Source organism: Mytilus californianus, unplaced genomic scaffold (genome assembly GCF_021869535.1).
Source record: "Mytilus californianus isolate M0D057914Y unplaced genomic scaffold, xbMytCali1.0.p SCAF_1, whole genome shotgun sequence".
In the NCBI taxonomy this organism is placed as follows: Eukaryota; Metazoa; Mollusca; class Bivalvia; order Mytilida; family Mytilidae; genus Mytilus; species Mytilus californianus.
This window is the reverse complement of record NW_026262581.1, coordinates 112,504,221-113,075,686: the sequence shown is the minus strand read 5'-3', so window position 1 is coordinate 113,075,686 and position 571,466 is coordinate 112,504,221. Positions and strand designations below refer to the sequence as shown.

General features: G+C 32.7%; 17 protein-coding genes and 1 long non-coding RNA gene across 34 annotated transcripts; 11 read left to right on the top strand and 7 right to left on the bottom strand.

The window, feature by feature from the left end:
• The first annotated feature begins 10,825 nt into the window (after positions 1-10,825).
• Positions 10,826-12,424, top strand: LOC127730824 (malignant fibrous histiocytoma-amplified sequence 1 homolog). 3 transcript variants are annotated; one of them, XM_052239430.1, is made up of 2 exons: positions 10,826-10,937; positions 11,150-12,424. In XM_052239430.1, the coding sequence occupies exon 2, from the start codon at positions 11,151-11,153 to the stop codon at positions 11,976-11,978; it is 828 nt and encodes a 275-aa protein (XP_052095390.1). In that variant the 5' UTR covers positions 10,826-10,937; position 11,150; the 3' UTR covers positions 11,979-12,424. The 3 variants fall into 3 exon arrangements, with proteins under 3 accessions (XP_052095390.1, XP_052095381.1, XP_052095398.1); XM_052239421.1 differs by having other exon boundaries at positions 10,826-10,946; XM_052239438.1 differs by lacking the exon at positions 10,826-10,937 and adding an exon at positions 10,965-10,994.
• Positions 12,425-34,368: 21,944 nt separating this feature from the next.
• LOC127730798 (excitatory amino acid transporter 1-like) lies at positions 34,369-70,608 on the top strand. Of its 4 annotated transcripts, none has more exons than XM_052239402.1 (9): positions 34,369-34,464; positions 59,978-60,469; positions 61,277-61,319; positions 62,243-62,345; positions 64,860-65,064; positions 65,827-66,060; positions 66,772-66,966; positions 67,464-67,598; positions 68,403-70,608. In XM_052239402.1, the coding sequence occupies exons 2-9, from the start codon at positions 60,012-60,014 to the stop codon at positions 68,605-68,607; spliced, it is 1,578 nt and encodes a 525-aa protein (XP_052095362.1). In that variant the 5' UTR covers positions 34,369-34,464; positions 59,978-60,011; the 3' UTR covers positions 68,608-70,608. The 4 variants fall into 4 exon arrangements, with proteins under 4 accessions (XP_052095362.1, XP_052095347.1, XP_052095371.1 ...); XM_052239387.1 differs by lacking the exon at positions 34,369-34,464 and adding an exon at positions 49,298-49,389; XM_052239411.1 differs by lacking the exon at positions 34,369-34,464 and adding an exon at positions 49,316-49,339.
• Positions 70,609-89,152: 18,544 nt separating this feature from the next.
• On the bottom strand, positions 89,153-155,259 carry LOC127738727 (deleted in malignant brain tumors 1 protein-like). Its single transcript, XM_052250070.1, has 20 exons — positions 155,055-155,259; positions 153,807-154,121; positions 153,162-153,470; positions 141,364-141,678; positions 132,154-132,468; positions 131,509-131,817; positions 124,130-124,345; positions 122,267-122,365; positions 118,010-118,324; positions 117,365-117,673; positions 108,745-109,059; positions 108,100-108,408; positions 105,734-106,048; positions 105,089-105,397; positions 102,722-103,036; positions 102,077-102,385; positions 99,711-100,025; positions 99,066-99,374; positions 97,947-98,261; positions 89,153-89,253 (listed from the first exon to the last, which is right to left on the bottom strand). The coding sequence occupies exons 1-20, from the start codon at positions 155,230-155,232 to the stop codon at positions 89,153-89,155; spliced, it is 5,592 nt and encodes a 1,863-aa protein (XP_052106030.1). The 5' UTR covers positions 155,233-155,259.
• Positions 155,260-185,023: 29,764 nt separating this feature from the next.
• Positions 185,024-216,621, top strand: LOC127711190 (geranylgeranyl transferase type-2 subunit alpha-like). Of its 5 annotated transcripts, none has more exons than XR_007986582.1 (14): positions 185,024-185,193; positions 192,973-193,083; positions 193,844-193,968; positions 195,641-195,828; positions 196,629-196,826; positions 197,396-197,479; positions 198,575-198,657; positions 201,906-202,004; positions 203,954-204,120; positions 206,066-206,154; positions 206,584-206,718; positions 210,072-210,344; positions 211,254-213,926; positions 214,261-216,621. XR_007986582.1 is itself a non-coding variant. In XM_052217161.1 (13 exons), exons 1-13 carry the CDS (start codon positions 185,191-185,193, stop codon positions 211,424-211,426), a joined length of 1,728 nt encoding a protein of 575 aa, XP_052073121.1. In that variant the 5' UTR covers positions 185,024-185,190; the 3' UTR covers positions 211,427-216,621. The 5 variants fall into 5 exon arrangements, 1 of the variants encoding a protein (XP_052073121.1); XR_007986594.1 differs by having other exon boundaries at positions 211,254-214,093; positions 214,566-216,621; XR_007986588.1 differs by having other exon boundaries at positions 211,254-214,260; positions 214,566-216,621.
• On the bottom strand, positions 187,533-190,807 carry LOC127711333 (tubulin beta chain-like). The gene is made up of 2 exons (XM_052217341.1): positions 190,222-190,807; positions 187,533-188,912 (listed from the first exon to the last, which is right to left on the bottom strand). The coding sequence occupies exons 1-2, from the start codon at positions 190,741-190,743 to the stop codon at positions 188,079-188,081; spliced, it is 1,356 nt and encodes a 451-aa protein (XP_052073301.1). The 5' UTR covers positions 190,744-190,807; the 3' UTR covers positions 187,533-188,078.
• An 8,802-nt stretch (positions 216,622-225,423) lies between the features above and the next one.
• Positions 225,424-248,150, bottom strand: LOC127711349 (ethanolaminephosphotransferase 1-like). The gene is made up of 9 exons (XM_052217379.1): positions 248,084-248,150; positions 241,808-241,876; positions 239,014-239,206; positions 235,604-235,866; positions 234,808-234,919; positions 234,351-234,399; positions 233,311-233,491; positions 230,926-231,108; positions 225,424-228,905 (listed from the first exon to the last, which is right to left on the bottom strand). The coding sequence occupies exons 1-9, from the start codon at positions 248,144-248,146 to the stop codon at positions 228,846-228,848; spliced, it is 1,173 nt and encodes a 390-aa protein (XP_052073339.1). The 5' UTR covers positions 248,147-248,150; the 3' UTR covers positions 225,424-228,845.
• Positions 225,424-569,834, bottom strand: LOC127711450 (uncharacterized). Of its 2 annotated transcripts, none has more exons than XR_007986708.1 (3): positions 569,537-569,834; positions 346,438-346,921; positions 225,424-227,224 (listed from the first exon to the last, which is right to left on the bottom strand). It is a non-coding gene; the product is annotated as an uncharacterized LOC127711450 (long non-coding RNA). The 2 variants fall into 2 exon arrangements; XR_007986713.1 differs by lacking the exon at positions 569,537-569,834 and adding an exon at positions 355,343-355,454 and having other exon boundaries at positions 346,438-347,081.
• LOC127711402 (poly(U)-specific endoribonuclease-A-like) lies at positions 248,288-260,921 on the top strand. The gene is made up of 6 exons (XM_052217433.1): positions 248,288-248,405; positions 251,475-251,575; positions 252,962-253,063; positions 256,013-256,247; positions 257,218-257,362; positions 257,981-260,921. Exons 1-6 carry the CDS (start codon positions 248,392-248,394, stop codon positions 258,233-258,235), a joined length of 852 nt encoding a protein of 283 aa, XP_052073393.1. The 5' UTR covers positions 248,288-248,391; the 3' UTR covers positions 258,236-260,921.
• On the bottom strand, positions 263,459-275,517 carry LOC127711427 (PITH domain-containing protein GA19395-like). Its single transcript, XM_052217478.1, has 6 exons — positions 275,285-275,517; positions 272,824-272,867; positions 268,513-268,590; positions 266,446-266,550; positions 264,715-264,823; positions 263,459-263,647 (listed from the first exon to the last, which is right to left on the bottom strand). Exons 1-6 carry the CDS (start codon positions 275,480-275,482, stop codon positions 263,546-263,548), a joined length of 636 nt encoding a protein of 211 aa, XP_052073438.1. The 5' UTR covers positions 275,483-275,517; the 3' UTR covers positions 263,459-263,545.
• Positions 275,609-282,657, top strand: LOC127711357 (programmed cell death protein 2-like). Its single transcript, XM_052217391.1, has 4 exons — positions 275,609-276,166; positions 280,616-280,890; positions 281,620-281,733; positions 282,479-282,657. The coding sequence occupies exons 1-4, from the start codon at positions 275,629-275,631 to the stop codon at positions 282,638-282,640; spliced, it is 1,089 nt and encodes a 362-aa protein (XP_052073351.1). The 5' UTR covers positions 275,609-275,628; the 3' UTR covers positions 282,641-282,657.
• On the top strand, positions 295,212-341,422 carry LOC127711096 (regulator of telomere elongation helicase 1-like). 2 transcript variants are annotated; one of them, XM_052217056.1, is made up of 35 exons: positions 295,212-295,242; positions 301,707-301,842; positions 302,339-302,561; positions 303,946-304,030; positions 306,651-306,732; positions 308,038-308,098; positions 308,652-308,736; positions 311,091-311,175; positions 312,478-312,543; positions 312,944-313,100; positions 314,093-314,131; positions 314,718-314,796; positions 315,366-315,466; positions 316,361-316,419; positions 316,735-316,809; positions 317,276-317,360; positions 317,751-317,883; positions 319,324-319,437; positions 320,609-320,649; positions 321,383-321,468; positions 323,416-323,493; positions 324,260-324,337; positions 324,609-324,749; positions 326,574-326,689; positions 327,445-327,568; positions 328,000-328,150; positions 329,801-329,913; positions 331,646-331,672; positions 332,020-332,091; positions 332,643-332,750; positions 333,801-333,945; positions 335,844-335,975; positions 337,509-337,829; positions 338,590-338,687; positions 341,282-341,422. In XM_052217056.1, the coding sequence occupies exons 2-35, from the start codon at positions 301,741-301,743 to the stop codon at positions 341,366-341,368; spliced, it is 3,549 nt and encodes a 1,182-aa protein (XP_052073016.1). In that variant the 5' UTR covers positions 295,212-295,242; positions 301,707-301,740; the 3' UTR covers positions 341,369-341,422. The 2 variants fall into 2 exon arrangements, with proteins under 2 accessions (XP_052073016.1, XP_052073011.1); XM_052217051.1 differs by having other exon boundaries at positions 301,686-301,842.
• On the bottom strand, positions 347,255-362,668 carry LOC127711127 (ubiquitin carboxyl-terminal hydrolase 48-like). The gene is made up of 2 exons (XM_052217080.1): positions 362,568-362,668; positions 347,255-352,751 (listed from the first exon to the last, which is right to left on the bottom strand). Exon 2 carries the CDS (start codon positions 352,739-352,741, stop codon positions 349,532-349,534), a length of 3,210 nt encoding a protein of 1,069 aa, XP_052073040.1. The 5' UTR covers positions 352,742-352,751; positions 362,568-362,668; the 3' UTR covers positions 347,255-349,531.
• Positions 363,601-381,742, top strand: LOC127711187 (DALR anticodon-binding domain-containing protein 3-like). Its single transcript, XM_052217155.1, has 13 exons — positions 363,601-363,802; positions 370,625-370,923; positions 373,051-373,514; positions 374,104-374,174; positions 375,616-375,726; positions 376,138-376,217; positions 376,562-376,620; positions 377,015-377,097; positions 377,955-378,084; positions 378,797-378,855; positions 379,096-379,209; positions 380,618-380,686; positions 381,516-381,742. The coding sequence occupies exons 1-13, from the start codon at positions 363,626-363,628 to the stop codon at positions 381,633-381,635; spliced, it is 1,836 nt and encodes a 611-aa protein (XP_052073115.1). The 5' UTR covers positions 363,601-363,625; the 3' UTR covers positions 381,636-381,742.
• Positions 383,627-414,825, bottom strand: LOC127711060 (uncharacterized). Its single transcript, XM_052217023.1, has 12 exons — positions 414,682-414,825; positions 413,352-413,486; positions 412,594-412,743; positions 411,683-411,874; positions 409,786-410,242; positions 407,427-408,141; positions 406,913-406,986; positions 406,335-406,733; positions 404,103-405,780; positions 394,234-394,424; positions 391,331-391,512; positions 383,627-383,999 (listed from the first exon to the last, which is right to left on the bottom strand). Exons 1-12 carry the CDS (start codon positions 414,781-414,783, stop codon positions 383,739-383,741), a joined length of 4,536 nt encoding a protein of 1,511 aa, XP_052072983.1. The 5' UTR covers positions 414,784-414,825; the 3' UTR covers positions 383,627-383,738.
• LOC127711376 (cyclin-dependent kinase 20-like) lies at positions 417,258-430,010 on the top strand. 2 transcript variants are annotated; one of them, XM_052217416.1, is made up of 10 exons: positions 417,258-417,304; positions 421,400-421,481; positions 422,426-422,499; positions 423,030-423,069; positions 424,981-425,169; positions 425,845-425,966; positions 427,066-427,128; positions 427,518-427,569; positions 428,175-428,246; positions 429,432-430,010. In XM_052217416.1, the coding sequence occupies exons 2-10, from the start codon at positions 421,407-421,409 to the stop codon at positions 429,774-429,776; spliced, it is 1,032 nt and encodes a 343-aa protein (XP_052073376.1). In that variant the 5' UTR covers positions 417,258-417,304; positions 421,400-421,406; the 3' UTR covers positions 429,777-430,010. The 2 variants fall into 2 exon arrangements, with proteins under 2 accessions (XP_052073376.1, XP_052073368.1); XM_052217408.1 differs by having other exon boundaries at positions 417,258-417,448.
• Positions 447,887-482,449, top strand: LOC127711112 (uncharacterized). Of its 2 annotated transcripts, XR_007986506.1 has the most exons (16): positions 447,887-447,963; positions 453,065-453,142; positions 453,826-453,870; positions 455,695-455,790; positions 456,625-456,687; positions 457,879-457,935; positions 458,948-458,995; positions 459,422-459,469; positions 461,203-461,259; positions 462,214-462,249; positions 464,517-465,095; positions 466,040-466,894; positions 469,843-470,685; positions 471,776-472,306; positions 477,656-481,459; positions 481,497-482,449. XR_007986506.1 is itself a non-coding variant. In XM_052217066.1 (15 exons), exons 2-15 carry the CDS (start codon positions 453,095-453,097, stop codon positions 477,668-477,670), a joined length of 3,321 nt encoding a protein of 1,106 aa, XP_052073026.1. In that variant the 5' UTR covers positions 447,887-447,963; positions 453,065-453,094; the 3' UTR covers positions 477,671-482,449. The 2 variants fall into 2 exon arrangements, 1 of the variants encoding a protein (XP_052073026.1); XM_052217066.1 differs by having other exon boundaries at positions 477,656-482,449.
• LOC127711067 (trichohyalin-like) lies at positions 498,278-520,008 on the top strand. 4 transcript variants are annotated; one of them, XM_052217034.1, is made up of 5 exons: positions 498,279-498,425; positions 505,300-505,690; positions 511,166-514,441; positions 517,861-518,424; positions 519,622-520,008. In XM_052217034.1, exons 2-4 carry the CDS (start codon positions 505,433-505,435, stop codon positions 518,386-518,388), a joined length of 4,062 nt encoding a protein of 1,353 aa, XP_052072994.1. In that variant the 5' UTR covers positions 498,279-498,425; positions 505,300-505,432; the 3' UTR covers positions 518,389-518,424; positions 519,622-520,008. The 4 variants fall into 4 exon arrangements, with proteins under 4 accessions (XP_052073010.1, XP_052072994.1, XP_052072998.1 ...); XM_052217038.1 differs by lacking the exon at positions 498,279-498,425 and adding an exon at positions 502,778-502,838; XM_052217047.1 differs by lacking the exon at positions 498,279-498,425 and adding an exon at positions 502,779-502,810.
• LOC127711147 (uncharacterized) lies at positions 548,443-555,762 on the top strand. Its single transcript, XM_052217101.1, has 2 exons — positions 548,443-548,631; positions 552,824-555,762. Exon 2 carries the CDS (start codon positions 552,863-552,865, stop codon positions 555,494-555,496), a length of 2,634 nt encoding a protein of 877 aa, XP_052073061.1. The 5' UTR covers positions 548,443-548,631; positions 552,824-552,862; the 3' UTR covers positions 555,497-555,762.
• Positions 569,835-571,466: the final 1,632 nt, after the last annotated feature.

Sequence of the window (571,466 nt, the reverse complement as noted above, 5' to 3'; positions counted from 1 at the left end):
TTGTAAGTTTATTTTTGACATTCTTTTTGGATATCTCTTTTGTATCTTTCTACAGTCTTTTTCCTAAATGTTTTGCCTACTTTCTTCTAATATGCCATTGAGTGGAAAATCTCCAAAACCAATTTACGCAGTATTGATAACTTGTGGAATAGAAATACGAATCTGATTTGACAAATCTTTTTCCCGTCTGTCTATTTCAATATAAATGCACACTACTGAAACACCATGATCAGACCATGATCCCTCATTTGTTTCCCTTCTGCAAGTTAAACAAAGTGTATATGTTTTTTAATGTTTGAAAAAAAAAAGATACCAAGGGGACAATCAAAAGCCATAAATACAATAAAAACAGACAAAACATGGTCACAACAAAGACAAAACATAACATAGAAAACTAAAGATTGAGCAACACGAACCCCATAAAAAATACAGAAATAAACTAAGGTGCTTGGGAAGAGTAAGCAGCTCTTGTTCTTGTACAACTTTTAACTATTTGGTCCTTATAACTTGAGAAATGTTTCTGTATTGTTATGAGTTACAATTTATGACTAAAATCAGCAAAGACCCATCGAAACAACATCTGATACATATATTTAAAAACACTTTTAGATATTTGGATGATATATTGGCTCTCAATAATGACGACTTCAGTATGTACACTAAAGAGTTTTATCCTGCTAAACTGACTTTAAATAAAGCTAATACTATCAATGGACACTGCCCTTTTCTGGATCTTGATATTTATATCTTTAACAGGAAGCTTAATACCAAAATTTATGATAAAAGAGATGAATTTTCATTTCCTATTGTTAATTATCCTTTTTTAGATGGTGACGTTCCCTTGTCACCATCTTATGGTGTTTATATATCTCAACTTGCTCGATTCGCTCGTGTGTGTAACAACGTATTTGATTTTAACGAAAGAAATCTCTGTATTACTGAAAAATTATTACACAAGGGTTTTCGATATCACAAACTAGTCAAACCATTTAGTAAATTTTATCATCGGTACAAGGACCTCAATCGTAAATATAAATCAACATGCAGACATCTTATACGTTCAGATATTTCACATCCAATCTTTTATTGTAATATTCTATACAAAGCACAAACATGTCGACATTCATCTCAAAAGCTAACCAAACCTTTAAACAGACTTATTCAGAAGGGATATAGTTACGATACTGTTGTCAGGTCATTAAAGATGGCATATTTTGGTATTAATATTGATTCACTCATAGGGTCTTTGCATCGGAAATAAACACATTTATTCTAAAACCAGTCGTTGGCATGATACGGGTTATGTTCTTCTCATATATTTTATGATGGTATGATACTAAACCCCTAACGGGAGGGATTATGCTTGATTTTCATATGATAAAGACATAATCTTACAATCAGTTTGATTGAGGTCTGGAGCTGGCATGTCAGTAACTGCTAGTAGTCCTTTGTTATTTAGGCCACACCAATTTAATTTCTTGTTCTATGGATTTTCCACTCCAGAAATTGGGGCTAGCGAGCGATTTGAAAATTAAAAAAAAAAAATAATTTGCAAATTTTTTAGGCGAAGCTTGAAAAGTAAAGGCGAGCGATTATATTTTTTTTTGTAAACATAAAATCATAGGTTCTGACAATATTGATCAAAACAAGATGGTATGAAACTTGATTTACCACTTGTACTTTGACATTTCTTTAATTTATCAACTGCTGAAGTGTTTTTTTTTCCTGTTCACCAAGAGATGTAATGCCAACTTTTAATTGCAGCATATTTATGACTTCTTGTATTACTGTTGTTACTTTCTGAGGACATCAAATCTTGAACTGAATAATTGAATAATTATTTCAACTGCTTTAAATGATCGCCATTGAATTGTCATAAATGTCTTTCCTCCTTCACCGGACATGACTTATAACTAGCAATATTGCGGTTGTCTTGCAAGAAGCAGAAACTGCTCATCCGTCCGGATCGCCAAGTTTTTTTGGGGTTCATGTTGTTCGTTGATGTTAATACTTTTTAGTTTTTTTGTGTTATATGTTGGTTGTCTGTGTCTCCGTCGTTTTGGTGTTCTCATTTTTGTTCTTTGTCTTTTTGGCACTTTGTATATAAATAAGATGTGGTATGAGTGCCAATGAGACAACTATCCATCCAAGTCACATTGTATTTAAAGTTAACAACGGTCTAATCTATATACAAAACGAGAAACACTAATGAACCACACCAACACAAGACAGGCTCCTGACTTAGGACAGGTTCATAAGAATGCAGCGGGTATGGATAGTTTTGTTCCGCCGATAAACGATATTGCAGTTGAAGGCAACACTTCTCCCCCTGTGTCGTCGTTTATTAAAACAACGAAACTCGGCATAATTTTGTGAAGAATCGTCCTTGACTTTGATAAGAAATCTGTGTAAATGCTCGAAACAGTTTGAAGGGTCGCGATTTGACGTTGATTAAAACGCACTTGCGATCGCTTTTTATTTTTTTTAAATGTTTACAAAAAAAACCGGTGCGGAAAATAGACACGATTACTTTTCCGGATGTGGGAAGCGGGAATATTTAAAAAATATTTTTTTTCGGTTTTGAAAAAAGTATGTGCGGGCGGGTCCGTCGAACAAGGAATTAAATTGGCGTGGCCTTATGTATCATTGGCTAGAGGTAAAGGGGGAGAGTTGAGATCTCACAAATCATGTTTAACCCCGCCTCATTTTTGCGCCTGTCCAAAGTCAGGAGCCTCTGGTCTTTGTTATTCTTGTATGTTTTTTAGTTTTAGTTCATTTATATGTTTTTGAGTTTAGTGTGTCGTCCATTTTCATTGAACTAGTACACACTTTTGTTTAGGGGCCAGCTGAAGCCCGCCTCCGGGTGCGTGATTTTCTCGCTAGGTTGAAGACCCATTGGTGGCCTTCGGCTGTTTTCTGCTCTTTGACACATTCCCCATTTCCATTCTCAATTTTATTTACTATGTTTTATACTGATTGTAGATTTTGAAAATGAGATCAGCAGTTTATGAAATATAGGTCACATGTATATACTTAAATGTCAAATGACGTGAAAAATTGAAAACAACTAGTTTAATAATTTCATGCGTCTGAAGCGCTTTTCTGGATTAACCTTCATCAGGAACGCTCAAAGCCAAACATTTGAAATCCGAGGGATGCATAAGTACCGAAACAGTTGAAGAGCTATATGACAAAAATACCTAAAACAAATAGCCAAATTCATCTAAGGTCAACTTTGCCTGAGGGAGTTGAAACCTGAGAAATCTGGTATAAACATGAATTCATTATTTCAAAAAAATATATATAATGATTTTCAATCAAAGAAGTAACAGATGCAGTAAGCGAAAATCAGTTTTTCATTGTCTAAAGTTCATGTCAGAACATTCAATAACTTAGTTACAAACATGATTAAATCACTAGAAATATTCATAGATACCGTTTTACCTCCATTTAGTTTTTTATGCTTTGTTATTGGAATGTTTTTCTCAATCACCTCAATTTCATCTTCAGGTTCATGGTTAACGTTTGGAATAACAGTTTCACGTAGTGATATATTGAACAAGTCAAACGATGCAGCACTTAGGGGACTTGCAAATGGAGACTGAGCTAATGGGGTATTCAGAATTTTCATTATTTTTAGTATGTACAACAGATTTAACAAATAATTCGATCTCTACCACTTTCACTGTTTTCAGTTGCAACGTTGATATTAGAATCATCTGCTTTATCTTGTCCAAAATTTTAATCATTGTTACTTTCATCAATTTCATCAGTGGAACGTGCATCAACATTGTTGCTATGAGGCTCATTCCAAACTTTTAAGGACTTCTGGTTACTATATATGGACCCTATTCTTTTCCTGTATCTAAATCAGTAAGCAGATAGTTTCCCTTTACATTACATTTTTTAATCATGTATTACCCTTTGTATCTTTGCTGTTCCACAGTTACCATTCCATGTTTACGCAGAAATTTATCAGAGGTACCTTGTCATTCACCTTGTATAAATTGTTACCTAGATTATGTCGTTTATCATAATTATCTTTTTGTTTTTGTTGAACATTCGCTATGGTTGTGGTTATATCAATTTCTATATGTTTCTTCTCCTGGAAATTTTTTCGACAGTTTCTATTGACAAGTTCTCTTCTGGTGTTGCAGAAACGGGGCCAATCTCAACTTCACTAGGTTAAATTGACTTGCGTATAAACATTGCTTCAAAAGGGGTATATTTAGAGCTTTTGTGTTGAGATGCCCTATATGCGAATCACACTGTTTTCTAACCGCATATCCCAATCTGATCCACTATCAAATACAAATTAATCATAGATTTTAAAGTCTGGTTGAAATTTATCTAGCCCGTTGGTTTGTGGGTGTAGTGATATGTTTTATGCCATAATTCTTCATTAGTTCTACTGTTACTTTCGAATTAAACTCTCCTCTGCAGTCAGAAATTATTAAAACAAGTCCAAGGGGTTCTATAAGTGTCCTTACTTACAAGAATTGATAGCGGACAGACAGACGGACGGACAAAGTGAGTACTATAGGGCAACGGCATCTCAATAATAAAGAATAAGTGCAATAACCAATAAACATACTAACCTATAGCCATTAGTTGATATGGGTTGTCTTTCCTGGTTCAAGTAATCCAACTAAATCAATACCAATTTTCCCTCATATTCTTAATTTTTACATAGTTCAGGAACAATTGTTTTGACTTTCTTATTTTGCTTTTGGAATTCATCACATGTTGCTATGTACTTCCTTACAGTGTCAACAATGTTTGGAAAATAATATTGTGATGCAATTTTGGAAACTGTCTTATTGACACACAGATGACAGCCACTTTCATCATGACACATAAACAATACAGTATCATGCTTACCACAACGAACAACGAGCTTGTCCATACTTTCTTTGGCCTTATTGTCCTTATAAATATAATGTAACTCCACATATTTGATTTTATAATTTGAAATTTACTTCGAAGTGTTCGCCTTACATTTTCATTGATATTTTCTGGGTATTTCTTTGAACTTAGATAGTTGTAATTTTATCGGTATTCACTGTCATCCATTTTTTATGTTAAATTCATCTATTTTTAATACATCTTACTTGATTAATTAAAATTCAAGTATAATAAAACATTTTGATGACCTTTATATTACTTCCAAAGGAGGACATAATTTAGTTACAGCTGCTATGAAATATTGTTCTGTGGAAGGACACTATTTCATAACTGTCTACTTAAGAGACAACATTTCATGGCAATAAACATTATTTAATACTTCAATTCTGTGAAAAACTGTCCAGGAATACAGTTTTTCACCGGACACTTTTATATATCTTACACTTGCTCTAACAGGTCTGTGGTTTTAAACCAATATCAAATAAAATATCAAAAACTATTCAAGACTTCTGTTCTCACTCTCTCATGCAAAGTTGACCTTAGATCTTTTTATGTCACTGTTGACCCCATAGCTCCTAACGTTTCTACGTATTTATACATTCCTGGTTTTCAAATGTTGTGATTTGAGCGTTTCTATTGAGAGTAAATGCTGAAAAGCGCTTCGGAAGCATGAACTTCTTGAAGTGTTATTTTCAAGTAAGAAAGATTGAATTAATTTTTTACAATGATCAATTTACTAAGGATATAAGTATTTCTTTATCAAAATACCATCTTGTGAATGGTATTGCATGGTACAGGAAGGATTTGAAATATATGATCACATCCATAAACTACCGTATATCAATCATTCCTTGCATTTCACTTTTTTTGTAATGATAGGGCAATGTAATCAGCCCAGGTTCGATATATTGTCTATGTACCGTCACTCCTATATTGTGTTTTCCGAGATAAGCCAAACGTTTATTGATGTATTTCTTATACAGATAAATAGATTTAAACGCATTGACCAATAATGAAGCTTAAGCTTGTTACCCCCTTGCCACTTAAAACATTTGAAGTAACACCATCATATAGATCTGTTATACTCCAAACTTGAATGTCCGTCACAACAAAATACATCTTAATCCATGATTATGTCGTGATGACCACATCAAAGACATCCTTGCTATCAAGTGTTGTAATAAATACAGTGGTCTTCCCCGCCATCTGCAAGCAGACCTCTGATAAAATCAACGAAAAATAATGCTGCCCTACTTGTTTTTTGTTTTGCCATGCTTGGTTAGAGCCCTTCAGAAAAAAAAATTTCAAAAAATGCATGCAAGACTGGTTAAACTGATTAATTTCGGCCTTGTCTACAAATATAAATTTCTGCAAATAAAGTAATGGCTCTATGGTTTTCAGTTTTCGTTGAATCTTACCTTTTTTCAGTGTTGTTATGATTCCAGTTATAAACATGCCACTTTTCTTTTTTCAAAATGTATGGTCAAATATGCCAGTAACCCGTGCGAACGCGTATATAAAGGACATTTTAAATTGATATCTATGACTACAAATAGTCATTCTCGATTTTCTCCTCATTTCAGTTCATATGAAAGGATCAGTCTATTAATATATTCATGATTCACACGACCATCGTTTAAGTTTATTAAACGTTAATTATACAGCAACCAAATCACAACAAAAGGTTTTTAGTAAAATTCTCCCTTAAACATGATTTAAATATATCTAAGAGTCCATGCTATTGTCCTGCATGTAACTTATCCCAGATTAATTTGAATGTAGCACAGTTTGTTAACGTTTTGCTTAATGGTGGCGAGTCTCTTGAATACAAGATTTTACTGGCAAATGGATAATACAGACGTTGATTCTATTACATCATTTTTTGTAAATGTTTTCGGTTAAATCATTGTAGACAAATAAGCTTGTTTGCTTTCCATATCTGGGTGAACATACAGATGGTTTCTGCTCATATTTGTTCAAGCTTCAAATCATAGCTATTGCTGTTGCCTTTGAGTAGAACGCCAATTATATCATCGTCACTATTATTTAATGCGTTTCTTCGTATTTATCAATGATAGACTTTAAATATTAATGATACTCAAAGTCTGGGTACACATTCTTTGTTGGTCTATATGCATTGATAAAGGTTTATTTTAGGTTTGATTGCAGTTGATATTTTAATTGCCAGTATTCTATGGTTTTCATCTTCCACTTTAAAAAAATAAAATTTATTCTTTTTACACATTGTGTTTGGAAATTCTCAAAAAAGGAAAGATACCAAAGGGATATGCAAACTCATAAGTCGAAAATGAACTGCCAATTCCACGACAAAAAAACTAAACACGATCAAAAGACAAATAGCCGTATACAAAACACAGCATAAAAAACCAAAGACCAAAAACCGGGGATGATCAAATGTCCATTATAATCAAGACTACTAAAAAAAAAGGAAACGGAGAAACGATCCTTCCTGAAAATTTCTTTTGCTAACAAAGGATTTGATGCAAACAAATCTTGCGAAATGAAAAATCGGTCTGTACCAGTCATCTCGAATACCTATACCACACTTATTATTGCCACCAAAATATTCAACTACAAACATATGTTGCATAATCTCCATATTGACGATTTCAAGTAAAAACCTCCTGAAAGCACCTGTGCAAGTTCCCCATTCATATATAATCCGGGAGACACGTTATAACTGGTGACCTTAACATTGTCAACAACACATTTTTATGAAATGTGTTAGCCAAAGGATATAAATGCCGTAAGCCAAAGTCCATAAACTGGAAACATAACTTTAAAATAATTGAAGAATCAGTCGATGATTATTTCAGATATTGGACAAAACGTGAAATAGAAGGTAACGAGGTCGTTGATACAAATCAAGATTAAAAGACTAAATGAGTCTGTGAACGCATGTGTTGCATCTATCTTCAAAGACCCAATTTTTGCTAAGCTCTTGTTTTACATCCATGACAAATGTAGTATTGTCCCCGCAGTCAAAGTCCCAAACAATATCGTTTTTGTTTGTAAATCACATAATATTTAATGCTTGATAAAGGAATAAAGTGTTGACCAATCACTTGGAAACCCAACATAAACTCTCATATACTTACATAAGAGAAAATCATTAACAATGATAGATCAGTTTTATGTTTCTTGAATTCAACCAAAGACGAATAACTGGATCGTCCTTCACTGTACTGGATACCCAAATTACATAACAACATATTTGTTACATTTTGAGGACATGTTTGTCAACAGAGAATCGGCATTTTTATGGGAACCAGCTGTGCCCGTTTGTTTTCCGACTTGTTCTATTGTTATTATGAGGAAGACTTTATATAGCAGTTTCTCAAGAAAAATGAAAAGAAACTGGTTTATCTTTTAATTTCACTGTCCGCTACATACTAGTAGATGGTGACCTTTCATTGCATAATTCAAAATTTGGTGGCTATGTTGACTGGATATATCCCAGTGAACTTGACATAAAGGATACAGTTAAGTCTGTCTCATATCTTGACTTCCATCTGGAAATTGACAATAAGGGTCGAGTGAGAACTAAAGTTTACAACAAAATAGAGGTTTTTAATTTTCCGATTGTGAACTTTCCTTTACTGTGTAGCAACAAACCAGCAGCTTTCATCTCTATTTAATTTGTAGCATTTTGGGCCATCTTTGAAGCTGTTTTTTTTTCTCTTTTCATTTTTGGCTCAGGTATTGATCCCATAAGTATGCTGCTTTGTAACTTCTTTATCGTTCATGATGTCTAAACGTTCTGTTAGTGGCTAAACTGATTGCCTTTACTATTGCTTTATTGGTGGTTAATATTGGAGGTCGTATTTTCTCTCAACTGTTTTTTGTTCTAATAATTTTTAAAATTTTTAAATTGTTTGTTCAGATAACAATGTAACAATGTCGTCTATTCTTTGTTCTGGAAACCATGATTTCATTTTAAACGTTCTCATTTCGTCACCTTCAGGGTTAACATATTTAGTTTCCATGGCCGATGATTTATGATTTTGTTGAACGAGACCAATCTGCTATTTTATCTTGTCTAATCACGGGATATAACTCATTAAATTATTTTAAATAATTTCATTATGGATACCAGGATTAAAATTTTATACGACAGACGCGCGTTCGTCTACAAAAGTCCATCAATGTCGCTCGAATCAAAAAAGTTAAAAAGGCCAAATAAAGTACGAAATTGAAGAGTATTGAAGACCCAAAATTCTGAAAGGTTTTGCCAAATACTGCTAGGTAATTTATTTCTGGGGTAGAAAATTCTTCGTATTGCGGAAAAATCTAATTTTTATAAACAGTAAATTTGTAATTATGACCATATCAATGATAATTCGTGTCAACACAGAAGTGCTTAACAGGAATACACCGCAGTTATTACATGTAGTGACTGCTGACCCTTGTATGATGCGGGCTGGTGACAGGAAATTTTTTTGTTGCAGTTTTTTTAATCTGTCAAAATGTTAGTTGAAAAACAACGAATACGGCTCCTTATCCCGGCCTCGATAACATACGAAAAAATATATATATATGCAGCTGGGATGTAAAACCTTCTTTGAGAACAAAGGGTAGACAAGATCATTACCTATAATAATTATTCAACAAAACCCCAATTTCCTAGCCATAGTTAAACATTAAACGTGCATTTTACAATACCACGTCTTCCAAAATACTTTTATATAAATGAGATTTGACAAACTTCATTTCGAATATTCAGTTTTAAATATCATCGATTTTAATATTATATTTTTCATTCATATTTACTTAGGAATCAGCAGTAAAGTAATTTGTATAAGTGGATCCAATTTCAAAGTGTTAGCAGCAACCATAGTTATACTATATGTGGAATAAAATTGATTTTCAGGTCACTGATGCTGAAATTGAAACACCACATATGATAAATAATACCAGTCCATGCAGTCTCCATGTACAAGATAATCCTTTTGATGTTTGGAAATTCATTGGTTTATAATGCTGATTTACTGTCGAAACTGCTTTCATTAGGTATTGGAGGCTTTCCAAAATGGGCTTTCAACATTTCTGTTTTTGTAATATGAACAAGATAATCTTAGCATCAGTATGAATGAAAATTACACTACAAATTTCGTCCGTCGAAAGCGCTTTTTTGGGATTTACGTTCATCATGAACTCTCAACCTTTAACATTTGAAAGCCAGGAATGCATAAGTACTTAGAAACGGAGCTATAGGACCAAAAAGGACATACAAAGAATAAACAAATTCATTTAAGGACAACTTTGCTTGAGGGAGTTGCAGCCATAGTTTCCTAGTAATTTCTTAATTCATCAACGGGGAATTTTAGAAACAAAAATGTGTTATAAATCTTGTCAGTACCAAATAACTGCTGATTACTGAACTGATGATACCTACGGGACTAATAGTCCACCATCTCAAAGTCATTGTGAATAACGTAGATATGCGAAACAATTGTCTATGCAAACTTTTTCACTCATAAAAAATCTTTCAGATAGTTTGAAGTTCCACGTATTTATCTAAATTTTTTCAATCCCTTCCTTTGCAAAAGTGATGTTGCAACGCCAAGTGTTTGATTTTACTATATAACATCAATGGTTTTATTTCTCTATATATCGTATTTAGTTTTCGAAATTAATCTGTTTTTCTATAAAATAAAATGAACAACTTTATTTTATAATCAAAGTACATCAGTTTATTATGGTTGTTTTTCATATAGGACTACATGAACCATTACTATTAATCGTTCATCAAACTTATAGCTGCATTAGATCAAAGTAATTTAAATCTCGATTTCTGTTTTTATTATTTCAAACTTCGTCATTTTATTCATTGATTCAAGTCAACATTTTACTATGTATAATGAAGTGTTAATAAAAGTGATAGTTTTTAAAAGTTGATGTTAAAAACGGATTTTAAAGGTAACATGCGTGAAATGACTAAGCTTAGTATAGGTGGGAAACTTGATAGAGGTATAAAAAAAAACAGGTAGGAACAGCTCAAAGTACAACAGGTATACAAGGTATATTATTATATTGATTTTACATGTACAGAATATCTTTGTTCAAATGTAAATATTTCACAATTCATTTTTTTCGATTTAATCAAATCAATTAAAGTAAATTCATGTTTATTGTTTTTTCATCTCACTTTGTTTGTTCAGTGGAATTCGTATTGATTTTATTTGTACATAGAAGATATAATTTTGTCGGTATTTGCTTTCAGAATGGCAGATATTTTTACACCACGTACTCTAAGTGATACCAAATCACTAAGGATGCTTGTACAAACTGAAGATCCAACTTATTATGGATTGAAAAGGTTGAAGATCAAAGGCAAAGATCTGAACGATTTACCTAACTCTGTATTCAATATTTTGGAGCTAGAAGTTTTAGAACTTAGTCCAGAACGCGAAGCATGTCTTGATTATAAACTTCCAGAACTTCCACACGCAATTGGAAAATTGGTCAACTTGAGGGTACTTATTCTGGATACTAATGAATTGGAAACATTGGCACCGGAAGTAACATTATTGGTCAGTTTGGAGAGACTTGTTCTTAGTAATAACCATTTATCTAGCTTACCAACTGGATTTATGAATCTGAAAAATCTTAAAAGTCTCCATCTGTCTAACAATGAACTTAAAGAGTTTCCACTAGAACTTTGTGATCTGGTTAATTTAGAATTTCTGGATATGTGTGACAATGCGCTCGAGGACCTTCCTGTGAAGATTTCAAAAATGAAGAAGCTCCATACGTTACTTCTGTGTTTCAACCAATTGAGAAAAATTCCAAACAGTATTTGTAAAATGACTGAGCTGCGCTGTCTATGGCTAGGAAACAACTTATTGAAGTCTCTCCCAAAAGACTTCGGACAACTGAAGAACATTGATTGGGACTGGCGGTATATTTCGTCGTTACTGGAGGATAATCCGCTTGTTCGTCCTCCGATAGAAGTATGCCGTCTGGGAATGGATGCAATAGAAAACTATCTCAACACCAACAACGGAAAGCGGAAGACTCGAAGTAATGCTTCGTATGGAAACAGACGGTAAATGCAAATACAGACAAAGTGGAAATAATATGGAACCCTGAGTATTTACTTTATCATTATTCATATCTACAAGCACAAATAATTTAACTAAATATTTTGTTATTTTTCATTTTTATAGTTTTATTATTATTCTAACTGTAAAGAGATCAAAGTTTCCTCGGCATCATGAAGAAAAAGTTTTTGTATATTGAATCATAACCCCAATATGATTTATTATATTTGTTTTAACATTATAATGTTTACCGTTTTGCAAATGCATATGAAACATATTTATGAACAGCAGTTTTGTTTTATGACCCAAATTAAATCTCGTAATTGTGCTTTAAACTTAATCTATTTGTGAGACAAGAACATTCCGTGTTTGCACACGAAAACACTCCTAGTAATATCTATTTACAGCATTACCTATGTTAAATCAAAATATATTATTAAAAAAAATATATCGTTTATAGTTATTAATCGTGGATTATGCATTGAAAGCAGAATTTTATGCATTATTATTATCATGATATATAGGAGTTTACAAGAATTTATAATGGTATTAAAACAATTCTACTTGATATATCTTAAAATGAAGGACACAACATATCGCATAAAGAAACATTAACGTATAAAATTATGTAAAAAGTGGTAGCGGATACAAAGAGGTAATAAAACAACAAAAGTCAGACAATACCATGGCCTACAGAAAAATGACGAAAAGAAAAAAATGCCTGAATTACTGCACAGTAAATTAATTAAAGTATAGATTAAGATTGACTAACACGACATAACAAAAACATGATGGTAAACCCACGCTATCCGAAAGGATTGAAAAAAGAGGGACGAAAGATACCAGAGGAACAGTCAAACTCATAGATCGAAAACAAACTGACAACGGCATGGCCAAAAATAAAAAGACAAACAGACAAATAATAGTACAGATGACACAACATAGAAAACTAAAGACTAAGCAACACGAACCCCACCAAAAACTGGGGGTGATCTCAGGTGCTCCGGAAGGGTAAGCAGATCCTGCTCCACATGTGGCACCCGTCGTGTTGCTTATGTTATTACAAATCCGGTAAATAGTCTAATTAGGTAAGTCACATTCGTGAAAAGGGAAGGGTATTGTAGTTACGACATAAGGAACATATCCGATATCATCTGTGAAACGGTTATTCCGTAACGGTCAACCAACTCGTGATGGCGTCCGTAAAATTTACGAAGGGATGACTTCAGCTTCACCATTTGAAACTCTTGGTTTAATAGCTTCCTTGTGAGCAGCAATCCTCTATCAAGGAAATCATGATAGGAAACACAAGCCCGGGAATATCGTATCAATTGGGAGATATATACTCCGTATGCAGGCGCTGCTGGAATGTTGCTACATAGAAATGGAAAGTTCACAATTGGGAAGCTGAAATCATCTCTTTTGTCGTAAAGTTTTGTTTTCAACCGACCCTCATTGTCAATTTCTAGATGTAAGTCAAGATATGAGGCAGACTTAACTGTATCTTTAGTATCCTTTATCTCTAGTTCGATGGGATAGATTCGTTCAACATAGTCACCAAATTTTATATTATTAAGTGAGAGAACATCATCTATATAGCGGAACGTAGAGTTAAAGGATATTGCTAACTTCTTATCTCTCTTCCTAAGAAGCTCCTGTATGAAGTCAGCCTCATAATAATAAAGAAACAAGTCGGCAAGAAGAGGGGCACAATTGGTTCCCATTGGAATTCCGACAGTCTGTTGAAAAACACGTCCTCCAAACGTAACAAATATGTTGTCAATCAAGAAATCAAGCATCTTGATAATGTCAGTTTCAGAGAATTTTTTGTTTGAATCAGAGTAATTCTTTACAAAGTAGGATTTATCCCTCCCCAAGACAAGATACTTGTATCTACGTTCGCCATTCTTTTTAATGAAACAAAGTAATACCAACTCTTTCAATTTGTCTTTTAGTTTGGAATGGGGAATACTTGTGTAAAGTGTAGAAAAGTCAAATGTTTTAATACTATTGCAAGATGAGAGAGTCTTAGATTGTATGTACTCTAAAAGATCTTTGGAATTTTTTAGTATCCACATCTGATTCACGCCACCTCTAGAATAGGCAGTTTCACAATAACTTTGGAGTCCGGCTTTGATTGCTGATAAAATAGATGTTAATAGTTTAGAAAGAGGTTTCGTGGAGCACTTGGAAGACCCAGCAATATACCGTTGTTTGTAAGGACACTTATGTAGTTTAGGTATCCAATACAGTGATGGAAGATCCAGTTCTTCGTCTTTGGTTGAAATTCCAAAGGAACATAGAACAGACCTATGATTATCTAGGACTTCCTCCTTGGTAAGTGTCGTGAGGGTATATGTTGAGTTTCCAAGTGAATTGTCAATACCTAATTCATTTATCAAGCAGTTTATGTAATGATATTTACACACAAAAACGATGTTGTTTGGGGCTTTATCTGCGGGGACAACAACATATTTGTCATGGAGGTAGGACAAGTGTTTCGCAACATTTGGGTCTTTCAAAATTGATGTAGCGTGGGTATTGATATGCCCATTCAGTTTCTTAATTCGGATTTGTATCAACGACCTCACAGCCTTAATCCATTCGGAAAGAGTATCTACGTCTTCTTTCTCGCGTTTAGCCCATTGCCTGGCATAATCCTCGACTGAATCCATCAGTATTTTGAAGTTGTATTTCCAATTGATGGATTTAGGCTCACGATATTTCGGACCTTTGGATAACAAATTTCGCAGGGAAGTGTTATTGACAATGTTGAGGTCTCCGGTAATAACGTGGCCAGCCGGATTATATGTGAATTGGGAACTAGCACAGGTGCAATCAGGAGGTTTAGACTTGAAGTCGTCAACGATTGACAGTTCCTTCTCAAACAGAGGCATCCGTCATGTTTCTTATAGAAACATCTTCGTCATTTGGGCTCTGGTGGATATTTATATCAATGGTAATTATACCACGTCTCATTATTTTATACCAGGGAAAATAAAACTTACAATTAAAAGATGAAAAACCACACCACAAAAAAAAACAAACAATAGTCCAATAAACACCACATCGAAACTTAAGATTGAACAGCACGACCCTTAAAAATTATCAAGGGTTAATTTAAGTGCCCGAAAGGGTCAATAGTTATTGCCCCAAAAGTTACTTTCATCGTGTTCAATCCGGTGACAACTCAAATCGGTACTTGGTTGGTCATGCATACAACATCTCTTGTCTCACTCTAAGTTTAAATTTACATCTAGACCTATTACATGACAAATCGAAATCAGTGTTAAGGACAAAAGATTGACAAGGCATTTTCGATTGAAATAACACGTGCATTGAACAAAAAGTATACAGTACAACGACAGGAAACAAAAACAAACACAAAGGATAAAATCAGGTGCTCCGAAAGGAAAGTCCTTCATATACCACTAGTGAAACCCGTCGTGTTATCTTTACGAACTCTGATGAAGAGCGATAAACGAAGAAAGAGAACATGATAGTGAACAGAAAGAACACGAAGTTTGTAAACATTGTTATCCAGACTTGGACCACTATAAACCAGGTTTAGAAATATAATCATAAAATATTATGTTTCCTTAGATAAGGAATTTATTATATAAGCATATAAATGTATTTGTTCATTTTGTCATACTATTTATCCACATTTATAGTTAAGTTGTGCTTCATTTATTCTAGGTTTTTAATTCTATTGATGCATGATGACAATTTTTATCCTCAATGACTTGTTTATTTCATATTTAATAATGTTTATGTTAATGGAAATATTTTTTTATTGAAATTTAAAAATAAGACTATCAAACACATATATATATATATATTGAAATACTCTTTCGGTTTCACTAAAAACATACAGGCCAAAATAGTCATGCATTCATATCTTTTTATTGGGTTTAAACATTTACATACGCGCATTGAATTGGGATTAATTTTAGTTTTTATTTCATTACATATCAATATGTTGATGTAAAACTTTATGTTATGCTCATTTTTGTGATCTATGTTTTTTTTTCTCAGATTTTAGGAATCCCCGGTCAGTAACCTTTTAATTCGTTGTTGTTTCTTTTAAGCCTCTTTGCATATCATTATGTTAAGGTCTGTTGAAACATTTTTTCATAACTTGGACAGATATTGTGTCGTTTTAAGATGAGTTAAGAGACGTGCAATATTTGATGAATAACACCAATTGATTAAAGAACATTGTGACAATTGTGATAGGTCTTTAAATTTTAACTGATATATTCCTTTCGAAACAAGGAAAATCGATTAGTTTTATTAGTTTTCCTTTGAGTAAGAGGCGATTTTATGAGGACGACCTTAAATGAATTTGGCTATGATTTCAAAACTCTTTTTGATTGTAGAGTACCTCACGTTACCAATGAGTTATACACCCTGGCCTTTCAAATAATCGGATATGAGCGTTCCTGGTAAATGTAAATCCAGACAAGCGTTTCGGACGAACCAAATAAAAAAAAAGGGTAAATTTTACTTTCTAGCACTTGGTCGATAACGCTGCTGATGTTATCATCAGTTCATTAGTCAATGTTTTTGTTATCATACCTGTTAATAAATTCTACGTTGACAAACTTAGAAATTATTAAGTAACTATGGTTCAAGGTTGTCATTTGATGGATTTCGCTATTATTTCATGACCGCTTTTGGTTAAATAACTCCTCACATAATCAATCAGCTATACATTCTTGGTTTTCAAATTGTATGATTTGAGTGTTCCTAAAGATGGTCAACCCAACAATTGTTTGCGGACGCGCAAATTTCTAAAGATTAATTTTCTGTTTTCAAGCACTGGGTCGATAACGCTGCTGTTATATCTCTTGTTCTCGAGGGTATCATCAACTCAGCAGTCGGAAATTTGGTGCTGACATGATCTATGACATATTCTGTCTTACATCATCTGTTCACAAATTTAGAAATAATTACGAGACTATTTAAGTTTAAATCCAGAGTCTAGGTTGTCCTTGAGATTGATTTGGCTTCTAAACCCTTAATTAAATCCATAGTGTAGATTGTCCTTGAGATTGATTTGGCTTCTAAACCCTTAATTAAATCCATAGTCTAGGTTGTCCTTGAGATTGATTTGGCTTCTAAACCCTTAATTAAACCCATAGTCTAGGTTGTCCTTGAGATTGATTTGGCTTCTAAACCCTTAATTAAACCCATAGTCTAGGTTGTCCTTGAGATTGATTTGGCTTCTAAACCCTTAATTAAATCCATAGTCTAGGTTGTCCTTGAGATTGATTTGGCTTCTAAACCCTTAATTAAATCCATAGTCTAGGTTGTCCTTGAGATTGATTTGGCTTCTAAACCCTTAATTAAACCCATAGTCTAGGTTGTCCTTGAGATTGATTTGGCTTCTAAACCCTTAATTTAATCCATACTCTAGGTTGTCCTTGAGATTGATTTGGCTTCTAAACCCTTAATTAAATCCATAGTCTAGGTTGTCCTTGAGATTGATTTGGCTTCTAAACCCTTAATTAAACCCATAGTCTAGGTTGTCCTTGAGATTGATTTGGCTTCTAAACCCTTAATTAAATCCATAGTCTAGGTTGTCCTTGAGATTGATTTGGCTTCTAAACCCTTAATTAAACCCATAGTCTAGGTTGTCCTTGAGATTGATTTGGCTTCTAAACCCTTAATTAAACCCATAGTCTAGGTTGTCCTTGAGATTGATTTGGCTTCTAAACCCTTAATTAAATCCATAGTCTAGGTTGTCCTTGAGATTGATTTGGCTATTAAACTATTGTGTTTGAGCGTTCCTTGTGAATGTAAACCCGGGCAGCGTTTCGGACGCACCAAATTTAATAAGTTTTTTTTTCCTTTAATTCTTTCTCTTTAATATCTTTAATTGACATCATTGAATAAGTAAAAGCATATGTTATCATCTGCATATTCACAAGCTTTTTGTGGATACATATTTTTTTGTGTTTCAAAGACCTTAGGTTATAGGAGAAATTTATGTCAAAAAAAATATCCCTTTTATTTTTTGGATTTTAGCAGAAATTTGGCTTTTTTATATGAATTTTTTTTATTATGAATGCATGCAATTTATTAAAAAATATTACTAAATACGATACCGTGTTGTTGTTCTTTGAATCAAAGTGTTCATAAGATGTAGAAAATAACAAAGAGGGATATTCTTTACAGAAACATTCATGAATAATTTTTCATGAAATATTATGTTTCCATACTAAAAATTTCATAAAATTAATTATACATATTTTTTTGTTGCATTTTGTCATATAATTTGTGCACATGAAAAGATGTTGTGCCTAATTTATTCGCATTTTAAGCCGAACACAAATCTATTCAGTATGAACATAATTCAATGTTCTTTATGACATGAATATATTACATGTACATATTTATAATGTTAGCGTTTATCTACCATGTTTTAATAAAATTTGATAATAATTACTTCAAAGGCACGTATATATATGGAAAGAACCTTCCAGTTTTGCTTACATTCACTTACGAATGAAACAGTGACGCGTCTTTTTTATTGAGTTATTAAAATGTATTTATAAACATTGTATATACAGTTCCAGATGACTATTACTGACAATATTGTAGGTTTTATTCCATAACATATGTGACTATGTTGATCAACATTTTATAATACGACAATTTCTTTCAATATTACCTTTGAATCTAGTACATTTTTTCAAATAAATTTATAATATTAGAATACAGTATATTCTTAGTATTATTACTAAAACGATGCTGTTTTGGATGTTCTTGGAACCAACAATGTTAAAAGAGATAAGAAAATCGTTGGGACGAAATTTCAATGGAAAACCTATCCTGCTTTGCACCCGACTTCCGTCAAATTGCTCAGTTAACAAAGCTGACCGTGAGTTCAATTCGGTAAAATGGTAAATTCGGCGAGTAAATGCGAACCCTTTAGGAAAATATCTCGAATGGATTGTGACACAATCACCTGATAAAACCCAATCAATATATCGTGATGGTGATCGTCAACACTTGTGTGCTCAGGATATTAGTTTAGGCTAATTATACCCCCTAACTTAGGTTTTTAAGGTAATATATTCTGCTTGACTTGACATTGTGTACGTGAGTTCAAACAACATGTAAAATATGCAAAATTCCAGGTTCTAACCACAACTTTGATAGTTAATTGAGATTGAAGATCATATATATATGTGTATACTAAATTAATCCAAGCCGAGTTTTAAATATTTATTAGAATACGACTACGAATGCCTACGAAAGTTATACTTCGATTAGATACATATATCTGTACAAACATAAGCTCTGAATACAGATGTTGTGTTTTGTATACTGTTGTTGTTCTTTTGTTCTTTTTCTTTTTCCTTTTTTTGCCATGGCGTTGTCAGTTTATTTTCGACTTATGGAATTGGATGTCCCTTTGGTATCTTTCGCCTCCCTTCTATAACATATAACATATATATTAACTACTTGAGAAGTTGGTTTATTATTCGACTTTGTATGTCATTCGCTTTCTTGAGCCGGGGAGGGAGTAAATTGGGAAAGCTTATCCGTTAGTCTGTCCGTCCATGCCTTCTTCCGCCCCGCTACTGCTCCTTAATTACTAGAAAAATTTTATAACCTTTCACATAATCTTACTCCCATGATATTCTTTTTCACCTCTGATTCATTTCATCCGAATAATTTTTAGGGTTATCTTTGGCATTACATGGACTTTGTTATATCTATGGCATACTATGCGTTTCAAGTCACATTTTTATCGGCTTGTCCTAAACCTTTTATTAAAATTTATTAAAATGTTCTCATAATCTGAATTATATAATTACATTGTGCACCTCATTTTGTTTAAATCCGAATTATTTTTGAGAGTTCCCTTAGCAAAGTATGGACGTTGTCATTGCTTTATCTAGGAGTACCCTTTTGTATTCGCAACTTCTCCTAAACCTCTGGTAAATTAAGATATGTTTAAATCTTTTCCAGAATCTCAACCATATAATACCATTGTGCATGTACAATTTTGATTTCCTAACTCAATTCTTTATTACTTTCCTTAGCAAATCTTTGATTTTGCCATTGCTTTATCCGGAAGATAAACTGTAAACATCTTATAATAAATGGGATATCACATCCTGAATTTCCAGTGATGTTGTTTATAGAGCTCGTAGGTAAAGATACGATCCATATATCAACGTATTGTTCCTTTGAAAAATAGATATTTCTTAACGTTTATCAATTTAGCATTGCTTGGTTAGATATTTGAATATTTTCTTTATCTGTACTAACATTGCTTTTATTTTTAATAGTTAAATACATACTTAAACATGTATTGTTTCTCATTTTGTAACACTAATGGTTCAACATCCTGTCGATACTCATATATTGGGATTGCACATGGTCATGTTTTTCTCATATTGATTATGAAGCCTTTACATGCTTTATCCGTCGGAGGTGTGCTGATTGAGTTTTTGGTCTTGGGGAACATGGTTTATTTCTTCGTTGAAGGAAGGTTCTGCTAGTACTCTTAGATTGATACTAACATACCAAACTAAGACAAATTGAAAGAAAATAAATCTAAATCTGTCAAAAAATCACTCTGAATCAAAAAACAAAATCTCTGAATTTGACTCGATTTCTTGATTGCCAACATATTTGTTCCTTTTGGAAGATGTGTTTTTCAACAAACAATCGGCATTCCCATTGGAACCAATTGTGCTACTCTTCTCGCCGACTTGTTCCTTTATTCATATGATGATGACTTCATACAGGAGCTTTTGGTGACGATGTTGAACGCATATATCCCAAACAACTTGAAATAGAGGATACGACAGATACAGTTAAGTCTGCGTTCCTATCTTGATTTACATTTAAAAATTGACAATGAGACTCGGTTTAGAACAAAATAAATTAAGAGAAAAGAGATGATTCCAGCTTCTAAATTGTGAACTTTCCATTTCTATTTAGCAACATACCAGCAACGCTTGCATTTGAAGTATATATCTCCCAGTTGATACGGTATTCCAGAGCTTGCATTTCCTATCATAATTTCCTTGCTAGAGGGTTTGTGCTTATATATGCTGTTAAACCAAGAGTTCGAAGTGGTAAAGTTGAAATTATCCATTCGAAAATTATGCGGACGCCATCAGTAGTTGGTTGACCATTATGGAATATCTGTTTCACATATAACGACGGATATGTTACAATGATGAGCGCTTAGAAACATGTTAAACCCGTCACATGTTTGGTGTGCCTTCCAAAATAAGAAACCAGTTATCCAGTGGTTGTCGTTAGTTGTTGTATGTCGTATTTGTTTTTCTTAAATTGCCGTAATATAGATCACGCCGTTTATTTTCACGTTTGAATTATTTTACATGTTGTTATACCGGGGCTGTTACAAATGACTATACTTTTTTAAGACGGTTAGTTGACCTGTAATTTTTTTCACAACTTTTTCCTTTCAAAGAGTGGGGATGTCATTGTGTAGGTTGTGTTTGGAGTACTTCTTGTTGTAAGTAAGCCTAAAAGTTTCTTAACATTTAAAAAATTAGCACACATCGACACAGAACTGGCTGTAAGTTATTCGACATATGAATAAAAAGATGTGTTGTGTATATGTCAATGAGACAGCCATCAAAGTAAAACAGTATATAGAGGCCAACTGTACAATTTATATAAAGCTCAAAGTCCAGAATCTTGAAAAGAAAAAAAATCCATCAATGATCTGCCATCAACACTTAATTTTCCAAAATAACTAAAATGACAACAACAAAGAAGAACACACATATTGTTACATGACAAGAACAACCACTAACAATGCTACTTTCTTGGAAAGGCGTATGGACATGTGGCGGGTTTAAAGTTGTTTTTCTAGCTCCAAACCTCTCAACTTTTGTTTTTGTACTAGATTTACTGTATGAATGACTTTAATTACTTGAATACTATGTGACATTGTACTTCGCTCAAACCTGTGTTCTTTGCTCATTAAGACGTTTACAGGGCTGGTAAAATACAATTATTTTAGTTGTAAAAATTGTTGAGGTGTAATTAAATTTTTTATTATACCTCATGTCAAAATGCCAGATTTTGATTGGTTAATACGAGGGAGACAATTTACTCTATTCTATGGTAAATATTCTATTACCCTTCACGAAGACGCTTGATCAAGTTTGCGCTTTATTAAATACGACTCTATCCTATGGCAAATACTCTATTACCCTTCACGGAGACGCTTGATCAAGTGTGCGCTTAATCAAATACGTGCAAGACGTCATAGTTTATTACTTTGAATTTGAAATTTAATCGACAGTAATAACAGAACATTCAGTATAATAAATTAAATAACACATATCTGAGAGGGTGATAGAGCATATTGTTACCCCTCGAAAAGACATTGTCAACCTTGGCTTCGCCTCAGTTGACAATGTTTTCTCGGGGTAACAATCTGCTCTATCACCCTCTTAGCTATGTGTTATTTATATACTATCGACTTCAGATCTAATGTTCGACTCTTGTCAAAATTTGGGACTTTTTGATAGAACAACCACTAACAATGTTACTTTCTTAGAAAAGCGTATGGACATGCGGCGGGTTTAACGTTGTTTTTCTAGCTCCAAACCTCTCAACATTTGTTTTTGTACTAGGTTTACTGTATGAAAGACTTTAATTACTTGAATGCAATGTGACGTTGTACTTCGCTCAAACCTGTGTTCTTTCGACTTCAGATCTAATGTTCGACTCTCGTCAAAATTTGAGACTTTTTGAAATATTGTTTTTTAATTCTATTTTAGTAAAATAATTAAGTGATTTTTATATTGAACAAGCAAACACAATTTAAAATCGTTTTTGATGCGGGTGAAATATAAGTTTCGCTTAAACTAAATGAATTTAAAAGAAAGATGCTAACTTGCAACTTGTTTATCATCACAGACCTAAACAGATTTGAATGTATACATGAGGCGAAAGCTATTACGGTCTTGAAATTGAACATAAAATTATCGTACACTTTAAATTAGACAGTGAAGAAGGGTAAAAAGGCAGCAATGCGAAAACAAGAAAGAATGGAAATGGCAAAGTATATAAGTATTGATAAAGAAAAAAAGACTTACAAAACATTTACACCAATAAACGTTTGTGATATTTGTAAAAGTATATATATCACTTCATATCATGACATATGGATGACGATTCTTTCACGCAAAAGTAAATGAATAAATAAATGATATCAAATTAAAGATTCCTCCAGAAATTGTATTTTTTTAAATTATTTAAGGAGTTTCCGATCTTCAGCCTATTACGTTTGGTCAATGGGTTGAGTTTATGCTATACTACTTCTGAAAGACCAATATGTTATATGCTGAATTTATTTACTAGTATTTCCTACAGTATGAACCTCCAAATTCAACAACAAAATTTGAATAGGTTACTACATTTCCGACTGACAACAATATTTGACCTACAATCTACTTGCCACCTTACATCATATATTGTGCTACAACCCAAGATGAAACAGATAAGGACAATGTATCACTCAACTTACACTATCTTATATAACAGCTGGACACAGTGAAGTAGGAGTTGACACGATGTCATAGATGTCACTAATCCGGCCGATAGAAAAACAGATATTTTCTTCCGTAAATTATTTGTTAAATCAGTTAAATGCAGTATATTGATTAAGTTTGTATTCCAATTGTTGATCCATATACGTAAATTTATCACTAACTGTTTTTTGTCTTGAACACTGTGTAATGATTCCGTCCGTAGTAACAATAACTTATTAAAATTGCGTATAAAGCTTATCTGGCGAAGATATGAGCTGCCTCGGATAGAAATCGACTTTATGCAAGTGCACGTATACATGTACATATATAAGACTTTGATTGATTTTGGAACATTTAAATACGAAATAAAAGATGAATTTTGATCTGCTTTGTAAGGTTCTTATACCAACTCAATTTTCAAACAGTTAAAGACTTTGCATAGTGATTTTTTCAGCCCGAAATAGGTTAACAGATGTATTGATATTCATTTGCATAAGGTCGATTTCTATCCGACGCAGCTCAAATTATACTTGGAGTTCGGTATTTTTGAAATGCTTTTATACATTTGATTGATCATTTTTCACATAAGAGTTGTCTTCCTTTGACAATAATAATCGACAGACTTATCCCAAGTTCGTAAAACTGCTTTAAAAACATTTGTCAACAGCTTTCAATAGGCATTCTAAACAATGGGCGACAAACTGTCCTAAAAATGAGGAAAAATCTGAACTTAAAAACGAAATGATACCAGGTGTGACGACAGGGTCAGCGTCTCCTACTATGGATACACCAATTTAACCATGCAAATCCAGACCACTTCAGAAATGTCAGAATTTCAAGATGATTAGACTCCACTAGATCAGTCGACTTAAATGTATTCTGGTGTCTCAAGATCAAATCTGACCAAATATTAGACAAGAAGATCATAAGACCGTTGTAATCATTGTAATCATTAAAATTTTTAACCAATTCTAACTTGACTATTCTATCTGTAATGGGTTGGGTTCTTTAATTGACAATAAAATATTTGAATTTGAACTTAGTAAGTAAGATCTTTATATTCTAAGTGATTTTTTTAACGTTTCGTGCATAATTGAGATATCTTCAAATAGATATTTTATCAGAGACCAAATATATTTTCATTACACATGTATATAATAGGTATCTATAAAAATAAATACTTTAATATGTCTTTTACCTTTTACTAGTTAGACAAGTTACATTTTCTGAACGTAAAGTAAACAATAAACTCATCATAGTTACCAGGATTGAAATTTTGTATGCCAGACGCGCGTTTCATCTACAAAGTACTCATCAGTGACGCACAAATCAAAAAGGTTAATAGGCCAAATAAAGTACGAAGTTGAAGAGCATTGAGGACCCAATTGTTTGCCGTGTCATTTTTTTCAATTCATGTCTCACTATTTGCAGAACTGATCAGGTGGCAAAACAATTAATTCGTTATATATGTTAACTTGATCATGGGTTTAATACAGTGCAAGTTAGTTATATATAGAAAAAAACAGTAAGTCAATAATCGGAGTGGAATTTAAAATAGGCGTAAAAATGTAGACGTTGTAGTCTATATTAATTTTGTAAAGAAATGACACAAATAAACCATTCTTTGTTAAATCATCTGATTTAAAAAAAAAAATACATAGATCTGAGTTTGTATTTCATGTTTTCATCTCGATGGTTTGTGGTGCGGTTGTAACTTTATTAAGCATTAAAGATTTTATAGGCCGATACGATGTGTCAGTGTCTCAACGATTGTGTACATTTACATGATGTGACATTTTTTACTAGTCTGACATGACATAGTTGGTGATGCAAACATAAAAGAAGATGCTCAACATGGTCTCCCTCCGAATTGGAGTTCATGTGATTTTCTTTTTTTTTTTCTCCTTGTTGATATTTATCCGAATAGTAACATATTAACTGAGATATATAAACGCCATACGACGGAGCAGAAGGTATTCTACTGCTGAAAAAATGTTGTATTGTGCTTAAACCCGATCATCAATGAAATCATGCTTCAGTACCGATAAACTCGTGCTCTGGAATTGGTATTAAAACTGTAGACAGGGATGATAACTCATCAAAGGTACAAGGCTTGTAATTGGATTCACCAGACGCGTGTTTCTTCTATGATCCTGTTCAAGAAAACAGCACCACTGAATGACAGCTTTGAAATCGTCTTCTAAAAAGGCTCTTGAGACCGGTACAACGCAAGTCAATTTGATAAACTCTTACCAATTAACTACACATTTCCTCATTTGCATCAGAAAAAGCTATTGTTGTTGCAACTCAATTGCGAACACCAATTAAGAAGACGCATCAGGAATTTTTCAAGACTCAGTGAGGAATATATCTGAATATCGTCAGAAATGTACTCAGCTAGAATCTAAATTCATACCGAACGTCACCAGCAGTACGAGATCCCATTGCCAGTGGTGGTTTCAATGGAAAGAAGAGTTAATAGGTACCTTCGAAGACAATAAGATCCGGGAAGCAGGCAACCTTTTTCAACTGATTTGTATAGATTGTTCTTATGTTGTGCTGTTACACCACTGTCCCAGGTTAGGGGGAGGGTTGTGCGCCCCAAAACATGTTAAATCCCGCTACATTCTATATATATATATGTGCCTGTCGCAAGTCAGGAGATTGTAGTTCAGTGGTTGTCGTTTGTTGCTGTTTTCGTTTTTCGTTTTTCGTTTATTATTTTGTACATAAATCAGGCCGTTAGTTTTTTCGTTTGAATTGCTTTAGATTTGTCATTTCGGGGTCTTTTATAGCTTGCAATGCGGTATGTCTTTTTGCTCATTTTTGAGGGCCCTACGGTGACCCATAGTTGATAACTTCGCTGCCATTTGATCTCTGGTGGAGAGTGGTCTCTTTGGAAATCATACCACATCTTATTTTTTGTAAAGTAACGAGAATCGGGCGCAAGTGGTCGGCCAGTATATCAAGAGGACAGAAGCCATGTTAGAAATCAGATACCTCATGGGATAGGACGAACAGATTAAGCAGCACAAGATACAAAAAGGGAGAGAAAGTTATAGGAAAAACAATGCATGACATGTTGCAAGATGAAACTAGAAAAGGAGATGAAAAGGTATACATGCAAGACAGTCGCAGGGGGTAAATGGGGAGGACGGACAAGAGAAACTTACCATATTACAATCTGAAATGAAAACAGACATAAACACCAGACTGCATACGGTAAACGAGGAACAACGGCTCTAAAATGGAATTTCATCAGAAAATATATCGGTAGATACGACTCAAGCCTGTGTAAAATGGCAGTCACACCAGAGCGAGAGAGGAAAAACCAATGAACTTTAGTGAGGAAAACGCCACAGTTCATCCAGTTTACAAACATTGAAGACATGTCTTCTGGTAGGTAGTAGGTATTCCTATGGGTACTAATTGTGCCCCTTTAATAGCAGATTAATGCCTGTATTGCTATGAATCACAGTTTATGGCCAAACTCAGTAAAGGCACGTCATTGTTACATTTGGTCGACACATTCAACAATACCTACCGTTATCTTGATGATATTTTTTCGTTAAATAATCCAGAGTTCTCTTAATATACTACCGAAATTTACCCAAAGGATTTTACTTTAAATACATCCAACATAAACAGCAGTAGTTGCCCTTTTCTAGATTTAGACATTTCAATTTCTAAAGGGAAACTCCATACTAAAATTTACGACAAAAGAGACGATTTTTCATTCCCTATTGTTAATTTGCCTTTTTTAGACGGCGATGTTCCTTTGGCTCCATCATACGATGTTTACATATCCCAACTCGTTCGTTATGCCCGTGTGTGTAGTGATGTCATAGATTTTAACGAACGTAATCAATGCATCACTGGAAAATTATTTATTCAGGGATTTCGTTACCATAAATTACTTAAAACATTTACTAAATTCTTTCATAGATACAAATATTAGTAAAATTTGCTGTACCTGTAGAAAACTTATTAAAACGGTATTTCACATCCTAAATTTTATGGTAATATTGTACTAAAAGCGCGGAAATCACTAAGTGATCTGTGTAAACTCATCGACCCTTTAAACAAACTTATTAATAAAGGTTATCTTATTAATGTTGTAATAAGATATTTGAATATTGTTAACATTGGCACTAACATTGATTTTGTCATCAACAAATTAAAACATAACTACTTTGTAATCTTTTCGAATGTTTTTTGGGATGTATAAATACACATCCACGTTTTTTTTCTATTTAGAGATTGCTTTATATATCTATATATAACATATGCATATTAAGTATAAGTTTATATCCTAACGATCCTACTGCCTGTCGATACTTTTATTTTGGCATTGCACAAGTCATGTCTTCTTTGACTGTTCATGGCGTTAAAATACTAAATCACTGGGATGTGTTTTAATTGATTTTAGTCTCCTGATGCATGATTTTTTTTTATTGTTAATTGTTTTTGGCTTTTAACTAGCTTTCAGTAACTGCGAGTAATCTCAAATCGTACTTTCGTCTTCAGTTGACCTGTTGACACAATTTGTAATGCATTTCTGTAATTCAATGTTTACTTATTTTGTGTTATATCTCGTCTCACTATGTTTAATATGTACCACATTTATTATATTTAAATTTACCTGTGTACGTTGTTTTATTTAACGCCATTTTGTCCCAGGTTAGAGTTGGCTTATTGACACTCTTATTCATCTTTTTTTAATTAATACCTGTAACTTGTATATTATATAGGCACCTACGTTTTAATATTGTATTTATATTGTGTCATAGATCAAACTTATTCGTTTAGTGTATATTTACTTGTTTTTGTTTTAAAGTCTGTTTGATCGAGTTAAGCCATTTCAATTGATAACAAAACAGAACAAAGAATTAGGTCGGTCAAATGCCTGATTAATTATAAGCAGATACCATCATCTGTAGTTAATCACAGTTGTGGTAAAAAATGATGCATTTTTAAAGCATAATTGGAGATTTCCCTTTTTTCAGATATCAAACATTATAATTCTTTAATAGTGTCTTCTCAGGAAACTTCTATACCAAGAGATCACCAACGATACAGCCTTTACAACTACAATTTTATTACAATTGAATTGAAAGAAGTCGCCAGAGCGTCGTGTAAATATTTAAACAAAGAGACTATATACTATATGTTTTATCAGAACCAGTTACAAGTATATCTCAATATCTATCCTGGATGAAATCTCTGTCAATATTTATTATGGATCGACCTAGAGATGTAAGCATTTTATATTCGTGTTGTCAATTTGAAACATTATTTGTTATTCGAATTTGAACTTGAACTTAGGATGTTTGTACTCTATCAGTAGGTCAGGTTGTGGTATTGAATATTCAGATCACTAGATAAGTCCTGTACTATTTTTGAACATGTTTTAAATATCTTAAAGTATATAATCTAGATGTTTTCAATCTTATATCTTCCCAATCTAATTAAAATATTGTTCTCTGATTTCGTTATACTCATATGCCTATATATATATATAAATATATCTCATTTGGTCTTTTGGAAAATGTTGTTTGTGCTGTATTTAGACCCCTGTACCAAGAAATTTGTTTTGCATGCACACGTATAAAAATTGCGGTTTTTATCCAACGCAATCATAGGTTTGAACGTTGTTTTCAATTTAGACTTGTTTATATATTATATATATGTATACATATATATAAGTACGTCTGAATCAGTGACAACTCTACAACAGATTTATCCATCGGATCACCAGCAGTGATGGTGATACATGGCTGTGTACATTCTGTATATACAACTCGTCTAAACATCAGCACAACAGTGTTAGACATGTAAATTTGCTTTCGCAAAGAACAAAAGATTTGCGAAAGCAAATTTACAGATCTAACATTGTTGGGCTGATGTTTAGACGAGTTGTATTATACAATTATAGCCTTTGTATGAGGTCGATACGAGGTTATATCAACCTAAGAGAAGCATATTGACTGAGGACAAAGTCCGAGGTCGATATGCTTCTCTGGGTCGATATAACATCGTATTGACCTCAACCAAAGGCTACAATTGTTATATTATTAATAAACAACTATAGCATGAACAATGTAAAATTGGGGATTTCTGGAATCTATTTTTAGTAACATGCTGTATGCCCTGTGCAATATGCTGTTTTTGACCTACGAAAAGCTAAACACAACAGTATTGGCGTGCAAACTGAGCAAATACAAATGTACATGTGATCAAGTTTTAACGAATCACAAATCCTTAAAAATATTCGATTAATAATATATATATATAAACAAGTCTAAATTGAAAACGACGTTCAAACCTATGATTTCGTTGGATAAAAACTGCAATTTTTATACGTGTGCATGCAAAACAAATTTCTTGGTAGAGGGATCTAAATACAGCACAAACAACATTTTCCAAAAGACCAAAAAAAGTGAAAAAGTATATTTCAACAAAACGCATTTGACTGACAGGTCGAACAACTGATGTTCTTAAACCCTGCTGACTGCCATTGGCCAAATAAACTGATCACAAGATGTAACCAAATGGATCTTTAAAAATTATTAATCCAATACCAAACAGAATATATATATATATATATACGAGCACGCGAGTTAATATGGATCAGAATTTTAATCAGATTGATATCATCCCTAATCTTGCCTTAAACATTTCAGCTTATTTTATACTTTAAATTCTTCTTTTGTATATGTAAATGAACGCTTATAATGAACATCCTAAATTTTACGGTGATGTTGTAAGCTGAGCTCGGAAATTTAGATATGATCCGGGTAGACTTCTTAAATTCTTTTTTTAAACTAACCTTTAAACAAACTTATTAGTATAGGTTATCTTACCAATGTTGTAATTAGATCTTTGAATATAGTTACATTGGCACCAATATCGATTTTGTCATCACCAAATTAAAACATAACTAAATTTGTATTCTTTTCAAACGGGATGTATAAAGACACACCCACGTTCATTTTGATCTATAAAGAGGTTAACTCCTAATTATCCTACTGCCTGTCGATACATTTATTTTTGGCATTGCACAAGTCATGTCTTCTTTGACTGTCCATGACGTTAAAATACTAAATCCCTGGGATATGTTTTAGTTGATTTTAGTCTCTTATGCATGATTTTTTATTATTAATTGTTTTTGGCTTTTAACTAGCTGTCAGTAACTGCGAGTACTCTTAAATCGTACTTTCTTGTTTATATGACCTGTTGGTACTTATTGAAATGCTTTTTGTTATTTAATGTTTACTTATTCAGGGTTATATCTGGTCTATATACCAGCTTTGATAAGTGTTTGGTATTACCATAAATTTTCACTTCTTCGTACTATGAACATCAAAATTATTTATTTTGTAAAAAATATTTCCTTTCTCCATTTGAACTGTACACGTATACCTAACAACAAAATAATTTTCATTTACCTGTGTTTAAAGTAATTGCAAATGGCTGATATTTTTGTTCAAGCATATTGTTTTTCTTAAATTGTTTAACATTTCACAGCGGTATAACATTTTACTTTAATTATTCTTCCCTTAGTTTATTTATTTTGTATTTACATTGTATCATAGATCAAATTTATTTGTTCAGTGTATGTTCTCTGGTGTTAATATGTCTTTTGATTGAGTTAAGCCATTTCAATTGATATTTTATAGTGTGGGTTTCTATGTTGTGATGTTACACTATTGTTTCTGATAAGGGTGAAGGTTTGGTACCATTAAAACGTTTAAACCCGCTGCAATTGTTTGCACCTTCCCTAAGTCAGGAATCTGATATTCAGTAGTTGTCGTTTGTTGATGTGGTTCATAAGTGTTTCTCGTTTCTCGTTTTTTATATAGATTAGACCGTTGGTTTTCTCGTTTGAATGGTTTTACACTAGTAATTTTTTGGGCCCTTTATAGCTTGCTGTTCGATGTGAGCCAAGGCTCCGTGTTGAAAACCGTACTTTGATCTATAGTGGTTTACTTTTATAAATTTTGACTTGGATGGAGAGTTGTCTCATTGGCACTCATACCACATCTTCTTATATCTATTATTCTAAAAGGTTACCTATTCAACACTGTTATCAAATATTTTAATATAGTTTTTATTGGTATAAATATTGATTTTGTTATCAGTAAATTAAAACCATACTAAATATTACACATATGTACTCTCACGATACAATCTGTCGATACCCATAGTTTGGCATTGCACAAGGTTTCTCTGACTTTTATGGCGTCTTTACAATTAAATCCATTTGACGTTGGATGTGTACTGATTACTATTTTAGTCTTAGATACATGATTTTTTTTATTAGTTGTTATTGGCTTTGAACTAGCTGTCAGTAACTGCGAGTATTATCATATCTGTACTTAATGTCTTTTTATTGTGGGGATGTATAAGTCCCCGTCCACGTCCACTCTGTGTTTTTGTTAGATGTATTTCTATTTGTATCCATCTGGTGAGTTAAGCCTTTTTCAACTGATTTTAATAGTTTGTTCTTATGTTGAACTGTTACACCACAGTCCCAGGTTAGGGGAGGCTTGAGCGCAATCATACCACATCTCCTTATTTTTATATGTATTCATTCACAGAAATACAATTTATTTATTTATCTATCTATTATTTTTTTTAATCTGTCTATTTATTTATTTATATTAAGCCTAGCCTAAATAGACTTTGTAAGCATTTGCCATCTTTAGGCCAGTCGTCTGTCATGATGGCCAACTTAAAGATGTTACTTCTCTGAAACTCGAAAAACCGTCTTTAAATGGTCAACTAAAACGTATGTCCGACCATTGACCCCTTTTCAAATAAACATGGACACAATGGTTAGAACATTTGAGGAAATAAAAAAAATCAATCAAAAGATTTGAAAAATCCTGCAATATACCAATTGCTATCAAAATGTGTGGACATCTATTACATTTGTGATCCCCTATATGTATTATGTATGATAACCCCAATTTGACAGCATATTCAATAAATATTGTAAACAATCTTGCAAAGAACATATTGCTACCAAACTATAAGTTATAATACTTGCATGTATACAATTGAGAACCTTTCTAAAAAAAAAAGGAAATACCAAAAAGATACTAGTCAAAGTAAATAGACAATGTCATGGCCAAAAAGAAAAATAAGGAAAATTCAGACAACGATCTACAATAAACTGTTTAAAGGGAACACTCTAGAATGGTTCAAAGTCCAGGTTTAAGTTAAATCAGTCAAATAGGATGTAAAAAAGATACTTCTAGAATATTATGAAACTATTTTCATTGTTCATCATATATAAGATTAGTGATAAAATTATGTGAATTTTGGGAGAAATTCGTTTGCGTTAAAAATATGTCTTTTTGCGCCACTAGTTTTTAAAGTACCTAGTACCATTTGCGCCAAAAGGTATACGATTACGACAATTCATTTTTGATAAAAAAAAAAACACAACAATTGATGACTTCACTTCTCCTTTTAGCTAGATATGCGAGTTTACATTGGTGAAGTTTAGGTCATTGCTTCGGTAGTACTGACATGATTTAATACAAACTTTTCCGTTGATAAACTAATAAACTATTAAAAAATAAGGTTCCATCTCCCTAAAAAAATGTTGACCTTAGATTAGTTTTGCTATTCTTATATCCTTTTTGGTCATATAGCTTTTTATGTGTTTACAAAAGTGCGTGTGTATGTCTTATACATCCTTGGCTTTCAAATAGTCTCATTTATTCCATAAATTATTGGTTTCAGTTACCACAATTTATTAAGGATTACTATGTACGGTTAATTATACATAAATATATGTACAGGTAAATTGGCGCAAATGAATTTCGTAAATTGGCGCAATTCATACATTTGAAAAATGATATTTGGCACAAATGATACCGCGAAATCTCAGTCAAAAAACGAATTTGGCATATATTTGAAAAGTTCGCATCATAATGAACATGTGCTCTACGTTTCAACTTAATATGAAATTAATGTCATGTTAAACTACCTAAAACCAAAACTTCAGGACGCACAGATCGAAAAGAAATAATCCCTCCTACTATTGTGGGAAGAAATAAACGTATCAGACAATCTTCCACGCTGGACAAACAGCCAAATCATATGACAAGCTCGATGTCGCCCAATACACTTACTCGATGTCGCCCAATACACTTATAAAACAACATGTATCGTCAATTTTTCAACTTCATACAGGTTCATAGCTGACTATGCGGGGTGGGTTTTGCTCATTGTTGAAGACCGTACGCTGACCTATAGTTGTTAACTTCTATGTCGTTTGGTCGCTGGTGGGGAGTTGTCTCATTGGCAGTCATACCACATCTTCTTATTTTCATATTTATTGAGATATATTAATTTCAAAGTAAATTCTTTATATTACCAAAGTTATTGCTTTATCGATATATTCGATTGAAATATTTCAATGTATTGATCATTTCATGTTTTATGTAATTGTTTGGCATTCGAAGTACCGATTAGATAACAGAAGTAACTTATGATTGGTAAAACAAGTTTTCCTTATGTTATTAGGCCATTTGAGAAAAGATGCTAGAACAAATCAAAATAGGTACGACTTTCCAAGTACTAAGCTGATATAAAATGTGTAGATTAAAAAACAACTGTGTTGTTTAAATAGTTTCTAATTATTTTCAAACTACATTGTAATAAAATAATTGTGTGTGTTAAATTTCACAAAATCTAACTTCCCCGTAAGGACACAAGAAAGCAAAAGAATAATTATCGAATTTTACCTTCAAAAGACATTTTACTTGTTGGAAATAAAAGTTAATAAACATTTAAATCATGTATATACCATTCAAAATTAGTTGAAAGAGCGTCTATTGAAATTAAAATCAGTGATCTGCAACCAGTTTTTTCATTATTTACCTTCATTACACTAGATAAAACTTTCATACCTGCCTAAGGAAGTCGACTAGTCTATGGTAAGTATTTAAACATATAACACAATAAAAAATATAATATATCTAATAAAGATTGAAAATTTAACATTACTTGGGGATCAAATAAGAAATTGCTTATGACTTAATTTAGAATCAGAAAACTATAAATAATTACTTTAAGTGTAAGCTGAAATAGAGACAAATTGAAATATGATTATAAGCTAGAGTGTGTGGATGCAGTAGAAAATGTCCCCGTGCCCAGGGTAAATTCCTTTATATTTTAGGATTTTGTTTGTTAGAAAGCTATTTACATCTTCTATTATAGAAATTTTCCATTTCAATTTATTTATAATCCTTTTCTATCCATGCCCCCTTCTATGGTTTTACTAAGAACTCTTATATCATTTTGTTTTTGTCATGTGATTGTGATAAGTCTGTTATGTTTTACTAACGTCTTTTTTCGGGCTGTTTATTATCGTTTTTACAAGAATCCTTCAACTACTCTATCTACTGTTTATATATTACGTTATTGTAATCATTATCAAATGTTATGATTTTCGGCCTCATTTAATTTTCACAAAACCCTTTAAATGATCGTGATTTTAAGAAATGGAAAGAAAACAAAATATACCACTACTTCACGGATGTTCACGTGCTAAAAAAACGCATTCCTAACATAATCGCCGTCAATAGAAATCCCCTTTCTACATTCAGCACTTCTCACAATTGTGCCAAAGGTGGCAATGCCGCTGCAGCCAGATTATTAAACAAAAATACATGTGGATATCCACAAATATTCCCGTGCAATGGCAGATAATGACAAACCTGCTGTAGATTATCTTCTTATAATACTGTTGGGTCAGCAGTGAACGGGAGAGCTTTATCGCTCTCCTTTTCATGTTACATTACTTGAAAACTCAAAGCCTCGTTTATCTGGTTACTTGAACCAAACAAAGGCTGGGGCAAACGGGACGGGATTTTTTTTAGAAGAACGAAGGAACATCCATATCGTTTCAGAAAACCTAAAAAATTAAAAAGTATAATTAACCAACATGTAGAAAAACACAATCACAATATTGAATTTATAAAATTCCAACAACTTGAAACGATCCAGAAACAACAAGGACAACCACATAAACAATTTGAAGATTCCCGTAAAATTCTCGAACTGTCTTGGATTAATACTGCATTGGTCTAATAGACAATATAATGGGACAAGGAAACATATTTAAAACTTCCTCTATTGATATAATGAATCTCGTTGATAAAAGACAATCGAAATCAACGAATTAAACATCGTATAAATTATACTCTTGGCGATCTCCTATCTATGTTTAAAACAATGGTATGTAAATTTGATCAAATACTAATTAGTTAATTACATGATATTTTCAATTAGTAAATTACACACATGATATTTTCAGAGTGACACAATATCGTCCGCGTATATTTTACTTAAATTATGATATTGACAAAAAGTTCTGTTCTTGTGATCCGTATGTTCCACTCTTCTTGTTTATCTGTATGTTCCACTCTTCTTGTGATCTGTATGTACCACTCTTCTTGTGATCTAGATATACCACTCTTGTGATCGGTATGTTCCACTCTTCTTGTGATCGGTATGTTCCAATCTTCTTGTTATCTAGATATACCACCTCTTGTTATCTGTATGTTCCACTCTTCTTGTTTATCAGTATGTTTCACTCTTCTTGTGATCGGTATGTTCCAATCTTCTTGTTATCTAGATGTACCACTCTTGTTATCTGTATGTTCCACTCTTCTTGTTTATCTGTATGTTCGACTCTTCTTGTTTATCTGTATGTTCCACTCTTCTTGTTAATCAGTATGTTCCACTCTTCTTGTTTATCTGTATGTTCCACTCTTCTTGTGATCGGTATGTTCCAATCTTCTTGTGATCGGTATGTTCCAATCTTCTTGTTATCTAGATATACCACTCTTGTTATCTATATGTTCCACTCTTCTTGTTTATCTGTATGTTCCACTCTTCTTGTTTATCTGTATGTTCCACTCTTCTTGTGATCGGTATGTTCCAATCTTCTTGTGATCGGTATTTTCCAATCTTCTTGTTATCTAGATATACCACTCTTGTTATCTGTATGTTCCACTCTTCTTGTTTATCTGTATGTTCCACTCTTCTTGTTTATCTGTATGTTCCACTCTTCTTGTTTATCTGTATGTTCCACTCTTCTTGTTTATCTGTATGTTCCACTCTTCTTGTGATCGGTATGTTCCAATCTTCTTGTGATCGGTATGTTCCAATCTTCTTGTTATCTAGATATACCACTCTTGTTATCTGTATGTTCCACTCTTCTTGTTTATCTGTATGTTCCACTCTTCTTGTTAATCAGTATGTTCCACTCTTATTGTTGATGCGCTAGTTGAGTCCCACTACGATAACTTTCATAGACCCCATATTTATATACCCATGCAAATCATTACATACTGCATTTTCCCCGCTGTTGTAAACTTAAATGCTCTCACTCTTTACGCTTTAAAAATTGGACCAGATTTTCAAATTTTCAAATCCTCGATCTTTTCATCATCAATGGACTTTTATAGTAAGGCGTCATGAATATTTGGAGTTGGTCGAAACAACGTGAGGGTACCGAAATTTCACCGATTTTGACATTGTTTCACCTACGTTTATTTTAAGAAAGAGACAAAAAATTATTTTGTAAATGAATCCTTACTAAATATAAAGTTAAAAAAAAGATAATTTTGAATCCATACGGAATCACTGAAAAATGGGTTCGAACCGACCTGTTAACGATTCAAGATTCTGTAATGAGGGGACCTTAATTGCCCACATGCTTAACAACACATCTGTAAAAGTAGAATTGCTGATGTGTTGTTTTATTTATTCCCAATTTTTTAACAATTTGACAATAGTCCATGCTTTTTAAGCATTTTTTACGAAGTGGATATCTGTGACGCGTTTTAATTTTTCATTTTCAAAAGTAGACTTTTTGTTGACGCGATGTTATCGTAAATTTTGCTTTTTTTCACTGGAGACTTTATTTATTAATATAAATGTGAATGTTTTGTGTATATTTAAGCATATTTAGCTATGTTGAAAGACGTGCCTAATAGCAAATTATAAAAATACGAATTGTTTTGTCTCTAAGAAAACCTATAATTTCCCTCAGCTTTTTGCATAACGGGTGCTATTTGGGTACTCGATACAATTTGGGAACTGTGACACTACCGTCATTAAGAAGATTTTTTCGGTCACATTTGAAATGGGGATATTATTTTAGGAACTGGGATGATTTGTAGTATTGTGCTATTGTGATAAGTAAGTCAAATACAACTGGTGGTGAAGACCCTTTTATATAACTTAACTAGGAAGTGACTGATAACATCAAAATCAAGGATTACTGTTTAGTTCAAAGGTAAGACGATTAACATAAATATATACACATATTAATTGGTAAAGTAAAATGTCAATAACACATTTATAATTTTTTTTAAACAAAAAAACATTGATCGTTCTGGTTTATTTACCCATTACTCGTGGACTTCCGAAAGATTTCGTTTGCTGTTTCAAAATTCCTATTTCTCAAAGCCCCCTCCTTTTCCCTGGCGCAATATAAATCTTTGTTCTAACGAACTCGCTATTATACTGATGGTAACATCTGCCTCGATATAATTCGAATCAGCCGTTACTTTAGTGATCTGAAACAAAGTTGTTCAAGCAATCAACTATACTTCTGCTAAAATATTTCTGAGCTGCACTTAAACAGAAAACATCAAGGCTCTAACATTACCACTTAGAGATCAGCAAAACCTAATTTTAATGATATATATCTTCCTCGTCCAAAAACATTGGAAAATATTAAGAATGATCCTTATTTGGGAAAATGTATTTCGCAACCGCCACGTGTCGTCTTGAGAAGAACATAACAAATTCCATACATATACATACTATAGGTTAATATCAGCAATATCTCGGATAAGTTCTATATTGGTGGCCGATTGACTTTTTTTAAAAGGGTTATGCCCCTTGGAAATATTCAAATTAATAGAAAATGGCCTCGTTAGCGCTCTCACGCGAACAATTCTTGCCAGATTTTTCATAAAACTTATACTACATGAGTCGGTTAATATCAGCAATATCTCGGACAAGTTCTATTATGGTGGCCCATCGACCTTCTTTTAAAAGAGTTATGCCCTTGGAAATATTAAATTTATGGAAAATGGCCTCGTTAGCGCTCTCACGGGTACAATTCTTGCCAGATTTTTATAAAACTTATACTATAGGTTAATATCAGCAATATCTCGGACAAGTTCTATTATGGTGGCCGATCGACCTTCTTTTAAAAGAGTTATGCCCCTTGGAAATATTAAATTTATGGAAAATGGCCTCGTTAGCGCTCTCACGGGTACAATTCTTGCCAGATTTTTATAAAACTTATACTGTAGGTTAATATCAGCAATATCTCGGACAAGTTCTATAATGGTGTACGATCGACTTCTTTTAAAAGAGTTGTGCCCCTTGGAAATATTAAATATGTGCAACGCGGGGGACATTGGAACTCTGTTCTTTTATTCAAATGGCGACATACTGTTATTTTATAGTACGTGTTGTACAAACAGTCGACATTACTATCGCCTCATCTAGCTCAGCTGTTCTTTATTCGTATTAGGCTGATTTTATGCTGGTGTTTCTCAAGAAAATGATAATAAGCTAGCTTTCTCTGTACATTTCACGTTCATCTATTTATATGACGTACTCTAATCGAATAATTAAAAAAAAAATTGACAACATTTAATGCATCGACCCTATTGAACTTGAATTACATGATAACACATATCTAACAGTTAAGTCTGCTTCATATCTTAACTTGAATCTAGAAATCTACAACAATTAAGGGTCGATTAAAAGTAAATTTTACGGCAAAAGAGATTTTTCTAATTTTCCAATTGTGAACTTTCCATTTTTATGAAGGATCATCCTAGCAGTGTCTTCATACGGAGTATATACCTCCCAGTGAATACTATTTTCCCTGGCTTGCGTTTCCTATCATGATTTCCTTGAAGATTGGTGCTGATTACAAGAAAGCTTTTGGACCAAGGGTTCTAAATGGTTAAAGTCGTCTCTTCGAAAGACTAACGAACGGCATCATTAATTGGTTAACCGTTATGGAATTACTGTGTCTTAGATAACCACGGATATTTTCCACTTGTCCTAGCAACAACCCCTTCATATTCTCTTCAATTGGTACATCGTCGAATTTGATTTATCAACGGCTTTTTACTTGCCATGAGCAGCACGACAGATGCCAATAGTGGAGCAGATACTGATTATCCTGCCAGAGAACCCCTAGTTTAGTTTTTTGTGTTGTATTTGTGCTATTCTATTTTCAATGTGTTTTTTATCGGTAAAGGTCTTGTCTACCAAAACTAATACTTTAATAGTTGGTCATGTATCAAAAGTTTATAAATCTAGCAAGGTCTTAGCGTTAGACAAGAGACAATTATCAATCCGCCAGTATCTGATTCATTAGCACTGGAAAGATTTCATCTACAGATTTAAACAGGCGAAACCTAACGGTTGTCACTAATGGGACAAGAACTCCAACCCTTTTGTAGTACCCGAGTTCACCACTGGTTTAGTGATGGTGTTCGTGTTGTTCAATCTTTATGATTGTGTTAAGTGTTTTCATTTGTCCATATTGCTGTCTGTTTTTTCTTGGACTTATGGATTATATTCCCCTTGTTATCTTCTTCCCTATTTACAATTGTATTTATGTAATTTTATGATTCTGTGTACATTTCAATAAATTTGTCTGTCATAAAAATAAAACAACCTTCAAAACTTCTTCAGTATTACGGGTAACAAAACATTTGCATGAAAAGGGTGCATCAAACAATGCTGTTTCAAAGAATTCTCACAGTTACCGAAGCAACCTTAAAGTACTATATCTGTTGATATAAAAGCATGTATCATACTCTTATAACAGTTGCTGTTATTCTTAGTCTACATAAATTTCAAACAGCAATGTGGCAAACAGCGTAGAAACAACACAAAATTGCGCAATATAATAAATTTTTGCACAAAACTCTAATAAAGAAAAGGAAAATAACGAAACCATTATCTAGTATTTCAAAGTAAAAATAGCGAAGATCACAAAAAACAAGACTACAAGGCCTTACAAAATTATTTACCTATGACCTATATCTATAATTTCGAAAGAGATATTACCTTGTGTATTCATTACCTTAAAAATTTGTTGTAAATTACCGTTTAATAGAGTTACTGCAAGTGAAAGTAAAATTCATGATTTCATAATTATATTAAGATACAGTTTTGTATAAGTATTGATCGTTCAATTTATATTAAGATACAGTTTTGTAAAAGTATTGATCTTCAATTTATATTAAGATACTGTTTTGTAAAAGTATTGATCGTTCAATTTGTATTTAGATACAGTTTTGTAAAAGTATTGACCTTCAATTTATATTATAAAATCCTTGATCTAAAAGAAAATTGTGATTAAAACTTTTTTACACCTATCTATTTCTGTAATTCTACTGCAAACAGTGGACATCGCCATCTGATAGTGAAAAGATCTCATTACGGTACGAAAAATTAAAAGCTCTCATTACGGTAGGAAATATTGAAAGATATTGCATTACGGTAGGAAACATTGAAAGATTTCATTACGGTAGGAAAAAATCGAGTCGTTTGTCGACAATTTAGGAAATTCAAATATCAAAGTCCAGAAATATTGTAAAGTCGGATTTGTTCATAAATTCATTCGGACATATTTGATCGTATTCAGAATATTTTTATTAACTTTAGAGAATGTGGTGCCGAAATATTTGCAGGTTTGTTTGTGTTTTAAAATTGTTTTGCCGCTTTTTATTTATTAACGTTGCCTTGTCTTTTATTTTGAAAAATACTCTTTGAAATTTTATTTTTATTCTTAAACATCAATACATGATTTTTTATAGTAAAGCTGTAATTTGTTCTTTCCGCTGAATGTGAATTGAAAATAATATTTGCATTTGCCATCTCTATGTTCTCCAAGTTATGACGATAGTTTTTTTAGATCTATATCCTTATTTCTTTACTTGACACAATTTGTTCATTGTCACATTTTGGTCCGTTCTTTTCAAAAGTACTTTCAGAAACATTTCGTTCTTAGGGAGTTGTTTATTTCCCATAAACCATGATTAAAATGCATAATGATTAACTGATGGAACGATATCGATATCATCACTCATTTCTCACCTGACATGCAGTTTAAAATATGATTTTCGGGTCGCCTCGTTTCATATAAAATCCCCAAATCTACCTCTGGCTCTTATAAATAATTTCCGCTGACTGGGGTATTAAGAAATGGTCATCGAGAGTAAAACCCATGCTAAAGACAGTGGCGGATCCAGAAATTTTCATAAGGGGTGGGGCCAAGTGACTGCAATAAGAGGGGGCCCGCTTAGTCATGCTTCAATGATTCCCTAAATAATCAACCAAATTTTTCCCACAGGCCCACTTCCCCCCCCCCCTCCCCCCCACCTAAATCCGCCTCTGAAAGAGGGACGTCTGTTTGACTGTGCGGGATGTATATATACGTAGTAAGGATAGGGGTGTTAAATTGAGCGATGATTCATGTAAAGAGAATAAAATGCTCTCTTCACATATAAGAGCAACTGCAACAATTCATTGAGTCGTACGGAGATGGTCTGTTGCAAGTGAAAATTTCTGTACCTATCCAACATACCCTCATTTACAAATGGCAGTACCGCAGGACGCTTTAAGTAAACAAAAATCAAATATCATCTACACATACAAGAAATATCTCAATTACTATCTATTTTTCTCTTCTTATTTTGAATGTTGATGAAACAATTAATCTATTGGTTTTTATCGGTACTAACATCGATTTCGTTTTTGATGAATTCAAACATAACTGAATATGTATTGTTTTACATTTACGAAAGTTTATGGTCCTATATCCTGTCGATATTACATACTTATATTTTTGCATTGCACAAGGTCATGCTTTTCTCAGACTGTTTATGACGCCGTTACATTAAATTCGTTGGATGTGTCTGTCAGATCATGATTTATTTACCGGTTGTCATTGGCTTTATACTAGTTTTCAGTAACTGTGAGTACTATTAGAACGGTAATTTCTGTCTTTTGTCTATATGTTAGTTGGTTTTGTCTTCGTGTCGATTTGATCAGTCAAGTCATTTCCAACTGATTTTTACATTGTGTTCTTATGTTGTGTTGTTAAACTGTTGTCTCAAGTTATGGGAGAGTTGAGCGCTCACAAACATGTTTAACCCCGCGGTATTCTGTATGTGCCTGTCCCAAGTCAGGAGATATGGAGCTATTAATTCAGTGGTTGTCGTTGGTTGCTGTCTGTTATTTGTTGTTTTGTCATAAATCAGGATGTTGTTTTTTTGTCGGAATTGTTTCACATTTGTCATGTCAGGGCCTTTTACAGCTGACTATACGGTTTTGGCTTTGCTCATTGCCGAAAGTCGTACGGTGACCAGTAATTGCTTAAAACCACATCATTTGGACTCTGTTTGGTAGTTGTTTCATTGGCAATCATACCACAATTCCCTATTTTATATGACGTTAATATTTATTTATCTATTTTACAAAATGTGTATGCTTTAAAAAGTTCATTTGTTCAATTGCCGATTGGCTGCAGTCTACCACAATGCCGCATTTGTCATGATATTTTTAACTATTGGCATCGGGAAAATATCGTTATTATTGGAATACAGTGTTAAATCTTTGAGTGGTTTATCAAAAATTTATTTACCTGGTTGTAACCGCTTTAAACGCACAAATAACTTCATCGGTTCACTTACTCAAGGACAATGATTTTGCAGTTTGCAAAACAAAATTTAAATATTCAATATTAGGTCACTGTCCGAAAATATTAACTTTCTTTGTGAGGTCTAGAATTGGGGAAAGACGAGGTTTACCGATCACCACATCAGTTTCGTGTTGTTTTTTAATGAATGATAATTGTCTGACATTGATATAATATTGTATTTTATTCTGTAAAATATACCTACAAGAATAGTCATTAAATAACCAGCACAAAATAAAATTTATTTTCCATCTCTAAATGGGTCCCTGTGATATGACATGAAATTGACATTTAGGACAAAAGTGTTCCAGTTGCAGTATAAATAACAATATTGTACCTTTATTCTTGACATCATTCATTACGTGTCTTCACTGTCTTGTAATAACAATATATGGAAGACTCTTTATCAAAGGGTACATATTTTTTTCTTCTTCTTTCAGACGAACAACATGTAGGATTTTTTATTTTTGTAGGACTTGCTCTAAATAATAGTAATCTGTAAACTTCACAATATGGCTATGTTTTCCTTATTTTTATCTTATGGAATAGGGTCATGTTATTTCAACTTTTGAATGTATTATTTCGTGGGGGGGGGGGGGGGGGGGGGGGTTAAATGCGATATACTGAATAGTGTCAAAAATACTAAATTATAAGGAAATTTAATGCTTTTTTTTCTCTCAAAGCTCGTGTGAATTTGTTCTAAATAAAAACCAAAATGTCACAAAACACTGCACCCGCTTTTTGAAAAGAAGATAGTTTAACATACATCTTTTAAGTTGGTTCACATGATCTAGCATTGAACTGTTGAGTATGACGATCAAAAATGTTGACAGTTGAATGACATTGACTATTTAGTTAGTGTTATGTACTCTCTGGAACAGTGAGCACCTTGAACATTTTTAAAAATAATATTTGTTTACATATTACCTTCTTTGGTGTACCATTTCAGCTCACCTGGTCCATAGGGGCATTATCCCTGAAACTAGAAACCCAATTTTAACAAAAAATTGCAGTATCTAAATAAGTGGAAACTCAAAATCCAAGATTAAAACATGTCCACCAAAGCCAATCTTTGATTCTGATTAGCACATTTCAAAAATACCTTCTCTCTTAAACTCAAATGGAATGATGTACGAAAGATTTTCTACAAATGATTTTCATCGATTTCGTTCGTAGGACAGATATTGCATTTTTTGGTAGGCCAGTTTTAAAAATCTTTTCTGATTTGCTTTTGCATAAGAGTTCCATTTTGTTTTCATTTCAGTTTGCATCAGTAATTATTGAGCAATACACGAATAGACAAACCAGGTTAGGATTGGGCATATAATCTTGATCACAATATTTTTGATAAAGTTTCAAAGGAAGTGTTCAACATTTTACAGTACTTTTCAGCTGCCAAAGTACCATGTTCGTTTTAGCATCGTATATAGTAACATAAGTATATGCGATGCAGGTTTCTTTGAGCCTCTAAACCTTGTGATGAAGATGAGTTCACTTAATTGTATTTTAATTTTTATCAAACGAGTGATACGAGTCTAAAACTGATACGTTTAATGAACTAATACCTCGCGCCCTATCAGATATTTGCCTGTTCAGCAGCTACCATTAAGATTTTTCTGTTGGTTGGCAAAATACTATCTGAATATTTGATAAGTTTGTGCGCATAATTATTTCTTGGACTGAGGGAATGTTTGAGTATTTCTGAACTTCTAGTTTTCAACGTCATGTTCAACAATAATTGACGGAATCCCGCTTACGAAAACAATGGAAATTTTGACTTTTAGTTTGAATGTGGACAATGCCAATATTCATCGAGAAGAAACAATATCTCTAAATTATATTAAACAAGACATTCAACTTGTTATTAAATTGAGAATGGAAATGGGGAATGTGTGAAAGAGACAACAACCCGACCATAGAGCAGACAACAGCCGAAGTCCACCAATGGGTCTTCAATGCAGCGAGAAACTCCCGCACCCGGAGGCGTCCTTCAGCTGGCCCCTAAACAAATATGTATACTAGTTCAGTGATAATGGACGTCATACTAAACTCCAAATTATACACAAGGAACTAAAATTAAAAATGATACAAGACTAACAAAGGCCAGAGGCCCTGACTTGGGACAGGCGCAAAAATGCGGCGGGGTTAAACATGTTTTTTTAGATCTCAACCCTCCCCTAAACCTCTATCCAATGTAGAAAAAACAAACGCACAACAGTAAGCACAGTAAAACTCAGTTTAAGAGAATTCCGAGTCCAATGTCAGGAAAGGAAACAAAAGAAAATAAACAAAATAACAATAATACATAAATAACAACAGACTACTAGCAGTTACTGACATGCCAGCTCCAGACCTCAATTAAACTGATTGAAAGATTATGTCTTCATCATATGAATATCAGGCACAATCCCTCCTGTTAGGGGTTTAGTATTATACCATCATAAAATATATGAGAAGAACATAACCCGTGTCATGCCAACAACTGGTTTTAGAATAAATATGTTTAATTCCGATGCAAAGACCCTATAAGTGAATCAATATTAAAGCCAAAATATGCAATCTTTAATGACCTGACAACAGTATCGTAACTATATCCCTTCTTAATAAGTCTGTTTAAAGGTTTTGTTAGCTTTTAAGGTGAATACTGACATTTTTGTGCTTTGTAAAGAATATTACCATAAAAGATTGGATGTGAAATACCCGAACGTATAAGATGTCTGCATGTTGAGTTATATTTACGAATGATGTCCTTATACCGATGATAAAATTTAGTAAATGTTTTGAATAGTTTATGATATCGAAAACCCTGGTGTAATAATTTTTCAGTAATACATAAATTTCTCTCGCTAAAATCTAATACGTTGTTACATACACGAGCAAATCGTACAAGTTGAGATATATAAACACCATAAGATGGTGACAAGGGAACGTCACCATCTAAAAATGGATAATTAACGATAGGAAATGAAAAATCATCTCTTTCTTCATAAATTTTTGTATTAAGCTTCCCGTTAATGATATAGATATCAAGATCGAGGAAAGGACAGTGGTCATTGTTAGTATTAGCTTTATTTAAAGTAAGTTCAACTGGATAAATTTCTTTAGTATACATACTGAAGTCGTCATTATTGAGTGGCAATGTATCATCCAAATATCTAAAAGTATTGCTAAATTTTTGTATCAGATGTTGTTTCGATGGGTCTTTGCTGATTTTAGTCATAAATTGTAACTCATAACAATACAAAAACAGGTCCGCAATAAGTGGTGCACAGTTAGTCCCCATTGGAATTCCGATGACTTGACGATATACGGAATCTCCAAAGCGAACAAAAAAGTTATCAAGTAAAAATTCAAGGGCAGATATAGTATCAAAGCATGTCCAATTGACATAGTTTTTTTTTTTTTGTTGATACTGAAAAATGACCTAAAAGAGTTTGAACATATATATTCGCATTCCGACTTTTTAAATGCCCATTTAATTCGGTGTGTGAATTTTTTCTTAATAAGAATATGAGGCAAAGTGGTATATAGGGTAGAAAAATCAAAATTTTGAACAGATTCAAAATCACCAATATATGCATGCAATTTATCAAGTACTTCCAACGAGTTTTTGACACTCCAAAAGTAGTTAATTCCCCTATTGTCAAAGGCCTTATTAGAACAATTTATTATCAGGTTTTTGATTGTTCCAAGTTGAAAGTCTTGTATAGTGACATATAAACGAACAACCATGTCGGTCCCTATAAATACTCTTCAACTTTGTATTTGAAATGGCCTTCAAACTGTTTTGATTAGAACGCCATTGATGAGTCTTATGTAGACGAAACGGCCATCTAGCTTACCCAATAATAAACCTCGTATCTTGGATGAGTTTTTCACCTCACAAATGACTCTCCTGTTCGATTTATTACATTTTGATTGCATGAAGGTCCAAACACATTTAGGATCTAACTTTCATATGTATTTCTTTAACCCGAGAAATCAATGTAGGATAACAAAACTTGCAGCTAGTTTGGCTCCCAGCCCCACCCACTAACTATGTGAATTTAGTTTTTAATCCTACACCGATCTTTTGATGTCGTTCCTTATATACTACAAAATATCGTTCACAAAGGTTATAAAACTATAAATACACAGCCTATCAAATGTTCATTCCTTTAACTCAGTCATGAGAATCAGAATGAATCCATGACAGGTGTTACATTATAATTCAGTGTTTACCATTTAGTTATTAGGTGCATTGATATTCATATTGTTTGATATGCATGATATTTAATAAACTTGATTCATGTATATATCAGGTTTTATTGTTTATCAGACTAGAAAATAATACATTCATTATATACAGGGATAAAATTTTTCCTTTGAATGGTGTGTATTTTGTTTCTACTTTGCCTGGCAAGGCTGTACGGTCCCAGAATAAATATATCAGTGTTCGAAATAAATAAGAAAACAAGTATTAAGACGAGAAATAAATGATACTCTGACAAAAAAAACCCACTACACTAAGTGAACATTTTTCTGTCGTTGGGTTGTTGTCTCATTTACTCTGCATTTTTTTTTAAATAGAAACAGTGCATGGCAACAAAATATTGGATAGTGAAATATGAATTAAATTTTTTTTATTGATAATAATGGCCAAAATTGAACGAAATGAGATAAAAGTCAATAAATAATCAACTGATATATCATGTAAGGAGGGGTATTTGCAAAAAAACGGCGAAGGTCGTTTTAGCGCATTGATAGGACATTTTAGCGAAAAAATGGGTTGTGTTTAGCGCTGAAGAATATAAAAATAAGAAGGTGTGGTATTAGTGCCAATGAGACAACTCTCAATCCAAGTCAAAATTTATAAAAGTAAACCATTATAGGTCAAAGTACGGTCTTCAACGCGGAGCCTTGGATCACACCGCACAGCAAGCTATAAAGGCCCCCAAAAATTACTAGTGTAAAACCATTTAAACGGGAAAACCAACGGTCTAATTTATATAAAAACGAGAAACGAGAAACACTTATGAACCAAATCAACAAACGACAACTACTGAACATCAGATTCCTGACTTAGGACAGGTGCAAACAATTGCAGCGGGTTTAAACGTTTTAATGGTACCAAACATTCACCCTTATCTGAAACAATAGTGTAACATCACAACATAGAAAGACACACTATAAAATATCAATTGAAATGGCTTAACTCAATCAAAAGACATATTAACACAGGTGAACATACACCGAACGAATAAATTTGATCTATGATACAATGTAAATACAAAATCAATAAAATAAGTGATGAATAATTAAAGTAACAGCATTATACCGCTGTGAAATGTTAAACAATTTCAGAAAAGCAACAATAACCTTAAACAAAAATCCGCCATTTACAATAATATTATACACAGGTAAATGAAAATAATTTTGTTGTAAGTTAAACAGTTTAAAAGGGAGAAAGGAAATATTTTTACAAAATAAATAAATTATAACCCATTTTAGCACTTTTGATATACCTCTTGTACAATAATGTTCATATAAATGCGATAAAAAAACTTTTCGTTCTCTTTATCTTGTTTAGGTTGATGTGCAGATTCATCGATACTTCTAATTTTAACACATGTTGTTGTTTGTAATTTGAGGATAGTAGTAAAAAAAAACACCATCACATATTGTACTTTAATTTTTCCGTTTGTTTCAACCACATTTATCTCCATGTTTAACTAAATTGTAAATGCAAACAACTTAAACATTAAACCAGCACGGTTTGAGTATGGTGCGTATTATTCAACTAAATTTTCGCTAAAATGGGCTGTCGAAAATACAGCTGTACGATTATCGGCGCTAAAATGTCGCCTAGCAGTTTTAAATTTTTCGCTACAATGTCCTGCGCCCGCGAAAAATGTCAGTCGAGAGAAGCTAAAAATTTCTCATTTTTGTTATTATTTTTTTTAACTTATTCATGGGAGTAATAAGATATTCTCGAATTCTCAGGTTGGGCTATTGTATTCAATAATATAACATTTTACATGTTTGAATGGATGAAGGAGTACTTAAGTGTTTATATTGTAAGTAAAAATATGAAGAAAGGAGACAGTATTTGTACTTCCCTATACAGGTAACAATTTCTTACCTGATTTAAGAATATAACTTTACGTATTTAACTGTAATACAACTTTGTACATCACTTAGTGGAGAATAAAATCTTTCATATTATTTTGGATTTAAAAAAAAAAAGTTGATGTTCTATCGCTTTATAGGAATACAATATAGTCACAAGAACGCCACTGTATTATTAATAGTGTTCTTGTCTAAAAGAAAATCAGGTGAAAATAAAAGAAATACACGAAAGGTAAGACTATTATGAACATTACACATATGACAAATCGTAATTATATTTACACAAAACAACTATAACTATCAGTATGTTGACAGAAAGTTGAAAGACGGTTAATTTCATCTATGCGTTTGAAGGTTTAGTACCAAATGATCATGTTCGAAAATGCAATGTTTCAAATACTGAAAGGGGCATTAGCTACGAGTTAGACAAAAATGTAAATCACGATCCTTTTTATTTCAAGTACTAATAAAAGCGGAATTTAGAAATAATATTTTGTTAAAAACAGTTAATTTCGCCCAAATTTGTCAAAATAAGCTTAAAACATCGCTGTTGTGTAATTCACTTGCAAGTGAATAATTCGATCTCATGTGAATCCGTATTCATGTGAAATTCAGTATAACCCCTTAGCTGGAGATGAGTTACGCTTGTAAAATGCGTGCTCAGTTATTAAAAGGAAAAAGAATGAAAGTGAAACAAGGATGAACCATTTCATTGACTGATTCGATCCACAAAAAAATCATTCTTATACAGGTAAAAACGTAGATTAACATATTATTTTAACCTATGACATGAAATCAAACAGACCTAGAAAAATCCAATTGCACGTGGTCACTATCTATCTATATTTATATTTACGTTTATATCAGTTTATATCGGCTTATATGACCGTCGACAGTCTTCGGAGGTCATCTCGATGTTTAATTAGACGGTGTCTAGACTAAAATACACACGAAATGTTTGTATATATATTATCGCGTAAATGCATTGTTAATAGTTGATTTCAGACTTTTTGTAATTTGGATGTACGTTTTAGTATGTTATACATCAAATATGAAAATTGAAGTCAAATATATTATCGCGTAAATGCATTGTTAATAGTTTATTTCAGACTTTTTGTAATTTGGATGTACGTTTTAGTATTTTATACATCAAATATGAAAATTGGAGTCAAATCGGTGAACACGAATTTGACTGCTAATGCCCCTTTAAATTGAAAGTAATGGAATCCCGTTTTTTATGTTTATTTTTTTTCTATTCGAGTTGTTATATCAAAGGATTTAAAAGAGGCAATTGACACCCTACTTCTGGCAATCATTACGGCAGATACATATGATCTGTATTCCCGATTGCCGTTCAAAAAAATATTTACAATTGCTTTTGCTATTGTGTACGGCAGTTTGTCGTCCCGATTGCCATTGCAATACGATGACGGATTTTGCGATCATGTTCTGTGTTATCTGTTACATCAACAATACCGATAACCGGTAATTGGATTACAATTTGCTATAATAGAGTATTGTACAAAACCAAACCAGAAATGTTATTATAGTTAAAGTCATGTGATCCTTCAAATTTAACACACAAGATCAGTATGTTTAAAATACTTGAATTGCAAAGTTTTACTATAAAACACGTGTTTTCTTTTAAAATAATCCTGTATTATATCCAAATATACAGAAATGTACTACTATTGCATTATTGTCTTCCCGTAGTTTAAATCGCCGACACCTTTTTCGAACGCAGTGAACTTAACCACGATCTTGTTACAATTTCGACAATCGTACAGCTGAAATGCGAAGGGAAAAACCGTTTAGAAGGAAGACAGTTTTAACTGAGTCTGAAAGAAAAAAAAATCAAAATCATTTAACAATTGTTATAACAAAGTTTAATTACTAAATTTGAACGAAGAAAAAAAAATATGTATTTAAAAAACAAGTAAACATCGCTCTATCATCTTACTTATTATAAACTTGCTCCATGATTCTGTGTTGATTGTTTATCAAGGTCACGATAGGTAAACTTCGGCATGAAAACCCGAAAGTAAATTAGCAGCCAAAGTTTTCGACCAACAATCATCGAATATTTCTTTTTGCCGATACTACGTTATGGACTCATAATAAATGTTTAAACCCGTGCACAGATAACGCTCGACTCCAATCTTAATTGACTAGGATTGTCCATTTTCCTACCTAAGGTCGGTAGTTTTCTTCGGGTACTCCGGCATTCTCTACCAATAAAAACTGACCGCCACGAAATGGCACAATAGTGCTGAAAGTGGCATTAAACACCAACAATCAATCAAATAATTCAAACGGACTAACGATGCTTTCATCGATTTCAGTCTATAGTTAGTACAAAGAATGTCAGGTGAACAATCAACTTTATATAAGTACGTGGAATCCCCTGTGTCCGCGCGGTCGGTGATATCGCGCATTACCTGATTTCATCATATCCACAATGTAACACAAATAGAATCGTTCTAGTAATTGTTTTAGTCTTCCGAAGGGACAGAAATGATTAAAATTGATAAGTTCAAACATAAATTTATAATTGCAATCCCATGATTAGCCATATTTAGCCATTTTCTTTAAAAAAAATACATCTACAGATAAAACTGCTTTCATTTTAAGTCAAATTTTTATCAAAATGAAATAACTTTTGCTCTGCATCCTAGGCAGTCTGTTTGGTTCAGACTGAACTATATTTCATAGTATACAATTGGACACACTTTACATAAAATCTTAAGGGTGAAACCATACATAAAGAATATTTCATGAAATTAAAGTATGTCATGAATTTGTTCACACAATATTATCCGATTATTAGTTTTATGAGATCACCAAAGTGAAGCCAAAAGTCTTAGGCGCGCGGATACACCGGACTGCACTGTAGGTATGTATACCGAAGCATCCTGTTGTTACCTATTCTATGACTTCGATGGCCAAAGAATGATAATATGTGTTCTCTTTCAATAGCAATAATTATTAACAAAGCTGTTAATATGTCTAGTGATTGCAGCAAGTAAAATTCATTGAACTATAGGTAGTAAAAGACTGTTTACAAGTATTACTACATCACTATTTATGATACATAAAATTGTTATGTAATCTATATTTGATTCATTTCAACTGCCTTCCAGTTATTGTACTTTATGTAAATGACTACCTTAAAGTAAGTCGCCACTGCGTCATCATGTCTTTTAATGGCGGAGTGGAATCTGCTAAACTCTAGATATTTTATTTTTTTTCCAGCAATCCTTGACAAAGACCTTTTAAGTCGAAATGTTGAGCCTCGTTTTCTGTCATTTGACTTTTATTGTTTTATGTTTTTACGTTAAGGTGTTTTACCTTTCGTGTTAAGACAGGTTGTACTTCTGATCATTTCCAATTGTTTTTGTAACGTTTAAAGCATGTGTTAGCAATGGATATACAGTATTTCACCCCTGAGGGGTAAAATCTATCGTTGTTGACAGTAATATTGCTCCAGTATCTAAATGGACAGGACACACATTTAAGTAGCATTGTCAAAATGCTTGTGCGGGATTCGTTTATGTTCTATTTGTTTCAGAATACTAAGTAAATAATCATTCCGTTTAAAACTTTTGAAAATAATATATCTCCCGTTCTATATTACTACCTTCAAGTAAAAGCTAGGTAAAAAAAAACGATGTTAAGGTTGGTCATATGACAATACTATGTCCCATATTAACGGTATCAATTTCACTACACCCGATACGCAGCTTGAGACCAAACAAATTGAAAGACCAAATCCTTTAAAAATATTGAGAATCTGATAAAAGCAAAAAGTACCAAAACTAAACCAAAACTCCAACAAGTAATCAGAGCTCTGCATGAGGAAGCCAAACTCAAACATGGATTCAGAGCTCTGCATGAGGAAGCCAAACTCAAACATGGAATCAGAGCTCTGCATGAGGAAGCCAAACTCAAACATGGAATCAGAGCTCTGCATGAGGAAGCCAAACTCAAACATGGAATCAGAGCTCTGCATGAGGAAGCCAAACTCCGACAAGGAATCAGAGCTCTGCATGAGGAAGCCAAACTCAAACATGGAATCAGAGCTCTGCATGAGGAAGCCAAACTCAAACATGGAATCAGAGCTCTGCATGAGGAAGCCAAACTCAAACATTGGATCAGAGCTCTGCACGAGGAAGCCAAACTCAAACAAGGAATCAGAGCTCTGCATGAGGAAGCCAAACTCAAATCAGAGCTCTGCATGAGGAAGCCAAACTCAAACAAGGAACCAGAGCTCTGCATGAGGAAGACAAACTCAAACAAGGAATCAGAGCTCTGCATGAGGAAGCCAAACTCAAACAAGGAATCAGAGCTCTGCATGAGGAAGCCAAACTCAAACATGGAATCAGAGCTCTGCATGAGGAAGCCAAACTCAAACATGGAATCAGAGCTCTGCATGAGGAAGCCAAACTCAAACATGGGATCAGAGCTCTGCACGAGAAAGCCAAACTCAAACAAGGAATCAGAGCTCTGCATGAGGAAGCCAAACTCAAATCAGAGCTCTGCATGAGGAAGCCAAACTCAAACAAGGAACCAGAGCTCTGCATGAGAAAGACAAACTCAAACAAGCAATCAGAGCTCGGCATGAGGAAGCCAAACTCAAACATGGAATCAGAGCTCTGTATGAGGAAGCCAAACTCAAACATGGAATCAGAGCTCTGCATGAGGAAGCCAAACTCAAACGTGGAATCAGAGCTCTGCATGAGGAAGCCAAACTCAAACAAGGAATCAGAGCTCTGCATGAGGAAGCCAAACTCAAACAAGGAATTAGAGCTCTGTATGAGGAAACCAAATTCAAACATGGGATCAGAGCTCTGTATGAGGAAGCCAAACTCAAACATGGGATCAGAGCTCTGCACGAGGAAGCCAAACTCAAACAAGGAACCAGAGCTCTGTATGAGGAAGCCAAACTCAAACATAGGACCAGAGCTCTGTATGAGGAAGCCAAACTCAAACATGGGATCAGAGCTCTGTATGAGGAAGCCAAACTCAAACATGGGATCAGAGCTCTGTATGAGGAAGCCAAACTCAAACATGGGATCAGAGCTCTGCACGAGAAAGCCAAACTCAAACAAGGAAGCAGAGCTCTGCATGAGGAAGCCAAACTCAAACAAGGAATCAGAGCTCTGCATGAGGAAGCCAAACTCAAACATGGAATCAGAGCTCTGCATGAGGAAGCCAAACTCAAACATGGAATCAGAGCTCTGCATGAGGAAGCCAAACTCAAACATGGGATCAGAGCTCTGCACGAGAAAGCCAAACTCAAACAAGGAATCAGAGCTCTGCATGAGGAAGCCAAACTCAAATCAGAGCTCTGCATGAGGAAGCCAAACTCAAACAAGGAACCAGAGCTCTGCATGAGAAAGACAAACTCAAACAAGCAATCAGAGCTCGGCATGAGGAAGCCAAACTCAAACATGGAATCAGAGCTCTGTATGAGGAAGCCAAACTCAAACATGGAATCAGAGCTCTGCATGAGGAAGCCAAACTCAAACGTGGAATCAGAGCTCTGCATGAGGAAGCCAAACTCAAACAAGGAATCAGAGCTCTGCATGAGGAAGCCAAACTCAAACAAGGAATTAGAGCTCTGTATGAGGAAACCAAATTCAAACATGGGATCAGAGCTCTGTATGAGGAAGCCAAACTCAAACATGGGATCAGAGCTCTGCACGAGGAAGCCAAACTCAAACAAGGAACCAGAGCTCTGTATGAGGAAGCCAAACTCAAACATAGGATCAGAGCTCTGTATGAGGAAGCCAAACTCAAACATGGGATCAGAGCTCTGTATGAGGAAGCCAAACTCAAACATGGGATCAGAGCTCTGTATGAGGAAGCCAAACTCAAACATGGGATCAGAGCTCTGCACGAGAAAGCCAAACTCAAACAAGGAAGCAGAGCTCTGCATGAGGAAGCCAAACTCAAACAAGGAATCAGAGCTCTGTATGAGGAAGCCAAACTCAAACAAGGAATCAGAGCTCTGTATGAGGAAGCCAAACTCAAACAAGGAATCAGAGCTCTGTATGAGGAAGCCAAACTCAAACAAGGAACAAGAGCTCTGCATGAGGAAGCCAAACTCAAACAAGGGATCAGAGCTCTGTATGAGGAAGCCAAACTCAAACAAGGAATCAGAGCTCTGCACGAGGAAGCCAAACTCAAACATGGGATCAGAGCTCTGCATGAGGAAGCCAAACTCAAACATGGGATCAGAGCTCTGCATGAGGAAGCCAAACTCAAACATGGGATCAGAGCTCTGCATGAGGAAGCCAAACTCAAACAAGGAATCAGAGCTCTGTATGAGGAAGCCAAACTCAAACATGGGATCAGAGTTCTGTATGAGAAAGACAAACTCAAACATGGGATCAGAGCTCTGCACGAGGAAGCCAAACTCAAACAAGGAACTAGAGCTCTGCATGAGGAAGCCAAACTCAAACATAGGATCAGAGCTCTGCATGAGGAAGCCAAACTCAAACATGGAATCAGAGCTCTGCATGAGGAAGCCAAACTCAAACATGGAATCAGAGTTCTGCATGAGGAAGATAACTTCCTTAATTGAAAATGATTTCCAAACTTTGAAGTCATATACCCGGTAAATAAATTAAGGAGAAAAACAAAGGAAGTATAGAGTAGTCTGAACTTCAAAGAGCCAAAATTTCCTGAATAACAAAAAATTAATAAATATGAATACGAATACGAAAGCTTTATTTAGATTCGGTTTAGTCATAAACTACAAAACATAAGCTCTAGAGAACTTTTAACCGATTACATACAAACATATACAAAAACATAAACAAAATTTAAAAAGTTGTTGAGTATATGTCCTATACATAATTCACGGTGTAGCTTGTTCCACTTGAGTTTGTACATAACTTCAATCATTGAATCCCTATTTCAATACTGTATGCTCATGTTTATTTATTAAGGTGAATCTGACGCGGTTTTAATTCATGGTCATATCTTATGCATTAAAATATGGAGATGATTATACAGTAGAATATTAAATTTAAGATTTGAAAACTAAAAGTTTTTTTCTTTAGTTGCTTAATTCACGCATCATACTATCCATAGATATAGGAAGAATCCATACAATTGTGAAATTGAATGAGCTAAGACTCTAAAAAAATCAGTACTCCTTCAGTGTCTTGTAGATGGAAGTAAATACTTATGTATCTGAATGGTGCCTAAGCATCATCTTCTTTTTTTGTGGTGGGGGGAGGGTATATTTTATTTTGTTAAATTTTATCATTAATTTATTTCAAAAGACCAAAGTTGTTTTAGAAGGGAAATGAAAAAAAAATATAGTTAGTTTTCATTGAAAATCAAGGGGGTAAAGACGACAGTAAGTTTAAAAACAAGTATCTTGTTCCTATATTTTATTGAAAATATTGATAGTTTGTTTTTGAATAAAAAAATGCGTGTCCCGAGAACCCCCAACTAACACCCAAACACAAATAGACGAATAGTCGGTGTCTTAAATCATTAAGATGTCATCAACAGCTACCGCTCAATACATTCTGTACAATGTTTTTGGTGCAGATTTCTTCAACATTCCTTGTAGATTTCATTATGTCTGTTTGTTTTGTTCACACATTGTTGTCAATGTAATTGAATTTTATGCGACTGTCATACAAGTGAGAGGTTTAGCTAGCTATAAAACTAGGTTTAATCCACCATTTTCTACATAAGAAAATGCCTGTATCAAGTCAGAAATATGATAGTTGTTATCCATTCGTTTGATGTGTTTGAGCTTTTCATTTTGCCATTTGATTAGGGACTTTCCATTTTTTGAATTTTCCTCGGAGTTCGGTAGTTGTTATTTTACTTTTTTCAATTTTCGTGTTTATGAGTGTCGATTTCAATTTCGTGTTTATGAGTGTCTATTTCAATTTCGTGATTATGAGTGTCGATTTCAATTTCGTGTTTATGAGTGTCGATTTCAATTTCGTGTTTATGAGTGTCGATTTCAATTTTCGTGTTTATGAGTGTCGATTTCAATTTCGTGTTTATGAGTGTCGATTTCAATTTTCGTGTTTATGAGTGTCGATTTCAATTTTTGTGTTTATGATAGTTTAAATTTCCTAAGCTTCAGTTTATACATATATGTAAAAAAAATAGTTTGTTGTTCACATAAGGCTGATGAATTTGAACATTGAATGTTATTTTGGGGCATATGTAATTCAATCCAATTAAATTAGATATTATATTACCGTCTCATTTCTCACCAATATATAGCACAACGCTACATTAATTACAATATAAACCAGAGAGCCTTTCTGTGTAGAATTGTAAGAAACTATATAACACTATATTATTACAAAGAACTTGTTTACATACTTTATTTACATTATCAAATCATCTACCTCTATTTGAAATAAACGACGATCTAAGACATGGTTAAGTTGTTTAGAAACATAGAATAGACAATGACATGTTTCGTTATATCGAACAAATCTGAAGTCATCAATTTAAAAATTACCTGGGCTTCATCGTCTGTAAATAATTTACTTATTATATCACAAATGTGATCTCGTCAAAGTCAATTTCCAAATATCGCTGTGTGTATTATACCACATCGGAATTTTGACAAAGTGCTTCAATATGTAAATGGCATTCACATTTACAAAACCATTTAGTTTAGAACTTATATCTAAATAAATTGCATTGCAGATTTTTTTTGGATGGTAAGTTAATTTACTACCTATCAATATATTTACTGGACATTCTATATACATACTACTTACAATTAAGGTAACTATAGGTGTAGTACCACCATTGTTTTTCCTTTTAGTCTTTGTTAAATTTGCACTTTTCAAAAAATTCTGCAGAATTTATCTTTGTTTCAAATAAAGAAAATTTCCCGCTGCATTGAAGACCCATTGGTGGCCTTCGGCTGTTGTCTGCTCTTTGGTCGGGTTGTTGTCTCTTTGACATATTCCCCATTTCCATTATCAATTTTATTGGCATGAGAAAAGTTTTATCCTGTCCAGTACTACAGCAAATGTTCACCCCTTTTTTTTCCTGTGTACAAGCTTTAGTAACCATGAAACCTCAAGTTTCCCAAATTTTCTATAGAAACACCAAATAAAAAAAGATTGGTGCTTTGAAACACCCAAGATATATGTTTTTTTTTACTGCAATGTAGATTAATTTCCTACAACTGTCAAGTTCAAGGGAATATTTTTTTCGACCCTTTTTCGTATGCAACCGGACTATGATTTGGTGATATTACACCTAAAGTCAGTACTGTTATACATATTCTATACATTATACTTGAAAGTATTCTCATTACATAGAAGTTCCAAATTTCTACAAACTTGTGGTTTCTGCTCATATCATCTGCTCATTTGAAAATCTTTTAGAACTCCTATTTTTCAAACAGCACAAAAGTATTATAGATATTGTTTACGAAAATAAGAAATGTTCACTAATCATCATTCCATCTTTAATCAATTCATTTGAAACAAGCGGCTGTCAAACTACACCACACCCGGATAAATCGTATAAAATCAGACTTGACCTCGGTAATGAATTTTTATCCAATATTGAAATTTGAAAAGAAATGTTTGAACGGTTCTTAAGTTATTGAAGAAAAGAAGCTGGTACTGACCAATAGCTCGGTTGCCCTTCCGCCTTACTGACCATAACTTATATATAGAAATCAATTGCAACATTAAAATTGTAGTTTCGGATAAGCAGATGTATTATTAAAAGGTGTATGAGTATTTCCACCTAAATTTGTTTCACTCGTTCACAGGATTAAAACCCGAAAACTTTTGAAACCTATTGGAATTTTGCTTTAAGAATACTAGTAGGTTAGCAATTATTTCCCCATATGTTCTTACATGGATGACATTAAAATTCCTTTGATTGTTTAAAACTGCAGTTGAATATAAAATAATGAGATATTTAAATAAAAGATAAAAATTATACATGTTTAAAGTGAAATTTGCTCAGAAGGATTTTTTTCTGTGTAAACGTCCAGTGGCAAATATGTTATGTATATTAAGGACAAACATCAAAGACGTCGTCAATCAAACTTAATTCATAATTCATTTGGCTACTACTGTAAATCCAGCAGTGCTCCCCCATTCAGTCCGTATTTTTCGAGGACTGTTATGCGTAGATCTTCCAGTAAAAAAAATCAAAAATTCTGCACGAACCGCGGAAAATACTTCATGAATATGTATTTGACGCAAAAAAAATTACAGTAACAATATACGCACATACGTGACAATAATTTCGACGCCACTGGATTGTAAATCACTTACAACTCATCAATTCTACAGTCTGAGGGGCAAGGGAGTAAAGTCCCCCTTCCCAAATACTTTTAAACAAAAGAGAACTCTAACTAACTCCTAGCCTTTATAAGAATAAACAATTTTTATTGCTTGCCGCTTTCAAAAGTCCCCCCATTCTTTTCAATCTACTCTTACGCCACTGGTTCTGTAAAATAACGTCTTGGTTATCTCTCTATGAATTTGATAACCGTTGTAACTTAAACCTTTTTATGCATTTAGTAATGGGATTATTTTTGTAGTATGCTATTTTTGTTTTAGAGATCTTACCTTGCATAATCACAGAGAAACAACTATGGAGAAAAAAATGGAAGCCATCAATGAGAAACCTAAAAAATCGAAGATAAAAGAAATTATACTAGAAAACCTATTGATAATATTAATGATTATATCCGTTATAATCGGGGTGTGTCTTGGAGTAGGTCTCAGAGGAATATGGTCACCGGACGAAAAAAGGAAACTTCATTATTTAAGGTTCCCAGGAGATCTTCTGATGAATATGTTGAAAATGATGATAATACCATTGATCGTATCCAGTCTTATATCTTCGCTGGCATTCCTTGACTCCAAGTCATCTGGTAAGATGGGGCTGCGTGCCGTCGTTTATTACCTCACGACGACATTGTGTGCCGTAATAATAGGTATTATTCTGGTAGTAACAATTCGTCCCGGTGAAAGAGGAGGAAAAGACATTGACAAAGGTGGTAGTTCAAAGGACGCTGACGCTTTAGATTCCTTATTTGATCTAATCAGGTGAATACAAACAATTTATTTTCATCTTAATTGTGTTTTCATATCATTGACTCATAATAAACGTGGAAACATTTCAAAACATGTAGAAACTTTTCCTTAGTTTAAACATATTTATTTGAAAAATTTCGCAAAAAGAATTAGATTTAAATTTGTTCAACTTATATCGTCTTTTCCTTAGATACAATATTAATCAATAGAATTTCATTGCATGCAAAGATTCTTTATTCATTACTATTGTCAGACAAAAGACAGTGTGCATCATTCTGTCGCTGGGCAGTGCTTTATAGACGAAGTAATATTAGAATAAAAATGCCGGTTTAATTAATAATTAGAAATAAGCTTTTAAAAATGATTTAATTTGATAAATCTTAAAAGTAGAAGGAAATTTGGAATGATTGTCAATGAGACAACTCTCCGCCATAGAACAAGAGACGATGATGCAAACAATATAGATCATCGTACAACCTTTATTTAGAACCCCCCCTACTTTATGTATGGTAAGCCCTTTTTTAATATTTTACCCTCAATATCAAAAATTGAAACAATTTAAAACAATAACTATCTGCCTGAATAACATTAAACGAAATAAAATTATGAAAGACGGTAATCAACGACAACCAATGGAACAGGCTATAAAGAGAGTTTGTGATCGCCCAAAGTACATAGTGATGTGATCGCCCAACGTACATAGTGATGTGATCGCCCAAAGTACACAGTGATGTGATCGCCCAAAGTACATAGTGATGTGATTTTTAGGAAGTAAGATGCATGTGGATATATTTTATAAAAGGTAATTTTACATTGTAGAAACTGTTTTCCAGACAATCTTATTGAAGCATGCTTTCGAAAGGTAATTATTGTAAATAACAGGAAATACACGTCTTTAAGACAGTAACCAAATAATACGTCATGTTCTGCAAGATGAATTTTTACAAAGCATCTATTCCAAGATTGCTCTGTTGTCCGACGGTCTCTTGAGGGGATTTGTTTGGGACGATATAATGCAGCCAATTCACAATTTAGTCGCCGAAAAGTATGGGAATAAATCTATTGATCATTTGTGCTAAAGGAAGATAGTTGGTGAAAAAAATATTATAAATATTCGTGGAATAAAGAAACGATTGATATATGGTTTATCTGCTTGACAATGGTTTTATTACGATTTCGAGACTTCCAGTATTGCCACAGTTCACAAAAACAGTCGAGTGGATGCCAGAGCAATCGCGGACTTCAAAACACTAACCACATGAATTTAAACAATGGACAAGCATCCACATCATATGACAAACTTCAAAATCGAGTTGAGTCTGAACATGGGTAAATGATTTGTTTGTTTGCTTTTCTTTTCATTCAAAACAAAGTTGTAGTCATATAATCGTGGAATCTATTAGCTGTGTAACATTGCATTGCTTTCAACATTCTGATTTGTTAAACAAAAATAGAATTACTTTTCATCTAAGGAAATAAATCATCTCGTCAATCCAGTAGAAACTTATCAATTTTAAATGGATAACTAAATTTCGAAAGGCTTCTAGTGAACACCGTAGGATTTATAATATCGAAAATTTGATTAAACTCTTGAATTTTTAATTAATTGATATTTTTTTTATTTAATTGATTAAATACCACAAGAGAAAAAGAAAATATTGCAGAAACTTTGTCATATCCAATTTTTTTTTCGAATAGCTTCGTTTTCCTTTCCTTTTTTTTTTTTATCTAAAATAACTTCACATCACTATGAATTTTAAAATATGATTTATTTTAATTTTCTAGCAAACGACCGAAGTATCTGATCATATTATAACCACTGAGCATACTTACATGATGAATGTAACGGGTACTAACTTCACCACAGTGTCACCTAATGATGAAATGGGTAAATATCTTTAAATTTAGAAATTTGACAATCATAAATATATTCTTCTTCATAGACACGGCTGGTAATCTACACACGCAGAACAATCGGTTCTGCAATGAAAACCGTGAGAGGATTTTCCGGTTATGCTTGAGTGGAGTAATTGTCACGGCTTCGAAAGGTATGTACATTTCTAAATCGAAATTTTCTAGTTCAATTGATCATAATATTGAAAATCGGAGAATGCTATGCTGTGGTGAATACTTTAACGAAGAGACATATGTATCATTTACTGTTGTGCATGGAGTAAAACTCCTACAAAATCAGTCGTCCCACGGATAATTGATGAAAAAAGTGACATTTCAATTTTGAGATGGTTCTATTAACAGACCTACAAGTTCAAATTTAGTTTTTAATCTGTTAACAGGATTGAATGTCGTTTTGGGCGGCGTGTACGCTGTCTGAAGTTGATAGACGTCTTAATAAATCTAAAAACTGCCAATTTTCATTATTTCATGCGTGAGGGGATCTGTTCTGATTGAGGACATCGTGAATGCGTGAGGGGAAGTGCAAACATATCTTTATATCGAAAAATGCAACAATCACTACAACGAATCACTACAACGACAAAATTATTTTATATCTCTTACTGTGTGACGTTTACATTCTGACGTCAAACACGCGACTCTACACTAGAGCTGATGTGAACCTTGCCATTCAGTCACAGGCCTTCAAATATTTCAATCCTTTATTGGTTGATTTAAAATACATATATAAGTAAGCAATGAATGTGGTTGTTAAATTTGATAGATACTTTTTTATGCTTCTTTGTTAAATATTTGTTTGTTTTTGTTCTAATTGAGATTGTGACACGGTGATGACTGCTGACCCCTATTTTGACAACTTTACCTATTATGTCTGTTTTGTTCACGCATCGTTGTAAATATAATGGAATTTGATGCGACTGTCATACAAGTGAGAGGTTTAGCGCTATAAAACAAGGTTCAATCCACCATTTTCTACATTTGAAAATATCTGTACCAAGTCAGAAATATGACAGTTGTTGTCCATTCGTTTGATGTGTTTTATCATTTGATTCTGCCATTTGATTAGGGACTTTTTTTAATTTTCCTCGGAGTTCAGTATTTTTGTGATTTTACTTTTTTCAAAGAAAGGCAAGTAACTTGCACAGTTTTATTGAAGTTCATACTAAATATAAATTGACAATGAATATGGAAATGGCTGCAACGTAAATATAAGTGGTTTAGATTTATGATTGACTATAATTGCACTTCCTCTCACGCATTCACGATGTCCTTAATCAGAACCGATCCCCTCACGCATGAAATAATGAAAATTGGCAGTTTCTAGATTAATTACGACGTCTTTCAACTTCAGACAGCGTACACGCCGCCCAAAACGACATTCAATCCCGTTGACAGAAAAAAAACTAAATTTGAACTTGTTGGTCTGTTAATAGAACCATCTCAAAATTGAAATGTCACTTTTTTCATCAATTACTCGTGGGACGATTGATTTTGAAGGAGTTTTACTCCATGCACAACAGTAAATGATACATGTGTCTCTTCGTTAAAGTATTCACCACAGCATAGCATTCTCCGATTTTCAATATTTTGATCAATTGAACTAGAAAATTTCGATTTAGAAATGTACATACCTTTCGAAGCGGTGACAATTACTCCACTCAAGCATAACCGGAAATCCTCTCACGGTTTTCATTGCAGAACCGATTGTTCTGCGTGTGTCGATTACCAGCCGTGATAGAGCTCGATCGTGGCAAGGTGTTGTCAACTTAGATCTTAATTAGGATTGCCAGTTTTCTTGCCGAAGGTCGATGGTTCTTTTCGGATACTCCGGCTTCCTCCACCGATAAAAACTAGCCGCACTCGTGAGTGTTTAAAGTAGCGTTAAACATCATCAATAGAACAATCAATCTTTATTATTCAATAAATTGGTTTATTATTTAATCCGAAATAACGATGACATGTTAACTATGAAGGATCACGTTTAATTGAGAATATAGCACCATACAGTGCATACTACCAACTGGTCCTTATTTTTCTCCGTTTTATTCATTCCTAATTTTCTTACTTTTAGTGGTAAAAATCATAATTATACACTACATTTCTATAAAAGTCATGCCTGGTTTACGCTCGTGTATTTCTTATCATAAAGTATTGATCTTCCAAGTCAAATACTTGTAACCTAAAAGTAGAAATATTGAAATGAAAGTAAATGAGTCTTCTCATATATGGCCTAAACCATGTCGGAAAGAAACAAATATCCTCAAATCAACTAATGTTGTCCAAAACTGATTTACCTTTAGGTACGTACGGACAGTACATGTAATGCAGATTTGAAAATGACATATAATGAACGTTTTTGCAGCAATATTTCATGCGCATATAACATTTGATTCTTAAAGAGTTAAGATATTATAACCAATAAGTCTTTTCTACACGAGTGTATTTTGATTCAAAATATAGTTATTATAGTTATAATGTGTTTTTTCAGTGAAAATGGTCAACTACACTACAACACGAACAGTAGACAAACCCATGGTGAAGAAAGTGGAGGGAATGAACATCCTTGGTCTAGTAGTCTTCTCGATATTTTTTGGCTGTACTTTGTCTAGAATGGGTCCATCAGGAAAACCACTGTCAGATTTCTTCGAATGTATGCACATTGCAACAATGAAGATCGTAACATTAATTATATGGTATGTATTCTTTGATTATGAAGTTTCTTGCAAAACAAACCAAGCATGCATCAATTAAAAATTAACGAACAGTAATACAATAGTATCATTAAAAGCATTTGGTTAAAGATTCAACAACGATTAGTATACGTGTTTTTCATTTACTTACACAGTTCTACTGCATTATTTTTGTATTTAATCTAGCATACTAATTAATGATTAACATAGCAATATATTCGATAATTATCTAGATCTGGTTAGAATAGTTGTTGTTATGAAATGTCATTATTTTTGGTATAATTTTAGTGAGAGGTTTAGCTAGCTATAAAACCAGGTTTAATCTACCGTTTTCTACATAAGGAAACGTCTATACCAAGACAGGAATATGACAGTTGTTTTCCATTCGTTTGATGCGTTTGAGTTTTTGATTTTGCCATTTTTTAAGGGACTTTCCGTTTTGAATTTTCCTTGGAGTTCGGTATTTTTTGTTATTTTACTTTTTAGTAATTCATCCTGTATTTTAAAACCGTGCAGAATTAAAAAAAAAAAGAAAGAAACGCAGTGATATAGTAATACAATCGAAAACCATCCAGTTTTAATTTTTAACAAGACATTTTGAAAATGTAATATTATAGTTCTTTATCTTTAGGCTTATAGCATCATAAACAAGAGTCCCAAATATAACCGACAACACAAAACAGTAATTATTCATTATTAAACATGGCTCATCCGGGTATTGAATTAGAATAATATTTGAATTAAAGACAATTTTAACTATTTCAGGTACTCTCCAGTCGGAATAGTGTTTCTAATCGCTGTCAAATTAATAGAGATGGAGGACATGGGTAAAGTCTTTACGCAGCTTGGCTACTACATGCTAACCGTGTTGTTAGGCCTTGGTATTCATGGTTTTGTTGTTCTTCCTCTCGTATACTTCATAGGCACCAGGAAGAATCCTTTTGTTTTTTGCTACAACATGATCCGGGCGTTGTTAACAGCTTGGGGTACTGCTTCAAGGTAATGACTTATAAATCAATTCATGGTCAACAATTTTAAACTGCAAAAAATCTGGAAGAACTTTTTCAAAGAAAAAAATAACGACTCATTTAACTGACCATTCTCTACAAATGTATAGCTATCTTGAAGATAGAATAAAATTTATAAAAACAATAAAATTTTAGAAAAATGTAAAAAAATACAACAATTTTAAATCATGAGAAAAACATATCGCATTCGAAAGGAGGAGGTATGATAAGAGGCTTTATTTGGCCCTTAAATGAAGGAAAAACATTAAAATCCTCAATTCTGTCAAAATTATGTTCATTCTTTTTATAAATAGGTAATGATAATATAGTCTAGTCACGTATGTGCAAAAATGTAAATGTACGTTGCGGCATTAATATGTCAAAATGGACATGGATGGCAAATAGTCTAATTCACACATAGCTTTTAGGAAGATTTTAGTACAAGCAACAGCTTTATCCCAAAAATGCACTAGCACCAGCATCTTTCTAAAAGCCATTTTATAGCGAAAGAAAATATGTGCAACAAATACGTCTGACAGACTAATGTCTTGTGAAGATCTTAAAGATGTTTTTTTGATGAATTGATATTACTGTTTGATTTTCGAATTCAAGTGGCCAAAAAAAGACTTTGTCATACCTTCTCCATTATCATGTCTATAAATGTCACAAATTTCCACTTGTTCAAAATGTATGTCTTTCAAAGCTCTTCGACTCTTCCTGTTACAATGGAATGCTTGGAAGAAAAGAATAAGATCGATATACGTGTTGCAAAATTTGTTACCCCAATCGGAGCCACCATCAACATGGACGGAACTGCACTCTACGAAGCCGTGGCATCCATTTTTATTGCTCAGTATCTTGGAATTTCATTGAATTTTGGGGAAGTTGTTATCATCAGGTATGTATTTAGACAGGAAGAAGCAAGTAGAAGTAAAATTACAAATGTACTCAGATAGTATTCAAAAAGAAAAAATATTTCAAGCAGCTTTGGTTATTTGCTATCATAACACAAAAGGTGATAATTGCATAATGACTGCAATAAGTCAGCACTTAAATCTTCTAAAACAAACATGGAGTTTTATACAATGGAAAATATAAAATTGTTTTAAAGTGAGAAAAATAAATATTCTATTACGAAATTCTGATTTGTTGTGTAAGACAAACACATTCATCCTTACAAACAATTTTGTAATGGACACCAATGTTATGCCATTGGCGAGGATAAAAAGTCAGTATAGATTTTTCTCTTATGACCAACAGTTAGGTATTTTCTTCTTCATAGTATTCTTATTACTGTTATTATAATTGTATTGTTATACTATTTACTTTGGTGCTTCAGTTTGATTTGTTTCTGTAAATAACATAATATAACCAGCATGTTGTTTTATTCCCAAGTTTGACATCAACAGCTGCTGCAATTGGTGCCGCGGGAATTCCGTCAGCTGGACTTGTCACCATGGCGATTGTTTTGACAGCGGTTGGATTACCAGTGGACGAAGTAACTCTCATAATACCCATAGATTGGTTCTTGTATGTATTTTTTTAAAAACCCTCAGGCATCCACTGTACAACTGACCTTTGTAATTGGAGTCAACACCTGACGGACATGGTCAAATTCTAATGATGTCCAAAACATTAACAAATCAACTGTATACATCTTCAATACATATAAATTTAGCGAAATTACTAATGTGACAATATTGTTTGTTTAAATCACAGAAAAAAAACGAAACGTGACCCTGTCCAAATCCGTCGGGTACTGACTCCAACGATACTGGTCTGTTGTACTTTGTGTACAAATCATACAATAATTTATTATTTGGAAAATGGTTTTGATATCCAAAATTGCAATATATTTTTTTAATTATCAAACTGTGAATCTGTATTTTCATTATGAAACAAAGAGGCGCTGACTGCTCTTTCATTGACGTATACCCCACGTCTCCATTTATTCAGAATTAAGTACTATGAGCTAGCCCTAAATGAGTCCTAGCATTTTGTTTTCAATTGGGCTTTGAACTAGCTTTAAGTAATTTGGATTACTCTAAGATAATTTACTTTTTCTATAAAACTTACTCCGATTTCTTTAATGACACTGAAGAAAGCGAAGGTAATATGAATCAATTTTGTTGCATTCCATATGTATTTCTTGTAAAACAACAGAGAAAAATACACACATTTAAAACTAAAGGAAAAACAAATATAAAAAGTGACACAAAAAAATGTCATGGTATACAATATGACCGATATAAGTTAAAACATTCCTAAGTTAATTGCAAATATTATATCAAGGTGGTAAAAAATTGTTTAATATAATGATTATTTACCTTTAAGGGATAGATTCAGAACAGCCATTAATGTATTGGGTGATGCCTACGGTGCTGGTCTTGTTGCTCACTTATCGCAAGAAGATCTTGCCGAATTAGACAGACAAGCTGCCAAAGGAATAGACATAAATGATGTAGAAATCACAGTAAATGGTGGCAAGTTTCAAGAAAAAAATGGTGGACTTGACAATCCTTCCTTTACGAAAATGTAGTTGAAAAACTCTGTGCCTAAAGCATTCAATGCAAAACTGTTATGCATGTTTACATTTAATTGAGTTCCGAGACAAATTTGAAAAAAAAATGTTAATCGAACCAACTTTCTAAAATACAGTTTGTTCTTTACGCGTTTGTAAACATCTTACGATAAGATATTTTGTAAGATAATAAACGCTTTGGCTATATAATTTCATGGTAACCCGTATTGGACCAAGGAGGGTAACTGTTACTTATATTTTTTACGCATTGTATCTGTATCACAATAAAAATAAAAATAAAGCACAAACTGTGTATAAGGTCTTAAGATTTAGTAAGAAAACATATTTCTTAGAAAAAGCGAAAAGATATCAAAACAAGTTATTATGAAAGTAAAAATATAGAAAGCTAACAGAGTCTTTATGTGAGTGAGTGACTAAGGGAGTCACTATTCGATTCTCTGGGTTGGCAAGGATGTTTTTTTTTTAAGTTTTTGAAAAATAAAAAAAAAATGTGTGTACCAAGAAATAAAAAAAATGTTTTAAATAATGGACGAGAAAAATAAATTGTGAATAGCAAAGAGTGCAAAAATATCATTTTTTTCGGATAAAATCATAAAAAAATACTTTGCGCTTCGCGCGATGATTTTATTACCATTATACTAACACAGGGAAAATCGTATGAATTCTTTAGCACCGTCCCCGGTGTCCCCTGAGCTATAAGCAATCAATCTGACCAAAGTTTTGCCTTCCCTTTGGCCACACTTCCGCACACATTCCTATTGCAGACAACTGATTATTTTAAATTATTTTATATCATTATTTTGATTATATCACTATTATTATACATTGTATTCTTTGTACGTTGATTTAACTGAATAATAATATCTTTGTCATTGCCCCCCTGAGGGACCTTTATTGGAATAAACATATTGTATTGTACTGTAAAGACACTTGCCCTCCATTCCTTTAATCCTGGACCCATCCCTGCAAATTTTAAGAAATTCAAATGCTTCAAAAGTAGATAAGATAACAAACCAAATGTCATAAACAATAAAGTCTCAGTAGTCTTATGGAGCACCATTTGATTATAGTCGGGGCAGGGAATTTCTTCTTTAAAGAAAAAGGTTGCTTTTGAAAAATGAAAAAAAAAGTTTATACCAAGAACTAAAAATAAAAAGAATAATTTTGTTATCGGGTGCAAATCCCTGTCCCCCCTCCCGCGTGGAAGCAAATACTACCTAGTTCATTTCAAATCGTATTTGAGTAAAATATAACAATACAAATTGTCACAAGATGATATTAATTTTTCGAAGTGAAATAATATGTTTAGGATTTAAGAAATAAAAATAAGCTCGTGGATTTGTTTATTTTTTTTAATTATATCAGTGTATTGTATTGTTTTTTATAATCACTTTAGTCACATATATATTAATGTTTAAATAATGTTCCTCACTAAGTAGATCTTAGATGGTTATAACCATTCTTTTTAGACCCGTTTTAGTCACATTGCTCCTTAAGTGTTATTTTTATTTTCTATTTTCAAGTATTTTGTTGCTGTCTGTAAATATTTTTATTGATTTTATCACCATTATACATTTCTTAGACACAGGGACAATCGAATAAATCTTAAGCACCGTCCTCCGGTGTCCCCTGAGCTATAGGAAATCAAACTAACCAAAATTTTGCCTTTCCTTTGGTTGCAATTCCGCACCCAACCCTACTGCAGAGAACTGATTATTTCAAATTATTTTATATTATTATTTTGATGATTACACTATTATTATATATTGTATTCTTTGTACGTTAATGCAACTGAATTATAATAATATCTTTGTTATTGCCCCTCTGAGGGACCTATATAGGAATTAACATATTGTATTGTACTGTAAAGACACATTTCTTGAATTCTGAAACAGGTATGACAATTGTCCTCTTATTTTCAAATTTATAATCGCTTTGTTAAGACTATTTTCGAATTGTTTTTTATTTACCATATACAATAAACAATATACTCTAAAACCCGTTTTACTTATTTTACTACATATAGTGAAATGAAGGATTTTATTTCATGTTTTCTGGACCTGTACTACTTATAAAGGTAACAAGTGTATTGGAAGACAAACGCGTCTAAAAAGATCAAAATGTCCAAAAGAGTATAACAAAAATACCGAACTCCAAGGAAAATTCATAACCGAAAGTCCTTTATCATATGGCAAAATCAAAAGCTCAAACACATCAAACGAATGGAAAACAACTGTCATATTCCTGACTTGGTACAGGCATTTCCTTATGAAGAAAATGATGGATTAAACCTGGTTTAATAGCTAATAGCTAGCTAAACCTCTCACTTGTATGACAGTCGCATAGAATTCCATTATATTGACAACAATGTGTGAGCAAAACAAAAAGACATAATAGGTAAAAATGTCAATACCGAACTCCAATGCAAATTCAAAAAGGGGAAGTCCATAAAAACTGACAAAATCAAACGCTGTCATTCAACGGAACAAGTGAAAATCAACTGCCATATTCCGGACTTTGTACAGGCATTTTCCGAAGAAAATGGTGGATTAAACCTGGTTTTATAGCTGGATAAACTTCCAACTTGTGTGACAGTTGTTTATAGTTCCGTTATATTGACAAAATTGGGTACGCAACTCGATATACTCCACAAATCCAAAATACTAAGATAATAATGATAAGACACCTTTTGCATATCAGTAACATAACATTAGAATTATAAAAAAAAAGATACACATATATGATAAAGAGACAACACAACAAACTTGTGAACTCCTATATTCAATTGATGCTACAGAATGATAAGCATGTTCTAGTAATAAATACATTGACTTGTGCTTATTTTAGCATGAAGTTTGTTGATGCTATTTGTACAAGTTTACATACTGTCATATATGATTTTCGTAGCTGAGTTCCCACCTTTAAACTTAAAAAAAACTGATAAAAATAGATAATATGAAAAAAACTAAGTCAATGTTTAGGACACATAAACACAATGTAATATCTCCCCTATTCCTCAATGTCTATGTTGCACACAGGACATTTCCTGCTGGTATTTGTGTTACAGGGGATGAAGCCAGTCTGTCAACGTTTTCTCTATTGAAATGTCATCTTTGCCAACACTTCCGAGATTTTGCTTCGAAAAACGTTCCCAAAATGCAGAAATTCCCAATCTGATTAAAATTCAGATCCATCGTAACTTGCTTACTCGTCGAAGCTTAGCATACTAGTATTGAAATCAGAGATATATATTTTAATTTATAGATTCAGAAATTCCCTACGGGAAAACACCAAAAAAACCAATCTAGTCAAGAAATAGATTAAAAGTTGCACACGTTATTATGTCAAGGTTAATCACACTGAATGAATAGTAACTGAAATGTTGCTTACCAAACTTCTCCAGATATGATACTTTCAGAGTTCATGCTTCGCAATGAAATACACCAACATTCAATATGATCCAAACATTTAGAAGTGCACAATGTTTGAGTGGTAATTTTGTCGTCTGTTTTTATCAGAATATTGCTTAGTGTAAACTGTAGGACAATTTGTGACCATCAAATCCCTCCATAAAATTGCAAAATTCATGTTTCGCAACGTGAAACACAAGAAATCAATCTCATAATAGAATTAATATGAAGATTTACAACTACATTTTTGTAGTGTGATGTGAAATTTTGGATTTAGTACCAATCCTACGTAAAAGTGTGGAAGATTTGATGTTGACAAACTTTCCATTAAGTAGAAATAGTAGAGTTCAGGCTTAATTTAAAATTAAAAACAAATCAACAAAAAAATCTATCTTATAATAAAAACATATCAGTATAAAACATAGGGAGGTGACATCTGAAGTAAAATCGAATGACTTAAATCATTCTTTAAATAAACTCGATCACGTTGGTCTACAGTAGGTATAGGAATGGCCATTAAGCATACTTTAAAGCGTCATTATGTTCTTCATGTTTGTACATAAGTGACTTTGAAGATGCAATGAAGGTGGAAAAAATATATTTTTACAACTGCATGAAGATATACAAACAGAAATGTAGCAAATTAAATAACAACAAAATTTTGCCTAAACTCAAGTGTTCCTTTTTTAAAATCTAATCGTAATATATTGTCGGCTGATACATCAAGTCTCTTGCTGTACAGGTTTACATGTTGTATTTTGTTCTTGTGCTTGTAATCATGTTTGGTTGTTCCTGTAAAAAATGCACATAGTCAATTATCTCTGATTTTTCTTAAGAAGTTAATCCAATGTGGTAGGTTGGTTTCTGTTTAGATCTAACAAATACTGTTATTTATATCATACAAGTGTTTAGCAATAAATGGTCTTTTATTTCTGCACGAGCTTACCAAAATCGAAAGGGTTGTCATGTTGTATTGGGTTTCCCTTCTTGTTTGCGCATAGCATTCATGTTAAAGAAGGAAGTCGATATTTAATGTACTCAAATCTACGTTTTTCGTGCATTAAATACGTTAATACCTAAATGCGAGCTTTATATATAACTTATGGTCCTACATCCTGTCGATACTTTTATTTTGGCATTGTACAAAGTCATACTTTTCTCATACTATTTATGACATATTAACACTAAATCCGCTAGTGTATATCTATTGATACATTAAAACTGCCTCAACGGTCACTTCGTTTCAGCGGCCACCTGCCTCTAACGGTCACTTTCAGATCCTCCCAAACGTTTTCTCTATTTAATTAAATCGTTTCAGTGGTCACCTGTCTAACGCGGTCAGCGGTCACCTAATTTTCAACTTTTAACAACGGTCATTTTAATGTTTTTAACTACCAAAATTCTTCATGTCGAAAAATATATGTTGTCAATATCGAAGTTAAAATTAAAATCGAAACCCGTTTGCAACCAAGATCGCGCAATGGAAGGTGAATTCGTGAATTCCTCGTGTTCCAACCTTTCAGTTTCCATCGAAAACCGTATCACCGACTTATTTCTCAACGAATATTAACATATAATTCGAATTTGTATTCACATTTTAGCGCCGGAATCCGCCATTTTTTATTTCGCTGCTCGCAAGGACGATAACTCTACCAATTGAAAACACTCAAACAATTTGCCCCGATCCCGGTCAAGGGCAATATCATAATCAGATGTTTTTGGAACCTCGTATTACAGGTCTCCTCTCTTGAGCGGTCACTTTTGAAACTTCCCAAGTGTGATTGCTTAATACAGGTTTGACTGTTTTCTAATTTAGGAAGCAATGGTTTATTCATTTGCTTAAATTTGTTTTGAACTAGCTTACTGTAACTGCGAGTACTCTTAGATATATTGCATTTTGTCTTTTTGTAAGTTATTTTTGTGATTCGTACCAATCTGAGAAGTGAAATCATTTCCAACTGACTTTTACAGTTTGATCTTATGTTGTGCTGTTAATCACACCACTTTCCCATGTAAGAGGGAGGATTGGGCATTGACAAACATGTTTAACTCCACCGCATTCTTTATTTGTCTGTCCCAACTCATGATCTTGTAATTCAGTGTTTTTTCGTTGGTTGCTGTCTCTCATAGTTGTTTTTCGGGATTTAATTTTAACACATATACTGTTTTTTTATATCATACAAGTGATTAGCAATAAATGGTCTTTTATTTCTGCACGGGCTTACCAAAATCGAAAGGGTTGTCATGTTGTATTGGGTTTCCCTTCTTGTTTGCGCATAGCATTCATGTTAAAGAAGGAAGTCGATATTTAATGTACTCAAATCTACGTTTTTCGTGCATTAAATACGTTAATACCTAAATGCGAGCTTTATATATAACTTATGGTCCTACATTCTGTCGATACATTGACAAACATGTTTAACTCCACCGCATTCTTTATTTGTCTGTCCCAACTCATGATCTTGTAATTCAGTGTTTTCGTTGGTTGCTGTCTCTCATAGTTGTTTCTCGTGATTTAATCTTAACACAACTCAGGTAATTGGTTTTCTTTTTTGAATCGTTGGGGCCTTTTATAGCTTACGTCACGGTACGAGTTTTTCTCATTGTTTACAGTAGTACGTTGACCTATATCTGCTTACTTCAATGTCGTTTGGTCTTTGGTGTATATGTATATATATACGCCTAAAAAGTGTAGAAAACAACACAAAAATTAAAAAAAGGAAAAAACCAATAAAAGTATCAATAAATATTTCTGACATCTTTAATCGGTATGATGTATAATGAATCTTTAAAATATATGCTCATTTTCATAAAACAATTTTGAATCATTGAAAATCAGCATAGATTGATTAGATTCATTTTACATAATATTGGTGAAGGATATCTGTTATCTGAAATATTTATTGATTTTTGTTTTTACTTTTCTCTTTTTGAATTTTTATATTTGTCAAAATACTACAGAACTAAAAGGACACTCATAAAGATAAGATTTCTTTTTTGCAAACATTACGTACAAAACTATATCTTAATACTGCTCTTTTTGTGTATTCATTAACCTTCGAATTTTTTTTTATGTTGATCAAATATTGCCATGTATAGGTCAGGAAACTGTGTCAATAGATACATAAGAGTATTATTAATTATGGCAAAAAGTTTGACTAATATTTGTTCAGCTGTGTTTGCAAGAAATGAATTAAAAAATTACAACTCAAATTTCTCTCAAATTAAGTACAAGTAATTAAAAAAAAATCCCTTATACGTGTGAGGAATAACTAATAATATATATGTATAGCTCTTCACGTTTTCAAGTGCTTAAAATCATTGGCTTTCAAATTTTTGGCGTTGAGTGTTCCTGATGAACGCAAATCCAGAAAAAAATAGATTTGGACGCAACTCATTCATTAAGCGTCAAGAAGCGACAAGAAGAAAAAAATTAGCGACAAGAAGACAAATCTAGCGACAAGAAAGTTTTTATACTATTTAAGGTGTATCATCGGTATACATTTCCTCAGATATAATTTTCTGATACTTTGCCAAAATGTAGATTTTATCATGCATTTTTCAAAAATATAATGTAAAGTATTGGTCACCGTGCTATTTTTCAAGTAACAAGTCGTATAAAATTGCCAAAATTTGCATAAATTATTCGTGAAAAAACACTTTTTTGTGAATATAAAGAAATCTATGAGACAGAAATTTGAAATAAAATATGAGAAGATAGGCTTTATAATATGGTTTAAGAAAAATTTAAATAAAAAATGGTGTCACCGAACTTGTTTTCCTGCTACAAGTAAAAAATGAAAATTTCTTTAACATTCCTTTATAAAAGAAAATTCTGTTTGGGTTATATCCCCTTAAATGGCTTAGATGAAAAATTTATTGGAAACAACACAAAAATTTGGTATTTATTTAAACCGTCTAAATAATTCAATAAATCACTCATTTTCCTTTATTTAAATAAACAGTCTTACACATTAATTGTCAATCTGTCTCATAATTTGCAGATTTAAGCAAAGAACTAGACCGATTGTGTACTGCTTTTTTTACAATCTAAGATGGCAGTATACAGTTAATCTACCTTAAACAGTAAATGTATAAAAAATAAGTCAATTAATTGTAGTTTAATATTGTTTTATAAAGTTTCAAATTTTGTTTTATTTAGTAGCTATGCCGTCTTGTAATGATTTTTTTGTAGAAAAAAAAATGTAATACATTATTAAAGTATTTATCAATCTGAATATTGCTACAATCCCAGGATCATAATAGTGTCACAACCGTGAAGTAATTGATAAATAAATTATAAAAATAAAAGCACATGGCAATTACTCTTAATATAAGAGCATATTGGATGAGATAATCCTTCAATCATCAAATATTACTAAGTGTCCATAAAGAATGGCTTGAAAAATTAAAGAATAAAGAAAATTATTGTTTTATAAAGTTTCAAATTTTGTTTTATTTAGTAGCTATGCCGTCTTGTAATGAATTTATTTAGAAAAAAAAATGTAATACATTATTAAAGTATTTATCAATCTGAATATTGCTACAATCCCAGGATCATAATAGTGTCACAACCGTGAAGTAATTGATAAATAAATTATATAAATAAAAGAACATGGCAATTACTCTTAATATAAGAGCATATTGGGTGAGGTAATCCTTCAATCATCAAATATTACTATGTGTCCATAAAGAATGGCTTGAAAAATTAAAGAATAAAGAAATTACCCCCCCCCCCCCCCCCTTTTCATTCATTCATTCATTCATTTATACATTATATATATGCTGTAAACTGTAAATACATTATCTTAACATATCCTTGACAATAAAAAAACTTGAACAAATGTTTATCATAGTCTCTTCTGACAGTATATTAAAATAATTGAAATACACGTATATTAAAAACACACTTTTCTATAATTATTTATTTGAAATAATTAATATGTAGATTTCTTGACGCTAAATTTCTTTTCTTGTGGCTAAATGAGTCTTCTTGTCGCTAAATTATTCTTCTTGTCGCTAAATTATTCTTCTTGTCGCTAAATTATTCTTCTTGTCGCTTCTTGACGCTTCTTGTCGCTAATTAGTGAGACCCTTATTAGCGCCGTTTCCAACCGTAAAAAATTACATTAGACAAGTCTATCTTATTTTTTCAATGATTGTGATTTAATATTAGATAGTTTTTAGATTTTACAACAGTGCATTCCTTGAACAGTTGAGAAACGTTACTAGAAAGGTGTTTTTTTTCTTTTGGGAATGGTTTATTCTGACTAGAAGCATAGACATGTATTTTAAGCATGTTTACACAAAGTAAGTAAAACGTGTGGTCTTATGAAACCACACGTTTCTATTTATCTTGCGTAAACGTGTGTAAACTGGAATTCTTCAATACTATTACGTTGCTATCATTTCTATTCAACCAACTCGAGAGTCTCAAGAAACTCTCGTAAAAAAAGAAACAATTTGCATATCTTCAAACAATATAAGACCATTTGATCGGTTTAAGATTGGTATCTTCTATCTCATAAAACCTTGTTACTAGGCACTATAGTATTTATGGATATTTAGGGTAATTCCGTGTTCAGAACATATGTGGAACATGTTATTGACAACTGGTAAATAACGTTTTACAAACTGTTTGTTTTGTGTATCTTTATACTTATTTCATATATTGTTATTAAAAAATACAAGCACGGAAATCTTCTTTTAAAGATTTTTATTTAAAACATAAATACACTTATGTGCCGCATAAGTGACTTTATGGTACAATGAAATATTGTAAGTTTTATTTGTAAGTCTTTTGATATCATGGTTGTAAATTTTAGAAATATGTAGAAAATAGTTTTGTACATAGGTATATATCTCACATGAAACTTTTGGGAATTTTGTAATTGATATGGGGGCGCTACTTCAACATGTTTTAATATGCAACCTCTTTTTGAAATAGCTGCTGAAGGAAGAACATACAGAAATTTGGTGACACTCAATTTCATAAAATATTTTAATCTAGGCATGCCTTAACACCCACTTATACTAGGTCATTCTATTTGCCATCGGCTTCACAATCACCTGCAATCAGGAAACGACCATAGACACCAATTAGATTTCAATTTGGCAAATACTTCAACTGTGGAGTGGCATGGCATAGGATGACGAACTATTCATAAAATGATAAAGTTCGACATTGGCATAGTTAAACACAAAAAAACCCGAATGTGTCATTCTCCTAGCTGGTGGTAACGATATTGCAGAGGACACGTCTGTTGAGGAAGTGACATATAAATTGATAAGTTTCTGCTCGCTCCTGACAAACACATATGGCGTTCGACGAGTAGTAATATGTGCCCTCATGCCACGCTTCCCACGGGCTAATTTCAGATTTAAGAAATATGGATACAATCGGGACAATATAAGTTTCCGAGATAGGGTATACAAGAATATGTATTACAAAAAGGTACAAGAAATAAATAAATTGATAAAAGACGAGGTTGAAAAATCATCGAAATTTATCTTTTGGGACCATAAAAACAAAAGATTTTCCTTCGACAAAACAAACAAAAACTCATGCAAAGATAAATTAATTCCGATGGAGTACATCTAAATACGAAAGGTCAATACCACTTGTACAAGTCAATACGAGGGGCAGTTACCAATGCCTGCAAAGAGATTAAATTAAAAAACGGAAATTAACACGTATTCGAACCGTACTTGTAAATTTTGTAATCTTTGGAAAACTTCCGGTAGATAATCGCAACATAATGACAATCAAAACTTTGATGCAAATTCGTAATTCAAGAAGTAGTTACGATAAATAAATACTCGTTTACAACAAAAATTACATATTGATTCCCTATGTACAGTCTTTCGATTGCTAAAACGAAATATTTGGCCACCGAAAGGTCAATTATTATGGCGGAACCCTGCAATTTTCAGATGATTTATCAAAAAACGGACACAAACAAACAAATTATATTAATGATTGAGGATCGTCCAGCTTAAATTATTCAAACAAGCAGGTTAACATGAATTAACAAACCTTAAACCCAAAGAAAAATATATAGACAAATTAAATAAAAATAAAAAAAAGCATAAAAAATTATCTTTTTGATATAATGATTGAACTATCAAAAATATTGTATAAACTTTGCGTTAGTATATTTCAGACAATGCCTCCAAAAAGAAAATCATCATATGGAGTGGCAGGCGCCATTAAAAAAATGAAGAATGCCGCCCAGAGGAGGAAAATACACACAGCTAGCCCGAGTAGGCCTTCCATCCCACCAAATACCCAAGCAGTTATGGCTCCAGATGACATGGAGGATCCGACCAACAGAGTCACAAAAAGATGGATGGAAAAGATAATGGAAGAAATATTTAATAAAATGACTTCACAAGGAAATACTGGCAATTCGTGTGTTCAGGAGGCTGAAGTTCAGCATCATGTTGACACCCTAAACAGAAACATTCAAGGTAATGAAGATCAAAATCATGACACTAACAATGAAGTTGTCAGCCCAGAGGTTCTGGCTTTACAACTAACAGTTGAGAAACAAAATTTTGGAGGGCAATCAGCATTTGTCAGTTGCTCTCTCAAAACAGGGGGCAACATCCCTGATAATATAGATAAAACAACAAATATGGGCGGGAAGATACATTGACTTCCATTCCCTCTTCGATAATGACGACTAATATAAATTACAACTCGTTCAAGGGGTGGACAACCCCGAATTGTCAATTACAGAAGAGAGAAACAAGAGAACATTAACCCTTAACCAGTGGCTATCAGCCTGAAATAAATGTACTGCCATAATATGTACAAAAAACCCTGAATTAGGGTCTGTCATTCTCCACCATATAGAAATTATACTGGAAATGTCAAGAGAAGGGGGGAACTGGCGATGTTATGATATTGAATTCAGGAAGTTATTAGAAAGAGTAGAAGCACAATGGGGGTGTACACACTTAGAGTTATATCTCAGAGCAAAATTGCAAGTGAATGTTAAATCTGGGACTGACAACACAAACAAAAGTGGCAATCCTCGCTGGCCAATTGGAGTATGCTTTTCATTTCATAAGAGTTTAGTTTGTAAGTTTGGTGAAAAGTGCAAGTTTCAACACAGATGTTTCAATTGTGGCTTCAACCACCCATTCTCTACATGCATAAAACCAGTTCGTCTCTCATATAAGTACACCCAAAAAAGGATACAAGGTGGGAACAACCAGCCCTTTCGAGTTGAAAACAGAATACATCCCTATCTAGTAACAGAGACGATGCCTCTTCGTGTTGCTTAGTCTTTAGTTTTCTATGTTGTGTCATCTGTACTATTATCTGTCTGTTTGTCTTTTTTTTGGCCATGGCGTTGTCAGTTTGTTTTCGATCTATGAGTTTGACTGTCCCTCTGGTATCTTTCGTCCCTCTCTTTTCCACAAGGACAGACAAATCTGTCCCCACCAGAAAATGAAGTTAACTATAATTCTAATGGCAGTACACCAGTTAAGGTTGACAGGCTTTCATATTGGTTAAAAGGATATAATATTAAAATGTACAAATACTTAGTTAAGGGGTTCAAATATGGGTTTGATATGGGATTCAGAGGTTCTGTTCATCATAATACAGTTGATAACTTGTTTTCAGCAAAGACTAAACCAGATATTGTAAGATGAAAAATTCAAAATGAAATTAGTGCAAATAGATTTGTTGGCCCTTTTGATTCAAAACACAGAAATGCAATTATCCCCTATTGGCCTAGCAGAAAAGAATCTGCCAGGGACATATTGAATGATCCATCACTTATCTTTCCCTGAAGGGTCATCAATCAATGACAGCATACCACAAGACAAATGCAGCGTACAGTATGCTTCCATTCAAGATGCAATAGAACTGATTAAGATCGTAGGAAGAAAAAGTTTTTGTGCAAAAACCGACATGTCCAGTGCATTTAGAATCATAAACATAAAAGAATCGCAATACAACCTGTTTGCTTTCATGTGGGATGGGAAATACTATTACGATAAAAATTTGCAAATGGGTTGTAGTTCCAGTTGTCAAATTTTTGAGAATTTTAGCACAGCACTTGAATGGATTGCCAAAAATAAAATACTGATTTCAAACATTATACATATTTTAGATGACTTCATGATAGTTGTCAAAACTGAAGATGGATGTAAGAAAAAATTAGAACGTTTTCTTGCGATTTGCAATGATATGGGTATACCAATTTCAAAGGAAAAACATTCCAGCCATCGCAGGTCAGGAGTTTTGTTGCTTACGAAATAGACACTAGGTTGATGGAAGTTAAACTTCCTATCGATAAGCTCTCGAAATGTCACGATCTGATAAACGTAGTGTTACAAAAAGAAACAAGAATGTATCCATAGTACACGGATGCCCCACTCGCACTATCATTTTCTATGTTCAGTGGACCGTGAAATTGGGGTCAAAACTCTAATTTGGCATTAAAATTAGAAAGATCATAGGGAACATGTGTACTCAGTTTCAAGTTGATTGGACTTCAACTTCAGCAAAAACTACCTTGACCAAAAACTTTAACCTGACTTGACCAAAAACTTTAACGTGAAGCGGGACAGACGGACGAACCGACGGAGGAACGGACGGACGCACAGACCGAAAAACATAATGCCCCTCTTCTATCGTTGGTGGGGCCTAAAAATTACATTGATCATTGTGCAGTTGTCATACCAGGAAGGGCATTTCTGAGAAGTCTAATAGACTTAACAATTGGAGTCAAAAAATCCTTTCATAGAATACGTATGACAAAATCAGTTAGGCAAGATCTAAATACATGGCAAAATTTTTTGAAGAATTTTAATGGGAAGTAATTGATATTATCAGACCGTTGGTTAACGTCTGATCAGTTACATCTGTTTACAGATTCCTCTGGTACATACGGTTATGGTGCTTTGTTTGGTTCACAGTGGTTCTCAGGCAAATGGGACACAAAATTGAAAAATCAAAATATTGCATTTTTAGAGCTTTATCCCATAGTCTTGGCAGTTGAAATATAGGGCTACCAATTCCAAAACCAGTGCATAAATTTTCATACAGACAATATAGGTTTAGTGTCTATAATTAACAAACAAACATCAAAAGATGCGTTGATTATGTTCCTAATAAGGAGACTAGTTCTACACTGAATGTGAACTTTAAGGCAAAACACATATATGGTTCAAAAAATGTATTGGCAGATGCACTTTCTCGTCAACAGGAACAGAAATTTCATCAGTTAGCACCATGGGCAGACACTGTTCTCAAACCAGTTCCCAATCTACCAGATTTGTTAAGCTGCAGAAACCCTTAAATCAAATTTTTAACAACATCTTATCTGACGCCTGACAAAAAACTTATAAAAGAGCACTTTTCCACTATAAGAGTTTTGCTGAAGAATATGGCATTAGATTTCAGTTACCACTTACTAGTTCAGATCTCATATTATTTATAGCACATTTGAAAAACAAAGATCTTGCACCAAGTTCTATCTCAACATACATATCAGCAATAGGTTTTACACACAAAATTAATAATTGGTCTGACCCAACTGACTCATTTATTATTGATAAGGTACTGAAATCAGTGCATAAGGGAAAAATCAAGATATGAGAATTCCAATCACAAGTACGATTTTGAATCAATTAGTAAATGCATTAAAACATACAATATCTAATAGATATGATCAAATTTTATTCAAAGCAATGTTCACCCTCGCATATCATGCTCTTTTAAGAACTGGGGAGATGACAGTCAACAACAAAAATTATAATCATGTAATTAGTTTAAGTCAAGCTGTCGTGTTACACGAAACATTAGTTATAAATTTTATGGACTTCAAACATTCTAATGGAAAACAATTCCATTTAGAAATAGCTAAGAATAAAAATGACAATAGTTGTGCAGTAATGGCACTTACAAGTTACTTAACTTTGAGAACAAACAAAGGAGGTCCACTATTTCTCAACTCCAGTGGGGAAGCTGTTTGTAGACAATTATTCCAACATGCATTGAATGGTGCTTTGAACTTTTGTGGGCTCAGCAGAACATATTACAAACCTCATAGTTTCAGAATAGGCTTTGCTACCGATGCAAGTACTAAAGGATTGTCAAACGAAACTATAAGAACATTAGGTAGATGCAAATCTGATGCATTCAAATTGTATATTAGATAATCAGATCAAATTTCATAAAGTATATAATAAAATAAGGAATTTTGTATAGCATATGCTTAAAGTCATGGTTTTTTTTATTTGAACGGCTAAGTTTTACTATAAAACACGTGTACATGAACTTTCTTTAAAAGAAATTCCTTTATCATAACAAAATCAGAAATGTACTGCTTTTGATTTATTTTCTTCCGGAACTCACCGATAGCTTTTCCGTATGTAGTAACCTTAACTACTTCGACGCACAGCGCAAGTGCGAGGAAAAATCCGTTTAGAAAGAAAAGGTAAATAAAAACCGAACGATAATAAGCAAGCAAACATTTCACATAATGTAACATTTTTTTGTCCAATATAAGCTTTGGATCCGTAATAAATGTTAAAAATCGTTCATTGAGGACTTAGTTTAATATATATAGATGCATATGTTCAATAATTCAATTAACATCATAATTTCAAGAAACACATTTCATATAACTTTTAAAGAAGCAATCGACATCATATGAATTTTTTAGTACATAGGAATCTTTCCAAAACCCCTATTCTATGTTTAAGTTCAGTTTTGGATTTACAAGTATTTTGTCTAGCAGTTAAATTTATCCCGCTAATTTTATTGAAATGTTTAAGAAAGATGCAGAAGAACAAAGGTCTATTTGGTAAAAAAAAAAACGTTTTAACATGAATAAATAAGAAATCATTTTAAAATTGATAAAGAAATAATTAACAACAATAACAATAAAACCAATACATAAAATGTGCATGTAAATATTTAAAAATGCAATGTATAACATTCTAGAAGTTGGTTTTTAAACGGTATTAAAAATAAAAGTTATAATACAAGAGAAGAAACAACATTTAAATATTTAAAATGATTGCAAAATATTCCATATATATATAAAATCGCTTGTATAAAATATATGAAAAGAAAAAAAAAGAAAAAAATATCTCATTAGAAATCGAAGGCACTAGAAAAGATATATCACAGAAAAGACAATCTGACAAGATTGAAAACTTAACAGTACTTCGATGCAAGGCTAGCTACTAGTAATAGTAGTAGCATAGTAGTAATGCTGTGGAATCTTTTTTGATCGTCACCTGTGAATAAAAATAACAATATTATTTTCTTAATATATACCCATCGTTAAAACAAAGATCCATGCAATTAGTATTGCTCGAACATTAAAATGAACTAGTATCTCAATTGTTTGTAAAACAATTGAAAGGTCTTTCCCTTAAAAGTCTGATATTTGTAATGTACTCTTTACGACCTTTCATTTGATATGCGACAATCGTACCTTCTTAAACTCTTCACTTTTCGCACTCTATGATCCTATCCACCTAAATTTACGAGATCAGAAGTATGAAATTTGTAATGTAGACTTGATGACCTTTAATTTAATATGCGACAACACCATCTTCTAGGAAGTTTTTTTGCACTTAAGATCCCTTTAAAAGTCTGATATTTGAAATGTACACATTACGACCTTTCAATTGATAGGCGACAACCTTACCTTTATAGAAAATTATTTTTTTGCAACCCAACCCACTTTTCGGGAAAAAAATTTGATATTTGAAAAAAGTAAAATCACAAAAATACTGAACTCCGAGGAAAATTCAAAAAGGAAAGTCCCTAATCAAATGGCAAAATCAAAAGCTCAAACACATCAAATGAATGGATAACAACTGTCATATTCCTGACTTGGGACAGGCATTTTCTTATGTAGAAAATGGTGGATTGAACCTGGTTTTATAGCTAGCTAAACCTCTCACTTGTATGACAGTCGCATCAAATTCCATTATATTGACAACGATGCGTGAACAAAACAAACAGACACAATAGGTAAAAATGTCAAAAATAAGGGTACAGCAGTCAACATTGTGTTATCATCTTAATCACTATAAAAACAAACAAATGTAACGAAGAAGAACAAAAAGGCATACATCAAATTTAACATCCTCATTTTGCTTTTTTATTATATGATTTTATTTATCTATGTAAAATCCACCCATAAAGGATGGAATGTATTAAGTACTGGCGTAAAATCGCGCGTTTTAAAATTCGCACAGGTAGACATAAATTAATTTTGTCGTTCAAAGTATGACGGGATACATAAGTACAGAGTCGCGTAAAATGGATATCACAAAAAACAGACTTAACAGTAAAAGTAATATTAATAAATAAAATAATTTTGTGGTTCAAAGTATGACGGGATACATAAGTACAGAGTCACGTCAAATGTGTATCACAAAAAACAGACTTAACAGTAAAAGCAATATTAATAAATAAAATAATTGTGTCGTTCAAAGTATGACGGGAAAAATAAGTACAGAGTCACGTCAAATGGATATTTCAAAAAACAGACTTAACAGTAAAAGTAATATTAATAAAGACAAATTAAAGAATACTATAACACGTTATTAAGATAATAAACAACGTCAGTACGCAGAATCTATACTTCAAGACCATCGTGTATTATTTGTGAAGTTGATACGGAATATTTATCAACAAGGTCTTGGTACCTTCCGATGAACTTTTTTAGAAAAAGGACGAGACGTTCTTTGACATACCCCTGGTTCATCAACTTTCTGCTCAGACACTGGTGACGTTTTACAAAGTCTGAGTAGGAGCTGCAAGCTCTTGAATACCGAATAAGTTGGGAGATGTATATCCCATATGCAGGTGAAGTTGGTATATTGCTAAGGTGGGGGAAATTGATAATTTCAAAATTAAAATCGTCTCGTTTGTCATAGATTCTGGTACTGAGATGACTGTGTATGTTAAATTCGAGGTATAAGTCTAAAAATGAGGCGGAGGAAGCCGTGTCTGTTGTTTCTTTAATTTCTAGTTCTGGTGGATATATTAATGGAACCCAATCAGAAAAGTTCGGATTGTTAATGGAAAGAACATCATCAATATATCTGAAAGTGAAATTAAATAACCTGGCTTCTTTGATATGTACATTTTATGGACTTTCATTTGTTATGCGATAACCGTGCCATCTTAGAAGTTTTAATTTTTGCACTTAATGAGCACACCCTTCTCTTTAGGATGAAAAAGGGGGTTTGACATTTTCATTTTTGAATAGAACTCATTTAGACGTTCAATGTGATATGTCACATGACCCCATTTGGCAAAGTCCAAACAATGATGCAATATCAATTTGATAAATAGAACTTATCAAACTAACAAAGTCAATGTAAAACATGAAAAATTCAAACTGCTAATTTTTACTTTGTTTTTTGTCAAATGTTTTTGTTATTTAGTCAAACATATAACCATGTTAAATAAAGGCAACAGTAGTATACCGCTGTTCAATAGTCATAATAAACTCTTAAATTTCTAAAAAAATTCAGGTGGCTGTTGTTGATTCAGAAATGTTTGCCCCAGTTTCGGGTCTAATGTATAAAATGTAGAGCTCTTCGAGAGGAACATTTATATGCTGTGTATTTGCAGCTATCTCCCATCGTTTTCTTAACATTCAAGTTTGAAATTTAAACTTAAAAACTTTTTACACTCTATGACCTTTGACCTTGGTTGCAAATGAAAGGTCGCATGAACTTAAGATTATTGGCGAAGGTCCCATGTCTCTACGACTTCCGGTTCTCGAAATTTAATTTTTCAAAAATTGTGTATAATATATAAAGAGAAATAACTCTTATAAGGGTTGATAACACACCTATTGTTAATGTTAATCAACATTGCCTTCTGTTCCTGTACATGTTGCCATTTCCAGATCGATTATAGCTGTAACACTTTTAAAGATATATGCAGATAAAAGAAATTGTTTCAAGGGGATATAACTCTAAATGGGGATGATGAAATCCTATGCAGGGTCATCTGTTAATACTTCATGATGAGATCTACCTATTGTCCAAATAAGGTCATGCTATCTTAAAAAACAACGAGGGAGGGGGATTTCGAAAAAATAAAAGTGAGATAACTTCTAAAGGGGATAATGAAATCCTTCACAGGATCATCTGGTAATACTCCATGGTGAGGTGTATCGATGGTCCAAATTTAACTTTAAAAAAAAAAAAAAAACATTAGAAAAACAATAAGGTTTTTTCCAACGTAGGAGACCTTAATTAGAAATATACTAAGGTCTTTACCAACGTTTGGGAAATACGTTAATAAAGGAGATATGGGACATCTTTTATTACTTTAAACTATCCAGTTTTTTGGTGTAGTTCGTGTTACTCAATATTTAATTCTCTATATAGGGTTTTGTTGACTTGTCTGTCTTTTCGTCGTCTTTTGTTTTTTTGGCCACGGCGTTGTCAGTTTCTTTCCGACTTATGAATTTTGAATGTCCCCTTGGTATCTTATCTCTCTTTTTAGAAATCTATGATTTCATAACAGAAAATACATCAAAAAGCCTGAATCTTACTGTATCTTAAATACTGCATGTGACTACTTTTAAAGGGAATTGGGAAACTTTTTTGTCATAAAGTTTTCCATCTCAGCTAAAGATGATTGGTTAATCTTCTTCTAATTGAAATCAAAATAATCATAAACTTCGCAAGTAAATAACGCTTTGGAAAAACTTACAAGTGCATCAATGATATAACTTTTTCAGTGTCAAATGCGTGATCTGTGTATCTGCGTAATGTGAACTGAAAATGCAGTGGTTTAGACACAGAATGTCAGTCTCAGATATATGCACTTTTTTTTTAAGGTGGCAAGAATTGCTAGGTTATGAATTGTTTAGCACAATGTTAAGGAATATACCGACAGTTGGTGCAATAGAATAGAGGAAAGATATAAACAACTAAACAAAAAACATCGTTTTCCGATTTATCTTTAAGGTAATTTGGATATTGAATATATCTACAATATAAAAGACATAATACTTACATCCTGAGTTAAAACAGTTCGAGTTTATATCGCAACCTGATGCACTATTTGCTGAGGCAGCAACAGGGGTCGTGGTATTAGTAATTTTCATGCTGCTAGTACCATCTATGTCCGGTCCCGTATAATCTTTGTTTGTCGTAGAGGATGTTATTTCCATGCCGCTAGTACCCTCTATGTACGACCCCGTATAATCTTTGTTTGTCGCAGAGGTTGTAATTTCCATGCCGCTAGTACCATCTATGTACGGTCCCGTATAATCTTTGTTTGTCGCAGATGTTGTAATTGCCATGCCGCTAGTACCATCTATGAACGGTCCCGTATAATCTTTGTTTGTCGCAGAAGTTGTAATTTCCATGCCGCTAGTACCATCTATGTACGGTCCCGTATAATCTTCTTTTGTCGCAGATGTTGTAATTGCCATGCCGCTAGTACCATCTATGTACGGTCCCGTATAATCTTTGTTTGTCGCAGAAGTTGTAATTTCCATGCCGCTATTACCATCTATGTACGGTCCCGTATAATCTTTGTTTGTCGCAGAGGTTATGTCCATGCTGCTAGTATCATCTATGTACGGTCCCGTATAATCTTTGTTTGTCGCAGATGTTGTAATTTCCATGCCGCTAGTACCATCTATGAACGGTCCTGTATAATCTTTGTTTGTCGCAGAGGTTGTAATTTCCCTGCCGCTAGTACCATCCATGTACGGTCCCGTATAATCTTTGTTTGTCGCAGATGTTGTAATTTCCATGCCGCTAGTACCATCTATGTACGGTCCCGTATAATCTTTGTTTGTCGCAGAGGTTATGTACATGCTGCTAGTATCATCTATGTGGGGTGTCTTATAAGCTTGGTTTGTCGCAGAGGTTGTTATATCCAAATGGTCAGTTAATTTAGTGGTCGAAATATCTAAATCGGTTTTGTTTGGTAATTGTTCTGTGCTTGGTCCCAGATTTCTTGTAAACAAATCATATGTTGTTGAATTTCCGAGGATATCCTTTGAGGTTGAACGGCTGTTATACTCTTCGGTGGTTACAGAAAATGCATCAGCTGAAGGTAGTGTTTCATGTGTCTTTATTACATTTGACACATGGTTTGGACTACTTTGCTACAAACTTGGTTCAGAGGTCGGCTCTAATGCTAATGTGTTTTCAGTTATACTGACATAACCGTTTGAATTTACTTCAGTAGACATAGAAGAGGTAGAATCTGAAACATAAAAAAAAATTTAAAAAATGACAATTATCTATAGTATTTTGCATTTTACTTAAACCAAAATAAATAGTTTATTAAGAGGATAATCAATTCGATCAACTGAATATTATAAAATACGAATAAAGCGAAAAGAATTTATCTGAAGAATAAATACGCCATACCTGTAACAATGTGAGAACAAACACCTCTTTTGTCACCTTTTAGTTTAAAATGCACTCAAAGCAAAACAACTTCTTACTGTCAATTCCACACACAGAATGTATAACTATCTAGTCAGTGGTGATTACCATCTCATAAATTACTTATGAAGTATACTGTTTTGATGAATTTTGAATATGCATTATACGAAATTCCCTTCAACTACGTTTTAGCCCTAAAAGAAACTTCTCTAGTAAAAGATCATACTGCTAAACCCAAAACCAAAAACCTGGTACAGTAATTAAAAAGCAGCTAATCTGTAAGAAAATTAAATTGCTTAAAATGAAACGTAAACTTCTCAGACTTTTTTAAAGTTCTTAATCTAAATCAGTTAGATGTGTACCGATTTATACTTTAGACTGTGAGAACATAATAATTTATTAGTTGTTAATGACTTTAAACCTGCTTTCAGTAACAGCGAGTACTCCTAGATCGGTAATTTGTGGCTTTTGTTTTCATGTTAGTAGTTTTTTTTTGTAGATTTGTTGAGTCAAGCCATTCCAACTTCTTTTTAACTCTTTGTTCTTATGTTATGCTGTTATTCCATGGTCCCGGGTAAGGGGAGGGTTGAGCGCTTACAAACATGTTAAACACCGCCACATTCTGTATGTGAATGCTAAGCCAGACGCCTGTAATTCAGTTGTTGTCGTGTGTTGCTTTCTGTTATATCTGTTTTTAGTTTAGTTTTTTTTTCAAAAATCAGGCCGCTATTTTTCGTGATTCAATCGTTTCACCTTTCGTCAACACGGGGCCTGTTATAGCTGACTATACGGTATGGAGTTTGCTCATGCTTCACTTGAAAAGTCTTAGATATGACCAAATATCAAAGAATCATTTGATTATACAAGTGGTTTATTTGAAATACAAATATTTTCATCTCTTTTTTTTTTCAAAATAGCATCCCTCTGTGAAAACAGATCATACATTTAAAGTTGAATAGTAAGTTACTATCGACTTAATAAAGTGACATAGATTCTAAAAAAAATAACGAGACAGAACAGAGGACAGGATATGTTCCTTACATAGTTGCATGCCTTGGTAATTTCGTTTTGTTGGTATTTTGTCATGAACGAACCAGACATAACAAGGTCACTTTTAGGCCCCTTGAAATCAAATGTCACGAAATATTATAAACACTAAAGAGCTATTCACAAGATATAAGTTTTGTGTGGGAATTCATGGTAACATTGCATTATTTATTAAAAATTAATTGCCGCTTATTAAAGGTCTTTCGCAAGGAGTATTTGTCGGAAACGACATGCTTAGTTGTTTATTCTACGCGGATAACGTCTTTCTCATTTTGGACTCAAGTGAATGCTAACAGTCTCAGCTCAACGTTCTACATGATTGGACAAAGAAAAATCTCCTTAATGTGAACATTGAAAAAAAAAAAACCATGCATGTTCGTAAGGCATCTGCCAGTAGATCAGATGTTGTGTTTAGACTGGGACAAAAGGAACTAGATTACGTTAGAAAGTACCGTTATTTTGGTCTTACACTATCCGAAAACATTGACTTTAAGGTTTCTGTTAATGAGCTGTTAGCGGCATCTAGCAGATCATTGGGTTCGTTTATATCCAAATTCTTGCATATGGGAAATATAGACTTCGATATATACACAAAGATATGTAATCCCAGTTATGGATTATGCGTCTGGAGTATAAGGTAAAAAGCGCTATGACTCACTGGAGAGATTACAATACAGAGCAATAAGGATATTCCTTGGCATTAGCAAATGCGCTTTGTTTCCTGCTGCTTTGGGGGATATAGGAAGGCTTCGAATATATATTCATACACAGTGTTATGCGATACGCCTGTTGTGTCGCCTCATGAAAATGTCAGACTATAGACTTTGCTGAAAGTGTTCCGTTGGGACGTTGAAACCTCTACACGCTACAAGAATACCTGATTTAACAGTATCGAGATAATTTTAAACACTTGTAATCTTACGCATTTGATTAACTACAGTAGCGACAAAATTTCTACAACTACGTGCGTGATAGAAACAGCCAAAAGTAAATGCGTAGATGACTTAAGAGATAGGTGGATAACTGAAGTGCGTACAATGCCAAAACTGAGAACGTATAGATATTTTAAATGTGAATTCTTAACGGAAGCATACGTAAAAAGACATTTATCAAGAGTACAACGTTCAGCAATTGCAAGGATTCGCTCTGGAACCTTTCAATTAGAAGTTGAACTAGGTCTTTACAGAAACATTCCAGTTTATCTACGTTTTTGTAAATTGTGTGGTTTAGGTTCGGCTGAAGACGAAACACATTTCCTCATCTATTGTGACCGTTATATTGATGCAAGAAACAATCTGTTCCACGAGTTACTATCTATTCACACAGTAAACGTTGACGAACTCTCTCCAAACGAAGCCATTACAGTACTCTTTAATGCAAATAGTAAATTTGTAGCAAACTTTATTTTAGAATGCTCCAACATAAGACGGGACTATCTATAACTGATTAATCTGTCTATTGTAAATATCAAAGTAAAGACAATACGCATGTCTACATTCAATTGTTACAATTTTGAACTCATTTTCTTATATCTGTCATATATAAAGTTAAAACATGATAGAGCATCATAAACTTATTTCGCTGGCTGAATCAGTATGCTAATACTCAATGTACATTATATTGTATATATTCAGCTTGCACTCTTAGAGGAACAAGCGATCAGTATGCTGGAGTTTCTTATCGACAACATATTTGTTGAATTTGGAGGTAGACTTTTTCAACATTTCGGCATTCCTATGGGAAGGAACTGTGCGCCTCTCCTTGCCGACCTCTTCTTATTTTCATATGAATCGGAGTTCCTTCAGACACTTGTCAAAAACAAGAATATCAAGGAAGCCAGATTATTTAGTTTCACTTTCAGATATATTGATGATGTTCTTTCCATTAACAATCCGAACTTTTCCGATTGGGTTCCATTAATATATCCCCCAGAACTAGAAATTAAAGAAACAACAGACACGACTTCCTCCGCCTCATTTTTAGACTTATACCTCGAATTTGACATACACAGTCATTTCAGTACCAGAATCTATGACAAACGAGACGATTTTAATTTTGAAATTATCAATTTCCCCCACCTTAGTAGCAATATACCAACTTCACCTGCATATGGGATATACATTTCTCAACTTATTCGATATTCAAGAGCTTGCAGCTCCTACTCAGACTTTGTAAAACGTCACCAGTGTCTGAGCAGAAAGTTGATAAACCAGGGGTATGTCAAAGAACGTCTCGTCCTTCTTCTAAAAAAAGTTCATCGGAAGGTACCAAGACCTTGTTGATAAATATTTCGTATCAAGTTCACAAATAGTACATGATGGTCTTGATGTATAGATTCTGCGTACTGACGTTGCTTATCATCTTAATAACGTGTTATATTGTTCTTTTATTTGTCTTTGTTCTATTATTAATATTACTTTTACTGTTTGGTCTATTTTTTTTGTGATGTTCATTTGACGTGGCTCGGTACTTATACATCCCGTCAATGTGTTTGTGTTGTCCTCCTTTTTTGCTGGTGTGTTTTGTGCGTGTGACTTTATGTGTTTCTTTGGTACATATGACGTGGCTCTGTACTTATTGTTCTGTTATAATACGGTATCGGGTCCGTTCGCCCTAATTACATGTTCGCCCTGGGTCCGTTCGCCCTAATTTTTATAAAAAAAATAATATTAATGGTTTAATTTAAAGTTTTGTAATCTTATTCAGATATGTGAATGGTAAATATTAAAAAAATATATCTCCAAATGCATGAATAAACATTGAAATTAAAAAAAAAAATTTTTGTTTTGGAGCATAAATCAGGCTAATTGGCTTCATTGTTACATTTGTTTTTATTCAGAATTACTTTTAATGACTGTTGATTGAAAATAAACTCATCATTGATACCAAGATTGAAACTTTGTACGCCAGACACACGTTTCGTCTACAAAAGACTCATCAGTGACGCTCGAATCAAAAAAGTTAATAAGCCAAATAAAGTACGAAGTTGAAGAGCATTGAGGACCCAAAGTTCCTAAAAGTTTTGCCAAATACAGCTAAGGTAATATATTTCTGAGGTGGAAAAGCCTTTGTATTCCGGAAATTCAAAGTTTTGTTATTTAGAATGCTGATTAGATATGATTACGATGTCTTTGGTCTCACTGATTGTTGTAGTTATTATTTTTGGTGGATTAATAATGAAATTGGTTTATTCAAATAAAAAAGTCAGCTTGGAATGAGTTAAAACAATGATGTAAGAATTGTAAGACATTAAAGGGAAATTGTTTTCGCCGCTTAATTGGCTTCTTTGATCTCAAGGTGTTGAGTGAGTTGGATCTTGTTATACCTGTTTGGATTGTTTTGAAATTGTTACAAGGTTTCAAAAAAGATAAATTCATACAGATAACTTTTTGGTCTCCAGTTCCTGAACACTTCTTCTTCTTCTTCTTCAAAATACTGTCCACATTCAAGATGATGAATATTCTTGCAAGAATATTCAATGCAAATCAAAAGAAAAATCCTTATCTGGTAGCATCAATACAACATAAATCCTCGTCTCATGGGTTTTCGTGCTATTAAGAATGCATTGTGACGTCACAATTTCCATTGAAAACGCATGCATAGTACGAATTCATAAGACGTACGAAAACGTATGATCTGACCAAATATTTCGGCGGAATTTCTACAAACTTTAGAAAATAGAAATCAGGGCGAACGGATTCAGTGCGAACAGGAATTAGGGCGAACGGACTCAGTGCGAACAGGAATTAGGGCGAACGGACCCAGGGCGAACAGGTATTATGGCGAACAGGTACTAGGGCGAACTCGAATCAGGGCGAACGGACCCGGATTCTTATAATACCATTATGTCATTGTTCTATTATAATTTTGAAAATACTTTGAACGACAAAATTATTTTACTCGCGTAGTGGTATTAACCATATGTGGATTCTTAAAAATTCTAAAGAATTTCTGGATAATTTTAAATCTCGGTCTTTTTCTGAAATTAGTTCTAACAAAAACTTTTGATTTTTCAACCCTGTATACCACCATTCCCCATATGAATTTATAGTTTTTGAAAATACTTTGAACGACAAAATTATTTTATATTTCTTCCTGTGTGACGTTTACATTTTCTGGCGTCAAACGCGCGACTTTACACTAAGAGTAGATGTGAATGCAGTCACAGGACTTTAAATATTTCAATCCTTTATGGGTTGATTAATAATACATATATAAGTAAGCAATGAATGTAGTTGTTAAATTTGATAGATGCTTTTTGTGATTCTTTGTTAAATGTTTGTTTGTTTTGAGATTGTGAGACAGTGATGACTACTGTACCCATATTTTGACAATGTTACCTATTATGTCTGTTTTGTTCACGCATCGTTGTAAATATAATAGAATTTGATGCGACTGTCATACAAGTGAGAGGTTTAGCGCTATAAAACCAGGTTCAATCCACCATTTTCTACATTTGAAAATGCCTGTACCAAGTCAGGAATATGACAGTTGTTGTCCATTCGTTTGATGTGTTTTATCATTTGATTTTGCCATTTGATTAGGGACTTTCCGTTTTGAATTTTCCTCGGAGTTCAGTATTTTTGTGATTTTACTTCTTTCTAATAAACTATTTATTCATTCATTCATTCATATAAATCTGTCAGATCCGAAATATTAAATTTGAATTACTGTCTTATTGTTTGCGTAAATAGAGAAACTGTAAAGATTAACTCATTTTAGATCTTCATAACCATACGAACAGATACCAACCCAGCTTCAAGCTTTAATTTTTTCTACAAAATGTCTCATACAATGATGATTATTTTCTTGAAAGATTTTTTTGTGGTTTTGTTACTAATTATTACATGTATATAAAACCTGTATGTCTAAGATGGTAAGTTGTGGTCGAATATGTCTATTAAAACATGTTAATGACATCACAGTGGCATTAAAAATGATATGGTTGCACTAAAGTTACAAGAGTATATTATCATAATCATTTATCATTTAAGTTAACATATTTTGTATAAGCATTAAAGAGAATGAAACTTTTTGATAATATAAGGGACCAGGATGTCACTGTTAAATAATATAAAAGTAAGTTTCCAATATCCTTAGTCATAAGTAGACCGAGGATGGATTTGGCAATTATATTAGGTTCTTTCATAGTCATAAAGCTCCTCACATTTTCAAGTGTTTATACATCCTTGGCTTGGTTTTTTTTTATTTGAGCGTTTCTGATGAAGGTAAATCATGAAAATCGATAAGGACGCAACATAATAAAGTGTTATTTTCATTAACTCGACACCTCTGCTGGTGGCGCGGAAGTTCCCCATAATATCATAAACTCAGTGAATCTCTGACATGATTAGTTAACATACCCTTTCTTAAATACTCCGTTCCTTGATTTGAAAATTATCAAGAAAATAAAACTTTCAACTCGCTCATGCAATGTTGACTTTAGATGGATTTAGCTATCCTATTTTAAAATTATTTTGGTCGTTTAGTTCCTCACGTTTTAACCTGTTTATACTTCCTTGACTTTCAATGTTTTGGTTTTGCCGATGAAGGTAAATTCAGAAAAGCGCTGTTACAGATTTATTAAATGTTATTTTCAATTATCATTACTTTGTTGTTTGTTCTGTCCTTTTATTAGTATTATTTTTTTGAGACACAATCACATTTTAAAGAAAAGAATTTAAAAACCTGGATTTTGTTTGATTAAGTCTCCTCTTTCACAATCTAGACTTTTCATATCTGCAATCCGACTGCTCTGAGAAAATATACGTATAAACAAAGACAGACAACAACACAGAACCCATAATCCAAATAGCGTGATTTAATACCGGCACAACATGGGGTTGTAATATATCCATTAATATATCCTACCGAACTAAGAATTAAAGAAATCACAGATACAGCTTCTTCCGCCTCATTTCTAGACATTTACCTCCAAATTGACAACAGCTGTCATCTCAGTACAATAATCTATGACAAATGAGACGATTTCAATTTTAAAATTTTAAATTTTCCTCACCTTAGCAGCAATATATCATCTTCAACTGTGTATGGAGTATACATTTCTCAACTAATACGATTTTCAAGAGCTGCTGCTCAAACTTCATCGGTGTCTGAGCAAAACATTAATGAGCCAGGGTTTTGTCAAAGAACGTCTCGCCCTTTTTCTCAAAAATTCATCGGAAAGTACAAAAATCTAATAGACAAATATTCAGTGTCTACTTCACAAATGATACAAGAGGATCTATTGGATTTATCCCTTGGGTCATTCCCGGTGCAGTTGGGTCCTGAGGTACGATTCGGACGCAGAGCTGTAGTCGTCTTGTTTACATTGTATTTATATTTTACTTAATTTGTACTTTATCGAGAAAGTGTATAATATATACGTTATGTACTATCAACTACAAAAACTATTTTATCGGCGTCTTTGTCAGTCTACCATCAACTACAAAACCTTTTTGTTAGCGTCTTTGTTAGATTTATTTATAGGTTTCTTTGAATTTTAAGTCAGTTATGTTGTATGTCTGTGATGTATGTTACACAGTTTTGGCTGGTGGGAGGTTCATATAGCTATAAAACCATTTTTAACCCACCATTTTCTTCGGAAAATGCCTGTACCAAGTCGGGAATATGACAGCTGTTTTTTTACTTGTTCTACTAGAAGCATTTGTAAAGACAAATGCTGATAACGACATCAAAACCTTTTAAAATATTCAAATACCTTTTGTATATGTAACCCTGTAAACTTTATTTTCGTGTTTATGCACTTCAAGCTAAACTTCATTTGAACATGTTCTAGCAAATCTTCCAATATGTGAAATGTACACGCCAAAAGACTGAGCTTAACCATCTGTGCTGACTTTCAGAACAGAGGACCATAGAATTATGAAGTTATCCAATGTATTAAAAAGTAAAATAACAAAAATACCGAACTCCAAGGAAAATTCAAATCGGAAAGTCCCTTATCAAATGGCAAAATCAAAAGCTCAAACACATCAAACGAATAGAAAACAACTGTTAATTTGAAATTTTCGAAGAAATTATAAAGAGAATGTTTTACTCGAGAAGTCTCATCAAAAAGGTCTCTTCAGGGTATTCTAAATTATGAAAAAATGAATCTCACTTCGTATCTCGAAAATTTAAACTGGTATATGAAAATGTCTAAGTTTCGAAACGTGCAATCATACATATCCAAATTTTCGATGTTGGCAGAGGAATTGCAGAAACTGCTACCATTACCGCCTACCTGAAATTAATTGTGCATACTGACCTATATGTATTTTCTTGCTAAATATTATAGATTACATTGCATTGAATTGGCTATTTGTTTAAACAGTGACTCAAACTAATCTGAACAATAGCTTCTCTTATTTTGGTTTTAAATTGAACAACGGAAATTTTTGCAACATCTTCAGTTCTGTATCTTATTTAGATACCACTTTATATATCTCGAAAACATACCTGTATCGATGCAATGAACTCCAGCATCTTGAACATAATCACACATTCCCATACTGTCACTGGTGTCATATGTACACTCTGATAGATCGGTTTCGTTACCTGTGCAGTAAACGTTAAATATACTCCTACTGAAATTGTAATCCCGATCGATATATGTTGCTTTACCAATATCTCCCATTCCAGTTTGCTTGCATACAACTGTAGCATCTTGATCGTTCCAATTGTAGGAACATATTGATGAAGTATTATATGTATCTGCGTTGTACAAAAGTACTCGACCATCAGATCCTACAAACACTGAAATATTACCTGCAACTATAAAGAGAAATCAAATATATCATACCTTCCATTCGATAAACAATAATTAGCTTTGATTAGTGTAAAATCTTCTCTGGCTTTCACCGCACGGTAACTGAAAAGACAAAACGACAATTCATTTTGAGCTGAAAGTTATCGGCATTATTCAAATCATCACTCTTTATTGAATTTAAAGATGTAACTCTAAGAAGACCCTACTACTATTTAAATTTACTGAAAACGGAATGTTTTACCAGCTTCAATAAAGATGTGATTGTACTTGAGCATTACACGTCCTTGTTCTATTAGGTAAAAGGTGGAATACCTACTGATGTATGTCTTTTTCGAGAGAACAACTCTTAATAACTTTGCTAAATGACGTCAATCCTCTTCAACACTACTTAATTTGTCTCCCTCTATGTGCATTTAAGAATCAATCACCGAATATGAAAGAACTTATCTCATACAGTTTTCGATGTACTCTTGATCTTAAATAACGAATTACTGCTGAATGACGTCATCGCAAGTAAACACTACTAAACGTTTAACAAATTTTGTTATCTTTCTTTAGTGTACGATGCAGATGAGTAACATGTAAACTTACAATGTCATAAGAAAATACAAACCCTTGCTTATGCAAATTATGTCTGGAAATGCATGTGCTGGTTTATACGTTAATTCTTCTATTTTTCATTCTCTTATAGTGTATTTTCAATTCTTTACGCTGTTTGTGTTGAATTGTTCAAATGTACCCTAAGTTCTTAATAACATAGTGTATTGTCGGAAGAAAATTCTTCCTTTTAACATTCAAGGATAACATACCCTGGGAAGCACACTCAACACCAGCATCAGACACATGTTCACATGACCCGGAGTAGTCAGTCACCTGGTAGTTACAGTCATACATGTTCTTTTCGCCTCCCATGCATTCTACGCTATACATATTTCTTGTATAGTTGTGATCTCTTGGAAGATAGACTGCTGTACCACTGTCTCCCATCCCCAGTTGTCTACAAACAACGTCAGCACCTTGATCATTCCACATGTACGAACATACTGTTGATATATCTCCTGTCTGAGTGTTATAAAAGAGTATTCGACCATCCGGTCCCAAAACCAATTGGGTCTGATCTACAAGAAACATTATGATCGTGTATTTTCTGATCCTCAGCGACGAAAATTTATGATTGTAACAATAGACTTTACATTGCGGTATTTATCTTTGGTAATTGAAATATGATTACAATTTAATATATCCGTCTTACAAATGTATCCTATACCCGAAAAACTATAGATTTCATTGCATTGGATTTTCTATTTGTGTTAACAAGGACTCAAAATGATCAGTACAATGGCTTTTGTAATGATTCTGTTAATCCGAACAACATATATTTTAGTAACAACTTCAGCTATGTAACTCTTATAAACATCGTTAATATTTAGATACCACTCATCAAGAAAACATACCTGTATCGATGCAATGAACTCCAGCATCTTGCACATTATCACACATTCCCATACTGTCACTGGTGTCATATGTACACTCTGATAGATCGGTTTCATTACCTGTGCAGTAAACGTTAAACATACTCCTACTGAAATTGTAATCCCGATCGATATATGTTGCTTTACCAATATCTCCCATGCCAGTTTGCTTGCATACAACTGTAGCATCTTGATCGTTCCAATTGTAGGAACATATTGATGAAGTATTATAAGTATCTACGTTGTACAAAAGTACTCGACCATCAGATCCTACAAACACTGAAATATTACCTGCAACTATAAAGAGAAATCATATATATCATACCTTCCATTCGATAAACAATAATTAGCTTTATTTAGTGTAAAATCTTTTCTGGCTATCACCGCACAATAACTGAAAAGACAAAATGACAATTCGTTTTGAGCTGAAAAATTATCAGCACTACTCAAATCATCACTCTTTATTGAATTTAAACATGTAAAAGTAAGTATACCCGACTACTAGTTGAATAAACTGAAAACTTAATATTTTACTATCTTCAAATTCCCCCTCGCCCTTCTGTCTGAATTTAAAGTATATCTACTCTTAATTCAATTGGATATAAACAAGACAAACGCAGAAATAGCCTTAGTTTCTCGCAGTAACATATTAATTTTTCTTGCGATATACTTTTTATTTTTAAAATGGTACAGTTTTTTCCCTTTCAAAAACATTATAATTACACGTTATTAACGTAGCAGCAACTGTATATATGATCATGTGATTATCTTCGATTCGACGTAACTGCGAGCACCTTCGATACTAATACATGTAAATGCCAAACTTTATATAGTAGCATAAAAACCTACCCGTAGAAACCGCCCAAAACTTTTCTCGTCCCTTATGCACCTAACATTAAATTTTATAAATCGTAAATACTGTTGCAGAACTAGTTATACTAGATCCCATCTATATATAAGTCCTACAAATAGCAAACGGCAAAACCCCAATTTCAAACGAAATGAAATATATTTAATTATTGTACTTGAGCATTGTATGTGGCTTTTTTTCTTATACACGGAATTAAAAGGTGGTATACTTACTGATAGATGCTTCTTTTTTCCAATATGTTTTTCTTTTTATGGTTTTGAATTGAACAACGGAAATTTTAGCAACAAGTTCGTGCCTGTAAATCTTATAATCATAATGGCATTGGTCATGTTTAGATACCACTTATCACGAAAACATACCTGTATCGATGCAATGAACTCCAGCATCTTGCACATAATCACACATTCCCATACTGTCACTGGTGTCATATGTACACTCTGATAGATCGGTTTCGTTACCTGTGCAGTAAACGTTAAACATACTCCTACTGAAATTGTAATCCCGATCGATATATGTTGCTTTACCAATATCTCCCATGCCAGTTTGCTTGCATACAACTGTAGCATCTTGATCGTTCCAATTATAGGAACATATTGATGAAGTATTATATGTATCTGCGTTGGACAAAAGTACTCGACCATCAGATCCTACAAACACTGAAATATTACCTGCAACTATAAAGAGAAATCAAATATATCATACCTTCCATTCGATAAACAATAATTAGCTTTGATTAGTGTAAAATCTTTTCTGGCTTTCACCGCACGGTAACTGAAAAGACAAAACGACAATTCGTTTTGAGCTGAAAGTTATCGGCATTATTCAAATCATCACTTTTTATTGAATTTAAAGATGTAAGTCTAAGAAGACCCTACTACTATTTAAATTTACTGAAAACGGAATGTTTTACCAGCTTCAATAAAGATGCTATTGTACTTGAGCATTACATATCCTTGTTCTATTAGGTAAAAGGTGGAATACCTACTGATGTATGTCTTTTTCGAGGGAACAACTCTTAATAACTTTGCTAAATGACGTCAATCCTCTTCAACACTACTTAATTTGTCTCCCTCTATGTGCATTTAAGAATCAATCGCCGAATATGAAAGAACTTATCTCATACAGTTTTCGATGTACTCTTGATCTTAATTAACGAATTACTGCTGAATGACGTTATCGCTAGTAAACACTACTAAACGTTTAACAAATTTTGTTATCTTTCTTTAGTGTACGATGCAGATGAGTAACATGTAAACTTATAATGTCATATGAAAATACAAACCCTTGCTTATGCGAATTATGTCTGGAAATGCATGTGCTGGTTTATACGTTAATTCTTTTATTTTTCATTCTCTTATAGTGTATTTTCAATTATTTACGCTGTTTGTGTTGATTGTTCAAATTTACCCTAAGTTCTTAATAACATAGTGTATTGTCGGAAGAAAATTCTTCCTTTTAACATTCAAGGATAACATACCTTGGGAAGCACACTCAACACCAGCATCAGACACATATTCACATGACCCGGAGTAGTCAGTCACCTGGTAGTTACAGTCATACATGTTCTTTTCGCCTCCCATGCATTCTACGCTATACATATTTCTTGTATAGTTGTGATCTCTTGGAAGATAGACTGCTGTACCACTGTCTCCCATCCCCAGTTGTCTACAAACAACGCCAGCACCTTGATCATTCCACATGTACGAACATACTGTTGATATATCTCCTGTCTGAGTGTTATAAAAGAGTATTCGACCATCCGGTCCCAAAACCAATTGGGTCTGATCTACAAGAAACATTATGATCGTGTATTTTCTGATCCTCAGCGACGAAAATTTATGATTGTAACAATAGACTTTACATTGCGGTATTTATCTTTGGTAATTGAAATATGATTACAATTTAATATATCCGTCTTACAAATGTATCCTATACCCGGAAAACTATAGATTTCATTGCATTGGATTTTCTATTTGTGTTAACAAGGACTCAAAATGATCAGTACAATGGCTTTTGTAATGATTCTGTTAATCCGAACAACATATATTTTAGTAACAACTTCAGCTATGTAACTCTTATAAACATCGTTAATATTTAGATACCACTCATCAAGAAAACATACCTGTATCGATGCAATGAACTCCAGCATCTTGCACATAATCACACATTCCCATACTGTCACTGGTGTCATATGTACACTCTGATAGATCGGTTTCGTTACCTGTGCAGTAAACGTTAAACATACTCCTACTGAAATTGTAATCCCGATCGATATATGTTGCTTTACCAATATCTCCCATGCCAGTTTGCTTGCATACAACTGTAGCATCTTGATCGTTCCAATTATAGGAACATATTGATGAAGTATTATAAGTATCTACGTTGTACAAAAGTACTCGACCATCAGATCCTACAAACACTGAAATATTACCTGCAACTATAAAGAGAAATCAAATATATTATACCTTCCATTCGATAAACAATAATTAGCTTTATTTAGTGTAAAATCTTTTCTGGCTATCACCGCACGATAACTGAAAAGACAAAATGACAATTCGTTTTGAGCTGAAAAATTTTCAGCACTACTCAAATCATCACTCTTTATTGAATTTAAACATGTAAAAGTAAGTAAACCCGACTACTAATTGAATAAACTGAAAACTTAATATTTTACTATCTTCAAATTCCTCCTCGCCCTTCTGTCTGAATTTAAAGTATATCTACTCTTAATTCAATTGACTATAAACAAGACAAACGCAGAAATAGCATTAGTTTCTCGCAGTAACATATTATTTTTTCTTGCGATATACTTTTTATTTTTAAAATTGTACAGTTTTTTCCCTTTCAAACACATTATAATTACACGTAATTAACGTAGCAGCAACTGTATATATGATCATGTGACTATCTTCGATTGGACGTAACTGCGAGCACCTTCGATACTAATACATGTAAATGCCAAACTTTATATAGTAGCATAAAAACCTACCCGTAGAAACCGCCCAAAACTTTTCTCGTCCCTTATGCACCTAACATTAAATTTTATAAATCGTAAATACTGTTGCAGAACTAGTTATACTAGATCCCATCTATATATAAGTCCTACAAATAGCAAACGGCAAATCCCCAATTTTAAACGAAATGAAATATATTTAATTATTGTACTTGAGCATTGTATGTGGCTTTTTTTCTTATACACGGAATTAAAAGGTGGTACACCTACTGATAGATGCTTCTTTTTTCCAATATGTTTTTCTTTTTATGGTTTTGAATTGAACAACGGAAATTTTAGAAAAAAGTTCGTGCCTGTAAATCTTATAATCATAATGGCATTGGTCATGTTTAGATACCACTTATCACGAAAACATACCTGTATCGATGCAATGAACTCCAGCATCTTGCACATAATCACACATTCCCATACTGTCACTGGTGTCATATGTACACTCTGATAGATCGGTTTCGTTACCTGTGCAGTAAACGTTAAACATACTCCTACTGAAATTGTAATCCCGATCGATATATGTTGCTTTACCAATATCTCCCATGCCAGTTTGCTTGCATACAACTGTAGCATCTTGATCGTTCCAATTATAGGAACATATTGATGAAGTATTATAAGTATCTACGTTGTACAAAAGTACTCGACCATCAGATCCTACAAACACTGAAATATTACCTGCAACTATAAAGAGAAATCAAATATATCATACCTTCCATTCGATAAACAATAATTAGCTTTGATTAGTGTAAAATCTTTTCTGGCTTTCACCGCACGGTAACTGAAAAGACAAAACGACAATTCGTTTTGAGCTGAAAGTTATCGGCATTATTCAAATCATCACTTTTTATTGAATTTAAAGATGTAAGTCTAAGAAGACCCTACTACTATTTAAATTTACTGAAAACGGAATGTTTTACCAGCTTCAATAAAGATGTTATTGTACTTGAGCATTACATATCCTTGTTCTATTAGGTAAAAGGTGGAATACCTACTGATGTATGTCTTTTTCGAGGGAACAACTCTTAATAACTTTGCTAAATGACGTTAATCCTCTTCAACACTACTTAATTTGTCTCCCTCTATGTGCATTTAAGAATCAATCGCCGAATATGAAAGAACTTATCTCATACAGTTTTCGATGTACTCTTGATCTTAATTAACGAATTACTGCTGAATGACGTTATCGCTAGTAAACACTACTAAACGTTTAACAAATTTTGTTATCTTTCTTTAGTGTACGATGCAGATGAGTAACATGTAAACTTATAATGTCATAAGAAAATACAAACCCTTGCTTATGCGAATTATGTCTGGAAATGGATGTGCTGGTTTATACGTTAATTCTTTTATTTTTCATTCTCTTATAGTGTATTTTCAATTCTTTACGCTGTTTGTGTTGAATTGTTCAAATTTACCCTAAGTTCTTAATAACATAGTGTATTGTCGGAAGAAAATTCTTCCTTTTAACATTCAAGGATAACATACCTTGGGAAGCACACTCAACACCAGCATCAGACACATATTCACATGACCCGGAGTAGTCAGTCACCTGGTAGTTACAGTCATACATGTTCTTTTCGCCTCCCATGCATTCTACGCTATACATATTTCTTGTATAGTTGTGATCTCTTGGAAGATAGACTGCTGTACCACTGTCTCCCATCCCCAGTTGTCTACAAACAACGTCAGCACCTTGATCATTCCACATGTACGAACATACTGTTGATATATCTCCTGTCTGAGTGTTATAAAAGAGTATTCGACCATCCGGTCCCAAAACCAATTGGGTCTGATCTACAAGAAACATTATGATCGTGTATTTTCTGATCCTCAGCGACGAAAATTTATGATTGTAACAATAGACTTTACATTGCGGTATTTATCTTTGGTAATTGAAATATGATTACAATTTAATATATCCGTCTTACAAATGTATCCTATACCCGGAAAACTATAGATTTCATTGCATTGGATTTTCTATTTGTGTTAACAAGGACTCAAAATGATCAGTACAATGGCTTTTGTAATGATTCTGTTAATCCGAACAACATATATTTTAGTAACAACTTCAGCTATGTAACTCTTATAAACATCGTTAATATTTAGATACCACTCATCAAGAAAACATACCTGTATCGATGCAATGAACTCCAGCATCTTGCACATTATCACACATTCCCACACTGTCACTGGTGTCATATGTACACTCTGATAGATCGGTTTCATTACCTGTGCAGTAAACGTTAAACATACTCCTACTGAAATTGTAATCCCGATCGATATATGTTGCTTTACCAATATCTCCCATGCCAGTTTGCTTGCATACAACTGTAGCATCTTGATCGTTCCAATTGTAGGAACATATTGATGAAGTATTATAAGTATCTACGTTGTACAAAAGTACTCGACCATCAGATCCAACAAACACTGAAATATTACCTGCAACTATAAAGAGAAATCAAATATATTATACCTTCCATTCGATAAACAATAATTAGCTTTATTTAGTGTAAAATCTTTTCTGGCTATCACCGCACGATAACTGAAAAGACAAAATGACAATTCGTTTTGAGCTGAAAAATTTTCAGCACTACTCAAATCATCACTCTTTATTGAATTTAAACATGTAAAAGTAAGTAAACCCGACTACTAATTGAATAAACTGAAAACTTAATATTTTACTATCTTCAAATTCCCCCTCGCCCTTCTGTCTGAATTTAAAGTATATCTACTCTTAATTCAATTGGCTATAAACAAGATAAACGCAGAAATAGCATTAGTTTCTCGCAGTAACATATTATTTTTTCTTGCGATATACTTTTTATTTTTAAAATTGTACAGTTTTTCCCTTTCAAACACATTATAATTACACGTAATTAACGTAGCAGCAACTGTATATATGATCATGTGACTATCTTCGATTCGACGTAACTGCGAGCACCTTCGATACTAATACATGTAAATGCCAAACTTTATATAGTAGCATAAAAACCTACCCGTAGAAACCGCCCAAAACTTTTCTCGTCCCTTATGCACCTAACATTAAATTTTATAAATCGTAAATACTGTTGCAGAACTAGTTATACTAGATCCCATCTATATATAAGTCCTACAAATAGCAAACGGCAAAACCCCAATTTCAAACGAAATGAAATATATTTAATTATTGTACTTGAGCATTGTATGTGGCTTTTTTTCTTATACACGGAATTAAAAGGTGGTACACCTACTGATAGATGCTTCTTTTTTCCAATATGTTTTTCTTTCTATGGTTTTGAATTGAACAACGGAAATTTTAGCAACAAGTTCGTGCCTGTAAATCTTATAATCATAATGGCATTGGTCATGTTTAGATACCACTTATCACGAAAACATACCTGTATCGATGCAATGAACTCCAGCATCTTGCACATAATCACACATTCCCATACTGTCACTGGTGTCATATGTACACTCAGATAGATCGGTTTCGTTACCTGTGCAGTAAACGTTAAACATACTCCTACTGAAATTGTAATCCCGATCGATATATGTTGCTTTACCAATAGTTCCCATGCCAGTTTGCTTGCATACAACTGTAGCATCTTGATCGTTCCAATTATAGGAACATATTGATGAAGTATTATATGTATCTGCGTTGTACAAAAGTACTCGACCATCAGATCCTACAAACACTGAAATATTACCTGCAACTATAAAGAGAAATCAAATATATCATACCTTCCATTCGATAAACAATAATTAGCTTTGATTAGTGTAAAATCTTTTCTGGCTTTCACCGCACGGTAACTGAAAAGACAAAACGACAATTCGTTTTGAGCTGAAAGTTATCGGCATTATTCAAATCATCACTTTTTATTGAATTTAAAGATGTAAGTCTAAGAAGACCCTACTACTATTTAAATTTACTGAAAACGGAATGTTTTACCAGCTTCAATAAAGATGTTATTGTACTTGAGCATTACATATCCTTGTTCTATTAGGTAAAAGGTAGAATACCTACTGATGTATGTCTTTTTCGAGGGAACAACTCTTAATAACTTTGCTAAATGACGTCAATCCTCTTCAACACTACTTAATTTGTCTCCCTCTATGTGCATTTAAGAATCAATCGCCGAATATGAAAGAACTTATCTCATACAGTTTTCGATGTACTCTTGATCTTAATTAACGAATTACTGCTGAATGACGTTATCGCTAGTAAACACTACTAAACGTTTAACAAATTTTGTTATCTTTCTTTAGTGTACGATGCAGATGAGTAACATGTAAACTTATAATGTCATAAGAAAATACAAACCCTTGCTTATGCGAATTATGTCTGGAAATGGATGTGCTGGTTTATACGTTAATTCTTTTATTTTTCATTCTCTTATAGTGTATTTTCAATTATTTACGCTGTTTGTGTTGAATTGTTCAAATTTACCCTAAGTTCTTAATAACATAGTGTATTGTCGGAAGAAAATTCTTCCTTTTAACATTCAAGGATAACATACCTTGGGAAGCACACTCAACACCAGCATCAGACACATATTCACATGACCCGGAGTAGTCAGTCACCTGGTAGTTACAGTCATACATGTTCTTTTCGCCTCCCATGCATTCTACGCTATACATATTTCTTGTATAGTTGTGATCTCTTGGAAGATAGACTGCTGTACCACTGTCTCCCATCCCCAGTTGTCTACAAACAACGTCAGCACCTTGATCATTCCACATGTACGAACATACTGTTGATATATCTCCTGTCTGAGTGTTATAAAAGAGTATTCGACCATCCGGTCCCAAAACCAATTGGGTCTGATCTACAAGAAACATTATGATCGTGTATTTTCTGATCCTCAGCGACGAAAATTTATGATTGTAACAATAGACTTTACATTGCGGTATTTATCTTTGGTAATTGAAATATGATTACAATATAATATATCCGTCTTACAAATGTATCCTATACCCGGAAAACTATAGATTTCATTGCATTGGATTTTCTATTTGTGTTAACAAGGACTCAAAATGATCAGTACAATGGCTTTTGTAATGATTCTGTTAATCCGAACAACATATATTTTAGTAACAACTTCAGCTATGTAACTCTTATAAACATCGTTAATATTTAGATACCACTCATCAAGAAAACATACCTGTATCGATGCAATGAACTCCAGCATCTTGCACATTATCACACATTCCCATACTGTCACTGGTGTCATATGTACACTCTGATAGATCGGTTTCATTACCTGTGCAGTAAACGTTAAACATACTCCTACTGAAATTGTAATCCCGATCGATATATGTTGCTTTACCAATATCTCCCATGCCAGTTTGCTTGCATACAACTGTAGCATCTTGATCGTTCCAATTGTAGGAACATATTGATGAAGTATTATAAGTATCTACGTTGTACAAAAGTACTCGACCATCAGATCCAACAAACACTGAAATATTACCTGCAACTATAAAGAGAAATCAAATATATTATACCTTCCATTCGATAAACAATAATTAGCTTTATTTAGTGTAAAATCTTTTCTGGCTATCACCGCACGATAACTGAAAAGACAAAATGACAATTCGTTTTGAGCTGAAAAATTTTCAGCACTACTCAAATCATCACTCTTTATTGAATTTAAACATGTAAAAGTAAGTAAACCCGACTACTAATTGAATAAACTGAAAACTTAATATTTTACTATCTTCAAATTCCTCCTCGCCCTTCTGTCTGAATTTAAAGTATATCTACTCTTAATTCAATTGGCTATAAACAAGACAAACGCAGAAATAGCATTAGTTTCTCGCAGTAACATATTATTTTTTCTTGCGATATACTTTTTATTTTTAAAATTGTACAGTTTTTTCCCTTTCAAACACATTATAATTACACGTAATTAACGTAGCAGCAACTGTATATATGATCATGTGACTATCTTCGATTCGACGTAACTGCGAGCACCTTCGATACTAATACATGTAAATGCCAAACTTTATATAGTAGCATAAAAACCTACCCGTAGAAACCGCCCAAAACTTTTCTCGTGCCTTATGCACCTAACATTAAATTTTATAAATCGTAAATACTGTTGCAGAACTAGTTATACTAGATCCCATCTATATATAAGTCCTACAAATAGCAAACGGCAAAACCCCAATTTCAAACGAAATGAAATATATTTAATTATTGTACTTGAGCATTGTATGTGGCTTTTTTTCTTATACACGGAATTAAAAGGTGGTACACCTACTGATAGATGCTTCTTTTTTCCAATATGTTTTTCTTTTTATGGTTTTGAATTGAACAACGGAAATTTTAGCAACAAGTTCGTGCCTGTAAATCTTATAATCATAATGGCATTGGTCATGTTTAGATACCACTTATCACGAAAACATACCTGTATCGATGCAATGAACTCCAGCATCTTGCACATAATCACACATTCCCATACTGTCACTGGTGTCATATGTACACTCAGATAGATCGGTTTCGTTACCTGTGCAGTAAACGTTAAACATACTCCTACTGAAATTGTAATCCCGATCGATATATGTTGCTTTACCAATAGTTCCCATGCCAGTTTGCTTGCATACAACTGTAGCATCTTGATCGTTCCAATTATAGGAACATATTGATGAAGTATTATATGTATCTGCGTTGTACAAAAGTACTCGACCATCAGATCCTACAAACACTGAAATATTACCTGCAACTATAAAGAGAAATCAAATATATCATACCTTCCATTCGATAAACAATAATTAGCTTTGATTAGTGTAAAATCTTTTCTGGCTTTCACCGCACGGTAACTGAAAAGACAAAACGACAATTCGTTTTGAGCTGAAAGTTATCGGCATTATTCAAATCATCACTTTTTATTGAATTTAAAGATGTAATTCTAAGAAGACCCTACTACTATTTAAATTTACTGAAAACGGAATGTTTTACCAGCTTCAATAAAGATGTTATTGTACTTGAGCATTACATATCCTTGTTCTATTAGAGATTTCCAATAAAATGACATACGTACCTAACTCGACGTACGCACGTAACGGGACCGGTTATTGCTAACCTATTAATTTTGTAAAATACGTCACTCAAGTTTTAACTAAGAATTCCTAAACTATTAAACCCATTCATGATAAATTTTATCAATATCAAGTATTTCTAAGATGATGAAAAACAAAGAAATCATGATTTTTATATATCACGTGATTATTGAGATTCCCGCCAAAACTTCACTGTCATAAGACCATTTATATACACGTATCTTTACCTATCATACGATTGATTTGAGTTGTCTTTCATGGTTTTGACCATGATTTTGTTTTTCGATATACTTTGCAAATGAACCTTTTATTATTTAATATTTGACATGCTTTTATTTGTCGTTATCAGATTGGTGTCCCTTTTTCCTTTCGTCTCTTAATGTTTTATAATATTTGATTTCCGTGGGTATTTATTATTAGACAGAGATATTTCTAGCAAGTTCAGAAATATCGAATTCAAAGTGTTAGTCAGAATTTGTCTCTGTTAAAGTTGATAACTGGGATTGCATCATACTTTATTAAGCATCATTTCAAACGTTCTCTTATTCTGCAGTTAATCTTGTTTATTAACAATCTCCGATTTTTTTCCCAGAGAAAACGTTCGACAAAGGGATGTGTATATTTAAAAAAAAAACAGCTGCGCCATGAACGCATGATACGCCCGTCGTCTTGTGTGTGAATTTTTATGCAATAATCATAAATAGTTTCTGACATACGGCCTGACATGCGAAAATCCCCTTTTTTTTTTTACAAAAAACTCAATATCTCTAAAATAAAATTTTGAATCAAAACCAAAAGGTATACAGATCTTTATAACTAAGAAGTGTGTAAAATTTTAAGCAATAATCATAAATCGTTTTTGAGATTCGGCGCGACATTTGAAAAACCCCTCCCCCTTTTTTTTTACAAAATACTCAATAACTCAAAAATAAAATTTTGAATCATCACCAAAAAGTATACAGATCTTAAGATTAATATAACTAAGAAGTGTGTAAAGTTTTAAGCAATAATCATAAACTGTTTTTGAGATACGACGCGACATGTGAATAACCCCTCCCCCTTTTTTAACAAAATACTCAATATCTCTAAAATAAAATTTTGAATCATCACTTAAAAGTATACAGATCTTAAGATTAATATAACTAAGAAGTGTGTAAAGTTTTAAGCAATAATCATAAATTGTTTTTGAGATACGTCGCGACATGTGAAAAAAAAAACACACACCTGCTTTAGTTATTAAGTCCCGTAACTCAAAAAGTTTTGATCTTATTTTCACCAAAAAGTATACAGATCTTTCGACCATCATAAGAAACAACTATGTGAAGTTTCATGAAATTTGGATAAGTCGTTCTGAAGTTACGGTGCGACATGTTTACGCCGGACAGACGGACAGACGGATAGACGGACAGACGGACAGACGGACAGACGGACAGACGACATTTGTATACCATAATACGTCCCGTCAAAATTTTGACGGGCGTATATAAAATTAATACAGGTCTTGTACTTCTTTAAATTTAATTGTTGACATACACTTTTCTTTCAAATGAAAGTCAACTAACATTAAAAAAAAGAATTTTGTAATTAAAAATGATATATGTAAATAAATGTGTACACCAATTCGTTATATAGATTGTAATTTGGAAGGTGTACTTGATTTGCAATAGATGACTAATCTGCATATAAACATTGACCGCTGTGGATAGTAAACTATCAATTTATAGTACATAGTAATTGGCTAAAAAAAATGTCCTGTCTCCAAGTATCTCTGATTTAAAGTGGACGAGAATGCCAATTTATATACTTGTTACATTTTTAAGACAACTATAATGACACTTCAGTCTTTATAGTAATTTTCTTTTTAAAATGTACTTTTAATTAGTAAGGCTTGATATTGTCATAGTTGTTTTTGGATTAAGACAACTCTGACTAGTCCAATTAGAAGTGGATTCTTAAACTATAACATATTGATTGAGGTAAGCAAAACTTTTTAGTTTCAATTTTTGTCTCGCCTTAGAGATATATATTTATATATAAAGTTAATTTCTACGACATATCCATGCATAGGATCACCAGTGAAGGTGATACACGGCTAAAAACAAATTTTATATTCATAATTACTTTAAATATGTATATATGTGTAAACCAAGCTCTCTGAAGGAAGGTTTTTCCAGGTTGTTCTTATGTCGTGCTGTTGAACCACTGTCCCAGGCTTAGAGGGAGGGGTTGAGCACTCATTCTTTATGTGCCTGTCCCATGTCAGGAGCCTGTGGTTCACTTGTTGTCGTTGGTTCATATCTGTTATATTTGTTTTTCGTAAATTGTTTTGTTTTAAATCAGGCCGGTAGTTTTCTCAATTGAATTGTTTCATATTTTTCAAGTTGGTTCCTTTTATAGTCGACTATACGGTATGGATTTTTCTCATTGATGAAGGCCGTACGGTTGCCTATCATTGCTTACATCCACTTCATTTCTTATTGGCAATCATATCATATCTCCTTATTTTTTTTATTTAACTAAATACGTTTAATATTCTCAGGTAATTTAACATGTAAGAATCAGCTTTCAGTACCTGGGACCCCCAAAGGTGACTGGGGGATAGAAGTATGGTCACCATTGGTCTTCCTCCGACCGGCAGTAAAACCCTTGTCAAAGTGGGGCGTCCGTTTGGCTGTGCGGGATGTACAAATTTGCAGCCACGTCCGGTCAGAATGGAGACGTTAAATCCGATGCCTCGTGTAAAGAGAATGCAACGCTCTTTGCACGTTAAGAACACTTGCAACAAATCTTTGAGGGGTCCGTAGGTGACCTGTTGCAAGGCTAAATTTCTGTCCCTATCCAATATACCCGCACTTCCCGTGGCAGTCTAAATTTCTCCGACCTTAATCCCGGACGCCTCTATTACATAACCTACTTATTGTATTTATTGTTAATTTGTTCTAGTCCTGAATATGCATGAAATATTTGCCACTGGACGTTAAGCAACCAACAATCAATCAGTACCTGGGGGTACTTTAAGATCGGTACTCTGTGTCTTTCATCATAAAAATGTCATTGTTTTGGGCTTAATTCAAGAGCTATTTCCAACTGAATTTTACCGGTTTTATTTCTTATATTGTGCTGTTACACCAGAGTGTTGAACGCTGGTAAACGCGTTTAATCAAGCCAAATTCTATATTGGTTTTCACAAGGCAGGAGCTTTCAATTCAGTTGATGTCGTTTGTTACTTTCTATCATTTTAGGGTTAATTTTACTCTTGTAAAGATGTTTATTTTCGTTTGAACTGTTTACATTTTTCAAAGTCAATGCTTTATATACTATAGTATCTTATAATTATAATACGGTATGAGTTTTTGCTTATTGTTGACGACAGCAGGAGCCACTGTAGTCGTTATTCACGCCATTTGGACTCTGTTTGATAGTTGGACGCTCGACACGGATCCAGATATATACATGTCGGAGTAAAATGGAATAAATCGAAAAAAGAATGCATGCTAAGCATACTAATGCTTTTGAAAAGAAAATTGAAAATATTTGTTGAACGGACAGACTGACGGACGGACAGGCAGGGTGATTGTAATATGAGTGCGGGTACAATATTTTGTCAGTGTATGTATCTTAGATGCTAGTGGTAAGGAAGTCTGGATCAAAACGGGGTAATCTTTACTTGTTAAAAATATTTTATACTATTTAGAATAATAATTGCATGCCTACTGGATATTAATACAATAGCAAGTCACAAGGATAATGGAAGCTGTGAAACACAATTTTACAAAAAACTAAGCTTTTTGATACAAAGAATTAAGGAGAATCAAGGAGAATAATCAAACAAATTATGCAACAAAAAGTGTTATCAAAACAAAACAAGTGTTGCTAGAATAATAATATATGCACATAAAGCATAAAATATATTAACAGTTTTTTTTATTAAATATGGGATTGACTGGTAGCAGGCTAGCCTCAATTACGGGTTCAATTATTTTGTTGGACCCCCAGTGTGTCTTTGTATCGGGTACGTTAATTTGTTACCTAGCATATAAAAATGCGACTCTTAAGTGTTGGTCATGTACAAAAAGGTATATTCATTTATCATTATCATTTCATCATCCTTAATATATATGTAATATTTGTCGCTGGATATAAGACATACATCAGTATCATCATCATCATAAGTATTATAGCCTGAGGCTAAATCTTCGTCGTATTTATTATAGCTTGTAAGTATTACAGCTTGAGGCTAAATCCTTATCTGATATTTTAGCCAATTTATGTCGAGAACTTATTTTACGCATGCATCTTTTTGCTACATAGTTCAAGTTTTATAGATGTCAAAGTTAAAAGCAATAGAGATCATAGAAGTATGTTATCAAATGATCATGTCTACTCACAATTAAAACAGTAAGAAAGGGATTGACTCGTCCGACTAAAACGAAGCACAAAAACAGCAATTACTAGTATTACCAAATAAACTCCATGTACCGATCTTAGAGTATTCACAGCTACTGAACACTATCTTAAAAACAACTACAACTAATAAATACAGAATAATTATCCAGTCTAGAATATTAATCAATTATTTCGTACTGTTACACCACTGTCCCAGGTAAGAGGGCCCGTTAACATGTTTAACCCCGCCACATTATGTATGGATGTGACTGTCCTAAGTAAGGAGCCTGTAATTCAATGGTTATCGTTTGTTGCTGTGCTTTCGTTCATTTTTTTGTACATTAGTTAGGCCGTTAGTTTTATCGTTACAGTTGTTTTACATTCGTCATTTGTGGCCTCTTATAGATGACTATTCGGTATGGGCTTTACTCATTTTTGAAGGTCGTACGGTGGCCTATAGTTGTTAATTGCTGTGTCATTTGGTTTCTTGTGAAGAGTTGTCTCATCGGCAATCATACTACATCTTTTTTGTACATATCACAAATTAAGTAAAAAAATACATAAACACTCTAGAAAAGCAAGACCTTGTGTCATGTCAAAAGCACAGAGTGTCGGTAGGACCATTAGTGTTCATAACTGAAAAGTAGATTATATGTAGTTTCTATAAAATGTAATGATAATTCATCAGTTAAAAGATACATTATTATTTGTTAGTGGAATTATATATAACTTAATAAATGAATATTTATATTAAACGACACATCAGAAACAAGAATATGTGTCCATTAGATTACACGCCAGTATCACATTTCCGTGTTAAGTGAGCTCTAAATCCAGGAAAAAATCCAATTCAGTATGTAGCCTTAAACTTTTAAATCCCGTGCGAGATGTCTAATATTCAAACATTGTTGTTTTTAAAACGTATTTATCAAAGTCAAACGACAATCATTTAATTTTTTTTGGTGCTATACAATTTGTGAGTATGGCCGGATCCAATATATTTGTAAAAAGGGCGTAGTTCCCGATAATTGAATTTATACTGCCGAGCGGAGCAACGCGAAAAAAAAATTTGGACGATTTTATACTAAACATTTGTATAGATAACGTGGAAAACGTGAGATTTTCAAAATTATTTGGCGATCGAAAGGGGGGAGTACGCCCTCTCTCCCTGTATCTGCGAATGGGTTTAGGTATACATGGACAAAAACCTCGTCCCATGCATTATTATAGGTAAAGACTAAAAAGTACTATTTGATAAATGTATCAATGATATGAATTTCTGCTCACGTCAAATTATCTTGAATTAAATTATAGAAAAATAATTTTAAAAAAAAGTTAGTCGCGTACACCTTTTACATTCGGGTGTGTTGGAATCTACTTTTTAAGCGTTAAAACTTAAAAAAAAACAAAAAAAGAGATAACCTTCTCGCTTCGGATTTCATTATTTTAATATTTTTATGCTAAATTTTTACTTGGTAGTTTTAAAAATTCATATTTTGAGAAGAACTGAAATATAGGTCAAGTGAAATGACAAGAAATGATGGGTGTATTTGATTACAAGTTGCTCTCTTGCTTATTCCATTAAAATATTTTTGTCAATAAAATCATTCAAAATTTAATAACAAAATAATTAAAGATTAAAAAAAGTAGTTTGGGTTGATTTTTACATTTAGTCTATATCAGCAAAAAATGCGTGTCGAAAGAGCAAAAAATGCATTTAGTGTATGCTCCCCTCCGTCATGCTTCAACGCAATAGGACGAAATACGTTGAATTAGGTCGGTTATGTCGAGTAAAGTCATTTTATTGGAAATCTCTATTAGGTAAAAGGTGGAATACCTACTGATGTATGTCTTTTTCGAGGGAACAACTCTTAATAACTTTGCTAAATGACGTCAATCCTCTTCAACACTACTTAATTTGTCTCCCTCTATGTGCATTTAAGAATCAATCGCCGAATATGAAAGAACTTATCTCATACAGTTTTCGATGTACTCTTGATCTTAATTAACGAATTACTGCTGAATGACGTTATCGCTAGTAAACACTACTAAACGTTTAACAAATTTTGTTATCTTTCTTTAGTGTACGATGCAGATGAGTAACATGTAAACTTATAATGTCATAAGAAAATACAAACCCTTGCTTATGCGAATTATGTCTGGAAATGCATGTGCTGGTTTATACGTTAATTCTTTTATTTTTCATTCTCTTATAGTGTATTTTCAATTCTTTACGCTGTTTGTGTTGAATTGTTCAAATTTACCCTAAGTTCTTAATAACATAGTGTATTGTCGGAAGAAAATTCTTGCTTTTAACATTCAAGGATAACATACCTTGGGAAGCACACTCAACACCAGCATCAGACACATATTCACATGACCCGGAGTAGTCAGTCACCTGGTAGTTACAGTCATACATGTTCTTTTCGCCTCCCATGCATTCTACGCTATACATATTTCTTGTATAGTTGTGATCTCTTGGAAGATAGACTGCTGTACCACTGTCTCCCATCCCCAGTTGTCTACAAACAACGTCAGCACCTTGATCATTCCACATGTACGAACATACTGTTGATATATCTCCTGTCTGAGTGTTATAAAAGAGTATTCGACCATCCGGTCCCAAAACCAATTGGGTCTGATCTACAAGAAACATTATGATCGTGTATTTTCTGATCCTCAGCGACGAAAATTTATGATTGTAACAATAGACTTTACATTGCGGTATTTATCTTTGGTAATTGAAATATGATTACAATTTAATATATCCGTCTTACAAATGTATCCTATACCCGGAAAACTATAGATTTCATTGCATTGGATTTTCTATTTGTGTTAACAAGGACTCAAAATGATCAGTACAATGGCTTTTGTAATGATTCTGTTAATCCGAACAACATATATTTTAGTAACAACTTCAGCTATGTAACTCTTATAAACATCGTTAATATTTAGATACCACTCATCAAGAAAACATACCTGTATCGATGCAATGAACTCCAGCATCTTGCACATTATCACACATTCCCACACTGTCACTGGTGTCATATGTACACTCTGATAGATCGGTTTCATTACCTGTGCAGTAAACGTTAAACATACTCCTACTGAAATTGTAATCCCGATCGATATATGTTGCTTTACCAATATCTCCCATGCCAGTTTGCTTGCATACAACTGTAGCATCTTGATCGTTCCAATTGTAGGAACATACTGATGAAGTATTATAAGTATCTACGTTGTACAAAAGTACTCGACCATCAGATCCAACAAACACTGAAATATTACCTGCAACTATAAAGAGAAATCAAATATATTATACCTTCCATTCGATAAACAATAATTAGCTTTATTTAGTGTAAAATCTTTTCTGGCTATCACCGCACGATAACTGAAAAGACAAAATGACAATTCGTTTTGAGCTGAAAAATTTTCAGCACTACTCAAATCATCACTCTTTATTGAATTTAAACATGTAAAAGTAAGTAAACCCGACTACTAATTGAATAAACTGAAAACTTAATATTTTACTATCTTCAAATTCCTCCTCGCCCTTCTGTCTGAATTTAAAGTATATCTACTCTTAATTCAATTGGCTATAAACAAGACAAACGCAGAAATAGCATTAGTTTCTCGCAGTAACATATTATTTTTTCTTGCGATATACTTTTTATTTTTTAAAATTGTACAGTTTTTTCCCTTTCAAACACATTATAATTACACGTAATTAACGTAGCAGCAACTGTATATATGATCATGTGACTATCTTCGATTCGACGTAACTGCGAGCACCTTCGATACTAATACATGTAAATGCCAAACTTTATATAGTAGCATAAAAACCTACCCGTAGAAACCGCCCAAAACTTTTCTCGTCCCTTATGCACCTAACATTAAATTTTATAAATCGTAAATACTGTTGCAGAACTAGTTATACTAGATCCCATCTATATATAAGTCCTACAAATAGCAAACGGCAAATCCCCAATTTCAAAAGAAATGAAATATATTTAATTATTGTACTTGAGCATTGTATGTGGCTTTTTTTCTTATACACGGAATTAAAAGGTGGTACACCTACTGATAGATGCTTCTTTTTTCCAATATGTTTTTCTTTTTATGGTTTTGAATTGAACAACGGAAATTTTAGCAACAAGTTCGTGCCTGTAAATCTTATAATCATAATGGCATTGGTCATGTTTAGATACCACTTATCACGAAAACATACCTGTATCGATGCAATGAACTCCAGCATCTTGCACATAATCACACATTCCCATACTGTCACTGGTGTCATATGTACACTCTGATAGATCGGTTTCGTTACCTGTGCAGTAAACGTTAAACATACTCCTACTGAAATTGTAATCCCGATCGATATATGTTGCTTTACCAATATCTCCCATGCCAGTTTGCTTGCATACAACTGTAGCATCTTGATCGTTCCAATTATAGGAACATATTGATGAAGTATTATATGTATCTGCGTTGTACAAAAGTACTCGACCATCAGATCCTACAAACACTGAAATATTACCTGCAACTATAAAGAGAAATCAAATATATCATACCTTCCATTCGATAAACAATAATTAGCTTTGATTAGTGTAAAATCTTTTCTGGCTTTCACCGCACGGTAACTGAAAAGACAAAACGACAATTCGTTTTGAGCTGAAAGTTATCGGCATTATTCAAATCATCACTTTTTATTGAATTTAAAGATGTAACTCTAAGAAGACCCTACTACTATTTAAATTTACTGAAAACGGAATGTTTTACCAGCTTCAATAAAGATGTTATTGTACTTGAGCATTACATATCCTTGTTCTATTAGGTAAAAGGTAGAATACCTACTGATGTATGTCTTTTTCGAGGGAACAACTCTTAATAACTTTGCTAAATGACGTCAATCCTCTTCAACACTACTTAATTTGTCTCCCTCTATGTGCATTTAAGAATCAATCGCCGAATATGAAAGAACTTATCTCATACAGTTTTCGATGTACTCTTGATCTTAATTAACGAATTACTGCTGAATGACTTCATCGCTAGTAAACACTACTAAACGTTTAACAAATTTTGTTATCTTTCTTTAGTGTACGATGCAGATGAGTAACATGTAAACTTATAATGTCATAAGAAAATACAAACCCTTGCTTATGCAAATTATGTCTGGAAATGCATGTGCTGGTTTATACGTTAATTCTTTTATTTTTCATTCTCTTTTAGTGTATTTTCAATTCTTTACGCTGTTTGTGTTGAATTGTTCAACTTTACCCTAAGTTCTTAATAACATAGTGTATTGTCGGAAGAAAATTCTTCCTTTTAACATTCAAGGATAACATACCTTGGGAAGCACACTCAACACCGGCATCAGACACATATTCACATGACCCGGAGTAGTCAGTCACCTGGTAGTTACAGTCATACATGTTCTTTTCGCCTCCCATGCATTCTACGCTATACATATTTCTTGTATAGTTGTGATCTCTTGGAAGATAGACTGCTGTACCACTGTCTCCCATCCCCAGTTGTCTACAAACAACGTCAGCACCTTGATCATTCCACATGTACGAACATACTGTTGATATATCTCCTGTCTGAGTGTTATAAAAGAGTATTCGACCATCCGGTCCCAAAACCAATTGGGTCTGATCTACAAGAAACATTATGATCGTGTATTTTCTGACAGCGACGAAAATTTATGATTGTAACAATAGACTTTACATTGCAGTATTTATCTTTGGTAATTGAAATATGATTACAATTTAATATATCCGTCTTACAAATGTATCCTATACCCGGAAAACTATAGATTTCATTGCATTGGATTTTCTATTTGTGTTAACAAGGACTCAAAATGATCAGTACAATGGCTTTTGTAATGATTCTGTTAATCCGAACAACATATATTTTAGTAACAACTTCAGCTATGTAACTCTTATAAACATCGTTAATATTTAGATACCACTCATCAAGAAAACATACCTGTATCGATGCAATGAACTCCAGCATCTTGCACATTATCACACATTCCCACACTGTCACTGGTGTCATATGTACACTCTGATAGATCGGTTTCATTACCTGTGCAGTAAACGTTAAACATACTCCTACTGAAATTGTAATCCCGATCGATATATGTTGCTTTACCAATATCTCCCATGCCAGTTTGCTTGCATACAACTGTAGCATCTTGATCGTTCCAATTGTAGGAACATATTGATGAAGTATTATAAGTATCTACGTTGTACAAAAGTACTCGACCATCAGATCCAACAAACACTGAAATATTACCTGCAACTATAAAGAGAAATCAAATATATTATACCTTCCATTCGATAAACAATAATTAGCTTTATTTAGTGTAAAATCTTTTCTGGCTATCACCGCACGATAACTGAAAAGACAAAATGACAATTCGTTTTGAGCTGAAAAATTTTCAGCACTACTCAAATCATCACTCTTTATTGAATTTAAACATGTAAAAGTAAGTAAACCCGACTACTAATTGAATAAACTGAAAACTTAATATTTTACTATCTTCAAATTCCCCCTCGCCCTTCTGTCTGAATTTAAAGTATATCTACTCTTAATTCAATTGGCTATAAACAAGACTAACGCAGAAATAGCATTAGTTTCTCGCAGTAACATATTATTTTTTCTTGCGATATACTTTTTATTTTTAAAATTGTACAGTTTTTTCCCTTTCAAACACATTATAATTACACGTAATTAACGTAGCAGCAACTGTATATATGATCATGTGACTATCTTCGATTCGACGTAACTGCGAGCACCTTCGATACTAATACATGTAAATGCCAAACTTTATATAGTAGCATAAAAACCTACCCGTAGAAACCGCCCAAAACTTTTCTCGTGCCTTATGCACCTAACATTAAATTTTATAAATCGTAAATACTGTTGCAGAACTAGTTATACTAGATCCCATCTATATATAAGTCCTACAAATAGCAAACGGCAAAACCCCAATTTCAAACGAAATGAAATATATTTAATTATTGTACTTGAGCATTGTATGTGGCTTTTTTTCTTATACACGGAATTAAAAGGTGGTACACCTACTGATAGATGCTTCTTTTTTCCAATATGTTTTTCTTTTTATGGTTTTGAATTGAACAACGGAAATTTTAGCAACAAGTTCGTGCCTGTAAATCTTATAATCATAATGGCATTGGTCATGTTTAGATACCACTTATCACGAAAACATACCTGTATCGATGCAATGAACTCCAGCATCTTGCACATAATCACACATTCCCATACTGTCACTGGTGTCATATGTACACTCTGATAGATCGGTTTCGTTACCTGTGCAGTAAACGTTAAACATAATCCTACTGAAATTGTAATCCCGATCGATATATGTTGCTTTACCAATATCTCCCATGCCAGTTTGCTTGCATACAACTGCAGCATCTTGATCGTTCCAATTATAGGAACATATTGATGAAGTATTATATGTATCTGCGTTGTACAAAAGTACTCGACCATCAGATCCTACAAACACTGAAATATTACCTGCAACTATAAAGAGAAATCAAATATATCATACCTTCCATTCGATAAACAATAATTAGCTTTGATTAGTGTAAAATCTTTTCTGGCTTTCACCGCACGGTAACTGAAAAGACAAAACGACAATTCGTTTTGAGCTGAAAGTTATCGGCATTATTCAAATCATCACTTTTTATTGAATTTAAAGATGTAACTCTAAGAAGACCCTACTACTATTTAAATTTACTGAAAACGGAATGTTTTACCAGCTTCAATAAAGATGTTATTGTACTTGAGCATTACATATCCTTGTTCTATTAGGTAAAAGGTGGAATACCTACTGATGTATGTCTTTTTCGAGGGAACAACTCTTAATAACTTTGCTAAATGACGTCAATCCTCTTCAACACTACTTAATTTGTCTCCCTCTATGTGCATTTAAGAATCAATCGCCGAATATGAAAGAACTTATCTCATACAGTTTTCGATGTACTCTTGATCTTAATTAACGAATTACTGCTGAATGACGTCATCGCTAGTAAACACTACTAAACGTTTAACAAATTTTGTTATCTTTCTTTAGTGTACGATGCAGATGAGTAACATGTAAACTTATAATGTCATAAGAAAATACAAACCCTTGCTTATGCAAATTATGTCTGGAAATGCATGTGCTGGTTTATACGTTAATTCTTTTATTTTTCATTCTCTTTTAGTGTATTTTCAATTCTTTACGCTGTTTGTGTTGAATTGTTCAAATTTACCCTAAGTTCTTAATAACATAGTGTATTGTCGGAAGAAAATTCTTCCTTTTAACATTCAAGGATAACATACCTTGGGAAGCACACTCAACACCAGCATCAGACACATATTCACATGACCCGGAGTAGTCAGTCACCTGGTAGTTACAGTCATACATGTTCTTTTCGCCTCCCATGCATTCTACGCTATACATATTTCTTGTATAGTTGTGATCTCTTGGAAGATAGACTGCTGTACCACTGTGTCCCATCCCCAGTTGTCTACAAACAACGTCAGCACCTTGATCATTCCACATGTACGAACATACTGTTGATATATCTCCTGTCTGAGTGTTATAAAAGAGTATTCGACCATCCGGTCCCAAAACCAATTGGGTCTGATCTACAAGAAACATTATGATCGTGTATTTTCTGATCCTCAGCGACGAAAATTTATGATTGTAACAATAGACTTTACATTGCAGTATTTATCTTTGGTAATTGAAATATGATTACAATTTAATATATCCGTCTTACAAATGTATCCTATACCCAGAAAACTATAGATTTCATTACATTGGATTTTCTATTTGTGTTAACAAGGACTCAAAATGATCAGTACAATGGCTTTTGTAATGATTCTGTTAATCCGAACAACATATATTTTAGTAACAACTTCAGCTATGTAACTCTTATAAACATCGTTAATATTTAGATACCACTCATCAAGAAAACATACCTGTATCGATGCAATGAACTCCAGCATCTTGCACATTATCACACATTCCCACACTGTCACTGGTGTCATATGTACACCCTGATAGATCGGTTTCATTACCTGTGCAGTAAACGTTAAACATACTCCTACTGAAATTGTAATCCCGATCGATATATGTTGCTTTACCAATATCTCCCATGCCAGTTTGCTTGCATACAACTGTAGCATCTTGATCGTTCCAATTATAGGAACATATTGATGAAGTATTATATGTATCTGCGTTGTACAAAAGTACTCGACCATCAGATCCTACAAACACTGAAATATTACCTGCAACTATAAAGAGAAATCAAATATATCATACCTTCCATCCGATAAACAATAATTAGCTTTGATTAGTGTAAAATCTTTCCTGGCTTTCACCGCACGGTAACTGAAAAGACAAAACGACAATTCGTTTTGAGCTGAAAGTAATCGGCATTATTCAATAAAATTGAGAATGGAAATGGGGAATGTGTCAAAGAGACAACAACCCGACCACAGAACAGACAACAGCAGAAGGCCACCAACAGGTCTTCAATGCAGCGAGAAATTCCCGCACCCGGAGGCGTCCTTCAGCTGGCCCCTAAACAAATATATATACTAGTTCAGTGATAATGAACGCCATACTAAACTCCAAATTGTACACAAGAAACTAAAATTAAAAATAATACAAGACTAACAAAGGCTAGAGGCTCCTGACTTGGGACAGGCGCAAAAATGCGGCGGGGTTAAACATGTTTATGAGATCTCAACCCTCCCCCTATACCTCTAGCCAATGTAGAAAAGTAAACGCATAACAATACGCACATTAAAATTCAGTTCAAGAGAAGTCCGAGTCTGATGTCAGAAGATGTAACCAAAGAAAATAAACAAAATGACAATAATACATAAATAACAACAGACTACTAGCAGTTAACTGACATGCCAGCTCCAGACTTCAATTAAACTGATTGAAAGATTATGTCTTCATCATATGAATATCAGGCACAATCCTTCCCGTTAGGGGTTTAGTATCATACCATCATAACATATATGAGAAGAACATAACCCGTGTCATGCCAACAACTGGTTTTTAAATAAATGTGTTTAGTGCAGATGCAAAGACCCTATAAGTGAATCAATATCAACGCCAAAATATGCAATCTTTAATGACCTGACAACAGTATCGTAACTATATCCCTTCTTAATAAGTCTATTTAAAGGTTTTGTTAGTTTCAGAGGTGAATACTGACATTTTTGTGCTTTATAAAGAATATTTCCATAAAAAATTGGATGTGAAATACCTGAACGTATAAGAAGTCTGCATGTTGAGCTATATGTCCTTATACCGATGATAAAATTTAGTAAATGTTTTGACTAGTTTGTGATATCGAAAACCCTGGTGTAATAATTTTTCAGTAATACATACATTTCTCTCGTTAAAATCTAAAACATTGTTACATACACGAGCGAATCGTACAAGTTGAGATATATAAACACCGTAAGATGGTGACAAGGGAACGTCACCATCTAAAAATGGATAATTAACGATAGGAAATGAAAAATCATCTCTTTTATCATATATTTTAGTATTAAGCTTTCCGTTAATGATATAGATATCAAGATCGAGGAAAGGGCAGTGGTCATTGTTAGTATTAGCTTTATTTAAAGTAAGTTCAACAGGATAAATTTCTTTAGTATACATACTGAAGTCGTCATTATTGAGAGCCAAAATATCATCCAAATATCTAAAAGTATTATTAAATTTGTGTATCAGATGTTGTTTCGATGGGTCTTTACTGATTTTTGTCATAAATTGTAACTCATAGCAATACAAAAAAAGGTCCGCAATAAGTGGTGCACAGTTAGTCCCCATTGGAATTCCGATAACCTGACGATATACGGAATCTCCAAAGCGAACAAAAATGTTATCTAGTAAAAATTCAAGGGCATATATAGTATCAAAGCATGTCCAATTGACATAGTTTTTTTGTTTATTGCTACTAAAAAATGACCTAAAAGAGTTTGAACATATATATTCACATTCTGACTTTTTAAATGCCCATTTAATTAGGTGTGTGAATTTTTTCTTAATGAGAATGTGAGGCAATGTGGTATATAGGGTAGAAAAATCAAAACTTTGAACAGATTCAAAATCACCAATATATGCATGCAATTTATCAAGTACTTCCAACGAGTTCTTGACACTCCAAAAGTAATTAATTCCACTATTTTCGAAGGCCTTATTTGAACAATTTATTATCAGGTTTTTGATTGTACCAAGTGTACTGGTAAGAAGAATAGACAATTTAGTAGTGGAACAATGGCTTGAAGACGAAATGAATCTATATTTGTAAGGTGTTTTGTGTAGCTTCGGAAGCCAATACATAGTTGGGACTTTCATTGTATTTGGTTCTGCTTGTAAAGCGGTAGCTAAAAGTTTATGTTTGTTACAGATGTCGTTTTCTGAAAATGGAGTCAGTTGGAATGTTGGTGAATTGGTGATTTCTTTTTTCAGAACCTCAATGTAAAATTTACGTCAAACAATAATAATATTATTAGCAGCTTTATCGGCCGGGACAAAAACAAATTCCTTGGCTAGTTCTTTTAGTTTATGTTTGATACGAGAAATAGGTTTATTGTGGTTATTGTTAAGAGTAAAATGTTCTTTAAAATGTTGAATACGTATATCAACTATGTTCATTACTGATTTAAAAAAAGAGTCCAAAGATTTTTTGTCAGCTTTTTCCCGTTTTATCCATTTCAAACAGTAAGTATGGAGTGAGTCGTGGATGATATTACGACACTCATTCCAATTAATAATTGACGGGGGACGATATTTAGGTCCTTTACTGAGGAATGATTTTAACTCTCGGTCTTGAACGATGTTAAGATCTCCTGTTATAACATGGGAAATGGGTCCATAAATGTATTCGGAATTACTGCAATTACATGAAGTAGGTGTATTTTCACTGATATTAACATCTTTACACAATTGGCTATAATTAAACACAAATTTCCGGGTAGATTTCTTGTAAATATAACAAATAAGAGGGAGCTCAGTATTATCAAAATATCCCGGAATTTGTTCTTTAACAGAATGGTCGTTAAAAATACCGGCAATATTTACAAAATCAAAACCTTTATTGACATACTTTATTTTAATAAACTGTTTTTTATGATCTTCAGGGCGATCAATTTTGGGAAACAGTTTAGAATAACAATATGCCATTATAATTTGAACGATTTCATACTTAGGACTGCTATATGAAATTGTGTTGCAATCCTCTAAAATTTTATTTAACTTATTAACCGGTAATGAACAGAGCTTTGTTAACAGATAATGTCTGCCGTTGTTTTTTGAAATAGAAATTAGGTCCGAAATATTGGTATGATTGGTCCGAAATTTTCTTTGATTGCGATTTTTTCTACGACCATGAGAACGGTTTTTACGAACAGTTTTAGAAACTATATCCAAAATGTTAACAGAATCGGTTCTTGATATATTACCAATTCCCATGATATTATCATTAAGACCGAGAGGGTAGACAGTCTGTAATTTTTTAATCCAATTTAATTCAATTATTTTCCGCGATCGTACAAACTTTGAATGAGATTCACCAGGCTGCTTATTTACTACTTCTAAAGGTTGAACTGCTAAATATTTAATAGGATGATTGTGCTTCTTAAGGTGTTGATAAATGATACTTTTGAATTTATTGGGTCTTTTAAAACGATACAGATGTTCTTGAGTGCGTTTAGATAAATATCGTCCAGTTTCACCTACGTACTATACAACTATTATTCAAATCATCACTTTTTATTGAATTTAAAGATGTAACTCTAAGAAGACCCTACTACTATTTAAATTTACTGAAAACGGAATGTTTTACCAGCTTCAATAAAGATGTTATTGTACTTGAGCATTACATATCCTTGTTCTATTAGGTAAAAGGTGGAATACCTACTGATGTATGTCTTTTTCGAGGGAACAACTCTTAATAACTTTGCTAAATGACGTCAATCCTCTTCAACACTACTTAATTTGTCTCCCTCTATGTGCATTTAAGAATCAGTCGCCGAATATGAAAGAACTTATCTCATACAGTTTTCGATGTACTCTTGATCTTAATTAACGAATTACTGCTGAATGACGTCATCGCTAGTAAACACTACTAAACGTTTAACAAATTTTGTTATCTTTCTTTAGTGTACGATGCAGATGAGTAACATGTAAACTTATAATGTCATAAGAAAATACAAACCCTTGCTTATGCAAATTATGTCTGGAAATGCATGTGCTGGTTTATACGTTAATTCTTTTATTTTTCATTCTCTTTTAGTGTATTTTCAATTCTTTACGCTGTTTGTGTTGAATTGTTCAAATTTACCCTAAGTTCTTAATAACATAGTGTATTGTCGGAAGAAAATTCTTCCTTTTAACATTCAAGGATAACATACCTTGGGAAGCACACTCAACACCAGCATCAGACACATATTCACATGACCCGGAGTAGTCAGTCACCTGGTAGTTACAGTCATACATGTTCTTTTCGCCTCCCATGCATTCTACGCTATACATATTTCTTGTATAGTTGTGATCTCTTGGAAGATAGACTGCTGTACCACTGTGTCCCATCCCCAGTTGTCTACAAACAACGTCAGCACCTTGATCATTCCACATGTACGAACATACTGTTGATATATCTCCTGTCTGAGTGTTATAAAAGAGTATTCGACCATCCGGTCCCAAAACCAATTGGGTCTGATCTACAAGAAACATTATGATCGTGTATTTTCTGATCCTCAGCGACGAAAATTTATGATTGTAACAATAGACTTTACATTGCGGTATTTATCTTTGGTAATTGAAATATGATTACAATTTAATATATCCGTCTTACAAATGTATCCTATACCCGGAAAACTATAGATTTCATTGCATTGGATTTTCTATTTGTGTTAACAAGGACTCACAATGATCAGTACAATGGCTTTTGTAATGATTCTGTTAATCCGAACAACATATATTTTAGTAACAACTTCAGCTATGTAACTCTTATAAACATCGTTAATATTTAGATACCACTCATCAAGAAAACATACCTGTATCGATGCAATGAACTCCAGCATCTTGCACATTATCACACATTCCCACACTGTCACTGGTGTCATATGTACACTCTGATAGATCGGTTTCATTACCTGTGCAGTAAACGTTAAACATACTCCTACTGAAATTGGAATCCCGATCGATATATGTTGCTTTACCAATATCTCCCATGCCAGTTTGCTTGCATACAACTGTAGCATCTTGATCGTTCCAATTGTAGGAACATATTGATGAAGTATTATAAGTATCTACGTTGTACAAAAGTACTCGACCATCAGATCCAACAAACACTGAAATATTACCTGCAACTATAAAGAGAAATCAAATATATTATACCTTCCATTCGATAAACAATAATTAGATTTATTTAGTGTAAAATCTTTTCTGGCTATCACCGCACGATAACTGAAAAGACAAAATTACAATTCGTTTTGAGCTGAAAAATTTTCAGCACTACTCAAATCATCACTCTTTATTGAATTTAAACATGTAAAAGTAAGTAAACCCGACTACTAATTGAATAAACTGAAAACTTAATATTTTACTATCTTCAAATTCCCCCTCGCCCTTCTGTCTGAATTTAAAGTATATCTACTCTTAATTCAATTGGCTATAAACAAGACAAACGCAGAAATAGCATTAGTTTCTCGCAGTAACATATTATTTTTTCTTGCGATATACTTTTTATTTTTAAAATTGTACAGTTTTTTCCCTTTCAAACACATTATAATTACACGTAATTAACGTAGCAGCAACTGTATATATGATCATGTGACTATCTTCGATTCGACGTAACTGCGAGCACCTTCGATACTAATACATGTAAATGCCAAACTTTATATAGTAGCATAAAAACCTACCCGTAGAAACCGCCCAAAACTTTTCTCGTGCCTTATGCACCTAACATTAAATTTTATAAATCGTAAATACTGTTGCAGAACTAGTTATACTAGATCCCATCTATATATAAGTCCTACAAATAGCAAACGGCAAAACCCCAATTTCAAACGAAATGAAATATATTTAATTATTGTACTTGAGCATTGTATGTGGCTTTTTTTCTTATACACGGAATTAAAAGGTGGTACACCTACTGATAGATGCTTCTTTTTTTCAATATGTTTTTCTTTTTATGGTTTTGAATTGAACAACGGAAATTTTAGCAACAAGTTCGTGCCTGTAAATCTTATAATCATAATGGCATTGGTCATGTTTAGATACCACTTATCACGAAAACATACCTGTATCGATGCAATGAACTCCAGCATCTTGCACATAATCACACATTCCCATACTGTCACTGGTGTCATATGTACAATCTGATAGATCGGTTTCGTTACCTGTGCAGTAAACGTTAAACATACTCCTACTGAAATTGTAATCCCGATCGATATATGTTGCTTTACCAATATCTCCCATGCCAGTTTGCTTGCATACAACTGTAGCATCTTGATCGTTCCAATTATAGGAACATATTGATGAAGTATTATATGTATCTGCGTTGTACAAAAGTACTCGACCATCAGATCCTACAAACACTGAAATATAACCTGCAACTATAAAGAGAAATCAAATATATCATACCTTCCATTCGATAAACAATAATTAGCTTTGATTAGTGTAAAATCTTTTCTGGCTTTCACCGCACGGTAACTGAAAAGACAAAACGACAATTCGTTTTGAGCTGAAAGTTATCGGCATTATTCAAATCATCACTTTTTATTGAATTTAAAGATGTAACTCTAAGAAGACCTTACTACTATTTAAATTTACTGAAAACGGATTGTTTTATCAGGTTCAATAAAGATGTTATTGTATTGTACTTGTGCATTACATATCCTTGTTCTATTAGGTAAAAGGTGGAACACCTACTGACGTATGTCTTTTTCGAGGGAACAACTCTTAATAACTTTGCTAAATGACGTCAATCCTCTTCAACACTACTTAATTTGTCTCCCTCTATGTGCATTTAAGAATCAATCGCCGAATATGAAAGAACTAATCTCATACAGTTTTCGATGTACTCTTGATCTTAATTAACGAATTACTGTTGAATGACGTCATCGCTAGTAAACACTACTAAACGTTTAACAAATTTTGGTATCTTTCTTTAGTGTACGATGCAGATGAGTAACATGTAAACTTATAATGTCATAAGAAAATACAAACCCTTGCTTATGCAAATTATGTCTGGAAATGCATGTGCTGGTTAATACGTTAATTCTTTTATTTTTCATTCTCTTATAGTGTATTTTCAATTCTTTACGCTGTTTGTGTTGAATGGTTCAAATTTACCCTAAGTTCTTAATAACATAGTGTAATGTCGGAAGAAAATTCTTCCTTTTAACATTGAAGGATAACATACCTTGGGAAGCACACTCAACACCAGCATCAGACACATATTCACATGACCCGGAGAAGTCAGTCACCTGGTAGTTACAGTCATACATGTTCTTTTCGCCTCCCATGCATTCTACGCTATACATATTTCTTGTATAGTTGTGATCTCTTGGAAGATAGACTGCTGTACCACTGTCTCCCATCCCCAGTTGTCTACAAACAACGTCAGCACCTTGATCATTCCACATGTACGAACATACTGTTGATATATCTCCTGTCTGAGTGTTATAAAAGAGTATTCGACCATCCGGTCCCAAAACCAATTGGGTCTGATCTACAAGAAACATTATGATCGTGTATTTTCTGATCCTCAGCGACGAAAATTTATGATTGTGACAATAGAATTTACATTGCGGCATTTATCTTTGGTAATTGAAATATGATTACAATTTAATATATCCGTCTTACAAATGTATCCTATACCCGGAAAACTATAGATTTCTTTGCATTGGATTTTCTATTTGTGTTAACAAGGACTCAAAATGATCAGTACAATGGCTTTTGTAATGATTCTGTTAATCCGAACAACATATATTTTAGTAACAACTTCAGCTATGTAACTCTTATAAACATCGTTAATATTTAGATACCACTCATCAAGAAAACATACCTGTATCGATGCAATGAACTCCAGCATCTTGCACATTATCACACATTCCCACACTGTCACTGGTGTCATATGTACACTCTGATAGATCGGTTTCATTACCTGTGCAGTAAACGTTAAACATACTCCTACTGAAATTGTAATCCCGATCGATATATGTTGCTTTACCAATATCTCCCATGCCAGTTTGCTTGCATACAACTGTAGCATCTTGATCGTTCCAATTGTAGGAACATATTGATGAAGTATTATAAGTATCTGCGTTGTACAAAAGTACTCGACCATCAGATCCTACAAACACTGAAATATTACCTGCAACTATAAAGAGAAATCAAATATATTATACCTTCCATTCGATAAACAATAATTAGCTTTATTTAGTGTAAAATCTTTTCTGGCTATCACCGCACGATAACTGAAAAGACAAAATGACAATTCGTTTTGAGCTGAAAAATTTTCAGCACTACTCAAATCATCACTCTTTATTGAATTTAAACATGTAAAAGTAAGTATACCCGACTACTAATTGAATAAACTGAAAACTTAATATTTTACTATCTTCAGATTCCCCCTCGCCCTTCTGTCTGAATTTAAAGTATATCTACTCTTAATTCAATTGGATATAAACAAGACAAACGCAGAAATAGCATTAGTTTCTCGCAGTAACATATTACTTTTTTCTTACGATATACTTTTTATTTTTAAAATTGTACAGTTTTTTCCCTTTCAAACACATTATAATTACACGTAATTAACGTAGCAGCAACTGTATATATGATCATGTGACTATCTTCGATTCGACGTAACTGCGAGCACCTTCGATACTAATACATGTAAATGCCAAACTTTATATAGTAGCATAAAAACCTACCCGTAGAAACCGCCCAAAACTTTTCTCGTGCCTTATGCACCTAACATTAAATTTTATAAATCGTAAATACTGTTGCAGAACTAGTTATACTAGATCCCATCTATATATAAGTTCTACAAATAGCAAACGGCAAAAACCCAATTTCAAACGAAATGAAATATATTTAATTATTGTACTTGAGCATTGTATGTGGCTTTTTTTCTTATACACGGAATTAAAAGGTGGTACACCTACTGATAGATGCTTCTTTTTTCCAATATGTTTTTCTTTTTATGGTTTTGAATTGAACAACGGAAATTTTAGAAACAAGTTCATGCCTGTAAATTTTATAATCATAATGGCATTGGTCATGTTTAGATACCACTTATCACGAAAACATACCTGTATCGATGCAATGAACTCCAGCATCTTGAACATAATCACACATTCCCATACTGTCACTGGTGTCATATGTACACTCTGATAGATCGGTTTCGTTACCTGTGCAGTAAACGTTAAACATACTCCTACTGAAATTGTAATCCCGATCGATATATGTTGCTTTACCAATATCTCCCATGCCAGTTTGCTTGCATACAACTGTAGCATCTTGATCGTTCCAATTATAGGAACATATTGATGAAGTATTATATGTATCTGCGTTGTACAAAAGTAGTCGACCATCAGATCCTACAAACACTGAAATATTACCTGCAACTATAAAGAGAAATCAAATATATCATACCTTCCATTCGATAAACAATAATTAGCTTTGATTGGTGTAAAATCTTTTCTGGCTTTCACCGCACGGTAACTGAAAAGACAAAACGACAATTCGTTTTGAGCTGAAAGTTATCGGCATTATTCAAATCATCACTTTTTGTTGAATTTAAAGATGTAACTCTAAGAAGACCCTACTACTATTTAAATTTACTAAAAACGGAATGTTTTACCAGCTTCAATAAAGATGTTATTGTACTTGAGCATTACATATCCTTGTTCTATTAGGTAAAAGGTGGAATACCTACTGATGTATGTCTTTTTCGAGGGAACAACTCTTAATAACTTTGCTAAATGACGTCAATCCTCTTCAACACTACTTAATTTGTCTCCCTCTATGTGCATTTAAGAATCAATCGCCGAATATGAAAGAACTTATCTCATACAGTTTTCGATGTACTCTTGATCTTAATTAACGAATTACTGTTGAATGACGTCATCGCTAGTAAACACTACTAAACGTTTAACAAATTTTGTTATCTTTCTTTAGTGTACGATGCAGATGAGTAACATGTAAACTTGTAATGTCATAAGAAAATACAAACCCTTGCTTATGCAAATTATGTCTGGAAATGCATGTGCTGGTTTATACGTTAATTCTTTTATTTTTCATTCTCTTATAGTGTATTTTCAATTCTTTACGCTGTTTGTGTTGAATTGTTCAAATTTACCCTAAGTTCTTTTTTTTTTTAATTAATCAATTTTATTGCACCTTTGCTGTTAACAATTTACTCAATCTACAGCTTCAATTAAGTATCCCTTCAAATTAGTTATTGAATATCTAGGGAAAGATATTCAATAAAGTATATCTATAAAGTAAGTTATATTAATACAGATCAATACATTAGAACAATTCTACATAATTTTTGTTTTTTTTACCGGAATACGGTACGTTTCTTAACCTATACTGTATATGATTTTTTTATCAAAGCTTCACTGAACCGCGAAATTAATGATGTATTGATCTTTGATACTGATAGCATGACTCTTCAGTCGACAATAGAATTTTGAACTTAAAACTTTTTGTTTTGTTTACAACACTGAATTATATAAGAAGTCTTGGATGATGAGGTAAAAATGTTTTTTTTTTCACACATTATTTTTTACCAGTAAATGTTGATTTCTATGATAAAGCCGAAGATCGAAAGTTGATCGAAAGTACACGTGGTCTTCAAATTATACATGTATGCAGTAACGTTGCATTGTGTTGTGTATTCTGCTCGCTCTCCTGCTCATTATAATTTTGCATTGTGAACAGGAATAAACATATTTAATAACAATTCGAATTCAGTGTAGCTGTAATAAATTATAAAAGAGTAAAATTGCGAATTTCAGTTAATGCACACAAATTGACTGGACACATTTGCAGTCATGTATTAATGAGGTCACAGCTAAGACTTGTATCTAATAATTGTCATTTTATTTAAAGGAATTCGAAATATTCCCTTGTTTTAAGTATTATTTTCTTGTTTATTTTGCTTCTGATTTTATTTATGTTAATAATGTCCCAGATTTCATTTTTGAAGATTTTGAAGATATCAATGACCTTATCTTTCTTGTCAGACATATAATATGCTTTATAGATGGAAAAGAAAATTATAGTTAATAGATAGTTCATATCAAAATAAGCTTCATCATCAATGTTATAGCCAGTTACTAAACTTTCAAGACTAAGTATATGCTTATCAATTTTTAAAAATGCTAATAGCTGGTCAACTTTATGCCAATAATGAACATTATATGAACAGGAAAAAAAGAAGTGTTTATAATCATCATGTTGCTTACAATAGAAGCACAAACCACTTGGTACTATTTTCCATTTATAAAGTAATTCATTACAGGCTAATATATAATGTATTATTTTCCATTTAAACATTTTTAATTTGTTGTTTTCAAGGTAGTTAAAAATAAAGTTAAATGTGGACTTCAATTTTGTAGTCATTTTTTTATGAAGAATTCTTTCCCACATTAAAACTCCTGTCGGTTTATCATGTGTAAATTGACTTTGCAAGAAAGTATATACTTCTTTGTTACTCATATCTGGTGAAATTTCATGTTTTAGTAGTATATTTAACTTCACTGATGTTTTTATATTGACAACAGTTTTGTAAGAGCTTCCTTGTTTTAAAATATTTTGCCAGTGCTTTGGTATAGCTTTTTTAACTAATGAAAATTCTCTAATCCAATCTTGTTTATTCTTTAAATTTTTGAGTACAGTTTCTGATGAGATGTATCCGTTTTCATCTAATATATTATTGATGTACAAAATATTACTATTAATCCAGTTTTGAAAGAACAAACATTTCCCATTTTCTTTGATAAGATGATTTCCCCATATAAGTTGTTTTCTAACCTGAAGAAAGTTTCTTGGTATGATTGTTTGGCCTCCTTTTATTTCTACCCATGTTTTAATTAATTGTTTATAGAATTCAGGTAAAGATTTAAATCTATTTTATTAAGCAAATTAACATTTGTTAAATTCATTCTGAATAAAAGAAAATCTTTCCCAAATTTATCAAGGTAAAATCTTGGAATAATTTTCCAGTTATCATTTTCCTTTTTGATTAGTTTTAAAACCCATCTGATTTGTAATGATTTAAGATAGCAGTCTAAATCAATCATTTGTAATCCTCCCTCAAGATATGGTTTATATAATATAGTACGTTTAACTTTATCTTTTTTTCCACTCCATATAAAATTATATATTAAATTCTTGAACTTTTGCTTTATTTCCTGTGTTATTATCATACTTGATGCAATGTATGTTAGGTTTGGTAAAATTAAAGACTTAACTACAGTTATCTTTCCTATTAATGTTAAGTTTCGTTTGTTCCATCCTTGAATTAATTTTTCACATTTGTCTATTTGCTTTTCTGTATTTAATTTATGACATTCTTGATAATTGTATCCAAAATATATTCCTAGACTTTTAATGTGGTCTTGTTTCCAGTTTATATTTTCAAATTTATCTTTTGAATGTTTAAGTTTCCCAAGCCACAAACCTTCTGTTTTATTTCTAAATCAATTTAAGTCCAGAAAGGCTTCCAAAAGTTTCAATAATGTTAATGGCTATACTTATTTCTTTGCGTGTTTTTAAAAACAATTGAGTATCGTCTGCCAACTGACATATTTTTAGCGAGCAAGATTTTCCATCTAATTTGATTTCAAATCCTTTTAGTTTGTTATTTTCCCTTAATTTAATTGCCATTATTTCAACAGATAAAACGAAAATTAACGAGGATAACGGACACCCTTGTCTAATCCCACAGAATGTATTAAAGGGGGCAGACACCCATCCATTATTTAAAATACACCCTTTTATATCTGTATACATAGTTTCAACCCATTTAATGAATTCCTTTTTAAAACCAAATTTTTTTAAAGATTCAAACATAAAACACCACTCCAGTGAGTCGAAAGCTTTAGTAAAGTCTAAAAATAAAATTGCACCATCTACTTTAAATTTTTCAGAATAATCAATGATGTCTTGGATTTGTCTAATATTAAATCCTATGTATCTGTTTTTTATGTAACCTTTTTGATCAGAGTGAATTATTTTTGGAAGTACTGATTTTAATCTTTGCGCTAAGGCATAGGCTAATAATTTAACATCATAATTTAATAATGTGATAGGTCTATAGTTATCAAGGGAGAGTGGATCATTTTTTTTATACAAAAGAGATATAGCTCCAATTTTTTGGGAGTTGGTTAATTCACCTTTTTTAAAGCAATAATTGAAAACGGGTACTATCAAATCTTTAATTTGTTCCCAGAATTTTCTATAAAACTCAACATTTAGTCCGTCCAAACCTGGGGCTTTGTTCAGTTTCATTTTAAATATAGCCTCTGTGCATTCACTTATAGTAATTTTTCCTTCACATATATTGCTTTCATTTTCATTAATTTTTTTACATTCTTTAATAGCTTCAAAGTGCTTTCTTACCTCTTCTGTGTCAGGTTTTGTTGAAGTATATAATTTAGTATAATAATTAACTTCTAGATTTATTATTTTGTTTTGGTCATATGTTACCTGTTTATTTTCATCATACAGTTGAGTTATAGTTTTTTTACTTTGCCTTGTTTTTTCTAGGCCAAGAAAAAAGGATGTGTTTTTCTCCCCTTCTTCTAGCCATTTCACACGTGATCTTATTTGATTTCCTTTAATTTTTTTATTATATAAGCTTGCTAATTGTTTTTCTATATTTTCTTTTAGGTTAATTTTCCTCTCATGTTTATTGCTGTCACAATCAATTTCAGCAGATAATGTTTTTAATGTGTTTTATAAAATTTCAATATTATCTTTTTTAATATTTGCTTTTAATTTACAGTATTGAATGGTATAATCCCTTACCTCAACTTTAAAATTATCCCATAAAATATCTAGGTTTAGAGATGTTTCTGCTTTTGTTTTATATGTATTAATCAACTTTGAAATAATTTTTTGATACTGTTTATCATCTAGGATGCTACTGTTTAATTTCCAGTAACCTCGCCCTTTTGAGTTTCTATTTATGTTGATTTTTAATGAAACGGCGTAATGATCAGTGTGTTGAAGTACTATTGGTCTTATATCGCATGAAATGCAATTTTTATTAACTTTATCACTTACTAAAAAATAATCAATTCTTGTAGATTCTGATAAGTTTTTTCTTCTCCAGGTAAATTGGGTTTTATTTATGTTTTTGCCTCTCCAGACATCGGTTAGTTTTAGATTCTTAATCAATGTCTTGAGGTTATGAACTGGTTTATCAAATTTTTTATTTCCTAATTTTTTCTTGGTATCTTTTATAGATAATATGTCATTGAAGTCACCCCCAATTATTAACTGGCCAATACTATGATCTTCAATTAATTGTTTTACTGATTTAAAAAAAGTATTTCTTGTTTTACAATTATTAGGTGCATATAGGTTCACTAAGGTGTATATATTGTCATCTATTTCTATATTAACTAGTATGAATCTACCTTCTGAGTCTTTATATTTGTCAATAAGCTTGTAGTTTAATCTGCTTTTTATCCATATAGCCACCCCTCTTGCATTACTTAATCCATTATTTAAAATTAATTCACCTTTGAATTCTTGTTTTAACTTTGATTCTAAGGTGTAAGTAAAATGAGTTTCTTGTAGGAATACTATATTACATTTTTGTTGATTAGCCCATTCAATAATTCTGTTTCTTTTTTCAGATTTTTGTAACCCGTTGGTATTTACGGTGCGGACATGGATACAGTTTTTTATGTATCATATTGTATTATTATTAAGAAGGTGAGCTAGTATAATTAAGGAGTTTTGTTCAGTTTGAAAGTAAGTTGAACCTGTAAATCCACATGAATTTGAATTTAAGATTTTATCTTTATCCTTGCTTTGTTGGTTTTTTTTTGTATGACATTTTTTATCAGTATTAAATTCTTTATATATGTACATCTATATACAACCATAATTATCATGATTATTAATGTGCAAACATTACACAATATATCAGTTACTGACCTCAATATATAGGTCGTGAATTGGGTCAACAATGTGACTTGAAATTGCATAGTATTGTTGGCTACTTGATAAGTTAAGTGAAATACTAGTATGTTTATGATCAATATTTGTATTGTATGACTTATGAATGTTTTAGTGTCAATTATAATAATCGATCTATGTTTTGATTTTTGTAGGTGTACTTTATCCTTTTGAGGTTTGGTGTATGGATTCACAGATGATAATCCCATATCCGCTTTAACCAAAACTATTGAAGGATTTATTACAATTATATAGGAAAGAGTTAGTTTCCGACAAGCTTTCTGAAAACATATATGTGAAGTGAATGTACATGTGCAGCTTTGCAATAAGTGATAAAAAAAGACACAAAGAATTTTAATAATAAAAAAAAGATCTAAAGATGTTGAGATTGTGCACACGCTGCTTACCACTGGACGTGAGAAATTGTACATAGTTACAAAAGGATTGTAAATTACTAATAAGAGAGGAGATATTTAGTTGTGATTATATAGACTGATAATTGAGTGATATAGAATTAAATGATGACTTATAGTTTTATGGTCTATTAATTTTTTAAATGTGGTTAAATGATACCTGTAATGATAATAAAATATTAATTTAATACATCATTATATTCATATTGTTGTGTTTTTTATTCTCATACAAACACAGGTAAATTAACTACATGTATGTATATAATAAGGTATCAGTTGTTTTGGACCTCTTGGCAGTAGAATCACTCTCTTTGTCGTGAAGCTTCTCAGTTGGTGTTACTGGGGACTTCAGAAATGTAATACTAACAGGTTGTTTTGATGGAGTTTGAGATTTTTTGGTTGATTCTTGTGTGCTCTGATTACCGGACATGAATGAGGTTATTTGAGCTTGACTGGGATCACCCTTTTTATTACTGTTCTTTTTTTTTTATTTTCTTTCGTTTTTGTGGATCAGCTACAGGATTGATAATAGATTGCGACTGTCCATTGTCATCTTCACATCCAGTAGTTGATGCACCTTCACGTTCAGTAGATGATGCGCCTTCATGACCGCTCACTCCGGTAGCTGATGCACTTTCACATGTTACATCATTGTTGGTTTGGACGGATATTTGTGTTGCATCAGTGCCAGTTTCAGATTCAGAAGTTTCATCATCCGCATCACTTGTTTCATTGTTTTCTTTATCTGATTGTTCGGGGACGTCTGAGAAAGTATCCTTGGTACAGGCATTTTGTTTGTGTCCTTCTTGTCCACATGATCTGCATACCCAATCATTGGTACAATCTTTTGTTTGGTGACCTTCTTTCAGACATTTCGAACATTTTTTATTTTGAAAGTTGTTTTTAGGCTGATCACGATAGAGGATGGTGGCTCTATATTTGCCCTAAGTTCTTAATAACATAGTGTATTGTCGGAAGAAAATTCTTCCTTTTAACATTCAAGTATAACATACCTTGGGAAGCACACTCAACACCAGCATCAGACACATATTCACATGACCCGGAGTAGTCAGTCACCTGGTAGTTACAGTCATACATGTTCTTTTCGCCTCCCATGCATTCTACGCTATACATATTTCTTGTATAGTTGTGATCTCTTGGAAGATAGACTGCTGAACCACTGTCTCCCATCCCCAGTTGTCTACAAACAACGTCAGCACCTTGATCATTCCACATGTACGAACATACTGTTGATATATCTCCTGTCTGAGTGTTATAAAAGAGTATTCGACCATCCGGTCCCAAAACCAATTGGGTCTGATCTACAAGAAACATTATGATCGTGTATTTTCTGATCCTCAGCGACGAAAATTTATGATTGTAACAATAGACTTTACATTGCGGTATTTATCTTTGGTAATTGAAATATGCTTACAATTTAATATATCCGTATTACAAATGTATCCTATACCCGGAAAACTATAGATTTCATTGCATTGGATTTTCTATTTGTGTTAACAAGGACTCAAAATGATCAGTACAATGGCTTTTGTAATGATTCTGTTAATCCGAACAACATATATTTTAGTAACAACTTCAGCTATGTAACTCTTATAAACATCGTTAATATTTAGATACCACTCATCAAGAAAACATACCTGTATCGATGCAATGAACTCCAGCATCTTGCACATAATCACACATTCCCACACTGTCACTGGTGTCATATGTACACTCTGATAGATCGGTTTCATTACCTGTGCAGTAAACGTTAAACATACTCCTACTGAAATTGTAATCCCGATCGATATATGTTGCTTTACCAATATCTCCCATGCCAGTTTGCTTGCATACAACTGTAGCATCTTGATCGTTCCAATTGTAGGAACATATTGATGAAGTATTATAAGTATATGCGTTGTACAAAAGTACTCGACCATCAGATCCAACAAACACTGAAATATTACCTGCAACTATAAAGAGAAATCAAATATATTATACCTTCCATTCGATAAACAATAATTAGCTTTATTTAGTGTAAAATCTTTTCTGGCTATCACCGCACGATAACTGAAAAGACAAAATGACAATTCGTTTTGAGCTGAAAAATTTTCAGCACTACTCAAATCATCACTCTTTATTGAATTTAAACATGTAAAAGTAAGTATACCCGACTACTAATTGAATAAACTGAAAACTTAATATTTTACTATCTTCAAATTCCCCCTCGCCCTTCTGTCTGAATTTAAAGTATATCTACTCTTAATTCAATTGGATATAAACAAGACAAACGCAGAAATAGCATTAGTTTCTCGCAGTAACATATTATTTTTTCATACGATATACTTTTTATTTTTAAAATTGTACAGTTTTTTCCCTTTCAAACACATTATAATTACACGTAATTAACGTAGCAGCAACTGTATATATGATCATGTGACTATCTTCGATTCGACGTAACTGCGAGCACCTTCGATACTAATACATGTAAATGCCAAACTTTATATAGTAGCATAAAAACCTACCCGTAGAAACCGCCCAAAACTTTTCTCGTGCCTTATGCACCTAACATTAAATTTTATAAATCGTAAATACTGTTGCAGAACTAGTTATACTAGATCCCATCTATATATAAGTCCTACAAATAGCAAACGGCAAAACCCCAATTTCAAACGAAATGAAATATATTTAATTATTGTACTTGAGCATTGTATGTGGCTTTTTTTCTTATACACGGAATTAAAAGGTGGTACACCTACTGATAGATGCTTCTTTTTTCCAATATGTTTTTCTTTTTATGGTTTTGAATTGAACAACGGAAATTTTAGCAACAAGTTCGTGCCTGTAAATCTTATATTCATAATGGCATTGGTCATGTTTAGATACATGTACCACTTATCACGAAAACATACCTGTATCGATGCAATGAACTCCAGCATCTTGAACATAATCACACATTCCCATACTGTCACTGGTGTCATATGTACACTCTGATAGATCGGTTTCGTTACCTGTGCAGTAAACGTTAAACATACTCCTACTGAAATTGTAATCCCGATCGATATATGTTGCTTTACCAATATCTCCCATGCCAGTTTGCTTGCATACAACTGTAGCATCTTGATCGTTCCAATTATAGGAACATATTGATGAAGTATTATATGTATCTGCGTTGTACAAAAGTACTCGACCATCAGATCCTACAAACACTGAAATATTACCTGCAACTATAAAGAGAAATCAAATATATCATACCTTCCATTCGATAAACAATAATTAGCTTTGATTGGTGTAAAATCTTTTCTGGCTTTCACCGCACGGTAACTGAAAAGACAAAACGACAATTCGTTTTGAGCTGAAAGTTATCGGCATTATTCAAATCATCACTTTTTATTGAATTTAAAGATGTAACTCTTAGAAGACCCTACTACTATTTAAATTTACTGAAAACGGAATGTTTTACCAGGTTCAATAAAGATGTTATTGTACTTGAGCATTACATATCCTTGTTCTATTAGGTAAAAGGTGTAATACCTACTGATGTATGCCTTTTAAAGGGAACAACTCTTAATAACTTTGCTAAATGACGTCAATCCTCTTCAACACTACTTAATTTGTCTCCCTCTATGTGCATTTAAGAATCAATCGCCGAATATGAAAGAACTTATCTCATACAGTTTTCGATGTACTCTTGATCTTAATTAACGAATTACTGTTGAATGACGTCATCGCTAGTAAACACTACTAAACGTTTAACAAATTTTGTTATCTTTCTTTAGTGTACGATGCAGATGAGTAACATGTAAACTTGTAATGTCATAAGAAAATACAAACCCTTGCTTATGCAAATTATGTCTGGAAATGCATGTGCTGGTTTATACGTTAATTCTTTTATTTTTCATTCTCTTATAGTGTATTTTCAATTCTTTACGCTGTTTGTGTTGAATTGTTCAAATTTACCCTAAGTTCTTTTTTTTTTTTTAATTAATCAATTTTATTGCACCTTTGCTGTTAACAATTTACTCAATCTACAGCTTCAATTAAGTATCCCTTCAAATTAGTTATTGAATATCTAGGGAAAGATATTCAATAAAGTATATCTATAAAGTAAGTTATATTAATACAGATCAATACATTAGAACAATTCTACATAATTTTTGTTTTTTTTACCGGAATACGGTACGTTTCTTAACCTATACTGTATATGATTTTTTTATCAAAGCTTCACTGAACCGCGAAATTGATGATGTATTGATCTTTGATACTGATAGCATGACTCTTCAGTCGACAATAGAATTTTGAACTTAAAACTTTTTGTTTTGTTTACAACACTGAATTATATAAGAAGTCTTGGATGATGAGGTAAAAATGTTTTTTTTTTCACACATTATTTTTTACCAGTAAATGTTGATTTCTATGATAAAGCCGAAGATCGAAAGTTGATCGAAAGTACACGTGGTCTTCAAATTATACATGTATGCAGTAACGTTGCATTGTGTTGTGTATTCTGCTCGCTCTCCTGCTCATTATAATTTTGCATTGTGAACAGGAATAAACATATTTAATAACAATTCGAATTCAGTGTAGCTGTAATAAATTATAAAAGAGTAAAATTGCGAATTTCAGTTAATGCACACAAATTGACTGGACACATTTGCAGTCATGTATTAATGAGGTCACAGCTAAGACTTGTATCTAATAATTGTCATTTTATTTAAAGGAATTCGAAATATTCCCTTGTTTTAAGTATTATTTTCTTGTTTTTTTTGCTTCTGATTTTATTTATGTTAATAATGTCCCAGATTTCATTTTTGAAGATTTTGAAGATATCAATGACCTTATCTTTCTTGTCAGACATATAATATGCTTTATAGATGGAAAAGAAAATTATAGTTAATAGATAGTTCATATCAAAATAAGCTTCATCATCAATTTTATAGCCAGTTACTAAACTTTCAAGACTAAGTATATGCTTATCAATTTTTAAAAATGCTAATAGCTGGTCAACTTTATGCCAATAATGAACATTATATGAACAGGAAAAAAAGAAGTGTTTATAATCATCATGTTGCTTACAATAGAAGCACAAACCACTTGGTACTATTTTCCATTTATAAAGTAATTCATTACAGGCTAATATATAATGTATTATTTTCCATTTAAACATTTTTAATTTGTTGTTTTCAAGGTAGTTAAAAATAAAGTTAAATGTGGACTTCAATTTTGTAGTCATTTTTTTATGAAGAATTCTTTCCCACATTAAAACTCCTGTCGGTTTATCATGTGTAAATTGACTTTGCAAGAAAGTATATACTTCTTTGTTACTCATATCTGGTGAAATTTCATGTTTTAGTAGTATATTTAACTTCACTGATGTTTTTATATTGACAACAGTTTTGTAAGAGCTTTCTTGTTTTAAAATATTTTGCCAGTGCTTTGGTATAGCTTTTTTAACTAATGAAAATTCTCTAATCCAATCTTGTTTATTCTTTAAATTTTTGAGTACAGTTTCTGATGAGATGTATCCGTTTTCATCTAATATATTATTGATGTACAAAATATTACTATTAATCCAGTTTTGAAAGAACAAACATTTCCCATTTTCTTTGATAAGATGATTTCCCCATATAAGTTGTTTTCTAACCTGAAGAAAGTTTCTTGGTATGATTGTTTGGCCTCCTTTTATTTCTACCCATGTTTTAATTAATTGTTTATAGAATTCAGGTAAAGATTTATAATCTATTTTATTAAGCAAATTAACATTTGTTAAATTCATTCAGAATAAAAGAAAATCTTTCCCAAATTTATCAAGGTAAAATCTTGGAATAATTTTCCAGTTATCATTTTCCTTTTTGATTAGTTTTAAAACCCATCTGATTTGTAATGATTTAAGATAGCAGTCTAAATCAATCATTTGTAATCCTCCCTCAAGATATGGTTTACATAATATAGTACGTTTAACTTTATCTTTTTTTCCACTCCATATAAAATTATATATTAAATTCTTGAACTTTTGCTTTATTTCCTGTGTTATTATCATACTTGATGCAATGTATGTTAGGTTTGGTAAAATTAAAGACTTAACTACAGTTATCTTTCCTATTAATGTTAAGTTTCGTTTGTTCCATCCTTGAATTAATTTTTCACATTTGTCTATTTGCTTTTCTGTATTTAATTTATGACATTCTTGATAATTGTATCCAAAATATATTCCTAGACTTTTAATGTGGTCTTGTTTCCAGTTTATATTTTCAAATTTATCTTTTGAATGTTTAAGTTTCCCAAGCCACAAACCTTCTGTTTTATTTCTATTCAATTTAAGTCCAGAAAGGCTTCCAAAAGTTTCAATAATGTTAAGGGCTATACTTATTTCTTTGCGTGTTTTTAAAAACAATTGAGTATCGTCTGCCAACTGACATATTTTTAGCGAGCAAGATTTTCCATCTAATTTGATTTCAAATCCTTTTAGTTTGTTATTTTCCCTTAATTTAATTGCCATTATTTCAACAGATAAAACGAAAATTAACGAGGATAACGGACACCCTTGTCTAATCCCACAGAATGTATTAAAGGGGGCAGACACCCATCCATTATTTAAAATACACCCTTTTATATCTGTATACATAGTTTCAACCCATTTAATGAATTCCTTTTTAAAACCAAATTTTTTTAAAGATTCAAACATAAAACACCACTCCAGTGAGTCGAAAGCTTTAGTAAAGTCTAAAAATAAAATTGCACCATCTACTTTAAATTTTTCAGAATAATCAATGATGTCTTGGATTTGTCTAATATTAAATCCTATGTATCTGTTTTTTATGTAACCTTTTTGATCAGAGTGAATTATTTTTGGAAGTACTGATTTTAATCTTTGCGCTAAGGCATAGGCTAATAATTTAACATCATAATTTAATAATGTGATAGGTCTATAGTTATCAAGGGAGAGTGGATCATTTTTTTTATACAAAAGAGATATAGCTCCAATTTTTTGGGAGTTGGTTAATTCACCTTTTTTAAAGCAATAATTGAAAACGGGTACTATCAAATCTTTAATTTGTTCCCAGAATTTTCTATAAAACTCAACATTTAGTCCGTCCAAACCTGGGGCTTTGTTCAGTTTCATTTTAAATATAGCCTCTGTGCATTCACTTATAGTAATTTTTCCTTCACATATATTGCTTTCATTTTCATTAATTTTTTTACATTCTTTAATAGTTTCAAAGTGCTTTCTTACCTCTTCTGTGTCAGGTTTTGTTGAAGTATATAATTTAGTATAATAATTAACTTCTAGATTTATTATTTTGTTTTGGTCATATGTTACCTGTTTATTTTCATCATACAGTTGAGTTATAGTTTTTTTTACTTTGCCTTGTTTTTTCTAGGCCAAGAAAAAAGGATGTGTTTTTCTCCCCTTCTTCTAGCCATTTCACACGTGATCTTATTTGATTTCCTTTAATTTTTTCATTATATAAGCTTGCTAATTGTTTTTCTATTATTTCTTTTAGGTTAATTTTCCTCTCATGTTTATTGCTGTCACAATCAATTTCAGCAGATAATGTTTTTAATGTGTTTTATAAAATTTCAATATTATCTTTTTTAATATTTGCTTTTAATTTACAGTATTGAATGGTATAATCCCTTACCTCAACTTTAAAATTATCCCATAAAATATTTAGGTTTAGAGATGTTTCTGCTTTTGTTTTATATGTATTAATCAACTTTGAAATAATTTTTTGATACTGTTTATCATCTAGGATGCTACTGTTTAATTTCCAGTAACCTCGCCCTTTTGAGTTTCTATTTATGTTGATTTTTAATGAAACGGCGTAATGATCAGTGTGTTGAAGTACTATTGGTCTTATATCGCATGAAATGCAATTTTTATTAACTTCATCACTTACTAAAAAATAATCAATTCTTGTAGATTCTGATAAGTTTTTTCTTCTCCAGGTAAATTGGGTTTTATTTATGTTTTTGCCTCTCCAGACATCGGTTAGTTTTAGATTCTTAATCAATGTCTTGAGGTTATGAACTGGTTTATCAAATTTTTTATTTCCTAATTTTTTCTTGGTATCTTTTATAGATAATATGTCATTGAAGTCACCCCCAATTATTAACTGGCCAATACTATGATCTTCAATTAATTGTTTTACTGATTTAAAAAAAGTATTTCTTGTTTTACAATTATTAGGTGCATATAGGTTCACTAAGGTGTATATATTGTCATCTATTTCTATATTAACTAGTATGAATCTACCTTCTGAGTCTTTATATTTGTCAATAAGCTTGTAGTTTAATCTGCTTTTTATCCATATAGCCACCCCTCTTGCATTACTTAACCCATTATTTAAAATTAATTCACCTTTGAATTCTTGTTTTAACTTTGATTCTAAGGTGTAAGTAAAATGAGTTTCTTGTAGGAATACTATATTACATTTTTGTTGATTAGCCCATTCAATAATTCTGTTTCATTTTTCAGATTTTTGTAACCCGTTGGTATTTACGGTGCAGACATGGATACAGTTTTTATGTATCATATTGTATTATTATTATGAAGGTGAGCTAGTATAATTAAGGAGTTTTGTTCAGTTTGAAAGTAAGTTGAACCTGTAAATCCACATGAATTTGAATTTAAGATTTTATCTTTATCCTTGCTTTGTTGGTTTTTTTTGTATGACATTTTTTATCAGTATTAAATTTTTTATATATGTACATCTATATACAACCATAATTATCATGATTATTAATGTGCAAACATTACACAACATATCAGTTACTGACCTCAATATATAGGTCGTGAATTGGGTCAACAATGTGACTTGAAATACAGACCCCTTTGTGTCCAAAAAAAAATATTTTGGACTCATTAAGTTTGTATACATACATGCAAATACAATCAATAGAAAAATATATACAAAGATGATTAATAGAAAAAACATGACTTTAAACTAAACACTATATAAACAAAATTGTTAAATGTTTTTACATGTACTATAAAAATACATACTGGACTATTATTTACATGGTATTTACAGAGCCAATGTTGCATAGTATTGTTGGCTACTTGATAAGTTAAGTGAAATACTAGTATGTTTATGATCAATATTTGTATTGTATGACTTATGAATGTTTTAGTGTCAATTATAATAATCGATCTATGTTTTGATTTTTGTAGGTGTACTTTATCCTTTTGAGGTTTGGTGTATGGATTCACAGATGATAATCCCATATCCGCTTTAACCAAAACTATTGAAGGATTTATTACAATTATATAGGAAAGAGTTAGTTTCCGACAAGCTTTTTGAAAACATATATGTGAAGTGAATGTACATGTGCAGCTTTGCAATAAGTGATAAAAAAAGACACAAAGAATTTTAATAATAAAAAAAAGATCTAAAGATGTTGAGATTGTGCACACGCTGCTTACCACTGGACGTGAGAAATTGTACATAGTTACAAAAGGATTGTAAATTACTAATAAGAGAGGAGATATTTAGTTGTGATTATATAGACTGATAATTGAGTGATATAGAATTAAATGATGACTTATAGTTTTATGGTCTATTAATTTTTTAAATGTGGTTGAATGATACCTGTAATGATAATAAAATATTAATTTAATACATCATTATATTCATATTGTTGTGTTTTTTATTCTCATACAAACACAGGTAAATTAACTACATGTATGTATATAATTAGGTATCAGTTGTTTTGGACCTCTTGGCAGTAGAATCACTCTCTTTGTCGTGAAGCTTCTCAGTTGGTGTTACTGGGGACTTCAGAAATGTAATACTAACAGGTTGTTTTGATGGAGTTTGAGATTTTTTGGTTGATTCTTGTGTGCTCTAATGACCGGACATGAATGAGGTTATTTGAGCTTGACTGGGATCACCCTTTTTATTACTGTTCTTTTTTTTTTATTTTCTTTCGTTTTTGTGGATCAGCTACAGGATTGATAATAGATTGCGACTGTCCATTGTCATCTTCACATCCAGTAGTTGATGCACCTTCACGTTCAGTAGATGATGCGCCTTCATGACCGCTCACTCCGGTAGCTGATGCACTTTCACATGTTACATCATTGTTGGTTTGGACGGATATTTGTGTTGCATCAGTGCCAGTTTCAGATTCAGAAGTTTCATCATCCGCATCACTTGTTTCATTGTTTTCTTTATCTGATTGTTCGGGGACGTCTGAGAAAGTATCCTTGGTACAGGCATTTTGTTTGTGTCCTTCTTGTCCACATGATCTGCATACCCAATCATTGGTACAATCTTTTGTTTGGTGACCTTCTTTCAGACATTTCGAACATTTTTTATTTTGAAAGTTGTTTTTAGGCTGATCACGATAGAGGATGGTGGCTCTATATTTGCCCTAAGTTCTTAATAACATAGTGTATTGTCGGAAGAAAATTCTTCCTTTTAACATTCAAGTATAACATACCTTGGGAAGCACACTCAACACCAGCATCAGACACATATTCACATGACCCGGAGTAGTCAGTCACCTGGTAGTTACAGTCATACATGTTCTTTTCGCCTCCCATGCATTCTACGCTATACATATTTCTTGTATAGTTGTGATCTCTTGGAAGATAGATTGCTGAACCACTGTCTCCCATCCCCAGTTGTCTACAAACAACGTCAGCACCTTGATCATTCCACATGTACGAACATACTGTTGATATATCTCCTGTCTGAGTGTTATAAAAGAGTATTCGACCATCCGGTCCCAAAACCAATTGGGTCTGATCTACAAGAAACATTATGATCGTGTATTTTCTGATCCTCAGCGAAGAAAATTTATGATTGTAACAATAGACTTTACATTGCGTTATTTATCTTTGGTAATTGAAATATGCTTACAATTTAATTTATCCGTATTACAAATGTATCCTATACCCGGAAAACTATAGATTTCATTGCATTGGATTTTCTATTTGTGTTAACAAGGACTCAAAATGATCAGTACAATGGCTTTTGTAATGATTCTGTTAATCCGAACAACATATATTTTAGTAACAACTTCAGCTATGTAACTCTTATAAACATCGTTAATATTTAGATACCACTCATCAAGAAAACATACCTGTATCGATGCAATGAACTCCAGCATCTTGCACATTATCACACATTCCCACACTGTCACTGGTGTCATATGTACACTCTGATAGATCGGTTTCATTACCTGTGCAGTAAACGTTAAACATACTCCTACTGAAATTGTAATCCCGATCGATATATGTTGCTTTACCAATATCTCCCATGCCAGTTTGCTTGCATACAACCGTAGCATCTTGATCGTTCCAATTGTAGGAACATATTGATGAAGTATTATAAGTATCTGCGTTGTACAAAAGTACTCGACCATCAGATCCAACAAACACTGAAGTATTACCTGCAACTATAAAGAGAAATCAAATATATTATACCTTCCATTCGATAAACAATAATTAGCTTTATTTAGTGTTAAATCTTTTCTGGCTATCACCGCACGATAACTGAAAAGACAAAATGACAATTCGTTTTGAGCTGAAAAAATTTCAGCACTACTCAAATCATCACTCTTTATTGAATTTAAACATGTAAAAGTAAGTATACCCGACTACTAATTGAATAAACTGAAAACTTAATATTTTACTATCTTCAAATTCCCCTCGCCCTTCTGTCTGAATTTAAAGTATATCTACTCTTAATTCAATTGGCTATAAACAAGACAAACGCAGAAATAGCATTAGTTTCTCGCAGTAACATATTATTTTTCTTGCGATATACTTTTTATTTTTAAAATTGTACAGTTTTTTCCCTTTCAAACACATTATAATTACACGTAATTAACGTAGCAGCAACTGTATATATGATCATGTGACTATCTTCGATTCTACGTTACTGCGAGCACCTTCGATACTAATACATGTAAATGCCAAACTTTATATAGTAGCATAAAAACCTACCCGTAGAAACCGCCCAAAACTTTTCTCGTGCCTTATGCACCTAACATTAAATTTTATAAATCGTAAATACTGTTGCAGAACTAGTTATACTAGATCCCATCTATATATAAGTCCTACAAATAGCAAACGGCAAAACCCCAATTTCAAACGAAATGAAATATATTTAATTATTGTACTTGAGCATTGTATGTGGCTTTTTTTCTTATACACGGATTTAAAAGGTGGTACACCTACTGATAGATGCTTCTTTTTTCCAATATGTTTTTCTTTTTATGGTTTTGAATTGAACAACGGAAATTTTAGCAACAAGTTCGTGCCTGTAAATTTTATAATCATAATGGCATTGGTCATGTTTAGATACCACTTATCACGAAAACATACCTGTATCGATGCAATGAACTCCAGCATCTTGAACATAATCACACATTCCCATACTGTCACTGGTGTCATATGTACACTCTGATAGATCGGTTTCGTTACCTGTGCAGTAAACGTTAAACATACTCCTACTGAAATTGTAATCCCGATCGATATATGTTGCTTTACCAATATCTCCCATGCCAGTTTGCTTGCATACAACTGTAGCATCTTGATCGTTCCAATTATAGGAACATATTGATGAAGTATTATATATATCTGCGTTGTACAAAAGTACTCGACCATCAGATCCTACAAACACTGAAATATTACCTGCAACTATAAAGAGAAATCAAATATATCATACCTTCCATTCGATAAACAATAATTAGCTTTGATTGGTGTAAAATCTTTTCTGGCTTTAACCGCACGGTAACTGAAAAGACAAAACGACAATTCGTTTTGAGCTGAAAGTTATCGGCATTATTCAAATCATCACTTTTTATTGAATTTAAAGATGTAACTCTAAGAAGACCCTACTACTATTTAAATTTACTGAAAACGGAATGTTTTACCAGGTTCAATAAAGATGTTATTGTACTTGAGCATTACATATCCTTGTTCTATTAGGTAAAAGGTGGAATACCTACTGATGTATGTCTTTTTCGAGGGAACAACTCTTAATAACTTTGCTAAATGACGTCAATCCTCTTCAACACTACTTAATTTGTCTCCCTCTATGTGCATTTAAGAATCAATCGCCGAATATGAAAGAACTTATCTCATACAGTTTTCGATGTACTCTTGATCTTAATTAACGAATTACTGCTGAATGACGTCATCGCTAGTAAACACTACTAAACGTTTAACAAATTTTGTTATCTTTCTTTAGTGTACGATGCAGATGAGTAACATGTAAACTTATAATGTCACAAGAAAATACAAACCCTTGCTTATGCAAATTATGTCTGGAAATGCATGTGCTGGTTTATACGTTAATCCTTTTATTTTTCATTCTCTTATAGTGTATTTTCAATTCTTTACGCTGTTTGTGTTGAATTGTTCAAATTTACCCTAAGTTCTTAATAACATAGTGTATTGTCGGAAGAAAATTCTTCCTTTTAACATTCAAGTATAACATACCTTGGGAAGCACACTCAACACCAGCATCAGACACATATTCACATGACCCGGAGTAGTCAGTCACCTGGTAGTTACAGTCATACATGTTCTTTTCGCCTCCCATGCATTCTACGCTATACATATTTCTTGTATAGTTGTGATCTCTTGGAAGATAGACTGCTGTACCACTGTCTCCCATCCCCAGTTGTCTACAAACAACGTCAGCACCTTGGTCATTCCACATGTACGAACATACTGTTGATATATCTCCTGTCTGAGTGTTATAAAAGAGTATTCGACCATCCGGTCCCAAAACCAATTGGGTCTGATCTACAAGAAACATAATGATCGTGTATTTTCTGATCCTCAGCGACGAAAATTTATGATTGTAACAATAGACTTTACATTGCGGTATTTATCTTTGGTAATTGAAATATGATTACAATTTAATATATCCGTATTACAAATGTATCCTATACCCGGAAAACTATAGATTTCATTGCATTGGATTTTCTATTTGTGTTAACAAGGACTCAAAATGATCAGTACAATGGCTTTTGTAATGATTCTGTTAATCCGAACAACATATATTTTAGTAACAACTTCAGCTATGTAACTCTTATAAACATCGTTAATATTTAGATACCACTCATCAAGAAAACATACCTGTATCGATGCAATGAACTCCAGCATCTTGCACATTATCACACATTCCCACACTGTCACTGGTGTCATATGTACACTCTGATAGATCGGTTTCATTACCTGTGCAGTAAACGTTAAACATACTCCTACTGAAATTGTAATCCCGATCGATATATGTTGCTTTACCAATATCTCCCATGCCAGTTTGCTTGCATACAACTGTAGCATCTTGATCGTTCCAATTGTAGGAACATATTGATGAAGTATTATAAGTATCTGCGTTGTACAAAAGTACTCGACCATCAGATCCAACAAACACTGAAATATTACCTGCAACTATAAAGAGAAATCAAATATATTATACCTTCCATTCGATAAACAATAATTAGCTTTATTTAGTGTAAAATCTTTTCTGGCTATCACCGCACGATAACTGAAAAGACAAAATGACAATTCGTTTTGAGCTGAAAAATTTTCAGCACTACTCAAATCATCACTCTTTATTGAATTTAAACATGTAAAATTAAGTATACCCGACTACTAATTGAATAAACTGAAAACTTAATATTTTACTATCTTCAAATTCCCCCTCGCCTTTCTGTCTGAATTTAAAGTATATCTACTCTTAATTCAATTGGCTATAAACAAGACAAACGCAGAAATAGCATTAGTTTCTCGCAGTAACATATTATTTTTTCTTGCTATATACTTTTTATTTTTAAAATCGTACAGTTTTTCCCCTTTCAAACACATTATAATTACACGTAATTAACGTAGCAGCAACTGTATATATGATCATGTGACTATCTTCGATTCGACGTAACTGCGAGCACCTTCGATACTAATACATGTAAATACCAAACTTTATATAGTAGCATAAAAACCTACTCGTAGAAACCGCCCAAAACTTTTCTCGTGCCTTATGCACCTAACATTAAATTTTATAAATCGTAAATACTGTTGCAGAACTAGTTATACTAGATCCCATCTATATATAAGTCCTACAAATAGCAAACGGCAAAACCCCAATTTCAAACGAAATGAAATATATTTAATTATTGTACTTGAGCATTGTATGTGGCTTTTTTTCTTATACACGGAATTAAAAGGTGGTACACCTACTGATAGATGCTTCTTTTTTCCAATATGTTTTTCTTTTTATGGTTTTGAATTGAACAACGGAAATTATAGCAACAAGTTCGTGCCTGTAAATTTTATAATCATAATGGCATTGGTCATGTTTAGATACCACTTATCACGAAAACATACCTGTATCGATGCAATGAACTCCAGCATCTTGCACATAATCACACATTCCCATACTGTCACTGGTGTCATATGTACACTCTGATAGATCGGTTTCGTTACCTGTGCAGTAAACGTTAAACATACTCCTACTGAAATTGTAATCCCGATCGATATATGTTGCTTTACCAATATCTCCCATTCCAGTTTGCTTGCATACAACAGTAGCATCTTGATCGTCCCAATTGTAGGAACATATTGATGAAGTATTATCTGTCTCTGCTTTGTACAAAAGTACACGACCATCAGATCCTACTTGCACTGAAGTATTACCTGTAACAATTAAAGACAAGTTATATACCTTTTTGCAGTTCAATAAAAGGGTAATTACCATCTCGAATATATGCTTCTTGATTTAAGTTTAAAATTATATGCTTACATAAAATACCTGTTATGCACTAGAAAGGACCGATGTTACAATGGAAAATGTACAAGGAACAATACACGCGTGACATTTACCGTGTTACTCATGGCAAGTCATTTATAAGAAATTGATGACTTGATTATGGAGACAGCACGTGGAGCATATCCGTAGTAAATTGTGACATATATTCTCAAAAGCAAAAAAAAAAGAAAAGAAAGAAGGCGGCGTCTGTAAAACTGTCTAAGAGATGACATCAACGTTACTTTTCTTCGTTTGATATCAAAATAAGGCATCAAAGGTCCAGCAAGTGTCGAAAAGAATCACAATTATAAATACACTCTATACTGAAATATATGTATCTAATTTTTTAAAGCTATTTCAAAATGTTTTCAACAAAGATGCCTTTCATGTTTGAATATCAAATAACATACCCTGTAATAAGTATTTATAATTGTGATTATACAGAAGTCAGATACGAATTATGAAACCAAGCTACAATCATGTATTCTGTCTCAAGTCTTCGGTCTGTATTTAAATAGAAAAATTTGTCTTCTTGTTTCATTTTTGTTTTTCATTTGCGTTATGGACTAGAGTTACATGTCTCTTTACAGTTAATGTTTGCATTTCAAGGATAATATAGCTTAATCTGATGAATTTGACAGGATTAATGGGTGATGAAATTATAGCAGGATATGATAACCCTGTTGAATCGTCACGGCTCAATTTTTAGAAATTATTCTTATCTTAATCAGATTTTGCTATTTTCGATTTATATTTATATTTTACACGGAAATCAAGAAAAACATTTACACTTAAAGAAACAAAAGTTATTTTTGTTTGTTTCACATGATCCATCAATTAAAGTTGGATTATTTCAAATGCTGCTTCAATTATTTCTTTTAGCAATTTCACTTGTATTTCCAATACAGAATAGAAATAAGTAGCAGTTTGACTGCCAATGAGGCAACTCTCAACTAGAGACCAAATGACGTAGAAGTTTGCACCTATAAGTAACTGTACGGCCTTCATCAAGCAGTAAAATCCATATCGCATATCAAGTCAAGTTATAAATGGCCCTTACATGACAAACGTAAAACAATTCAAACGAAAATACGAACGGCCTGATTTCATCTAATTCATTCACAAAATGTTAATACAATCGATAAACAAATATGTAATACAGCAACAACCAAAAACCACTAAATAAAAGGTTCCTGATTTGGGACTGGCAAATACAGAACGAAGTGGGGTTACACATGATTGAAGGCCCCCAATACTCCCCTAACCTGGAAAAGTGATGTAACAGCACAACATAAGAACAAACTACAAAACTCACTCAGATAATGTTACTTCATCAGATCGATTCAAAGCACACAAAAAAAAACCAAATACAATGAAGACATTAAGTACAAATCTGAGAGTACACACAGTCTACATACCATTACTATAACACTCAACTCCAGCATCCTATGGGGATTCAAACATGCCTATATTATGACTGTTTACTTATAAACATTCTGTAATTTTATTTTCTGTTCCCGCACATTGTATAAAACACTCCTTTCATATGTGTGTTCCCGAGCAGGGTATGTTGCTCTTCCATTGTCTCTCATTCCTGTTTGTTTGTATATAACTGAAGCATCTTGGTCATTCCAGTTATAGGAACAGATTGTTGATGACACACTAGTACTGCTGTTACATATGAAAATTCGACCATTTGTTCCGATATTTATGATAAAGGTACCTACCGTAAAAAAAAAAAAATTTAGCACCAATATCCGGTTTTATCATTGACATTCTCTCATTGTAAATGGCATCTTCGCTAGCCAAGGTTTACGATCTGATCCCCTACCTTTCACGTAAAAGGAGGCAATGTTTGATACAATCTATATGAAAACAATAAATGTCCTCAGATACGAACTTTGTCATTTTAGTCACATCGAAATTTTGAGTTGATGCCATTTTTTTTATATTGGGTTGATGAATTATACGGAAAGGGTGTTTGTCTTCCGGTATATTAACTTTTGATAATCATTTTTTGGTGCTTTCGAGATTTCTTGAAGTTTCTTTTTATTAAAAAAGAAGTGTAATCAAATCATGCTGCAGTCATAGAAGTATATATATGAAATTCAACAAAACCGTTAAAAGATATAAAAGCTTGCTTAATTGTGATCTTAATCCTAATATTATTGTCCTCTTGTATAGGGGTTAAAAGCATAACTTCCATCTACACCGGTATATTTTCTAATACACATGAGTTCATGTTCAGTTTTAGAGGGGTTCATGGTGGATCTTCCTTACAAAATTTGGGATCTAATCACCACAAATTACAATGCATATCATAGCCTGCTCATTCACTCTGCAATTGATTATAACACAATACAAGGATATAACTACTTTATCAATGAACGGTGCTGTTATTTATATTCTTCGTCTTGAAATTTGATGGATTTCGTCTTCCAGGATGAACATTTCATACCATTCACCATGCCAAAAACGGTGTTCTTTCGGGAATTCGTTTTATCATGTTCCATTGCGATAAGGAAATAGTTTCCTCAATGACAGAGAAAAAGAGGAAAATACTTACCATTAGTTTTTTCTAAACATGCTACAAATGTTATGAATATAGTCAGCAGTACTGAGCTGTGTAGCATTTTGATTCCTGTTGCATTTAATTATTCAGTTCGAATGCTGAAAATATATAAGAATTCTTATTGCTGTTACATTGATTTCTGCATGCTTAAACTGTTGATTTTAAATGGTAGAATTTTTTCATTGATTTCATTTATATACTCACAAAATGTCTTTAGGACTTTGTGTGTGGTGTTGTTTTGCTGTCTCATAGAACCATTACCAATAACCTCCCCTTATTCGTATCTACTAAATGTGGGGATGTGCCAGAGTTAGTCCTACAGTGATATATCCATGTTCATTTCTATGTCTTTGTTAAATTGAAATTAATCATTTTACAACTATGAAGCACTAAAAAAATAGAATCTTTGTTGTCTTTTCGAACCTGGACGCTGGAAAGACTTTGTACCAGTATTTGTTCGAAACAATATCCAATCGGCTTGAATTAGACAACAATCTTAATTTAAGGAATACATTTTGAAATTGAAATGTATAAACACCTTTATCATAATATATATCTTAAAGTAAATTAACGATTACAATTTTGTTGTTTTATAATAAAGTGCCAGTCTTTGTAAGAATCAGGCAATTTAGAAGAATTTCAAAACATGACAGGAAAAAAAAAACCTCTGACCTAACCATTCTAATTTGAAGTTACCTTCATCCTGAGTTAGAAATGGTAGGTCTTTCGTTTCTGCGTGTCTGGTATTTCGAGAAATCTCTAGATAACTTTTGTTTAGAATGATAGCAAATGACGGAGTTAGCTCCCCTCAATTGGTAGTTTCCAGTGCATTTCAACCAAACTATCTCTTGAATTACCAAAACAGAAAAAGGAAACAAAGTTATATTCGTGCACAGTTATACATTTTTAACTTAAATTAATGTAAACTTGAGTGGTTTTTATTTGTCATGTTTTCACCACTGCCTGATTCTTAGGCAGATTGGAACTTAATTTCTCGTAACTCATGAATTTTGCAAATCGACAAATACTGTAAGATCTCCACTTTTACCCGAAAATTGAGCAAAGTCTTTACAAAATTAACGAAATTAACGAAATTCACAAATCATAAAAAGTATTCTCAGAAGCATATTATTTTTCTTTCTTCATCTATGCCCTTATATTTTTTTTCTAACTTTTTTAGTGTCTTTCGTAATCGAGTGCTTCATTATTCAATATAAAAATAAGGAGATGTGGAATGATTGCCAATGAGACAACTATCCACCAAGTTCAAATAAAGTGGATGTAAGCAATTATAGGCAACCGTACGGCCGTCTACAATGAGAAGAAATTCATACCGTATAATCGGTTATAAAAAGTCCCGATATGAAAAATATGAAACAATTCAATTGAGAAAACTAACGGCCTAATATATAACAAAACAATTTACAAAAAACAAATATGACAGACATGAACCAACGACAACCACTGAACTACAGCCTCCTGACTTGGGACGGGCACATTAATAATGTGGCGGGGTTAAATAAGTATGTTACCATAAACACTTAAAACGCTGGCTAAATCTTAAAAATCATAAAAATCTTAAAAAACTTTTATTATCTTCTTGCATATTATGATAAGATATAAAATAAATTGTATTTCGATATACAAATGAAACTATACTTAATTTGTCGTTAACGACAAAAACTAAAAACTCTAAAAAATTATTTTGAAATAGATCTTTTTAGTCCAAATTAGACATTACCATATATGTTTCGTATGAAAATAATCTGTTTATATGGCAATAGTCCATATTTAGATATTAATGAACATATTTCAGATTGAGGATATGTTGGCAGATTTTGCCGTTTTCAATGAAATGCATATATAACACAATAAAAATATAAACAATGATATCTCAAAGACTAAAAATGTTTCCTTATCATACCTCCTTCTTTTGGACACCTTGCCGAATAGAGGACAGATTTTAGGGATAGAGGTGGAAATAGTATGAAAGGACGGGAAATCCTATGCATGTTTACATGCAACTGTTCTGTTTCCATGATGTTCTCCCGTATTTTTCAAACCATTTTTACCTCCATTATGAAAATCTTCCCCCTATCCAACATGGCTGCAATAACCGTGAAAGGGCCTATTTGCAATATTAATGATATGTTCAAATTAATGGAAACTATCTCATTGATTTCTATATTTGGTCATTCATAAAATAAAATGTCTGCAATGACACTAAATATGACACAGGAGAAATTATCATGAAAGAATTCAATTTTGGACCAGATGCTAACAAATTTTGTAACAATTTTAAAGATTTTTAGCACATTTTCCCCTTACAGATGTTTCCAGAGTAGGCCTATTAGCGTCACACTAAAATATGATTAAGGAGGGACTGACGCTTGAACATCAACAATATATTAGAATTTTCTTTTGAAAGTATGAGTCTATAAAAAGTGTAAGTACAGAAAATTTAATAAGTTTATAAAACATAAAAAGGAAATCAGTTATAACTAAATACATTTGGCAGTTCAAAATTCCGCACCCCTCAGCAACATCCGACCCCTCCAAAACATGACGTACACACAAAGACAAACAAAAATAGAAACACATGCTACAGATACCCAGACTTCGCACAAACCTCCCCATTACTTTTATTTTTGTAAAATGAATGCATAGCGAAAGAGAGTATATTTAAGAAAAGCAATATATTGGTCGACATCATTTGAACATATCAGCCGAATATCTTTTCAAGCAACTTATTTCAGTGCATGCTTTTATAAGAACGAACTGACTAATTTTAACTGATGTCCATCGTTTAAAAGTATGACTTCAAATGTTTTCTCATTTATTTTTGTTTTTTTGGTTGCTGTTTTACTTTATTTTGTTGTTATTTTTGGTGTGCATTTTTCTGTCCTTATTTTTTATTTTCTTTCTTCTTCTCTTTCGCCACTTACATTTCTGTCCAATTTATGCAAACGTTGAAGTATTATGTAATAAAATTGAGAATGGAAATGGGGAATGTGTCAAAGAGACAACAACCCGACCATAGAGCAGACAACAGTCGAAGGCCACCAATGGGTCTTCAATGCAGAGAGAAACTCCCGCACCCGGAGGCGTCCTTCAGCTGACCCCTAAACAAATATGTATACTAGTTCAGTGATAATGGACGTCATACTAAACTCCAAATTATACACAAGAAACTAAAATTAAAAATGATACAAGACTAACAAAGGCCAGAGGCTCCTGACTTGGGACAGGCGCAAAAATGCGGCGGGGTTAAACATGTTTTTTGAGCTCTCAACCCCCCCCCCCTATACCTCTAGCCAATGTAGAAAAAAACAAACGTACAACAGTACGCACAGTAAAACTCAGTTTAAGAGAAGTCCGAGTCCGATGTCAGAATAGGAAACAAAAGAAAATAAACAAAATGACAATAATACATAAATAACAACAGACTACTAGCAGTTACTGACATGCCAGCTCCAGACCTCAATTAAACTGATTGAAAGATTATGTCTTCATCATATGAATATCAGGCACAGTCCCTCCTGTTAGGGGTTTAGTATTATACCGTCATAAAATATATGAGAAGAACATAACCCGTGTCATGCCAGCAACTGGTTTTAGAATAAATATGTTTAATTCCGATGCAAAGACCCTATAAGTGAATCAATATTAAAGCCAAAATATGCAATCTTTAATTACCTGACAACAGTATCGTAACTATATCCCTTCTTAATAAGTCTGTTTAAAGGTTTTGTTAGCTTTTGAGGTGAATACTGACATTTTTGTGCTTTGTAAAGAATATTACCATAAAAGATTGGATGTGAAATACCCGAACGTATAAGATGTCTGCATGTTGAGTTATATTTACGAATGATGTCCTTATACCGATGATAAAATTTAGTAAATGTTTTGACTAGTTTATGGTATCGAAAACCCTGGTGTAATAATTTTTCAGTAATATATAAATTTCTCTCGCTCAAATCTAATACGTTGTTACATACACGAGCGAATCGTACAAGTTGAGATATATAAACACCATAAGATGGTGACAAGGAAACGTCACCATCTAAAAATGGATAATTAACGATAGGAAATGAAAAATCATCTCTTTTATCATAAATTTTTGTATTAAGCTTCCCGTTAATGATATAGATATCAAGATCGAGGAAAGGACAGTGGTCATTGTTAGTATTAGCTTTATTTAAAGTAAGTTCAACAGGATAAATTTCTTTGGTATACATACTGAAGTTGTCATTATTGAGAGCCAATATATCATCCAAATATCTAAAAGTATTGTTAAATTTTTGTATCAGATGTTGTTGTATGCATGCTCTTACATATTGCATTGTAAATTGGTAAATCAGGTATTTTACATCAAATCTTTTATGGTAATATTCTATACAAAGCACAAAAATGTCGTCATTCACCTCAAGAGCTAACCAAACCTTTAAACAGACTTATTCAGAAGGGATATAGTTACAATACTGTTGTCAGGTCATTAAAGATGGCATATTTTGGAATTAATATTGATTCACTAATAGGGTCTTTGCATAGGAAATAAACACATTTATTCTAAAACCAGTTTTGGCATGATACGGGTTATGTTCTTCTCATATATATTATGATGGTATGATACTAAACCCCTAACTGGAGGGATTGTGCTTGATTTTCATGTGATGAAGACATAATCTTTCAATCAGTTTGATTGCGGTCTGGAGCTGGCACGTCAGTAACTGCTAGTAGTCCTTTTTTTATTTATCTATCATTGTCATTTTTCTTAGTTTCTTCTGTTACCTATTCTGACATCGGACTCGGACTTCTTTTAGACTGAGTTTTACTGTGTGTATTGCTGTGGCTTTGTTTATTCTACATTAGCTAGAGGTATAGGAGGATGGTTGAGATCTCACAAAACATGTTTAATCCCGCCGCATTTTTGACCCTGTCCCAAGTCAAGAGCCTCTGGCCTTTGTGAGACTTGTATGTTGTTTTTTTTAATTTTAGTTCATTTATATGTTTCGGAGTTTAGTGTGACGTCCATTTTCAATGAACTAGTACACATTTTTGTTTAGGGGCAGCTGAAGCCCGCCTCCGTGTGCCAGATTTTCTCGCTGTCTTGAAGACCCATTGGTGGCATTGAACTGTTTTCTGCTCTTTGGTCGGGTTGTTGTCTCTTTGACACATTCCCCGTTTCCATTCTCAATTTCAAATGGAGAAGACTTTATAAGTCTATGTGTCTAATCCAATATGTGTTTATGCAAATAAAATATGTTTAAACTAAAAAAGAATGGAAAGATAGTTTCTGATATGATTTAACGCATGTTTTAAAGTGTGATTTGAATTCGTCTTTTAAACTTTGAAGTTAAAAAAAACTTATAATATTTTTTACTGAAAACTGAATATATATAAGTGCATTTTGCATAACAATCTCTTTTTTTATATGAATTTGTTTATTGGAGGCTTTTTTCAAAATTCAATAAAAACTCAATCGTTTTAGAATTATATTTACCAAAATGCAATATCTCACAAGTATACAGAAAAAATTACCTTAAATCTTAAATCTCAGTCGACAGTGTCCTATTAATTTGTGAAACAAAAATTGTGCAAACTAATTTATGCAAACGTGTTTTCCTATTTAAAAATAACAATTGCGATCCTATAGTCGAATGAAATGCAAGAAATACAACGTGATTTAAATGAACGTTTCGGGTTAGATTTTCCTAACAACAGCCCAAACAATACTGGTACAAAACAGTTCGCACCATTTTTGTGTTATTACATTTTCACCTAAATTATAATTGTCGTTTTAAAATTAACCTACTTCTTTTATACATAAATATAACAAAAGAAAAAATGAGTGTCAACGTCAAACGACAACATGATGACAAAATGGAATAAAAGTTTTATTTAACTTCCAAATTTCATAAAGATATCTAAAGCCAATTGCAAGAAATTCAGCAGTCAAAACATGTTCATAGTTAAGAAGAAATGAGGAAACGACAGTAACATTCATATCCATATATTGGCTATCTCTGTGTTTTTAATTCGTCTTTAGACCAAAAAAAGTAGAAGTTACAAATTTCATGAAAAAGCTAAATTTTTATCTTATTCTTCAACACAAATATGGTATAGTTTTATCTGAAATAATGGGGCTTAACATATAAAAAAAATACAAGGGAAATAAGGAGAGAAATCCGCTTCACCCCAAAATGCGTCCTTTAGTACCACAACTCATTTGCACCAATAGTACGTATGGGCTGCTATTTTTAAAAATATCTAAAAGTATCATTTATCAAAAATAAGTAAACGATTGCTTAGATAAATTTTCATAAAAAGAAAAAGATGCTGTGTTTGAAAAATTATTCGAAATCAAAGAAAGTGTACGAATCACATTTTGGATATCATGTCTGTTACCTTTCGTTTACATGTATGACAATTCAAATAAAAATCAAGACATCTTTAAGCAAGATGGAAAAATGAAAGTATGCCGTAGCCATATTCAAAACATGCGTCAATTTTGCTAAGAAGTCTATGTAATGGTGAATTTGTTTTATTTTCGTATTTTATTTGTGATGCTACGAGAAGCTCTTTCTACAAAATATCTTGAAATTTATTAGTAATCGGACCAGACTACAAAAAATAAAATAAAACAAGTTTTCTGCGATGATAATAGATTAGTGATGTAAACCTTAATGTTAGCGCACGTTATTTACATATCTTTTATTAAGCGACGAACAATGGATATACTGAAGACATTTATGACCTTTCAAAACTATACATTGTTTAATACGCTTATGTTTTATTGCAATTCTTTTGGAATGCCTGATTTAAATGATCCCGATAGGAGGGTATTGGCTAAAAATACTTCTTATTTGAGGGATATTTTTAAATTATACTACCCGGGATATTATAATACGGTCAACTTACATCGATATTCTTGTCACGTGGGTGTTTTTTTTCAGTTTTGGAAAACCTGGGTCAAAGGATTATTAAATAAAACTGGTAACACAATACAAGGTCAACAAAAAATGTACTTAATAAGGTCTTGAAATTGCAAAATTGTTTACGTTAGCGGACCTAAACAAATAAAGCAAGCACTTTTGAATACAGTCATTCAAATCAGTTTTAAAGCCTTGCTTAATGCATATGGCGATAATCCAAAAAAAAAAATGCTTCTGATAAAAATGATAATGATCGATTCGATGTGCATCCTCAGACATGCCACAGGACGGTCATAAGATTATCCTTAATAAGTCTGTCCGTAGATATGTCGTATGGCAGATCAAAGAACAACTTCGGTGACCTGGCTCAAATCAAAGTAATGCTAAAGTATTTAATTAAGTTAGTTAATGGGTCCCCGTCATCTTAGATCGTAAAATAGCAGAAAAAAATAAGTCTAACTCTTTATGAAATAAGCAAATTTTGAGACAGGACTACAATTTATTTGTAAGAATATTCATTTAAGTGAAGAAAATGGTGTGTTTTATCTAATATTATTTAAAAATATTTTGTGTATTATTATTTTTCCAACCTTAACCTTATGAGGGGAGGTAACTCAGATAGTTTGATTGTAAAAAAATATGTATAGTGAATTTTCTTATTTTGTTTTATAACAACAAAAAAGAAATATGGTGATCCCATTTTTTCATTTAATTTTCTTAAAGGGGCACTAGCTGTCAAATTTATGTTCACCGATTTGACTCAAATTCTCATATTTGATTTATAACAATGTAAAACATTTATCCAAACCATTAAAAGTCTAAAATAAACAGTTAACAGGACATGGGCATGATAACACGTAGCTTCGTTTCGTGTGTATTTTAGTCTAGACGCCATCTTATTAACTATCGAGTTGACCTCCAAAGTCATCCGATGACCATATAAGCGATGTAAACATAAATAAAGATATAAATAGATTAAGCGAACTCGTGCTATTGGATTTTTCCAGGTCTGTTTAATTTCATATTATTACTATATATATATAAAAATATTAATTTTCGCGAACCATTTAGGTCACGGAAATTCCATTTTTTGCCATCAGTAAGGAGAGTTGTACAAATAATGTGAATACACAGAACCCCGATCCAATTCATCTTTTGCTAAAAATATTTATCATTTTCTGTTTTATATCTCCTAACATCATTCCATTTTTCTCTAATTTCGATTAAAATATGCCAAAACCTGCAGTAAAAATAGATGTATGCCCCAAATAAACATTCCCCGATTGGTTGAACTACTATGGCGTCGATGTAAAGCAACGAAAGCCTCGATGTAAAGCAACGCAAGCCTCGATGTAAAGCACACGCTTCCCAAGAGTAAGGAGAGTTGTACAAATAATGTGAATACACAGAACCCCGATCCAATTCATCTTTTGCTAAAAGTATTAATCATTTTCTGTTCTGTATCTACCAACAACATTCCATTTTTCTATAATCCCGATTTAAACATGTCGAAACATGCAGTAAAAATAGATGTATGCCCCAAGTAAACATTCCCCGATTGGTTGAAAAGCTGTGGCCTCGATCTAAAGCAACGCAAGTACACGCAAAAAATTCCGTTGATATGTTGAACTTTGATCCCGAGCCGATTCACATAGAGATTTTCTTGCGCTCAAATGTAATTCTAAGTGAAGTATACTGGTAAAATTATGTTCTTTTACAGAAATATTTACACATTTTATTATTAATGTATTGTCATGCTTCTGCATATTTACGCTGAGCTTTAGTTAAATATAATTCTATACAAATTTTGTTACGTCAAGCATTAAGAGTAAGAATATATTTCGCGCCAAAACAAGAAAATAATCTGTGTCACCAAATAAGTTTATCAGCATCTTTCTGAAATTTTCCAACAGAAAATAGCGTTAATTATAGAGAAATTTTGGTGAGTATTACTTATTAATGTTAAGGTTCTCCAGAGGTGGTTCTCTACACCTTCTTGGCGGTCAATTTAATCCCATTTATCAATGGCGATGACACCCAGTCGATTTGTGTCATGAGTGAAAATCTTATCTATTTCAGTATTTGATGAAATAACTTCTTCATTAACTGTACTTGCAATATTTTTGTAGTTTTTGATGACCGTGCACATTCCCATTGCATGTCCGCAAGATAAATGGGTTATGCATTTGTGAATTGTGTAAGTACAGTAATATTGTGTGATAAAAATTTGTGACGGTCATTGCGTGATCACGTGACATTTTTATTTGTAAACAAACGGGCTCCCCATGTAACACGTGTCGGAACTATCCATAGATACAAGGTGCAATCAATCTTTTATTTCACTATTTGATGATATTTCTGTGTCTGTTTGTAGGTTTTGCAGATCAGATCATCGATAGATGTCATAGTGTAGTTTCATAGGTAAAAAAGTACCATGATTGTTCCTGTTCAGTAGTTGTGAATTTTTTTTATAGAATTAGAAGGTAATTCTGCATTAGTCATTATTTGAATTAAGTCTGAAAAAAAATGACTCAACTCTCTGTGTAATTTATCCCCAATTTTTGAAACATGCATAATTTAAAGAGCATTTGCCCTTGAACCCTCCCCCCCTTGCAAATTGCCCAAAACTCATACTCATAGTCCGAGATTACTCTGGTGTCCAACATCTGTTTTTGCGATTCCGGCATTTTAACTCTCTATTTTCAAATTGAACACACTCGGCCATTCAGCTTATTTGCATCATAAATGAACGAGGTGTTAGATTATGTTTTCCTATTGAATAAGGGTCATTTTCATAAATCAGCTCTCATACATGTAATGCATTGTAAAATTACTTTTTCTGTTGGTCATGTCACAATCTTTTAAAGTTAAAGTAAAAATGCCAGTGTTGATGTGTCGATGTGAAAACTGTCCAAATATGAGAAAATAGCGGGTGGCAGGTCGATTTAACTTACTTTAATGAAGAGAAAAATGAACTAATTGAGGCTCGATTTATATAGATTATGTTTTCCTATGGAATATGGGTCATTTGCTTAAATCAGTTCCCATAATGTTGGTCATGTGACATTCTTATAAAGTGAAAGTTAAAATGAGGGTGGTAATTGGGGTACCTTCATGACGAATAACGGTAAAAAATCCTGCCAAATGACGTTAACGGTAATTTTTGGTGCATGACGATAAAATACTTTCTTCAAGACGATAAAAAAATAGATTTTGACGAATCATGTTAATTTTTCCCCAAAAATAACGGTAACGATAATTATTTGAGACCTCTGACGAATCACGATAAGGATATGTTGACGAATCACGGTAAAATGTTAACCAATTTGATGCTAACGGTAACCGAAAATGACTGTTTGACGCCTGACGGTAAAGGGCATTCATACCCTCTAAAATGCCAGTATTGATGGGTCAATGTGAAAACTGTCCAAATATGAGAAGATAACGGGTGGCAGGTTGATCAAACTTACTATTGAAGAGAAAAATGAATAAATTGAGGCTTGATTTATATGAATCCAGTCACTCCACTTCGGACAGGCAAATATCATCTATCTGATATGGGACCAGCTGAAGTCCCACTGCCCTAGCTGGTGTCGCAAAACAGTCGGAGGTTAGAGTAATCTCCGACTTCAAAACTCAATTCCAATGACAAAAATGCCCTAATCTTAAATTGAAAGCATTGGAAAAGTAAACTGTAAACTATAATTTTGACAATGACCACAATTTGTTTTAGTTCAATGTACATGTAATAATATGCGGGATAATACATGAACTTAATACTGCTTCAAGGACTTAGGTTATACAGGTTTGTCAATGTAAAAATAAAATAATTTGTTTGCTAACTTAGGGAGCTACCATTTGATGTAAACAAATCGGGATAAACTAATAGAAAAAAAGGCAGGACAAAAAAGAGTGAAAAATAAAAAGGCAGGACAGATTACATCTCGAACTAAAAAAAAATGCAGGAAAATTTTTTTTCATCCAAGCCCCCCCCCCCTTTTTCCCCCATAAAAATGGAAAGGAAGCTCCCTTATAGTGTTTCCTTCAGAGGGTGTTGGCCTGGAATGGTACCCTGCAGTTTTCATACGCCTGTTCATGAGAAATATGGTATGCCTTTGTCTGTCTGTCTGCCCTGATCTGTCTGTTTCTAGCATGTTGTTCACTAACTCAGTAATATTTTCGCCCCCAAGGGTGACTGGGGAATAGAAGTATGGTCACCATTGGTCTTCCTCCGACCGGCAGTAAAACCCTTGCTAAAGTGGGGCGTCCGTTTGGCTGTGCGGGATGTACAAATTTGCAGCCACGTCCGGTCAGAATGGGGACGTTAAATCCGATGCCTCGTGTAAAGAGAGTGCCACGCTCTTTGCACGTTAAGAACCCTTGCAACAACTCTTTGAGGGGTCCGTAGGTGACCAGTTGCAAGGCTAAATTTCTGTCCCTATCCAATATACCCTCATTTCCCGTGGCAGTCTAAATTTCTCCGACCTTAATCCCGGACGCCCCGTTTAAATAACCTACCTATTGTATTTATTGTTAATTTGTTCTCGTCCTGAATATGCATGAAAAATTTGCCACTGGACGTTAAGCAACCAACAATCAATCAATCAATCAGTAATATTTTCACCAATTTGCATGAAACTCTGGTGAATTGATTATATCTACTGACGTGAGCTCCCTTTTAGATTTTTAGGAATTTTATAATATACATTTTCAAAATGTGAGGTTTTATTCATTAAAAAAGGGGGATTTTCATGAACGCCCATTAACTCTAAAATGCTTTGTTCACCAACTCTTCAACTCTTTCACCAATTTGCATGAAACTGTTGTGAATTGATTATTTTATAAATTTTAGGTTTCCCGTTTCAGAGTTATATGGGATTGTATTTATGTATTGATGTGAGCTCCCTTTAGATTGTTTTGGAATTTTAGAATTTACATTACCCAGTTACAATGTAAGGGGTTTTATTCATTCTAAAAGGGGGATTTCCATGTTTTCGGACATTAACTCGAAAATGCTTTAAGCAGTTGTTATTTGTCATGAAACTTTGGTTAATTGTTTATATATATCTATTGATGCAAGCTCCCTTTCAATTTAATAAATTGTGGGATTTTATTCGTAAAAAAGGATGGCTTTCCCAGTTTGCAGATTAAATTCAAAAGTTTGTACATGCACTTCTCTGGCATGTTTCAGTAAATGTGTAAATTATAACTGACATAACTAATTTTGACAATGACCACATATTTTTAAGTTCAATGTACATGAAATATACAAGGTAATGTATGTAGACTCGATAGTGCTGCAAGGTTATACAGGGTTGTCAATGAAAAAAAAAAAAATTTGTTTGCCAACTTTAGTGTTTCTTTCAGAAGGTTTTGGTGTGGTATGACACCCTGTCATTTTTATACGCCCGTTTACGGGACGTACTATGGTATACCGTTGTCCGTCTGTCTGTCCGTCGTCAACATGTCGGACATTAACTCAAAACCGCTTTAACCAATTTGCATAAAACTTTGGTGAATTGTTTATATCTATTGACATGAGTTCCCTTTCGATTTTTATATATTTTAGATTTTACATTTCTGAGTTGTGGGGTTTTATTCATGAAAAAAGGGGGGATTTTCCAGTTTCGGACAAAAATAAAAAATGCTTTCAGCAGTTCGTATGAAACTTTGGTGAATTGTTTATATCTATATTGATGTAAGCTCTGTTTAAAATTTTATAAATTTTACATTTTACATTTCTGAGTTATGGGGTTTTATTTATTAAAAAAGGGGTGATTTTCCAGTTTTCTGACAATAGCTCAAAAATGCTGTCAGCAATTCTCATGAAACTTAAGTGAATTGTTTATATCTATTGATGCAAGCTACCTTTATAGTTTCATAAATTTCTAATATGACTAGGAATTAATTGAACTTTATTTGTTTATAGTCTGACGACAGATTTACTAAGTATTGCGCAACAGCACAGTGTTTTGCACAACAGCAAGAAATCTTTAATTTCATCACGTTCTAATGAAGTAACAAGCTTATTTTGCCGAAAGTTAGAATGATATGATCTACAATTGAGTAACAAGTACCAGAAGTGATAAAAAAATTGTCTTTATGAAAATAACATGCAACCAACTTTAAAATCAATGCTTTAACCCCCTAAAGAAAATAAATTGTTTACGTCTTTGAATTTCTTTACTTTCAAATGAAAAATTGCTGTTTCATCGACTTGGTAAATGTTGAATATTGCCGATGACGAAAGCGAGTATCGTAAACAACAGGGCGACTAGATTTCGCTTTTGAAGGTCGGTCAAAGCGAAGTGGCGACCGGGAAAGCGACTTTGTCGCCCCAGTAGCATGGTAACGTGAGCCCTGCACAATGCTTATTACTTTAAAACACAGTCCTGTAATATTTTTTATTCTACTTTGAATATTGCCTGCTTATTTCAGCAACTATTCTTACAAAACAATCCTCTATTTATCCTAGGTGTTGCACTCAGTATTGTTGATTATATTTATATGTATATGTAGTAAAGTGAATGCAACCCCCTTTTTGAAGGTAAGTAACAGTTAACAAACTTTATCACTTATCAGTAGTTTAGAATGGTTTAAAAAAAGATCTAATAGATGTTACATGCATTATGCCTTCCTCTCAAAAAGTTTGCATGTGTTTTAAAGTGGTTATTTAGCAATGTAGCTTTTTTCCCTCAGTATTAACATTAATTTGGAAGTAAGTTCAAGGATTTCAGTTAACCAAATAATTTGGAAGTAAGTTAAAGGATTTCAGTTAACCAAAATTATTTCACGCCTAATTTATATAAACAAATCCCACGTCGATATATAACATGTACCACAATCAAACATCAAACATCAACACACGCCAAACTGGATGTAATTAAAAGACATCTAGAGGTCAATATACAGTCTCGAACAAAAGACAAAATGAGGAAAAATATAGCGAATTTTTGAGAATTATTATTGCATGTATATTTGCAATATTTAAAATGCATAGTTTAAAATCTTTTGAGTTTTAGGTACCATTTTAGAAAACTGGGATTTCATTGCAGCTAGTCTATTAGATAACATTTTATAGTTTTGAATGTTTCTTCATCAGTTAACTAAAATTAGGTGGAGGTATGTTCTTATTTCTGACAGAGGGGTACTCAACCTATATCAATTTGTGCATGAAGCGATTGATAGATTCTAGATACTGAATAATTTTATCACAAATTTGTGAAAGTTTTAACCGGTGTATATACTAAAAATATGTAAATAAAGTTCATGTCTTTTTCAGGACTTCTGATCCAACCATGTAGTATGGCATGTTTGTGAGATATGGTTTTGGCCAGTAGGATGTTCATGAAGGACCTGTAGTACAAAGTATATCACTGGATTGAGCTCATTGTCTTAAGTGTATTATTAAATTGCTTTGCTTTGAGCTCAGTTCATTGTTATGCAATTCATTCATTGTGAAATAAAGATTTGACGGACAACTCTCATGTACAAGGAATTGTCAAAGTAGTATCCATTCTATGAACAATGTAAGTAATAGGGAGATAAAAGCATTTTATTTAGATTTGAACCAAACATTTTTTGTCCATTAGCCAAACTAAAAAAAAAGAAGCACAAATTTACCAAACAATGCTACTGGCGCTACTAGCAATGTGATGCTAAGTTCTTTTGTTACACTTTTTTATGCCCCAGCCGTATCGGAGGGGGCATTAAGTTTTACCCTTGTCCGTCTGTACGTACGTACGTCCCAAAATTGGTTTCCGTTCTCTAACTTTAGTTTGCCTCAACCAAATGTTATGAAAATTATACACAATGCTTATTACCACAAAACACAGATCAAGTTTGAATTTTGGTGGCGTCACTTTTACCGTTCTAGAGTTATGCCCCTTTACAAATGGAAAATTGCTGAATTTATCATTTCTGTTCTCTAACTTTAGTTTGCCTCAACCAAATGTTATGAAACTTATACACAATGCGTATTACTACGAAACACAGATCCAGTTTGAATTTTGGTTTTGTAACTTTTACCGTTCTAGAGTTATGCCCCTTTATGAATGGAAAAATTGCTGAATTTTTCGTTTCTGTTCTCTAACTTTAGTTTGCCTCAACCAACTGTTATGAAACTTATACACAATGCTTATTACCACAAAACACAGATCAAGTATGAATTTTGGTGGCGTCACTTTTACCAGTCTAGAGTTATGCCCCTTTACAAATGGAAAAATTGCTGAATTTTTCATTTCCGTTCTCTAATTTTAGTTTGCCTCAACCAAATGTTATGAAACTTATACACAATGCTTATTACCACAAAACACAGATCAAGTTTGAATTTTGGTGGCATCACTTTAACCATTCTAGAGTTATGCCCCTTAAGAAATGCAAAAATTTCGAAATTTTTATTTTCTTCTAAATATCAAGTAATTTTTTTATTGGAGTTATCTTCCTTTGTCCATGATTATAGTTGAATCAGCTACAATCAATGCTTTATACAATGCAATGTTTAATTTTGACTTCCACTGATAAAACACAAATCAAGTTGAATTTGGGTAGTGTCACTTTAATCATTATTGAGTTATGCCCCTTCATAAATTGAAAGATTGCAAAATTTTTAGTTTCCATTCTGTAACTTAAGTTTGCCCCAACCAAACATGAACCTATACACAATATTCATTACCACAAAACTAAGATCAAGTACAAATTTTTTGTTTCCGTTTTCTAACTTTAGTTTGCCTCAACCAAATGTTATGAAACTTATACACAATGCTTATTACTACATAATACAGATTAAGTACGAAATTTGGTGGCAACACTTTTACCATTCTTGAGTTATGTCCCTTTATAAACATAAAAATTGCTGAATTTTTCGTTTCCGTTCTCTAACTTCCAAATGTTATAAAACTTATACACAACCGTTCTAGAGTTATAATTATTTATTGCGTGTTTACAAATAGAAATTGCTGAATTTTTAGTTTCTGTTCTCTACTTAAGTTAGCCTCAACCAAATGTTATGAGACTTGCACACAATGCTTATTACCACAAAACTAGGATCAAGTTCAAATTTGGGTAGCGTCACTTTTACCACTTCAGTTATGTCCCTTTATAACTATATGATATGCAGGTGGGGGCATCATCTGTGTCCACATGTGGACACTATCCACATTTTTTTTTTTTACATCTGTACTGCCTTCTGGTGACTCAGTTCTGAGTGTAAATGGTCATTCAGTATGTTAAGAAAAAGATCAGAATTTATAAGGCCTATCTGGCCTAATTGATTTCTAAAATATATTTCATTGTACATGTTCAACATTTATCATTCATTTGTTTATTTCTTAATTTGTGTGAATTAACAGTAAATGTTAGTTATTACACTTTCATACCATAACAAAACTGCCTTACTGTATTGGTATCACTTATATTTGTATCCATATAACAAAAAAACTGAAAAGAGAATACTTTTGCAATAGCTTTTTCATATTGAATACTAAAACTTTTTAGATATTTAGACATATTAAGTAGATGTTCATAATATCCACTTGACATTTTATCATATGACTTCTGTAGTTAGTTATGAGTCTTTGAAGCATGCTCACAAAGGTTCTTTTGTTGATATCATTTTCATACTGGTCAAAACTTTTTTTTTGCTTTGACCAGCTTTGGAGGAGATATTTTCAAAGAATTAATAAAAAAATAACACAGAAATTCACTTTCTAGCTCATCTAGCCCCAATCATCATGTCAGGCATTGTCATTACTAAAAAACATTAAATGTCTTCTAAACTGAGAAACAATTTCCACATTTAACCGAAATCTTTTACTTATGATACTGACAATCCCCCACAAAGTAATATAAATAGAACCATACAAATAGTAAGCAAATACATGTTCTCAGATACCATCTCCCATATAAAAAAAAATCACATTAAGAAAAAAATGAACCTATTATGTGTTCCTCTCCTAGCTACAAAATGTATCCAAAATCAAAGATGTGGAACATATATATTCTATCATAATCATTTGGTAATTAATGCAATTAGTATCTGTTGAACATAAAAAACTAAATATTACATAAACAACACCCCTAATGCTCATGTTGGTTGTCATTGTGCAACACAGTTAATACATAGAAAACATAAAACATAGAACTCCTTTTGTCATATAAAACACTGTCAAACATCCAATCATACTGTCCACACTGATCTGTGTCCACACTTGTAGATTAAAAATATATGTTTATCATCGTTTTACCGGTATAAGAATGATTTTTTGTGGATCGGATCAGTCAATCAAATAATTTACCTTTGTTTCAATTTCAATTTTGACATTCTTTTCCATTAAATAATTTTACACATACAATTCACGTGTTATCCATCTCTAGCTAAGGGATTAAATTGAAGTTCACATGAATACGGATTCAATGAGGTCGAATTATTCACTTGCAAGTGAATAATTCGTCATCAATGTTTCTTAGCTTATTTTGACAAAATTGAACCATACTGGCGGCTAAAAGCGAATAATTATTTCACTATTTCACTTCCATTAATGATTGAACAAAAAAAATCATATATATGTTTTTTTATATATCTCGTATCTAGTGCCCCTTTAACCGAATGCATATATTTTCTATCGACAATTTCGTGTGTATAAGAGAGGCGGAAGATACCAAATGGATAGCCAAACCGTTATAAGTCGAAAACTAACTGACAATGCCATGGCATCAAACGAAAAAACAGTCTACAAAACAAACCATAGAAAACTAAAGACAGAGCAACAGTAGCCCCACCTACAACTACCCTCTCGCTAACATTATTTTATACAAACCATTGAATACAGTAAAGTTTATAAAGAATTTGAATTTGTATTGAACACACATTCTAGTTTGGCTTTCTTTTCCCTTTAATTTTATTACACAAAGATATTAAACTATCTAATTAAGGAAAGAATTAGTTACGTCTTAAGGCTATCTTTTTCAAATTGTCTGGGTCTGAAACTCTATAATCAATTAAAAAATCTAAAAAAAGAAGTTAATGAACAGTAATTTTATTATGGGATAAAGCCAGCATTGAAATATAAACATGATTCTTCTTTAGAAAATACATTGAGTAATTGATAATGACATGATAAGTGTTACGTTTTCTATTTAACCAACAGTAAGCGTTTAATTCATAAATAAACAGTTAAATGTATGATAAGGCCCATTTTCTACCTTTGAATTATATAAGTACAAAAATATTCTAGGTAAACTATCAAATAACACTCTCTAAATGTTCACATGACATAAATGTGAAAAATTCAAAATTAACATATTTAAAATTTTTACTTGCATATTTGTGTTAAGCCTTCAAACTTCTTGTATTTTAGAAAATATTTAACATACTGCACAGATTGCCTCGTTTTAAGATCCTCTAATTCATATGTAAGTATTAGATATAAACGACAGATTTATCCATTAGATATTTTGCGAAAAGGTATATACAAGTACATTAATGTAACTAAATATTTTTTGGTAGAAGGCTGTTGCGAATATTTAATCTACCTATACTGAATGGCAATTTTGATCAAACATGTCAATTTCTGCATTGCTATGAATTCACAGTAACATAACAAAATGCATTTCTGCATCATAGGTACTTGGGGACAGAAAAAATTGTTTTTTGCCCTCCCCTTTTTCGAAAATCCGTCATATTTTTTTGTTTTCTATTAATTTCAATTCAGTGACCTCTGTGGATAGTGAACTTGGAATTGATAGTAAATAGCAAATACAAGTTATTTCTAGTATATTTATGTTCATATAGTAAAGAAAAGTATATTTTTTTGCGTTTCGTAGTATAGTAGAAAAATAATGTATTGCACGGTTCATCAAGAATATGTGTAGTCACGTGTTTAGAATGACCAATGGTCAAGGTTTTTATGGTTTGGCGCCAAATGTATTGTCTTGTGTTAAGGTCTTCATTCTAGCCGTGGACGTTCGATAGTAAACCACAAATTACAAGTGTATATATTTATATATAAGTATGTTATAAACAGTGGCTGTTTATTTTTGTATTTGGTTTTTTAAGCGCTGGACTTGACGCTTTCTCTGGAAGTGGTGTCGGCATTACCTCGAGTTACAGGTTTCCATGAAATTATTTTTTATGGTTTTTCCTGGGTGACATTTATCACTAATGACGGAGATAAAGATTCAAGGAATAGAATCTTTTATATTGTTTCTAAAATATAGACTAAGATGGACAAATCTGTTAGTCTAATTTATCATTTTCGATTGATGTATTGTATAAATATGTATCGTCACATAATGTCAGATTATATCATATTAAATGCCGGCTAGTTCGTCCGTAAGGCAAATGCTATAGTTCGTCCGCACGGCAAAAGCAAAATATATTAGTTGAGTTATTATTTAGATTTATATAGTTTTGAAGTATAGTCCAATTTGTATTTGGTATACTGGTCAGTCAACATCTTGAGTATGTTTGGTATATCTAGTATGGTATAGTAAATACACGAAAATAATTGAAATTAATAGAAAAAAAAGATAACGAATTTTGGAAAAAAAAGGGGAGGGCATAAAAAGCATGGACTATCGTCAAATTGTTCTTAAAATTTGAAGAAATAAAAAAAAAGACATCAGTTATTCGATTTTTACGGATGAGAATTTAATACAGAATGAAAACGTTTGTGTGGATCATAAATAAACGTAGGTGAAAAACTGTCAAAATATGTGCAATTTGGGTACCCTCGCGTTAGAGAGTATATTTTTAAGCTGGTCGCGTGATACATTGTTAAGAAAATGACTTGCATGTTTTGCTTTTTAAAAAATCGCTTTTTGCTTTCTTTAATTTGGAATACCACTGAGTCATAGATTTCGTCAATATAAAATGCAAAGTTGGTATGCTTACTTATGTTTACAAAATTAATTCATCGATTTGTCTATTGCTATCTGACATATTAAAAATATTAATATTTTACAACACACGCAAAAGGAAGTTATAACAGACTTGTCATTTCAAAGATTTAGGGTTTCTCCAGCATCCAGGGTTTGGATTAAACTATCCGGTTGATGGTACTTCAGAAGCGTAAAGAAACGGCAGATGAAATCTACATACAAAAAGACTTGCGATTCAGTTTGAAATATATTCCTGAATAAATAAAAACCTTAATCTTTTTAAGCATGGTCGTAAATCAGACATAGATATAAAGAAGGCAGCTATTCAGGCGGGGATCTGTGGCCACATATGCAATATCCTTGATTTTTGAGAAAATCGTAAGGCTTACTCTGATTTCCACTGCACTAGAGATCAAGAATAAAAAAGAAAGATAAAAAAATAGAATAAAAATCCCCCCCCCCCCCCCCAAAAAAAAAAAATCAATATGAAACTAGTCATTTCTTGAAGATGATATGTATTATACAAAAACGACCCAGCACGGCTAATGAACAGTCAGGCCTATTCCAAGTGTAACATTGTCATAAGAAAGAGCGATATTGCGGTACTCAGATGCGTTCCATCTTTTCAGAACTGAAATGCTGTCCTTTTCACTGGTTGACGAGCTGTACGGTGGCTTTAGGAGCTCCAAAGTGCTCCTCTGTCAACAACTAGTCTAGAGAAAAACATTTTTTTCAAATTTATGATTATAGAATAAGGATATGTGGTATGATTGCCAAACAGACAACTATCTACAGACCAAAGGATGTGAAAAAGATTATCCCTCTACAATGAGCAAAACCCATATCGTAATGTAAGCCATAAAAGGGACCGGTATGACATAATGTGAAACAATACAAAAGAGAAAACAAAAATGTTTGGCAAAAATAGCAACTTAATTCGACAGATGATTTTTTTTTTTTATTTCTTTTCAAAAAGATTATTGGTATAAGAACCTTTCCATCAGTATTGCTTTTGTCAAAATTGCCAATAGTTTAGCTCAACAAAAACAAGAAGCCGTGTGAATTGTTTTGTTCAAGGCAGAGAGCAAATAAAGAAGGTTGATGAGGACAACGACTCGAGGATTAGTTTCCTCAAACTAGGGTTTTTTTCTTCTAAATTTTTATATAGAATGTTAATTGCATACAGATAACATATTATATAATGTTTTGAATTGGAAATAAATATTGGTATTTTGTAGTTTCGTATTTGACAACAAAAAGAAAAAATTACCTTGTAGTTCGGTGCGTATAATGATGGTCTTTCAGAAATGTCACAAGATGCTTTTTGAACTCCGATTCTTAATTGCTGATGTTCTGTTTTCTACAAGTCTACACCTTTACTCTTAATGATGTCAAATCTTAACATTGCTCTTCTTCGTCGTCCCCGTACGAACATATTCTGCTGGCGATATTACCCGGGACCTTGACATCGTAAAAAATGAACGGCTTAGAGATGTGTTAGCCAAGGCCCGAATTACCGTATTCACCGGTTTATTCCCGATTGTCCCACTTTTTAAAATTTTAGAGTTCTGATTGTCCCACATGAAAAGTTCTGATTGTCCCACATTATTTTATGAATAAAATGTTCTTAGATAAACAAGGTAACTGTTGTTTGTTTTGCTAAAAAAACAAGAAATAATTATTGCACATTTAATATTAATTTTATAAAAGTATTAAAAAAAATGTTTTTTAAATAATTAGATTAATGCACTTTTGATTAAACAAATATAATATTTCTGATTTATGAAATATATCTACAATGTTACGTTATTCATAAAACAAATGTCAATACCGTAATTTTAATTCCTTTTTCTCTGTAAAGTTTTTGAATAAATTTAGAAATAATGCATGCAATTTCAAAAAAAAGGTATAAACTCATTTACATTCTACACTCTACATGAACTTGTTTACTAGGGAAGTCGGAGGACATTAATACAACATTCTCTGCACTATTGAAGACTGCTTACAGCCAACGTCAGATTCACCTGAACCCAACAACTGTCTTTATTGTTACGAAGCTGATGTCTATAATTTTGCCAGATCAGCCTTTCCAAGAATCACTATTAAAGGTTGTTTTTCCAATATTCCCATTGCTTTTGCAGTCAACAGGACTCTTCACCAACTATAAAGTAGAAACAGACTTCCATAAAAAATGAGAAGATGTGGTATGATTGCCAATGAGACAACTCTCCCAAAGAGACCAAATGACACAGAAATTAACAACTATAGGTCACCATACGGCCTTCAACAATTAGCAAAGCTCATACCGCATAGCTATAAAAGACCCCAAAATGGCAAATGTAAAACAATTCAAACGAGAAAACTAATGGCATAATTTATGTACAAAATAATGAACGAAAAATAAATATGTTACACAGCAACAAACGGCAACCACTGAATACCAGGCTCCTGACTTGGGACAGGCACATACAGAATTTTGTGGGGTTAAACTTATTTGAAGGCGCCAACCCTCCCAATAACCTGGAACAGTGTTGAAACAGAACAACATAAGAATAAACTATAAAAATCAGTTGAAAAAGGCTTTTCTCATCAGATGGGTACAAACAGAAATACATCTAACAAAAACACAGAGTGAACGTGGACGGCTACTTATGCATCACCACAACAAAAACACTGAGTACTGTAACAGGTCTGAGAGTATTCGCAGTTACTGACAGCTAGTTCAAAGCCAATAAAAACTAATTAAAAAAAATATGCATCTAAGACTAAAATTTTATGACTTCATATTATATTCCGTGTTTGATGATACTATAATTGTACCTACTATGTGCATAATGAAATATGTAAATATTATTATTTGTTCATGTTTTTTTCATATTTTATAAGTTACATTGTTTAGTGACCTTTAATTAACTGCAACACACTATAAAAACAAATTAATCACTATCAAAACAATTCCCAATTGTCCCACATTTAAACTTCCCAATTGTCCCACAAACATATTCCCGATTGTCCCACAAAATTTCATTACTTTTTTACCTGTAATTTCAAAAAGTGGGACAATCGGGAAGACACCTATTCACCAGCCTATCAACTTAAAAAATCCAGGTAACTGATGGATGCAGATGAGGACTATGCAAGAAAATAGAGGAAGCGCTTGTCAAATCAACCTGAACAGCACAGTTTTTACCATGATGAAAGCTGTTTGGTCATGCATTTAGAGGCGCATTCAAAAACTGCCGTGTTTAATGAGCATACGGGATTCTAACTCTCTGAAGAAGCCTGAGGTGTGGATGAAATATCATCTCTATATATAAGACAAATATGTTGTTCCAGCAGACAAAGCCTTGAACAAAATTGATTTTATATGAAAACAAAATTTATTTGGATTGACTAACATAAGAGCTGGAAATTCACAGTAATTCTGAGAATCCAAATAATGTACCTACAGTGTTAACAAAATAGGAGATTTTAGAAAATCATTCTCTCCTTTGGTATTAAAATAAAAAGGACAATGGAAATATTCCTTCTTTATATCGGATGCCTAATCTTTACAAAAATCCTTATAAAGCACGATACATATTGCATCCTCATCTACATGTCCAACTAATCATTTTTCTAAATTAAATTCTTACTGACATTCTGTTAACGGTCTTCAAAAATGGCCTTCAAAAATATTGTGATGAGGTATAGTAAACCAGTGGTTTCAAGCTGATATGAAGTAAAAAATTCTAAAGATTTAATCAAAAATCTTCAATCACAATCATTGCAATTTTTCAGCAATATAAAAGCTTTTTAAATTTCAACGCTTAACACTGTTATTCTCCATGCTTAAGTGAAATATCGATTAAAACTTCTCAATATTAAATTGCCTTTTCTGCAAAAATAGGAATCACAGATATAAATTAATTTCGTTTCAAGTCAGTCAGTAACATACCCTCTGTCCCGTCGTTTGCCGTTTACAAATCTCATTTGATTTGCTATGCGCGTGCAAGTTGACATTTTACAAACTTCGTTAACAAATGTGTGCTACAAACTTCGTTAACAAATGTATGCTCCTGACACAAAATCTGCTCCAGCTGGGTTAAGATGACGAAAGAATGCAATCAACACTACATAAGATTTATTGTCACTATCAAGAATCAGTTTACCAATATTATATGTCAGGGTCTCAATTCTCAATCGTGTTTCACAGTCTTTGATGTTTAGATACCAGAAAAATCGTCTGATTTGTACATTTAATGATTGTTTCATATTCTGTGTCTAATTGTTTTTGGTCTTAATTTGTACATTAAAAATGAATTTATAAGAATTTTGAACTTTAGTATATAACTGTTACTTTCATTCAGCGTGGACCTTCTCACTAATCATGGTGCATCAACTGACAAAAAACCATTCAACTATCATTTGTAGTTTCTGAGAATTGGATCTTAAAGCAAAAATAAATCAAAGCCATCGTGCATAAAACGAAGGGTCACGTTCATCTTATTTCAGTGTGGACTTTCTTCACGAGACATAATGCTTCAACTAACAAAATTTCGTTCCTAAGTGATTTGTAGCTTTACAGCGAAACTTGATTAACTCGAACAATAAGAACAATGTCGATTTTGGTATTTAAAACCGTAAATAAGGAAAATTCAGTAGGAATTCTTTCAGATATCAAAATTTAGCTGAAATTCTTTCGGTTCGAACAACAAAGTATGGCTTGAAATCCTTCAAATATTCTGTGCCCAATATGGAAGGATTTACCAAACCATTTTAAAAATTTTAAATCTTAGTCTGAATAGATTCATGGAATTGCAACTCATGTACATCTATCGTAAAACTAACGCTTTTTAGTAGTGCTGCGTCACTTATAAACTTTTAATTTAACTCTTTATTAATCCATGCATAATAATGTGCATTCTTGTGCTTATAAAAGAGACAGAAGGTACCACGGGTACCTTCAGAACTCATAAGACGAGAGAAACTGACAAGAAACGAAAGACGACGAAATGACAAACAAGCTCACAAAACATTACATAGAAAAACCAAAGACTGAGCAACACGAACTGCACTAAAAACTAAGGGTGATCATAAAGGCTTCGGACGGGTTAGCAGGTCCTGTCATGTTACTCATGGTAAGTACAAAAGTCGTCAATGAGTCTCATTCTGTGTTCTCACAATCAAGGGAAAGAGGACGGGATTTGTGGTTACTACAATCTGAATATATCTGTGGTCGTCTGTGACGCAGATTTTCTAGAGCGGTCAACAAACTCGATATGACTTCCGTAAAACTTCCATTTTTTTCATTTTTATCACTTGGAATCCTTTGTTAAATAGCTTCCATGTAAGCAGTAGTCCTCTATCAAAGAACTAGTAATAACAAACGTAATTAAGATCTGTAATAGCGTATCAACTGGTAGATATATATATATACCCCATAGGCAGGCACTGCTGGAATGTTGCTTCATAAAAATTGAAAGTTCATAATTGGAAAACTGAAAGCCATCTTTTTGTCGTTAAGATTTGTTCTCACCCTACCCTCATTGTCTATTTCTAAGTTTAAGTCAATTAATTTTTTTAACAAATTTCAAACTTTGTTTTTCTTGTGTATGAAATGTAAGTTTTATACTTTTAGGTTCTAGATTCTAAGAGAACGACCTTTTGTTAAAAAAAATCTTGCCTATTAAAGACAGAATGAAAATGAATATTTTGCCTCACAAAATGAAGCGCTATACCCTCTCCCCAACTTTGTTCTACAGAGAGCATGCAGATGAGATACATGTATATAAGCAGCATCAGAAGTGCATTACTAGTAAATAATAATAATAATATTTATTCAAGATAAAAGGCATGAAATTGACAGACACAATAAAGCATAATGACATACAAATATAGCACTAGACATGAATATGATATTACAGTTACAGACACTAAAATGATTGACAATTATGAGCACTACAAATTATAATTTAAAAGATAAAATTATCACGAGAAATTATCATTAATGTAATATTTGACTAGACTGTAATATTGTTAAATGGAAAAGATTTTCACTGTATCCTAATACCTAAGAATGACCCACAAAACTTAATGAAACTTATTTCCAGTGGGGTCGTTTTAAGAAGAGACTACCAGTTCACACCAAGCTTGACACATATAAATAACAAAAATCATTTAAAATTATCACAGATAAAGGCTCAAAGCCTCATAAAAATAATAAAAAACAAATTCACTATTAGAGATGGATTCAAATTTATCCATCAAAATTTTGTTACTTGTACTTTAAAATTATATTTCTTTGAGCAACTTTTAACTACTGGTATTTCTGGTAGCGAGTTCCAATCTTAAATTCCATTATAGAAAAAAGTGGTAGATTCACACCCTTTAATTCCAGGTACTACAAATGAAAATTCATGTTACTAGATCTTGTTTTAAAAGATGTTTCATTTCTAACAAAATTAGTACGCAAATAATTTGGGCATATATTGTTAATATAAATATTGAAGACATGATTGAGTCTCAGTTGTTTGACTCTATTACTAGTAATATTTAAAAAACCTAATTTTTCAAGTTCAATATATGTCACACTTTTTCTATGATGTAATTGTAGAATAAATCTCACAATCTAAATTTGTGCCACTTGAAGTTTATTCTTCATTTGTTTTGATATGCCTTCATACCAGCATGCACATGCACATGCATAACTTCAAAATGACATCAAGTTGAATCAGAGAAGAGCACAATTGACTCTGATTTTGCTCAAGTTATATATCCTATCTGCAAATGATGCTCTTTGTTTTATGTTATGTATATATTATAATTATTCGGTAAACATTTCTGAAGAGCTTATGTTTGTACTGTTATATGTGAACCGAATCAAAATAAAACTGTCCGGTATTCGTATTCTCTACAAATAAAACTAGGACCGTAGTAATTTTAAAACAGATACCAGAAACTGGTTGTAAACTATAACTTTTTATTTAATTAATCTATACATTTGTTATATTATTTAGCAAACGTTAAACATGTTTATCCTTTGTGTAAAAGCTTTCCGCATGAAACTTAACTGTAAGTCTAGGACCATTTTAAATCTGATCTTGTTCCGGATTTTTCTGATAATACCGATTTAGGTTTAACTTTAGAATGTAGGAAATTCTTTTACGTGGAGATATGAAAAGCCTATACTTCCGGAAAGAAAAATTCCTGATCATTTTCTTATTTTTATGAATAACATGCTAAATTTACCGATTACATTTGGCTGATACTACCTTCTCCATACTGAGCGTATTTTAAAGTATTTCTACTGGCTGGAAGATAACCTGTTAAGTGTTCACTCGTACAAAAATGGTAAGTAAATGTAAAGAAAAAGATACCATTGGGATTATTGTAAAATACTGCAGCAGATGCAGAACCTTTGCTAAAAGAATCAGTAATAAATTAAAGTTTGGTTAGTGAAAATAATTATGATGTCTTGAAAGGCTATTTTAATTTTTTTCTGTGACGCCTTCCTACAACGTCATAACGCTGGAGCCATTTTTTTGTCTGCACTTTGAGAGAGAATTTTGGGCAGATTTTTGAGACCCAATATTGTTATGAAATCATCATTGACGGCTAGACATTTTTGCATATATATAAAACCTTACCTTTGTGTGCTTGTTGGTGCAAAACATTTCCGTAAATATATATATATATATATACATGCATGTTCTAACACCCTGCATAATATAAAATTTCTAGCTTGAAAACTGAAGGAGAATGGTCTATACCAAACATTCAAATATATAAGCTGTTCCTTTGCTCTTTGTGTGTTTTTTGCTCTGCATGTACTGATTTTGTGTCATGTATGGATACTCATATCTGTTATTTTTCTATGTATATGGCAATATTAAATGGGAAAAAAACTTTTACAACTCCTTAAAAGAAGGTGCATAATCTCAATAGGTTTGCAAACTTTCTGTGAAGATATAAAGATCTGGGATAACATAGAAATTGGTGCCATTTTTGAAAATTTTGCTGAACATGCTGAAAAAAGTTCACAGGTCTGGAAAAAATGTGAAAAAAATCCTCCAACAAATTGAACAATTCCATGATATCATGTGCACAACTTTAAGATGTGTGTAATCTATCTGTGAAGTTTCAATGATCTGGGTTGAAAATTGTAGGAGGAATTGATTTCACAATTTAGGTACCCTCCCCCTCTTTCCAATAATTTAAGGAGAAATATCCAAGTGTCCTGGTGTGAACGGAAATCTAGCTCAGTCTGCGTATAAATGATCAATTGGGATAAAAATAAAAACTAGAGGTCTTTTGCATTCATGCATTTACCCATACATTTCTGATGTCACAATGCTCATGTTATTATGTAGCAGTAAAAGTCGATTGTTCAATGACGTCATTTATACCGATTGACCTCGGAACAACCCACCTAACTCATTCAAAAAAAAGGACTCTTAATTGGTCTATTATCCTATTTTTCTCCCTTTGAAAATTTTAAATGATATTTCAGTTTAAAGTTAGTTTCTAACTTTAATATTATTTGGAAGTGCAATCTAAAAGTTTGCAGAAGTAAATAAGAAGTACTGCTACTTATACAGGGTTCTCACTAAGGATTTTAGAAGGCAAGTGCAGGGACTCATCATTTTTTGAGATGTCGAGTCAAGCAGTGAGAAGATGAAATTTTATAGCTATATCATTTATTAACACATGATATAGGCAAAAACTCTTTATTCTTACTGTTCTTTAACCTGGATAATGAACTTCCTCAGATATACATGTACTGCACATACAGTCTGCAGAGTTCAAGTGTACTCTAATCTTTAGGGGTGGATCAGGATTTTCCAAAGGCAGGAATTGGATAATAAGTGGTATTTTGCATCCAGCTTTTTAGGGTAACACAATGTGTTGTTTATAAAGCTAACAAATTAAGTAATTGTAAATTTGTCTCCTCAAATAGACTTATTAAAATAGGGTTATGATTATATAGTTGTTGTTCAATCATTGCATTTCATATGTTTTTGGATAAATATCAATTGAATTCCCTATTTTATTGTCGAAATGTTTGTTTGTTTTTCTGTTAGTTTGTTTTGGGCATTTTACACGTCTTGATTTCTTTGTTATTCCAATGCGGAAGGGGTGCACATACAATGCATATATTGTGCAAACAAAAATAGTCTAACCCCACCTGTTTTTAATGTGGCTTACTGTCCCAAGTTAGGAACCTGATCAGTGATAGTTATTAATCTTAGAGTTTTGTCTGTTCAGGAATTATTACTGATTTCAACTTTATGGTAAGGGGGTTAAGAGTTTGACATATTATGGTATGTACACTTGCCTATCATTGAAGACCATGTGTTAACCTGTCTTTTTTTTTATTGTATTGTGTTGTTGGATTGGTTACAAATTACATACACCCCATACCTTTTATACACACTTTAAAATGAATATGATATTCAAACCAAGAACTTGTTTATCTTTATATATGCTGTTGTCTACAAAATGTCCAACTATATGGTCAGATCATATGTTTTCGTACGTCATATGAATTCGTACTATGCATGTTTTTTTCAATGGAAATTATGACGTCACAATACATTCTATATAGCACGAAAACCCATGAGACAAGGATAAGTATATTGTCTATATAAAGTTTGTGTGCAATCGTTCCTTATTTTTGTAGATGCACGCAGTAGAGTAAATAAGACTTTATTTCAGTCATATTCTTAAGTTGTAATATACAATGTAATTTGAAGGTTACATATTACTGTTGATTCATTTATTATCGTGGATTTTGAATTGTACTCCAGTGATCATGAGTTCATTATTATCATGGGATACCAATTTTCATGACTTTCTTGTTAAAAGGTGAAACACGAATTTTCAACAAAGTACAAATTTTTTTGTGGGCTTGTATGCACACATTTGCAAAGCCAAGAAAATCAAGTATCTTCAAAAATACAATTTTTTGTCAGTCCACAAAAATTAGTACCCAAGAATATAAATTAATTCACATGTACAGTACATGTAATTACTTGATAAGAATAGCAGTATTTATTCATTGAATAATATTAAAAAATTAGCTTTCTTGTACATTAAAACCTTACTAAACTGTCTTAATCTTCATGAATGAAGGGGCACATAGCCCTATCTGATCAAATGAACATGTTTCAGTAAAAATTGAGAATTGACACATTATTGATAGATAAAACAAAGTTCTTTGGTTTGAATACAAATGTCTATTGATTTCCCTCAGCCTCTGGTTCCTCCTCCTCCTCATACTCCTCATCACCAAGATTATCGTCTACAGTAGCATCCTGGTACTGCTGATACTCTGAAATTAAGTCATTCATGTTGGACTCTGCTTCAGTAAATTCAAGTTCATCCATGCCTTCTCCAGTATACCAAAACAGGAAAGCTTTCCTACGGAACATTACTGTGAATTGGTCAGAGACTCTCTTAAACAACTCCTGAATAGCTGTGCTGTTTCCTATGAATGTAGCAGACATTTTCATATCTGTTGGAGGGATGTCACACACGGCTGTTTTCACATTGCAAGGAATCCATTCAACAAAATATTGACTATTCTTATTTTGTATGTTTAACATTTGTTCTTCAACATCTTTCATGGATAAACTGCCTCTGAATATGGTTGCAACTGTCAGATATCGACCATGTCTGGGATCACAAGCTGCCATCATGTTTTTCGCATCAAAAACTTGTTGTGTAAGTTCTGCAACTGATAAGGCACGATATGACTGAGATCCACGAGCAGTTAATGGTGCAAAACCTGGCATGAAAAAATGTAATCTAGGGAATGGCACCATGTTAACAGCTAATTTTCTGAGGTCTGCATTGAGCTGCCCTGGAAATCTTAAGCAAGTTGTAACACCAGACATAGTATAAGATACAAGATGATTAAGATCGCTGTATGATGGAGTTTTCAATTTGAGTGTTCTGAGACAAATGTCATACAAAGCTTCATTGTCAATACAAAAGGTTTCATCTGTATTTTCAACTAATTGATGAACAGACAGTGTGGCATTATAAGGTTCGAGAACAACTTCTGATACCTGTAAAAAGAGGTTAAAATAATGCTTTGAATATATCTTGGTTATATTTTATTATCAAATTCAATCATATTTTGTCATTATTCATATTTTTAGTTTTGTCTCAATTTTCAGTCATATTTTTATAGACTGGTATAGAAAAGAGCTCATGGCTTTCATATATGTGTATCTGAACTTGGCTTTCATATATGTGTATCTGAACTGTTGAAAGTCCAAACTGTTAAATTATATGAATTATTAATTTTTGTCTTGCCTTGACAGAACAAGACTTAGGTATTGTGTTTCAGGCAGCGGCAGCATCAACAATTTGTGTTTATGATTAGGTCCGTGTCTGATTACTGTCAGTTTAAGGGAAACCATGACTGAAGGTGCAGGGCCAAACAATTTCCTTTGAAATAAGATTTTTCAATACTAATACAACTACATACCAAATATCATTGATTTATCATAAGTGGTTCCCCTTAAACTGGCGGTTTAACTTATTTGCATATGTTACATGTTAAAATATTGCTCTTTAAATTTCAACAATTTGCATTTTACTGTCAAAACTACATACAGGTGAGATATATCTCTGTGTCAACAGTTTATGTAACATTTATATAAAAAATTGTTCCATGAAAGCACCAAATTGGTAATTTTTACCCGTACTGATAATTGCACCCCTGTTTCCTGAACATTGGATTCAACTCTGAGTTGACTTGATTATAAACTAACCTGAGCTACATGTAAACCTTACCCTTTTTGGCAATTTTTAAGTGGCTCTGATAAAATTAAAATTTACCACTTGAAAAAAAGTTGCTAAACATTTACATGGTCTTCATTGTAATTTCAGAATTCCTCACTTTGTTCTTTTTGTTTTCAGTACTAACTGGCCTACCTGTACTTATGCACTCCCTTCTCAAGTTAAAAGTACACACTAAAAAGAGCAAAATTTGAAGTTTCATCAATTCATAAAGGGTGATTAACAAATAAGGAAAATTAAATTTGGGGTTTAATTCAGTGAGGCAGTAACCCAATAAAAAAAAAACATTTAAAAGACATCCAGACGGCAACATACAGGCTTCAACAACTGACATGTGTCCATACATTATGTCAAGCTCAAAACTGCCCAGAGTCTATTAAAGTTTTGAATGAACAGAAACAATCAAAGATCTTCCATTAACACACAATTCTAAAATAACTAAAACATTTAGATATTACATAGAACAAGTTTTGAACTGGTTCATAACATGGAACATTTACATGAAAATTGGGCTGGGTGAAACTACTGTTTTCTATAACTGATGACATCTGCTAGACTGAAATTATTTACCTTTGGTGAAGGAACAACTGTGTATGTTTTCATTATTCTGTCAGGGTATTCCTCTCTGATCTTTCCTACAATTAATGTCCCCATACCAGATCCTGTCCCACCACCAATTGAATGTGTTAATTGGAATCCTTGAAGACAATCACAGCTTTCAGACTCCTTCCTGACAACATCGATTACAGATTCCACCAACTCTGCTCCCTCTGTATAATGTCCTTTAGCCCAATTGTTTCCTGCACCACTCTGACCAAACACAAAGTTATCTGGACGGAAAACTTGTCCAAAGGGACCACTTCTGACAGCATCCATAGTTCCTGGCTCCAGGTCCACCATACAGGCTCTTGGTACATACTTGCCACCCATGGCTTCATTGTAGTACACCTCTATTCTTTCTAACTGGTTAGGATTGTCTCCATGATAGGATCCAGTTGGGTCAATTCCATGCTCACCAGAAATGACCTCCCAAAATTTGGCACCAATTTGGTTTCCACATTGGCCTGCTTGTAAGTGTACTATCTCCCGCATGATCTGTATTTTGTAATTAAGGTTATGCTTTGTAAGACAAGTAAGAAAGAATGAAGTTAGTCTAGATAGATAGTTTATATTTAGGGCTGTATTCAGGTTATCAGTGACTCATGTATCTATACATGTACATGATGTAGTTGTTAGATAATTATCTAACATAGGTGGACATACAGATAGATGATAGATTTATCTGGTTTTGTTCCAGAAAATGACCTTTAATTTGTATCAAACTTACCTGCATCAACCTGAGTCTGATAAACATGTGACAAATAATGATAAAAACAAAGTGATATCTTGTTTGTTAGCTAGAATGCAAATGTTTCTTGGAACTTAATAGTAATTTTAGATTTAAAAAAAGTTAGAATTCAAAAACACTAACCTTGGCAAAAAATCACAAGTTAAAAGTTACTAAATGCATGAAGATTTACAAGAATGTTCAGGGTACACAATATAGGTAGTATAAAAAGACATCTAAATTAGGATAAAGTTATGTTAGTATTGTGCAGTAAAAAATCCCTTTTCATGTTTTTACTTCAACAACACAAAATGTAAATGATTATTAGAAGTTTATTTTTTGGATTATTTTGTGCTTTTGGGATGCTTTCTCAGTAAAACGAATCTCATATCTCTTTTATTCATGTTCTTAACTTGAACATATCTTCAGATAATAAAAGAGAAATTTATAACAAAGCAAATTTCAGAATCATAAACTAAAACATACATATCCTAAGTCAGGAACCTGTTGTTCAGTGGTTGTTGTTTGTTGATGTGGTTCTCATTTCTCGTTTTTTATATCGATTAGATCGTTGGTTTTCCTGTTTGAATTGTTTTACACTAGTCATTTTGGGGCCCTTTTTAGCTTGCTGTTTGGTGTGAGCCAAGGCTCCGTGTTGAAGGCCATACTTAGACCTATAATGGTTTACTTTTACAAATTGTGACTTGGATGGAGATTTGTCTCATTGGCACCCATACCACATCTTCTTATATCTAGTTACATATCACAGAAAAGTATAGATGAAATAAGAAGTTAAGTTATAGTGATATATCTAGATGGTAACAATTTTAACTTGCATTCTATACAAATAGCATTGTATTTTATGAAATTTCCCATATTGATTTATCTTAAAATGTATAAAAGTTAAATACCTATTTTTTACATTTTATTTTGTTTTTATTCTAAAGATTGCCAGGATCTATCTCCTTGTAAGAATGGGTGACATCATCTAAGTTATGATAACACATTAATTAAATGTTGTTTGGCTGCCCTCTCATTGACATACACCCATCATCTTCTTTTATTTATATGATATGAGAACATTGACAACTGATTCACAATTATCAGTTATCATAGTGCATGTATTAAGTAAACATATCAAAGGTAACCTAGAATCTAACACCTGACAAAATGAATCATTATGATTGGTCATAAACAAAGATACAATTTATAATCATTATATAATTCTGGTCAGATTTATTTACAGAAGTTACATACCTTATTGAAGATTAGTAACTTCTATTTATAAACTTGAGCTGAACAATGATCCATATATAATTTTTTGTCCTATCAATTATTTGGGGTTCTTAATTAATTGAAACAATGTTCGGCTAATTAATGTTCGAATACATTTCTTTGGAATTCAGTATGGTATTTTTTGTTTAATTTCTACAATAACACAATTTTTTATGAAACTTGTTTTTATGAGAAAAAACCAATTTATTTCAGCTGATACTTGATTAGTGTATTTTTTGTTTGTTAGATATGCAGGATCTCTATAGAAATTCTTTGAAATAGTGGGGGGAAAGGTTCAATGACTTCTTACTTAAATTTCTGAAAAGTTTTATGAATTTAAAAGTGGTTTTATAAAAAGATTGATAGTTTAAGCTATATTTTTCATGCCCCTTTGATTTTGTTTCTCCCAATGCAATATTACTAAATATGTTGAAAAGTGTACATGATTGTCTGACTTTATCCTCATGTTTTTTTTTTTTAGTAAATCAAATTTTCTTAATTTGTTTCCTTTTCTCACTTTATCATGCCATTAGGTCATTAATAAGTAGTCTCAAGTTTCATTAAAAATTATGTACATGCTAATTAGACAGGGGTTACAATATGATCTCTTTTTTTCAATCATTGAACATGCATGAAATATTTACCACTGGATGTTAAGCAACCAACAATCAATCATTGAGTGTACGTTATTTAGAATAATTATGTTTTAATGTTTTTAGCATGGAAGAATAAAGGTCAAAACTACAGCAGAACAGCAGGAAGCAAAGAGAAAAGAAAGAGAGAAAAAGTTGAAACTTTACAATGCTGGCACTAAAGCTGCATTTAAAAAGGTTAGAAATACATGTAAAGAAGACTGCAAGTTATTAGGACAGTTTCATTATGTTTATACAATTTGAGATTAAGAGATTTGGTACAATTACTTATGAGAAAAGTATCAACCAAAAACCATTATACAATATCTACTGGTCATCCAATGTTAAATCTTCAACAACAGACATTGAATCACACTGTAAGGTAATTTAAACTTAAAAAGACTCCACTAAAACAGAAGTAAAAAAGATAAAGTTTTGTTAGATTTTTTTAATTTATTGGATGCAGTTGTAATAGTTGAATGTTGTATTAAGTTGTATTGTGTAATTTTCACAAGCCACTTACATAATGGAAACCTTGTGATGTTCCAACACTGTTTTAACTTATTCATCTCTAATTTTTTCAGCTTGAATTTTGACTTCTAATCTTGAAAATCAGTAGGGGCCATTCTTTATGGTGATTACTGTAAATTCAGAAATTATTGCGTGCATTTATTATTGTGAATTTTCAAGGATGGACAAAAATGTGAGATTTATTATTGCGATATCAGGAAAATCTGCATACAGGTATTATTACAATAGTCACTCAGTCGCATTATTTGCATTAATGAAAACCTCACAATAATTTCTGAATTTACAGTATATATGCCAAACATACTAGTTTTCTTTCCTTTAATTTTGATAACTGATTTGTAACTTATTTATGCTTCAACAAAATGTGTATGTATAATCTAAGCCTGAAAAAAAAAGTATATTTAAAGAATTGATTATATAATTACAGAGAGGAAATGGAGAATATGATGAAGAGGGCTTGAAGATAACAGGAGAAATTCTTGCTGTTAACCCTGACTTCTATACACTATGGAACTTTAGAAAAGAAATATTTGTTCATTTTCTTCAAACTAGGTATATTAAGCATAATCCCATGGAAATCATTTATAGTTTTGCTATTTTAATGATTAAATTTCCTGAAATGAATGATAGTTTTCCTAAATTCACAATACATTGTACATACAATATTACAGTCTTGGTCTATGAACATTATATTAGAATCTTTTCCATTTATAATTTCATGATAACCTTAAACAAAGTCATCCTATTTTCTCTCTCTCAGAGTAACTTGTACGCCCCCATTTTAGTAAATATAATCACTTGACACATTTAACATTTAACATTTAACAGTAAACTCTCTCTTTTCCTTGATTGCATCACTTTTTGCCGTTTTTATACGACCGCAAAAAAATTTATGTGGTCGTATATTGGTATGATGTTGGCATCGTCGTCGTCGTCGTCGTCGTCCGAAGACACATTAGTTTTCGCACTCTAACTTTAGTTTAAGTAAATGGATCTCAATGAAATTTTACCATAAGGTTCAATACCACAAAAGGAAGGTGGGGATTGATTTTGGGGGTTATGGTACCCACAGTTAAGGAAAAAGGGGCCAAAAATAAGCATTTTTGTAACTTCCAGACATAACTTGTGTGTAAGTGTATGGATCTCTCTGACATTGTACCACAAGGTTGCACATCACAAAGGGAATGCTGGGATTGATTTTGGGGGTAATTGCCTCCAAATTTTAGGAATTAGGGGCCAAAAAGGGGCAAAAAATAAGCATTTTTCTAGTTTCATGACAATAACTTGTGTGTAAGTGTATGGATCTCTCTGACATTGTACTACAAGGTTCAATATCACAAAGGGAAAGCTGGAATTGAGTTTGGGGGTAATTGCCCAAAATGTTTAGGAATAAGGGGCCAAAAATAAGCATTTTTCTAGTTTCAGGACAATAACTTGTGTGTAAGTGTATGGATCTTTATGAAATTGTACTGCAAGGTTCCATATCACAAAGGGAAAGCTGGGTTTGAGTTTGGGGGTAATTGCCCTAAACGTTTAGGAATTTGGGGCCAAAAAGGGGCCAAAAAACAAGCATTTTTCTAGTTTCCAGATAATAACTTGTGTTCAAGTGTATGGATCTCTCTGAAATTGTACTGCAAGGTACCATACCACAAAGGGAAAGCTGGGATTGAGTTTGGGGGTGATAAATCATAAGGGGGTTCAAAAAATTGGGGGGGGATTTTTTTTTCCTTTTTTTCTTTAAAATTTTCCATTTTAAATTGGTTATTTCTGATTTATATATAAAAGCAAATAATAATGATATGGTTTGAATAGGTAAATTAAAAATTTTTAAGTTCTTAGACCACTTTCATTTTGTGTGAGAAACCTATGCTGTGTCAAATATTTAATTACAATCCAAATTCAGTGCTGTATCAAGCTTGAATGTTGTGTCCATACTTGCCCCAACTGTTCAGGGTTCGACCTCTGCGGTCGTATCAAGCTGGGCCCCAGCGGAGCATTTTATTTTGTAATTTTATTAACAGATGGAGAGCGCTAGGGTCATTTATTGATATGCTTGCAAGAGACATTTGTTAATTATACCACATATTGAACAGATCAATTTGATATATAAAACATAGGTATTTATTAAACAGACGAGTTCTTCTCTAATTCACATACAATTCCTTCAAAAGTGGATCTCTGTTTTGTATAAGTAATTTTACTATATTTACAAATGTTCCTACAGAGAAACAGATGAGGTTCAGAAGATAATGGATAGTGAATTATATTTTCTGGAGAGTTGTTTAAAGGTAAATCCTAAATCCTATGGTACCTGGCACCACAGAACTTTTATTATGGAGAACATGCCTAAACCAGACTGGGATAGAGAATTACAACTGTGCAATACTTTCTTAGATTATGATGAAAGAAACTGTAAGTAAATATATAACTTATATTTTATTTCATATTAGTGCTATAAGAAACATAGGTAAATTGCATATATAGATAAGGAGAATATAAATAATAAGCCATTGAGACAATTATTTACCAAAGACCAAATGATGAGTGTGTAAACAACTATAGGGCACTGTACAGCCTTCAACAATGAGCAAAACTCATATCATATAGTGACCTATAAAAGGCATGACAAATTGGGAAACAATTAAAAAGAGAAAACTAATAACCTGCTGATTTATGCTGAAAATGCTAAAGGAAAAATAAATATGGCAGACAGCAACCAACGAAATACCACTGAATTACAAGCTCCTGACTTCAAACCAGCACATACAGAATACGACAAGATCAAACATATTTGTGAGCATTAAACATTTCCATAACCTGGGATAGTGATGTAACAGCGCAACATAAGAATGAACTATGAAAATCATTTGAAAAGGGCTTTTCTTATTAAATCAGCACATGATTGCCAATGAGACAACTATCCACCAAAATTCAAATGAAGAGGATGAGTTAATTTCAATTATACATCACTGTGTTCAACCATAATTGGTCTGAAAATTATCTTCACATGTGCACATCTCAATATAAAAACAATCATTATTTATCTGAAACTTATTTCCACATGAGCAAACCTTACTGTACTAAACAAACAGGCTATACTTAGTAAGTTCATTGGACAAATTAAAACATCAGTGACATGGTGGCTTTGATAATTTTGAAAACAGTTCACTGATCATGCATATAACATGAGACATTATTATATTCTTTTCCAGTCCATTGTTGGGATTACAGACGTTTCGTTGTAATGATGGCAGAAGTTAGCCTGGATGATGAATTAGGTTTTACTACACAAAAGATAACCACAAATTTCTCTAACTATTCATCCTGGCATTACAGAAGTAAACTTTTACCCATGTTACATCCTGATCCTACACAACCAGCATGGGTACAAGAAGATGTCATTTTAAAAGGTATTTTATGAAAATGAGGTCATTGATAAAAGTTATTTTAAAAAGATATAAAAAGTGATAAACAGGTAATTATTATGAATTAAAGGATGTGTTAGGTAGATATACATATACTCTTCGATTGTAAATGATTATACATACCTTATGCCAAGATATATATTATCCAGTTATGAATAATTTCAACAACTGTCCTTTTTTGACAGTTGTTGTGCTGCTCTCTCAACAGAAACAAAGGTCTGCCATCATTGAAAAACAAAAAAAATCCCGACTTTGAGGTAACATTGGGTTCATTACAAAAATAATGTGAGATATTGGTAAGTCAATTTAGTATTTTATATGATATGTCTTGCTATTTTATAACAGACACAAAAAATATTTCCTTTCTGAGATAGGTGATGGCATGCATAGGCTTAAGGCCACAATGTAAAAGTATATGATTTAGATACCATGAAGAAAGATACATGCCACCTTTTTGTTAATTACTCTGTAAAAAAAAGACAGGAAGTAGATTGGTATAAACACATTTTTGTGTGAAAAAACATATTTGAATATTTATTTCTATTTAATTTTAGAATTTGAAATAGTTCAAAATGCAGTATTCACAGATCCTGATGACCAAAGTGCTTGGTTTTATCACAGATGGCTTTTAGGCAGAGGTGTGTTATGCCAAATATATAGTTTTATGGAAGAAGCAGTTAGCTTTGATATGTGCACTGCAAAATGCAACAAAATACACACATTATTCTGGTAATAGTACATTCAAAATTTATATCTTGAACACCATTTAATTGAGTGTCATTGCTTGAACAATCAGATTTAATTTCCCATCTGTGTTATATGATTTTCTCATGTGGTCTAGGTTACAATATAGAAATGAAGAGATGTGGTATCAGTGCCAATGGGACATACAGCCTTCAATAATGAGCAATACCCTTACTGTAGAGTAAGCTAGATTATTTGGGCCTGCCTTTTTTCAACTTATTGGTTTTAAACTATAATAGTGCATCATTGAAAATTCTGGTAAGCAGTATTTTGGAATAAGCATAAATTGAAACAATATGTTTTGATTAATTAAATTGAATTAATAGCACTCTCATTTGGCTTCACAGAATGTAGTATAAACAAAGCATAGTGATTTTTTTGAAATCTATTGTATTAATATAAAAATAAGGAGATGTGGTATGATTGCCAATAAGACAACTATCCATCCAAGTTCAAATGACGTGGATGTAATTATAGGCAACCATACGGCCTTCAACAATGAGAAAAACCCATACTGTATAGTCGGCTATAAAAGGCCCTGACATGAAAAATATGAAACAATTCAATTGAGAAAACTAACAGCCTAATTTATAACAAAACAATTTACGAAAAGCAAATATGACGGACATGAACCAACGACAACCACTGAACTACAGGCTCCTGACTTGGGTCAGGCACATAAAGAATGTGGCGGGGTTAAACATGTTTGTGAGCACTCAACCCTCCCCCTAACCTGGGACAGTGGTATTAAAGCACAACATAAGAAGGAACTATAAAAATCAGTTGAAAATGGATTAAGTTCACCTTACTTTAATCCCTTTGAAGAAGACATTAGTAGTTGCATCAGACTTTGACAATTTCTCAAATTCAGCATAGCTCTAGCCCAATACATTGAATGAGACATGAACTTTAAATAAAAAGTGACTCTTTTATATGTACTTTGAATACCAATTGGATCTTGAATGATATCTTTTTATTATTATTTACAGGCAAGAAAAAGCAGCAGATAAGTTGTATTCATGCTTCCAGAAAGACAAAACAAATAACTGTGTTATTAACAAGACCAATTATGGTAAGTCCGTGTGTCATGCAAACAGTAATATGTCAAGTACAACATCATTAGTACAGTAGTGTCCAGTAATTCCACCCGTCCAGTAAACCCACCCACTCCCATTTACTTCAGTAATTGTCACTTCCGTGAATATTTGGTCCTCTATTTTACTCATAGGAACTGAACTTATCATCACTGCATGTCCAATCTTAAAGAAAAATCCTTTATTACCAAAATATCTAGTGATATATATAAAACAGTTCCTGAAGCTAACGATAATCATATTATTGCTTTCAAAACTTATTTCTGACTTGAAATTTCTTTATTTTTCAATTGTCTGAAATCCTTTTATAAGTGGTCTATTAATAGATCACCTTATCCTTTCATAAATATGTGATCAACTGGCCCTTCATACATATTTACTGCACATGGGTGGATTTACCGGACAAACACATTTCCGATAAAAACACAAATGACCCACTTTGTTGATTTTAAAATTTATTTCAGATATTTTTTGGGAAATTAGATAAACTACTCGAAATTGATTTGTCAGTGAATTAATTTATGTTAAATTTGATACAATTTGTATATAATTAAGCAGAAATACATATGGTTAAAGCCTTATGTGGGCGGATTTACCGGACTGCATCATATATGGACATGAAGGTCGTACCTTGACCTATAATGGTTTACTTTTATATATTGTAACTTGGATGGAGAGTTGTCTCATTGGCACTCATACCAATCTTCCTATATCTTTGATATAGTAAATTATTAACTACTTGACACAATGTGTTTTTCTGCCTTGTTTGATACAATAGATCACAAAAATGCCTTTCATTCATTATGTCCATCTGATGTATAATGTGTTATAAATATGGAATAAAGGAGTGTGACCAGGATGGCCTACATCTAGTGCTTATTGAATTTAACTATGTCATATATCATCTAAAAACCAATACCAGTACTTACATTCTTGAATATGTAATTTTCTTTTTTTTTTTTTACCCTTCTACTTGGTATTAAGAATCTATCTGATTTGTCAGGATTTGACTATATCACTGTTATTTATAAGAAGGTAGGGACTATTTGCCTGGTGATGCGTATTATTTTAGAGCTGTTTGATTTTGTTTTTCGGTATATTAAATCTTCACATAGGTTTTCTAGATGGTTCAATTACTTCTTAATTATTATTTTTATACGGCCTCAAAAAAATTTTGCGGTCGTATATTGGTATGACGGTGGTGTGGCCGTCATTGTCGTCGTCCGAAGACACATTGGTTTTCGCACTCTAACTTTAGTTTAAGTGAATGGATCTCTATGAAATTTTACCATAAGGTTCAATACCACAAAAGGAAGGTTGGGGGTTATTGTTACAAACAGTTAAGGAATTAGGGGCCAAAAGTAAGCATTTTTGTCGAGCCTTCGACTTTAGTCGAAAAAGCGAGACATAGCGTTCCTACATTCCGTCGGCGTCGTCGTCGTTGTCGGCGGCGTCCACAAATATTCACTCTGTGGTTAAAGTTTTTGAAATTTTAATAACTTTCTTAAACTATCCTGGATTTCTACCAAACTTGGACAGAAGCTTGTTTATGATCATAAGATAGTATCCAGAAGTAAATTTTGTAAAAATAAAATTCCATATTTTCCGTATTTTACTTATAAATGGACTTAGTTTTTCTGCCGGGAAATATTACATTCACTCTGTGGTTAAAGTTTTTAGAATTTAAATAACTTTCTTAAACTATACTGGGTTTGTACCAAACTTGGACAGAAGCTTGTTTATGATCATAAGATAGTATCCAGAAGTAAATTTTTTAAAAAAATAAATCCATTTTTTCCTCATTTTACTTTTACAAAATTTTAGGAATTAGGGGCCAAAAAAGGGGCAAAAACAAGCATTTTTCTAGTTTCATGACAATAACTTGTGTGTAAGTGTATGGATATTTCTGAATTTGTACTACAAGGTTCCATATCACAAAGGGAAAGCTGGAATTGAGTTTGGGGGTAATTGCCCTAAACGTTTAGGAATTTGGGGACTAAAAAGGGGCCTTAAAACAAGCATTTTTCTAGTTTCAAGACAATAACTTGTGTTCAAGTGTATGGATCTCTCTGAAATTGTACTGCAAGGTACCGTACCACAAAGGGAAGGCTGGGATTGAGTTTGGGGTGATGAATCATAAGGGGGTTCAAAAAATTTTGGGGAGGGATTTTTTTTTCTTTAAAATTTTCCATTTTAAATTGGTTATTTCTGATTTATATATAGAAGCAAATAATAATGATATGGTTTGAATAGGTAAATTAAATTTTTTTTAAGTTCTTAGACCACATTCATTCTGTGTCAGAAACCTATGCTGTGTCAAATATCTAATCACAATCCAAATTCAGTGCTGTATCAAGCTTGAATGTTGTGTCCATACTTGCCCCAACTGTTCAGGGTTCGACCTCTGCGGTCGTATCAAGCTGCGCCCAGCGGAGCATTTTATTGTACTTGTTCCTAAACTTTTCATCATCATGAATTTCATGTATTTAACACATGCATGTTTGTAAACAACTTTGTTAAATTGTGAATCTGTATATTTATATTGAGGAGACCCATACATAACCACTGCTGCTGGCAATCCTCTTAATATAAATAAAGAATTAAATTAAATTCATCACCCTTATGATGACACAGTCAGACTGCATAAGCAAGGCTAAGGTATTATTATCATTTTCTGAAATTCTTTCTTCTGAAGTAAATGTATGATTAGTAATGGTATTATACAATTCTTTATTTTTGTGATTAGTGATTTCAAAGCTGAACAAGACCCAAGATTTACTCTATCTTTTCATGGAATTTATAGGGCCTTTTTTTGCAGTTGTTCATGATTTAAATATGGAGTATCATTTAAAAAATGAAAATATGTGTGATTTATTTAATAATAGTAATTTTAAGTGGTAATTAGTTTTAGTTTTTTTAGTATGGGTTTATTTAATCTGTCTATGGTTGCTATAGTGTGACTAAAACCCCCAGAAGAAGAATTACACAGCTGATACACAAAGAATATTTTAATGTTTTTAGGATGACCATTCAGTATCAATGTATTCTTGTAGCTGATAAACTCATTATTGATTGTTTTAGGATTTAAGCTGTTAACATTCACATGAGGAATTTCGTTTTTCAGATTCTTTAGTTTGATATGTAGCTCTCAAAAAATTTGATAAATATGATCAAATGCAAAAATAGATATGGTATCATTTAACATATTGAACTATCTTTTGAATAGGTTGGAAGAGGGAACAGTTTAATACTAAGTATACATGGAAAATCTGTAGCCGGACAATGGAAAACCCCAACAGGAAGTTCTTCATTTAGTGTACTATGGGTAATTAGGTTTTTGGTTTATCATTTTCTCACTAACTGAGGTATATGACCTACGCATATAAATAGGAAGATGTGGTAAAAGTGCCAATGAGACAACTATCCATCCAAGTAACATTGTGTAAAATGTAAACAATTATAGGTCAAAGTACGGCCTTCAACATGGAGCCTTGGCTCACACCGAACAGCAAGCTATAAAGGGCCCCAAAAAGACTAGTGTAAAACAATTCAAACAGGAAAACCAACGGTCTAATCTATATAAAAAACAAGAAACAAGAAATACTTATGAACCACACCAACAAACGACAACCACTGAACAACAGGCTCCTGACTTAGGACAGGTGCATAAAAATGCAGCGGGTTTAAATGTTTTAACAGGCGCCAACCTTCACCCTAACCTGAAACAGTGGTATAACATTACAACATAAAAAGACAAAAAATGAGTACAGAAACATTTTTTACAAAATAAATGTGTTATTCATAGCTACCTATATAGTATGAGTACAGAAGTGAAAATGTTTTCGTCATACTAAATACTTATCAAAGGTGGTACATATTAAAAATAGTAAGATGAGATATAACACAATCATGTCCATGTTTATACCTCCAACTATACATGCAAACAGTCTGTTGCAATCAAATCAATTTGTGTCAGATAAAAAGACAATCAACAGAAGAACTTAATGAAATTTGAACAGAGTTCTGATGAGCCCTGAGTCTTACCTGTGCTTGCTGCTGTCAGTGTTAAAGTATAATGCTGACTGCTGAAAAGTCCATTTATCAGTAATATATGAAGCAATTCAAAATTATTTGAATTTTTTCTTCAGATACCATATTTAAAATTTTTTAATAAGCTTCTGTCTAAGTTTCATAACATTCCATAAAGGTTTGACAAAAGGAATGACATAAAAAAAATTTAATCCTAGAATGTTTACTGCAAAATAAAAAATAGTGAATTTATTGTGAAAACAGAAAAAGGAAAAAAAGATATTTTGAAAATTTTGCTTCAGACATTATCTCTTAATCCTATAAATTTCAAAAAACTCTTTTAAGGTTTGACAAAGTAATTGTATCTAAAAAAAACATTAACCCTAGACTGTATCTAAATGTTAGCTGCTAAATCTACAGGAGCTTTTAATTGAGTGGTTGACGTTTTTTGCTGTTTCTCATATTTGTTTTTCGTTTATTGTTTTGCATAGTTTGTTCTTATATTGTGCCGCTTCACCACTGTCCCAGTTTGAGGGGTTGGTTGATGCCTTCAAACATGTTTAACCCCACCACATTCTTTATGTGCCATCCCAAGTCAGTAGCCTGTAGTTCAGTGGTTATCATTGGTTCATGTCTGGCATATTTTTTTGGTAAATTGTTTTGTTATAAATTAGGGTTTTAGTTTTCCCTATTGAATTGTTTCATATTTTTCATGTCAAAGCCTTTTATAGGCGACTATACGGTATGGGTTTTTCTAAATATTGAAGGCTGTATGGTTGCCTATAATTGGTTATTTCCACATCATTTGGACTTTTGGTGGATAGTTGTCTCATTGGCAATCTTACCACATCTCCTTATTTTTATATTAGTTCATTTATCAGTAAAATACCAAAAAATGAATAATATATTTTCAGAATTTTGCTCTTGATATTGTCTTTTTATCATGAAGAAATTTCGTAAAATTCCATGAAAGATTTACAATTTTATTGTTGTCTGAATATTAAACTTTAACTGTAGAAATGTACCATCACAGCTTAGTTTATTATAGATGTTTGTTCAGTGCATAGTTACTGATTTCACATTCAAACATGATTTATTTAGTTATTAAGAAAAAATTGTGTAATTCTTAATGAAGAAGTCATTTTGGCATATTTTTTTTTTAAACATTTTATTAGTTATTTTATTCTTTAATGATATGATTTTAAGAGGGAATATCCCTTTGAATTATTTTTATATGTTTTATAGATAAAAGATTTAACAGAAAGTATACCAGAAGAGAAAGAGGTTTCTGTATCAGTAACACTAATACCTGATATAGATAAAGATACCCAGTTTTCTCAAGGACTACAGATAGATGCAGACCAAGAAGAGGCTTGGGTAATGGCAGACTTTAAATCAGGATCACGCTTTAGGTATATCCAATTATTTTTTTCATATTGTTTGAAAAATATTTAACTTTAGTCTATACATTTTTTATACACTAGGACTATTTTTTTGTCAAAATTTGATATTCCAGCATTAACATGTGAGCTGCGTTGGATAGAAACCGACCTTTTACAAGTACATGTACAGGTATAAGACTTTGATTGATTTTGGAACATACAGATATGAAATAAAAGCTGAATTTTGATCTGTTTTGTAAGGTTCTTATAACAACTCAATTTTCAGACAGTTACAGACTTTGCATGGCTCTATTTTGCCTAAAATTAAAGTATTACAACTTTATGCTATTTTTTGTTAAAAATAATTGCTACCTATGTGCTAAGTTAAAACAGTAAGGTCTTTGAAACGTAATCATCCAACACCAAGATTCAACAGTTGAAACAAAACAGAAATACAAAAAAATTACAAAAATGCAAAATTTTGACTTGTATTTGTGAGTGTGCAATATAGATCATGTGCAGGTACTTGCAGAGTTGAAACAAAATAGAAGTACAAAAAATTACAAAAATGCTAAATTTTAACTTATATTTATGAGTGTGTAATATAGATCATGTGCAGATACCTACTATTAAAATGTTGACATGAAAGGTGATGTTCATACAAACAAACAGCATGGTAAATTATCAAGTTGGTGCTGCCATGCACTTTATATTTGTGTTTCCCAAAATCATTTGAATAATGACCAAAATATATGTATTTTACATCAAAAGGTGTAGCAATCTGCTTGAAATACAAATCACATGTCAATGCTTTGGTTGCAAGGATGTGTCAATGTTACTTTCTACTTTTTGTTTTGATAATAATTATGTCAACTAAACAATTTTTAAAGGTGTGTATCATTACGACAAAATCTGAGGATTCTGAAAAAGCTTTCACGATAGTAATTAAACAGATCCTTGTAAGTGAAGCCTATACATTGGATTCCTTTTAAATCAAATTGAGCATGTAGAAATAGCTTTATATGATATCAAACCTGTATTTTTTGTGACATGACAGATCCTTTACTTCTTAATTTCATTTTTGCATTTCCACAACTTTTAAATACTCTTAAATGTTAATCTTGAATTAAGTTCAAATTTCAGTGAAAAATTAGGCCAAATAAGACACCATGGCCTTTTATGTAAGTTATTATGTAAAGTAGTCAGAGTGCATATTTTTGTCTTTTACAATAATCTGAAGCGGTTATATATTACAGTGCATTCACAATACACATCAGCTACGACTATAATTTATCAAAGTCTGTCACATCAGAAACAAAAATACCACCACTAACAAGGTGCCTGCTAAGAAACTGAAAAGAACATGAAAACCCTGATAACTCATAAATTCAGTTATTATTCAAGAAATTTATATTTGAGAAGACTCATCCTTTTCAGATAATAAATTACATAGTGTTAGATAGTTGTATTGTCTGCCTCTGGCCTCTGAGACAAATGACCCTGGAATGTACATGTATAAGACTTTGATTAATTTTGGAACATTCAAATGTGAAATAAAAGATGATTTGGTTGTAAAATCTATTGAAAAAAATCATCTTTTGTGAGTTTGAGAGGTTTAAAAAGAGCCTTTTAATATGACATTCTTCTTTTGCATTGTAAACAAATCTATGTTCTTATTCCAAAAGAACATGGTGTGCACATGATTGATGTTACAAATAAAATTGCAATGTCAGTTATAGGTCAGCTTAGAAGTACAGTACAAAAGATCCTATTGAAATCAAAATAATTCTATGATGCTATGCTATATGGTCATTTTAACACGGATAGGCATTATATTTGTCAAAATTTTACACCTCACTTACGCTCTTCATAAAGATATTGACAAATATAATGCATTCCCATGTTAAAATGAGCAAAGAGTATGGCATAAAACAATTATTTCTTAAACAAAATTTAAAACATAATTTTTTTACAGTAATGAATTGAGTGCTGCTACAAGTTCAACGTTAGAAACTGAATTAGAATCCATTAAAGAATTACACGGTGTAGAACCAGATAATAAATGTAGGTATAAGTTTTCTGCTTTTGTTTAGTCAAATTTACAACAAAAACCATTCAAGAGTTTACCACTTTTAACTGGATTAGCAAGTGGTCAATTATGTTTAGACTGTTACATGTGCTTTAAAACAAAATATTGAAGCTTTTGGAAAATCTTCTGTAATGATTTAAATGAAATTGATTCTTTTCAAGAAATCATTTGTGTCAAAAACTTAGATTAGTAAGTGGTTTGAAGTGGTTTATGTTATTTTTATCTATTATTATGCTTGTTGGTGGAAGAGGAGACTTTAACATTATTTTTCAGGATTTTTTATCAGTTTATGAATTAAGCCAATCCTTTTTCAAAATTCTGTTTATTAGTTAATTTGCCCATTTTACACATTCAATTTGATGAATTCTAAAAACGCCAATTTAATCCTTTAATAAATTTTACAGGGGTACTTCTTACAATGTTTTCACTGATGATGGCTATAGATAGAACACATTCCATGTACAAGTTAGAAATAAGAGAATGCATAGACCAATTGATACAAGTTGATCTCAAGAGAGAGGCTTATTACAGAGATACAAGTAAGATGTTCACAGACTGTTTTTGTCTCGCCTGCGACTTTGTCGCAGTATGCAAGACATAGGTATTACTAAACTATTTGTATAAAGCTTTATATTTCAGAAGGTAGAAGACCTGGATGCTTCATACCTTGTATACACATACCTTATGTTATGAAGTTTCCGTCTGTCATATGCCCATTGTCCTTGACCTCATTTTCATGGTTTAGTGACTGCTTGAAAAAAAATTACAGTTTTTTGGTCATGTGAATTTCTCACTTGTTACGAGTAATAGGATGACTATATTTGTTATATGGGTTCCTTGCAACGTCTACATGTCTGTCAGACAGGGTTAACCTGACCTCGACCTCAATTCATGGATCAGTGATCAAGGTTAAAGTTACGTGATTAGGTTCGTTTCTCAGATACTACAAGCAGCAGGTCAACTATATGTGGTGTATGGAACGATTGTAAGGGGTACATGTCAGACTGGCAGGTTTCATCTGACCTTGACCTCATTTTCATGGTTCATTTGTCATTGTTAATTTTTTGTGTTTTAGTCTGTTTTTCAAGTACTGTAAGCAGTAGGTCAACTATAGTTGGTGTATGGAATGATTGTAAGGTATATATGTCTGTCTAGCTGGTGTCATCTAACCTTGACCTCATTTTAATGGTTCATTGGTCAATGTTAAGTTTTTGTGTTTTGGTCTGTTTTTCTAGTACTATAAGCAATATGTCAACTATATTTTGTTTATGGAATGATTGTTAGGTGTACATGTCTGTCTAGCCGGCGTCATCTGACCTTAACCTCATTTTCATGGTTCATTGGTCATTGTTATTTTTTTGTGTTTTGGTCTGCATTTCAAGTACTGTAAGCAATAGGTCAACTATATTTGGTGTATGGAATGATTGTGAGGTGTACATGTCTTTCTGGCTGGTGTCATCTGACCTTGACCTCATTTTCATGGTTCATTGGTCAATGTTAAGTTTTGAGTTTTTGGTCTGTTTTTTCAAATACTAAAAGCAATAGGTCAACTATAATTGGTGTATGGAATGAATGTTAGGTGTACATGTCTGTCTAGCAATGTCATCTGACCTTGACCTCATTTTCATGGTTCATTGGTTAACATTAAGTTTTTTGTGTTTTGGTCTGTTTTTCGATTACCCTAAGCAATGGGGCAACTATATTTGGTGTATGGAATAATTGTAAGGTGTACATGTCTGTGTGATAGTTTTTATCTGACCTTGACCTCATTGTCATGGATCTTTAAGAAGTTTATGTGATACTTTTAGTAAAACCTTTATCGTTAAGACTTTCAACATAAAATCAATGGTCAGTAAAACAGGCTATACATTTCAGCGTGTGCACTCTTGTTTAACCATTTTTTTCTCGCCTTGATGGAGTCAAAAAGCGAGACAAGGTATGCTGTTTTTCGGCGTCGGTGATGGCGGCGGTGCCGTCGTCAACAATGTATAAGTTTGTGATTAGGTCTAGTTCATGGTGAACCACTAGTGGTAGGTCAATGATATTTGGTATGCAGTTGTCTAAGTATTGGCACATCTCATTTCCATGGAGATTATTTGGCTCTGCCCCCTTAGTCATGGTCTATAGACTTTGAAAATTTTGCTAAGTTAACATGTATAAGTTTGTGATTAGGTCAGTTCAAGGAGAACCATTAGTGGTAGGCCAATGTTAATTGGTGTTCAGTTGTATAAGCATTAGCACAAATCATTTCCATGGAGAATATTTGGCCCCGCCCCCTCAGTCATGGTCTATTGACTTTGAAACTTTTGCTAAGTTTACATGTATTAGTTTGTGATTACCGTAGATCAGTTTAAGATGAACTGCTAATGTTAAGTCAATGATATTTGGTATGCAAATGTATTGGCATTTGCAAGTATCGTTTCCATGGAGATTATATAGCCCCACCCCTGATCATGGTTCATTGACTTTGAAAATTTTACATAGTTTACAAGTTAATGTTTGTGTTTAGGTTTGTATAAGGGAAAGACTTATAATAAGTCAATGGTATTTGGTATGCAGTTGTATTAGCATTGGCACATCTCATTCCATTGAGACTGTTTAGCCATGTACCTTCAGTCATGGTTCATCGACTTTGAATATTTGCATAACTTACATGTTAAAGTATTGCTATTTTAATTTCAACATTTGCATTATCAAAATTACAAAAAGGTGAGACATATCTCTGTGATAACAGTTTATATTACATTTTCAATATACATGTACCTCTATAGACTGAATAACTCATTCTAGTACTTAGAAGTATAAGTATAGTTTTTTACTGGCATTTAGCCACCATTCCAAATTCATCACCTTGTTGTTGCTTTTATGACACTTCTCTCTATCTATCCTTATATGATAATAGTTTTAAAATGTATAATGAGTCATTGTTGGCAATAATTGCTGTTTTAATATGGTTCTTAATTTGTGATTTTTTATAATACAAAATGATAGCCAGTATGACCAAATAAGATTTATAAAATGTAAAAGTTCATTTTAGAATGCCTGTTATAGTAACTGTGATTTGATTAAAATATGAATAAAATGAGGTGCAAGATACACACCTTAGACCTATATTAATTATAAGGTAACTCTGTCAAAGGTCAAGGTCATAGCTGCAATTTTATTTAACTGATATTGGGGCAAAATTTTATTTTTGTATGCCCCCGCCGTAGCAGAGGGGGCATTAAGTTTTACCCTTGTCTGTCTGTACATCTGTCCGTCTGTCCGTACCTACGTCCCGAAATTGATTTACGTTCTTTAACTTTAGTTTGCCTCAACCAAATGTTATGCAACTTATACACAGATCAAGATTGAATTTTGGTGGCGTCACTTTTATGCCCCTTTACAAATGGAAATATTTCTGAATGTTTCGTTTCTGTTCTCTACCTTAAGTTTGTCTCAACCAAATGTTATAAAACTTATTCACAATGCTTTTTACCACAAAACTCAGATCAAGTAGGAATTTGGGTAGCATTACTTTTACCGTTCTTGAGTTATATCCCTTTATGATGGTATATGCAAGCAGGGGCATCATTTGTGTCCCATGGACACATTCCCAATTTATTTTAATATCTTTTTAACCACATGTCTGACATTCACATTAGCTTGAGAATACCCCTTGGAAAGAACATGACCCTGTTGATTTTTTTTGGTCAAAGGTCAAGGTCACGATATCTGTTTTCCATTGAACATAAATGGTCAGCAAACATTATTGTCTTTATCACCAAAATCAGAAACTGCTAATGGAATTTTATTTAGTTGAAACATCAAAGTATCCAATTCTTTCAACAAACTTTACTGGTATCAAAATGTGATGTCACTATAACATATGTAATAAACAACTTTTTTTCAGAAAGCAAATTCATCCTGCAGAGTATACTAGAAACTCAGGACAAAAATGTCAGAGAAATGTCCCTGAAAGATGAAGGACTTACTGCACTTTATCACACTGAATGGATGTTGCTGTTAACCTCAATTGATCTTTCCAATAATGCTTTGTCCACAGTCAGGTTACTTTCAAATCTTAGGTGCCTTAAGAGTTTATGTCTAGATAACAACCATTTAAAAGATTTGGATGGATTACAACACTGTCACCAGTTATGTGAATTATCAGTTAAAATAAATGGTAAGAAAATACGTTAAGATGGGTTATTTTAACATTTGAGTTGATGGTTGCTGTCTCATTGACGTACACCTTACATCTGCTTGTATTCATATCAAACAATTAAGTTTAGAGGGGTCTCATCCCGAATTCCCGAGAAAAAAAAGTGCCAAATCTAGAATTCCAGGAAAAATAATGAGTCTGTTCCTGCATCATGTTACAACTAAATCCTGACGATTTAACTGGTCATTCCTATTCCATGGAATTAAATGACTCATTCCATAATTCTCAAGAAAGGGTCTCCCGCCTCTCAGTATAACAAAAGTTCAATAATAGTTATGTATGTTGAAAAATGTTTACCAATTAGCATTATTTTTGGTCTCGTGCATGAAAGGTCAAGTAAAATAATGTTAACCAAATCAATTGACTGCTGGGAAGTATCAATAGACAATAAAATAATTATGCATCTCTGTCATTGAATTTCCAACCATTTATAAGAGAAGTTTTATAAAGGAGAAATTTTGAACTTGTCATCGTAGATTCTTTAACATTTGTGTTGTTTTGAAAAGATGGGTAATTGTCATGGCTTTTGACTTGAAACATGGCACCCTGATTAAGAATTATGACAACTTTTTTTCACATTTCACATTTTAGATTTTATGAATTATTGTTCACAGACTTTTCCAATTTAGATTTTACTGTATACTGTAGGGCCATAGTCAGGAGAAGTTTAGGTGTGATTACACAAAATGCTAAACCCTCAGAGCTTAGCTTAGAGCTCTCCTGCAAGACTGTTCACTGGACATATGCCAGTCCCAATTCACCAATTCTAGCTATTTCCCTTTTACAGCTTAAGAAAACTGAGCATTCTGTTATCCTTGTTGATATTTATATAAACATTGCAAATAGATTTCTACATGTTATACTTTTCAGAATTGAATAGTGCAGAAGATTTATATATTCTAGAGAACAACAAATGTTTAGTGAAGATTAATGTCTATGGAAATCCTTTGTGTCGTTACAAAGACCACACTACAAAGATCAAAAGAAAAATTCCTTCCCTGCTTTCTATAGATGATAATAAATGTACATCAGCACCATCATAGTATAAAGTATTCTATACATAAGTAAATAATTCATGAAAGAAATATTCTGTAACTTGCAAGGGTTTATTTAGGACTATTCAAGGAAAAATGTATGGGAGGGTTGGAGACCACATAATATTTTTTTCGGGATAATAAGGGTTGAAGCAAATACAATTCGGTTTACAAATGAAAATAAAAATTATGGGTGGTTGGGTATAAAAAGAGTTTTTTTCTTTCCCCTCCTACATTTTTTCCTGGAATAGCCCTCTACCAGAATTAAGTCATTCACACATTATGTTCTGTTTTTCGAACTATTTTATTTTGAAACTGATTTATGTTAGGTATTGTTATTTAATTTTTTTTTATTTATTTATACATTTATAGTATTATTACTGTTTTCAATGTAGTTAAACAATGCAAGATCCAATAAAATTTAAGAAATAAACATAATTTATGCTATTTGTGTGTGTCTAAAATATTGGCTATACACAAACAGATAGTACATGTATCATCTATTTCTGGCTAAAATTTACACATGTCAAATTTACACATGTGATGTTATTGCTAGATTTAAGCACCATCCATGGAAAATAAGTAAAAAAAAAAACACTGTATGAAATGTATGAAAGTGTATGTTAAGACCCTTTTTGAGAGATGTAGACTTGATATGGAAAACAGAACATTACTTTGAATGGCCTTTGCAATATTGATTTTACCATATATTACCACAAAAATTGTTCAGAGAAATTAATTGGACTTAAGTTTATAACCTTCCATAGTTTATTTCCATGAATTGCACAGTTGATTATTATTAATTCCTGTATAAGTATTGATTATTATTAATTCCTGTATAAGTATTGATTATTATTAATTCCTGTATAAGTATTTAATGTATTGTTGGCTATTATATTAACAAAAGAATTAAGGTTGTTTTTACTTAGTCGATCGTTAAGTAAGTGTTATATCATCTATGCATCCAGTCAATGTTATGAATAATAAGCATTCATTGAGTAAATTTGATTTTCATTGGCAAGAGTCCTTATCTATATAAATAAAGATGGTCTACTATACAGCAGTTCAGCTCAATCATTAATTATTATCTTATTCCATCTTGCATGAAAACAGGATCTGATAAAATGATTTTTGTTTTTTTGTGCAGAACAAAGTTGTAATAATGTTGCAGCTTTTAATGTAGCTTCTTTATGATCATCTACAAATCCAAAGTAATGCTTTTATTTTCACTCAGGAGCAATACAGTTTTCAAATTATGTATCAGTTTTCCTATGTCTTTCAACTTATAAAAAACTCAGACCCAAATAGCTCACATATTTAGAATAATACATAATCAAGGAAAGTGTTTCAGTTGATATTATGCGGATACATCTTACAGAACTGAATATGCATGACATTTTTGCCACTGGATATTAAAACTATGACCAGGACCTTTCTCATCTCTCTCACTGAACTTAGTTTGAAAGACGGAGTTTTTCGTTCTTTCTTGTAGAATTATTGTCACAATCTATATTTTCTGTTTTAAAACAAGAAAAGAATTTAAATCCTTGTTGTTAGCTTTTACATCTAAGCTTTATCGATAGAGAAGTTTCTGTCATCCATATATGTAGTCTTAACAAGCTGCAGATTTTTGGACACAATGGCAATGTAATAACTTATTTATCACATATAATAGTTTATTTAGATTTGAATTGTGTACCAATTTTATGTTTTTTCAATATCAATATTTTAAATTAGTCAGTATATTTATCATGTGCAGAATATATATAGCTATGGCCTTAAATAGATAAGAAAAGTGAGTGCTTAAGCTGACCTGAAGGAAAGCTTCTGTTATTTACATTAGGACTATGAATAACAAGCAACCAAGCTTTTTATTCTGTGTATATATATGCGATCATTCGTCAGAACCATAATTCTCCTATAGTTGAAATAAACGTAGATTAGTTTTATTTATTTGACATTGTGAAAAATCAATGAAAAAAACTTAAGAAGCTAAAAACAGCACAAGTCAATAACATTACAAATCATTCATTCAATATTAATACATATTAATTGTATGTACATTTTCTGATTTGGAATGGAAATAATTCATGCAAATTGATCACATGATACATGTACCATAGTTAGTTTTGAAAGTTACCATGAGAGTGCCTTTTTGCAGAAATTAAAACCCTTGTCATGCTCTTGATAAAAGTTAAATATAAAGATAAGACCTATTCACGGTAATCTCTCAAACAAATCATGTATGAGTTATTGAATTATTTTATTCATGTAAATATGTCAACTCATTGAATATGACTTCAGAAAGTTGGTTTTGAAGGATTTTGTATGAAATTTATTATATTTAACAAGAACATCAGAATCAATGAGTACAATATAGTTCAAATATGATATTTTACCAGAATGAGTATTTTTGTCTCGCCTTGATGGAGTAAAAAAAAAGGTGAAACATAGGTATGCTGTTTCCAGCGTTGGTGTCGTCGTCATCAATGTATTGGTTTGCAATTAGGTCAGTTTATTGGGAACCACTAGTGGTAGGTCCATGATATTTAGTATGCAGTTGAATTAGCACTTGCACATCTCATTTCCATGGAGATTATTTGACCCTGCCCCCTCAGTCATAGTCTATTGATTTTGAAACTTTTGCTTAGTTTACATGTATTAGTTTGTGATTAGGTCAGTTTATGGGGAACCACTAGTGGTAGGTCAATGATATTTAGTATGCAGTTGAATTAGCACTTGCACATCTCATTTCCATGGAGATTATTTGACCCTGCCCCCTCAGTCATAGTCTATTGATTTTGAAACTTTTGCTTAGTTTACATGTATTAGTTTGTGATTAGGTCAGTTTATGGGGAACCACTAGTGGTAGGTCCATGATATTTAGTATGCAGTTGAATTAGCACTTGCACATCTCATTTCCATGGAGATTATTTGACCCTGCCCCCTCAGTCATAGTCTATTGATTTTGAAACTTTTGCTTAGTTTACATGTATTAGTTTGTGATTAGGTCAGTTTATGGGGAACCACTAGTGGTAGGTCAATGATATTTAACATGCAGTTGTATTAGCACTGGCACATCTCATTTCCATGGAGATTATTTGACTTTGAAACTTTTGTTTAGTTTACATGTATTAGTTTGTGTTAGGTCAGTTCATGGGGAACCACTAGTGGTAGGTCAATGATATTTGGTATGCATATGTATTAGCATTAGCATATCTCATTTCCATGGAGATTGTTTGGCCCTGTACCTTCAGTCATGGTTCATTGACTTTGAATATTTTGCATAACTTACATGTTAAAGTATTGCTATTTTAATTTCAACATATGCATTTTACTCTCAAAATAACAAAAAGGCGAGACACATCTCTGTGTTAACATTTAATTATAGGTAACACAGCTGGTGTTAATTAAATGATTTCTGGCTACTCTAATATTTTCTTTTATGCAGGTGTGTTCCTGAAAATGTTTTTTTTTGTCACTGTTGATAGAAAATGACCTTAGACTTAGTCTTGGAAGTAATTTTTCACTCAATTATGTAATAAATAAATGAAAGTTATTGTATGTAATGGTTGGATATATTTTATTTTGATTTCATTTTGAAACTTAAGGAGGTTCACTACTCAGTTTCAAAATAACAAGCTTTTCATAACACTAGTATATATTGATAGGGCATTAATAAAGGAACCAAAAAAGCAAAAAATATATATAGGTCAATTTGCTTGTTTTCGAGATATTAGCCATTGAAATTTTGGTGGGAAAATGTTCTCTCTTGATGTTTCATAGCTTTATCATTGACAAGTTTAAGTTCTCAAAAACTATTTAAAAATAACAAAGATTTTATGAGACTTTTACAGATGGCTTATAATTATACATGTAAAGATTTATAAAAAGAAAAATGGGGGTCAATGGGCAAAAATGTGTAAGGCATTCAAATGGATAAAACCAGGGGATTCTGAAAATCTGGGCGCTGACTGACCTAAGGGGGGCTCCAGTCATGCTTCAGTGATTCCCTATATAATCAACCAAATTTTTCCCACAAAAGGGGGGGGGGGGTGCAGGGCCCCCCCGCTGGATCCTCCTATGCATCCTTAAGTTAAAGGGGTTTATTTGCAGCCCTTACTACACATATTCCTTTGCTTTACATTCATTTTTTTTAATCATGACAATTTTTTTTATCCATTATTGTTTATACAACCAAATACTCAAAACATTAAAGATGTTTTATAGTGAAGACAATGTTCTTATAGAAATTGAACTCTGAATTTCTGCGTCGGTACTTAACTATCAGTTTATACAACCACAAAAAAAGGTGGACTTATTTCACTGAAAATCTTAAAAGGCCTACAATGCTAATAACTTTCATCCCTGGTTTCTATATAAAACGTTTTTTTTTTTATTTTCATATGTATTGTTTGGAATAACTTAATTTTCCTCTCTTACTAACTATTTTTATTCTCTTACTAACTATTTTTAAATTATGACCTGTGCACCTTATTTTTACCTATTGCCAGAGGTTTTTTTTTCCAAAATGAAGTGCAAACAAAACCTTTGTCAGCTCATTTTTTCACATTACGTGATAAATGTTAGTGGTGAAAGAGTACAATGATTGAATAATTGATATTTTACGCTTCTACATTTAATGGATTGTACAAGTCAGTTTAAAGAATATATCAATTATAAAAAATGGTTTTATATAGAAACCAGGCTTTTGTAACTATTTAAGATTAAGGGGAAAATAGATATTGAATCACTTGGATGCTTGCTGTACTTTGTTCCTGCTAGTCAGTTTGATTTTGATACAAAAATATAAAATATTGTATGTTGCATTGAAATTTATCATCATGTTTGATGTGAATTTAGTATTTTCGAGGTACTGGTATATTAATTTAGTATTTTTGAGGTACTGGTATATTAATTTGGTATTTTCAAGGTACTGGTATATTAATTTAGTATTTTCAAGGTACTGGTATATTAGTTTCACTTGAAGTGAGGTTAAGGGGGAAAGATTTTTGAAAGAAGATTGGCCTTGATGTGTTTTCAAAACCAATCAACTTTTGTGTCAAAGTTGAATGTACAAGTGCAATGATTTTGAATGTTGGTGCAAATTTTTTTATGTGTATTTGGTATAAAATCTACTGTAGTGCTATCACTGTTGTGTTGGCTTTATACAATTACTAGTAAATAAACATATTTATCTTCAGTTTCACTGTTCTGTTTCACTGTGATTGGAAGACAGAGTCTACTGAAAGCTACTGTGGATTCATTATTATACCCCCGCTTTAAAAAAGTGGGGGTATACTGTTTTACTTCTGTCTGTCCTTCCGTCAGTCCATCCGTCAGTCTGTCCGTCCCATGAATATTTTTGTCGCATTTTTCGCAGGAACTACTTGACAAGGATTTCTGAAATTTGGTTTCAGGGTTTATATAAGTAAGTTACACCGGGTGATGCGTTTTCAGATTCATCACTCAACAACTACCTGTTTACTGAACACTTGTATTATTTTACACATGATAGCCAAGTTGAAAATTTTCGTCACATTTTTCTCAGGAACTACTTGACAAGGATTTCTGAAATTTGGTTTCAGGGTTTATATAAGTAAGTTTCACAGTGTGATGCGTTTTCAGATTCATCACTCAACATCTTCCTGTTTACCGAAATATTTCCGCGGGGGTATCATTAGTGAGCAATAGCTCACAGTTTTACTTGTTATTCACAGAATGCCATTTTTGTGGATTTCAAGGGTAAATGTGAACGAATAACTAATTTAAATGTTCAATGAAGAATAAATGTTTTATAGGCTTGTATGCAGACAATTATTCATGAAAATAAATGAATCCACCGTATGATATAGTCATCATGTATATGCTTATTTAGTAGATAATGTAATCTACCTGGTAAATACAGTATATCATGATATGTAAGAGCGAAAACTTGTGTTTAGAAATATATTCGCTCATAACTGTTTTTGTGTCTTTTGTGTGCTGTCATTTGTCTTCAGGCTTTTTCCTTTTTATACGACCGCAAACAAATTTTTGTGGTCGTATATTGGTATGACGTTGGCGTCGTCGTCGTCGTCTTCGTCGTCCGGCGTCGTCATCCGAAGACACATTAGTTTTCGCACTCTAACTTTAGTTTAAGTTAATGGATCTCAATGAAATTTAACCATAAGGTTCAATACCACAAAAGGAAGGTGGGGATTGATTTTGGGGGTTATGGTACCAACAGTTAAGGAATTAGGGGCCAAAAATAAGCATTTTTGTAACTTCCAGACATAACTTGTGTGTAAGTGTATGGATCTTTCTGACATTGTACCACAAGGTTCCATATCACAAAGGGAATGCTGGGATTGATTTTGGGGGTAATTGCCTCCAAATTTTAGGAATTAGGGGCAAAAAAGGGGCAAAAAACAAGCATTTTTCTAGTTTCATGACAATAACTTGTGTGTAAGTCTATGGATCTCTCTGACATTGTATCACAAGGTTCCATATCACAAAGGGAATGCTGGGATTGATTTTGGGGGTAATTGCCTCCAAATTTTAGGAATGAGGGGCCAAAAAGGGGCAAAAAACAAGCATTTTTCTAGTTTCATGACAATAACTTGTGTGTAAGTGTATGGATCTTTATGAAATTGTACTACAAGGTTCCATATCTCAAAGGGAAAGCTGGAATTGAGTTTGGGGGTAATTGCCCAAAAATTTTAGGAAAAAGGGGCCAAAAATAAGCATTTTTCTAGTTTCCAGACAATAACTTGTGTTCAAGTGTATGGATCTCTCTGAAATTGTACTGCAAGGTACCATACCACAAAGGGAAGGCTGGGATTGATTTTGGGGGTAATTCCCTTAAAATTTTAGTATTTAGGGGCCATAAAAGGGCAAAAAAACAAGCATTTTTCTAGTTTCAGGACAATAACTTGTGTGTAAGTGTATGGATCTTTATGAAATTGTACTGCAAGGTTCCATATCACAAAGGGAAAGCTGGGTTTGAGTTTGGGGGTAATTGCCTCCAAATTTTAGGAATTAGGGGCCAAAAAGGGGCAAAAAACAAGCAATTTTCTAGTTTCATGACAATAACTTGTGTGTAAGTCTATGGATCTCTCTGACATTGTATCACAAGGTTCCATATCACAAAGGGAATGCTGGGATTGATTTTGGGGGTAATTGCCTCCAAATTTTAGGAATTAGGGGCCAAAAAGGGGCAAAAAACAAGCATTTTTCTAGTTTCATGACAATAACTTGTGTGTAAGTGTATGGATCTTTATGAAATTGTACTACAAGGTTCCATATCACAAAGGGAAAGCTGGAATTGAGTTTGGGGGTAATTGCCCAAAAATTTTAGGAAAAAGGGGCCAAAAATAAGCATTTTTCTAGTTTCCAGACAATAACTTGTGTTCAAGTGTATGGATCTCTCTGAAATTGTACTGCAAGGTACCATACCACAAAGGGAAGGCTGGGATTGATTTTGGGGGTAATTGCCTTAAAATTTTAGTATTTAGGGGCCATAAAAGGGCAAAAAAACAAGCATTTTTCTAGTTTCAGGACAATAACTTGTGTGTAAGTGTATGGATCTTTATGACATTGTACTGCAAGGTTCCATATAACAAAGGGAAAGCTGGGTTTGAGTTTTGGGGTAATTGCCCTAAACGTTTAGGAATTTGGGGCCAAAAAGGGGCCAAAAAATAAGCATTTTTCTAGTTTCCAGACAATAACTTGTGTTCAAGTGTATGGATCTCTCTGAAATTGTACTGCAAGGTACCATACCACAAAGGGAAGCCTGGGATTGAGTTTGGGGGTGATGAATCATAAGGGGTTCAAAAAATTGGGGGGGGGGGGATTTTTTTTTCCTTTTTTTTCTTTAAAATTTTCCATTTTAAATTGGTTATTTCTGATTTATATATAAAAGCAAATAAAAATGATATGGTTTGAATAGGTAAATTAAAAATTTTTAAGTTCTTAGACCACTTTCATTCTGTGTCAGAAACCTATGCTGTGTCAAATATTTAATCACAATCCAAATTCAGTGCTGTATCAAGCTTGAATGTTGTGTCCATACTTGCCCCAACTGTTCAGGGTTCGACCTCTGCGGTCATATCAAGCTGCGCCCCAGCGGAGCATTTTATTTGTGATGGCATTGTAAGTTTGTTTTCCACTTGTGTGTTTTGTGTGCTGTCATTTGTCTTTTGGTTTTTTTCTTTTTTACGATGGCATTGTCAGTTTGTTTTCCACTTTAGTGTTTTGTGTGCCGTCATTTGTCTTTTGGTTTTTGTCGAGCCTGCGACTTTTGTCGCAGAAAGCTCGACATAGGGATAGTGATCCGGCGGCGGCGGCGGCGGCGGCGGCGGCTACGGCGGCGGCGGCGTTAGCTAACTTCTTAAAAGCTTTATATTTTAGAAGGTGGAAGGTCTGGATGCTTCATACTTTGTATATGGATGCCTCATGTTACGAAGTTTCTGTCAGTCACATGTCCAATGTCCTTGACCTCATTTTCATGGTTCAGTGACTACTTGAAAAAAAAGTTAAGATTTTTTGTAATGTTAGATTCTCTCTTATTATAAGTAATAGGATAACTATATTTGGTATGTGCGTACCTTGCAAGGTCCTCATGCCCGTCAGACAGTTTTCACTTGACCTCGACCTCATTTCATGGATCAGTGAACAAGGTTAAGTTTTGGTGGTCAAGTCCATATCTCAGATACTATAAGCAATAGGTCTAGTATATTCCGTGTATGGAAGGACTGTAAGGTGTACATGTCCAACTGGCAGGTGTCATCCGACCTTGACCTCATTTTCATGGTTCAGTGGTTATAGTTAAGTTTTTGTGTTTTGGTCTGTTTTTCTTATACTGTATGCCATAGGTCTACTATATTTGGTGTATGGAATGATTGTAAGGTGTACATGTCTAGCGGGCAGGTGTCATTTGACCTTGACCTCATTTTCATGGTTCAGTGGTCAAAGTTAAGTTTTTGAGTTTTGGTCTTTTTTTCTAGTACTATATGCAATAGTTCAACTATATTTGGTATGTGCGTACCTTGCAAGGTCCTCATGCCCGTCAGACAGTTTTCACTTGACCTCGACCTCATTTCATGGATCAGTGAACAAGGTTAAGTTTTGGTGGTCAAGTCCATATCTCAGATACTATAAGCAATAGGTCTAGTATATTCGGTGTATGGAAGGACTGTAAGGTGTACATGTCCAACTGGCAGGTGTCATCCGACCTTGACCTCATTTTCATGGTTCAGTGGTTATAGTTAAGTTTTTGTGTTTTGGTCTGTTTTTCTTATACTGTATGCCATAGGTCTACTATATTTGGTGTATGGAATGATTGTAAGGTGTACATGTCTAGCGGGCAGGTGTCATCTGACCTTGACCTCATTTTCATGGTTCAGTGGTCAAAGTTAAGTTTTTTGAGTTTTGGTCCTTTTTTCTAATACTATATGTAATAGTTCAACTATATTTGGTGTATGGAAATATTTTATGATCTATTTGGCAGTCACACAGGTTTTATTTGACCTTGACCTCATTTTCAAGGTTCATTGCTCAGTGTTAAGTTTTTGTGTTTTGGTCTGTTTTTCTTAAACTATAAGCAATAGGTCAATTATATTTGTTGTATGGAAGAATTGGTAGCTGTACATGCCTGCCTAGCATGGTTCATCTGACCTTGACCTCATTTTCATGGTTCATTGGTCAATGTTTAGTTTACTTGGTTAATGTTAAGTTTATGTGACAGTTGTAATAAAGCTTTATATTTAGGACTATCAACATAATATCAATGATTAGTAAAGAAGGCGAGACATTTCAGCGTGTGCACTCTTGTTTCCTTTTTTACGATGGCATTTTCAGTTTGTTTTACACTTGTGTTTTGTGTGCTGTCATTTGTCTTTTGGTTTTTTACTTTTTTGCGATGGCATTGTCTGTTTTTTTTCCACTTGTGTGTTTTGTGTGATGTCATTTGTCTTTTGGTTTTTTCCTTTTTTACGATGGCATTGTCAGTTTGTTTTCCACTTGTGTGTTTTGTGTGCCGTCATTTGTCTTTTGGTTTTTTCCTTTTTTAAGATGGCATTGTCAGTTTGTTTTACACTTGTGTGTTTTGTGTGCTGTCATTTGTCTTTTGGTTTTTTCCTTTTTTGCGATGGCATTGTCTGTTTTTTTTGCACTTGTGTGTTTTGTGTGCTGTCATTTGTCTTTTGGTTTTTTACTTTTTTGCGATGGCATTGTCAGTTTGTTTTCCACTTGTGTGTTTTGCTTGCTGTCATTTGTCTTTTGGTTTTTTACTGTTTTGCGATGGCATTGTCAGTTTGTTTTCCACTTGTGTGTTTTGTGTGCTGTCATTTGTCTTTTTCGTTTTTTACTTTTTTGCGATGGCATTGTCAGTTTGTTTTCCACTTGTGAGTTTGGGTGTTCCTTTGGTATCTTTCGCCTCTCTTTTGGTAGTGGTGTAAACTTTATCTACATAAAGTGGAGTTTTTTAAATCATGTTTGAACAATCCTATACTCATTACAAATAATAGTTCACGTACCAAATTATGTGCTCTTGAAATACATAGCTATACAAAAACAGATCTTATTTGCAACTCCTTAACCTGACCAGCAGATCATATAAAGTGAGGTTTAGGCCATATACTATATTCTCTTCACACTCAAATATTAAATATAAATAAATGGAGAATGTGCCCATGGGACACAGATCTTGCCCCTGCTTGCATATATATCATATAAAGTTATAAAGGGACATAACTAAAGAACTGTAAAAGTGATGCTACCCAAATTCATACTTGATCTGAGTGTTGTGGTAATAAGTATTGTGTATAAGTTTCATAACATTTGGCGTAACTCTAGAACAGTTAAAGTGACACCACCAAAATTCAAACTTGATCTGTATTTTGTTGTAATAAGCATTGTGTATAAGTTTCATAACATTTGGTTGAGGCAAACTAAAGTTAGAGAACGGAAACGAAAAATTCAGCAATTTTTTCATTTGTAAAGGGGCATAACTCTAGAACGGTTAAAGTGACGCCACCAAAATTCAAACTTGATCTGTATTTTGTGGTAATAAGCATTGTGTATAAGTTTCATAACATTTGGTTTAGGCAAACTTAAGTTAGAGAACGGAAACGTAAAATTTGTAAAGGGGCATAACTCTAGAACAGTTAAAGTGACGCCACCAACATTCAAACTTGATCTGTGTTTTGTGATAATAAGCATTTTGAATAAGTTTCATAACATTTGGTTGAGGCAAACTAAAGTTAGAGAACGGAAACCAACTTTGGAACGTACATACGGACGGACAAGGGTAAAACTTAATGCCCCCTCCGCTACGGCGGGGGCATAAAAACCCGACGTGTATTAGAAACACCCCAAAAAACTCAACCTAGCATTGAACCATTTGAACATCACATATTTTCCTTTCTAAGAATGAAGTATCAAATATTATTGACCAGTTACATAAAGTTACTGAAAAACATACCTCATGCAAAAATCTAAGTTACTAGAGCATGAAAATAAGGTCAAAAAATCTGGTTGACCTTGGTGAGTTAAAAAGGTATATATTTTTGTCAGTGCTACAACATATCTGATCCTCTCCTATCTGGATATGCTATAAAACTAACCATAAAATTGAAAAGTGATAAGCAGAGTTTGAAATAAACAAGCTGTAGTTTTACAAATGGATTGATACTCCTGCTATCATTTTCCATTGTTAAAAATAGCATACTTTATGTTTATGCTGGTAATAGATAAATCCCAACAACTTCATCTCTCATCTCCACATGAATATCAGGAAATGCTGAAAAAAAACCCACAAAAATTTCAAAAGTTCACAGGAAACTATCAAAACAAACATTGACTTCTATATTTCTGTAAACCACTGAATATACACTTCAAGGCTTGTGATATAATAGAAATTAATTATCCTCTTGAATCCCATAACTTAACTGCTTCCTACATTTAAATGGATGTAACTCATGCTTGAATGAACAACATTGTGATGTTATATTTTACTATAAAATAGATCATGGGCTGATGTTGAAACAATTAAATGGATGCCAGAAATTATTAATTTGACAAAAGGTCATATAACAAGGAATTATTTGGTATAATTTTGAAATCTGGAAAATTGATAGGTAATCTATGATGAATAAACTGCTTTGCTGAGCACAGCTAGATACGCTCACAGAGGTCCAACCCTGAACAGTTGGGGCAAAAATTGACACAATATTCAAGCTTGATACAGGTCTGAATTTGGATTGTAATTAAATACAAATGTATTTGACATATTATAGGTTTCTAAATAAATGTAGTCAAAGAACTTGAAATTTGTTATATGAATTGAATTTATATTCAATTAAAGATTTCTTGCTGTTGTGTAATACACTGTGCTGTTGCGCAATACTTAGTAAATCTGTTGTCAAGACTATAAACAAATAAAGTTCAATTTCTTCTCAATGTCATATTTGAAATTTATGAAAATCAATAGGGAGATTACATCAATAGCTATCAATAATTCACCAAAGTTTCATGAGAACTGCTGAAAGCAATTTTGAGAGATTGTCCAAAAACTGGAAAATCCCCCCTTTTTTAATGAATAAAACCCCATAACTCGGAAATGTAAATCTAAAATTTATAAAATTCTAAAGGGAGCTTACATTAACAGATATAAACAATTCATCAAAGTTTCATGAGAACTGCTGAAAGCATTTTTTAGTTATTGTCCGAAAACTGGAAAATCCCCCTTTTTTTATGAATAAAACCCTGTAACTCGGAAACGTTAAATCTAAAATTTATAAAAATCCAAAAGGGAGCTCATGTCAATAGATATAAACAATTCACCAAAATTTCTTGCAAGTTGGTGAAAGCATTCTTGGAGTTATTGTCGGAAAACTGGAAAATCCCCCCTTTTTTAATGAATAAAACCCCAAAACTCGGAAACGGTATATCTGAAATTTATAAAAAACAAAAGGGAGCTCAGGTCAATAGATATAAACAATTCACCAAAGTTTCATGCATATTGGTTAAAGCATTTTTTAGTTAATGTCCGACATGTTGACAATACATTTTTTTCAGTTTTCAGAATTCAAAATTATTCCAGATATATATAGTGATGACACATTGACAATTTTCAGAGGACATAAAATAACAAGACTAAAGCCATAGCATATCTATTTAAATATGTATGAACATTTGTTAAGGAGTAATTTTATACCCAGAACAAACAAACTTTTGGTGAGTCAAAAAGAATCGCTGTCCCTCCACCTGTTTGAAATAAGTTTCAAGTCCTTTGTCTAATTTCAACAAATTTTTGTGCAATTACAGATTATGACATGTTAACTTCACTATACAATGATTTTTCCGTTGAGTATTTCCAGAATTATGCCCCTTTAACTTAGAAAAATTTGAAAACATTCCATATGCATTTTGTAAACATAATCTCTACAAACTTCATCTGAGGTTCTTGAAACTTTGTAAACTGTCCAAATGAGTAGGGCATCCTGGTTCATTGACAAATCCAAGCATTGCCCCTTTGAACTTTGTAATAGTTCATACTATTCAGTATGCACTTTGTGGACGCAACTCCTTTTACATTACCTAGAGTTATGCAACTTTTAATTTAGAAAGTTTGAAATTGTACTCAAATAGAAATTTAAATATCTTATTATTGTAATATTTTCTATAAAAGTAGAATATAGGATAAAAAAGAGGAGTTCAACATGTTTCTGTTAGATGAATAGATTAGATGTGAAATCTATTTACTGTCAAAATATCTTCAATAAAATACATATAAATGGCTATCAAAAAGTGAAAGCTGGATGTATTAGTTCTGCTTTGTTCTAGTTTATTTTGTAGTGATCAATCATTCAAGCCAACATAAATTTCTAATTCCTTTGTTTATGTACCAGTATTTATGTAGTACTAATGGACATTAGTCTGACAATAACAACAGGTACATTTTACTGCATACATTTTTTTTTTGTAATTTAGAACCATCGTTTTATCAATCAAAGTCAAAGAAACTTGTTATAATCCTTTTATTTTCACATCACAGTTGTTGAACATGCTGTAAATTTAGGACAATCATAGCATCACTTAAAACAAGACACATAAAATTGTACAATTTATATCTTTGCCACAAATGTCTCTATTCATACTTTGTTCTCTTTGACCCTTACATAAGTAAATAATTCCCTTATGTCATGAGTATTAAAATAATATTATATACATGAAAATATTATGAGCAACAATTAATAGTATTCTTTGCAAGATAACTGTTAATTCAGAAATTATTGTATGCATTTATTATTGCGATTTTTGAAGTATGAACAAAAATTCGAGATTAATTATTGTGATTTCAGAAAGGTCGGTATACAAATATATGTATTCTTATCCAGTCCAATTACTCGATTAATAAAAACCTTGCAATAATTTCTGAATATACAGTATATGGTCTGATTTGTTTGCAAATCACTTACAGATGTATAATTTGAATCTACTTTTATCACTTTTCTGGTAAACCTGGTAAAGTCAATAAAATCTTTATATTTTGGTGAAATTTTATAAAAAATGAAAAACTGATATTTATAAATTTGTTTTGTGGTACAAAGAGTCATATTGCACCTCATCCTCCATTACTCAAAAAAAAACAAAAAAACTATTAAGACAATCTTCAATATACATAGAGAGCTTTCATACTTTAATGGAATTGTAAAAACTATTTAAATTCCCCCAAAACAATTACTCATACAGTTGCCTAAATTGTATTAGTTTTCTTCATCAATCTTTACAATGTGTTAAAATTTTACTCAATTTGACTTCAGATAAAATGCTCCGCTGGGCGCTGCTTGATACGACCGCAGAGGTCGAACCCTGAACAGTTGGGGCAAGTATGGACACAACATTTAAGCTTGATACACACTGAATTTGGATTGTGATTAAATATTTGACACAATATAGGTTTCTGACACAGAATGAATGTGGTCTAAGAAATTATAAATTTTCAATTTACCTATTCAAACCATATCATTATTATTAGCTTTAATATATAAATCAGAAATAACCAATTTAAAATTGAAAATTAAAAAAAAAAAAAATCCCTCCCCCCAAATTTTTTGAACCCCCTTATGATTCATCACCCCCAAACTCAATCCCAGCCTTCCCTTTGTGGTATGGTACCTTGCAGTACAATTTCAGAGAGATCCATACACTTGAACACAAGTTATTGTCTGGAAACTAGAAAATGCTTGTTTTTTGGCCCCTTTTTGGCCCCAAATTCCTAAACGTTTTAGGCAATTACCCCCAAACTTAAACCCAGCTTTCCCTTTGTGATATTGAACCTTGTAGTACAATTTCAGAAAGATCCATACACTTACACACAAGTTATTGTCCTGAAACTAGAAAAATGCTTGTTTTTTGCCCCTCTTTGGCCCCTAATTCCTAAAATTTTGAGGCAATTACCCCCAAAATCAATCCCAGCCTTCCCTTTGTGGTATGGTACCTTGCAGTACAATTTCAGAGAGATCCATCCACTTGAACGCAAGTTATTGTCTGGAAACTAGAAAAATGCTTATTTTTTGCCCCTTTTCTGCCCCTTATTCCTAAACGTTTTGGGCAATTACCCCCAAACTCAATTCCAGCTTTCCCTTTTTGATATGGAACCTTGTAGTACAATTTCAGAAAGATCCATACACTTACACACAAGTTATTGTCATGAAACTAGAAAAATGCTTGTTTTTTGCCCCTTTTTTGGCCCCTAATTCCTAAAATTTTGAGGCAATTACCCCCAAAATCAATCCCAGCCTTCCCTTTGTGATATGGAACCTTGTGGTACAATGTCAGAGAGATCCATACACTTGAACACAAGTTGTGTCTGGAAGTTACAAAAATGCTTATTTTTGGCCCCTAATTCCTTAACTGTTGGTACCATAACCCCCAAAATCAATCCCAACCTTCCTTTTGTGGTATTGAACCTTATGGTAAAATTTCATAGAGATCCTTTTACTTAAACTAAAGTTAGAGTGCGAAAACCAATGTGTCTTCGGACGACGACGACGCCAACGTCATACCAATATACGACCACAAAATTTGTTTGCGGTCGTATAAAAATTTGATTACTGTGTAAAGTGTGAATTGCAGGCATATAACATGACATCAGATGATAGAATAAAGAAAATCATAAAACTCATGATTAATATTTACTGCCTTTGAAATTTAAGTGGTTTTCCTCAAAAACAGTAATCATTTTTCAAGCATATTAGTGAATATTGTCAATTGGAGAACATAACTATCAAATGGACTCTCAATAGGACTCAATATTAAGTATTCATTATGTTTTACCAGAAGTAATCACATTTTCATTGATGTACAACATAACCTAGCAATAAACTGACAAAATTAATGGAGTTCTATTTTTAACCAATACATTTTATAAATGATACCTTATTGGAGCCTGGTTTTCTTGATGGGAACCAACTCAAATAAATATAGATCTTTGTACACATGCATTAACCTTATCTTAATTATGTATATACTTTTGTCACTAAGACTAATACAGTGACTAGATTTTCGATGATAACATAGCAAATTTGTTACAAATAACGTAAAACAATAAACACTAAAAAAAATAATTGGATGGACAATAAAATATATATTCAAAAATTTATTCTTTGGATTGATAGATAAAAAATAAAAGAATACATATTTACATAATTTACATCACTTATAATGGTGAGGCCCTGAATTAAAACATAAATATCCAATAAAACATTAATACATGGCTATACAGTTTACATCTGTCTAATTGTACTTGTCAACCAAAGACTGAAGAAATATATCTGTCTTATTGTTTCTTTGAAATACAGAACATGAAATTCATAAATTACAACAATCAATAATTGGCACATTGACAAAATTATCCATTTTTGCTAAAATACTAAACAAACATTTCATACATTTATAACGATACATATTTTATGCAAAATGAATTATCATTATCATCATCACCTTTTTTACGAACAAAATAAATTATTGACTACACTGACTGATAAAATAACATCAAAAGCTTTGCTATGAGTTAATTTTGAAATGTGAAACTTTTCCATCTCTCGTTTATTTTTGTTTTTTGTCTGTATGTCGAGAAGAACTGTTATTGCATAAGAACAGATGACAATATATATACAAAAAGTGAACTGCTAATGAAGGAATTGAAGAAAAAAATCTTTATTCAAACTGTGAAAAGGATTTAACAAACTTCTTTTTAAAAGAAATCTATGGAATGTTAAAAAAAACACTGATACTAACTTCTCGCTTAAGTATATAATTAATGCTTGGAGGAATTCCTACCCAATAAGTTCATGTTACAATACTGAGGCAATGTTTACAAGAGATCACAACACTGTATTACAACAATAGGATTTCAGACGTCTGCTGATTCAGCCTCTAGTCAATCAGCATGCTTGATAGTTAAAGCATTTATCTTGAAGTGTTCACACATTTCTCTCACCTTCAACAAAAAAACAATCATTGGGTAAAAGTTAAGTTAAAATTATGCATTAGACAGATTATGGATGTATTTATTTTTATTGTAGATTTTTTCAAAGAATTTTTATATATTTTTTTATGTCAAATATATTTGTTAGGTCTGTTCTAGAATATATGGTTACCATAATTGATGTGGCATGTTTGCCAATGAAACAACTATCCACCAGAGTCTAAATTATATGAATAAAAGAAATTATAGGTCACTGTAAAGCCTTCAACATAGAGCAAACATCCATAGCTTATAGTCAGCTATTTAATGGATTGTATATTCCCATTTAACGAAGAAAGCCACTTAAATTAATATACAATATACTTTTTGTTAAGGTTTGCTATAAAAAAAAATGTGGATAGTGTCCACATGTGGACACAGATGATGCCCACGCTTGCATATCATATAGTTATAAAAGGACATAACTGTAGAACGGTAAAAGTGACGCTACCCAAATTTGAACTTGATCTGAGTTTTGTGGTAATAAGCATTGTATGCAAGTCTCATAACATTTGGTTGAGGCTAACTAAAGTAGAGAACAGAAACTAAAAATTCAGCAATTTTTCTATTTGTAAACATGCATAACTCTAGAACGGTTGTGTATAAGTTTTATAACATTTGGTTGAGACAAACTAAAGTTAGAGAATGGAACATAAAATTCAGCAATTTTTATGTTTATAAAGGGATATAACTCAAGAATGGTAAAAGTGTTGCCATCAAATTTCGTACTTAATCTGTATTATGTAGTAATAAGCATTGTGTATAAGTTTCATAACATTTGGTTGAGGCAAACTAAAGTTAGAAAACGGAAACAAAAAATTTGTACTTGATCTTAGTTTTGTGGTAATGAATATTGTGTATAGGTTTCATAATGTTTGGTTGGGGCAAACTTAAGTTACAGAATGGAAACTAAAAATTTTGCAATCTTTCGTTTTATAAAGGGGCATAACTCAATAATGATTAAAGTGACACTACCCAAATTCAACTTGATCTGTGTTTTATCAGTGGAAGTCAAAATTAAGCATTGCATTGTATAAAGCATTGATTGTAGTTGATTCAACTATAATCATGGACAAAGGAAGATAACTCCAATTTTAATAAAATTACTTGATATTTAGAAGAAAATAAAAATTTTGCAATTTTTCCATATCTAAAGGGGCATAACTCTAGAACGGTAAAAGTGACGCCACCAAAATTAAAACTTGATCTGTGTTTTGTGGTAATAAGCATTGTGTATAAGTTTCATAACATTTGGTTGAGGCAAACTAAAGTTAGAGAACAGAAACGATAAATTCAGCAATTTTCCATTTGTAAAGGGGCTTAACTCTAGAACAGTAAAAGTGACGCCACCAAAATTCAAACCTGATCTGTGTTTTGTGGTAATAAGCATTGTGTATAAGTTTCATAACATTTGGTTGAGGCAAACTAAAGTTAAGAGAACAGAAACCAATTTTTGGACATACGTACGTACGTACAGACGGACAAGGGTAAAACTTAATGCCCCCTCCGCTACGGCGGGGGCATAAAAAACAGTTAATTTAATATACATTTAAAGTATATTTTCAAATAGATAGATCAGTGTTCTCATTATCAGGAGCACCTGAGATCACCCCAAGTTTATATTAGTGGGTTCATGTTGCTGTCTTTAGTTTCTATATGGTGTTTTGAGGACTTGTTTTTCTTTGCCATGGCATTGTAAGTTTATCTTGACTAATGAGTTTTGTATGTCCCCTTGGTATTATCCATTTTTTTCTCCTCTGAATTTCATTATTTAGATTATATAGGTGGAAATTTTTTTTTTTAAACTGACCGAATGAATATATTTTTGTCAATTATGTCTTGTGGATATGTACTAAATGGTAAAAATGTGCACAGAGGGCTTAGCTTAGAGTATATGCATGTATTGGTTCAAAAATTTCTTGAACTTTATAATCACTATGACATGTTTCATATGATTTTTAAAAATTTACAAATTCAGAATAAAAATACTTACAACACCACATCCAAAATGGACATGTGCACTAATGACTATTAAAGCATAACACCATAAGATGTATATTTCTAGATTTCCAGGAGCCATCAATATAACTACTGCCACTATGCAACATAAAGGTATTAACATCCAGTGGAATACTTCACAACGGGTATTACTCATCTGAGCAATAATTAAACGACACTATAAATAGAAAAATACAATTTTCTTAAAAACTGACAGTTTACAACATGCAGTATTTTAAAATTCAGTTGTTAGAAATATTTAGGTTAACATAAGGTGGGCTGACAGGTAAGTCATGTTACAAATGACTTCCTTCACTAATTCTGCAGTACATTGCTGTTTATGTTCTATACATGTACCTTATATCAATTACTGATAGTTTGATGATCATGAACAAACATATCTATTACAGAATTGTTCATACTTTGCCAAAATGTGATTTTTATCATTAAAAAGTGTTGTTTTTTATCTTGCTACTAGATTTTTTGCTTATTCTTTTGTTATCTTATGAAGATTTCAGGAAAACACATAATTATGTGAACAGACAGTAAAACAGCAGATTGAAAATTGATATGAAATTTATTGATTGCTTTTATTAAATGCTTTGTGAAACTAAGCTGAAAAGGCATAGTAAGGGGTTTTTGTATCTTTTTGTTTCTTGCTTAACATGAAAATGGGTAAATCCAGTCAAATATTACTTATGAAGTTTAATATCAAAAGAAGTTACTTCCCGTTAAATCAGAATTCATTTAAATTCTAATAAATCAAATCTAGCAAAAGGCACAATAAAATAGTTTTCTTTGTGAAAAATAAATTGCTTCGCCGAGCGCAGCTGGATACAACCGCAGAGGTCCAACCCTGATCAGTTGGGGCAAAAATGCACACAATATTCGCGCTTGATACAGGTCTGAATTTGGATTGTAATCCAATATTTGACACATAATAGGTTTCTGACACAGAATAACTGTAGTCAAAGAACTTAGAATTGGTTATATGATTTGAATTTATATTCAATTTTTTGCTTTTTGTGCAATACATTATGCTGTTGCAAATTGACCTCCCCCCCCCCCCCTTTTTAAAAAAAAAAAAGAAAATTTGAAGGATTTTCTTTTTGATTTCTGAAATCTGGAGGAGAAATTGTCCCCCCACCAACAATTTTTTTTAACCCCCCCCCCCTTTTTCCAAAAAAAAATTTCTTTCCCTCAGTCATGGTCATATTTCAATTCAAATTTCCAATGGAGTTTGCAACCATAATAACCCATTTAAATACATCATAAAAGTCTTAGAATAGAAAATGACATACATAATCATAGCTTAAATTAATTTACCTTAATCAGCATTTTTAAAATTATTAAAATAGTAACTTCTAAAAATGAATTGACAGCTAATCACCTCAAGACAATACAAAAATTCTTTATACATAATTCAAAAGCAGTGTAAGGGAGGTAATTCAAAGTTGTATTTGAATATCCTCCCTTACACTGTAATTTGTACTTAAGTAATTGTCCATAAACCAGGACACCCTTGTTTTTTCTCACTTTTTTGCCCCTAATTCCTATACGGTTTGAGCCATAACCCCCCAAAGCCAATACTAACCATCCCTTTGTGGTATGGAAACTTGTGGTATAATTTCAGAGAGATCCATACACTGTTCCACAAGTTATTGTCATGAAATAGAAAAATGCTTATTTGGGCTCCTAATTCCTAAACTGTTGGGACCATGACCCTTAAAATCCCAACCTTCCTTTTGTGGTTATAAACCTTATGTTTAAATTTCATAGATTCTATTTACTAATACTAAAGTTATTGTCCGGAAACCAAATGTCTTCGGATGACGACGACGTGATACCAATATACGACCGCAAAATTTTTTGCGGACGTATAAAAATCAAAACAATAAATGTATTTTTCATAAATACTATCATATTGAGTTAAAATATGATTTCAAGCATTTTCATAAAAAATTTCAAGCAATTTTCATAAAAAATGCACTATTTCTATGTATAAAATTTGCATATAACAAAGTTGATCTATAAGCTTATAAACTTATTATAACAGTTTTTTCATTAAACAAAAAAGTTTATGAAATGTTTTTACAGGAGCATATTTAACACTGCAGTGGTACCACTGTGCTAAATTTTTCTCAAAATTCATCAAGATTTAAAACTTTCTCAGGTTTTAAATGCATTTTTTTTCAATTTTCATAACAATCAAGATATAATTCTAAAATGACTTATCATTCATAAGACAAACGTATAATGGTACAGATTAAGTCAAAAATTTAGAAGATTTGAAATGTCTTATTTTTGACAACACTGCTATTGTAAATTTGTGGAGAGAACACAAAGCACAATATCGCTCCTTTATAAAAATAAAACTTACTGTAATATTTGAAAATACTGTCCCTGTTGTTAGGTAGAACAGTCTAGGATATAATTCTATAATATCACAACTGGAATACTTGGCCCAGATTATCATCAAGGAAAACAAACTAATAGTTGCTATTACAGGTCTCATGGCTTCCCACAAACTTAGCATTTTTCCAGTTTTATTTTTATATGACCTTAAAGATAAAAAGTCACAAATATCATAATCCACCAATTCTATCAGGTTGTCCAAATACAAAATAATATAATAACACAACATTTATGGACTGATATGGTGTGTACAGGAAAAAAGGTGCAAACTTCTGAGGGAGCTGGTACAATTTAGGACCAAACAGAATAAAAAAATATATTATATGCTAAATTAATGTTAAATGAATGCACTTTTAATAAAACATGGCTAATTGTGTTTAAAACCTTTTATTTTATATTGCAGTTATAGCACTGAGAAATGAGTAAATCATGCATTCTTTATTTGTCTGTTAATTAAGTACTGTAAAAGTATCAACTGTTGTAGTATACTAATTTCTGTGACATGAATTACAATAAAATGCTCCGCTGGTCGCAGCTTGATACGACCGCAGAGGTCGAACCCTGAACAGTTGGGGCAAGTATGGACACAACATTCAAGCTTGATACAGCAGTGAATTTGGATTGTGATTAAATATTTGACACAGCATAGGTTTCTGACACAGAATGAAGTTATGAGTGCGAAAAACCAATGTGTCTTCGGACGATGACGAAGCCAATGTCATACCAATATACGACCACAAAATTTGTTTGCGGTCGTATAAAAATGTTAGTATTATATTATTACAACCGAAAACATGTTATTATATCATAAAAAGTCTAAATTTACTAACATACATTATTTTATAAAGGAATTCTCAACAATAAAGTGCTTAGAAATTATTTTTAAGTAATGGAAATACTTTTGATAAGAAATATTTGATTTTCTTTTTGTAAAATACAGTAATGCACTGTATTTTTTTTTAACAGTAAATTTTTCTTTACATACTTATATATAATGGCACTTACTCATAAATATTCCACAGAGTAAATGGCATGGTTAATCCAAAAAATCCAACTGAAATAAACAATATAACAAATTAAACAACATTTTCTAATTTATTGTGTTGTTGGGTTGCTGTCTTATTGAAATAATCACAAAATTTAAATAAGGTTAAAAATTAGTATTCAGAATTTCTATCTCAAAGCTTGTGTTTTCTAACAGAAGTTTTCAAAATTAAAATCAACAAAAATGAAGTGACTTTCACTCTGCGAAAAAAAGTTTAAACAAAACAACAAAGTAAAATTACAATTCCCGTTTTTGCGTAAGAAATAATTCTAAATATTCTAAAATATATTTATATCCTTAAAAAACTAAATTAAAATTACTTGACTACATGATCACTAGACTATATTATATTCCCAAATTCCTACCTGTTATGACTTGTTATATAACTACATAAATTATGAACCAATCAGTACATACCATAACATATAATTTCAAATACTTCTGACATAAACATATCAACTATAGGTACTTTAAATTTCCACATATCATGTCCACCCATGGAAGTTAACAGATATATGAATGTCAAACCCTGAAAAAAAACATCAATAATTCTATTATCAATAATATATTAAGATTAAGAAACTGAAACCACTTCTAAATATCAATTGTCAATTAAAAAAACAGCATAATGGAATGCAACATAAACTGATACCTTAGCATATCAAGTATACCTTTAAATAGAATAAAAACCTATAATTATATAAAGACATGAATGTCATTCAGAAATACATACAAAAATCATAAACATTTATCCTATTACAATTATTCACCAAAATTTCTTTACCAGTTTAATTATAAATACTTTTCCCCCATTTTTTAAAAGTTATTCTTGCTCAAACATGAATACATGCCTTGTTCTGCTAAGCACACCAATATTATAAAATTCATAGTATTGGCGAACAGGAAGAAGGTAGCTGGCAGATCCAATAACTACTCCCATTTTACAATTCATCACTGTCAAGCTGCTTACCAAATATGAAGTCATTCTGTTCAGTAGTTTCTCAGAAAAATGTGACCAAAATATTCATTGGACGAACGGACCTACAAGGTGATTGCAATAAAGCCCCCAACTTCAACAGTTAGGAAGGGGTACAAAAACACATGGGCTTCCAATTCACCTTATCCTTCTTAAACTGGCTAATGGTTACATAATTTTATCAACCTAATCAAAATTCTTTAAACAATACAGAACTTTACTTAGGTATATACTCACAAGCTGACTTAAATCGTAACCCCAAGGCAGGAACAAAACATTTGTAATGTATTTCTCCCAATGTGATAGCATGAAACAAAACTGTACTCCAACAGTTATTAAGAACACTCTGAATACATTGACACCACTCTCTCCACGACCATACACAGAGTACATCGCCACTGGCATAAATAATGTTACCCAGCTATCTAAACCATGGTCAAAAAGTTCACCCAATGGGCTACTTGTTTTGGTTCTTCTGGCTTGCTTTCCATCTGTCCCATCTGTAAAAAAATATATATTTTTTTCTATACTATAATTTATAATCTTTTTTTGGAGAAAGAAAAATACTTCATAGCACTTTTGTTGTCTTAACACTATGTGCAACCTGGCCAAATGCGGCAATCTTAGTTCAACATGTCAGATTTTGTTTCTGTCATTCAGTGACTTTTCAGGGAGGAGACATTAACATATAATTACAAGAAGAAATACTGTAATGCTTTCTACAGATACAGATGTCAACAACTTATACAATTTCATGTACAAATAAATTGCTTCGCCCAAGCGCAGCCTGATAGGGCCGCAGAGGTTGAACCCTGAGCAGTTGGGGCAAGTTTGGACACAATATTCAAGCTTGATACTGTCTGAATTTGGATTGTGATCAAATTTTTGACATAATTAAGGTTTCTGACACAAAGATCTTAAAAATTTGAAATGGGACATTTAATTTACCTAGTATGGTCTGATATCCAAAATCTAACAACATGGTTAGATTCAGCATATAAAAAAACATCAAAAATTTAATTTTAGTTGGAATCAAACAAAGTTTAATTTTGGACCCTTCAAACCTTAATACGGACTAATTTGAAAACAGGGCTCAAAATAAAAAATCTAAATGTTCAGCATATCATAGAGCCGCAATAACTCAGTTTTTGATGAAATCAAACAAAGTTTAATTTTGAACCCTTTGGACCTCAATGTAGACCAATTTAAAAATGGGGCCCAATATATATTCAAAATAGTAATACAAGGTTAGAACCCCCAAAATTAAAGACTTTATTTAATCCCATTGAAGTTGGTTAAAAGATTTGTATTTATTTTCAATTGAAGATTTCTTGCTATTGCGCAATACTGTCCTGTTGCACAGTACTTAGTTAATCTGTTATATATACAGTCTGCCAAAAGTTAAGCACCACCTAAATATAACTGTCAATATTTTTTTAACTATTGCGAAAAAAATATTTATGTTTGGTGTTATGAATTGCCTATAGCATTCACTAAGAAAATTCATTACGACCAAAAAAATTAAACTCCGATATACCCGCCAAGCAACCTTTTATTAAAGGTCATCTGCACTTTTACAAATACACTGTTTTGATGCCTTTAAATCATCTTCCTTCTGTCCCGCGTACAGGTTAAATTTGACTTTCACCAAGTCACTGTGAAATATGGCAAGCGGTAAGTTATCTGTGACTGGACGTTGACAAGCAATTGACATGTCAAATGCCGGTAGGAGCACTAGGAGCATTGGTAACCATTTCAATGTTAATCGCACCGTCATTGTCAGATTTTTACAACGTCATATTGACACAGGAACTGTAAATGATAGACCAAGGTCCGGAAGACCCTGTTTAACTACCTATTGTGATGACAGACTACTTATTGGTCGTGCTAAAGCCAACCCATTTACTCCTGCCCCATAGCTTAGACACCACTGACCTCCAGGTGGTCGTGTTAGTGTTTGAACATTGGTCCGTCGACTTCATAGAGGCTACATAAGAGCACGTCGTGTTGTCAAAAGACTTGCCCTAAAAGACAGGCACCGTATATTCAGGTTTCAAAGTGCAAATGACCATCGACGATGGAACATGAGAACCTGGCAAAATATTCATTGGTCAGATGAGAGTTGGTTTCTGGTGCGACCAATAGACGGCAAAATAGGAGTTTGGCGGGGAAATAAAACTGCCTATCACCAAAACAACAATTGCCCAACGACAGCAATCGTTGGTGGTGGTGTTACAGTATGGGGTTTCTTTTCATACTGTTGTAAGCTGGGTATGCATATTTTGCAGGGTAACATGAACAGACAGACATACAGGGATTTGGTGCTTAGAAACATTGTAGTCCCTCATTTTGAGAATCCCCAACTTGCGTCAAGATTCTCGTACATGGACGACAACGCTAGATCACACAAGGCAAGGATTGTAACCGATTACAAAGATCAAGAAGCCATTGACACTATCTTTTGGCCTTCCATGTCTCCAGACCTGAACCATATCGAACATGTCTGGGATGCCATTGGCAGAAATCTCAATTGCAGAGATCCACCTTTGCAAAATCTTGGCGATTTAAGAGGGACAATTGTTGATGAAAGGAATAAATTTGCTCAACTGAAGTTCAGCAGGCTTGTACAGAGTATGAGACGCCGTGTTATGGAACTGTACCGGAAGAGAGGTGGTTACACATCCTATTGACTTAAATATTGAAATTAAATTTGCCGAACATACCAAAGATTATTTGTAGAGACTTTTAATGAATTTGGGTGATTAATTGTTGTAAAAAAATAAAATCAAAGTAAAACTTAAATTCTGTTTCTGGTTTGTGTAATTTTCACTATTTCTATGAACGCAAAATTCAAATGCATAAAATCTGTATCAGTGACCAAACTTAAGTTGATGGTATGTTTATGGCATATGTTAGCAAAATTGCTACATGAATATTTTCTCTTTTTCGAGGGTTAACTGGTTTTTTTTAAATGAAAAAAATTTCGATGCAACAAAGATAGGTGGTGCTTAACTTTTGGCGGACTGTATATAATAGTTTTCACACCCTGTTTGGTGTGTATCTCCTGCCATATCAGTATTTGTTGCTTTTATATATAAATCAGAAATAATCAATGTAAAAAAAAAACCAAAAAATTATGAAAAAAAAAATCCCCCCCCCCCCCCAAAATATCCCCCCACTAAAAATGGAAAAAAATTTGAAATTTCAAAATTTTTCAAGAAAAACATATGAAGCCCCAAAAAATATTTGAAAAAAAAATCCCCCCCCCCCCCCCCCCCAATTTTTTGAAATTTTGAAGATTATTTTCTTTTCAGGAAAAATGTACAATTTCAGAGAGTTCCATAAAATTTAACACCAGTTATTGTCTGGAAACTAGAAAAATGCTTGTTTTTGGCCCCTTTTTTGCCCCTAATTCCTGAATGTTTGGGGCAATTACCCCCAAACTCAATCCTAGCCTTCTCTTTGTGATATTGAACCTTCTGGTAAAATTTCATAGAGATCCATTCACTTAAACTAAAGTCATTGTTCGGAAACCAAATGTGCCTTCGCAGCCGACATGATAGCATTATACGAACACAAATTTTTTGCGGTGTATAAAAATAGATTATATGAACAAAACAATATTTTCCTTAAGTATAAAGTATTACCTAATGTATGTGAAATAAACATATTCAATCCACACACTAACCACACCCAGTTTGGAACAGGAGGACTCTCAGGATGGTCTTTACTAGCAGCATAAAAACTGCAGTCATAATATGTTAATAAGAAAAAGTTAGCCACAAGTTGTAGGAAACCTGTCAGTGTCAGCAGATTTGGTGCTATCCATCTTGGATAAAACTGAAAGAAAACATTAATAATTTAAATATTTTTGGTTGTTTGTGAAACTAATTTGATTTAAAATCTTGTTTACCTGTAAACATATATACTAGTAACAAATGCATACCTGTTCTTTGCAGTCTTGCTTCAGTGATGCTCCAACATTCAAGGTGAGTGCTATAATGACAACTACATGTATCTCAATCTGCAATCATCATTTTACTCGCCCTGAACCAAATGTAAACTAGACCTGAAATCATCATTGTACTTGAGTCGACCTGAACCAAATGCAAACTAGATCTGCAGTCATCATTGTACTCGACCTGAACGAGATGCAAACTAGATCTGCCAATCATCATTGTACTCGACCTGAACCAAATGCAAACTAGATCTGCCAGTCATCATTGTACTCGACCTGAACCAAATGCAAACTAGATCTGCAGTCATCATTGTACTCAACCTGAACCAAATGTAAACTAGATCTGTATTTATCATATACACTTATGTAAACAAGAGTGCACACGCTGAAATGTCTCGCCTTCTTTACTAACCATTGATTTTATGTTGATAGTCCTAAATACAAAGCTTTACTACAAGTAACACATAAACTTAACATGATCCAAGAAAATGAGGTCAAGGTCAGATAAACCAAACGAGAAATACATGTACACCTTACAATCATTCAATAAACCAAACATAGTTGAACTATGGCTTATTGTTTCTAAGAAACAGTCTTAAACAAGAAAACTAACATTGACCAATGAACCATGAAAATGAGGTCAAGGTCAGATGAACCATGCCAGACAAACATGTACACCTTACAATCAATTTAGGCATTAAATATAGTTGACCTATTGCTTATAGTATCTAAGAAACAAACTTAACCATGAAAACTTAACATTGACCAATGAACCATGAAAATGAGTTCAAGGTCAGATGATACCTGCCAGACAGACATATACACCTTAAAATCCTTCCATACATCAAATATAGTTGATCTATTGCTTATAGTTGAAGAAAAACAGACCAAAACACAAAAACTTAACACTGAGAAATGAACCGTGAAAATGAGATCAAGGTCAAATAAAACCTGTGAGACTGACATGTACATCATAAAATATTTTCATACAGCATTTATAGTTGACCTATTGCATATAGTATTAGAAAAAAAGACAAAAACTCAAAAACTTAACTTTGACCACTGAACCATGAAAATGAGGTCAAGGTCAGATGACACCTACCAGTTGGACATGTACACCTTACAATCATTCCATATACCAAATATAGTAGACCTACTGCTTATAGTATCTGATATATGGACTTGACCACGAAAACTTAACCTTGTTCACTGATCCATGAAATGAGGTCGAGGTCAAATGAAAATTGTCTGACGGGCATGAGGACCTTGCAAGGTACGCACATACTAAATATAGTTATCCTATTACTCATAATAAGAAAGAAATATTACAAAAAATGTTGACTTTTTTTTCAAGTAGTCACTGAACCATGAAAATGAGGTCAAGGACAATGGACATATAACAGACGGAAACTTCGTAACATAAGGCATCTATATACAAAGTATGAAGCATCCAGGTCTTCTAGCTTCTAAAATATAAAGCTTTTAAGAAGTTAGCTAACGCCGCCGCCGCCGGATCACTATCCCTATGTCGAGCTTTCTGCGACAAAAGTCGCAGGCTCGACAAAAATGAGATCAAGATCTACAGGCATTATAAAATAAAATGTTCAGACAAGTACAGTTTTCATGAAATTTTCTAAGTTGAAGGGCCATAATTCTGTCAAAAGTAGACAAAACCTGAACAAAAAACATACTTGACATGCAAGTCATTATTATACACTAAAGAACCAAACTCAGATCTGCAGGAAGTAAAAAAGTCTGGACAACAGATCGACAGAACGATGAAAGGACATGGATTACACTTTATACCCTGCCAGCTTATATATACTTAGTGGCATTGGGATTATGTAAAACATCTGTGTATATCTCAGCTTTTCTTCAGTCAGGCTTGACACATGTATTGTACCTGCAAGCAGCATGTTGAAGCTACTGTGCCAGGAGTCAAACCTTCTCTGGCATGACTTTTGCACAATTAGACTATGTTGCAATACATTTTGTGATTACATTGTCAATATGATGATGCAATAAAATACTCATTATTATTTTTAAATTTAGTCCTATTTGGATTTCAGTTTTCTAGTCTTTTCTTTTGCTGCATAAAAATCTTACATTTAACCAAATCCTCATACAAATCTGTTTAGCCGTGATTTTACAAAAGAAAAAAAAACAGAAAATTTGTGTGTATGGAGCCTTTAATTGCAAAACTTCCCATATTGCACAGTACAGCTTATTTGATGTGACCCAAAAAGTCACCCAGCAGTATTTTCTCAATTTTCAATGTGTCTTTTTTTTTGTAAACTTTTATTTTCATGTATTTTGAAGAATTTTGAAGAATTTCATAATCATCTTCTAACTCTGAACTTTATCCAAGTAATTCCAGTTAAGCTACCTATAGCTACAATAATCAATGAATTTGGGTATATTTACCAAAACTGGCATTTAAGCTTTCCTGATCAAAGGATATAAAAAATATAAACTTTACTTACCTCAACTACCCAGTTCCAGAAAGGATGTGTAACATATTTACTGATGGGACTAGTATCAACTGAACTGTACTAAAATAAAAAAGAAACATTACAAGGAAGTGTTATATTTTGACTTGTTAATAAATATTTGTTACAACAATTAACAATCATGACAATGATTAATGCCCAAACTAATTTGGTTTTAAGGCCATTGTCACTATCAAAGTTTTCTTGTACAAGTTTTCTTGGTCAAAATATTTGATGGATTTTTTTATAGTGATAATATGCCACAATGTCAAAAAAGAAACTTGATCAAACACTTGGATGGAATAGAATCTCATCCTATTTTTCTTGAAATTTGGATGGACTTGGACTGGATTTATCCATTCACAATGCAGTTTTTTGTTTGACCAAGTTTTTGATGAAAAACTTATTTTGTGACAATTGACATCATGATGACTTGGACCAAGTTTACCTGGTCAAATTTTTCTTTGACCAATTTAACTTTGATAGTGACAACTGGGCTTTAGACCAAAAAAAAAGTTATAAGGAAACATTTCAGACAGTCAAAACCAGTAAGAGGCTTTTAATTTCTTACCAGTAAAGTTAAGATATATTTACTAGACTTAATGTATAATAAAAAAATGTGGATAGTGTCCACATGTGGATAGTGTCCACATGTGGACACAGATAATGCCCGCTTGCATATCATATACTGTAAACCAACTAATTTTCGCGAGCGATTTATTTTTGCGTGTAGAATTTAAATCGTCGCGAAAATTTAAAACTGGGACCTTTCATTGTATAACTACATCAAGTGAATTTGAAAATTGCGAAATTAAATCGCCGGGAATAGGGATAGAATGGGCTAAATACGAAATAAAGTAACCGCGAAAATAAGTTGATTTACAGTAGTTATAAAGGGACATAACTAAAGAACGGTAAAAGTGACGCTACCCAAATTTGAACTTGATCTGAGTTTTGTGGTAATAAGCATTGCGTGTAAGTCTCATAACATTTGGTTGAGGCTAACTTAAGTAGAGAACAGAAACTAATAAAATACTCCGCTGGGCGCAGCTTGATACGACCGCAGAGGTCGAACCCTGTACAGTTGGGGCAAGTATGGACACAACATTCAAGCTTGATACAGCACTGAATTTGGATTGTGATTAAATATTTGACACAGCATAGGTTTCTGACACAGAATGAATGTGGTCTAAGAACTTAAAAAAAATTTTAATTTACCTATTCAAACCATATCTTTATCATGTTTATTATTTATATATAAATCAGAAATAATTAATTCAAAATGAAAAATTTTAAAGAAAAAAAAATGATTCATCACCCCCAAACTCAATCCCAGCCTTCCCTTTGTGGTATGGTACCTTGCAGTACAATTTCAGAGAGATCCATACACTTGAACACAAGTTCTTGTCTGGAAACTAGAAAAATGTTTTCAGCATTCCTCATTATGTGTCAAATATTTCAAACATTAAATTTATATCTTTGCAATTAAAATAATTAATGCAAGACCTTTTTAGAACACTTCAATGTGACATGTGTGATTGTGTTTTTATTTTTACTTTCATTTTCATGTTGTTTAAAGAATTTTAAAAAAAATGCTTTCAGAATGTTATTTATGATGGAAGGTGCAGGAATTCTCTTTTTAAAACTTGTCATGGTCAATGAAGATGTTAGCATGCCCATAGGTGACATTATAATGACATATTACTGATAAAATAACAGTCATATTTGTCACTGGAAGTGCTCTATTTTTAACTTCTCATGGGATTTTGATGTCTGAATTATATGTATATGATTATGTCACTAAAGCACTCCATTAAAAGGAATCAATATTTGATGTAGCCAAATTTAAAGAACACAAGTTATACAACACCACAAAGACAGATAATTGTTTGGTTATATCTGCAGTGTCCAGTGGATAAGTCTGTGCAACACTCAACAATGTACCTCAGATCTCTCTGAACATCAAGATGCTTCTTTTCATTTGTTAGTGGCAGAGGGAAAAGGTGTCTCTTATAAACAAAATGATAAATGCAAAAATATTTTCTTATAAATGCAAAAATATTTTCCCAATCATTTAGAGTTTTAAACCTTATTCCAAAAAAAACCAATTTGGATGCATACAAATTTGGAGTTTGCTCAAGAATCATGCAAGAAATATGATTTGCAGAGTTGAGTATCACAGGATGATATATCATCCAAAGCATTGTTTAAACGAGACTGTTACACATTATAACTTAATGATTATGTTTTTCAAATTTTAGACACTTTTTTTAGAATGCATGAACTTTCTTTTTAAACTTCTAACTATAGTATGTATATATGTTAATGCATGATACATTGTATATATATATATATACAAGAAAATCTATGATCAACCTCATTTTAGCATTTCAGGACCACTGTCCCAGATTTGCAAATTATCTTGTTTTTCTTTAAGTTGTAGCCATACATGTATCAATGAATGAAAATTGGCCTGCTTATGGATTAATAAAATAAATTTACTACACCCATATGTATACAGTAATAAAGATATTGATATGATATAAAATCTAGAAATGAATACAACTGGATAATTCATATGTAGTTTATGTTTCTTATAAAAATGAAAAGGGTACTTTTTCTTCATAAACAAATCTTTTATATATAGATATACAAAGTGAATTAGGCTATCTATTTTTTTTAATCTTATGAAAAGGCTTCATATTTCAGCTGAAACTGATATATTTTAATACATTTCAATATATTTTACTTTCTCTTAAAAATTATATACTTTAATAAAATGCTCCGCTGGGCGCAGCTTGATACGACCGCAGAGGTCGAACCCTGAACAGTTGGGGCAAGTATGGACACAACATTCAAGCTTGATACAGCACTGAATTTGGATTGTGATTAAATATTTGACACAACATATGTTTCTGACACAGAATGAATGTGGTCTAAGAACTTAAAAAATTTTAATTTACCTATTCAAACCATATCATTATTATTAGCTTTTATATATAAATCAGAAATAACCAATTTAAAATGGAAAATTTTAAAGAAAAAAAAATCCCCCCCCCCCAAATTTTTTGAACCCCCTTATTATTCATCACCCCCAAACTCAATCCCAGCCTTCCCTTTGTGGTATGGTACCTGCAGTACAATTTCAGAGAGATCCATACACTTGAACAAAAGTTATTGTCTGGAAACTAGAAAAATGCTTGTTTTTTGGCCCCAAATTCCTAAACGTTTAGGGCAATTACCCCCAAACTCAAACCCAGCTTTCCCTTTGTGATATGGAACCTTGTAGTACAATTTCATAAAGATCCATACACTTACACACAAGTTATTGTCCTGAAACTAGAAAAATGCTTGTTTTTTGCCCCTTTTTTTGCCCCCTGATTCCTAAAATTTTGAAGCAATTACCCCCAAAATCAATCCCAGCCTTCCTTTTGTGGTATGATACCTTACAGTACAATTTCAGAGAGATCCATACACTTGAACACAAGTTATTGTCTGGAAACCAGAAAAATGCTTATTTTTGGCCACTAATTCCTTTTAACTGTTGGTACAAACAATGTACCATAACCCCCAAAATCAATCCCAACCTTCCTTTTGTGGTATTGAACCTTATGGTAAAATTTCATAGAGATCCATTCACTTAAACTAAAGTTAGAGTGCGAAAACCTATGTGTCTTCGGACGACGACGCCAACGTCGTACCAATATACATGATATACGACCGCAAATTTTTTTGCGGTCATATAAAAATAGCTTAATACATGTATATATTTTGATATACTGTCGATTGGCTCCTAAAGGTTCAGGCTTTGTTAAGCAATATTTGCAAAATATTCTTTATCTCAAGTACCAGTGCAGAGCTCCAGATAAGCTGCGTATTTGCGTGATCACGCAATAAAAATAATTAAAAACCCAATGCAATTGCCCATTGCAGGGTTCAATAACCCAATTAATTCAAAGGAAAACCCAATTATATGCCAAAAACATGGGTTCTTAACGCTTTTATTCGCTATCGTTTGCGTTATTTACCCTTACTTGATTACAGTCGTCGCGTAAATCTATTTTTATAATATTTATAATTGGAAATGTCCTTTCGTTCTAAAAATAGAGCCCTGCATCAAGTAGCTGTAATGGGTCCCTGTTGGAATTTTCCGTTGCTCAAAAGGTACATATGTTTATGAAAACATTTTGATCTTCTCTGCGTTTATCCAATTAGCGTGTGACATGCTGTCATATTTTTTCAGATTGCTCGGGATTTATCATAACATACAATGAATTTTAAAAAACAAAAGTAAATGTCCGGTAAAAATATTGAACAGAAGCATGTTTTCGGCTTCTTTTTGATAGCTGAGGGAAAGTTATGATGATAACAAGACTCAGCTAGTGATTTTAGGAAGGGGCCATTGAACGCACGGGCGTGTTTGCGTACCATAACGAGAACATTGCTAGAGCGATAAACACGGGGTTCCGTCAAAAACGAAATCACTTGGAAAAAGTGAAAGGCCAAATCAATTATGACATGATATGTAGTTTGAAAGCATCGGAAACCAAAAGTTCTGATAAGGGACAACTTAACCCAGATTTATGTAAATTGAATTAAACGAAAACAGTTTATATATTATTTTTTTCATTTTAGTTGATGAGTGAATACACATATCTGTTTTTTACGTCAATGCAGCTTGACACTTTCTTTGTTTTGGTCTAATTATTCTAGATGCTTAAGATAGTTGTCTTATTGGCAAGTGCAGTATAACATTGTCATTTATTTACTTGATGTTGCAGAATTATTTGTAAATTTAAGTTGAATGTGGTCTCCGTCATTATAAACCACCCTATAAACCTCAAGGTTTTGGGGTATATCTTAAATTTGGAAACTACTTTTTATTTTTATTAAAAAGTAGATCTGGCAAATAGGTGAAAGGACTGGCAAAAACTTTCTTACAGCACCTAAATTTCACATATATTACACAAAAATCTAAACACTTAGCCACACCTACCCCAACTATAATTAAACTGTAGGGTGATCATATGGGATCTAGAAAGGCAATTAGTTCCTGTCCAACTAGTGACACCAGCTGCAGTTTACATAAGTTTTGAGAAAATACAAAACTGACAGAACGTTTAAAACGGGACACAAATTAAATGTACAATTGCTCAGTATATAAACCAAATAAAACAGCTAGCACATATTAAGAAAGAAACACATTTAAGATGGAAACACATCTGGGGTTGATATAATGTGATTATAACATGCCTAAATATTCAATATTGTGTTGATGAAAAAACCCAATACATTAAGGAGCTTGGTGGTGAAAAACCCAATTTGATATTTGCTTGAGGGGTGAATTGGAATTGATAACGCAATTAAAAAACTTTATCACCCAATTACATGTGTACATAAAAAAATGGTGGGTAAAAACCCCAATTTGTATAACTTATTACTGTCGATTAAATTTCAAATTCAAAGTAATAAACTATGACGTCTTGTACATAAGAACCATCCGTATTTAATAAAGCAAACACTTGATCAAGTGTCTCCGTGAAGGGTAATAGAGTATTTGCCATAGGATAGAGTCATATTTAATAAAGTGCACACTTGATCAAGCGTCTCCGTGAAGGGTAATAGAGTATTTGCCATAGGATAGAGTTGTATTTAATAAAGCGCACACTTGATCAAGCGTCTCCATGAAGGGTAATAGAGTAAATTAACACCCTGGTATTAGCCAATCAAAATATGGCATTTTAACGTGAAGTATAATAATAGTTTGTATCTTTGCTCCACAATTTTTCAAACATCCAACATCCTCTTGAGTCTATATTTAACATCCATTTATGACATTATGTTTTGTTGCGTTTTACCGTTATCTTTTGCATTTTTGATAAAAAAAATCCAAAAACTTTATAAACCTGAGACTATTTTAACAATATGTTATAGTAATCTTAGTATAAACCAATAAAAATTATCAAACAAAAATGTGCATCTTCAAATGACACATTTTACTAAAATAAGAGACGTCAAGCAAACTTAAGAAAGAACACATGTTGTGTGCAGTGAGATTGGTTTCATATGTATATACTAATAGTTTGTATCTTTGCTCCACAATTTTTCAAACATCCAACATCCTCTTGAGTCTATATTTAACATCCATTAATGGCATTATGTTTTGTTGCGTTTTACCGTTATCTTTTGCGTTTATGATCCAAAAATGCAAACACAGTTTTCTAACATTTTGTTTAATCATGAGAAAATGTAAAATGTCTTGATGATTACCTTATAATTATCAAAGCCTTTTAAAACTTCCTCTGACAAATAAGTAAACTTTGCCATACCCATGGTGTTCTAGGATGAATGCATTTTTATTCATAAAATTAACTTTAATTGGTCGCTCTAAATATCTTATCCAATCAAAACTTGTGTTTCATCGGCAATTTTTCGTCTGCATTTCACGATTCGGAATACCTTTTGACTATTCATTGTCGCCTAAGGGCTAAATAAACCTGTCAAGTGCTGTCAAAGTTGAATAAGCTGTTGACGTGGAAAAAATACACTATTATATATTATAAAAAAACTGTTTAATTATGGCAAATAGAGGGTAAGTAAACATATTTTATTTTTCTATGCACCCTTGAAAACAATTTTAATTGGCAAAATGACTATCATTGTATCAAACTGCAAATAAATTGACAATTGCTTGGTTGGGTGTGTCTGAATACAACATTCCTGTGTGGGTGCTTTAAAGTTATTCTTTGAATCACTGTTAAAAACAAACTGTTAAGACCATGGCAAAATATGTGATATGAATAACGGATGCTTAAGAAATGTAGCACCAAAAATATGTTTATATTATCATGGCTAATGAATGGGTTGTGATCTAGAAGTTCTAAAATGCCTATGTAATTTAATAATCAGTCTCTGGACTGAAAGGGATATTATGTTAAAAAAGTAAACGATGCCAGTTTACTGAACCAGTGAATCATTCATAGGCCAAATTTTGGAATAAATTTATGGCACTATATCCATAGACAGTTGAATATATGCCTCAACATTTCTATATGTTATATATATATACATATCTAGAGTTTTGCTTTTTCTTTTGTGTTTATTTTTTTTTCTATTCTATATTTTGTCATTATATATCATTAAGAATTAATAATAATCATTGTAATAAATTGTTTGTAATTATACTGCCCTCTTCGGGCGTCCTTGATTGACAATGAAAATTTTGTATTGTATTGTATTGTATTTCCTAAAAATGAGATATTTGTTGAAAAATTTAAACTGAACTGTTAATGACTTACAATTAACTTTACAATCTATATATAGGATACAGAGTCTGATCTATAAAATTGCGTTTGTCTTCTAAATCTATTGTAAATTTAAACACATGTTAAATAAAAACTTAGACAATGCTATTAAATGGTATAAAGAAAATGATATGATGGATAATAACAAGAAGACAAAATGTATGCTTGAGCCTTGTAACGGATCAGAAAGAAAACTGGAAAACTGCAATGAAAGTTTATATGTTTTATCACAAGATACTACATTTGTACTTCTTTAGATAATCTCATGGAAGATTTACATGTTATAATTGTTGAATGATTTACCTTTGTTCAATAACATTATTATTATGATCATTATGATTTTATTTTATATACTCTGTCACATCTGTTTTGATTAAGATGTTAAATCCAAGACACTTGTTGGGAAAATGCCACACACTTTGCATGTTGTAGAGTACTAGAACCTGACAACAACCTGTGCTAAAAGATCTTTTAGACCTTATACACTGTGGGAGATTAATTTATTTCAGTCTGTTACTATATTTTATTTATTCAGGGAATGTAACAAAGGCACTATGGTCTCCATTGATGACAACATGTACTCTTTTTTTTTTGAAAAATCATATACCTTGTAAAAAAATGTGATAATATGAGATGACCCTTAATCCATATAACTTCATTAAGCAAGGGGTAAAGCAATTGTATTTACCATGGTTTGCAAGGCTTCATTACAAAATTGAGAATGGAAACAGGGAATGCGTCAAATAGACAACAACCCGACCAAAGAACAGAAAACAGCCCAAGGCCACCAATGGGTCTTCAACACATTGAGAAAATCCCGCACTCGGAGGCGGGCTTCAGCTGGCTTCTAAACAATTATGTATACTAGTGCAGCGAAAATGGATGTCACACTAAACTCCGAAACTAATAAATGAACAAAAATTAAAAAAACATACAAGACTTAACAAAGGCCAGAGGTTCCTGACTTGGGACAGGCGCAAAAATGCATGTGGGGCTAAACATGTTTTGTGATATCTCAACCCTCCCCCTATACCTCTAGCCAATGTGGAATAAACAAACACACAGCAATACGCACAGTAAAATTCTGTTCAAAAGAAGTCAGAGTCCGATGTTAGAATAGGTAACAGAAGAAACTAAGCAAAATGACAATAATCAACATAAATTAACAAAGGTCTACTAGCAGTTACTGACATGCCTGCTCCAGACCTCAATTCATTATGTATACATCGGATGAGTGTCTGCTTTTGCAACACTTGGTGTTTAGCCAATAAGCCATTAAAACAATCATTCAATAAGTCTGAAAGCCGAAGGTTTACATTGATTAAATATTGAATCAGCTCTGACCTAGGAATTTGAACCAATATACAGTTTGTGTTTGATTTTGAAAAAAATCATACCCATATTGAAGTTAAGTGTTGACTTGTGATAGATTCCATCTTAGATAAAAGTAACTTTTTTTGCAAATTGATTATACAAAGTTATCAGCATCAAGCACAAATGTCCTGTCTTGATTTTCAAGATCAAGGTTGATAAATCAGGATTATAATAATTAATAAGGGATAAAAGGGGCACTAGCTGTCAAATTCATGTTCACCAATTTGACTCAAATTCTCATATTTTATTTATAACAATGTAAAACATTTATCCATATTATAAAAAGTCTAAAATAAACAATTTACAGGGCATGGGCTCGAGAATATGTAACTTTGTTTCGTGTGTATTTAAGTCTAGACGCCATCTAATTAACTATCGCGTTGACCTCCGGAAACCTCCGACGGTCATATAAGCGATATAAACATAAATATAGATATAAATAGAAACGAACTTGTGCATTTGGATTTTTCTAGGTCTGTTTAATTTCATATTATAGATTAAAAATATATGTTAATCATCTTTTTTACCTGTATAAGAATGATATTTTGTGGATCAAATCAGTCAATCAAATGATTTACCTTTGTTTCACTTTCAATGTTGACATTTTTTTCCTTTAAATAACTCAACACGCATAAATCATGTGTAATCCATCTCTAGCTAAGGGGTTAAATTGAAGTTCACATGAAAAGGATTCAATGAGGTTGAATTATTCACTTGCAAGTGAATAATTCATCATCAATGTTTCTTAGCTTATTTTGACAAAATTAAACCATACTGGTAGTTAAAAGCGAGTTATTATTTCACTATTTCACTTTCATAAATGATTGAACCAAAAAAATCCTAATTTTAATTTTTTATGTATCTCGTAGCTAGTGCCCCTTTAAACTATCTGTAAGTGGGTTTGTGAGAAGACACATTGTTATTCTGTGCAGTGTTCTGAATTTATATCTTTTACTACAGTGTTGTTGTATGTCATATTGCAGGTTTGATCCAGATCCAGAATTATCTGAGATTTTAACCAAATTATGGGAACTAGATACAAATAAATGTTACCCTGGAGATGATTTTCAAGTTGATTTGCAGGGTATGTATGAATACCAGGGGATGTAGGTAAAATTTCAAACTCATCATTACAGCACAAACATTTAGGATTTACTGTATGTGTAAATAAATATAGTATCTACAGACAGTGCTTCTTAGTAGATTTAAAATTTAATGACTGTTTGTGCATTTGTTTTTTAATGTAATTTGCTTACCTTTTGTTACACTATGAAAAATATATGACAATATTTGATGGTGTAACACAAAAAAAAACATTTTTGGCAGATCACAATAAAATATTGTCAGAGTTGCTTTGCTTACATATTGTAAAAAAAATCCAACCTTTGCATCTTGTACAAATGCAACAATACTGGTCCAGTACCAGTTACTGTCAGAAATTCACAGTTTTCTTAAATAATTGTCAACAAGAAGTCTGTAGGGAAATATTCTTTGAACAAAAAAGGGTTACCAAAAGTTAGGTTGAGCCCCATAGACTTAGACTTTAATTTCTCTTTTTAACAACGAAAAAAAACACATTACTGGTATACTAATTTTAGCGGAAAATTTTAAAAGTACTTAATGACCAGTTACTATCACTTTTGAACTTGTCATTAAATGATTGAATTTACATTTAATGAAGAACTTTTGTTAATTGGACCATTAATTTTGAAGGTCTCCTTTCTGCCCTTAATGTGAACTTTATATATGTCACTTGATATCAACTACTTACTTGTATTGAAGTGACTATAGACTTTAATTTAAAATTATAAATATAAAGCAACGACGTCATGTCCCCACACATGTATCTTCATGCGACCCGTTTTATTTATAGAAAATTCAACATTTCCCTATCTTAATTGGATCAAACAAAACAGAGTTTTTACAAACGAAGTAAAATTATTTGTCTGAAGATATCAGCAGTCTATTGTTTTATGGAACATTTCCATTATTAAATAAAATATCAGGTGATGGTAAATGGTAACTGGTCCTTGACCAGTATGATGTTTCTTCAAACTCAATTGTTATATTTCAAATATTTCATATGCCTATCAAGCAATTACTAAATGTAAATATAATTGCAGATAAACTTGTCCAAACATTGTTCTCAGATTAGTAATATAATGCCTTAGATAAAATATCCCATTGATGATAAATTAACTCAAGTTTACTTTTGACTGCAAGTAACAGAAATTAGTATCAACTTCATAAATGGACAGAAGACAAAAAGCAACAATGATGACAACTGTCAAGGTTCATGATTTTGAAGGCACATAAACATCTGGTAGTCGAAAGTTTATTGTTGCTTCACTGTAAACAGTTTTCAGTAGTAGTAATGGCACTGGATCATAATTACTAGTATCTAATATTACATTTATAATAAGTTGAACACAATTTAACCTACCATATACATGTACTGCTTTTTTTGTAGGGTATGTCAAGAGTGGTAGGCATTTAGAGAGAGACAGGGCACGCTACAACTTGTTTGAATGGGTGAATGATGAAAAGGTTTTTGGAAGGAAAACATATAAAAGTAAGTAAATTTAAAATAAGGTTATGTTAAAGAATACAGAAATAATATAACACTCACTCACTCACTCAATCCGGGAATCATCAAAAATATTGAACAGTTCAATAAAACACACCAACACCGACTAATCCAAAGAAATGCACTTTGCATATATCTTAGACCATATGTCGTACAAGTAAAAAACACAATATAAAATCTGACCAGTTCAGATGAATATTATCATTTTAAAACCCATAACACTAACAAACAGAAAAACAAGTAGGTTGATAATACATTGTATATACTGTTAACCCTTTAATATGTCCAGTGGCAAATGTTTCACACATATTCAGAACAAGAACAAATTAAACGCTAAATTCAGTTAGACAGGTTGGACATGTTCTAACTGTTTGCTAATAATTTTTCAGATTGTGATAAGACAAGTTTTCCACCAATCATATTTCATATTCACAAATATGCATTTTAACAAAAAAGGTAATAAAAAGTTTTATATTTCTTATAGAACTAAACTATTTGATCGTTTTTTATTCTTTAAACAACAGTTATATGTAAACAAAACTCATATTGTATATACACTTAACATATTACTTAAACAGTCCTTAATAAAGTTATATCCAGTTACCTTGAAATGCAACCAAAATTACCACCATTTCTAAATCAAAATGCCATGTAAAGACTTTAATTTTATTATGGACATACTATCAAACATGGATGGTTTTAAACTTTAAAGGTAATTCTTTTATGACATAAAGATGGTAAAATTTCTAAGAATGAACAATCATATAGAATCCATGAAAATTTCAAATACTTAAAAAAATGGATAAGTTTCATTCAAAGGAAGAGGTATGATAAGACCCTTTATCTGGCAACAGAAATTCTACATATATTGTATATTTGACCTTTACACATAGATTTTGGCAATATAAGAGATGAGCCAAGGCTTTACCCAAAAAGATATTTAAGGTTTATATAAAAATAATGAGATGTGGTATGATTGCCAATGAGACAACTATCCACCCAAGTTCAAATGAAGTGGATGTAAGCAATATAGGCAACAGTACAGCCTTCAACAATGATATGACCCCTTCTGTAGGTCAAAACAGTAAAACTTCAGAAAAAAGTCACATACCATTTTGTACATATACCAAAGGGAAACGTTGTTCAAAGCAATACTGTTAAATATTGCATTGCATTTAGTATAAAATGGGGATTTGGTGGCAAATAAAGCCAAGATTTTTGCAAAAAACCCACAGACTTTATTACAGAGATTTTTGTTTTAAAATTGTAAACATAGATAAATCACTTGTTTTTCCATGATGTGCTTGCGTTTAATGTCTAAAAAAGTCCTAAACAACCGTTACAGTCCAAAAAAACCTCATGTTGAGCCACTAAAGTCGAGGGAGTCCTAGAAGTTGTATGGGAATAAGTCCCTTTTTAGACTTGTTTTAACCAATGTCTTTATTTATATACTTGTTTGAGGGATATCATTGCTAGCACTGCATGTAATAATCCTTTATCTATAAAGCACTGAATTGTCAAATAAAGGAGTACCATTGGAAAGGCTGTGGATTTTTTATGCCCCACCTACGATAGGAAGGGGCATTATGTTTTTCGGTATTATGTTTTTCGGTCTGTGCGGTCGTTCGTTCGTCCGTCCGTTCGTCTGTCTTAGTACACATGTTCCCTATGATATGATCTTTCTAATTTTAATGCCAAATTAGAGTTTTGACCACAATTTCACGGTCCACTGAACATAGAAAATGATAGTGCGAGTGGGGCATCCGTGTACTATGGACACATTCTTGTTTATAAAATTTCCATATGTTAAGCATTGAAACAACAAAAGGGTACATTATCCTTAACCCACATTAAAGAATTCATATTATACATCTTGTACCAATAGTTATTTTTGGGGCAAGAGTACTATAGGACCTTGGCTCATATTTTGAAATTTGAATATAAATGACAAGATCTTGATGAGCTGTGCTTTTCTTGCAGTTTCTGAAGATGGTCCTCACAATTTTCCAACAATATATGTATATTGTTTATATATGCATGTGATCACAGATTTGCTAAATGTGTTCAGCTTTGCTGCGGTTATTAGTCCCCTACCGACTTCATCGAAGGGGACTTTAGGCTTGCACTCTGTCTGTCTGTCTGTCAAATCAGTTTTCCACACTTTTTTCTTCGTGCTTGAAGATATTGATTTGATATTTGGTGTATTGCTTTATCATGACAAGTTACCAATCAAGTTTGAATTTTGTTCCGGAATGATGATTTTGTGCAGAATTATGGTCCTTGGACATAGAAAATTCACTCAAATAATCGTTTTTCCACACTTTTTTCCATCATGCTTGAAGATATTGATTTGATAATTGGTATATAGTTTTATTATGACAAATTACAGATCAAGTTCAAATTTTGTTATGGCCTGATGATTTTGTGTAGAGTTATGGTCCTTGGACTTAGAAGATTCACTTAAATAATCATTTTTAAACCCTTTTTAGTCATGCTTGAAGATATTGACTTGATATTTGTTATATTGTTTACACCATGACAACTTATAGATCAAGTTAGCATTTTGTTTTAATACAAAGAATTTTAAACTGGTAGGGGACTATGTAGTATGTATTGTCATACAATACTCTCAGAATGCTTGTTATTCTTCTTATGTAATTGCAGGGGGAAAAGGCAGTATACATAAATGGTTAAAGAACCATCAAAATAAGTCAGGGTTATTCCATTATTCATACATGTAATTTATACCATAGGCAGGCAAACAATTTTTTTTTAAACCATCAATAGATAACTTGTTGTAGACTTATCTTAAGTTATAAATAAAGGCAAGACACATAGAGATGATGTCAGATTGCCTTATGGTGTGCTTTATAGAAGTGGAATAGCCCTATGTAACATGAGATATGACATAATGAATTATACCTTGTTTCACAGCATTTAAAGATTTACTGGATAACTATGAACTTGAGTGTGGTGAAGCAGAGGTTGTCACTCCAGAAGAAAAGAAGGAAAATGTTGCTTTTGTGGATGCCATAATGGAAACTGATGTGATGCAAGAGGCACATAAATACCTTGTATCTAAAGGAAAATCACCAGAACATGTTGGCCAGTTTAAATGGCAACTTTATAAAATTTGGTTCAGTTTAGTACGAAGAACAAGGGGAGACAGGTAAAATTGATATTCTATGTGATTGAATTAATTACAATATGTATTATTTTTTTACTTGTACTAAACCTGTTATAGTGCATAGATACTTGAAATAATAACTTTAATGGTATCAATTTTACTGCACCAGATGCACATTTTGACATTTTCATCAACTCAAAATACAAATAGATATTGAAGAGCTGATAAATCTAAAAAGGACCAAAGTAGCCAACCAGGAAACACCTTCTGGGCTATGCATGAGGGAGATGCATTCTTAATTTAGTATTTAAATGATTTTCAAATTTTTTAACAGCAAATTTCAATAAAACAATATCCGTATTTCATGCCATTACCAAAATACTGGCTACTCGGCTTGTTAATACCCTCAGGGACTAACAGTCCAACAGCAGAGGTATCAAACCAGTGACAGTACATACTGGTTGTAATGAAATTAAGAGGTCCAATTTGACTGCACCAGATAGTCATTTTAACAATTTATGACTCTTCCGTGATGCTCCCAGCCAAAATATATGTAATCCATAAATTGAAAAATCCAAAACCTTATTCCAATACGTTGAAGTTGTGCACCTACTATTTTAATTTTTGATCTGAATGAATTTTGGGTTTCCAATACTGTTGATTCATTTACTTTCGTGGGTATCAATTTTCTTGGACAGAGGAAAAATTGAATTTTTGTGGTCATTTGACTTCTGCAATACAAGCCTATAGAATATTTGTACCTCATTGAACATTTAAAATTGTGGTTAACCTTTACCCATGAAATCCAAGACAATTTGTATCCAATGATTAATAATGAATATATAGTAACAAAACACACAATATTTGTTTATATTATTTGGAGATGGCAGTCAAAACACACATTTTCTTAGGGAAGACTCATACATTATATTTAGAAGATAAAGGCAGATTTTTAAACCAGTGACTAAAAACTTGATCACATTATTTATATAACTAATAATTTATTTAACAGAGACCAAGATTCAAGCAGTTTTGAACATGTGTTTGTTGGAGAAGGTAGAGATGATCAATTTATCGGACTTCATAATTGGATTCAGTTTTACCTCCAAGAGAAAGCTGGAAATATTGACTATCATGGTTACTTCAGACATTCAACTGTAAGCTATGATATAAATGTTTGATGTAAACCCTTTGGAAGTCCAGTTTCAAATGCAACAGTTGACTGCAATATTTAGTTATTCAGCAACATCTACCCTTCACACAAAGTTTTTCTTAAAATTTATTGTTTTTTATAATGTCACTCTGTGTGTTTTATAACAGATCATGAAACACTTTATAGATTACTTGTTTTTATTATATAGGAAACACACACTTTCTTTTACCATAACTGACTTTCTTCAGTCTACTTTATTTACAGACAGCAAGGGTTGACTAAACTAAAGAAGTGTGGCCATCCCAGGATTTCTCCAATCTGGCAGTAAAACCCATGCTTAAAGAGGGGTGTCCATTTTGTCTGCATTGGGGCTTTAAATCCAATGCCTTGTGTAGGACGAGTGCCATGATTTTTCCACATTGAAGAACCCTTAAAACAATTCTTTTTGAAATCCATATTTAACCTGTTGCAAGGTAAAATTGATGTATCTTGTGCTCTTAATTCAGCTGTTCGTTTGGCCTGCTTTCTCATTGATGTATAATCTGCAATGCCTTTATTCAAAGTTATCATCATTAGAACCATGACACTACAACAATTATATGTTATTATGTTATTTATTTAGGTACAAGATGATGAACACTTCAGACTGATTGCTCTACAGTTCGACTGGAGGGAAGAAAAAGGAAAACCTATTAGTAGCTGTTTTCTGGGAACCAGTCCTGAATTTGAAATAGCAGCCTACACCATTTGTTTCTTACTTGGAAGACTGTGTAAAACCGATGTTCAGTTAGGGGAATATGAAGTAGAGATAGATGTCAAACCTTTTGCTAAGAACTATATAGGCACAGCATATATTGCTGCAGCAAGAATGTACTAGTACTGTTTTAATTAGATATTAAATATTAGAAGCATCTATTTTATAGCAATAGTAAGATCTTTAAAACTTCATTTATAATTATATTTCCGTCCAAATATAATTTGAAATTGACTGTTGTGGATGTCAGTTCAACAATTTTTTTTTTCACACAGTGCACATAATTCTTCTGATGAATGATTTATTTTTTTAGAACAGTAATACTTCTTGCCTTGAAATCATATAGCTTGCCTTTCACAGTTAACTTTATTTTTTAGCTTAGCTGGCATGAACAGCCAGTGTTAGCTATTGACATCACTTAGCATCTGTCATTTGTTTATTTACAATGTGAAATGCAATTGTAATGAATACTGGTTGTACCAGTAGCATGCAGATCAAACAATACATACGATTTTGTTAGGATGTGATAATGAACATCAATACATCATCTTTAATAACCATACATTCGTAATCAAGAACTGCATACATAGTCTTTGAACGAGTTAGAATGTCAACTTTCATTATGGTTAACCGATTAATCAGTTAAAACATTATCTGAGTAACCGGTTAGTGAAAACTGTTCAATTTGACAACACTATATGATATGATTGTCCCCTTTGGAATGGTATTGGATGCCCCCTGCCAGATATTGAAATTCATTGTCAGTATTATGCATGGAAGACAGGTGAGCGAAACAGGGTCCCCAGGGCTTCTTGTTATTATTTGAGATTATTTAAGTATACCACAATTGTTAATTTATGAAGTGTTCATATGTTTTGTAGTATTTTTTTTCTTTACTGTACTTATCCAAGAAGGTTGGCCTGATCCTCTTGGTTAGGAAATTAAAATTATCTGATATCATTGTCTTTTCTATTTTAAGTAATATTTTAAGTTTTCCTATGTTAAAGTGCTTAATTCAATGATTTACCAATTATACTGATCATCCTACGCAACTTCCATGACATTTTCAATAATGGGTGTTAACTTAATTTAACCTAACAATAATTGCATAATATGCAGAATATTTCTGCTATATTTGATTATTTATAGATTTTAACAGCTTTATCTTTTTCTTTTCCTGAATGCTGATTAAAGCAGAAATTTTGGATTTTACTTTGATATTTTTCTTTTGAACTTTATTTTTGTCAGATACAATGCTGCAATTCTGACAACAATGGTCAGTTTCATGACTGCACAACAATACCAAAAAACAACCAACCTCCAATTTCTTGACTTTTCTTGCAATAGGATAAGTATGTGAAATTATCTAATAGCAGTAATAGGTCAAAGTTTTCCCTAGAAGATTTCAAAATAGACTTGGACTTTAATGAAATGTTCATTTAATATATACAAAGTCACAATGTGATAATAATAATAAAATTGTTGTTCAAGTTCACCTGTTTTGTACCTTTTTACGTTGTAATTTCAAACAAATTTTACATTTTTTTTTCTAATAAAAGTTAATATATTCTTCATATGTATGAATTTTTTGTACTTTATATACATTGTTACATAGTTCAACTAAATGAATGTTGTTATCACTTTCTGCTGGTTTGAGGTTTTTTAATTGTGCCTTTAAATGAAATATTTCAGTCTCAATGTCGAACAAATGTATTTAACTTCTTTTATGAAGAATATTTTTTACAGTATCTGTATAAACTGATGAATTTTTATTAAGAAAATGACTATCCTTGAAGATATAGAAGGCTGATATGATCATCTAATTCATTTTCAGTTTCTTATCTTGATAAAGAAAAGATTTTGATTTTTGGTAATCCGGTTTAGGGTTTTAGAGTTATTGCCCTTGACAAGGTTACATTGGTTAAACTAGTTTCATGGAAGTTATTCAGTGAATGTCTCAGTCAACATATACATATACACATTCATGCAACTACAGTGAGGTTATTAGATAAATATGTCAAAAAATATTTTAGGACTTCGAAGTTATTCATAAGAAAAGATTATTGAATTATATACACGTAATATGTATTGTTTAAGGAGAAATAAAGCATTGTGCAACACAAATAATGTTGTAGAAAACTACCTCAAACAAAGTGTTCATGTACATCACTACTTTTTTGTACTTCCAAAGTTTTTAAATGAAACGATAATTGTATTTACTACAATTCACATACACATTTACTCCAAACATTATTGTTAATGTAAGCTGTATTTGAATTTTACTTTGAAGAATAAAAAAAACAATTTTTGTTCATTTTTTTAATGATGGAAACAACTATTTTTAAATATAAAATTTGATTAAAATTGATATATTCAGAAATAAAAATCTTTAGATAAAATATTTAAGAAAATTATTTGAAACTCATATGTCAGTCTTTCTGGGGAGAAGTTACTAAACCACTTGCTCAATTTGGATAAAAAAAAACATGTTGGTGACATAAATGGCAAAGTTTGTAACTTCTAATTGCTGTGTAATAAAGATACATTTTTTTTTTATTATTTTTTATAAGTTGTCTCCAATTAAACCAGGTATTTTATTTTAACGTGTGTTAAGTAAATACTGCCATTATATTTTACCAGTTTATGCATTATTTTTTTATATATAGAAGAAAACTTTATATTCAAATATTTCATATTAACCTTTTTCTTTATATTAATATGTATAAGTTAGTCTTGTTTACCTAATGCAATATGTTTAAAAGGACATTAATTTACAACTTAGTTTTCAGAATAAATTTAGATCTTCCAAGATGTTGTCTCGTTTATACACAAAATACTCTTAAGGTTATTTAACTGCTCTTTAAAGATCTTCCTAGATTTGGTCTATTTTGATGATGATGGATGGCTTTTAAACATCCAGTAGCAAATTAAATAGATATTCAGAACGAGAACATGTTAATGTGATAGGAAAATGAACCCTGGTTTGTACTAGAATTCAGAAAGGCTGAGCTGGATTTTTCACATGCTAGTTTACAATGAAACAGTCTGCAATAAAGACATGTAACCCTACACAGACACATTCTTTTAACTCTCTAGGCTGACCAGTCTTTGCTCTTACTCCTAAATGCTGCATGCCTAGCAGAGAAGTAGAAAATATTAATTTTCATGTCGTTGGGTTGAACCGTCGGGGGAAGTGAAACCCAGGTTCTCCTGCACTTGAGGCAAGCACACTTCTTAGAGACCAACAAGTCAGTCTGATTAGATGAAATTCTCCAATGCTATACCACTACTCTTTGAGGTCTTGAGAGATTTTTATGTCAAAGATAAAATGCTATGCATCCATGTTCTACCAAATACAGAGTAACTATTACAAATAGCAAACACAATCATAGAGGTAACATTATGGCTCTTATACAATTTCTCAGTATTCAAACTAACTCAAGAAATAGTATCTGATGAAAAAACTGCAGTATAAAGTATATACATGTATATGAACAGAATGTATCATTTTAGTCCTATTCAAGTTTGGAATTAAGGTACCTATATTCCAGAAATGTATTTATATATTACCCTCGGTTGACACAGATGTAAATTGTTGCTTATGGTTATCATAATAATACTATAGTAATGTACTTTGACTCATATTTGATATTTTGAAAGAAATATTTAATTTGGAACTTTGATTAAAATTTCTACAGTATTTCTATTGATTTTTTCTGTATTTTTTTGGGGGATTAGAATCCTGTAATCTAGGTATTCGCATTTATCTTTGGGTTGATGTCAAAATATCAAATATGAAGAAAGGGAAAATTTGGAGTATATATCAATATGACAACAACCCAACAAAATTACTTTACAGATGGCAAAATAAAGCCTTTAACAACAGGCAAGCACTGTTATCTGAAAGCCTTTTTAGGACTTATTTTGGGCTAGGGCAAATCAAACTATCAAATATATGGTAAGTTCTTAATTGCCCTAAGTTTAGATAGATACTTTATTCTCTAAAAACTATATACAAGTTTACAGAGAAAGTACAATATAAATACAAATACAATAATTTAGGGTAAACAGATGCAGTACGATAATGTAAAATGAAGTACAACTTTATGACATGTATAATAAACGTTTCAACTAAATATGACAGTCTGGTGTTATACATTTACATGGAGGGACTAACCTTTTTATTAATACACTTAATAAATGAACATAGTTTTCTTAAAACTGATTGTTATTTAGTATTAAACAGTAAGAATATTGACATTATATTTGGACTATGTGAAAATTTACTTTTTCTATAGGTAATGCATGGTTACCTGCCCTAAATTTATATAAAATAAAAATATTTTTGTCATCTAGAATGTTTAGATAACTCTCAAAGTCTTACATATTCTTGAACAGTCTATAGTTTATCCATTTTGGAGAATTTTGTATCGATGAGTACCACTTGTTTGTATTAGTCAATAAGCCTCATCTTGATGCTCTTAATTAGCCATTTTGAGAAATGACCATTTTGTAGTTGAAAAATATTTGAAAATCCACACGTTTAAAATATCTTGAACATATTGATATAAGATAGAATGTGAAAGAAACAGGGTTGACATTAGCAACTTTATACAAAGGAACCATGTCTAATGAGATTCAGGATTTTGATAATGCAATTAAATATGACAAGATTAAATCATCTTTTGTAGCCTTTATTTCATTTCTTTTACCTTATTTGTTCCGTAAGTTTCAATGACTATATGAGATTTATAAAGAAAATTCTGGAATGGAGGCAAATTTGGTATTTTTAGATTACCTTTATTATAACATCATGCCTCCTATGTAGAAGTTCCATAGCTGTAAATTAATTGTTAACACATACAGAAGTTATCTTACTGCAAGTCTGGATTGTTATGGGATATCTCAGACCTGTGTCATAAGTGCCAGCAGGAAAAATCCAGCAAATCCCTCTTAAAATGACATTGTTCTTTTTGAACTGCTGATTAAATCTGCAGAGCAGGACAAGTTGATGGAGGTGGGGATTGGAACATAAATCTGGTTAAATAACTGCTGGGGGTTATTAAATGTACCAATTTAAAGGAACACTAACTTTCTGTTTGGTCTCTATGATGTCGACAGGGGGATGTTTACCCATAGAAAATATATAGATGATTGCATTGTTACAATCCCCCCATCATTAATACATGTAAATGATAAAAATCAATATCTTCCTTCATTTTGAACATTCAGGTCAACTGATAAGGTGAAATAGTACACAAATATAATAACTTATCTTCTTATCGATGATTTCTCTCATTTGTTTCAAAATTGTTTTCCATACACAGTTTTTGAGATAGTATAAAATAAATGTCAAAAGAATATTTATTCAAAATACATATTGCAGCAATAATTATTTATAAAATAATAATAAAAATAAGTCTCCATAGTTTGTTATGAGATTTGATGATTAACACCATCAAATGCATTAGCCTTGTGGTCCTGTGGCATTGCTCTGGCTTCATATGTACAAATTGTCACTTCATGTCTGTGTGCCTTAAATAAATAAATAACATGTGTTACTTCACTTGACATAAAGGTTGATCAGTTCATTTCTTTGTGATAGGGTCTTTTTGAACGACATATAAATATTCATCAAACTGATTATCTGAAAAGTTAAGACGTAATAACATAAATTGAATGTTCGATTCCAGATCTTAATAAAATATGTACAGTATGGTTAAACAGTATAAATAATTTGATTAGCATAACTGTCACTTACATATTTTTATAAACTTTTTTACTAAAACCTTATCTTAATCTTTGAATAGTGTTATTTTGGTCTGAAATACCAAAAACAGACCAATATTTTACACAATTACACATTTTTCTCCTAATACACTTCAAATATTCTATTTATGTTCTTACTTTTTCAGCAATTGCATAGAAAATGAAAGGATATGGAGTAAATGTACATGGGACAAAATCGCACACAATACATAGAATAGAAAATTATCAATAAACCGGGCTTTTATTCTTGACAGTTGATGTAGGGTCTTCAACAATGAACGAATGTCTATAAAGAATTCAGCTAAACGCCAATGTATATTTCGGCATCTTTTATTCTGAAGCTTGAGGGTACATTACCAAAATCATTTTAACTTTTGTCTGTATTTTGTATAAATTAGCACCAACTGCTAGTATCCAATTATTCAATTACTGGTATTAGTCAAAGGAGAAATGAAAATATGCACAGTTATTTGAATTTTAGAACCAAGTTCTCTAATAACAGGAGACAGACCTCAATCAATCATTTTGTCATAAATAAGACTGTATCCATGTTTCAACAATCAGATGAAGTGTACCTTAAGGAAATTATGTACTAGCAGATGTTACCATGATGATAGAATTTTATAAAATATATGATTTTAAAAATTTGAGGTTGTAAAAAAACTATTTATCATTTTCACTTCAAAATTTCAACAAGTAATAACTCTGTTAAATCTCATTCAATGTTTTGGTATAAAAAGTATCAATAAGAAATGTGTTGGTTAATATTCCTTTTAATTAACTGGTATAAAAGTTTTGATCATTTTTAATTGTTAATATCAAAGAAGAAATACCTCTGTAAAATCTCCTTTCAAACCTATATAGTATACTTTTGTATTATCTGCACCAAAGTTGCTTGGAAAATGTATTGTCAGATGATGGACAGAACTGAATCTAACGACCCTAAAACATCAAAAGAATATATATATATACAATATTGTTTAACATTTCACAGTGGTATCATACTTTAACTTTGTTTAAACCTGTTTATTTACTTTTGACCTTAATTGTTTATCCCTTATAATTTTTATTAACTATGTATTTGCATTCAGGTATCACAGATCAAATTTATTCGTTCATTGTGTGTTAATTTACGTTTTTTGATTGAGTTAAGCCTTCCAATTGATATTTTATAGTGTGTCTTTCTATGTTGTGATGTTATACTATTGTTTTAGAAAAGGGAGAAGGTTTGGTACCATTAAAACGTTTAATCCCGCTGCAAATGCTTGCACCTGTCCTAAGTCAGGAATCTGATGTGCAGTAGTTGTCGTCTGTTTATGTAGTTCATACGTGTTTCTCGTTTCTTGTTTTTATATAGTTTAGACCGTTGGTTTTTCCGTTTGAATGGTTTTACACTAGTAATTTTTGGGGCCCTTTATAGCTTGCTGTTCGGTGTGAGCCAATGCTCCGTGTTGAAGGCCGTACCTTGACCTATAATGGTTTACTTTTATAAATTGTTACTTGGATGGAGAGTTGTCTCATTGGCACTCATACCACATCTTCCTATATTATCCATCACAGATACATATATTATAATTTTACAGTTGTTATTTTTTTTTCACATTCTGTTAAAGATATCAAATATAGATGTATATCCATATAAAATAGTATGTTATCTTACATTTTGCTTTGTCTAAATTTTTTCTATCTTATGTATAGTCCTTGATATTTTCATATTAAAATATCATAAATGTATTAAAAATCCACACAGATAGAATTTCCCTTCTAAGACTATATGTGAGTAAAAAATATGACAGATAAAGATCCAAAATCTTTTTGTCCATAAAGAAAATTGTTGTAGATAGATCTGTGTTGGATCATCATGGACTTTGTGGAATTCTTTCACAATCTCTTGATTTTGTGGTCAATAAGGATCATAACATAAGGTATGAACACCTGTGTATCATTGAAGACCTTACCATCTTTTTGGTTTAAATATGTTGATGTGTTGCTGTGTCTATGACTTTAACCCCATCTCTCCATTAATTCATATACTGTAAACTTATTTTCACAGATACTGTATTTTTCCTATTCAGCCCTCTTTTATTTATGGTTTTTTTTCAGTTTTAAACATTGTTTTTTATTCATATAAGAAAGTTAACATCTTCATGAAGATTCATTTTCACAATATTTTAACTCACAAAAGTTGCACAATAAAATCTCTCCCATAATTAGTTGGTTTACAGTAAATATACATTCATATTCACTGCCAGTTTTAACAATAGTTTAGTTAAGATAAATGAGTTAACCTTATAAAACCAATAAAACGATGTAAATAACTCTTTACCGCCTGAACACCAAAATAATTCAGCCTTTTTCATTGCTAAAGTACTTCAATCTGTTGAGAGTAATTTCTTAGAAGAAATTTTGGAAAAGATTTTAATTTATGATAATGTATGTTGAGAATTACAACAGATGCCAATTGAAGTCAATGGGAGTTCTTTGTCCCAGATTTGCTAAAAATTAATTAAAGAGTTAAAGGAAAATCTTTCTTCTTTAATAACTCAAGAACTTATTGTACATACTTAGGATTATATTCCACAACTCCTTGTGTATCTGGATGAACTTCAAATTCCTGGTCTGCATCAACACTAACATCATCAAATGTCATATTAGCACGATTTTTAAATCTAAAATATAAATACAGTAAACCTTTATGAAATATCATCAGGTAACATTATTATTTTAAGTTCAAAACCAATGAAGAGGAAACATATGCATGGGAATGTGTAATAATAGTTTAGCTATTATACTTGTCATGTGACAAATTGATTATTTGTTCAGTCTATGATCTAAGCAAAGGGGGGGGGGGGGGATGGGTTAATCTACAGTCTTATTTAACCCTGCTTCATCATGTTTACATGTTAATAAATCTGTCAAAGGTTGTTGTATTAATGATATGTACCATATTATTAAGGAATTACTGTGACTTGACTGTTAGTGTTGCTCTCCACATATTGCAGTTCATTCAACAATAGTATGAAAGCTTAAATTTGTCAAAAAGATCTCAATTCAAAAATGACTACCCTTCTTTTTGTCATGCTCATATGTTTTTACTTTTACAATTGATAATGTAAGGTATTAATTTGTACTGTGATAGTTAAGATGTAGTGGAAATCAAATCTAATAGGATTGTATGTAGTCTATTTTCTTGGACTAGCACTGCTAAATTTGATGACAATAGACTTTGGCTATCCTTGAGCAGTTTGTAAAATTGTTTGTACAGTTTGATTTTATCAAACCAATTGCGATTGTGTCAGAATTTTAAAGAATTCCAATAGGGGGAGTGAAACATGAAAAGTGAGTGCTACAAAAAATTTCAGGAAGCATAAACATGTAGCTGAAGTTTTGAATGTCTCTCTGTCCTCTCAAAACACATAAACGGAAAAATAAAAGGCTTAGCAACATTACTTCCCACAAAGAAATACAAATGAAGCTTGTTTTTCAGGGTATAATGTTTTCAAATGAAGATTCATGACATATGAAATGTGCAATCTTATAAAATTTTTAAAAAAATTTACATTTCCCTTTATAAAACTTTCACAGCCAGCTTATACAACAGGTACTGTACAAGTAATCTTATTCTTGTCCCTCCACCCATACCTTTTTTGCACTACAATGCAGGTTTTAATTATTATTGCTTCTTTCTTAGTGACATATACAACCCTTCATGTTCAAAATTTACATGAGAAAAATATTGTGAAAAAGATGCAAAAAAATTAAGAAGTACCAAGGAGGCATTACAAATCGTGTCATAGAAGGACATAAAACACTATTGGCCAAACAAAAGTAAACAAAACAGACAAACAATAATCCACAAAAAATTGCAGAGAAAACTAAAGATTGGGCAACACAAACCTCACAATAAACTAGTAAACAAAGGTGCTCCAGAAAGGTATACAGTTCTGCTTCAACTTAATTGAACTGATGGCACATGTTGAGTTCTGCACAACAAGTAAAAAATCAGGTGAAAAGTCCTGATTTAGAAAATGAGGTACAAATTATGGCTATGATAAATGGAATATCAATGAACATCTGTAACAAAGATATTAAGCAATAGTCTCACAGAAGATTTTGGAAGAGATGTCCTTTAGCAATCAATATGCTGATGTCATTTTAAATATAGTCACTTTACTCGGCTCAAGACAATTTATAACTTGACACTTGTCTATTGTTAAAGATTGTAGTTGACCTACAGATGTTAATTTTTTTGTGTGTATCCTTGGGTTGCTGTCTCATTAACATATGTACCCTACATCCAGAGTTCTCGAAATCTTTTTTATCGTGGTGGTCCTTAAAGAAAATCTGCTGGTCCTCACTATTATTTCTATTGCAAAATACCAAAATTGTGTCGGTCCTATGCCAAATTTTGGTGTTCAAAACATTCGGACCACCACTTTCGAGAACTCTGTATATCTCCTTGTATTCTGATAAAAAAAAACAAAACATCATACTTATGATATCTAAAAAAAGAATATCAAACACTGTTCTTAATAAGCAAAAGATACGATATCTAAGCTTATTTGACAAATACATCATACAAAGAGTTATTATCAAGTCATTAAACATACACATCAGCATTATCAACTCACAGTCTCATTTTGTTAGGGTGTGTGTCATCTTCTCCTCCAATCAAAATTATTCCCTTTAATTTCACATTGCCTGTAAATCTAAAAGCAAATATTAAATCTTCTAATCAAATCAAATTTGAAACAATTTATGAAATTATAACTAGAGGCTCTAAAGAGCCTGTGTCGCTCACCTTGGTCTATGTGCATATTAAACAAAGGACACAGATGGATTCATGACAAAATTGTGTTTTGGTGATGGTGATGTGTTTGTAGATCTTACTTTACTGAACATTCTTGCTCCTTACTATTATCTCTATCTATAATGAACTTGGCCCGGTAGTTACAGTGGAAAATACTTTGTAAAAATTTACAAAAATTTACAAAATTTATGAAAATTGTAAAAAATTAACTATAAAGGGCAATAACTCCTTAAGGGGTCAATTGACAATTTTGGTCATGTTGCCTTATTTGTAGATCTAACTTTGCTGTACATTATTGCTGTTTACAGTTTATCTGTATCTATAATAATATTCAAGATAATAACCAAAAACGGCAAAATTTCCTTAAAATTACCAATTCAGGGGCAGCAACCCAACAACGGGTTGCCTGATTGGTCTGAAATTTCAGGGCAGATAGATCTTGACCTAATGAACAATTTTATACTCATCAGATTTGCTCTAAATGCTTTGGTTTCAGAGATATGAGCCAAAAACTGCATTTTACCCTATGTACTATTTTTTAGCCATGTTGGCCATCTTGGTTGGCGGGCGGGGTCATCGGACACATTTTTTAAACTAGATACCCTAATGATGATTGTGGACAAGTTTGGTTAAATTTGTCTCAGTAGTTTCAGAGAAGAAGATTTTTGTAAAAGATTACAAAAATTTACGAAAAATGGTTAAAAATTGACTATAAAGGGCAATAACTCCTTAAGGGGTCAACTGACCATTTTGGTCAAGTTGACTTATTTGTAGATCTTACTTTGCTGAACATTATTGCTGTTTACAGTTTATCTCTATCTATAATAATATTCAGGATAATAACCAATAAAATGCTTCGCTGGGCGCAGCTTGATACGACCGCAGAGGTCAAACCCTGAACAGTTGGGGCAAGTATGGACACAACATTCAAGCTTGATACAGCTCTGAATTTGGATTGTGATTAAATATTTGACACAGCATAGGTTTCTGACACAGAAAGAATGTGGTCTAAGAAGTTTAATTTTGGACCCCAACTTGGACAAACTTGAAAACTGGGCCCATAATCAAAAATCTAAACACATGTTTAGATTCAGCATATCAAAGAATCCCAAGAATTCAATTTTTGTTAAAATCAAACTAAGTTTAATTTTGGACCCTTTTGACCTCAATATGAACCAATTTGATAGCGGGGCCCACAAATAAAAAATCTAAATACATGGTTAGATTCAGCATATCAAAGCACCCCATATATTCAATTTTTGTTGAAATCAAAAAAAGTTTAATTTTGGACCCCAACTTGGACCAACTTGAAAACTGGGCCCATAATCAAAAATCTAAACACATGTTTAGATTCAGCATATCAAAGAACCCCAAGAATTCAATTTTTGTTAAAATCAAACTAAGTTAATTTTGGACCCTTTGGACCTTAATGTAGACCAATTTAAAAAAACGGGACCCAAAATTAAAAATCTAAAAACACGGTTAGATTTGGCATATCAAAGAACCACAATCATTCAATTTTTGATGAAATCAAACAAAGTTTAATTTTGGACCCTTTTGACCTCAATATGAACCAATTTGATAGCGGGGCCCACAAATAAAAAATCTAAATACATGGTTAGATTCAGCATATCAAAGAACCCCATATATTCAATTTTTGTTGAAATCAAACAAAGTTTAATTTTGGACCCCAATTTGGACCAACTTGAAAACTGGGCCAAAAATCAAAAATCTAAATGCATGTTTAGATTCAGCATATCAAAGAACCCCATATATTCAATTTTTGTTAAAATCAAACAAAGTTTAATTTTGGACCCTTTGGACCTTAATGTAGACCAATTTGAAACCTGGACCCAAAATTAAAAATCTAAATACACGGTTAGATTCGGCATAACAAATAAATAAATGTGGTCAAAGATTTTACAAATCTAATGCGCCATACTGTGCATCAAGATATGGTCATAATCTCAATTCAAATTTCCAATGGAGTTTGCAACCATAATTACCCATTTAAATTTACCATAGTGCTAACTTAATCTATTTTATAATAGAATTTAAAATATAGTGTCAAATCTTTCATATGGAATTTTTTGCAGATATTTTTACTGGTCTTCCTTTATAAATATACATTTCTTTAAACATAATTTAAAAGCAGTGTAAGGGAAGTAACCAAAACATTGTATTTGGATTACCTCCCTTACACTGTTTTAAATTATCTTAATTGTTCATTAATCATTACTTTATACATAATTTAAAAGCAGTGTAAGGGAGATAATTTCAATGATGTATTTGATTTATCTTCCTTACACTGCTTTAAATTATGTTTTGTACTAAAGTATTTGTCCATTAACCAGGACAACCTTGTTTTTCCCCCTTTTTTGCCCCTAATTCCTAAACGGTTTGAGCCATAACCCCCCCAAAGCAAATCCTAACCATCCCTTTGTGGTATGGAAACTTGTAGTATAATTTCAGAGAGATCCATACACCGTTCCACAGTTATTGTCTGGAAACTAGAAAATGCTTATTTTTAGCCCCTTTTTGGCCCCTAATTCCTTAACTGTTGGTACCATAACCCCCAAAATCAATCCCCACCTTCCTTTTGTGGTATTGAACCTTATGGTAAAATTTCAAAGAGATCCATTCACTTAAACTAAAGTTAGAGTGCGAAAACCAATGTGTCTTCGGACGACAACGCCGGAGACGATGACAACGTCGATGACGCCAACGTCATACCAATATACAACCGCAAAATTTTTTTGCGGTCGTATAAAAACGGAAAAATTGCCTTAAAATTACCAATTCAGGGGCAGCAATCCAACAACGGGTTGTCTGATTCATCTGAAAATTTCAGGGCATATAGATCTTGACCTGATGAACATTTTACCCCCCATGTCAGATTTGCTCTAAATGCTTTGGTTTCAGAGATATAAGCCAAAAACTGCATTTTACCCCTATGTTCTATTTTTAGCCATGTCGGCCATGTTGGTTGGCAGGCGGGGTCATCAGACACATTTTTTAAACTAGATACCCTAATGATGATTGTGGCCAAGTTTGGTTAAATTTGGCCTAGTAGTTTCAGAGGAGACGATTTTTGTAAAAGTTAACGGAAGACGACGACGGACGCCAAGTGATGAGAAAAGCTCACTTGGCCCTTTGGGCCAGGTGAGCTTAAAAGATATAAATTTGCAAATGATATGATAAATAAATGTTTTTCCCAGAGGATAGTAAATATTTAGCAGTAGTTCTGTTTTCTCACCCATACAATGTATATAAATTATCAAAAACAAATTAACCACATTATATTAATTGTTGATCATGTTGATTTATCAAATTTCATTCACTCACTTCTGTACCGGTAATAGTTTCCACTGACATTATTTGAGTTGGAGTCATTTCCCTTTTCCACCCTGTTGGAGGTCAAACTGATTTATTTTCTTATTTGACTAAGCCAAATTTAAACATGGGGTACAAGCAAGTCTGATTCTTGATGAAAAATAAAACAAACAAAGGAAAAATGTTCTTAAAGTTTTATCTAAAGTCTAGTGATTAGTAGAACTACCAATAGTTAAATTTGGTTGATTTCTGAAGGAATTTGTGATAGAAGCATACACTAAACTGAGATTTGGCAATTTCAAATAGGTGACTAGAAAAAAATTCCATAAAATATTTGAACTTCAAAGTCATTTTTCAAATGTTTTTAGGAGGAAAAAAATGCATGGGACATCAGTTTTCACAAATTTGGCAACATTTTTTGTTTTGGGATGAAAACTTTACATTGTGGTTTTTTGAGAAGTCAAAAACCAGATTTCGGAATTGTCTCAAAATTTTGTCTTATTTCAAAACTTTTTTAAAAGGCTATAAGCAATAGGAATTGTTATTCCAAAGAAATCAATGGAGGTGGTGCATTTTTTTTGTTAATGAGTATAGATTACACTTCCAATTTATTTTCCCGTTGTTTTTTTTTTTACATGTTTAAGTTACCTGTAACTACTCCACATAATAAAACATCAGAAATGTTTAATTCAGCTTACATTGGTAGAAAATCCAATATTCATTTTTACTCTCTCAGCTAAATAAACATATACCTGTTGCTTCTCTGGCAAGAGGAAATAAGTACATTCATAATACTTACGGAATATTAAACAGCAGTTCTTCATCAGCATCACTCTCAACAAACTAAAATAAACAAAAGATATAAGTTTAATTTTTCATATATCAAAATGAAACTATTAAAGTCTTTAGGAGTAATTGAAGCTGTTGTTAAACCTATTTACAAATGTAACAGTGTACTATATGTAATAACATGTAAAAGTTCTGCCTTTCTACAATGTTGTCTACTTTAAGCTTTGTTTTTTTTTTCATGCTGATTTTATCAAAATTTCTATGATCCAAGTTAATTTAGATAGAAATAGGATTTTAAAATTCCAATTAATTGTAAGATATACACATTATTTATTCCAAATTTGAACCACACTTTTGGCAAGGTGCATTGGACTCTTAATTGACAAGGATTACAAGTTTTCCTTGCAAAGGTCTGTAGTTCTCTCTAGGTACTCCAGCTTCCTTCACCAAAAAAAAAACTTGAAGCCATGATATAGCCAAGAGAGCTGAAAGTGGCATTTACAGTTTTACACCAACAATCGATCAATCATATGGATTATCATGTTATTATCATACTTTTCCAATGTCAGATATAAAACCCTATCAGGTATTTCGTTTCTTCCCCTAAATCATTAAAAAGGAGCAAATTTGTTTATCTGAGTACTGAAAAGTACTCCTAGTGCGATGTTGATGCCACTTATTAAATAAGGGACAAGATGAAGTTGCAATGTAAGATATTTTTTTTGCAACAGATGTGCAGTTTTTACTTTGTGTTCCATGCTATACGCCAGATTAACATTGCCACATGACTGTGAGAAGTCGAAATAATATAGGGATTACCTACTTGGAAGGACTGCTACGAATGATTCCGATAACAAAAAAGGCATGTTATGCATGTTATACACCTTTTTGTAGATAATTCAATGAAGATTTATGACATCAAAATTTCAGTGGGATAGAACAACCGCAGAATGGAATTATAACGGGAGTTCGAGACCGGGTGTTATTTCTCATAAATGCGAGTTAGGTACCTTGTGTTGTCATGAAATAGAAGTTCCTTCGTAATATAAGTTCCATGTGGAAAAAAATATTCTGTAATATTATTTCCACTGGAACAACTATTACAGTATTTGTTCCTTAAGGTTATAGAATATTTGTGCCAACAGGAGCAGATATTATGGCAAAATTTATAACAAATTTTCCAGTGGAACTTCTGTTAGGCTGAACAAATATACATTGCCACTTATCAGTCAGAGCTCAGACATAAACAAGTCGTTTTTTGTTTTTGACTTACAGAAGTCAAAAAATGTATTTATTATAAAAATGTGTTTTCATTTTCAGACTTATTTAAGTCAGAAAATAACAGACTTGTTTAGGTCTATTTATGTTTATGAAAAGACTTGATTTTAATTAGTAGCCAAAGTGCACCACCTATGACATCATAAACCTGTCTGAGAGTTCACAAGGACCTGAGCTATCTATATTTAATTATCTAATTGAACATTTTTACTTAACATAAGATTATTTTCCTCATTTTGTGTGGTTATAGATGGTTGCATTGTAAAGTAAATAAACATTATCTCCGTTTTTTTAGGCCCTCATGCATATTTTTCTTTAGAAGACAAAGCATTGTCTTTCAATGTTGTCATAATTTCATCCATGTAGATGCTTGACCTTTTTATAAATATGCTTGGGTCTTGAAGTTGACCAATTTTGGTAACTTATCGACTTATAGGGGTCAATACTTGCAACTTTTTAATTCAGGTCAAATATTTCTTGCTTAACACCAATTGACTTATTGAAGTCATAGTTTGTCTTAAATTAAAGGGAGACAAATCTTGAAACCTACAAATTTAGACTTCTACGAGTCAAACACAGATTTAGACTTATATATGTCTGAGCTCTGACATGCTTATATTAAGGTATATAGGAACATTTTTTTCAGAGACAAGTGCCTGTGTAACAATACACCAGTTCCGGGATACGGTAGTTAGTTCAATCTGTCATGTGACTTCCATCACCACTTGACCATAATATAGCATCATCACTTCCAACACCTGTTGAGCGAACGGGTGAAAAAGTTCGATGCTAAACTGCACAAAATATTCGAGAAATTAAGATCTATTTGGTTTGTCACCCTCCCTTCCGTTGTACGGGAATTGAGGTTACGTACTTACGGAACATAAATTATTTCTAGACTACCCTGCAGAACGACGATCCTGAAAATGCTTGAAACTTTAATAGTGCAGGGATACAGGCGTGCCTTCTACCTGGTAAATGACGTCATAAAGGAGTGGGTAATTGACGATCTTTTCCGGTGAAAGACATGATTTGAGAAATAGCCTAAGTCCTGTAAATTTGGATACTTGACTAGCGATAACAGTATGATGATGTTTGATGAAAACAAAAATGCACCAATTATCTTTCGGGAGCTGATCAAGCAGCACCTGCCTCATATCAAATTAATTATTTTTTAAATCTTGCATGTGTACCTTTTCTTTATCCATCCTTTTGTCCCATGGTTTAAATACATGCTTTCCAGAATCTTCGGTTGATTCATTTAAACATGTAACTCTTTCTGTATCTATCTTTAAGTAAAGGCTGTATGATGAAGCCAGATCTGATTCAGGGGCATGGTCATGATCATGTTCACAGCCCCCTTCACCATGACTGTGTCCGTGGCCTGGCATCTTTTTATTTCTTTTTGGTATTTAGATATTTCAAATATGGAATTAGTGTCGAGTACTTTAAATCACCGTCGTTACTGTATTTGAAACCTGTGTGAAATTATACCTTTAATAAACGTCGAAAAGACATAGAGTGAAACGGAAGCAATATGGTGGACAGCAACAACGTGGAATTGGGTTTTGTAGAAAGAACAGACTCTCATTTGCTATGTAGCTTTCATTTCCCAAGTAAAGTTGGAGGAAAACCAGCTTGGCTATCTCTTTCACCGATACCTTCAAACAAAGATCTTGAATGTTCAAAATGTGGAAAGATACTATCATTTTTGATGCAAGTGTACTGTCCGTTTGAAGAGAGTCCGAAAGCTTTTCACAGAGCGTTGTTTGTTTTTGTTTGTAGAAATGTCGTATGCTGTAGTAAGAATAACAATGAAAACTTTTGTGCATTAAGATCCCAATTGCCTCGCAACAATGACTTTTACAGTCCAGAGCCACCAAAGAAAGAGACCGATGGACCCTCTGCAAAATTTTATCAGGATTTGTGTGTAGTGTGCGGACTTAGAGGGTCGAAAAGATGTGCAAGATGCCAGAGTGCAACATACTGTAGTAAAGAACATCAAGAAGCAGACTGGAAAACAGGACATAAGGCAGTGTGCAAAAGTAATGTACCAACACCTGCCTCAGCCTCAGGTATGTCTACAGTAATTCTAATCCCTTTTTGGATTTTGTGTCCTGAGCGATTTTATGATTTGGTCTTCGTAAGAATAATGATTTGACAAAATAATTAAGATACCTCAAAAATCATTCGTTGAACTAATTACTACCAAATTTGGAAATAATGATTTATTTTTGTAATATCTTTTCAAAAATTATGTTTGAAATACTAACATGATGCATCTATTTTGACAGTTTTTTTCGCCTTGATTTATTGAAGAAACAGACAAAAATTTCCATTGTGTGTTTATTTTATAGATACATTGTACAATCTTATTTACTATTTACATCCGCAAATTAATTTTTGAAAGCATGTTGAATTGAAAATGTAGCTGAGGAACCTTACATGTAGCTCATAAGTCCTTATGATATTTTTTGACAATTTGCAGACCATAGACTAACTACACATCTGTCAGTCAGGGATAACATTTTTATACAAGTCATTTTTATTTAAGATGTGAGTAATATTTACTTGTATAAGCAAGTTTGCACGATTTTTATTTTATTTTCATGGTTAGAATTATCTTCCCTTAAATTAATTATCCAAAAATTAACTTATACATGTAATTTTTTTTACAACCCCAAAAAAATTCTCAAGTTTTGGGAGGTCAAAACATTCCTAAACAGAATTTTTCTGGTTTGCTAATTATTTTTTATATGCCCGTTTACGGGACGTATAAGGTATACCATTGTCCATCTGTCTGTCCGTTACAACATGTCTGTCCGTCCATCCGTCGTCAACATGTCGGACATTAACTCAAAAACGCTTTAACCAATTTGAATGAAACTTTGGTGAATTGTTTATATCTATTGACATGAGCTCCCTTTTGTTTATTATAAATTTTAGATTTTACATTTCCGAGTTTTGGGGTTTTATTCATTACAAAAAGGGGGATTTTCAGGTTTTTGGACAAAAACTCAAAAATACTTTCACCAATTTGCAAGATACTTTGGTGAATTGTATATATATATTGACATGAGCTCCCTTTCGATTTTTATAAATTTTAGATTTTATGTTTTCGAGTTATGGGGTTTTATTCATTACAAAAAGGGGGATTTTCCAGTTTTTGGACAATAACTCAAAAATGCTTTGAGGAGTTTTCCTGAAATTTTGGTGAATTGTTTATATCTATTGACGTAAGCTCCTTTTCAATTTTTATAAATTTCAGATTTTAAGTTTACTAGTAATGGGGTTTAATTAAAAAAAAAGGAAAAGGCACTGTTAAAGATAAAAATATCAAGATCCAGGAAAAGGCACTGTTCATTTTTAGTATTAGCGTTATTTAAAGTCAGTTCAGAAGGATAAATCTCTTTAGTGTACACACTGAAGTCGTCATTATTGAGAGCCAATATATCATCCAAATATCTAAAAGTGTTATGAAATTTTTGTATCAGATGTTGTTTGATGGGTCTTTACTGATTTTAGTCATTAATTGTAACTCATAACAACACAGAAACAGGTCCACAATAAGTGGTGCACAGTAAGTCCCCATTGGAATTCCGATAACTTGAAGATATACGGAATCTCCATAGCAAACAAAAATGTTATCTAGTAAAAATTCAAGTGCAGTTATCGTATCAAAGCAGGTCCAATTGATATAGTTCCTGCATTTGTTGTTATATAAAGTTGCATTACTATCAGTACATATCAGTTTGACATCTATTTCGAGGCCTTCCCCCCTTGGTCAAGGTCCAGTGACTTTCTATTAATAAGCAATTTTCAATATTAAGTTTTCTGCTTACATGTAAGTTAGTTTGATAGGAACTACTTGTGATAGATCAATGATGTTTTCTATTAAGTTGCATTACTATCATTACACATCAGTTTGAAGACTATTTCGAGACCCTGCCTCCTAGGTTAAGGTCCAGCGACTTTCAATTAATAAGCAATTTTCAATGTTAAGTTTTCTGCTTACATGTAAGTTAGTTTGATAGGAACTACTTGTGATAGATCAATGATTTTTTCTATTAGGTTGCATTACTACCAGTACATATCAGTTTGATAGCTCTTTTCAAGGCCCTGCCTCCTAGGTCAAGGTCCAGAGACTTTCAATTAATAAGCAATTTTCAATGTTAAGTTTTCTGCTTAAGTTAGTTTGATAGGAACTACTTGTGACAGATCAATGATATTTTGTATAAAGTTGCATTACTATCAGTACAAATCAGTTTGACATCTATTTCGAGGCCTTCCCCCCTCGGTCAAGGTCCAGTGACTTTTTATTAATAAGCAATTTTCAATGTTAAGTTTTCTGCTTACATGTAAGTTAGTTTGATAGGAACTACTTGTGATAGATCAATGATGTTTTCTATTAAGTTGCATTACTATCAGTACACATAGTTTGAAGGCTATTTCGAGGCCCTGCCCCCTAGGTTAAGGTCCAGCGACTTTCAATTAATAAGCAATTTTCAATGTTAAGTTTTCTGCTTACATGTAAGTTAGTTTGATAGGAACTACTTGTGATAGATCAATGATGTTTTCTATTAAGTTGCATTACTATCAGTACACATCAGTTTGAAGGCTATTTCGAGGCCATGCCCCCTAGGTTAAGGTCCAGCGACTTTCAATTATTAAGCAGTTTTCAATGTTAAGTTTTCTGCTTACATGTAAGTTAGTTTGATAGGAACTACTTGTGATAGATCAATGATGTTTTCTATTAAGTTGCATTACCGGGTACTACCAGCACACATCAGTTTGATAGCTATTTTCGAGGCCCTGCCCCCTAGGTCAAGGTCCAGAGACTTTCAATTAATAAGCAATTTTCAATGTTAAGTTTTCTGCTTAAGTTAGTTTGATAGGAACTACTTGTGACAGATCAATGATATTTTGTATAAAGTTGCATTACTATCAGTACAAATCAGTTTGATTACTATATCAAGGCCCTGCCCCCTAGTTCATGGTCCAGAAACTTTGAATTTTTGCGATGTTGCTGTCCATCAGATTTGCAGACATGTGAGACATATTTCTGTGACAACAGTTTATTAAAAGTAGACTTTTGTAGACTTTGCATGCAACGTTTCCTTAAATTTTACTTTTTAAACTGAAGACTTCATCTGTGGATATATGATGTGACTGGATATTTAGCTATGTTGAAGCACGTACATCATCATGTAAATGATAAATGATAAAAAAACGAATTGTTTAGTCACTAAGAAAACATATAAGATATCCGTCACTTTTTATGTAAAATGGGTGCAAATTGGGTACTCTGTGCAATTTGAGTACTCGGTGCAATTTGAGTACTCGGTGCAATTTGGGTACTGTTACAAAATGTTCATTATATTTAACTTGATGCAAGGCCTTTCAGCCATTTATTGAACTAATTAAGTTTAACTGCCAGTTCGGTCACAGTCGACTCAGCCATACTGCCAGTTCCTGTTTGGCCATGGTTTTTCAGCCGTTTGGTAACTTCGGTATAAAGGGAGGGAAAATTAATTGTTCTTTTCCTACAAACAGGAACCAATAATTATTAAATCATATATTAGTCCCAGCTACAAACAGACCAGAGGCGGATTTAGGGGAGCACAGGGTGCCCAGGCCCCCCCCCCCTTTTGTGGGAAAAATTTGGTTGATTATTTAGGGAATCACTGAAGCATGACTGGAGGGGGCCCCCTCTATGGCAGTCAGTGGGCCCCCTTATGAAAATATCTGGATCCGCCACTGCGGACGTTTACAAAAAATGGAAAATATATTTTAATCATAAAATTATATTCATTGTAAAGAATTTGTAAAAATTTATGTACTTTATAAGAATATTCATAAACAATGATAAAAGGGTGATTATATATATTAGTCATACTGTGTCTGTAGAAGTCTGTAAGTGTATGGTAGAGTCTGGTAGTCTAAAACTGGTTTATTTGTGTTAATAAAAATAACATATTGTTTTTGATGTGTTATTTTATCAATATGAATCTTTTTTTAATCAATTGTTAAAGGTAAAAGTGGTTTTATAATACATGTAACCATCGAACATCAGAGTTCCCGATCTATGGTAATAGTGACTTTACAGTTTGGTACAGTTTTGTTGCTTAAAACAAGTAATTCGTGTATAAATGTATATACAATTGCATATTTTTCATTCAATCAACATTATTGCCATGTCAAAACCACATTGAGTGACAGTGTAAAAATGCTTATTTTAGATTATGTTTTGTACAATGTATTTGTATATTCTTTTATTTATATTTGTATTTGATTTTTTGACTACATGTACATCTTGAACAGCCTTATATCTTATCATGTTAGTAATATTACATTGAACTAATTGACTGTAAATTAACTATGTGTAAATATCTGTTTTTTTATTGTATTGTAATTTGTATGTGAGGGCCTCAGGGAAGATTAGTTTATTGTAACTAACTGAGTTTACCCTCTTTAAATAAAGAATTTATTATTATTATTATTATTATTATTTATATTGTTTATAGCAAAAACAGTGAGTAGAATTAAAGTTTATCCTGACTGCAATTTTCCTGAATATGAACTTATAACTGAACCTGAGATATTACCTAATGAAACTGAAAAGGAGAAAAGTGAAGAAGAAAAGCTAAAGGAATATGAAGAATTTATGAAGTCAAAGGCAGCTGAATCAGTTTTACCTGATAGTGCAGCAAAAGATTTAGAAAAGATGGCAGTATCTGACAACAGTCAAGATCAAGTTTTCATGAAATTTAAAGAAAGGATACAAGATGAACAAGAGCAAGTGAGTATTTTCCATGAAAGCAAAATGGTTTATGTAGTCTTATATTAGACATTATGAATAAATTAACAGTAAGAAATCAGCATACATACATATACAAATGTAAATAGCTGTTAGAGCTATCAATTGCAAATCATTCCAAATGTACACATAAATTGTAAGTTACAAATTTATCTCCTATCATAGCATTTAAAAACAATCAGTCGTACTGTAAACCAATTTATTTTCATGGATCCTTATTTTTGTGTTATCCTTTTCCAGCTACTTCACAAAGATTTTTTTAATGATTTTTAAGTTTGTTGATGTATTCATAAGATCATAATTTTGACATATTCACAACCATTTATATTTGTTTTATTTTTATACTTGCAAAGTCACAAAAAATAGTTGCTTTGCAGTACATTTTTTTGTACTAGTTTTCATACAATTGCATGTTCAATTAAAAGCAGATTATTTACCAAGGAAAAAAACAAAAAGTTCTATCTACTTTTATTTTTGATATGTAACTTCTAGGTATCATTCTCATAAAAAAATTAAATTATTATGACACTTAATCCCCTTTTTAGGTCACATAAGCTGTTGCCATTAATTAGTGTCTGTCATTCCCTAAATTCTGTCCATGTGGATGTAATAAATTGGTCAAACTTTTGAAAAGTCTTTTTTATTTTGCTGCCAAAATAAGATGTTTTTTTCTGTTTAAAAATGTTTAATATATAAATCATTGTTCTTCAGGTCTTGAGATACCAGAGAAATGGAAAGCCCTTGTGGGTTTCTGAATGCCATATGCCAAAAGATGGTGATATCCCTAATTGCTCATGTGGTTTACCAAGAACATTTGAGTTTCAGGTGAATTTGCAGATATCAAAAACTTTACTTTCTTAACTTGCATATATAACCTACATAACATTGAAGACAGTTTTGAAAACAGGCAATCCAAAACACAGAAAAAAAATATATACAACTTTACAACATATTCTGTACTAAGTTCTAACTTCAAATAGTTTTATTTGATGCATATATAAAAGTGAACTTGTAAGGTTGCTTGTGTAATTAAGGAGGTAATACATAGTGGGAACCTTGTTGTATTCATAAGCAACTGTTAGGTACTGGGGATTCATTTATTAACGTTGGTACCAAGTTTTGTGGATTGAGGAAAAATTGTAGATCATGGATATTTGATTCCGTGTTTTAACCAAAGGTGTTAAACTCAAAATCCATTAAAATTGGTATCCCACGAATAATAATGAATCCACAGTAAGTCATTTTTGAAACATATACATCCTAAATCTTTTCTTCGGAAGTTAAGTACATTTTTGTAGTTGGTATGAAAGCACTAAAATTATAATCTCTGGATAGCTAATATTATAAAAACTCTTGAAACTTTTATTCTATTTTATTGTACAATTCAGGTTCCTTGGAGCCTCTAGTTAAGATCACAGCATAGTATATTATTGAATACAGACATTGCATTTTTTTTGCCTTTGTATTACATGTTATGACACTTGTTTTGCTTTTGTTTTACATGTTATGACACATTTGTTTAATTGATGTAGATGGTTTGGAATTAATGGTATATTGTGTTTATTTACAGATTATGCCACAGTTGCTGACCTATTTAGAAGTAGACAGTTTAGGAGATAGTATAGACTGGGGAACTCTATGTGTTTATACCTGTTCTGGATCTTGTGAGATTGGAAATAATTATCATAAGGAGTTTTTATGGAAGCAAGATTTTTCAGATTCTAATATTTGATTAAAAATATCTGAGTAGCAGTTTTCTTGTTATTTTGATGCCTATGATGAATGTTACAAAGGTGATACAAATGTCTTTAATCAGCTGAAAATTACATTAAATGGTAATTAATGTATAAAACTTTGTATGATGATTGTATTTCAGAAGGATAACAATGCTTTGTTCATATGTTCCTTATGTTGTGAAGTTTTTGTCTTGCAGGTCACTCAGGCTCAGGCGTCATTGACTTCAAATTTCAATGACAAGACAATTTGCATGACAATTGTATTACTCAACTGGGTATAACAAAACAGCATACCTAAATCCAACAGTCTATATATACTATTAAAGGTACACATGATTGATAAATGTTACATTACCACACGTTCATTTTGTTTGTGGACTGAAAAATATTTGCATCCAGTTATGATGATTATGTCATTATAGTTGTGATTAATAGGTTATATATAGATTTATATATAATATATATATATGTGGTGGTTGTAAGTAGTGCTTGCCAGTTCAACATGAGAAAGCTACTCTTGGCTTCATTTTTATTGTCTAAATGTTTCACATCAAAATGCTTGTTAGGTCGGTCAGTTTTCCAGTAAATGTGAATAACCAAATGGCTTTTTATAAGTTAATGCTGATGATGATGGATGGATGGCTGCTTAATGTCCAGCAACAAATTAATATGCATATAAAAGGACGAGAACATGTAAATGTAATATGAATACCAAATGACTTTTTTTTAGATTCAAGGCACTAGTCTGTATATGTCACCTAATCTAAAACTTATTTCCATCAATAAGTGAGTTATAGTTTGATACTTAGGTCAGTTTAGAAGGAATAACTTTATTTAGGGCATCATTATACATTACAGCAAGCCAACAAGAGCCTCTGAACTTATCAATCCCATTGTCAATGTCATGGTTATAATTGCTTTTACATATGAATTCAAATTGAAAAATCTAATTCAAATGAAGAAAAAAAAACAGTAACAGTATAGGATTTGATGATTTCAAGAAATATGAATACTAGCACTGCAATTCTTCATTTTATTTTCATACATAGTTGAGAAACCTTAAGATCTTTACAAAATGTGTTTCCATTTTTTTGAAATTTCTTAATAATCCAAGGAAATTTGATATGAACTTTTAAAACATAATTCATGCATAAGTACAATTTTGGCAGATTCATTTCTTAAGTGTTACTAAATAAATGAATGATCGATCTTCACTTTCAGATTCTCTGAACAAAGTGAAACTTTAAGGCAGTAAGGCTCCTTTTGAAATGATTTAAAAATAGAGATTTGATGATTTGAAGACAAATTTCAGAATGTTTTTCGCTGATTTTATGTGCTTTCTATACAATGTTCACCTATTTTGAGAGAATTCGATCAGTGATACTTCAGATAATAAAAGAGAGAAATTCATTATTTTTTTGATTGATAGTTATAGTTCAACGAGTCAAAGTTGTATGCAAAATTTTACTAAAATCTGTGACATAGTCCATTTACTGTTACTTGACTTCAAGGTGGTTTACTATGAGGTTGTGGTCACATTAAATTGAAATAAAGGCAGCATAAACTATTTGTATAAAGCTTTATAACTTAGTTCTTGTATCCAGATGTCTTATGTGCTGAAGTCCTTACCTGGCATATATGTCAATTGTCCTTGACCTCATTGTCTTATTGAAGAAAACTTAAGCTCGATCTTTCAATTGGTAAAATATTCATGTCTGTCAGAATTGTTTCACCTTAACTAGACCTAATTTCATGGTAGAGTAGTAATATTAAGTGCTTGTGATAAGATCTGTTCTGATTCTGTAGGTCAATGTCTTTTGTCTATGTAACAATTGTAAAGTGTACATGTTCATCTGTCACAGTTCATTTAACCTTGACCTCATTTTTATAGGACCGCAACAAAATTTGCGGTCGTATATTGGTATCACGTCGTCGTCGTTAGCGTTGTCCCAAGACATTTAAATAAGCATTTTTCTAGTTTCCAGACAATAATTTGTGGAAAGGTGTATGGATCTCTTTGAAATTATATCACAAGTTTCCATACCACAAAGGGATGGCAAGGATTGGCTTTGGGGGGTTATGGCTCAAACCATTTAGGAAAAAGGGGGAAAAACAAGGGTTTCCTGGTTAATGGACAATTACTTAAAAGTACAATGTTATGTTTGGATTACCTCCCTTACACTGCTTTTAAATTATGTCTAAAGAAATGTTGTATTGTCTTTAGCAAATTTAGGTGATTAGCTGTCAATTTTAAGTTTAGAATAAAATTGAGAATGGAAATAGGGGATTTTGTCAAAGAGACAACAAGTTACTATTAAAAATGCTGATTAAGGAATATTAATTTTAGCCATGATTATGTATGTCATTTTCTATTTTAAGACTTTTATGATGCATTTAAAAGTGTAATTATGGTTGCAAACTCCATTGGAAATTTGAATTGAGATTATGACCATATCCTGAGGGAAAGAATGTTTTTTTTGGAAAAAAGGGGGGGAGGTGAAAAAAAAATTGGGGGGATCAATTCGCAACAGCATAGTGTATTGCACAAAAGCAAAAAAAAAAGGGGAGGTAATTTTTTTTTTTGGGGGGGGGGGGATCAATTCGCAACATCATAGTGTAATACACAAAAGCAAAAAATTAAATATAAATTCCAATCATATAACCAATTCTAAGTTCTTTGACTACAGTTATTCTGTGTCAGAAACCTATTATGTGTCAAATATTTAATTACATTCCAAATTCAGACCTGTATCAAGCGCGAATATTGTGTCCATTTTTGCCCCAACTGTTCAGGGTTGGACCTTTGCGGTCGTATCCAGCTGCGCTCGGCGAAGCAATTTATTATTATGGTTTAGCTGTCAATGTTACGTTTTTGTGAATGTGTCATTCTCTCAATTATTGTAATTCCACTAGCGGATTTAGGGGGGTTCGGGAACATCCCCCCCCGCTTGAAAATCTTGAAATATTTTTTGTGAGCAAAAAGCATACAATCACTTAACCATTTCTTTTTTTTTTTATGTTATCTTTATTAAAAATTGAATATTCAGTGAGCACTTAATTGGGTGACACGTTGTCGCTACACTCCGTTAAATACACACATGTCATAATTACATTGGCCTGGGAATAATTAGAGGATCAAAGGATTTAATTTAGACCATCCAAGGCTGCTATCCTATATTTTATTACTTTGTTGGTTTAATAATTAAAACAACGTTTTTTGGTTTTCTGATAGCTTGATTTGAAGAAAAATACTTTCTCACTCTATAATATCCACAAGATTTTTTTTATTATTTTTTTTTAAATTCTGATACTGCTGCGACACCTGCTGAATCTAATTATATTGCAAACTTTATTTCCACATCTGTACCTAGTGTTGATATGTATAGCAACCATGACAAGCGAGAGACTCAATGGCCTTGCTTTAATGCATATTCATATCAGCACGGAAATTGTCAAAAGTGCAGTGATCGATCAGTATGCTATAACATCAGGATGAAATTATCAACAATAGCCTTTTTAGGATAACTTTGTACATTCAATGTTTGCCAATTTTCATTTATTGAAGTATTTTTATCTGGAATTGAATCATTAAACTAATCTAAAAATTCAATTTTCGGTAACCATGCATATGACGGATGAACAAAAAGTGTGCCAACTATTGAAAACATAAGGTTTGGTTAACAATTAATAAAACAGAGAGAACAAAATGTGCTTCTCAACTCTTTTATTTGAATAATATTTGAAATTTACGTTGTCTAAAGAATATTCATAAAGATGCACATGTCTGCTTGGCAGTGTTTGTGTGACCTTGACCTCGTTTTCATAGTTTCATGATGAAAGCTGGGCTTTCCGGAAAAAGGTATTATTTTTTTGCAAGTAATATTAGTACTAGGTCGGCTTAGTTTAATCTATAAGGTCCTTATAAGCTCAGTTTCACAAGTACCGTAAAGACGTAGATCAACTATAAAAAAAAAAGAGGCGAAAAATACCAAAGGGATATTCAAACTCAATCTAAAGAATTATTGTAAGGTGTGCAGGTCCATATATACCAAGGTTTGAAAGAAGGTCAGGTTCTTCTTCTTTGGTTGAAATTTCAATGGAACATTAGTTATATGATTGTCCGAAAACTTACTTTGTATCATTGATGTATGCTTGTTGATCGGTTTTCCACGTTCTCTATGCCCAACTCCTTTATACTGGGGTAGTTTTCAGAGTACAATGTTTACACAAGTGCTATTATTTTGAATCTTGTCAGTATATTTACATGTGTGTGGGAACATTTAGGTCTGAAAAAAGATGTTCACGGACCGTTTACGTTTTTAATTCTACATGTAGTTGGTAGTGGTAATTACAACATATAGAATGTAAACCAGTAATTTACATTTTAAACCAATACACTGTGAAAAAAGTGATGCTAATAGCATAATTTTAGAAAAGGTACAAACTTGAAAACTTTTTTTAAATGCTTGAGAGCTGATGATGCATTTGAATAGCGACCCCTCTTTGTCAACAAAATTTTTAAGTCATAGCGTTCAAATCTTTACAAAAATTACAGTGAAACAATAAAAAATGTGTATACTTTACGGTTGTAACAACATTATGTCGTATTTCTGAACATATCAAATTATAAATGCTTAAAAGTTGCCCATTAAAATTGCAATTTTGACAAATTATGAGTATTTTTTATTCAAAATGATTAAGCAGGACATTTTTAACCAAAACAACATACTGTCGGAAGTAAATTTAATAATGTAATATAAATTGCATTTTTCTTTTGATGTTTTAATGAAATAATTTGCTTAAAAAGAGTGTTGATGGAAAACCATGGTCTATTATCTTCAATTTGATGTTGTACCATACTTTGATAACTAAACACGAACCCAACTAGAATCTTAAAGGAAAGTAGGCGGAGCTTAGCTATGGTACAACATGTTTATTTTGATGTTATTCTATGGCTGAAGCTCCACCTCATTTTCTGAAATATATCCGCCTTTCAACTATTTAGGAAACTAAACAAAGAAACTTAAGTGTTTGGTAGTAATCAGTATTATCGTTTCTCAAGAATCTTTATAAATATAATTTCAATGAGAACCATTAACAAATCCTAAAAATAAGGGAAAAACATCGATTAATGTTTTTATTCTTCATAATACATAAACATAGTTGTAATGTTCATGTTTTTTTTTTATTTTATGCTCACTAAAGGCCTGCTAAATAACGAAGTAGTTTGTACAAAAAGCTAAAAGGTAAAATGAAATGAACAACCTGTAAAATAAAAAATATTTGTACAATATCTTGAAAATTATCAATATAACAAAATTTACCGTCATTAAAATAAGATTTAATATCCTTGTCAGATGCGGATTTAGAGAGGGGAAGGGGCCCTAGCCCCCCCCCCTTTATGGAAATACATATATGGTTAATGCAAGACTTTTTACATGTTCCACTCCTAATGTTGCCTTATTCCCCCCTTTTTTTGCTCACCTGACCCAAAAGGGTCAAGTGAGCTTTTATCATCATCACTTGGCATACGTCGTCCGTTAACTTTTACAAAAATCTTCTCCTCTGAACTACTGGGCTAAATAAAACTAAACTTGGCCTAAATCATCCTTAGGGTATCTAGTTTAAAAATGTATCAAATGACCCCGCCAATCAACCAACATGGCCTCCATGGCTAAAAATGGAACATGGGGGTAAAATGCAGTTTTTGGCTTATATCTCTGAAACTAAAGCATTTAGAGCAAATCTGACAGGGGTAAAAATGTATATCAGGTCAAGAACTGTCTGCCCTGGAATTTTTAGACGACCCGTTGTTGGGTTGCTGGCCCTGAATTGGTAATTTTAAGGAAATTTTTCAGTTTTTGGTTTATATCTTGAATATTAAAATAGATAGAGATAAACTGTTAACAGCAAAAATGTTCAGCAAAGTAAGATCTACAAATAGGTCAACATAACCAAAACTGTCAATTTTTCACAATTTTTTGTAAATTTTTGTAATCTTTTACAAAAATCTTCTCTGAAATTACTGGACCAAGTTAAACCATACTTGGCTTAAATCATTATAAGGGTATCTAGTTTAAAAAATGTATCCGATGGCCGCTATGGCTAAAAATTGAACATAGAGGTAAAATGCAGTTTTTGGCTTATATCTCTAAAACTAAAGCATTTGATTTACTTTTACAAATTGTGACTTGGATGGAGATTTGTCTCATTGGCACTCATGCCACAACTTCTTATATTCATTTACAGCAAATCTAACGGGGTTAAAATGTTCATCAGGTCAACATGACCAATATTGTCAATTGACCCCTTAAGCAGTTATTGCCCTTTAAAGTCAATTTTTCACTATTTATCGTAATTTTTTTGAATCTTTTACAAAAATCTTCTCATCTTAATCTACTTGACCAAATGGAATTAAACTTAGCCACAATAATTATTAGAGTATCTTGATTGAAAAATGTACCCGATGACCCTGCCCTACAACCAACATGACCCCATTGGTAAAAATAGAACATAGGGGTTTACTATAGAAGTCTATGGGAAAAATGTAAAAAACAATTTCAAATGGTCACAACTTGAAAACTAATTTAAATAATGATAAGGGGTCTTCAGTAACTATTGTAAGACTACAATGGGATGACTTGATTTTATTTCCAGTGGTTCCAATTTTTTCGGGGGGGGGGGGGGTTCTAATAATTTCTCCTTGATATGTTCCATTTTCAGAATTATTCAGTGTTACTTTTTCTTTAAACCATTATTCTTTTTTTTCTTTCAGCATACTTATATTGGGTTAATACCAACCCCCCCCCCCCCCCCCCAGACCTGCCCAAATTTTTTTGAAGGGTGTTCCATAAAAACATTTTAATAAAGGCATTTTCAGCATTATACAGGCCCTGGGTGAAATAAATTTTGGAGCGGAGGAAAGGAAATTTTTTATTTTTTGTTAATTATCTTGAATATCGTTATAGATTGAGATATATACTGTAAACAGCAAAAATATCAAGCAAAGAAAGATCTACAAATTAGTTAACATGACCAATTGGAAATTGACATCTTCTTGGAGTTATTGTCCTTTAAAGTTATTTTCTGCGATTTATTGGTAATTTTTGTAAATATTTTCAAAAATCTTCTGCTTTTAATTTAACTACTGGGCCAAATTAAACCAAACTTGGCCTCTATCATTATTAGGGTATCTATATGATTTTAACCGTATTTTACATGATTTCCAAAACCACAGTAGATACAGGTGAGCGACACAGGCTCTTGAGAGCTTCTAGTTTTCAAAATCTTGGATCCGCGTCTGCTTGTTACAAATCTGCATGTGTGTCAAACCACCATTGTAACATGTGTAAGTCCAATGCAATACTGCATTCCGCGAGCAACCATCTCATTGGGTAAATCGGTAACGTGATCAGTGTCTTGTATTAGTTCAAGCTGACAATCATCATATGTCTTACTCATTAACATATTTAAAAAAACTCATCCTTCGGATTCGTTTGTTTAAATATGTTAACTCGTAAGAACCATGGTATATATGTTAGACTCAGATCGACGTCCGGTCTCTAATCTACGTCCGTTCCTCAAATCGACTTCCAAATCTGACGTCACGTTCTCAAATCAGTGTCCAATATTTTAACGTCCAAATCTGACGGCACGTTCTCAAATTAGTGTCCAATATTTTAACGTCCAAATCTGACGTCACGTTCTCAAATCAGTGTTAACCCTGTAATTGACGTCCAATGTGACGTAATAAATCACAAAAACTAAGTCCGATCGATGAGGAGACTCTCATAACGATGTCGAATTTCATTGAATCATTTATTTTTAAATTGATCTTAGTTTGTTTATATTATCTGTATCGTTTTGTCTTTTTGTGAAATAGCTTACAGAAACTATAACTGTTTTCTTGTATTGTTATCAAAATATAACTTGAAGGACAAACATCAGAAAATGACAATAAGACAATCACCAACATCCTATTACTATTACTATTACTATTACTATTACTATTACTATTACTATTACTATTACTATTACATGTTCATGCATATTAATATTTTGTAGAAAGACTTTCATATTCTAGACCTACGTTGTCGCTTTCCTTTCTTTTTCATATAAATAAATGACATGTGGGTATACATTGTACGACAATGAGACAACAACCCAAAAACAAAGATAATCAAAAGGCATCTAGAGGGCAGTACACAGACTCAAACAATAGAAAGAATAATAACATTCGGACAATTTTTGAAAAGTATTATGTTTGGACTCATATTTTTCAACAACTTTTTAAGTTTTAGGTTCAACCCACCCTTTAATAAAGTTGTGATTTCACTGCGATAAGTCCACAAAACGGACGTCGATTAGAGAAGCCAAAAATTGGACGTCGATTTGAGAACAACAAAAAAGACGTCGATTAGAGGGGCATAAAATTGACTATTATTGTGACGTCAGATTTGGACGTCGTTTTGAGGAACGGACGTCGATTAGAGACCGGACGTCGATTTGAGTCTTACATATATAGTACTTATCTTTTCGGAAATAAAGAGGAAGGACCAATTTCCACTTTGTTTCACTCGCAGGATCAAAATCTAAAAGTTGTCAAATCTTACTGGAATTTGAAAATAATAGAGCCTATATATATCACATCAGAGAAATATATACATATGTCTCTGATCACATACATTAAATATTTGTTAACAATTTTACATATTTCCATAAATTCGAAATGCTATTCAGCACTGCATGTTACATGACGTTGCTGTTGAAGTATTTTAGTACAAACTATGCAATTTTTACATGTTTTTCACGGTCACATTTTGCATCGAAAGACGTCGCTTACTATAATTACACAGGCACTTGTCTCTGAAAAAAATTCCTATATGTTTTATATTAAGACATATTGGACATTTTTTTTTAGAGACAAGTGCCTGTGCATAATTAACTAATTTTTATCCGAAAGACAACACATAGCTTTACTTTTAACGGAATTTTGGTTTTGTGCCTGTTTACGACGATCTTTTCTACATTTTTGGGGATAGATATTGAAAACTTGCCAAAATATCGGTTTTGGACAATCTTTATGCATTCATAATTTAATGATCTGTTTATAAATAATTCATTTATTACTTTTCATAACATAACTGCCAAGTTAATGAATTTCATATAATTTTACAGGAAATTTGTGAATTTAAACCAATTAATAAATAATTTTGGTTATACCATGCTATTGAGCATATTTGGATAGCAAAATATGTTTCTAATTATCAATTTGATCATAATGCAAGTTATCTTATAGGATTGATTGTCGTGATAAGTTTATTATTATTATGATCGTGAGTAATCATGGTAATTTTAAACATAGTTAAATCCTGATTGAAAAATTCTAAATTCTTACTTTTTTGAGAACTTGGGTTATTTCTTAGCTCAATATTCAAATGTTACAATATAACAATTGCAATATAATTTGTGACGGCGTCGAATTGAAGCCAATATCATTAACAAATTAAGGTATAAACACATCAAAGGGTGTGAAAATGAAGCCATGTGCTTACAGGTAGCTAAGTATTATAATAGGGATTTTTTTTACAAAGATAAAAAATTACCCAAACATTCCTGAGGATTGAAATAAGAAAGAACAAAAGCATATCTTAAATATTTTTCAACATAATCAAAGGTAAAATAATTCTTCTTTGATGATTCTTATCAAAATTGACTATAAAACACAATGTTTCTCTGTGACAATTTCATTCTATAATTTTATGTCTTAAGCGACATAGTAGAAGACTGTAACCATGACCATGGAAGCTACTGCTGTTAAAGAACTCCTTATAGTGACCGAGCGCCACTTTCGCAGAGCCTGTCAGCAAATTGTTCATCTTAACCATCGACTTTCCAACCTTGATCAGAGATACACAAAAGCAAAACAAGAAGGAAACCGTTCATTCCGATACACGCTAAGACTTCGGATTGCTGTCGCTGATGGTCTCCGTGAAGTTTATTACGAATTTGCCCTGAGAAAGGCAAAAGAAACAGAAGAATTGAAAAATCGCATTTATCAGCATACATGTTGATGAGTGCACACTTATTGTCCCATGCAGTGATAATTAAAAAGGCTCTTTTTAGAGCCACACACAAATTTCAGAAAGAGTCTAAATATTGTTGAACATCGATTGGACTGGACTATTCTTAACTTAACTCCATAAACTGCATATGTCTGCAAGACCTAGTTTATCCTAATACAAAACGCGGATAGAAGGTATCTTAGCAATATAATGTTAGGAAGATAAAAATAATATGAGCGTTTAATTCATAAGGCAGGTAGTATTAACACCAATTATAGATTTGTTTATACTTTTCGAAAATTTGCAGTTATATCGTATTTTACGAAATATGATAAAAACTATAGGTCACGCAACTTTTTATCAAGCTACTGCTTCGGGTACGGATGAGGATTTTGAAGGAAAAAATATAAATCCGCCCCTGAGATTATGCAAAATTCACATGTTTTGTAAAGATTTTACATCACAAAAGCACTATAATAGTAAGAATTCTACTGATGACTAGAAAGAGAGCTAAATTAGAGAATTTCGAAATAAAATGTGAGGACAAGTTCTTATGAAAATGCCATTCCCTTGCATCTATGTGCATCTACTCATGACAACGACAACTTTCCCACACAGTAAACTAGACTATAATCCAGCACTACTTGAAAAAGGTAAAAATCATCATTCAAGGCCATTTAAATCTTATATGAAATTTAATGACAATTTCTTCTTTGTTGACTAATTTGAAAACTGATTAAAATTTAGATATACATGTATAGCAACTCGTCGATATGAGCATAACCACACCGGGTATCCCGATCCGAAATCCGCAAAGGGATCCGAATCCCAGGGAGCAATTAATGAAAATTGTAACGGTGGGTAGGTAAAATCTGGAGCTGATTCCCACGGAGCACAATTCCTCCATGGGAATCGGATCCAGATTTTACTTACATAGCAACTCGTCGATATGAGCATAACCACACCGGGTATCCCGATCCGAAATCCGCAAAGGGATCCGAATCCCAGGGAGCAATTAATGAAAATTGTAACGGTGGGTAGGTAAAATCTGGAGCTGATTCCCACGGAGCACAATTCCTCCATGGGAATCGGATCCAGATTTTACTTACATAGCGTTACAAACTTTTCATTAATTGCTCCTCGTGATTTGGATTCCTCCGCCGTTTCGGATTGGGATACCCGATGTATAACGAAATCGGAGATCTATATTTTAATTAAATTGACCAATTTGTAGATCTTGTCTTGCAAATCTTTTTTGCTGTTTACAGTTTCTCTGTATCTTCTATACATAGTTTTTGCCCAAGACAAAAAGGGTAAAACATCTCCATGTAAGGGCAATAACTCCTATAGGGAGTCGACGGACAATTTCGGCAGTGTTTAACTATTTGTAGATTTTGTGTAGCTGAACAAATTTGCGTTTAAAGTTTGTCCCTATCTATACTAGGCTTATAGATAATAGGCAAAACAAAAACAAAATTTGTAAAAATCAGCATTTAACGGAAATAAATACTCCTATAAGGATTTTAAATTTGAACATGTTAAAGTTTCGTAAATATTGTGGTGAGAGCCTTTTGCTTTCAAACTTTTTTTTTCTGAAACTACTATAGTAGTCTCAGCCGGTTTATTTTATAAGTGGACTTAAATATCAAATAACTCAACCGTGCACAATCTAAGGATACTGTAGCATTGTATAGAAATCAAACCGATGATTAAACCAACACAAAAAGGGAATACCACGTTGAGGCCACGTAACGGCGAACACAGCAAGAGATTAGCAGCTATATATACTGGAATAGTCACCGATGTATTTTTTTTTGTAGACGGAAATATAAAGCTAGTTTGGTGATATTTAAATCATCATTAAGTAATTAGCTTCAAAGGGTCGAAAAAGAAAGATGATTGATGTCAGTATCTTGTCCGGGAGGAATATTTAGTGGAATTGTTCCCAATTTAAAGATTTCCCCTTTCCTGTAAAGAAAGCGTGAAACAAAAGATTTGCATAGTTGTTCGTCAACAACCAGATCTACAACATTTGATATAAATATGCCATCTATCTTCTTTTTATTCATGGATCCGGATTGAACATGATCCATCACATGAAAAAAATATTAAAAGGAAATAGAAGTTATGTGACTTACATATCCAATGAAAAATTATTAACAAAAACACAATTGTCGGATTCCCATTCTTAATCTCTGAGTCAAAGTATGCAAAGTATTTAATGTCATTGACTTGATTGATGATAAATTTTTACACACACTGGGTGACTGAGAAGAAAAACATATTAACAGCTTAATGGGCTAAGTGTTGATCAGATTATTTAATCAGTGAGCTTATGACATTTGATTCTTGGTAGACAAATTACTTAATATCCCAGATAAAGTAACCAAATAGATAATGTCACCAACCTAATTCTTGCACTTTAAACAAATATATTTCAGAAAAGTAAGTGGCGAAATGTTGGTACGAAATGAGCCGAGAGTAAACCGGAAATTTGGGAAGGGAGGTAATGAAAGAACGCGCCAAATCTGATGGTAGATTGTCATTTTAAAATTATATTAATTTTAAACACACTTTATAATAACTTATAAATTATACCGGCTAGTTTTATGAGCATCAATACATTGAATGGAAGTATGTTTTTGATTAATAATATGAGGCAGATGTAACTACTGTGCCTCGCGAAAGAATTCTCTCCAAACTAAATTATGGTATTGAAATCCTTCAAATAAATAGAAGATTGCCTCACATGTATCACACGTACTATTAAAAAGTCATTATGATTATTGATGCCTGATTCCCAGTGATGGTGTACAATCAGACAAAATTAATGTGACATCTGGAAATCTGGTGTTCCTCAAGGAATAGTTTTGGTCCTATCGTGTTAGCACCAAATTGGGAGAAGGACTGGCTCATGTTGCACACAGACAAGAGCTCAGTCCTTCTAGATCACTAAGAAAAACCCAATAAACTTTGACCAGACTCTTCCCCAACACAAGTCCAACATGTACTGCTAAAAGAAACATCCACAAAACATCTTGGCATATCAATACAAACCAACTTAAATGGAACAAACATGCCAATAATATTACAGCTTCAGCCACACAAAAGCTAAACTTCATTAAGGTTTATGTACCCTTTTGCTGTGTCAATGCTAATCATATGGAAATTTTATAAATATCCACAGCCTTTCCCCGTGTACTCTTATACATGTATTTGAGATCATTTGACAATTATTTACTAATACAAAGGGAATTACTGTATGCATTGCTAGCAATGCTTTCCCTAAAACAAAATTTTAAAACAAAGATATTAGTTAAAACAAGTACAAATATTGACAATTGAAGTACACCTTCAAGGATGCACTCGACTTAAATAATTCAGCACAAGGTTTTATGTATTGTAAAGGTTGTTCTTCTTCTTTCGGTTTTCAGTAGTCCTTCATTATCTGAAGATTATATACTGTTTTGCGCTGCATGGCCTATATATATATTTACAAAAACACAAAAATAATTGAAAATGAATTTGAAGTGCATCGTAAGAATTTTAGATTGTGATTAAAACTATGTACATAGGCTAATAATGAGTTAAATGAATTTGTGGAGAACAGTTGGTGTAAGCTGTTCTCTGAAAGTGTCGACTGAGGTTACAGCGACTGTGTGGACTGGTAGTAAATTCCACTGAGTAATGGTGTACGGAAAAAATGAAAATTTATATGTATCTCTTTTGGTAGAAATGTGTCTGAAAGTGAAACTATGATTTTTGCGGGTTCTACTGTCTGATGGTATGAGAATAGCAGATGGGATTGCTACGATTTGATGTACTATTTTGTAGAACATTATCAATTTTGTGCGTAGTCTTCTTTCTTGTAGCATGGGCCAGTTTAGTGAGTTTATCATGTCTGTAGGACTACTGATGTTATGGTACCTGTTACAGACATATCTGGCAGCTCGTCTTTGGACCATCTCAATTTTAGAGGTTTGTTCTGCTGTGTGAGGGTCCCATACTGAACATGAATATTCAAGCTTAGGACTAACTAGTGCCAGATATGCCTGGGTTTTGATGTTCTGACATGATGTTTTTAAATTTCTTTTTAAGAAGCCCAAAGATTTGTTTCCATTAGCTATGATGTTGTCTGTATGTTTTGACCATATTAAGTTTGCTTGTAGTGTAATGCCCAGATATTTAACTGAAGAGACTAGTTCTAGTTTGTGATTGTGAAGGATATAGTCATGTTTAAACTGTTTTTTCTTTTGTGATACTGTAAGGACTGTGCATTTGTCTGGATGGAAAGCCATCAACCAGTCTTGTTCCCACCTAGCAGCTGCATCTAAATCTAACTGGAGTTCATCACTGTTACTTTGAGATTTGATGGTTTTGTAGATGATACTGTCATCGGCAAACAGTCTGAGCTTACTGGATTGTAAGTATTCTGGTAGGTCGTTGATGTATACCAAGAATAATACTGGGCCCAGAACTGTGCCTTGAGGGACACCTGAGGTGACTGGAGCCAGGTCAGATGACTCTCCATCCAGGACAACTGTTTGTGTTCTTTCATTTAAGAAGGCAGAGACCCAGTTTAGTGTTTCATTTTGAATACCATAATAGTTCAGTTTATAGAGAAGTCTTTTATGAGGGACTTTGTCAAATGCTTTGGCAAAGTCCATTATAATTAAGTCTGTTTGTGTGTTGTTTTTGTTATTTGCTGCAAGCTCTTGGAATGAAATGAGTTGGGTTTCACATGATCGTGACTGACGGAAGCCATGCTGGAGGTCATACAGTATATTGTTCTTTTCAAGGTGGTTGATGATGTGTTTGGTGATGATATGCTCCATAAGTTTACAGGAAATACATGTCAATGATATTGGGCAGTAATTTACTGGCTTGTATTTTTCCCCTTTTTTAAATACTGGTGCCACGTTGGCATGTTTCCAGTCTGTTGGTGTTATGCCAGTTTCAAGTGATGTTTTGAAGATTAGTGTAAGAATTGGAGCTGTTTGATCATTGAGTTCTTTTAATATTCTGCCACTGATGTTATCTGGGCCAGTTGCCTTATGTGGGTTTATGTTGAGTAGAAGTTTCTTGACACCTGGTAGTGATATTTCTAGTGGTGTTATTGTGGGGTGTGAGCTTGGACCTTTGTCTGGAATGCTGTTATTTGATTCGGTTGTAAACACTGATTGGAACTGTGTGTTGAGGATGTCTGCCTTTTGCTTTGTGTCTGCTATTAACTGTCCTTCTTTTTTCAGAGGAGCTACACCGGTGTTATCTGTGCGCAGTGATTTTATAAAGGAAAACAGTTTTTTATGTTTTGACTGATTGTTACATGGTTGGTCCGGTTCATTTATGGGTAGATCCAATATAATTTTTTCAATATAACCCCAATATGCTTCCCTCTGTTCTTTTTGTACTTGGTTTTTTCAGATGTTTGTACTTGTCTGCATACTTGATGTTTTGTTTCATTTTATAATATAATTTATTTTTTCTATTTATCATTTTCCTGAGGTTGTTATGAATCCAAGGTAGTCTGTTTTTGTATGTTAAGAACTTGTGTGGGATGTTGTTTTCCAATGATTGTGTAAGATTTGTTTTAAATGTGTTCCACAAATCATTTACATTTGTTTTGTCCTCTAGGTTTTGTAGATCATTGTATGTTTTTTCTAGATCTGACTTGATTTTACTCCAGTTGGCTTTGTTATATTTTAATATTTTTTTAGGCTTTTCTCTCACCCTGCATAACCAGATGTCAGATTCTACATAGACAATGTCGTGGTCACTAAGGCCTATTGGTGGTAGTGTACTGACCTTGTTAATGTTAGATGGATTATTGAACAGTACTAAGTCTTAAGATTCTTTCTTTTCTTGTTGGTATATTAACTATTTGGTGTAAATTATGATCATATAGTACATTGTAGTTCTAAAAGTGAATTGTGCTGTTCTTGATCTGGTTTCCCTGGTATTACTTAGGGACAGACCAGTCAATGTGGCCTAGATTGAAATCGCCACCTACTAATATGTTACTGTTTGAAGTTTGATTTATTCTACTTAATGATAAGTCTAATTGTTTTATGGAGTTCCCATCATCTGAAGGTGGTCTATAATAACTTCCAACCAGAAGGTTTTTTGCACCCGGTATGTTTATTTGTGCCCAAATGATTTCACAGTCAGTTTTTAGTTCTTGGATTTCTGTGCTGATAAATTCTTTGGTGACTGCAAGTAATACCCCTCCATAGCTTTGGTTGTTTTTACTTGGTGGTCTATCAGTTCTATAGATGTTATAAAGATCTGTTGGGAAGTATTTGAACGAGGATGAGTTTTTGTCAAGCCAAGTTTCAGTACCAAGGATGATATCTGGTTTTGCAGAGTCTATCAATTGTAGAAGTTCTGGTTTTTTATTTCGAATGGACTGGAAATTAATGTTAAGAACTCTAATAGATTTTCTGTTTTTATTTGTAGTACGCTGTTTCTTTTTATTTTTACAATTGTTAAGGTATCGGTGAGGATGTGGCTTTTGGAGCACCTGGGCTCCCCAATACTGAGTTATCATTCAATGTGTCATATAGATTTGATGTTTTAATGGTCGAGTGGTTAAACAGACTAGTTGAGAAGTTGGCATACCACATTGTATGCATTCCCAGCTGATGTTACTAGCATTCATACAGCCATAGTGTTGAGGTGACATTCCTTGACAATCAATGTGATACCAAACATCACAACTGTCACAACAAAGTGCTTTATGTTTCCATGTAACAGCCTTTTGACATGTTCCACATAGCCACCTAGGACCAGGGTTTGTTTCTGTGTCAAAGGCATTTGCAATTAGCAGGATGAATAAGTATGACTGCACTTGTTGCGGAGCCTTTGATTTCAATGCTTTCAATATCTGGACTGAATTTGGCCTGCCCCAACTACTTTTCTGGAGTGCAAATACACTTATGATGGGATAATGATTAGATGGAATTTGTAATAATATGTTATAAGCAAGTGGTCTTGTATGTGGTGTTATGTTACATATTGTCTTAGCACCAAGAATATTAATTAGTGAGAATAAGACAGGTAGTACAATAATACAGTATTTTAGTACCATGGTTGATTGTGTATGGCACACCGTGTTTTCCTATAATTAATGCTTTACTATGATTAAATACCTGTGCTTGAGATCAGAAGTGTGGAAAGAGGGTACATCAGTTGTTAGTAGAGTGTACACGTGTTAATCTTCGCCTCCTGGGCAACTCAGGAGTACAGGTTATATGAAATGCCTGATTAATAAGCAGCAAAGTAAAGTTTCTGAATGAGATGTTTGTTTACTTCCGGTTTACAATTTGGTCACATGATATTTGGCGGTATCTGTCAAAATATATTTCAAAAAGTGAAATCTGCTTTTAATGGTGTATTTTAGTTATGTATTGATTATACCTATATACATTGAGTAAATATATAATAATATTCAAGATTTAGGGTGGTAACGATGTTTGTAAATACCAATTTTCACAAATTTTTAAGAGCCTAAAGAAGATAGTCTATTCAGGTCCATGCATGCGCAGTTGTTAGGACTTTTTGTAAACAATAAATGCTAGCACACCATGGATAAACTAGTGAGTAATCTAGGTTTCAAATGGTAAAAATGAAAGTCCCTGTAATAAAGTCATTGGATTTTCTGTAAAAATTTTGGCTTGAGTCAACATTAGATCCACATTTTCAACTAAATGTAATTAGACAATAAATATAATTTCTGTAAATGACACTTCTCTTTGTTATATGTATAAAATGGCATGTCTGTTTCATGCAGTATTTCTACTGTTTTGACATTATTACACTTTGAAAATTTCATAATACACAGTACTACAGAAAGGGGGTCATAAACCGTAAGAGAAACCTAAAGGTCAATTCAAAAATAGTTTAAAGCAAAAGTTTATACTTCACTTGTTAAGACCAAAAGCTAGAACGCAGCAGCTGCATCTAGGATTCACATAAATCACAAACACACCAGCCTGAGATGGTCCAGGGCAGAGCAGCATGGGTACACATTGAAACAGATACCATAACACTTGTTACATCAGTGTCCAGCAGGTTATCATGAGTATGTTGATGGATTGTTGAAATATTAAGAAGAAGAAATATGACAAAGTCTGTAAGCCTGTTAGCTTTCCATGTAAAACAGTCTTACTATATTTTTTCAAGATTAGATTAATAAAATAATTTGATTCTAATGACTAAAATAATCAGGCATAGAAACTTGTATATATCTTATCATGTTGGTAAAAAAATCTACATGTTCTATGTCAGTGTGGCCATTTGGTGATAGGTAAATTGTCAGATGTACATCGTTTTGCAGGGAACCTAGAAATGCTGGGCATCTAATTTTCTAAATTTTTATAAAACTTGAATCAGAGGTTTATATCAACACTTGTCTTGGACAAGTTTGAAAATCAGTGCCGATCAACTATTTTTAAAAAAGTAATGCCCTTGGAAATATTAATCATATGGTAAATTGCATTGTATGTGCTCTCACATGTAGATTTTTATTTATCTTGCATCAGATGTTTATATCAGCAATGTCTTGGGACAAATTAAAAAATCAGTGCTGATCAACTATTTTTTTTCAGAGTTATGCCCTTAGAATTAATATTTCTATGAAAAATTGCATAGTAAGCACTCTTATATAATTAACTTGTACAATTTTTACCAGATTTTATCAAACTTTAATATATCAAAGGATTATATCAGCATTATTTTGTACAAGTTAGAAAATCTATGCCAATCAACTAGTTTTGAAAGAGTTGTGCCCCTCAAACATTTTTTTTTAGCTATTGCCCTAGGATAGATAAAATATGTGTAGTGTAGGTTATCCTGGAACTCCTATTAAAAGGAGATAGAGAGTAAAGATCAATGAGACAGTGACTCAAATGTGCAGTGAAACAAGAAAAATCATATTGCTCTTGGCAATAAATACATATTGTTGTTGAATGTTTTTCAGGTTCTCTAAAAGTTATTTCAGCATGTTAATGTAGTTGTACAAAGTAAGCAGAACTATGCCATTGTTAAATATAAGTGGGGTACAGGTCAGCTTTCCATTTGAACCTTACCCTTGCCAAGTTACCTATATGGAAAAAGTAATGGAATCCTTGCAAAAGGTATATATTAAATATAAACTATTTTTATATATATTTCTCAAAGATTGCCCTGATTTAAACCTTCCTGATCAATAGTTTATTTTGTGATTGTTCTTAGTCTAAATGTCAATACAAGGGTTCAATCCCTATTATTATAAACAGTTCCTGATGATTTGTAAATCAGCTATTCAAAACCTTTTTGTAATGCACATTACATTTCAAATTTTACAATAATTAAAGATGCATCACTTTTGTGAAAATGAATTATCTGCAATTAAAAAAGTAACAAGAAGGTTAAAAATGTGATAGAATTACAAAAAGAATGTACTACTAAGAGCAAATGGAATTTAGGCAGTGAAATTTAAATGTGATAGAATTACAAAAAGAATGCACTACTAAGAGCAAATGGAATTGAGGCAGTGAAAGTTAAAAAGATGTGGAAAAAAACTATTTGAATCTACATTATCATGATTGTTATGTAAAATAAATGGATTGCTATGTATGTAATTATTTGCAGAATGTTAATGGTATCCTGGAAAGTCCAACAGGAACTGGGAAAACATTGTGTTTACTTTGTTCTACACTTGCATGGCTGGAGTCCAGAAAGGCCCAGACAGAGCTGAATCGACAGGTCTCTATTGCTTCTATTATGGGAGAACAGAATATACAACAAGATGTAGAAAAACTTAGTAAAAGTTTACAATCTTCAACAGGATTGACATGGGGAGGAAGTGAATTTGGTAATTAATAATTTTGACTGGTTACAATTTTTATGATAGAAAGGTCAAATTTAAGACAGAATTTTGGAGACACTGATTTTCATGACACAAGATAAAGTTCAAATAACCAATATTCACCTGCTTTAACTCAAATCTGGCTTTATATCAATAGCAGCCTACTAGTACATAGAACTTCATCTAACTATGGACGCATCAAGGGTAGTATTATATAGCCTTCAACTAAAAGTTGCTGACCTATATGTATATTACACACAGTTAAGATACTTACAAACAATAATACTACTTTTCTGAAGATGTATCTAGAGTTGTATAAAGGTCTCCAACCAAAAATGTGTGGTTTAAACTCATATTTATGCTTCATTGAATAAGTTGAAGTTTAACATTTTAAATAATTTCTAAGATACACCTCTTCAGTAATTTAATTTTGTATAAGATGCATCTACCGGTAAATGGGGTATTATTTCCACCCTCCATACAGGGGGTCAGTATTTTGTTAATACTAAGAGAGTTACAGTATTAAAACATGTGTAAGGATAGATCTTCATAAAGCATTGTCAATGGTATAACATCCTCCTATGATGCCGACTACTACATACTTTTCATGTTTCAATGACTGTGAAATCATCATTTGAGATAAGTTCTCAAATATTGCTATCCTCCCCAAAGTGTTACTATGTCTTTTGTATTGTCATATTGTCCTTTGTTCATTCTGAGATTCAACAGTTGTCTTGATTTTTTTTGTGTTGCCTATAGATATTGATCATGAGTTTGTTTTTTTTTAAATGTATATATAATGGTAACAAAATCTTACTCACGTGATGTAATCTTTCATCTCATATTTCATTCTTTCATTTAAATGATTTATGAGGTTTACCTTGGCATGACACATTGACTTTGTCATATCTTCACACTTCAGTCCACATTTTATCCACTTCTTTTCAAATACCCCTTATTCAAATTTATTGAAACTTTCTCTCAGAATTTTAAACATATATAATGCCATTGTGCATCACCAATTTTGTTCTTTTATTCCAATTATTTTTTACTAAGCAAATCATAGACCTTGTCATTGCTTTATGTGGTGGCTGGGGAGGGTGTCATTTTGCTCACAGTAACTTTAATTGTGATCTTCAATTTAGCCCTTTCACATTGAGATTAATCAAGGCCACCTTTGTAATCAATGATTGTCTATGTTTTTAGATTTTTTTCATCAACAACAACACAATTATGTAGCTGTATGAAATTACAAATACATTTGAGTATTCAAAAAGATCCAAAACAAGAATTTCATACAACATTTGTTATGTAATGAATGGAAAGATATTTGTACAATTTCCCTAACAGAATAAATTATTATAAAATTGTAACCATTCTTTCCTTTTAGCTGTGCCAAAAATAATATATGCATCCAGAACTCATTCACAGCTGAATCAAGCTGTACAAGAGTTAAAAAGAACAGCATACAACAGGTTTGTAGGAATAAAGCAAAGTTAAATCTACTACATATATGGTTTTAAGAAAGAAAGGAACACATTTTTACTAAGGCATCACATAATAAACTAAGATGCAGCTATGTTCACCACTAAACTTACATACCAGTTACCTCCCATGTCTATGTAAATATTCACAAATGAACTGAAACATTTGGGTTATATCCTTAGAGCTGTTTATATTCAAGTATGTGTGTCATAAATTTTGTCAATTTGCTTGCTAGTTTGGTCATTGTTATATGTATCAATTAAATGTATGGATAAATTACAATAAAGATTGACATACTATGTGGTCGGACAGGAAGTCATGAATGCAATAATGTTCTAGGCTTTGTCAATGTTCTTGTCCTTCAATATATTGCAGCCGTTTTCATTTTCATGTTCCTACGATGAAGGTAACTCATGCTTTATTACCACAATTAGTAAAGGTATTAACCTTCTTTGACTAGTTTGAAAGCAGTAAAATTTTATCAATACAGATTTTATTTATTTTGGTTTGGCAATGAATGCAAGCCAGCGGCTTGTTTTTGGCTGACATGGTGGTGTCTGAGAAATAGAAAATTTATTTTACATGGCATTGTTGAACGAACTACCATACTTCTGACATAATTGTCTAACATCTCTGATCTAGCTTCAGTAAATTTATAATGCAATTACTCATTGTCTATATCAATTAACAGATAATATATATATATATATATATATATAAATAAACAAGTCTAAATTGAAAACAACGTTCAAACCTATGATTGCGTTGGATAAAAACCGCAATTTTATACCTGTGCATGCAAAACAAATTTCTTGGTAGAAGGGTCTAAATACAGCACAAACAACATTTTCAAAAAGACCAAAAAAGTGAAAAAGTATATTTTAACAAAACGCATTTGACTAGCAGGTCAAACAACGGATGTTCTTAAACCCTGCTGACTGCCATTGGCGATTGCCAAATAAAGGGATCACCAGATGTAACAAAATGAACCTTAACTATTAATTTAATACCAAACAGAAAACAATAAACTTGCGGAAAAGATGGTATACTGCAAACAAAAGGTGCAAAAATTAGTACACCATATCTGGATTTCGACAATTAATGTCTCTTCATTGATGTTAGGAATCGAAACGGTATTTGGAAGGCCATATAATTTACCTCAATTTAGGATAGACTTGAATTTTGAAGAGTGGAAATAGGATGAACGGATCATATAAACCCGAAGGCAAATATAATACAAGCCCAAACGAAAAAATATAAACAAGTCTAAATTGAAAACAACGTTCAAACCTATGATTGCGTTGGATAAAAACCGCAATTTTTATACGTGTGCATGCAAAACAAATTTCTTGGTAGAAAAGTCTGTATGTTTGTTCATGGTCTATTGACTTTAACTTAGGTAACATGAATTAGAAACTTTTGCTTAGTTTACATGTATTAGTTTGTGATTAGATCAGTTTAAGATGAACTGCTAATGTTAAGTCAACGATATTTGGTATGCAAATTTATTGGCATTTGCAAGTATCGTTTCCATGGAGATTATATAGCCCCACCCCCTCTTCATGGTTCATTGAATTTGAAACTTTTACATAGTTTACAAGTAAGTGTTTGTGTTTAGGTTTGTTTAAAGGAAACGACTTATAATAAGTCAATGGTATTTGGTATGCAGTTGTATTAGCTTTGGCACATCTCATTTACATGGAGATTGTTTAGCCATGTACCTCAGTCATGGTTCATTGACTTTGAATATTTGCATAACTTATGAAACATGTTAAAGTATTGCTATTTAAATTTCAACATTTGCATAATCAAAATTACAAAAGGGCCAGACATATCTCTGTGATAACAGTTTATTATTATATAAATATATATATATATGCGTGTTCTCTGTTTATATAACCCTGCATCTTGACCTTACTTATCATTTACATGTAAAAAACACTTATTACACAACCTAGTACACAACTCTTGACCTCAATAGTATGTTAGATGTTTAATATGGTCATGAAAGGTTTCAATACATTTAAATGGAAATTATAGAAGTATAAAACAATGATTCAATGCAGAAAAAGAGTTAAAATGTGAATCTCTTTCAAATATTAAAGTAATAAATGCAATTTTATGTCCTGCCTAAGATAGAATGGGCATTATGTTTAATGGTCTGTTTGTCCATCCATCTCTTATCATGTTATACTTTTTGTTTAAGGTAGGTTACTATGAAGTTGTGTTCACACATGAACTTGAAACACAGTACACATGTTATTTATGGTGTAAACTTTTGAAAATATCTGCAAAATACATGTAAATGGATTGGCCCACATTACTCAACATGGAAATGTGATAGTGCGAGTTAGGTACATGTATGTTCTATGGACACATGTTTTTGTTATATTAATGCAATGGTGATCATTTTCAGGAGAATTCATGTTTTATGATAATTTTATTTCAGAGTAAAAAGTTAATGGGGTTACCCTGGGTGGGTCATGAAAAGTGTGGTTAAACCCCTTACCTTGTTCATTTTTCTTTGAATATATTTTATAATTTTTAGTATGATGTTGAAACAATGAAAATTCAGGTATTAAATTACATGTGAGACCTGTTATATTTTAGTGTTAAAGTGAGTGTAATAGGATCTAGAGAGCAGCTTTGTATCCAGGAGCAAGTTAGAAAGGAACCTAATAATTCCAATAAAGTAGGTCAAAAAGTTCATTAAAATAACTTAAGGCTGTTCTATTTAAACATACATGGTACACAGGGGAGATACTTTCAAAATGGGGAAACCTATTAAGGCAAATATAGAATTTCAATTATATTTACACTGTACTTGACACCAATCTATAGTGGAGGTTTCAAAGTGCCTTCTGTGGGTCCCATATTTGTTTTGATGGAGCAACCCTTAGACAAGTTTTACAAATTGAGCGTTACCAACTACCATTACATACTGATAAATATGTAGAGAATGGTGCAATAGCTTATTGGTATTATCTGGAAAAACATTTTAATTGTACACTTCAAATATTCTTTTGAATAAAAGCCACATGGAAAATCTACAACTCTTTTTTCATATCTCATATTTCTTAGATTTTTAAAAATTGATCTTAGCCCAAAGATAAGTGGCCATATATACAGTAGTCATCAGTCTGAATCAGTTGCCAGTCTATCAATCTTAAAACTTTTTACATTTGTTTTTTCTTATTTGACTGAAGCTACTTTGCAAATTTACAAATGCCTTCAGATTATGAAGTAACAGTTCTTTTTTTTTGAGTGATAAAAGAGGCATATTTTGATTCCCTAAGAACCTTATTATGTTTGAATAAAAGGAGATGTTGGTAAAGGAATAGAAATTCTTTATTACCAATCATTGACCCATGCCAATCAATGGTTATGATGGCAATAAAATGATAGATAGAATCAGTGTTATAGAATAATGAACAGTCAATGCATGTACATGAGAGAGAAAATATTAATAGGGAAGAAAATCATTTATCAATGAGACAGCAAACCAACAACAACCAAAAAGACATCTAGAATTTGTATATCAATGAGGATTTGTTGTCCTTCTTTATGCAGAACCAAAAGATAATGGGGGCAATGGTAGTTCATGAAAAAAATAATATTTGAATTAAAATTGGCATGTAGGATGTCTTTCTGTGGACTGTTAGTCATAACAAAGCAGTGTTCATATTCATATCTCATTAACATTCTCATTCTGAATATTCACTTTATTTGCCACTGGACATTAAATAGCCATCCATCCATCCATCTAGCTATTAAGGGGAGACATAAGTTTTAGTCCACCAAAACAGTTCTACTTAGTTGCACTTGAATAACTTATTATCCTCAAATTTTCATAAGAGATAGATTAATCATGTTCAATAAATGCTGGTTTTATGATAACTTCAAAATGGTTTTATGTTATGTAATACTCAATGGCTGATACACATGTACAAGAAAGCACATATTTGTGAATTATTGTTACTGATGTTATTGCTTCCAGGTTCACATGTGTAGAGCAAAAGTCAGTGCTAGGACATGTCACATGTATAACAGATTGGAAGGTATGTTTGTGATTTGATCAAATGTTCAGTGATGTGTTTTTTTCGAAGTACACAATGTTTGCTGCTGAATTGACAGCCTTATTTTCAGTCCTGTTTATTTAGACTTTTCAAGTTATAGCTTTAACCATGGAATGGCAACTTTCATAAAACTTTGATTATGGGACACTCAAACATAGTTCATTACTTATATAATTAAATATACCAGATGAAGAGCAGAAATACAATCCAGTCTTCAAATTTGTTAATTTCACGACCCAACATGATCTTTCTCTCACTAAAAAGTACAGTTTACCAAAAAAATATTATTAAAGAACACCATGCTTGATGAACAGTGGTTTTATATTACATTTCTAAACTTAAGTAAAAATCTTAAAAACATGACATTTATTTATTTCCAGCATCAAGTGAAATTTTTAAGTTTGAGTTAGATTATACAGAGATTTCAAACATTGAGGAATATTTAAGCTTTTAATAATGATCTTCATATTCATCTCTATACATATCTTCAAAGGGTTTGAAATGCACTAATTTATCTTTTGAAATATTTTTCCAGATATAAAGAAAAACAGTGATGCACGTTCATTGATAGGAAACGTTATTGACATAGAGGATATGGTTACTTATGGTGAAAAACAGAGGTGAGAATTCCATTTATTTTGTTAATAATGATATATATATGTATATTTATTTTTTTTACCCTAATATATACATCCTTGATGATACACTAGAATTAAAAGTGTAACAGTTATGACTACTTGATTTCTAGGGACATTATGGTCTTAAAAGGGAGTCTTGTATGTATTTGCTGTCTTGATTTGTAGGATAAATTCATCTTCTGTATGAAGAATGCGTGTTTCATAGTATTTCAAGATCCCTATTTTCAGCTTTTGTTCATAGTAAGTCATAACTTCTGTTATTATATCCATACACAATTAATTTTCTTTTATTCAGAATAAAAGATTTGATCTGGTAAAGGCATGTTCTCTTTTTTCATACAAAATTTCAAATATTAGTACTAAATGATTACATTTTCTCTTTCAAGTAAACGAGCAGCAATGGTATAATCAACAGTTTAACAAATCATGTTTGGTTAAGGTAGAATTTTGTTTTTGTTGATGTTCTGTCATATCTTTTAATTACCGTTCCTACTCGCTTATTAGTCGGAAAATTGGGAGTAAAATTCATAATCCAGAGAGGGGGGCCGACTAATAGACGAGATCTAGCGACCAGAGGAAAAATCCAAGCTTGAGAAAAGTGGTCAGGAGTGAATTTCCTGGTCAAAACTACGTTTTTGATTGCCAAACCTACATAAATCAATAAATAAAAAGTTTTTGTTGAAAATAAATGACTTCAATACTGTCTTTGTGTTTTATTTGTTCTTTGGTAAACATTTTCTGCAAATTCGTGTTGAAATTCTACTGTTTCTGGTTTGTGTATTGATTTTCATGGTCACATGGTTTTCCTATAAACCCAAAAGAAGAGCCAAGAACCAAAAATGAAAAGGAGATAACAATGTACCAAATATGTGAAAGGATGTTTTCAGCGGAGTTATTGTGTCATTATTGTGATATCATGATATCAATTCAATGCTTATAAATCATATAATAATCAAAAAATAATTTTAAGATTCATTCCCAAAATCAAAATATTATTCATTATAGTGTCTCAGGTAAACAAAAATTACAAAATTGATTGACAAGCCAATATAATCCATTGATAACCCCATTAAGAGACAAAGAGTTGTATTCACTAAAGGTGTGAAAACTATCAGTGATAGGTAAACAGATGACACTAATGAGTTGGAGTTAGTTATTTTAATATATTGATTAGCTTCACTTAATTTTTTTAATCCTTTAATCATCACAATATAATAAGAATTATGAAGTGTTCATGCTCATTTAACACCGAGTTATGTATGCTGTGAAAAATATTTTCATCAAGTGTTGATTGACTTTAAATTTTTCAGGTTCATATTGGTTTATATTCGCTTTTCTCAAACAATAGGTTGTTAGTCATACCCTACAAAATCATTGATGCATTACGTAAACAACACATGGCTAATCTGACATTTGAACAGCGAACAAAACAAGAGAAATGAATACATCTTTATTATTAACAGCAATATAAATTATCATGATGAGCATCAACTAAATTCAAACCAAACAAACATTAATGCAGAAATGAATATTATTCCTGGATTTGCATTGGTTTTACCGGCGTTCAGTTACTGTCAGCTGAAAAAAAAAAATGCCCAAATTTTGTCCGACTTATACGAGGGTCAAGACTAAATCCTTAGAATTTGGAGCTGAAAAGGGACCCTGACTTATAGTAGGATCGACTATTAGGCGAGTATCTACGGTAATTAAATTGTCACTTAGTGCAGGAACATATATATTGACGGGACTTGACACTACCTGATTGTAGTCGATTTTATCGTCGTGCCATAGTTAATAAAGATACGATACAGAAACGGACATGTGTTAAAAACGGACTCGCTATTATCCTAATAATTTCTGATATTATCAATAAAATGTCATTCAAACTAGTTTTATAGTGATGCTAGTGTATCAAACTTGTATTCTGTCACTTCAAATTTGTTAAAATCGCAAGCATTTCATCACAGAATTGTGCAGAATGCAAACCAGGTAATAAAAAAATGGCGGCCATTGTCGCGATGATTTACAAATTCCCAAACTATTATAAAACACTTCACATCAAATAAATCAAACTTATTTTGGTAATTTTATATGACAAAATATATCTACCAAATGATAAAACTTGTATTTATTTACAATTAGAGTTATGTGGTTTATTTGTTGAGCAGTTCTGATAGTTTTTCAGTCAGACGCTACCAAAATCCGTAAATCTTGGGAAGTCTCGGGGAGTCCGAGATTTTATCAATTTTATACTGAAAAGCGTATCAGATTCATTTCCCGTTAGATATACTGTTCCCAGCTTAGTGTAAACCACCTTTTATACATTCTACTTGTAGAGTATGTCCATACTACTTGGCTAGAGAGTTAAAGAATGATGCAGATATTATATTTATGCCATACAATTATTTACTGGATCCAAAAGTAAGTTCTGTGTTCATGTGAAAATATTTAAAGAATCATGCAATAATGTAGTTGGTGTTTTATGTATGTTGGTCTTTCACCAACGTGAATGGTAAAATAGCAGAAAACAAATCTGCCTTAATTTTTGTCTCGCCTTGACAGAGTCAAAACGAGACATAGGTATGCTGTTTCCGGCGTCAGCGGCGGCGGCATCGTCAACAATGTTTTAGTTTGTAATTAGGTCTAGTTTATGGTGAACCACTAGTGGTAGGTTAATGATATTTGGTATGCAGTTGAATTAGCATTGGCACATATCATTACCATGGAGATTATTTGGCCCCACCCCCTCAGTCATGGTTTATTGACTTTGAAACTTTGCTTAGTTTTCATGTATTAGTTTGTGATGAGGTCAGTTTATGGGGAACCACTAGTGGTAGGTCAATGATATTTGGTATGCAGTTGTATAAGCATTGGCATATCTCATTTCCATGAAGATTACTTGGCCCCGCCCCTTCAGTCATGGTCTATTGACTTTGAAACTTTTGCTTAGTTTACAAGTTAATGTTTGTGTTTAGGTTTCTGTAAAGGGTACGACTTATGAAAAGTCAATGGTATTTGGTATGCAGTTGTATTAGCATTGGCACATCTCATTTCCATGGAGATTGTTTAGCCCTGTACCTTTAGTCATGGTTCATTGACTTTGAATATTTGCATAACTTACATGTTAAAGTATTGTTATTTTAATTTCAACATTTGCATTATCAAAATAACAAATAGGCGAGCAAAACTCAGTGTTAACAGTTTATTATTGAAATAGGCAAATTTTGAAGCAGGAATACAATTCATTTGTAAGACTATTTTATGTAAATGAAGAAAGTTATGTGATTTAATATTTTTATTACTACTGTTTTTACAAATACAGAATATTATTTGATTGATTGATTAAAAAAAAGAAAAACAAGTTTTGCTTTATAAGGGGAGATAACTCAGATAATTTTACTTTAAAAAGGAATTTATAGTAAATTTTTCTATTTTGTATTATAGCTTAAAATTGTACAGTGACTCCATTTATTGTTTTATTTTATAAGAGCTATCTTCTCATATTTCTTTCAAAATTCTGTCATTCAGTTTTCTCTCTATTCACATGATAATTACTTTTCCCTGTATAATGTTTTCAAAACATGTATATAACTATCATATTAATTTATGAAACAGGGTTTAATGAACAGACATTATTTAGCATAATATGCCTATGTGTACCAGTACTCTTTGATGAGAGAAATTCTGCTCAAGAATTTTTAGCTGTTATACTCACTTTTTCAGTCAAGGAAAGCTCACGGTGTTGAACTTCAAGGCAATATTGTCATCTTTGATGAAGCTCATAATTTGGTAAGGTGAAAATATATCTGTTTAATTGGACTATGTCAGATCTTAAAAAATGATTATAAAGTTATAAGAGGGTTTGGTTTGTGATTAACACTTTTTGGAGAAATTGTCTTTATTCAGATTGGTGGATTCTGTACATTATATCTCTAGATAACGCTTAGTATTTTAACAAAAATTTGGAACAGATGTCACACAATTTTGCATGACTTATATTAATATCCAGTATATATATAAATAAAGCAGTAATATCAAGTGATTTTGATTTTTATTCAAAACGTTTATTTGAAATGAATTAATTAATTTAAACAAATAAGTGTCAAAATATTTTTTACCATTTCATATGGCAGTTCACACTGTAATATTTTAACACAGAAATTGATAAGAACTACAAATTCCCTTTCAGGAAAAGATTTGTGAGGATAGTTCTTCCTTTGATTTAACCTCCACTGATTTAGCAACAGCCATTGAAGAACTTGCAAAGCTCTCAGAAAAAATATATGAATTGACAAAACATGAAGATCAAAGTTTGGTAGAAATGACAGATTCCTCAACTATGCCTGGTAAGGGATTTTCTTTTAAAACTTGTAAAGTGCTTATGGGGAAAAAACCAATTTAATATAATGCTATATCTTCTGAACTTCTCTCTTACTGAAAATACTTCAAAAACCTTAATAAACTTCTATGACTGGTTGTTGAAAGATATAATGCATGGCTTTTCTAACCTAGGTCAGAAATTTATCATGATATATTTTTGTATTTGGGAATAAAAAGCATACATTAAAAATATAAACCAGATAAATTATTCATTTAGGGAGTGAAATGAATGTCAAATGCTGTGTAACCAACATGGTTACTGAATATTTTCTTTTATTACATTGGTTGTAGTGATAGATAATGTGATTTCCCAGTGAAATACAAATTGTAATTATATTAATCTGATAATTTCATTTCTCTGTCACCATACATCAATTTGTGTTTACAAGATGCTGCCAATAATGTAGAAATTGAGAATTGAGAGTGTGTAGTAAAATTAAATTCCTTTCATTTTCTACTTTATTTCCGTTTAAAATTCAAAGTAATCCAAGAAATCAAATATCAAAAAATATTCCAGCTTGTGACTGAACAACAATCCTTAGTGGTAGGAATGAGCAACTGAGACATTCAGTTCCCCAGCCTTTTCATATATTTTGAATACTTAAAAATACATACCTTATCATATATTGTTTACCAAAATAGACCTACATTACACTTTTCCTTGGGTTAAAAATAGATTTGAGACAAATATCTGAAGCATTCTCGACTGTTTTTTTTTTTAAATCACATCTTTATTAAGTACTAACATCTGATTCAGTAGTTAAAGATACTTATGATTCAATTAGCAACCTATCATATATGTAATATAAATCTCTGGACCTTATCATATATTATGAAGCTTAAAATAGTGACCTATTCAGGAGACTCATCCCTACCTCTTTGTACACAGTAAAGTGGTCTTCTGAGGTTAAATTGTCAATTTAACATGTTATTTCATACTTTTTGTCATTTATTGCAGAACCAGAATTTACTCTAGAAGATCTTCTGCGGTTAAAAGGTAGTTAAAACATTTTAAATCATAAAAAAACACATTGTTAATGAATTAAAGAAATTGACATGGCAGTCATGATAGAATTAGTTAGAAATACAAATAGATGACTGAGATTTAGTAGCAAATATGCAAATATATTTTTTTATATTATTAAAAGGAATAGTTATATGAAAGGATATGAAGCTCACATTTCTTCTAAAGCAATATGTGAAATGGATAATACATTGACATGTATAAACACTGACCAGACACAAATGATCATTCACTACACAAATTTATGAGTTACAACCAAAATCATACAATGTTTAATCAATATTCTTGCAACTTTACAGTTTAAATCAAACTACAACAGATCTGTAATTTTACCAGACTGATTTAGGAGAGCCACAGTCAAATCATCAATGTTAGTAGTACATGAGTAAAAGGAAGGCATACTTAAATCCTATTAGATTTGACTTCACTTCAATTTGGTATAATTTCTGACAAATTGCAATTTTGTCAAATTTTTTAAAGATGTACTATAGGTCGAGGGAAAGTAGGGATTTTTTGTAAAGTATAAAATAGTATATTCAGTTTGTTTGTTTTATTTTAGCCACATTGAAAGATTTAGAAAATAAAATAGATGAAATTCCAGTTCCCAGTAATGGTAAAGGAGTCACGAAACCTGGCATGTGAGTTCTCTTCATTTTGTCTTTCTAAATGGTGAACTATTGTTATATGTGACTTTTCTATCCATAAACATGGAACAAGTTAATTCTGTAGTTATGACTAAAACTGTAAAACACAAAATGAAAACTATCCTTTAACGATTATATTATCATTGAATGTAAAACTTCAAGATAGTTTGATGTGAAGTAAAAGTGATACTAATGTGAAAGTCTATCAAAGAATGTACGAAGTTAACAACAATATCAAATTAATGTCAAACAAATGAACTTTTTTGAATTGATGGTGCTGTAAATGTAATTGAAGAAACAGAGAGATTTATTTATGATGGTATAACTAGCCTTTTATAATATGTTATTTTGCAGGGCATAACACCTATTATACACAAATATTCTTGTTGATAATGATTCGGTTTCAGTGAAATCTTATATGTGATAAATTGTCATTTTATTTTGCTTGCGATTGCTCAGCCTACAGTTTACAGTTATTGCAAGAAATAACGACGAGGAACTGAACCTTGTGCCTTTGATGTCCAGATTCAGTATCTTTACATGTTGTTGGTTTTTTTTCACAGGTTTATTTTTGAACTTTTGAGAAGTGTGTCTATTGGCTTTGATACTAAGAACTTTTTAATTGAATTGCTGGACAAGATAATAAATTATGTTTCTCAAGATGGTATGTATAAGGAAAATTATTTATTAAGATGATAATTAAGTTGACCATAGTGTTAAATTGTGTTGATTATGATTTTGAAATAGATATAATGTAAATGAACTGCAAATGAACAAAATGTCCGAAATGTTATTTCAAAACATGATTCGGAGGGTATTTTGTCAATTAATAAAGAGATTGTAAGCTCTGAATTCAATTTTGTATTTTGTTACAAGTTGTATCAATTGTCATATTTTCTACTTATGATGTCTAAAAATAAAATAAATTTTACCATGTCACTTATAACGTGGAGAGATAGACTTAAACTTGATGATACTTGACAAAAATACATGGATTTTATTTTTTAGTTCACAGAATTCACATCCATGGTATGAAGTAATCATTTTCTTGTTTTTTTATTGTCTGAATATCCTTGATTCACCAATGATTACATTGATTGCCTTCAGTTACAAAGTCTTAAAGAAATAATAAACGGAATTAAAAAAATGTCCAGCTGGCTTAAATTTTGTTTTTTGGAAGCCCTAGTGTAGACACAATATGGACAGGGGTAAGGGAACATGGGAATGAGAGACAGAGAAGCAGAAGTCAGGGGGAAGGGAAGTGGTAATCAGGGGGTCGAGAACGAGTAAAAATAATGAATATTGTTGGAAAATATTTTTGAACAATTTTCGTTTGATAGTAATGGGGATGGGAGTGGGAGTTCAGGGGTTGGGAAGTGGGAATCAGGGGCCCCCTGTTCATCCCCTCATATTTAATAACAGCTGTTTTTGTTTTTGTTTTTGTTTTTATCTTGTGTTTGTTTGACATTGAAAAGATAGTGCACTGGTGAATTGTATTTCTTTTTTATTTCAAACATCCTTTTATACCATTTAAGGCAATTTTTTTTTTCATTTTAAGCACTGACTGGATTCAGTACAAAGGGAGCTGGTCTTACAAAAGTCTGTGATATACTCAAGGTAAGTCTATAATTATACCTTTGTCTTTACTCAACAGTAATTATACAGATGATTTACAAGATTTCTTTTGGTGGACAATATGTCTATCAAAACATTTTTTATTCAAATTGGCCACATTCAAAATAACAACCAGAATTTGCCAAAAAATATTTAGAAGAAAGAATTGCTGACATGAAAGTTCTTTTTGCTGTTATCATGCTGCCGTATCTGTTTACGCCAATAGAAACAGAGAATACAAACATATTTGGTCTTTATTTTAATGCATATTTATAATGAACATTATGATTGTACTATGTATGTTTGATTTTATTTCAGATAATATTTTGTCGAGATTTATCAGATGGAGGGAGCATGCAGTTACATATGGCTGAATTAGCTAAATCATATAAGGTATTCTATAACAATATTATTGAGAGTTTGACCATGTGCCATAGGAAGAAGATTGTATGATCTATATTTCATAGTTCACGTGTTTTATCATAACATCCTTCCATTAGAAAGTCACTCTCATTTATTTACGTTATGTTGTAGATACACAATAAGAGACATATCTGACATTTTACGTATAGATTATGGTTTTTGAAAGAGCAAGATTATTTAACTGCTATGTTATCTAATCTTGTCATATCAAGTAGTATTTTCATTGATAATCTACAAGTATTTTAGGGCACTTTTTGTATTGCTGTATGATTTATGAACAAATGAAAGTTTAATGCATAGAAAAGTAATAAGGCTAAAACATCAGGGAAAAGCATAAATTAGTTCAATATTATTGAATGCATAGTTTGTCTAAGAACGCTAGAATTTTCTAAAATTTATTTCAGTAATTATATAAATATTTTTGCTTTATCAATAGGTCCACATTCAGAAGACTGAGCCTAATAAAAAATTTGGAAAGATAACAAGTTGGGCTAGTAATAGCAGTACATCTGATAAAACAGGTAAAGACCTTAATTTTTATGGTAAAGTCTTGGATTTCTCAAACCAAATCATGTCACATCTTTAATAAATTGCAAATTTAAATATGATTGATAGTTTTAATTCAATGTTCTTTTACCAGTTATTTTTGCAACACTAACCTTTACTCCAATTTTTGTTTCTTGAAACAGAATGATAAAGTCTATAGTTTAGAATTTTTTTGAATTTGATTGTCGTCACCTAGCAAAAGATTTAAATTGCTTTCAGCTCTAGTTATATGAAACTTCAAAGATTATAATATGATCAGTTTTCATTTTCATGAGTGGAAAAAGGCAAGGAAAGTTTTGGATTTATCAAATTTACTTACCTACTTGCATTTTTCTGTTTAATATTTTGCATACTTTTATATACAGGGAAAACTTTAAGCTATTGGTGTTTTAGTCCTGGACACAGCATGGTAGACTTGATGGCGCATGGCATTAAATGTATTATATTAACCAGTGGAACTTTGTCTCCACTGTCATCTTTTACTCTTGAGATGCAAATGTAAGAATTGTTTTTATAAATAGTTCACCTAAATCAATCTGACTTTATAAATATATATATGATTTTAAAAATAGCAGGGGTTGCAAGTGTTCGAAGAATTAAAACAGATCACATAATTTTTCAATATCCAATTTTATTAAGCAGAGTATTGAAAAAGGTAATAACTTCATGATATGTGATGTTTATTTCATGCCATGTAGGAAAAAAAGATGCCTCCTTGTCTCATCAAAAAATTTCTAAAATTGGTCTGAGAAGCTTATTACTTTTAGCCTAGTTGAAATCAAATCAAAATCAGCTTATACTAGGATGAATTGCATCCAGCTGTCCTAGCAGATGGACAAAATATTTTGAGCCAAAAAAATATATTAACCAAACCTGGTTTGAAATTATCATGGTGTGAGGAAGACCTCAATTGCTTTAGTTTTCAACAGGTCAAATGTCAAGGTCACAGTAGCTATATATAAACAGAAATTTTCGACAAAATTTTTATATCTGATTATTCTCTTTTGTACCATGTATCAAACTTTTACCAGACTTGTTTGATAATGTCCCATGAGATGAAAAAGATCCTTTTCGATGTTAGGGTCAATAGGTCAAAGGTCAGTGTCGGCACTATTGATAGACTATAATTAGGGCAAAATTTGGTTACAGAGATTATCTTTATAACCATATTTCCAACCATTACCAAAATTTGATAATACCTCATGGGATGTAAAATGGCCCTATTGATTTTGAGATTCTAAGGTCAAAGTTCACACGAGCAATTGATAGACTGAAATTGGGGCAACAATTTTTGTTTCTAGATATCTTTTGAATTATATGTCCAACCTTCATCAAATTTATCTGTAGATGCCCCTTTGATAAAACCTTATTGCTTTTTGGAAATCTGCGCCGCTTGACCTGAGAATCTGCACTGCTTGAACTATTGACGTCATACAATAATCTCTTTTTCATTGTGGCGTCAGATATTTTCTATTATGAAGTCAAAATTTTATGGAAACTTTTCTGATGATCAGTAATGGCGGACAAATAGCGATAAGGTGTATTGAAAAAGACTACTATTGATTTTTTGGTCAATGAGTCAAAGTTAAGGATCACAATTCATATAATTAGACTGAAATTTAGGGAAAATAATTGTTTTGTTACAATATCTTTTTAGCCATAAATCATATCTTCACATATCTCTGGTGAATAATGTGCCCTTAGGTGTTAAAGACACCTATTGATTTTAAGGTTACTTTTTCAGATGTCAAGGTTACATCAGTAAGTAATAGACTGACATTCAGACAGATTTTTTTCAATCATTTCATAAATTTACAGGATACTGTACAGTGTACAAACTTTTTTCTCTACTACAAATCCAAAAAGATCACAACTAAGCTTATACACCCATGATGCTTCTGTAAAATATTTTAGTATTAATATATCCTTTCATTTTAGACCATTTCCAGTGACATTAGAAAACCCACATGTGATAGAAAAACACCAGGTTTGGATAGGAACTGTGAATAAAGGACCAGATGGTGTAACTCTTAATTCCAACTTTGAAACAAGGTGGGTGGAATAATATATGTCCAAAATTAGAGTATGTTTATTTTGTACAACACCCAGTTGTTTTTATTTAATAGATCTATTTAAAATTATTTCTATGTTGCTGTCAAACAAAAGATAATCTCATATCTAGTTTGACTGTGCTTATCAAACCAATTTTCCAGAGAACTCATTTATTCATGTGTTGCTCTGTGTTTGTTATTCTGGTTTTATTCTGTTTAACCTACCTTTGATGGAATTTCAGTCCATGAAAATTTATTTTATATTACAATGTACTTTTTTTTATGGATGAATACATCATAAATATTTGTGTTCTCAATTTCTAGACAGCCACAGACAATATGTTTAATCACGGTTTGATTTGATGATAAGCAATCTTTTGATTTTTCAGGTTTAATTAATATATTGCTTACTGAGATGTTCTGTATAATTTCTTTTAATTATACCCCACGCAACGAGTTGCAGAGGGTATAATGTTTTTGACCCGTCAGTCCTATTTCTTGTCATCGCAACTTTTCTCAAACCACACAACAGAATTTCACGAAACCTTTTTAGATAATAAGGACATACTATGTAGTTGTGCATATCGACAGGAAATTAAGATTCAATTCTTTTTCTAGGAGTTACGCCCCTTTGAACTTATTTACTTTAATGTACTACTGCAACCTTTTGTCATCGCAACTCCTCTCAAACCACACAACAGAATTTCATGAAACCTTTTCAGATAATAAGGACATACTACGTAGATGTGCATATTGACAGGAAATTACGATTCAATTTTTCCAGGAGTTATGCCCCTTTGAACTTATTTGCCCAATATACTACTGCAACTTTTTGTATTGCAACTCCTCTCAAACCACACAACAGAATTTCATGAAACTGTGTAGATAATAAGGACATACTATGTAGATGTGCATATTGACAGGAAATTATGATTCAATTTTTTTTTTCTGATACAATTTTTTTTTCTTACACTTATTTTATTTCTCCAATGACAATGTGGGGACGTGGGGTATGTGAGTGCGCTCACTAAGGTTCTTTAATGTTTTGCATGCTAAATGTATTCTGCAACCTTTTTCCTTTATACACACTATTTCAAACACCCTTTAGTCTGTCCCCTTTCCAAAAGAGTTTGTTCTATTTGATAGTTTCTGCTTTTCCTTTCATTATTTAGGTACACACCAAGTTACCAATCATCATTGGGAAATTCAATAGGTAAGTTACATTTTAAAAGGTTGATTTGTTAAGTTGGTTTTGAAAACAAGATTCTATTGGTTATTTAGATCATATACACCTGAATTTCATACTGTATCAGACAAAGTCTTTGATTGTCTTCTGATGCAGTGTCATTGTGTCATAAAAACAAATATTATGACTGAATAATTTTGTACTGAGTATGAATTGTTTTTATCATTAAATATACCACAATGTAAGAACTAACCAACAAAAACACCAATGTTTTCTATTTTTCGTACTTGTCAGCTATTTTTTGCAGGTTACACTAAAGAATATGTCCTCTCAAATGTTTTTTTTTTCAATCATCTGCTGGGTCATAAAAGACCCCAGAATTTTATTAAATGACTAATTCGATGGATTGCATAAGGCTACCTTGCTTTAAACAGAAAACATTTTTTACTTAACATTTTCAAGCAGAATTCCCGATTCTGCTGAAAATCCTTAGTCTAAACTGATATCTTTAGAAAGACTTTGATTACTCAATTTTACAAGTAAAGATTTTGGGCTATTTATTCTTCAGGATTTTTGCACATATTGCTTTGATTTTTATTATTCATAAGGTGTTAGGCCACATTATAACGATAAGGAGATGTGGTATGATTGCCAATGAGACAACTATCTACCAGACTAACATGTTTCCTGTTGTACTTTTTAATTGAATTAGATATGTTATGTTTGCTTTCTATAACACAAGATTTCTAATCTTTTTTAGTGAATTTTGCTAGAATAGTTCCAAATGGATTACTTATATTTTTTCCTTCTTACCCAGTAATGGATAAATGTATAGAATATTGGAAGGTATGTTAGTTATGCATTTTCTTGTCAATTGTTAATATGTTCAGAAATATTATGTAAAAGTGTCCCATATGATAGTATTTGTATATCTATGTACATGTAATTATTTAATCAACAATAGAAACCCCACATTGATTGTCATCCCCAAAAGTATATATGTGACATATTTTTCATGCTAGGATGTCAGATATGATATCCTTGTTGAATTTTTTTTATTTGAAGGGATATGCATATACAATTACATGTTCAAATTTTTGTGAATTCAGTATATTTTATTTTTTTTGTATGAATTTTTTTTTCTTTCTGACATACTTGTTTCATGTTTGAAAAATGTAACTTTTATCAAAGAAATCCAAAATCATGCCAGATGTTTTGTTAAATATATTCCTACTTTATCTTCTTATTTCCAATGCAACCCCTTTCCACCCATAAGATCACACACAAAAATTAGCAGAAAGTTCTTCAAAAGGGTGAAAATTGATGATTTGATTAATCATTATTAGCTCACCGGGGCCCTTCGGGCCCCATGTGAGCTTATGCCATCACTTGGCGTCCATCGTCGTCTGTCGTCGTAAACTTTTTAAAAAATCTTCTCCTCTGAAACTACTGGGCCAAATACCTTCAAACTTTAACTTAATGTTCCTTAGGGTATCTAGTTTATAAATTGTATCCGAAGTTTTGATCCTACGACAAACATGGCCGCCATGGCTAAAAATAGAACATAAGGGTCAAATGCAGTTTTTGGCTTATATCTCAAAAACTAAATCTTTTAGAGCAAATGTGACATGGGGTAAAATTGTTTAATTGGTCAAGATCTATCGGCCCTGAAATTTTCAGATGAATCAAACAACCCATTGTTGGGTTGCTGCCACCGAATTGGTAGTTTTAACAAAATTTTGCAGTTTTTTGTTATTATTTTGAATATTATTATAGATATATATATAAACTGTAAGCAGCAATAATGGTCAGCAAAGTAAGATCTACAAAAAAGTTAATATGACAAAAATTGTCAATTGACCCCTTAAGGAGTTATTGCCCTTTAAAGACAATTTTACACAATTTGTTCAAGTTTGCTAACATTTTAAAATCTTCTCCTCTGAAATACAGGTGAGCGATTCAGGCTCTTGAGAGCCTCTTGTTACTACATACTATTTATATGCAGATGATACTACTGTTGACCTCTATTGCCCTTTGATTTGAACTGGATGATATTGTCATTATCATTAGACTGGTCATGATATGAAAATTATTGAATAAGTTGACTATCTTGCATATGAGAGTGCATCACACATGGATTTACTTTTCATTTCATTTACAAAAATTGCACATGCTTTAATTCTGCAATAATGCACAAGTGATTTTCTCCATGAAATATTTGTCATTGTTTAAATAAAATTTCTGTACCTTTAACTGGAACTATCCCAGGCTGATTTTCATTTAAAAGCTGAAAAAGAACTTTGATGACCTGACTGTGGTTCTTCTTCAGCAGTTAGTTAAAATTTCTGTTGAACAGATTGATTTGATAAAACAAAATGCAATTTGGTCAGAATTTTCAATGAACTGCAATGGATGGACAGCAACACTTAAAATCAAATCACTGTAAATAAAGGACTTTATGCTTTTGATACTAACTTTATCATGGTGAAGTATCAGGCTTATCCTTCAGATTCTCGTGGTATTCACTGTGATAAAGTAAACATTAAAAACTAAATATCCTTTATTCTATATTTATTACTCTTCTTTATCAGTAAGGGATATTAACTCCATTTTAAAAAAGGCATAACAAATATTAGAGAATGATGTAAAGATAACAAATGGTAATTAATACTTAATCAAAGTCTATGTTCGTTGGAACAAATCGTAAGATACAAATGATAAAATCTATGACATGGCCCATTTAATGTTGCTTTTCTTAAGTTCTTGCAATAAAAGTTTATTTTTTTATTTTAGGAGAACAACATATACAACAGAATAGCTCAATATAAGCCTATATTTGTAGAACCTAGAGGGAAAATGGACTTCCAAGATGTAAGTTTTAATAAGATGTGAAGAAATATGATTTTACAGTAAGAACTGTATGTAACCTCCATTTATATTTACATTTTATCAGGCACCAGAAAAGTTTCATACACAATATAATCAGTATCATTCTTTTTCATCATCTAAACTCTCCAACTGATAATCAACTCCAAAGTTAACATCAAAGATGGTTTTTCTTTGACTACTGGACTTTGGCTCCATTCCCTTAAAAGGTTGTCAGATCCATACAGCAGATTTAAACCCCCAACTAACAAAAATCCATAAAGACCTATGAATTATCATAAAGGTAAGGTTGAAGGAGAAGGAGAGATTTATTTATTAACTAACTATTTATCATAGATAGCACTATATCAGATTTTCTATATTCATGTACTTTCATTATCTTGCAAAAAATAACTCTTGTTTTTATGCCCCACCTAGGGGCATTATGTTTTTCGGTCTGTGCATCCATTTGTTCGTTCGTTCGTCAGTTTGTCAGTCCGTCTGTCCTGCTTCAGGTTAAAGTATTTGGTCAAGAAAGTTTTTGATGAAATTGAGGTCCAATCAACTTTAGACTTTGTACACATGTTCCCTATGATATGATCTTTCTAATTTTAATGCCAAATTAGAGTTTTGACCCCAATTTCACGGTCCACTGAACATAGAAAATGATAGTGCGAATGGGGCATCCATGTACTATGGACACATTCTTGTTACTTTTATTACAGCATGGCATTAACTAAAATTATAACATTGGTTGTCATTTCTGTTGTAGGCTATGTTTGAATTTTATGATAAAATAAATGACCCATCATTAAATGGAGCCATATTTGTTGCAGTATGCAGAGGAAAGGTAAGATGTCATAATAAAGTTACATGCTATGAATAAGATTTTCAAATATTCACACAATTCAAGTTTGAAGTTACTAAACAAATGTTCTTGTTATTTGACCTTTCAATCAGTTAAAAATTTAAAAATTTAACAAACTGTTATAGGATTTTGAATCAAGAAAATGTTACAAAATGTATTATTCTATGAACATTTTCAGTTTTGCTCAGAAGAGGATTTAGTTATTTATGACTTGATTGAGAAAATTTCTACCAGGTTAATTTTTACTTATAAGGTTAGTGAAGGATTAGACTTTGCTGATGAAAATGGTAGAGCTGTTGTGATAACTGGTCTCCCATATCCACCATATATGGATCCAAGAGTAGTTCTTAAAATGCAGTATTTAGATGAAGTTAAAAGAAGACCTAATATAAAGGTATCAAAATATTTTCCTTAAGGTCTTTTTTTTTATTTATGCCCCTTTGAAAAAATATTAATGATATGGATAATTAACATTATAAGTTCTCTAGTACCTACATTTTTCATTGAAGTTTCATGAAATCATTAGCAATATTGCAGACTAATTTGAAAATCAGCATAGATTGATTATTTTTGCAGCAATTAAGCCCCATAGATCTATAAGTTATATTGGAAATTCTCATAAATCATCAGGGATAAAGGACTGTATACAGTTGAAAAAGATATGTAACAATCAGAAACGTGTCTATTCCCCCAGACGTGTCCATATGACCTCACTGAACTGTAAAACATGTCTAGTTGCTAAAAAGCGTCATTGTGTGTCCTTTTTATGAACGCCCAATCATGTCCACTTTTAAAAAAAAATACGCCCAAACATATCCAATCCCCCAAACATGTCCATATCATGAGGCCAAAACGTCTCCCTCTTATGAACACACAATTGTGTCCATGATTTAAAAACACCCAAACTTGTCCACTGTTATTAAAGGTTGCATTTGTGTCAATTTTCACCTTTTAAAAAAAAACACTCAAATTCAGAGTTTAATGTTTTCATTTTCGTTTATTGATGACTGCAATTTATGATGAATATTTTATATTTTGCAAAACTATGTTTAATACATCTTTTTAAAATAGATTTATTATCTATACTATTTACCTGCATGATTAGTGCAAAGAAATGTGTTATTTTGGCGCAAATGAAATGTATTATTTTGGCGAAAATGAAATATAGTTTGTGGTGTAAATAAAAGATTTTTTGGGTGCAAATGAAATGCCAATTGGCGCAGAAGCAAAGCACTGCTTATTGTAATCACATATGTTGTTTAAATACAAATCCAATCAATATAATTACAGGAACATTAGTTTTGTTTTGTTTTTTTTTTGTAAAATTGTGACAGTAACTCTTTAAAAACCCAGACACCACTTTTGTAGAGAGCAGGCTATGTGATGCCCTCATATATTATTTAGATAGTTAGGCATTACTGAAGTAAATTAGTACAAAAGAATTCACTTAGTAAAGGACAAATTTAACTGTTCAAAACTAATTAATTGCAATTTTTATGTTTGTTCGAGATATGCATGACATTTGCTACTGGACATTAAGCAATCAACAGTCAAGAGTTTATTTATGTGTTGCAAATAAACTTGCAATCATGCTAAATATTAACAACTGGCGTTGAACAAACTTATTCTTATGAATTACCATTTAATCAATAGTTGAAGCACTGGGAAAATATTTTTGATTTCTTAAGTGTGATGTACCTCCATTTTAGATTTAAAACAATATTAATCATATTGATAAAAAATAAATAAAATCACTGCAAGTAAAAAATAAATATTTATTGTGCCATTCTTTTTCTTATCTGGTGTCTGTTGAATGCAGAAGTCAGGGATTTCATCTTACACGGTAGATAGTGTACCATGTCTTGGCCATTTGAGACGTTCTGGCGTTTTTAAAGTGGACAATATTAGAACTGTTTGGGGGTTGTGAAATCAGACATGTTTGGGTGATTTGAGATTTTAAGGACATGTTTGGGAGAAATAGACACGTTTTGGAGTGTTACAGATATTTTAGTCTCTTTCATAAATTTGTTAATGAAGGAAAGATTGGTTCCTCCTTATCAGTTCATTTGAAAAATCAAAAATATTCTTATTATAAGTTAAATTTTGGCATTGAGTTTCATTTGAGCAAGCTATACTGTTTGATGTCAATTTTCTGTTAACCAAATACTTATGGTAAAGCAATAGCTGACAGTACATCTTGATTAGTATCAAATTACAGCATTTAACAGGTAAAGAATGGTACAGACAGCAAGCCTCAAGAGCAGTAAATCAGGCTATTGGAAGAGTTATCCGACACAGACAAGATTTTGGTGCCATTTTACTCTGTGATACAAGGTATATTGTAAAAATGCTACATCTACATTCAAAATTATATTCTTTTAAAAATGACATGTTCAGATTTACAAACAACATTATGTTTTACAGCATAATAGCAAATAAATCATAAACTAAGGGAATACTGTTTACTATTTAATGAGGAGTGTATGTATGTATTAATGGATGTTTAAACCTTTACTTTGATTAGGCTTAAGAACAAGAATACAACCTTCCACAATCAAAGTAATCACACAACCATGAAGCCACTGAGATTTTAGTTGTACTAACAAACAGTGGATGGTTGTACTAACAATCAAACAGTGGATGGTTGTACCAACAATCAAGCAATGGTTGAATCTTCAAAAAAGGAAAAACATTTATCTAACAAAATGGAGTTCACAAGGAAACTGCAGGAAGACATGCCTTACCTAGAAACATCATTCTCACTCCTTTGCATCCTATTTTTGGTCTTTTCCCTAAATGCTGCATGCTAAGTGAAGAAGTACCAAATACCTATTTTCAAGTCTTTGGTTTGACCATGCCAAAATTTCCCCTATTATACAGATCTATATAAAATACCATTTGTTCTTTAAAAAACCACATCAAAACTACATTGTTAATTTTGTGGGGTTTTATAATACATGAGTTATTTTTTTAGAAGATTGCACACTAAAAATAGTGTAGTTGTGACTATTTTAAGATTGAAAAATACTAGGGACAACTTTTTAAAATGGTTTGTACAGTTCAAATAAGTATCTTAGTTTTTATTTTAGGTTTTCATCACCTGATTCAATAAGTCAGTTGCCAATCTGGGTGAGGCCAAATGTTCAAAAGTGTCAAAACTTTGGACAAGCACTAAAGGAAATAACAGTGTTCTTTAAAACTGCTGAACAGAAGGTAATTATTTTTTTTATAGAATAAAAATTTACTCATAAAATTTGATACTTGTTATATTATTAATGTCCAATATAATCTAAAATTGATCATAAAATAGTTGATGCAACTACTTGACAAACTTTACCTTATACTTATTTTTGTGAAATGCTAAGAGTGATGATCCAATAGACATATTTATACTTGTATGCAAATTTGTCTGCCATTACTTTAAATCATGTAAGTTCCAGTGAAATATTGCATCACAATTTTAAAAAATTGACATCATTATTAAAAAGTAATGGTTGCTTGACCTCAGAATGTTATTCCTAGACAGATCTGGAGTCATTCCAACACAATATTCAGCTAAATGCCAAAAGTGTAAATACATCTGTACATACCAAGCATGACTAGTAGAACTTCTAAGCATAAAATGTAATTTCTGTTAATTACAGATGCCTGCATCAAAGCCTAAGAAAAAGATTGGTATAAAAAATTCACCTGGAGCATATTTCCTTCCAACTATGTCAAGATCAGCTGGTCCTACAAATCTTGTCAAAGCTGGAAAAGTATCTGACCATGTTGCAAGTCTGAAACAATCCAAAGGTTAGGCCAATGTAATATTAGTTTAAAACATTCCAAAGGTAACCAATGTAACATAAGTCTGACACATTCCAAAGGTTGTTCTTATGTTATACAAGTCTGAAATATTCCAAAGGTTAGGCCAATGTAATATTAGTCTAAAACTTTCCAAAGGTAACCAATGTAACATAAGTCTGACACATTCCAAAGTTTAGGCCAATGTTATACAAGTCTGAAATATTCAAAAGGTTAGGCCAATGTTATATAAGTCTGAAACATTCCAAATGTTATGTCAATGTTACGTAAGTCTGAATTATTCCAAATGTTACGTCAATGCTACAAAAGTCTGAAATATTACTAAGGTTATGTCAATGCTACATAAGTCTGAAATATTCCAAAGGTTATGTCAATGTTACATAAGTCTGAAACATTCCAAAGGTTAGGTCAGCATAACATAAGTCTGAAACATTCCAAATGTAAGGCCAATGTTACTGAAGTAGTCATTCCAAAGGTTAAGTCAATGTAACAAAAGTATGAAACTTTCCAAAGGTTAGGTTAATGTTACATAGAAACTAGTAATAGGTCAACTATATTGGGTAATCAAGTCCACCTAACATTCAGACTTCACGAAAACTTTTTTCTCAGGTGGTCCTTGAAGAAAATCTGCTGGTCCTCAATATTACTTCTATCGCAAAATACCAAAATTGTGTCGGTCCTTTGCAAAATTTTGGTGGTCAAATCCGTTGGACCACTATGTGAACTCTATAACATGGTTTATCTGACATTCACCTCATTTTTAAGTATCATTATAATTACCATGATAATGTTAAGTTTATGTTATTAGTAAGACGTTAGTTAATCTTAAGGATTTTCAGCATGAAATTCAATCATAATCAGTAAAGTAGAAAAGACATTTCAACATGTGTACACTTGTTCTTCTTACATTCAGACTTCACGAAAACTTTTTTTACTCATCTGCTGGTCCTCAATATTATTTCTATTGCAAAATACCAAAATTGTGTCGATCCTTTGCAAAATTTTGGTGGTCAAATCCAAAACAACAGTGTGAGTAACTGTTAACAATTGATTTATAAATTTTATTTACTAAACTGTCAGGATTTAATTAACTACATGATTTAAAAAAAACCAACACAAAGTTTAATAGTGATACATTATATATGTGTGAAACAAGTTTGCTGTGTCAGTTGTTTTCTTTTCAGTTGTTATTTCACTCTGAAATATGAATGAATGAATGAATTTTATTTCTCATTAACTACAAATTACATAGTTACAGAGAATATATATATAAACAATTACATTAAATACTAAAGCACATGTGAACAATACAGACATAAAGTATTGAATTACAAACTAACCAGGAGGAGTGACCCTCACATTTATATTTTTTTATACATCTACATAGTTTTTCAAGAACAGTATAGGTTTTCGGGCTCATTAGTTGTTGAAATTTATATATATTTGGACAAAAAGTACAATAGCATGGTAACAACCTCTTTCTATCTTGATATAGTACATTACATGACATGATGACATGACATAATGGTATTAATCACCGATGTCTCTTGAAAAGGCAAGATGGCACAACCTATCATTATGGATATTAAGTACATTCTAACAAGGATTGTTAATTTTGAAAATGTATTATTTTGGTAGATAGCAGTAATAACTATGCTAAGTTAAGTATTCAGTATGAAGGAGGTAGCAAAACTTCATCTTCAACTCAGGAAATTAAAAGAGGATTACTTGGAGCATTAACAGACAGTGAGGTATGTTCAGGAGTTTCAGTGTTTGAACTTATAATTATTAATTTTTTGTCATTCCTGTTTTTGTTTCGCCTTGAAGGAGTCAAAATGCGAGACATAGGTATGCTGTTTTCAGCGGCAGCTTCAACAATGTATTAGTTTGTATTTAGGTCAGTTTATGGTGAACCACTAGTCGTATGGTCAATGATATTTGGTATGCAGTTGTATTAGCACTGACACATCTCATTTCCATGGAGATTATTTGGCCCCACCCACTCAGCCATGGTCTATTGAATTTGAAACTTTTGCTTAGATTACATGTATTATTTTGTGAAGGTCAGTTTAAGAGGAATCATTAGTGATAGGTCAATGATTATTGGTATACAGTTGTATAAACATTAGCACATCTCATTTCCATAGAGAATATTTGCTCCTTAACCCTCAGTCATGGTCTATTGACTTTGAACTTTTGCTTAGTTTACATGTATTAGTTTGTGATTAGGTCAGATTAAGGGGAACCATTAGTAGTAGATCAATGATATTTTGTATACAGATGTATTAGCATTTGCACATTTCATTTCCATGGAGATTATTTGGCCCAGCCCCTTCAGTCGTGGTCTATTGACTGAATAATTGCATAGTTTACATATTAAAATTTGTGATTAAATCAGTTTAAGATGAACCACTAAAGTTAAGTCAATGAAAGTCTCATTTCCATGGAGATTATATGGCCCCACCCCCTCAGCATGGTTCATTGACTTTGAAACTTTTTCATATAGTTTACAAGTTAATGCATGTATTGTAATTTTAATTTCAACATTTGCATTATTAAAATAACAAAAAGGCAAGACATATCTCTGTGTTAACAGTTTATTGGAAGCAAAGTCTGTGCCCTTTTCCAGCCTTAGTTCATTCTTTTCTTAAAGGAAACAACTATAGTAATATCTTAATTATCATACCAATAAAACCTTTTATTCAACAGTAATTGTACAGATTTTTTAGGATGCAAGACTTATCATTGATTAAGACCAAACTATATTGGAGGTTTCATATAAAGCCTGCTCTCCTCAAGTGCAGGAGGTCATGGGTTCAATCTCTGTTCCTGGTCAAACCAAAAACTTTAGAATTGATATTTGCTACTTCTCCTCTAAGCATGTGGGATTAAGAGCAATGTCTGGACGGCTTGGAGGTGAAAAAAATTGTGTAGTAGGATAAAATTGAGAATGGAAATGGGGAATGTGTCAAAGAGACAACAACCTGACCAATGAACAGAAAACAGCTGAAGGCCACCAATGGGTCTTCAACACAGCAAGAAAATCCCACACCTGGAGGATTTTTAACATTCTAGTTCACAAGGTAACAGTCATCAGGAAAACATGTTACCTTGTGAACTAGAATGTTAAAAATGTGACTCAGCATGTTGGACTAGCAGGAAGATTCTCTTATCCTATTAACCTGTTCACATCTGGAATATGCTTTTAATAAGTTTTATTGTTAATTTGCTATGGAGTTGTTTTAAACTTTAAACTCATCAAAATGTCTAATGTTCAAATATTTTAGGCATTTTATAAAATTTCAGAATAAAGTGCTAGAATTTGTTCTTAAAAAAATAGAATTTTAAAGAATTTTCAGCAGAGAATGTTGAATGAATATTAAGATATTGATTGCTTGTTTACTTAGATATACCCGGTATATGGAAAAGTATGATTTATATTTTTTTTAATTTGCAGTTGAAATTACACATATTTATTTTCAGTGTAAATCACCAGATAATGATAGTCAGGTAATATTTTTATTATTAGTAGTAGAAGTATGCTTTCACAAATGTCATAGAATATTGTAAAAGATCCTATTAGTTATCATTTAATTATTGAAATATATGGTCATTGAGATTTGTTTGTTAGAGGAGTAATGCCTACAACAATGGTTCTATTACCTTTTCTTTCAGATTCTATTAGTCACTGACTCTCCAATCTTTTGAAGTAACTACATGTTAATCCTTATATGAAATTAACAATTAATGCTGTAAGAATAAGAAAAAAACAGAGACAAATACAAAGTCCATGTTTTGATGTACCGGTAGGCAGTTGTACAGACTGAAATTATGATAATGTCAGGTTAATATTTCAGGGTTCACCATTTAGACTTCCACCAGATAAAATGGTCTACAAAAAGCAGGCTAGGAAGAAGATTACAATTAAGGTAATAACTAATTGCAGTTTAAGATATTTGAGAAGTGACATGATAAAAAGTTTGATACCTACAGACAATCTAAACATTTGTAATTTCTGCACACAAACAGAACAAATTCAGATCTTCGGACACCAACTTCCTGTTTTCCTATGCTTTGAATTATCAGTGGGTGTATGTTTAGCACAGCAACGTGTGCATACTTGTTGATAAAACTATACACAGTTGTAGAACATTACCTCAGAAATTGAATAACGGAATATAGTACTGGTCCTGCAATTTAAAAGGGAGATAATCAAAATTATTTACTTCAATATTTACAATATGTGGTAATAGTCTCATGCAAGTAGGGTAGGCTATCCTTTTGTGAGTTCACTCACAGTTCTAGTTTATACCTGGTTTATGTCATTTAAAGCTCTATTTCGTCCATGGTCTTATCAGTCTTTCATTTTCTAATTAGGTACCCCTTAAAAACTAATAACTGAATTTGGTAAAAATATTGCTCTTTTTTATCACAAATGTGGAGTTTGAATTTACAGTGAAATTTGATCTTTTAATTTCAGAAAAGAGGGGAAACAGATAGTAAGAGTTCTGCTGCTGACATTCTAGATGACATACCATCAACAGTAAAATCTAATCATTTACAAACAGCTGAGTCTTATATAGCTGAGGTTTGTGTATGGTCACACCACAATAGTCCATAAACTTACAAATCTCTCATTTGAAAGTTGGAGCCAAAAAAAAGAATTGACAAATCTGAATTATTTTTACAAGATTTATGGCATTGAGATTAATGGGACATCAATAAAATGTACCAAATGATAGTACTAAATCAATGTGAAGGAAAAAGGATAGAAGGACTTTTATGTTCTAAGTCATTAGCATTTCCAAATTGCCAAAAAATACATTACCACAGTAACATTTGATAAATTTTAAAGTTATAATTGTAACTTTTAAGAAAATATTTTTCCTGGTGTATTGTGATGAGATGATGTTGTACTTTTAATGCCAACATTGAAACTAACCATTGTATGAACAAAATGTCCCATGATGCCATAACTTTTTGTATGCATGAAGGAGATGTGGGGTTTACGTCAATGAGACAGTAACCAAATGACATGAATAACCAAAAAAACATCTAAAGGTCACTATACAGTCTTCAACAATAGACAGGTGTCTTCAAATTATCAAGCTCTTTTAGTCCATTCTAAAAACAAGTTCTGAATAAATCTGCAAACAAAAAATTCTCCAAATAACAAAAGCAATAAGATAAATCTGCAAACAAAAAATTCTCCAAATAACAATAGCAATAAGATATGACAACTACTAAAGAGGTTTGTTACTTTGGACAAGAACTTGAATATTGTTTTATCTTGTTTCATGAAGCAATTTTATATTTTACAAGCCATTATTGAAATTAGTTCATTTCTGTATAAACTTGTAATTACTAAGAGGCTTAAAAGGCTTTCTTGCATTTAACATTAGGAATTGATGCAAGACAAGCAATTCAGTCTCCTGGGAGCCTCTAGTCCCTTTTTTGCAGCTTTAGTAATGAAGTTAAGTGGGGAATGTTTCCTGCTTTTACTTAACATTTTTGTCCTTCTAGTAATTGTATTGAAATGAATAATTTATTCATATATTCTCCTTATTTTTTTATATTTAATTGAGTTACAGAAACATTTTTTTATTATGTGGCAAATTGGACTTAACTTTGTTTTCAGGTAAAAAGAGTGTTATATGGTGAAAGATACAAGATGTTTTCAAAGGCATTAGTAGATTATAAGAAGATTGGAGATTTTCAACAGTTGACTCCAGTTTTAGTTGGGGTTTTTACAGAAGACAGTCAGCTTTATCCTTTCTTTAGAGGTTTGTTAAAATATAACATTCAGCATTGAGTTCCTATGGATTCATTGGTCTCTAAAAGTGTGCTAACCTCAAGTGAGTAAGGTTGTGGATTCAATCCTATACTGGGCCAAACCAAAGACTTGAAAAAATGGTATATTCTGCTTCTCCACAAAGCATGCAGCATTTAGGAGAAAGAGAAGACTGGTTGGCTTGGTTTCTGGTTAATATGTCTGAGTAGGATGCTATTTCTGACTTTTGCATGTAAACTAGCATGTTATAAATCTGGCTCAGTATGTTGGTCTAGTACAAAGTAGGGTTCATATCCATTTCACATTAACATTAAATGTTTTCATCATGATATGCATGTAATATTTGCCTCTGAATGTTAAACATCAATCTATTTATACATTCCTTTACCTACCCAGTACATAAGACAATGATTTGGAATATATGAGGCTCTATGTGGTTACCAACCATTAGCAATATATTGACTTAAACTAGAGTATTTTGATAACATATTTAATCATCAAAATATTTATAATTTTGATACTGTTAACAAATTTGTCATAGGATATCATACACTATATATTGCTCTTTTTAACTCTTGTTTATTTATACACATACACCAAATCTCTTTCCAGACTTCAGAGAATGAACATACATGTACATTTTAATTTCGGCACCTTCATTAGACAAAAAAATGTGTACAATTGACAGACCAACCCTATTTTAATGTGCCAACCCTATGTCATTTTATCCGTTAATGAAATCAAAAGGAAAACACCCATATGCAATTTTATACAGATATAAGTATGCCCATGTTCACCAGAACACTTTACATGTAGGATCTCTGATGTTTGATGATAAGACAATTTGTACATGTGCAATGTTCTGCAAATAAACACATGTATTCTATATATATAATGCTAGACTATAAATTGAATATTTATTTTCATATTTAATTTTTAAAAGAAGTAATCTGACAAACACTTTCATGATTGTATGTTCCAATGTGTATTTACTTTGTTTTCAAATTCCTCTATTTGTTGTTGATAATTACAGGAAAACCCCTATTACCAATAATATTGTATCTGGTTGGTTAAAGCTTAGAAAAGAATTCCACCCTGACAAACGCCTGAGATAGGAGTGTCATTAAAATGTACATTTAAAGAATGAGTATAAAATTTAATATAAAATATGATCTGGGAAAGAGTGTGAAACTACATTTTATTAAAGATTATTTATATAGTAACTTTACATCCACATTGGAGGAGGTCTTGGTATTACTTTTATTTTCTTATTTATGACAAATTGTAGCAAATAACCAGACTTTTGTTTATTTAGCTTTGATATGAAAGCAAAATCCAATGCATTATTTTTTATACGCCCGTCAATTTTTGACGGGACATATTATGGTATACAAATGTCCAGTGTCCGTCCGTCTGTCTGTCCGGTGTAAACATGTCGCACCGTAACTTGAGAATGACTTATCCAAATTTCATGAAACTTCACATAGTTGTTTCTTATGATGGTCAAACAATCTGTATACTTTTTGGTGAAAATAACATTAAAACTTTTTGAGTTACGGGACTTAGTAACTAAAACAGGTGTGTGTTTTTTTTTCACATGTCGCGCCGTATCTCAAAAATGATTTATGATTATTGCTTAAAATTTTACACACTTCTTAGTTATATTAATCTAAAGATCTGTATACATTTTGGTTTTGATTCAAAATTTATTTTAGAGATATTGAGTTTTTTGTAAAAAAAAAAGGGGGTTTTCGCATGTCACGCCGTATGTCAGAAACTATTTATGCTTATTGCATAAAAATTCACACACAAGACGATGGGCGTATCATGCGCTCATGGCGCAGCTGTTTATTAATTCCTGTATTCATATTGACTTTATACTTTTTCCAGAATTTTATCGTTTTGTGAGACCTAAAGATAAATGTGAATATGACAAGCTGTGTAAAAGTATAACAGGAACTGGGTGTGGTTACCGACCAGAAGATTCCATTCTCAGAAAGAGGCTACATACAGATAACTCATGTGAGCAATATTTTAGGAATATCAAATTCTTGGTACAATATCTTAATGTGTGTTTTTTTTTACTGATAAACAACAAAGAAACAATAACAAAATTTTAAATAGGAAACACAACAGCAAAATAAAACTTGGGGAAGACACTTTGCATTCGGAATTTACTGTACCAGTTAATTAAATATTGAATTTTGAATATTCATGTATGAAGAAAAAAGAAAAAAAAAACAAATGCAAAATTAGAAAAAACAAAAACAAATGCAAAATTAGAAAAAAATAATTGATATAGAAAAAGCAACAGCAAAATAAAACTTTGGAAAATTTTTTAGCATTTTCAAAGTTTACGTATCATGTACAATAAGGTTTAGGTTGATTTAATATTCATTGAATGCACATTTAAGAAAGTTGGTCAGTATCTTAGCAAATAAAGGATATCTTTTTCATGCTTTACGGACTTCAGTAAAAAATTACATCAAAGTTCATATCTTGTGTACACTGAGATGTTCAGAACTAGTTGACAGTTACATATTAGTAAGAAGATCAGTTTCCAAAAAAATAATAAGTCCATGATATTTTGCATGCAGTTGTATTACTATTGGCACATTTCATTTCCATGGAGATTATTGGCTCACCTCTCTAGTCATGACATTTCATTTCCATGGAGATTATTGGCTCACCTCTCTAGTCATGACATTTCATTTCCATGGAGGTTATTGGCTCACCTCTCTAGTCATGACATTTCATTTCCATGGAGATTATTGGCTCACCTCTCTAGTCATGACATTTCATTTCCATGGAGATTATTGGCTCACCTCTCTAGTCATGACATTTCATTTCCATGGAGATTATTGGCTCACCTCTCTAGTCATGACATTTCATTTCCATGGAGGTTATTGGCTCACCTCTCTAGTCATGACATTTCATTTCCATGGAGGTTATTGGCTCACCTCTCTAGTCATGACATTTCATTTCCATGGAGGTTATTGGCTCACCTCTCTAGTCATGACATTTCATTTCCATGGAGATTATTGGCTCACCTCTCTAGTCATGACATTTCATTTCCATGGAGATTATTGGCTCACCTCTCTAGTCATGACATTTCATTTCCAAGGAGATTATTGGCTCACCTCTCTAGTCATGACATTTCATTTCCATGGAGATTATTGGCTCACCTCTCTAGTCATGATCCATTGACTGAAACTTTTGTATAGATGACATGCTACACAGATGAGACATACCTCTTTTTTTAACAGTTTATTCCAACTCTTTCTTGAAAAGTAAAAGATTAATATTAGGTCTAGTGGAAGTTATTTAATGCCAATTGTTATTTTTACTTCTGTATGTGATAATGTTTATGGCAATATCATAAGAAACTCATGAACATATAACTTCAATGAAAATCTATTGAAAATCTATTTGTCACAAAAAACATGCATTTTTAACTCTGCTGAGTGAAACTCCATGGATTCAAAATCTTGCTTTACTTGAATATATTGTATGATATTATTTATGGTCTTGACTGAATTTAAATATCTTATCTAGGTAATGCAGATAAACGACAGAAAACTATCCATACAAATTTAAGCAGTTTACCTGAAGCTTCTAATACAGCAAAACAAATAGCAGTAAACTTACCTAAGGAAGTTAATGTATCAAATAACACTATTCAAAGTGAGAACTGTCCTTTGACTAAAAACAATGTAGAAAATGTGCCATCCTCATCAGTAAAACAATCAGACTATCTAAATCAAAGTTCAGAGGATTTATTTGAAGAAACAGAACCATGTTCACCATCTCGGAAGCATGATAGCAATGTTATTGTAAAGGCTGATGACATAACTTGTCCAAGTAAATATCCATCAGGTAAATATACACTTGTAGACTTGTGTTACTATATAAACGTTTATGGATTTCAGATATTGTTATTGTATGCTATTAAACAATCACCAAACTAGCGACAATGTTCTTATAATGAAAGAAAAAAACTAAAATAAGTATAAACTTATTCTATACCAAGGTCATTCTCTGTTGTATCTTTGTTGGTTTAAGATTAACTGACATTTACATAATATAGCAGTTTAAATCTGTCCATCATGGAAGGTTTATTTACTACACACTTGTACAATAGCTCAAGATTCCGTGGTTTTATTTCCTTAAAACCTTTAACACATCTTAAAACTTGCCATTTTTTGTGTACATGTAGAATGTATGGGACAATACACTAAAAGGTAATATTTAACAACAGACATACAGGGATTAATGTGCACAGATTATTATTGTTAATCTGTAACAACAAAAGGAAAAAAATCATTTGATTGCATGTAGAATTGTGATAATAAAAATATTATTGAAAATTGAAATAAGTTTTATTATTTATACAGTTCGTGTTATAATGAAAATGAAAAGATTTGGGGTAGATTTAAAGAAGAAAATATCCCAAATGTATAGAATAAAAACTAGCAACTGACTCACCACATGGACACCATAGATAAGTATAAACTTCCAGCATATGACAAGCTTATGAAGGCCTCATATGTAAAGTGTTGCATTACCTGCATTACAAAAAAAATACTATCATAAAACCTTAACAATGATACAGAGAACAAATGTTTTATACTTATAGGATATAATTGTGAATGCTGCCAAAAAAATGCAGAAAGACCATTTGAAGCAGGATGTGGACATATCTGTTGTTTTCCTTGTTGGAGAACAGCTTTTGATGTAAGTTTTAGCAAGTGGTAAAAAAACCCAAATCATATAAAGTTTGAGTGATGTATGAAAATTGCTATTTTGCAGCCTACGATATGCTTATTTTTTCCTGTTAACATTTTTTTCTTTCACTTTACATTTTTAGTAAGACTATGATAGATGATTTTAATACAATGAAATGTTTATTGCTATATAAAAAAACATATGTTAATTACTAGTAAATCAATACCATTTTATGTAAAAATCACTAGAAAAGTTTAATTTTCATGTCTTATCTACCATAAATCTGATTATAAGATTTACAGTTATCAAGTTATTGGTGATTAATTGACAATATTGACACATATTTTGCCTATTTTTATTTGCATTTCTAGAGGTTATTAGATCAGATCTATTATTGATCCACTCCATCCAAAACACACAGAGGATACCTAGTTTGTACCATGTGTATCTCTAATAGTATTCCTTCAGTGTCATTCAAACTTTGCACATTGATTGCACACATTTAAAATGTGCACCTCTTATTTGTTACCAATTATGATCATTTTTTTTTCTGGTTTCCCATGTTTAGAACATTTTTGTCATTGAATGTACAAAAGGTACTTAGTTTCATACATAATTATCTTAGACCACCAGGGCCGTAACTACATTGAGGCAAATGCCTCATGTTGAAAATTTCGAAAAAAAAATGATAAGTTGAAACAAAAGCTTGTCTTCATATCAAATTTTTTTCACGGCGAGTGTCTTGCAAGATGCAAGTTCTGTTCTGTTTTTCGGGATCCACGTTCCTCATTTATTTTTAGTTTTCAGTGTTGATGGTCTATTATTTGTCGTTATGTGTCTTATCTGTTACCGGGTTTGTCTTTTGTTCGTTTATTGCCCTTCTTTATGACTATTGTCTTAGTGTTGAATTTCCTTTGTAAATTCAATTTATTAATTTTGTTTTAAACTTGAGTTTTATTATATTTAAGGACCTTTTGTCTAATTTTAAAAAACTACTTTTAATTGTAAAAATATTTGAAATTAGCTCTCGCTTTTTTTGTTCTGCGGCGGCGTTAAGCGAACACCAATCAATCAATCAATCTTTATGACTAACACTTCAGTTGTCCAATACTAAGCTGTTTTTGATTCTTCTCGTAGCATCTGTATGTTGTAAACGTTCATTCTCTGCTTTGAGTAGACTTAAGACTTGGGAAAGATCAACAATAACGGGTGAAAGGTTGTGTGGTTTGGCAATGTTGCATGTCCAGCAATGTCCAGATATTGTTCGAAAAATTGGTTTTGAGAATATTCGATGCTACCGGACATAGAAAAATTGGTCGTTTTTTTTCATGGAAAATTAAACTTTATATTAAAGAATACAAGACTGGCTCTCTTTTCTGTAAATAAAACTAAAAAGCTAACATGGGTTAAATTAAAGTGAGGCAACCAATCTCCCGGAATCAAATCATTTAAAAAGAAAAATCATGTATTGCCATACGACCTTTTACATTGAAGGGCTAAACTTGCATTAAGCCGTGTTCAGGTCCTTAAATAGAAAATAAAGGGATATGGAGTAAATGTGCATGGGACAAAATCGCACACACAACATAGAAAAAGTACAAATTATCAGTGAACAGGGTTTTTATTCCTGTTCTTCATCTTGACAGTCGCTTGAGGGTCTTCAACAATGGAAGAATCATTCATACCCTACAACAAGTCCAAGACAGCCCCTAGCCTCGACTTAAGCGGTACTTAAAGTATTGTACTGTGAATAAATTTCAAAGTCACAAAAAAATACACCAAAGTATAAACACAATACAAGACCAGAACAGACAGATCCGACATTAATTAGCCGGTATAAAATGTAGCAATGAGGTCTAAGAACAGTTTTCCTGAGTCTACCCTGAGTGTACCCTTTTATCCCAGTTAGGAACTACATCAAGTTGTAATTGAAATGCGTTATAAAATCTGAATTCACATAGTTAAATAAATGATAATCAGTGCCCTCTTAACTTGATTTGAAAAAAAAAATAATTGACAGGTATAATACGTTTTCTGCAAGCCGAAACTCAATTAAAAAAACAAAAAAACAGCAGCCACACACTTAATTATGTGAAATACGATTTTTGCTTTATCCTACTTATCGGACTTTTGATGTTGTCCCTAAACACTTAGTCTTACAATGAATCTATATATTTTGCTTCGAGACCAGAATATTGTCGAAAACATAATTAAAACAAAACTTGCGTTTCAGATTAAGAACGGGTCCGAGAAACGCTCAGAATGCACAATTTTGCGTCATTTTTTCCAGAGCTTCTAGGGGCCATGACCCCTCACCGAAATTTTTTTCACCTCGCTTCGCTCGGCTAATATATTTGGCCTCACTTTTAAAAGAGGCTAGTTACGGCCCTGACCACATTCAAATCAAGAGGTAAGCTCTGTCCATCACATGAATATGTTTTAACAATAGACCATGGTCCTATCCAGAATTAGATATTGTACCATTATACATTCAAACAATTGATGTACTGCATGTGAATGACTATAAGCTTCACAGATTACTGGGTTATTGCCTTGAGTATCTTTCCACCAAATGACACTGACCATGAAGTTTATATTTTCAGACTAGCAAAGTTTGTCCAGTTTGCAAACAGCCAGTTAGAAGAAGACACCTCACTGCAAAATATTTTGCTGGACCTGAACTAGAATGATTGACTATTGGTGCATGAATTATTTACCTCATAATTAAAATATACAAAAAATTATAACACTTTTAACTCTTTTACTTGGTTATTCAGTCACTGACTTGAGTTAATTTAGGCTAGCATCAATTCATTGTATTATATACATGTATCTTAGGCAGGGAGTTATAAAAGACACCTCAGCACCTAATGAAAGTTAAGTCACAAATTTTGGCCCTGCAATCTGCAACATTTATGATATCTGGCCAACCCTGAAAAAAACCTTTTCTAATGAGTCTTTATCAGTTGTTTAATTAGCTCAACTGGCCCTATGAGCTATTGGCATCACTTGGCTTATGTCACTATCGTTGTTGTTAACTTTTAAAAAAAAATCTTCTCTGAAACCACTAGACAAATTTAGTCTGAAGGTATCTAGTCTAAAAGTTTTTGATTTTTGTTCCTGCCACCTACATGGCTAAAAGTAGAACATAGAGGTAAAATGCATTAATTGTCTCATATCTTGAAAACCACAATAGACAAGAGAAAATTCAACAGTACAAAAAGGCTACGAATGGCAAGATCTACCTATCTTCATATCTGCACCAAAATTATCAGATAACTCCTTTTAAGTAACTGAATTTGGCTGTGTATTGTCCACCGTCTCCACACTCCAAAAATTAAAATTGCAGGGCAGGGTTGTAAATTATGGAGTACTTAAAGCAAGAAATAGGAAAATTTCAATGTTTTACTCTGCCATGTTTGTTATTGAAATTGTACAGGCAAAACTCTAAATCCAATTTTCCTATTAGTCTAAATAACAGAATATAATCTTATGATAAAAAAAGTAAATGATGAAGTTTATGCTGTCACAAAACCATGAAATAAGGTCAAATGCCAGACTATTAGGCATCTGATATATAAAGTTTAATAAAAAGTTTACAGTCACTGTTGGACTAGAATCCCTTTATCTTGGATTTTTTTTAGAATTTTTGCAGGTGAGAAAAAAACAATGGTGCTCACTCGAAGAAGTCTCGCCTGCTTTTCTAATCATCATTGAATTTGATGTTGAAAATCTTTAAGATCAAGGTCATACAGATCCTGCAAGATGAACGCTTTTCCCTACTAAAAAATTGTTTACCTCTTGCTTGTTGAGAAAAGGGTGCAACCAAAAATTCATGTTGACCAATAAACAATGAAAATAAGGTCAACTTAAGATGAATGGACAAAAGTGTACAACTTACAATCATTCCATTAGTCAAATTAAGTTGACTTACAACTTTTAGTATCTAAGAAATGGAACTAATCACAATAAACTTAACATTGACCAATGATCAAAGATGAGAGTGCACACACTGAAATGTCTCGCCTGTTTTACTTATCATTGAATTTATGTTGAAAGTCTGTAACATGAAGGTTTTACTACAAGTATCACATAAACTTAACATTATCAATGTTCTAAAATAATGAGGTCATGGTCAGATGTTCCAGGGCAGACAGACATATACATCTTGCAATCATTCCATACACCAAATATAGTTGACCTGTTGCTTATAGTATCTGATAAACTTACAAAAGTATGAAAACTTGTTGACCAATGAACCAAAAAAATTAGGTCAAGGTCGTATAACACCTGCCAGACAGACATGAACACCTTAAAATTGTTCCAAACATAGCTGACCTATTGCTATTAGTATTTGAAAATCAATTAAAACACAAAAACTTAAAATTGATCAATGAACCATGAAAATAAGGTCAAGGTCAGATGATACTGGCTAGACCAAACGTTTACACCTTACATTCAATCTATACATTAAACATAGTTGACATATTGATTATAGGACTTAAAAAACAAACCAAAACACAAAAACTTAACATTTACCAATGAACCATGAAAATGAGGTCAAGGTCAGATGAAACCTGTCTGACCTATATGTACCCTTTATAATCATTCCATACACCACATATAGTTGAAATACTGCTTACAGTATTTGAGAAACCGACCTTATCACGTAACTTTGATCACTGATCCATGAAATGAGGTCGAGGTCAGGTGAACACTTTCTAAAGGACATGTAGGCATTGCAAAGAACCCATATACCAAATATAGTTATCCTTATATTCATAATAAGTGAGAAATTCACATGACAAAAAACCAATTTTTTTCACGGTCACTAAAGTTGACTAAACCATGAAAATGAGGTCAAGGACAATGGACAAATCTACCTTCTGAAATATAAAGCTTTATTCAAATAATTTACATCGTCGCAGGATAGCAATACCCATGTCTTGCATACTGTGACGAAAAAAAGACATAAATTAGGTCAAGTTAAGAAGAACCCATTCATACAGACATTTATTACACCTCACTATCATTCCATACATGAAATATAGTTGACCTAAAGATTATAGTATCTGAGAACGAGACCTAATCAGGAAAACTTAACATTGACTAATAACCCATGAAAATGAGGTCAGGGTTAAGTCAACCCTGCCAGAGAGATGTGTATACTTTACAGTCCTATCATACATCAAATAAAGTTGACCCCTAGCTATAGCCTAATATCATTTAAACTGATGAAACCACAAACTTAACATTGACCAATAAACCTTGAAAATGAGGTCAAGGTCAGATGAAATGTGCAAGATTGACATGTACACCTTACAATCATTCCATACAAGGAGTAGACCACGAAATCTAAACCAAATATAGTTATCCTATTACTCATCATAGGCGAGTATTTCACATGACAAACTATATTTTTTTTAATTAGTTGCTTAACCATGAAAATGCAGTCAAGGACAATGGAGATATCACCATAAGGCATCTTGTCATTGTCATTTTAAAATTGAGAATGGAAACAGGGAATGCATCAGAGACAACAACCAACCAGAGCAGAAAATAGCCCAAGGCCAACAATGGGTCTTCCAACACAGTGAGGAAATTCCGCACCCAGAGGCGGGCTTCAGCTGGCCACTAAAAAGAATGTATACTTAGTTTCTTCTGTTACCTATTCTAACATTGGACTCAGACTTCTTTTAAACTGAGTTTTACTGTGCGTATTGCTGTGTGTTTGTTTTTTCTACATTGACTAGAGGTATACTAGGGGAGGGTTGAGATCTCATAAAACATGTTTAACCCCACATTTTTGCGCCTGTCCCTAGTCAGGAACTTCTGGCCTTTGTTTGTCGTGTATGTTATTTTTAATTTTGATTCATTTAATTTTTCAGAGTTTAGTGTGATGTCCATTTTCGCTGAACTAGTAAACCTTTTTGTTTAGGGGCCAGTTGAAGCCTGCCTCCGGGTGCAGGATTTTCTCGCTGTGAAGACCCATTGGTGGTCTTGGGCTGTTTTCTGCTCTTTGGTCAGGTTGTTGTTGTCTCTTTGACACATTCCCTGTTTCCAGTTCAATTTTATCTGCATACAAGATATGCAGCATCCAGGTCTTCTAAACTTTATTTCAGCCTTTTTAAACATTTTTGTTTGTGTGATTTTCCATTCATCAATGAAGACCATTATTAAATGTAGCCTAAATCTGTATATTTTGGAGATGGTCCTGTACATTTACCAATTGGTGAAAATTCACATTAATGTTTTTTCCAAATTATTACATCTGGCTATTGTCACCTCCATATTTCAATATTGAATAACAGTTGTTATTTCCAATACAAGTCTTTGTGCTTGCTTGTTCTACTTGCAATGTGATAAAAAAATAATGGAAATGTAGGAATTGTAAAAATAAAATAAAATATTGATTCCCTATTAACTCCCTGAGTGGATAGAAAGTTTATTGTAAATTCTTACCCTTGAACAAACCAACTACAAATGGCTGAAGAATGAAAGCTGTATACTTGACAACATTTAATGAAGGCCTGATGTTACAAATTAAGACATGTAAATGTATTCCATCTATTTCACAACCACATAATGCATTCTTTGCATTCAAGTTACAAACATACAGTTAAATATAGTCTACAGATGTCTTCATGAACATAAAAAGGCAAATGATTTTTTTTCCAATGAATGAGTCTCTCTAAGATGCTCAGAGGTTATCCAATAAATATAAAGTTCATATGTGACATGACAAACAATAATATTCAATCAAGGTATGAAAGTCTACATATTTGAAAGAATTCCTATATTACAGACAATAAACTGGTAATACAAAACTTACTGGGAAAAGGAAAATAGTGACAGTGACACATAACAAAATACTTTCATAAAAACAATACAATCTATTCCAGTAGTTTACTATTTAATAGCCTTATAAGATATTGGAATAGGTAAATGGATAAATTAACAAAGATAAAATATTTATGTATTTATAGCCCGTCACTTCATAAACGAATGAATAATAATTGAAAAAGCATGGACTCTGTGAGCAAATAAGTGCAACTCAAATACATTGTACTACTACTTTCAGAATAAGTTATGATTGTTAAACTGGAGCATCCCCTGGGACTGAATAATCTTAATTTGGATTCATATTAATTGGAAGGTATTACAGTGAAACAAGAATTTTAATTACCACATGGATGGGAACAACTAAAATGGCTTGTAAAGCATGGTAAACAATAAATAAAATGCTCTGCTGGGCGCAGCTTGATACGACCGCAGAGGTCAAACCTGAACAGTTGGGGCAAGTATGGACACAACATTCAAGCTTGATACAGCACTGAATTTGGATTGTGATTAAATATTTGACACAGCATAGGTTTCTGACACAGAATGAATGTGGTCTAAGAACTTAAAATTTTTTAATTTACCTATTCAAACCATATCATTATTATTTGCTTTTATATATAAATCAGAAATAACCAATTTAAAATGGAAAATTTTAAAGAAAAAAAAGGAAAAAAAGGCAAAAAAAATCCCTCTCCCAAATTTTTTGAACCCCTTATGATTCATCACCCCCAAACTCAATCCCAGCCTTCCCTTTGTGGTATGGTACCTTGCAGTACAATTTCATAGAGATCCATACACTTGAACAAAAGTTATTGTCTGGAAACTAGAAAAATGCTTGTTTTTAGGCCCCAAATTCCTAAACGTTTAGGGCAATTACCCCGAACTCAAACCCAGCTTTCCCTATGTGATATGGAACCTTGTAGTACAATTTCATAAAGATCCATACACTTACACACAAGTTATTGTCATGAAACTAGAAAAATGCTTGTTTTTTCCCCCCTTTTGGCCCCTAATTCCTTAAATTTTGAGGCAATTACCCTAAAAATCAATCCCAGCCTTCCCTTTGTGGTGTGGTACCTTGCAGTACAATTTCAGAGAGATCCATACACTTGAACACAAGTTATTGTCTGGAAAAGAGAAAAATGCTTATTTTTTGCCCCTTTTTGGCCCCTTATTCCTAAACGTTTTGGGCAATTACCCCAAAACTCAATTCGAGCTTTCCCTTTGTGATATGGAACCTTGTAGTACAATTTCAGAAAGATCCACACACTTACACACAAGTTATTATCATGAAACTAGAAAAATGCATGTTTTTTGCCCCTTTTTTGGCACCCAATTCCTAAAATTTTGAGGCAATTACCCCCAAAATCAATCCCAGCATTCCTTTAGTGATATGGAACCTTGTGGTACAATGTCAGAGAGATCCATACACTAACACACAAGTTATGTCTGGAAGTTACAAAAATGCTTATTTTTGGCCCCTTTTTGGCCCCTAATTCCTTTACTGTTATTACCATAACCCCCAAAATCAATCCCAACCTTCCTTTTGTGGTATTGAACCTTGTGGTAAAATTTCATAAGGATCCATTCACTTAAACTAAAGTTAGAGTGCGAAAACCAATGTGTCTTCGGACGACGCCGGACGACGACGCCGACGCCGGACGACGACGACGACGACGCCAACGTCATACCAATATACGACCACAAAAATTTTTTTGCGGTCGTATAAAAAGTATTTAGTTAGAAGTATATCAGTGTGCATTCTTCTTAAAAAAATATTGCAAGTAAGCATCATTTATATATAAAAGTTCATACTTCAAACGCATAGGAAATACACTTACATCAGTTGAAATAAAGGAAAAAATGTACCTTTACAATTAACATTTTACTACAACAAATTATACACTTAACAATCATTATAATACAATTCAAACACATAAATTAACAGCATGAACAATAAAATTAAGCACTGATTTGCTGCATGAATAGCTGTTTCTAGTAATAAGTTACAACCTCAATCCTGAATTGATTTAAAATTGCAAACAAATGCAAAAGCCGCCTTAAAAAGCCCAGTATGCATGGTACTACTACTACACAAATGTACTAGCTTTAGTCAATATGACTGATGTTTAATTTTTTAACAAACATTTTCTTTTTGGACAGTTCTTGGGTAAACAAGAGATGATAGTATGTAATATATCAAGGAAATCAATAATTTATATTATATACCTCTCACCATAGGGTTGCTTTGAAGCAACTCAAACAAGCCATTTGAAAGGGGAGTAACTCTAACAAAATAAAATACAAAAGTCAAATTCACCATTTATGAATGAAAATGTATGCTGGAATACAGGTGGATACTTCTTTTATACTTAAAACTGTTACATTTGCTTGCAACAAAGATCAATGGCTACTAATGGAAGAGCAGACCAAATATTAACAGACCCATGATCTATCTCCAGAATTTTAATACATTTTAAAACAAATACAAATTTCAAAATCATTAAAACATAAACAGGGTTAGGATCTTTTATTGATCTTGAAACTACTGGTAAAAATGCAAATGTCTATGAAACACACAAACAGTACTCAGGGTAAACAGCCTATCATACATGTATATAAGTATTTTAATATGTGTAAATTGACCTTACAAGAATATTTGAATAGATTACTATGCCATTTCACAAAAATCTGACCTTTTACTGACCATTATTATATAATGAGAAGATATGCCTCATGGTTGCAAAGTAGAAAACTGTTGTGTTTTGAAGCTATCCCCTAGTGTAAAACTTGTTGGGAAACTTCTGGAACCAATTCATGAAACCTTAGTTTCAACAAATAATTATGTCTACCCGGTATTGAAATGTCAAGTTTCTTATGAATAAAAAGAGATGTGGGGAACACATCTATGAGACAGCAACCCTAAACACAATAAAAAACAAAGATATGCCTTTCCTGCTTTTAAGTAAAATAAAAAAAACTGATATTTCAGAACTGCTACTAACTACTTGTAAATGAGAGTGGATGTCTCTTTTCAAATGCTTCTAAAGCTAACCTGATCAAAAATATGTATACATTAAATTCAGTATAGAGCATGAAATAAAAATTTATATAGTTCACAAAATCTGATATATTCAGATATAGACCTGATCAGAAAACTTTACATTGAAGTGTTGAGGCCAACAGAAGAGATTTGTTTACCTTTGTCTCAGATGAGACAATTAAACAAGAAAAGATAGAATAAATTGAAGAACATTGGCGTATACATCAATGAGAAAAGTGTCTATAATACAATATGTAGTAACACATACACTTGCATTATATGAAAGATTTGGGTCAAGTGATACACAAAGTTCAATTCAAAGTGAAAGTTCCAATTTAATATCAGTAGACCAGATGAGACAACAATACAAAGTAATTTTTATAAAAATACCCAAAACATACAATTAAAATTTTCAGAAATTTCACTATAAAAAGTCTTTTGAACACAAAATTTAGTCTTGAAATCTTGGCTTATAGAAAACCAATGAATTTCAAAATGGGAGAGTGCTTCCAAGATTTCTCTTTAAATTTACCATTGATTTGTATGTAAAACTATGCTTTGATTTTACAAATGCAATATCAATTACATTCAAATGAAGAAAAGTTTTGCCAAAATGAATTTCGAAAAAGCTTTCAAAATTTTTCCCATCTGAATAAATTAAAAAAAAAAAAGAGTTCCAGCTGTTTGACACCATGTTTGACACATAAGTTGGTCAATTCTGACAAATATATCACTTGTTTTAAATACCCTACAACTATGACAGAAAATCCTTCCATTTATAATTTAATTAGGTTCATTATGTTCATTCTTAACTAAGTTATCGAAACTTAAGTTATAACAATCTATTACCAATGTAATAGCCATACATGTTTGTTGCAATTTTTTGACAGATTACATGGAATATTTCAAACATGGACATGATGGATGCATAAATTTAAAAATTTTAGAACTCTGTATAAAATCCTAATTATGATATTCTTTCTGAATTTCCCAAAAGTCCAGTTCCTTTAAAGCCTGATTCAGGCCCAGAAGAGACTTGGATCATATCTTGTAAAACTAAAAGGTCTTCAGCAGGTTCGTCTGCTTGTAACATGATAATGGATCCTGGTGCAATACGTAGGCTACCTAATGTTGCAGTGTCATCACACAAACTGTGTCCATTCATCAGTAAAGTTTGATCAAAAGGTGGCACAGAAAACAATTTCATTAACTGTAGCTTAAAATCTTTCAAAGTTTGTGAAGATTTTACTTTCACTTCTTTTTCACCTCTCACTTTTCTATGACGTTGACTTTTCCTTGTTCCATTTTCATTTTTGGACAATTTTTCCGGAGGTTCCTCTAAAGGATCACTTGTGCTGCCTCTTTTCTTTGAACCATGCTGATTGAAGTCTGGATCATAATCCTTAGAATTCTCTGACTCGTTAGGATTGAGAGAACTGGATCCTGCTGACTTCTGCAATTGCTTGGGAATTTTGCGTACAAATATAACTGCTTCATCATAATCAAACCTTGCATTTTCTTCTTGATTTAGACGACTAACAACACATTCGTCACATACTTGTGGAAGTGTTACAATTCCTAGGTTTTTGTCATCATCTTCATAGCTGATAATGCTTATTTCATAATCCACATTGAACATTTGACTGATCTTGTCCCACTCTGAACTCCATGTGTAAACAAAGTTATCGTTTACATATAATTCTAACTGTCCTTGAGACTGAGGATACAGGTAACCCTCATGTTCACATATTAGAATGGAATTTCCTATGTTCTGAATTGGGGGGTATTTTAGTGGTTCTTTAATAAATCTCCTCAATTCTTCTAAAAATGCTTTATTTAAAATAAATACTTCTATTGGTTTTTTCAGAGTAATTGGTCTTTTTCTGTCATTTAGAAGATCATTAAGAGCTGTTTTTTGTTCTTGAGCCAATTTTCTCAAATATTCTTTTGTTTGTTGTTCATTTCGCATTTGGTCATTGCATTGTCCACAAACAGGATCATCTTTAGCAAACTCTGGACAATTGGCAAAATATTCCTTGAGCCTACGCCAAACTTCTACTGGGACTAACTTTCTACATGTCATATCTGGGTCAAGTCTATCATGAGCTTCACAGAGAATATCTTCATTAAATTTAAAGCTTTCTTCTTCTTTAGACAGAGTTTCATCTATTGTTATTGAATTATCTTTCTCTTTTTGCCCTTCTTCTTTTGTACCAGAACTTTCTTTTTCTTTCAAACCATTTTCTACAGAAGGTTCAATGTCAGTTGAATCTCTCTTATCATCATCATTTTCTCCAAGTTGCTCTAATACCATTTTCTTCCATGACCTAAATGAAGCTTTACCTACCCAGTAACTAGGACCAGAAATGACATTGGGTTTGGTCATGCTGCCGAAAAGTTTGTCATCTTCCATCATTTTAATTTTTGTCCTAATCACATGGCACTGTTGTTGGACACAAAGCAAACATAAGCTATCTCCTCCAATAAGCCTTTGTCCTCCTTCATATCTATTACATAAACTTTCACTACCATTTAAGTTTACAAATTTTAGTTTCATGGCTGCTGCTGGGGACAGTTTGTCATGTTTGCATAATGAAGGTTTATTGTCTATTGGTTCTGCTTTAGCTGGATCAGTTAGCCATGAATTCAGCCATTTTTGGCTAATCCATTCTCCTTCATTGACTTCCAGTTTATCAAAGGCTAGTTTCTGATACGTTTCTTTTATTTCTTCTTGTTTTTCCTTTCCACTTTCTATATTCTGATCTCTAATTAACATTAATTCAGACACCCAATTTTCAAATGTTTCATTGTCTTTAATGACATAATCTAACACATGAGCTGGTAGAAGTTGTTGAGCTTCTGCCTTACTATCAGTACTACAGGGAGCTTCTTCATTTAGTGTATATACCAACATGTATGCATTACGTGATGAATGATATCCTTTTGGACATCTGCCTTTCTGTTTAGCACCCGTCTCCTCTGGGTCATCCTCTGTACCCAACTGAAGTTTACTTCCCTTCATTTTCTCTATCTCTTCATCATTAAACTTATACCAGTTTTTACTGTTTATATCTCTGATATGTGCAATATAATGTCCACTGTAAGCAGTGGGTCCACGATGTATTAATACAGCTGTAAGGTTGTATGTAACAGAATTCCCTTCCACACCTTCAGGCATGGCTGGATCTCCAGCACAATTATTCACAGTCAAATATTTTGTCATATCAATTTGTTCTGGAAATTGAATAAAGCTGTTCAGTTTCTTTTTCATTCCTGTTTTCTTGTCGAAAACAAATCTTAAAAGTTGTAAATTGAGGACAGGCGGAAGGTATTTTAAATGTATTTTCCGTGTAGCATTTTGTTTACTATTGCACGAAGAACACATGTACTGGTTATCTCCCTCTAATTTCTCTTCCTGTAAAAAATCTTTTAAAGATTCATCTAAAGTTTTATGTCCTTTTATACTTAAATCTAGTTCATAGAATGTTGATGGTCTTTCAGATTTTGTCCCACATCTATTACAAGTAGTGACATACGCATACTCTCCACGGAACTGATTTTGAATAACATTTCGCACACATGCATCCCTTTGTCTTGATAAGGCATCTTCTAATAATGTTAAGAATAGATTAGAAAATTCCTGAGCATCTTGCTGCTGACCAGCATCTAAACCTAAATGTGTTATGAAATCTTTAGGATCTAAATATCTTCTCTCAGATAATGAAAGTAAGGCAAATAATGCTTGAAGATGACCACCAATGGAAGAAGGTGACCACTCTGCTGTTACATCTCTGGTAACATGTTCATCTGGTTCTCGGAATTTGTAAAGTGCATTTCGGATAACAGGATTATGAAACCACAACTGAAGAAATGTGTTTACATAACAGGTGGCTCCAAGATTTTTCAGTCCAACAAACATATCATCATCACGCCTCTCATAATTTGGATCTTCAATTTGATGCCAATCATCATCATCAATTTTCCCAAACCACACTCGTTCTCCAATTGCATTGAGACAAAGGGGGTTTCCTTTACAGTTGCGTTTACAAGATCCTAATGGACATGGTTTTAAGTTCAATCTGTATGCTGTCCGAACATGGTCAAATGTGACATTGTCAGGATCAGTTGTTTCTGCCCATTGCCAAGCTGCTTTATCAAGCTGAAACTTCGAAGGCATCTTCAAAAACCTGAAATATATAGCATTAAGTCTATTAGTCTATAAGTTTTAAAACCAGTAGGCATCCCAGCATCCTACATAAATTTTTCATATTTAAAACTTTCAAAGTCAGAATCAGGATAAGCAAGTTCTTCAGTAACTTTGTGGTTGGTGAAATAGGGCAAAACAGTACCTTATTAGAAGAATTTCATAGCAAATTGTAGATTTGATAATGATGATGATGATGATGGATGGCTGCTTAATGTCCAGTGGCAAATTAATATGCATATTCAGGACGTGAACTTGTTAATGTATATGAATATTAACCCTGCATTGTACTAGACCTACACACAGCCAGATTTTTAACGTGCTAGTTCACAAGGTAACAGTCCACAGGAAGACATTTCACCTTACTGGGACACATCATTCTGACTTCGTGCTGACCAGTCTTTGCTCTTACTCCTTAATACTGCGTGCTTAGCGGGGAAGCAGCAAATAAACATTTTTAAATCTTTTGTTTGACCCAGCCGGAGTTTGAACCCATGACCTCCCGCACATGAGTCGAACATGCTACCATGAGACCAGAGGCAGTTTGTAGATTTGAGGGTTGCTAATGAAGTTATTATAGTACACTTAGTCTTTTTGACATGTTTTCCTTATTTCAATTCATACTCAGTTTCAATGCAAGGACAATGCTATCAAATTCTTTAATCAACTATAAACTTACAGTTATTCCAAGCATTTTGTGATAATGATTGGTAATTTATTTTCTAGATTTAACACCTAAAACCAATTTTTTTGTATCTGAAAATCATAGAAACTTTGCCAAAACTGAAGTAGATTACTGAATGTATGGTGTTATGAATGTGATGCTATCATTTCTAGAAACGAAATGGTATTAAAAATTTCCCTTTTACCAGGACACTATACATGCTATATGAAAAAATAAAATAACAAAATTACCAAACTCCAAGGAAATTTCAAAACGGAAAGTCCCTAATCAAATGGCAAAATCAAAAGCTCAAACACTAAACACATCAAACGAATGGAAAACAACTGTCATATTCCTGACTTGGTACAGGCATTTCCTATTGTAGAAAATGGTGGATTAAACATGGTTTTTATAGCTAGCTAATTAGCTAAATCTCTCACTTGTATGACAGTCGCATAAAATTCCATTATATTGACAATAATGTGTGAACAAAACAAACAGACATTATAGGGGTACAGCAGTCAACATTGTGTTATAATCTTTATCACTATAAAAACCAACAAATATGTCAACAAAGAAAAACAATATGAGATATAGACAAAGCACGTAAGCAAAAATGAAAGACAAGAATGTAAAAATTGACCATAGCACAATAACACAATGAGGGAATGTAATTTACCAAAAAAATTTTGGGGAGAACACTGATTATATTTCATTTCTTTCCCCTCTTTTTAATTGGCCTTTAAACTATAATAAAATGCTCCGCTAGGCACAGCTTGATACGACCGCAGAGGTCGAACCCTGAACAGTTGGGGCAAGTATGGACACAACATTCAAGCTTGATACAGCTCTGAATTTGGATTGTGATTAAATATTTGACACAGCATAGGTTTCTGACACAGAATGAATGTGGTCTAAGAACTTAAAAAATTTTAATTTACCTATTCAAACCATATCATTATTATTTGCTTTTATATATAAATCAGAAAGAATCAATTTAAAATGGAAAATTTTAAAGAAAAAAAAAGAAAAAAGGGAAAAAAAATCCCCCCCAAATTTTTTGAACCCCCTTATGATTCATCACCCCCAAAATCAATCCCAGCCTTCCCTTTGTGGTATGGTACCTTGCAGTACAATTTCAGAGAGTTCCATACACTTGAACACAAGTTATTGTCTGGAAACTAGAAAAATGCTTGTTTTTTGGCCCCTTTTTGGCCCCAAATTCCTAAATGTTTAAGGCAATTACCCCAAACTCAAACCCAGCTTTCCCTTTGTGATAAGGAACCTTGTAGTACAATTTCATAAAGATCCATACACTTACACACAAGTTATTGTCCTGAAACTAGAAAAATGCTTATTTTTTGCCCCTTTTTGGCCCCTTATTCCTAAAATTTTGAGGCAATTACCCCCAAAATCAATCCCAGCCTTCCCTTTGTGGTATGGTACCTTGCAGTACAATTTCAGAGAGATCCATACACTTGAAGTTGAAGTTGAACACAAGTTATTGTCTGGAAACTAGAAAAATGCTTATTTTTGGCCCCTTATTCCTAAACGTTTTGGGCAATTACCCCCAAACTCAATTCCAGCTTTCCCTTTGTGATATGGAACCTTGTAGTACAATTTCAGAAAGATCCATACACTTACACACAAGTTATTGTCATGAAACTAGAAAAATGCTTGTTTTTTGCCCCCTAATTCCTAAAATTTTGAGACAATTACCCCCAAAATCAATCCCAGCATTCCCTTTGTGATATGGAACTTTGTGGTACAATGTCAGAGAGATCCATACACTAACACACAAGTTATGTCTGGAAGTTATACAAAAATGCTTATTTTTGGCCCCTAATTCCTTAACTGTTGGTACCATAACCCCCATAATCAATCCCAAACTTCCTTTTGTGGTATTGAACCTTATGGTAAAATTTCATAGAGATCCATTCACTTAAACTAAAGTTAGAGTGCGAAAACCAATGTGTCTTCGGACGACGACGACGACGCCATACCAATAAACGACTGCAAAATTTTTTTGCGGTCGTATAAAAATGATTTTTCCAATCAACAAGTATAACATGTATAATATTCTACATAGTTTGGTTATTGAACCTTTCATATCTGCAGAATTCAGGATAAGTTCATGATGAAATTTTGATACACAGAACCCAAAGGACCATAATATATCTTAACATGTGATTTTTGGGATAAACTGTGACAGATTGATTGATTGGTGTTTAAGGCCACTTTCAGCACTATCGTGCTATTTTGTGGTGATCAGTTCTTATTGGTGGAGGAAGCCGGATTTCCCAGGGAAAACCACGGACCTTCAGTAGGACAACAGACAATCCTAGTCAATTAAGATTGGAGTCTAGTGTACCTGTCACGTGGGATTGGAACTAACAACCTCAGTGTTGACAGGCTAGTGATACAGTAGTTTGACTACCTGTACTAAGACCACTCAGCCACCGATGCCCCCATAATGTGTTAGAAATCACATCCATATAACATGTGATTGAGTGAATCAATCGTTCTTTCCAGAAGTGCATTTATGCTATTTTCAAAAGTTCTGTTTTTTTTAAAGTTTGATGATTGATGTTTTAGTTTATAACTTATTGTTTTTATTTGATATATTTGCTGTTTGTCTTAAGAATTGTGAAAAGAACATCGTTTACTTGTACAGCCTACAGGTGATTTTTTTTATTTTTTAGTGTATTGATAAAATCTGGGGAACAAAACATGTTATCTTCAGGTGTTACACCACTTATTTGGGCCAAGTCTGAAAGAACATACCAGAAAGTAGTACATACATTTAAAACAAAATAGTTCCTATGCATGGTAGTAACTTTCAAAATATGTAGAATATTTTGGTAATTTTGGTATCATGAAAGCTGAATGACTGGTGATCCTTGTTTGACTTATAATTTTGAACAATAAACAAGATGCACATGCTGAAATGTCTCGACTGTTTTACCTATGATTGAATTCATGTTGACAGTCTGTAAAATGAAGGTCTTATTACAAGTATCACATAAACTTAACACAATCAATGATCCATGAAAATAAAGTCAGTCAGATAAACCATGACTGATAGACATGAACACATAACAATCATTCCATACACCAAATATAAAGGTCCTTTTGCTTATAGTACCTGAGAAATAGATCAAACCACAAAATCTTAACATTGACCAATGAAACATGAAAATGAGGTCAAGGTGATATGAACCCTGCCAGACAGACAATCATGCAATACACCAAATATTGTTGACCTATTGTTTATAGTAACTGATAAACTGATATAAACATAAAAACCTATCATTGCCCAATGAACCATGAAAATGAGGTCAAGGTCATCTGAAACCTGCCAGGCAGACATGTACACCTTACAACTATTCCATACACCAAATATAGTGGACATATTGCTTATAGTATCTGAGAAATAGACCAAACCACAAAAACTGAACATTGACCAATGAACCATGAAAATGAGGTTAAGGTCAGATGTAACCTGCCAGTCGGTAATTTGCCCATGCAGGATGGCACATTTGTAATTTCTGTTGTTGTGACAGCTTTTCAACTCAATTATGGTCAATCTTATAACAAATTTGACTGAATAATCTAGCAGACATAGGATTCCTATTCTACTCAAATGACACAAAACACAGATTTGTATCCTAGTCAAATGACATAAAACACAGATTTGTATCCTTCTCAAATGACACAAAACACAGATTTGTATCCTACTCAAATGACACAAAACACAGATTTGTATCCTAGTCAAATGACATACATGTAAAACACTATTTTTAAATATTTTTTGGAAAAGCAATTAAATCTTTTTGGGACGGTTAGAAGGCAGGAAAGAGACTATCTTTTTTTTTGCCTGATCACAAATATCACTCATTTATGTTTTTAAATTATCAGAAAGAGAGACAACTCCTACATATACATGTACATTACTTGTAACAATTTTTATTGATTCCAATTATTTAAAATTCCTTGTTTTAGTAATCTTCTGACTGTAAGGCCAACTAAAATTAATTAGATTTTTATCCAGATTTTTTTTAAAAGTAGGGCAGGTGGGAGGATTTAATTTTTATATGCTCGTCAAAATTTTGACGGGACGTATTATGGTATACAAATGTCGTCTGTCCGTCCGGCGTAAACATGTCGCACCGTAACTTGAGAACGACTTATCCAAATTTCATGAAACTTAACATAGTTGTTTCTTATGATGGTCAAACCATCTGTATACTTTTTGGTGAAAATAAGATTAAAACTTTTTGAGTTACGGGACTTAGTAACTAAAACAGGTGTGTGTTTTTTTTCACATGTCGCACTGTATCTCAAAAACAATTTATGATTATTGCTTAAAACTTTACACACTTCTTAGTTATATTAATCTTAAGATCTGTATACTTTTTGGTGATGATTCAAAATTTTATTTTAGAGATATTGAGTATTTTGTTAAAAAAGGGGGAGGGGTTTTTCACATGTCGTCCTGTATCTCGAAAACAGTTTATGATTATTGCTTAAAATTTTACACACTTCTTAGTTATATTAATCTAAAGATCTGTATACATTTTGGTTTTGATTCAAAATTTTATTTTTGAGATATTGGTTTTTTTTTTTAAAAAGGGGGGTTTTCACATGTCGCGCCGTATCTCAAAAACGATTTATGATTATTGCTTAAAATTTTACACACTTCTTAGTTATATTAATCTAAGGATCTGTATACTTTTTGGTTTTGATTCAAAATTTTATTTTAGAGAATGTCAGAAACTATTTATGATTATTGCATAAAAAGTCACACACAAGGGTAATAACAAGCTTATATCATGTATATATAAGGAATTCTACATTATTTTTCAAATTCTTAATCTAATATTTCTGATTGGCAAACACTGCTCTACATGTAATTGCCGCTTTAGAAACCTATTTTTAGTAAATAGCAAAATCGTGGAGAAATGTTCTCTTTTACACTTACCTAGATCAAATTTATTTTGCTCTCTAAGTTATGATTTGTAGTGCCCATAAAAGGAAGCATATGCATTGGTATGCAACACAAATATTATGAGTACAGAGTGAAATGAAAACTCAAACTGTGTTGAAAATACTAGGGTTCATGCTTTTAAGATTCTTACATGTGTATGCAAGGTGCAAATATAATTACAATGTAAAACATGAACTGAACCAAAAGGAAGAAGTTGTTTAATGACTCTATTGAGGGGCTGGGGACAAAGGGTGTTTGCTGTTTGTCAACAAAAACAACAGCCTTCACTGGGGTAAATCTAAGGGCTTGCTATAATACATTTTGTACGTTGGCCGACTCTTTGTACTCAATAAACGCCCATAAATCGCACAAATTCGTGCTTGTGTCAATTACTTTATTCCAGGTATGTTTTTGTACCAATGTGTTCTGTGATTTTCACGCTTTGGTTATCATTCACAGTCCAAATTTCCTAACATAAAGTCATTGTATAAATATTCCAAAAAATCCACGGTTTTTCATTCACTGAAATTTGTGACATACCACGATTAGCTTTCTTGGACATTGCCTATTATTCGTAACCCGAATATTCCATGCCCTTCTAGTAATCAATCTATATTCTCAGAAGATAATGTTATCATCTGACATCATTGAGCAGAAGAATATGTCGACTTATATTACTCGAAGAAATACAAAAACCGAAATTTGAAACAGGAAGTTTTGAATGAAACGAAATTATCGGCGGTTACCAGTAACGGAAATGAACAAAATCCAGAAATTGTAAATTTTTAAAAATAAAAAAAATTGGGGCGGAACAATTTCAGAGGGGCGGGCGGGGATGAAAATCTATCAATTAATTTTAATTGGCCTAATTATGATCTTAATTATTTATGAAAAAGAAATTATTTTTTTTTAAATCTTGAACATATTTAATTCAGGGTGATGTGACTTTTTTTTAGTGGGTGAATGGACCTGAAGGGAACATCCTTGAACCTCCACAACTTAGGGGGGAAATAATGATTCCTCCATCTCTTCAGCCCTTTCTTTAAATTCCCATCTTTACCAGCTTTTAACAAGACAAAAAGGGTTAATCAAAATGTGTTTATCTTAAGTTTGAGTTAATATAGCTTGATCTGGCTATGCAAAATTATTTCCCTTGGCAATTTTTCAATGAAATTCCTGTTTCTTGCTTTGCATTTGGGAGTGCATTTTGAAGCTTTACAAACACAATAAGGAAGTACTGTTGAATGAAATTTTCCAATTAAATCTTCCTATAATTCCCTAAAAGTTCCAAAAATTTTGTACACAGAAACAATCTTGACTATGTTTTTTTTAAGCATGTGGAGTTTTAGACTGCACATCCAAAAATTTAAGCAGAAACTTAAATTTTCTTCGAGGTGGGTGGGGGGATTTCATATCTCAATCAAGTTAAAATAGCCCAAAGTGAATCTGGGTTGTTTTGCCCCTATTCCCATTTGCAACCAGTCATTCTGCCCTGATTTCATAAATAAATATCGTTGAGCAAGAATATGTATTGTTTTAATTTGTTTAGCCTTTTACGTGTTTTATGGGTATTTAGACAGGAAATGTTACATCTTGAGTGTCATTTTGATGACCATCTGGTAAGTGTGTTTTTTGTGACTTGCTCTATGTGTTAAAAATAACTCAAACAAACTTGAGAAATGTATGAACAAAACATTCTTCAACACAGGCTGATATCCAGTTGAAATTAAACAAAAGAAATTGAACTCTTTATTAGAGAAGGTAAAAATGGCCAAGTTGGTATATTTCAATTGTTTAATTCTGTTTCTCTGGGCTTTGAAAGTTTAATGTAGGTGCATAAGTTAGGATTTTATGCATCTTATATACACGGTTTTTACTTAAATTATAGTATGGATCTTCAAGATATTTGTAAACTTTTAAATTCCACAGAAAGTTAAAAGATTGATCTTTATAAAGCATTAACTTGCATCTCTGCCCCCGGAGACATTTTTTTTGGAAAAAATCCTAGAAATTGGCAATTACACAACTGTATTTCATCGAAAAGAGAAAGGCAAGTATACCTTTGTATGTACACATGTGTATGAGACGACAATTTTGCCTTGAAAACATATAAATAAAAAATATTTGATACATCATCTTGCTTCAGATTCTATTATTTTCACATATATAAGCTACTGTACAGGTTGATATAATAACATTGAAAACTCACAGTACTAAAAATTGAAATATATGGATTAAGTGAAATACCTTTCTAACGAGTCATAACAACAAAGTAGGTGTGTTTGAATAATTTTTTTTTACTGAAAACCGTAGACGACAGACTTTACAAGTGGATCTTAAAAATTCAAAACTTCAGAAAACATCCATTTTTTGTGCGTATTATCTAGGGTAATTCCTCTTCAACCTCTGAAAACTTTTAGTGTGCCCTTCCACGAAATATATTAGATTTTTTTTTTTTAACTTTTGAAAATTCCCGCTGACAATCAAAAAGACAATATTAATTAAATGACTAAATGCCTAAAAGTACATTAAACGATGCTTAATCATGTTAATAGCTAGTACAAATGTAAGATACATTTGTCTTTTAAAATACAACTGGAATATAAGGGTCGTAATGATGCTATGTGGATAAGTATATCGGTTTTCAAGTGCTAAATCGGCCGTCCATCATCCCTACAATGGCCTTCCTTTTTACGATTGAAAAAATTAGGTGGCGTAATGGGGAGTTAATTGGAAGCAAGTTAACTCGTACCATTGTAAACTCGTACCACGTAAACTCGTACCAAAAAAGTTAACTCGTACGAACGTAAACTCGTACCACTGGAAAGTCGTACCAATCAGAATTTTATACTAGATTTTAATGAAAACTTAGACAAAAATACGAATGTTTAATGATTTTTTTTTTGGTAAACTTAATAAAAAAAAGTTGAATTACTTGAATTTTATACTAGATTTTAATGAAAACTTAGACAAAAATACGAATGTTTTTTGATTTTTTTTTGGTAAACTTAATAAAAAAAAGTTGAATTACTTGAATTTTTTTACTAGATTTTAATGAAAACTTAGACAAAAATACGAATGTTTTATGATTTTTTTTTTGGTAAACTTAATAAAAAAAAGTTGAATTACTTGAATTTTTTTACTAGATTTTAATGAAAACTTAGACAAAAATACGAATGTTTTATGATTATTTTTTTTAAGATTCATACAAAAAATTGAAATATCTTGGAATTTTATACCAGATTTTAATGAAAACTTAGACAAATATACGAATGTAATTTCTTAATCACCATGCTAATTAATATATTAAATTCCTTTGATTGTGTGATAATTGGTTGATTATAAACTAATCAACTTGTTTAATCATATTATTAAAATTTGATTGTTGTTATATAATTTAACAGCTTGGAATTAAATGTATAATGTTTATTATTAAATGAAATTCCTGATTATCAAAACAAATTGGTCATTGTAATTTCTAATTATATACATTTTACAGATTTAAGAGGTATTGAGTGAAATTAAAGTATATATTCATCATTAAACACCATTTGAATGCGTTTAAATAAGTTGGTACGAGTTTACAATGGTATGAATTTACCATGGTACGAGTTAGCAGTGGTACGAGTTTGCATTGGTACGAGTTTTTTCTTAGTGGTACGAGTTGACATTGGTACGAGTTTACAGTGGTACGAGATAACTATAATTCGAGTTAATTTAGACGAACAATTCATATTATGGAATAAATGGGATTTATTTTTTTAACATTATCAATATACAATTATTTCAGTACAGGGCAAACTGAACCAGACCTAATGCGAACAGGAACCAGGGCAAAATAACCCACTATCCAGTTGCTCAATAAAGCTATATTTGTAGATTTCCTGAACCCTGTTCATTTTTCTAGGCAGTAGTGTTTAGATTGTACTGAGTATACATGTACCCTTGGTTTTATCAGTTCTTGGGAAAACCAAATATTCTGAACGAAATCAGTACATAAGCAAACTTGGTACCTTGTTACATGGATGTGTAATACTACTTTCACAACGACACAACTTGAAGAGGTTGTTTTTCGGATCAGAAAAAAACTGTTTTCATTCGTGTAAACAAAAGCCTAAATTTTCATATATTAAGGAAAGAATATTTACTATTTTTCTGAACATGTAAGGGGATACAATGTCATTTCAAACTACGAATATATTTCTTTTTTCTCATTCCCGCCTCCGATTCAAGAGTGATGAGTTATGTCCCTTTCTAATTTTTTCAGGCTGATCGAGGTCAGATAAATGCTTCATAAAGATTGAGCTTGACTAATCTTACATGGATTCTGGTCGGGGACAAATTTTAACCGGCCGCTTATAGAAACACTCCTTAGGTGCTTGATTGAATGTTGTTTGGTTGAAAATGGAATGGAATATGGAACGAAAAATGGAATGGAATAGAATTCAATGAAATTCAATGCAATAGAAAGGGATGTGGATTGTAGAATTGAATGCAATGGAATATGGAATGGAGAATGGATTATGGAATGAAGAATGGAATATGGAATGAAGAATGGAATATGGAATGAAGAATGGAATATGGAATGAAGAATGGGAATGGATATGGGATTAGGAATTGAAATGGGAATGGAATGTTATAGAATGGAATGTAGAATGAAGGATTGAATGAAATGGAATATGGAATGGAGAATGGAATATAAAATGGAATAAGGAATGGAATGGCAATGGGATGGAAATGGGAATGGAATGGAATGGGAAATAGAATTGAATGGAATTGGAATGGAATGGAATGGAATGGGAAATGGAATGGAATGGAATGGAATGGAATGGAATGGAATGGAATGGAATGGAATGGGAATGGGAAATGTAATTTAGGGATCTCTATTGACTGTTGCCATAAACTTGATTTATAACATACTGTTACAGTACAGGAACAAGTCTGATAGTAAAGGGGGGGCAATTGGTGCCCATAGGAATACCTACAACTTGTTGATAAAATTGAGAATGGAAATGGGGAATATGTAAAAGAGATAAACTATTTCTTCTAAATCATCTGATGTCAAAAACAACTATCCCAACAACAATCAACCGCTCGGTAAATGTAACGTTTGTACATAGTGTGATTGGATTACCCGCGGTAGACAAATCTAGTACGGCCTAAATATTCAAAACGCACGAATGATACTGACTCGATGTAAACAAACATGGATTGTTTCACGTGGACTCAACAAAGTATCAAAACTATTGAAAAATTAGTTGAATCATGTATGAAAAGACATAATATGTGTGTACAACGGCTTGTACTTTGTAAAAGAAACAGGGATCTGAGAGATGGTGACATTTCCATGCCAATAGGTCTTGTAAAAGCTGTTTCAGTAGAGGTACGGTTCTGGAAAATAGACAACTCTTCTTCTGGTAACTCGACCGAAGACAACCCGTAAAATAACTAGGACTGTCTATGAATACAACTCGGACCGTCTTTAAACATAACTCTAAATGTCCTACAGACCGTGGCTGGTTTACTTCTTAATTTGTTCGGTTTTGAAGAAAACAATCTGTACAAACCAACACTGATTTTTGTCTTCCTGCAATGAAAATAATGCGAGATATAGGAAATATATAAATTTCCGGTGGCAACAATGCCGTATTTTGTATTTTTATAAAGCTTGATATTTTAGTGGGTAAAAGATCTGAATGCTTCAAACCTTGTACGCAGATACCTTATGTTACAAAGTTTCAATCTGTAATACATTGTGTTTAATTGTCCTTGACCTCATTTTCATAGTTCAGCGACTGTTGGGCACAAACTTTGGTCATGAATTTCTCACTAAGTATCTTGGATACTATAAGCAATAATGTAGGTCAACTATTATATTCGGTGTATGAATGATTGTAAGGCAAATTAAACATGTTGGACTCACAGGTTTCATATGACCTTGACCTCTTTTTCATTTTTCATTGGACAAGTTTAGTTTAGTATTTGTTGTTAAGATTTATTTCTCAGATACTATAAGCAATAGGGCCATTTTATTCGGTCTATTGAATGAATGTAAGGTGTACATGTCTGTCATGCAGGTTGCATATATGGCCTTGACCTCATTTTCATGGTTCATTGGTCAATATTAAGTTTTTGAGGTTTTGTCAGTTTATCTGATATTACAAATGTAATTATGAGCAATAGGTCATCTATATTTAGTGTATGGAATGATTGCATTTTTGAAAGTATATATCTGTCTCACAGGGCTCAAATGACGTTGACCTCATTTTCATGGTTCATTGGTCAATTTCAAGTATTTGTGTTTTTTTCAGTTTATCAGATACAATGAGCAGTAGATCTATATTTGGTGAATGGAATGATTGTAAGGTGTACACTTCTGTCTGGCAGGGTTCCTATGACCCTAAACTAATTGTCATGGTAAGGCCAATTAAAATTAATTGATACATTTCCATCCCTGCCCCTTTAAAATGGTCCTGCCTTGATTTTTAGGCAGTTAAGCTGTCATATGCTACCACCCTAGATTTGTGTTCTTCCCACTGAATGGTGTAAAAAGTGCTATTGTTATTATCTAGCTGGCTAATATGTTATTAATAACTAATTGGGCACTTTTTTCATACTTTCAATTCTGGAATACAAAAAATATGACCAGTAAAACCTTATATGATCGTTGAACCACCCAAAATTTTTGAAGTTGCACATAGGAAGTAGTGCTTAATAGAAATCCGTACGTAGTTTATTATCCCATGTGCTTTTGGCTAAGATGTCAAAGAACAATTGTATGAAATATTTCATCGCCATCATTTCTAATTACAAGTCGTTTACATTTCCCAAATGGCAAACAGCACAGGAATATTGTTCATGTACACCAAATCTCTATGATAAAGGACATAAAGTTATACATAGTATAAGTTGGCTGTAATTTTAACTAATAACTTACACGAAACGTAAGCTAGTAAGTATTCTGATGTTATAAAGTAAGTTTTGTTTATCATGATCTTCTTTTCGTTTAAGAAGATCTTTTCGTTTAAGAAGATTGTGATTAATCAATTAATTTCAATTAAATGTATGCACATTTAAATTCCTTTCTTTTATTAAATTATTCCATTCATCACTGAACTTGCCAAATTAAGTTGTTGTTGTTTTATGAATGACAAAGATGGGATGTTTTAAGAAATGTGGACAACTCGTCCCCGAGACAAGTCGGACCGAGTCCACTTGGACTATCTAAGAAGACAACTCGGACCGCTTGTCAGATTTACTTAGGGTTTCATTAAATGTTAGACTAACATGTCTAGCGGAGCCATCAATCTTTGGTTTTTGTGCCTTGGGGGTCTACTTAGGGGTATTCTGAGGGTCCTAAAGAAGGGAGGGGTTTACTATAGAACCCTATGGGATTTTTTTTTTTTTTCAATTTTCAAATGACTATTACTTGAAAACAGTAAGTGATCGACACACACGGTGTTCAGTAATAATAACAGGACAATAGAACAAATCAAATAAAATATAGGGTGAGTCCCTGGGGGGTCATCCCACCCCTTGAATTTGAAAATGTGCTTTTATCTTGTAAACGGTCGCGATCCCCACCCCTAAACCATATACATACTTGTATGGGACAATAAAACAAATCAAATGAAAATTTGGGGGAATCCCCAGCGTCACCCCATCCCCTTCTGTTTGTGAAACTTGTAAACGGTCAAAATCCCCACCCCTACTGCATATATATTCTTGTATGGAACAGTAAAACAAATCAAATGAAAGATAGGGGAGTCCACAGGGGTCACCCCCACCCCCTTCTTTTTGAAAACTTGTAAACGGTCGAAATCCCTATCCCCCTTATTTTTGAAAACTTGTAAACGGTCGAGATCCCCACCCGTAAATCATATATATTCATATATGGGACAATAAAACAAATCAAATGAAATATAGGGGGAGTCCACGGGGGTCACCCCCACCCCCCTTATTTTTGAAAACTTGTAAACGGTTGAGATCCCCACCCCGAAACCATATATATTCTTGTTTGGGACAAGATAACAAATCAAATGAAATATAGGGGAGTCCCTGGGGTCACCCCCATCCCCCTTATTTTTGAAAACTTGTAAACGGTTGAGATCCCCACCCCTAAACCATATATATTCATTTATGGGACAATAAAACAAATCAAATGAAATATAGGGGGAGTCCACGGGGGTCACCCCCACCCCCCTTATTTTTTAAAACTTATAAACGGTTGAGATCCCAACCCCGAAACCATATGTATTCTTGTACGGGACAATAAACTAAATCAAATGAAATAAAGGGTAAGTGCCCTGGGGATCACTCCCCCCCCCCCTTTTTGAGAACTTGTAAACATTGAGATACCCAACCCTAAACCATATTTATTCCTGTTTGTCATTTCAAGAAGATTTGAATGACATGCAGGGTCAATCCCCTAGGGATCACATATGCACATCACTTTACTAGACCTAACCAATTTGTACTGGACTTTGCCCAATGTCAGGCGACCATGGGAATGACGAATTATGGGAGCTCTGTTTGGAAGACTTCGTAACAGCATCCTGTTACAATTATTTCTTGTTTATTATAAAATTTAATTGATGCCAAAATAAGTCTAGGTTAATTGAATTTTACTTTACTTATTTTTTGAATTATTTCTGGGCCTATGGATGGATGGAAAGTTGTCTCATTGGCACTCATACCACATCTTCCTATATCTATAAAAATTTTCATTTATGGCTCATTTTAAAGAAAACATATAAAACTTACAAAGCAGTGTAAAGCCCAAGAATGTTTGACCAACTGTTTTATAATCACCTGTCATTTTACTCCAAACTTGGGATGGAGTGACATCATGGACTTGGTGAAGGTAAGGATCATTTACATTTACTATGGACAGGTCAATCAGACCTCACCTTTGATCCCTTTAGTAGTAAACCCTTGGCTGATTTGTGTCTCATAACTTTTGTACTGTAGAACCCAAACGCCAGGGAAGCAAGTCCATTCATACTATTACAAACTCGTACTACATCACCTTGTACCACTAAAAGTCAACTGGTACCAACGTTAACTACCAACTAGAACAACTGCAATCATTGCGAACTTGTACCACTGCAAACTCATCATTAAAAATATACATTGATATATGCATTGCTTTTGAAAACCTTGATAAAATATTAATTAATTTGCCTTAATAATCAGTTCATTAAATAAACATACATGTACAATATACGAATGTTTAATGTTTGTTCTTTAAAATCTTTTTAAAAAAATGAAGCAACACTGCCAGTTTTCATAATTACGTTTGCCTTGGTTTTTGGTTAACTGCCTATAGCGCTTACAGAGCTTTGATTAAACGTTTATGATTTTATATATGATTTTGTTCATTTCCGTTACTGGAAACATGCTAATAATTTAGTTTCATTCAAATCTGCCCGTTGCAAATTTCAGTTTTCACATTCTCAAGTAATTTAACCAAAATACCACAAGTCGATATTCTGTTGCTTTATCATGTCTATTAAGACAGCACTATCTTCCAAGAAAAGAGATTGATTACTGGAAGGGCATAATATATTTGGGTTACGAGTAATAGGCGGTGTCAAGGTATGTCACAAATGTTAATTATAAGAAAACCGTGTAATTTGGTTTTGACTTTTAAAGAAAAAGTTTTTGTGCATTAGCTTGGGGATCAGCTTGTATTTATTAACCAATTGTTATTACACCAGTTGAAAAGATTATTCAAATCAAAGTCATAAGAAAAATTGCAGATTAATGTCGACTAATGATTGCACTTACTTCTGTAATATATGTTTTTATGCCCCCACTGTAGCAGAGGGGGCACTAAGTTTTACCCGAAATTGGTTTCCATTCTCTAACTTTAGTTTGCCTCAACCAAATATTTTGAAAGTTATACACAATGCTTATTACCACAAATCACAGATCAAGTTTGAATTTGGGTGGCTTCACTTTCACCTTTCTAGAGTTATACCCCTTTACAAATGGAAAAATTGCTGAATTTTTTGTTTCCGTTCTCTTACTTAAGTTTGCCTCAAACAAATGTTATGAATATTATACACAATGCTTATTACCACAAAACACAGATCAAGTTTGAATTTGGGTGGCGTCACTTTTACTGTTCTAGAGTTATGCCCCTTTACAAATGGAAAAATTGTTGAATTTTTTCATTTCCGTTATCTTACTTAAGTTTGCCTCAACCAAATGTTATGAAACTTATACAAAATGCTTATTACCACAAAACTCAGATCAAGTATGAATTTTGGTATTGTCACTTTTCCCATTCTTGAGTTATGTCCCTTTATAACATATGCAAGCGGGGGCATCATATGTGTCCCATGGACACATTCCCCAATTATTTCATCATAATTTTACATACCCAATATTTGTTATTGTTCATACAATTCATTAATATTTATGAACTACATGTTAGAAATATATCATTTTTATTCTTTGTTAAATATTTTTTAAATTGGGGCCAGATCGTCTTTAAATGCGGGCCAAATCTTCTTGGGCAGGATCGACTTGGGGGCTGGATCGACATGAAAGCCTTAGATTTACCCCAAGGCTGTCTTTTTTTGTTGACATATAGCAAACACCATCTGTCCTCAGCCACTCAATAGAGTCATTAAACAACTTATTTTTTTTAGTTAAGTTCATGTTTTACATTGTAATTATATTTGCACCTTGCATAAGAATCTTTAAAGCATCAATCCTAGTATTTTCAACACAGATTGAGTTTTCATTTCACTCTGTACTCATAATATTTGTGTTGCATACCAATGCATATGCTTCATTTTATGGGCACTATAAATCATAGCTTAGAAAGCAAAATAAATTTGATGTAGGTAGTCTAAAAGAGAGCAATTCTCCATGTTTTTTCTATTTACTGAAAATAGGTTTCATGTAGAACAGTGGTTGCAAATCAGAATGTCTATTTAAGAATTTGAAAAATTATGTAGAATTCCTTATACATTTGTATATACATGATATATGCTATTATTACCCTTGCATATGAAGAACACACTACAAAAGGATTTCTGAGGAAATTAAAAATAAAATCCTCCAACCCGCCCTTAATTTTTCAACAATCTGGATGAAAATCTACCTATTAGTTCTGGATGGCATTAACTTGTAAATTTTATTAATTTTTGTGGTTTCACAGATATTAAACATGTAAATAATAGGGCCATTAAATTTGGTGTATGGATTGATTATAAGGTGTACATGTATGTCTTGCATGGTTCATCTGACCTTGAACTCATGTTTATGCATTATTGATATAATGTTAAGTGTACAAAAAAAAATGTATATGATACTTGTATATAGACCTACAATTGCTTCAGTTCTTAAACATCCATGGCTTTCAAATATTCGGCATTCAGCGTTCCTGTTAGAAGAAGGTAAATCCAGAAAAGCACTTCGGACGCATGAAAGTGTTGTTTTCATTTTTTGTAGTAAAACCTTCATATATAGGAGACTGTCAACATAACTTCAATCATGATAAGTAAAGCAGGTGAGACATTTCAGCGTGTGCACTCTTGTTTATTCATTCAGAGGCGGATTTTGTGGGAAAAATTATTTGTGGGTTGATAATTTAGGGAATCACTGAACCACTGTCATTAATACAGAGATAACGTACATTTCTGTTCTTAATGGACTAGTAGGTGAGCTTTAAAAACTCTCAGGCAATTTTTTAGGTTTATTTGATAATGCAAAATTTCATAAACCCAAAAACATGAAAAATAACTGTTGTTGATTCAAGGGTTCTTTTTGCACAAATATAACATGTAATATTTCTTCTACTAAAAATATACTGCAAAAAAGGGCAAAGTATGGATTCATTTATTTTTTAATGGATACCAATATTAATTTTTGTGGAATAAAGAAAAGTTGTAGTTTCATAGATATTTGATTTTGTGGTTTTGGCAAAATCAGCATACAAACCTATAGTAAATTTGTACTTCGTTGAACATTTAATTGTGGTTTACCATTATCCACGAAATCCACATAAATTGGTATCCAACGAATACATAATGAATCCACAGTAATTGTAGGTTAATAACCATGTGCTTCTCATCTGATAGCTAAATCAGCTATTTGATATATGAATGAATTTTATGTGTATTTGAATAGACTTTTTTGTGGAATGCCCTTTACCTTTGTATTGATGCCATAATTTTCATTATTTTTTCAGGAAAAACAGGCAATAAAAGATGAACTTCTTCAGATACTATCTGAACAAAAATGGAAGGTATCGAAAGTGACCTCCCCTACCTATTGCTTTCTGGCATTCCATTATCACCGAGAGACACTGTACAGAAATGTTTTATCAGCAGTATTGAATAGTGATTTCTTGTCAAGAAGATCTGAAAGTGATGATAAAAGACAAGTTTTATTAAATGTTGGGTTACAAGTTAATGAAAAACAGACAATAGATGATTTAAGATGTGCAATACTGTTACAACATGTTAGTCACTTACTGTTTTGCAGTGGGTAAGATGTTTATTATTAATAGAGTGAACATATTAATTGACTTGTAATTTTTATCCTGGTGTTTTTTCTAATCACATAATGATATTTTAAAGTGTTGTTTTCTTCACACATAACTTCACATTTCACAACCATTCTTTGTTAACATCTTTGAAGTTAACTCTTCTTTGGGACACATATATATTTTAAGTTTGATCTATAATTTACCATATTTTATAATTTGTTGTCAGTAGGCAAATATCAGCAATATTAGTTATAAATAACAAGGAATACTTCAGATGTCAAATGATGTCAATATTTTACAAAACTTTTATTCATTTATAACCCAGGTATGGAGCAAAACCAAATAATATTAAATATCACAGGTTATTACAGGAGTTGTGAAATTAATATAAAAGACTTTCCTGGCAAATGAGTTTTTACTATCAATTTTAAACAATTGCATTTTCAGTTTAAGCAAAGAGATGAAGTCCAAACAAGTAGAGTACATGTAGCATTTATAAATTAAAAATTTGGTGTTATAAAGTGATTTACTTACCATACATGTAGGAAAACGACTTTTGCTGATTTAGAATAGATTTTAATGGTTACATACATGTATGATGCTTGAACTTATTGATTAGTATTCAAGTTGAAATAGTTTTAATAATTTGACAGATTTTCTGATACAGAAATTATTTTCAATTGACCAAAACCACCTAAAAAGACTATTTTACCCATGTTTTGCATTTTTGACTATTATCTTGAAAATCTATAAAAGAAATACAGATATTTTATACAAGATAGATTACAAAAATGCCAATTTCACTCAAACCACCTATTAACTCTCTATAGGAGTTGTTACCTTTAACTGATGAACTTTTACCCAAATTTAAATGTATAATAGATAAACAGACACTTAAATAACAATAAAGATCTGCAATATCCGTGTTCAATAAACATAAAATGAAAAATGACTAGAACCGTCAAATGACAACTTACAGGAGTTATTGCCCTTGAATTATTGATATGTAACTTATGCTACAACAATGCTGAAATGGTTACACCCATAAGCACTACTAATAGGACAAGAGTTAAAATTTTAGGTTTTTATCTTGAAAACAATCAAAGATAGACAAATATATATGTTTACTGTAAATGCATGGAGGAAGAATGATCAGCAATAGTGAAAACAAGATCCACAAAAAACATTATGACTGAAATCATCAATTGAATCCTTATAGGAATTATTGACTTTATTGTGCAATTGTGTTGTTTTTTTCTTAAATTGTACTGGTTTTGATATTATCTTGAGAACAATAATGGATAGAAAGATACTGTATACAGAAAAAATGATAAACAAATCAAAAACCTGTAGTTCAGTGGTTGTTATTGATTCATGTCTGTCATATTTGTTTTTCGTGAATTGTTTTGTTATAAATTAGGCCGTTAGTTTTCTCAATTGAATTGTGTCATATTTTTCATGTCGGGCGTTATATAGCCGACTGTACGGTATGGGTTGTTCTCATTGTTGAAGGCCGTACGGTTGTCTATAATTGCAAGCTTGCATCCACTTTATTTGAACTTTGGTGGATAGTTGTCTCATTGGCAATCATACCTCATCTCCTTATATTTTTTTTTAAATAATATTTTCAAATCATTTCTTCGCTTGTAATTATTGTGTTGGCAGCCTAGAGGAGTGCTTTTTTATTTTGGGGAAGTGGGGGTTTGGATGATTTTGTAAATAAATTTTTTACATTCAGATTTCTAGGTAAATCCGTAATGTGATTTTGACACTGTAGAAAAACTAACTGGTACATCTATTTATTTGCCTTGATTTCAATTGAATGCACTCAGATGAGCTATTCAGGCTCCTAGGAACCTTGGGCTTTTATTTATCTGTTAATTAACATTGTAACTGTTAATCTTTTGAACCATACTGGTAATCAACATTGTAACTGTTAATCTTTTGAACCATACTGGTAATTAACATTGTAACTGTTAATCTTTTGAACCATACTGGTTTGATTTATACTTTTTGACCTTTGAAAACAAAAGTTGTACATGTATGCACTCATTTCTTATCTTATAGTTATCAAATTGATTTGGTCATTGATTAATATTTAGTTTTTAATTACTTTTATTTTTCAGATATCAAGTATCATTCATACCTCAGTTAGTGTCTGGAGACAGAAAAATGATATTTGAGAATGTTGGACTAGAAACAGAAAAAGTGTTTACAGACAAACCATCTACAGAAAGAAGATTTTCAGATGTCTTAAAAAAATACCATTTTCAAAATAATCGTTATCTGATACATAAAGAAATAGTTAAAAACAGTAAATCACCAGAAACCAAAAGTGAAAGTAAGTCTCTGACTGGTCAAATTGATAGTGAAATTGTGCCATGTGACTCATTGTCTGATCAAAGTGAAACAAGATCCAGTTATACTTCCATTTGTAGATGCTTAGGATGGAATGAAGAAAAGAGAGTTTTATCTGATGGTCCAGAGAATGATGACATTTCTGTTGATTTTGATTTATGTATAAAGGAGTTAAACCTAGGAATAGGGAAAGGAAGATATGAGAAAAGTTTAAAGGTTATGACTCCGTCAGGTATAATTTTAGATTTAATATCGGAATATAATAAAGATATTTTTTCCATCTTTGAGTTTAGTTAATGTTTAATCTTTTGTAAATACACTTTTAATTTAGATGTGAACAATGAAATACCAGGATTTTTCTCATATTGTGTGTATTAGAAATAACAGAAATTTAATGAAATTGGGTCCAAGCAGATATGGTACTGACAAAATCCAGCAAAGACAAACAGAGAAAATTTTAAGCTTCAAGTGAATCTACAAGTAGTAAAAGTTAATTGATCATCTGAATAAAAGTAGATTTGAGGTATACCATATATGTCAATGGGACAGCAACACAACAACACTAAAAAAAACAACAATAATCATAAGAACTGAGGCATAAAAATCTTGGATTGTTTGCAGATAGTTATATTATATGTAATCATCTATTGTGTACCTTGTATCAACCTTTGTCCCAGGAGGAGCAGGTATCGATGTCTGCTTAGGGTTGGCAAGGAAGTCTAAGGCTTATATATAGATAAATGCCATATAATAATCTATAACAAATGTAACCTGTGACTGATATGCTGTTAGATTTATTCATCTGTCATTATTTATTTCAGTTTCTGGTAAAGATGACACTTGTACAGATATAATGAGTGAAGTTATTCATCTTCAGGAAAATACAACACAGGTATAATGCTGCACAACATAAATTATCAATTTATCAAGATTTCTTTTACACCAATTACCAAAGCTATACCCAGCTGTTGAGACAAGGGTACATTGATTTACCTCTGCAACTGTATATCTTAATTTAGTGCTATTTTAGATCAAGACTGATCTATCAAGTGAGCTATCATGTGTGATTTATTATCATACATGTATATGCATGCCACTTTAGTTTTAGTTTGATTTTGATGAGAAGTTTTTATATTCATATAACATCCATGTCTGCATTTTTAAATTCAATTTGTGGCTGCCCCTGTGATTTGTAGTAAGTGGCAAAATGGGTGGATATATATTTTACATGGCACATAGTAGTTGTGCTATCTGTTTAAATTCCATGTATTTGCTTATATGATTTTAAGTGTTTAGTGTTTAGTAAAAGCATTTACGGGTTAGTAGATAATTCAATGTGTCTGAAAATGCCAAACCCTCCCCTAACCTAGGACAGTGGTGTAAAAGTACAACATAAGAACAAGCTATAAAAATCAGTTGAAAAAGGCTTAACTCATCAGATTGATTCAAAGCAGAAAACATACATGTATAACAAAAACACAGACCAGATGTGGCAGGGTAGTTATACATTCCCACAACAAAAAAGACACTTAGCGTACTCACAGTTGCTGACAGCTAGTTCGAAGAAAATAACAGCTAATAAAAAAAACATGTAGTACTTCTCAATTATATAAATGTTGGTACTATACATAAAAAACATGATTTGTTACTATTCTTAAAATAATGTCTCAAGCAAGCTGTGTTGTCATGGTTATGGATCAGCCAGTCAATTAAACTTTTTAAAAATCAGTTTGAATTAATAAAGACTCAATCATCTGAAGTGTCGATCAAATAGTTTTATCCTAGACTTGGGAACATGCAATATGTGTCATTTGCTTCGTTGGTTATCTTACAAATTACTTGCACAGAAAGCAAAACTCTTGTACAGAATTCTTCTTTCCATTTAAAGGTCACTTTTCAAATTTTATAGCCAGCCCATTCTTACGGCCGCAATTTTAACAGAAATGTCAGTACTACAAGATTGTGATCTTCTTTATTAATGAGTACTACAATTATAACTGGATGAAATGGGAGATAAAGGGAAAAAGACACATGAAAAAGTTAATGTAATTTGTTTTTATAAAATTTAAACTCCTATTTATAAGTTTTTTTTAATTTCCAAACTATTGTAGGTTCATCATTTTTGGTTGGATACTAATTTTAGTGGATTTCAAGGGTACAGGTGAATCACGTATTTAAAGGTTCAACGAATTACAAATTTCCCATAAGATTGTATGCAAACTTTGACAAAACCATTAAATTAAATATCCACGAAAATACAAGTTTTCATCAACCCACGAAAATAAATGAATCCACAGTATATTGCAATATTGTTAATGCATTTTATTTTATAGACCAATGGTAGTGTTATTGTAGTGCATTTAAATTCAGAGAGAAGATTTTACCACCAGCAGAAAGTTGATCTGTTATGGAGAGCATTATTTGGAGAACAAAATATTAGCCAGGTATTAAGATTGTGAGAGAGAATTTTCTTGCATTATTCATTATGTTATTTTACCCTCGCATTAGGATCATCCCATGAGGGCTATATTTTACACTTTATGAATTATTGTATATCAATGCTTTTGCATTTGATGAATATGCTATGTATTTGTTAGAATTAAAAATTTCTGTTTATTGTATTAATCTTCAGGACCAGCACAAGAGTTTCATTGATAGACAAGTTTGCAGTTAGTTCATCCCATATGTCAATCTCAAAACTGCCCCAAGTCCAGAGAGGTCATGAATGATTTTAGTAATGCCCATCATAGATTAATTGTCACCACCAAATTCATAAATGAGAAAAAAAAAAATTTTTTAAACAAAAAGCTTTTTGTATATACTAGTAACCAACAGTGATATATTGTTACTTACAGATTCATATTAACTATGGTTTAGTTTCCAGTAGGCAAGGGAGCAGTCATTATAAAGCTTTGACAGCAGAAGAATTTATACAGTGAGTTTTACATCCCTTGTTGTATATTTGATAGTTTTATTTATTTCCAGCAGTTACAAAAGAAATCATACACATGTTTACCAATACTTTCAAGTGGAAAATTCAAATTTGATTAATTAAATGGAGAAATTATTTTGTGTAAATGTACTAGATAGCCAGCTGGGAAAAGTCAATACTTTTGAACTCTGGATTGTAATGTATTCATGGTATCCTGTTTACAAAACCATTTTAGTGAAAATACACAGTTAAAGAAAATATGTTACAATAACTTTAAAACTTAATAAGAAAGGATACAACCAAACTTATTACAGAATTATATTGCATGATTTCAATATACGTTTTAGAACAAGATTTGAACAGATGAAAGATGCTTCTGTTATGAAGTACGGAGACAAAGTCAAAGGTATGTTTTAAAAACATGTATTACCAAAGTGAGTTATGGCATCAATAAAATCACCTGACATTTTACTGCTGCACATGGTTCAATTTTTTTGGAGATTGATATTTCACAGTTTTATTCTAATATGATCGGTAACCTTTTTCTTTTGAAATACTGTACATGAAGTTGGTTTATCGTATTATCATAGGGAGATCCTGATTTATGACTACATCCTGATATCTTATAAACTGAAGGGGTAAAGAATACATTTGTTAGGCTTTGTAATTTGTTTAAAAAAGAATTGATCAATCTCAAGGTATGACTAGTAAAATAACACTATTTTATTGCAATTGTGTATTACATATAAATTTTTTACTTATGATGCTAAATTTGGTTTATAATGTTTTTTATTTTATAGGACCTAAATGGGAAAATACTATTTTCAGATTGACAATGGCCAGTTTAAAATTTGAATTTCTTATGTCTAGTCACAAAAATGTGGTATGTATGTATATTCAAATAAGCATAGCTGTGTTACATGATTTCACTGTTACTAAAATTAGTTAAATGTTTCTTTTATTTACAAACATTTTAAGCTTTATGATTGAGTTTAATGACGTTTGTTGAATTGCAAAAAAACATTAATTATTTTCATATTTATATAAACCAAAGATTATCTTTAAACCAATATGGTTTGTAAACCCCTAATCATTGACTCCTCATTGAGCTTCATTGTTTCGAAGCAGTTCTACTTCCCGACAATGGAAATAACCTGATTCAAATTATAAGTTTAGAGTAAAATTAATTCTTCAGGAAATGAATTTCTGGAATTTCTGGTGAGGTCTATATGCAAATTTGTCATTTTGATTGTTAAAAATTTGACTACCTTAAAATTGAGGTTTATTTGATTACTTTTAGCTACAATTTTTATTAGTTGCCAAAAGTTTTATACTTTCACAAGATTTTACATTGAAATTGTATATTGGATATTTGACAACTCTTAAACAAATAGTACATGTAGTATGTAAATCAAGTCAGTGATCAGTTTTTAATAAAATTGTGATGAGGTTATCCTTCCATAATTTCGTTTCATGATTGTGTGTTTTGTTTATTGATGCAACATTGTGTCATTGGTAAATAAAGGTAATGATAAGGAAAATTTTATCTTTCCAAGACATGTATAGCCAGGATTATTCTTTTGCAATACCAGTAGATCTCCTTGAGACCTCTTGATTTTCAATCTGGTTCACAAAACTGATTACAGAATTATGAGAATATTATAACTTGATAATTTAAGCAGAATTATGAACCAATGCTTTAATCTGAGTCTAGTTTCACATGTATTAAATATTCCACAGTTGAAGTTAGATTTATCACAAGGCCAAGAATTTGGAGGAGGCATAGATAACAGATCAGGGGCATTTGTTATGTACAACTGTGCTAGATTGGCTACATTATTTAAACATTTTGAAGAAAATGTTTCAAAAGGTATGTTCATCTTTTTTTATATTCATCAAACCTTCCTCAACTGTTTTTTCCATACATAATATAATCATGTTAATTGTTCTGTTGGTGGGGATTTAGTATCTAAACATTAATAAAAAAAGTGCACAAATGTTGAAATACGACTAGCCTAAGTGAAAATTTTTATCATGCCCAACCCTTTGGACGTGCAGGGCATGCATCCACCTTGTAAGTACGTTCATCTGTACAGTTCCCGATGGATTTTAATTGAAATATTGAAAGTGTTTTATATCAACAATACTTTGTTTCAGTTCAAAAACCAGTTTTGGTCAATTTTGTCTTCTGAGAGTTATGCCCTTGGAAATACAAAATGTATAAAAAAATAGCCTTGTAAAAGCTCACACTTAAGTAAAGATTTACAACTTTTGTGGACTTGGTATGAGATTGATAACAATATTTGGGCCTAGTTCAAAAACCAGTACTGATTGATAATTTAAATAGAGTTATCCCCTTGCTGATATAAATTATATTAAAAGTTGCCTTTTAAGCATATCACACTCACAGTTCTCTATAGATTTCATGAAAATGTATATATATGTTGCTAATAATGTTCATCATCTTGAAAATTGTTTTATCCATGGCTCTATAGGAAATACAAGCACATAAAATCATTAATAGACTACAGCTGTTTAATGTATCCATCAGTATTTGATTATTTTGTTTTGTAATGTTCCAGGTATATATCCACCACTACCAGAGATTAATAGTCTAGACTTTTCAACACTTAGAGAGGAGGTTTGTATTAAAATAACTATTAGTTTATGTTATGTTGAATACAATGTTTCCCTTATTACTTTGAAGAATTTTTAGTTTTGAGCTGCTTAACCAACCCTGTAAATGATCAAGATAATGTTGGTGAGATAACTCCTACCCCTGACTATGCTGGAATTTAAGAGTCATTTTCATGTTGTTGTTTTTTTGTGGGGGGGTTCAGTTTTGAAGTTTGTCAACTTATCAAATGGTTATGTATTTTAGGATGAATGGGAATTACTTTACAATTACATCTTTATTTATGGAGAGCTGATAGCAGAAACAACAGAGCAGTTCATACCTGAAGACAGTATAATTTCTAAAATTCACTGTCATAAGGTAATGATAGGCATTTAATCTTTTTATGGTTCGTGGCAAAAAAAAATGAAAACAAAAAGTTTTTGATTTTTCTTTCCATCTGGTTATATGTTCAATCTAAATAGATGTATTTTAGATGATAATTAAAGTTTGCTTTGACCAATTACCCTTCTACTTTTGTTACAATACTTAAAGCCTTAAAAAACTTGTAGTTTAAGAGTTACCTCATGAAATATTGAAAGTTAGTAAAATTGAAAGTGCCCCCAGTGATTGAGACAAGATAATACAAAATTTAAAGTAAATAAATAAACTTTGGTTCATAAAGTTAGCTTCTATATTACACAATTACACTTAACGTATATGGATTTTAAATTTCTAACTTCTTTTGGAGACCAAACAGCTTGTTCAGTAACAACAAGGATGGAACAGGCCCATCTGTCTCTTGTTGATAAAGACTTATTACTGCATTATCTTGACTTTCCTTGTAAAAAGAATTTTAAGGCAGTCTTATTGTTGATTATACTCTATTCAATTGACAAAGCTCCAGTTTAAATCTGTAACTCCATGCTGTGCTTGTTTCATTGTTTCATAATTAGGATACTTTAAAAGATCTGAATTATAGTGCATGTTTGTCAATAATTAATAAACAAAATTTTTTCTCTCATTTGAAAACAACTCTTACTCATACGTAAAAGAGGTATTGTGTCAATTGGAAAAAATACCTTATCTCTTACAGACAACCTGGTTCAGCAAGTTGAGTATTTTCTGTCAATTTTTCAAGTAACTGCTTCTTTTTTTCTGATGTAACTCTTTCAGGTGGCACGGTAGTATTTCCTGGCCCATAGAGATAATGATGGCCTTTTTAGAATTTTCACCACTTTCGAACACTGCCCAAAATTCTACATACACAGTTTACTGAAGTACTTTCATTATAATATTCAGAAATTAATTTGAATATGTATGATGACCAATTACTTTTTTTGCTATCTTTATAAACCTAAGGCCACTAGTGCTTTTCGGTCTTTTATACAGTGAATACAAAATTAAAAAAAATTCTTAAAAATTCATTTTCACCTGTAGGTAAAATTATTTCATATTTTTCTACACCTGATTCATCCCTGAGTTTGGGAAAGTATGTTCAGTAGATACTGTATTTTTCGTCCAATCACACTGTTCAGATACATTGACTTAAGTAGGGTACACAAAAGAGCAACCTAAATTCCGGAATGTAAATACTACCTGGCCAACTTCATCTTATATCCTTTTTAAATTCACTTGTAGAAATATACCACAAAGAACTTTGTATGTCAACAATGATAGTGAGTGTGAGAAGATGTTGTTTTAAGGAGCTCAAAAACAATCACTATTTATAAAATGGAGATAACTACATTTAAAAAAAAATTCTTTTAAATTTACTTATTCTTCGTAGGTGTGTAATTTTCTGGTCAGTTTAAGCAGGCATCTCAGTTCATACTACAGCAGAACACATGTTCTAGGGGTAAGTCACTAGAGTAAAAAGGTATGAATGTTAGTCAAGAAATAAAGACATGCACAAAGATGACTTGTTTAATAACTTGAAAAAAGAAGGGAGATTTTAATTTTTAAAAACTCATTGTAGAACACAAACACAATAGATTAATGTAATATAGATAAGACAAAATCAGTATGAAATTAAGAGAAATTTAATCATAGGCTAATCTCCTGATGCATCAATTTTTAGATAAGTACAAACACTGAATGGTCCCTGACAGATATTAACTGTATCATAATGTCTTGCATGTCTGTGATTTATAAAGTTTACAATATGAAGGAGATGTGGGATTTGGATCATTGAGACAACAACACAATGACACTAAAAAACTGAATTTGTTATTTGATTTATTTTGTCCCCAAGTCTTCTATAAAAATAAGGAGATGTGGTATGATTGCCAATGAGACAACTATCCACCAAAGTTAAAATGAAGTAGATTGCATGTTAAAAGTACACTGCCAATAACCAATCTGTACTCAAGACACTGTAACAAAAATACAGCCATTAGAGAGTTGTACTAAAATTTGATCATAGTTATATATTTTAACATTATCTGATAATAACCCTGAAAATCTGTTAACATTAAAGAAATGATTGATATGATATTATCAAAATCATGAAGAATATGCTTGGTATTTATGAAAAATTAGTGTTTATTGTCTCAATTGTTCCTTTGTTGGGTACACATAGTTAGTGACTGTCTCATCCACCATATCATCAGTGAAACAAATTCTAAGTCATCAGAGATGTAACTGTTGCTGACACATATTAAAAAAATCTTATCTTTTTATTTCAGGAAAACAGAGAACACCTGTTGCCTACAATGTATGCAAGACTGTATCTGTTGAAGGTCACTCATCAAATTATGTGTCATGCACTCAGCTTGTTAGGAATCACCCCACTTAATCAGTTGTGATTGTATATGCTTGGTGTAATTATACACACTATAGAGTAGTTTTCAGCCATTCTTCGTGAAATTGTGATGATGAATTCTATTTAGTTATATAAAGAGTAATTATGCTACAGGTTTTTTTGAATTCTTGACCATTGAATTTGACAATGTAAAAAAACAAACATAAACTGTTCTACTCTCTGCCTTACCAGTAGATGAGATGTTGTAGGTGCTTTTTGTAAGAAATGTGACAAATGTTGCTATAGGCAAGATATTAGTATGCTAATTTGGCAGTGAGGTAACAGTGTTAGTTTATTTGATAAAGCTTAATATTTCAGAGGCTAGAAGAGCTAGACTATTCACATATTGTATAAAAGATCTGAAATTTCCATTTTGGCATATGTCAATTTGTCTTGTGCTCATTTTCAAGGACCTATGGATGATAATGGTAGTTTCTTAATTTCTGCAGTAACCTCAACTTGCTAAGTTATTGGACTATTTTGATACTTGCAGAAGATTTCAACTTTTTTTGTAAAACTAAATCTCTAAATTATATAAATCAAAACTGCAAATCTTTTAAACTAAAAAATCTGAAAAATGCTAAAACATACTATCTTGGAAAAATGCAATGGAACACAAGAGGTATTGTGTACTTTTGTCTCGCCTTGACAGAGTCAAAAAGCGAGACATAGGTATGCTGTTTCCAGTGTCGGTGGTGGCGGCATCAACAATGTATTAGTTTGTGATTAGGTCTAGTTTATGGTGAACCACAAGTGGTAGGTCAATGATATTTGGTATACAGTTGTATAAGCATTGGCACATATCATTTCCATGGAGATTATTTGGCCCTGCCCCCTCAGTCATGGTCTATTGACCTTGAAACATTTGCTTAGTTTACATGTGTTAGTTTGTGATTAGATCAGTTTAAGATGAACTGATAATGTGAAGTCAATATTTGGTATGCAAATTTATTGGCATTTGCAAGTATCGTTTCCATGGAGATAATATAGCCCCACCCCCTCATAATGGTTCATTGACTTTGAAACTTTTACAAAGTTTACAAGTTAATGTTTGTGTTTAGGTTTGTTTAAATGGAACGACTTATAATAAGTCAATGGTATTTGGTATAAGGACATTATAACTCCTACATCTAACTGACAAAACCTGAAGCAAAGGTGCAGTGCTTTTATTTTTGTTTTTCATCTCAGTCATAATGAAGTTTTAAACACGGAGCAAATTCATTCTAAGGTGTCTATGTTGATCTGAAAGAGTTAATCTGACCTTGACTTAAATTTGGGTATTTATATTGAATAGTTTTGAAAATCCTAAAAAATGATGATTTTTATAATCCAGATTGTGAAAACTTAAAGATACCAGGCTCATCAGTGATGCTCAAATCAAAACAGTTAGAAGGGCAAATCAAAAACAAACTTGGAAGAGCATTTACTACCAAACAATTCCAAAAAGTTGTGCTACGGCAATCTATACCTTGTGTTGGATAAACCTTAGTATTTTGAATAATTGAACAATTTAAAAACAATAAATTTACATCAAATTAATATATCAACGATACTTCATGTCAACACAAACGTGCTGACTACTCAATGATATTTCATGTCAACACAAAAGTGCACCAGTAGTGGCATTAACCCAGTGATTTAACTCATAACAGATACCAGGCTTATAATTTGGTATGCCAGACATATTTTTTGTCATCATTGGACTTATCATACCAATCAAATCAAAACAGTTGAAATTTTTTTATGCAGATAGAGAATGATTAAAGACATTTAATTGTGTTGCTGTACTATGTTGGCAGCACACAACACATTTGGAAGATTCATGCTAAAAAAATCCATGTTTAAACAAATTGTGTTTTTGACTCAATTCTAAATTTACACTATGTAAAAGAGAGGCAACAGGATCAGGATGGTAGTTATGACAATTGGAACATATCTATTGTCATCCGTGAAACGGATATTCCATAAAAGCAAAATGATATGAAAAATATAAAATTAGTATGGAATGGTTTTAATATTAGAATAATGTTTTAATGGTATAAACATCATTTTCAAATAAATAATTTTCAAATGTTGTCTCCATTTTTTGTTGTTGAAATATCCATTGTTAACGAGACTTGATAGCAGTATATGCTCTTCTTTGTAGTTGTTTATTCTTTTCCCTATATTCATCTGGTAGGTCAAATACTGAGAATGTGAAAGCTCTTGAAAAAGACAAATTAGATAAACTTCTTTCATAAGATTGAGGTTGGCTAGGTTCAGCATGTAGAATTTGGTTGGGTACAGATTTGGTTTGTTCTCCCAAACATTTCAGACTGGCTTCTTCTTGCTCTGAATCTGTGTAGGATTTAACTATCATATTCAGTTTCTGAAGAAGAAAATAAACCTGTTACACTTGACTGAATATAAGTTCATGGTATTGTCAAAGTCAGATTCGCTTTCATTTCTGTATAGGAACTTGGGTAGTAGCAGAACTTTAACAGATTACCAGTTTTGAACACTTGAGATTTATTTATTGTAGCATGACAATACATCAGGAATTCTCTTTTCAGAGTCATAAAACTCTGTCTAATGCAGGTAATTTTGTCTGAGGTCACCTTAGCTTTTTATCTTATATATGTAATTCTATCAAAGGTCACCTTTGAACTAATTGATACTATAAGGTCAACTAGTTTCACAATTAATTTCAGCTATTTCTTTCTGAAGTCGCCTGTAGTTTTACATTTAATACAGGTAATTTTGACTTAGGTCATATTAGCTTTATATCTAATACAGGTTATTCTATCTAAGTTCACCTGTAGCTTTTCTTCTAATACATGTTATTCTGTCTAAGGTCACATGTAGCTTAACATCTAATTCAGGCAGCTCTGTCTAAGGACACATGTAGCTTTATATCTGATGCAGGCAAGTAGCTTAACATCCAATACAGGTAATTCTGTCTAAGGTCACCTGTAGTTTTACATCTAATACAGGTAATTAAGTCTCCCAAACAAAGCTTTTTCAAATTTGAACTTGCCCACAGCAGTTTTCCAAAACCACTTGTCAGATTTACTGAGGGTTCCACATTATGTTAGACATATATGTCTAGTGGGTCCATCAGGGTTTTGTTTGTGCATTGGGGTCTATAAAGGGGTACTTTGAGGGGCCAAAAGAAGGGAGGGGTTTACTATAGTATCCTATGGGATTTTTATATTTTTTATTTTCAAATGATTATAACTTGAAACCACATGGATAGCCACATGGGGTCTGCAGTAATGACAAAGGGAACATGTGGCCTACATTAGGTCAAAAGGTCAATGGTCACATAACTTTGACCTTGATAATTTTTTTTTTCCATTTACACAAAACATTTTTAAAAAATCGGAGAAATGAATGAATAACAGGGGAGTCCTTAAGGGTTTATACTTATGGGGACTTTTTTTGGGAGACTTAGTAACAGCATCCTGATACAATCGTTTCTTGTTCTGTCTAAGTTCACACATAGCTTTACACCTATTACAGGTAATGCTATCTAAAGTCGCTGTAGCTTTTACATCTAAAACAGGTATTTCTAAAGCCATCTGTAGCTTTACATTTAATACAGGTACTTCTGTCCAAGTTTGCCTAAACCTCCAAACTTAAAATGGGTTATTCTATACATGGTCACCTGTAGCTTTACATGTTATTATATTTCTACTCCCCTAGGAGTGAAGGTTGTATTGTATTGTGCATTCTTCCGTTTGTCCTTTCATTCAAAATATATTTCTGTCACACTTTTATTAGGTACTACTGAACAGAATTAATTTATATTTAGTCAACAGCTTGACAGCCAGTTGTAAAGTGTGAGTAGTTTTCAGATCTCTCATTTACCAACTTCCAGTTCTCTGTTACTTCGAATGTTAAGTAATAGTTATACACCGAGGGATAGGTGTATAACTAACTTACACCTGATGCTAAACCCTATATTTGTTTACATTGATTATTAAATGAAAAAGAACGGACAGCATATTTATTGACAATATCAAACCATGATTTAGAAGATTTTTTTTTAGATGAAACCCTCTAGTAACCTTACTTTGACTATCTTCGTTTAAACTTTGACAAGTGAGTAGATTTCACAAATGTCAAAATTGCTGCTTTGCATATTCCTGTTAAATCAATGTGCTAATATGAATCAGCAAGGCAAGGTTGACCGTTTCGTGTATTCTTATTACACAAAAAATCAAAACATCATGCTCCTTGTATGCAGTTGTCAATATGGATGGGTATAAGGCGGACGACATTTTGGGTCAAGCGTTGTATTTGGTAGAAGAGACTAAAGATAAAGGCAATATTATAATTCAAAGTACTTACTTGTATCAGATTAATGAAGGTAATCATGAATATATTTCATGTGTTACGGTTTTATAAAAAAAAAAGCCCCCCCCCCCCCCCCCCACTTCTTCAAGAATAAACAATCATTCATATTCAGGACATACTGATGGATAGGTGTGTCTGGATTAGAAACCCGACGACCGGACACGCTCAACATACAAAAATACAGATTGAATATTTAGGGGGGGTCCGGGAGTAATAATCGTTTTTTATACGACCGCAAAAAAATTTGGTGGTCGTATATTGGTATGACGTTGGCGTCGTCGTCGTCCGGCGTCGTCGTCCGAAGACACATTGGTTTTTGCACTCTAACTTTAGTTTAAGTGAATGGATCTTTTTGAAATTTGACCATAAGGTTAAATACCACAACAGGAAGGTTGGGATTGATTTTGGGGGTTATGGTACCAACAGTTAAGGAATTAGGGGCCAAAAATAAGCATTTTCTAGTTTCCAGACAATAACTGTGGAACGGTGTATGGATCTCTCTGAAATTATACTACAAGTTTCCATACCACAAAGGGATGGTTAGGATTTGCTTTGGGGGGTTATGGCTCAAACCGTTTAGGAATTAGGGGCAAAAAAGGGGGGAAAACAAGGTTGTCCTGGTTAATGGACAAATACTTTAGTACAAAACATAATTTAAAGCAGTGTAAGGGAGATAAATCAAATACATCATTGAAATTATCTCCCTTACACTGCTTTTAAATTATGTATAAAGTAATGGTTAATGAACAATAAAGATAATTTAAAACAGTGTAAGGGAGGTAATCCAAATACAACGTTTTGGTTACTTCCCTTACACTGCTTTTAAATTATGTTTAAAGAAATACATATTTATAAAGGAAGACCAGTAAAAATATCTGCAAATGTTGCATCTTTTTTTTTTACAAAAAAATCCATATGAAAGATTTGACACTATATTTTTAATTCTATTATAAAATAGATTAAGTTAGCACTATGGTAAATTTAAATGGGTAATTATGGTTGCCAACTCCATTGGAAATTTGAATTGAGATTATGACCATATCTTGAGGGAAAGAATTTTTTTGGGGAAAAAAGGGGGGGGGATAAAAAGAAATTGTGGGGGGTCAATTTTTTCTCATTTCAGATTTCAGAAATTAAAAAGAATTATTCTTCAAATATTATTTTTTTTTCAAATTTCAAATATTGAAAAATATCAAGAAGTAATCTTTAATTGCACAGTATGGCGCATTAGATTTGTAAAATCTTTGATCACATTTATTTATTTGTTATGCCGAATCTAACAGTGTATTTAGATTTTTAATTTTGGGTCCAGTTTTCAAATTGGTCTACGTTAAGGTCCAAAGGGTCCAAAATTAAACTTTGTTTGATTTTAACAAAAATTGAATTCTTGGGGTTCTTTGATATGCTGAATCTAAACATGTGTTTAGATTTTTGATTATGGGCCCAGTTTTCAAGTTGGTCCAAGATAGGGTCCAGTTTTTAAACTTTGTTTGATTTCAACAAAAATTGAATATATGGGGTTCTTTGATATGCTGAATCTAAACATGTATTTAGATTTTTGATTATGGGCCCAGTTTTCAAGTTGGTCCAAATTGGGGTCCAAAATTAAACTTTGTTTGATTTCAACAAAAATTGAATATATGAGGTTCTTTGATATGCTGAATCTAACCATGTATTTAGATTTTTTATTTGTGGGCCCTGCTATCAAATTGGTTCATATTGAGGTCAAAAGGGTCTAAAATTAAACTTTGTTTGATTTCATCAAAAATTGAATTATTGGGGTTCTTTGATATGCCAAATCTAACCGTGTTTTTAGATTTTTAATTTGGGTCCCATTTTTTAAAATTGGTCTTCATTGAAGTCCAAAGGGTCCAAAATTAAACTTAGTTTGATTTTAACAAAAATTGATTTCTTGGGGTTCTTTGATATGCTAAATCTAAACATGTGTTTAGATTTTTGATTATGGGCCCAGTTTTCAAGTTGGTCCAAGATAGGGTCCAGTATTTAAACTTTGTTTGATTTCAACAAAACTGAATATATGGGGTTCTTTGATATGCTGAATCTAAACATGTATTTAGATTTTTGATTATGGGCCCAGTTTTCAAGTTGGTCCAAATTGGGGTCCAAAATTAAACTTTGTTTGATTTCAACAAAAATTGAATATATGAGGTTCTTTGATATGCTGAATCTAACCATGTATTTAGATTTTTTATTTGTGGGCCCCGCTATCAAATTGGTTCATATTGAGGTCAAAAGGGTCTAAAATTAAACTTTGTTTGATTTCATCAAAAATTGAATTATTGGGGTTCTTTGATATGCCAAATCTAACCGTGTTTTTAGATTTTTAATTTGGGTCCCATTTTTTAAAATTGGTCTTCATTGAGGTCCAAAGGGTCCAAAATTAAACTTAGTTTGATTTTAACAAAAATTGAATTCTTGGGGTTCTTTGATATGCTAAATCTAAACATGTGTTTAGATTTTTGATTATGGGCCCAGTTTTTAAGTTGGTCCAAGATAGGGTCCAATATATAAACTTTGTTTGATTTCAACAAAAATTGAATATATGGGGTTCTTTGATATGCTGAATCTAAACATGTATTTAGATTTTTGATTATGGGCCCAGTTTTCAAGTTGGTCCAAATTGGGGTCCAAAATTAAACTTTGTTTGATTTCAACAAAAATTGAATATATGAGGTTCTTTGATATGCTGAATCTAACCATGTATTTAGATTTTTTATTTGTGGGCCCCGCTATCAAATTGGTTCATATTGAGGTCAAAAGGGTCTAAAATTAAACTTTGTTTGATTTCATCAAAAATTGAATTATTGGGGTTCTTTGATATGCCAAATCTAACCGTGTTTTTAGATTTATAATTTGGGTCCCATTTTTTAAAATTGGTCTTCATTGAGGTCCAAAGGGTCCAAAATTAAACTTAGTTTGATTTTAACAAAAATTGAATTCTTAGGGTTCTTTGATATGCTAAATCTAAACATGTGTTTAGATTTTTGATTATGGGCCCAGTTTTCAAGTTGGTCCAAGTTGGGGTCCAAAATTAAACTTTTTTTGATTTCAACAAAAATTGAATATATGGGGTTCTTTGATATGCTGAATCTAACCATGAATTTAGATTTTTTATTTGTGGGCCCCGCTATAAAATTGGTTCATATTGAGGTCAAAAGGGTCCAAAATTAAACTTTGTTTGATTTCATTAAAAATTTAATTATTGGGGTTCTTTGATATTCCAAATCTAACCGTGTATTTAGATTTTTAATTTTAAGTCCCGTTTTTTAAATTGGTCTACATTAAGGTCCAAAGGGTCCAAAATTAAACTTAGTTTGATTTTAGCAAAAATTGAATTATTGGGGTTCTTTGATATGCTGAATCTAAACATGTGTTTAGATTTTTGATTATGGGCCCAGTTTTCAAGTTTGTCCAAGTTGGGGTCCAAAATTAAACTTTGTTTGATTTCAACAAAAATTGAAAATATGGGGTTCTTTGATATGCTGAATCTAACCATGTATTTTGATTTTGGACATTGGACCATAATAGGTAAATTAAAAAAATTCAAGTTCTTAGACCACATTCTTTCTGTGTCAGAAACCTATGCTGTGTCAAATATTTAATAACAATCCAAATTCAGAGCTGTATCAATCTTGAATGTTGTGTCCATACTTGCCCCAACTGTTCAAGGTTCGACCTCTGCGGTTGTATCAAGCTGCGCCCCAGCAAAGCAATTTATTTTAAAGGGGTTCCCAACCAAGAATAAAGGGGGGTTCCAAATATATGTCCCCATTCAAATGCATTGATCGTCCAAAAAAGGGGGGTTCTAAACCACTGAACCCCCCCCTCCTTTTTGGATCCGCCGCTGTATGACTGGGATCAAAAAATTTAGCTTCAAGCAAAGGAGTATTTGAAGGGTTTTTTTTTTTGTTATTCAAAACAGATGATCAATATTTTTTTCGCAATTAGAATTTCCTAAAATATGTTTTTTTTTTTAATTTCTTGAAACAACTTGTAGTGAACACTTTTAGTAATTTCTTATGTTCATGCTATTTAAGAATAATCAATTTCTATTGTTATGAATAACAATGGAATGTGTTTTCGGGATGTAGAAGCAGGGGTTTCCAGAAACCCCGCTCGTTACACCCTGTGGTCAAGATCCATTGTTAATCGTAACAATAGAGCTATTCAATTTACACTTGTTTCAGAAATAGAAACTATGAAGTATAACAATAGAACTGGGGTGTAAATGTACTGAAAATTTGCATTACATATTTCTCGAGTATTACTGAGCAAATTGACTCATATTTTGTCAGGCAGCTTTACGGTGATGAGTAATAACGTGTTGACACTTTACAATCCTAAAGACACCTACTTTTTGTTAACTGGTACTACTTTGAATTACGAGTGGGAAAAACTACATACTTTCTTGTTCTGTCTAAATTCACCTGTAGCTTTACATATAAGTTAATAGTACTTTCTAAGGTCACCTGTAGCTTCATCTAATACAGGACATTCCGTCTAATATAAAACTAAAAAGGATGTCGTTTGATTGCAAATGAGACAACTCTCCACAAAAGACAAAATGACTGAGAAGTTAACAATTATAGGTCACCGTACGGCCCTCAACGATCAGCAAAATCCATATCCCATATCAAGCGATAAATGGCCCCGAAATGACAATATAATACAATTCAAACGCGAAAACTAATTGACTGATTTCTGTACAAAATAATAAAGGAAAAAAAATGATATATAACAACAAACACTGAATTACCGACTCCTGATTATAGTAGCTTTACATCTAATAAAAGTAACCGTCTAATGCTAACCTTTTTACATCTAATACAGGTGAGTGTGTCTAATGTTACCTGTAGCTTTACATCTTATGTAATAATGCTCCCTAAGGTCAACTATAGATTTATATCTAACACAATAATGCTTTCCAAGGTCAATTGTAGCTTTACATATTATACAGGTAATTATGGTTGGTTCTGTCCAAGGTCATCCGTATTTTTACACCTGCAATAGGTTATTCTGTCTTATATCTCATGTAGCTCTACCTCAAAAACCGGTAAGGTTGTCAATTGTCACCTGAAAGCAGGTCATTCGGTCCAAGGTCACCTGAGGCTTTATATCTAAAACTGGCAAATCTGTCTTAAGATCACATGTTGCCTTACATGTTATACAATAATTCTTTGAAACTTCACCTGTAGCTTTATAACTGCTATGGACAATTCAGCCTACGGTTCAAAATCGCCCAAATTCACCCATATGACATCCAATTTAAATCTAATTACGTCTGTCAAAGATCACCTGTAACTTTAAATCTAATACATTTTATTTGAACGCTTTGCATACCTTCACGTCTAATGCAGGTAATTCTTTTCCTAGATCTTGATCCGATTGATTACAAGTTATTTTCTTCGTCACTTTTTGGATGAAATTTTTCATTTTGTTTCCAGGCATTGTTTGCAAAAGTTCATTTAGTGTCAACATTGATAGATCTGTTTCAGCAGGTTTGCTTTCTTGTATAGATTTTTCTAAAAGGATAACATGTAACGTAATAAAACAAGGATGAGCGCAATTGAAGTATCATATATCGTACTGTTTGTCCTGCTAGATCGTTTGTTATCAAATAAAGAAAAATTACATTTAAGGTCCTTTTAAGGGGTTAATAGTTTAAATTTTTGGCGATGGGATTTCCAGATGAAACCAATTTAAAACGCAGCAAATTGACACGTTTTACTTCGATTTACTGCTACGTGTTCGTGAAGCAAATACATACTCATTATTTGGCAAACATGTTCTCAGTTTATGAACCAATGGAACTAATTTTTCGAGACTTGCTATCGCTGGCTGCCTCTTTAAAAATGTCATTTAATTTTAGCATTGATATGGAACACAAGATAGTTATATAGCTATGTAGAATAGAACGTAGGTACATATATCCTTCTTTGAAATCAATGGAGAAGTTTCACTACAATAGAATAATGAATCACAAAACTATAAATGAAGTCAGAGATGTGCATGATTGATCTATATATTTTAAGTCATATTATTTTAAAAATTTAGCAAAAGCAAATTTCAAACAAACAATATCCGTAATTTCATGCCAGTCAAAATACTGACTAAAGAGGTTTTCAGAAATGTTACGAGAAACTAAACATTTCTTTTTAACTATATTTGTATTTGAAGTGAGTGTTCCATTGAATTCTTAACAAAAAGTAGGCGGTGGTCAATTTTAAGATAGGTAAAAAATATAACAATAATACCGAACTCCAAGGCAAATTCAAAAAGGGGAAGTTTATAAACTGACGAAATCAAACGCTATCAATCAACTTTTTAATATCACACTATATTTTCACCATTTAATATTTCTTATAAAAATTCTATGCTTCATTGATCATGGTTAAAATTTCATTTGCCAAGTTATAGAAGATTTGCGTACAACTGACGTGATATAAAAATTTAACTTCTCGGCGGAATACATTAAGATATTATCCAAATGTCCAGAGGATAGTTTCATTTGAATGCCATGGTTAAATTTCAGGTCAATGTTTTTAATGTTAAGGTTATGTAATACTAGTATTACAATGTCACTTTATATAAACATGTTAATTTTTAGATATCAACTACTAGTATCCAAAGAATAACTCAAGGTGATAACGTAACCTCGATATCATGTCCAGTGACCGCCTCGGTGGTCTCGTGGTAGCGTGTTCGCCTCGAGTGCGGAGGTCGTAGGTTCGAACCCCGGCCGCGTCAAACAAAAGACTTTAAAAAGGGTATTTGCTGCTTCTCTGCTAAGCACGTGGCATTACGGAGTAAGAGCAAAGACTGGTCGTCTCGGAGTCAGAATAATGTGTCCGGGAAAGGTGACATGTCTTCCTGCGGACTGTTACCTCGTGAACTATAGTACGTTAAAATCTGCGTGTCGGTCTAGTACAAAGTAAGGTAAATACTCATATTACATTAACATGTTCTCGTCCTGAATTATGCATATTAATTTGCCGCTGGACGTTAAGCAGCCATCCATCATCATCCTCATCATCATGTCCAGTGATCTGCATGGTAATTACTTCTTTGAGTTTCATTAAGGAAGTTTTGCGTTAAGTCTGATTTTATTGGTGAGTGCATTGGCAATTTAACAGTTTATCAATCTTATAACCCCCAGATATTTCACTATGCTTCGTTAGATTTGTATCGTCGCAAAGTTTAGTATTAAAAAGAATTGATATTTAGACATTATATCATTATATCATTCGACTTTATTCTTTAGTGGTCTTTTTTTTTAGGGTTTAACTTAATACCTTGCTTGATAATTGACATAAAGTATTGTGGTTACTACTAAACACTAGCTATAAAAATGAAAATAAAATTTTACAAATTACATGCGTTTGAAGCGTTTTCTTTTTGCATATACCTTCATCGGAAACGCCCAAAGCAATAATTGTTCAGTTTTCAGTCAATGTTCAGACTTATCCGCTGCGGTAAATTAAATACTGCTCAGATAATACGCTTGCAGTCAATTCAGAACTGTTCAGTGACTTTTAGACAATTCAGTATGATGTTGATGTGCACAGGTAGATAACAACTACTGAACAGCATGATCATAGACAGAACATATCTTAGTTGCAAGCGAATTGTCTGAACAGTACGGAATTTACCGCAACGGATAAGTTTGAAAATAGACTGAAAGACAGATAATGACTTAATAGTTTATTGTTTAGTCATTTAAGAACGTTCAGATCAAAATTACTGTTTTTGATCAAAACTGGTTTACTGGTGGATGTCTGAACAGGATACATTACTTATACTGAAGTACTGGACTTAATCAGGTACATAGTTGTTTGAGTTCAGATTTTCTATCTGGTATACGGAAGAGCCATTTTCCATTGCTGATTGTAAATGCATTAACTAGCGACATGTTTTCGTGGTGTTAGATTTTTAGATACCAGTATAAAAGTCTGAACTGTAATTTTACCATTTGTTTCCGATTGTGACATTTGTACCTAGTGTGAACTCGTATGGCGGATTTTGTATGCATATCGGGAGACACTTACTCTGTCGACGCACCCGGTCTCGCTCCTTTGGAACATAATGCGATTCCCTCCGTTTATGTTTGTTACCTTGATTTGTCTCTTCCTTATCGATTTACGAGATTTGAACATCGATAAACTACTGTCGCCTTAATTTAGTTATCTGCTTTTGTATCTTTTACGTTTTTATTGTATGTGAAAAGTACCAATTTCTCAAGTTACCTTGTGAATTATTCAGCTTCTTTGAAATGGGTCGACTTTGTGAACGTTTTTCCATTTTCATTTTATCATTCTTTAAAACAGAATTCTCCTTCCTCTGTCGATGGATCGTTGTAACCAGGACTGCATTGTTATCCTTATGGTAAGGACTATTGCTTCCCTCAACGTTCTGGACGTTCAAAGGATTTACAAACCTAAAATTGAATCATTTTTTTGTACACTTACAACGCTTAAACCCAAACAATTGAGAGTCGAGGAGTTATATATGACATAAGGGACATGAAAAGGAGTTATACAAATCCACCTACAGTAAACTTTACCTGTGGTAGTTGGAACATTAGTTACTTAAGGTTCATCATAACCTTTTAGCAAATAAGGCCGTACACCACAAATTTCACTCTGAGTACAGACAAACCTGTGCACCTGGAAAAGTTTCGGAGCATGGCAGGACTTATATATATGAAATTTAAATGCATTTTAAGTTTCAGAATATTAAAAACTTAACTGGATTTTGCTATTCATTTTTGTTCGTTCCTGCAGAAGATGCCAAATAAACTAAGTTGGAAAAGAGGTTTGAGAAGTTCACAATATATGGACAATAGACATCTGGATTTTAAGAAAGTTGTTATAAATCATGTCGGTACCGCAGCATTTGTACATAGCTGATCATATCCTCGGGGACTATCAGTTCAACAGCAGACATTTTGTAAAGAGTTTCCTGTGTGAAACTGAAATATCCAAATCAAGAAAAAGGACAATTATTGTATTTCATATCCGTTAACTTTGTACATTTTCGCAGTATAACTAGAGAACACTTGATAATCTAAAGTAAAAATTTCAAATTAACAATGTTATTAAATTTTTATTACATTAAATACCTAACCTTCATAAATTTAGATATCAGTTCACTCGCTGCATTTTTCAGCCGGAAACCAGCCAGAAAAAAAGAACCATACCCCTGTGACAACCTCTCCCACCTAACGCATGCGCGCCATAAACCTTTTATCATTTTGTCCGGTTCCATGGTGTATGCTGCACGCTTTGTCTGAGAAGGAATAAAGTTTTTTTTCAAAACCATGTTTTTCTTGATAGAAAATTATAGCTTTTAATTATTTTGTAATATTAATTTGTATTATTATTGGTATTATTCAGGTTATATATTTTAATTTAATTTATCTGAATATAAATGGTTGATAAAACACCAATATAGTCAACGCAAGAGGTAAGTGAAACACACACACAAGTGGTTTGTTGTCCTCTTGGCGTTCGGTCACTCATTCGGATAAGTTTTGGGATAGAGGTATGGGATCTCAGTTTATCCCTGGTGTTTCTAGTGTGAGTCTGGAACAGGACCCAGGCCCTGTTAGAACTTTGCCCTTCACTTCTGGTGCTAGTCAGTTGAGGTTATCTAGGCCTAGTAGGGTATCTCATAACGTAACCAGGCCTAAAGAGATACCAATGTTTCCTGTTTCTTGCACAAGTATGCAGGAGACGCTTCCAGTTGGTATCAGGAGTGACCCCTTTTCCAGGACTAGGTGGCCTATAAATTTTGCCTACCCTCCCATGGCTATGGGTATGCCCACCTTGCCTCCTTATCCTCAGCCCTTCGATCCGTATTCGGCTCAGTCAGTCTGGTCTGGTCAGGGATCCCGTGGAAAGCAGTCCAGAATCATCATCTTTTAAGTATGAGATAAAGACTCTAACCACTTCTATCCATAACATGCAAGCATCTGTTAATGCAAAATTCATTGAGTTTGGTAACAGGCTTGCCCTTATGGAGTTTAAGGGTCTGTCTCAGGATCCTCCATAGGATCCTCCCACACTTTCTAGACATCTGGTGGAAGATGATTCTGTTTCCTCAGCTCCAAGAAGACAAGAACTTAACTTTCTTGAAGACCAATGTGCTTCATCTGATAATGACAGTGTTGGGAGCACAGAGAAAGATGCTATGGATACTAAGGAGCCTTCTTCAGGCAACTCCTCAGAATGTCTTAGGAGTCTAATTTGTTCCATTCGTAGGGATTTGTCGGATATGCCCATGTATACTCCACCAAGGGTTTCTAATGTCCATTCAGGTTTTTTGGCTTGCTCTTGTTTAGTCAAGCCAGATTTAAAGGGTATCATTCTTTTCCAGAGTCGGGTCATTTCACAACAGCTTTGGCTTTTGTTAACTCGTCTTTGGCTGAGAACCATGCTAACACCTGGTGATAGTAAGTTCTCTGGTTTCGGACCTGCCTATTATTCAGGGAAAACCAGATCCAAGATTCATGGATTTTTCTTGGGTATGTCTGCTCCAATTTTTGAAAAGGTTTTTTTTCTAGATTACTGGGTTCGAAACCTGTGAACGGCCTCAGACTTTCTCAGTATTCATATGTAAAATCAGAGAATAATCTGAGGTTTCTAACTTATGTTCTTGAGACAGCTGAACACTATTTGGCGGCAGCTTGGTCTCTTTTAAAGGACACAGGGGTGGAATTTTCAGACTTGAAGTCTTTGCTTCTACAGGTAGACAAGAGTCTTGGAATTTCTCAATTCCTTATTCTTGACACCTTGGCCAATTTTATTCTTGCTAAGAGACAGGAGATTCTTGCTACATCGACTGTCTCTGAAGCTTTCCAGGAGAGTCTTCTAAGGTCTTCTCTGTCTTAGGACAAGTTGTTCTCTGTTTCCTTTGATCAGCTACAGGAGGAGGTGAATAAGGCTCCTCCTGTTGTCAAGGTGGATGTTAAGGTCACGGATGGAAAATGAATTGTCAAGACAACTAAGATTAACAAACCTTCTTCCTCTCATCAGCCCAAGCCTTCTTCCTCTCATCAGCCCAGGGCTTCTTCTTCCTCTTCTTCTTCACAGTCTATGAAGAGATCGGCTGTCTCTTGTCCTAACCTTTCAGGTGGCAAGAAAGCCAAAGTTGTAAAGGGTAAGAAGCAGGGTAAGTGATGTGTTGTCCCCGCCGTTAAATCCATCCCCACTGGAAGAGGAACATTATACAACTCCTCTTTCTCATCTTCCAGTTGGAAGCAGGCTTTCCCACTTTCTATATCATTGGTCTCTGATAACTTCAGACAAGTGGTGCTTTCGATTTTACGGGGGGATTGGAGCTTCCGTTTTTGGAACAGTCTCATATTTCAATCAATCTGTCAGTGACAAAGGATTCTCAAAAGAATCAGTTGTTGCAAAAAGTTAAATCACAAAAATACTGAACTCCGAGGAAAATTCAAAACGGAAAGTCCCTAATTAAATGGCAAAATCAAAAGCACAAACACATCAAACGAATGGACAACAACTGTCATATTCCGGACTTGGTACAGGAAGATGAAGTGAACATTCTAGTTCAGAAGGGTGTGTTGGAGGAGGTAAATCCTCCTTTTCATCTAGGGTTTTATTATCCAAGAAGAACGGGAAAATGAGACCGGTTCTAGACCTTTCTGTTCTGAATCAGTATCTGGTGGTCCTACATTTCAAAATGGAAACCAACAGATCAATCAAGTCGACACTTCATTAAGGAATTTGGACGACCTCTCTAGATTTGATGGATGCTTATTTTCACATCCCGATTTCTCCCAAGTTTCGTCATTTCCTGAGACTGGTTTGGGCAGACAAATTGTACAATTTCAAGGCTATGCTTTTTGGTAGCAATACACAGTTAGGAAAAAATCTTAAAATTGACACTCATAATTTTTAACCACCCTCTTTTCCTTCCTATCTAATAAATAAGGCTTACTATTTGTGTTATGTATGTGTATATTTCTGGAAAGAGCATCTTCCATAGATTTTATTTTCATTAGTTAAAAAGGTGAAATATAATCTCTTTTTGGTGTAACCATGGCAACAATCTGCATTTATTTGATACAAAATATTGCAAAAAGGGGGGTGAAAATGTCACAAAAGTCTCCAAAACTTGATCCAAAGTAAAATTTCTATCAATTAGAGTGATACCTTTCCTGAAACCATAGACATTTATCTATCAAGAGGTCCAAAAATATTCATATGCCTTTCTGCTCGTTTTTCCATAAAATTGAATTGAAAAGATCGAGCGTAAAATCTTTGTTGATAAACACTACAATAATTTCTGGACCTATGGGCGGTACGGATAGGAAAATACGGATTGTCAAACAGAAAAATGGCCTATAAAACATGCTAAAACAATCTAAATGTTCATATAAACCCACTTCGAAGGCTATATTATTCTTCAACTATCTAAAAATTAATTTTATTGTACAAAAACTTTCATATTTAAAAAATTCACCATGGCCATAATGCGAAACTAAACTTCTTACTGTGTATTGCTACCTTTGGCCTTTCTACTGCTCCCCTAGTTTTTACCAGGATTTTTCAGACTGTGGTGTCTTATCTTCAATCCAGGCGGTACTCATTCACTCCTACCTAGACGATTCTCTTCTGGAGGAACACAGCAATTTGGCTATCCAATTACTCCTGAAACTGGGTTTTTTATTTCATGGGGAAAATCAGATATAATTCCCAGTCAGAATTTTATTTTCCTGGGAGAACATTTTCAGACGGATATGGGTCTAGTTCTTCCTCCAGAAGAGAAGATAATAATAATCTTTATTGCAAAATTACACCCATAAGGGTCAAGCAATACAAACAATTATACATTTAAAATACAATGCAATACAATGTAATACAATACAATACAAGAGTGCACACGCTGAAATGTCTCGCCTTCTTTACTAATCATTGATATTATGTTGATAGTCCTAAATATAAAGCTTTATTACAACTGTCACATAAACTTAACATTAACCAAGTAACCTTAACATTGACCAATGAACCATGAAAATGAGGTCAAGGTCAGGTGAACCATGCTAGGCAGGCATGTACAGCTAACAATTCTTCCATACAACAAATATAGTTGACCTATTGCTTATAGTTTAAGAAAAACAGACCAAAACACAAAAACTTAACACTGAGCAATGAACCTTGAAAATGAGGTCAAGGTCAAATAAAACCTGCGTGACTGCCAAATAGATCATAAAATATTTCCATACACCAAATATAGTTGAACTATTGCATATAGTATTAGAAAAAAAGACCAAAACTCAAAAAACTTAACTTTGACCACTGAACCATGAAAATGAGGTCAAGGTCAGATGACACCTGTCCGCTAGACATGTACACCTTACAATCATTCCATACACCAAATATAGTAGACCTATGGCATACAGTATAAGAAAAACAGACCAAAACACAAAAACTTAACTATAACCACTGAACCATGAAAATGAGGTCAAGGTCAGATGACACCTGCCAGTTGGACATGTACACCTTACAGTCCTTCCATACACCAAATATACTAGACCTATTGCTTATAGTATATGAGATATGGACTTGACCACCAAAACTTAACCTTGTTCACTGATCCATGAAATGAGGTCAAGGTAAAGTGAAAACTGTCTGACGGGCATGAGGACCTTGCAAGGTACGCACATACCAAATATAGTTGAACTATTGCATATAGTATTAGAATAAAAGACCAAAACTCAAAAACTTAACTTTGACCACTGAACCTTGAAACTGAGGTCAAGGTCAGATGACACCTGCCCGCTAGACATGTACACCTTACAATCATTCCATACACCAAATATAGTAGACCTATGGCATACAGTATAAGAAAAACAGACCAAAACACAAAAACTTAACTATAACCACTGAACCATGAAAATGAGGTCAAGGTCAGATGACACCTGCCAGTTGGACATGTACACCTTACTGTCCTTCCACACACCGAATATACTAGACCTATTGCTTATAGTATCTGAGATATGGACTTGACCACCAAAACTTAACCTTGTTCACTGATCCATGAAATGAGGTCGAGGTCAAGTGAAAACTGTCTGACGGGCATGAGGACCTTGCAAGGTACGCACATACCAAATATAGTTATCCTATTACTTATAATAAGAGAGAATCTAACATTACAAAAAATCTTAACTTTTTTTTCAAGTAGTCACTGAACCATGAAAATGAGGTCAAGGACATTGGACATGTGACTGACGGAAACTTCGTAACATGAGGCATCCATATACAAAGTATGAAGCATCCAGACCTTCCACCTTCTAAAATATAAAGCTTTTAAGAAGTTAGCTAACGCCGCCGCCGCCGTAGCCGCCGCCGCCGGATCACTATCCCTATGTCGAGCTTTCTGCGACAAAAGTCGCAGGCTCGACAATAATAGAACATATTTTAAGACTTCAATTTTAAATTTATGTAAAAAACACAATCATAAGCTTGTCTGACATGGGTCTGACCCCCTCAGTTCTAAAGACTGCTTAATAAAGACTCCAATATGACAAATAAGTTCAGGGATGGGGTTTAGAATGTGTTTTAGTTTATTAAATGCATCAAGATGTTGAAATAATGGTACATAGTCTTTTAGATAAGCAACAAAATTGGAACGCAATGATATGTTAATGTTACAATACAAAAAGAAATGAAATTCGTCATCTAGGACTCCACATTTTTTACATAATCTTTGTGCTCTTGGAATGTTTCTGTACCTTCCCAATTCAATGCCTAGGGAATGATCACTGAGTCTAAATTTTGAGAGAAACTGCCTATGTATAAAATTATTGCAATTTAAATATTCCTCAGACTGACAATTAGTTTTTAATTTCCCATAGAGACAAAGTTTGGATGAGGTATCCAATTTTGAAAGTTTATTTAAAGTAGTTTTTTCATATTCCTCTGAAACACACTTTTTAATATTACATTTTAACACGTTTTTTTATTGTTTAAAAGGTACATTAATATTAGATTAATTTTCTGGGTTTATTTTCATATCTTTAAAAATTGTATCTGCAAATGAGTACCAAGAATAAATTCCTGCGGAATGTAAATTTATGTTTGTTTGTAGAGATTCTTTAACCAGGGGATTAATATAATTACAGTTTATTCTATAAAAATACATGAGTGTTTGAGTTTTTATATAAGAGTCCAAAGAAAATCTACCTAATTCTGATCTAGCACCTATGTTAGTGGCTGTCTTTTTCAGTCCTAATACTGCTTTACAAAATTTAGAATGAACCTTCTCTAAAGGATATTTTTCTGCTAATGCAAGAGTATCACAAAAAGTATTATTTACAGCAGCTCTATTAGATGCCCTAAAAGCTGACTGAAAATTATCCATAAACCAAATTTCAGAGTTGTAATCGTTAATCAAGGTATATAAGTTAGTCAGTGCTTTAATGCAGTTTTCAACTGTCCCAGCTTGTCAATTTCTTCAGCTGGTGAGTTTCTTGATTTCAATCAAAGGCGTCATTCCACTAGGACGTCTACACATTCGTCCAATCCAGTGGTATCTGACGGAGTTTTGGCACCCAATTTCTCATCTGTGGGAGGCACTTGTTCTAATTCTTCCTCGAATGTTACCATATCTTCAGTGGTGGCTTCAGGAGAAACACCTTCTGAAGGGAGTTTTGTTGTATCCTCAAGACCCCATTCTATCTTTGTTCACAGATTCGAGCTTGATGGGTTAGGGAGCTTATCTAGAGAGCAAAATAGCTTCAGGTCTTTGGTCAGGTGCTCAGTTTGAAGAACACATCAATCTTCTAGAGATGAGAGCTGTGTCACTTTCTCTCCTTCATTTTCAGGCTGGGATTCAGGGTCAGTCACTTCTGGTTGCCACGGACAACTCCACAGCAGTGGCTTCAGAATCAAGGGGGACTCATTCCTTTTCTCTGTATCTTCTGTGGAAGGAAATTCTTCTTCTGTGTGACAGTCTCGATATAATCTTGTCAGTGAGACATGTTCCAGGCAGTCAAAATCTTCTGTCTGATGCTCTTCCTCGTTCACGTGTTCCAGTGAACACCGAATTTGGAACTTCATCAATCAGTGTTTCAGGAGATCACTCTTCGTTGGGATCGTTCTCATATACTAGTAGATCTTTTTGCCACCAGTCTGAATTGCAACTTGGAGATTGACGTTTCCCCCATTCCATACGAATGTCCTATGAGAACTTTGCTTTTGTACCTAGCCTCGTCAGCACAATTAAGACCTGTTGGTTCTTCTAGGTTGTTCATTCCTATTAAAAAAGGAATTTCTGACATTTCTGCTAAAACCATTTCTACCTGGATTTGCAATACTGTCATGTTGGCCTATAAGTCTGCTTGTCTGAAGTTTTAGCTAAACATCAAGTTAAGAGCCTTAGTCTCTCTTTGGAATATATTTAATTCCTCCTCTATATCGAAAATCATGTCAGATGGTTTTTGGAGGTCAGATAGTGCCTTTTATAACCAGTATTTACGCTCTATGCCTCATCATTGTGACAACCTCTATTCTTTATGACCCTTAGTTGCTGCTCAACAGGTTGTTTTTCCTCCTCCTAGTGAGGGGGGTTCAGCGCTTCGTTAAATTCTGTTTATCTAAATTTATGAAGGTGAGGTATTTGATGTAGTTTTGTAAATTAAATACTCACCTTCATAAATCAGAGGTCCCGACCCCCCCCTAAACCCCCCGTCCCCATCCCCCTTAGTGTCTGTCAGTTCAAGAAACAAATGATGAAGGTTTATGACGCGTATGCGTCAGGTGGGAGTGGTCACAGTGGTATGGTTCTTTTTTCTGGCTGGTTTCCGGTTGAATAATGCAGCGAGTGGACTGATATCTAAATTTATGAAGGTGAGTATTTAATTTACAAAACTAAATTTTAATTCTTAAAATTAGATTTTTCTATTACATGGAATTTAAGCGGATCTTTACTGAGTTTAGCAATAAACTGTGATTAATATCAGTTCTATAAAGAGAGGCGAAGGATACCAAAGTGGTTCTCTTCACAAACAAAAGCTGGCCGACATGATTGAACCAATGTAACATAAACGTTAAGGTAGCACTCCACAGTTAGAAAAAAACATTAAAATTGAACCACAAAATGTTTTATCATCTTCTATTCCTGGCTTTCTAATACATTAACCTAACTGTTTGTGTTATACATGTGCATATGTATGTAATCAGTATCTTCCATAGATTTGGTTTTTAAAAGTTAAAATGGTGAAATATAATTCCTTTTTTGTGTATCCATGGCAACATTCTGCATTTATTTACCATAAAATATTACAAAAAGGGGGGTAAAAAAGTCACATATTCCCCCACGATTTGGTTCAAACTAGAATTTCAATGCCTTTCAGTGATACCTTTTCAGAAACTGTTGATATTAATCTACCAAATGATCAAATAAAAAATGGGTGTCTTTCGCCTCATTTTTTCGTAAAATTTAATTGCAAAGTTCGTGCGACATAAAGTTGGAAAAAAACATTACAATAATTGCCGAACCAATATTTGGTATGGATATGAAAATACGGACTGTCATACAGAAAACAGCCCATATTAAATACATTACATAATCTTGATGTTCCTATAAACCCACTATGAAGGCTATTTTAATCTTCAGCTATCCAAAAATGAAATTTTATTCTACACTAGCTATCATATTTGAAAAATCCACAGGGTCCAAAATGCGAAACTACACACCTAACTGTGGCGTGCTACCTAAGTGGTATTAAACACCAACAAACAAACGTAAATATATGTAGGAACCTTCAGATACATAATGGAGGCCTCAAACTGAAAACTGAATTATTTTCTACTATTTGACTTTCCCTGGAGCACACGACCTTGAATGTACAAGAATTATAGTTTCATGTTTAAGAACTCCCGTGCTGTATTTACGTCATACCACTACCACATTTGTGTATTCCTTTGTCGGCCAGTACGAACACACAATGCATTCCGAGGACTTGAAATTTATTTCTTAACCTAGAAATACTCATTTATCTTTTTCGAAATATCAACCTACAAAGATGAAAATAGAAATCTCAAAATAGAATATTATTATATTACAATTCTAAACGTCCACTCACCTATCCAAGATATTTCTATGATTCTTTGACTGTTTTCCTTTACCTGTACTTCGAGTTGATACCTTGCCATCGTGAATGTTAGGAAGTTTAGGTTTAAGCTGACCTTCAGAATACTTCTTGTTGGACAAAGACTGATTTTTCTGATGGTGCTGTTTGGCCAACTTTAAAACAGATCGTTCTAAATTTAAAATTGAGTTAAATTCGCTTTTCCTGTCTTTACTGTATAAGCGTTGACAAGGTGGTTGCTTGTAGGTATCTGCGATGTTTTCGCTACTACCTTTTGTTAGTGTTTTATTGCTAAGATTTCCATACTGTTGACTCTTCCGCAGTACAGTTTCTACTCGTATAAATGGGTCTGAATCGCACTCACTTGTAGAATTCATTGACGAATAAAGTTCATTTTGCAGACTTGGTTCGGAATAGTCATTTATTACATTATTTTGTTGATAACCTCTTGCATCTAACACTTGGTCAGAAGCTGAATAATTTTGTAGACAACCACTTGCATCCAACACTTGACCGGCAGTAGAGGCATTTTGTCGATAAACACTTGCATCCAACATTTGATCGGTAGCTGATGAATTTTGTCGACAAGCGCTTGTATCCAACACTTGATCGGCAGTTGAGGAATGTTGTCGATAACCACTTGCATCCAACACTTGATCGGCAGCTGATGAATTTTGTCGATAATCACTTGCATCCATCACTTGATCGGCAGCTGATGCATTTCGTCGATAACTACTTGTACTAAACACTTGATCGGCAGCTGGGGAATTTTGTCGATTATCACTTGCATCCAACACTTGACCGGCAGTTGGGGAATTTTGACGATTATCACTTGCATCCAACAATTGATCGGCAGCTGATGAATTTTGGCGATGATCAATAGCATCCAACACTTGATCGGAAGTTGAAGAATTTTTTCGATACTCAATTGCATCAAAAACTTGATCGACAGCTGAGGAATTTTGTCGATAACCACTTGCATCCAACACTTGGTCGATAGCTGATGAATTTCGTCGATAACTACTTGCACCAAACACTTGATCGGCAGTTGAGGAATTTTGTCGATAACCACTTGCATCTAACACTTGGTCGGGTGCTGATAAATTCTGTCGACATCCACTTGCATCCAACACTTGACCGGCAGCTGAGGAATTTTGTCGATAACTACTTGCACCTAACACTTGATCAGGAGCTGATAAGTATCCATTTTTAATCAAGTAATCTTGAGATATGATAAGGTGATTTTCCGGAGATTCCAACTCTGAGATTATGTTATGTTTCATCTCACCATTTACACATGAAATGATTTCTTTCCGATCAAAACTCGGTTCTTCTCTATGAATTATTTCAACATTTAATCCCTCAACATTTCTATTTTGAGGTAATTCTGAAATTGTTCCATCACTCACTTTATTCTGATGTCTGTCTAAAAACTTGCTTTCTATTTTATTGTGTGTTTGCCTATCCAGTATTTTAAAGCGGCTGTTTACTCTCGTGATAATATCGTTAGCATTCCCTTCGATACCTTCTGTTAGTGGCATACCATCTTCTGGAACGTTTAAAGTCTTTGTTGACACCTCTGATTTTTCTATGTAAGCACCCAGTTGTTGAAGAAAGGTTGAACTTGTATATTTCTTTTGTTGCATGTAGTGTGACGAAAGATGCATTCCATCTGAATTAACAAGAGTGTGTGTGTAATATATTTCATTATGTATTCTTATGACAAATTATTTTAAACATTTTGCCATCTTTTATTTATGCAAAAAAAACTGTAGTGAGGCAGGGTTTGAAATAACTTTTAAACTGATATTCGGCTTTGAGCGTTCCTAATGAAGGTAAATCCAGAAATGCCCTTAATTCGGACGCATGAAATTTATAACGTGTTGTTTTCATTTTTTTTTCATAGGGATAAATATCAATCAAACAATATCTCCAAACTGCATGGAATAATACAAGCCACATTTTCAAAATTCAAATAGATTATGCATGTATCAGTCGATTATTTTATCAAATGTTTGAATTAGAATATCACTTTTAGAACAAATATGTAACTTGTTAATAAATAAGTTCTTCTTTCTACTGATCTTAAATCATTCGGTATCACAGTGATATATTATAGAACAAATTTATGCTATTCGATTTCAGAAAATGATCGGTTTCTGGTGATTATGAGAAACCTTATATAAACACTACAAGTATAAACCCAGTTATCAAATAGATATCTACCGTTATTTTCATCCTTAAACGCCTCTAAACCCTCGTCAGATATTGAGGCACGATCGCCATTACGAAGGTAATTCTCCACTGACAGGTAATTATCTCTGTCTGAAGATGTTTGATCCGAACTAGCATCATAGCATAACATTGCTTGTTCGCTACCAAAAAGCTGTTTTAAGGTTTCTCGGCGTCGACGGCGAAACTTGATTTGTGAATCAGGTCTTTCCGGAGGGATGGAGTCTTCCTCATTATTGGCTCCTTCTTCTGCAGAGCTGTCATCAGGTGATATCAACTCTTGCTGCTTTCCATCTCGAACCTGTTTTCTCTTCTTCCTTCGTCTTCTTTTCCATCTGTTGTACCGTTTGTCGGTATTTGGTTCAAAATAAAAGTCATTTCTTTCAGAAATGTCTGAAAACAAAGCACGACACTATTTGAAAATTTAATTCCAGCTACCAAACAACCTAACGTTTTCACAAAAAGATATATGGAATATCTGCTTTTATGTATTAAATGCTATATAAGTTGAGAGTCTTTTAACATTTTTTTTTCTGATTTATAATTTTTTTGCGTATGATTGATATCCTTACCTGGTAAAAATCCTCTGTGAGAGATCTCTTTTAATCCTTGAGCACACTCGCGAATGATGTCTTGTAACATCTCTCTGGAAAATAGATAAATCACTAGTATCACAACATTTCCATTCAACAATACCTATGACATTGGCACAGGAAACAAAAACATATCAGACGACGTAATTTCTAATATCATCGAACAACTGGATAAAAATGAGAGACAAAAGAAAAAAACAGTCATGAGTAGACCTTAGATAGAATAAACGTCGTTCCAAGATAGGTTCAGAGTGCTGTGCTAAATAAAGTGATAAAGAAGCTAAATATTGACACACAAAAAAACTAAGGAATTTAAATTTCTTAGTTAAGTGCTATAGAGGATATTAGTTTTATAGAATGAAATAGAACATGAATTTAATTTGGTTTAGTGTTGATGCACCAAAACAGTATCAAACATATAGGACTAAAATATTAGTGCAAAAGTCCTAATTTAAACATACGTTCGGAAAAAAAGTAAAGTAAAAACGCTAACCTTGATTCCATGCCCTTAACTCTTCCTAGGAACTCTTCTTTTGAATATACTGGTTTGGGTGATGTTTGATTGACAGCTTCTGTTTTGAAATTTTCGGCCTCTATTCTAATGTCATTATTCTTTGATGAAGAAATACTTGGAAGATTGTGTATGCTAACAGAAATACTAGGATTTACTGAATGTATTCCAATCAGTAGATCCGTATTCGAATTATATGGAGTACCTAAATCTGAAGGTGATGGTGTTTCTACTACTCCACTTTGTACTAAATCAGCTAGTGGTGGTGTTTCAGCTACTTCACGTTGTACTAAATTAGTAAGTGGTGGTGTTTCTGCTACTTCACGTTGTACTAAATCAGCAAGTAGTGGAGTTTCTACTACTTCACGTTGTACTAAATCAGCAAGTGGTGGTGTTTTTGCTACCTTACTTTGTATCAGATCACTGTTTGACATCGATGTTGCTTTCTCCAGCAAAGGGACGGGTGAATGTGAGTACTTTTCACATGGTTGGTAATTTGGCCGCTCCCGCAAAGGGACATGTAAATATGCGTAGTTTTCACATGGTTGGTGATTTGACCAAAATATGTTAATAACCTCATCAACACCACGTTTCTCTGAATCTTTTTGTTGACTTTTTCTGTAGGGTTGGTGGATTTCATTATTTTCGTTGCTAGGAACTCTAATTTGTTGGCTCGTTGTTTCTCCATTAAATATTTCTAAGAACCACAAGTAATATTTATATTTCTTTACAAGAAAATCTCTACATGTTTTACAAATAACAGATTTGTTTACAAAGTTCAAAAAGATCTATTGGCAACAACATGATGTTAAGTTGTTTATACATTGAATAAGCAATCATATCATTATTCAACTTTTACCAAATTCTTTAATTATTATTTAATGTATAAGTCCTTTTGAGTTCTATGAATCTTCAAAATTAAATCATTAAAATTTATATCTTGAAGGGCCGGCTGTTGCCAACATTTTCCGTGCAATAACTTAGGAACCGTTCAACCAATGTTTTTTTTCTAATTTTAATTTGTTGTTAGTGATGACAAAATGGAAGTCAAATTTGATATTGACGATTTTCACTTTAACCGTTCATGAGTTATGTTCCTTGGTAGATTGGAAAATGGTTCTTTGTGTAATACCGTGCAATAACTTATGAACCATTCAACTGATGCATTTCAAATCTTTGATATGTTTTACTGATGACAAAACTGAGATCATGTTCGATATTGAGGATTTTCACTTTTACTGTTTAGGAGTTACTAGTCTGGTCCATGTTAATTTGGAAAATGGCACTTTATGTCGTTTCCGTGCAATTACTTATGAACCGTTCAACCAATGCGTTTTTATATTTTTGATGTAAGTTTTTTTCTGATGGCAAATTGGAGGTCAATTTTTAATGATGATTTTCACCTTTGTTGTTCAGAGTTATGGTCCTTCATAGATTGGAAAATATGCACAGAACGTGGCAGGTGACACAAACATGGAAGCGTCGTTAAATTAAAATACGGAAAATCCAGTTTTCTGTCAATTTTACAGCTTATTTTGCGGTGTATCTTTATCCATAAAGCACACAAACTATGACAATCAATTTCAAAATTTGTGCTCAAGTAATTAAAAAAAAATCCCTAATAGGTCCAATAGCGAAAAAATATTTACAATAAATAACGGGTATAAATGGAGTGAATGAACAGATAATGACATGAACTGGTCAAGTGTTCTGTTCAAATTCTTTAAATTTTAAGATAAATATCAAAGGAGTTCATCATTATCAATTGCATTACAATGAATGGTTCTGGTAATAATTAAATGTCAATTGTAATCATAAAAATACCTCCCTCTGTATAGAGTGGATTGGGAAATAAACATATCATCTACTATAGAGACCTAACTGGCAATTTTTTAAAATAATTGATCGAAAATTCGATCAAAAATTGTAAGAGATATAAATCTAATATAAAAAAAATGGGATATGAAATCACTCTTTTCTGATAAACTATTTTTGAAGATTTATAGAATTCAAACGTACTAATAATGAAATGTTGCTGTTTGGGTAAAAATGTTGAATTTGAACGGTTTAACCTTATCAACTGTTGGGTGGTTTTACAAGGTTTCTGTTTCAACCATGTATTATATTTTGCGAGCTACGTTCCATTTTTTAGAAAAAGCATCATAACATCTTCGTTATATATATTAAGCTATAGTTTGTAAAACATTCAATCCGAAAAAGCATAAAAATTACTATACGAAAACAGATTTTCACAATGTTTCGTCAGATATATATTTCATGGTTTAATTCTTAGGGGTTTGTATTTTAGTTTGAACATCTACCTAAAAATGTAAAAAGATACCTGTTTTGTGAGAACTGTGAAATTTCTGTTTAGATGCAATGGAAGTTGAATTTAACAGTTCTTCATTTTCATCGGACTTCTTTCTATTATGATTATAATGAAGATATCTCGGGAAGAGCCTTGGTTTTTGAACGCTCTTGGAACGTTCAAAGACAGCTCCAGACTTTTCTTTTTCAATGGCAATAGCGTGTGGTAATTCTGGTAAAGTTAACATATCGTCTTTTAGAGGCTGGTCAATAATCAGTTCTTCACGAGTTTCCAAGCTCCTGTCTGAATGTAGTGGTGGTATGTTGTTATATGACTGGGTTTCTGCATAAGTTGAACTACACTGGCGGAAATAAGACGGGAATGGGCTGCCCGATTCTAACATCAGCGAGTCGTGGCTTATCATTCTACCCTCACACTTGGCACAGCAATACGACTTTTTCTTTAAAAGTCCGGGTTTGAAATCTTTCAACTACAAAGTCGAACAACACATTCATTTTGTGGTGATGCTACATCATGGACACCTACGAAGCTATCTTAATATGAAGGAAGACATTTGTTATATAATAACGCGTAAAGAGGCCATCTGTACTTTGCCATAGAAAGAAATATTTGATGAATAATTTTCAATGTCATCTGAGACCCTTGTCATAAATTCCAAGCTGAACATCTAACTTCTAGGAACGATGCGGTGTTTTGCTATCATAGGTTTGATACTAGAATTAAATGCATGACGTAAGCATTAGTTTGTACTTATTCATTTTGATAAGAAACGAAACTTTTATAAACTGAAGTTTCATAGTTTAATGCTAGCTTATCACATGGAGCGGTTTATTAAGAACAATATTTAAACTTCACATTCTACCTGTATCCACACTTTACTACAAACTACATGTACTTATAATGAATAATTGTAAGGGAGCTAACATTGATTTTTATTGGGGGCTAGGATGAAATTTGAAGAAAAGCAGGACAGGAGTTTTGAGTAAAAAAAAGGCAGAATGAACAACTTGTCAAAAAAAAAGGCAGGATGACAATTTATGTAAAAAAAGTCCGGATAAACTAATAAACAAAGGCAGGACCAAATAGAGTGAACATTAAAAAGGCAGGACAGAGATTACAACTAAAAAAAATGCAGGACACAGTTTTAGATCCTAGCCCCGCCCCCCATAAAAATCAAATGGTAGCTCCCTAAAGGCGATCAAGTGTACTTTTATATCGTTATTTCAACTGCCTATTTTTTAGATTTTTTGTAAAAGATAGAATATAATAAACCTAGTGTGGAAAAAGTGGTAATACACATTTGAAATCAAGGGGACGATACGTGAATAAGACAAATTATTAAAGGTGAACGGTAAGGCGTCTAAAAGGTTAAACAATACAAATTGCTTACAAAATATACCAGCTATAATCGCTCCAGAAGATTTATAAAGAAGTTTTGTTTTGGCTAATATTTGTAAGATAGTCATTATTTGTCGATATTTTTGTATATAATTGGAAACTTCGTTTTTAAAATGGGCCTCGGTAGTCGTGTGGTCTAAGCAATTCATCTACTGTATCGCTTGCCTGTCAACATTAAGGTTGTGATTTCGATCCCCGCACGTAGCAGGTGCGGTGCGTTCGACCTCAACCTTTATTGGCTTTCCTGTCGAAGGTCGGTGGTTCTCTCCGGCTACTCTGGCTTCTTCCACCAATAAAAACTAACCGCGACGTTTAGACAATAGTGCTGAAAGTGACTTTAAACACCAACAAGCAATATTACTCTACATGAATCTTTATATTTCTAATGAAAGTCAAGCATATATGATAATCTCGTTATGTGATATAGTCAAACTTTTCAAATTCTCTGTGATGTTTCTCGTATAAAATTTTGTGTGTGTGTGGTGTTTTTTTTAACATTAAAATAATTTACCTCAGATTTAGATCTAAAATCAGGACATGACATTTTTTTACCATCCAGCTTTAAATCAGACGCTTCTTGAATAGGAGATGACGGTGGGTTATCGGGAGATGATCTTCCGCAGCATTGGCTGCATTCACTACAATTGCTACTGTTAGATGATTCACTGATATAATACTGTCGTCTGTGTAGTGGTGTACTTGGCTACAATGCAGACCGACATATAGTGTAGGAAAATTTTAAAGTATCGGAAAACAGGGAGAAGGCATCGGACAGATCCAAAAAGTGCTTACACTGTGACTTTTCATTTGGTCACTGCCAAGCTGCTGACCAAATATGAAGTCTATACATTTAGCAGTATATGTGAAAAGTTTGACGAACGAACAGACAAGAGGATTGTTATATTTCCCCCATTCATAGATTGGGGGTATAATTAACAACAAGCCAAGTTGTCTTATAGTTTCATGAGTAATTGTGAGATTGTGCATATAAAAAACGGAGTTAAACTAAATTTGCGTGAACTTGGAGATTTTTTAATTGTACAAACATGGTTCGATTTTTAATTTGTATTACGTTCAAGTTTGTTTTGGGAAAATTAGAATAAATTGATAAGATTCAATTCACGTCATACTGATGAAGGATATATCTGTTATCCGAAATATTTGTTGATACTTATATTTACTGTTTCCTTTTTTTAATTTTTTGTGTTGTTTTGTACACTTTCGAGGTGTATATATAATTTAAAGTCAAAGTCAAAGATTTTATTGATATACAATCCAAAATCTATAATTTATTATTGTGTACAGTACTAACGACCCAACGCCCTCGTAAGAAAGATCGTTAACTTACATCTAGACGTGTTATATATATATATATATATTTTTTTGACCATTTGTTATTTGATTGCATTTTTTAAAAATTACCAGACAAAACTGCAGGTTGGATATAGCGTCCAATCTTTCTCCAGTGACACTCAGTGGTCCTGTCTGTACATCATAATCGACGCATTCAGAATCATAAAACGTGTGTTGATAATATTGTGTAGTTGAAGGTCTTTGGGTTAAAAGATCAATCTAAACATACAAAAATCTTTAATGTATTTTCTTTTTCCATTCCTATGGGGAAAAAATAAATGAATCACCCACCCAGTGCCAGCATTTCTCTACTGGCACAGTGTATACCTAATATTTATGTTAATTAATTAAGGAATAGATATATAAAAATATACGTGGTATCAAAAATCATATAAGTAAGAGGTATTTCTGAATTTCTTTCACTCACAGAGTTAAAATTAGAAAATGGTTAAATTCTACTGGAATGTGTATATTGCAAAGTCTCAACGTTACAAATTAAAGATTTGACTATCAATATACAAATAATCATTAAAATTAAAATGAAAATGTTCTTCATAGCTTTACATTGTTATTAATTGAAGACATATTTGATACAATATCGGAAAATACCTTGCCAAACATAAACCAGGTGCTGATTTTCTTGGAAGCTATATTTGCTTGTTTATCTAACTGTTTATTTTTCTTCAAAATATTTCATTTCAAAATTTTGATTTCAACCGTATCTGATGGAAACACATTACGTAATGGAGTCAATATGTCCACATCATTCGAATGTTGTGAAATGCGTGTATTTATAATACATTCGTCTCTTTAGATAATGCACGTACCTCTCTTGGTTTTCTCGGTTTTCCTGTTCGATTTTCAAGCTTGTGTGTCTCTGTATTTAAAAGTGATAGTCCTTTTATTTCCTTGACAATACAGCTACCTTCCATGCTTCTGTTGCCCGCTGTCAAACTTCCTATCTAAAAAGGGAAGTAAAAACAAATAAATGACAGGATCTACAGGAAAATTCATCTGGTACGTCGACAATGGAGTTTTATAATAAAAAAAAGATGTGCATGTCTTATTCTTATTATTTACTTATATATTTGTGAATTCGTTTGTTTATTGTTGTTTGTGTTATAACTTACGATTAGTCATTGGTGGATAGCAGGTTTACGCTGCGTCAGTAACCACGGACAATGATGCGGCGAGAACAAATTGTGTCAAAATAGCAAGATTAAAATTCAAGCAAAAATTGAGCGAAATTTTTTTTTAGGTAAAATTATCGAAATATTCTTTATTAAGCTGAGGACAACCCATGCTATGCAAATTTTAGGGGAAGCACGCCCACCACGCCCCCGCATGAATCCGCCCCTGTAATTCCATGTAAAAAATGCAAAAGAGGGGCGAAAGATACCAAAGGGACATTCAAACTCATAAGTCGAAAATAAACTGACAACGCCATGGCTAAAAAAGAAAAAGACCAACAGACAAACAATAGTACACAAAACACAACATAGAAAACTAAAGACTGAGCAACACGAACCCTACCAAAAACTTGGGATGATCTCAGGTGCTCAGGAAGGGTCTGCAGATCCTGCTCCACATGAGGCACCCGTCGTGTTGTCGTGTTAGTACAAACCCGGTTACCGTAATAAGTCTAATTCGGTAGGTCACATTCATGAAAAGGGGACGGGATTGTAGTTACGACATCAGGGTCTGTGAAACGGATATTCCGTAACGGTCAACCAACTCGTGATGGCGTCCGTAAAATTTACGAAGGGATGTTTTAATATCTTCCTTGTGAACAACAATGCTCTATCAAGGAAATCATGATAGGAAATACAAGCCCTGGAATATCGTATCAACTGGGAGATATATACTCCGCAATTGTTTTAAAATCTATATTACTATTTACATATTAAAGAAAACAATAATGTCAAACATTGAACTATTTCTTTTATATGCTAAATATAAAAATAAGGAGAAGTGGTATGATTGCAAAATAAAACCCAGTTTATAACATGTGGTGAATTACCACTACCTTGAATTCTCTGATAATTTGAATCATCTTTGAAGATCATTTTTATAATCTAATCCTAATCGATGTGATTTTACTCCGTAAATATCTTTCTAGATATTCAAAATATATTTGAAGAAATCATTCATATCTACCTTAGCAACTTTTGTTTTGTCTAAACCTTTAGATGTAGAAGTTGATGAATGGCGGGATCGATCTTTGTCTGACCTGCATTCTATTAATGATATGGTTGTCATTATAACAGGGGAAAGCTCTTTCTCAATCCATTTTCAAGAGACGCCGATATCGAATGGTAACGTAACGTCATAATAGCTTACGTACCTTAGTTGGATGTTGGTAGATGCAATACTGCGGATCCACAGCTGATGTTATAAAAATCAGATTCTTTAATGGGAAAGACATTTGTTTAAATGGTTATCCATTTGTTTTACTTACCGTGAAACGAATTGTGTTATTTATCTGTATTTTCTGAATAAAATATTGTTTGCCCTTGATTCACCGTAATAATTAATTGCACCAACCCTAAATGATTCCGCTGACTACGATAACTTCAAATCAAATGTTGGCCTCATCTAGCGGTGAATATATTTTCCAACTCGTTCTCTATGCCCGTGTCTGTAGAAACGTTTTAGAATTCAATATGTTTTAATGATAAATTATTAAGTCAGGGATTTCGTTACCATAAATTACTTTTAAAAAATGTTTACCATATTATTTCATAGATAGTCATACAAAGATTTTGTTTGAAAGTTTGGCTCTACCTGTAGAATTATTATTACAAACAGGATAGTTTGTCCTAATTTTTACGGTATTGTTGTTTATAAAGCCCATAAATATAGAAACGATCCATGTAAACTCATCACAGAGTCTTTGAATAAACCCATTTTTAAAGGATACAAATTTAACACCGCAGTTAGTTAGATCTTTGAATATTGTTTTTATCGGTATACTAACATTCATTTGATATAGCTTTTTATACATTAAAACATAACTAAATGTGCACCTTTTACATTTATATACATGTATATAAGCATAAGAACTTGTGGTACTACATCCTGGCGATATTATGTACGTATATATTTGGTGCAAAAGTCATACCTTACCCAGACTGTTAATGACGGTCTTTACAATAAATCCGTCGTGTATTGATTAATACTTTAGTCTAAGAAACATGATTTATTTAGTAGTAAGCTTGTTATTAGCTTCTAACTAGCTTTCAACAACTGTGGGTACTCTTAGATAGGAAGTGTGTGTCTTTTGTCTTTTGTCTTTATGTTAGTTGTCATTTGTGCTCTGTACCAATCTGATGAGTTATCGTCTATTTTCAACTGATTTAACAGTATGTTCTTAACCACTGTCCAAGGTTAGGGGAGGATTGGGTGCTCTCAATTATGTAAACTCCGCCACGTGCTATATGTGCCTTTTCCAAGCCATTAAGTGGTTGGCGTTGGTTTTGTCTATCCGGTATTCGTTTTTCGTTTATTGTTTTGTCATAAATCAGGTCGTAACTTTTTTTCCAGCCCAGTAAGGTGTAAAAGGAAAAGCATGGAGAATCGGTGCCTACCCATAGACGAGAGGACTATCGTCCAGATACAAACCTTATGAACGGAATACCAGTGCAAGAGATAATTTTTTGTCGTATTGCCAGTTGTAAATTTTATAAAGCAATTCTGTAATTAAGCAATTAATGGTGATAAGTTGTGATTGATGTTCTAAACCTTGTCTTATCCCTGTTTTAGAAAATATCCGGTATTACAGATTCACAATTCTCTAATTTTTTTCTGTTACTCTGTACAACAATGAGTATATAGAGTATATATATATATATATATATATATATATCCTTAATCTGTACAAGTAGGTCTGTAGGATCATGTAGTATAAATCTCAATGTATCCAGCAACACCAAGTGCCCACCAACTTCGTATAGAAACTGGGCGATACGAAAAAAAGAAAATAAATGAACAATCAGTGCCGCTAAAAAGGGGAGATAGATTATGCACTCATTGTACATTATCGGAAGTTGAGAATGAACAACATGTTATGCTCGAATGTCCACTCTATGATGCCAATGAACGTCAACAAATGACAAATAAAATTGTTCAATTATGTCATACTATTTATTGTTAAACAATTGGCAAACATTTTATTAGCTTTTAAATAATGAAGACAAAACCATTTTATGTATACTTGCAAATTTCTGCAAACTAATTATGAAATAAGAAACAAGGACATTCTTTAAATATATGTTTACATATTATTTCTGTAAACATTTTGTATTATAACATCATACAAAAGATTTAAACTGTCCTATCTTTTAATATAACTACTAAAATAGCATATGTCAGAAAATAGTTTATATTATTGCTATCTCTATTTGGATCATTCTATTCTCATAACATGTATCTATCTGTATGCCCCACAAGGGCTCCGATTTCGGGAAATAAAATATGTTTAATGTTTCACTAATAGTTTATTGTTTAATGTTTATCCACTTAATCGTTCCTATCTAGTTTGTTTATCATCTTGAAAATTTTCCTTTCAATGTCATAATTTTGTTTTCTAATATGATATAGGTTTATTGACCACAAGAAGATTTTTTTTCTTATTGTTTGTTTAATAATATCGAAGGTGCGAAATGGTCTGGGACGAACGAACACTAAACAATAATATACCTTGTTAGTTATGTCCCTTTGTCTCCGTTCTTCTCGAAAGAAAACATATTTAGACCAAAAATGCTTTCCTGACAACAACAAAGTATTTTTTATAAATTATTCGACCTAAAAGGCATGCCATAAAGCAGGAGTGTACCTAAAATTTCCTGAAAGATTGAATCTTATTGTTGTTAAACATTTTAGCAGCATTTTCATACCACTGCCACAGTCAAGGGGTCATATACTGGTAGATTCTATTTACATATTTCCTCACAGTCACATACATATTAGGTTCATCATAACCTTTTGGCTAAGAGAACGATCATTTAACTTCAAGGGGTTGGGGGGGGGGGGGGGGAGGGTTGTGGTTTTTTCCTAAAATAAATATTCTGATCCCCAATTTGACGAAAAAAAATATTGTGATCAAGCAGATGACAAACAAAAATATTCTGAATCCAGATCACAACCTTGGGGCAAATATTATCCACTTTGGTTTAATTATTCTTTACTTATTTGCAAACAGTCTGATACATTTAATTGATGGATAGTTTCAGAAACATGGTCAATCTGTCTATGTTTCGTATTGTGGCCCGATTCCATAAAATAAGTAGACATGCTTGTAAGTTCGTGTCCATTGTCTGGGACGGTGGCTTTTGCGCATGTGCAACAATATATAGGTTAGGCCTATTGTATTATATTTTTGAACATTACAGAATAAATTTGAGATCAAATAACAAATGAATATCTCGAGAGAAAAAAAGAGAAATTGGGACATACTTTTTATTCTCCCTACAAAAATTATTCAAATTTTTACATGCGACTTTCAATGGTCAATTGGAAAGTCCAGATTTAAACACTTTAAACATGTTTAAGATAACTATAACGATGTCACAATGTCATTAATGCATCAAAGTATTTTTGCATTCAATTTGTATTCATTGGCATAGGATTAAATTACTTTTACGAGCCAATATTCGGCAGGTTTTATTTTATAAAAATATATCAAATCATTTTCTGATCTTAAAAAATCCGCTCACATACGGACTTTAAAAAATAATACTCTTGGCCTTGAAAAAAAGGAAAAAGAGGCCACATAACCTAAAAATAGATGATGACTCACTGTTGCGATGTCAATAACATTGCTGAAAGGATTTCCCAAGAATTCAATGAAATTCTAGGTGGAATAGAACAGTAGTAGTGGAAATAGACGTTTAAACAAATAATATGCTAGAATATACACAACTTCTCTTTTTCTAGCCGATATTAGTGAAAATGCAATGAAAAATATTCGGTTAAGTTTTTTTAAAGTAGCACATTGCCGATGATAAATACTTTTGCATGACGTCATGAATAAAGTGGAAATCCCCAAATGTCTTGAACTTGCAAGCATAACAAACTTGCAATCATCGATGATATAGTATTAAATTTTGAAAAAGTAATTTGATTGATAGCATCAAAAAACAAAACAAAATGTTCGCGCTTTGCACGAAAACAATTTTCTGACTCAGACAAAAAACCATAACCCTCCCCCCTCCTTGAGGTTAAATAGTTGCTCCCTAATATGGCTGTATTTACACCACAATTTTTTCTCTGAGTACAGACAAACCTGTGCACCTGGAAAAGTTTAAGGCATGGCAGCAATTAGATAATTAAATTTCAAATGCATTTAATGTTTCAGAAAATTATAAACTTTTCTGGATTTTGCTATTCATTTTTTTTCATTCCTGCAGAAGGTATCAATATAAACTAAGTTGGGAAAGAGGTTTGAGAAGCTCCCCTCATAAAATAAATGTTGTGAGTAGTATTGATTTAAATGGACAATAGACATCTGCAAACAATAGGTGGTTTCAACTCTGTAACTGAGTGAATCGTATCAAATGACAAAAAATCATGTGTTTTTAGCTCACCTGGCCCGAAGGGCCAAGTGAGCTTTTCTCATCACTTGGCGTCCGTCGTCCGGCGTCGTCCGTCGTCGGCGTTAACTTTTTACATTTTGAACTTCTTCTAGAGAACCACTGAATGGAATGAAACCAAACATGGCATGAATGTTCCTTATGAGGTGCTGACCAAGTGTTGTTACTTTGTAGCCGATCCATCATCCAAGATGGCCGCCAGCGAGGGACTTAGTTTAACATAGGACCCTATGGGAAATGCATACAAATGACTTCTTTTAGAGAACCACTGAATGGAATAAAACCAAACATGGCATGAATGTTCCTTATGAGGTGCTCACCAAGTGTTGTTACTTTGTAGCCGATCCATCATCCAAGATGGCCGCCAGCGTGGGACTTAGTTTAACATAGGACCCTATGGGAAATGCATACAAATGACTTCTTTTAGAGAACCACTGAATGGAATAAAACCAAACATGGCATGAATGTTCCTTATGAGGTGTTGACCAAGTGTTGTTACTTTGTAGCCGATCCATCATCCAAGATGGCCGCCAGCGTGGGACTTAGTTTAACATAGGACCCTATGGGAAATGCATACAAATGTCTTCTTTTAGAGAACCACTGAATGGAATGAAACCAAACATGGCATGAATGTTCCTTATGAGGTGCTGACCAAGTGTTGTTACTTTGTAGCCGATCCATCATCCAAGATGGCCGCCAGCGGGGGGCTTAGTTTAACATAGGACCCTATGGGAAATACATAAAAATGTCTTCTTTTAGAGAACCACTGAATGGAATAAAACCAAACATGGCATGAATGTTCCTTATGAGGTGTTGACCATGTGTTGTTACTTTGCAGTCGGTCCATCATCCAAGATGGCCGCCAGCGGGGGACTTAGTTTAACATAGGACCCCATGGGAAATACATACAAATGTCTTCTTTTAGAGAACCACTGAATGGAATGAAACCAAACATGGCATGAATGTTCCTTATGAGGTTCTGACCAAGTGTTGTTACTTTGTAGCCGATCCATCATCCAAGATGGCCGCCAGCGGGGGACTTAGTTGAACATAGGACCCTATGGAAAATACATACAAATGTCTTCTTTTAGAGAACCAATAAATGGAATGGAACCAAACATGGCATGAATGTTCCTTATGAGATGTTGACCAAGTGTTGTTACTTTGCAGCCGATCCATCATCCAAGATGGCCGACAGCGGGGGACTTAGTTTAACATAGGACCCTATGGGAAATACATACAATTGTCTTCTTTTAGAGAACCACTGAATGGAATTGAACCAAACATGGCATGAATGTTCCTTATGAGTTGCTGACCAAGTGTTGTTACTTTGCAGTCGATCCATCATCCAAGATGGCCGCTAGGGGGGGGGGGGGGCTTAGTTTAACATAGGACCCTATGGGAAATACATACAAATGTCTTCTTTTAGAGTACCACTGAATGGAATGAATCCAAACATGGCATGAATGTTCCTTATGAAGTGCTGACCAAGTGTTGCTACTTTGTTGCCGATTTACTGTTCAAGATGGCCACCAGGATATTTTATTAAATAACGGGACCAATATTAATCAAAATTTGGCCTCAATCATTATTTGGGTATCTGTTATGATTTTTATCTATCTTTACATGATTTCTAAAACCAAAGTAGAGTCAGGTGAGCGACACAGGCTCTTGAGAGCCTCTAGTTTTATTTTGCTATCTTCTGCAGACTGGAAAAAATTCACATCTAAATCCAGGTAAGTTTTAATTTTCTGAAACATAGACTACATATAACTTTTATATATCTAGGTCCTGCCATGCCTTAAAACTTTCCTAGATGCATCAGTTTGTCTGTACTCATACATGTAGTAGATTTTGTGGCGTAAACACGGCCATATTTTTCAATTCCTTTTGTTGAACAATAATACTTATAACACAGTCAGCTCTGTAATTCATGTTCAAGATTCAGTATCCATAATTGGTAATGCAGTTATTTGTACTTGGCTCAAATAGGATAGAGCATTAATGGCAATTCTCTTTAAACCATCAACTAAGTCATGACATGCATAATCTGTTTAACATGAGATTTGTTTGTTGATAGCTATTGAGAAACATATCAGAAATATGTTGACATTAAATATATTGAAATTTGTAAAAGAAATGCCCATAATGTATATTTAAATGGCATATTACAGATTTTTCTTGAGGGGGGGGGGGGGGGGGGGGGGAGGCTCAGCCATGTAAGCATAATCAAATTATTAGACCATGTTAAATTTAACATTCTGTACATAAAATTATCTTCGTAGATTGATAATGGAACAGTACACAATATTAGGAAGGATAGGTGAAGGTGCTCATGGCATTGTCCTTAAAGCCAAACACATAGAGGTTTGTTTATGGTATTGTGTTACATGTACATACATAATTGATTCTTCCAGGGGGAATCAAACTCTACTCCTTAAAATAATGTTAATTGATAAGAATATAAATTAAAAAGAAAATTAAATGTAAAGTTATATACATGTAAGAATGTTCTTTAAATGATTTTTAACTTTCTTATGACAAACCAAAAAATATACATATTGAAAATTCTTTTAAACATCTACACTTCTTAAAATGCTTGAATTTTAATTTATAATATGCTTATATCCACTGTCAGAATTAAGCGCAGAACCAACTCAGTTATGCTTAATATAAACTTTCTGGACTGTAATTGCTTAACTTAGCACTCCAAGGAAAGTTAATATTAATCTGGTATACACTAGTTGCAGTTTTTACAACCAAATGAATTTCACTTAATAAATGGACAAGATAGTGAATACTAACCAGTGCACATGTCAATTAAACTTTTTAAAACTTATCATTTATCATAAACAGATGTTTGAAAACTTGTTTTTGTCTTCCATTTTCTTTTCAAGTCCAAATGAGTTCAAAGCTATGCAATCATGATTTTTAATATGACAAATGCAACAGTTCTACATTTATCTTTTTGATGGGAAATATTTAGTTTTTATACAATCAAAATGAACACAGAAAAACATTGACAAAATGTTGATTGAAAATCTCCAGTTATGATGCCAAAACTCCAGCTGAAAATTTTTAAATAACCAGATGTGACCTAAGACAATTCTGTCCCATGTCTGATGTTATATTGACAGGTCATACACTGATTGACAAAAATATAAAACTAAAATGATAAGCATTCAAAACATTGTTACATTTTTACATTATGATTGTGTATTCATTTCATTCATTGAACTTTTAAAATTTTAGTAATAATTAATTGAATTTGGGTGATATTGTTATATGTGGTGTACATGTACATTTTACAGAGTGGTGAAGTTGTTGCCTTGAAGAAAGTTCCGCTCAGAAAACTTGAGGATGGTATTCCAAATACAGCACTTAGGTACTTATGTGTTATGTATTACATTTTAGAATAGAATATATTAATGTTTTGTTTTTATAAGCTTATGAAAATATTGAGAGAAATGCAGTATACCATATTTTGATGTCTTGATTTTTTCGTATATGATATGATTGATAACAATTATATTAAAATTATTTAAATGTTTTCATACCATCTTTGTATTGAGAATCTTTTAGCAGTAAATTCAACAGAAATTCAATATGCATTTCTAATAACAAAACTATGAAGGCTTTAGTTGTTCAGGATTTATGAGCTTTATATGTTGGTAGCGAGAATACTGTTGCTGACATAAACACCTCAACTCTTTTCAACTTCTAACCCTCAATATATTTTGATTTCCCCCTAAGTGTTTGACCCCTTAAAGTATTTCAGTATTGTATTTGTTATGAGAACTTTGAATTTCAGTATTTAAAAAAAAAATCATTCAACATAAGGGTTTTTCCAATAGCTTTGTATTTGATCATTTCTCTTTTTCTGACTCATTGACCAAATATGTTTAAATCTTTTAGGGAGATTAAAGCTTTACAAGAAATAGAGGATAATCCATATGTAAGTAAGATCTTTTAGAAAATTTCAAACAAACCTTTGGAGTTTGATAACTTGTAAGATATTCGTTAATTTCGTTTTCCTATATATTTTTTATTATCGCTATTTTACGAATTTTTCCTTTGATCTTGCTGACTGATAATTTCCGTTCTCAGCGGAGTCGAGTGATATGAAAATTATTGCTAGAAACTAAGGGAACATGTGCCGTTGTCAAGGAAATTAACAACGTCTTCATAGGTAAAATAGCGATAAACAGATTATCATTGGTCATCTCAACTCGATTGCTTTTCTCGCTTTCGCCGTACCGGCTCAAGCGATAAAATCAATCTCGTTGTGATAACCAATGATAATCTATAATTATTAGCTCACTTGAACCAGTGCAGGTCCATGTGAGCTATTGCTATCACTTGGAGTCTGTGATCATCTTCGTAAATATTCTTCAAATAATAATCTAAACTGAGACCACCAGTCTAATATAAACTAAACTTGGCCACAGGCATCCTTTGGGTGAAAACCCCAAAACTTGAAGCCACAGATGTATAAGACCTGAAAGCATTGGGAGCTATATGATCAAAAGGAAAATAAAAACAATAGCAAAAATTCATCTAAGGTTGCTTTGCCTCTTAGTTTACAATTTCATTAAGAGAGAATTTAAGAAAAAATTGTACCGGTTATTATTATATATGATGATCATGTCAGTACCGAAGCACTAAATTATCTATTGATTTTCATTGTCAAATACCATAACTACCATAAAGGATCCAGGGGGAAGTACATTTGTGAAAATTTAACCAAGAGTACTTTAAATCCATAAACTTTATGCATAAAACATAAAAATACTACTAGGGGGTGTTTAACGACCTTGACTACCCATGAGGGTGTCGCACAGTCGGTACATAGCAATTGTGTAACTTATGTTAAAGAGAAAAGGTTTATTTTCAAATTCAACATATTTTGAGATTCCATGCCATTACATTATACTGAGACAGACAGTCTGACATGTTGGTGAAAACATTTAATCTTGCCTTTACTTGTTTTGGTCATTTTGAAGTCTGACCTGTGGCTAAAATATTATTATGTCCTCATATTTCAGCTAGGCAGACCTGACATGACAACTTTTAATTCTGATTCTGATTTTGCTTTTGCTAAAAACAAATTGGTTTGTGTCGCAAGTTTTGTTTTACATAATTTATTATGTCATTGGCCCAACATTGATCAGGTATCATTAACAAACAAGCAAAATGCATTAATGGATGCAGAATGAATAAGATGCTCCGATGGGTATCAATTTTGATGTTAACTGCATATGCTCTTCATGAATTATCATTGCACTTGTTCAACCAAGTATTGTAAGCTTAAAATTCCATTAAATGTCATTATTATGCTTTAAAAAGCAGACATTTGTTTCAGGTTTAAATCCATTCAGGAAAACCTGCTCAGGTGTCTATATACCACAGGTATATTTTACTACTCTTGAAAAAAATAAGGAAATTTTGGTCTATGAAAAAGAAAACATTCTTGTATTTAGAATGGTTCTTCATTATTAGCAAATGATCATATATTTCCCCCTAGAAAGATGTACCACATTAGACATCTAACCCATCCTCCTGAGGGATCTGGTTGGAAATTTCAACAATAAATATATAACATTAAAATCTAAAGTTGTGTCCATAAATGAAAAGTACACAATACATTTGTACTAGTACTAATATGAGAAAACAGAAATATGACAAAGGGAGATAATTCTGTGGGTAGCTCTAATCATTACCCTCTTTATGAAGGGCTTTGCAGTTAAGAAAGTAAGCTTGTCAAGCTTGTTTGAAGGATCCTACATATATCCGAAATTGAGTTATATTTCTGCTTACAAAATGTTTGAAATATAATTTCTTGAATAACACCAACATTATTTTGCAGGTGGTAAAGTTACGTGAAGTTTTCCCTCATGGCAGTAGTCTGGTTTTAGTCTTTGAATATATGCTGTCAGATTTATCTGAAGTTGTACGGAACTCAGAAAAACCTATAACAGAGGCACAGGTCAAATCATACATGCTGATGCTTTTAAAAGGAGTCGCTTTCTGCCATGAAAACAATATAATGCACAGAGTAAGTTCTTCATTTTAATTTGAATAAAATGGAATATATAAATGCAAAGTCTAGTTAGGTTCTTCCTATCATCACATTGTTTCCAATTGATTAAAGTAACATTTAAGAAAAATGTTGTTGTCTTAAGACTAAAAGAATCTTATTAATCTTATCAAAACTCTTACAAAAATAAAGTTTGGATCTTTGAAAAATACTGATTTTGCTTTCAAGTACTCTGTAATACTTAATTTAAAGTTGTTTCATTGGATGGTGTTGATTGCATTACAGATAAGTTAATTAAAGATAAAAATTTATATGAAAATGCCTTGATTAACATCTTCATTGTCAGTTACATCATTAGCCATCAAAATGGCAGGTAAACTAAGCTGGTCAGATTCATATTACTAGCAGTTTTAACATTTTTCCATAATAAAATTTTACCACAATGAGCCCTGTCTTTTATTAATTAATCATCCTTAATAGGAATCTACATTTATATCTGTTTAGTAATGTGAATTTATTTATAAGTCAGTGCATGTCCCATTTACCTGTATACATTTTAAGATTTCTCAGGTACAAATCATAAAAGGTAGAGATTAATTGAGCAATAGACTGAATATGAATATATCACCAGTAGCAACCACTGTAAAATGATATTCCAATAATATATGTAAATCTCATTAATCTAAATTTCAGGACTTAAAACCAGCTAATCTGTTGATTAGTTCAACAGGTCATCTAAAGATTGCAGACTTTGGTCTTGCCAGGGTGTTTCAGAATGAAGGGAATAGACAGTATAGCCACCAAGTAGCTACAAGGTTAACATTAGAAACATGTAGCCTAGAGATTTTCTCTATAGATTTCTTTAAAGACTGTTATTTGAAGAGTCAAATAATGACCCCATTTAGTTAATGAACAATTATTTTACTGTAAATGCAAAAAAATAATAAATCAACCTTCAAATATCCCCCGGCCCTGCACATGTTTATCTATCTAAGGGCAATAACTCAACTTTTTAAACTTTTTCATTAATATCCTACAAGAAATGTAGACATGAGAGCACTTACAATACAGTTTACGATAGAAATCTATTTTGCAAGGGCCATAACTCCTGTAAAAATATTTGATCAGCACTAATTATCAAATCTTTCAAGACTTTTTTTATTTAAACCTTTGATAAAAATGTCATATAAATCTGACAAGAAATGTAAGAGTGAGAGTGCTTACAATTCAATTTTCCATATAATTTACATTTAAAAATAACACAACTCCTGTAAAAATTGTTGATAAGCATTGATTTTTAACACTTCCAAGACATTCCTGATATAAACCCTTTGATATAAATTTCATAAAAAAGTTTAACAAGAAATGAAGTTGATTAGCACTGATATTTTAACATTTCTGGTCATTCTACTTCTCCCCTCTATTTTGTGACATGGACAAAATATGAAAAGTACCTAAACAAGAAATTCCTACCAAATTTCCTTAATTTACATTGATGCTTGGCTTGGAGAGAAACATTAACATACAAAATATAGTTACACCAAACCAAACATCTTAAAGTATAAATTATTGATGTCATCAAAAAAGAAAACAGAGCTTATTAAACTTTTGAAATTTATCAAAATCATAAATAAATCTGTGTGTACTCCAGGCTTAATCTAAATGTGAAGACACCCCTATTATTGTTGATAAAATGTCTTGTGCTAATTGTATTTTATTAGATATTGTACATATATATTTCTCTATACCTTGTCAAAATGATGGTTAATTGAGAATAAAGATATATATATAGCTAATCAAAGGCTTAATTTGACACATTATCACTCATATGTTCATTGGTTGGGTAACTTCACTTATTTGTGTATCAGAATTAAGATTCTAAGACATGAGTTAAACATCAAACCTTCTTTGTAGATGGTACAGAGCCCCAGAATTGCTATATGGAGCTAGAAAATATGATGAAGGAGTAGATTTGTGGTTAGTTATAAAGTCAATTATATTTTATTTTGTTCACGAAAATTAATTTTTTGGATAAATTTATATACACATACTTTTAATGAATTTAAACAGATTTCATCTTTAACATAAAATTACTAAAAGAAGCAAAGTTTACAACTTATTTGCTAATGCTAAAATTTTGATTTTGAATGCATAACTACATACTGTTACTTCAGAAATTTTTTGCAATGTTTTTATTATTGAAAAAAATTGCAAATTACTTATTGCTATCAATGTTTCTAAATATGTATCATCCAATCAATGAGTTTCCCAATACAACTAAATTTTGTATACAACATTAAGAGAAAATGAATAAATTTTAAATAAGTATGTTTATCAAGTTAATAAGACAATTTGTGCATTTTTAGGGCAGTTGGTTGTATATTTGGTGAGCTACTAAACAACTCTCCATTGTTTCCTGTAAGTATACTACTGTTTAGAAGGTACTCTGATTTTTGTTTTACTTGTAATATAGTCATCAAACATCAGAAAAAAGGTTTTATTTTTGGTGCCATATCATTTTACCTGCCAAGACTGATATGATTCATACATGGAAGTCAGCTGTATTTGGTAGGTGCCTCCCTTGTGTGTTGCTCATGTCAGTCTTATATATGTCACATTTTTTTATAACATGATTAATGTATTTGTCATTTTTGCAATTATGCAAATTTTTTGTTGACTAATTTTATATGAAACATCAGCTTTGTTTCTGTCAGAATGTTGTATGTATCTGTGTCAGTAATCAGACATTATCATTATAAAAAAAATCTCCTGTTTCTTCATATTTATTCATGACTAAGTGTTTGTATTTTTTTTTTTATTTATTAAAAAATAGCTGTATAATAAAAAATCCATATTTACAGTGTCAGTAAAAACTGAATATAACTATTCATCTTTTGTAAGGTAAAGTATTGCATAGGCCATTTAAGTTGCTGTGATCTTTGGCATGTGAATCAATATTTATTTCAAGCATAATGTCTTCAAATGAAATTTCAATTTCTCTCAATAACATTAATATATTTCAGGGAGAAAATGACATTGAACAGTTATGTTGTGTTTTAAGAGTGCTAGGAACACCCAATGAAAAGATATGGCCTGTAGGTGGTATTATTTTCCCATGTTTATTGTTTGTTACTGTTAAATATGTGATTAAGGGTATTTGGGTTGATATTAATGAGACAACCAACTCATATACTTGAAATAACCCCAAAAAATCATTTGGGTTAATATACAAAAAATCTCATCAAAGATACCAGACTTATAAATTTGAACACCAGAGGTGCGTTTTGTCTACGAAAGACTCATCTGTGAGGCTATAATGTATAAATATAATTATTATTGCGATTGTTAGACTATCTACATACATACAAGTTTAATTATTGTGATTTAAATGTGACAACAAACTCATGAGATATTTGAAATAACTTAAGAAATTCATGTCTCAGACACTCAGTAGATCCTCTTTAGTTCAGAAGATTTAATTAAAAAAATAAATTTTCTCTTTGTTTTAAGAGAAAATTCTGTGAAAAGTTGTTCTTGCCCTGTGGCATTTAAACAGTTGGTGTCATAGGTCTGCTTCTGGCGTCGGAACATTTATATCAGACTTTTAAAGCTTTTTGTATGCAACAGAATGGAATCAAATTTAACCAAAGCTATTTAAGGTAAAAAATGTGAGTGTTTTGTGTATCATTGAAAAAATCACATATATCCGTTGCCACAGAGAAAAAAAAACAGACCTTTGAAAGCCATCATTGACATGAGCAATAGCAAATGTAAATGTCGCAATTTCGTATCGCATTGCAGGATAGGCCAACCAAATTAATACATTTTTCACCTATTCATTTACGCTCTGTTCAGTGTGATGCAAGAAATATTTCTTCATGTGGGAAATAGATAACAGGCAACAGCCATAAGAGAATAGGATATATCTTATGCTTTTGAAAATGTGAAAATATTACATTAAGTTGCCTCAAAAGTCATATATTATCATATTGAACTAGCGTATCAATGTATATAAACATTACAAAAAAGATTATTTAGTGTAAAGATGCAGTTTATGATTAACATCATACTATGCTGAGCAATATTTAAGACTAACAACAGACAATACTAAGTGTTATTTATAGACCCATTTTTTGTTCCGATTGCATGCTTCTTGTGTCCATATAATTGAAGTGAAGTAGAAAAAGAGCATGGCAAAGATTCTTTTTTATGTACAAAGAATGAATAAAACTTTGAAAAGGAACATCTTTTATGTTACACATTGATTTTGCTAATTTCAGGGAATCTCTGAATTGCCAGATTACAACAAAATAACCTTCCCAGAAAACAAACCCATACCATTTGAAGAAATAGTACCTGATGCTTCACCTGAGGCGTTAGATCTGCTGAAAAAAGTCTTAGTGTATCCATCCAAACAACGCATATCTGCAAAAGACGCTTTATTACATCCCTATTTTTTCACCGAACCTCTCCCAGCTCACCATTCAGAATTACCAATACCTCAAAGGAGTAAACGTGGATTGCCACGTCGCCAACAGACTCATGAATATAACTTTGAAACTCCTTTAGAAAAATCATTAATAGACCCTGAAATGTTAGCACCACATGTAGTTAAGATGAAATAGATAAATGTATTGACATATTTCATATTTTATATATTACAACAATGCCAATAATAGCATCAACAATATTTGTAACAATTTCTAAAAAGAGGATAATTCTGAAAAAGGTACTTTTGATAGGCCATTATAATTAAGTGTGATGTAACATTGGCATTCATGCATTTCTTAAATGGATCTTTGTGAAAACTATTGAATTGTGTATATGGTATGAGTAATACATTATAAGCAGAGTTGCAACATAGTTTAATTTGATGAATGATGTCCACATACTGTATGTAAACAATTTAGTTTCCAGACAAATACTTTCAAACCATAAATTGTTGAATGCTGTCCAGCTGTTGGTATATAAACAATTCAGTTTCTGGACAAAAAAATTTGAGCCAATAACAATATACTTACCAAACTTTGTTTAATATGCCATATGGGGTCAAGAATATCCCTTTTTTTATTTAATTGAAGATCATAGGCCATAGGGCAAATCCACAGAAGCAATTAATAAGGCTGATTTCGAGGCCAGGTTATAGTTTTCAGATGATCTCTTTTGTCCAACTTTCCCAAAAAACAAGTTGAAAAATTTTCTTTAGAAAGAACTAGATCCCTATTGATTATTGGGTCAGAATTTCAAAGGTTGAGGTCAAGGTTCTGGATGATATCTTTAGAGCCATGAATCAGATCTTCACCAGTCTTAAGAGGATAATGTATCTTTTGAGTGAAATAGACCTGTGTTGATTTCAAGGTCATTGGGTCAAAGGTCAAGGCCACAGCGACGATTAAAAGACTGATAAAAGGAGAAAATTTTAGTTTTCAAATAATATTTTTTAAAGCGTACATAAAATCATTACAAAACTTTGTTTGATAATTTCAATTGGAAAGACCCTTATTGATTTTTGAAATTACTAGGACAGAGTTAAAAGTCACAACAGCTATCTGATGGACTAAATTAGGGACAACATTTTGGTTTCTGGATACCTTTTAAACTGTATTTAAGCTTTTACCAAACTTAGCTTGAAAAGTCACTTTGAAAAGACCCCTCTATATGAATAATATATATAGATGATTTACCTCATTGTATGGTTCAGTTGTCAATGTTAAGTTTTCATGATTAGGTAAATTGCTCTACTACTATAAGTAGTTTTCCAGCTCTGCTACCTTCTGAAATATATGAAGCTTTATACAAATGGTTTGTGCATTTGTCACCTATATTCAGTGTATAGAATGATTGTAATGGTAACATATCCGTCTGTCACCTGACCTTGACTCCTTATGATTCGGTATACACCCAAATTATATCATTTGTTTTTTATTTCAACTGGTTCATTACCACTGCTTGTGCACTTTCAGTCCCAGAGGATACACTTTTCCCAGTTGCTATTGCTTCCTTCTAGCATTTAATTTATTTAATTGATGCATTTTCATGTTGTCTCATTAACATTATTGTTATAATAAATAAGTTAGTTTCTAAACTACTGTAATTGATAACCGGTCATCAGCTGCATTTTGGTGCCCAAAAATCTCTTTAATATAAATGTATGATGCTGCCTCAGTAGTGCTAACGACATGTGTTGTTGGAATAACCATAATCAAGAATACTTGTGACCAAAGTTTGGATGGCAAAATGTATAAAACATCTATAGAAAAAAATTGTCTTAATAGGGTAGATCGATTTATCTAATGTCAGCTTTACCTGAGGCAGTCACAACCTTATTAAGTTTTTTTGTCTAATTGCATGATTTATAAATGGAAATTCACTAACATCTTATTTAGGAAAGGGCCTGGCTGTATTTTGGATGGTACCTTCAGGGGTTGGCAGTCACCAGGACTAGATCTAAGCCCATTCCATTTAAAGCCCGTCTTTTAACAGGATCAGTGCAATTTTCAGAACCATCCAGATTGTACCCCTATGCAAAGAAGTTGCAAAGGGCATAATGTTTTTGTTCTTATCATCAATATCTTTGTCTATCCCCCGTCACTGTGTTGTCACATTCTAGATCATTCTAAGGCTTTAATTTTTTGTCAGTTCAAATTTTCAGACTCCTTTGATGGTGTGGTATTAGCGTGCCTAGCTTGAGTGCAGTATATCATGGTTTGTTCATCATCTGGGGTGAACCAGAAACTTCAAAACTTGGCTTGTATTCTCTTCTTCTTCTTCTTCCAAGTAAGGAACCGAATTCATTTTGAATGTGTATGGTCCCGCGAAAACTTAGCGCAGTGCCGGGCAAGGCAACAAGTCTTCTCAAGGTTATTTACATTTAAAACGTTCGCCAATTTACAATTAAAATTATGTACACGCTATGCTGTTTACTTCCTTCCAGATCCTGCTTTCAGAGCAGCTCTGAATCCCTCTATCGAGTCAGTCGATGTTGTTTTAGCTGGAAGTTGATTCCAATCCCTGATGGTCTTTGGGAAGAATGACTGTCCATAGGTGTCGGTTTTTGTTCTCTCTTGGTAGAAGCGGCCTATACCTCTGGTCCGACTGTCGTTGGGTATTAGATATTGTTGTCTATCTATATCGATTAGCCCGTGCTGGATTTTAAATAGCATACATAGTCTGTTGGTTTTCCTACGTTCTTCCAGGCTTTCCCACTGTAATTGTTTAACCATGTGTGTTACACAGCCAGGTGTTCGGTCTGAGTAGTTATTATGAACAAATCTTGCTGCTCTTTTTTGAACTTGTTCTAATGATTTGATCTTTTTTTGGCTCGATGGATCCCAAACTGTGCAGGCATATTCCACTGAAGGTCTTACCATGGCTGTATATGCTGCTGCTTTTACTGGTTTTGTGCAGTCTTTCAGATTTCTTCGGATAAATCCCAATGTTTTATTTCCTTTGCCTACAATATTATCAATGTGTCTATCCCAGGATAGGTTGTTGCTGATAGTTACGCCTAAGTATTTGCTTGCATCAACATTGTCTAGTGTGTGTCCGTGGAGTTTATATGATGTATCTCTCACTTCTTTGTTCTTCTGCGTTATTCTGATAACTATGCATTTTTTGGCGTTAAAACTCATTTGCCATTTATTCTCCCATTCTTCCAATGATGTTAAGTCTTTTTGCAAAAGGTCGCTGTCTGCCTGGTTGTTTATTGTTCTAAAAAGTAGGCTATCGTCTGCAAAAAGTTTTGTTTCAGATGACGTTGATGTTTCTGGCATGTCATTTATGTAGGTTAGAAACAATAGAGGTCCAAGAACTGTGCCTTGGGGGACGCCTGATAGTACCGGGACTTGATTCTTTGCTCCTCCGCCAAGGATCAGACCTTTTAGAGTCTTTTAAAGATTGCTCGGACCTTTATCAAAATAATGTGTCCGAGTAGGATGAAATGTCATCCTGCAAACTGACAGAATAAATTACATTTTGCATGAGCCTAATATTATCCCTGATGCTTTCACATTAACATGAGGATTCAACTAAACTCTACTTATCTAATTATATTATGGCCTATAGAAACGTTTCAAGATATGCATTTCTGTCTGAATTAGTATAATAGACCCAGCCTGACATGACCATGCTATTATTATTTAATAGTTAACGTTAAGTTTTCCTGCTAAGGTCAGTTTCTCCGTCACTTAAAGAGAAGTTCAGCACTCTTTGTTTCATAGAATCACTGTACGGTATACATGTCTGTCTGACTGAAGTCACCTGACTTTTAAACCCTTTTCATGGTTCATTGGTCATGCAATTGAGCGTGTCCACTCCTGTTCATTCCTCCGTGGGTATGACCTATTATTTATACTCCCATAGATGTACCCATACACAAAGTTTTATCATTCTTAACCTTAAAGTTTCTTGAAACAAAATTTTAATATTAAACGTTGAAAAGAGACTTGAAAATTATATGAGGTATATGATCTTTTTCTGATAGCACATGGTAAACTTCTAAAGATACACTGCACACCAAAACCGTAATTGTGGACGTAAACACGGACATCCATCATGCTCCACATGTGACATTCGTCATTTTACACATGGAAAGTAAAAAATCAGTGAAATTCAATGTCAATTTTTAGATTAAAGTCAAAGTATGAGGCAGACTTAACTATCTTTGGTATCCCTTTTTCAAGTTCGATGGAACAGATGCGTTCAACATAGTCACCAATCTTCGAATTATTTAGTGACAGGACAACATCTATATGTTAATGCGACAATCGTTTACCGATGTTCAAATCTCGTAACTCGATTTAGAAGAGACAAATCAAGGCAAGAAACAAAAACTGAGGGAATCACAAGAACTTCAAAATGAGCGAGACGGGTGCGTCGACAGAATAAGCGTCTTCCGCTTTGTATGCACCACCCGTCATGCAAATCCACACTTAGTCAAAATTTGACAATCGGTATAACGGAACCGAAAGTTATAATGCTAGCTTTATTTCATTTTTGTCGAGCCTACGACTTTTGTCGCAGAAAGCTCGACATAGGGATAGTGATCCGGCGGCGGCGTTAACTTACTACTTAAAAACTTTACATTTCCAAAGTTGAAGGTGGAAGACCTAGATGCTCCATGCTTTGTATTTAATATAGATGCCTTATGTTATGAAGCTTCCGTCTGTCATATGTCCATTGTCCTTGTCCTCATTTTCATGGTTCAGTGACTATATAACCCCGTGAATTTCGGCACGGGTTACATTAAAGTCTGTTGGTCTATAATCGACACTGTGGCTGCTTTAAACGCAAGACCGTATACAATATATACAAATTTATTCACAAGTGTATAGCTTGGGAGCTAGGGGAAGACTGCTCAAGCAACAGTTTACAAAACATAAATTAATTCCAAGATAAGGGTATTAAAACATTATAAAAGGTTCTCATAAAGGTGTCTTCCTCCTATCGGCCCACTTTTTAAAAATACTATTCCTTCTATTCCCACATGCAAATGACAATAGATGTTTTGATAAATAATTTGTTTTTATAACAATCAAGGTTAATGAGAATGTCACCTAAGATTTACCTGTTTTTTAAAACATAACATATTTGGTACACTGTTTATGTATAATACCTTGTTTATTTCTTTTTTCGTCGAAGAAATATTTAAAAATAAAGAATAATTATGATAAATAGATTGGAGTAAGATTTATTTTTAAATTTTTGAATTTGTAACCTTAAAGAATTGTCTGCTTTACAAATAAATCATGATATAAATAATATTATAACCAAATATAATCTTCAGATGTGGAATAAAAGTATACTCTTAAAATATAATTACTTGGACCAATAATCAAAGATGTAAAATATTGGGTGAAAACTGTTAACTTTACTTCAAAGCATGAGCAGTCAGATTTGAATAATTTTAATAGACTGAGTTAGAGTTTGGTGATGCAGCCTCCCACCTTCTTCACGTGGAATAGATTGTCTAATGTATGTGCTACAATGTGTGATTTGATTTAGTGCTGTTGTATAATTTGTGTTATATTATGCTTGCTTGAATCTACAGTTGAATTTGTGTTATTAAAGAAATAAAATAATTTACTTATATTTGTTTTAATTTCTTTCATATTTATTTTGTTTACAAAAAACCAGAATTCATACAGATGCAAAAATAACTTATTATCTGTCCTAATAAAGAAACAACACTGGTCAATTAACAATTGATTAAAAAATGTTTGTACAATATAATCCTTTGTTTGCACAATTTTTCCCCCTATTCCCACATGAAATATTAACTTTTCTTACCAGATTTATAAAAAGTGGGAATAGAGGGAATGAACCCTCATAAAATATATATTATTGTCCAATCTTATGTAATAATAATCGGACTATTGTCCTCCGGCTAAACTTGGTAAAATAGCGGTAATTGCTTCTTTTGTAGTTCGAGTGTAAGATACATGTATAATCTTTCGCACTTTTAACTGCCATCGGTGAAGTTGTAAAATAGTAAATCTATAATCTCTTTGAGTATTTGAAATAAAGAAACATTATATTTAAGAATAAAGAAACATTTAAAACAAGAAATATTCAACTTAAAACTAAAATGAGAAATATTCAATTTAAAACGAGAGTTCATATATATATATATATTCAATTTACTGAAACGAGAGTTCATATAAATATTCAATTCAAAACGAGAGTTCATATAAAGCACTTTGCAAATTAAAGTAAAAGTTCCTAACGTCACTTTTCTTCTGGTTATATTTACTTGAAAAAAAAAATCAGATTTTTTGTGATGTTAATTTCTCTCTTATTATGAATAATATGATAACTATATTTAGTATGTGCGTACCTTGCAGGTCCTCATGCCTGTCAGACAGTTTTCATCTGACCTCACCCTCATTTCATGGATCAGTTAACAAGGTTAAGTTTTCGTGGTCAAGTCCATATATTAGATACTATAAGCATTAGGTCTACTATATTTGGTGTATGGAATGATTGTAAGATGTACATGTCCAACTGGCAGGGTCATCTGACCTTGACCTCATTTTCATGGTTAGTGTAAACAATATTTTATTATGAAATAAACGAATTACAAAATATATTCACATTCACATATAGGATTCAGAAACTAACAACAAGTGCTTTTTTTTTCATGGTTCAGTGGTTTTGTTAATTTTTTGTGTTTTGGTCTTTTTATTTCTAAAACTATATGCAATAGGTTAACTATATTTGGTGTATGGAAATATTTTACGATGTACATGTCAGTTTTGCAGATTTTATTTGACCTTGACCTCATTTTCATGGTTCATTGCTCAGTGTTAAGTTTTTGTGTTTTGGTCTGTTTTTCTTAAACTATAAGCAATAGGACAACTATATTTGGTGTATGGATTGATCGTAAGGTGTATAGATATAAGAAGATGTGGTATGAGTGCCAATGAGACAAATCTCCATCCAAGTCAAAATTTATAAAAGTAAACAATTATAGGTCACAGTACGGTCTTCAAAACGGAGCCTTGGCTCACACCGAACAATAAGCTATAAAGGGCCCCAAAAATTACTAGTGTAAAACCATTCAAACGGGAAAACCAACGGTCTAATCTATATAAAAAACGAGAAACGAGAAACACTTATGAACCACATCAACAAACGACAACTACTGAACATCAAATTCCTGACTTAGGACAGGTGCAAACAAATGCAGCGGGTTTAAACGTTTTAATGGTACCAAACCTTTCATCCTTTTTCTGAAACAATAGTGTAACATCACAACATAGAAAGACACACTATAAAATATCAACTGAAATAGCTTAACTCAATCAAAGGACATATTAACACCATTGAACATATATTGAACATATACATTTGACCTATGATACAATGTAAATACAAAATAAATAAACTAAGGGAAGAATAATTAAAGTAACATGTTTTTCGGTATGAAATGTTAAACAATTAAAGAAAAACAATATGCTCGAACAAAACAATCAGCCATTTGCAATAACTTTAAACACAGGTAAATGAAAATAATTTTGTTGTTAGGTATACGTGTACAGTACCAATAGAGAAAGGAAATATTTTTACAAAATAAATAATTTTGATGTTCATAGTACGAAGTGAAATACCAAACACTTATCAAAGCTGGTATATAGACCAGATATAACCCTGAATAACATTAAATAACAAAAAAGCAATACAATTAGTATCAACAGGTCAAATAAACAAGAAAGTACGATTTGAGAGTACTCGCAGTTACTGACAGCTAGTTAAAAGCCAAAACAATTAATAATAAAAAATCATGCATCAGAGACTAAAATCAACTAAAACACATCCCAGGGATTTAGTAGTTTAACGTCATGGACAGTCAAAGAAGACATGATTAGTGCAATGCCAAAAATAAATGTATCGACAGACAGTAGGATAGTTAGGAGTTTAACCTCTTTATAGATCAAAACGATCGTGGGTGTGTCTTTATACATCCCGTTTGAAAAGAATACAAATTTCGTTATGTTTTAATTTGCTGATGACAAAATCGATATTAGTGCCAATGTAAACTATATTCAAAGATCTAATTACCACATTGGTAAGATAACCTTTACTAATAAGTTTGTTTAAAGGTTCGATGAGTTTACACGGATCACATAGTGATTTCCGGGTCTGTCTGGTAGGTATCATATGACCTTGACCTCATATTCATGGTTCATTGGTCAATGTTAAGTTTTCATGGTTAAGTTTGTTTCTTATATACTATAAGCAATTGGTCAACTGTATTTAATGCATAGATTGATTGTAAGGTGTACATGTCTGTCTGGCATGGTTCATCTGACCTTGATCTCATTTTCATGGTTCATTGGTCAATGTTAAGTTTTCCGTGTTAAGTTCGATTCTTCGAAACTATAATCAATAGGTCAACTGTATTTGGTGTATGCAATGATTGTAAGGTGTACATGTATTTCCTATTTGGTTTATCAGACCTTGATCTCATTTTCTTGGATCATTTTAAGTTTATGTGATACTTGTAGTAAAGCTTTATATTTAAGATTATCAACCTAAAATCAATTGTCAGTAAAGCAGACGAAACATTTCAGCATGTGCACTCTTGTTCATGAGAAGCTCCTGTCTGAACTGTCTAAAGTCTACCTCATATGATAAAGGAAGAAGAGGAGCACAGTTAGTTTATCACGAGCTGCTTTATTGCAAACGAATGTCTCATTAGGAATAGCAGGTTCCGTTCGAAATAGAAATGAACAAACATCGTTTATCCATCGACTCGTCAAAGATGTATTTTGAGATAATTCTATTATAATATAGAACAGACATTCAGCGATAACATTCATGCACAACGGTGAATAGTGTTAAACTGAAAATGAAAGTAGCTTTGAATTCAGAAAACTTAAATAAGTCCTGTTTTTGACATACGGATGTTATTGATTTTTTGTTGGTAAAAACAAAATGTTAAAAATGAACTTGCGACCGTCTGAAATTTACTTTACACAGTCTTCGATAAGTAGCATATTCGGGAGGCGTACCATTCATAGAAGTAAAACTATTGGAGACACTCTTGATGATTTAGCCGAGGGAAGAATTAGCATTGAAAGCATTCCAAAAATAAGTGTTATGAAGGAGAATGGAAAATGGTGGACAGCAGATAATAGAAGATTGTGGATATTCAAACACCTTGAAAAATTACAAAAATGTACAGAAATTCCAGTTTATATCATACACAGCATAGATTCTAGGAAACGCTCTTCAACAAACGGAGGTACCGACGTGAGTATCTGTAGAGGTAGAAATCCTGGAGGTGTTTGGCACAGCAAGGTTGACAGCATTAAAATCCCAGAGAAACAAAGCAATAAGGATATATTTACTGGGCCAGTTGTTAAACACCATGCAAATAATCAAATTGGAGGCATAACAGATGGCACATTCAGAGACAAAAAAATATTAGAGTGTAATGATCAACCTATAAAACCGGTCGACACTAACAAAGGGAGTCCATATGGCATGATCCAGCCTGATAGGATTTCTAGGGCATTCAATCATTGTATGGGGTTTCTAGATTTAGATGACATGGGAAAGAAAATGAATGATACTCCGCTAAAAAAATCACCCTTTTCACATGTCTGCAGAAACAATCCATCTATTAACGAGTTTGTAGTACTGAGCTCTGTTAGTTCCCATAATACATTAGACGTTCTACCCAAGAGGTTGTCACTGCATCAGAGTTCCAGATACACACCTTATAAAAGTATTAGCAAGTTTTCAAGACTTGGAAATTTGAATCAGACTTTGGCATGCAAGACAACATCAATAAAAAATACAGAAAACATGTGCATTGATTCTAATCGTTCTAATTTCAGTAAGAAAGTTCGACTTGCTAAAACCGATGATCCTTTCGTGACTTCTAGTATTTACCAACAATACGAGAAGTATTATTCTTTTCATCCGAAGAAAAATGTTCATTCCTATCCTAAATTAAACAACTACAATTATCATGACACTGGTTCCGATTTTGAAGATGAATATGAATATTGTTATGAATACGAATCCGACATCTCGGATGATAGTCAGAGTCCTGATAACATTAAAATGAACTCGTTTGATGAAAGTTCCGACAGCTCGGACGAAGAAAGTTCCGACGAATCAAATGATGATGATTCCTATGAACCAGACGACGAAAATTCAGACCTTTCAGACAATGATCGCTTCAATTATTCACCAAAGAAAATCTCAAGCACTGCAGCCCTGAGAGAGGCCTGTCTTTCAACGGGAGATTTTCAGCATTCAAGCAGAGAAAGCTATGATATTGCATACGACTCTTCTGACAATTCTGTTGATGATTTCAGATGTTATGATCTAACATACCAGAAAGAAGGACATTTGTATAATGGCTGTGATGAGGAAAATTCTTGTGATTTTTATGACGAAGAAAATAATCCTTTTAAATATTGGAACATGGAAGACTCCACCATTTCAAATCTTGGCAGTTCTGATGACCATTATACTGCTGTGTTAGACAGAGCATACCTCGCGGGATGTTATAATAGTGATGTGGATAATATGATATACGACTACATTGATTGATTGAAATTTGAAATGCACATTCTAGACTTTATATCTTTAATGAGTACTAACAGAATTTATATTTGTTTAAACAATCAGTTTTCAAATAAAAAGAAATAAGGCTGGTCATGTTATTAATTGTGACCTGAACATTTTCAACAACACTTCACTGCGAAATGTGCTTACCAAAGGCCTACATATACCGTTAGCCTAAATCAATTAACTGGAAACATCACTTTAGATACTAAATGATTCAGTCGAATCTTATACCAAGCAATGGACTTAACGTGAAAAAGAAGAAATAGATACACTTTGTAAATAGGTTAAGGCTGTGTTGATAAAAATTAGAACTAAAAAACTGAAAGGGTATACGAAAACTCTTACTACATCTATCTTCAAGGACATAAATGTTGCTTAACACCTGTCCGTCCTCCGTGACAATTATGGTGTTTCCACAACCGTCAAACCATCAAACAACATCGTTTTCTTTGTAAATAGTGCTTGATAAAGCAATTAGGTTTTGGCGAATCATTTGGAAAGTCAACATATACTTCCAAGACACTTATCAAATAGGAAATCCTGAACAATCATAGGTCTGTTCTATGATCCTGTGGATTTCAACCAAAGATGAAGAACTGGATCTGCCTTCACTGTAGTGGATACCCAAAATTACATAAGTATCCTTACAAATAATTTAAATTTATGGGTCTGCTAAATGCTCTACGAAACATCTTTCAAAATTATTAACTTCTAGTTTATCAGCAATCAAATCAGAGGCAACCACAGTATACCGATGTTCAAATCTCATACATCCATGAAGAAGATACAAACCAAGGTAAAAACAATACCCGAGGGAATCGCATAAACTCCATAAGAAGCTAGAACGCACGGATGCAGGTTGAGCATCTGCTGCCATGCACGCACTACCCGCCTGCGAATCCACACTCAGTCAATATGTCATAAACGGAAATTGGACACAATCAGTAAAAGTGGAGGTACGCATAAAGCCCTTCGACTAACAAAAAGATAAGCGTTTCAACTAGGTGATATTGGATTGAGAAAATCGTAAAGTATGAGCAAAGTTTAAACTGTAATATCTTTGAAATATTATGAATATTTACGGAGATATGCCAATTTTTCTTCAATAAAATTACAATTGCTTTTTTTTGCGGTTCCAAAACCTCTGCAAGATGACCAAACACTATTTTTCAAGATGCATGTAGAATGTATCTTTTTCGTGACATCACCGCTGGTTTATTTTTTTTTTGTGACGCCATGTGTAAAACAAATGCTCGTTTATAATTTTGCATTATCTTATCTTTAAAACTGATATAAATTGAAATCTTAAATCAAAAGTTAAAATTTCAGTGTTTTAGTTTCGGTTGTGTCCTTATCTCAAGTCCACTGGGATATATGATATACAAGCACTCACTGAAATGCAGGTTATTAAGCGAAAAGACATCAATATATCTGAAAGTGAAACCAAAGAACTTTGAAAGAGGCTTTTTATGTTGTCCTTAAGAATATTTTGTATATGAATTCTGCTTCATATGAGTACAAAAATAAGTCTACCAAAAAGGGTCCTCAATAAGTACCCAAGTACAGAATAACTATGAAACTACTTACTCTAGGAGCAGTGTAAATAAGATGTGGATACTAAAAAATGCTAAAGATCTGTTAAGAGTACATACAATCTTAGCCTCTGTCCTCTTGCAATAGAATAAACAACTTACTTTTCTACACTCAATACTAGTATACTCCTCATTCTTAACTTAGACGATTGAGCTTTGTTTCATAAAAAAGGAATGGCCGACGAAGATACAAATAAATCATACTCTGTAACAAAAAATACACAAACTGATTCAAATAGTAGATGAAGCGCACATAAGCGCACATTTCACCAAAAAGCTTTTTTTTTTTTGACAGCATATTTGTTCCGTTAGGACGACGATTTTTCAACAGGCAATCGTCATGCCTATGGGACCCAAATGTGCTCTTCTTCGAAGGGTCTCGCCTCGGTGACCGAATGGTGGAAGAAGTTCATATACAATTAAGGTTGTGGATTAGAATATTTCTTGGTGCAGGTGTGCTGGACTCCGATCTCAATTGACTAGGACTGCCATTTTTCTTGGTGCAGGTCGGTGGTTCTCTCGGGACACCCCGGCTCCTGCTACAATAAAAACTGGGCACCACCATATATCCAAGTACACGGAAAGTGGGGTTAAACACCAACAAACAATCAATCAGTCAAACAATAAATCTTCTTACCCGCTGGATCCAAACTATACATATGGTGTAGCTTTCATGCAGTAACATTTAACTTTACTTTCCGCTATATAGATGATGTCCTCTACTAAATAATTCAAATTTTGGTGACTATCGTGAAGGCATCTATCCCGTCGAACTTGAAATAAAGGATATCATAGGATATATAATTCTGCATCATACCTAGACTCTAGACTCATACCTAGAAATTGACAACGAGGGTCGCTTGAGAACAAAACTTTACGTCAATGGAAATGACTTTAGCTTTTCAATTGTTAAATTTCCATTTATATATACTCGTACGTGTAGCAACACTCCATCAGCACCTGCATATTGAGTGCATCTCCCAGTTAATATATTATGCCAGAGCTTTCGTTTTATATCCGGATTTTCTTGATAGAGGGTTTCTGCTTATAAATGAAGCTTTTGAACCAAGAGTTCCTAGTGGAAGAGGTGAAGTCACCTCCTCGAAAGTTTTACGGATGCCATCATGATTTTGTTGACCGTTGTGGAATATATGTGTGATATGTTCCAGTTGTCGTAGCCACAGTTTTGTCCATTCTTCTAATCTTGAATTACGGTTTGTTTACAGTATTAAGTATATTTTATAGTTTTATCTGAAAAATAGGTATGAAAAAAAAATCTAAATTTGCTAATAAACCATGGAAATGAGGTCAAGGTCATGTGAACTCTGTCTGGTGGACATGTTTATCTTACATTATTAATCATCAGATACGACTCATCGGCGTGCTTTAATAGGAATACCAGGAGATTTGTGTCACTATAGTGAACGAGAACTGCTGATCCGATCCGGAGCATATGAGTTCATACTCCCATCCGGATGTTGAAGGGATCTTTGTTGCTTTTTCTTTGCGTATGTTGTAATGTTGTTTGTTTGTTTTTTATTTGTAACCGTGTTTATCTTTTTTGATATTTTATAATGACTATTCATGAAGAAGAATGATTCAGGTAGATCATTTATTTCAACAATGCTGTTTCTCCAGTCTATACAATAACCGGTTCTTTTTCTAGATTCAACGATTCTTAGATCGGCCGGTGAAATAGAGTTGCCTAATTATATTCAATTAATCTCTTTCTTCGAATTGGTTTACTTCAATTAATTTTAAACTGTCTGAACAGTTATTTGATTTCTGTTCTCTAATGGAAATAGTTTAAAGACTTGATTTAAAGAACTTTCGGGCGTTGGTTCATTTTAAGGGGTCATGGTATCTTTTTAACGAAACAACGCTTATCTATTGTACCTTCGTCGCCTCTCTGATCACTTTTTAGCTCACCTGGTCCAAAGTGAGCTTTTCTCGTCACTTGGCGTCCGTCGTCGTCCATCGTCGTTTGTCGTAGTCCCTCTTCCATCGTCGTCTGTCGTAGTCTGTCGTCGTTTTAAACTTTTACAAAAATCTTCTCCTCTGAAACTACTAGCCCAAATTTAACCAAACTTGGCCACAATCATTTTTTGGGTATCTAGTTTAAAAAATGTGTTCGATGATCCCGCCCGCTAACCAAGATGGCCGACATGGCTAAAAATAGAGCATAGGGGTAAAATGCAAGCTTTGTCTATTATTTTGAAAACTGTTATAAATAGAGAAATTCTGACAGGGCAAAAATGTCAAGAATGCTGAGCTCTACCAATTATTTATTGACGTCAAAACTGTCAGGCGACTTCTTATAGGAGTTACTGCCCTTAAATGACAAATTTTACCATTTCTTTTAATTTTTGCCTTTTATCTTGAAAACTTTAATAGATGGAGAGAAACGTTAAGATGCAAAAATGATCAGCAAGACAAGATCTACGAATAAGTATGCCTGTAGAAATCGTCAGTCGACTCGTAATTAGAGTTTTTGCCCTTTTGATGACAATTTTTTGCGTTTTTGCCTTACATCTTAAAAATTATAATAGATATATAGAAACATAAATAATCAAAAATGATCAGCAAGACAAGATCTACATTTAATACCACATTGAGGAAATTTTCCGACGACTCCTTATTGGAGTTAGTGCCCTTAAATGACGATTTTTACAATTGTTTTGCATTTTTGCCTTGTATGTTCCTAATGTCGTAACTACAATCCTGTTCCTTTTCCCGAATGTGACCTACCGAATTAGACTTATTACCGGGTTTGTACTAACATGAGCAACACGACGGGTGCCACATGTGGAGCAGGATCTGCTTACCCTTCAGGAGCACCCGAGATCAATCTCAGTTTTTGGCGGGGTTCGTGTTGCTGATCGTTGCTCAGTCTTTAGTTTTCTATGTTGTGTTTTGTGTACTATTGTTTGTCTGTTGGTCTTTTTTCTTTTTTAGCCATGGTGTTGTCAGTTTATTTTCGGCTTATGAGTTTGAATGTCCCTTTGGTATCTTTCGCCCCTCTCTTATAAAATTATAATAGATAAATAGAAAATTTGAATAACAAAAATTATCAGCAAGGTAAGATCCACAAACAATTCAAATGTTGCCGATATCATTAGTAGACTGTCACTCTTCACAGGAGTGATTCTCCTCTAGTTTTATTTATTGGCATATTTGGTGACAAATCGCCCATTAACGTTTTTCGCCGATCTTGTATGCCTACTATACAAATGTTCACCTGTTTTGAAAGAATTCAATAAGTAATATTTCAGAAAATAAAAGAGACAAAGGCATTATTTTTTTCGATTTTCAGATATAATTCAACGAGCCAAAGTTGTAAGCAAAATTTTACCAAAATCTTGTGACATAACGGCAGCCCCTTTTCTGGCCTTCTTTTACTTTAGGGGTCCCGACATTTTTGGATTTTACTTTAGGGGTCCCGACATTTTTGGATTTTACTTTAGGGGTCCCGACATTTTTGGATTTTTCTTTTGGGTTCCCGGTCCATAAAATGAGAAGTAATGGGTTTCTGGAGCACTTACATATAGTAAAATAAGTTAACTATATAGTAAAATGAGTTAACTGCACTTTTCTACATTATTTGTGATGATAAAGTTGGGACCCCTAAAGTAAAAGAGTGCTATAATGCCTTCTTTTACTTTAGGGGTCCCACAACCTATATATAGATAATTTTAATGGGACCCCTAAAGTGAAAGATTGCTATAATGCCTTATTTTACTTTAGGGGTCCCACAACCTACATACAAGCCAATACTATATAAACAATCAATACAACAGTATAAATTTTAAATACACTATATATTGTGGGACCCTCCCATTTTTAATTATACTGAATAATGTTGGGACCCCTTGAAACAAATAATTTATTATCTTCAAATCAAGGTGGTTTTAGAAAAAATTACAGAACTATAGACCTTGTCTTTATTTTAAAAACAATAATAAACAAATATTTGTTTAAATGCAAAAAGAAACTATATGTGTGTTTTGTGGATTTTAAAAAGGCTTTTGACAGTGTCTGGAGATCAGCTCTATTCTTAAAATTACAAAATAAAGGAATACAAGGCAAATTTTATAATATACTGCATGACATGTACTCTAATACCTTATATTCATGTAAATATCAAAATATGTTTACTAAGCCTTTTCTTGCTAACCAGGGAGTCAAACAAGGAGACAGTTTAAGTCCAACTTTATTTAATATATTTGTTGATGACATAGGAAAATACTTAGATACAAACTCAACTAGTGCAGTGGATTTACATGATCAAAAAGTGAACCATTCATTGTATGCTGATGATTTATTATTGATATCTGAATCTGCAGCTGGTCTCCAGAACTCTCTTGATTCTTTGCAAAAATATAGTGCTGAATGGAAACTGGATGTGAACTTTAAGAAAACAAAAATTATAATTTTCTCTAAAAATAAAGTAAATAAAGAAAACTTGTACTTTTATTACAGATCTAATGCAATTGAAATCGTTGATTGTTATAAATACTTAGGAGTTGATTTTCATAGCTTTGGAAAATTTATACAGGCAGTGTCAAGCCTCTCAGATAAAGCTAAAAAAAGCATATTTTGCATTAAAGTATAAACTCCCATATAGTGAAAACTTGTCTGTTAAAACTTGGCTTCAGCTTTTTAATTCAATGATAATTCCTATTTTAACTTATGGATCAGAAGTATGGATATCAGAATTCAAACCAAATTTTGAAGCATTAGACAAAAGTAAATTAGAAAAAACACAACACTCCATATTTAAAAACATACTTGGGGTTCGTGGAAAGTCTTCCAATCTAGCAGTGCGGTGCGAATTGGGCACATTACCTATTAGCATTAAATGTTATCAACTTATGTATAAATACTATGTGCGTCTCAGTGATATTGGTGAACGGTCTGGTGGTCCACATGAAATTCTCAAGGCTGCTTTTGAAGTGGACAAAACTCTCACAAATAGAGAAAATTCATGGTCTAATAAATTATGTGAATTATTAAAATATTGGAATACCCTTAAACAAGCATTGTAATAGTAATTTCAAACAGAAACTAGAAGATTTCTACAAAAATAAAATTATATTCGAACTATCTAAGATAAAAGATGGAAACTAACTTTTATTTTTTAGTAAAATTTATACTAAATTTAAACAACAAGAATATTTGAACTTTAATGTTCCTAAATATCTTAGAAAAAACTCACTAAATAAGAATAAGTGCACACTCATTAGCAATAGAAACTGGTAGGTATGCAAAACCAATAATACCCTCTAATGAGAGATTTTGTACATTTTGCACACTCCGGGAAAAATTGAAAATGAGATACATTTCTTGATTGAATGTCCTCAATATAACAAAATTAGATCTAAATATAAAATCAATGATATTAACACAAATAATTTGGCTGAAAATTTTATCAAAATGTTAAATCCTATGTCTGAAAAAGAACTAAAATCTAGTTGTATGTCAGTATTGAAGAAGCTCTTGATTTGAGAGACCACCATACTGTTTCATCAGATAATAATCCTTTATAGTAGTTTGTGCATATACACATATATCTTATATAGGTGATTGTGTTTTTAAGTAGGGTTATGAAAATTGAGAATAATCGTGATGTATATGTTTAATGGTATTAATATGAGTTTAGAATGTAATGGTATTCATCATAGAATATACTTAGAATGTTATGGTATCTATAGAATTTACTTATGACTTGCTGTTACATGCATCTATATTTCATATTATTATTGTCTGTATTTGGATCACGCCTCTATTGTGCTCTTTCCAATAAATATTGAATTGAATTGTAAAGCAAAAGAAGGCCCATTTTGAAATTTCTGTTCCTTGACCTTAAAGATGGATTAACAAATCATGATTTTTTAATACATTTAAGCGAACATTTCTCATGTTATTGTTATGAGACATGCTTAATTCAAACTAAACTGATTTGATCGGTAAACACGTTTTCACCACAATCATCAATTCATATTTGCCGCCAAAGAAATTTACTCTGACGGAAGTTTACTTCGTACGCCACCTGTTGGAAAGTTTCGCTGATATTCCTGCATCACAACAAACAGTCTTGTGGTTTTGTAGACAGATTTCTCGTTAATTTTCTTGCATGGTAATGCTTAAATATTCATTGCGTGCATGAAACTTAATCTGACAAAAATGTATTTCGAAATTACACTCTATGCGTAAGAACAAGCTGTATATAAACATGCAGACACCTCCCCCTTTTTGCAGCCTCCAGAAAAGAGACTTTCTTCTGGTATCAATCGATGAATGACCCGTCATGTTTTGTATTTTTTCGTCCAAACGACATTATTGGCAGTATTTCTTCAAGCTATGAAATATATGATATATAAATTTCAATTGGCATTTTTAATCCCCGATTCCTCTAGGTCATTAATAAGACCAATTTCAAGTTCCTTTTTATGATTTACCCAAAATGGAGTAATTAATTGTCATTGAACAATCAACTCTTACTGTGACGTTATGACATAAATATTGTGACATTTGAAATGTACTGTAAAATGTGCCAATGCATATCTGCCAACCTCTGAAACCTTCAATGATGGAGATCTCCCCCCTCCCTCAGCTATGACAGTCCATTGACATTGTTCATGTTGTTATAATCTAAAACCCAATCGATTTTGTATTTTTTAGTCTCCACTGCCTTATTGTGAGTTTCACATATACATGTAGCACGTCTTTTAACATCATAAAGACCACCAGAATCAATCAAAAGTTGACTGAACATAAACTATGTGCTAAAGGAATATTCATTGTTCCAGTCTTTCCTAAGGCACCGGCCTCCCAAACAGAAAGTAGCACAGGTTAGCTACTAAATCTACAAAATGTATACACACTTAAAATATATTTCCCTATATTTCTCATATCTGTCTGTGTACATATGCATATATGTACTGTGAATAATTAGGGTTATATCTTTGTAGCAGTTCATTCAAGTATGTTTATCTTTTAAGTTTTGTCAATTTGCAGGCTATTTTTGTCATTTTAATATGAGGTAAGAGTAATGAAACATATACAGTACCAGTTTGATAGACAACTGCCTGATCATCAAACAATCAGAAACAAGGTGGGGCCTAATTACAATGTCCAACCTCCTTAAATGTCAATCATATTAACCAATTTACTAATCAACCTCAGTCTTACATAATTAATCAGACCCTTCATTATACATCTCAATACACAAATACTTGACCTCAATATTGAATACTGAAATTATATATTAGATGTTTGATATATAGAAATGATAGATTTTTTCATTGCCTATTACTTTTGATCTACACTACATACGGTTATTCTATAAATTATGTCTGAAAGATAAATGATTAATAACTAACCAGATCTTTTTTTTTCAAAAGAAAAGACAAAATATGAAATATGCATATATAAAAAGGTATTCAAGTATTGAATACAGGAAGTGTACTTTTGCAATTAAGAATGAATCCCCATTTCAATAAAATAAGTTTTTAAATTTGTTATGTTCAAAAAGTATATTTTCAATGCCCTTTATCGGAAAATATTAAATTAAAAATTTAATAGACCAGTTTCACATAAGCGACTTATCAACGCTGATCTCGGAATCTTGTACGCGTTTGAGTTTAAATCCCACGATAATTAAAGATATCATACGTGGCAGGGGGCTACATCAAATTGACTCTGATATTTAGCAACACAATAATAAATCAACCGATAATACACATCACTCTCTCTCGTGGTGTATGCTGGAGATTATTCAATTTTACGATATATATTAATAATCGTTTATCTTATATATTCCGAATAAATAGTTTGACCGTTTATACAGAGAATAACATAAATTTAAAATAAAAAGATGTGGTGTGATTGCAAATGAGACTACTATTCACCAGAGCCAAATGACAGATGAAAGCAACCATATGTCACCATACAGCCCTCGACAATGAGAAAATCTATACCGAATAGTAAGCTCTAAAAGGTCACGACACAAAACAATTCAAACGAGAAAATAAGTCATCCTGTTGCTGTAAAGAGTTCATAACAGTTGTGTTTATGAGTTTAAAAAGTATTAATCTTGTAATTGCACTATGTACATTGCTGTATGTCAGTTTGATTTTTCGTGAAAATAGAAAAATATTTTGATAAAAAGAAAACAATCTAAACATAAGAAATACATTTAATTTCAGTTCTGTTCCAGTATCAATTCCCAGTTTTTCTTAAATATTTTTTTACATAGGCTTTAAGGTATCATTATATGAATATTTGAAGGTAAAATGAATGATAGAATTTCAAAATAAAATGTGAGAAGATAGCTCTTATCAGAATACCAGCAGAAAAAATTGAGTCACCATGCGTTTTATCCTGTTTAGCATACATGGCATATAACATAAAATAGAACACTTTCCTGTTAATTGTAATAGACATATAGTAGACAGGGCCCTGGCTCCGTGTTGAAGACCGTACTTTGACCAATAATTGTTAACTTTTTATACATTGTGACTTGGATTGAGAGTTGTCTCATTGGCACTCATACCACATATTCTTATTTGTATGTACATTTGTTTCAAATATTTCTGCATCAGTGATGTTTAAAACTGTCATGATAATGAAGTGAGATATAAGGCAGTTTTAAAATACGTATCAGAAATACAGGTTTTATTTATCTTCAATTTTCAAACATTACACTATAATACAATGCATTCAATACCATTTTAATTTCTAAGCTATGTTCATGATCGACCTCGTCTAAGCAGATGTTCAGTGCCAGCGGCCAGAGTAATGTTCTACATATTTCAACTTTATCAGTTTTCATGTCATTAAAAGTAATTGAATATCCTGTATCTACCACGCTTTACCATAAAATAATATCAAACTGTTGAATGACCCTCCTCCTAAATTATTAAAATATTCCCAGTGGCATTAACCGTACTGGCCATGATATCTCAGTGTAAATTAGGTACCAGGGTAAACATTTTAAACATCTGTATTAGGGGATGACCATTTGATTTTCAGGGAGAGGGGGTTAGAAAATTGATATTCTAGTAGGAGTTAAAAATAAATAATTATGACCAAGGCAGGATGGAAAAGAATAATCTGCAACACAAAATGCAGGAAACAATTGTGTACAAAAGTTGAATAAACTAATCAAATGGTCGCCCTTTTTCAGTAACTGTGTAGAAAAGGGTACGTTTTTATCAATTGTCACCTGGTGAGATTGTACAAGGTAAAAAGAGGATTCCACATGGCTAAGGTGTTAATTGACTTCTTAATTTATGACCTAATACTATGTATATGAAGTAAGCCCCGCTTATCTAATCTATTCTTCCCGTTAAGTGAACGACCTCAGCGTGAATTCGTGACAATTAAAGGTACAATTAAAGCCAGGCGGCATATCAGATCATATATTACTGCAACCAACAACACAGCAGTAGTCCGTTTTAAAATCTTTTAATGTGTCATTGTTAATAAAGTTGTCTCGTCAATATAATTTTTTATATTTTGATTCAAATGATGCTCATGTTGCTTGGACATGTAAACGCAAACAATCAGATGATTGTTTTTTCCAAGTCTGCATGATCACTGCTTATCAACCGTTAGCCCCCAGTTGATGAACTCTCGGTAATTATCGCAAGATTTCATAGTTTGGCTTATAAGATTAGACATGCGCAGTTAAATGTGAAACTGGTGTATTGAAATACACTTTACAACTTTTGATCTACAGTGTCATATAATCATGATAATTGTTTTCAAAATCAATAAGCAATTTAATTTATAGAGGAGAAAAATAGTAAACCTATGTTTCAACTTACAAAATGCCCCCAAAACAACATTTATAAATTATTTTTGGAGACAATAAACATGATAAAGATCTTAGTTTCAAGTCTATCTTTTGCATCCATGTTCTACAAGGATAATTGATAAATTTATTAGAAGAATATTTTATTTATAAATTTCTCTTCTTTATCTAAAGATAAAATGTAAAAGGTGAAACATGTAATAGGGAACATTATTTGGTTAAGATATGAAATTGCAATTTAAATAAAATTGTTGTGCCATTTAAGGGATCTGCTATCTGACATTGATTCCCATTTAAAATTTATAGCATATTTTATCTACTGAAAAAGTGCTTATCCTTCAAAAGTACTGCAGTTAATGCAATAGTCAGCAATAGTGCTATATTACTGGTAATGTTCCTTTTTGTCCACATACATCATACCTAAATATAATTTGAAATTATTCAAACTACTCTTCCAATCTTTCCATGAGTATTCTAGATCTCCATCACTTTGATTTACACTGCCACTTGTTCATGACAAATATCTCTTTCTTGTTGTCATGACAGAAATGATTTTTGATCACAGATAAATCGAACATAAAAACTTATCACGAATGTTTTCAAATGATTGCCCATTGTTTGTTTATTTCTGTTATTAGTAAAGAAAAAGAGAAATACGAACGTGAGTCATTCTGGGTTAAAATATCTGAATGCGGGAGATTCTATACTCCCGTGTGGTAGCATACTAGCAAGTGGGTGATTTCCGGAATTTCTTCGTTTGTGCGGGAGGGTTGGCAGGTATGGCCAGTGTGAAAGTTGTCTACTAACCTTATCACTTTTGAAATCTTCCACACTTGAAATATTGATGTCATACAACAATAACTTATATTTTTGTGGTGTAAAACATTTTTCTCTTTTGAAGTCAAAATTTTAATGTCCAGTAATGTCAGACATAATATAGTGATGAGGTCTATGATTAAAGCTAAGTAATATGGATTTATGTTGTTCTTTCCAAATGTCTTGCCATTGCTGGTTGTACAGACCCCAGCAGATCTGTCTCCATGATGACATGTTTCCATTGTTTATATCAATTATATCAAACAAAACTTATGACAATATAATTAAATAAGTGTTTATCATTTATGAAATATAAACTTTTGGAACTAGGTCATCCAAAATGAGGTTTATACTTTATAGAGTGCTTTTATATAATTTATCCCCTTTATGTTTGAAATTGTAAAAGCAATAAACAAGATTTGTTATCTACATGTACAGCAAATACATACATATACATTTGTACACTGCCGTAACACCAATGATAACCATAAAAAGTTTGTTATTAGCCATTTTCAATGATACAGGAACTTTACAAGAAATCCTACACCAAGTTGGAAAATATGATAGGTGTTTCTCTAATGTTGGCTTGCTTATTTGATTGTAGATAGTTTAATTACCTAGCCTAGGTCTTAAAATGGATGTTACAAACTGTCAGGATGAAATTGAAGACTTAGACAATGATGTAAGTTTCTTGTTTATGCAAAACAATGTTTTCTCTATTCAGTAATTTGCTTCTTTAACTTTAAGCAAACAACAATCAATCAATCAAACCAATTTTCAATAGATGATAATTGTGCTTCATAATCAGTGATAAGGTCAAGGTGAAGTAAGGGAATATGTCATACAAAAAATATTGTTTATTAAAGGATTTAAACTGAATTATGACTTTGAAGGTGTAGATAATTTGAATTAATGTTTACCTTAGAATATTTGCCTTATAGTTAAACAGAAAACTGAAATATTTAAAAGTTTCTGAATTCTTATTAAATATAGATATTTAAGGATACCTGTGAATAGATTTTTAAAGTAGATCTGTTGCTTTTATATATAAATGATGATCTGGCTGAAAAAAAGAAATTTGTCATTTACCTCATTTTTCTCATCAAAAATCTTACAAAGAGCCCTACCTATGCTTCAATGGAAATAATTGGTGCGATAGATGTATAATATTTAATGATTTTGAAATTCTGTGTTTTCCTTCAAGGGTGTCTTTCTCGTGTTTTAATTTTTTACTTGTTCAATGTGTAGTTTTTGTCTGATTATGGGGAAAATATTTGCCAACTATTTATTTTCATCTGATAATGAAATGATGTAAATTGATTCATGGATTGACATACATGATGAACTAAATTTATTTCTATTTAGACAAATCTCATCTCAGAACCAGAACCAGTGATTGGTATTGAAGAGGTAGGTTGATTGGACAATGGATTTAAGACAACTTATACTTTGAGTTAATGAAGAAAACTGTCTAAATATTTAAGAATTTATTGTGAATGATTCATAGAATCAGAATTGCTCACACACTAGCTAATGATTTATTTTACAGCCAACAAATCAAAATTTTTGGGGTTATATTTCGCTATTTTTGAGAGTTGTGCATATGCAAAGTATTGCATATATTCATGCAGCCAAGTCCATGCAGTTATTTCCTTTACATAGCAGAGTATAAAAATAATTCAGAAGAAATGCTTTGGAGAAAATTGTGACATTTAGCCAATACATTGTTTGATGTTCAAAGTTCAAAGTAAATAATGTCTACAGAAATTGACTGATGATTCACAAGCAGATTTCATATTTAGTTTAAAGCTAAGACATGGACATTTTTCTGTAAAACACTTCATTTGTTAGTTAATTGATGCATTTGTCAGTAAACCAGTACATTTGTTAGTTAATTGATGCATTTGTCAGTAAACCAGTACATTTGATCAATGCACAGACACAGCCTGGATGGTATAGTGGTAGTATGTTGCCTTAAGTCCAAGGTTTGATCTATTTCTGGGTCAAACCAAAGATTTTAAAACTAGTATTTGCTGCTGTTCCTCCATGCATACAGCATTAAAGAGTAAGCCCAAAGACTGGTTGACTCGAAGTCAGAATAATGTGTTTGGGAAGGGGGGCATGTCTTCCTGTTGACTGTTACCTTGTGAGCAAGCAAATAAGTTAAAAAGCCGGTCTAGTACAAAGCAGGGTTCATATTGATATCGCATTACAAGTATTATCATCATCAATGCATATATATCTGGACTTTTTTTTGCACCAGATGGCACTAAAGCATTATAAGATTAGTTGATTTCTTGGAATTGCATACAATGTACAAACTATTAGTCCTATTCAGAAATCAACACTAAGGAGTGATACTTCAATGTGAAAGTCATATGATACCTCTAATTTAACAAAAATATGAATATGTTTTAATGAACTAAATGGCTTTTTTTTTTTTTTTTATAAAACACATGTCCATATACATTGTACTACTTTCAACTAAAAATCCTTTATTTTTGTCCAAATCTTCAGGAAATGTTCTGCTATTGAATTCATATTTTTTCGTACAATTCACTATCAGCTTTTCAGTGTTAGAAATTAAGCAAGTGTAAAGGGGAAAACTGTGATGGAAGAAAAGGTAAACAAACGTTGAAAGAAGTAGTATTAACCAGTTTGAAAGAAAAGTTATATTACACCAAATCATTTAACAACTGTTATGATAAAAGTTAATTATCAAATGGGAATGCATGTCAAAATATTTAAATATAAAACAAATAAACCAAGCTCTATTATCTCCCTTATTAAAATATGCTCATCGTACTCAATATCCTTGCTTCTGTGTTGATTGTTTATCAAGGTCACAATCTGTAACCTTTGGCAACAAAACCTGAAAGTTAATAATAGCCAAAGTTTTCATTTGTTGATTGTACTTTATGGATTCATATAAATGTAAAAGATGTGCACAAAGGACCTAGTTCAGTATTTGCATTTGTTCAATAATTTCCTAACATTATAATTACCAGAAAGTCTTTTCAAATGACTTTAAAATGAAAAATGAAACAGTTCTGATCAGAATTATAAAAGAATAGATAAATTTGATAGATAGTGTAAATAGGAAAGAGGGTAATACCAGATTTGAAACTTAAAATAAATATAACATTGTTAGCAATACTAAACATAATATACTGGTACTCATTATTTACATTCCTTGCATGTTGTACGTGATCCATATATTTTCAATCCACTTAGTTACCAGATGATGATGATGATATTTCTGTTACTGAAACCCCAAAACTAATCCTGGAGGAGTCAACCTCAACCGATTCAGAGCTTCCCGATCCACAGGTATGTCCTATTTAAGTATAGACAAAGTGTGAACCTTGAAATAGGTTGTACTAACAGAACCGTTATGCAATGATTTTATTTCTACTTATAAAATTCAGTTTAAAAAAACAGTCATGGATTATGTAAGAAGGTAGCCAGAAAATTGTTTTCTTTTTTTCACCTGTGTGTTTACAAATGGATTAAAGCTTTTAATGATTAAGAAATAATTCATGTAAGCCATAGCTTTGTTGGAACTTTCTCATAGCCAGTGGGCTGTTATATTCAAATTTTATCCAGAGTATTAGCATAAAATACCTGTACCTTCATATAGATATATCTATCATTTAAACATGCTATTGATTATAAAGCGAAAGCAGCACTTCATATTAGAATTTGGAATATATGCTGTTACACAAATTTATTATTCCAATGTTAAATTTCAGTTGCATGGATGCTAAACTTTCCTATTTAGTTATCAATATCAATTATCTCCAATCTTACACATTCAGTTGATTGATTGCCTTGATAAACATTTCTATAAATAATTATTTCATGGTGGAGATGTTATCAACAGTTGTTTTTCCCAACTTTTTGTTGCATGAGCGAAAAATAGGGCTAATGAAAATAAAAATTGTGGCAAATTCATTTGGTTTCAACAATTGTTTATATTTAATCTTACTAGAAATCATACATGAAACCGAATTTGAATATATAAAATAAGAATAACTCTTATAACAGAACAAAAATAATTCATTTTCATGAAAAAAATTGTAAGGTTACTGAAAAACATATATCTTAAATTTTAACCAATTTAATTCTATTGGTATACATTGGTTTTTTATGTTATATTTACAGTTACAAGAACCTACCAGCACTGGACGTGGAAGACCAAGGAAATCAGATACTCCTAAAAAACTTGTTAGTACACATTTAATTGGTGTTTAAGGATAGTCAATATAGTTTTAAGGGGATAAAACACGAAGATAAACATTCAGTGTTCTGTTGTTGTCGGTTTTGTTTATGATGAAGTCTAAACAACTGAATACTATCATGTATATAGTTCCTTATTAACATTAAGTCAAAAGCAGGAGTGATAATTGGTGCAGATTTAAGGGGTCCACTTCCTTAAGGGGCAAAAGTTTGTTCTTAAGTTTCTCCTTTTTTTTTTACAGAACAAACATTCCTGAACTCTTCATGGTTCTCCCTCCCACTTTTTGAAAACATTGATCTGCCACTGACAAGTTTATAAGCACTCATAAGATATGACTTAAGACAATCACTGATGAGGTTCCTGATTATTTGTTTTGATTTTGTTGCCTGGAGCCATTGATATCATGCCACTGCTGTTTAATTATGTTTTATTGTATGGTTCGATTGATAAAAGCTGGAACTATTACTTATCAATCATGATACTGCTATGTAAATAAGAATGATCTTTTTTCATATTTTATTTAGGAAAATATATGCCTGTCTGATTTCAGAATATACCATGTCACCAAAAATAGTTGACCACATTTTATGGTAGAAAAAGATATTGACTTGATATGAATAGACAAATATAATTCTGGTGTACAAATGTGGCTACATTTGTTTGATATTATTCACTTCAATCTTTTGTGATAGTTTCAGGAGCTTGTAATCCAGTGGTTATCATTTGCTGCTGTCTGCTATAAATGTTTTTTGTTTATTGTTAAGATAAATGAGGCCTTTGGTTTTCTCTTTGTCTTCCCACAAACTGTTTCCTTGTGAACTAGGGTGTTAATAGTCAGACTCAGCATGTTGGTCTATTACAAAGCAGTGTAAATACAACCACATATTTTACCAATATGTTATAGTCCTGAACATGCATGTAAATATTGTACTTTACAAAATCACCCATTAATCAATCTTAAAAAAAATTTTGTCACGTAAGCTGACATTTGGAAATTACCTGTACATTCATGTTAAAGTTTTCTCACATGTTCATAATTATCCGAAGTTATAACATTGATTACAATTTTTTTTGACTGTCAATCAATTTCAGAAAGCATCAAATGTTTTAATGCTACAATGTCCTGTTGCATACACTATAATAAATATTGATTGATATTGTAACTTGTTTATTTTCAGGATGATGTACAACAATCAGACAGTGAAAGGAAAACAGATTTTATGTTAGTTACCCCAGTATGTGTAATACCAAAAATATATCATATAACATTATTATATTTCATGTCAAAATGCCAGATTTTGATTGGTTAATATGAGGTAGACAATTTACTCTATCCTATGGTAAATACTCTATTACCCTTCACGGAGACACTTGATCAAGTGTGCGCTTTATTAAATACGGATGATTATGTACAAGACGTCATAGTTTATTACTTTGAGTTTGAAATTTAATAGACAGTAATAACAGAACATTCAGTATAATAAATTAAATAACACATATCTGAGAGGATGATAGAGCAGATTGTTACCCCTCGAAAAGACATTGTCAACCTTGGCTTCGCCTCAGTTGACAATGTTTTCTCGGGGTACCAATCTACTCTATCACCCTCTCAGCTATGTGTTATTTATATACTGTTTATCTTCAAACAAATATTACGTCCAATTTGCATAAAAATTGTGCTCCGGTTATTCATTTTATTTGTTGTCATTTTCATGAGCATTGAAACCTCAGCTAAGAGATTTGACTCCTTTTTATCATTTAACTCAGAATTTGGGTGTGAAGCTGTCAACTTTTGACTTTATATTTGTAGTTATTTGTCTGCTATAACAGGACATATTATAATTTATTAGATTTATTGATAGTATTAGCTTCAATGTTTTGTGATAATTTCAGGAGCTTCTAATCCTGTGGTTGTCATTGATTGCTTTCTGCCATGAATGTTTGAAATTTGTTAAATTAAAATGTTCTGTTCATGTTTGACTTTTAAGAGACAAGGAATATTAAAGGCCTTTAACAAAATATTGGCTACATTTAAAAGAAACATGGAAATTTAGACAAGATATTTCGGTTCCATTGAAGCAATCAGTTTATTTCTCTTGATATTTTTTTCGGAGGGGGGTTTGTGCTTCAAGTGTATTAGAACGTTACAGCATATGAATAAGATTTAAATAAAGATTCCAGTAATATTTAACTTAATTTTTGATTTAACACCAAGATACAAGGTTATATACCTATGTATTTTTTCAGTCATTAAAAAGAGGAAGAGGAAGACCTCCAAATCCATTCAAACTACCTGTAAGTAACAATCTTGGAGAAAATTTTATAATATGCATACTAAAATATGTCATGTAATTAATTAATTGCTGATTACCATATACACATAGCTAATACGTGTATTGATATTTAATTTCACTGTTAAACATGCCACAAGCTTCTACCTTGGGTTTAAGCAATGGTGATTTAATATGGCTGAAATGGTCATCCTATGTGAAATTTAGATTGAAAATTCTTGTTCCAGTCTGATGGAAGAAAAGATTTACAACATAGCAGCCTTTAGTTCCGAAGTTGAACACTATTTATTCTACTAGAAAGTAAACCAAACCAAACTATTCCAAATAATTTTGCTTTGATATAGCTTGCATAGATTTAACTCAGGTTTGTTAATTATTGATAATTTATAGAAGTTTTTCATAAGATTGGTCATATTTTTGTAATTTGTAGAAATCAGATGGTCCAAAAAAAGTAGGACGGCCAAGAATTCATCCACCGGTAATATACCATATATTTAAGTATTTAGTAACTTATTGAAAATGCCTCCATTTATCTTATAGATATTTTGCGTGGCTCTTAAAATTATAGCTAAAAAAGTACATATTGTTTTTGTCTTGGCTATCACTGAATGTGAGACAAAGGAATTCTTACCTGGTGGCAGTACATGTATGATGTAGTCCCATGTATTCATGTTTGACTGACTTCAGCTGACCTTTACTTCATTTTCATGACTCATTGATCAACTTAAAAATTTCATGATTACATCACATTTTAAGTTACTTTTAGTTGATGGTCAGCTATATAACATTAGTTGTAAGGTGTACATATATGTCTGGCAGGGTTCATCTGACCTTTACATCATTTTAATTGATCAGTGATAAAGATTAGTTATAGCTGTGGGAAGTATTTGTTGCTATTATCAGTTATTGAAGTGTAATTGTAGTCGGAGATCAAATGTGAGTTTTGATCTAGTTGGCCTACTTTTAACCTTATCATGCCCTTTAACTTACAAATCTTATTAAAATAATAGTTTTTCTCTCTGTTTATAGCCTTTGATGCAAAAATTGAGCTGATATTTGGTACCCAAATGGGATAAAATTACTGATCAAATACACATACAAGTTTTGTACTATCAATTGTTCTCCTATACGCCAATCTCGAGTTTGTTTTTTATGAATGAGTTACACCGGTTGACCCAAGGTCAATCGGCGTAAACAACATCATTGAACAATCAGTTCTTAGGCCACACCAATTTAATTTCTTTTTCTATGGATTTTTCCACTCCAGAAATTGGGGCGAGCAAGCGATTTGTAAATTTTAATAAAAAAAAATTTAATTTGCAAATTTTTAAGGTGAAGCTTGAAAAGTAAAGGCGAGCGATTATATTTTTTTGTTCTGACAATATTGATCATAACAAGATGGTATGAAACTTGATTTTCCACTTGTACTTTGACATTTCTTTAATTTATCAACTGCTGAAGTTTTAGTGTTTTTTTTGCTGCTCACCAAGACATGTAATGCCCACTTTTAATTGCAGCATATTTATGACTTTTTGTATTACTGTTACTTTCTGAGGACATCAGATCTTGAACTGAATAATTGAATAATTATTTCCACTGCCTTAAATGATCTCCATTGAATTGTCATAGATGTCTTTCCTACTTCACCGGACATGACTTATAACTAGCAACACAGCTGGTGTCTTGCAAGAAGCAGGAACTGCTCATCCTTCCAGGACACCTGAGTTCACCCCCAGTTTTTAGGGGTTCGTGCTGTTCGTTGATGTATGTACTTTTTAGTTTTTTGTGTTATGTGTTGGTTATCTGTGTCTCCGTCGTTTTGGTGTTCTCATTTTTGTTCTTTGTCTTTTTGGCACTTTGTATATAGATAAGATGTGGTATGAGTGCCAATGAGACAAATCTCCATCCAAGTCACAATTTATTTAAAGTTACCATTATAGGTCAAAGGATTGTCAGTTTTCCTATCGAAGGTCGTTAGTTTTCTCCGGGCACCCCGGCTTCCTCCACCAATAAAAACTGGCCGCCACGAAATAGCCCAAAAGCGGTGTTTAAAAGTGGCGTTAAAACACCAAAAATCAAATCAAATCAAAGTCAAACACGTTGCAGTCATATAATCCTGGGCTAAGCTTTGTCTTATATATTTATTTAAAAAAGTAAGATATTATTCTAAGTTTATTATATAATGGGATTCCTAATTTGTATATGTTGCAGAAAATACCCAGTGGTAGAGGTCGGGGAAGACCAAGAATACACCCTCCTCATCCTCAGGTATATATAACTATTTTGTAATCTATATAAAATTGAGAACGGAAATGGGGAATGTGTCAAAGAGACAACAACCTTACCAAAGAGCAGAAAACAGCTGAAGGCCACCAATGGGTCTTCAACAAAGAGAGAAAATCCCGCATCCCGTGGCGGGCTTCAGCTGGCCCCTAAACAAAAATGTGTACTAGTTCAGTGAAAATGGACGTCATACTAAACTCCAAAACATATAAATGAACTAAAATGTATCTTTTTAGAACAAGGTATTTATGAAATCTCAAAAGGTTTAAACATTAGCTTTATAATCAAGCTACATTTATCTGAAGTTAAGATGTGTCTACTTTGTAAGTTTAATAAAATGACTGGATGGGATTTGGAAGTTCAATCAGATTCCAGGTGTTTATAGAGTGACGGGACATGCAGTATGTTAAAGTACCCTTTCTATAATTCTTATAAAGCACTCTGTTGATGACAATATTTCAATATGATGTTGATAGTAATTTTGTTGAATATTTTCGATACATATAAATAATTTCAAGCACAAGTATACTACATCACCAAAATATTGCATTGGTTTTCTGGAATGGATTAAAAGGAATGTTTTGTTTAAAATATGATGATTGTTCACTGTGCAAAGTTTATCCTAAAACTTACCTTCCTTTATTTTTTTGACAAAATGTGACAGATTTTAATGAGAATAGTAGAAGAAATTTCTGGATGCTTCCAAATAAATAAGCACTCTATACATTAGGAATATCTTACAATGACGTTTAAAATCATAAAAGGACTGTAAAATTGATCCATGTCCATTTTTTCCTAGTCCTAACTCAGGATTTTTTTTTACTTTAGATTCACATGTGTGAAAAACAGCTCTCTTTAAAATTTAAGGAACAAAAGGTTTATACTTATCTGATATAGGTTGTAGAGAATTTTCTAATTGGTTCCATAAATTTTTTTTAGTCAGAGGGTAGAAGATTTGCAAGACCATTTAATATGGTAAGGATTATACTATCTATAGCTAAAATTTTGAAATTTGATTTTTTTTTCTTGCTTTTTTCATGTCATATGTTCAAATTCTAAAAGAAACAATCACATAGTCATACAGAAGAAGAATTTACAAAAGATGTGGTACACAAAAACATCAAATTTGAGAAAGGCATTTATCGTAAAATAACTTAAGATAAAAAATAAAAATGATAAAAGGGAAATATAAATGTTACATGTAGCAGACGTGATAACTGTATATTATTAAAAAAAAAGTAGAAAAATATCAAGATGCAATAAAAAATCTAAGGAAAATACATGTAACACCATGACCTAAAGAACAGAACAGAAAAACAATTCTACAAAATGCTTCACAAAACTAAAGATCAGTCTATTCAAATATTCAAACATGAATTTAGGTGCTCGAAGGATAAACAGTTCAATTAAGGACTATTTTATTATCTATTAGGCTGTAATACAATGTAGGTATGATCTTCTTGCAGTTAGGATTATTGTTTAAAGAAACCACCTTTAACAAGCAACAGAAAAGCACCGACAGTTTACAAAAAACTCATTGTCTTTGTCACATAAACATAGAATTGATTGCATGGAGCCTATTTTGTCCAAAAAATAAAACAATTGGTAAATGCTTGTATGATGTTATACAAGGGTATTGCAGAAAATATATTGGAACACCTTAAGAAAAAGATAGATTCCTTGCATCCTCTATAAGTATGAAGACTTATGAATGAATTAAACTTGAAGAGAACTTGGGATCATAGATAGACTCACAAATTAATTCCTTTCGGGAACAGCATCGACAAATTTCAAAGCATATTAGCTTAATAACTCCTGATAATCAAGGATCAGTTAAAATGTATCATCTGCCCATACTAAACTCATGTTACTATATGATGGAATGATCGTAAGGTGTACATGTCCAGGTGGCAGGTGTCATCTGAGCTTGACCTCATTTTCATGGTTCAGTGGTTAAAGTAAAGTTTTTGTGTTTTGGTCTATTTTTCTAATACTGTAGGTTGCACTTTGTAAATACAGCTGTTTCTCAAACCACGTCTCTTTTGGGGAGATTTAGAATATTCATAGAAAATTAATTTTGTTTACATACTGGTTCCCAGTTATGCTCTCTGTGTTCCATCTCATAGAGACATAACTTGGGAATGTTACCAGTAAATATACATGTGCATATTGTTTACATTGAAATCTGTGGTAACCCTTCATTCGAGGTAGGGGTAGTTAAGAAAATTAGTGTTAGTTTAAACTCTGAAAAGTTCAGGGCATATAAACGTTGAAAATATGCCGCACAGCCCTATATTTTGACCTTTGAAAAAAATTGTAGTGCATATGAACTTTCAATTCTAGGATAAGATTTTGTTCAAAACTTCATAGTAAAAGTGGTACAGTTTTAGCCGTAAAAGGAGTTCCTATGGGAAATTGCATTGTCAATATTTACAGAAATGCAACCTGTATGCAATAGGTCAGCTATATTTGGTGTATGGAAATATTTTATTATGTACATGTCAGTATGGCAGGTTTTATTTGACCTTGACCTCATTTTCATGGTTCATTGCTCAATGTTAAGTTTTTGTGTTTTGGTCTGTTTTTCTTAAACTATAAGCAATAGGTAAACTATGGTTGGTGTATGGAATGAGTGTAATGTTTATATGTCTGTCTGGCAGGTATCATCTGACCTTGACCTCATTTTCATGGTTCATTGGTCCATGATAAGTTTTCATGGTTAAATTTGTTTCTTAGATACTATATTTTATATGTCAACTAAAATGGATCTTTGGAATGATTGTAAAGTGTACATGTCTGTTTGGCAGGGTTCATCTGACTTTGACCTCATATTCATGGTTCATTGGTCAATATAAAGTTTTCATGGTTTGGTCTGTTTCTTTTATACTATATTCAATAGGTCTACTATATTCAATGTATGGAATGATTGTAAGGTGTACATGTATTACTGGCTTGGTTTATCTGACCTTGACCTCATTTTCTTGGATCTTGATAAGTTAATGTGATACTTGTAAAACTTTATATTTAGGGCTATCAACATAAAATCAATGGTAGTAAAGCAGGCGAGACATTTCAGCGTGCACACTCTTGTTTGACTAGGATCCAGTATTTTATTAAACCTATATAATAAATACTTTTTACTAAAAGACTGCAAATATTTTACCATCAATATTTATATCTATGGATTTATTATTTTAACGGTATGAGCAAAATTTTAATGCATTTACTTTCCTTTTCTTAAGACTAAATCACTAGAAGTAAGATTAGTGAAGTGTACAGTAAGAGAAAGTAAGAAGAAAGGTAGACCTCCAGGTTCAAAAAATAAGAAGAAAGTTAAATCCATGAAGAATGTCATCAAAAGACCAAGGGGCAGACCTCCAAAATCTGAGAGCAGTATTAAAGTCACTTCAAAAGAATCAAACAGTCAATTTATTTCAAAAGAATCGAACAGTAAATTCACATCAAAAGAATCTATGAGTTATCAAGATTTTGTAAAACAAGTAAATGAAGAGTTGTCTGCTATCAATGGTACAAGTATGGAAGATGATATCGCTGAAAACGATGATACAACAACAGAAATGGAATACTCTGATGATGAAAGGGAAGATGAATACTTTGATGATGAATGGGAAGATAGTATTATATTTCATGAACGGCAGCAAGACGAGTCACCATCACCAAAACGTCGTGCTGGCAGGCCCCCAGGAACTAAGAATAAACCTAAAGATGAAAAGCTTTTATCCCTAAAGAAAAAGAACCTAGGATGTGGAAGTCCAAAGAAAGAAAAAAGAGGTAGAGGAAGACCCCCTAAATCTTTACAGGTAGTGTATTCAGTTTATTGTCCCCCGCCCGATGCATTGTGGGGGACATAGAAATACAGGGTGTCCATCCGTTCGTGTGTCTTTCTGTCCGGTCTTGTTAGCTCTTTTACTTGTACAAAACTTGCCAGATTTTCATAAAAATTTATATCAGCAATGTCTTGGACAAGTTTGGAAATCAATGATGATCAACTATTTTTAAAAGAGTTATGCTCCTTGGAAATATTAATTATATGGAAAATTACATTGTTAGGGCTCTCGTACTATTCTTGCTAGAATTTTATTAAACTTTATATTTAAAGTTTTAAAGAAGAAAAAAAAGATTTTTTTTTTAGTTATTGCCCTTGGACAGATAAAATATGTGCAATGCAGGGGACATTGGAACTCGGTTCTTTCATTTATATATAAGTAATCAAGCTTAAACACCAAAGTTTATGGAAATTTTGGGCCTTCTTTAGTTTGGCATATTTTTCATAGAAACCTCTTATGAGACGATTATGAAGTTTTGTATTCTTTTGGATCAGCATCAATAGATCTAATTCCCATGGAGATTATTTTACCTCATCTCTCCATGATAAAACACTGACCTTTAAATTTTAAATGGCTTACATGATGGAAGTGTGCAAAAAGTACAAAATTATAGAAAATGAGAGAAAACTAGTACACCAAAGTAAACATGTACAATGGTCAGTTTTACAGGAAGAACTTGTTATAAGTTCAGGGTAATTTTGTATACAGTATTATTTTTATTTCCATGGAGACTATTTATATTCCCCCCTCAGATATCCTTCACTGATTTTAAATTACTCATATAGTTGACATGTTACAATTTGTGACCTATTCAATTAACTTATCACACATGATGAACACTAAACCCTTAAATGTTGCCTTTACATTTTATGTCCACAATTTATAAATTGATTAACATATAAATATCTCTATTACAGATACCAATAGAGGAATCACCCACTGTTAAAAAGCCTGGTAGACCTACAGGTTTTGGGAAGAATGATGAGAATAAAACACGTCTATGCAAGGGAGATGTTAGTTACACAGAAGCTGTGGAAGATATTATAGAAGAAATATCAGACAGTGAATATGAATATATGTCAGAGGAGGAAGAAGAACAACCAGTAAAAAGAGGCCGTGGGAGACCCCCAAAGCAAGATTTTAGTTACACAGAGGATGTTGAAGATATGGAAGAACAATCTGACAGTGAAATTGAATATATTTGGGAGGAGGAAGAAGAAAAACCAGTTAAAAAAGGCCGTGGGAGACCCAAAAAAAATAAAGATGAGGTGGAAGATGTTCAGTCAATAAAGAGAACCCCTGGGAGACCTCTGAAATCTGCTTATGAGAAGGAAGCAGTACATTTAGTTAAGAAAGGTCCTGGGAGACCTCCGAAAAATGCTAATGAGGAATATCAGGTACATGCTGCGAAAAGAGGTCGTGGGAGACCTCCTAAAAGTCCATATGCCAAGCAAGATGTTAATTACACAGAGGATGTTGAAGATATTATACAAGAACAATCTGACAGTGAAAATGAATATATTTCAGAGGAGGAAAAAGAACAGCCAGTAAAAAAAGGCCGTGGGAGACCTAAAAAAATAAGTAATGTGAATCAAGATTTACAGCCATTGAAAAGAGGTCCTGGGAGACCTCCAAAAAATTATCATGATGACCATTATGTACAGCCATTGAAGAGAAGTCCTGGGAGACCTCCAAAAAGTGCTAATTCGCCTGGGAAGAGAAAAAGAGGTCGTCCATCTGCATCTGAAAGTAAAAAATTAAGATTGAGCATTGTAAGTTTTGTTATCTGAGTTGCACTACTGGATGAAGTTGCCAGTGTTATACAAAATATTACTTACTGAATGAACACCTCAAACCAGAATGTCGAAAAACTTTTAATTTATAAAAATTTGACCTAGAGTATATGCAACTGAGGTTATTATTTACCACACATGATTAGTTATCTGATATTGAATGATTGGGTTATCAAATTCTGACATGAGGTGAATACCTTGGAACTTGGCAACAAAAAATATATTAAATATTTCTTACTGTGAAAGTACTTTTATTTGTGGGGTAACAATTTTCACCGTATTCGTGGAAGCCTTTATCCACGAATTTAACTGTCAACAAAATTTTATTACTGTTGTCCAAAAAAAACACATGGAAAGATCCCCTGTAGGTTTGATTACATAGTAATCTAGAGAAAACATTGAATATCAGCAAATGCATTATGAACTATATGCAGTGTAGTAGCACCAGTGTAGTATGTACAACTTCAGTTGGATTTTAATCTTTAATTAACATAAGTTGTACGACTTTTAACCTTTTTATTCTCATGAAAAAATTAGTTTCGGAAGATGAAAGTCATACTTCCAGTGAAGATATATGATGGTGAAGTGTTCATTTTATCTCCTCACATTTCTCACTAAAAAAATATTAATTTCATATAGGGCTTTCTTTTCCATTTCAAAAGTATTAATTCAAAGTACATTTGTAGCATTTCTTATGCAACCTTTTTCTTTAAATGACATGTTTATGGACCAATTAACATCATTGATGATCGTTAATCTGTTGATTGTTCGATCTTGGGTTAATTAGTGTCACCACTTCTGATTACATGTGTGCAACAATTAAAATGTTTACTTCAATGAGACAATTTGTATTCAGAGATGAATAATCAGCTTATTTCGGAAATTATTTTATTAAAAATCTAATGAATGTTATCAGAAAAGAAAGACGAACATGTAAGTGAAAATGAACAGCATATGATTATTTTAAAGAATCTTGTTTCAGATGAGATCCTTACCTAAATTTTATTTTCAGAGATCGAAAATCCACAAATTTAAGAACCGACGAACATGTAACTTTGCTCATTCCACGAAAATTGATACCAATGAATAAAAGTACTTTCACAGTATGTAAAAGCTCAGGAAATCCTTCTTTCGATTCATAGTAAATTAAAATGCAGCATATGTTATCTCAATTTTGATCTTCTCGGATCACTCGGGAGTCCATCATAAACTTTTTCAAAGATTTTCCTGTCTACAACAATCTCCATCTTGATATGAATGATCTTTAGATTATCTCTGTTAAAAGTAACACCAGAAAATTTCACCTATCAGCCAACTTGTCAATTGTTACATATACTTTACATAAAACATTAGGTATTTAAGCCTTAAAGATGAATTTTATAGAGGTTTATTTAAAGATATAGCAGTAGGCAGTTTGTTTTCTGGTCTTTGTGTCAATCTATTAATCTGTCTGTCTGTTCCTCCGTCCATTCATCTGTCCCATATTGGGTTAAAGTTTTGGTTTGAGGTAGTTTACTAGTTAACCATGAAGTTGTAGTCACATCATCTTAAAAATCAGTACACATGCATGTTCATTATATGATTGTGAACTTTTTGAAATATATGCCAAATCAGGGTTTCGCTTAGTATATAATTTTGTAATGTGAGTGCTTTTTTAAGGTGACTCATAAAAATGTAATATCGTACACCCATATTGCTGGTACACTTTGAAAATTATTATTATTACAATTTATTTAAACTGCATGATATCAAGTAATTCATATTATGTTTACCTTTAAGTTTTTCACAACTTAATTCTGTTTATACAGAATATAATAAGAAGAATAAGAATATTTATTGAATCCAATTAAAGGGCCCGTTTCCGAGCATATACATATATATATAGTATTAATTATACAGTAATTTTTAAGATATATTACCTTAAAAATAAATGATTAAATAACTATACTCCATACCAGATGATGTTTGAAAATAAATAAAATAGAATATTAACCCTCTCTAATACATAAAAATAAATAAACTACTGTAAGTTCACAATATATGCATAACTTCTATCTCTTATCTAAAAGTATCTTTTGGTATAATGTCATATCCAAATTTGGCAGATTTCCTTTGCCATAACTTGGATAAAAATTCTGAGAAATTATTTTGCAGACAGTTTTTTCCGAAAGGATTATCTTTTCTTGTTGTTAGGTAGTTATACATGCCTTTTTGTAATTTTTACATCTATTCTATCTTGCTGTTCTGTTTTGCTCTCATGTTATGGTTTATGATTAATAACTATGTAAAAATATTTTAGTCTGATACAAAAAATTGTGCCTGATGATACTATATGATTGAAGTTTTCATACGTTAAACATTTAATTTTTGAAATTGTTGAAAAATGCATTTACAATGTACTAGCAGCCCACATGTATCCTTAAAAAAATATATGTTCAAACCCATTCATGATCGGTTACTTCTCCAATATTTTATTTTACATTTGACCTATGCCCTGCCATATGACATAGATAATTCATTTCCAACTGTACTTGTAAATATTGTACTGAAATTATACTTCTACTCAACAACTTGCCTTGCTTCTGTTCATCCATCCATAACTTTTGTTAAATATCACTCAGCTTATGTTTAAGGAAGGATTTGATATTTGGTTTTGGAATTTTTAATGTTCAGTTGTACCGTGGAAGTAATTTTTAGATTTGCAAGATATTCACTTCCTGTTTGACCATACTTTGAATTATTATTTTACCCACTGAGTATCGAAGTTTTTGTAAATGTTTAATAATGAGATGGGGAATACTTTACACAACATGGCATTCAACTTTTTGTTTTTCCGTCATCTGCTATTTATTGTTACAATTGGCTGATCAAATTATAGTTATATGTTTTGTTACTCATCTAACATTAACAAGTGAATTTTTATTTAGCCGGGAGTAACAATCCCAAGGAAAAAAGAAAATAAGAAGAAAAATGAAGATCTAGTGATAGGCAGGAGGTTCAAAACACATATAAACTATGCTGCATTGGCAGAGGGATTGGACATTGAGGACAAAGAAGATTCAATAAGTTCTGAAGCTGACACAGACAATGTTAATATGATCGACGAGTCTCATTCTGAATACGAGACAGGTAATGGTGATATGTCTAATACACATTCTGAAGACAGTCATTTAAATTTAAGTTCGTCAGGTAATGAGGAGGAATTCCCCAAAATAATTAATGAAAAAAGAAGCCCTGGCAGACCTAAAAAAACTGACATTATATGTACTGAAAATACATTAAATAGTGATATCATGAACTTTTCCGAAAAAAGGGGAAGAGGAAGACCTAAAAATTCTGAGAGGAAGCGTCCTGGCAGACCAAAGAAAATAGCCAATTTTACAAGTGATGATTCACAAGAGGAAAGTTCTGTGACAGAAGAAGTTTCAAAACGTGGTCGAGGGAGACCTAAAAAAGTAACTAATAGTGTAGATCTGACTAGTGGTGATGGCTTTGAACAAAGCAAACAATCTCCCAGTAAATCAAACATAATTCAACATGGAGTAATCAAAAGAGGTCCTGGTCGACCTAAAAAGGTGGCACCAACATTGGATATGACGTGTGATGAGGAGGACGGAACAGGTATCAGTGGTATTACCATGGAAGGTTGGGAAGGATTTACTGGTGGTATTGATCAATCCAAGGAATGTCCAATAGATATATTGTGTAATGGTTCATTAGCCAGAGAAGAAGAGGATGTTATAGCAAAAAATGCTCCAGATTTAATAGAGGTACTGTAAATTGAGAAATTATTGCGCGCATTTATTATTGCGATTTTTGAAAAGTGTACAGAAATGCAAGATCAATTATTGCGATTTCAGGAAAATCTCCGTACAGATATCAGGATGCGAGTTCTTATTATTAGGATACTCAGCCAATCGCATTATTCGCATTAATCAAAACCTCGCAATAATTTCTGAATGTACAGTAGTAAGTTGTATAAAAATAAGAAGTTGTGGTATGCTTGCCAATGAGACAACTTTCCACCAGAGACTAAGTTTTGAAGACATATATAAGTCTTAAGATATACATTTGTAACTAAAAGTTAAAACATGATTTTTTTCCTCAAAGTACAGATAAAATTTAATTGAAAAAAAAATTTCTTTTTGTTTTACTTGCATAACCACCAGTGTCAAGGGATTCATAACTAGCACATTAAATTTGAAATGTCTTTCCAGCAATGCACCTTCATCTGTACATGTATGTTTAAAAGGCACCTGCCATTTATAGCAATGTTAAGCAGTTGTAAGCAAAGCAATAAATAAAACCATTATTTGCCCAGATTCCTCAATAAAAATCCTAATCACTAATTTTATGCATGTTTTAAAATGGAGGGAATTGATTCCAGTATTTAAGGAGTCTGGGATATTTCAATATAAAAAAAGCAGATGTGTATTGATTTCCAATGAGACAACTATACACCAAAGCATGACTAGACCATATAGACCTATCTGTTGCAAATATGCATATTTTTCCTAAAGGCTCAAACTGTGCAGGAATGCAGGCTAGCATTTCTGAACCGTAAATGACTTCACAAAGGCACCAGTGATTGATTTTTTTTCTACATTATGACTTTGCTTCTTTTACTGTACTTTACTAGGGTTCCAAATAGGGTTATAGTAAATTTTGTTATCTTAACCTTTTTTTTAAAAAACAAAGTAGTGATCAAAAACTTGTTGTCTCTTAATATCAGTGAATAATCTTTATTAAGCAACAATATTGAAACAAATTACCTTTACCAGTAGAAGCAGAAGACATGTATTTCATGCCCATCTTGCACAAATGATTATTATTAATTGTATATTTTAATATTTATTTTAGTCAAATATAGATTCAACTGATGTTAGTGAAACAAATACAAACAGACAACCAGTGAGTTATATAGACGATGTTACCATTATTGATTCAGACAACCTACAGCTAGAACCATCACCCAAACCTGAGAATAACTTAATACAGAATAAGTTAGAGAACATTGCAAAACAGATCAATTCTAATACAATAGAATGTACAAAATTATCATCAAATACAGACAGCTTAACACAAGATATGATTATACAACCACTAACAATAAACTCTACATCACAACTGATAGCAATTACTGATTCACAGCCAGTTTTTAATAACAACTCTGCACCACAAGTAGTGATGATAAACTCAACACCACACCTACTTGTAAATTCAACAATACAGATACCCACATCAAGTTCTGTACCACATATTGGAATACAAGAATCTAATTCATCTTCCAGTTCAGTGGTAACAGGAGCTGTTGTGCCACAGGATAAAGTGATTTCAGAAACAATAGCACAGAGTTCAGAGCTTGGTCAGGTATCATCCTTATATCTAGATGTAAGTTTTTATATGAACGCAAAAAATTTGCGTTCCTATATTGCTATCATGTCGTCGTCCATAGACATTTAGATTCCGGACAAAAACTTTAGTATAATTGCATGGATCTCTATGAAATTTAACCACAAGGTTCAATAGCACAAAAGGAAGGTTGGGATTGACTTTGGGGGTTATGGCCCAAACCGTTCAGGAATTAGGGGCAAAAAAAGGGGGGCAAAAACAAGGTTTTTCTGGTTAATGGACAATTACTTAAGTATTAGTCAATGGATCTCTATGAAATTCCATACCACACACAGAAGGTTGGGGTCGATTTTGTGGGTTGTGGCTTTAATTGTTAAGAAACTAGAGGCCAAATAGGGGCCAAAAAACAAGACTTTTCTAATACTGGCTAAGCTGGTTCTAACATAAATTATTTCTGATCTATGTTAAGAAACAACAAATACTGATATGGCAGGAGGTACACACCAAAAAGGGTGTGTAAATTATTATATTTAGTTTGTAAACAGATTTACTAAGTATTGTGCAACAGCAAAGTATTGCACAACAGCAAGAAATCTTCAATTGAAAATAAACACAAATCTTTTAACCAATTTCAATGAGGATTAATTTAAAGTCTTGAATTATTTGAGATTTTTACCATGTATTACTATATTGGATATTTGGACATTTTTAAATAGGTCTACATTGAGGTCCAAAGGGTTGAAAATTAGACTTTGTTTGATTTCATCTAAAACTGAATTCTTGTGGTTCTATATTATGCTGATTCTAACTGTGCATTCGGATTTTTAATTTAGGGCCCTGTTTTCAAATTAGTCCATATTAAGGTCCAAAGGTCCAAAATTAAACTTTGTTTAAATTCCTGTTTTTTTATGCCCCCGCCGTAGCGTCCCAAATTTGGTTTCCGTTCTCTAACTTTAGATTGCCTCTACCAAATGTTATGAAACTTATTCACAATGCTTATTACCACAAAACACAGATCAGGGTTGAATTTTGGTGGTGTCACTTTTACTGTTCTAGAGTTATGCCCCTTTACAAATGGAAAAATTGCTGAATTTTTCGTTTCCGTTCTCTAACTAAAGTTTGCCTCAACCAAATGTTATGAAACTTATACACAATTCTTATTATCACAAAACTCAGATCAAGTACAAATTTGGGTAGTGTCACTTTTACTGTTCTTCAGTTATGTCCCTTTATAACTTTATATGATATGCAAGGGGGGGCATCATCTGTGTCCCATGGACACATTTTCATTTTTTTTTTTATATGTTGAATCTAACTATGGAATTAGATTTTGGATATTGGACCATTAAGTAGATTAAAAGTCCCATTTCAAATTTTTAAGTTATCTGACGACATTTATTCTGTGTCAGAAATCTATAATGTGTCAAATATTTATTCATTATCCAAATTCAGAGCTGTATCAAGCTTGAATATTGTATATAGATCTAAGAAGATGTGGTATGAGTGCCAATGAGACAACTCTCCATCCAAGTCACAATTTGTAAAAGTAAACCATCATAGGTCAAAGTACGGCCTTCAACACGGAGCCTTGGCTGACACTGAACAGCAAGCTATAAAGGGCCCCAAAAATGACTAGTGTAAAACCATTCAAACAGGAAAACCAACGGTCTAATCTTAATAAAAAAAAAAAACGAGAAACACTTATGAACCACATTAACAAGTGACAACCACTGAACATCAGGTTCCTGACTTAGGCCAGGTGCAAACAAATGCAGCGGGTTTTAACGTTTTAATAGGCGCCAACCTTCACCCTACGTGAAACAATAGTGTAACATCACAACATAGAAAGACACCCTATAAAATATCAATTGAAATGGCTTAATTCATTTAAAAGACATATTAACAAAAACAAGTGAACATACACTGAATGAATAAATTTGATCTATGATACAATGTAAATACAAAATTAATAAAACAAGGGGGTTAGATATAAAACAATATAGGAAAGACAACCATAACCTTTGACAAAATGCCACCAAATAAAATAACGTACACAGGTAAATAAAAATAATTTTGTTGTAAGGTATACATGGAGTACGGAAATAATTTTGTTGTTCCTAGTACAAGAACAAAAGTGAAAATTTATCGTCATACTAAACACTTATCAAAGATGGTAAATATGTGTCCATACTTGCCCCAACTGTTCAGAGTTCATCCTCTGCGGTCGTATCCAGCTGCTCAAGGTGGAGCGCATTTTTTGCATCAATATTAAAAAGAATATAGTTTTTCCAGGCAACTTTTATATTTCATGTGTAGCATATGATGGCATATCATTACTGTGGATTCATTTATTTTCATGGGTACCAATTTGCGTGGATTGAGGAAAAATCATATTTTCGTAGATATTTAATTTCTTGGTTTCGCCAAAATCTGCATACAAACATACAGAAAACATCTACTTCGTTCAACATTTAAATTTGTGGTTCATCTATAACATAGAAATCCACGAAAATTGGTATCCCATGAATAATAATGAACCCACAGTATATAGAGTTGAGTACCTTATTTAATAAATTGTTGACACAGAGATATGTCTCGCCTATGGGCATAAAATTTAGAAAAAGATGATCTAGTGGGCAGGGTCTGAAAATGGTTGATGAACTGAGATGTACAGACAGTAATGTAACTTTATAGAAAATATCGTTGTTTATTGTAAATAGTTCCTATCAATATAACTTAAGCCAAAGCCATCGCTGTCACCAGAAAAGCAATCCCTTTGTCTCGCTTTCGTCGCAGGCGAGACAAAAACTACATTCTTGTTCAATTTACATTTTCTTAAGCTTAATAAAAAACTACAATTATTTATTTTTAGCTCATCTTGCTCTAGGGGTTGGCTGAGCTATAGCCCAAGAAAACATAGTGACTCATTTACACCAATTTTGGTCAGAATTTGCCATAATGTATTGACTGTTTATAGGAGTTGTTGCTCTTCAATGGAAAGTACTGAAACACTTCAATAAGGTGGTGTTGGGTACATGTCAGCGACGGCATCAACAATGTATTAGTTTGTGATTAGGTCAGTTTTGTGGGGAACCACTAGTGGTAGGTCAATGATATTTTGTATACAGTTGTATTAGCATTGGCACATCTCATTTCCATGGAAATTATATGTCCCCGCTTCCTCAGTCATGGTCTATTGACTTTGAAACTTTTGTTTAGTTTACATGTATTAGCTTGTGATGAGGTCAGATTTTGGGGAACCGCTAGTAGTAGGTCAATGATATTTGGTATGCAGTTATATTAGCATTGGCACATCTCATTTCCATGGTAATTGTTTGGCCTTGCACCTTCAGTCATGGTCTATTGACTTTGAAACTTTTGCTTAATTTACATGTATTAGATTGTGATTAGGTCAGTTTATAGGGAACAACTAGTGGTAGGTCATTGATATTTGGTATTCAGTTGTATTAGCTTTGGCACATCTCATTTCCATGGAGATTGTTTGGCCACACCTTCTCAGTCATGGTCTATTGACTGAAACTTTTCTTAGTTTACATGTATTAGTTTGTGATGAGGTCAGTTTTTGGGGAACCGCTAGTAGTAGGTCAATGATATTTGGTATGCAGTTATATAAGCATTTTCACATCTCATTTCCATGGTAATTATTTGGCCCTGCACCTTCAGTCATGGTCTATTGACTTTGAAACTTTTGCTTAATTTACATGTATTAGATTATGATTAGGTCAGTTTATAGGGAACAACTAGTGGTAGGTGACTGGTCAATGATATTTGGTATTCAGTTGTATTAGCTTTGGCACATCTAATTTCCATGGAGATTGTTTGGCCACACCTTCTCAGTCATGGTCTATTGACTGAAACTTTGCTTAGTTTACATGTATTAGTTTGTGATGAGGTCAGTTTTTGGGGAACTGCTAGTAGTAGGTCAATGATATTTGGTATGCAGTTATATAAGCATTGGCACGTCTCATTTCCATGGTAATTATTTGGCCCTGCGCCTTCAGTCATGGTCTATTGACTTTGAAACTTTTGCTTAATTTACATGTATTAGATTGTGATTAGGTCAGTTTATAGGGAACAACTAGTGGTAGGTCAATGATATTTGGTATTCAGTTGTATTAGCTTTGGCACATCTCATTTCCATGGAGATTGTTTGGCCACACCTTCTCAGTCATGGTCTATTGACTGAAACTTTTCTTAGTTTACATGTATTAGTTTGTGATGAGGTCAGTTTTTGGGGAACCGCTAGTAGTAGGTCAATGATATTTGGTATGCAGTTATATAAGCATTTGCACATCTCATTTCCATGGTAATTATTTGGCCCTGCACCTTCAGTCATGGTCTATTGACTTTGAAACTTTTGCTTAATTTACATGTATTAGATTGTGATTAGGTCAGTTTATAGGGAACAACTAGTGGTAGGTGACTGGTCAATGATATTTGGTATTCAGTTGTTTTAGCTTTGGCACATCTAATTTCCATGGAGATTGTTTGGCCACACCTTCTCAGTCATGGTCTATTGACTGAAACTTTGCTTAGTTTACATGTATTAGTTTGTGATGAGGTCAGTTTTTGGGGAACCGCTAGTAGTAGGTCAATGATATTTGGTTACAGTTATATAAGCATTGGCACATCTCATTGCCATGGTAATTATTTGGCCCTGCACCTTCAGTCATGGTCTATTGACTTTGAAACTTTTGCTTAATTTACATTTATTAGATTGTGATTAGGTCAGTTTATAGGGAACAACTAGTGGTAGGTCAATGATATTTGGTATTCAGTTGTATTAGCTTTGGCACATCTCATTTCCATGGAGATTGATTGGCCACACCTTCTCGGTCATGGTCTATTGACTGAAACTTTGCTTAGTTTACATGTATTAGTTTGTGATTAGGTCTCAGTTAATGGGTAACCACTAGTGGTAGGTCAATGATATTTGGTATGCAGTTATATAAGCATTGGCACACCTCATTTCCATAGATTTGTTTCACCCTGTACCTTTAGTCATAGTTCATTGACTTTAAATATTTTGGATAACTTACATGGTAAATGTATTGCTATTTCAATTTCAACATTGCATTTTACTAACAAAATAACAAAAAGGCGAGACATATCTCTGTGTTAACAGTTTATTCTTTGATTGATTATTGTTTGCTTAACATACAGTGGCAAGTATTTCTTGCATATATTCAGGTTGAGATATAATTACATTTCTACATGGGAAGAGAAATTAGTTTGTTATTCTCATTTCATCTTAGTGTCACTGGAAACAAAGTCTTCTACTGTGGGCAATTAAAACAATTGCACCATACAAGAAGCTCTAGACTTAGAATTCATTAAATGTGCAAGTAAATTATTTCTGTTTTTCAGGTGTCCATTTCCTAGGCCATCCAGTGGGACAAAATAAGGCAGGGCAGCTGAAAGGTGGAATAGAACTATTAGTATTCTGAGCAATGTTTGCATTTAATTATATATTAATAAGTTTTTGTCTGTTCAATAATTCTAAGTCATGCTTAACGGTGTCAGCCTTTGAAATTTTTAAAATCAAACTTTTCCAAATTCATTTGTCATTAGATTATATAAAATACGTTTAAAAATATAGAAAATGAATGTATATTTGTGTGCTTGCTGTTTGAGATATGAACATTTGAAGAAATTTAATTTTTGACAAGAAAATAATTTCTCCAGAATTTGTAACATGTAGGAAATGTATTCACAAAATTGAATATTAAATTTAGTAGAAAAATCTGGAAGGAATAACAAGAATTGCTATTTTTTGTTTGTTTTGTAAAATGTGTATTTAAGTTTTATCACTAAAGAAATAAAACAAAATACAATATATTGAAACCTTTTTAAACCAAAACCTACATAAAGCATAAAAGCAAATTTAAATTAAACTCATCTTTTGAAATTTAATCTGTGTCTTCTATTTAGACATGAACAGATTTCATTAAATACTAGTTACTTAGCATAATTTTTCAAAAGTTTGCTTTAATAGGAAAGGACCTGTGGAGTTAAATATTTTTATGAAAAATAAAGATTCCATAGCGGAGGGGGCATTAAGTTTTACCCTTGTCCATCCATCTGTCCGTCCTGAAATTGGTTTCAGTTCTTTGAATTTGGGTGGTGTCACTTTTACCTTTATAGAGTAACGCCCCTTTACAAATGGAAAAATTGTTGCTGAATTTTTCGTTTCTGTTCTCTAACTTAAGTTTGCCTTAACCAAATGTTATGAATCTTTTACACAATGGTTATTACCACAAAACACAAATTAAGGTTGAATTTTGGTGGCGTCACTTTTACCATTCTAGAGTTACGCCCCTTTACAAATGGAAAATTGCTGAATTTTTCGTTTCTGTTCTCTAACTTAAGTTTGCCTCAACCAAATGTTATGAAACTTATACACAATACTTATTACCACAAAACTCAGATCAAGTACGAATTTGGATATGGTCACTTTTATCGTTCTCGAGTTATGTCCCTTTGTAACGTTATATGCAAGGGGCATGATCTGTGTCCCATGGACACATTCCCCATTTATGTTTTTGTATATTATATATATTGTTAAATGAATACAAGCAATAGTAAATTGAAACATTGTATATATGCTTACGACTGTTACCAGTATTTTGATTCATAAGCCTGTTGAGATAGTTTTGTTGCTGTATAATTTTTAGGCAGTTAATTTGTATCAAAAGCATATGAATAAAGAATGCTGTTTCTTATGTTCACACAATTATTTGTTAGACTTTATCTTCGTAAGGGAGATTGTTAGAAGTTACAATGTACAGAGGCTTATATGAACAATTGTTTCTTGTTACACAAAAAGGATTGTTAATTATGAAATTGATTTTTAACATCAAGTTACATTGAAAATAGTTTTTAAGATGATATATACTGTTAAAATTTTATACTTTTGCTTAATGTTCTATGTGTATAGGACAGTAATCATTATCAGACATCATAAATGTACTTTATTGCCACTAAAGGTTCTGTTATTTGAGCAATCATATAAACATGAATGATTTTACATCTTTATTCAAGAAGATTTTTTTTTAAATGTATAGTATTAGAATATAGTTATGTTACTATATAAGAAAAAGAGTGGGCACATTGTTATGAAGTACATTTGCAATTTTATATGTTAAAAAAATGATTGCTGTATAGTCATCACAAGGTATCACTTGTGTTGTTGTTTTTCTCTTTACTTGAACCACTCAATAAAAACCAACTAAACTTCATATGATCTCTTGTTGCATTATTGTTATAAATAGTACGAGAAACGGATAGCTTTAAATGTAGACATTTTAGCAAGTAGCATATTGTCCTTGTAACTTTTTAGGTCCCTTTTAGTCATACACCTACTGACATTTGTGGTATTAATAAATTCATGGCTTTCTTTTTAGGTAGATCCACAAAAAGTGTTTTGGACACACAAAATATTTCAAGTTTTAATTTCATTAGAAGACCGCTCCTTTTTTTCTGCACATGATCAAATCAGCATTCATCAGAAACTCATTCATATTAACAAATCTGGAACTAACAAATTATTTTTGTTATTACTTTTATTATTTGACATGAATAATCAGCCTGACTGAATGAGGGTTTATGAACATTACTTTTAATAGTAACTGATTATCTGCTTATTTTGTATGACAGGGAAAACTACCTACAGTTGATTTAGCCTCTGAAATTGGTAAATTGATTGCAGATCTTTAATATGTTATGAAATGTGATTTTTAGGACAAGGCTTTGATAAGAAATGTCCTCTAGAACTGTTTTCAAAATGTCTTTCATGACTTGCTCTCCAGAATTCTCATTTTAAATAACATGCTGAATATCATTGTAACTATTTAAGAATTATGTTTTCTTTGTATACCTACATTAGCTAGCTATATAATTACAGTCAACTACACCAGCTTCACTGCTTGTTTATATTTTATGCCCTGTCTACAATAGTAAGGGGCATTTTGTTTTCCTGTTTGTTTGTCTTTGCATCCGTCCATCTGTTTGTTCATTGTCCAGTATCTGGATTAAGCTTTGGTATAAGGCAGGGGTTATAAATGTTTTGGTTTAAAGTAGTTTATCAGGAAGTTGGGCTAAAATCAATTTGAAAAACATGATGTGAACTTTTAAATGTATGCCAAAGTAGGGTTTTCACTCAGATTTCATGGTTTGATGAACATGTGTAACAATTTTGTGGATTAAGTCTATAAAGAAATTTAATAACATTTGGAAATAAATGCAAATTTATAACAATAAGTAAATTGACTCAGAACGAATATTGCAATGATTAAAGCTCTTGCTTAACTTTGGTAGTTATATTTTACTACAACCTGTACAAAAATCACATTAACCTTGTATAATTTGCCTTTTCCAAAATTTCACAAATGTACACCTTAAATAATAGATACTGTCCATTTCAGCCAAATATCAGATACCTGTAGACAAAAAAAAATTATGTAGGTCTTGTTTGGAAAATACAAGTGATTTGTGTGCCATGATATTTTTAGTTATCTAGGCAGTGCCAGTCAACAAAGTCTGATATGTTTGGGGATATAACTGTTATCATTATCTTGAACCATTTTGATTCTAATTATGTACCCAGTATAGCTAGTAAAGGATATTTTCCATATTTTTCATTCTTGTGCTTCAGTTATATGTAATCTAAAAATCATTTTACTTTACACTGCTTTTGAAGTTTGCTTAATAGAATGTAAATAACTGAAGCCAGGGTGTGATAGAGGATATTTCATTTCTAATTTTTTTTTACTAATACATGTAGTGATTCATTGATAATTAATTAGTTAGTATATCTGTTATTATTCTATTCACATGTGAAAATGATTTTTGATTATTTGTCTTCTTTTAGTCAATCTTTTTGAAACATAATATTCTTGAATGACAACGAAAATAATTTCCCAAAAAGTTTTCCTTGTACTTTAAATCAAAGAAGTTAACAAGATAATTACGTAGTCATATTTATATACTAACAGCATTTATATAAAAACTGTGTTCATCTTAGTTGTAAACTATATATTTGTGCAATATTTTAAAGAAAGGTGCATTTTTACTGTATACAAATTATCTTTTATTTTGATTGTTTAAATGAATCTGTTTAAGATACTTTTGGGTTGTAAGTTGTATCTCTGGTAAATGTAACATTTACTGCAGGTTATTGTATCTTTGGTAAATGTAACATTTACTGCAGGTTATTATTGTATCTCTGGTAAATGTAACATTTATTGCAGGTTATTATTGAGAATATTTAGTTTTTAGGTAGGAAAGCTTATAAGATGAAAGTGGGGAAGAAGACATTTATTATTTTCATTTATTTCATCAGACTAATTCATTATCCATTGCATGATAAGTTTTTTCTACCATAAATTCAGAAATGGTGTTGCATTTAACAGAATATCATTGCTTTGGAAAGATTAATGTAGATGTCAAGTACAGCGACATAGAGAATGAATTGTAATTTACTTGTATGGAAGTATTAATTCTGAAATGGTCAATTGAAGTTTTATTATGTCTCATGTAAAATAACAAACAGTGCACTAGTTATATTTATTTGACGATACAATTTCCATCCATATTCAACCTGGGAAACACCTGAATAACCATGTATTTCAAAGTGGAATTCTAGGAATATATACATTTCTGATAAATTTAATAATAATAAAAAACATTAAATTCAAATCAGCTTGATCTGAAGTGTCTGTGTAAGAAAAACATTTTATTCATTGTTAAATCATTGTCTTGTTCTTTTAGCCATATTACTCAACCAAATATTTCTGTTAAGTTTCCTAAAGTATTCTCATTTGAAATTAAATTCCTATTCTTTGGAAATGATCATGCAATTGAAATTCTACAAATCCACAGTTTATTTCTAGTGCAAATGGTTTAATTATTAATTAAATTGTAAAAGAACTACTCTAAATTTGTTCAGGTTCTGATTAATGAGATGTCAACCAAATTGTGTATAAATGAATGTTGGTGGAATAACTTGCTTTAGAGATAACTCTTGTTTTTTTATTATTAATTTTAGAAGCCAAAATTTGTTAGTTATATAGTTTTCATGTTTTCATGATTGTTGTTTCACAGATGTAATCTTATCAAAATATATATCTGTTGTGTTGCTGTCAATAAATGGTTGTCCTCAAAGCAATTTATTTTTATTATACTGCCCATCAAAGATTTATTATAGTATACCAATGTTGTCCTTCCTTCAACACTTCGTACAATAACTAAAAATTGCTTTAACTAATTATCATGTCACTCTAACACCACATAAGGAAGAAAGCTCACTTTGATTTTGAAAATTGTTGCCTTTGTTGTTCCAGAGGTACAGGACTCTTTTAAACCGTTTGAATTAAGGCAATTTTTCACATAACTCCAGTATACCTTGATTGATTTCCCCCAAACTTTACCTTACTTTTAGGATTAATAAAGGAAGCTGTAAAACGTACCAAAATTGAGTTTGCTTGAATTAAGGTAATGGAAACTTAAAATACTTGTTGGAATTAGTGAAAGTAGCACACCATTTGATTTAATTTTTTTTTATATGTCATTCAAGAGTTATGAGACTTTGACAATCGAATGATCTCACAATAGACCACTTTCAGTTATGTCCTTCACTGGAAAAGTTTGCCAATTTTGCTCACCTTTATGATCTACTTTTACCAGATAGAGGGGATCGCCTGTATTCCTGCACTATTAAAGTTCATCAAGTGTCTTTGTGATCGTCATTATGCAGAACAAACTAGAAATAATGTTTGTTCCATAGGTACTTAATCACAATTCCCTAATGATATCAGTGCTGATTATCAATTATAAGAATTTAATTTGCCGAATAATTCGTGCAATATAGCATCAATTTTTTTTACCTTACTTTTAGTATTAATAAAGGAAGCTGTAAAACGTACCAAAATTGAGTTTGCTTGAATTAAGGTAATGGAAACTTAAAATACTTGTTGGAATTAGTGAAAGTAGCACACCATTTGATTTAATTTTTTTTTATATGTCATTCAAGAGTTATGAGACTTTGACAATCGAATGATCTCACAATAGACCACTTTCAGTTATTTCCTTCACTGGAAAAGTTTGCCAATTTTGCTCACCTTTATGATCTACTTTTACCAGATAGAGGGGATCGCCTGTATTCCTGCACTATTAAAGTTCATCAAGTGTCTTTGTGATCGTCATTATGCAGAACAAACTAGAAATAATGTTTGTTCCATAGGTACTTAATCACAATTCCCTAATGATATCAGTGCTGATTATCAATTATAAGAATTTAATTTGCTGAATAATTCGTGCAATATAGCATCAAATTTTTTTAACCACTCACTCAACATGGGAAGGAAGTGACCATGCTCCTAAACGCATGAATGATGTTCACTAAAACCAAAATTTTTGATGGAAATGCAACAAACTCATTTACATGAAAACAAAATCTTTTCAAATTTAGATATGTTGTTTCCTGTGACTAAATGAAGGTCAAGTTCAATTTTCAAGTTTTTAGCTGTTCTCGTTGTTGGGTTGTAGACCCTTTCAGTAGCAAAAGTGCTTAATATTTAAGTCTCCCAAACGAAGTTTGGGAAGACTTATTGTTTTTGCTCAGTTATTATTATTATTATTCTTCTTCCTCTTCCTCTTCCTCTTCCGCCGCTTTTAAATTTGAACTTGTCCGCACCCGTTCTCCAAAACCGCTTGTCAGATTAACTTAGGGTTTCACAATATGTTAGACTAACATGTCTAGTGGTGCAATCAGGGTTTTGTTTGTGCAATGGGGTTTATAAAGGGGTACTTTGAGGGGAAAAAAGAAAAGAGGGTTTTACTATAGAACCCTATGGGATTTTATTTTTTTTAATTTTCAAATGATTATAAATTGAAAACCGTTTGTGATACACACAATCTTTTTAATTGAAAATGTTCTAAATGATAAAACCCATTAAATGAAATACAGGGTTAGTCCCCAGGGGTCATCCCCACCCCCTGCCATTTAAGAAAGTTCTAATACCTTGTAAGTGGTCAAGATCCCCACCCCTAAACCATATATATTCTGGTTTGTCATGCTAAGATGGTTTGAATGATATACAGGGTTAGTCCCCAGGGGTCATCCCGACCCCCTGCCATTTGAGAAAGTTCTAATATCTTGAAATGGTCGATATCCCCACCCCTAAACCATATATATTCTGGTTTGTCATGCTAAGATGGTTTGAATGATATACAGGGTTAGTCCCCAGGGGTCATCCCGACCCCCTGCCATTTGAGAAAGTTCTAATATCTTGTAAATGGTCGAGATCCCCACCCCTAAACCATATATATTCTGGTTTGTCATGATAAAGCACATGAAATGAAATACAGGGTTAGTCCCCAGGGGTCACCCCCACCCCATGCCATTTAAGAAAGTTCTAATATCTTGTAAGTGGTCAAGATCCCCACCCCTAAACCATATATATTCTGGTTTGTCATGCTAAGATGGTTTGAATGATATACAGGGTTAGTCCCCAGGGGTCACCCCCACCCCATGCCATTTAAGAAAGTTCTAATATCTTGTAAGTGGTCAAGATCCCCACCCCTAAACCATATATATTCTGGTTTGTCATGCTAAGATGGTTTGAATGATATACAGGGTTAGTCCCCAGGGGTCATCCCGACCCCCTGCCATTTGAGAAAGTTCTAATATCTTGTAAATGGTCGAGATCCCCACCCCTAAACCATATATATTCTGGTTTGTCATGCTAAGATGGTTTGAATGATATACAGGGTTAGTCCCCAGGGGTCATCCCGACCCCCTGCCATTTGAGAAAGTTCTAATATCTTGTAAATGGTCGAGATCCCCACCCCTAAACCATATATATTCTGGTTTGTCATGCTAAGTTGGTTTGAATGATATACAGGGTTAGTCCCCAGGGGTCATCCCCACCCCCTGCCATTTGAGAAAGTTCTAATATCTTGAAAATGGTCGATATCCCCACCCCTAAACCATATATATTCTGGTTTGTCATGCTAAGATGGTTTGAATGATATACAGGGTTAGTCCCCAGGGGTCATCCCGACCCCCTGCCATTTGAGAAAGTTCTAATATCTTGTAAATGGTCGAGATCCCCACCCCTAAACCATATATATTCTGGTTTGTCATGATAAAGCACATCAAATGAAATACAGGGTTAGTCCCCAGGGGTCACCCCCACCCCCTGCCATTTAAGAAAGTTCTAATATCTTGTAAGTGGTCAAGATCCCCACCCCTAAACCATATATATTCTGGTTTGTCATGCGAAGATGGTTTGAATGATATAATGGGTTAGTCCCCAGGGGTCACCCCCAGCCCCTTCTATTTAAGAAAGTTCTAATATCTTGTAAGTGGTCAAGATCCCCACCCCTAAACCATATATATTCTGGTTTGTCATACCAAGATGGTTTGAATGATATACAGGGTTAGTCCCCAGGGGTCACCCCCACCCCCTGCTATTTAAGAAAGTTCTAATATCTTGTAAGTGGTCAAGATCCCCACCCCTAAACCATATATATTCTGGTTTGTCATACCAAGATAGTTTGAATGATATACAGGGTTAGTCCCCAGGGGTCATCCCGACCTCCTGCCATTTGAGAAAGTTCTAATATCTTGTAAATGGTCGAGATACCCACCCCTAAACCATATATATTCCTGTTCATCATGTCTCGAACATTTGAATGACGTATACGGTCAGTCCCCATTGGGTTCCCCCCACCCCCAATGTTCTAATATCTTGTAAACGGTCGAGATCCCCACCCCTCGACCATATATATTCCTGTTCGTCGTTTCTCGAACATTTGAATGATGTATAGGGTCAGTCCCCAGGGGTTCCCCCCACCCCCAATGTTCTAGTATCTTGTAAATGGTCGAGATCCCCACCCCTAAACCATATATATTCTGGTTTGTCATGCCAAGATGATTTGAATGATATACAGGGTTAGTCCCCAGGCATCACTAATGCATTAACTTTACTGGACCAAACCAATTTTCACTGGACTTTGTCCAATGTCAGGCGACACTGGGAATTACGAATTATGGGAGCTTCGTTTGGGAGACTTCGTAACAGCATCCTGTTACAATCATTTCTTGTAATTATATGATTTATTGTTTGAGTTATTTCTCTTTGAACAGAAATGGTATAATTAACAAGTATATGGATAAAATTAAACTGTGTTTCATTTCAACATAAATTGAATATATATAGGGTTCTTTCAAATGCTGAATCTAAACCTGTATTTAAATATTGGATTTTTGGGCACAGTTTTCAAGTTGGTCCAAATCAGGGTCCAAAATTAAACTTTGTTTGATTTCAACAAAAATTTAATTTATGGGGTTCTTTGAAATGCTGAATCTAACCATGTATTTAGAGATTTTGGATTTTGGGCTCGTTTATCAAATTGGTCCACATTGAGGTCCGAAGGGTCCTAAATTTAAACTTTTGTTTGATTTCATAAAAAAATTTAATACTCCTGGTTCTTTGATATGCTGATTCTAACAATGTACTTAGATTTTGAATATTGTTATTATATGAATTGAGTTATTTCCCTTTGAACAGAAATGGAGTAATTAAAAAGTATTTCATCAAAAATTGAATTCTTGGGGTTCTTTGATATACTAATTCTAACAATGTACTTAGATTTTGGATATTGGACCATAATAAGTAAATGTCCAATTTCAAAATTTTCAGTTATTTGACCACATTCATTTTGTGTCACAAACCTATGCTGTGTCAAATATTCAATCACAATCCAAATTCAGAGCTGTTTTAAGCTTAAATGTTGTGTCCATACTTGCTCAACTGTTCAGGGTTCGACCTCTGCAGGAAAATCCGGTTTGCTGTCACTCTGACAGCCTCTTGTTTGTAAAATACAGTCGTAAATATGATAAAACACATAATTTTCTATATCAACATGAAAAGTCTTGCACATGATTTACAAACTACACTCGAAATTTGCACATTTCATTAAAGATCTAGACCAGTTGTTATTTGCTATTTCAAAATCCAAATGAAGGAAGACACCCCAGCTACCTTAATATAAAATCTCTATTTTTACTGATGATACAGTTAATCAGGAACATATATATTGACATACTGTTCCCAGAGCTAATGCAGACCATATATTTTCATATTCAATCATTTTTATATTACCGCAAAAAATTTGCATTCGCATATTGCTATCATGTCATCATTGTCCGAAGACATTTGGTTTCCAAACAATAACTTAAGAATAAGTAAATGGATCTCTATGAAATTTAATCACAAGGTTCAATAGCACAAAAGGAAGGTTGGGATTGATTTTTGGGGTTATGGTCCGAACTGTTTAGAAATTAGGGGTCAAAAAGGGGCCAAAAAGGAATTTTTCTAGTTTCCAGACAATAACTTGTGTATAAATGTATGGATCTCTATGAAATTGTACCACTAGGTTCCATACCACAAAGGGAAGGTTGGGATTGACTTTGGGGGTTATGGCCCAAACCGTTCAGGAATTAGGGGTAAAAAAGGGGGGGGAAACAAGGTTTTCTGGTTAATGGACAACTTCTTCAGTATTAGTCTATGGATTTCTATGAAATTGGAACACAAGGTTCCATACCACAAAGGGAAGGTTGGGTTTGACTCTGGGGGTTATGGCTCAAACCGTTCAGGAATGAGGGGCAAAAAGGGGGGGGGGAGAGGAACAAGGTTTTTCTGGTTTCCAGACAAATACTTAAGTATTAGTCAATGGATCTCTATGAAATTGTACCACAAGGTTCCATACCACACACAGAAGGTTGGGGTCGATTTTGTGGGTTGTGGCTTTAATTGTTAAGAAACTAGAGGCCAAATAGGGGCCAAAAACAAGACTTTTCTAATACTGCCCTAGCTATTATGGGTCCAAAATTAAACTTTGTTTGAATTCATGGTTTTTGCTTTTATATGTTGAATCTAACCATGGAATTAGATTTTGGATATTGGACCATTAAGTAGATTAAATGTCCCATTTCAAATTTTTAAGTTGTCTGACCACAATTATTCTGTGTCAGAAATCTATAATGTGTCAAATATTTAATCACTATCCAAATTCAGAGCTGTATCAAGCTTGAATATTGTGTACATACTTGCCCCAACTGTTCAGAGGTCGACCTCTGAGGTCGTATCCAGTGGTAAATAGAGATGATGGGGTATATCACGTGTTTGTCGGTCCTTGTGTCCTATGCATCCCATTCTGTAGTTGTATAAAGGTTGAAATACTCCAGACTTTTGACTGGTCCTTAACTTCAAGGGGGGGGGGGGGTTATGGTTTTTTGTCTGAGTCAGAATTTTTTTTTAGTTTTTCAATGCTATCAATCAAATTATTTTTTTCAATATTTTTTAACACTACAAGGTATGGGGAAAATCTGGATTTAGAATTTTTTTTTTGTCATCTGCTTGACCAGAATCTTTTTTTCATCAAATTGGGGATCAGAATATTTTTTTTAGAAAAAACCAGAACCATCACTAGGTTAAATGCGAGAAGTAATCTATTGCAATAGATTTTCATTATACATGTATTTTATATTTACATAATTGTTTGTATTTTACTACCACGTTTATCCATTCGGTCATTACCATTTATTGTAAATGCGTTTGTGCCAATAAAATATTGTTACTATATGTCTACTATACTAGTATATAAAAATATTAATTTTCGCGAACCATTTAGGTCACGGAAATTCCATATTTTACCATCAGTAAGGAGAGTTCTACAAATAATGTGAATAGACAGAACCCCGATCCAATTTATCTTTTGCTAAAAGTGTTCATCATTTTCTGTTTTGTATCTCCTAACAACATTCCATTTTTCTCTAATTTCGATTAAAATATGCCAAAACCTGCAGTAAAAATAGATGTATGCCCCAAATAAACATTCCCCGATTGGTTGAACTACTGTGGCGTCGATGTAAAGCACACGCTTCCCAAGAGTAAGGAGAGTTGTAAAAATAATGTGAATACACAGACCCCCGAGTCCAATTTATCTTTTGCTAAAAGCGTTCATCATTTTCTGTTTTGTATCTACTAACAACATTCCATTTTTTCTATAATTCCGATTTAAATATGCCAAAACCTGCAGTAAAAATAGATGTATGCCCCAACTAAACATTCCCCGATTGGTTGAAAAGCTGTGGCCTCGATGTAAAGCAACGCAAGTGTAATAAAAAATTTGTTCCGGCGTGACATTTGTTCCGCCGGAACTTATTTCATAGAAAATATGTTCCACCAGAACTTATATCACAGAAAATAAGTTCCAGCCCTGTAAAATTTGTTCCGGAACTAATTTTTAAACCAAATGTGAAATAAGTTCCGGAACAAATATCACAGCTCCATGAATTTCGTTCCGATATAAATTGTTTAAAAAAAAGTCAGATAAATTCCCGTTATAAGAGTTAAAAAATTTTGAAATATCAAATTAAGTCAGCATATCTGTTGTAAGTAGATAATATGATTAAAAAACAAATGCACAATTTAGATTAAAATTAAGATTAACAACGGTGATAAAAAATTTAAACACCGTGACTATTTAATTTTTGCAGTTTTAGCCTCCTTGTTTTGTTTTTGGCAATTTTCACTTTGTTGAACATATTGCTTTGTATCACTCACAATACCTTTCCAGTAATATCTTTCTGTTATCTTATAGACAGTTTTATAAAGACCTTGGTGCCCACTATGGTCATGGCACAAGTTTAAAATACTTTGGACTTTGTCTTTTGTAACGACAAGTCTTTTGTTTAACTGACCAGTAGTTTTGTCCTTCTCAATATAATACAAATGTTCATCTTCAACTATGAAATTTTTCTGTGTGATTTTTCGAATTCTTCTTTTTTCTGCATCATTTGTTTCATTTGGATATTTTTTTTCAAGAATGTAATTAAATATTTTCCTATACTCCAAAGGATCCATATTGGATGTTTACACTTTTTATTATTATATATTATCAATGTAGTGCTTTTTTTATAATGTACTTGAATGATAACTTTAAACTCACTAATCACGGCTGGTAATCTACACACGCAGAACAATCGGTTCTGCAATGAAAACCGTGAGAGCATTTTCCGGTTATGCTTGAGTGGAGTAATTGTCACCGCCTCGAAAGGTATGTACATTTCTAAATCGAAATTTTCAAATTCAACTGATCAAAATATTGAAAATCGGAGAATGCTATGCTGTGGTGAATACTTTAACGAAGAGACACATGTATCATTTACTGTTGTGCATGGAGTAAAACTCCTACAAAATCAATCGTCCCACGAGTAATTGCCGAAAAAAGTGACATTTCAATTTTGAGATGGTTCTATTAACAGACCTACAAGTTCAATTTTTTTTGTCTTTCTGTCAACGGGATTGAATGTTGTTTTGGGCAGCGTGAACGCTGTCCGAAGTTGATAGACGTCTTAATAAATCTAAAAACTGCCAATTTTCATTATTTCATGCGTGAGGGGATCGGTTCTGATTGAGGACATCGTGAATGCGTGAGGGGAATGCAATCATATCTTTATATCGAAAAATGCAACAATGACTTCAAAGAAAGGCAAGTATCTTGCATAGTTTATTGACTCGAGTTTATACTAAATATAAATTGACAATGGAAATGGCTACAACGTAAATATAAGTGGTTTAGATTTATGATTGACTATGTTTTTTTCTCGTGTGCATGTATTAAGACTTTAATCTATGTTTTATATGGATAGAACACGCCAACATTGCCTGCAGTGTGATAAGTCATATACTCAAGTCCAAAGTTGAACTTCCATGTAAATCTGGTACATGACATCATACCCGACACAAAGTGCAGCTACTGTGACAAGACATTGTCATCTAAAGATAGTAAAAGAAGGCATGAATCTGTGGTCCACATGGGAGCCAAGCCTACTCAATGCTTATGTCTTATATGCGCCCAGAGACGGTACAAAGTCGAAAACTCTCCTGACAATCATTTGTATTACACTGTAAAGGATTGGCTTCCATGTAAACCACAGATTCATGCCTTCTTTTATTATCTTTAGATGAAAATGTCTTGTCACAGTAGCTGCACTTTGTGTCTAGTGTGTTTTCATGTACCAGCTTTACATGGAAGTTCAGCTTTTGACGTTGAGTATATGACTTATCACACTGCAGGCATTGGTGGCGTGTTATATCCATCTAAAACATAGATTTAAGTCTTAATACATGCACGCGTACAAAAGACATAGTCAATCATAAATCTAAACCACTTATATTTATGTTGTAGCCATTTCCATTTCCATTGTCAATTTATATTTAGTATGAACTTCAATAAAACTATGCAAGTCACTTGATTTTCTTTTAAGTGATTGTTGCATTTTTCGATATAAAGATAATTATGATTGCACTTCCCCTCACGCATTCACGATGTCCTCAATCAGAACCGATCCCCTCACGCATGAAATAATGAAAATTGGCAGTTTTTAAATTTATTAAGACGTCTACCAACTTCGGATAGCATGCACGCCGCTAAAAACGACATTCAATCCCGTTGACAGATAAAAAACTAAATTTGAACTTGTAGGTCTGTTAATAGAACCATCTCAAAAGTTAAATGTCACTTTTTTCTGTAATTACTCGTGGGACGATTGATTTTGTAGGAGTTTTACTCCATGCACAACAGTAAATGATACATGAGTCTCTTCGTTATAGTATTCACCACAGCATAGCATTCTCCGATTTTCAATATTTTGACCAGTTGAATTAGAAAATTGCGATTTAGAAATGTACATACCTTTCGAAGCGGTGACAATTACTCCACTCAAGCAAAACCGGAAAATCCTCTCACGGTTTTCATTGCAGAACCGATTGTTCTGCGTGTGTAGATTACCAGCCGTGCTAATGCCAATGCTCATTATTAAAGATAAGTTGTATAACCAGTGGAACATATTTCACAGATTAGGAACTTATTTCACCAGGTAAGGAACAAATTTCATTGAATAGGAACTTATTTCACAATGTAAGGAACAAATTTCATAAACCCAGAACTTATTTCACCAGGTAAAGTGTGGAACTTATTTTATAGAGATGGAACAAATTAAATAGAAATTGTCTGTGAAAAAAGTTCTCCCGGAATATATTTCATGTGATATTTGTTCCACTGGAACTTTTATCACAGGAACAAATTTTGGCTCACACAAGCACTCACGCAAAATTTTCCGTTAATATGTTGAACTTCGACCCTGGGATTCAACCGATTCACAAACAGAGATTTTCTTGCGCTCAAATGTAATTCTAAGTGAAGTATACTGATATTGTATCATGGTAAAATATTGTGATTTTGTACAGATTTCAGATTCTTTATTAAATTAACTTATAGTACATAAGTGTTCTCCATTACAAATCATATGATAATATACAAAACAACATTTCAAAGTTTTACATGTAGTGTATATATATATATATATATAGGGTTTGGTTTAAATAATCAAATTTTAAAGTAAATTTGGATTTTATTAGATAAATACTTACCATCATAAATTCTGAGTGTACCCCAACTGTGTCATTAGGTCAGATGGAATGTCCCCGACTAAAAATAAACGTACTATCACTGGTCCGGACATATACCCCTGTGTACCCATATTCTCCCATTCAATTTCCTCAAAACAGAAACGTAAGGAAAGGGGATGAAGGGGAGGCGGGTGGGACCTATAATTTATGATGGTAAGTATTTATCTAATTAAATCCAAATTTACTTTAAAGTTTGATTATTTTATAGCTATAAATACGTTACCATCATAAATTCTGAGTAACAGAATCTAACGTAAAGCTGAATCCCCATGTAACAGAAGAAACAGGAGGAAAGTTCAATCTTTGTGCTGAAACTATAGGTCCAAGAGAGTATAAACTCTTGGCAAAAGTAGCCATAGATTGGAGGTAATGAGAGATAAAAGAGTTCTCATTTCTCCAGAAACCTGCAGACAGTACCTCTTCTAAAGATGCACAGTTAAACAGAGCCCAGGATGTAGAGATACCTCTAACATCATGAGCTTAAACATTAAAACTATCCAAAAGTTCTGCCTTAGAAGAACCATAAGCTAAAGATATGCATTTGCATATCCAAGTATAGAAATAGTTTTAACAGACAGATCTGAGATTCCTTTTTTAATAGGAATAAAGAGTCTTGAGTTAGAAACAGAACGTTCTATCCAGATAAATAGAAAGGATTCTTACTGGACATAAAAGCACAGAAATAGAATCGCTAGGGAGTGCAGGAATCACGACTGGTACTGCATTCTTATATGGAATCTAATTCTTTGCCAAAAAAGCAGGATCAGTTAAAAGAGAAACAGAAGATTTATCCCTGTTAAATCGAAGCAAGCATCAGAAAGAGAGAAGGCATGGATTTCACTCCTTCTCCGTCCAAAAGCCAAAGCTAAAAGAAAACAGCATTTATAGGAAAGAAACCTTAAATCTATTTTTTCTGCTGGTTCAAAAGGAGAAAGTTTAAAAAAAGATAAAACTAGTCCAAGGTCCCACTTAGGAACTAAAGTTTTTTGTCTTGGTCTTTCAAGACTAAAACTACGAACCAAAAGAGAAATATGCTCATTGTTTCCAAAATCTGGACCACCAGAAATATGAATAGTTCTTGAAATAGCTGATCTATATCCCTTAATAGTAGAGGGACATAATCCTTTGGATTCAAAAAGAAAAACTAGAAAGTCTGCTAATTGTTGTACAGTGACTTGGAAAGGATCGTTTACCCGCTCACTACACCAATCTGAGAAGATTGACCATTTTGCATCATAGACAAGGCTCGTGGAGTCTCTGACAGACTTTGTGAGATGCTTGGTTGCTCCTTCAGAAAAACTTCTCTTTCTGAGGCTAACCCTGAGAGAAGCCAGGCGTGTAGATGAAGTTTTTCTGGGTTTTGATAAAGAACCTTGCCCTTCATTTGAGACAGGTCTGGTCTCAGAGGAAGAACTAGAGGACAAGCACATGATAAGCGCAGAAGGTCTGGAAACCATGACTGTTTGGGCCATGCTGGAGCAATAACTATGATCTTGCAATTCTCCCCTGCTATTTTCTGAAGTACTGAGGAGAGAAACCTGAAAGGAGGGAAGGCGTACCCGAACATTCCTTTCCAAGATAGGCTCATTGCGTCTACCGCAAAAGATTTCGGATCTGGAACCGGAGACACAAATGTGGGAAGTTTGTGATTGAGAGTCAGACTGGTCGCAAACAGATCTATCTGAGGTGACCCCCAATGAAGAGTCACAGCTTTGAAAACTACTTGAAGTAGTTCCCACTCCGTGTTTACTGGAGCAAGGGATCTGGATAGAGTGTCGGCTAGAATATTGAGGTGCGCCGCAATATGTCTCACCACTAGATGAACCTGGAGTTGAAAACACAGAAGGAGAATGTCTCTGGCTATCTGATAAACAGAAGGCGAGTGAGTTCCTCCCTGATTCTTGAGATAAGCTACAACTGTTGTGTTGTCCGTGGCCAGAATGACAGACTGATTCTTTAGAGACAGTTGGAAATGATTCAGTGCAAACAGAACTCCTTTCATTTCCAATACATTGATATGCTCTTCCAAAAGATCTGGGTTCCAGACTCCCGCGATTGTAAGTGTAAAGCAAAATTATATCTTGATGAAATATCATCTGGGGGAAAAAATGTTATAGAAGTTGTTATTTTTTTTTCCGGAGGAAAATATTTCACTGTGATATACTATCCATTGCCGTGAAATTCTATCTGGGAAGTTAAAATATTGAATAATTAATAAAAAAAACTTAATCTTTGCAAATACTATGTACTAATAATAGTGTATTTGAATATAAGCTAAATTAGTAAATAAAAAACCAAATAAATGTATTATAATGGGAAATAATTTCACAGATTATAATTGAAAATAATATCCTGAAATATTAAAGTAAATATCATTCTTTTAAAAGACAAATATCATGAAACATATGAAACAAAACCAGAAGTAATTTCACAGATCTTAATTGTGAAATAATATCATGATCAATTTAATATATAAAATAAGGTAAGTGTAATACAGGTAAAAGTGAGTTTTTTTCAGATCTCACATGTGTCTCAGTACAAATAAAAAAGTAATTAGAAATATAATTTTTTTTAAATCATGTTTTAAGTCATCTTACCATGTCTGGAAAAAAAATTCTGTGACAAATTATCCCTAGGATAAAATATCACAGAGGAAGAAATAAACCGTTACATAAGCCCCTCCAGATATGCTCCCCAACCGAGGGTGGAGGCATCTGTGAATAAAGTTAGACTAAGAACTTGAGGGGCCCCTCATTACATTTTCCCGTACTAACCACCATAATGGAAGATGTGAAAATAGAGGCTGAGTGATTGGAATCAATGCTTCCCATTCTTGTGAAGCTGGAATCCAAAACTTGTGCAGATAAAACTGAAGCGGACGAATGTGAAGGCGTCCCAATGGAATTACATCTGCCAGAGAATTCAATAGACCCAGAAGTTGCAAGAATTGACGTGCTGTGACTGATTGAACAGTCAGGAATAAATGTATTTTCTGACATAGTTTTGTAATTTTTTCCTCTGGGGGGGGGGGGGGGGGGGGGGGGGGGGGGGAGAACTACGCCTAGATTGGTTAGGAAATGTTCTCCCAGGAAAACAAAGTCTTGAGAAGGAACTATCTCTGACTTTTTCAAGGAAATTAGGAAGCCTAGGGACAGAAAGCAATTGATGACCAAATCTGTCTGAACCTTCAATTTGATTGGGCAAAATTCCTTGAGAAGGGAATCGTCCAGGTAGGAATGAATCTGAAGACAGGGAATGTAGGTGAGCTATAGCTGCCTGCATGATTTTGGTAAAAGCCAAAGGGGTTGTAGATAGGCCAAAAGGGAGAGCCTTGAACTGGAAAACTTTGTTGTTCCAAACGAAGCGAAGGTATTTCCTGTAAGTATGGGAAATGTGAATGTGGAAGTAATCACCTGAAAGATCCAGAGAGGTAGTCCACATTCCTGGAAGGATTAAAGCCCTGATTGATCTGTTGGTTTCCATTTTGGAATGGGGAACAATATGAAAGTTGTTCAGAATAGATAGGTCTATGACCGGCCTCATTCCTCCCGTCTTCTTTGGAACCAGAAAAAGACGGGAATAAAATCCCGGAGACAGAGTTAAGAGCGACACCTCCTCTATTGCAGATTTCTGTAACATAGTTTCTACTTCTACTGATAGAAGTTGATACTTGACTGGGTCTTGAGTATGAGACAAACTTATCGGAACTGCAGACAGAGGAGGTGGGTTCTTGAACTGAAGTGTTAATCCCCCTCGAAATATTGACAGCACATAACAGTCTGAGATAATTTTCTTCCACTGATTTAGGAAAAAAATTAACCTCCCTCCTACTGGTATTGATTTTTGAGAAACTTGTAAATTTTCCACTGGGGAAGCTGTCAATAACGTACGAGGGGGCAAGTACCTAGGTACTAGACCTAGATTTCTTGGGGCCCTTAAAACCACCAGAAGTCTTACCTGAGCTTTTACCGGAGTTATGGGATTTGTTCTGAGGTTTGCCGTAGTTATTCTTCCTTTTCTTAGCAGAAGAAGGAGGACCACCAGAAACAGAAGTACTAGTAGAACTAGATGTAGCATTAACCGACCTCTTGCCATTGTTAACTTGTACATTGACTTTGACAGGAGGAGGATTTTTCCTGAGTTCCTCTTGAACCTGCTGTAAGGGTAAACCAAACATCTTGTCAGAAAGTGGAGATTTCAGTAAAAAATCTTTCAAAGACTCAGCAACAGAAGTTTTTTCAAGAAACTCTACTCTTTTAGATAGGGTGCAATTAGCAATAGAACCCATTAAAGCAACTGAGATGAACCTAGAGCTTTATCCAGTTGAAGTAAAAAAGATCGTACTTCTGCTGGAACAACCGAATCTTCGCTGTTAAACAAATGTCCGGTTGCAGCTAGAAAATGTTCGGCTGTGCCAAGAACTGGAGAAGCACTACAAAGGAGATTCTCAGTCTTTGCCCAAACAGTTTGAGTGAGACGAAGACCATCTACTGGCTTTGTTCCCAATAAAGATGAAAAAGATTTGTCACAAATGGGAACAAGTCTACCCAGCGAAGAATCAAAGATATCAAAATCTTTGTACTTGAAGTGATCAGAAAAGGAAGACATACCAAAACCAGAGATATTGTTATTAGCAACCTTAAATTTTCACTAGCCGAATTAGCAATACCTTCATTGATAATTTGTAAGGCAAATGCCATATGGCCAGATTCAGGAAAAGAATTGTGAGAAGTCACAGTATCCTGAGAAATACCACAGGAAGCTTCAAAAGTTGAAGAAGGTCTCTTCGGCTTGGAAGGAGGGGCAAAAGGGAAATATTCTTCATCCCTCATCAGGGTATACACCTTATCCCTAAGATCCTTCAAGGATGAAGTCGGATCCTCAGTCTCCTTGGTGGAAGGTTGGTGAGCTGACTTAGAAGTAGGCTCAGGGGCCGTCTGCGATAGCTTGTGAGAAGAAGAACTACTAGTATCAACATCCTCACCAGTGAGGAAAGCCCTTTCTGGACTCCTAGGGAAACAGAAAGCTCGTCAACCTCCCTCTCATCATATTCTACAGACTTAGCTGGAGAAGATTGATGAGAAGAAACTCTATTCTCCAGTAGAGACATATACGATTGGATAGAGTACTAAACTCAGCCTTGAAAGACTCAACAAAGTCCAAAAGTAACTTCTGAAAACCATCTAAGGATGGTGCAGACTCAGAACCCTGATTACCATGAGAAGAGCTAGAAGACTGAGCTCGAGAGTCAGGTACAGGGTTAGAAGGAGCTACTGCAGGAGTCAAAGATGGAAATTGAATGGGAGAATATGGGTACACAGGGGTATATGTTCGGACCAGTGATAGTACGTTTATTTTTAGTCGGGGATATTCCATCTGACCTAATGACGCAGTTGGGGTACACTCAGAATTTATTTTAAATAAGTCTTGATATGTGATATTGGTGAAGGAATATATTGACATTCTTATTGTGTACAGACTGTATTATAATTCTATTGGTGATTGGATTTATATTGGATTTATTACTTCGTACTGAAGGTGTGCCTATATTGGCAGAATATATGAAGATACAGATACAGATACAGATACAGATGGTAACGTATTTATAGCTATAAAATGAGGATTTCCTCGATCTCCTATATTGGAGGTGAAGATTTATTACAGATGCAGATACAGCTTCCAGTTGAACGGCAAACGCTTTAATGGCGTCTAAGTTCAAGACATTGGTCACGTGATAAAAGGTCAGAGTTTACCGTTTTCTTGTGAACGTGTACACCTCTTGGTTTTTTACCTCGTATCGTCTAATTGTAACTCGTACATAAATAAAACTTGTAGGGTCCAAATCTTGAGTGAATAAGTTTCATTATTATGTATACTTATTTATGAAAGGTGTTATAAAGTATTCTAAAACAACGATGGAAGTTGAAATTTTTTTTGGAAAATTTGCGTAGGTCTACGGAAAATCCCAAATCATTTCTTAAATGGGTTTGGTAACGTATGGAGGGGTATAAAATATGAAGTAAAACCATTTTCTGCATCTTATATTTTAATTATAGATCATAAATTCCCCGGATACGCAATTGTGTCAGCTTATTCGTGGCGAAGCGGAGATCAACGGGAGATAACTCCGTACACGCGTCGTAGGAAACTGCAAGTTCACAACAGTAAATTCGAGTAAAATTAATGATTGTAGTTATATTTCGACACTTTCTTGAATAACCATTCAATATTTTATGTTCCTCTACTCTTGTAACATTAAAATAGTCATGTAATGTTTGAATATGGCATTTTTTCAAGTACCCTAAAACAGGTTTTTGAAAACTTCCAAAGAAGAAAATTATAGATAACTGACTTTTCTCTGAAACTTGGACTTATTTGTATATTCTCAAACACCCTTTTGGTAGATGGAATGATACAAGTCTTTGTTTTACTTTCTTTGTATCAATATTCTTAGAAAGGATATGAAAATAAACTCAGCGTTTGTACATGTTGGTTGTTTAGAACAGTTTGTTTAAATATATTAAAATTTCACTCTAAAATTAGACTTGAATTTTTATATTTAAATAAGTATCTAACATAGAAAGTTGTTAATCTGGTGCACTGAAAATGTTCCATCAGAAATGAGATTTAACAAAGTTATTTAGACTGAAGAACTTGTCACTTTTTATGCTGATCATATGGAGAAAAAAGAGTGATATTATAAATTCTAACACAGCATCAATTGTGAAACAATAGTTCTTTCCTACAGACATTTTATTTTTCAAGATGTGAGGCTTGCCGATCAATTTACATATTTAAGATTTCACTGTTAAGAGTGGAAAAATAACTTATTGACAGAGATTCTGTATGGGAATGTTTCTCTTGATATTTTTAAATACATTTATGTTACCAACTACATTGTATCTTTGTTTTTCTACTATGATCTGCAAAGAGATGTGTTCTTTATGTGTGACCTCAATGATTGTCAAGCATGATTATTGGTAGCCTTTATTCCTGATGTAACAATGGAAAATTCTGAGAAAAGCAAGAACTTTTAAGCAGATCCAGGTCTTTTATAAAGAGAGGGTGGATTATTCCTAAATTCCATATACAGAAAAAAACATATTTCATTTCATGCCAAATAATTACATACAAGAGGGGTTTATCAGCCATTTGTCAGCAGAACTTGTGTTACAATAGAATTTAACTTTGCATTAATATTACATTAAAATACAATATGGAAAAAAAGAAAATGTAGACAATACATGCCCCCTCCTCTTTGAAAATTTGCTTGATCCACCCCCGAGATAAGAAACTATATAAGATGTACAAGTTCCGTTGCTCGCTCTTAATCAAGAGAAAAAATCTGAACATCCAAAAAGCCGGAAAGGGATTTAAAACATTATAATCAACACAAAGAAAACTGAACAAAAAGCTGTATTGCAATCTGATATCATGCAGTTCTCATAATTCCTATTGCATGTATTACTTCAAGTTTTGATTTTTTCCCCTTATATTTGAATTCATAAGTCCTACAAACAACTGTTGAGTCTTTTAATTAAATTATTGATTGAATAATGAATGATTAGCTAAGCTGGTCTGTAAATAAAGTCTGAAAATGCTTCGTTTAAATAAAAGAGTGTTATTATGTCATAAAATATACTGAATCAACTTCAAATTTAATCCAAATTCATATTTAACTGCTCTAAAATGCATAGTCAATTGAACTACAAAACAAAAACCTGAGACTACTATAACAATTAACATAGAGATTGGTCACTTCCCATGTTATAGTAGTCTCAGACAAAAACAAAGCTGACTTAAATACATGTACAGTATGTTCAGAAATTTTTTGAAGAATGGACAACAATGAGATATTTATTTTTCTGATATCAGAAAAAATCTCATAGTATCAAATCAGAATGAGAGTTCTTTTTATTGAGATAATCAATTTAATCGCATTATTTACTTTAATAAAAACCTCATGATAATATCTGAATTTACAGTCATGACTTGTCAACCTCTACACTTAAAAATTTAAGGTTCTTAGGCCTAAATGTGGTTGAAATACAGACAATTTTTGTAACTTTTACAAAAAATCTCTTTTTTATGACATACCTTACAATTTCAGAATAAGCTGCATTAAGTTATATATGTATCACATATAAGAATGCTAGTTTGTATTTTAATATCATGATCATCATGAGTATTGCAATAAGTTGTTATTATTCAATTAATTAAAAAAAACATCAATTATTTTTGAATTGATAGATGTGGAACTAGTACATACATTTGTTTTTTTAAACATCTATATACTATTCATTAGGGAACTTATTCAAATATATTTTGTACAAGACAGTCATGGCAGTTCACAATTACAGTGGTCATTATAAACATAATGACACAATTTACACAACCAAATCTTATTGTTGATATATGTAAACTGAAATCATTGCAGAATTTTTCTTTCAAATGATTTAATGTTTGTTAGTCACTTACTTTGAATACTTAACCTGTACTAAAATAAAGAGATGTGGTATGATTGCCAATGAGATAACAGTATAGAAACTATCCACCAGAGTCCAAATGTCTGTTAGCAGTTAAATTATAAGTCACTTTACAGACATCAACAATGAATACATTTCATTGTTATCAGGCAGATGAGGAAAAAGAGTAATGATAGCTTTTTAGCTTACTACATGTACAAGAGAATATAAGAAATATAATAATATAAATAAGGAAATAATAGAGACAAAAAAGACAGGACTTAGCCACTGGACTATATGTAAAGTGTTCCCTTACTAATCCTTAAAGGAGCTGCTGTATACTTAGAAAAAAGGTTGTTGAGGACTTGGCCACATCAATCAGCATTTTTAGACACTACATTATGATCGATTGCAATCTGCCCTATTTGCTCCAACCTCTAATGAGTATTAAAATTAATACCTAGGGTGGGAATTAAACCCATGTATGTTCATTTACTCTATTGTTCTCTATGTACATACATGTACATGTATATGAAATATATCAAATGCAAAAAAATGCTGGAATGTAAATATGGTAATTTACATCATGTACATTATTACAGCCTCTTTTTTTAAGGACCTAGTAAAGGAGGTCCATGGACCTAGCTAGACCTATTTCTTAGGCAAGGTGTATTATATAACTCTTGAAAGTAGTTAAATGCAATTGTAAAATTAATTTTATCTGCTGTTAAACAATAATAACACGATAACAGCGTGCAATTTAGGTAAACAAACATCAATAATCTACCACGTGTTTGTCTGCTGTGCTTGAATATTCAAAACGACCCATCGGGTTTATTTACACGAATGTTTGCTAAAGCAGACAGTTAAACATGTCTGTTTACCTAGTAAGTTCTATAAAAAATGCATTTGCTGTTATGACTTGTGTATGCATGGAAATATAATGAACATAACATTGATTATTTACCGTAAATATTGAATACACATCATTCCTGAGCTATACACACAAAACACATGGCACTGTTGTAACGATGGCTGGTAACGTATAGCCACTTTATAACAGTAAATCCCATTGGATAAGCTACCCTACACAGTACATAATATGCAAATTAATGATTGGATACGAATTTGTGTCAGCTCTCAAATCGATGGAAAAATGTAAACATTGGAATCCGCCATTTTGACATAGGAAACAAACTAATTTTGAATCTTGGATTAAAGGACATTGCGCACATTGCCAGCGTATCATGCATAACCAGTCATGTGCAAATATATCTTTTAATTAGTTTTATACACTTACTTTTCTATGTTTTAGTTAATTTAATGTTTTAATTTACTACAGAACGGAACATCGTTCTCAAAGACGCCGTAGAAAAAATATAGGTGGCGCTGTTTGTGGGCGTAAACATTTTACATACGGGTACTTTTTTTGTCGACAAATTGACCTCTATCTGTCAGATTCAGGCGTTTGCCGTTCAACTGTTCCCCAGACATGCGAGTCGAACATTGAGGGGGTAAATTAATTAGAAATCTCCCATTTAGGTAATGACTTCAATGCAAATCCATTTCTTCATTAGATTTATACCAATTTACCTTTAGAAATTAGAAGCTTTTATATATATTTTTCCTTAAAGTAGACCAATCGTTTGCTATCATCAATGCATTTTTGGGCCGTCCACGTGACATGGCTTTGTTTACAAACACTATAATTTAGCGCGCTAAACTTTTACGATTACCCATCACTTTTCAATCCTGTAATTAATTTTTTAAATGCATTGTCTTCTTGTATATATAAACTCTCTGTTTTACTTGTTATTCCTGATTTAGTATACACATTTATGATGTAAATGGTTTACGGCTTTTAGAAAAGTATTTCTTGACGATCCCTGCCAAGTATTTGAATTTTATTTGAAAAATACAGAGCACGCAAAATAAGCATTTGAAAATCACGATGCACGTAAAATTAAATAAACAGAACACGTTGAACGAGGCACCTGTCTTGCACGACTGAACGTTAAATAAAAAAGTAAAAACACGTTGAACGTGAAATAAAGAACAGCGATCACGTTGCACGAAAATAACCCTTTACCACCCTCTTCTTCTAATATATATATTATGATGGTATGATACTAAACCCTTAACGGGAGCAATTGTGCTTCATTTTCATATGATGAAGACATAATCTTTAATCAGTTAAATTGAGGTCTGGAGCTGGCATGTCAGTAACTGTTAGTAGTCCTTTGTTAATTTATGTATCATTTTGCTTTTGAGTTTCTTTTGTTACCTATTTAGACATAGGACTTGGACTTCTTTTAAACTGAGTTTTACTGTGCATATTGCTGTGTGTTTATATTTATTCTACATTGGTTAGAGGTATAGGGGGAGGGTTTGGATCTCACAAAACATGTTTAACCTCGCTGCACTTTTGCACCTGTCCCAAGTCAGGAGCCTCTGGCCATTGTTAGTCTTGTATGTTTTTTAATTTTAGTTCATTTATACATGTATGTTTTGGAGTTTCGTGTGAAGTCCATTTTTACTGAAGTAGTGCACATTTTGTTTAGGGGTCAGCTTCAGCTGCTTCCAGGTGCGGGATTTTCTCACTGTGTTGAAGACCCATTGGTGGCCTTCGGCCCTTTGGTCCGGTTGTTGTCTTTTTGACACATTCTCAATTTTATAACACAGATCTATATACGTTGCATGTGCGCCAGGTTAAAAATAAACAAGGACTATCTTGTTTTTACATATAGTTTTGATCCATCTAAACACAAAACATTTATTGAAAACTTCATCTAACAATCTGTGGAGCACTGGTCTTCAATGTTATACTGAAGAAAGCTCCCAATCCCACCCCATAAAGGGTGGTCCTTTATAACATTTATTTACTGAATTTACCCCTATAAGGTCGCTTCTGTAAATATTGTATTTATACTGGTAAAATTCCCAAGTTGTCTCTCTATGAGATGAAACATGGAAATCATTTCTGGGAACCAGTAGGTAAGTAAAACAAAATATATATGAATACTAATTCTAATATGAAGTGCTTCTTTCGCTTTGTAAACAACACCGTGATAAAATTCTCGATATATCTATACTTAGCGCAAACTCAGATATATACTTACAAATGGATGTTACAATTTACCTCCCACGTAAATCCACATGTTTCGTAACCTATTTGCAATCGCAATGCCGATTTTATTGTTTTAAAAATTGCAATTGAAAAAAGACTACAGAACTTTTATTCTTACTCTGATGCATAACAAAAAGAATTAATGCACCAGAGCTCGGAGAAATGTACAAAATCAAAATAAAATAAAAATCCGCGAAAGTCCATTAATTCTTATGACGCATTTAAGTATTTTCAAAACATAACGTCATACAAATGAAAACGCTAAAGCTGAAGGCTTTTTCCATTACGTAAACCATCGAAATTCGAATAATATTTCATTAAATTTGATTTTTGAGGTAGGTGTTGTTTTATTTTCTATTCTATTGCATTATTCGCATATTTACTGATTTCAGCAAGTCAACATGGCAGCTCCTTAGTTACGAAATGTTAATTGTGGATTTGACGGTAGCTTACGAGAAAAAAATGTAAATTAAAAATGGCAAACGTTGGGTTTGAGAATTAAAAGAATTAAGCACATTTTTTCTAGTGGTTATTTACGAAATAATTCATGCAAGCTACAGATTCATTAGAATGTTTTAGCTTTATCTAACCGGGAGTGAAATAGAACAGCCACACACACGGAAACCCACCCTCGCTCCAGTTTTTTAATAACTGTATTTGTCCTATTAGAATCGAAATAATTCATGGAAGCCATAGATTTATTGTAAATTTTGCACATGGCCCAGGCCATGTGTAAATTTCCAACAAATCTATGGCTTCCATGAATTATTTCTTGAGCATGGAGGCATGGTTTGTGAATCAGCTGTATTTACAAAGTGCAACCTTAAACATACTATGATATTTCAAAAGATTCAAACAGTAACTTTATTTTAACAGAACAAAACAGTAAATTCACGTCTTACAACAGAGTCAAACTGTAAATTCACGTCTTACAACAGAGTCAAACAGTAAATTCACGTCTGAGGATCTAGGAGTTTTTGTTTGAAGTATTGGAAATTGTCTGCTATCAATGAATATGGAAGAAGATATCTTGAAAACCAATGATACAGCAACAGAAATGGAATACTCTGATGTTGATGGAAGTGAATATAATGTTATATTCAATAATGACAATGAGGGTCTATCGTCAAAATGTCCTGGCAGGCCTCCAGGAGCTAAACATAAACTCAAAGATGAACAGCTGTTATCCCTTAAGAAAAGGTACTTAGGACCTGGAAGCCCAAAGAAAGAAAAAAAAGGAAGAGGAAGACCCCTCAAATCTTTAAAGGTATTCAGTCTTATTAGCTGTTAGCTACTATAAACACAATAACATACTTGCGTGCACACACCTAAGGCTAAAATATGATTAACAGAAAGGAAGAAAGATGAAGGGACGAAAGAGAGAGATTGGTTAGAATGGTTACCCCAATGAGTATATCACTCTGTGCAAGAACCTAATATCTCATATCTCACTTAGATATTTGGTAAATGATGTTGAACAGTTGATATGCTTTTAAAAATGACACTGCTTAACCAAACACTTTTCCATGTAAGAGTTATCTCCCAGAACACTGTTTTTCTTGTGCGCACTACTCTTTTGCAACGTAAAAGGTTTCGACAAAATTGATAGAGACCAAGGGTCTTTTGATTTGAGTGCTTTGTTTACCAAAAAGAAAATGATGTGAAGGTCATTGTCGTGAATATGAGCCAAGAGACTTTAGAATTTAATGTTATGTAACTATTTCCCAGACTTTCTCACACACACTATTGTAATGTAACATAATGCTATTGTTACATATCTACAAATCATAGAATCATAAAGCATCTCAACTAGCAAGATGTTATTTTCTTTTCACAAGTCTAACAAGTTAATAACCCTCAAGATAGTCATGTTCTAAATTTTGATTTTTGCTAATAATACCTTTTCTTCAGAAACCGTATAAGGTATCAACAAAATGTTTTATTAAATTGTTAGTTGCCACATGTCTTAAACACTGAATTTGGTTGACAGGGTATGTTGACATTTATTAGAGTTTTTATGCCCCCGCCGTAGTGGTGGGGGCATTAAGTTTTACCCTTGTCTGTCTGTACGTATGTCCGTCCGTCTGTACGTCCCAAAATTGGTTTCCGTTCTCTAACTTGAGTTTGCCTCAACCAAATGTTATGAAACTTATACACAATGCCTATTACCACAAAACATAGATTAAATTTGAATTTTGGTGGCGTCACTTTAACCGATCTAGAGTTATGCTCCTTTATAAATGGAAAAATTGCAAAATTTTTAGTTTCCGTTCTTTAACTTAAGTTTGCCTCAACCAAATGATATGAATCTTATACACAATGCTTATTACCACAAAACACAGATCAAGTTTGAATTTTGGTCGTGTCACTTTAACTGTTCTAGAGTTATGCCCCTTTATAAATGGAAAAATTGCAAAATTTTTAGTTTCCGTTCTCTAACTTAAGTTTGCCTCAACCAAATGTTATGAAACTTTTACACAATGCTTATTACCACAAAACACAGATCAAGTTTGAATTTTGGTGGCGTCACTTTAACCGTTCTAGAGTTAGGCCCCTTTATAAATGGAAAAATTGCAAAATTTTTATTTTCTTCTAAATATCAAGTAATTTTTAAAATTGGAGTTATCTTCCTTTGTCAATGATTATAATTGAACCAACTACAATCAATGCTTTATACAATGCAATGTTAAATTTTGACTTCCACTGATAAAACACAGATCAAGTTGAATTGGGTAGTGTCACTTTAACCATTATTGAGTTATGCCCCTTTATATATTGAAAGATTGCAAAATTTTTAGTTACCATTCTGTAACTTAAGTTTGCCCCAACCAAACATTATGAAACCTATACACAATATTCATTACCACAAAACTAAGATCAAGTTCAAATTTGGGTAGCGTCACTTTTACCGTTCTTCAGTTATGTCCCTTTATAACTATATGATATGCAAGCGGGGGCATCATCTGTGTCCACATGTGGACACTATCCACATTTATTTCCTCTGTTGTATTTCAGATAATCTCTATGGTAATATTTACCATATATAGTAGGGACCTAGTGTCTTTTGATTTGAGGTCCTAGCTGGATGACCATGAAATTGAGGTCAAGGTCAAAGATGAATTTGAAGTTCTAGATTTTGACCTTTGCTGTAACTGCTTATTGGTACATGATACAGTCCAAGGGTCTTTTTCTTATGAAACCGGAAGCAAAAATTTGGAAACCTGAAGTACCTACTTATCTGCCTTATTTTAGAAACATAGAAACTGCATATTTTTGAAACAACATAAAGTATGCTATGCCTATGGCATATTTTTAGAATCAGTGTCTTAAAGGGAAGTAGAAAATTACCTCCCTTATTTCAGGCAAAGGTATATCGAAACCTTGTATTTTTGAAATCAGTGTAAAGTGAGCTATCTAATGACTCTTGTAGGGACTTTCTGTAAGCCAAAAGTGGCAGATAATCTCCCTTTTGTCCTATGTTCTGACATGATGAAAGGGGAATTGATTTTAAAAATAAATAGATGTGGTAGGATTATTTCCAATGAGATAACTTTCCACCGAGACCAAATGACGTAAAAGTTGTCAACTATAGGTAACCATACTGCTCTCAACAATGAGCAAAACCCATACTGCATAGAAAGCTATAAAAGGCACAGAAGATGACAAATCTAAAGCAATTCAATCGAGAAAACTAACAGCCTGATTTATGTACAAAACAATAAACGAAAAACAAATATGAGAAAGCAACAAAAGACAACCACTGAATTACAGGCTCCTGACTGAAGACAGACATAAACAAATTGTGGAGGAGTTAAACATGTTAATGGGCGCCCAACCCTCCCATAACTTTGGACATTGGTGTTACAGCACAACATAAGAAACTATAAAAATCAGTTGATAAGACTTGACTCATCAGATTGGTGCAAGTTAAAGCAAACAAAAAACAACTAACAAAATGACTTAAGACACAAAGTTTTGTACTAATCTGAAAGTACTCTCAGTTACTGAAAGCTAGTTCAAAGCTGTTAACAACTAACAAAAAGAAAAACATGCATCCAAGACTGAAATATCAATCTGAACATGAACACATTCAATGGAATTGGTAAAGACGTCATAAACAGATCTTGTTGCTTTCAGTTGTCAATTGTGACATCAGCAATTGTTGTAGTTTTTGACTAGGTTACAGGGATGGGGTAATTGTAATCTGTAATCGTAATCGATTGTTATTGATTACATTTTTTCAAGCAATCGACAGTAATCTGTAATCAACAACATTTTCGATTACATGTAATTGTAATTTAATCGATTGATTACTTTTCGATTACATTTCGATTACTTTAGTTAAATAGTTTGATGAAATAAAACCTAGTTTAAATGAAACTAGACAAATGCATGTATTCATCAATTTATAGTACTGATAAAATAGAATGTATTAATATTACTTGAGAGTTTATCAAATACCTTATTTAGATCTGTTGTCTCAAGCTGCATTATGATTAACCAGATCTAACAAATTTTACTATATTTCCAGCTTTTGAAATAAATGACTTTCAATGCTTGTCAATAATTTAAGACCTTTTATGTTAAACACAAAAATGTTGAAAATAAGAAAATTGATTCAAAATAGGAAAATACATGTTGTCCTAAGTTAAGTTCTGTACTACATTGAAGTTGTAAGCTTATTTGTAATAAAATTCCTTAAAGCTTAATTTTCAATTACAGTTAGAATTTTTAGCTTAGAATAGATAAACTATTGATTCGTCATAATGGTATATAGCATCAAAATTAGGAAAGAATACAAAATCGTTTTGACAATGAACCAATGCATTGAAATTTTTGCTCGGTAAATAGATACAATTATCCCATTTTGACACTAAAATGTATATTGTTTATGATTTTGAATAGAGAACAAAGAATTCTCAACAACCTTCTTGTTTTTACTAATCAGATGATCAAAGACTTCTAATCAATGAGACTCAGACTTTGATTTGATTTCAATTATGTCTAATTAAGTGAGATATTTAATTCATTATATTGCCATAAGTTATGAATTGTTCTCCATTGGCAGTTTTATAACCTGTAATTAGGGGGATTATCCAAACAAAAGGATTACTTCATTCATGTAATTATAAATTATAAATTTCCATCTTTTAAAATTAGCTGAACTCGATTCTTCTTCTTTTTTATGTAATTTTTTTCAGAGGAAACCTCTCACATTGTAATGAATAATATTCAAATATACCTGTTGATAACGAGTAAATATCAAACTTAAGTCAGTATGACAGCAAAAATTTGCAAACTATAGGAAAATAACCTACAATATAAAGAAGCGATTGATGCAATGGTAGAAGTCATTTCAAGAATGTTCTCATGTTTTAATATCATCACTCACTCAAGAATTTCTAAATAGTTTAGTTCCTCTGTTTTTGTAAAGTTCCACTCTAAATATCCACTCTAAATAAGTTGAGCAACATAATTGTGTTTAAACTTACTTCATTACTTTATAGCATGTAATCGACAGTAATCGGAAAGCAATGTAATTTCTTTTGATAAAGTAATCGATTGCAATGGATTACAATTACAAAAATCAGAGTAATCGATTGCACAAAAATCCTTCGTGTAATCGATTATTAATCGATTACATTTGTCAGTAATCGTGCCCATCCCTGCTAGGTTATTTTCATAGAAACCTCTTTTGATATGATTGAAATATTTAGTAAGCTATAGCTACCAGCATTAACACATATCATTTCCATGGAGATTATTTTACCTCATGGCTCCATGATAAAACACTGACTTTTAAATTTTTGCATGGCTTACATGATGAAAGTTTGCAAAAAGTACAAAATTGTAGAAAATGACACAAAAAAATACACCAAAAGTAAACATGCACAATGATCATTTTTTGCACAACTTTTTTGAACTTTTGGTCCTCAATGCTCTTCAACTTTGTACTTGTTTTGGCTTTCGAACATTCTGATCTGAGCGTCACTGGTTAGTCTTGTGTGGACGAAACGCGCGTCTTGCGTATTAAATTTTAAACCTGGTACCTTTTGTTAGCTATTATTCGTATGTTTCTCTGTCCTATGTGTTCTATTTATTTGTATTGTAGTCCTGTCATGTAATGTTGTCATTTTAATGTTATATTTGATATTGCCATAAAAGCGGGAGGTTTGGCTAGCCACAAAATCAGGTTCAACCCACCATTTTTTTCTTAAAATGTCCTGTACCAAGTCAGGAAAATGGCCATTGTTATATTATAGTTCGTTTCTGTATGTGTTACATTTTAATGTTGTGTTTCTGTTGTGTCGTAGTTCTCCTCTAATATTTGATGTGTTTCCCTCAGTTTTAGTTTGTAACCCGGATTTGTTTTTTTCTCAGTCGATTTATGAATTTCGAACAGCAATATACTACTGTTGCCTTTATTTACAAGAATCAATAATGATAAGGTGAGGATAATTTTGTATACAGATACATTAGAATTTGCTTATCTTATTACCATTTATTGATACCCCCTTGTCATTCACTTTAAATTTCTATTATGTATACACAGTGCACATGTTAAAATTTGTTTCCTGGCATATTCAGTTAAATGATTGCACAATTTGAACACACAGTCCTTGAATGTTTCCATAAAAATTTCAGCGTTTTATTGTCTGTAACAGATGCTGGAGAGGCATATTTTGTGACCTCATTTGAATTGAGTTGATAATTGACTAAAATATAAAAATCTCTATTACAGTTGCAAAAAAAGGAATCACCTACTGCTACGAAACCAGGTGGTAGACCTAAAGGTTCTGGGAAGAAGTATGATGGGAATAAAACAAGTCTTGGCAAGGGAGATGTTAGTTACACAGAAACTGTGGAAAATATTGTAGAAGAACAATCTGACAGTGAAATTGAATATATGTTGGATGAAGAAGAATTGCCAGTTAAAAAAGGCAGAGGGAGACCTAAAAAAAATAGTTATGAGGAGGATGAATTACAGTTATTAAAGAGAAGCCCTGGGAGACCTCTGAAATCTACTTATGGGGAGGAAGAAGTACATTCAGTTAGGAAAGGTCCTGGGAGACCTCCGAAAAATGCTAATGAGGAATATCAGGTACATGCGGTCAAAAGAAGTCCTGGAAGACCTCGGAAAAATCCATATAAGAAGAAAAATGTTAGTTACAGAGAGGATGTTGATTTTAGTATAGAAGAACAATCTAACAGTGAAAATGAATATATGTTGGAGGAGGAAAAATTGCAGTCTGTAAGGAAAAGTCCTGGGAGATCTCCTAAGCAAGCTTTTAATAACATAGAGGAAGTTGAAGATATTCATGAAGTAGAACAATCTGACAGTGAAAATGAATTTATGTTGGAGGAGGAAGAAGAACAGCCAGTAAAAAAAGGCAGAGGTAGACCTAGAAAAATAAGGGATGAGGAGGGTGAAGTACAGTTATTAAAGAGAAGCCCTGGGAGACCTCTGATATTTACTTATGGGGAGGAAAAAGTACATTCAGTTAGAAAAGGTCCTGGGAGACCACTGAAAAATGCTATTGAGGAATATCAGGTACATGTGGTGAAAAGAGGTTGTGGGAGACCTCCGAAAAGTCCATATGAAAAACAAGATGTTAGTTACACAGAGGATGTTGATTTTAGTATAGAAGAACAATCTGACAGTGAAAATGAATATATGTCAGAGGAGGAAGAAGAACAGCCAATAAGAAAAAGCAGAGGGAGACCTAAAAAAATAAGGGAGAAGAAGGATAAAGTTCAGCCAAAGAGAAGCCATGGAAGTCCTCTGAAATTTAATTATGGAAAAGACAAAGCTCAGTCAGCACGGAAAAGTCCTAGGAGATCTTCAAAGCAAGTTGTTAATTACACAGAGTATTTTGATGTTAGTATAGAAGACCAATCTGACAGTGAAAATGAATATATGTTGGATGAGGAAAAAGAACAATCTGATAGTGAAAATGAATATATGTTGGAAGAGGAAAAAGAACAGCCAGTAAAAAAAGGCAGAGGGAGACCTAAAAAAATAAGGTATGAGGAGGATGAAGAACATCCAATAAGGAGAAGCCAAGGGAGACTGTCAAAGTCTTCTTATCATGAGGAGAAAGTACAGTCAGCAAGGAGAAGTCCTTGGAGATCTTCAAAGCAAGATGTTAATTACATAGAGGATATTGAAAATATAGATGAACAATCTGACAGCGAAAGTGAATATTTGTTGGAGGAGGAAGAAGAACAGCCAATAAAGAGAAGCCAAGGGAGACCGCCAAAATCTTCTTATCGGGAGGACAATATACAGTCAGCAAGGAGAAGAATTGGGAGATCTCAAAAGCATGCTATTAATTACACAGAGAATATTAATGCTAGTATAGAAGAACAATCTGACAGTGAATATGAATACATGTTGGAAGAGGAAGAAGATCAGCCACTAAAAAAAGGTAGAGGGCCTAAAAAAATAAGGGATGAGGAAGAGGAAGTACAGCCAGTTAAAAAAGGCAGAGGGAGACCTAAAAAAATAAGGGATGAGGAGGAGGAAGAACAACCAGTTAAAAAAGGTAGAGGGAGACCTAAAAAAATTAGTTATGAGGAGGATGAAGTACAGTTATTAAAGAGAAGCCCTGGGAGACCTCTGAAATCTACTTATGGGGAGGAAGAAGTACATTCAGTTAGGAAAGGTCCTGGGAGACCTCCAAAAATTACTTATGAGGAATATCAGGTACATGCGATGAAAAGAAGTCCTGGAAGACCTCGGAAAAATCCATATGAGAAACAAGATGTTAGTTACACAGAGTATTTTGATTTTAGTATAGAAGAACAATCTGACAGTGAAAATGAATATATGTCAGAGGAGGAAAAATTGCAGTCAGTAAGGAAAAGTCCTGGGAGATCTCCTAAGCAAGCTGTTAATAACAAAGAGGAAGTTGAAGATATTCATGTAGTAGAACAATCTGACAGTGAAAATGAGTTTATGTTGGAGGAGGCAAAACTGCCAGTAAAAAAAGGCAGAAGGAGACCTAAAAAAATAAGAGATGAGGAGGAGGAAGTACAGCCAATAAAAAGAAGCCGCGGGAGACCTCTGAAATCTACTTACTGTGAGCCAAAAGTGCAGTCAGTAAGGAGAAGTCTTGGCAGATCTCAAAAGCAAGCAGTTGATTACACAGAGGATATTGAAGATATAAAAGAACAATCTGACAGTGAAAATGAATTTATGTTGGAGGAGGAAGAAGAACAGCCAGTAAAAAAAGGCAGAGGGAGACCTAAAAAAAATAGTTATGAGGAGGATGAAGTACAGTTATTAAAGAGAAGCCCTGGGAGACCTCTGAAATCTACTGACGGGGAGAAAAGGGTACAGTCAGCAAGGAGAAGTCTTGGGAGATCTCCAAAGCAAGCTGTTAATTACACAGAGGATGCCGAAGATATAGATGAACAATCTGACAGTGAAAATGAATATATGTCAGAAGAGAAAGAACAGCCAGTAAGAGAAGGCTGTGAGAGACCTAAGAAAATAAGGAGTGAGGAGGAGGAAGTGCAGCCAATAAAGAGAAGCTGTAGGAGTCCTCTGAAATGGACTTATGGAGATGACAAAGCACAGTTAGTAAGGAAAAGTCTTGGGAGATCTCCAAAGCAAGCGGTTGATTACACAGAGTATTTTGATGTTAGTATAGAAGAACAATCTGACAGTGAAAATGAATATATGTTGAAGGAAGAAGTAGGGCTAGTAAAAAAAAGCAGAGGGAGACCTAAAAATATAAGTGATGAGGAGGATGACTCAATTATCATTGATGAGGAGGATGAAGTACAGCCAGTTAAAAAAGGCAAAGGAAGACCTAAAAAAAAATATGATGAGGAAGATGTTCATCCAATAAAGAGAAGCTGTGGGCGACCTCCAAAATCTACTGATGGGGTGGAAGAAGTACATTCAGTATGGAAAGGTCCTGGGAGACCTCCAAACAGTACTAATTCCTCTGTGATGAGAAAGAGAGGTCAACCATCTGCATCTGAAAGTATGAAATTTAGATTGAGTATTGTAAGTTTGTTTTGATATAAAAAAAATTTTAACCATCCAAATTTACAAATGAAACTTTATATATTTCTTTGTACACACAAAAACCCTGAGATTTAGATTCATAATAAATTATAGTGGAGCATATATTAATTTAATTTTAATCTTCTTTGATCATAAAAAGTCCATCTTTAATTTTTTCTAAGATTTATCCTGTTTGAATTGGTTTTTACCTTATTGTTTTCTATAGTCCATCATCTGTTATTCTGTTTTGGGTTAGAATTTTAGTATAAGGGACTTTCTCATTAAGTTTCCATGAAGTTCAAGTCAAATCCACTTGAAACTTAGTGTACACATGTTCATAATGATCATAACTTTTTGAAATATATTCCAAATTAGGGTTGTGCTTGGTAGATAATTTTGTAATGATTAGTTACCCTTCCAATGGTATATAAAATCTTGACCTGTTTCATGATGCTTACTCAATAATTTATATTGTATTACAAAAAAGTCAATCATACATCGGCTGTTGTCTGCTCTATGGTCAGGTTGTTGTCTCTTTGACACATTCCCCATTTCCATTCTCAATTTTATTAGAAATTTGGTTACATATAATGAAAGAAAGATCTCTAAATTGTGAAATGTGCATATGAAGCAGTTGAGATCTAGGGGTGTGTGCTATACCAACAGTTTGTTAAAGTTTGTGATTAAGTTGGATTAATGTTAAATCAATGATAATTGGTATGCAGTTGTGTAAGCATTGGCACATCTCATTTTCATGAAGATAATTTGGCCCTTCCCTCACAGTCATGGATATTTGTCTATTAAATGAAAAACAATTAAATAGTTTAAATGTTAAAGTTTGTGATTTGGTCAATTTAAGGGGAACCACTTATGATAAGCCAATGATATTTGGTATTCTGTTGTTTTTTCATTCAGTCATGGTTCATTGACTTTAATAATTTTGCATATTTTACATTTCAAAGTATTGCTATTTTAATTTCAACATTTGCATTTTACTATCAAAATGACATGTAAAATTGAGAATGGAAATGGGGAATGTGTCAAAGAGACAACAACCCAACCAAAGTGCAAAAAACATCTGAAGGCCACCAATTATTACCAGGGTCTTCAACACAGCGAGAAAATCCCTCACCCGGAGGCAGGCTTCTGCTGGCCCCTAAACAAAAATGTGTACTAGTTCAGTGAAAATGGACGTCATACTAAACTCCAAAACATATAAATGAACTAAAATTAAAAAACATACAAGACTAACAAAGGCCAGAGGCTCCTGACTTGGAACAGGTGCAAAAATGCGGCTGTGTTAAACATGTTTTGTGAGATCTCAACCCTCCCCCTATACCTCTAGCCAATGTAGATAAAACAAACACACAGCAATACGCACAGTAAAACTCAGTTTAAAAGTCCTAAATAGCAAACTGGCAATGTTTTCACCAGGTGAGCGATACAGACACAGGTGTGCCTCTTTTTTGTTTTAACATTGTTAGCTATATTTTGTTATTATTGGTTGATCAAACTTCATAAATGATTTTTGTTCAGCGACTGCTTAAAAAAAGTTTAAATTTTTTGTTATGAAAATTTCTCACTTATTATGGATAACTATAACTGCTTGAAAAAAAGTTTATGTGAATTTCTCACTTTTGTAGACAGGATTCACCTGACCTTGACCTCATTTCATGGATTAGTGATCAAGGTTAAAGTTACATGATTAGGTCTGTTTCTCAGATACTATACGCAGTAAGTCAACAGTATTTGGTGTATGGAATGATTGTAAGGTGCACATGTCAGTTTGGCAGGTTTCATCTTACCTTGATCTCATTTTCACAGTTAATTGGTCAATGTTAAGCTTTTGTGTTTTGGTCTGTTTTTCTTGTACTATAAGCAATCGCTATAGGTAAACTATATTTGGTGTATGGGATGATTGTAAGGTGTACCTGACTGTCTTGGAGGTATCATCTGTTGTTGACCTAATTTTCATGGTTCATTGGTCAATGTTGAGTTTTAGAAGTGAGGTCTTTTTCTAAGATACTATAAGCAATAGGTCAACAATATGTTATGTATGAAATCATTGTAAGGTGTACATGACTGCCTGGAATGGTTCATCTGACCTTGACCTCATTTTTTTTTACCTCATTTTCATGGTTCATTGGTCAATATTAAGTTTTCTTGGTTAAGTCTATTTCTCATATACTTTAAGCAATAAGATCAACTATATTTGATGTATGGAATGATTGTAAGGTGTACATGTCTGTCTGGCAGGGTTCGTCTAACTTTGACCTCAATTTCATAATTCATTGGTCAATATTAAGTTTTCATGGTTTGGTCTGTTTCTTGTATACTATAAGCAATAGGTCAACTATATTTGGTGTATGGAATGATTGTAAGGTGTACATGTCTGTTTGACTTGGTTGAACTGACCTTGGCCTCATTTTGTCTCGCCTTGACGGAGTCAAAAAGCAAGACATAGGTATGCTGTTTCCGGCAGCGGCGTCAACAATGTATTACTTTGTGATTAGGTCTAGTTCATGGTGAACCACTAGTGGTAGGTCAATGATATTTGGCATGCAGTTGTATTAGCACTGGCACATCTCATTACCATGGAGATTATTTGGCCCCGCCCCCTCAGTCAAGGTCTATTGACTTTGAAACTTTGCTTAGTTTACATGTATTAGTTTGTGATTAGGTCAGTTTATGGGGAACCACTAGTGATAGGTCAATGAAATTTGGTATGCAGTTGTATAAGCATTGGCATATTTCATTTCCATGGTAATTATTTGGCCCCGCCCCCTCATTCATGGTCTATTGACTTTGAAACTTTTGCTTAGTTTTCATGTATAAGTTTGTGATTAGGTCAGTTTATGATGAACCACTAATGTAAAGTCAATGATATTTGGTATGCAAATGTATTGGCATTTGCAAGTTTCATTTCCATTGAGATTATATAACCCCACCCCCTAATTATGGTTCATTGACTTTGAAACTTTTATATGGTTTACAAGTTAATGTTTGTGTTTAGGTTTGTTTAAAGGGAACAACTTACGAAAAGACAATGGTATTTGGTTTGCAGTTGTATTAACATTGGCACATCTCATTTCCATGGAGATTGTTTAGCCCTGTACCTTCAGTCATGGTTCATTGACTTTGAATATTTGCATAACTTACATGTTAAAGTATTGCTATTTTAATTTCAACATTTGCATTATCAAAGTAACAAATAGGCGAGACATATCTCTGTGTTAACAGTTTATCATGGATCATTGATAATGTTGATATGATGAGGTACTTGTTTTAAAACTTATCTTTGGACTATTAACATAAAATAAATCATGAATAGTAAAGCAGGTGAGGCATTTTAGAGTGAGCATTCTTTTTGTAAAAAAATTGTGAATGTAACTGTACTTAACAAAGGCACTTTTATTTAGTCAGGAGAAAGAATTCCACGGAATAATGAAAATGAGAAGAGTGAAGATCATGAAAAGAGAAGCCCTAGCAGACCAAAAAAAACTGATGTATTATGTGCTAAAAAAGCATTAGATAAAAATGATTTATACCATTCAGAAAAAAGGGTTAGAGGAAGACCTAAAAAATCTGAGAGGAAGCATACTGGCAGACCAAAGAAAATTACCAGTTTTATAAGTAACTTTCCTCAAGATGACAGTTCTGCATCTGAAGAAGTTTTAAAACGTGGTCGAGGGAGACCTATAAAAGTAACTAATAGTAAAGATCTGACTAGTGAGGTTGACTTTGAACAAAGCAAACACTCTCCCAGTAAATCAAACATAATTCAACATGGAGTAATCAAAAGAGGTCCTGGTCGACCTAAAAAGGTGACCCCAACCTTGGATATGACATGTGAGAAGGAGGATGGAACAGGTATTGATGGTTTTGATCAATCGAGGGAATATTCAATAGATGTGTTGTGTAATGGTTCATTAGTCACAGAAGATTAGGATGTAACAGCAACACATGCTCCAGATTTAACAGAGGTAATAAGTTATGTCCCCTTATTAATGACTAGGTCATAACTTTTCTGTACATTGGTACAAACTTCATTCAAAAATAGGTACAGTTATCTCAAGGATTTGTATAGTATTACTATACAAATCCTTGGTTATCTTAAGTAAATAATATATAGGTATCAATGATTTTTGTCTCGTGACATAGACATTACTATCCTTAAATAATTTTTTGATTTGGTCTATTTGTCAGATTCTATAAGCAAAAAATAATAATAGCAGTTATAGTTGAAATTGGCTTGTTTTATGTTAGTTAGTTCTGTCATTTCTAGGTTTTATTCTGTTATGTACCCTATAATGGGTCTCTGGGCTGACTCCATTTGTTTATGGGTAAAATCTGATTTTCAAAGTGTTTGTTAGGCTTTTGCAACTTTCCAAAATGAATTTGATTTTATTGGAGCCTTAAAACTCGTCTACAAGTAACACTATTTCTATATATAAATTTTTTGTCAACAGTTTATTGTTAGTTGCCTTAATTTGGTTCTTCCTAATAGATTTACAAGATTATAATATTCAGGTTAACTACTGTTGCCTTATCTTATACATGTTTTATAAATTAGAAAACTGATCAAGCTGATAACAGTATTTGTTTGGTCTAGAATAAATAATAATAATAGTAAATAATAAGGAGTTGTGGTATAATTGCCAATAAGACAACTATCCATTAAAGACCATATATATACTTGTCTGTTGCCAAAATGCATATCTTTCTCCCCAAATGTGCAGGTAAGGCAGGAATACCGGCTAGCATTTCTGACAGTTTATAATGATGTTAAGGGTTTAATAAAATTGAGAATGGAAATGAGGAATGTGTCAAAGAGACAACAACCCGACCAAAGAGCAGAAAACAGCCCAAGGTCACCAATGGGTCTTCAAGACAGCGAGAAAATCCCACACCTGGAGGAGGGCTTTAGCTGGCCCCTCAACAAAAATGTGTACTAGTTCAGCGAAAATGGGCGCCACACTAAACTCCGAAACATATAAATTAACCAAAATTAAGAAAACATTCAAGACTAACAAAAACCAGAGGCTATTACTATTTTATTAATTCTCAAAGTGTCAATACACCATCATATTTATGAAATTTCAAGTTTTATAATGGTATGGCTTGAATTAGATATATTGAAATATGTAGCTTACAGTAAGTAAATTATTTCTGTTTTGTAGGTGTCCATTTCCTAGGCCATGCATTTGGACAAAACAGGCAAGGCAGCTAAAGGTGGAATAGAACTCCTTGTGTACTCAGCAATGTAATATTTTTTGTGTTTGTTGAGATTGTTATAGTATTTTAATACATGTATACACATATGTTATGTGATAAATCAGTAATGCTGCTCTATTTTGAAATGCCATTGGGCAACATTTTGGGTAAGACCCCATGCCACTACCCATAATTTTATTTTTATTTGTAACAGAATTATATTGGCCTCCACCCTTAATTACAATATTGTTTTTTAACATCAAGTTACATTTGGGATAATTGAAAATAAGACATTATAAATTTTGTGGATTATAAGATGACATGAACTATTAAAATCTATTTATATTTTTGTATTTTATGTGTATAGGACAGTTATTATTGTCATACATGAACTTTTTTGCCATGGATCATGAATAACGTATAATAATTAGTATTTTTTTTAAATGGATGGGCACATTAATGTTCCACCTCAATGAAGCAGGAGTTTTTGTCGAGCCTTCGACTTTAGTCGAAAAAGCCAGACATAGCGATCCTACATTCCGTCGGCGGCGGCGGTGTCCACAAATATTCACTCTGTGGTTAAAGTTTTTGAAATTTTAATAACTTTCTCAAACTATCCTGGATTTCTACCAAACTTGGACAGAAGCTTGTTTATGATCACAAGATAGTATCCAGAAGTAAATTTTGTAAAAATAAAATTCCATTTTTCCGTATTTTACTTATAAATGGACTTAGTTTTTCTGCCGGGAAATATTACATTCACTCTGTGGTTAAAGTTTTTAAAATTTTAATAACTTTTTTATACTATTTTGGATTTGTACCAAACTTGGACAGAAGCTTGTTTATGATCAAATGCTAGTATCTAGAAGGAAATTTTGTTTTCTTCCAGTTAACATTACATTAATTTTTAAACATTTATTAGATTCATAAACTATCCTTGATTTTTACCAAACTTGGACAGAAGCTTCTTACAATCAAAAGATAGTATCAAGTGGAATATTTTTATTGATTTACTTCCTCATTTTTGTAGAGCCTGCAATTAACAGAAAAAGTAGGCGAGACACTGGGTTTCGCGGAACCCTTACAAATTTTTGTTTAGGGACATTGTTAAAAACTTAATTTAAGTTTGTGATTAGGTCATTTTAAAAAGAACCATTTAACCAACTTAGTCAGATTGAGGATGGTAAGGGAAAACATGAGGTCAAAAAGATCATCTCCATCCCAAATGTTTTTAACCCGGATTTCAAAAGAAAAATCTGTTATTGATTTTGGGATGTATGGCGGGCGGCTGCCAAACAGTGTCCGTACAGTTACTCATGAACCTTTCAACCAAAGCCTTCCAAATTTAAATATGTTGTTACTGATGACAAAATGGAGGTCAAGTTCTATATTGACGATTTTCACTTTCACTGTTCAGGAGTTATGGTTCTTGAAAGATTGAACAATGGTGTTTCCAGTCGTGTCCCTGCTTTAGCTCATGAACCGTTTAACCAAAGCTCTTCAAATTTTAATATGTTGTTACTGATGACAAAATGGAGGTCAAGATTAATATTGATGATAGTCACTTTTACCATTCAGGAGTTATGGTCCTTGTGATATTGAAAAATGCCAGGACACAAATAAATGTTAAAAAATCTGGTTTACTGTCATTCTGACAGCTCTTGTTGTTTTATAGTTTGTGAAAGAGGCTAATCTTAATATGGTGTTCTTTTCAGTCGATCATCAGACTGAAGTAAAAACGTATTTTGTTGCACTTGTCTGGAAAATGAAATGGTTTTGGAACCATGTTGCTTCTAATGAGTACAGCTGATCTATGATATTGACATAATTTCCAAAATCAAATTTATGTAATCAGCTTACTTAATATTGTTTTTGAAATTTGCTTGAGTTGTTTTAATACATATCCTTTCTCAGTATTATGTAGAAGTATGATAGTTTGATTCTGTATACATTAAGTGAAGAAGGTTAATTCATTTTTGGAAAGATTGGAACTTGTTTCAATTCTTTTCTAAGGCACTGGCCTCCAAACAGAAAGTGGACAGATTAGCTACTAAATCTATACACATTGACATATAGTTCCCAATTGTTCTCATGTCTATGTACATATGCACAAGAGAACTGGAAAGAAATTTGGCTACATCTTAATTTAGAGTATATTTTCAAAAATAATAGTCATTACTTTTTTCAATCACTGGCTTTAAGTTTTGCCTTTTTACTTAAGTGAATTGATATATTAACAGTATGGTTGACAACTTTTATGATCAAGTTACAATTAAACAAAAAGGGTGGAACAATAATTGGAATTTTATATAGACGCCTCCTCCTTAATGCCAATCATAATTGACCAAATAACATAACTTGAGTATATACATAACATGGCAGACCACTCAATACACAAACTTTGACCTCATCATTATCTGATATAATTCCATCTATATAGGTCAGTCTCTGTCTTCATTTTTAATTGAAACTAACAAATACTAAATGGGGATTTCTTTAATAAAATTATATACAGATGATAGATTTTTTCCTTTACCTATATATATATCCTTTTGATTTACACTGCATTAAACAAATGATCTGTAAATCTTGTTTGAAAGATGATTAAGTAAGGATTAATACATAATGTATTTTTTGAGAAAAGACCAAAATGAAAATCTGTATGAGTAAAGAATCCAAGTGGTGTCTGTTTTTCTTGCAAAATCTGTGCAACAATTATCTGTAATTAATCCATAATTTTAATAGGTTACATTTATCAGAGAAGGTATTAGTATATTTGAATACTGTGAGGTAATATATTTATTCAATGAAATAAATAAGAATTTGCCTCAAAAATTAAAAGTCTCCATCTTTGGACAGTAGAATAAAAACATCATATTAAATTTATTGATGTGAAAAATACCCTTTCGTCAACCATGCATCTTCCGTATCATATGTTATTGTTTTAATCAAAATCAATAAGCTATACTTAGCAATGTTTGAACACAGAGTAACAGACATGCCCACAAAACAACCATTCACAGGTTTATTTTGGGAGATGAAAAAAGGACTTTAAGTTTCAAGTCTCTTTAACCATTGATCCCAGGTTTATTGAGAAACTACATTGATAATTTTTTTTTATTAGGGAATTTTTTCTGTTTCAAAAAAATATAAACATTAAGTTGCAATCAAAAAGAAGTTATTATGCAAATTTAGTGACCCACTGACATAACTCTATTAAGCTACTTTATTCACTGAAAAGTTGCTCATCATTCTAAAAATCTGCAGTAATATAACTAACAAATATGCAATAGTGCTATAGCAAGTTTTTTTTGTCCACCACCACTGCTATGGAAGTGTAAAATATGATTGAAATTATACACACAATTCTTCCAATCTTTCCATTAGTGATTTTAGATCACTTTGATTAATTGTTGTACTTCTGAAAGTGATTCGCTGATTACTAATTAGTAAGTATTTGTTTTTATACGACTGCAAAAAATTTGCATTCGTATATTGCTATCACGTCGTCGTCCAAAGACATTTGGTTTCCGGACAATAACTTTAGTATAAGAGAATAGAATTCAAACAAGGTTTAATACCACAAAAGGAAGTTTGGGATTGATTTTGGGGGTTATGGTCCAACTGTTTAGGAATTGGGGGCCAAATAAAGGCAACAGTAGAATACCGCTGTTCAAAAGTCATAAATCGATTTAGAGAATACAAATCCAGGTTACAAACTAAAACCGAGGGAAACACATCAACTATAAGAGGAAAACAAAGGAACAACTGGGATACTGAAGTGCAACAAAAACAAATGCCGACATACATAGAAACGAATTATTTGATAACAACTGCCATATGCCTGACTTGGTACAGGACATTTTAAGAAAAAAAATGGTGGTTTGAACCTGGTTTTATGGCTAGCCAAACCTCCCGCTTATATTGCAATGTTAAAAAATACATTAAAATGACAACACTACATGATAGAAATACAGCACAGAACACTCATCACAGAGAAACGCACAAACAAATAAAATAATATTCAACACAACATGCAAACCGCAGAACAACAACAGTTTTTATAAAATTTTTGGAAAAGTATTCATGAGTTAATGATAAAATCAAATTTAAATTTTAGAGTATCCTTAAAGCAATTAGTCTACGGATATAAATTTTTTGACAAAAATTATTTTGGTCTGAATTATTTCCTAACAATTTTAGGTTTTTCTTTATACAAATCATATTATGTATCTAATCAGAAATTGACAAATGTAAATGTATATCAAATTTTTGTTCAAGAATACATAAAAAGATGTAACAAAAACAGAACAATAACATTTAATCCATTACTGAAGTCACTAAAAAGAAGTATAGACGATTGAATAGATTAAAAACATAATGCATAAAAATGTTGTACATACATATATACCAGCAGCTGATTACTAACCTGGGTAATCAGTGGAATATTACAGGATACATCAAGAAAAGGTTGGTTTCTTGAAGTAACAATTTAACAAGCATATTTGGTGAATAAATATATAAAAAAAAAATGATTGTAAGGTGTACATGTCCAACTGGCAGGTGTCATCTGACCTTGACCTCATTTTCATGGTTCAGTGGTTAGTGGTTCTTAGAAACTATAAGCAATAGATCAACTATATTTGGTGTATTGAATGATTGTAAGGTATACATGTATTTCCCATTTGGTTTATCTGACCTTGACCTCATTTTCTTGGATCATGTTAAGTTTGTGTGATACTTGTGGTAAAGCTTTATATTTAGGACTATCAACCTAAAATCAATGGTCAGAAAAGAAGTTGAGACATTTCAGTGTGTGCAATCTTGTTAAATAGGTCTACATTGAGGTCCAAAGGGTCCAAAATTAAACTTTGTTTGATTTCATCAAAAACTGAATTCATAGGTTTTTTTTATATGCTGAATCTAACCATGGAATTACATTTTAGATATTGGACCATTAAGCATTATATAGGGGATAACATTCGATTGACTTATGATATTTTAAAGTATACAAAAGAGAACAATATTCCTGGATTATTGCTCTTAATTGATTTTAAGAGAGCTTTGATTCTTTATGTTGGGACTTTTTGCTATTAGTATTACAATTTTTCATATGCTGAATCTAACTGTGTATTTGGATGTTGAGCCCATTTTTAAATTGGTCCAAATTGAGGTCCTAAGGCTATAAAATATGTTTTGTTTGATTAAATAAACATTAAATTTAAAAGATAATAATTACAATATTATATTTGAATTACCTCCCTTTCATTGCTTTTAAATTATGTAAAGTTGTCTGCTAGTTCTAATATGAATTATTTTTTAGCTACTTATAGAAACATCAAATACTGATATGGAAGTATATATAATATAATAATATTGTATATCAGAGGGCTCAGTGGTAATAGATTTTTATCTGCTGTGTCAAATATTTAATCACAATCCAAATTCATAGCGGTTTTATGCTTCAATGTTGTGTCCACACTTGCCCCATCTGTTCAGGGTTCGACCTCTGCTTCTGACAGTGACTTTTTATTATTTGTCTATTTTTGCTTGTTAAGTAAAAGTTGTTAAGATTATTGTGTAATCTTTTTCTTGGTGCATTTTAACTGTAAACAAATTATTTTTTATTATGCCCCACCTAGGGGAATAATGGTTTTTGGTCTGTGCGTCCGTTCCTTGGTCCGTTCGTCCGTCTGTCCCGCTTCAGGTTAAAGTTTTTGGTCAAGGTAGTTTTTGATGAAGTTGAAGTCCAATCAACTTGAAACTTAGTTCACATGTTTCCAATGATATGATCTTTCTTATTTTAATGCCAAATTAGAGTTTTCACCCCAATTTCACGGTCCACTGAACATAGAAAATGATAGTGCAAGTGGGGCATTCGTGTACAATGGACACATTCTGGTTTATTTTTAACTTAAAAGCCAAAATATGTTAGTAACCCAGTGTTTGTTTTCATCATTGTAGATGTAATTTCACAGACACAATCTTTTCAAAATATATCTGTTGTGTTGTTGTAAATGAATAGATTCCCTTACAGCACTTACATTTTTGTATTGTCATTAAAGTGAATTTTGGTCAAGAGGATTTACAAGAGACAGATACTCATTCCATCCTCCATATTCAAGATTTATAATTCAAACTGTTCACATCTCAATATGACTTATTAAATTCTAAGAAACACTACTGATTTTTATACGACCGCAAACATTTTTTGCGGTCGTATATTGGTATGACGTTGGCGTCGTCATCGTCCGAAGACACATTAATTTTCCTACAATAACTTTAGTTTAAGTGAATGGATCTCTATGAAATTTTACCATAAGGTTCAATACCACAAAAGGAAGGTTGGGATTGATTTTGGGGGTTATGGTACCAACAGTTAAGGAATTAGGGGCCAAAAATAAGCAATCTTCTAGTTTCCAGACAATAACTTGTGGAACGGTGTATGGATCTCTCTGATATTATACCACAAGTTTCCATACCACAAAGGGATGGTTAGGATTTGATTTGGGAGGTTATGGCTCAAACTGTTTAGGAATTAGGGGCAAAAAAGGGGGAAAACAAGGGTGTCCTGGTTAATGGACAAATACTTTAGTACAAAACATAATTTAAAGCAGTGTAAGGGAGGTAATTCAAATACATCATTTTAATAATCTCCCTTACACTGCTTTTAAATTATGTATAAAGTAATGGTTAATGAACAATTAAGACAATTAAAAGCAGTGTAAGGGAGGTAATCGTTGATGAAATACAACGTTTTTATTACCTCCCTTACACTGCTTTTAAATTATGTTTAAAGAAATGCATATTTATAAAGGAAGACCAGTAAAAATATCTGCAAATGTTGCATCTTTTTTTTTTTTACAAAAAAATCATTATGAAAGATTTGACACCATATTTTAAAATCTATTATGAAATAGATTAAGTTAGCACTATGGTAAATTTAAATGGGTAATTATGGTTACAAACTCCATTGGAAATTTGAATTTAATTCAGATTATGACCATATCTTGAGAGAAAGATTTTTTTGGGGGGAAAAGGGGGGGGGGGGGGGGGGGGAAGAAATTGTGGGGGGTAAATTTTTTTTCTCATTTCAGATTTCAGAAATTAAAAAGAAAAATTCTTCAAATATTATTTTTTTGGCAAAAAAAAAAATGTGTGTGTGTGGGGGGGGGAGTAATACGCAACAGCATAGTGTATTGCACAAGAGCAAAGTGTATTGCACAAAAGCAAGAAATTTAATATGAATTCAAATCTTATTACCAATTCTGAGTTCTTTGACTACAGTTATTCTGTGTCAGAAACCTTTTATGTGTCAAATATTTAATTACAATCCAAATTCAGACCTGTATCAAGCGCGAATATTGCGTCCATTTTTGCCCCAACTGTTCATGGTTGGACCTCTGCGGTCGTATCCAGCTTAAATGATCTGTCTATTCAAATATTTTACAAAATACATTTCAGGTAATATGGAGGAAAAAACAAACAATAAAAGACTTTTTATCACACCTGGCCCTATTGGTGATATGAGCTGTTGCCATAACTTGGCATCCTAAATCATTGAAATCATTTTTCAAAAGTTTTCTCCTCTGAAACCACTTGACTAATTTCAACCAAACTTGAAATAAATGATCCTTAGGTTATCTAGTATGATATTTGAGTTTTAGTGCTTGCCAATCAACAAACATGACTATAATGACTAAAAATTATATAGTCTGTCATTCATTAGTAATATGTCATGTATCATTCAGAGCGGATCAATACAGATACTTGGACAAAGTCTGTCATTCATCAACGATAGTGGATCAATACATATACTAAGACATATAGTCTGTCATTCATCCATGAGAGCGGATCAATACAGATACTTGGACATATACAGTATGTCATTCATCAATGAGAGTGGATCAGTACAGATACCCGGACATATAGTCTGTCATTCATTAATGAGAGTGGACCAGTACAGATACTCGGACATATAGTCTGTCATTCATCAATGAGAGTGGATCAATACAGATACTCGGACAAAGTCTGTTCATCAATGAGAGCGGATCAATTCAGATACTTGGACAAATTATAGTCTGTCATTCATCAATGAGAGCGGATCAGAACAGATACTCAGACATATAGTATGTCATACATCAATGAGAGTGGATCAATACAGATACTTGGACATATAGTATGTCAATACAGATACTCAGACAAAGTCTGTTATTCATCAATTGGGATGATCAGTACAGATACTCAAACATATAGATATTTATTCATCAATGAGAGCGGATCAATACAGATGGGGAGACATATAGTCATTCTTTAATCGATGAGAGCGGATTAATACAGATAGTGAGACATATAGTCATTTTTTAATCAATGAGAGCGGGTCAGAACAGATACTCGGACATATAGACATTCATTCATCAATGGGAGTGGATCAGACCATATACTTAGACATATAGGCTGTCATTCATAAGTGAGAGCGGATCAATATAGGTACCAAACATATAGTAAGTCATTCATCATTGAGCAAATCAGTACAGATACTCGGACATATATTCTGTGGTCCATCATTGAGATACCAGGACATTTAGTCTGTGAATCATCACTGAGAGTTGATCAATACAGGTACTTGGCCATATTGTCTGGCATTCATCAATGAGAGTGGATCAGCAAAGATACTTGGCCATAAAACCTGTCATGTACTATCAATGAGAGTGGATCAATACATATACTCGGATATATAGTCTGTCATTCATAAGTCAGGAAGACCAATACAAAAACATGTAGTATGTCATTCATCAATGACTGAATCACTAATAGAATTGAAACACATATACTGAATCCATCAGCGAAAAGGCCAATAAATAAACTCCAACAAAAAGACTGCCATCCATTAGTGAGAAAGGACAAATACAGACACTTAAGAAAAATAGGCTACCATCCATTAGGGAGAAAGGACAAATACAGACACTAAGAAAAATAGGCTACCATCCATTAGGGAGAAAGGACAAATACAGACACTAAGAAAAATAGGCTACCATCCATTAGGGAGAAAGGACAAATACAGACATTAAGAAAAATATACTACCATCCATTAGGGAGAAAGGACAAATACAGACACTAAGAAAAATAGACTGCCATCCATTAGGGAGAAAGGACTAATACAGACACTAAGAAAAATATACTACCATCCATTAGTGAGAAAGGACTAATACAGACACTAAGAATAATAGACTACCATCCATTAGGGAGAAAGGACTAATACAGACATTAAGAAAAATATACTACCATCCATTAGTGAGAAAGGACCAATACAGAAAAATGACTACCATCCATTAGGGAGAAAGGACAAATACAGACACTAAGAAAAATATACTACCATCCATTAGGGAGAAAGGACCAATACAGAAACTAAGAAAAATGACTACCATCCATTAGTGAGAAAGGACCAATACAGACACTAAGAAAAATATACTACCATCCATTAGGGAGAAAGGACAAATACAGACATTAAGAAAAATATACTACCATCCATTAGTGAGAAAGGACTAATACAGGCACTAAGAAAAATATACTACCATCCATTAGTGAGAAAGGACTAATACAGGCACTAAGAAAAATATACTACCATCCATTAGTGAGAAAGGACTAATACAGGCACTAAGAAAAATATACTACCATCCATTAGTGAGAAAGGACTAATACAGACACTAAGAAAAAAGTCTACCATCCTTTAGTGAGAAAGGAAAAGATTGAAAACTACTAAATGAAAATTACACGCCGAGATTAAATATGAAAAACACTCCTATAGACAATGAGAGTAAAGAATTACACACTGATGAAAAACACACAGAGAATTAAAAATTGCATGTTTTGATGTATGCGCAAATACATAATTAGCATACTATTGGGGTGCTTTTGGATTTGATCTGAGGTTGAATGTTGTTATCCCACGATATTTTGGTGTAATTATGAGAGATAAATGACCATAAGGGACCACTTGTACCCAGAGTTCACACAGACCTTCTACCTATTTTTTGTCAAATGATAATCAAACTAACTCATACTTAGGTTAGTTATTGTTGACATTCAAACTCAAGTCGAAAATAAACTGTAAACACTGGCCAAAAAAACACCAGACAAACAACAGTACACAAAACACGACATAGAAAACTAAAGACTGAGCAAGTACCCCATCAAAAACTAAGGGTGATCTCAGGTGCTCCGGAAGGGTGAGCAGATCCTGCTCCACACGTCGTACCCGTCGTGTTGCTCATGTTAGTACAAACCCGGTAATAAGTGTAATTCGGTAGGTCACATTCGGGGAAATAGGGGATGGGATTGTAGTTACGACATTTGGAACATATCCGCTATCATCTGTTAAACAAGATATTCCATACCAGCCAACCAACTCGTGATGGCGTCTGTAAAATTTACGAAGGGATGATTTCAACTTCACCACTTGGAACTCTTGGTTTAATAGCTTTCTTGTGAGCAGCAACTCTCTTTCAAGGAAATCATGATAGTTAATACTAGCCCTGGAATATCGTATCAACTGGGAGATATATACTCCGTATGCAGGTGCTACTGGAATGTTGCTCCATATAAATGAAAAGTTCACAACTGGGGAAACTGAAATCTCTTTTGTCGTAAAGTTTTGTTTTCAACCGACCCTCATCGTCAATTTCTAGATGTAAGTCAAGATATGAGGCAGACTTAACTGTATCTGTTGTATCCTATATCTCTAGTTCGATGGGATAGATGCGTTCAACATAGTCACCAAATTTTGAATTATTTAGTGAAAGAATCATCTATATAGCGTTATATATATATAGATTCTACCACTGCATCGAGTGTGATACGATATTTATCCACTCGAGACAGTTAAATTTTCAAATTTAAAACGCGAGGCTCGCCGAGCGTTTTAAATATTTAAAATTTAACTGTCGAGAGTGGATAAATATCGTATTACACGAGATTTGGTGGTGGAATCTGTTTCTCTAATGATTTTCAAACAATATGCAGGCAAACTTATTCCGTCTTTTCGAATGATCTGCAAAAAGATGTGTTCTTTCTATGTGACGTCATCAGGCATGGTCGCCTTTTTTCATGCCGTCACAATAGGAAATTCAGAGGAAAGCAAGTAAATTCGACGTCATAATCGGATTTTAACCAATGAAGAACTGAGATCAAACGAACCACACGTTGATTAAATTTTTTTAATACAATGGGTGCAGAAAGGGATCAATTGACGAAGAATTAGAGAAAAAGTAATATATATGCTTGTAGTTTTTACTAACAGTGTGTTTTTACCTCACAAGACCCAACGGGTCACGTGAGCTATTGCCAATAATTGGCATCTGTCCGTCCGTCGTAAATTGTAAAAAAAATCATCTGTGCCAAATAAGACTTACTTGTACCCCAAAGTTCCTCAGGGAATCTAATTAAAGATTGTATTCGGGAGATTAATCAACAAACATAGACACTATTGCTGAAAATAGAAATATTGATAAATGTGCAGTCTTTGGCTTACATTTCAAAAACGAAAGCAGTTATAGCAAAACTAAAATATGATCAGCAGGTCAAGGTCAAACTACTATGATATTTTTAGAAACATTCATCATTGGACAAACAATTTTTGAGTAATTGCCCCTGAAATTTCCATTTTTAAAGAATTTGCAGTTTGTGGTAACAAATATTTCATCTTGAAAACTATTATAGATTAGGAGAAACGTAAAAATGTAAAGTTTACCAGAACAATAAGACCTACAAATACGTCAACATTGCTATAATCGTCTCTTATATGAGTTGTTGCCCTTGGAAGATGATTTTAAATATTATTTTTTTTACATTTGTTAAGAAACTTTAGCAGATATAGAAAGAATATTTATACAGGAAAACAAGATTTAAAATAAGCCAAATTCTGTTCGTGATTGTCCCAAGTCTGGGGCCGGTAATTCAGTGGTTATCGTTTGTTGCTGTATATCATATTTGTGTTTTCGTTTATTGTTCTGTACATTTATCAGGCCATTAGTTCTCTCGTTTGAATTGTTTTACATTTATCATGTCTGTACCTTTTAAAGCTTGCTATGCGGTATGGGGTTTGCTTATTGTTGAAGGCCGTACGGTGACCTATAGTTGCTAACTTTTACGTCATTTGGTCTCTAGTGGAGAGTTTTCTGATTGGCAATCATACCACATCTTCTTTTTATATATCTTAGGCCGAAATCATCCATCGTCCCCTTACAGGATCTATTGATCTTGAAAGACGATTTTTATCCATTTTTGTGTTTCTTGCAGAAACTATTACTGTATATAAATAAGATCTACAATTAATAGAATCCTTATAAGAATTAATTGCCCTTGAAAGGCAATTTTTAAAATTATCTTGGAGAGGGTGATTGATATTTGTCCTCTCCTGTGGTCTACACGAGGAGTCCGTTTCTGGTCATTCATCATTATGGTACACTGCTTCCCCGTTTATACTCGTTCTGTGCCGCTCGAATTTGAATTCCTTCAAAGTGGTCAGTGTTGTTTTTTTTAAAGGGATCCTATGCAGTTGTAGAATATTATAGTCGATATCTTACTAGAGTGATATAGACAGTGAATTTGAGGAATAGTGTTCAGAGTAGACTTTGCTTTGTAGCATATTTTGTTTTATGCAGTCCAGTTCAGCTTGCACTGATGAGTACTATCAGGTATAGATTATTAAAAATCGATTTGTTCCAGAATATGTTGAACAAGGTTGTAAAACTGTGTATATGGATCCTTACTTCTGTGTATATCATCATTTTGTACCATGTTGTGCTATTTGTGCGCAATCCCGTGTCTTAGCTCATTGCTCTAAGGATTACACATCCTTTGGAATTGCAGTAGGTCGTCTAATAATTCGATGGTTTTAAAAGGATCAAGACAAAAGCTAAAAAAATAGACAAAATTCAAAAGTAAATTAACATCATGCTAAATATTACACATATGTACTTTCACATTACTACAATCTGTCGATACCTATATTTTGGCATTGCACAAGGTCATGTTTTTCTTTGACTGTTAATGACGTCTTTACACTAAATCCATTAGATGTTGAATGTGTACTTATTGATATTTTAGTCTTGGATACATGATTTGTTTTATTAGTTGTTTTTGGCTTTGAACTAGCTGTCAGTAACTGCGATTACTCTCAGATATGTACTTGGTGTCCTTTTTGTTCTTAGGGATGAGGGATGGATATATAACCTACCACGTCCTGTCTGTGTTATTGTTTGATGTTTTTCTTTGTATCGATCTGACGAGTTAAAGACTTTTTCAACTGATTTGTATAGTTTGTTTTTATGTTGTGCTGTTACACCACAGTCCCAGGTTTAGGGGGGGGGGGGGGGGGGGGTTGAACGCTCACAAAAATGTTCAACATCGCCACATTCTTTATGTGCCACAAATTGAATACTTACATAATTTAGGATATCTAGATTTTGGAGGCTGTAGTTCAATGGTTGTCGTTGGTTCATGTCTTTCATATTTGTTTTTCGTAAATTGTTTTGTTATAAATTAGGCCGTTATTTTTCTCAATTGAATTGTTTCATATTTTTCATGTCGGGGGGCTTTTATAGCCGACTATACGGTATGGTTTTTTTTCTCATTGTTGAAGGCCGTTCTGTTGCCTATAATTTCGTACATCCACTTCATTTAAACTTTGTTGGTCATACCACATCTTCTTACTTTTATAAAAACAAATATTGGAACAAAAAGTGTTATCCTCAACAGTGTTATTTGTATTGCTGTCTCGTTTTTACCCAGTTTACACTTATACAATTTCTATACGTGGTCATATTCTGTTTTCCCCAACTGCAATGTTTTAGATACTTCAAAATGATTGTCTCCCTTTATCCATGCACAAATATTCGTATGTAAAGTTTTGGTAAGAATGAAATATTTGCTTTGCTTTTCTTCGTTGTGAAGATCTTCTTTTCTTCCCACTTTCTATCTAAGCTTTATGCACTGTTTTGTGATTTTTATCATATGTCTATCATTAAAACATAACACCACTGTGTAATAGTAGTTTCCAGTAGAAAACGAGAATACGTCTGTCTTTTTAGGACACCAATTTCAGACTAAATTATATAAATTTTTTTAAATATTTTGCCTTGAGATCATTCTTGAATGCCAAACCAATTTGTTAACAAAATAATAAATCTGATTGTAACTGAATAAAAAGACAAACCCAAGGCCACCTGAACAACATCAGAGTCTGATGAGTCCGACACAAACTAGTTTAGTTTAGACCATAAAATTAATTTAGATAACAATGTTAATTTCTGCCATTATCGTCGTGTCAAAATACTAACAAACATAACTTTTGCTTTAGGTGTCCTTAAATTTAATTTATGGTTGTAATGAGCTTGTTGAGAATTGTAATGTCAACAAATGTGACATGCATTTAAATGTGTAAATTATATATTGACCACACTTCACTTTTGGGTCATATTTAATTTGAACTTTTTTCAAACATTTTAGTTTTTATCCTACATGGACAGTGCACGAATATGGATAATTTGTTACTAAAGCTAAGATGTGAAATGGTAAGTTTTAACAAAAGAAATTATTGTTTAAAGGTGAATACAAAATCATCTGAATGCATCTTATAACATATATTTCAAGCTCCCGCTTTCAAAAACACATATCAATTATTCTGCCCAGTGATGGGATTTTAGGAATAAAAAGGAAACAGACAAAAATTAAACTGAAGATGATATATATAACATATGTTAATGGCAGAGACAAAATACGGTTGAATATTTGTCTTGTTTATTTCTTTTATATATAGTGCTTAGTCAAAAATATTACTGTGTCTTATATATATAAGAATTGAAACGACTGAGAGTAAAATTTATAAGTATAATATCGATTGGAATTATTATTTTAGTGAGTTAAATTCAAGTGTCAAAGTGTCCTACATTATAGATTTCAAACGGGCAGTTATCATGCATCTTTCATATAAAGTCAGAGTACCGGTAGTGCAACTATTTTATTAAAGTAAAATTGTACGTGTAAATATGAACAAGACACGGAATCATACAAATGCCGAGCTACAAACTCTTGAATGAAATGGAAAAGTGTAATCGAAGGACTATTCTAAGACCACCATAAATTGGTGTCGTAAACTTAGGACAAATTCTGAGACTTGTCCTTAGTTGAGAAATGTTTGATAACCCAACTTATGACTTAAATATATCCTAAAATGGTCTTAAGAAACGTTCTATAGTCCTAAGACACCTTCGATAAACAGGTCCTTGTATTGCATGCAGGTCTTTTATCAACACAATATTGATGTTACACTAGAAAAACATGTTATACCCTGTACTAATGAAATTATTGTGGAAAAACCATTTATATATATATTTCTTTTTTGCATTACATGCTGTATTGATTCCTAGCATTAATCCAGACCGCCTCGGTGGTCCTGTGTTAGCTTGCTCGCCTCCAGTGCGCAAGTTCGTGGGTTTGATCCCTTGTCCCCTTATAATCTACATTAAACGCAATAAGTATATTAGAATATAACGTATACGTAAGGGAATGAAAGTAGTCTCTCTTCCTTAAGGAAATCGGCGATTAGACTTTTAATTTAAACATTAACTATGTCAAATATCAATTAAGAATTCACTTTATGTACACATTTCTCTGTGTATAAGCTTAGTGCTTTGCTAAGATTCCTTAGTATTGGTCCCGTGTTTCCTTTATTGTGTTATATATGTTTTTACCAACTCGAACTATAAGAATTTTAGAATAAGAATTTTTCTGTTAGAATAAGAATTTTATTCTATATACTATATTCTATATAAACTATATGTTTTTACATATACATACTTACCCTACTGACCCTCATATATTTATCGTTGAAGAGCAAGAAGTTTGCTTTTTTCTGGTGTGTGTATGCACCCCCTTGAACTGTTCAGTGTGGTAATTTATCAGTGTTTACCATAACTATACACATTGCGTGAGATATAGTATTAAATAAATAGGAGATTTATAATTGTCAAGATCCCTATCTTATATATACTATGTGTAACAAAGGGTAGATATAGTATATACTGTATAGGTATTAATTGAAGGACATTTGTTGTGAAGTTTGCTATGATTCATTCATATTTTTGTATTATATTTATGATCATAAAAAGCAATAAATTTACAACTTCGTTTATGTTTATATATAGTGCAAATATCTAGTATAGCTTTAGCAGGAAATTATTGAAAATATTTATACCAACAAAACAGTCGCAAATGTACGAACACAAGGTTGCTGTCTCCTTTTACTTTAACCCTCTTAAATTGTTATCAGTTAGGGTCTCTGATTTTCATTGCATATGGTGTACTGTGCATGTGGGACCAAACAAAATCTGCCCTTCTCAACAATGACCATGGGTTCTGTTTTCCTTGGGGATACATAAACGTTGATACCTGATTGAGTGGGTTTTTGGTATATAAGAGTTTATTTTGAAGATAACAATGTAGTTACTTCTATATACGGTCCTTTTATGACTTATTTCTCCTGACCAGTGCATTACAGGATAAAGTTCGTGATCTTAAGTCAAAGTTTAAGTCGGGTCGGTCAGTGTACCTTTGTAACCAGTGTTATGTCTAGAAAGCGTGTATCTTCCATGGGAAAATATTATATTCATACAAATACCATGATAGATATACAGGTTTTACTTTTCCGTTTTCAATTAAAATTCACTGGTCACCTTAGTTTCGCCACGACATACCGTATGGATTACGGAATATTTGGTATGCATATCTATTAAATTTTGAAGAATCTAATACACCAATAATTCAAAATCAATTTATTATCTCGATTTGACAAGTGGACAATAATAAATAACAGTAAAGTCCTTCTGATTTTATTTGAGATTTAAGATATGGTGTTTATTGCAAGTTTTGTATTTGTGTTGACAATCGTTATTAAACATCAAAAGTGAGAATATTTGATAGAAAACGATAGCATGGAAAGTTTAAAATCACTTAAAAGCAGATAAGTATCAACTGGTTGTCACTCAGGTGAAGGCTCAGGTAGATAGTCCGCCTAGGTTAATTAGGTACGGGTACTAAAGTTACTTTTCTTGTACTATGTGTTGACTTCAAATATTTGTTGATGGGGGTTGATATTTTAACAAGAACAGTCAATATTAAACACAAAACGATCGTCTTTGTGTGGGGACTTTAAATGATTTTACAAGTTTACAAACATTAATTCAATTTATAACTTTGTACTGTTACAATGAACACATTAAAGTTTAAAATTATACAGCCCAACTTGCATGTAAAATAGCAACGTATAGAGACAATCGAAATTTTCACTTCATTTTTGATGAAAAATGTGCAGTCTTTCAACGCTGCGTACTTCAAATTTTACTAGTTTCAGTATTTCTTTTGGCATTTAACCTTTTGTCCTTTGTCTTCCAAATGTCAGTAGCATATGCATTTTACATTGCACATGCACCGTTAGAAATACCATTAAATCTTTTGTTCTATGAAAGCAAAATGTTTTATGTAGGTACGGAAAATTTGAACTCTTGTTTTTGATCCACTCCGCCTGTAGAGTATTTGCAAAATAGACTGAAACACGAAAATTAAAGAGTCTACACAATACACAGAAAGTATTTACATTTCCTCCAAGTATTTGAAGTCTCTTCTGTTCGTGCAGATTAGTATCAAAAATCACCGACTGGAAAATCGTCACTGTAAAAGAATCTCGCCCCTCTTTCTAACAATGACAAACAAGAAAAAAAAAGGAAGCTGGATAAAACTTAATTATTGTGTACCTATAAATATTGTATCCAATACACATACAAATTATGCTTTCTCACTGTAATTAAGTCATGCTAATTACAAGGTTGTGATTGACATGTTTTTTCTGTTGGTCATCTGATTTGACACAGTTCCAAAGGTTGTGGTCAGACACCTGTAAAAAAGAGATGTTTATCTGTAATATCCACTATCACCCACCTCGCGTGATGTCGTCTTTAACAAGGTATCTCACAGGATTGGGTTACAATAATTTCTCTTCGTAATTCGCAACTTAATGTAGTTTGGCTCATAAATTATTTCACCTGAGCTTGGTAAATATTGTGATAAATGGCACAGTATTGTTCTGGGTTATATTCCCAGAACCATTTGTAATACACACTGGTATAAGGGGGTATTTGCCAATATTATTTATCGGACGAAATTTTAAATTATAAAATGTGCAAAATTTCATGTAATGTAATACGGGATATTTTTTAATAAGGACCTTTTGAGGATCTTAAATTGCTTATTATTTTTTTAACTCATACGACACCTTCGTTTCCTCGTTGGCAAAACCGGTCAAGCCAGATTTCGCATCATGTACTAATTTAAAAACATGGTTATAATACCATATTAACAATATAAAGAAGAGACACAGTTCCAAAGCTTGTGGTCAGACACCTGTAAAAAAAAGAACAAGGGATTAGTTAATTATTGATGTAAAATCCAAACAGCCAGGCATGTGGCTGATAAAGCATCAAATTTTTTATATTGTTCAGTAAAAACTCTAAGTTAAAACAATCATAAAGGATTAGCTGTTATTACCTTGGTTTCTTTCAGACATCTTTAAATTATGATGGGATAAACAGTTATGACAGGAAATCCTCTCGCATTCCTTTGCAGTTCCTATTTATTTATATTAAAATCACACTACAAGATCGGTAATATTTATTTTTTATCATTCTAAAATTGCGTATGTTCAGTATATGAATGAGCAGTCGTGGTATGAATGCCAATGAGACCACTATCTACGAAAGGCAGAAGGAATTATGTATGATCATGGAAGTAGTATATTGATACTTCCATGGTATGATGTAAACACATATACAGGTCACCGTAGAACATTTCAACAATGAGAAAACCCGTGCACTAAATTGAGCTACACTAAGTACCCAGGATAATAAAATGTGAAACAATTTAAAAGAGAAAACTACCGGCCTGATTTAAGATAATATATAAACACCAAATGCAAAGCAGTTATAGCAGAAAGCATTCAACGAAAACTTGTTACATATTTGTGAGCGCTCAACTGCCCCCCCCCCCCCCCAAGTGCATTTTCAAGATCCGAAATCATCAAACTGTCGTTAAGGGTGTCTGGCAGAACTTTACTGGGGGGTTAACTCTCCCAAAGGTACATCTAAAACATAGCCCAGAGAAAATCTAAAATTAAGTCGATATAATACTAGAGATAGCTGATGTTGTATGTTGTATGTTTACATCCTGTTCCAACCTGCACGTTGTCTGAGAAACTTCAATCTTGTAGTACTTGATTGCATCATATCATTTGAACACTCGACGCCCAGTTTGATCTTTTGATGTAAATATTTGATGTCTGTCAAATAGTTAAACCTAAAATTAAACATGAGGCACATTCTGTATATTAGCTCACGATTGCTGTACTAGACTACCGTGACATGCACACGATACAGTATGCAGAAAAATAAATATTGGGCAACACGAATCTCCGCCTTAACTTTCGGGTGGAATCTGGTCACCATTCCAAGAAGGTTGCCAGTCCCTGAGCAATTAGGGACACCAGTTGCGTTACTCATATAGTGGTTTGGTAGACATCCCATGTCATCTGGCGTGTCTAGACTTCGACTTTCCTATGAATTAAGTCCCATTTACTGCTGTAAGACAATGCAGGTTCTCTGTTTTTTCTTCAACCAACGAATAGACTGTGTAATTAATCATGCAACGTATAACAATTACAGTTGTTTTAGGTATAAAATTAAGATATCGGATTCATCGTACAATTCGATAAACAATTAAGACTATACTTGGAATACATGATAGCTGCAAGAGTAACAATTAATGAGGATTAGTATTAAATTTCCAAATTCCAAGATCGAATATTTAAGCACTTTAAAACGTAGAACGGCGTCGTTAAGGTCACTTTTAATCTATTATCTAATGGAAATCAATAATATCCTTTTTCTAAATAACATTTAGTCATGAAAAGGAATTCCCTGAAAAATGCTATAATGGAAAATATGTTGTCAGCAATCAACAAAAATGATTTATGGACTTTATCGAACAGAACCGAAGATATCAAATGGTTTAAGGGGGATATATATATGTATATACAGCAAGCTCTCGCTAATACAGAGTTTGTAATACCAAACACTCAAGGCAATATGACGAACACCTTTTTCAAAAATCATTGATAACTTTTTCATCATTTTTTTACATTAACGAACATAAAATTGACAGTTTTATGCCTCAGTAATTGAGTCAGTGTGTGTCATTTGGTAATAATATGTCACCATTACATATGTAAAAATCATTATCGGACTCTTAAGTGGACATGTATATTTCCAATAATAAAAGCATTGTTTTCTTTGTGGACACGCACATCTTTACGTCATTAATCATCGTCTATAGCTTCACCACCCTAACATTTGGTGCTTGATTACAATTAATCATCGTCTATAGCTTCACCACCCTAACATTTGGTGCTTGCTTACAATTCAATACTTCAATTGGTTTCAATTTTCATAATATTTGCAAATATTTTCCCGATGAAAGAATATTTTGAGTGCATTGCGTGGTTTGTGTGTATACATTTTTGTCTATCTGTCGACATTTGATATTTTTGCTTTATGTATATAAGGGTCAGGATGGCGACTTAACGACTTTGGGTTTGATATTAAATTCAACAAAAAGAAACACAAATTTAAAGGTTTTTTTATGATAATATTATGCATCGCATGCATTTATGAATTAAAGATACTTCAGGTACATTGTTTAAGCATGCTTTCGAACAATCTCTGGTATCAATGTAATGGATTGCAAACCAAATTTAAAAACTCTTTGCGATCTTAAAAGTTGAAAGTATTCATACAATATGCAATAACAGTGACGCAACAATGTAAACAATATTTCCTTTAAAAGTAGATATAGACATAAAGAAAGTGAATGGATCCATGAAGTGGTTGAGCGCTTGTGCGATGGACTTTGGTTCCTCTCCTTTTGTATCTTTTACATATAAGTTCTTAAATATGCTCATACGCTAAATATGTGTTACAGTAGTCTAATAATTAATGGGTTTTCCTGAAAAGGTGATAATATTAGTGGAAAAGAAGTGATTAACGCATATGTTCTGGAAATTCCAATGAACCGTTTCTATCATATATCAAACCTGAACAATAATGAAACCGTCGCACTTGGAAAACCAGAGGAATCATATAAGTGTCATATAACTACTGTGAATCAACTCTCGATATTTCTTCGCTTCTTGAATGAAACAGCATCATTTCTTTCAATATAAAAATAAGAAGATGTGGTATGATTGCCATTGAAACAACGCCCCACCAGAGACCAAATGACGTAGAAGTTAACAACTATATGGCCTTTAACAAACAGCAAAAGCCATACCGCAAGCAGACTATAAAAGGCCCGAAATGACAAACGTAAAACAATTCAAACGAGGAAACTAACGATTCGTGTACAAAACAATAAACGAAACACAAATATGATATCCAGCAACAAACGTCCGTCTGGATAAGTTCGAACATCACTTGGAAACGTTTATTTTGCCATGTTTTTAATAGCATTTATCTCCGGTTTATTAAATGATCTCTTAAATATGCAGAACTGAACATATCTTTGTTTAGTACATGATAAACTTTTTACTAAATGTAATTTTATACATGGTCTTTTTCACATCGACCCTGTTATCATCCCGTTATTCCCATTTATCGGCAATTTGTACATTTCCCTTTGATCTTACTGCCTAATATTTGGAAGATCATGGACTGGACTTGATACTCGAAAATATTAGGCAATGACGTCATGTATCAGTGCAGCAACGTCACGTGTTCATGTCCGTCCGTTTCAATTTATCAATGAAATGCACGCGACTTCATTCATACAACCGAACATCTATCCCAACGTTTTGTACGCGTAAAAGTAGTTTTACTTATTATTTCGTTTTACTTCATATTCTGAACAAAAAAAATACAGTTAAGACAAATTGCCGATAAAAAGAATAATGGCATTTTATTTTTTGATACTGACTTCATCGGCTCGAATGTCAGCTCGCCCTTGCGGGCTCGCTTGATATTCTTGCTGATAAAGTCAGTATCAAAAACAAAAATGCCATTATTCTATATATATCGGTTGTCCCACTGACTATATCACTCTGCTCAGCTCTTAATAAAATTGCATATCACGGCTTTGTGACGTCAAATACGTTGACCCGGCCTTAATCACTTTGACCCGGGCATATCACCGACGTCATAATATATGAACCGACGTTAATTTGGACCCGAACTTATCACATATTCCGGTTTGCTGGTGAACAAATGAAACACTTGTTTCTATCATGCAAAATACGCAAATACAACCCGATAAATCGATTATCTGGATGTCTGCATATTGATATTGTAAAATATCAGCTGCTCGACACAATATGAAGCCTTTTTGATCTCGTTCGCTGCGCTCACTCGACAAAAAGCTTCATATTGTGACTCGCAGCTGATAATTTACGATATCAATATGCAGACAACCTGATAATCGGTACATATCAGCCCTAAACGGTAGTAATGAACTGATATGGATTAAGGGATGATAACCGGGTCGCAGTGGAAAAGGCCGTGTATTATTCATCTTTCTTTCTTTTCTTTTTTTGGTGGAAGATGATTTTCAATCTTCTGAAATCCAATACTGCTAGATGGTCAAGTCTTAACATATAACGTTTCCAGGAGTGTTTCCGTATCCCTTTCTGTGCTTTACAATTTTATAACTTTCATGCCTCATCTCGACACCGATCTGTAGACATGATCGGTAACAAGTTTGTAAAATAGCATCTGCATCATTTTATGAAACAAAGACATTTTTCAAAACTAATGATTTACCTAATCCATATGCAATTTTAATTCAAAATCCAATATTAACTGATAAATGATATCAAAATTAACCTATACTGGGAACCGTTTGTATTTAACGGAATGAAAAAGTGTATAAGTCAACCGGGAATTAAACTGGAATCCGCTTGTATTACGCTACACTCTAGGCTCAGTCCCTGAAATAAATCCCCTCTTAAAATAATCAGTTCCAGTGTCTGTCTTTTTGGCTCTCGCGATACAGTACGACCTGGGACATACTCAGTCCAGATCATTAGACGATAAAAAAATTGAAATGTCTGATATATGTTGTTACAATGTCAGTCCAATTGTTTGACACAAGGAAATGAACTTTTTAATAGAATTATTACAGGACAAGCAAATACAGAAAATGACTGGGTTTTAAATGTTAAGTGCTCAAAACCCAATCCATAACCAGGAACAATTGTGAAACCGCACAACATAAAAAAATCAGTTAAGATATGATTTTGAACCACTTTCAAATATGATTACAACAGTTCATGATTGATTGTTGAGATAGTGTTGCTCAAATGTAAGTTTCCGAGGGAACTTAATTGTTAAAACCTGCCAACTTTCAAAATCTACATTGGATATATTTAGCACTTTTCAAAAAATGTTTATAATGAAACAAAAAACAATTAACTGTGAACAACTATACCAATTCATGATTGATTGATTGGTGTTGGTGTCAAACTCCACTTACAGCACACTTTACTAAATCAGTGGCCATTTTTTATTGACCAAGGAAGCTGGAATACCTAAAGTAAATAACCACCTTCGACAGAAAAACTTTCAAGTGAATCGTAATCATTTCCTGGTATATTTGCTTCCCTCAAGTTGAACATGCTGAGATGCAATGTATGGAATTGTAGAAAGATTATTTGAACCACCCTCTCAGTCATGGTCTATGGACTATGCAAATTTTGCTTAGTTTGCATATAAAAATAAAAATATGTGGTATGATTGCCAATGAGACAACTCTCCACAAGAGACCAAATGACACAGAAATTAACAACTATAGGTCACTGTACGGCCTTCAATAATGAGTAAAACCCATACCGCATAGTCAGCTATAAAAGGCCCCGAAATGACAAATTTAAAATAAACGAGAAAATTAACGGTCTGGTTTATGCACAAAATAATGAACGAAAAACAAAATATGATATACAGCAAAATGACAACCACTGAAATACAGGCTCCTGACTTCGGACAGGCACATACAGAATGTGGCGGGGTTCATCTAGTTTGAAAGCGCGCCAAACCTCCCCTAACCTGGGACAGTGGTGTAACAGTACAACATAAGAACAAACTATAAAAGTCAGTTGAAAAGGTTTAACGTATCAGATCGATACAAAGCAGAAACACATCTAACAAAAACACAGTGGACGTGGCAGGGTACATGTATATATTAGTTTGTGATTATGTCAGTTTATGGGGAACCACTGCACGGTGGTATATATGTCAATGGTCTTTGGTCTGCAGTTGTAGTAGCATTGGAACATCTCATTTCCATGGAGATTATTTGGCCCTGCACCTCCAGTCATGGTTGCCATATTGCCATTTTGATTTCAACATTTGCATTTTACTATCAAAATTACCAAAAACGAGACATATCTCTGTGTGAACAGTTTATTACATATTCAGAACTGGACCTTTCTTTGGTTAGAATATGACATAAAGATTGTTAACCTAAGAATATTACATTTACCAAAAAATATGTAAGCACCTCAATTTCCAAAGCAGATATGTTAGAAGCAATAGGGGTTAAAACAAGCACGAATCCTTATACTCTGTAAAAAAAAAACACGAAGGTAAGGTGTGCATGTATTTCAGACCATTGGTCCATCATAAAACAAAGGAATAATGATTCGTCGGTCGTTTCTTTAAACTGTATTAAAAAAAATGCATATATTGTTACTACAGTTACATTGAACATATTACATTATAATAAATAATTAATTAGATAATTATGGTTATTCTGGGGGATGACATTTTAATGTCTTTTGTGGAATACATTATATTTTCTTGTCAACTAATTAATTTAATACTGAAACAGGTGTTGGTTTTCTGAAGAATTCATGAGATCCAAAACACCTTTAGTAATTATTCATTACCGCATAAAAATGTTTGTGTAAATGTTGTACATGGAAGCCGACTTATACAAAACTATATATAATAAATCATTTTAACAAAACCGTAGTGTGCATAACTTCTAAAACAGGCAGATAAAAGCAAGATTTGCTTAGTGTATAGAATATGAACACATACGCAAGAAGTGGTCAAATAATTCAAAGCAATTGCAAATTATATTTGCACTATACTAGTGCAATTATCAATAGTAAAAAGAAGGTTGAGATCTTCAATAAAAAACTCGTCCTAAACATGCATGAAATATTTGCCACTGGAAGTTAAGCAACCAACAATCAATCTTAAGAAAAAACAATATTTAACTCCGCCACATTTTCATTCGCCCAAGTAAGGAACCTTGTAAGCGGCTGTCGTTTATCGTATCTAAATATTTTGGCTTCTTTTATTGTCATTTGAAGAATTTGTTGTCACAGTAATGACGATGCTAATCAGTCTCTGATAAGACGAATACGAGTTTGACGTATTGTTATAGACCTGTTTATTGTTGAACAACGTATATTGAAATGTATATTTTGTGTTTCGTAGTGTTTTATTCTCATTGATGTATACCCAACATCCCTTATTATTCTTATTATAAACTTGGCCCGATCTTTCCACTTACTACTAGTGTTAGTGAATACATCATTTTATAGCGTGACAACTATGATCACGGTCACTGCTCTCGAATAACGTATCATTGTGACTTTCTTTATTGCTTTGCATCTTATTAATGATTCGTAACAATACTTCGACAAAAAAAGCAGAATCCATTGAACCTTTGGTCATCGTCTTTTGGTTGGGAATACATGAAGGAAAATTATACTTTTCAAGCCGTTAATTTTAGTTTTTAATACCCTTTATGTTCCCAATATCAATCTCAGTTCCACTTCGATATTTCAGACACTTCGTTTGTTCCGCTTGTCAACTCCCTTTTAAGAGAAAGCAATCATAAACAATTAATATTAAAAACAAGATTAAATCGGATCAATTGTTGCCATTTTAAGGACAGTATAAATATTATGCAATATTTATCATTCATAATTGGTCTACTTTCATGTATAAAATTTCTTTATTTCTATCCGTCTATCAATTTAATCTAATATAAATTCAATACACTCTTCTGGTTTTTAATTAAAATAAAGTACCTGATATTTTTGCATTAAAGACTTAGTTTGAATAATCAAAATAGCCGTCGATTTCAAACAATTCGGTCTGATTAAAACTCATCAAAATACAAATCTCATATGACAGGTCAAGAATGAATATTTGCAGTCCGAAGTACTATATTGATGTTCACATTTAGCTTCAAACGTTGTCGAAACACACACAAGTATGCTATCCAGTCCGTACTTTTAGTTTTTAATCTAACCATTATTGGTCCTTTAAAAACAGTTCTTTAGATGGAATGTCGGTTCTGCATTTATATACTACATTGATAATTGCTAGAACTATATTTTTTTAATAACGGGCTTTCTGAATATATATAGTCAAATGCGTTTTGTTTAAATCAAGGATTTCTATACAAATCCTTGTTTAAATATACTTTTTCACTTTTTTGGTCTTTTGGAAAATGTTGTTTGTTCTGTATTTAGACCCCTCTACCAAGAAATTTGTTTTGTATGCACACGTATAAAAATTGCGGTTTTTATCCAACGCAATCATAGGTTTGAACATTGTTTCAATTTAGACTTATATATATTCTATATGTATATATATGTTTCGACATTTGATAACTGTTTTCATATACATATATATATATATATACATTTAATGTTTTTTTGAGGTCACAAATCTACCTGAATTTAAAATCATATTTAAAAATGATATCTACTATTTGTTGTTTTTTTGTAATTTAAATATATACATGGAGAGTTGTCTCATTGGAAATCATACCACATCTTCTTATTTTTTATATATTAACATAGAAATAAAGGTTAAATTTATATTTTCCCATAGGGTCTTGATTCATTTTGGGAAAACCAAACATGACCACGATTTACATGTTCACATCACTGTTACAATTTATTGTTACTATATGTTGCCGAGATATATAAATATTATATTTGTAGCAAAACTTGGGTGTGGTAGAAAGTTTAAAAAAAAAAAGGAAAAACAATATATACAGAAATACATGCACTCAACTGCAGGACTACTTAGTTTCAGAAGTATTATAATTCATACTTTTCAAACAAAAATGAATATACATGTACTTTAAACTGCAATTGGTTTAAGAAAAGCAATATATGCAAAATACACGCTCTCACACGTACTTGGTTTCAAAATTATTATACTTTGGTATATTCATTTTAAACAAAAAAGATTATGCGTGAACTTTTAACGTCACTTGAAGCAACTTGCTGCAAACTAGAGTGTGTATAGTTGCAGGCAACATGTAGCTTTACCTTTCTATTTTGAAAATATCTGTCTTTATTTGTATGGATTTGATTGAAATCAATCAAAAACCGTGATATGTGACATCCTAATATATCTATGTCACATGTAACGTTACATAGTTTCTATCTAGCCTGCATTGACAGGTGACGTACTAATATTTGTACAGCTTAGAAAACAAAATAAGGATAAAAAAGTTTAAATCCCCGTAAAATCCTCCCACTAACCTATCTTTACCATAATCTGAATTCGTTCGTATCTGGGATTGGGGCTTTATCCGTGTCATATTGATAACATCTACAATTCAAAGAAAGTTCCACAAAGAAAGGATGTCAAGTAGGTAACTAACCATTGTTCATTTCACTTACGTATATATCTAATCCTAGAGTAGAAAAGCAGTGGCGGTTCAGAGATTTTCGACAAGGGGTATGGCAGGTGTGGGTTGGAGATTCAATTTCCTACCGGAATCAGAATTTTTTTTACTAAAAACGGAATGATTTTGGTCTTGATTTGGACCTGGAAAGTTGCTGTGTGGATTTTCCAAAAGTTAAAGGATTTGGAGCCAACTTGTTTCCCGTTTAATACTTATCTGAGAACAATAAATCTAAATGAATCTAGCATTTCCGACAATTAGGTGATTCAATTATAAGTTTTGGAAAATTAGATTAGCTTATAGATATTAATTTATTTATTAGTGATATCAATTAATCTGTTCGTTAATTTTGTAAGCCCGGTAATCTTATTATGAAAGAAAACCAATGCGACTTTTAATTAATGTTGTTTTAACAATTTCCCCCAGGACATATCAATTAATTCACCCCAAAACGAGTGTGCTAATTGATTTAATTTATAATACATATACAGTGAGAAATGGCAGAAAAACTAGTTCTTAAGTTTGTTTGATCTTGGTATAGAACCTGATCAAAATCAACACTCGGATCTGTTCATTTCGATTTGGTAAAATAAATATTGAAAGAAATTATAATATTTAGAGTAAACAGCCCAAGGAAACAACAATGAAATAGGTATAGATTTACTTAACCTGTACAGAACAGGTGAACTGGAATAAAACACGTCTTTAGTTAAAAAATTACCCAAAATTGTCAATCATTGTATATATAATTAGAATGAAACGTTTTTGTTGTTAAGTCGATGATATTGTTCCGTGAGAAATAGACTTCGTATTCATTTTAATTGTTATTGATGCACATTTGAGGTTTATCATTGTGATCTGAGTCTTTTTCGAGGTTTTGTGCTGATGTTTTGGTTCGACGCCACCGATTGTGATTAGATTTGGCTATATCACCTTAAGTAGTCCAATGAAATCATCCGTTACAACATTAGCCAGGTAAATCTCAGGTGTATAGTAGTTTGAAGATATGCACTGACTATAACGCAGGAAACAATTTATCTCTGGAATACTATAAATTTATTATTTACAATATATATTTGAAACATCCCTGGAATATTTCATATAACTAGTTTTGATTGTTTATTCTTATTGGATATGGCTTGGATTTACAAACCATAGGAAAAGTAAGTTTTTTGTTGATTTTAAATATTAATTCAATTTCTGCAGTTGATGTTGAGAAGTTATGGAACTTTAAAAGCCTGGTATATTTGATGTGTTTTCACTCTTATGATAACAATACAATACTTTTTTACGTGTATTCATTTTACTATTTTAATTTTTAATTGCAAGTTTAATAACCAAATCAGAATGGTAAAATCGTCTTTAGTCATTTTTTTTTCTCACGGAAAAGTATGATGATAAAATGGTAAAGGTAGGATTCTTGCAAGTAAAATATAGATACGAACATTAATATTCAATGTCTTATGGACTTTTTGTTACGCGCGGAATTAATTTTTACAACTTTCATATAAATAAATCATTATACTGAATCTCAATTTAATTAAATTTCTTTAGCTGTATACCCTGTTTTCCAGATTCGCTAATATGAATGGTCTATCACGGAAATGCTATAGTATAGTCTTAATGGGTATCTAATTTGAAATTAACACTTAGAAGGCCACTGACCACTTTATTAAAAACATAAATCAATTTCCTCGGTCATCTAATTCTTACAGATAACATCGGGTAGATAGGAACTTAGTCTAGCAATTTCAGTCCTTTTAAATTTGTGATCAAGTGAAGATCATTTATTAACGAACTTGTAAAACTGTTGATAAATGAGATGAACTGAAATTTTGAATACACATATAAAACTCAGTTGTAGGCGGACGGATCAGTAAGATTGACTGTAACTAATAATCCTTACGTAATTTATCAGATGCAAAACTGTCAAAAGACAAATGCCACAAATGCATGTGTATCTAATACAATATGAATAGGTAAGACAATTTTCCCCTTAATTTATTTCACTCGCAGGATCAAAATCTAAAACATGTAAAATCTTATGGAATTTGAATACTAAAGAATCTATATCGTGTACTCAAAACTAAACATTATTCAAAAACTTTATTCATGTTTTGAATATTGCATCGAAGGGCGTCTCTAACCAAAATGAATGGATTTTTATCTGAAAAACAATATAATACACATGTAGCTTTATTTCTAAAACAATGTTGGTTTTGGTTCATATTATTCTTTTTTATTTATACGTTTTTTTTTTATATAATTACTCAAAATGTAACATAATATGTCAATAATGCGATTTTGTTCTTCAGACATTCATAACATAGTCATTTGTTTAGAATGGAGCTATATGAAACGGTGGGGCTGCATAATTTTATAACTCGCTTTTCTTAATATTGAAGGAGTATATCTATTCTAGGACTATACTAGTATTATAGTCCCAGATATCTATAAGATTCTCCAATGAACAAACACTTCTTAACTTTAAGACCATAAGACCACAAAGAGCTTACGACTATTTTTTAGTCTTTAAATATGTGGTTTTTGTCTAAATTATTGAAATTTACTCCAGGGTTTATTGCTATTGGTTTTGTGATAGTAATTAGTTTTGAAAACAGTTAAAGCACGTTTCCTTTGTTACTTTCCTAGCATTGTATAGGCTAGTTGTGTCGCGTACAAATGTAAATCCAAAATATACCCCCAGTTCCTCCAATCTATATACAATATGATATACCACAATCAGTATACAACTTATATTTAGTATCCGTGGAGACTGCTATTCTATTGACATTACGTTTGTACAGATGGATAAGTTACATTGCACTAGAACATGACACTAGTTTGTCAATAAAAAGTTAAAAAAAAAGACAAACTATTTGCATGAATTCGATGCAAGGTCTCATGTTGCATATTATACGAATAATGAAATATTTGGTGACTCTTCTTTTTAACGATCGCCCTGAATATGCGTGAAATGTTTTCAACTGGACGTTAAGCAAACATCAATCAACCAATCAATATTTTTAATAACAAAGAAGTAACTTATACAAACAACAACAATTCTTAAATAAACCTAACTAAGAAAACGAAAAAAATAAATAAAAATTCCACGATTTTATCATATAAATCAATCAAGAAAAATATTTAGTAAACAGACATTTTAAGACTATTCAGTAAATATTACACTAATTTATTATGTTTATATATGGGGTAAAAATCTTGTTACTTTTTTCGTTTTCTTTGTGATGTTGTTTGTTGGTTTGATGGTTATTGTCTATGGAAAGCGAAACCATACAGTTACCAGCTTCTCTAAAGCCGAATAAATAAAAATAAATAAAACAATTCAAACTTGATCTGTGTTTTGTGGTAATAAGCATTATGTATAAGTTTCACAACATTTGGTTGTAGCAAACTAAAGTTAGAGAACGGAAACCAATTTTGGGACGTACGTACGGACGGACGGACGTACAGACGGACAAGGGTAAAACTTAATGCCCCCTCCGCTACGGCGGGGGCATAAAAAAAAAAACTGAATGCATGTACATCGAGAATCGAAAGCTGGGGAACAAGTTTGGCATACTCTGGTCCAATTGGCTTTATCCGTTTACTAGTTGATTAAACTAAATATTGTGTAATTAATTTGACGTAAGTGGAAACGACCATGCAATACTTAAGTGCATTTTCTACAATGTTTATGGAAAATAAAACATAATTGTTGTTAAAAATAGACTAAACCAGAAAACCCGTGAAACTTAATGCTATAAAAATCAATTATGGTCATTAATGTCAGTAAAGTGGTCGATATGATAAAGCTGTGACCCAACAAGATGACAAACTTTGTGATAGTTAATGTTAATTATATCTGTATACCTTATTCAAGTTCATCAGGTGTGAAAAATGATCTATGTTAGTTCTTTTGTTAAGAAACTGCAGGATTCACTTCCTCGGCCTTTATCATATATATGTACTGTCATCAACAAAACCACACATTTTCTCTTTGATGGAAAACACATTCATTACAAACACGACATTGATTTTGTTTGAAGAAAACATGTTTTAAAAAGAAAAACTAATTTTATGATTTAAAAACAAATATATGTAATCATGGAAATATCAGTAACGATACTGTCGTAAAAGGTAAGCGATTATAGGTTATTATTAAATAACGACACACTTTTCAGTGATTTCCAATGTTCGATATCTTTGACAATATATTTTAACTCTTTGAATTCCCAAATTAAATATATGACTCCAACGATTTCCTTGTGTTTACACATTTCTACAAACTTTTTTTGGGGGGAGGGGGGATTTAAACAGCAACTTATTATTTGTTTCGATACATCTCTACAGAAACAATTTTTTTTCCTTTTCTAATTCTGTTTTATTAACGGGTTTGATGAATTGCTGTGTACAAGTTATAGTACATATAACATTTTCACTAGGACTCCTTTCGTAACAAATCTCCACTTATACCAAAATAATTACATGTTACACTCCAGTGATGAAAAAAGGAAAACGAATAAATTGTGAGCAGGATTTTAAATGATAATTTATCTGTCCTTTCTATCCCTCTTTGATCAGTCTAAGGTGTTGAATCTCTAAATAATCATTTCTGAACAACAACACAATGACGATCCTTTTTCAAAGCGTTATCCAACGGCCATTTTTCAATGTCACACTTTATAAAATGCAAATTAGTTATTTAATTTAGGTGAAATAAATAACATATAACGTATTAAATATTCATACTACTTAATTCATGTCTTTAACTTGCATGTCCTTTAAAAGACATTCTGGAGAGTTTATTTTTCAATTTCCCATGTTTTGATTTATATAATTTCATTCCTCCTCCAATGTGATGTAACTATAGAAAAGAGATTTTGCTATAAAACATATTGACCATGTAGAGTTTAGATAGATGACAGTTCGATATAATGTAACTTGGGCCGAACATCCTGTAGTTTCAGATGCATTATTGGTGTTTTATATTGTTATAGTTCAAAGTTGAATTGGGTATTAAGTCAACTTTAAAAATAAAGTTACCAATGATGAACCTGAGACAATTAGAATGTAAAAAGAAATTTGAATTGTACTTGCATAGTATTGACTAGCAATTTATTTTTGTTCAAAATGTTTATTGCCTATATTTTGAGAAAAAAATATTCAAGAAGGAAAACACAGCAACAATAACAACAACAACACAAACAATAATCCCAAACAAAATTAAACAAACCGTGACACACCAAAAACCGTTATAACGATATACAATGGCTAATTTTTACATGTTTTATTTCCCGTCATGCTAGTTTTGGAAGTATAACTGACTGTTTATTTTTAATTTTTTTTTTGCAGAATGATCTTCGAGATCAGAGCGTGGAGTTGACAAATCAGATGTGGTTGTTATATGTAACTTTTGAGGATTTTATATGTCTATCATATCCAGCAAAATCAGCGGCAGTATTATCAACTCGCGTGGATATAAACCATTATTTCAATACAGGACCATTCTCTGCAAAACGACGTAAATCTAAAAAACGTCACCGCGATAGTCCAGATAAAGCAACCGAAGAAACGTGTGAAGAAAATAGACACAAACATAATCTTGGTGATGAACATCTGAATCAAAACGAGTTGGGACTTCGCATTGGAGAGGTTATCTGTGTGCATCAAATCGCTAGAAAACGTCGCCTCGGTAGATCGGTCTCGGACAATACATCGTCTGACAATTCGGAAAACTGTGTGCATGGTGTTAATGATTTAAACAGTATCAGATTGGATAACATTGATATGCCGTATCGTGATAGAGATAGGATGCATGAACGTAGAAAAAAGGATCAGAGATCTAATGTCACACTGACAAAGGACTATGGGTTTGGCAACTCATGGAGGACCCGTCAATCTGGAGATATAATTAGAAATTGTCATTTAACTGATCAATTAGTGAACCATAATGGCTCTGAGCAAAGTCCTAGGAACAAAAATCTACCCGACAATAGAGTATGTCAGCGTGATAATCCGGCATTGAAAATAACAAATGGGTGTTTAAACCGAACAGCTGATCACTGTGTGGGATTTAGTCCTCTTAATGCTTATCCTCAGGAGGAGATCCATAATAATCATTTAAATTTAAGTTGTAGCGCTACTAATACTCCACTCTCACTTAATTTGACAAACGATTTGGATCGCCGTAATAATATACTAAATGTTTCAGCTTTTAATCCAGGGGACTCAAAAAGTGCAAGATTTCGCCTGAAGTTGGACTTAAATACTAGAAATAAACCAAAAAGCCCAAGAAGGATATGTTCCAAAGAAGAACTTAGTGGTGCAACTGGAAATTCTGACCTGACACGGTCTGCATCATTTGATAATGTGATTACTCCAGATAAAGAAATGCCGTCCAAAGCACTTTCGTGTGAATCTTCTCCTGTAACGATATCTAGTGGATACGAAAGTGATTCCCTGCCGACAAACGAAGCCGATATAGACAATATATTTGTCCAGGGAAAGAAAAAACAAAGCAATCGACCTGTTCCTCCAATGGAATTACCAATAGACTATTTTTCAATGTCAGACAGTCATCCATCGCCCCACGGACAACCCATCTGTACAAGTGCAATTGTTACACGTAAACCAGAAACGTTTGTGCAAAATGAATTGAATGAACAATCTCAACAAAATAAATCAATTACAGAGGAGACAGGACCACCGGTGCAGACACATCAAGAGCGAACGGACAATCAAACTCCAACCAGGTTCTCCCCCGCACAAATAAACAATTATCAACTCACAAAAGTCGCGCGTTCAATGTTTGAGATTATACATGATTTACAGGCTGAAAGGGACCAGGAAAACAAAATGAAATCTCGGAAACTAAAGCGACATGTACAATGGCGAAAAGACAGGCCAGATGTTTTAAGAAAACCTGTCAGAAACATTGAAAATGAAAGTGGTGTTAATACAAGCGTAAGTCAACAGGAAAATTGTGAACAATCTCGTGAAAACTTTCAACCCGCCCCCTTGTCGTCACAAGGGAAAGTGTCCGTTAGATGTTTGAGGCGACCTTTGGGGAGTGATCCTTCGTTTCAAAATAGACAATTTCTACCTCATAGTTCAGAGTTTGATAAAACTCTTGAATTTCCTGCAGAGTTTTGCAGATTCAACAATTCCGCTTCTTATCCAGAATTTTCAAGACAACTCAGTGAGCCAGAGATAAGATCACGTGATATTCATTCAGAAAAATTTCAAATGAATCATTCATTTGATTCCAGAGATAAACGACATCAAATTGTGTTCGAAGGTTGTGCGCCATATGCAACCACAAAACTGCCAGGTTGTTCCCCGTATGCAACAACTCGATTGCCTGGATGTCACACGCCACGAAGGGATGATAAAGATGATCATGTGTATGAAACTATTCCTGGAGATGATCTTCTGCAATATGAGGAAATTTTAAGAATGAGGTTAAATGGGTTGCTTCCGCATAAATATCACCCTCCAGCTTTACCTGCAAGAAATATAAATGACAGAAAAATGTCCGAGCCTCTTCGAACAGACTTCAATGCAAACTTTCGTTTGCAACAACACAATATCCAATCTAATCCACATTTCCAACAAAATTTGCAGAATGACATTAACATAATTTCTACCTCAAGTAATCACCGAAATCATCAAATCAGTAAACCCAGATCGTTCTCATATGATCCATCAGACCCTTCGAAAACCGTTCCGAATGAACTCTTATCGAGGTGGTCAGCTGCCGACTTGCTAAACTATATCGATGGTATTCGACAGCCTCCACCGAAAAGAAGAGAAAATTTCTATTTCTTATTGGATAGTAAACAGAAAAGAGCATGTTTTTCAGAGTCCCTCGAGATAGAAAATAAAATAAAAGACATGGGAATAAATTTGGACGAGAGCAGACGTTCACATCAGGATGAGGACGGTTATACCACAGTGGATAATGAACCTTCTGAAGCGCCGCCTTTTTGTGGGGGTTTACACAACATGCAATCAACTTATGTTTGACCCATTATTACGTGCAATCATGAATTCTTTTTAACTGCTTTTGCATGATGGACCGAATTTTTATATAACATTCGGCTAAAGGTGCAAGATTTGATCTCAAACAAATGTGAAAAATGGGCTCTTTACATACTGTTGTCGTGTAGAAAGTGCTAAATGACTGTGATTGTTAATACTTTAATTGTTGTCTGTATTTGTGATAATGTGAAAGTTGTGTTGAATTATTTAATAATTGTATTTAAATATACAAACATTAAAAATAGATATTTTCTACTTTTTATATGTATAAAGAACCAAAAATGAAATATATAAAAATAAGAAGATGAGGTATGATTGCCAATGAGACAACTATCCACCAAAGTTCAAATAAAGTGTATGTAAGCAATTATAGGCAACCGTAAGGCCTTCGTCAATGAGAAAAACCCATACCGTATAGTCGGCTATAAAAGGCCCCGACATGAAAAATACGAATCAATTCAATTGAGAAAACTAACGGCTTAATTTATAACAAAACAATTTACGAAAAACAAATATGACAAACATGAACCAACTATGACTATTTGAAACAGTCGAGTAGATATTGGGTAAACGTCAATGAGACAGCAACCCAGGTTAACCCCAACGTTCTTTTATTTTTATCTGCATCTGGTTGTCTTTATCACATCGTCACTGTGCCAAATCGTTGACTGTATACGCCATACCGTCGATGTGGTATTATTACGAGACAACAATCTCCAGAGACTAAAGGACAAGGATGAAAAAAATGCAACTACAGATAAATGTGAGCAAAACCAATACTGTATCATAGATATAGGAAGATGTGGTATGAGTGCCAATGAGACAACTCTCCATCCAAGTAACAATTTATAAAAGTAAACCATTACAGGTCACAGTACGGCCTTCAACACGGAGCATTGGCTCACGCCGAACAGCAAGCTATAGAGGGCCCCAAAAATTACTAGTGTAAAACCATTCAAACGGGAAAACCAACGGTCTAATCTATATAAAAACAAGAAACGAGAAACACGTATGAACTACATAAACAAACGACAACTACTGAACATCAGATTCCTGACTTAGGGAAGGTGCAAACATTTGCAGCGGGATTAAACGTTTTAATGGTACCAAACCTTCTCCCTTTTCTGAAACAATAGATATCAATTGGAAGGCTTAACTCAATCAAAAAACGTAAATTAACACACAATGAATGAATAAATTTGATCTGTGATATCTGAATGCAAATACATAGTTAATAAAAATTATAAGGGATAAATAATTAAGGTCAAAAGTAAATAAACAGGTTTAAACAAAGTTAAAGTGTATAGTAAGCTATAAATGACTCCGGCATACCAAATGTTTAAATATTCAAACGAGAAAACAAAAGGCCTGATAACCATGAACTGGGACTATTATACTAACTATAGCTGTTACTATAGTATAATAGTCCCAGCCATGAACGAACAATACTAAGGTAGACAGCAACCAACGACAACCACTGGATTACAGGCTCCTGGCTTGGGACAGACCCATACAGAGCCGTGTTAAACATGTTTGTCAGCGATGGACTTTGGCCCAATCTAATTAAAATATAGAACTCGGATTTCGTTATACTGCATACGTATGCAGTATAACGAAATCCGAGTATTATATTTTAATTAGATTGACTTTGGCCCTAAATTGGAACAGTGGTCTAACAGCACACAACACAAAAACAAACTGTAAAAACCAATCGGATGGGGCTTTACTCATTCCATCGCTACTTTGAGCACAAAAATACAAAGATCACAAAGTACCGATCTAAGATTATACTTGCAAGTAATAAAAGCTAGTTCAAAGCACAATTTCGACTATATAAATAAAACCATGTTTCCCAGAATAAAATATTATATCATTCAGTACACCTCTCATAAATTCAGTGTAAAAACGTCATTAGCAGTCTCATAAGAGCATGACTAAATGTGCAGTGTCTTAATATAAGTTAACTGAACTGAACACATTCCTCAAACGGTCGAATTACAAAAAATAAAAGAAAGAATTTAGTGTATTTATTTCACCAGCAGGGTAATTTCAAAATTAAGTTTTGAATCTACATATAAATTAACAATATCACAGCTTCATGTATATAGATGGTAACATTATGTGATATTTATATGAAACCTTTATAAAACTATGAATGCGTATATAAAGATTACATCTTCATAGATATTGTACAGCTGTACATTGAGGAACACAGTTGCGGGGTAATATCCACAAATTATAAAACTATACTGGACAAAGAGAGCTTACAAATACTGTCATAAATTGCCCGACATTGTCACTATTTATATGATGTATATTTTTTACTTGTTTATATCTTGCGACATAATTCATTGGATTTTGTATGTTAGGTTCAGTACTGGCTTTATACAGTCATGCAAAAAGACATCCGTCATGCAATATTGCAGTTTAACCAAAAAATCCGACAAAACCATGCACAGAAAAACGTGTATAAATATAGAATAAATTACAAACCAGATGTAAAACTCGTTTATTCCACGTACAGAATAAATTAATAAAAACAAAAATACAAAACACCAGAACAATATATGTTAATCGTGTTCAGATTAATAGAAACAAAACTGTAACAACCCCATCATCATTTCTATTTCACGTATTTTAACCAGTGATTTACAATAAAACACCTTTATTTGATTGAAATATAAATTCAGTTGAAATGTGTACTTTGAATGACACACTGCAGAAAGACTGCACAATAAGACTTATATAAGAATATAAATTGGAACAATTTAGGCGACTTTGATCATACAAAAATGTCCCTTTGCACCTATGAATCCGCTTACTTCTCTTATTGCAACCGTTTTTAATTGTTAAATAGGAAGGGTATATGGTGCAGCTCCCAGGCACTTCTTATTAATCGTAGATCTTTAATTGCTGGCTAGTCGTTTATTTTCCCACAGGTTAGGATTTATGGAACCGTTAAAAGTCACAAAGATTAGTTTTTAAATTTTAAACTCTCTAAAGAAGATCTATTTTTAATAAATATTTAATTCAATATGACCTTTTTCCGACTTATATACATGTACAAAAAAGACCTCATTAATAATATTTGTACTAACATAAGATCGCTCAAAGCAGTTATTTTTGGAAAAAAGAGAAAACTTGAAATTTGGAAAACTGCGTTCTTCGCGTAAACATACACTTTCCGCTGTCCTGCTGTATTGCAGATGGTTTTTATAATCATAATTTCTTTCAAGTTTGACTTGAAAAAGACCGACATTTATCACGAAAAACCCTGCCATATATCTTTTCTTAATAAGTGTAATACTACCAAATCATGGTACGCCGTCACATCCGGTTTCATACGAAAAAGGGTCTAAAAATTATTCCCTTGACTTTGACATTTGTAGGAAGTTAGTCCTGCATTTCATTGACATATATCTTTTGTGTTTCAAAGCATCATTCTTTTTTTATTTGGTGTTTCTATAAAATAAATATGGAGGTTACATTGGTACTAAAGCTTGTGAACGGGGGAAAAAGGTGAAAATTTGATTGGTTAACTTGCAGTGATGGTTATTGTCTTATATGCGATGAAATGTTATGTAAAATTTTATCTGTAGTACTGGACAGGATAAAACTTTACTCATGCCAAGTATTTCTTTATTTGAAACAAAGATAAATTCTGCACAATTTCTTGAAAATTGCTAATTTAACAAAGACGTATAGGGGAAACAATGGTGGTATTACTCTTAATACAAAGATGGACCAATAAACAATATATATTTGTACAAACAGTCATAATAATATGATGAAATCACATGATTTTTCCTCATTGAAATGAATACCCTTTCAAATGAATTGCATTTTTGCCTCAAATTTTGCTACTTTTTATTATAAATCTAGACCGATCATTGTCTGCTATTTTGTGATCAAAGATGGCAGAAGACCGCCACCACACGTACTACATAAGATCATTTGTGGATGTTTGTTGTCCATCGAGCCATCTGTCAAGTGTATTCAGGGCGATATAAATTTCACTTGTATTAGAACCTTAAGAGTTCACTGCGGTATTGAATATGGTCACCTGGACTTCTCCTACTTGACAGTAGAGCTAATGCTAAAGAGGGGCATCCGTTTGGCTGTGTGGAGTGTACAAATACGTAGCCCACGTCAGAGTAGAGTTCTACATTCACACTTAGAATATTAAAAAAATATAGGAAAAGTTTTAAAAGATAAAAAAAAATAAAGATAAAGACATTTTCTCTACTGCATAAGGGAAATAGTATAATAAAATGTCATCATTGGCCTAATTTTTGCATTGCACAAGGTCATGTTTTTCTCTGACTGTTAATGACGTCTTTACACTAAATCCATTGGATGTTGGATGTGTACTGATTGATATTTTAGTCTTAGATACATGATTTTTTTAATTAGTTGTTATTGGCTTTGAACTAGCTGTCAGTACTCTCAGATCTGTACTTTGTGTCTTTTTTATTGTTAGGGATGTATAAATACGTCCGGTCTGTGTTTTTGTTAGAAATTTTTCTGCTTTGTGTCGATCTGATGAGTTAAGCCCTTTTTAACTGATTTTTAAAGTCTCCCAAACAAAGTTTCTTCTTCTTCTTCTTCTCTTGTCCGCAGCAGTTCTCCAAAACCACTTGTCAGATTTACTTACCATGTCTAGTGGGGCCATCAGGGTTTTGTTTGTGCATTGGGGACAATTAAGGGGTACTTTGAGGGACCAAAAGAAGGGAGGGTTTTACTATAGAACCCTATGGGATTTTATCATTCCTATTTACAAATGATTATAACTTGAGAACAATAAGTGATAGACACATGAGGTCTTCAGTTATGACATTGGGAACATATGGCCATCGTCAAGAGTAAAAGGTCAATGGTCATTCGTGACCTTGACCTTTGACCTTGAACATTTTCTTTCAATTTACACAAAATAAAAAAAAAATGAAGAATCTGTATAATTGAAAATGTTTTACATGATAAATCAAATGAAATATAAGGTTAGTCCCCGTAGGTTACCCAACCCCCTCCCATATGAGAATGTTCTAATATCTTACAAATAGTCGAAATCCCCACCCCTAAAACATATATATATATATATATATATATCCCTGTTCATTAATGTCAAAATGATTTGAAATATATACAGGGTTAGTCCCCAGGGGTAATACCCACCCCCTGTCATTTGAATATGTTCAAATATCTTGTAAGTGGTTGAGATCCCCACCCCTAAACCATATATGTTCTGCTTTGTTATACCAAGATGATTTAAATGATATATAGGGTTAGTCACCAGGGTTCATTCCTTTCCCCTGTCTTTTAAATATGTTTAAATATCTTGTTAGTGATCAAGATCCCCACCCTAAACCATATATTTTCTGGTTTGACATGAAAAGATACATTAAATGAAATATAAAAGAAGTCCCCAGGGGGTCATCCCCACCCCTGTCATGTGAGAATGTTCTTATACCTTGTGCATTGATAAGACCCACAGCCCCAGACCATATAATTTCTGCAAGATGAATTGAATGAATAATACGGGGAGTCCTTAGGGGTTCATACTTAAGGGGACTTTGTGCAAGATGAATTAAATGAATAATAGAAAGAGTCCGTAGGGGTTTATACTTGGGACTTTGTTCGGGAGACTTCGTAACAACATCCTGTTACAATCATTTCTTGTTACAGTTTGTTCTTATGTTGTGTTGTAACACCACTGTCCCAGGTTAGGGGAGGGTTGAGTGCTAATGTTTAACACCGCCACATTCTTTATGTGTCTGTCCCAAGTCAGGAGCCTGTAGTTCATTGGTTGTCGTTGGTTCATGTCTTCATATTTGTTTTTTTCGTAAAATTGTTTTGTTAAAAAAATTAAGCCGTTAGTTTTCTCAATTGAATTGTTTCATATTTTTCATATCGGGGCCTTTTATAGCCGACTATACGGTATGGGTTTTTTTCTCATTGTTGGAGGCCGTTCGGTTGCCTTTAATTGCTTACATCCACTTTCATCCTTTTTTTTTAACTTTGGTGGATAGTTGTCTCACTGGCAATCATACCACATCTCCTTATTTTTATATACTACGCGACTTCCTGAAAAAATAGCCTAAACGCAAACAATGATCAAAATGACACGAACTTAAAATGGAGGTCAAGAATATTTAAAAGATTGAACTCAATACGAAATGTATACTAGTAAGTAAATTCTTTGGTTTCTAAGAAATGAACTTAAAAACAAAACTTTCCCAGAATGCGGAAAGACATCTGCATAGGAATGTATCGACATGGATAAATCTATATCACACAATCACATTCTTTGACGGAGATAACAGGTAATTTATACACTATACAATTGAGAATGGAAATGGGGAATATGTCAAAGAGACAACAACCCGACCAAAGAGCAGACAACAGCCGAAGGCCACCAATGGGTCTTCAACGCAGCGAGAAAATCCCGCACCCGGAGGTGGTCCTCAGCTGGCCCCTATATAAAATTGTGTACTAGTTCAGTAAAAATGGACGTCACACTAAACTCCAAAACATATAAATGAACTAAAATTAAAAAAACATACAAGACTAACAAAGGCCAGAAGCTCCTGACTTGGGACAGGCGCAAAAATGCGGCGGGGTTAAACATGTTTTGTGAGATCTCAACCCTCCCCCTATACCTCTAGCCAATGTAGAATAAAGAAACACATAGTAATACGCACAGTAAAACTCAGGTTAAAAGAAGTCCGAGTCCGATGTCAGAATAGGTAAAAAAAGAAACTAGAATACCAAACTAACGGAAAAGCAGCGGAATACTGGAAAATATGAGACAAGATACCCGCATGTACAGTGTATCTTATTGACTTTTAAATAATATGGTTCTGTGTTGGTATTGAGGTTTCCTCATAAACATCTAATAATGCCATATTTATTAAATGACAACATGCAAGAGAAAAGCAAACGGTGACGAGATTAATGTTTTGGGAACACATTGGTCCTTTATGAACACTTTCCCACGGTAAAATTTTTACTGAAGGATTAAAGAAAACAGTAAGAACTTTCTGTGTTAACTAATTATCCTTGATAATCTTTCATTACAAAGTAAAATGATTTGCACTGTGGTTGAAGTAAAGTGACTGTGTCCAAATCTATAGATTTTAAAGACGCCAATCCGATTAGGAACCTCCTGCCGATACGTCAGTATATAATCCTGCTTTAATCCAATTCAAAATTTGAGGATAATTTGTACTTCGCACATGATCTATTTGTCAAATTATATATTTACATTGTCAATTACTTATAATACAAGTGATACCTTCTGACACAATTTATCCACAAGGATATGTAAGCTGGCAGGATATATAACCTGATCGTTAATACTCGCTAAACCAAGGATTGACATTTTTTTTATCAGTTGCTAGATGATGCTCCTGCTATTTTTTGTAGATACATAACGTGAACTTTTAGCAGCATCAGATACAGTGTTTTAAGGTCTTGCATGTAATATCAGCGAAGTGTTCAATAAATCAGTCAGTGACGAATCGGTTTTTGTGAGAACTGGCAATGTTGGCCCAAAAATGCATAATTCCAGCTAGCAGCGGAAATTTAAATGGTGCATATATTATATGCAAAGGAAACAAGTTGAGTATCAAATACTCAATTATAAAATCGATTATCAGGATCTGTTAATCACGGGTCCTGAAATGTTTTCAGTAGGCATCCCTACATTCTAAATCATACATTCGTTGCGTATGACATTGGTTCCAATATAAGCATCACACTATAAACGAAAATTCGTAAACCATTCTAGATTGGGTGATATAAAGAGGCGAAAGATAACAAATGGACATTCAAACTCATTAGTAAAAAAAAACTAACAATGCCATGGCAAAAATACGAAAAATAACCAAAAGGCAAACAACAGTATACAAAACACAACATAGAAAACCAGACTGAGCAACAAGATCCCCACCAAAAATCGGGGGTGATCTCAGGTTCTCCGAAAGGGTAAGCAGATCGTGTTGCTCATGACATATTGTAGAGCTTGACATATTGTTGATGACCATATGCTAACCCCTTGATTTTATTTCGTGTCGTCGGGTTGACGTACATGTTCATGCATCTCAATAAAAGACACTTAATATAGTGAGATGCATGGATTATAATATAAGAGCACTGGTCTGGTTTGACTTTCCAATCATTTTGTCTTCTGTAATTAAGTGTTCTCGAATTGTTTGATGTATTGACACATATGCAATAAATGTATATTAAGTAAAAAAAAAAGGTTACACACATGTTGAAGCAAACATTGTTTGTTGACTGCATAGGCCAAACACTTCTTAAAGAAAGCAGTGATTTTAAATGCATAACACTCATGACAATAAATTTGTTTTCAAATGTTGAACAATCCGAAAAATAATGAATGTAACGACTGGATACTATTATGCTAATTTGTCAATACGATAAATGAATCAGACATGTTCAAAACATTGAGACGTCATTATGAATGAGCTGTTGTATCATACAACCATTGAATTAAACAAAAACGGATACAAAGACGTTTATCTGAAAAAATAAATGAACAATAAGATGTAACCTTACGTCATATTATCAACAACTTCCTACTGAATTTATAATTATGGCTTATGCTTATCTGAGTCAAAAATAAAAACGTAGTTATACAATTAAACATAAGATAGGTGGGCGTTATTTTACGGGTATATATCTATTATCATTTGTTCTTTTGTTTACATGATTAAGAACTTAAATCTAGTTCAAGATGTTATATATTCAATATGAAAAATTAGTCAGTTAAACTTGTTTCGAGTTTTGTATGATTTTTGGATTAGTCGTAATTCATAGTACTTTAAGATACTTTCAAGCTCGAAATGGTTTTCATGTAGATTATAATTTAATGTTTAAAGAAAACAGAGTATTGTTTGATTAAGTGAAATTATTACATTAAAGATACACATTCCTACAATTATTCAGCAATTTTATGTAGGAGAGCAAATATCTTTGGACCAAATAACAGAACGTTGTATTAACACCGGTGCAAGTAACCCTTCATTTGATGACATACAAAATTACTAAAGTTACATTATACCTCAACAATGTACTTAAACACAATATATTAATATCTAAGTGGCCCAAATCATTGAAAAATTTTCAAACGTTCTGTAGATGACCAAAGCAATTTAAAAAGACCATCAAATGGTGATCCAATATATATAATTTTCCCATTACATAGTTGTCCATGCCCCATTGGGTGCATTATTCTATAGAATTTGAATGCATGTATCGTGTTTCTCTTCAGCAATTGTCAAACTACTTAACCCGCTTGTTACATAGAGAAACATTCCTTTTCTCATACTTATTTGGGATAGAAGACGCATCCATCCGAGCAACAAAACTACTTTAGACTCAATTGTTCAGAAAAGGGATTAAATTTTCCAATGATATGGAGATAATTTTATCACCGACATGGTTGCGATGTTATGAATAAGGCAAGGATTTAAAATTTCTAAAAAATCGTTACAAAGCTATCGGTTTTGCCATCTTAAACTTATGTTTATCTAACCTGTTTTAATAAATATTCTGAGGAAACAAAGATGACCTCCAACCCATCCATGCAAATCTTCTTTCGAAAAGGTTTACAAGATACCCTACAATAGACCATTTACATTATATCTTAACCGAAGGCAAGACTAGTTTTCTTCATTAACGATTTAAATAAGTAATCAAAACGAACCATCTGTAATACTTCATGACTTAATAGGTTAAATAAGATTAAAGAATGTTTACAGAAATCATTTGAAAATGTTTGGTAATGTGGTTTGTTTAATATGAAAGATTTACATTGTAAAAACAACAATAGATCACCTTAAGTACACGTGTGGACAGATCATATACAAACTAAAGCTTTTTATACAATTGTTTTGCGTCGATGTTGACAAAATTCTCAATGTTTAACATAAATTTACATTTGTTTAACCTTTGAAGAAGATGATTAAACATTAGGACCAATAGTAATTCTCAACATCACAAGCCTGAACTGCCATTGAAGGTCTGCATTTCAACACACAGACATCTACACGATAATTTTACAGAAATGTCAAACTGGTTTCCTTTAATGAAACGACAATGAGTTACTTTGTAAAATAGTGAAGCATTTAATCTACGAAAAATCTCATTAATGAAGTCATATTAATGCCGAGAGAAGTTCCGTATATTACTGTACCTACATGTATAAGGGAATAAGCTGCAATAGCATAGAACTACAAATCTTCGCTATGAGTGTCCCACCACTAGTGTTTTTTGAAAATTCAATTGAACAGAGCATTCTACCCAAATGCATATATGTTTATTTAGTTAGTCTCATAGAGATATGATAAACTATGTAACAGGATAAGAAATTTTTGATGACAATGTGAATTTTGAACAGGATAAAATTTCGTTTGGAAACTCAATGAATCAGAACATCCTACTCACATGTAAACCTGCAAATTACAATCTGACAATGTACCAAGCTTCCTGTAAATACCACAACAATAAAAGAACAAATTCAATGACAAGGTGGGTGCTGGGCATGTGATTGTCCAAAACGTACAAGTTTAAAGCTATAACAAAGGGAAAGCGCAAGAAACCAGAATATCTCTCGCATGCATAAATGCATATCAGGATCTATCAGTCCAGTGGTTTCATGTAGACATAATACATGTCACTTGTTGGAGTTGGGCAAGTAGAACACATGGAAGTGCACAACTCTTCAAAACATAAATGAACAAAAAACATTTTACTCTCTTGAACATCTATATATTAACAAGCATTCTGTGAGTATTGAATGGCAATACATAGTCCACTACCGGTTAAAAATTCAGTGTATTGGAATAAAATTCTAACTTGATCTATAACTTGTCATGGTGTAAACTATATAACAAATATCTTCAAGCATGACGAAAAAGTGTTGAAAACTGATTATTTAAGTGAATTTTCTAAGTCCAAGGACCATAACTCTGCACAATATTATCAGACCGGAACAAAATTCGGTCTTGATCTGTAACTTGTCATGATAAAACTATATACCAATTTTCAAATCAATATCTTCAAGCATGACAAAAAAAAGGGCGGAAAACTGATTATTTTAGTGAATTTTCTAAGTCAAAGGACTATAACTCTGCACAAAATCATCAGACCGGAACAAAATTTGAACTTGATCTGTAACTTGTCATGATAAAACAATACACCAAATATCAAATCAATATCCTCAAGCATGAAGAAATAAACTGCTTCGCCGAGCACAGCTGGATACGACCGCAGAGGTCCAATCCTGAACAGTTGGGGCAAAAATGGACACAATATTCAAGCTTGATACAGGTCTGAATTTGGATTGTAATTAAATATTTGACACATTATAGGTTTCTGACACAGAATAAATGTGTCAAAGAACTTGAAATTGGTTGTATGATTTGAATTTATATTCAATTGAAGATTTCTTGCTGTTGTGCAATACACTTTGCTGTTGCGCAATACTTAGTAAATTTGTTTTCAGACTATATACAAAGAATTAGCAAAATAAATTGTGACCCCCAATTTTTTTCTTTGGAAAATTGACAATTTCTTAAATCTTGAGGGAAAAAAAATTGCCCCCCCCAAAAAATTTTTTTTTTTTAACCCTTCCAAAAAAAATAATTTTGAAGAAATTTTCTTTTTGTAAAATGTGGTACAAATTAAGACATCCATACACTTAAACACAAGTTATTGTCTGAAAACTAGAAAAATGCTTGTTTTAGACCCTTTTTGGCCCCTAATTCCTGAACGGTTTGGGCAATTACCCCCAAAATGAATCCCAACCTTCAACTTATGGTATTGAACCTTGTGGTACAATTTCAGAGCAATCAAAATACTTATACACAAGTTATTGTCCTGAAACTAGAAAAATGCTTGTTTTGGCCACTTTTGGGCCCCTAATTCCGATAAAGGTTGGGACCATCACCCCCCAAAAACAATCCCAACCTTCCTTATGTGGTATTGAACCTTTTGATTAAATTTCATAGAGATCCATATACCGGGTACTTAAACTAAAGTTATTGTCCGGAATCCAAATGTATGATTTGAATTTATATTCAATTGAAGATTTCTTGCTGTTGTGCAATACACTGTGCTGTCGTGCAATAGTTAGTAAATCTGTTTTCAGACTATATACAAAGAATTAGCAAAATAAGTTGTGACAAAATTTTTTTTTTACCCCTTCCAAAAAAATTAATTTTGAAGAAATTTTCTTTTTGTAAAATGTGGTACAAATTATGAGACATCCATACACTTAAACACAAGTTATTGTCTGAAAACTAAAAAAATGCTTGTTTGAGACCCTTTTTGGCCCCTAATTCCTGAACGGTTTGGACAATTACCCCCAAAATGAATCCCAACCTTCTACTTATGGTATTGACTGACAAATAGACAGACAGACAGACAGACGGACGGAGTGCAATCCTAAAGTCGGTAGGGGACTAAAAAAACAATGCAGGACCTTGATTCTAATTACAATAAACCTTGTTAGAAGAATTGTGTAAAGGCAGGTGCAATGTACAGTGAATGTAATAACTCAACTGTGGGACAACTTATCAGGACATAGTATACATAAAAATACATAATTCATATCGTCTTATTTTTATATTCATAGGTAGCTAAGAATATGGAGCGCATACATGGACCCGTTCAGAGTCTCTGTTAAGGTATATACAATAGCTTGGGTATTTCAGATTCCCTGTATAAGTTAACGCTGTTATTAAGGTTTTGAATTTTCAATAAAATGCTCCGCTGGGCGCAGCTTGATACGACCGCAGAGGTCGAACCCTGAACAATTTGGGCAAGTATGGACACAACATTCAAGCTTGATACAGCTCTGAATTTGGATTGTGATTAAATATTTGACACAACATAGGTTTCTGACACAGAATGAATGTGGTCTAAGAACTTAAAATTTTTTAATTTACCTATTATGGTCCAATATCCAAAATCTAAATACATACACGGTTAGATTCAGCATATCAAAGAACCACAAGATTTCAATTTTTGTTAAAATCAAACTAAGTTTAATTTTGGACCCTTTGGATCTTAATGTAGACCAATTTGAAAACGGGAACAAAAATTAAGAATCTAAATACACGGTTAGATTCAGCATATCAAAAAACCCCAATATTTCAATTTTTGATGAAATCAAACCATATCATTATTATTTGCTTTTATTTATAAATCAAAAATAACCAACTTAAAATGGAAAATTTTAAAGAAAAAAAAAAAGAAAATAAGGAAAAAAAAGAAAAAAGGAAACCCCCCCCCCCCCAATTTTTTGAACCCCCTTATGATTCATCACCCCCAAACTCAATCCCAGCCTTCCCTTTGTGGTATGGTACCTTGCAGTTCAATTTCAGAGAGATCTATACACTTGAACACAAGTTATTGTTTGGAAACTGTAAAAATGCTTGTTTTTTGGCCCCAAATTCCTAAACGTTTAGGGCAATAACCCCAAAACTCAAACCCAGCTTTCCCTTTGTGATATGGAACCTTGTAGTACAATTTCATAAAGATTCATACACTTACACACAAGTTATTGTCCTGAAACTAGAAAAATGCTTGTTTTTTGCCCCTTTTTGGCTCCTAATTCCTAAAATTTCGAGGCAATTACCCCCCAAATCAGTCCCAGCCTTCCCTTTGTGGTATGGTACCTTGCAGTACAATTTCAGAGAGATCCATACACTTAAAAACAAGTTATTGTCTGGAAACTAGAAAAATGCTTATTTTTGGCCTCTTTTTGGCCCCTTATTCCTAAACGTTATGGGCAATTACCCCCAAACTCAATTCCAGCTTTCCCTTTGTGATATGGAACCTTGTAGTGCAATTTCAGAAAGATCCATACACTAACACACAAGTTATTGTCATGAAACTAGAAAAATGCTTGTTTTTGCCCCTTTTTTGGCCCCTAATTCCTAAAATTTGGAGGCAATTACCCCCAAAATCAATCCCAGCATTCCCTTTGTGATATGGAACCTTGTGGTACAATGTCAGAGCGATCCATACACTAACACACAAGTTATTGTCTGGAAGTTACAAAAATGCTTATTTTTGGCCCCTAATTCCTTAACTGTTGGTACCATAACCCCCAAAATCAATCCCAACCTTCCTTTTGTGGTATTGAACCTTATGGTAAAATTTCATGGAGATCCATTCACTTAAACTAAAGTTATTGTGCGAAAACCAATGTGTCTACGGACGATGACGATGCCGGACGACGACGACGCCAACGTCATACCAATATACGACCGCAAAAATTGTTTGCGGTCGTATAAAAATAGTATATATTTAGAGAGTTCAAAGTCCAGTAAGTGCGTAGAAATTTGTCTTCCAATACATTAATAGTAGGGGATTGTATTGCTCATTTTTGGATTTTTGATGTTGTGATTTGTTAATTTGACTCTTGGCTATTGCTTCTGTTCTTCTTAATATGTGCTTTTTTATTGTATTGCCCCTTAGTACCTTCTTTTTTTTTATCTTCACAATAAAAAAAAAAATCCTGCAGACAAACTAACCAGTAGGCAATCAGGCCACAATAAGATGATTATATCAATATTACAAATACATTGATAACTAATCAGAATTAAAGTATTTCTTCAGTGTCCTAATTATAAAACACAAACTCAACAGAATAGATACCACAGACACAAACATCATTTTCATGCACAATCTTCCAGTAAAGTTCATTTAGCTGTTTTTCTTGACCCATTTCAAAAGTTCTTCAGTGATGATAAATGTCAGGCTCAGCAGTCAATAATAAACTGCTTCGCTGAGCGCAGCTGGATACGCCCGTAGAGGTCCAACCCTGAACAGTTGGGGCAAAAATGGACACAATATTCAAGCTTGATACAGGTCTGAATTTGGATTGTAATTAAATATTTGACATATTATAGGTTTCTGAAAAAATGTAGTCAAAGAACTTGAAATTGGTTATATGAATTGAATTTATATTCAATTAAAGATTTCTTGCTGTTGTGCAATACACTGTGCTGTTGTGCAATACACTGTGCTGTTGTGCAATACTTTGTAAATCTGTTGTCAGACTATAAACAAATAAAGTTTAATTTCTTCTCAATGTCATATTTGAAATTTATGAAAATCAATAGGGAGATTACATCATTAGCTATAAATAATTCACCAAAGTTTCATGAGAACTGCTGAAAGCATTTTTTAATGAATAAAACCCCATAACTCAGAAATGTAAAATGTAAAATTTATAAAATTCTAAAGGGAGCTTACACCAACAGATATAAACCAGTGGCCGATCCAGAGGGGGGCGTAGAGGGCGTACACCCCCCCCTTTGCTTGCACTTTTTTTTTTTTTTTTTTTTGTAAAATGATTAATCAGACTAGACTTGCGAACTTTGCCATTTCCCGTGTATTTAATTTTTATGTGACAATTCTTTATTTATAAAGATATTTTTCGCTCGTATTTACTGTAATTTATTATTGATTATGTCAAAGTCATGTGATTCGCTACGGTGGAGTTGACCAGTACGTCGAATAAAACGTCACTCAGTCGTTTTGAAATTCAAATTACAGTAACACATTGCTTAGGCTGAGGATGACAAGCATGACGCCTTCAAAGCGACAAAGTATTGAGCAAGAACGTATTGACTTTTATTTCACAATTCCATCCAACAGAAAGTAATACTCTATTACACTCTCATGAAAAAAAAAGTTCCACAGCAATATTATTTACCTACGAAAACATGTTTAACCCCACACGCCCCAGCCCATTAATAACATTGCTGAATATTGATCCCCAGTCAGTAAGCTCTAGATATAGTTTTAAAGTCTAAGGTACGGACCATTTGATTTGAGGGGGCAGTCTGAGATATTTTAGAGAAAAAATTCTGACCCTGATTTTTGCCTTAAACAAAAATTCTGGCCATATCTGGATTGA

Bases quoted from the DNA above. Each gene is read 5' to 3' on its own strand.
- LOC127711376 (XM_052217416.1), top strand. From the start codon at position 421,407: ATGGAACAGTACACAATATTAGGAAGGATAGGTGAAGGTGCTCATGGC. The intron at 421,482-422,425 runs GTTTGTTTATGG...TACATTTTACAG, and splicing joins TTAAAGCCAAACACATAGAG to AGTGGTGAAGTTGTTGCCTT. The intron at 425,967-427,065 runs GTTAACATTAGA...CCTTCTTTGTAG, and splicing joins AGCCACCAAGTAGCTACAAG to ATGGTACAGAGCCCCAGAAT.
- LOC127711190 (XM_052217161.1), top strand. The intron at 196,827-197,395 runs GTATTTTATGAA...ATTTAATTTTAG, and splicing joins AGAAGATGTCATTTTAAAAG to AATTTGAAATAGTTCAAAAT. The intron at 202,005-203,953 runs GTAATTAGGTTT...TATGTTTTATAG, and splicing joins CTTCATTTAGTGTACTATGG to ATAAAAGATTTAACAGAAAG.
- LOC127711112 (XM_052217066.1), top strand. From the start codon at position 453,095: ATGGATGTTACAAACTGTCAGGATGAAATTGAAGACTTAGACAATGAT. The intron at 461,260-462,213 runs GTATATATAACT...AATTTTTTTTAG, and splicing joins TACACCCTCCTCATCCTCAG to TCAGAGGGTAGAAGATTTGC. The intron at 466,895-469,842 runs GTAAGTTTTGTT...ATTTTTATTTAG, and splicing joins AAAAATTAAGATTGAGCATT to CCGGGAGTAACAATCCCAAG.
- LOC127730798 (XM_052239387.1), top strand. From the start codon at position 49,301: ATGTTTGAATGGATGAAGGAGTACTTAAGTGTTTATATTGTAAGTAAA. The intron at 49,390-59,977 runs GTAACAATTTCT...TTTTTGTTTTAG, and splicing joins ATTTGTACTTCCCTATACAG to AGATCTTACCTTGCATAATC. The intron at 65,065-65,826 runs GTATGTATTCTT...TAACTATTTCAG, and splicing joins ATCGTAACATTAATTATATG to GTACTCTCCAGTCGGAATAG.
- LOC127711127 (XM_052217080.1), bottom strand. From the start codon at position 352,741: ATGCCTTCGAAGTTTCAGCTTGATAAAGCAGCTTGGCAATGGGCAGAA.
- LOC127711333 (XM_052217341.1), bottom strand. From the start codon at position 190,743: ATGCGGGAGATAGTACACTTACAAGCAGGCCAATGTGGAAACCAAATT. The intron at 188,913-190,221 runs GTAAATAATTTC...CTCTTTTTACAG, and splicing joins CAGTTGTTCCTTCACCAAAG to GTATCAGAAGTTGTTCTCGA.
- LOC127711427 (XM_052217478.1), bottom strand. From the start codon at position 275,482: ATGCCAGGCCACGGACACAGTCATGGTGAAGGGGGCTGTGAACATGAT. The intron at 268,591-272,823 runs GTAAGTATTATG...ATTTGCTTTTAG, and splicing joins GAACTGCTGTTTAATATTCC to ATTTACAGGCAATGTGAAAT. The intron at 266,551-268,512 runs GTGAGTTGATAA...TTTATATTTTAG, and splicing joins CACCCTAACAAAATGAGACT to ATTTAAAAATCGTGCTAATA.
- LOC127711349 (XM_052217379.1), bottom strand. From the start codon at position 248,146: ATGGGTATGGCAAAGTTTACTTATTTGTCAGAGGAAGTTTTAAAAGGC. The intron at 241,877-248,083 runs GTAATCATCAAG...TTTTTATTTTAG, and splicing joins AAGGCTTTGATAATTATAAG to TACAGTTCAGTTGATACTAG. The intron at 235,867-239,013 runs GTAATACTTTAT...ATTTTTTTACAG, and splicing joins GTTTATTTCACATACATTAG to ATGGGACAGATGGAAAGCAA.
- LOC127711187 (XM_052217155.1), top strand. From the start codon at position 363,626: ATGGATTGTTTCACGTGGACTCAACAAAGTATCAAAACTATTGAAAAA. The intron at 374,175-375,615 runs GTATAATGCTGC...TTTATTTTATAG, and splicing joins TTCAGGAAAATACAACACAG to ACCAATGGTAGTGTTATTGT. The intron at 380,687-381,515 runs GTAAGTCACTAG...TTTTTATTTCAG, and splicing joins GCAGAACACATGTTCTAGGG to GAAAACAGAGAACACCTGTT.
- LOC127711147 (XM_052217101.1), top strand. From the start codon at position 552,863: ATGTGGTTGTTATATGTAACTTTTGAGGATTTTATATGTCTATCATAT.
- LOC127711402 (XM_052217433.1), top strand. The intron at 251,576-252,961 runs GTATGTATGAAT...CTTTTTTTGTAG, and splicing joins TTTTCAAGTTGATTTGCAGG to GGTATGTCAAGAGTGGTAGG. The intron at 253,064-256,012 runs GTAAGTAAATTT...CTTGTTTCACAG, and splicing joins TGGAAGGAAAACATATAAAA to CATTTAAAGATTTACTGGAT.
- LOC127738727 (XM_052250070.1), bottom strand. From the start codon at position 155,232: ATGGGAGATATTGGTAAAGCAACATATATCGATCGGGATTACAATTTC. The intron at 154,122-155,054 runs GTATGTTTTCGT...TTCTCTTTATAG, and splicing joins AGTTCATTGCATCGATACAG to TTGCAGGTAATATTTCAGTG. The intron at 117,674-118,009 runs GTATGTTTTCTT...TGTTTCTTGTAG, and splicing joins AGTTCATTGCATCGATACAG to ATCAGACCCAATTGGTTTTG.
- LOC127711060 (XM_052217023.1), bottom strand. From the start codon at position 414,783: ATGACAACCATATCATTAATAGAATGCAGGTCAGACAAAGATCGATCC. The intron at 408,142-409,785 runs GTATCTTTTTAC...TGTGGTTCTTAG, and splicing joins TCACAGTTCTCACAAAACAG to AAATATTTAATGGAGAAACA. The intron at 406,734-406,912 runs GTAAGGATATCA...CTTTGTTTTCAG, and splicing joins TCACAGAGGATTTTTACCAG to ACATTTCTGAAAGAAATGAC.
- LOC127730824 (XM_052239430.1), top strand. From the start codon at position 11,151: ATGGCAGATATTTTTACACCACGTACTCTAAGTGATACCAAATCACTA.
- LOC127711096 (XM_052217056.1), top strand. From the start codon at position 301,741: ATGCCATTGTTAAATATAAGTGGGGTACAGGTCAGCTTTCCATTTGAA. The intron at 321,469-323,415 runs GTATGTTAGTTA...TTTTTATTTTAG, and splicing joins AATGTATAGAATATTGGAAG to GAGAACAACATATACAACAG. The intron at 324,338-324,608 runs GTAAGATGTCAT...TTTACTTATAAG, and splicing joins TTGCAGTATGCAGAGGAAAG to GTTAGTGAAGGATTAGACTT.
- LOC127711357 (XM_052217391.1), top strand. From the start codon at position 275,629: ATGGTGGACAGCAACAACGTGGAATTGGGTTTTGTAGAAAGAACAGAC. The intron at 276,167-280,615 runs GTATGTCTACAG...TATTGTTTATAG, and splicing joins AACACCTGCCTCAGCCTCAG to CAAAAACAGTGAGTAGAATT. The intron at 280,891-281,619 runs GTGAGTATTTTC...ATTGTTCTTCAG, and splicing joins TACAAGATGAACAAGAGCAA to GTCTTGAGATACCAGAGAAA.
- LOC127711067 (XM_052217034.1), top strand. From the start codon at position 505,433: ATGAATATGGAAGAAGATATCTTGAAAACCAATGATACAGCAACAGAA. The intron at 505,691-511,165 runs GTATTCAGTCTT...TCTCTATTACAG, and splicing joins GACCCCTCAAATCTTTAAAG to TTGCAAAAAAAGGAATCACC. The intron at 514,442-517,860 runs GTAAGTTTGTTT...ACTTTTATTTAG, and splicing joins TGAAATTTAGATTGAGTATT to TCAGGAGAAAGAATTCCACG.